The sequence below is a fragment of the Dasypus novemcinctus genome, chromosome 13 (genome assembly GCF_030445035.2).
Source record: "Dasypus novemcinctus isolate mDasNov1 chromosome 13, mDasNov1.1.hap2, whole genome shotgun sequence".
NCBI classification, from domain to species: domain Eukaryota; kingdom Metazoa; phylum Chordata; class Mammalia; order Cingulata; family Dasypodidae; genus Dasypus; species Dasypus novemcinctus.
In genome coordinates this window covers 65,465,864-65,953,450 of record NC_080685.1, presented here as the reverse complement: position 1 = coordinate 65,953,450, position 487,587 = coordinate 65,465,864, and the positions used below count along the sequence as shown (strand labels likewise).

Sequence of the window (487,587 nt, the reverse complement as noted above, 5' to 3'; positions counted from 1 at the left end):
ACACTTCAGAATTCTCAGGCCTCTGGGCCTGTGACTACAAAGGGGGCTCCAGGGATCTACTAACCCAGGAAAGGGGGGAGAGAGGGAAACAGGCTAAGGCTGACTCAGCTTTTCACTGATAAATTTGGTTGGCTGTGCCCCAGGAGCCCTTCCAGGCCGGGTGGGGCTGGGCCATTGTTTGTCTTGGAGCCAGCAAGGGGCTAAGGATACACAACCCTCCCAAACTCCTCCTCTACTAACAGGACTGACTGTTGAGGACTCAGAGGGGAGTGGAAATACTTCCTATCAGGGAAAAGGAAGGGGGCTGCAGAGAAGACTGGAGAAGTGTCTCAGAGAAAGTTTGAATTACAAGGCTCATACCCTCCAGACAGGAATCTCTATCACTTTGATCTGGTCTGTATTGCAACAAATCCACACCTACCAGGCACTGAACTGAGAGCTGCCAAAGAGCACCATCTCCTGGCAGACCAAGGAAGTGCATGCAAGAAAAGTAAAATGAGTAAGGCTTTTTCCGGCCTCTATAGTCTCCCTCCCCAAGGACCTAGGAAGTGAATTACTGGGTCCACTGCCCAGTTCTGAGCAACCAGCAGAACAATCCTAACAATCTAGGTCAAGACAAGAATCAATGAGCAGTGGTAAGTCACACTCCTGACACAGAATCCCTAAAAAAAGAGAAACTGAGCATCTGAATAAACTACATCCTAATCAGATGCCTAGATACCAGAAAAAAATTACAAACTATATTTAGAAAATAGAAGACATGCCCAAGAAAAGGAATATATCAAAGCCCCAAAATAGATGCAGAATTTGAGAAAACAAATTACCGAAATGCACACAAATTTCCAAAATCAAATCAATAAGTTGAAAGACAATATGGTCAAAGAGATAAATCACATCAAGAAGACATTGAGCCAGAACAAGAAGAATTTGAAATCCTGAAAAGTAACAGAGTTCATGGGAATAAAAGACACAATTGGTGAGATCAAAAACACATTTGAGGCATACAACAGCAGACTTAAAATGAGAGAATAATTGATACTGAAGACAAAACAGCTAAAATTGAAGTTACAAAAGAACAGAGAGAGAAAAGAATGGAAAAAAGAAGGGGCTCAGAGTTGAATGACAACACAAAAGGCAACAAAATACGTGTCATGGGAGTTCCAAAAGGAGAAGAGAAGGGAAAAGCGGTAGGAAGAGTATTTAAGGAAATCATAGCTGAAAATTTCCCAACTCTCATGAAGGAAATGAACTTACATGTCCAAGAAGCACACCATACCCCAATCAGAAAAAATCAATCTAAACAGACCTACTCCAAGACACATACTACTCAGAATGTCAAATGTCAAAGAGAAAATTGTCAAAGAAGCAAACCATTACGTAGAAGGGACTTGCAGGAGGACTTAGCACAGATACCTCTTCAGAAACCATGAAGATGAGAAGACAGTGGTATGATAGGATACTGAAAGAGAAAAACTGGTAGCCAAGAATTCTTTATCCAGCAAAACTGTCCTTCAAATATGAAGAGTATAAAATATTAACAAACAAAAACTAATAGAGTTTGCAAAAAAGATTCTACCTTTGCAGGAAATATTAAAGGAAGCCTTGGAACCTGAAATTAAAACAAAGGAGAGACAGGTTTGGAGAGAAGTATGGAAGAAAGAACAGCAAAAAGGATAATCAAGAGAGTAAAAAGACAAAAATGATAGGACATATGAAAACCAAAGAGTAAAATTGGAAGAAGTAAATAATGCATTTACAGTAATACCATTGAATGCCCAGCTGCTGGTTTCAACTCATAGTTCTGTCCTCATGATTCCCCTCCTTTGTCCCTTTCTCCTTTGGGTGGTGTCCAGCCTTTGCCTGGTATCTTAAACCCTAGATCTTTTTCCAGGCTGTTTCACCCTATCCACTATCTATTTTTCTGGAGAAGAGTCACGTATCTTTCTAATCCGCCATCTTCCCAGAAGTTTCTAATAATGATTGAAGTGATAAATGCATATGTGATTATGCCAAATACCACTGATTGTAGAGCTTAGACTGTATGTTTTAATAATATGTATCAGTAAATTGACATTTAAAAAACATGGAAATGCCAACATGTTTACAATTCTTACTAGAATAACCATTTCTTTCACTACAGATTATCTTTTGTCCCTATTTTTATCTTAGTGCCAGTTTTACATGATATTAGTATAGCCACTCGGCTTTTTTAGGGACTGTTAGAATGGTTTATCATTTTCTATCCTCCTGCCTTCAAAGTATTTGTATATTTGAACCTAAAGTGTGTCTCCTGGGAGAGAGTATAGTTGGATCATGTTTTTCATTACATTTTGCCAATCTTTGGTAAGTGTTCCATTTACATTTAATAAGATTTACATTTGACAGTTTGTTTTCTCTGCTTTTTGTCTTTTTTGTTCCTTTATTGTGCTATTACTGCTTTGTGTTAAGTATTTTATTATATACCACTATAATTCCCTTGTCTTGGGGGGGGGAGCTATTTTCTTAATGGTTGCACTAAGGATTACAATTTCTTAAGACAATTTAGTGTCAACTAGTCCTAACTTAATTTCAATAGTATACAAAACCTTTGTTGCAATATAGTTCCATTTCTTCCCTGATCCTTTGGTGACTGCCATACAAATTACATCTCCATATATAAGCCACTCAACAGTTCTCTTCTTCAGATTTTGCTGAAGTTCCTGGGTGGGTGGATTGTTTTTCATCAAATTTGTTTTCAGCCACTATTTCTTCCAATAGTCTGCCTTCTCCCCTTTCCTTCTGGGACTCCCATTATGCATGTTGGTATGCTTAATGTTGTCCCATAGGTTTTCAAAGCTTATTTTCTTCATTAGAAAAATTAGAGCTCCTCTAATGAATTTTTTTCATGTTATTTCTTCAACTCAAGAATTTCTATTTTGTTAAAATATAAATATCTCTTTATAATCTCTATTTGGCATGACATTGTTCTCATACTTCTTTAGACATGGTTTTAGTTCTTTGAATATTTTTGTAATACTAAAAAAGTCTTTGTAGGTAGTGTAAGTCTCATACCTTGGCTTCTCAGGAAGTTTCTAATAGCTGTTTTGTTTTTCTGGTGCCTGGGCCTTATTTTCTTTTTCTTTGCATGTCTCATAAATTTTTGTTGACATTTAAAATACCAGCAACTCTGATATAGAATTCCTCTCCCCAGTTTGCTGTGTTTACTGTTTGTTTAGACTTTGCTGTACTGATTCTGTAAAGTCTGTTTTAGTTTCCTTAGCTGCTTAAGCAAATACCATGCAATGCGTCAGTTTGAACAATGGGAATTCATTAGCTCACAGTTTTAAGGCAGGGAAAAAATCCAAATCAAGGCGTCATGAAGGTGATATTACTTCCTGAAGACTGGCGATCTAGAACTGGCTGCCCTCAATCCTTAGCTATGTATGTGGTGGTCTCTGTTCTCTCCCATGTTCTATTAAATTCCAGCTTCTTGCTTCCTGTGGCTTTCTGTCTGAATTTCATTCTACTTATAAGGGACTCCAGCAATAGGATTAAGACCTATCCTGATTGAGGTGGGCTACACCTTAACTGACTGAAGTAACTTCATGAAAAGCTCCTAACTAGGATGGGTTCACACCCACAGGAATGGATTAAGTTTAAGAAAATGTTTTTCTGGGGCCTCATACAACTCCAAACCATCACAGCCTGTATTCTTTGTTGTATGTGGCCACTAAAGTTAAAGTCTCTTCTTGGTTAGCTTAGTGGTCAGCCAATGATTTGACAGTAATTTCTTTAAACCTTCAACCAATGTTTCCCAGCTTTGCAAAAGGGCTCTGTGGACTACTTTGGGATACAACGTGAAGAATCCAGCAGGTAGTTTACATCTCTTTTGCCTTCCCTTCATGCTTGCATAGAGCCTCAAGGTCTGCCAGAGAGAGGTGAGATTGGGCATTTTTTTTGGCTTTTCATAGGCATGCATACAGCCTTGCACGTGCCTGTGGCCTTATAGTTTCCCAGGAATACCTCAGAATTTTTCAAAGCCTCTAGGGATACTTTATTCCCCAGTTCTTCCTTTTAAGTTTATGGGAAGTCTCATTTTAGCCCTAATTGGTATCGCTGCCTCAGGCAACTCTGTTAAACAATTACCCAGTTACTTTTAATACACACCATGGAAATGGAGCTGATCTCACAGAACTGAGTCAGATCAAATAAAGGGAAGCCCTGGGAATGGAGCTTTTCAATGAGGTGCCAGATCAAAGAAAAATTATTCTGTGTTGGAGCTTTCTGGGGCGCTTCAAACCCATCCTGTACCTTATGGTACCTTTTAGGTTTTTCACAACCACCATAGTGGCAGGGCTGTTCCTTTTCAAGGCTAGCCTGGAGCTAGAGGAAGGGGAATGGGCATAGGACATGTTAAATGTTGAAAAACTTACTGTTTTTAAAATCTTTATTCAATTGTTGGACGCCTTTAATTTCTCGAGTTCTAAGAAACATAGATTTTGACCATTTTTGCCAGCACTTTTCATTGCTTTTGTGGCAGACATTACCCTTCCTGAAGTATTCACAAGGAAGTTGTTTTTATATTACAATTGCACACAAATTAATATTCTCCTATAAGATTAGCAGGCAAAAGGCATACATATAGAGGAATATTTCTAAACAGAAATACAATGAGAATTTAGAGAAAGATGACCTTTTTCATCTGGTGTATCAGTCATTTCATATTTATTTGTTCAAGTCAGAATCCCAAACCTCAATTTCCTGAAACGTACGGGAAACTACTACCACCTTCCTCGTAGGGTTGAGGAAAGAATTAAAAAGAATATATCCAAAGATCTTGCTATCACCAATATTCATCACATGTGATGAAGCTTTTGTTCCAAGGTTGACATGGTGGTTACATAAGTTACTTAAGTGGTAATACTTTATGAACAGTAAAAATTTTGTGTAATATAGATGAACAGTATTCCCCCACACCCAAACAAATACAAAACACACGCAGACAATACACTCAATGCTCTTATCAAATACCTATAATTATATTTTGCAAAGGATTACATATCCAATGAATTCACTAATGATGCAGAGTTTACATCCTCCCATACTGACAGATAAACACACATACATTTCTCTAAGCACAAAGCTTATAGTCACAAATAACTTTTTGCTTAAAGACAAAATTTCAATTAATGATCACAATGGAAAATTAATTATTTAATGCAACCACTAATCTAATGTTGCCAATAAAATCTAAGCGGTTATATCACAAAACCAGGGTTATATTCAGTGGACATGCATTAATAATCTATACAACTTAAACCTTATAACAAAAAAGGAGCTGAATACAAAATTTCTCATAATTTTTGGTGGTTTTCAAATACCATGACACAGATTACCAAAAGAACTGTAAAAACAGATTTTACATATTTTCACTAAAATGGTAAAAAACTGAATAAGCCTTTGAAATTTTCATACTGGGCTGAAGATTTAAAACATCAAGCTGGCCCCTATCTGTCAATATTGACAGATAAATATTTACAATACCAAGATAGGCTTTAATTATAATGATAATGGAGGAGTAGGTCCTCCTATCAAAAACCCTTTGGGAGTTAATTTTCAATGCAAACATGTCTTTGTAAATACTGTGGTAATATAAACTTGGAAACACCTAGAATTAGGACATGGATGAAAAATAACACACAAGTCAATCTGACCTGTCAGCATAAAGCCCTCTGGCTCCCAAACACTCAAAACTGTTCCCCTCTCCATATAAAACTAAATTAAGAAGACTTTAATGACTTTACCCTACTACTTGGCATTCTTCTACAGCTTATCTTTTACTACATATCAGGCAGGGGTCAAGCTCTTTTAACTTCTTTCTCTAGGCTATAATTAGCAGAGCACCAAAATATATAAACTGAACCCAAAATGCTGAGCACACTTTTCAAACAGAAGCAAACTTTTTTTCTATTGTTATTTCTATGTGCCATGTTATTCTTAAAATTTATATGGCTACCAATAAGAAAAGAACAGGGAAGCTGTGAACACATCTTGTACTTTTCATCAAGGCTAAAGTGCAAATCTCTGTATCTCTGGTATTTTAAGAGGCAAAAACATCAAACGTACATAATTAAGGAATAGAGGTAACAGTAGAACTAACACAAAAAAGACCTCTTTAAATACACACTTGAAGACTACATAAAACCAATTTAATTTTCCTTCCTTCAGCGAAATCTATAAATGAATATTTGGATGCTCTCCCCCAGGACCAGAAATTCCAAAATTATTACAAGAAAAAATGGAAAAAAATAACATTGCATGACAATGGACATAAGTTCATTAAGAACCTCTCTGTAAAATGAGATATTATGGAAGAAAATACCATGAAATTAATAATCCTATGAGAATTGTTTTTAAGCACAGTAAATTTGAGCCTTGGTCGTTATGAAGATACTATAGTTTATATAGAAAACTATAAATATACAAGACTCTGGAGGAAAAAAAGTCACAATACATATTATTACATTCTGTAGGCTTGAAAAACTTTGAGGGCAGAGGGAGAAGGATGGCCAAAACTGAATTTTCACTTAAGAATAAAGAACTATGAAAAATTCCTGGGTCAAAGAAAGTTCTAAATAGAACCACACTCTGAAAACACACAACTTAAGAGTTTTTTAAAGGAAAGAAAAAGTACTGAATAATTGCAGTCCCTTCAAAAAGGAAATATTAAATTAAGAGGAAAATATTCTGATAGTGTAAACGAGTCTGGCTCAGAAAGAAAACTGAACATATCCAAAATTCTGTCCATAAAAGTAATGACAGTACATCTTTAATAGTAAAGAAATAAGCTATAAAAAAGTTCTCAGAATTTTTTTTAGGCAAAGCTTATTTGTGCTCCTTTGTGGGTGCGTAATAAAGTTCCATGGGTTTGTTCACTTTCCAGTATTTCTCACTGACCAATTCCAAAGAAAAAGAGCCATTTAATACCTAAAACAAAAAAAGAAAGAATTATGAAAACTGCACGAAGCACAACAGTGAGATGGAAACAAACATAAAAGTATGCAGAATCATTTTTTAAAAAACCACAAAACTCCCTGTCACTCACACTATATAAAAAGAACAAACAGTATCAAAGTTAAAGACCTTGTTACAACTTCTCTCTCTCTCTCTCTCTCTCTCTGTTCTACATGGTCTTGTTAGGTCCCACTACCACTTGCCTCTATTTGCCAGTCTCAGGTGGTCATTGTGCTCCCAGTTTCAAAACTCTCTTATTTTAAATACTCACAGTGAACTGGCCATTGGCTGTTGCTATGTAAATAGTGTACTGCTTCTCACTGGCTGTATCGAGGTTCATCTGGTTTGATTCTCCTTTGCTCCGAAGTTCTTCTAAGGCTAACCTCACAGCCAAATATTTGGATAAGTGATCAACCGTGGCGTTGCCTGAAGTCTTTATGTATCTAAAAAAACAAGTCATTAAAAAATATAATTTCTAGACTTAATGCTAAAAATATATTTAAATTATGAAACTAATGTATTTGCAAAAGGTAAATTTAAATGGTCTTTCTTCTTTCTCTATCTAGAAGGGTCATTTCTCTCAGATGTGCAACTCTGGATAGGAAGCACATGATGGGGAAAAAACCACCTAGGCAGCCAGAATATCCAAATGAACCATAGCAATCAAAGGCATGACGAATATTGCCTTACTTTAAAATGGTCTTTTAAGTCCAAATTAAGCATTTTGAATTCAGGTAATGTGAAACTAACCCACACGCTTACCTTGTCTGTGCACTGTCATCTTTTTCCATAAGTGTAGGATGAGGCCTGAATACTAATTCAATTTCACTAGCACCATCCATTACTGGATCAATTGACACCGTTGCATTGTTATTATCAAGCTCAAGCCCAGAATCATCAGATGTTTTGGTCCGTTTATTACTAGGTCCTGCTTCCTGATTGCTGTGTGTGGATGCATTACTACAGTGAGAACTGTCACCATTATCTTCTGCTCCACTACCATTTTCAATCTGTTGTTTCTTGCCTCGCTGTAGTCTAGTTAAGAAAAAGAGTTGCATAAAATTTACATTTGAATTTGCTTCAGGCTGGATAAAGGCATTGTTTCCCATGTGGGAAAAGTCTAGAAAACTTCACACTCACACCTACAAAAGAAGTGAATGATTTAAACCAATGCTTACAGTGACTTAATAATTTTCTTTATTGACCAAAAGAAAGCATACAGGATTTGGCGTATGCTTATTTTTGAGAATTTTTTTTGTGAAGAGATTAGCAAGTCAAAAGAAAGGCAGGATTCCAATGTGAAAAATTTTAAAGTTCTAAGGAGAAAAAGTCATGCCTCTTTAATTGAAATTCTTAAGAAAATAATATTTAAGGGGAATAGTAAGCACTCTCTCCCCAAAGTATGATAATGCAATGCAAAGTGATTCTGAGGAAAACAAGATAGTACCAAAATAACCAGCATGGATACAGCATCAGTCTCTAATAAACTCAGATTCAACAACTAATTATTGAGTAAGACATTTTATATACATAATCTCATTTTCTCATCAAAATACTACAGTGCACTTAATAATCATTTGATAGTTGAGAAAACCAAAGAAACTGAGGTTCATATAGAAAGTGCCAATGTCAGGATGTGACACAAGGCCACATTCTTTCCACCACATTTCCTGTCTCTCTACCTGTATAAACAAGAAAAACCTAAGGGCATATGATGAAAATAATGGCATGCATCTCTAAGAATGGTATCAGAATTGTACACTTGCCAGAACAAGGAAAATGTTGAGGAAAGATGCTCAGAACTCTTTTATGTTTTTGTAAAAAAAATAAAACCTTGCTTATGCAATCTATGAATCATAAAATTAAGATAAAAAATAAACAACATAAAATTAGTATGTTAAAAGACAAAACTATGATTCAAAAAAGTAACAGTGAAACAGGTGTATTCAGTGATTGAACACCTGCTTCATATGTACAAGGTCCTGGGTTCAATACCCTGGTACCTCCTCCAAAAAAAAAAAAAGTAAAAGACAAAATAATGGAAGAAAAAATAAACTCAACAGTGAATGTATGAAGACTCTACTTACATGTTTCCCAAAATTCAAAACTAAAGCAAAAGACACTGTTTTAGTTGACCATAAATTAAAGTGAGCCAACAGGGTTACTGAGACAATTTATTTCTATTTATCACACACTTGTTTCCAGAAGAGATTTGATGTGACAGAGCTGTATTAATGCAATTTCAGGCAGATATGTTCAGATAAAGGAGATTTAAGGGCCTATTATCAGGGGAGAGAAGGTTGTGAGCTGATGCCTAATAGGTGAAATATATGATAAAGTGGAGGAGACTTGAATCTCTGGACTGGCCATGTGCCAGCTGGGTCCTGAGTCTCAGCATAATTTCAACTCCTACTCTCCGGTTTGCTGGACTTAACCCAGGTCAGCTAACAGGGAGGTGAAGATGGTCAATCACCACAACAGGGAACTGAGAGTGTCTACAACTCCAAGCAGGAGAATCACATCCATCAACCATGTGGGATCTAAGCCCCTTCTCGATATAGAGGTGGAGTGTACATCACTATCTCAGGGACACAGGATGGAGGAATAAAATATGGATTAGAGTGGATTTACCAGTATTCTACTATAGAACTATTGTGACTAGTAATGCAAGAAACTGTAGCACTGATGTGGAGAAAGTGGCCAAGGTCGTTGCTGAGGGCAGGGAAAGGGAAGAAGAGATGTGATGTGGGGGCTTTTTCAGGACTTGGAGTTATCCTAAATGATACTGCAGGAACACATGCTGGACATTATATATGCTGCCATAACCCACTGAATGTACTGGGGGAGAGTGTAAACTACAATGTGAACTATAATCCATGCAGTGCAGCAGTGCTCCAAGATGTTTTCACCAAACACAATGGATGTGCCACAATGATGGAGGAGGTTGTTGATATAGGAGGAGTGGGGGCGTGGAATGTGGTGTATGTGGGAACCTCTTATATTTTTTAACATAACATTTTTGTGACCTATGTATCTTTTAAAAAATACAATAAAAATAAAAAATTTTAAAAAAAGAGCCTATTATCATATCTATAATACTACATTCTGTTATTGGGGTTGCATTTCAAAAGTGACACCAGGGGAGCGGATGCGGCTCAAGTTGTCAAGCACCTGCTTCCCACATAGGATGTCCTGGGTTTGGTCCCTAGTACCTCTTAAAAGCACAACAAACAAACAACAAGCAAAACAAATGAAAAATCCAAGTCAGGGGAGCCAATGTGGCTCAGTGGTTGAGCACCAGCTTCCCACATACAAGGTCCCAGGGATGGGACTTTAAAAAAAAAAAAAAAAAGTGACACCAATGTTGTCATATGAGATACAGATGAGAGAATATTATATGAGAAACAATTTAAAAATTAGGAATGTGAATATCTAACATTTGGAAGAGCACATAAGAACATAAATCTATATAAAGTTATTTGGAAAACTAACAGAAGCAGATGTATTTCAACAGATGACAGACCAATACTGGTGCACATGAGAGTGAGTTTCATTCAATACAAAGCAAAGGAATCTTGAGGGGAAAAATATTCATGCTTTTAATAACATTTATGTAGCAGCTACTTTAAGTGACACACAGTTTTAAGTACTGGAGTTACAAGAGTCAATGAAACTGACAGGTCTACTGTCTTAGAGCTTATATTCTAGAGCATAAACAACTCACTAATTTTGTATGATTCATCTATCTTTAAAAAATTTAAAATTAAAAAAAGATAATAATAATTAAAACAAGAACAACAATAATACATTAATGTCAGAGAATGTGTTGTGGAGAAAAACAAAACCAGAGGGGAAGGAAGAACGGAGTTCTAAAGAAAGTGAGGGAGTGAGCCATGTGGATTATCTGAAAGAAGAGAGTTCGTAGAAGAGAGGACAGCTGATACTCAGCTAAGGTGAAAACCACTAGATTGGGATGGATTTTACTGACAGCTCTTACATAGACAAATCTCTCAAAGGAGAGGAAGCCAGAGAGGACAGGGGTGAGAAACATGCCCCAATTACTTAGGGTCTAAAAAGCCATCATTAAGGTCTTTTGGCTTTTAACCTAAATGTAAATAAAAGCTATCAGAAGGTTCTGAGCAAAGAAGAGACATGATCTAAGAGAATTACTGTGGCTGCTGTGCTGAGAATAGTCTATGTGGAAAAGACTAGTAGGAAGATATTTTAATATTTAAAGTTAAAGAAAATGGTGGCTTAGACCAGATGGTAGGAGCTACATTTGTCGGAAGTGATAAGAATCTGGATATACTAAATGGAAAGAGCTAAAAATATTTATTTAATCACAGACTGAATTGCAGGTGCAGGATGAGAGAAAAAGTGAGACATTAAGGATGATTCCAAAGATTCTGGCTTGAGCAAGTGGAATGATGGCGTTGCCATCAACTGAAATGAGGAAAAATGAAGAAAAGCAGGGGCTAAGAATCAAAAGATGAGTAGAGGACATATTAAATTTAAGATGCCTGTGAGAGTTTGAAATTATTTTATGAATCCCCAAAAGAGAAAGCTTAGGTTTTGGGCTGGTCCACTCTTGTGTGTGTGAGCACCGTTTTCAATGTCAGTGAAGCATGACTCAGGTTGAGTCTGTGCCCTCTTGCTGTTTCAATAAAAAATGGAGACACACCAGAAAAGAGAGCTCTTCCATTTTTGATCCTGCCATGTGACAGAATGGAGAGGCTCAACTAGCTGAGGCCTGGAGGAGAGATGAGCCATTTGCCTGATAGGCCAGAGCTGAACTTGGGAAGAAAGCAGAACAGCAGAGTCTGAGAGACGAGTCCCAGTAAAAGAAAAGGCTTATGCTCGCTGCTCTCAGCTGAGCTCTGGGAAACAGTACAGTCCAGAGGGGAAGGCAGACACCAGGCAGAGATAGCCCACCATCTTGCTTCAAAAACGTGGCCGATGACTTGGGTAAGAAAGTACTTGATGGTGCCTTGAGTTGGACTTTTCATAGCCTTGGAACTGTAAGCTTTTACCCCCAAATAAATACCCTTTATAAGAGCCAACACATTTCTGGTACTTTGCATCGACAACCCTTTGGCAAACAAAAACAATGCCTGTTATATATCCAAAAGGAGATGAGCCTGGAGTTCAAGGGAGAAGTCCAGGTTAAATACATAAAAATGGGAGTCATAGGCATATAAATGATAATTAAAGCCATGAAACTGGATAGATTACCTGGATAGAGAATTTTTATAAAAAAGTGGTAGACAGATCCCAAGGGGCACTCCACCTTTACAGAGTTAGGGGAACTGAATTAAAACCTATAAAGAGACTAAAAAGGAACAGCTAGAAGAATATGGTCTACAGAAAGGCAGATGAAGAAAACCTTTCAAGGAAGAAGACATAATTTCACATCAAATGGAGCCAATGGCTGAGAATTAGCCATTAGACTTCACAATGTGGGGCCACTAATAACTTCAATAAAGGCATCTGGTAGGCTGGTGATGATGAAACCCTGAGTGGAACACGTTCAAAAAAGAGAAAAAAGGTACAAGCATAGAGAGATCCCCATGTGACAGGAGGCAAAGATGCAAGCTAAGGTACCCCAAGAATTCCAGAAACCTAGCAACAGAATGCTTCAGAGAGAAGCACAGCCTTGAAAATTTCTTGACTCTGGACTTCTGGCCTCAAAAAACAGTTCCCATATAGCAAATAACCTTCTATTTAGTTCTCATGTTGCTTTAGGCTTTTCTTATCTGTGATGGTTTCCCAGGCTTTGTTTTGATGTGGAGAAAGGCTTACCAACTATTTTTGTAGAATATCCCATAACTGAGATTTGTCTGATGTTCTCATAATTAGACTGGGGCTATGGTTGTTCAGGAGGAAGACCAACACAGGCCCTGTTTGCCCCAATCAAGATGGCAGAGTGAGACTATTCAGGGGTCCACCACCCACAGAAACTTTAATAAACAACCAGCAACTTCCAAAATGGACTATTCCAAATAGGCCCACTCTGTGCTATGTTATAACCAAACTATTAAGTGCCAAAGAGAAATTCTGAAAACCACAAGAGAAGGAACATGTCATGTACAAGAGAGCCTCAATAGCTAGAAGTGCTGCTTTCTCATCAGAAACAATGGAAGTTGCAAGGAGGTAGTGGAATGGCATATTCAAAGTGCTTAAAGCAAAAGACTGTCAACCAAGAATTCCATAACCAGCAAAACTGTCTTTCAGAAATGAAGAAGAGGTGAAGACATTCCCCGATAAAGAAAAATTGAGGGAGTCCATCACCACTAAACTGGTTCTACACAAGATGCTAAAGAGAGTTCTGCACATTGAAAGGTAAGCTTAAGAGACAAAAGATGGAAGCTGCGAGAAGAAATTAAAAAAATCTCTAGTGAGGGTAAAGACAAAGATAAATATAAATGCCAGAACTATTGTATTTTTTGGTTTGTAACACCACTTTTTCCTTCCTACAGGCTCTGAAAGGCAAATGCATGTAATCTAATGAAAAATCAGTAGTTCTGGACTCATAATGTTTATACACATAATTTGTAAAAAGAACTACCTGGGGGGTGAAGGGGTACAGAAACATAGTCTTGTGTATACTATTGAAGTCAAGTTGGTATCAAAGCAATTGAGATTGTTATAGATATATGATGTTAAATTTAAGACCCATGGAATTATAAAGAAAATATCAGAAAATATGTGAGCTCACAGAGGCTGAAATTAGAATACAGGTTGCCAGGGGTAGAGCCTGGGGAATGGGAGAGTTAATATATAATGGGGATAGTGTTTCTGTTGGGGAGATGGGAAAGTTCTGGTAACAGACAGTGGTGAAGATATCAAAACAGTGAATGTGATTAAACTCACTGAATGGGATGCTTGAGAGTGACTAAAATGGAAAAGCTTGTGTTGTCTTAATATGTATGCAGTCACACAGTTAATAAAAGAGAAAAGAAAGCACAACTAAAGAGAAAATAACTTTTAGATACAATACATGACCTTGGATGGGATTTAACAAGGGAGGAGATTGGTACATATGAAAAAAACTGGAATATAGATTATAAGCTATCATTGTTAAATTTCTTGAACTTAACTGCAATTAAGGTGGTCACATAAGTGAATAACCTTATTCTTAGGTAATGTACATGGCAGTAATTATTATTCAAGGAGCATGATGTATACTACTATACTCAAGTGTTCAGAAAACAAATTTAGGGAAGAGGACTCGGCCCAATGGATAGGGCGTCCACCTACCATATGGGAGGTCTGCAGTTCAAACCCTGGGCCTCCTTGACCTGTGTGGAGCTGGCCCATGCGCAGTGCTGATGCACGCAAGGAATGCCCTGCCACACAGGGGTGTCCCCCGCGTAGGGGAGCCCCACACGCAAGGAGTGCACCCCGTAAGGAGAGCCACCCAGCGAGAAAGAATGTACAGCCTGCCCAAGAATGGCGCCACACACACAGAGAGCTGACACAACAAGATGGTGCAACAGAAAAAAAACACAGATTCTGGGTGCCGCTGATAAGGATAGAAGTGGTCACAGAAGAACACACAGTGAATGGACACAGAAAGCAGAAAACTGGTGGGGGGGGGAAGGGGAGAGAAATAAATAAATCTTTTTAAAAAAGAAAGAAAGAAAATGAATTTAGACAGCAAGAGTGAGAGAGAAAATGAGAGGGAAATGGCAAATGTGGCAGAATGTTAACAATGGTGGATATAGGTACTGCAGGTGGAGGGTTAGGGGTATGCTGGAAGTTTTCTATATGGAGTTTGCATTATTTTTGTAAAAGAATGGAAGAGAAGAATTGGAGATAATGAGCACATATAATGAGCCCTTTTAAAGAGTTTTGCTAATAAAGGGGAGAAGAGAAAAAAGAATGGTTAAATGGAAGGAGAAGTGGGGTAAAGCTCGGGTTTTAAAAGATTCTACTATTTTAAATGGAATGCCCTATTATGCCTAGAGGTATCTATTGTATCTTCATCAAAAGGGAACCATGTAGAAACGTTACTGCATTTTGCCTTTTTCAAACTGGAGACTGTTAAATAAATTCAGTATTTAAGTATTCAGAAAACCAGCCAGCCTCTCTAGCTCTCTTTCCCATATACCTGTTCATGGCTTGTATCTTCAGTCCTTCCTCAATGCTGTGACTGAGAGCTTGCTGATTATTGTGCTTGTTGATCCTGGCTAATACTCTCTCTTGATGAGCTTCATATTCATCACGACTTGGATAAATTTTGCTGATGAGTGCATCGAAGTTTGGGTCTGGCCTTAGTGATCTTTTGGAAACTAGCTTTTTCCGACAGGTAGGACATTCTTTGTTGCTAAAAAAAAAGAAAGGGAAAGAAAATGTAAACCATGATTATATCTTTGGGCTAAAGACAAAAATGTCCAGCTTCTCAATAGTTATCATCTTTACTCTAATACCTTTATTAAGTCACAGTAATCTGACCAGTGGTTAAACAGATTTTAGAAGCCACAGACAGGCTACACAAGTACATAATCATTTCAGAAATAAAAACACACCCTTTTCTAATTTAAATTTCCCCTTTCTGATAGGTTATTTTCAGTTAAGGTGTGGCCCAACTAAATAAAGGTGGGTCTTAATCTGTATTATTGGTGGTCTTATATAAAGAGAAGAAACTGGAAGCCAGAAGCTAGAGGAAGTTGCAAGGGAAGAAGCTGTGTCAGTAGAAGCTGCACGTTAGTGGAAACTGGAAAAGGAGACAAAAGAAGAGGACATTACCACGTGAAAAGAGGCAGATGTAAGCCAATGAACCCCAAGGATTGCCAGCAGCCAGTACTAGAACACTACAGACTCTGGGAGAAAGCAAGTCTTGTGGTATCTTGATTTTGAACTTAGTCTTCTACCCTCAAAAATGTAAGCCAATAAATTCCCATTTAAGTCAAACTATAGTGAGGTATTTGTCATAGTGGCCTAGAAACTAACTTACTATCTATTACTATATATTAATTTATGTTATAAATGGTTTTCTTGAAAGAGTACATTCATAGGGACATTATTTTATATACTTAAGAATATTTCCTCAACAGATACTCATCCTATTAATCTTCTAAAATTGTATAAACACAACTATTGAAAACAGAGATTCTTCAGTGATTAAAACATTAAACTTTACAAATTTTCCAGTTCTCAACTGAGTACTTAATAAAGAATCTATCAATTCCCACGAAGCACTTTCCTGATATTACCTTATTTTATATATATATATATATATATATATATATATTTTTTTTTAGAGAATTGTGAGCTTACAAAATAATCATGCATAAGGTACAGAATTTCTATAACTCATTTGAACATACCCACTTCTGAGGGCTGTGATAATGCAGTCTGCACAAAAGCGATGTAAACACTCCTTTGTGGTCATGGTGTTCTTCAACATATCCAAACAGATTGGACACATTAATTCACTGTGTAGACTTCGAGGTGAAACCACAATTTCCAGGCCATCTGTTATTGCCTCCTATAATAGAGTCACTTTAAAATTAAATGCTACGTTTTTTTTTTTATTATGGACAAGTTCAAACATACAAAAGTACTGAAAATGGTAAAAATGAAGTTCCATGTACCCAGAGCCCAGCTACCACCACTATCAACATACAGCCCCATAGCCACTGGGTTATATAAATGCTATTATTTTAGCTCTAAAGATACCACATTAATGCATTTAAAAGATAACTAATGGGGAGCATATGTGGCTCAAGCAGTAGAGCACTTGCTTCCTACGTGGGAAGTCCTGGGTTCAGTTCCGAGTGCTTCCTAAAAACAAAACAAAACAAGCAAGCAAACATATGAAAAAAAAAACTCAGGGGAGCCAATGTCACTCAATGGCTGAGCACTAGCTTTCCACATATGAGGTCCTGAGTTCAAGCTCTAGCCCTCATACCTCAAAAAAACAATAAACAAAAAACTAACGGATAATTGGCTTGGTATTTTATTTTTAAAAAAGTATTGAGGGAAGTGGACGTGCCTCAAATGATAGAGCATCCATCTACCAGATGGAGGGTCCAGGGTTCAATCCCCAGGGACTACCCATGTGGTGAGCTGGCCCACGCGCAGTGCTGCTGAGCATCAAGTAGTGCCGTGCCACACAGGGGAGCCCCCACATAGGGGTGCCCTACACGCAAGGAGTGCACCCTGCAAGGAGAGCCGCCCCACATGAAAAAAGCACAGCCTACCCAGGAGTGGCCCTGCATACAAGGAGAGTTGACGCAGCAAGATGACACAATAAAAAAAGAAAGAGACGCAGTTTCCTGGAGCAGTCTGATAATGCAAGTGGACACAGAAGAACACACAGCAAATGGACACAGAGAGCAGACAGTGGGGGAGAACGGGAGAGAAATAAATGATATCTTTAAATAAATAAACAAACAAGCATTGAATTTGGTATCAGATACCTCAGCCTCTGATTCTTGCCATAAGAACTAGATATGTGGCTCTAAATAATTATTTAACATTGTTTTCTTACTTGCAAAATGAGGTAGTTAGAGTTAAATGAATCCTAAGAACCTTCCTTCTTCAAAAATTATACCATCTTGATTATAAATTATATATTCCATGTTATTTAGCAAAAGATTTTGAAATTCCAAAACAAGTATTCTCTAATTTATAAACAGTTTAACAGAATTTAATTTTAAAATAACTTTTTGAACCTTAAAAATGTCTTGGTCCACCTGATCCATTTTATATGAAGTGGTCAGATTCTCAGGCTAACCCACAGGCTGATTTAAATCATAATATATCTGAAGTATAACATGTATTAGTATTATCAGTGCCATGTCTAGAAATGTTTCTGTGGAGAATGTATTTGGAATTCCAATGTAGAATTTCAGGGTATATCTCCCCTACTGCAGAGGGGGTGACTCCTATTTTCTTTAATACCACCATTACCATCCTACCCACAAACTGGCATCGAGAACAAATATTACCTAGCTCTAAAGCCACCAATACTCCTATGGACTGAGGAAAAAGTTTCAATAGGATAGATACTGTAAAGGAAGACAGTGGTAGGAAGAAGGGGCTTCTGATATGCTACTGATACTTCCTATTTCCACTGGATTTCCATCATATTTGTGTTTACTCTATAGAGTCAAAGATTGATAATCCCATGAGGAAAGACATAAAAACAATAGGTATTGTCCATAAAGGACTAAAGTAAAATATATTTACCTTTACTATAACTATTATGTTTCAACCTCTCTGTATAGAAAGCACTATTTGTATTTTATTTTACTTAATATACAAACTTTTGAATTACAAATTATAATCTCCATTTTATCCAAGAGGAAATTTATGACTCAAAGTATGACAAAGACCCAGCTTTGTAATCAAGTCTGTCCTCCTCTGTTAGAACTTGCCTAGCAAAATCCCAACCATGGAAATACTCAATTGTCAATGCTCTCCATGCCTGTACTTATTATGCCAGTGTGTGGCACTGTGGGGGAACAGAGAGAAAAAATATCACATAACCAGATTAGTATCATTAAAAATTTCATCAGCCTCTAAAGGGTGTAAAGCAACTGGCCTTTCTAACAAACTCACTTTTTCTCTCATTTCCTCGTACCTTGATTTCTAAAGGACATCCCTTTTTTGTTAGGAAAAAAAAGTTATTTTGAAACAATTTCAAACTTACAGGGTAGTTACAAAAATAATACAAAACCCATAAAGAGAACTCCAATATACCACCCCTGCATCCAGACCCACCAACTTTCAACATTTTGCTACATTTGCTGTAATTAGTAGTCTATCCATTAAAAAAAAGGAAGGACCTCCTCCTTTTGATTCTTCTGTTTGTGCTCAGACATTATTAATCTCTCTCCCTCTACGAAATCAGCCTAGTAGATAAATTCTCAACAGCGTTGTTCCTTTATGAAATAAATCTTAGAGCTACATGGCAGTGTCAGAGGAACAGGGTGGTGTGGGTCTATCTTGACTTTGGACCCAAACAAAATTTAAAATTTCTCTTGATTCCACATTTCTCTCAAGTTTTCACTCCACTTCTCTGCTCCCCTGCATAGGTAAGCTTCTCTGAAGAATTATCTGTATACCTTTTTTCCCCCTTTCTCCCCCTTATTAAACCCATATATACGCACAATCATCATAATGCTTGGTTCATAGCAATGAGCCAATGATGAAAATACTTTGATACCTTTCAACCTACTTCAATTCATTCCACTAAATTTGCTCTTGTCAAGGGCAACAAGTATACATTGTCAGATCAAATGTACACTTTTCTAATCTTCATCTTATTCAACCTCTCAGCAGAGTTGAATACATTTGTCAACATCTTCTTTAAAACACTTTCTCTTAGATTCCATTTTACCTCCCAATATCCATTTTCCCTTCTTTCTCTCTGGATGCTCCTGTGCTGGCTAAACGTCTATGATCTAAAGTGTTAAATGTGAAGCCCCTCTGGATGAAGTTCTTGGCCCTTTAACTCATCTCTCTCTAGGCGATTTTATCCATTTCCATTGTTTAAAATGTGCTCACCGCCTCTAAAATTTATTTTATACATAGTCCAGGCCACTAGTTAGCCCCTCAAACTTAAAATGAGCTCAGTTTTAAACATATTTGTTTCCTTCAAAACTACTCTTCCCTTAGTCTTTCTTCTCTATTTTCCTGTCAAAATCATCTTCCCTAGTATCCCTGTTATTATTTTTCTCTTTATATAACTTCTCATATGTAATTCTGTCAATATTACTTCATATCTATAAACTCCATGGGCTGGTGCTAACATCTGTTTTATTTACCACTGTTCACCTAGTGCCTGGCATATAACCTGGTATAGAGTATACATTGCATCAACGAATGAAATGAAGATATTCACCCTAGATATGGATATGTTAGAGTCAGGCAAACATACCAAAGTCAGAAATGTTTGCATATGAATTCATTACTTCTGTTCTCTTCTATTTCAAGTTTTCATTTTCTAAAATTAAATACCAGTTTACATGTCTCAAATTCCCCCTAAGTTATCTTAGTCTACGTTACCTGAGGTGTGCGCTGTAATTCATATAAACTGAGCTCCCATGTTTTGCTTAATGGTTGAGTGCCATTTGTCTGTACAGTCTGAGACATTGCTAGGAATAAAAAGGAGATAAAAACAATTTTAGTATTTGAAAGGACAATAAATCTCAAAACTCTTTTTAGGTATTGCAATTCTAAAAATAAAAATAGAAATTATATACTGGTTTCTCAAAAAGAATAAAGAAAGGCTCAAGAGTCTTTCCATTTACAAATATGAGCTCCTTGAGAGCAAGAGAATCACTCATTTTATTTCAAAAGCTGGTACAAAGCAAATGCTTAATATTACTGAAAGTGCTTAATTATTAACGACTATACAGAAGATTGTCAACACAAAATGATACGGGTTTTTCTGAAGAATTTAGAACTAACTCTCACGCTCTTCAGCAACACGGCCATCTAGTCCAACATTGCCCCAAATACAAAATTTACTTTACTACAGTACTTTAAACCACTGGCCATTCTGCCTCCACTTTCATATCTCCACATATGAAAAATTCCCTACCTAATGAGTAAGTTTTAGACTCAGAAATGTCTTCTTAATGCTTCGTAAGGAACTGCAACCTATTGATCACACAGTTGCCCTCTGGAGGGGAACTGATAACGTCTAATAATTTTTCTACAGGACAGACTAAAATATGTGGAGACATTTATCACATCCCACCTGATTTTTCTATCCTTAAGGCTAAATATCCTAGCTCCTTCTGCTGTTTACCATTTGAAATTATTTCAAGGTCTCTTCACCACTCTGATCCCTTCTTATCACTGAATCCCAATTCACAAGTGTGCCAGCATCAGTCTGACCAGCAAGAAAGCAGTATAGGGCTTATTAGTTTTCTTGCTCTAGACATCGTATTTTCAGTCTAACATGGCATTAGTTTTTTTTTTTTTTAAAGTTCAAAGATATTGCAAACTGTTTTACAACCAATTAAAACCCCTAAGTTGTATTCACCATTTCTTCTGTTAGGTCTCAACATTCTAGCCTTGAGTGATTTCTTTTTTCATTCCTGAATTCAGATTTTTATTTCCATTAAAATTCATTTTGCTAATCATTAATTTGGTCATCTGTTACATCATCCTATTAAAATGTTAAAAATCCTGATTCTGCCAACTATCATCTTCAAGATTGGCCAAGGAAAAAAATAATCCCTTTTTCCTTCTAAAAACCATATTCTTAATTTCTCAATTAACAAAAAGGTAGTCTTTTTTAAAGTCTTTTTATTTTTAAACGGGCCATAAAAACTCTTTAAGTAAATACATTAGTCTAGCAATATTCAGATAGGAGTGCAGATTTTTAAAGTATATCAGTATAAGAAAAACAGGAACACTTTTCCCTAGTTTTCATTTACTAAACTCAAAGTTGGTCACCAGGAGACAATGAAAAATTCAAAACAAGAAAGCAATATAACTGCTTGCATGTATCTGCAAGGGATGGAAAATTTAATGACTACGTTGATTTAACTTACTTAAACCTAATGCTTCAATAACAGAAAGCATGACCTTTCTTAAAGAAAAGTATATGGGAAGCAGATGTGGCTCAAGCGACTGGGCTTCTGCCTACCACACGGGAGGTCCCAGGTTTAGTTCCCTGTGCCTCATGGAGAAGGTGAGCTGGCATGGCGAGCTGATGCAACAAGATGATGCAACAAAGTGACACAAAGAGGAAAGACAATGAGAGACACAGAAAACCAGGGAGGTGAGTTGGTTCAAGCGATTGAGAACACACAGCGAATGGACACAGAGAACAGACAGCAACCTCAAACACTGGGGTGGGGTAGGGAGTATAAATAAACATTTAAAAAAAGTTAGGACACTTAGGAATAATTTTGCGACAAAATAATCCCTAATTTATCATTTTCAGTATATTCAAAGAAATCACTGCATCAGTTAAGATTGTGAATGGACTCTCGGAGCTAAAGATTTTAAAATACCTTACATGACTGTTTTACAACATGCTGCTGTTTCCATTCTAAAACGATTACATTAGCAATGATTCAATAAATAATAAAATAGCCAAGAAACTGGTTCCCATGCACTCTCTCTAAAATAATTCATAATTTCATGTAAATCATAAAAGGATGTCACATTAAAAAATATTTTCTTTCATAACACAAGGTTTTTAATTGTAAATATATGTGCCATAAAGGCTTACCTTTGTTAAAGTAGATTTTTCAATGTTCTACAGAATCAAATTTTCAAAAAAGATTTAATAATGAAGTTATTTATTAAAAACATCTGAATGATGTGTAAAAAAAAGAGTGCATACCATATGATCTATCAGTGTATAATCAATGGCTTTGGTATAATAACAATATTGTGCATTCAGCACCACAAAAAGTTTTACAACAATTTCATTACTCCAAAAAGAAAAACTCCACATCCCTTAGCATTCCTTAGTATGTGAATAAATCTCAATAAAACTGCTAAATAAATAAATAAATAATCGTTCAAGAATAGCCAGAAATAGCACCTATGCATAGCAGGGAAAACAGAGAGATAGAGAGGTGAAGAATTCTGTTTGTCTGGTTTTTAAAATTATTATTGAAATAATGAAAATGCTCTAATAATGACTGAAATGATGAATGCACAACTGTAATTTTACCAAATACCACTGACTGTACATTTTGAATGAAATGTATGCTGCATTAATATGTATCAATAAAACTGATTTGTTAAAAAGTGCAAAAAAATTATTTTTCACAATGAGTCTTCTGGTAGGCACACTGTCACTAAGAAAATACCCCTAAAATACTACTTTCATACAGTTAACCTTTTTGTTAGAAACTTTCAGCTCCTCAAAGGTACCTTTAGAAAAATATTACTAATTATCTCAGGACCTTTGAGAGTTGATCCCCATCCTCTTTTCCTACACACTTTCTTGTACTCATCTCTTAAAGCATCCAGAATTATTTTCACTTTTCTCAAGTATGCCATAAAGTGTCATAAATCCACATCATGCAACTGAATTGGACTTCCTACCCAATCTCCTTACTCCCACACATGAATTCTACAAAAACTGTTTCAAGATTCTTCACCTAAGAATCCCTTTCCCACTCTAAGAAAGGTTAGCAGCTCCATTCTTAGTGTTTCTACATCTTACACTCATCTCTACCACAGGACTTCCTTTCATTGAAAACATGATTTCTTTTCTTATCTGTGGCCCACTCCCACCAGGTTATGTACATGAAACTGTGAGCACAACCATAGCACCCAGCACAATATTTGTCATACAAGCCTACATTCAATAACTACTTAGAGAATATCCTCTGTAGACTCTGTTTAAACCTCACCATTTACACACAGCCCTCCCCTAACATTTTAACTTTAATGTATCTTTTCTTCCTTGAAGTTCCTATACTAATATAATAATTTGGCAATTAAAATTAACATTTCTCGGGAAGCAGATCTGGCCCAACAGATAGGGTGTCCGCCTATCACATGGGAAGTCCGCGGTTCAAACCCAGGGCCTCCTGACCCGTGTGATGAGCTGGCCCACGCGCAGTGCTGATGCACATAAGGAGTGTCGTGCCACTCAGGAGTGTCCCACACGTAGGGGAGTCCCACATGCAAGGAGTGTGCCCCATAAGGAGGGCCACCCCGCGCGAAAAATGTGCAGCCTGCCCAGGAATGGTGCCGCACACATGGAGAGCTGACGCAACAAAACGAGACAGATTCCGGGTGTCGCTGACAAGGATACAAACGGACACGGAAGAATACACAGCGAATGGACACAGAGAGCAGACAACGGGTGGGGGGAGGGGCAATGGGGAAGGGGAGTGAAATAAATAAGAAATAAATCTTAAAAAAAAATTTAACATTTCTTGTATTTAAATCAGGTATTACTACCATGTCATATCTTCTATGACTTTATTATCATAGGATTCCTGTTTAAATTTTGGGTAAATTTCAGTTTTCCACATAGATGACTCTCATCTCTAATATCCTAGACCTCAAACACTCAATCCATGTGATTACATACCTCAGACTCTAGATGGCTATGTAGGTTTCAGTCTGTTGTGGATCCTGGAAAATTATGTTCTTAAATTGAATCTAGTTAACTTGACTAGACTGACTAGATCAGATAAGGGCCATTTGGTTAGACTGCTCCAGTAAGGCACAGTCCTGTGTATTAATCCTCTTACTAAAGTCTTTTATAAACAGAAGGATAAAAAGCCAGAGACTCAGGAAAAAAGCTACAGTAACAGAGAGAAGCCACCAGAAGTTGAAATCAATGAACTTGGGAGAGAGAAAAGCCACAGACACAGCAGCCCAAAGAAGAACTAGCAACGAGCCCCAGTGGAGAGGGCAGAGAGAGCTGATGCCAGTATTCCAATACTGCTTTAATGCCCTGCTACGTGTCTGATCACCCATAGCTGAGCACAGGGAGAAAGTGAGTCTGGAGAGAAGGCAGAGACAGGCAGAGCAGCCACTGTGCCTTGAAACATGGCAGGAGTCCAGGATTGCCAGGAGTCAACCTTTGAGGAAAGAGCTTTGCCTGATGCCTTGATTTGAATGTTTTCCCCAGCCTTGGAACCCTAAGCTTTTAACCTAATAAATCCCCATTATAAAAAGCCAACCCATTTCAGGTATATTGCTCCCAAAAGCTTTTAATAAACTAAAACAATGGGTACTATTACCATACTGCATTCATAATCTTAATATCAAACATCCCACTTTCTCTTATTTTTTCCATTAATCCTACTTTTCACTGTCTTTCATCCCTCTCACATTCTCCTTCCTACTGTATTCCACAGTGGATCATCATATATCTTCAACTCTCTTGCTATCTCTCCTTTTGTTGCACTTGGCTGTCAAAATCCCCACCCTGGATAATTCCAAGTTTGTTTCCCTCCAGTTAAAAGCAGCCAAAGAAAAATCTATCATACTGACTAGTCTCACTCTAAAGTCATACTTAATAACTTCAAGTGAGTTCTTTATGATGCCCCACAATCCTACCACATATAATTCCCTAGTCAATCCACTCTTTAACTCTTCTACACCTTATTTATTTTAGACCTTCTCCTCAAACATCCAATGCTACCTGCATCACACTCTCTCAGTTGATGTCCTTCCTTTCTATTTCACTTGAAAAACAGAAGCAGAGTCATCTGACTCTCTCCTACCACCGTATCTACAAACTTCCCTGAATTTAAACTTCAATAATTCCAGCTCCCCTTCTGGTATAAAATGAACTGAACAATATAAAGCCAACTTCTCTGCTTGTCTTTGAGTAGAGGGTGTAATCTAGTATATACATGTGGAACATAGTCTTAGACATAAGCTCCAAGATGGGAAACCAACATATTTGTACTTTGAGAAGAATGATTTATCTTAAAAACTACTTCTCTGACTCCATGTCATTCTCCTACTAATGCCCTATTTCTCTGATCCATTTACAGATATACCTCAAAAGAGTAGTCTCTGTTTAGTTTTTCCTTCCTCTTTTCCCTTTTTCTCTTGAACCTACTATTAAGTAGTTTTTTAATTCCATTGCTCCACATGTTAAGGTCACCAATACCCCCATATTGTCAGAGACTAGTCTTTGATGTGCCAGTAACTAATTGTGGACTTTGGTATAAGAAAGAAAAGTCATGTATCACTCTAGGAAAGCAAGGAGCCTTTAGAGAACTACAGTTATTTGAAGCTGTATGTACCTCAGAAAAACATGTTCTTAAATTTAATCCATTTCTGTGGGTGTGAACCCACTGTAAGGAGGACCTTTTCATGAGGTTACTTCAGTTAGGCTATAGTTCAGCCCAATTGGGGTGGGTCTTACTCCTATTACTGGAGTCCTTTATAAGTGGAATGAAATTCAAACAGAGAGAAAGCCACAGAAGTATCCAGAAGGTAAAATCAACAGAAGCCAGAAGAGAAGGAAGAGACCAGAAGATGCTGCCATGTGCCCTGGTATCTGACAAGCAAAGAACCAACTATTGCCAGCAGCCAGCCCCAGAACACTAGTCTTCTGAGAGAAAGCATTGCCTTGACACTCTGGATTTTCTTTTAGCCTCAAAACTATAAGCTAATAAATTTCCACTTATTAGCCATTTTATGGTATTTGCTTGAGCAGCCTAGGAAACTAAGACAAGAACTCAGAAGGAAAGGTGTAGAAGAGAATTGGAGTTGCTGCACATACCGAACGCCACTTACTTATATACCACTGAGGTACAGTAGAAGGGTTCAGTAAATAGTGAAAAAGAAAAAACCCACTATTGCTTGCAGACACAATCAGCATATTCCTAGTGTGAATATGGCATGAAAGATAATAAAGGGCACGATCTACTTGCAGCCAGGAAGCTGAATTTCCCACTTTTGGCAGAACAGATAGACATTTTAATTTTTAATTTTATTTTTAAAGAAGTTTTAGATGGCATAAATGTTACATAAAAAATAATAGGGGATTCCCATATGTCCCACCCCTCCCACATTTTCCCATATTAACATCTTTCATTAGTGTATTTGTTACAACTGATGAACACATATTGAAGCATTGCTACTTTTAAGAACCCACCCAATCAACAATTAGTCCTTTCATAAGTCAAAACACAAATTCATTTAATCTAAACTCTACCCCTCCCTAAAATTTTACATAACTTTGTCTCTTCCTCTAGTGAGAAGCTGCATTTCCACATGAAGTTTCTTCCCTGCCCATGCAAGATTTGAAATAAATAAATTCAAACTTTTCAGATTTTTGTTTACAATTTTGAGGTCATCATTCAAGTTTACCTTGAGGGTTCTCACCCATTTTGCTTATCAGAACTGATGGAATCCAAACAAGCTCTCAGCCCTTTGCAGGAAAATATAAATGAACAAACTTGACTCAAACAGAGAAGGAAACCCAAGTAGACATAACTGCTGCAGCAAAGGAAAACGTAAAGAGATATCTACATTCCACATCTACCCATATTTAAAAAGTAGCTGGTGCTGAAAACTTTACCATGAAGTTGTATCTGACAATTCCTTTATAATCTAAACTGTCCCACAGCATATGACAATATTTAAAGTTTCCCAACTTATTCTATGAGGCTACTCAAACCAGACAAAGCAGCACAGGTAAAGAATACTAGATACAGTATTTCGTAAACTTGCATAACATGAGCCCCCTTAAAGGAAAACAAACTCATGTACCACACCCCTCATAGTGCTAAATTTACATTACTTACATATGTATAAACATAGAACTACATATAGACTCATTATACTGTTTTTATACAATTATAATATCCAGATGAATTTACAATTACATACCAAAACTATAAAACAAATCCTAAATAAAAAACATCAATTTGACAGAAGATGTGCTGAATAAAATCACAAATGCTGTTTACAGAAGATGAATATAATAACTTAATTTCACCTGCGGACCTAATTCCTTGGATTCTGAGCATGATATACGATTATCTAGAAATACTGTTATTTTCCCCCTTAACAGTGAAACTCATTTTTATCACCAATGCATTATTTTGACAGGTCAATTTATTAGTGTACTCTAAAATAAAATACTAAAAATTATTTTTAAACTTTATAATAAAAGATTCATTATTTATGCAATTATATTAGTGAACTGTTTGCAAGATGATGTATAAAAATGTCTCATCATCTTTTCCTACTGCACAGGATTTTTGACTGTGCAGCTCTATGTTACCTAGAGCTGTTCACACAATTATAACACTTTTATTTATATCTCATTTGGCCTTCACCTGGAACCCAAGATTATAATAAAAAGTGTAAAAACATCCTAAATCAAAAGGCAGAAGTCATAAGGTGATCATGTAGTGGATTCAGAATATACTCAACACTTTTATTTACAATAAATTTTTAAAATAAATTCAAGATTTTGTACAGAGCTTTCAGACCCTAAAGAAACTGGTGGCTTAGAGCTAGGTATTTCAGAAAAACATATTCTTAAACTTAATCCATATCTGTGGGTATGACCCCTTTATAAACAGAACCTTTAGATGAGGTTACTTTATCAGGATAGGCTTGAATCTGGAATACTGGAGTCCTTTATAAACAGAGGAAAAGAGAGAAGCTGAAAGTCAACAGAGGAAGGAAGAGAGAAAGGAGAAACCAGGAGAGGCCGCCAGGTGCATTGCAGAATGTGACAGAAAAGCTCACTGGCAGCCAGTCTCAGAAAACTAGTCTTCTTTCTAGTCAGAAAGCACTGCCTTGATAACGTCTTGATTTGGACTTCTCCTAGCCTCAAAACTGTGAGCCAATAAAGTTCCATCATTTAAGCCAACCCTTTGCATGGTGTTTGCTTGAGAAGCCAAGAAACTAAAACAAATACAGTTAGATCCCCAGAATCCATGAATTTCCATTTGAAAAACACTTCTGCAGATCAATCTTTTATTTGAATGAAAAGAAGTTTAAAATAACATATTAGCAGTTCAATTCCAGCACTACATTAAAAAATATGCTACGGCATCTTCAGCACCACCTGAAGCAAAGACCTGCCTCCTCCCTCAGACTGACTTTTCTTGCAGCTCACCAGTCCAGTAGCTGATCCCACTGGGTCCAAGCTGTCCGGAAACAGAGTTAAGCAGACAGCATACCACCCTGTTTTGGTTCTGTGCTTCTGCTGAGGGAGAATAGGGGCTTCCTCTGTCCTCCTGCAGATTGGGCAGAAGATGCCCCTGATTGGACTGGGCACCTGGAACAGTGAGCCTGGCCAGGTAAAAGCAGCTGTTAAGTATGTTAAGTATGCCCTCCAAGAGTATCACTCCATCCCATACCCTTCAGAACATCCAGATATTTGATTTCACCTTCACCCCAGATGAGTTAAAGTGCCTATGTTTCCTGAACAAAAATTGGCAATACACTCTGTCCATGATTATGGTGAATGGGGAAGCAGGTCTCCAAAAATGTGGGCACCCTCTGTACTCCTTTAAATGACCCATACTGAGGATGCATCTTCCTGGTATCCCTTCCAGCTCTCAGGCCACAAAAATCCTACCAGAAAGAAGAGTTAATAAAAGCCATTGGGAGATTTAAAAAAAAAAGAAAAAGCTATAATTTAGTAGAGTTTATTCAAGGAATGCAAGGATAACTCAAGGTTGGGAACTGAATCATGTTCCTCATAAAAGACATGTTCAAGTCCTAATCCCCAGTCCTATGGACGTGAATCCGTTTGTAAAAAGGACCTCTGAAGATGCTATTATTAATAAAGGTGCGGCCAAACCGAATGAGTGTGGCCTATTTCAATATGGCTGAAGTCCTTATAAGCAAAGGATACTGGGTATGAGAAGCTAGAAATCAAGAGAAATCATAGGAGCAGACACAAGGAAAGAGAGGGAGTGAGAGTGAGAGAGTGCACACGCAGACAATTGCCATGTGATGGACAACTGTCAGAACACTACAGACTCTAGGAAAAAACAAGCCCTGCCAACACCCTGATGCTGGAATTCCAGCCTCCAAAACAAGAGAATAAATTCCAGTTGTTTATGCCAATTGGTGTGCAATTATTTGTCATGGCCGCCCAGGCAAACTAAGAAACTTAACACTAGGAAATCTATTAATGTAATTTATTTCTTTCACTATTATCCCTATTAAAAAAACAGCATTTGATTAAATCCAACAACTATTCCCATTTATAAATAGATGGAAAAAGCTTTAACTTGATAACATCTACCAGAAATCCCAAACATTTAATTAATGTTAAAGCCTTTCAAGCATTCGCATTTTAAAAAGTCAGGAACAAAACAAAACTGACCTATCCCATGTTACAAGAATTCCTAACTAATGCCAGGAAAAAAAAAGGGAGAAGCAAAAGATAAACATGGGAAAAGGAAGTGACAAAAGCATCATTAGTGTAGATAATATGACTGCTACCTAGAAAATCAAACAGAATCAAATGAAAAAACTATTAACATTAAAGAGCAGTGATGTGGTAGCTTGAAAAGGAAAAACATGCCAAAAGGTATAACTTTCCTATAATGGGAATAACCATTTAGAAAGGTATTTCTAAAAAGATTCTATTTACAATAGCAAAAAAAAATTATGAAATCCTTAGGAATAAACTTCACAAGTTAAAACTCTATAAGTTGGGAAGAGGATGTGATTCAAGCAGTTGGGTTTACCTACCAAATGGGAAGCCCTGGATTGCTCCTGGTCCCTCCTAAAGAAGACAAGCAAGACAGGGAGCTGACGCAACAGGCTGGCTCAGTGAGCTAACATAACAAGATGATGCAATGAGAGAAACAACAAGCAGGGAGCAGAGGTGGCTCAAACGATTGGGCACCTCCCTCCCACAAGGGAGATCCCGGGTTTGGTTCCTAGTGCCTCCTAAAAAGAAGACAAGGGGACAGAGAGTGCAAACAAGGGGAGTTGTGTAAATAAATAAAATAAATCTTAAAAAACAAAACAAAACTGAAGGACATTAAAAAAGACCTTAATTGGATAAATGAAGAAAACTTAGAAACCCAATGCAATCCCAATCAAAATACCAACAGAGAAACGGACTGATTCTACAGTTTACCTGCAAGATACACAAGAATGCCTAGGATATTTCTGAAAATGAAGATTGAGAGGCTTATCAAGTATTAAACTTAATAAGGGAAGAAAGGATCAAGATGGTGGCATGAGATGATTCAATGCTCTGTTTCCCAAAGGAAGTTTCAGATAACTAGCAAAAACTGAAAGAAACATCTTTCTCAAAGTTCCAGAAAACAGTTGAAAGGACTGCAGTAACACAACTATCAAGAAAAAAAGACCTCTAAAAGCAGTAGGCTCTCCTGGCATCCTAAATAGCCTTTTCTCCATTCCTCGCTCTAGATGTGGAGCAGGCCAGAACTCCCAGTGATGACTACTGGTCAGGGTTCTGGAAGGAGCAGAGTAATCCCTGTGCACATATGGGAACTTGAATGTCTAGCCCAATCTATCTGGCTGTGGCCTGAGGGAACCTGCCCTGCAGTATAGAAGGCAGTTCAGAGTTCTACAGAACCCTATGAGAGAGCAATCAAGCTACCTGGGGAAAGGTTGCTGAAGTTGGACAGTGCTCTGAGGAACTGTTTCCTAAGAAAGAGAGGACAGCTGTAACAATGTTAAGTGGGGCAAATGTTAGGGACACAGGGAAAGACAGGAGACAAGATGCATGCACAGAAAGGATCAGGGAGGCCCCTGCACTTTGGCCTAGAGCTGTTCTTTAAACTCATTGTATGGATAAGCCTTGAAGGAGAACAATCTGCTGGAAAAAGTGTTTTCCTTTTTTTGTAGTTATAGTGTCTAGCAATCAATGAAAACTGTCTCAACACTATCTTAATACAAACTTAAGAACAGCACCTACAGAGCCTAAATTATACCAATAACAAATTAAAATATCAAAATGTCCAGATTTCCACCAAAGGCTACAAAATATACAAAGAAACAGGAAGAGATGGTCCATGTAAAAGATGTGGTTGAAGCATTCAATACTGTAAATGAGAAGGACCAGGTTTGGCACATATCAAAGACTTTTTTAAAAATGGTCCTAAATATGCTCAAAGAGCTAAAGGAAAATGTAGACAAAGAACTAAAGGAAATCAGGAAAACAACGGATGGAATACAAAGGGAATGTAACTGTAGAGGTAGAAATTATGTAAAAGAACAAAACTGAGTTGAAGACCAAAGTAACAGAAATTAAAAATCCCCTGGAGGGGTTCAAGAGCAAATTGGAGCTGGCAGAAGACTTAAAAGAACCAGAAGAGACAACTGCAATCATTCAGTCTGCAAAGCAGAAGAATGAAGAAAAAGTGAACAGAACCTGAAAAACCTGTGAGACATCATCAAGCACACCAATATATATTTATGGGAACGGATGTGGATGGAGCAGTTGAGTGCCTACCTCCCAGATGGGAGGTCCTGGGTTCGGTTCCCAGTATCTCTAAAGAAAAAAACAATGAGTAGACAACAAGCAAAAACAATGAGCACAAACAACAAGCAAACATACCAGGGAGCCATGGGAGTGGGGGGGTGGGAAATATATGCATTTTGGGATTCCAGAAGAAGAAGAGAAAACAGGGCAGAAAGAATAGTCAAAGAAATTACAGGGAAGCGGACTTGGCCCAATGTACAGGGCATCCACCTACCACATGGGAGGTCCGCGGTTCAAACCCCAGGCCTCCTTGACCCGTGTGGAGCTGGCCCATGAGCAGTGCTAATGCACACAAGGAGTGTCATGCCATGCAGGGGTGTCCCCTGCATAAGGAAGCCCAACGTGCAAGGAGTGTGCCCTGTAAGGAGAGCCACCCAGTGCAAAAGAAAGTGCAGCCTGCCTAAGAATGGCACTGCTCACACGGAGAGCTGACACAGCAAGATTATGCAACAAAAAGAAACACAGATTCTGGGTGCCGCTGATAAGGATAGAAGCGGTCACAGAAGAACACACAACGAATGGACACAGAGAGCAGACAACTGGTGGGGGGGAGGAAGGAGAGAGAAATAAAATGAATGATAAATAATAATAATAAAAGAAATTATGGCTGTAAACGTCCCAAGTTTAAAAAAGATGTGATTATACACATCCAAGAAACTCAACGAACTCCAAAGTGGATTAATCCAAATGGACCCATGCTGTGCCAATCAAGCTTTCAAGTGGTAAAGATAACAATTCTGAAAATCACAGGAGAAGCAATGTGTCACATAAGTATAAATGTATGTACAGCAAAGGAAGCACAGAGACACTGAAAGGTGAAGAATTTTGTGGTTTTTTAAAAATTATTTTTAATATTGAAATAGTGAAAATGCTCTAATAATAGTTGAAGTCATGAATGCACAACTATGCGACCAAACCGAACACCACTGATTGTACAACAGATGATAGAAGCTGCATGAAAAAATAAAGATTTCCAGTGAGGGTAAGGAGATGGGTAATCATAAATAACAGCATTATTGTATTTTTGGTTTGTAACTCCACTTTTTTACTTCCTACCAGACCTAACAGGCAAATGCATTAAAAAAATGATAAATCAGAAACTTATGACTCATATGGACGTAATTTGTGACAAGGACTACCTAAAGGTGGGAGGACAGAGGGGTATAGGAACACAGTTTGTGTATACTACTGGAGTTAAGTGCATATCAAAGCCAATGAAACTGTTATAGGTTTATGGTGTTAAATTTAAGCAAAGAAAATCTCCAAAAATGTGCAAACTCTTGGAAACAGAAAAGAAGACAGGTTGCCAAGGGCGGCAGGCAGAAGAATTAGGAGTTGATGCATAATGCATATAGGGTTTTTGTTAGGGAAGATGGTAAAGGGTTAAGGAAGGTGATGAGGGTACCACAATATTGTGAATATGATTAATGGAATACCATTAATACCACTCAATGATATGCCTGAAATAGACAATTTTATATAGTATATGTATGTTCCCATAATTTAAAAGAAAAGGAACTACTAAAGAGATAAAGAGACAATGATAATTAAATGCACTACATGATCATGGATGGGTCCTGACAGGGGAGGAAAAAAGGATCAAAGGGACATTACTGGGACATAAAAAGTTGGAATATGGAGTGTAAATTTTATATCAATGTTAAATTTCTTGAATTTGATAACCGCCCTTAACGTGGTTATATAAGTGAATATCCTTGCTCTTAAGAAATATACATAGTAGTATTAACTGTTCAATGAGCAAGATGCATACATCCTACACTCAAGTGTTCAGAAAATGGATTGAAAAATATATAAATTGATAGATCAACTGACAGGACAAATAAATCAAATGGTTATTAGGTAGGGAGTGGATATGGTTTAAAGCAGTAGAGCGCCTGCTTCCCACATGGGAGGTTCTGGGGTTTGGTTCCTGATCCTCCTTAAAAAAAAAAAAAAAAACAAAACCAACAACAAATGACAAGCAAAGAAATAAAAAAAAAACAACTCAGGGGAGACAATGTGGCTCAGCGATTGAGCGCCAGCTTCCTACATATGAAGCCCTGGGTTCAATGCCCAGCCCTGGTACCTCAAAAAAAAAAATCTTATTAGGTGGATATGGATATCTGGGGTAGGAACTGAGGGTGTTAGGGGTATGTTGTTCTCTATATGAGGTTTGTGTTGTTCTTTTAACTGTCCAGTAAATTTGAAAATATTTCAAAATAAAAAGTAAAAAAAGGCACGTGAATTTATGAAAACTGTTAGGGTTTTTTAAAGCAGAGGGAGAACAAAACTTAAGAATCTGAAAATAAATTTGATGTACCAAACAAATGAGTAAAAATAAATTCCAGAATCCAGAAAAGTGGAGGTGGGTGGGTAGATATTCTTAAGACTATTTTGGGATTAGGAAGGTAATATAAGCAAGATGCAATTCCCAGAAGACTTTTAATAAAGGTTCATAATAAGCAACAGCTGTTTCTGCCATCTTGCAACATGCTGGCAAACAGGACTGCTAAAACAGCAAACATGCCTGGAAGGCTCTGGTCCAGCGCCATTTTTGCTGGTGATAAGTGAGGTCTTGGAACCAGAGGGAGGGAGCACTCAGCTCTTCTTAAAATTGAAGGTGTTTATACTTGAGATGAAATTGAAATCTATTTGGGCAAGAGAGGTGCTTACGTGTACAACGCAAAAAAAAAAAAAAAACACAACACAATGACTCCTAGTGGCAAGAATGAAAAATAAAATTGTGGATTAAAAAAAGATACACAATAGACAAGGAGAAAATATTTACAACATATTTAATTTATAGAGGCTGGTATCCATCATATATACCAAGTCCTCCCAAACTAACTTCAAAAATAACTCAATTATAGGCAGAAATGAGGAATGGCTAATTAATAAAGTGGCCAATAAAAATTAATTTGAGCTTCACTTCATAAATAATCATGAAATTGAAAATCAAAACAATGCTAGGTATGTTCTACATGTAAATTTATATTATCAAAAATTAAAATGACTGATAATATCTAGTGTTAAGAAAGAATGTACAGAAATAGAAATTCTCAAATCATTCCAAGTATAAATTTACATAGTTTCGGGGGTGGCACAATATGGCAGTTAAAGTTCAACGATTTAGTTTAGGAACATACTCATGGAATGGATGAATCCAGCAACTATAGAAATCTCTATGAAGATGGCATTCCCCATCTTTAAATTTACTATCTTTGATGAACATACAATTAAAAATTTACTGCTTGATGTCATTATCTATGTTCTTTGGAAGTATAATAGACATATCAGAACTTTAGTACATTATGCCATTTACATACACATACTTTAAAACTCTAAAATAATGTTTACTTATTCTTTTTTTAAAAATCAGTAAAACGAATTGTTGTGAATCAAAAGACAGTATTCAGCGAACAAAAATACAACAAAAGACCAAACTGACTCTCTCTACCAGAAAAAAATGCCAAGTCTATGCTAAAATAACCCTTACTCTGCTATACTGGCTGAATTTTTACCTCTCAGAGCAGTGCATATATCAAAAATTTTAATGCACTTTTCCCTCTGGACTTAAGTTTTGATGTGATAATGACTCTCTTAGGAATCTACCTAACAAGAATTCTTGTACAGGTATTTATAAATATATGTAAAGGGTGGCCATCGCAGCATTGGTTGTTAAGAGCAAAAAATCATAAAAATCTACTTATACCCACCCACAGGAAATAGCTATTTAGGATATATCCATATACAGAATACTATATAGTTACATGTATGTGAAACGGAACCTAACATATGAACACAACATAAAGTGTTTTTTTTTTTTAAATAGCAAGTTGTAGAGCAAAATGCATAGTACAATCCTATTTAAGAAATTAAAAACAAATCCAAACACCTAAATGGTAAGTGCTGGTGATTTTCAGTTCTGTTCACCATGTTTCAGCCATACTTGCCATCTTTCTCTTTACCTTGCCAAGCCCATTCTCACGTTAAAATTTTCATTTTAACTACCTTGTCCCTGGAACAGAATGCTCTCTTCTGCCCAGATTTTCCCTTGGCTGGCTCCTTCTTTTGAGTAAGGCCTCAGTTTAAAAGTCACCTTTTCAGAAAAGGTTTCCTTTCAAATGAAATTCTAACTTTGCCATTCTTTCTCTCATGTCCTTCCATTTTTTTTTTTTACCAAAGCACTTGTATAGTCCCTGAGATCTCTGAAAGCAGGGCAGTTGCCGATTTCATTCACAATATTTTCAGTATTTAACATTGTGCCTGCTATATAGTAATTTATAAACATTTACTGAAGAACTCAACAATGGTGATAACTAAATGCAAAGAGGAGCTCAAATCAGGCAACCTTAACATTTCACATTTTCAAAAGTCACTTCATAAGGGTAAGAGAAAAGAAGACTTAATAGTTGGTCTGTTTTCTATGTGTGGAGAAAATACTGTATTTATGTTTCTGCACAGTTAGAGCTTTCTGAACAAAGCCCTGAAGCTTAAAAGATAATTGAATAGAAAAAGATTTACCTTTCCGGAGATATATGTTTACATTTTCAGAGGATGACTCCCCAGACTCTGAGAACATTTCAGAGGTTGTAATCTCTAAGACTTGTCTTACCCCACTCCTTGTGCACCCCCCAAGAGTTATTTACACCCCAAATACTAAGAACATAGGATCTCTCCTCCCAAGGAGAATTTGTTTATATTAGGGAGCTGAGTACTGGTTTCTCTTCCACTCAGGACAGGAGGTGGAAATCCTGCATATAAACTCCCAGAGTCACATTTTCAGAGTTCTTCGCCTACCAAACAGACCCTGATATATGTAGGATGACATCAGTTCTCATCACTTTGCCTGGGGAGAGGAAATGGGTATAAGGGAACCAGTGCAATAATTGCCATGAGTCATAATCTCTCTGCCCCAGAGACTTGTATCTACTTTTAGTATAATATAAATAAGCATAGGTTTTAAATATTTAGCACTCTAGCATATAGAATTTGGTTCCCATTACTTACCCTTATTCAGGCTTTCAGAATAATAATACATGTTTGTAAATGAATATAATTTTTTCAGAACAAAGTCCCCAATTTGAAACTAAAATTTTCATTCTTGGGGAGTGGATGTGGTTCAGTGGTTGAGCGCCTACTTCCCACATATGAGGTCCCGAGGTCCCAGTATCAATCCCTGGCTCTGGCACCTTAAAATTTTTTTCAAAAATTTCACTGTAAGTTTTTCCATTAAAGACATTATACTTAAGTGCCTAAAATACTGGAAAATCTGTACTTATATACTAGTTTCACTACATTGTGAGTTAGTCTTTTGAAGACTGGCCTAGGAACCTAACCACTAATTATAACATTGTTTCTACAAATATATTCATTTAATAGTACCTAGCAAGCAAAGTAATACAGACGCTTTCCATGTCTGCCACAAATTCCTCAATAGTAAGAGCACAGAACTTTGTATTTTAGGGATATCCTTATGTATGATACAGCAAATTAGTCAGGTAGGAAGCATGGTAAATGATTTTTGAAAACTTGGGTTTATATTCTAGCCCTGGTACTTACTGTCTGTAGATACAGAGGCAAATTTCTCAACCTCTCAAAGGCTTTCTTCTTTAATCTGCAGAGTGATAAGATTTTTCAGGGTCATTGGCAAAGCTGAATGAGATGTTCATATAAAGTATCTGGTACATTCTCAAAGTGATAGCCATAAAACTGAGAGAATATCATCCCATTCATTTATTTCAATAAATAAGCATTCTTATTTCTCAGTCCCTAATATGTAAAAGACTAGGAAAAAATGACTTAGCCACCATCTAACTTATTAAGAATTATACATTAACACATTCATTCATCTACCTTTCAAAGGAATAAATAAGTTATTTCAGAGAAGAAAATACTGGACTTAAAAGGATGTTAACTTATGTGCCTGAAATGATAGAAGTCAATGGATAGGTTAATCCAAGACTACTTATTTAAGGCTTATTCTCCAACAAAAACTGCCAGAAAGGACCAATTTCTTTGACAGTTGTCTACTGTTAGAAGTCTGTATGCTGCTGAATACCAAGTGTGGTTCCAGAACTGTAAAGCAAAAAGAGAACATGGATAGACTTAACTGGTTAAAATTCCAGGAAAAAAACTTGTGAATTCTTTGTAAAAGGGGCACTAGATGACATAAGGGAAGGCCATCTTGAAGCACAGCATTTCAGAATATTCAGAAACATTCAAGTGAATGTTTCTTGGATCACTCACCCTCCCCAACAAAATTTTGGAGATGATTCTTTGATGGTAAACGGATACGGGCTAAAGTGTAGAGAATTTTATGGGCTATATCCTTTGATCGGACTCTCAAAAAAAGTTTCAAGTCAGACCCTGTCACATGCTGCGTCATAGTGAACTCAGAACTTGACTCTTGAGCTACAGCTTCAAGTGAAGATTTTCTATAATATGGGTGAAAGAGGAATTCATATTAAATAGCAGATCTGTAGGCAAGAGAAACGAAATTGTAAAATTGTAAATTGTAAAATTATAAAATTCTAGGAATCTGAACTGTATTCTTACTATAGTGTAGCTATATGAAAGCAGCTGCAAGGGAACCGTCAGAGTGAACAAAACTTCTCAAAAAAAAAAAAGTTTAAATGTAAACTTACTTTGTGCTTCAGAGTTCTGTGCCTAAATATATTTACCAGCTGCTTTAATCATAAATATTGTCTCATCTATTCAGCACATCTAAAATAAAACCAAAGTCTTATGAATAAGCAATTTATACCCCCAAAAGGAGAAATAATTTAAGTAAATGGGGTTATTTAGAAGTGACCATTTTACACTATTAAAAATGCTTGCAGTATTAGTTTCCTGTGGCTGCTGTAACCAAGTACCATAAATTTGGTGCCTTAAAACGAGAAATTTATTCTCCCATTTCTGCAGGCCAGAAATTTGAACTCTCTATCACTGGGCTGAAATCAAGACAGTGCTATACTGCCTCCAGAGCCTCTAGAGAATCTGATCCTTTCCTCTTTCAGCTTTGGATGCCTGCATTCCCTGCCTTGGGGCTACATCATTCTAATCTCTGCCCCTGGGATCACAATGTCACCTCCTCTTCTGTCTGTAATTTTCTTGCTTCTAACACGGGCATTTGTGATGGCATTAAGGCCTATTTTGACAATCCAGGACAACCTCCTCAAGGCAAAATGCTTAACTTAATCACATTTGTAAAGACACCCTTTCCAACAAAGCAATATTTACAATTCCAGGGATTAGGACATAGATATCTTTTGGGGGTCATTTTTCAGCCTATCACACTTGCCAAACATCAGGGTAACTGTTAACATAACAAATATACATAACCAACTCCCCCTGCCTCCATTTAAGTCTTTATATTATAAAGTATATATCAGAAAATGCAATCACTTTTAAATTACTTCGATTATCCCATTTTTCTTCATTTGATTAAGTTTTACTTCCCTAATCACTATGCATTAAAAGGCAACTAAGAAGCTTTTTTGGGGAGGAAAGGGGGAATGGATAAAGAATTTATCTTTTTCTTGCATAACCATGGTTATTGGTCCCTCTGAACAGAGTGAAGTAAATAAGTCACATTTAATGAACTCTCCCAATATTTAGTATTTTTCCTTTCCTCACCCATTATATTTCACAACTTATGAATAAGCAAACAATTTATTCCTTAATTAAAGTGTTGCTTGCATATAGGACACAGGTGTTAAATTTTAGAAATTTACTCAAGACTACGCAAAGGAGGGAACAATAATAAATTCTGAGTAAGCAATCCAACTGCCATCATAGCATTGCCTGCAGTATCACCTCATAAAAACCACTTTCAGCAATTTAATCTAAAACCACAGCTGTAAGACAGACATTAATAATTTAAGTAAGCTTCTAAAGGCACAATGAAAATATTTTATTGAAAAAAGTTGTCAATGTACTAAAATCTGAAAAATTCATCTAAATTACTTTGAAACCAAAATGCTTCTTTATTTAAAAAGATACAATCAATTCCTAATTAGAGTATATCTTTTCCACATTGCAGAATATAGAGTGATGTGGGCTATGGGTGGGAGACTCTTTGTCTCTTTGAAGATAACCTAAGCCTAAGCCGTCTGTCCTGACTTGTGGGTGTGGGACGGTAAGAGGCTGCAGTCCTGCCCTTGGTGACCATGGCAACGACTCCAGTCCGGAGAAACAGTTAAGCAATGCAAACTCTATAAACTTTAAATATTCAAGGAAAATGCAAACCAAATGTGCTAAAAGCTTATCTAGAATGTATGAAGTCCATGCTAAAGGCTTACCTAGGATGTGGAAGATATATGCTAATTCAAACCTATAGAGCACTGAAACAAAGAATGATTTAGCCCTTATCCTGTATAAAAGGAACTTGAAAATCTTGTTCAGGGCTCGGGTTTGCAACAGAAAGCTCCTGAGTCCGGTCGGCAGTCAATAAACCATTTTTCCTTCTCAGAATCATTCCTGAGTCCTGGCCTTTCTATATGCAAATAACTGAACCTCTCTCAAATTCTACAACAAGAGCAGGAACAGTTCAAAGGTGATTTGGAAAATTTCCACTATCCAGCCTTAAGTTTTTGAGTGCTGGTAACAAGTTAATGCTTTTAAGTCTCAATATAATTGGGTTATCGTTACAGGAAAATAAATATTTTTAAGATTGTTTCCAAAGCTTCACTTATAATGCAGATCTAAATAATTTAATGTGATCTGTGCGCACCTACCATACATCTCCCATCACCTATCACTATTGTATCTCCCCCAAAAGTACCACCTTCCACCCACCCCCACTCATACTTTTTTAATGGCCCAATTCAGTCTTTCCCCAGTAAAGGCTGGAAGGAGGGAAGCATCTACCAAAAGGCCTATACTGGTTATTCTATCACCACCAGTCTTGTTTTCTTTCTATCCCTTTGTCCATCTACAGTAAAAGCTAACAGTGATGAAAAACAGTTGAGTTCAAAAGTTTAGGAAACATTTATTAAGGTCCATGTGTTAGAAAATGAGACCCTCCAAGAGTTTATTGGCTAGTGTAGCAGACAGGCCCTGAACATGTTCTCAATACAATTTGGAAAATACTACAAGAGCACAAAGTAGTAGTTAAATGGAAGCTCACAAATCAGAAAAGGTTTCTTAGAGAAAAGGGGCTTTAGTTAAGTGGAAGTTAACCTAGAAAGGAAAAAAACAAAAGCAGTTTAGAAGGACTTACAAAGTAAGTTTGGGAAACCCCAAGTAGTTCACTATTAAATGAGTGAAAGGAGCTAGGAAGTAGTAGCACATGGCTCAATTAAGGCTTGTGAATTAAGCTGTGGGCAAAAAATTAGTGAGGGCCTAAATACGCCATGCAGAGATGGTAGGAAAGGTTCACAGTGGAATGACAAGGTCATATTTGCATTTTAGAAAAACCGATCAACTCTGGCAACAGTATGGAAACTGAATTTGAGAGAGACAACTATACCACTTTAAGAGCTTGCGCAATAACCCAAACAAGAGATGAAAAATGCCTAAACTAGGGCTGTTAATAAAGATGAACTAGAAAGAGCAGACCTGAGAAATACTTAGGCTGTAAAATACAAAGGATGTAGGAAATGAGAAACAGAAGAATAAAAGCATATCTCCCAAGTTTGAGGTTGTGCTCATGATGATGCTAAAAAATGAGACAGTAAATAGAAAATGGTGCATGTCTCCTAGGAAAGGTTAAGAAGCTGAATTCAGGTTTGAACTTTAAGGACCTGGATAAACATGCCTGAAGCATGAAAGATTCTAGTGAGAAATTTCAGTTTATAGTAGTTAAGACCATAAAAGAATTTGTAGTATGAGAAGAAAAAGTGAGGAAAGGATCAAAAGAAATGCTGGGCCCATTAACTATATATACAGGTTCAGGATAAATATTATTCAAAATGATCCCACCATGTACCATTATGAATTATGAGCATCTGGGTCAAAAACAAGTCATCAGTAATACTACTGGGCAAGAAGAAACCTACTGAGCTTCAACCCTGCTATATAAAAACACTCTTCCAAGACATTCCAAAAATCAAAGTATAAAATCTTGTCAGAGTTGGAATTAAGTTTCTATTTCATAGGATTTTGTGAAGAATATATGATAGCTATTATTGTTTTCATAATAAAAATGAGACACACTACCCTATCTTATGCGACCTACATTCCTAACAATAAAATAGAAACTACAGATTGCTCCTTAGGTTAACAAAGATTAATCATAACCTACTACATAAAAGCTAATTTACTTTGGGCTACAATATGGTGTCAATTTAACTAAAATATTCCATTTGTAAAAAAAAAAAAAAATATTCCATTTGTAAATGGAATTAATAAATTAAGTATGCAATTGTGACAGGCTGAATAATGGGTCCCCAAAGGTATGGACATTCTAATCCTCAGAACGTGTTAATATGTTATCTTACTTTTGACAACAGACACTTAAATTAAGGATCTTAAAATGGGGAGATTATCCTGAATTATCTGGGAGGGGGCGATGTAATCAAAAGGGTCAGTATAGGAGTAAGAAAAGGACATGTGATGGAAGAAGCAGGGAATCAAAGAGAAAGATATAAAGATGCTACACTATGGGTTTAAAGATGAAGAGAGGTCACCGGCAAAGAATTGCCAATAGCCTCTAGAAACGAGAAAAGTCAAGGAAATTGATTCTCTCCAGAGCCTCCAGAAGGAATACAGGCTTGCTAGAACCTTGATTTTAATTCCACAAAACCCATTTCAAACTTCTGACTTCCAGAAGTGTAAGATTTTAAAAATTGGTTTGTTTTCAGCCACTAATATATAGCAATCTATTACAGCAGCAATAGGGAACTAATAGACCAAGTGAACACAAATGTCAAGAGAAAGTCTACAGGGAAGTGGAAGAAAATAAAATATGAACTTTGGGTGACTTGTCCAGTGGAGTCTTACTTCTCTCCTGCCAAAAGAAAATTAAATGCACCTACAGGAACAACACTCTTCCTCTAGAGAACTAACTCTCGAATTTGGCTGCATAAGGCAATCACCTGGAAAGCTTTTAAACAATCCTGATATCAGGTCCCATTTCAGACCAACTGAATCAACATCTCCATTGGTAGACCCCCAGTATGGTATGAAAGCCAGGTAGATGGTTTTAATGTGCAGCCAGGATTAAGACCACTGCCCAAGCTAAAGACTAACATTTTAATAACCTAAGGAAATTCCTGGCATTTCTACAGGTACTAGAAGTCCCTGAACTTTCCCCCCTGTGCAGATGTGGCTAACCATTCATACTGACTTTAACTATGGCAATAAAAAGTTATCCTACATAAACGGTTTCCCAGGGCAGAGTGACGTCAGCAAAATGGTGGAGCAAAATGGTGGAGTAGGCAGCTCCAACTCCACAGAAATAGAAAAAAAAAAAAAGTAGAAACTATATCTGAACCAACTTTGCCATAACTCTGAAAAACAAGTCAAAGGTTTACAGCAACCATACAAACACTGAATCAAGAAAAAGGCCAAAGAACTGAAAGCAGGGACTCAGACAGATATTTGAACACCAATGTTCATAGAAGCATTATTTGCAACTGCCAAAAGTGGAAGCAATCCAAATACTCACCAGCAGGTGAATGGATACACAAAATGTAGTATAGACACACATGAGAATATTCAGCCTTTAAAAAGGAATGAGGTGTTGAGACATGTTCCAAAACCAATTAACCCTGAAGATGTCACATTTGAGTGAAATAAGCCAGACCCAAAGGGACAGGTATTGTATAAATCGACTTCTATGAAATATCTAGAATAGGCAAACACACAAGAGAAATAAAGTAGAGAACTGGGTAACAGGAATAGGGGGATGGGGAGAGGGAAATGAGGACAATACATATTGGCCACAGTTTCTGTTTAGGGTGATGGGAAAGTTCTGGTAATGGATGTGGTAAGGTTAGCACAGCATTGTCAATGTGACTGATTTCAATGAATTACCATTAAGAGTTGGTGAGGTGGGAGAAATAAAGTTGTTTATGTTTCTGCATTTTAAAAACAGAGAGAGAATTAAAGAGACCATGACAATCAGAGCAATATATAATAATCCTGGACTGGATCTAATAACAGAAAAGTCCCAAAACAATGGTACTGGGATTGGGGGAGGGGGGCGGGTATAGACTGTCAGTTTTATATCAATGTTAAAGTTCCTGACCTTGTTTAACTATAGCCATGGTGGTTACACTGTTCTTAGGAAATGTACAAGGAAGTACCGTGTGTTCAAGGAGTACGATGTACAGAATCTATTCTTTTTTTTTTAAGATTTATTTCTCTCCCCTTCCCCCGTCCCAGTTGTCTGTTCTCTGTGTCTATTTGCTGCATCTTCTTCTTTGTTCACTGCTGTTGTTGTCAGCGGCATGGGAATCTGTTTCTTTCTGTTGCGTCATCTTGTTGGGTCAGCTCTCTGTGTTTGCGGCGCCACTCCTGGGCAGGCTGCACTTTCTTTCCCGCTGGGTGGCTCTCCTTGCGGGGCGCACTCCTTGCGCATGGGGCTCCCCTACGCGGGGGATATCCCTGCGTGGCAGGGCACTCCTTGTATGCATCAGCACTGCGCGTGGGCCAGCTGCACATGGGTCAAGGAGGCCCCTGGGTTTGAACCACAGACCTCCCATGTGGTAGACAGATGCCCTCACCACTGGGCCAAGTCTGCCTCCCAGAACCTACTCTCAATGTTCAGAAAACAGACAAATAGGTAGATGGACTGACAGAATAATCACCAAATGTTTTGGTAAAATGTAAAAACTGGTGGATCTGGGTATAGGAAAGGGTATGTTGGAGTTCTGTGTATGGGTTTTGTACTATTTTTCCAACAGCCCAGTAAGTTTGATATTATTTCAAAATAAAAAGTTCAAGGGGGAAAAAAGAGTAAAATAACCAGAATAAATGTAACTAAGGAGGTACAAGACTCTCCCACACTGGAAAACACAAAATGTTGCCAAAAGAAATTAAAGGAACCTAAATAAATGGAACAAACATCCCATATTCAAGGACTAGAAGGCTTAAGATCACAATGCTATCCAAAGCAATACACGGATTTAATGCAATCCCTATCAAAATCCCAACAGCATTTTTTTTTTTAGAAATGGAAAAAATGATCTTCAAATTCAGATGGAATGGCAAGGGGCCCCAAAGAGCCAAAAACATGATGAAAAAGAACAAAGTTGGAGGACTCACACTCCCCAATTTCAAATTTTACTACCAACTACAGTCATTAGAAGTGTGGTGCTGGCATTAGGATAGACATAAAGACCAATGGAAAAAACTGAGAGCCTAGAAATAAACTTCACTCTATGTTCAACTGATTTTCAACACGGCTGAGTAAGACCATTCAAAGGGGAAACAACTGAATTAATATTGCTGGGATATTGAAATAATGAAAATGAACAACTATGTGATTATACCAAACATTGTTGATTGTACACTTTGGTTGATTTGTATGCTTTATTAGTATGTATCAGTAATATTGATTTGTTTAAAAAATATATTGCTGGAAACACTGGACATCTATAGGCAAAAGAATGAAATTGGTCCCTTTCCTACACAAAAATTAATTCAAACTGGATCAAATTTAAGAGCTAAACCTTAAAACTCTTAGAAGAAAACAAGGGAAAATATCCAGGACCTGGATTTGGCAACAGTTTTATAACTATGATACCAAAAGCTCAGGCAACAAAAGAAAAGATAAATTGGACTTCATCAAAATTAGATACTTTTGCACATCAAAGGGCACTCAATGTTTGCTTCCACTAGGTGGAGACAGATTCGATGACAGGAAATTTGATAACTAAAATAGGAGTAGCCACTAATTTTCTACAAATAATACTCCAAAGAGAAATAAAGGTTGCTTCTAAATTATTGAGTGAACTAGGGATAACCACTTTAGCTTAGAATCCAGTTTCCTCATTTGCAAATTGAAGAGTTCATATTAAGTAGCCTCAAGATCCCTCTACCTCAATATTCTTTGGATCAAATAACTCAAAAATTTTGTGGATCAAAACTTACTTAAATGTCCTGCATAATCCAGTGCCTAAAGACAGTCCCATTCACTTGAGCTAAGAAAGCATTCTACATTTAGCAGCTTCCATCAACGTGAATATTTCGACCACAACAATATGTTTCCTCCAATCCTTCATATTTAAAGCAGATCAGAAAGTAGCATAATATATATCAAAGTTCATATCTAGCTTCCCAAGTCATAGTCAGGGTTTTCTGCATACTTTTTTTTTTTTTTTGTCTTAAAGAGAATCGCTGATCCATACTTTTCCACATCCATCCAGCTTGTTTTAATATACATATATATATTTTTTTTTAAAGATTTTTTTTTTTAAATTTATTTAATTCCCCTCCCCTCCCCTGGTTGTCTGTTTTTTTCTGTGTCTTTTTGCTGCGTCTTGTTTCTTTGTCCGCTTCTGTTGTCGTCAGCGGCACGGGAAGTGTGGGCGGCGCCATTCCTCGGCAGGCTGCTCCCTCCTTCGCGCTGGGCGGCTCTCCTTATGGGGCGCACTCCTTGCGCGTGGGGCTCCCCTACGCGGGGGACACCCATGTGGCAGGGCACTCCTTGTGCTCATCAGCACTGCGTATGGGCCAGCTCCACATGGGTCAAGGAGGCCCGGGGCTTGAACCGTGGACCTCCCATGTGGTAGACGGATGCCCTAACCACTGGGCCAAAGTCCATTTCCCAATATACATATATTTTTAACCATCAGCTAGCTAAAGATTCTCCTCTGAATTGGTATCCTTGGTGCTAGAGGCTATATATCAAGGGTTTTAAATTTTACTTTTTGTTCTTTTGTGTTTTGATTTGTTTTTTGCCCATTTTGATCAAAACCTTCAATTTTTGTTGATTTACTGAATTCTTAATTGTCTCTCCCCCTGACAAGACATTCCTTACACTGATATTTTATGTACTGGTTCTGCCAGCCTACATTTTTTTAACTTTTCTAGGAATGGGTGAACCTCTTTGATTTTTAAGTGATTTCCATTCTGCAGCTTCAGCCAATTATGTGAATCAAGTGTCCTACTGCCAAACTAATGATCGACTGCAGCTCTCAGTCCTGGACACGCACCAAAACTTACCCCAGAGGGAAGCGGACTTGGCCCAGTGGTTAGGGCGTCCGTCTACCACAAGGGAGGTCCGCGGTTCAAACCCCGGGCCTCCTTGACCCGTGTGGAGCTGGCCCATGTGCAGTGCTGATGTGCGCAAGGAGTGCCGTGCCACGCAGGGGTGTCCCCCGCGTAGGGGAGCCCCACGCGCAAGGAGTGCGCCCGTAAGGAGAGCCGCCCAGCGCGAAAGAAAGTGCAGCCTGCCCAGGAATGGCACCGCCCACACTTCCCGTGCCGCTGACGACAAGAGAAGCGGACAAAGAAACAAGACGCAGCAAATAGACACAGAGAAAAGACAACCCCCCGGGGAGGGGGGGAATTAAATAAATAAATCTTTAAAAAAAAAAAAAAAAAAAAAAAACTTACCCCAGAAATTCATCACATTCCTACAGAGAAACAACTTTTAATTCTTCTGGTGCCCTAAGACCAAGAGGAACAAATAACAATGATAATTTCCTAGGCAGAGCATAAAAATTATGAGTCCCTAAAAAGAGCAAGGGAGGCTACCAACTTCATCCACACCTACCTATATCATAGGAGGGGCTCACTGATGTAATAGCAGTAACTGTGGGCTATAAACTATTGCTCTACAATATTACCACACATGCTGACCCCCAATTAATATCTGCAGATTTAATGGCACAGACAGACCAATATTTATCTTTGGGAGGGGAGTATGAAACACAATTACGGCATAAAGCAAAGCTTAAATATCTACATAAGCTCATAATTGGTGACAAAGCTAACAAAACAAGTTAAACTTTTAGTCCAAGGCCCCAAATAACAGAAGTCAAGAACTTCTGAAAAGTTGGTATAACCAAAGTTATTACCCTTTGCAGGGAAGAGAAATGCCCATCAAGCAGCATTCCTGTGAGTAGCAGAAAGGCTTATGAACACCCATGAGCTCTACCAAGTAACAATGTAGGCAATCACAGTAATAGCAACTTCCCTGAAAATATGCCAACAGGTTCTGCATATCTGGGGATGTTATAAACTGTTGAAAAAGTAAATCTGTGGTGAGACAGGAACACATAAAAGCAAAGAAAAGATTAAAGGTAATAGGGTGAAAAACAGAAGGCTGATGCCTATATACTCTAGTAATAACAACCAGAATATCCTGTTAGAAATGAACGAGGCAATTCATTTCTAAATATACAAAAACATTCATACCTTTTTAGACCCAGTAATTCCAGATCTAGGAAATAATGCTATTAATAACAACAGCTACTATGGGCACTGTTTACCACTTTATACAAATCTGGTTAAATCCTAACAACAACAAAGGAACGAAGAATGCGTATTTTCTTTTGCAGAAAAAAACTATGGGGGAATAACAGCAGTCACAAACTGGGAATCAGGAGACCTCAATTCTCATTCTGGGTTCCTTAAAACAACTCCAAAAAGGTAAAATTGATTTAATCTCTTATTTTTTGGTCTTCTTGGTCTCCCTGATTTTGGATCTCCAATAAAAAAAAATAATGGCAGAAGTAGCTCCATGTTCAAAGACTAGAAGAAAGCAAGGTACTTGGAAAAGGGAACATGAAAAAGAAACCAGAAACTTTAAAGATGGGAAAAGCCTTACATTCTGATAAATCTAAAGATTAGCATAACTTTTATATTGACAAAAGCATCAAAACTATGGCACAACTCAGATAAACTAGAAATCAACATGACTCTGTGGGAAGCAGCTGTGGCTCCAGCAATTGAGCTCCCATTTACCATATGGAGGACTGGGACCTCCTGGTAAAAAAAGAAAAAAAAGAAAAAAGGCATCATCCCAGACCTGCATGGAGAGGCAATGAGACAACCAAATAGGAGGAAAAAAAGCAAAACAAAACATGGTTTTAAGCAAGTCAATATATTATAGATCTAAACCTCTTTAAAAATCTAGTGGGGAAGGGATATAGCTCAGTGGCTGAGTACCTGCTTCCCATGTACGAGGTTCTGGGTTCACTATCCAGCACCTTCTTTAAAAAAAAACAAACAAACAATTGCTCTGGAAATAATACAGAGAGTCCCAAAAATGAAAAAAATATATGCCAATTAGGGCAAAGCTACATACTAGCAATTAGACTTTCATAATCTTAATGTGACTTCTTCAAATAATCAATGTTAAAAAGACTAAACCATAAAATGAGTGGTACAATTATGATGAAGAAAAAAACTTCAATGGCTAAAGTGTAGTAAATCCCATTCCCTCCTGAGAAAGACTTGATTACATATTACTGAACAATAAAAGGAAGGGAAAAGTAATTCAATACACCAGGTAATATTTCAGACACTTTTTACAGTTTTCCCACTTGCTTTACTTTTTAACAAAATCCTCTAAGTCCATAGTTCTTAACTTTTCTGACATTGGTCCCCCCCTTGAGAATCTGATAAAAGCAAGGAAATCTCACCTCAAGGGGCAAATAAAAAACGCAAAAGCACACGTACACAAATTTCCAAATATTCATGGACCCTTAAAGATTCCTAGACTCCAGGAAGGTCAAGAACTCTTGTTCCACACTGTTTACCTAAAAGAGGATTTCCAAGTTTAAAGGAGAAACAGAGGTTATCATCTCTAATTCCTTCTTAGTTTTCTTCCATTGTACAGCACAAGAAGCTACTGCCATCAAAGATAATTACAGATTCATTCCTGGAAAGGTACGTACATCAAAACAACAGGTCATGCTAGTTAGGCACTTTTCAGTGCCCACTGCCACAATGTTATTGTTATACCTACCTACAATCAACATAACTACAGAGCTAAAAAAGAATTGCAGGATCAACCACTTCCAAGGAAATGGTTAACTACACTATGGCACACCTACCTACCTGAAATATTATGCAATCATTAAAAATGTTACCAAACTACTTATGACACGGGAAATGTTTATATCAAGGATTAAAAATAAAAACACAAATTTGGGTCTACATATAAAATACAATTTTAAACAAAACAAAATTTAAAATTTCCAAAAGGAAATACATCAAAGTTAAGGAGCAAGTTAAACTTGAGCTTTGAAAGTATGGACAATTTTTTCTTTCTACTTCTTTTAATTTTCCAAAAGTAAAAAATTAGACAAGTTTTAACAAAAACAAATAACTCAAAATTATAATAATATTAATAATTGTTTCCTGTTCTTAGCACTTAAACTACTTCTGAAAATACTAAGTGACATATTAACTTGGGGATTAAAACTAAAAGCAAAAAAAAAAAACACAAAACTAAAAGTAATCCATTTTAAAAATGAACAACAGCTTATTTACTCTGTAGACTTTTCTCCTTGTCACACCACACTCTTAATTCTTCTAAACCAATTATTATAACAAATTACCCACAAAACTTTAGAGTAAATTGACATTCATAACCCTGTTATTTATGTTATATCTAATTGTAATTTAGGTTTTATTTAGCTTTTCAAAAGAGATGACTTATGGAAAAATATTCAAGGAGACTGTATCAGTTACCAATGACCCAAGCTGGTAAAAGAGGCTTATATTTTAATACAATCACAATACTCAACTACTTAAATATGAGAGGTTTTATCAACATGTAATTCTGTTACTTTACAGTCACATGAGGAAAGATTCCTAGTAGGCAGTACCTTACTACAAAGAAGCATCTTTCCATTAATTCAATGAGACCTGTTTTCTTCACAAACATGTTAATTAAAACTTCTAAGATCAAAAACATTTTAAAACTAAAGAACAGATATAATCTCCAATCTTGCTAAGTGTATTTTTAAAAGAAGTTTCTGTAACTCATACTATAAAACAATTGTGATACATATAAAACAAAACCACAATAGGTAATACTAGTAAAAATATCATACCATCTGTTTCCCCTACTCCTTCAGTCCTTTGACATCTGAGCAATTTGGAAAGTGGTTATGTTCCTACATGTATAAGCAAAGTTTGGGGCACTGTCTCATGATATAAACAAGAAATAACCCTGATGAGATGAGGCATGTCAACCTTAAGAGGCAATTCATCTAAGTGGGGAAAGGTGATGATGCTACACTATAAAATAGACTTGGGAAAAGGAGGGTTGTTGGATATTCCACAACTCTTCCCACACTACCTTTCTGCCCGAACAACTTTCTTTTAAATATAGAAACTCAAAAACTTCAGAGGAGATACAAAACTACCCCCAGAATCCATGTCATGGATCAATCTCTCCTTTTCTTCACATGTCCCTCTCCCCTTATACTTACTTACAACATGCTTTGCTGTTTGCAAAAGCATTTCATTTACATTACTTCTTCTACTCTTACAAATAACTTGTAAGATCAGCTAGAGAAATATTTTCACTTAAGAAAAAAAAAAAAAGACAGAAAGGCCAAGAACCTTGCCAGTAGTGAAACAAAATCTAGAAGTGAAGTCTCCTGCCTTAAATTCTGAAGTTCCTTCTACTACATACAATACTACCTCTTCTGTAATACAGTAAAGCCTTCTATAAAACATCTGGCTGGATTCCAAGATAACCGTCCCAGAATGAATTAAGACTCTACAGAGCAAATAGTGTAAATAGTGAGGGTTTAATGCAATTACTGACAAGGAGGTATACTTTTTTTTTTTTTAAAGATTTCTTTTTTTTGTCTTTATTCATTTTTAAAATATTACATTAAAAAAAATGAGGTCCCCATATACCACCGCACCCCTCTCACCCCACTACTCCCTCCATAGCAACATTCTCCTCCATCATCATGAGACATTCATTGCATTTGTCCTTTTTTTTTTAAAAAAAGAGAAGAATCAGCTGGTTTTAAATTAAATCAACGTGGTCTGTGTATGGCATATATCACACTCTTCTGCAAAGAAGTCAAATTGAATTTTGGAAGATTTGCACATTTCACAATAGCTAACGAGGTGGTGGTAATCAATATAGAGAGGAGGATAAAAGGAGAAAAGAATGGACAGTTAAAAAGAACAATTTTTAAGAAATTTTGAGTCGTCATTTTTAGGGAATAAAATAAGGGACTCCTATCTTTTCTTTCCCCCAGAAACAGCTGTGAGATTTTAGAACATTAAGTTATAAAGTAATAAAATAGGTAGGAGAGGATTTTATTTAGCTATCAAAAGGAATACCCACCAGAACTAAATATCATTCATACCTTAGATTTAAACATAATTTTCAATTTCAAAACACTGAAATCATGCACTGATTTTTAAATTTTAAAAATAACAGCATATTACTAAAATGCTGAATGCAAAACTATAGCAAATTTCTTTACACACCTCCAAGAAACCTGACATTTGGGTCCTGGAACACAGCAGATTAAAGTGCCAGTCCCATTTTAGATTGACTCATATGTTGTACCGTTTAAACTGTATGAATTCCCTTTCAATCTGCACATCTGTAAAGTCAAATAACACTTTATTCAAACTATATGCTAACGACCTTGGAAAAAGGAAATAATGTCTGCAAAGGTAAAGATTAATAATCCCCATTATTCACAGCAAAGAAATAGTTCTTGAATATCTTCTATATGTACATTACAAGCTAGGCTAAAAGAGAAAGTAAAAAGCTATGCTCTTTACAATCTAATTGAATAAAGCAGAGAAATGCTTAACAAACAATTTAGTACCTTGTGATTAAGTGTCTTAGGCAGTGAAAAAACAGAGAAGTCTAAGAGAAATACCTTTCACAAGAGTTGGACTGAACACAGGAGTCAGAGGGGATGAAGATGGATTTAATCAGGATACAAGGTGAAGAGAGTGAAGTTTAGTTTAACCAGGCAGAGAGGAGGTAAGTTGGCTGTTCCGTCCTTTAGGTTCCAAGAGCATATCACTCATCTGTTATTGCACTTAGCGTACTGTACTGTAGCTTATTTGTCACCTTCACTCAGAATGTCGATTCCTTTAGGGCAGAGACATTATTCAATTAATTTTTTAGCACCCAGTACCTAGCATAAGATCTGGTACACAGAATAGAGTCAACAAATACCTTTTCAACAGGCAAAGTAAGGATGGGTTTCCATATTTAAATTATTATATTTAACCAGTTCTATTTATGCAGGTCATTTACTTATTGTCTCCCAACTCCAAAACCATCATTCTAGACTGTGCTCCGAGGAGCTGGGGCTAAGACTCAGGCAATTTTCTTCCATAAAATTCTCCATTTTACTCTCTCACCTACTGTAATTAACCTCAAATGTGGATTCCACAAGAGTAAGTGAGGGAAATGAGTAACTCAAATCCTTAGAAAAAGTGAGGGGCCAATATTTGCTGTACCATCTCTGGAAAATGGAGCGTTCTTTAATTACCCACTACATGTCTAAAAGGTGAATTGCAAGTGCACAATCAAGATTTTTAAAGTTACCTGTTGACTGAGACAAGTAGAAATTTCAGAGGGAAGAAAGGAATAGCCAGGGGTCATATTGCCACCAACTAAATTCTTTATAAATCAAAGATCGAATACTCATTTTAAGTACCAAAATTTAACAACAATCTAAAATACTGGAATATTCAAAAACTGAACCCTAGTATAAGTGACAAATGTGTGTCCTACCAAATGCACTAAATATTCCAACTGATCATCTTGGAACTACCAAAAGTAGAATATGTATTATAACTGTCATTAATGGCTTCTCCACCAGCAGGCTCCTGGTTAAGTTTTGTCAATGAGAATAGTAAAAGGAGATCAGGAAGAAGGGTGAGTGGACTTTCTTCTAATTCCTGTCAACACACCCTCAGCAGCTGGCCCTCTCCCTCTAGCAGCAATTGGTTCCAACCTCTAGTTTCTTTTGGTACTGCCAGAACCAGCCATACCACATGCTCTCAGATGTCCTAGCAGCTCTGAAAAGTGCTAAGCTTGAAGCTCCAAGCCCCAGGTATATGGGGCCTCTACTCTGAATTTTGGTGACGGCAATATTCTTTTTGCTCTCACACAAGTATAACCAACTCCCTATATCAAATCAGCTCTGGTGAAATTCCTAACGAAGTTTCTTTTTTCCTGACTCAATGGACACTGTGTTAATAAACACAGTGATTCTAACTGTTCTTTCTCTATCTTACTGCTTCACTGAAGGCAAGACAAAGTTTGGAGTTATTCCTATAAATAGTCTATTTTAAAGGATAGCTTAAAACCCTTTAAACGTGCTTCTGTTAAGTTACAACTTAAAATCATTTAACTTTTGTGGGTTAAACCATCCAGCTTTGGGGAAAAAAAGAGAAAATGAGAAATAAATTTAAATAGAACAGGATATACCAAGTAAATATCCTCAATTCCTTTTACTACAGCCTTAAAACTGAGATGGCAGAGTTGATCTGCTGTTCTCCAGCGGTCTCATTTCCCACATGCCTCTCATACAAGCATTACAGCATGCTGAATGTGATTCTTATATTTAAAGACACCTTTTTTTTGCTATTGTTCAACATGGCCCCTAAATGCAAGCCAACGACTTTTAGTGTTCAACAAAACAAACGGCAATCTGTTCCAACACTAAAGCTGAGCTCAATTTATTGGTATGTTTTTCTCCATTTCTAAGGAATTTTCAAGTATCCTATCCTCTCTATAAAATAAAGCTTCACTTTATAGCACAGAAACAAAAAGAACCCCCCCCCTCCTTTTGCAGGAGAGCCCATAAGAAACACATCTGTTGAAAACAAATAACCCAAAGTGCTTAGATGTTCACTTAGATCCCCTCACTAAATAATTTAATCTGAGGTTAATTTCAAAATAACTTTTCATTATTGTACTTAATGTCTAACAAAGTGGTTTTGTTTTGTTTGTTTTAACTGTGATAAAATGGCTAATCCATTCCTGGAATGAAATGGAAGACAACAAATTCATGCAGTAGGAATCTTTCTCAGAATTTTTAGTAATTGGATATAGCAGCAAGAGATATCACTGGTTCCAACTGTACTAATCCACTTCAAATGCCTAACACCGATAAGCCAAAAGAGAATTAAAGAGTTTTATACCTGAAAGTCCATGGCCAGTTCTACTGGAGCTCCTCCTTACAGCATAAAAGCACAGGAGAGTGGACCACCTAAGACCAGTGTCTACACAAGTGCCAAGCATCACATTATCACAGTCAGTACACCTACATATCATCACCCAGACTGTACTCCTCACAACAAGAGACCCAGAGGCACCAGAAGACACAGTAAAAACATTAGATAAAAGAGGAAGAAGGCTTTGGGGAGGAATAGGTAGGATATCTGGATCTTTAGGGAATGGACTAAATGTTACCATACCTTTGTATCTCAAGCTAAATTGGGACCCACCCAGTTAAATGCAAGTAAACACTCAATTTTACCATGATACCTAAGATTTCAGGAAAAATAATAATAAAAGGACAGGAAATTAAATAACTTATGTCTGATGACAATGTCTGCTATCCACAGTATGTATAATAAACACTAATTAAAAATCAATTGTAGTCCATCAAAAGATGAATGGATAAACAAAATGTGGTATATACAAACAACAGCACTCAATGGAATATTATTTGGTCAGAAAAAGGAATGAAATTCTAATACAAGCTACATCGTGGATGAACCCTGAAGACATCATGTTGAGCATAAAATATGCCAGACACAAAAGAACAAATATTGTATCACTTCACTGATATGAATTAGAATACGCAAATTACAGTCAAAAACTAGAAAACGGGTTTTACCAAGGGCCCGGTTGGGCAGGGAGTTAATACTTAATTGGTAGGAGTTTCGGTTTGGGGTGATGGATAAGTCTGGTAATGGATGGCGGTAAAGGTGGCACGAATGGTGACAGTAAGTAAACCACTGAATTGTATATTTTACAATGGATAAAAGGATAAAATAGGAAATTTTAGACTATATATGTCACCAGAATAATAATCAAAACACACTGAATTGTACACCACAAAGAGTGGATCCTAATGTAAAACTAAAGACCATAATTAATAATGTAATAATTATAATAATGTTTCACCAATTACAACAAAGGTACAACACTAATGCAAAATGTTAATAACAGAGAAACCATGTGTATGTGGGGGGGGTATATGGGAACTCTATTTTCTGCATGAAAATAATTTCATGAAATCAGAGTGGGAAAGCAATATTTTAAAACTAATAGTTCATGTTTTAATAAAAATAAGATATTTTAAAAATCAATTGTATATATGTAGGTGTGCACTGTTTGTAATCTCATCAGTATTTTTTCCTTTTTTAAAAAGGGCAACCTAGGATGCATTGTTTGGTTTCCATAATTTAATGAGTCATCACAAAATTATAAGATGCTTTAAAGTCATACTAGAAACGCTGCCACAATTTTAATAAATGTTAACTCACTTCTTTTGCTGGAAAGAATTATGCTTCTTTGTTAATGTATAGAAATGAAACTGTCACTGAAACATCTGGCAATATATTATTTGTTAAACACAAATCTCCTTACTCCTAAAGCTGCATAATACAAACACAAATCATTAAGGAGACAGACCTGACTCCACACACTAAAGGTCAGCAATGGACAAATGAAATTCCGAAGATGTTTGCTGACCTGGCCTATATTTCCATAGGCACAAAGACAGGAGCTAGCTTTCTAAGTGCTCCGAACAGGCAGAGAAAAACTCAAATTCCCAGTATTCTGAGCATCTACCTTGTCTACAATATTCTATTAGTGATCCTAATCTAGGATTTTTCTCTATGTAGCACACTTACGAGAACTATCAGCTATTTTTCAAATATTCAAACGGACTAGTCTGACTCGGGCAATTTCCTTCCATAAATTCTCCATTTCACTCTCACACCTACTGTAATTAACCTCAAACGTGGATCCCACAAGAGTAAGTGAGGAAATGAGTAACTCAAATCCTTAGAAAAAGTGAGGGACCAATATTTGCTGTACTATCTCTGGAAAATGGAGCGTTCTTTACCCACTACACATCTAAAAGGTGAGTTGCAAGTGCACAATCATGATTTTTAAAGTTACCTGTTGATTGAGACAAGTAGAAATTTCAGAGGGAAGAAAGGAATAGCCAAGTCATACTGCCCCCAACTAAATTCTTTATAAATTAAAAGATCAAATATTCATTTTAAGAAGCAAAATTTAACAGCAATCTTAAATATTGGAATATTCAACAGCTATTACCCTAATGTAAAGTGACGAAAGTAAACTGCCTATCAAATGCACTAAAATTTCCCGCTGATCATCTTGGAACTACCAAGAGTAGATTATGTAATGCAAATCGTTCATACATTAATTTTAAACATAATTCTCGGTTTTAAAACACTGAAACCATGCATCAATTTTTCACATTTAAAAAACAACAGCATATTACTAAAATACTAAATGCAAAACCACAACAAATTCTTTACACACCACAAAGGAACCTGGCATTTTCCAACGATTTTACAATGTAAAGAAAAGTACTCATGCCCTAAAACTTCTGACGGCCATACACTGGGTACTCAAAGAGACTCAAGGACATGAGCCTATAATTGGTCTAAATGGGCAAATAATCGAAATGAACCTCAAAGTTCCACAAATTTTAACAGTAGCATCTTTGGGAGCAAGAAGGTATCTTCTGAAAGAGGAAAAAGATCTTGACAACCAGGATGAAAGGTCCCCGGCGACACCGGGTACCGTTAAGACTTCAGCGCAAACGACTGGGTTCAAAACACGAGACTTCCACCAGAAACAAACCACCCCCTCCACCCCGATTCCTCCGGGGGATCCTGCAACCTGAGAAAGCAGCAACAGATACTCGGGAGCTGGCAGGCAATACTCCAAGAATGTTTCAACCAGGAGGGGTCTCCCCGCAGCCTACAAGGAACCCCGACGCCGAGTAGCGAACCTCGAACTCGTTCCCCACTGGGGAAGGTGCTACGTCCCCGCCAGCGAGGGCGAAGCCAGGGAAACAAGCCCGTATTCCACGCCGTTCGCCTCGCGAGCCGGGCGCAGAGGCGTGGGGGCCGCACCGCAGCCCCCGCCTCCGCGCTTAGGAGCGGGCAGCGAGCAGCGAGCAGCGAGCCGCCAAGGAAAGGCTCCTTGCGCTTCGCCGACTGGCTCTTCCGCAAGTCGGGCTCAGGTGCCCCCTACCCCAGCCCCGGAAGACCCTCGAACAAGAAACAGAACAATGAGAATCCGCCTCCCCCGCCCCCAGAGCGGCCGGGGGCGGCGACGCCATCTCCCCTCACACCCCCGCGGACACACACACCTCCCGCCGCAAGGCCGGCCGCAGACCAGCCGAGCAGACGCGTGTCCCCGCCCGCCGCTCCGGTGCCCTTCGCTTTTCTACGGGTCCCACTCACCGGCTCCTGCCCCAGTCCCGAGCTCTGCTGGCCGCGGCCGGAGCGAGACTCGGTACAAGCCGCCGCGGCCGCCGGCGCCGCCGCACAATATGGCGAGCCTCGGCTTCCGCAATGGAGCTCGGGAAATACAACAGGGGCCGCTCAATATTCATGAGAGACCGAAGGGAAGCCGGCGCGGCCAGCGCTGCGAGGAAGGCGGGAAGGAGCTGGCGAGGGGCGGAGGCGCGGGACGGGACGTGCACTGCGCGGGGAGGCCCTTGGCGCGAGGGGAGGGGGCGTCGCCGCCTGCTGGCCTGGGGAGCCCGAGCCAAGCCAAGCCCCGCCCCGGGCCGCCAGCCCCGCCCCCCGCGCCCGCCGTTGGGCGGACGCGGCCCCCGGGCAACGCCCGTAGCTCGACGGCGCCACTAGGTTCTCGCCATTCTCATGCCTTGAGCGGTGTCTACCCGTGCCTCGGTCCACCCACTACGCCTCCCTGGCTGCCAGATCGGGTTTGGGGTCAGGATTCTGCTCTCCTGTGCCTTCCTCCTTCTACACCAATCCCACCCTGTAGAAATCCTAATTTCTTAAACCTCAAGAACTTCACCTGAACTTCGGCACTTGCGACACCTATTCAGCAGACACACTTTCCATGCTTGCAGAGTGCACCTGCAAGATCTAATTATTCCAGGGGAAATGACTTTCCATCTAGAAGCATGTTGTTGGACGTTTTGTAAGTCTTCTGATGGTTCTCATGAGTTCTTACTATTTACATTGTTGCTGTTTTATTCCCATCTCCTTGACCCCTCCCAGTATTATCTTCCGAACTTGTAGATATCAGTGATAATAGTGATAAATAGATTACATAAAGCTCAACCAGATGTTCTACAAGCATTTATTCGGTGCTTAATGTATATAAGTTAAGTATGATCTAAAGAAGTAAAAAAAAAAGAAGCGAGAAACCCTGACCTTAAGATACACTACTGTTGGTGAGATGTCATGTTCTCTTCAAAAAGAGCCAGTATTAGCAAAGGGTAAATGTGAAAGCACTTATGGCGTAGAGGGATGGACACTGCACTAGAATTCCCGCAACCTAAAGTTTTTAATCTCCACTGTGACTTAGTAAATTACATAACCCCTGTCTTCATTTTCAAAATGAGCGAATTGTGCTAAATGAGTCTTAAGTCCTTTCCTACTTCTAGGCTCTAAAAATATGATATAAATTTGCATAGGATTTGGGGAGCTGAGAGAATCAGTTCAAGCTGGTGTGTTCAGGAAAGATTTCTTGGGCAACGAGGGTTCAAGTTGGACTTTGATGGATAGTTTTGGGAAAATGGAAAGAAAAAGGACAGGCGTTAAAATATTAAAGGCAACACATTATGTATACTACCTAACAGTCCATCAACATAAACAAGAACAAAGCATTATTCTTTTTCAGTGATTTGAAAACTTTCACCTATCTATAGCCATAAATAAGAAAGACAATTCTCTGACTTTACAAATTCTTCAAGGTTAACTCCCAATGTGAAAAAACAAATCAAAACAATCCTGAATGCTTCTGCTTCTCCCTTCTCCTAAGTGTGCATTCCAGAGACAGTGCAGTTGCAGAAGCTTCTCCCTTCTGCTTTCATGAATGCATGTGTATTTCAATCAAAGACAGGATGTTCCTAATTTAGAATCTTTTTGCTCTAGTTAAAATGCTTGTGAAAATCATGTGTGATTAGATTAAGCAAATCAATTGATGTTGAAAAAGTTATCATTTGTAGAAGGCATAGGAACATTGTGGATCAGAGTTAAATACAGTGTTTTTAAAAAGGTTCACAGGAGAATTAGCAGAAAAGTGGAAAATTTATGGGATATCTGGATTAAATGTGATTAAAAAGCTAGACCTCAGGTTAACATCCTTAATATGAAAGACATTACTGACAAATTAATGGAACTCATTTTATCTATTTTATCTCTTACTCAAAACCTTAGCACTGAGCTTAGTATGGGCCTTCCCTGATTGCATTAATCAGGAAAGGTGACATTTTGGTGTAATAACAGCCATCTCCAAAGTTTCCATGCCTTAATGTAAACATTTATTACTCACTCACGCTTCATGTGGATCGGTCTCACTCTGTTCCAGTCATTTCCAAGCACCAGATTGACAGAAGCTCTACTGTCCTGTAGATGTATCACCTGGAACATAGCAACTCAATTTCTGTGGCAGGGGCAGAAAGGAACTGAGGAATCTCCATAAACTTTTCACAGCCTTGGGTCAGAAGAGGAAACAAAGCACAGTTCACATTTCCTTGGTAGAAACTAGCTACATACCTCTGCCCATCTGCAAAGAGACTGAGTTGTTCAGGAGGAGAACTGGGGATATTGATGAACTATACTAATGCTAGACACCCTAACCCTTCCAGTCAGCTCTTAGGGGCTATGAAAAAAACCCAAGAAGTTTTATTCCTTAAAACTGGCTCTTGAGAGAGATTTCAAGAAAGTTATGCTTTCAAACATAGATTCTGAGGATGTGAAGAACTAGGAACACTCATTCATGCTGGTGGGAATGTAAAATGATACAGCCACTGTGGAAGACAGTTTGGCAGTTCCTCAGACAGTTAAGTATAGAATTACCATATGACCTAGTAATCCCACTTCTAGGTATATATCCAAAAGAATTGAAAGCAGGGACTCAAACATATTTGCACAAAACAATGTTCATAGCAGCATTATTCACAACTGCCAAAAGATGGAAGCAACCCAAGTATCCATCAACCAATTAATGGATAAATAAAACATGGTATATATCTACAACGATTATTCAGTTGTAAAAAGGAATGAAGTTCTGATATGTGTGACATGGATGAACCTTGGAGACATCATGTTGAGTGAAATAAGCCAGACACAAAAGAACAAATATTGTGTGATCTCACTGAACTGAAATAATTATAATAAACAAACTCATAGAGTTAGAATTTAGAATATAGGTTACCAGAGCTGGGGTAGGGTTCAGAATGAGGAATTACTGCTTAAATTATACAGAGCTTCTATTTGGGTTGGTGGTAAAGTTTTGGTAATGGATGGTGGTGATAGCGTAACATTGCAAATGTAATTAACAGCATTGAATTATATATATAAACATGATTAAAAGGGGAAATTTAGGTTGTATATATGTTAATTGAATAAAATTTTAATAAAGATAGAATTATATATTTACATAATCAAAAGCTTTTCACTTTAATCACTGAACAAAAAAATGACAAAGATAAAAGTGGCAAGGAATCCAAAAAACAAACCAAATAACAAAACCTCCCTATACTTGTTAAGAGTTGACTCTTATATAAATAGAGTGGACTTTTCTTTCTTCCTTTTGTTTTAGTTGTATATTAAATCAATGTCAGGTCTGTAGTCAGTGTACCAAGAGTAATTTAACAAGTCTAGGCTACATTCCTTTTGCTAATCTTTTGACCTGACTTAAGGGCTATCATCCTGAAAAAAACATTTTCTATTAATGTATCTACTAATCTACTAATTTCCTGCATGTTAAATGTACTAATTAGGGATGATAATCATATTTTAAGTAGGAGAACATTAAATAAACACTACGTAACACAGATATTATATTATAAGTAGATATCTATAGTTAAGCCTCTAGATAAAATAATACTTTTTCCTCAAGACTTCAGAAGCAGCACCATGTTAATCCCATGGTGAACTGGGTAGGCATGTCTAAGTGATCACAAAATAACCTCTGTTGTGGCTTTCACCTTTAATAATGCTACAAAATTAGAGAAATTAGTTCAGCTTCAGTTAGCTTTTATTGAGCATCTACAGTGTGCCAGACACTTTGCTAAGTGCTTACAATAAATATATTAATATGAAAAGGATGAAAGTTCCTTGACAGCAGAAATTTTGTTCACAAGCATATCCCTAGAGCCTAGCACAATGTTTGGCACACAGTAGATAATAAATATCATCTTTGATTCCTACTGTGTATATAAAATAGTTTAGCACATATGAGCTTGGTTTTTCTCACTTTTATCATCTAAAAGCAGATTATTCTATCAAGATTGCATTTAGTTTTTCCAGAGGCTTTCTCTATCTGAGCAATGTACCTTAAATGGAAATTCACAGCTGCTTATTCTATATCCACCACATGAATTTCTTTTCAGTGAAGCTCCATTCATCTAATTGTTACCTGATCATTTGAGATGAAAATTGCAGGCCACCAATAACCTGTTAATAATATGCTATCTATGTAGCCCCGTTTACAGAAAACTTTTATATCCATTATTTAATTGAATCCTCAGAACAATCCTCTACAGTATTACTCCTACATTACAGATAAGAAAACTGTGACTTCAGTGTTTAAAAAACTTCCCAATATCAAACTATTAAGTGTCAAGCTGAGGATCAAATCTAAGTCATTTGATCACAAGTCCAGAACACTTTCCATTATGCCATACCTGCCTTCCCTCACCATGCTGCTTATACAACTTCAGTATTTTCTTTTTTTAGTGGGTAAGTAATATATGAGACAAATCTCTCCAGAGCTTGCATCTCAACATGATTATTTATTCCAGTCCTCAGTGTGGATTTTCCAGAAGGTTGAGATGATGCTAAACGTAATATTCTATGAACCTGATCCACTGATAGAAAACCAGCAGGCTTTGTTTCTGTTATCTTGGGAACTTTCTTTAAGAGAACAAAACAAATGTAAAAGTAAAAGTAGACTAGAAGACTGGAATAGTGTATATATATCACTGCCAAAATATATCCTCTACCAAAATCTTTGTCATCTTTTAGATATGTTTTCTTTCAAAGAAAAGAGTCAAATTAAGTAGAGACATTGCAGTAAAGCTAAAGAGACCCATAATTCAAGGTGGCCTGAGGAAGCAAGCAACTCAAGATTTATGACCTCTACAGCTGAAAAAATATAGCTCTAGCCACAAGCTTTAGTGATGTTTTATTGGTTTTTAAGCATAGTGCATTTTCGTTTGTGATGCTTCCCTTGGTGTTTTAGTTCATTTTTTCTTTTATATTCCCAAGAAAACCCAAATAATTGGTGCAACTCTTATCCACTAACTATTCAACTTAAAGGAGTGAAACAAAAATGGGCTAGTTAGAAAGACTTTGCAGGGAGAATTAAGCAATATTGCTATTTCCCTCCCATGGAGACTTGAAATGGTTTTTTATATGTCCCAGATGTGGCTACATTCTGCCTAACATCTGTTGGTGCATTTTATTAAAAATAATGAACTAGTATGTGTTTAAAAATTCAACAGAATGAAAAAAATTTTTCACTCTAATGCAGCACTGAAAGTTGTTTCTTTGTAGTTTATAACGGAGTACAGAAACAGGAGATATTATTGTCATGTCCACCTTCAAATACAAAATTATATGATTTAATAATTACAGGCTTTTAGCAATGTAATATGAAGAAAGTTGATTCTATTCAAACAAACCTTGCAGGGTTTTTTTCCTTTTAAAATGTTTACGGCAAGAGATGAGATTTGTATCTTGGCATGGAATCTAGGAACATCCAGATTCATCCTGGAAACTAATAAGTAATAGACAATTCGAACCAAAAACTCAAAACTAAAATATAAATTCCTCTGTTAAAAAAAAAAAAAAAGCTGGATGATCCCAATGGGAAAGAACAGATGAAGAGTGCAAAATATTTAAATCAAATTAAGGTTTGCTCCAACACTTTTGTGGACACTTTAATTTTTCTCATTTAAAAGAAGATGGTGCTAGAACGGTTTTCTGTGGGGTGAAAGGATAGAAGGTGTATTAGTCAGGGTTCTCTAGGGAAACAGAACCAACAAGAGATATCTCTCAATAGTATGTGATTTTCTAAGAGTCTCTTACACAGCCGTAGAGAGGCACAAGTCCAGGTTCCACAAGCAGGCTGCAACCAGGGGATGCAATGAAAGTCCAAAAGAAGGTTCTTGACAAGTTCTGGAAGATGTTGGCTGTCCAAAGATGAGCTGGGAAATTCTCTCCCAATGCTGGAATCACTTCCCCTTTTAAGGCATTCAACTGATTGGGTTAAGCGGTACTCTTGCTGATGGCAATCTCCTTGATTGATGTAATTATAATCAGCTGTCTATGATTTACCACTGCAGTAAAGTCAACAGTGACTAATGTCCATAAATGCCCTTGTACTACAGTTAGCCCAGTGCTTGCCTGACCAAGCAACTGGGCACAATTACCTGGCCAAGTTGACACAATAGTCTAACCATCAACAGCATCTCTTAACTCACACAGTTCTTAGAAATATTTTCCATAAAGAATTAAAAAGAACTTCCAAATCACACCCATATAAGAAAATTTCATTATTTTAGACTATCACAAAGTAGTATCCATGGCCTGAGTCATTAGCATGTTACACTCCACAAAAGCAAACCATTTAAGTACACATTTAATAGTATACTACAGTAGGCTATCATTGAGGTGAATTTGAAAAACCATTCAGGTCAACCTAAAATACTAAGATTTTTTCTGTTACATCTAGGAGGAGATATTTTCTAAGGATTTCCAGTTTGTCAAAAAGTTTTATCATTTTTAAAAAATAAACACATTTCATAGATAGTGCCAATAGGATCAGAATTGACTATAATTCCTTTAGAATTATGAAAAACTGCCACATAGAAGTAAGGGTGAATAAAGAATGGAGGCAAGTGAACCTTCTTGTGTAGTTCCTCTTAGGGACTCACGGTGGCCTAATGCAACTTGTAGTGTTCCCCTTGGCACTCACAATTCCTCTGTCTGATCTTTGTCCTTGGTTCTAGAACAATATCAATATTCATAGTCCATAGATTTCCAATTCCCTGACTTCTTAGCCTACACATGTCCTCAGCTGCCAGTCTTCTCTTAGACTTCACCAGCTTTAAGAACATGATCTTCTGGGCTCTACCCAGCTTTAAACTGTCACAATGTGCAAAGAAATATGTACGTGGATATTAATTTTTCATTGCCTGTAATTGTAAGAATTCTGAAAATAACCCAAGTATTATGTCAAATAAATTTTGGTATATCCATCACTATTAAAAAGAATGAGATATAGCTACAAATGTTGACATGGAAAGAGAACAAAGACATACTATTAAATAAAAAATTTAAAAAAAAGTTTCCCAGCAATATGTATGGTATGATCTCATTTTTATATATTTTTTTATAACCAAAAAATCCAAAAGACTATACCAAACTATTAAGAGGGATTATATTTGAGGAGAGAAGGACTTTCAAGAACTTTCACTTTCTAAATTACTTATTAATTAAAGTATTGTTTGAATGTTTTCCAATGTAATAAAATATTGTTTTATCATAAAAGCAATAAAGATAAAATTTCATAAAAAAGTAAACTTACCCAATAAAAGTAAATGAAGAATTTAGCACATATCTACCTATTGTTAACTGAAGGGTTGAGATAGAGAAAACTGCGTTCTAGATCAGACATCATCAGTCAAAACAAATAGAAAAAACAGAACCTGGCAGTTCTTTAGTTTGTTTCTAGAGACCTAGTTGTGTAACGGTATTGGAGATTAGAGATTCAAATGGCTTTTTGCTAGCCCTAAATCTCCATTCCCCTAAAACATTCCTAACTCCACTTAGTAAGAATTTAGGCTAAACAGGTACCCTCAAATAGCAGCCCTTTAAAAGAGTGCACCGTTCTAAGATATATATAATTATTTTGGGACCTATTCTCACTCTTCAACTTATATCCCACTTACTTTAGGGGAAATATCAGGTGTTGTGTGCAAATTTGACTCCTTAGCACTCCTTCAAGGAATTCCTACTGTTTGAGCACATGATTGCTGGAAGAAACTACATTTGTAGGTTGAAAATCAAATTTTTGAATTCTTCATTTTATACTCCTCTATTCCAAGAATTTTTATTTCTCAGACACATGAGATCACCATATGGTATAAAGCTCAGGAAATATATTAGGCTCAATTCAGAAGACTGGATTTCCCTCTAAAACTGGCTCAAAAGGCCTCTGCAGTTGAAGTAGAATGGGGGTGAAGGACAGATTGTTTGTCCATGTTGGTCAAATGCCCAGAACTGAAGCAAAAATACAATATACAGGTGAGGAGGAAGTCCAGGAAAGCAAGGCTGAGTTCAAGTTTAAGGGGGTGCAAGAGACCCATTTGAAAGCTAAATCAAGGAATTTGAAGTCAAGAATAGCTCTCTCTCCTTCCCCTGTATAGATAGAGTGGATGACAAGTGAGGCTGGAAATGAGGGCAGGGTACAGAATGGCTGATGTGAGTTGAGTCTGGCAAAGGAACACTCCTGACCTAGAAGGTAGGTCCTAGGGATATGGTGGGCCAAATCCAAAGACACATACAAAATAGAGAATTACTGGAGTAAAGGTTATGAGAAGCAGACAGTCAGTTAGGAAAACTGGAGATGTGGACCCAAATAGGTAACCAAAATGAGAAAAAGTCCCTGAGAAAGATATGAGGAATCAGACAGGAGTAAGATGAAAAGATCTAAAAATTGTTAGAGCTGGACATAAAATGAATGGCTTTTTCTTGGTTCTCCTAACTTCTCTAACCTTCTGTCTCCAGCTCAGTTTCTCCTGAACTGCCCCATGATTTAGTCTTAGGGTTTTTATTCTGTTAATCTATGTCCTCTCCCTGAGTGATCCTATTCAGTCACATGGCTCTAAGTACCACTCATATGTTGACATCTCCCATTTTTCCTGTTGCTCGTTTGGAGCTCTCCTCTGAACTTCAAACTTGTGTCCAATCGCTTATGCAGCCCCTCCACTTGGATGTTTAATGGACACCTCAAATGTAAAATGCCTCCACAGAACAACATATGATTATTAACTTTTGTTTTGTTTTGTTTTATTGTTTTAAGTAGATAAAGGAGTAAAGACTTTATTAAGAAACAAGAAAAGAGATAAATATATAACCCAAGGCATGGATTTTAGGCATACCACAGAATGAGTTGCACACATGAGGCCCCAGTTAGGCCTTTAAAGCCTTTCCTTCTTCCCTTTCCTAATTTTGGGGAGGGACCCAGCTGTTTGCTGTTCTGATTGACTGCCCCACCTGTTAACTCTCAGGAGGCCAATAGTGAATCCTTTTGTTTGGAGGTATCTGGGGCTTCCCCTTGACCCCAGAAAGAGTTCCAAATGGAACCTTGTGGCCAGGGTTTCAGCAGGGTCTTTTTGGTTTTCTTAGTTGCAGGGGGTTTCTGGGCAGGGTCTCATGGCCATGTCCTCTGCCGGGTCTGCCCAGTCTCCCCTCTTTTCTCTATACTAACCTGTCTCAACTACCCCCTTAGAGAGTTTATATCCTTATTCTTAAAGGGTTGCTGAAGGGTAATGGTCATTCTTCTGTAGCTGCTTCCTGCTGGTTAGAGGGAGTAGGCCCTTCCTTAAGGAGTGTAAAACCCTCTGGCTATTCTATTGAGGTTGAAGGAAGACAGGTCTGGCACTGTGGTTGGAACTGGATGAAATCCCTGCATGACTAATAGCTTATCCTGGAAGGTGTTAATTTTTGAAGAAATAAACTTAGTTAGAATTTAAGATATATGGTCCTACTAAATCGATAAAGAAGATGGTGGTAAACACACCCCAAAAGGGGGACAACCATGACATACTGGACCATGGGAGTGAGAAAGACCAGGTGGTGCCTTAAGAGGCTGCGTCCTCCCAAAGTTGATGGGAAACTGCATTCTCCCTTGAGTTTTTTTATGCTGTTGGTTAACTCTAGGGAGAGTTTGTGGTAGATTTCCTGGGTTTACATAAACTGCCAACCCCAGCTGCCATGGCAGTGATGATGCCTAGGACATCTTGGAGAGGTATGAGAAGAGGCACTGTTCTAGATATAAACTCACAAAGACAATATAGGCAGCAATAAAACAAGAATATGGCAAGCAAAATAAAGATAGTACTTAAGAAAGTCATTCTTTTATCTTATAGGCATGACTGTCCTTTTATTTGTAGCTGTAATATCTATGTTGCTTTACCAGACCAAGGGGAGTTAAATTATTCTTTACAATTACTTAAAATGATATCAATAACTTAAATATAAAGTTAGTGTTTTGAGTGTATTTGCATACATGTTCATGTATATATTATTCACTTAACAAACATTTATCAAGAATCTATAACTAACCAAACTCAACAAATCAAAGTGATATAGGATATAGGCCCTGGCCCCAAAGAACTCAGCATCTAGTAGCAGAAAGAGACCCATACCAAATATGATGGAAGCAATAATATTAAAGGTAGTAAAAATAACTTCCCTTCAGGCCCATTATTAATTGCACACTATGGATAGTATCTCTCATAGTACTCCAGTCATGGCAATATTAGCTTCAATATTGCAAATTAGAAGAGTTGTTGGTAAATTCACAACTATGATAGTAACCAACAACCTCACAAACTTCATATGTGTCAGGTACTGTGCCATGTATCTTATATAAGCATTATCTCATTTAATCTTCACACCAACTCTATAAGGAAGTTACCATCTGTTTCAGTTTGCTAAAAGCTGCCAAGGCAATATGCCAGAAATGGGTTAGCTTTCACAATGGGGATTTATTAACTTATAAGCTTACAGTTACAAAGCTGAAAAAAATGTCCAGATGAAGGTATCAGGTAAAGCTCTCTCCCTGAAGACATGGCTGCTGGCAATCCTGGACTCCTGTCACATGGCAGGACACAATGATGGCATCTGCTGTCTCTCCTTTCTCCTCTGGGTCCCCTTGCTTTCAGCTTCTGGCTTCCTCCAGCTTCTCTCTTCTCCTATGGCTTTCTCTCTCCCAGGTTCTGTTGATTTCAAGCTTCTGGCTTCTGGGGCTTCCTCTCTCAGCTTCTGGGAGTTTTTCTCTGTCTTTGCAGTCTTTTCTCTTCATGTGTCTTTCCATATTCATGCCATTTATAAAGGACTCCTGTAAGAGGATTAAGACCCACCCTGGGTCATGCCTTACTGAAATAATCTAATCAAAGACTTTAAACTGAAGTAATTTAATCAAAAGTCCCACCTACAACAGGCTCACATGATAGGAATGGATTAGGTCTGAGAATATGATCTTTTCTGGGGTACAAACAGTCTCAAATTACCACACCATCAATTGGCCATTTTATGTATAAGGAAATGGAGCTTTAGAGCATTTTTCATTTGCCTAAATCACCTCAGGTAACAAGGAAGACAAATCCATATCTTTAATCACTATATTATACTCCCTTATAATTTGTGAGCCTGCCTCCACTAATAAAATAGGGCTTGAGATTTTTTTATATTTGTGACAAAAGAAAGGAATAAATTTCTGAATAAGTCAAACAGTGAATATATTCATTGTATCTTAGTAATAGTTCCCAGTTACTGAACACAGTGTTTTAGATAAATAGGGCTATAGCATAAGAAGCCCAGTTCTGTGGAATAGTGGGCTCAATTTTCCAAAGCTCACAGGGACTCAGCAGCAAGGATTGGTTCTTTCAAATTCTCTGCTGATTCCCTTTGGAGATAAGCCATAGTTCTAAAGTACATTCAGTGTTTGAGGCCTTCTCTTGTTACTGTAACATAGATAAGCTACCCTGGAAAAATCATCAAACTTGCAGAGACTAACAGAATGGAAACAAAAGCCTATAGGAATACTGTCTTCCAAATTTATTATCTGTTATGCATTGATTTATATATGGAGGGAACTTAAACCAGCTGTATGCTTAATGGAAAAGGACATCTCATGGAAGACAGGGGAGAGAAATGTGAATCCAACTTGAAAGGAGAGAAGCAGGACATGTAAATGGTTCAAAAATTTCTTTTTATGCTAGTTGTACACTAGAGTAAAAATTTTCCAACCATCTTTTCAAATGAACTAGGATTCTATTTCTTAATCTGGAAGTTGTAACTTTGGCTTTTGAAATAGTTATTTTCATTTTTAGAAAGAGCCAATATTTTCTGAGCAATTTAAACTTAATCTAAAGCAATATAGTCTTAGAAAGTACAGTTCTGATACGTAAATATTAACATTTACACATCTGCATATGCTTCATTCTCATCCGGAATTAGACATTATATATTTTTTTAAGATTTATTTTTTATTTTTTTATTTCTCTCCCCTTCCCTCCCCCCAGTTGTCTGCTCTCTGTGTCCATTTGCTGTGTGTTCTTCTGCGTCCACTTGTATTCTTGTCAGAGGCACCTGGAATCTGTGTCTTTTTTGTTGTGTAATCTTGCTGCATCAGCTCTCTGTGGGGGGGGGGGCACTCCTGGGCAGGCTGCAGTTTTTTTGCACTGGGCGGCTCTCCTTACGGGGCACATTCCTTGCGCATGGGGCTCCCCTATGCAGGGGACACCCCCGCGTGGCACGGCACTCCTTGTGCACATCAGCACTATGTGTGGGCCAGCTCCACACCGGTCAAGGAGGCCCTAGGTTTGAACCGTGGACCTCCCATGTGGTAGGCGGATGCCCTACCCATTGAGCCAAGTCCGCTTCCTTTTTAGACTTTTCTCAAGCATGTATTGAACATCACTGTATTCTGAACACTGTTCTAGGACTCAGGGGTGGAGGAATGAAAAACACCTGCAAATGATATGTCACCCTTAACCAGCTTAGAGTAAGAATATGGTCACATTTCTTTCTTACAGAGGTAAAACTTACATGCAGTGAAATTCACAGATACTAAATGTTTTAAGAAATGTATATACCCATGTAACCAACATCCCAATCAAGATACAGAGCATTTTCATCACCCCCAGAAAGATCCTTCATTCCTTCGTTTAGTCAGTCTCACCCTCTCACAGGAAATTTTTTTCTGATTTCTATCACATTGGATTAGTTTTGTCTGTGCTTGTATGTCACATGTGGGAAAATAATTACCTGTTCCTTATTGTAAATGTTACACCTGTTCTATTGTAGATGTTGCAGTTGTTTTCTATTATTGTAGATGATGTTGCAGTTCTGATAGCAAACAGCTGCTCGGGAGTTTCCAATAAATATGAGGTGGAAACTAGGGTCGAGGCTCTCAATTCCAGAAACTGTGAGTCCCCTGGTCCCATCTTTATCTCCTCTCTTGTGTCTTTCTCTCTGTCCTTTATTTTGTAAAGTTCCGTGTTGCCTTCCCTTCGAGGTAACCTATCGCTGAGCTGATCTCAGCAGTCACATAAACGGAATTATGCAATACATTTTCTTTTGTGTCTGGTTCTTTCACTCAGTTTGTTTTAGAGATTCATCAGTCTTGTTGCATTCTTTCCTTTTTCTCCTGAGTAATTTTCCATTGTATGACAATACCACATTTTAAAAAATTGGTAATCCTATTGATATTTTAGTTTGATTCCAGTTTTTGTCTATTAAGAACAAAGTTGCTATAAATATTCTTGGTCCAGTCTTTTTGAGAACATCTATTTTCATTCTGTTGGGTAAATACTTAAGACTGGAATTACTGGGTTATTAAATGGATGTATAACTTTATAGGAAGCTCCCAGTTTTGTTTTTTTACAGCGTTTGTCTCATCTTATACTCCCACCAGCAGTGTATGAGGGTTCCACCTTTACCACACCCTTGGTAACATCTGATGTTATCAGTCTTTTTAGTTTTAGTCATATTTGTGGGTGGAAAGCGGAATTTCATCACGATTTTAATTAGCATTTCCTTCATGACTTATTGACTTATTGGCCATTTGTATGCATTCTTCTATGAAATGTCTGAGTTTTTTGCCTGTTTTTTAATTGGGTTGTTCATCTTTTTATTTTTGTTTGTAGGAGAACTTTGTATATCCCAATAGAAATTTCTTTATCAGATACATGTAATAAGCATATTTTATCTCAATTTATGGGCTTGCATTTTATCTTAATTATGTCTCTTGGTGACCAGAATTTTTTGATGAAGTCCAATTTTTAAATTTTTTTCATGATTCCTTCCATGTCCTACCTCAAGGACTTAAAGATATCCTCCTGTATTTTCTTCTGGAATCTTTGTACTTTTGGCTTTTATATTTAGATAAATGATCATGGTTAAACTAATGTTTGTTTATGGTGTGAAGCAGGGGTTGAGGTTTATTTATTTTCCAGACATTTTTCCAGATTTTACAATACCATTTGTTTAAAAGACTTCCTTTTCCCCATGGAACTGACTTGGTGCCTTTGTAAAAATTAATTGACTGTGTATAAATGGATCTACTTTTGTACTCCCTATTCTGCTCCACTGATCAGTCCTTATGTCTCATTTCATTTTAATAACTAAACCAATTATTTTTACTTCAGTTTCATCTTTCTACTGACTGCCCTTTAGAGTTTACCCCACTTCCATTAATATTTATTGGACCTTACTTATTCACAGCGTCACTCCTGCTTTTATGAACTTTTTCAGAAAGCAGCAGAAAATGTAATCAATCTGCCACCTGGCCTCTTTTGTTGTCCTGCACACGATGTGTTGTTGTTGACCACAGTCAGTCTTATACCATCTGAAGTCATCATGTCCACTGCTGGAATGACCAAGACCCCTTCCATTGCTGGTATATATATCAAAAGAGAGTTTAATAACTTTGAGGCTTGGATACATACATTTTTATCCTGGAAGACTTTTAAGATTCTGTGTTGGAACACCTTTTACCTCCTCCACAGAATATAAAACAAGCATCCTCATCCCCCACCCCCCAAGTGTCAATATACTGGGAGTAATGAACTGGTGGCTATAGGCCAAATCTGACCTCAGACTGTGCTTGGTTTATCTGCCAGTGATTTCTGGAGTTGAGCCAATATTTTCAAATGGAGAGATTTTAGTTAAAAATACAGATTTCCAGTTTCTCTGAAAAATCATAAGATGCCATGCTGCATTACCACTGTTAGTTGGAGCTGAGTTGGGTTTACTCCCTTTAACTCTTATGTACAGCCACATTCACTTATGTCGAGCTTTCTTCACTTACTTGCCTGGTTCCTGAAGGTATCTGAGTTTATGCATACTGTGTCAAACCCAAGAATAACTGCTGATTCCTTGTTATCTACCTACATAAGCAAAAGGAGTAGGTCACACGATTATTCTCTGAACAAAGCTCAGCACCATTTTTTATATCCATCACTTGCAATAGAAGTAGCTGACAACTTTTAAAATGTCCATTTTTCTAACCAATAAAACCTTTAGAGTTTTATCTTACTGGAATTCCTGCTTCATTTATCCATCAACAAATACTTTTTAGTGCCTATTTTATGCCAGGCACTTTATCTCTGGTTTATCTAAACCAGAGCACAAAGTAAATCAAAGTCCCTGCCCTCATGGCACTTACAATGGGGAAAACAGACAATAAATAATTATTATAATAAATATGTTAATCATATATTATATTGCAAAGTATGGCAAATTATACAGTAAGTGGTCACTAAATGATACATATGCTTTCCTACATTTCCCAGCATAATGAACTGAACCCTGGGATACTCCAACTTTAGAAGGTTGGGGAGATAAAGAAACAGCAAGGGGATCTGAGAAGGAGCAGCTGGTAAAGTAAGAAAAACTGGGGAGTGTTGTGTCCTGGAAGCTAAGTGGAAGAAGAGTGTCAGGAATTAAGAGTGATCAACACTGTCAAATGTCACTGACAGGGCAAGTCGTTGAGAATGGAACCATGAGACTGAGTCATGTGGAGGTCATTAGTAAAAGCAGTTTGGGGCATCGGTTGGAGCAAAAGCTTGATTGGAGTGGGTGTAAGAGATAATGGAGGAAAGAATAGCTGTGCTGCAAAGGGAAGCAGGTAAATTCTTTCAGGGCACAGGATGTGGGATGGAAAGAAAATTATTTTTGTTTTGTTGTTAGTGGTGTTTTTTAGGATCGGAAAACTACAAGCAAATTTGTATACTATTGGAAACAAATCAGCAGAGACTGAAAACCTGAAAATGTTGGGAGTGGGTTATAAGGGATGGGCCTAGTGTCCAAATGGAAAGAGCAGTGTTAGAAGGGGCCCTGAGCAATTCCTCTACAGGAAGGGGAAGGCAGAGCATATAGGGTAAGAGTACAGATGCCTGGAGGTGAAAGAGGGAGGCAGTGTGTGTGTACGTCAGTGCATTTCTCATTTTTATAATTTGACACTAAGATACTAAAATCTTAATGGGGCATCTTGGGGAACCATGTCTCTAAGAAACTAAAGCGTTCTGTATAGGATGTTACAGGCAGAGCTGCATTTCTCCAAACTATGTCTCCTTTGGTTCTTGAGTAATAATGGATTCAGACTGGATCTATCTGCAAACTACTGCTTGTTTTTGTGGAGATGTGTATATTCTTGTCCTAGCAGATAGATCAAGAAGGAGATTCTGAAAACAATAGGCATGCTATGTAGGCCTCACCCTGGGAGAAGACCTATGAAGAAGGAGGACAAGTCTATCACACCTGTCATATAATACATAATTCATGTATTTATTATAATTATTTTCTACCTTTTCCATTAAAAGTGCCACAAAGGCAGGCACTTTTGTCTGTTTTGTGCTCTGATGTATGTCAAGTGCCTAGGAAAAGTGTCTGGCGCATAGTAGGTGCTAAACAAATATTTGTTGAATGAATAAATATAGCAGGGAACCCAGAGAGGTGAAACTCTAAAGTTTTTATTGATAAGAAAAATGGACATGGCAAAGTTCAACTTGTACTGTGCTGCTGATGTCCTGCACACAGCATAATTTAATTCTGAATATCTAGTCTTTTAATCTATTGATGATGGACCATTATGTCATATAAAGATAGGGTGTGATTGTCCCTAAAGGGAGTGAACATTCTCATTGTCAATCATTCCCAGAAAGAGAAAGAATCTAGGGTAAGAAGTGATGACCAGTGTGATGATTAGAATAATGTGTCAAGTCGACCAGTAATTGTGCCCAGTTGTTTGATCAAGCAAGCACTGGGCTAATTGTAATACAAGGACATTTATGAACTTAGTCATCAATGAGTATACTGCATAGATAGCTGATTACTTCTATCATCAACCAGGCAGATTGCCATCAGCAATGAGTTGAATGGTGATCAATCAATCAGTTGAATGCCTTAAAAGAAGAAGTGATTTCATCATTCAGAGAGAATTTCCCAGCTCATCTTTGGACAGCCAACCTCTCCCAGGAACTCATAAAGGACCTTTATTGGACTTTCATTGGAGCCCCTGGTTTGCAACCTGCCTGTGGAATCTGGACTTGCACATCCACATGGTCACATTCGACAATTTTATAAAATCTCATACAGTTTACAGATATTTCCTGTTGGTTTGCTTTCCCTAGAGAACTAGGAAAGTTAGCTTGATAGAGGGGTGATTCTTTCCTCTTTCTAGACCTCACTCTGAAAGGATGAGCTATTTCCAGGCACTCAGATAGTAAGAATCAGGGCTGCTTTATGATTTTTGTAGGCCCTAGGCACTTTTGCTGTCAGGGGCCCCTCCTCCATTAAAAAAAAAAAAAAAAAAAAGAAAAAATTAACAGCAAAATATAATCTAAGCTGGAGTAATTATTATATTTTTATTATAATTATATGCATTTTTCTTCCATTTAAATCAGGTTAAATTAAAACATTTTCATAGGCACTGAGCCTATGTGCCTCATGGAAAGTTGTCCCTGACAGAGATAAATCTGGCTTCTGCACACGTAATCATGCCAGAAACCAGGCACAGAGGCCTAGGAGAGGGTTTCGAGGAGCCTGCGCTGAGCTTGAAGTGCTCAAGAGCAGCAAAAAATTAGTAGCCTGTCATAGGTTACTCTCAGTGGTGTATTTCCATGATATCATCCTGAACCTTCAGTAAAATCTAAAATATTATGACCTTGACTTATTGCCCTGTGGGGAATTAAGGAAAATATATTCATCAGAGAGGGTTCTCAGCTATAAGCAACAGAAAGACTTTGGCTGAGTGGCAAAGGAGTTTTATTAAAGGGTCTATAGTAGCTCATAGAATGGTTGAGATGGCTTGAGAATTAGGCTGAAATCTAAGTTTTTAGGAACAATGCCCAAAACCATGTCCCATGTGCCGGTCGAATGGGGACACTGCTGAATCTCCAAGCACTAGAAGTTATGGTTTGCCCATCACATTTCTGTGCTAGGGATACTGCTGTGATGTAACTACTAACACTATCAATACCAGTGTATTAACTGTACCGAGAATTCAACCCTGCAACCGCTACTACTAGTGCAGAGAGAGAGATTGAGAAAATGTTTCATTAAGAGTTATATAAATGGGAAGCAGACTTGACCCAGTGGTTAGGGCATCCATCTACCACATGGGAGGTCCGCGGTTCCAACGCCGGGCCTCCGTGACCTGTGTGGAGCTGGCCCATGCGCAGTGCTAATGCACGCAAGGAGTGCTGTGCCACACAGGGGTGCCCCCCACGTAGGGGAGCCCCACGTGCAAGGAGTGTGCACCGTAAGGAGAGCCGCCCAGTGTGAAAGAAAGTGCAGCCTGCCCAGGAACAGCGCTGCACACACGGAGAGCTGACACAACAAGATGACGCAACAAAAAGAGACACAGATTCCCGTACTGCTGACAACAACAGAAGCGGACAAAGAACACACAGCAAATGGACATAGAGAACAGACAACTGGGGCGGGGGGGAAGGGGAGAGAGAGAAATAAAAATAAATCTTAAAAAAAAAAAGAGTTATATAAAGGGAAGCGGATGTGGCTCAGGCAACTGGGCTCCCACCTAATACATGGGAGGTCGCTGGTTTTGATCCCGGTGCCTCCTAAAGAAGACAGTGATCTGACCTGACCGGCAGGCATTGCAAGCTGATATAACAAGCTGATGCAACAACAGACACAGGGAGGAAAATCATAATGAGAAACACAACAAAGCAGGGAACGAAGGTGGCTCAAGTGATTAAACACCTCCCTCCCACATCAGAGGTCTCGGGTTCAGTTCCCAGTGCCTCCTAAAGAAACAAGAAAGATGAACAGACACAGCAAGTGAAAAACAACAAGGGAGTAGGAATAAAGAAATAAAAAAGTATATATATAAAAACATTTTGCCATGTGTATGACCAACCAATAGTCTAAAAAGCAGAAAGACAGGAGAATAAGGAACTCTCAATTTTTCAAGAATTTTTCAAGAAAGCAAAAACAATACCAAATAATGACTGTCTTCCAGGGCTTACAGTTTTCTGATAGAGATAAATATATGCACAGCTACTATTATAGTAAAGCTTTTCTTCTATATAAGTAAAATGTTGTGGAAGCCTGAAAGGAAGAGATCATTTCAAACAGGGCATTTGAGCTGTAGATCTTGAAGGATAAGCAGAATTTTTATAAGAGGAGAATAGAGCATTCCAGAATACAGAGAACCAAATGGGCAAATGAACAGAAGTAAACCGTATGACACATTCGGAGAACTATAAGTGGTCTGCTATGGTTGGCAAAGAGGCTGGAGGAGATATGAGGCTAAAGAAGTTTATCACAATTATATTGCATAAGCCTTATTTAAATAAGAGGCCAAGAGTTCAAACTTTCTCTAGAAAGCCCATTGGAGGTTTTTGAAGAAAGGAAATACTATGGTACTTAGCATCATAGCTGTGCTGGACTTGGATTAATTATCTCGGTTTAGAGGAAAACTAAATGGCACTGAATAAGAGATACAGGCTGGGCTTTGGACTAACTTCAAGGTTCTTTCTGACCACAGGATTTGACACCTGGTGTAGGAAAGACCATAATTGGCAAAGAGATCAGCAAATTTTGGCCAAAATACTTTGGAAATAAGACAATAAGAACCTGGACCTACGTGATGGTATAGGGAGTGGAAAGGAATACATGCATTTGAAAGGCATTAGGGAAGAAGATCTGAGTTGCTGTCAAACTGAATAGAGAGGTGAGGGAGAGAAATGAGTCAAAGAAACCTCTAAGGTTTTTGAGAATACCAAAACCCCCACTCTCGATAGCTAAGGCCTCCCTGATGTTAGTGGATCAGCTTGGATGTTTCTAATAGGAAAAGCTCCTGAGCTTTATTAAAATAGCTTTTTAACTTAGTGGAAAAAGCTTTAACCTAGCAGAAAGCTCCTCCCTCCCCAACAGATGGAGTTACAGAGCTTTAATTTGGTCTGGGACAACTGTTTCATAGCAACTAAACTTAGCAGGAAACATATCAGCAACAAATCAGAAATGCAATTACTAAGCCCTAGTGTTTTGGAGTTTCTTCTGAAATTTCTATTCTAGATATGTTAATTTTGTTCCATCATTTCTATTGATTTTCTCGCCTCTTATATCCTATTACTTTCTTTTTATGAGATATCTACTTTACAAGTCTTGGTCCACAGAGTTTGCTAGTACCAATAAAGGAAGCTCCAAGTGGTGCAGGTTTGTGAAAACGATGAAGAATTTTATTTTAATTAAGTTTGAATTAAAGGTCAGAAATCTAACTGCAAAATGTCCAACAGTAGAGAGAAAACAGATACCTGAGCTCAGCAATGAACTTGGAAATAGAGATACAGATTGGAAAGTCAAGGTTATAAGCTGATAGTTGAAGTAGCTGGAGATCCCAATGGAGATAGGATGTAAAGACACTAGGGAAACGGACTTGGCTCAGTGGTTAGGGCGTCTGTCTACCACATGGGAGGTCTGCGGTTCAAACCCCAGGCCTCCTTAACCCGTGTGAAGCTGGCCCATGCACAGCGCTGATGCGCGCAAGGACTGCCCCCCCACGCAGGGGTGTCCCCGCGTAGGGGAGCCCCACGTGCAAGGAGTGCGCCCCGTAAGGAAAGCCGCCCAGCACGAAAGAAAGCGCGGCCTGCCCAGGCATGGCGCCGCCCACACTTCCCCTGCCGCTGACAGTAACAGAACCGGACAAAGAAACAAGACGCAGCAAATAGACACAGAGAACAGACAAATAAATAAATCTTTAAAAATAAATAAATAAAGACAACTAGAAGGCTGAGCTTTGAACCTTAGGGAATGTTCACCTTTATGCAGTGCAGGTAAGAGTTAGCTAAAGGATCAGAGAATAAAAGAGGCAGTGAAGATGGGTGAGAGAAAATACAGGAGACCTAAGCCTCATGAAAGCAAGGGGGATAGTTTCAAAAAAGGAAAGGACAGTCCACATTAGTTAAAGTCATCTAATTTCAAAGGGTTTGTCAATAAAAAAGCAATAAAAGAGAGGCCAAAAGAAAGACAAGAGTCCATCCAGGCAGGAAGGAGACTCTTATCAAATCACAATAGACAATTAAGATTGTAAAATAGGTTACCTATTTTAAAAAATGAGTATGAGGGCAGTTGATATATTGGGTGGCAAAAAAATGGGTATGCCACAGCAGGCGATTACTATAAGAAGGGACTCAGGAAGTGGCCTCAGATTTAGAATGTCTGAAGGCCCCAATGGATGGCCCTCTTACAGCCCTGGGTTTTAAGCTTAGTAAGATGGAAAATCTGCTGTCCTTAGTTGGATTGGCGACTCTGTAACCCTAGAAATGGATGGAAGATAATATAGCTCAAATTTATAGAATTCCTGTTTTTGTTTTAGTTTAGGGATATGTTTTGTAATTATTGTGATAATCCGTGTGTGTGTGTGTGTGTTGGTTATCTGTTTTGATAGATTGTGCTTTTTGGATTTGAAAGTTCATTCTGTCAGATATTTGAAGTGTTTGAATGAAATATGTTAACTTTGAAAACAGTTTAAAATGTTTTAGGGAAATGTAATCTTTGAAAATTTATAAGTTAACTGAATATTAACCTAAGAACAAGTAAAAGTGATCTTTTACATTAAAAAATAACTAGATAACTAAAAAGAATAAGTTGAACTTAAAAGTGAGGTTTTGCCATAACCCACTGAATGGACTGGGAGAGAGCGTCAACTACAACATAAACTATACTTCATGCTGTGTAGTAATGCTTCAAAATGTACTCATCAAATGCAATGAGTGTACCACACTAAAAAAAGTTGTCAACGTGGGATGAGTGGGAGATGTGGGGAGTGGAGTATATGGGAACCTCTTATATCTTTTAATGTAACATTTGTGTGATCTATGTATCTTTAAAAAAAGACAATAAAAAATGAAAAACAAAATAAAAGTGAGGTTTTGAAATTTACAACTTTAACAAATTGAATACTCATTTTAATCCAAGTAATCATAGGCAGATATTCCTTTTCAAACTCAAGTCTTCCTGGATAGTAATAACTGTCACCTGACAGAGCTGTGAGTGGGTTAAAGATGAAGACTTTTTAACAGAGTAACTGCTGACCTTCAAGAATAAGTTTAAGTTGTTTCAAGGAGGTAGAAGGCAGAAATCAGAGGCTAAGGAGAATATGTATGGTGAGGAAGCAGGAGGAATTTGATTAACTTTTTAAAAATTTTTGGTCAATGAAAAAAAATTTTTTTTAATTTCCAGAAGATGAGGAACAATTAGTTTTAGAGAGAAGGGGCACTTGTTTGTCTAAAATGCACAGGGAAGGAGGAAAATGTGAAGATGTTTTGGAGGTGGAATGAGAGAAAGACCAAAGAGATCATTTATTAATACTGATAAGTTTGATCTCTATAGATAAGGAAGTTGAAGGTTATATCATCTTTGGATAATGAGGACTCACTAGAATGTCTCTGCATGACCTAATCCCTCTGACCTGCATGCTTTCCTCTCAGTCATTACATGACTCACCCATCATCTTCAAGTCACCTTCTCAGTGAGGCTAACCCTTGCACTATATCTAAAATCTTAACTTGCACCCTCTCAACCAGCCCTGCCAGTTTTAAATTCTTCTTCCTTTTTCCCCAAAGCACTTACCACCTTCAAATATAATTTACTTATAATATTCGTTTTCTTTTATTTGTTGTCCTGCAGTAGAATAAAAGACCAGAAGGGCAGGATTTTTGTTTTTTTTAATTCACTTAGAGCAATGCCTGGTGCTCAATATTTTCTGAATGTTAAAAAGCAAAGCTAATGTTGAATAGGGGGCAAGAAAAGTGGAGAAGCAGTTTTAGTAAGAGGCATAGTTTAGACCATGATTCAAACCATACAGCTGTACAGGTTGTTAAAATACTGATAACCTTCTATATCTGTTGGTAAGGAGCTGCAGCCCAGGAAACCTCAGAACCCTTTGCCAACAATTAAAGGGTAAATGCAGGTGCAACTGGATGCCTCTCTCGGACCCTGCTCCAGTGCTACATCAGCTCAAGGCTGGTACCTCTACTGCACTAACTGTCAAAATTATTGACTACTCTCCTCAATCTTGAGAGTGCTAAGGAATCAGTAAGACAAGACCAAAAGGATTCCTGAGCAGCAGGACAGGCCCTGTTCAGGTGAAAAGTGATTTTATAGAAAGCAGTCTCAGGAAGCAGACTTGGCCCCGTGGTTAGGGCATCCGTCTACCACATGGGAGGTCCGCAGTTCAAACCCCGGTCCTCTTTCACCCGTGTGGAGCTGGTCCATGAGCAGTGCTGATACATGCAAGGAGTGCCCTGCCATGCAGGGGTGTCCCCCGCGTAGGGGAGCCCCACGTGCAATGAGTGCACCCCATAAGGAGAGCCACCCAGCGCGAAAGAAAGTACAGCCTGCCTAAGAATGGTGCCACCCACATGGAGAGCTGACACAACAAGATGACACAATAAAAAGAAATAGAGCTTCACTGCTGACAACAACAGAAATGGACAAAGAAGCAGCAGCAGCAAATAGACACAGAGAACAGACAACTGGGGCAGGGGGAAGGGGAGAGAAATAAACAAACAAACAAATAAATAAATCTTTGAAAAAAAGAAAGCAATCTCAGCAAAGTTCTATGACTTCCTACAGCAACAATCATCAGTCTGGAGCCAGCACACAGACTGTGACAAGACAGATGATCCAGGCTGAGCTTCTGCAGGCAGGAGAGTAAGCAACCTAGTAATTTTAGATGATAGGTGGGTGTTCCTCGGGAGGCTGATAGCAGAGTCCAGGCTAAGGGTTAAATGTCATTAGGGGACTCATGGGTTAGACGATTGGGGAGGGCTTCAGTAATGAGAGAATCCAGAGTGGTGTCACCTGACTGCCCAACTCATTTGAGCTTTGGGGCTAAAAGGGCAGAGAGAGCATCCATTTTGATTATGTTGTCCTGTGGTAATAAGGTCTGAGGACTCTGGCATTTCAATATTGTATTGAGACCTCTTTACTATGGGTTCTCTTGGATATTATAAGAAATTCCATAGTCACAAAAGACATGGTAACTTCTTATCATCTAGTGAGGAGATAAGATTGCTATCCATCGAACAATTCATGTCACTTGGAAGACTGTAATAGATTGTAAATATGATGTGATTTTCAATTCCATGAAACCAATGCAAAAGCAGTGGAGAGTAGGCAGCAGTTGGAAATCTGCCACTGTTCTCATGCACTCCATCAGCAGTGTGAACTATATCTTAGGCTTCCACAGAGAATTCCGTGTGCCAGTGCAAGTGCTCTTTGTGTGATTGTATTGTAAAGTGTTCAAATCCATATAAGTTTTAATGCATCTTGCCATTTCTGTAATTAGTCAACTCGTACAAGCTCCTGACCACACCACTCCCATTCCAAGCTTCCTCTTTGGAAGTAGTAGCTTTGGTGTAATATTATCCTTGGTCAAGTGACAATTCTATACCTCTCTTTTCATTTAAAGGAAAGTTTTTCACTTTAGAGAGAGGTTTTGGTTTGTTTGTTTGAATGTTATAACCTGCTTGTAAAGCACATATCCTGCTTTGATTTCTGCTCTAAACCATGCATGATTTTAATTTAACTAGTGCCTGCTTTTCAGTCTAGACACATGTGTATCTTGCAATAGCAGGTGATATCATCTCTACATAAGAATATGCTCTTATGAAAGCTATTTGGGGTGAAAAACACCCTGTTTTTATGTGAAACTATGTAGTGATAACTCTGGTTATATTTGGGGGGAGGTGTAGCGGAGGAGGGAATGATATATTTCTTCCTTAGCTAATTATAATTAGAGATATTTGTATGAAAATAGAATCTCTGTTGCTTAAGTGTTGCTCAGCTCCTGCTGATCAGTTCTCACTCACAGCCATCGTCCTTTGTAATATAATAGTTAGTTGCTGTGGAGATGATTATTCTGTCATGGAAAGAAGAGACTTATGAATTTAAATGAAGAATGAGCAGCAGGAGCAAAAGAACTATGCCAAAAGCCAGCCATTTCAACCAACTTAATTTTCTATTGCCTTTTTAATATGTGTTATATCAAAGTTGGATGCATCAGCTTAAATAATACTTTCTGGTTTAGTGATTAATGACCAAGGAAAATTTAAAAGAAAGGGCAAGATATAATGCTGATGTCCTATACAGAGGCAGGAATGGTTTAAAGTCAAGGAAAATTCAGTTATTATAAACATACTATTGAGCCATACCACCATGGTTTGCAGGGGTTCTTAAAAGGGTCCACCCCAAGAGGTCCATGGAAAGATTTCAGGGGGTCCATGGGCTTGAATTGAAAAAATCAACTCATCTTTATTTTCTCTAACTGAAATCTAGCATCTCTTTCACTTATAAAGGTATGCAATTAATAAATTACAGTAGTAATCATTTCACCTGATTGGCAACAGGGTCAGTGGAACAAAAAAGGTTAAGGAACCCTGATTTAGAGAAACAATTAAGCTGTCTGGAAAGTTCTATTGCAGCATAACTATTGATGAGTTTTTGAGGTAGTTTAGGTAACAACCAACAAATAGCAGAATGTTGAGACAGAAAGAGAATGAGCTTAGAGTCAAACAGAGCTGCTTTGAATCCCTGATTTGCCACTTACAAGTCACTGATCTTAAGTGGGCCACTTGATGCCTTTAAATTTTGGTTTCATCAACAGTAAAAGTTGGATATATTTGTAGATAAAATTGGTTTGGACTGATATGGCCATATAGTTCTTTGGAGCTGATGTCTGTTATGCTTGGTTATTGCATCATTCTGATAGGTCAGTGCCCATGCTAGTTATTAAATATTCTAATGACATCTGTGTTAGTCAGGACAGAACAGGCTTTGTTGCAGTAACAAATTCTGAAATCTCAGTGGCTCAAGGCAATGATATTATATCTCTTGCTCTCACAGATACAGTGTGTGCCTAGCAACTCTATCCTTATAGCTAATGGCCCCCAGCCCAAGATCACTACAGCAAGAGAAGAGAGAAATTGAGGAGGCACACTGGCTTTTAACTTCCTTGACCCAAGACAGATACTATTTCTCCTCATGGTCCCTTGATCAGAACTAGTCACATTGTCCAAACCTATCTATAAGGGAGGCTGGGAAATGTAGTGACTGTATTGGAGTCATCGGTGAACATCATTGTTGACCACCAACTATCTCTGCCACATTAGCCCTTTTTTTAACCTTTTTATTTTGAAATAATTTCATGACAGTTGCAAAAATAATACAAACCCTATAGAGAGAAGTCCAAAATATCAGTACTCCCTACAAATACAGATCTACCAATTTTAACACTTTGACAAGTTTGCCCTATCATTCTCTATCTCTGTGTGTCTCTCTCATTCACCAACTTATCTATCATTTATCTATCTACCCATCTATCAATCTAACTATATATCTCTTCTGAACATTTGAGAGCAGGTTGCACATATTCAATTCATAATACTTTCATGTACATTTCCTACAAGCAAGGATATTCACTAATATAAACTCCTTAAGTGAAGTTATCAAGTTCAAGAAATTTAACATTGATATAAAACTTACAGTCTATATTCCATTTTTTCTTATGTCTCAATAATGTCACACTTCTGAGTCACACTTAGTATCATGTGTTGCATTTAATTGTCATTATTACTTAGTTTTTGTCTCTTGTTTTTTAGATTGTAGAAATATAAATACAATATAAATCTTCCCATCTCAAAACCTCCCAAGGATACCATTCAGTGAGATTAACAACATTCACAATGTTATAGTACCCTCACCAACATCCATAAGTAGAAATCCTGCAATCATTTTACATTAACTCCCCATTGTTCTTGCTCCCCCATCCCTGGTAACTTACGCTCTACTTTCTGTTTCTATGCATTGACGTACTCAATATTTTCTTTATAGTTACCAATGGGTCTAAAATTTTATATCCTGGATCTATAATAATCTTGTTTCCTTTGATGCCAGTTTGATAAACTAGGTTCCTTTACCCCTCTATCACTCCACCTTTATGTAGTTTTTGTCACAAACTACATATTTTATACAGTATGACTCCAAAACATAGATTTATCACTATACTTTATTCATTTGCCTTTTCTATACTGTAGGAAGTAAAAAGTGAAGTTACAAATAAAATATACTATAGTACAGGTATTTATATTTACCCATGTTGTTATCTTCACTGGAGGGGATCTTTATTTCTTCATTTGGCTTCAGTCAGTTGCCCTTTTTTTTCCACCTGTAGAACACCCTTTACCATTTCTTGTAAGGCTTATCTAGTGATGATAAAGTCTCTCAGCTTTTGTTTATCTGTGTATGTCCTAGTATCTCCCTCATTTTTATAGACAATTTGTCACATAAAGAATTCATGGTTGGCAATTTTCTGCTTTCAGCCTTTTAATATGTCTTCCCATTGCCCTCTGCCTTCATGGTTTCTGATGAGAAATCAACATAATCTATTGAAGCTCTCTTACATCTCTTACACATGACATGCTATGTACCTCTCATGGCTTTTGGAATTCTCTCTTTATCTTTGGTGCTTGACAGTTTGATTATAAAGTGCTGTGGTGTGCACCTATTTGAGTTCATCCAGTTTGGTGTTTGTTGAGTGTCTCAGATATGTTGATTCATGTCTTTTGTTAAATTTGGGAAAATTTCAGCCATTGTTTCTTTGAATATTCTCTCTTTCTTCTCCTTCTGGGACTCCCACAATGGGTATATTGGTACGTTTGATAGTGCCCCACAGGTTCCTTAGGGTCTGTTCACTTTTCTTCATTCTTTCTTCTTTCTGCTCCTCAGACTGGATGATTTCAATTAGCTTATCTTTCAGTACTAACCTGCTGTTGAACCCCTCCCTAAAGGGAATTTTAAATATCTGTTATCGTAGTCTTAGAACTGTTTTGTTTCATTTCATTATTTCCACCTATCTATTGATATCCTCTTTGTGTCATTTATTGTTTTCCTGATCTCTTTAGTTCTTTTTCTGTGCTTCCCTTTAATTCTTTGAACATTTTTAGGACCACTTTTTAAAAGTCTTTGGTATATCCCAGGTCTAGTCCTCCTTATTGATGGTTTCTAATGCTTTAAATTTCTCCTTTACTGGGCTATTGTCTCCTGTTTCATTATATGTTTTGTAATCTTTTGTCGAAACCTGATCATTTTGATATTTTAATGCACTGGAATTTAGACTCTGAGGCTTGTTTCCAAGTAGTGTTATTAATACACAAGAGCTTTTCTTGAATGTCAGGAGCTAAAAAAAAAAAAAAAAAAAAAAGGGAAAAAGAAAATACCTTTTTCAGTCCTTGCAGATTGACCAGTGTAAGTGTTCTCCTTCAGAACTTATCCATACAATGAGTTTAGATAATAGCTCCAGCTCAAAGTGTAGGGGCCTCTCTGGGCCTTTCTGCACATGGGTCTTGTCTTAGGCATGCATGTTTGGCCTAGGAATTCCATTGTTCAGACTGATACAAATGTTCCCTCTTCCCTAGGAAACAGTGTCCTGGCAGTCCTGGGCACTGCATGCTCTATAGTCAGCAATCCCTTGGCCCATGCATCTTGACTGTTTTGCCAGTGTTCTGTAGGAGAGCTCTGCAAGCCTCCTTCTACATGCAGAACAAGTCCTGGAACAGAGAGTCCCTCAGGCCATCACCAGATACATCCAGCCAGGTAAAAAAGTCCCCAGGGTATACCTGAGGGGTTACTCTGCTTGTTCTGCAACTGGGACCAGGGAACTGCACTGGCAGTAGGGCCAAATCCATGCCAAGCTGGTGAGGAGATGTGGGAAGGGCCAGTGAGGGTACCAGGAGATTCTACTGCTTTTAAATGACCCTTTTCTTGATTGGGTGCTTGCCCTGTTATAGCAATCCTCTAATTGTTTTCTGGAGCTTTGGGAAAGCTGTTTCCGACAGTTCTTGCTGGTTCAATGTTTCTGTATGGGAAAGAGTCCTGAAACTTCTTACTTCGACCTCTTGATCAGGGTGGTTGATTAACTTCCATCCCTTGTTCTTATGAGGGTTTGATGAGATGATGTGTATAAAGAATTTACTATGTTGCCTGATGAACCAAGACAGACCACACCTTGTTCATCATAGAAGGATGTCTTAGATTCAGCAGCTTCAGCAGTCCATGTGAGTGAGGAATCAGCCAGGTCACAGATTCACTGCTTTTCAAATACCTTAGGATAGGCTGGAAGGTGGTAGCTTGGGGAAGGAAGGTGAGAAGTCAGGATGCAAGAGTCTGCCTGGGGAAGCGGATGTGGCTCAAGTGACAGAGCTTCTTCCTACCATATGGAGGACCCAGGTTCAATCCCTGGGGCCTTCTGGTAAAAAAGAAAAAGAGAAAGCATGCCTGAATGGCAAGCCAGTGCCCATGTGGCGAGCTGAGTGCCCACATGGTGAGCCAAGTGCCTGCATGGTGAGCCGAGTGCCTGTGTGGTGGGCCAGTGCCCACACAAGTGAGTCACACTCAGCAAGATGATGATGTAATAAAAAAAAAGAGAGAGGAAGGGGAGAGCCAAGGTGAAGCACAGCAGAAACTAGGAACTGAGGTGGTGTAGGTGATAGGGAACTTTTCTCTACATCAGAGGTCCCCAGGATTGAATCCCGGTGAATCCTAGAGTAGAAAAAATGAGAAGACAAAAAGAAATATATACAGAATATCACACATTGAATGGACACAGACAGGAAAAACAGTAGGGTGGGTGGAGGGGGAGGGGAAAAAAAGAGTCTGCCTGATTACCATAAAGGAATTTCTCACTGTGTTATAGCTAACAAACTACTCAATTTGCTCCTTATTGCATCTTTGGGACTGCATTAATAACAATTTTCTGAGTTCATGCTTTATGACTATGGGTGCTATTGGCATTGTTACAAAAATTCTCATAAGGAATTTATAAGCAAATTGTGAAGATGAGGTCACAGTCAATAAACAAGCCAATAATTAAATGGCAAAATGTATAAAAAATGACAGACAAAAAATATGGCAGCATACAATAAAGTGTTGATTTTGAGGTAAAAATGACAAAAAGAAGAATGAAAGAAGAGAATGCTTATTAGAAAAGTTGGTAGAAGTCAGGCAGCATTAATTTTCCATGGACAGTTAAAGACTATTATAGTTTAGGTTCTAGTATCAAAGCTAAGAAGTGTAGAGGATTTCAGATTGCATTTAATAATGGTATTAGTATTGGAGGCTGTAGAAATTTCAGTTCAGTTTCTCTGGACAGGGTTGACACCAGGAGTAGGCTGGATGGTGTGGGAATGGAATGCAGATAAATTATATCCTGGGGCTTCCCAGGAACGTCTAAAGAAGAGTGGGGAGGAAGAACTGAGTTCTTGCAGTTATCCAGTGAGAAGATAGTGAGAAAAAAAGTTGGGCATTAATATATTCATACAAATATGTTTTAGGAATACTTGAATTCTATCTACCATCAAAATTATTATCTGTATATTATTTAAAACAGTATTGTAAGCATTTTACCATGTTCTAAAATAATATGTAAATTATAATTTGCAATAGCCAGAAAATAATATTTCTTAAGTGTTACAAAACATGTCAAGTTTTTAGAAATATTCATTCTTTCCTTTTATTTTAAAATTATTTATATGAAATAGGCACTATTATTATTGGGATTTTACAGAAGAAAAATATGAGGCTAGGAAATGTTAAAGTTCAACAGCAAGTATTTGATTGAGTCAGGATGAAATACGAGTTTGTCTGATGCGAAGGTCTATGCTCCTAATTAGTACACTATCCTGCCTTTCTGGTTATATGCCATCATATTGACATATCACCAATTAACAAACTAATCCCCTATTCTTGAATATTTGTCACCTTGAAATTTTTTACTGTCAGTTATATATAGGTGTAGCAGTTTGATACAGTTATGAATTCCAAAAAAAAAATATTGGATTATGTTTGTAAACTGGTCTGTACCTGGTTATGATTAAATTATGATTAGGGCTTTGATTGGGTCGTGTCAGTAGGGCATTCGGTCCCTGCACCTTGGTGGGTGGGGACTCACAGATACAAGACATGGCAAAGGACAGAGTTGGAGTTTTTTTCTGTTGGAATTTTGAGCTGGAGCCCAGGAATTGAACACACAGGAGATGAACACAGGAATAGAGATGGCTCCTTATACATGGCAGAAGCCCCAGGAAGAGAGACAGAGCTGTTTGCCTGATCGTCTACAGCTGACCTTGTGGAGTGACCACAGCAGCTAAGCCTGGAGAGAAATGCAGCACCGGGAAGAGAGGAACCCAAGAAGCCTGAACTCTTGGCAGATGGTGGCAGTCATCAAGTGGCAATAGACTTGGGTGAGGAAAGTAACTTATGCTCTATGGTCTGGTAACTGTAAGCTTCTACCCCAAATAAATACCCTTTATAAAAGCCAACAGATTTCTGGCATTTTGCATCAGTACCCCTCTGGCTGATTAATACAACTGGTAACTATCGTTGCACATAAATCTTTGTGTACATCTTAGACAAGAATCTCTTTAAAAATGAGTATTTCTGTAGGATATTACATTGGAAATACTGGTCATCAAAGGATTTAAACACTTAAAAATATTTTAAAACCTTATCAAATTTCCAATTTAACAGTTACATTAATTTATACTTTCATTAACAGAGCATAAAAAAGGTGACCGCTTCCCTTAACTTCCCCACACTGAGTACTTTAACTTTAAAAACTGTTGCCAATCTAAGGGCAAAACCCAAGAAGCTTAGAGTCCACAATTGGCAAGATTTGTTGTATTCTAGAAGCCCTTTGTGCTCTTCATTTGGCGTTAGTCTTTAATACATTACAAATGTCATATTAATTAATGATAATTAATTTGCATTCTCAATGTTCACCCCCTCCTGAGCCACAAATGTGAATTTATCTTTAAAAAATTCACATTACTAGGTCTTTTATAAGCATGGTAAGAAGGAATTTTATATTGATATGTGAATAGATAAATATGAAGATTTATACGAAATGTATTTAATTTCACAGTGCTTAGTGAAAAATTGTTACTCTGTCCTTCAGGAGACTCTAAATCAAATCTTTAATTCTTCTATAAAGGAGAGGGGGAAAAGTCACTACCTTCTAACTTCTTTGTAGACATGAAATCACCAGGTATTCTTCTATTTGTGGCCCTTGGGTATGTACTCATGTGTGTAAAGGCAGAAGCAGGAGATGGGAATGTTATTGTATAGTACTAATAAGATTTAGGAAAATGAAGGAGGAATGAAAAGTGAAATAAACATGGTTTAATTAGGCAAGAGAGAATAGTTGGTATGGAAAAATAGTGGGATCTTTACAGGTGATAGGAGTGATAGTTGTGTTTATAAACCAACTGCAAAAACAAATATTATTATTGAAAGGCAAATTTTATATAAGCCAAGAACACATAGAGTTTGAGTATGTGTAATAATAGTTAAAAAATCAATTTTTAAAATATTTTGCATGCTACTTTATGTTTGGGGTGGAATAAAAACAGGCCAGGATTCAGGAAATAATGTCTAGAAAGTATGTATTGTTCACCAATTAAAATATAAATAAGATAGTATTTGAAAGCTAATTTAAGTGTTTTCTTGGCAGTATTAAAATTACTTAAAACTAGGGCATTATTTAAGGAATGCTATGCACTTCTTCAGCTGATTAAACCACACTATCAAAAGGAAGCTGCCTTAATTCCTAAATTCAGATATAAATACCTGGAGTACAAATGTGTATATTAAAATGAAAAGCAGTAGTGTATGGTAAAATCTCATAGTGTTAAAAGTATAGGCTTTTGAGTCAGAAAAATACTGAGTTTGTATCTAGTTCTGCCTTGTCCTGGGTAGGGGAGGAGAGAGGGAGAAGGGCAGTTGCTTAACTTCTTTGAACCTGCCTTCTAAACTACAAAATAAGGACGCTAATACTTACCTTGCAGCCAGGTTATAAGACTTACATGAGAATATGTATCTGAAATGACTAGATATAATAGATGGCTAATAAGTGTTACCTGTTTCATTGTTCAGCATATGCTTGGTATATATACTAATGACCCAGAACAGTAATGATCTAGCTACATGGACCTCCTTGTAATTTGACCTTATAGTAATTTCATTTGCTTAGTTATACTTCACACCTAATTGTACTGAAGGTACACAATCTGTACTGAAGTAAACAATCTATAGTTTGTTATTTTTAACAACAATCCAAGCCAGACTCCAGAGAATGACAAAAGGTCCAAGGTCACTAGAATGAAAAAAAACTTGGAGAAATTTGAGAAAATGCATTGTTTCAAAGCTGACTCGAAAAAGAATTAGATGTATGCTGGGAATGGTGTGCTTTGAGTAGACATGATTTAGAGCTTAAGTCTTAATCAACTTCACTAATTAATAGGCTATTAATCTGTTAAATAGCTAAGTGATTTTTATTTTTTATGTATTTTATGCATCAAAAATAAATACCAGCAATAAAATGAAAAAAAAAATTAAAAAATAGCTATTTGAATATTTTCGATGTGTGACATAATATACTTTTAAAATGTCACTAGTAAGTGTACTATATTAGTTAAATGTTTCCTATCTTCGCCTCTTTGATAAGGCAGAGAATATTTACTTGCATATTGGAATCCATCGATATTATAATGATCTTTTATAAGCAGGGTAATAAGGAATTTTATAGTGATATGTGAATAGATATGAAGATTTATATGAAACATAGCTGAAAAAAATTATCTTAAGAAGTGGCACCAGAATTTATCTCAGGGAGGAAATTGTCTTATTTTAGTTCAGATAAAGTGCTTGTGGTGGAAAGTGAGACTGTCAGCAGTTTGCAGTAGAAAACAAAAGTGGTAGCATATTGCTCAGCATGAGAAACGAAAATTGAAGAATACAGAGAAGCTAGGAAAGGAGATGGAGAGGAAGGCGAGTGGATGTTTGAACAAAATAGCAGAGAGCTAAAGGAGTCTTTTTAAAGCATTTCTGATATTCTATTTGAAGTGGTTTACTTTTCTATGATTTAAACTCAGACCGTCTCCCAGAACTTTCAGTAAAATTGGCAGTTCTCACTAATTACTTGTGCAAACTTATTTTATTTTTAATGTGTATGGGAATTAGGGAAAAACACTCAAGTTTCCCAACACAATCTACATGATATAGAACCAGGTTATGGGACAAAGTGGACATCCAGTACCTGAATTAATTCAGTGGAAGAAAAAATTCAGTGCCGATGATCATGCAGGGGTAATCCCCCTGAAATGTTCAGGTATCTTGGGGAGGATATTGGACACTGCGTAAGTGCAGTGGATATCTGAGCTGGTCTAATCTGTATTTCAGTGGACAGGATGAGCCCAGCTGACGTCTCTTATACATATAAAGCAGAATTCCTGGTTTTGATTAAACTCCATAGGTAATACAATTCAGCATATTTAGGAGTTATTAGGAGGAGAAATAGTCCTCTTAAATTAGCATGTTTATGTTATAAAATCTCGGGTAATATTTTAGGGATGTACATTTCATCTAGAATTTCCAATTTTGGGCACAAAGTTCCTAATACCATATTATAAATTTTTTATTACTCAAAAACTAACTAGTGGCCAGTGTTGCTCAAAATTAGTATTTCCATTAAAATTATTTTCTACATGAATTTAACCATATGATGCTATTTAAATGGGGGAAAAAAACCAGAAACAATGGGCAAATTCACCAATGATGCTCTTTAATTTCTTCTGCTTTGAGGCTGTAAATGTAGGAAGGTATTAGCTCTGAAGCCTGGGTCAGTGAATTTATATTGCTCTTATATTATCCTGAACATGGATTAGGTTGGTTTACATCAGACCAAGGGAAACTTCCAAATCATCCATTGTCTTGCCCAGGCAGAAGCTTAGCATTTGCACGTGTGTGCGCTTGTGTGTACTCTCACCCTCCCCCCCCCCCCTTTACTAAAATCAATAAGCCGGTCCCTGACAACCTGCTATCATTAGGGAGGATGGGGAAATAAAGATTTGAAGCAGGAATTTTAGGAAATAAGGTAAAAATGAAGGAAATTTCTGCATGAGATCTAAATTGTTCTAATAGTTTGTAGAGATGAATATACCATTTTTTTTAAGGGGGAACTTTATCTATTTGACAAAACACTTAAAAAAAATCCTTGATCGAGATTTAATTCACATAGCACAAAATTCACCCATGTATTTATCTTTTTTTTAGGAGGCATGGAAGATTGAACCCAGGTCCTCATACATGCAAAGCAGGTGTTCAGCCACTGAGCTACACCTACTCCCTGAAATTTACCCACTTAAAGTGTACATTCAATGGTTTTTAGTAAATTCAGAGAATTGTACAATCATCAGCACAATCTAAGGTTAGGCCATTTTTATCATCACCCTCCCAGCCCCCCAAAAAAGCCTTGTTCCCATTAGCAGTCTTTCCCCATATTTATACCCCCACCTCAGCACTAGGCAACGAGGGATCTACTTTCTCGCTCTATAGATTTGCCTATTCTAGACTTTTCATATAAATGGAATCATAGTATATGTGGTCTTTCATGACTGGCTTCTTTCACTTAGCATAATATTTTAATGGTTCATCCATGTTTAGCAAGTATCAATACTTCATCCCTTTTTTTATTGATGAATAATATTCCATTGCATAGACAGACCTACTTTTTAAAATCCATTTATGAGCTTACGGACATTTGTTTTTTTTCACTTTCTATTACTGAATAATGCTGGCATGAACATTCATGTACAAGTTTTTGTGTACACTTTTTTTTTTAACACACGTTTTCATTTCTTTTAATACTTATGAATGAATTGCTGGGCCATATGGTAACTTTATACTTAACATTTTGAGGAACTGTCAAACTATTTTCTAAAGTGACTGCACCAGAAAGCACTGCTCCCCAGCAGTTAATGAAGGTTCTAATTTCTCCACATCCTTGCTAACATTTGTTTTTGTCCTTTGGATTTACAACCATTCAAGTGGACAAGAGGTGGTATCTCATTGTGGTTTTGACATTCATTTCCATAATGACTAATGCTGTTGGGTGTCTTTTAATATGCTTATTGGTCATTTGCATATCTTCTTTGGAGAAATGTTTGTTCAAGTCCTTATTAATTTTTAAATATTGGTAGCATCTGTTGCATCTGTTGGTCCTCTTTTTTCATTCTTGATATTGATTATTTGTTCTTTCTTTTCTTAATTCATATTACCAAAGATCTATTAATTTTATTAATCTTTTCTTGGAAACATTATCTGATTTGGTTGATACTCTCTATTATATGTTTGTTTTCTAGTTCACTATCTTGTCACTATTATTTTCTTCCTTCTCCTTTGGCTTTATTTTGCTGTAATTTTTCCATCTTCTTGAGAAGTCTGCTTAGCTCATAAATTTTCAACATTTTTTCAAAGTTATGCATTCAAACCTCTAAGTTTTCTTTTGTATACTCACTTGGCAGCATCCTGTAAATTTTGACTCACGGTTTTTTTTAATCTGCCCCCCCTTGTGGCTTTTTGCTTGCTGTCTGCTCTCTGTGTCCATTCGCTGTGCATTCTTCTGTGGGTCTGTATTTATTTTTATTTATTTATCCCCTCCTTGCGGCTTGCTTGTTGTTTTTGATCTCTGTGACCATTTGTTGTGTGCTCTTCTGTGTTTTGACTTGTCTCCCTTTTTGTTGCATCACCTTGCTGAGTCAGCTCTGGGTGGCGCTTGTGGGCCGGTAGCTCTCTGCGGTGGGCGGGTGAGCCTGCCTTCACAAGGAGGCCCCAGAATGCAAACCCAGGGCCTCCCATATGGTCTATAGATGCCCAACTGATTGAGCCACTTCCCAACTCATGGTATTTTAAAACTTCTATAATGATTTCTTCTTTGATCCATGGGTTATCCACAAATATGTTTCTTACTTTCTAATTATCTATTAAATTATTGATTTCTAGTACAATCACATGACTTCACAACTTTGAAATTTGTTGTGATTGCTTTACATACCAATATTTGCTTAATTTTTGTAACTGTTCCTTGTATGCTTATAAATAATGTGTAGTTTATAACATATAGTTGGGTGCAGCATTCTCTATATCTCTATTAGATCAAGTTTATGCTATTTGGATCTTCTACACTCTTCTATATTTTCTTTGGTTTCTTTATTCAGCAAAATTAATAAATTTATAGGCCCAAGATTAGTTAGTACATGTATTACGCCATAATGCAATATTTGAAATAGAGGTTGTATAATGAGAAGCTTAACTTCTCAATCAATAATTTTATCATTTGTAAGAATTAAAAGTACTTACAATAATTTAATTTTCTGGTCAAAAGTTACACCGATAATTTTAAAGCTTTGGAGACAAAAATATCAGCAGAGGGAATAATATTAACAATTAAGAATAAAAGTCAGGTGCCCCAAATATCTGCCACAAATGTTTGGGGAACTTGGGCCTGGTTCCTTTTCTTCCAATTACTTCTCTCTCTTGGATTTACCCTTGTTGTCTCTTCTTTCTCAGGGCTTCCAAATGAAGCTGCCCTGCCCATACAAGCAAAGCTTGCATTAATCAAATCTAGCCTCCAACCTGAGCTTTTGAGTATTTCATTCATTCTATCTGGATGTGCCTCCTTTTTTGGTCTGGTTTGAGCCTGCCTCTCAGCTCCTTGGTTCTTCCTTGTTTGATTCCCGGTTTTTTATGTGTTTCTCTAGCTCATGCTCTTTATTCCCTTTCAAGTAACTGTAAGTAGAGGGAACACTGTAGCCCACCCCTGGGCTTACAGAGCTGGTCAGCCAGACCTGCTTCCCACCTGGCCTTTCCATCAAGAGAGGGGAATATTGCGTTGGGTTCATCCATCAGTCTGGATGCAGACTGGCTAACAGATCATAACTAACAGATCTGTTAGTTATGGCTAACAGATCATAACTTTTGCACTCAGCTTTCAGTTCTGGCCTCCTAGTTAACTTGTTCCCCTCCTTCTGTTAAAAAAACTGCACCTGTAAGAAAACAAAAGCTCACCTATAGTGGAGGAGAAAAAATTTTTAATGCAAGAATGGGTGCATGACCTAGATAAAATGGCCATTGCACCAAACAACAGGAAACAATGATATTTATAACCTAAACCTAACACGCAGGTCCCTCCCATTTCCCATTGATTGGGTACCTCAGGGGTTAAGCCTATCCGGGATGTCTAAGTTCCCCAGTTCTGCTTTCAGTCACCCCAGGGGATCCTTACACTCCAGCGTGCTGGGCAGGCTTGGTGCTGCTTTCATTCCTGGGCACACTTTTCAAATTTGGCACTGTTTTCACTATTGGGCCACCCCCACTTATCACCATTGGCTCTTCTCGCTTTGACCCCGTCCCCAGCACTCACCATTGGCCCCCCTCGTTTTGGTGCCACTTTTCAAATTCCTGGTGCACCAAAGCTGCTAGGGCCCCTTTCCCTCCCTCCTGGAAAGGCAGAGCCAACTCTGGCTTCCCCTTCATGAAAATTAAACTTAACCCTTTCCTGCACTTCCTCCCTCTGGCAAGCTTGTTTGTGGGCCTTAATAACAGACCTAGTACATGCACAGTTGCCATTCTCCCTGGTTCCTGATTATTCAAAGGCACATAATATTTCTTTCACATTTGCAGTTTCCTGCAGGCCTACTCCCTGTTTGCTTGCCTCTTAAAATACTAGGGTGAAGCAGACTTTGTTTCTTGGTTCTCTCCTTTTATTGTCCTCCCCTTTCCATCTGGAGTATCCTCCAGTTCACTGACGATGGCTTAGGCTAGGGTTTTGGCTTAAACCCTCTCCTGAACTATAGACCATGTTATGAAGTGACCATTTGAAATCTACACCTGCAAAGCCTCACCACATACCTTACAGCAAAGCCGCACTACTGGCCTAGCCCTAAAATTGTCTCTCTGCCTTTGGAAATCTCTTCTTTCTGTCTTAAATATTTTAGAGTATCTTTCCTTGCCTTTGTTCTTTCTTCTCTTTACTCTCGAATTCTTTGCCTCCTCGACTTTGAGACCCTGAAAGAAGTTCATTTTATTATGACACTCAACACATTACAATTCATTGTAATAGCTTGATTACTAGTCTGTCTACCCTACTAGACTGTAATCTCTGGGCCAGAGGCTGTATCCAGCTTCTAGCACAGTGCCTGGTCCTTTGTAGGTGCTTCTTAATAAGCTAAAATATCTACCTATATAAACTTTCAAAATGCTAGAGGTGTTTTCAACACTTGAGGTTCATGTAGTTTCAGAAAAGTCAAGTCATTTTATTTTTTACTCTCTCTTTGCTTTTAGATATTGCTAAACGGGTGTCATTTAACCATCCAGAACAATGTTGCAACTGCACTTCCCTCCAACTTCTTGTGGTGGCCTGAGATGCCTTTTTATAGTTCTAATTTCATATTTTAGTGGTGTTAAATTTACTGGGCACATCTGAAGATGGATGTTTCAATATGGTCTGGATACAAGTTTAGGTCTGGGGGAAAAAATCCTAGGGGTCCTTGAAATTAGTGCTTCAGGATGTTTAATATTGCAGCACCTTCTCATGACTTCAATGCTTTATGAAAGCTCTAATCACACGTTTTTAAATTAAAATGATCCACAATTAATTATAATTCTTAAATTATTGGATATCTCTGTACTATAATTAGAGAGTGTAGAATTCCAAAGCAGATTTGGAATTTACATTTCTGAAAAAATGCTACAACCAGCAGGAGAGAGAGACACAGACACCTACCTTGCTTCAATCTTAATACCAGATTTTAAGAAATCTTCTGCAAATAGCATAACTACCCTAGTGGATATATCTATTTGTATAAGATGATAAAAGCAATAGCATTCTTTACATTGTGTTTAACATTCCCCTCAAAAGAACTAGAAGGTAAATCAAAGGCAAGTCAACAAGGTAAATCCTAAGGGAATGCTTGACTATTCTGTTGCAAGTACCTTCTGAGCAATGATGGGAGGGCTATAATAAATGTTCATTTTAAAAAGAAATCATCTATACATCTCGAAGTATTGCTGTTATTTTTACCTTATCCAGCAATTTGGCTTCCAAGTTAGAACTTGCTTGAGGAAGATAGTTTTCCAAACCAGATAAGGAGATGATCACTGAGTTTTTCTCTGAGTTTTTCATGAACTGCAGCATATTATTCTTTTTCTTTGGATTATCCAAGACTGCAGAAACAGAATGAGAATTACCTTCCCTCTTTGCTCTCATACATGCATTGATTCATTCAACAGTCCTTGAATGTCTTCACACTCCAGGTATTGTGGCTGGTACTGGGATATGACACTGATCACTCACTATTATCCTTGTTCTGAAGGGACTTTCAGCAGATAATGTAACAGCACTGCACACACATAAAACCAGGTAGAACAGAAAGAGGTAGGTTTGAGGTTCTACTAATAGTTTGCTAACTAGTTATGGAAAGGATAATGTTTTTGTAAGCAAGCATCCAGTAAATAATATACTTATGCTTTAGAAAAATGAAACATATTAAAATGAGAAGTTAGAATAATAAATGATGAAAAATGATGACAAAATATCTGTAAGTTTTGACTATTATTGTTGTGACTGGTATATATATGTATATATTCCATTTGTTATTATAGATGGCCCAATTTAGATGCCTTCAGTATCAGGTAGAATAACCAAATTAAAATTTAGAAGAGAAGATTGGCTTCAAAATTACTTTTTTTTCCGCCAATTTGATAACCATACCAAATTAGGAATGGTTATAGCTCATCTTGAATGTGAGCTTATTCTGCATTGAGCACTGTGAAATGCAGTAGAAGCATACTGCCCTTCGCTTTTAAAAATGACTTTATCATACCCACCTTGGAAAATGAGAAAACTAGGGGCAGAATAGTTTGCTGGTCAGAGCAGAGTGTGAACCCAGGCAGCCTAAATCCACTGCTTTCCCTAACCACCATTCTATAGGAAAATTAAACACACACACACACACAATAACAACTGCCCTGAAATGCTGAGATGCCACTATATAAATGCAATTCAGATTTCACTTCCTTATTTAAAAAATAAGCAATACGCTTACAGGGTTCAAAATTTAAAAGGTATACAGGGGATACAGTAAAAAAGCTCCTTGGGGAGTAGCGTAGCTCAGTGGTTGAGTGTCTGCTTCTCACGTACGAGGCCCTGGTTCAATCCCTGGTACCTCAAAAGAAAAGGAAAAAAAAAGCTTCAGCTCTCTTCCACCAACTACCTATTTTCTTTCCCTCAGGCAACTAAAAAATCTTCATGCATATGTTCTTTTCCCCTCTTTTTACACAAATGGTAAGATACTATGTGATCTTATGTTTTTCCCCTTATAAATGTATCCTAGGGATCTTTATACATTTTCCATAAAATACTTGACTTGTATTTTTATGGATGTCCCAGGGTTTAGTAATCTGTCCTCTATTATTGGACATTTAAGTTTTTGCAATCACTTGTTTTCATAAAAATAATTGTGTATTTGTGAAACTGTGAGTACAGAGTCTCTATTTACCTTTTATAGTGTTTTTAAATTTATTTTTGTATAATGTATTTATTTACATTCAAATCCATTATGTATAAAAGAGCATATTGTAAAAGGTCTTTTCCCCTCTCCTGTTTCCCAGCTTCCTACCTATCTTAATATTTTCTTGAATATTCCTCCAGAGGTATTTTATGAAATTTATGTATTTTATACAATCAAGTAAGTACAAATGGTAGCATACTATATACACTGCATTTGGCTTTTTTAAGACAACACTAAACTGTAGAGATATTTCCGTATCAGTACTTAAAGAACATTTTCATTCTTTCTTTTTACAGCCCCATTGTGTTCTATTTTATGATTGCACCACAATTTTTTTAACCAGTCCCTTGATGGACCTTTACCTAATCTTCACATTTTTTGCTTTTACAAACAACATTGCAAATAACCTGTGCAAATACCATTTCACAAGTGTACAAATAATTCTACAGGATAAATTCTTAAGGTAGAATTGCTGCCTCAGACATTTATAATTTTAATTTCGATGGATATTGCCAAATTGCCCATTCTTGAGGTTGTACTAATTTACACTCCTGCCAGGAGTGTATAAGAGGGACTGTTTTCCCACACCTTCCACAATAGAAGATGTAATCCAAGAAACAGTATCTCAGTGTAGTTTTAAAAAAAGTTTTATTTATTTATTTATTTCCCCCACTTTGCTGTTTGTTCTCTCTGTGTGTTCTCAGTGTCTGATCATGTTTTTTTTAAAAAAGATATTGGAACCAAACCTGGGACCTCCCATGTGGTTGGGAGGCGTCCAATCGCTTGAGCCACATCCTCTCCCTGCTTGTTTTATCTCTTGTTGTGTCTTCTTGTGGTGTCTCCTCATTGCGTTAGCTTGCTGTGCCAGCTTGCTGTCTTTCTTGTCTTCTTTAGGATGCACCAGGACCCAAACCCAAAACCTCCCATGTGGGAAGGAGGTGTCAACTGCTTGAGTCACATCTGCTCCCCTCTCAGTGTAGCTTTAATGTAAAGTTCTCTTTTTATGAGTTGAACATCTTTTCATATTTTAAAGAGCCATTTATTTTTTTCTTTTTCTGTGAGCACCCTTTAATATCATGACATTTTCTATTTGGTGGTTGTGTTTTTTAAAAGACTCAAAGGAACTCTTTATATGCTAGAGAAATTAGCCGCCTTCATTTCTGACTCAAATTGTAATTTTTTTCCAACTTTTCATTTGACTTTTCACTTTATTTGTAATGTTTTTAATGAAGAACTTTAAATATATATATATATATATATATATATATATATATATATATATATATATTTCAATTGTCTCTTTTATAGTCTCTACATTTTGAGTCCATATTGGAAAAGATTGTTCCAACCTGTGGTCATAGAAGAACTCATTAATAGATTTGCCTAGGATACTTTTATTATATTTTGATCTATCAGGAATTTATTTCTGTGTAAGGTTTGATGTATGGATCCAACTTTATTTTTCTCCAGATGACTACCAATTATCCCAATAAAATACTATGTCTGTTAGAATGCTTTCAGCTATAAATGACAATAATCCACAAAAAATGGCTTAAACCAGGGGTTCTTAACCTTTTTTCTTCCAACGACCCCTTTGCCAGTCAGATGAAAACCACAGACCCCTTACTAAGTCCACACTTTACTGTGTATTATTTCACAAATACATCACACCTGTACCAACACATCCCCAGAAGAATAATGTTTTTTTTAATTTCAATTCAAGCTCAGGGACCCCTGGTTAAGAAGCCCTGGCTTAAACATTTAGTACATTTATTAATTCACATAACAAAAAGTATGAAAGTAGGACCATTCTAGGGTTGGTTAATTAGTTCACTGGTTCAATAATGACTTCAAAGACCCGGGTTTTTGCCACTTTCTCAGTGTGGTGACTTCATTCCTTTGAGTAAGTAAAAACTGAAGGCTGTGTCTCTTTTACATCAGCAATTGTACTCAAAACAAGTTTAGTACACCTCCCCACCACCATGTCCCCCAGCGTGGGACATAACTCCTGGGGATGAGCCTCCCAGGCACCAAGGGATTATTACCAAGTGCTAGCTAGCAATGCATTTGGAAAATGACCTTGGCCAAAAGGGGAAAATATTAAATACAAATGAGTTTTTATGGCTAAAAGATTTCCAAGTGAGTCAGGAGGTCATTCCAGAGATTACGCTTATGCATGTCTCAGGAGGATCTCATTGACTGCCATGGTAAACAGTGCCTCAAGCAAGGGTGCTCCTGAGGACTCTAGAGACATCTAGACACCATAGACAGGGCAGACAACCCCTGGGATTCAGCACCCCATCAGTGGGCCTTACTTTGGAGTATATGATAACCTATCCCCCCAGTGTATCAGAGTTAGACTCATTTATAATTTTCCTACATGTGGTTTGTATGCCCCTTTTATTTGAACCTATAATTAGCACTATATCTGTTAAATATGCACCCCAGAGACTTAAATCTTCTGGCTGTTCATATGCCAGTTGAGCCTTGATTTTCAGCAGAGTTGCAGCCAACATCTACTTTCTAGTTCATCAGACTTGCCCAGGACAACAACAAAAGGATGATGATGGACAACGCCCACCCTAAAAACAGAGTATCTACAACTGCAAGCAAGACAGTTCCATCCATCTCCCCCATGGTATCTAATCCCCCTCTCAATTAGAAGCAGAGTGGACATCATTATTCCAAAATTTTCAAGATTGAGGAATGAACAAACATAAAGGGGGAATGCAACTACAGACTAAAGTCGACTTATTACTATTCTAGTAATGGAAGCACTAGTAACATTGATATAAAGGCAGTGGTCACCACAGGTTCTGAGAGGAGGAAGAGAGAATAGGTGTAACATGGGGCATTTGAGAGACATTGGTATTGTTCTGTATGACATTGCAATGGCAGATAGAGGCCATTGTACATTTTGTCTAAACCTGTAAAACCCAACTACTGCTCACCTTCTCCACTGGTACATCCTATTCCCAGTGATTTCCATGCTGCCTGGGTTACGAGGACAGCTTTCCAACCACTCTCAAAGGCTCCATTAGTGCCCTACCACCCTCCATTCTCCACACAGCAGCCTGAGTAGTTCTTACAAAATGAAAAACAGATTACATCACTTCTCTCTTCAAAACCTTTTTAATGGTATCTCAGCATACTCCATAATAAAACCCAACTTCTTTCCCTATACACAGTGCTCTACATGGTGTTGCGTCTGCCCTCTTAACCTCATCTCTGTCCATTTTCTCCCCTACTCATTCCAGTTAAAGCACTAAGGCCATTTTCCTTTCCATCAAACACTTGCACTTGGAATGCTCTTCATCCATTCCTTTGCATAGCTGTCCCCTTACCTCCTGGACCACAGGAGAGTCCTGTGCTAAGTCATCTAGTTAAATCAGTTGTGTCTCTCCATCCTCCATCAATCTCCATACAATATTCTATATTAGTATTTACATTGCACAATTTATCAGGACTTGAAAGAATCTTACTTAGTTATTTTTATCATCTCTCCCAGTGAAATATAAGCTCCTTGAAGACAGGGGTGTTGTCTATCTTATGCCCTGCTATATCCCCATTATTTGAAACAGGGCTAGGCATTTACTGAGTAGTGGATGCTTGGGAAAAAAACAGTCACTTTACCTCTTTCAGTCTCATTTCCTTCAATATTAAGGAAGCTTTAAAAAATGAAGTATGAAATACCTCTGGCTTAGAAAAGTCCACACTGACTATGTTTTATAGTTTATAACAATTAGAGTAAAAAGCTTGTTGCACCAATGATTTGTATCAATTTGTAGAACTTTCATTCATTCATCCAACCAACCTTTATTGAGTACTGAGCATAAGCCAGACACTGTCCTGGGCTCACCAAGATCATAGCGCATCAGCCACAGGAAAAACCAGATGCCCAGAAAGTTGATGCTGTTCTTGTTCTCCAGCTGGTTTTCTACTCACTATATGTTTTAATGGTAGCTTTTTCAATATTGCTTAGTTTATCTACACTGTGAATTAAAGCTATTAGAGCTCTCACAGTAGTTAATCTCCAAGAATTCTAGAATTCAGTGATATAATTTATATGGCTATAACTTTAATAGCACCATGTTAAACAGCCATTAAGTCTGCAGACTTTCTGCCAATCTGATTTAGTTCTGATCTAAACTCTGCCATGCCTCCTAATTAAATTATGGCATGACTCAAAGTACAATTCTGGATTTTATGAATTTAATTTTTTAATGGATAAAATGGGAGTAAGATAGGACTATATTGATATATATTCAGGTCATGATATGTGCAGAAGGACTGTTAATTCTCTTGCCAACTTTTGAGCCAGCTGCGCTTAAATCTGAATTGGAATTAGTGTATCTGTATTGCCAATATTAATCAAATGTCTAGAATGAAAATAAATCACTTTCAAAACTGACTGTAGAGAATGAAAAATGACTAAGGAAAGAAAAGTCAATTGTTATATATTTTGGTTACTGCCATTTGTTGGAATATGTTGCAAATCATTCATAGAAAGTGATGTCTACTTATATTTGTAGACATTGAAATAATCAATTATATGAAGGAATATTGTGTAGCTATATAATGTTTTTTTAAAAAACATTTATTTATTTATTTCTTCTCACCCCTGCCCTTCCCCACCATTGTTTTGCACTCCCTGTCTGCTTTCTATGTGCTCTTCTGTGTCTGCTTGTCTTCTCTTTAGGTAGCACTGGGAACAGATCCTGAGACCTTCTGGAATGGGAGAGAGGTGCACAATCTCTTGTACCACCTTAGCTCCCTGGTCTGCTGTGTCCTATTGTCTCTCCTCTGTGTCTCTTTAGTTGCATTATCCTGCTGTGCCAACTTTCCACGCGGGCCAGCAGTCCTGCATGGGTCAGCACTCTGCTTGGGCCACCTTGCCACATGGGCCAGCTTGCCCTCACCAGGAGGCCCTGGGAATCAAACCCTGGACCTTCTATGTGGTAAATGGGAGCCCAATCACTTGAGTCACATTCGTTTCCCTATATAATGCTTTAATTTCACCTATTAGCACTATATTTAAATCCTTATTTGGTCAAAATGCTTTTGGTTGGGACGGATGACAGAAATCCAACTCAAACTAGTTTAATAAAAAGAAATGAGAAGACTTATTATTTCCTGTAATTGGGCAAGCCGGGATTCAACTAATGAGATCTCACCAGAGAAGTCTTTCCTTTCTTTTTTGTGGTCAAGATGTCCATTAGCAACTCAGGATTCAGGCCCTACCAGTTTACCAACCTCAAGGGAAGGAAACAGTCTTCCAGTAGCTACAATAGCAAAATCCTGGGACAGATTCTAATTAGCCCCTTTTGGAAATAGACCAACATAATGTGTTTTGAAGGACCCATGCTCCTAGATTACTCTTTCCTCCTCCTTCTCCTTCAAAAGTGTTATTCTGCAGTGAGCTCATCTTAGTTGAGTTTAGGAGGAATAAAATCTGATTAAATAGATTCACCTTCAAGTATTTGGTATGATATCCTTATCATTTGTAACCTAAATGAAGTAATAATGGGTACAGTGTCAAAATAAGGAGAAGAATTTAAGGCAGTGTGTGCACATGATAGTTTTAATCAAGTACAATAAAGTGCACCAATGAAGAAGAGGGTATATTCTTTCACACATCAGGGATACAAATCTGAACATCTCTGCCACACCTTGCCACACCATTTGTGGGTGCAGGAGAGAGAGGGGATTGTGGGAGTCATCTGTCCTTGGTGCAGAAATTGAGAATTGAAAGCAATAATAAAACTAAAAGTCATCTTGTATTTTATTGCACCATGTACCAGCAATTCTAAACAATGCCAGCAATATAACCATCCTGCCCACCTGGGTTGACCAGTTCCACAGCTCCCACATCCCCTTGGGATGCCACTGCTAATACTTCTTCCTACCTCTCCTTTCAAGTCCACTAGAAGAATAGAAATCAGAGCTCTGCCATATTACTTTTGCACAACTATTGACTCTTGACTGGAAGAATTAATGTGTTGGAGAATTGTACTACCAAGAGAAGAGTGAACTGTGACTCTAAGAGAAAACAATCAACATAATTTATAACTAATGTCCAGATCTGTGTTACAGGCAGTAAGGATAAGCTTCCATTATAAAATAGTAGAATTAGCCCCAAAATAAATTCAACAGGAAAAGTTCTGACCCAGAAGAGCAATCTATTTGTAAGTTGAACCTTGAATATTAGTATTTCTGCGATATAGCTGAATAACACCAAATGCCATGCAAGTAATCTGGTTGCAGGCATAGGATTCCCATTTGGACTAGAGGCAGTACTGTTACTACCCTCAGGGCCATGGAGCCCGGGGCCTGCATGGAGTATCGTTGGTGGTCCAGCAGGTGGCACTCCTCCCTTTGTGCACTAGTACTAAGCTCTTACCTTGCCCAGCACAAAGTAGTTTAGAGCCCTACCTTCAGCAGAATCCCCAGAATCTGTTTACCTATGGCAATAATTCATCTACAGCTTTTACTATTTTGCTCTGGTCGTCATTAGATTTGAAGATTGGTACCTACGCCTATAAAGTTCCCTTTGGTTCTAGAGTCTGTCCTCCTTAGTTCTAAGCCTTTATTGGTTTCGACTTGGTGTCTAAGGTCTTATGCAATGCTGGAGGTCTTTATAAAATTATGATGATTAATATTTGAAAAGCAAGTTGAGAATCTCAAAAGCACTATTTCTCAATATGTTTAAAAATTCTGTGTCTTTTTCTGATAAAAATTCCACATCCCTTGGAGCTTCTATAAGTTCTCAAGAATCACAGATAAGCAGAAGTTGGATTCTATTTCTGCATATTCCCTCTAGAGAACACTAAGCATTTTAGCTTTCTACAGTTTGTATAATGAAAACAGCTGTTATTTTTTGGTTTTCAAATATACAATTAAAATACTATAGATACAATTAAAATATAATAGATACAGCTTTTCCTTTTAAATTCAGTACTTGTATCCTGCTTTCTCAAGAGTCTGATAAACTGGTCACATACACACAAAAAAGTACTAAAATAAGCATATGAATAAAATAGAACTAACACTGATGTAACAGTTAACAAAGGACCTTTTGTCATTTATTACCTCTTATTAGTTTTATTTAGAGAATGCTAAATTTGTGCTAGGCATATGTGTGTGTGTGTGTGTTGGGTGCATTACTTTCATGATATTTAATTCTCACAACAATCCATTTTGAAAATAAGGAATAGTCAGCTTAGAAATTTTATTTTCCAAGATTATGAGGTAAGTCAGTATCAGAATGATAGGAGCCTTGTCTTTTCTAATCTAAAGGTTGCATCCCTAGAAAATGAAGTGTGTATTAAATTATTGCAGATCTTATGAGGCAACTAGTTAGTAGAGGAATTTCATTTTTAAAAAGGTCCATGAAATGATTTTCAATAGTTATTCAATTTCATATAAATACCTTATGTGTAATAACCTATAAGGGATACTATTGATTAAGGTTAGGCATTCTTTAGGAATCATATAAAGAGAAGAGGGAGTAGGGAGCATTAAGAAAAGATGGGAGGGTTCCAGAAACAAATTTAAGTCTGTGGTCAGTCTAATATTCTAAGCGGAAAATTCAATATGGAGCACAGGAGCCATGTTCCAATAAGAAAAATGTGTTAAATTTGCAATGTGTGTTATAATAAAAAGGTTAATATGTACAAAGTTCTTCTGAGGCAATACAAATAAGAAATCAACAGAAAAATGGAAAAGGAAAAGGGTAAGAACAGGCAGTCACAAGGAAGGAACAGGTATGACCAGAAGCCTGTGGACAAAATACATAATCTTACTTGTTAAGAATTTCAAAATGAAGCAATAGAATGTGACACCTATTTTAACTCTCAAATTGACAAATATTAAAAGGGGTAATAATAATAATAAAAGCTATGAAAATTTTCAGTGTGTTTGAGATGCAGGAAAACAGGCATGCAAACACAGCTGGTAAGTGGGTGAATTAGGTGGTATTTTTACAATGAAATATCACTGATCTAAGATCTAGATATTTGGAATATCAAATGAAAAATTACAACATGGATTACAGAATATACATAGCATGATCTCATTTTTATAATAAGTAATTAAAATAAATTTATCTGTAATTCTAAATTATAATTTACATATATTTAGAATTATATATAAATTGATAGGAATTTACATCAAACTGGTAGTATGATCATCTATAGATTGATTTTGGAATTTGGGTGACTTTTTTGCCCCCTTTATTTTTGTTTATCTACAGTTTTAAATTTTTCTTTGATAAAACCTGGATTACTTATATAATTAAACAAAAGCACGATTTAAGATAAAGAAGCAGTAATGTTAAGAGCATGAACTCTGGAGTCAGACAAACCCAGGTCACAAGTGACCTTAGAGGGAAACGGACTTGGCCCAGTGGTTAGGGCATCGGTCTACCACATGGGAGGTCCGCGGTTCAAACCCCGGGCCTCCTTGACCCCTGTGGAACTGGCCCATGCCCAGTGCTGATGTGCGCAAGGAGTGCCACCCCACGCAGGAGTGCCGCCCCACGCAGGAGTGCCGCCCCACGCAGGAGTGCCGCCCCACACAGGGGTGTCCCCCGCGTAGGGGAGCCCCACGCGCAAGGGGTGCACCTGTAAGGAGAGCTGCCCAGCACGAAAGAAAGTACAGCCTGCCCAGGATTGGCACCGCCCACACTTCCCGCGCCACTGACGACAACAGAAGCGGACAAAGAAACAAGACGCAGCAAATAGACACAGAGAACAGACAACCGGGGGAGGGGGGGAATTAAATAAATAAATAAATCTTTTAAAAAAAAAACAAAAAACAAATGACCTTAGATAAATTGGTCTCCTCATCTGTAAAACGATGATAACAACAGAGATTACCTCAATGGTTTTTTGTGAAGATTAAATTAGATAACTGATAAAATGTACCATGTATACTTATCAGTCAATGGAATCATTAGAGTTCCTTCTCCTATATTACAGGGCAGAACAAGGCACTTTTGAGAAGTTCAAAGAAATATGAAACTGTCCTGCTCTGCAGGCACTTAAATGGCCAAGTAGACAGGTGTCACTAACTCAGATGAGAACATGTTAAACAAGGGTTCACAGTTCTATGGCATGCAAAGGAATCTCAAAACACACACACATTTTGAAGGTATTAAATCTCTATTAAACTCATTTGTGCCTTTAAAAAGTAACCTAAATGGATGAATATTATGGTATGTAAATCATATCTCAATAAAGATGTTAAAAAGGTAATCCTTTTAATATGTGATATGAAATAAGGTATATCAATACAAAGTACACTGATACAGTACTGAAAATTAACATTGCATGGGAAAATTTCTAAACTAGATTTGAATCATATGACATTGAATTTGGTTCATAAAGTTACTGAATTGCTTGGGGACTCATATTTAGTATGTGATTAATAAAATGATGCCCACATAGGATTTGCAAATATTAAATACTATGACTAAAATAATGAATTTCTTAATTTTCCCTGTAAACCACCACTCAAAAAAGGGTTTCATATGTTTGGGGAAAAAATGCAGTGGCATTTCTTTCTTAATGTAAACATCAAGGATTTTCAAGGTTTGATTAAAATTTCACCTTCTCTGGAAAATTGCTTCCTGAACCATTCTTGCCCTTTCTGATAATAACAATCCTAGCGTCCATTTACTGAATATTTACTATGCTCCCTGGAATGTGCTAAGTGCTTCCCAGATCTGATCACATCTACTTTTCACAACAGACAATGAGGTAAGTTGAATTGCCTCCATTTAACAGAGGGGGAAAGAGAGACCTGCAAGTTGAGCAACTTGAGCAGATCACATAGGTATTAAGTTATCAGGTTAGGATTCAAAACTGGAACTGGTGGGCTACAAAGCCTATTTATACCACACCATACAAATCTGTCTATTGTGAATGTTAGTTACAAGGAGCAAAGAATGACAAATCAGAATAATCAGCCTTTTCTCAGAGTGTTCCCAAACAAGAGGTGACAAGCTAAAACTATACTTCTGGCAAGAAATCAGAATTCGTTTTCTTCAATAACAATAACAACATTCTAAGGCACAAGTATATCAATTTATATAATGAAAGAGATTACTGCTCCAAGAAGATACACTTCACTCTAAGAGATGATCAGAATACTGAGAAAAGAGTTGAGCATTGATGAATTCAAACTGTTTAGTTATCTGAAAATGCCCTTTATTTACTCACTAAGTTCGGAGTTTTCACTGAGTTCAGATTCTTCTATTTTATATTTCATTCATTTATTTATGCAACAATGATCTACTGAGCATCTACTATGTGCCTGATACTCTTAGGGACTTGGGATATAACAGAGATCTAAATAGACAAAAATCCTTGCCCTTACGGAAACAATAAAAAACCATAAAAAGAGGAAACAAATGCTTTTTAAAAACCACCAAGAGAAAAAGAAAATCCTGCCATTATGGAACTTACATATCAGTGGAAGGAGGCAGACAAATAAATATATGCCAAATGATGACAATAAAAATATGAAGGGTCAAGAGAAGTGAGAGTAGGGCTGGTGATCAGGGCAAGCCTCTCTCAGGGGCCAGCATTTAGCAGAGACTTGAATGAAGTGAGAGACTTAAGAGATTAAGTCATGTGAGCATCTGAGGGAAGAGCATACCAGGCCTCGGACAAAGGCCACTAGGATGGAAGGCACTAGCTTGGTTAGTCTTAGGAAGAGAGAAAAGGCCAGTATGGCTAGAACAGAGAAAGCAAGGGGGAGAGAGATGACAGCTGAGGGTGGAGAGAAAGTGGGTCTGGTAGGTCATGATAAACACTTTAGATTTTTCTCCCAAGGAGGGAGACCAGTTAGGAGGCTAGTAACATGATCAAGGTGAGAAACTTTGGGGTGATGACAGTGGAGGGGACAAGAAATGGTTGAATATTTGACATATTTTGGAAGTAGCATTGACAGGATTTCCTGATGGATTGTAATGTAGGGTGTGAGGTTTGACAAATATCTGTGTTCAAGGGCTAGCGAATCACTTTTGGGAGAAAGGGTTTCAACGTCCTTCTCAAGCCTGGTTCTCATGTGTACAGACCATTTGACCTTGTGGTTAAATCAACAGAAGTCACTAAAAAACTGGTTACTAAGAATAGGATGAAATCCTATTGCTTAAGCCAGGTCTTATTTGGGAGACGCTGCCAAGCTAAATAGTGGTTGTGGGAAAAGAGCAAACGTCCTTTTTGTCTGCAGTTGGTTAGGGAGAGAAATGAACCGAAAGGTGCAAGGAGAGCCTTTGATCAAGGACTTAGATATTTCAGAGCTGGGGTCATACTGTAGGATCCACACCCTAGTTTCTCCCCTTCAAATCGATTTCTCTCTCTTTTTTCCTTCGTTCCTCTCCCCCCGCCCCCGCCCCTGCCCACTTTGGCCCATCTTCTCAGCTGCAGTAAAGTGCAGTTTACCGTTGGTTCTCAAACTTTCAGCGAGCATCAAAATTACCTGGAGAGCTCGCGAAAGGTCAGACTGCTATGTCCCACTCCCAGTTTCTGATTGGGGGTGGAGGTAGGGACGCCGAGATTTTGCATTTCTTAAAAGTTCGCAGGTGATGCTGGCCTGGGGACTGCACTTCTGAACTGGTACTTCCAAACCTGCAGGGGAGGGCGTGTAAAGCAACTGCGTCTTGTATTCGCTGGACCTCGTAGGATGTGGGTGGGGAGATCCCCAGCTCAGAGGTTTATAATCATCCGGGAAAGGGCCCATTTCCCCCAAGGTGTTTCTCGGCTGCCCTAAACGGGTGAAAATAAACTAAACTCGGCGAAGAGAAGGAGGGGAAACTCCTTCCAGTCTAGACAGCCCCTTGGAACTCACCGGGGAAGCGAGGGCGGGCAGATAGCCTCCGGGCCAGCCCACAGAACCTCAGACGCCGCGGACCTGGAGGAGGCGCCCGAGAAGGCGGCGTCTCTCCGAGGAAGTTTGCGCCTCAATTGCTGAGTCCAGTTCCCCGACGCAGCAAGCTCCCGGAGCGAGCAGCGAGCGGCGGAGAGGAGCAGTCAGTCCCGCCCGGGGCACGGCCGGGCAGCCGCCGCGCTCAGCACCCGCCGGCACCCGCGCCATGGGCGGCTCGGTCTCCAGCCAGCTGGACGAGGGCAAGTGCGCCTACATCCGAGGTACGCCCGCGGGGGACCCTGGAAGACCGCCCGAGCCCTGGGGCCAGGCTGCCCGCCCCCGCCGGGTCTCGCCCAGGGGGAGCCCGCGAGCGGCGCGCACTTGCGCTCGATGCCCCTCTCTCCACCTGCTCCTCGCTGGGGGTTTGAGGTGCGCGCCCACGGCGGTGCAGCGCGCCCGCGCCCACTGGCTTGGGTGGGGGCCTGCGCTGCGGCCCGGGGCCAGCCGCCCAGGATGGTTTGGGAGGCGCCGCAGCATGGTTGGGAGAGGCAGGTGCAGGATCCGGAGTGGGGGGGCGACATGCTCTCTTGTGCTTCACCCGCCTCATTGTCTGTCCTGCCACCACCCAGAAACACCTCGGCTCTGGTACCCGGACCCTGGACTTGGTTCAGATCTAGGCTAAACTTGCTGCAAAGAGAAGGTCGGGAATATCCCTCACTTCTAGAGATTTCCCAGGGGATTCCCAACCTAAAAAGCAGAATTTCCCTTCTTGTAATGGTGCCCTGGTTTTGTGAAAGGTGGCGTGGGCCACAGCTTTACTTGAACTTCATAATATCACTTGTGGGATGATTTCGTCAGAGGCAGAAAGGACAATGTCATTATGTTCCCAGATTGTACAGGTCCCCTTCCCTCCCCAGAGAGGGGGAGAAGCAAAAGAGGAACACTGTCATATTTTGTAACAGTTGCTAAAGTTATCGATGGGGAGAAACTTATTTTGGGAGATCTTCGTTGATATAGCAACCCAGTGAAGAGCGTCAGGCAAAAGAAAACAAACAAAAACCCAAACTGAACTGAAACTACAGGAAATCATGACTCTATCTCCTGGGTGTATTTGGCCCTCCCTCTCTTTCTTCCACCCCCCCCCCCCCCACACACACACAACTTACCCACATCCACTACTAACCTCCCACTGAGGAGGTTATCTCCAGGAAGCCAAATTTTAAATAACCAGACTGTCTTGATGTTAATGTTGTTTTGGAAGGGAGGTTATCTTGTGGATTTATTGTTTTTATGACATCAGAGACACCTTACAAGGCGTCAAACTCTTAAGTTTTACTCTAATTTCTTAATGAAATGACTAAATTCTTGTTGATTCCTCTTTTTGGCCCTTGAGCCTATCCTTCATAGAAGACTTAAGCTGATAAGAGAAAAGCATTCCTTTGGTGTCCTTATTCCATGTTTGTTTCAGTCACCACAACATTTAAAACCATTTACAAAAGATACCAACATTTAAAAGGATTTTAAATCAGGGCATTTAAAGAGCCATAGAATTGATTTTCCAGATTCTTTCCCTGGTGCTTTTGCAAGTAGATCATCAACAACTCCTACTGTTAGGGGATAAAATTCAGTCAAGTATGTTCTTTGCTCTTGTTTATTAAAGAGGGGGGAAGATGACTGAATGTTTTATATTGGAAAAGAGCTAAAATAAGCCAGCCTTAGTCTTAAAACTTTGGCCATATGTTTGTTTTCACCAGCATCTTTGGGACCAAAAGCAGAACATAGCAAAAAGGGTCTTGAATTTAGCTGGTAGCAAAATTATATTTATGGCATTTATTTTATTGTTCCACTGGAAGCTTAGAAATACCTAAGGTTGAAGCTTTGCCACCTACCCTTATCACTGGAAGTCCAGAAATTTGAGGGATTAACTTGCTTGAAGAAGACGTCAGGGTTATGACAGCTGCTGCTGGGGATGCAAGCTGTGTACTCATAGGATGAAATATACCGCCTTCAGGACTCTGAAACTAAGTGATGACATGTTGTGATAGTCGGTGGACATGAAGGACTTAAAACGATGGCGTTTTGAATATATAAAACTGTAATTGTGTGAGTCGATATATCCCTTAGTCTTGTTCAATTCTGTCTCCTCATTCTGCATTTTTGAGAGGACTGTTTCAGCACAAGTGTGGTGGGGGAGGAAAGAGAAGAGTTAAAATCAGAGAAAATGAGACATTGTCTCATGTGAGAATAATAAGTCTTGCCAAAGGAGCATTGGAAAAATGCACCATGATTTGAATTGTTAGTGCATGAGTAAATGAAGGTCACGGGCTCTTCTTACCCTGATGGTTTTGAAGCCCCAATCCCTGCATAAAACTGTAATCCAGTCTTTATTACTTTGTCCATTCTTTAACCCTTAAATATTCCTAAATTTGATTTCATTGTAAGCAGAACAATTGGAAGTACGACAGAAAGTTAAAATTCAATTTTATGACCTATTTCTCATGAAGTAGCTACGACTGAAATAGTACAGATTTGAAATCTCCTGTAACTGAGAAATTTCTTTCTTTCTAGCTTGATAAACTTTGTCAATATATGGAAAATAGCTATTCAATATATTTGGAGGGTGTTTTGTTAACTTTATTTTCTATGTGCTATAAGTAGTTGTACTTTTCGTGTGTTAATGAATGACTTTGAATCAAAGTTTACTTTTAGACACAGCATTTAACAGCTGCCATTTGTTTTGTGTGATTCAAAACTTTGTGTTAATGGTAATCTGCGTCACATGAATGTTTTGAAAATAACGTTATTTCTTTGGATTTAGCAAATCACTAGGTAAAGAATTCTTATGGAGTTATTTCATTTCTAAAGATGTTAGCTTTGAAAATTAGGTTTGTTTCTAGAGGTCTTTCAGTAATTTCTTATGATAAGATGTTACAATTAATAAATAATCCTGATACCAACTTGTAATCACATAGGCAATGTCATCTGTTAGCCTTCAGGGATGCTTTTAGATTGGCCTATAAGGGTCTTGCTTTAATAAGGAAGGACGCTCCTATAAACCAGGTATCGGTTGTCAATTTAAAATGCTTTTCTCTTTTTATGCAGGACTTGTTTTTCTTTTTATGTATTTGGTATCCCTGAAATTGAACTAGTTTCAAAATCACAATGTCTTTTCCTCTTTAAGTAATAATTTTATTTCCTTTTAAAAAATGACTACTGAGTTCTTAATGAATAGAAAAGAAATAAACTAGAATACTCTCTCATATAGGAAGTCCTGTGAAGGGTCAGAAAAGTACTGGAAAATCAGTGCTGAAGCTGAGAACCGTGGAATACCCATATCCTGGGTGGGGGAAGATGGGCACTCATCTATGCCAAAACACTGCCAGGCCTGGTAGCAGCAAATAGCATTTAGGAAACTATGGTCTTCAAGATTTACTTTGCATAGTGAAAAATATAAAGGACCCAGGGGCTTCCTCTGAAAGGCTGATAGGTCATTGGATGCTTATAAAGTAAGAAATGAGTTCCAGCTTTAAAACAACTTGCAGGGAAGTGGATGTGGTTCAACTGATAGAGCATCTGCCTACCATATAGGAAGTCCAGTTTCAAACCTAGGGCCTCCTTGCCCATGTGGTGAGCTGGCCCACGTGCAGTGCTGCCACGCACAAGGAGTACCGTGCCACACAGGGGTGTCCCCCACATAGGGGAACCCCACGTGCAAGGAGTGCATGCTGCAAGGAGTGCCGCCCCACGCAAAAAAAACCCCAGCGTGCCCAGGAGTGGTGCCGCACACACAGAGAGCTGATGCAGCAACAAAAAGAGACACAGATTCCCGGTGCTGCCGAGAATGCAAGTGGACACAGAAGAATGCACAGCAAATGGACACAAGAGAGCAGACAATTGGGGGGAGGGAGGGGAGAGAAATTTTAAAAATAAAAATAAATAAATAAACAACTTGTATTTCTCTCAGGGGAGTTTTCTAATATTCATACCAGCGGGGTTAACTTAGGTGGCTATCTATGAAATTTCTGCCAGTGACAGTGCCTAGAGTGAAGTCCCCATAAGCAAGGCAAATGGAGGACAGGGAGAGCTGTGCCTTGTAGTAAATTCAATCTAGAGGTGGTGTACTAGTCCACACAGGTGCTTATTCTTCAGCTATAATTTGTCGGTGAAAGACGGGCATAAGAACTGGTCTGATTTATCTGGACAATGATGACGGTATAAACTTAGAGTCCAATTTATCTGGCTGATAATGGCAGTATGCTGTGATGGAAAAGTTAGGATATGGAGTATGGCAGTCACTGTTGGATGCGAACCTTTTCCCTGTTCTTTCATAGCAGAACCCTGGTTTTATCCAGGTATTGGACCTCCTCCAGGTAGCCCTAGATTTCTTTTACGGCCCTTGGGGAGGTGGGTACTGGTTGGTTCATGCCTATCAGGGTGGAACTTTCTCATTGCTGATGATTGTATTAGGCATGGAACTATGATTCAATCTGGCCAATAAAACTTGTGGATAAGTTTTCTGGCTTTTAGGAGGGCTTTCCTCCTTTTTAAAAAGGAGATAAAAGGAAGAGATGCCCCCCATCTTCTTCTTTTGGACTTTGTTGCATCTGGATGTGAATTCTGGAAATGCTATTTTTATCTTGATGAGCAGGATATGAGCTAGTCTAAAGGCAAGGCCAACACTGGGAGGACTGCAAAATGGAGGCAGTCTTAGAGAATAGATATTGGAATCCTGACAGATCTTGCTAATTGTCTGCCCGCCTTTCACGAATACTTATTGTTATGTGAGATACACAGGTCCCTTTGAGTTGGAGTGGAAGAGGTTGCTAGTTGTCTCCTAATATCCTTCTCCAGTGTTTTCTTTTACAATAGGACCCCAGATTTTATCTGGTCACGTAAACTTCCAGAATAAAGACATTTCCCAGGCTCCTTCTTGACTAGGTAGGACCATGTAACTGAGTTCTGGCTGATAAGGAAAGCAAAAGTTTGTATGATACTTACAGAACTTTAAGGGGAAAGAGTGTACCCTTGTTTGTTCTATCCTCTCTACTATGGACTGGAATGTGAACGTGGCTGGGGCAGCCATTTCAGACCATGAGGTGACCTTGAGGAGTTCATGTAGGGCATCCTAACTGAACAAAAGAAACCTAGGCTCCTGTGGACTGCATCAACCCTAGACTGCTTCCATCTGGACCTTCGTAAGAGAGAAATAAACTTCTCTCTTACTTAAGCCAGCACTATTTATGATATTACTGTTATGCACAGACAAGCCTTATCCTAACATAACGCAACTGTCTTCCATTACATGCAGCCGAAAACACCCTAACCAGTATACTAAGTGCACTTAGTATATTGGGTCTGCTTTGAGAAAAATTAATTCAAAGAAAGTAAGTTGTGTATAAAGATTATATCACGAATGTTTGTCTTGTTTCCTAATTTGTAGAAATAAATGGACTCTCCTAGGGAGTGAGAAACTGCAGGTTTCCAGGTGGGAGTAGCAGGAGTAGGGAAAAGATGAGGAGGCAGGTCTAGTATAAATAACACACAAATGTATATTGATCATGTTATATTTTCACTTGTTTTTTTAAAAGATTTATTTTATTTAGTTCTCTCCCCTCCCTCCGCTGTCTGCTCTCTGTGTCCATTCGCTGTGTGTTCTTCTGTATTCACTTGCATACTTGTCATGCGGCACTGGGAAACTGTGTTGCTTTTTGTTGTTGTTGCATCAGCTCTCCATGTGTGTGGGCTGTGCTTTTCGCGTGGGGTGGCTCTCCTTGTGGGGCACACTCCTTGCACATGGGATACCCCTACATGGGCACGTGGGTCACCCCTGCATGGCAGGGTACTCCTTGTGCCCGCGGGCCAGCTCACTACATGGGTCAGGAGGCCCTGGGTATTGAACCCTGGACCCTCCGTATGATAGGCGGACACTCTATCATTTGAGCCATGACTGCTTCCATATTTTCATTTTAAAAGTGCCTTTAACTGTGCCAAAGTCTCGATGGAACTAGTGTAACATTTGATCTAGCTAAACTACTACAGATTGGGAATTTCTAGTGTCAATAATTATTTTCTACCAACTTCAGTCTTTGTGCACAGAGACCAAGATTGTGGATAAGGAGCTCATTTAGAAGCCCCAAATCTAATTTTTCAAAGTCATAAAGGATATTGTGATTGAGAGTTTCTTTGATTCAATCAAAAGGAATCATTTTGATTCAATCAAAATGAGCAGAAGAAAAACTGACTGTGGGTCCTAATTCAAACCTCAGTGAGCCTCGTAGAGTCAGACACTGTGTCAAGAACTGTTCTTGATGAAATACTTTATTTTCTATGGATATTGCTATAAGAGGCTCACATCAGCAACGGTGCTTTAGTAATAGTAAGTCCTAATGTGACAGCAGTGATTTTTTTTTCATTATTTTATTTTATATTCATGACGGACTCCTGAATTAATTGTATTTTTATTCTACTCTTACACTTGGGAATGTCTGAACTGGGTTCACAGGTAAAAAGTGCAACTGCAGGAGCCCAAGTTGTAGCAATAGTTTCTAATTTCATTAAAATAAATGCACTGTGAAACTTTTAAAAAATGCAGTGTGAATTATGGCAGTGAATTTTAATCTCCTACTTAAAATTTTATAATTGTTTTGTCAGTAAATGAAGGAAAATCACTCTACGAAACAAGGACATACAACAATTTGCATTGTGAAATGGATAATAAAGTCAGAGGTATGGAAAAAGAATAATGGAAAGGAAGACAAAAGAATAAAAGAGCACAATACATTTGTTACATTTTGTTTAGAGCACATTAGTAATATTTAGGGCATGAGATTTAAAATTCTAGTAGTTATAAACTAAAAAAACACATAACCAAACAAAATACCAAATGCAATACAGATTTCCCTCTTGAAACTGTAAAATCCATTTTCAAAAGAGACTAGCAAGTTGCTGCCAATAAGAAAATGCAAGTCAGCCTTTAAAAGTGCTTTTTTTTTTTTTGTAGTGCATGTATTTTTCTTACTAGAAGAGAGAATAAATAACACTTTAGAGCTATGAAGGCAATTAATAATATTTTGCAAATTGCAAGGTCTAGGATGCAAAGAAATTTATATTTTTATGCTTGGTGTTTGAATCGAGTCTATAATGGATTAAAATGAATTAATAGGTTTTTCTTCCCTTTTGGGAGTCCTGAAGTGATTAAATAGAAAGTCCTTAGACTGAAGGAGTTTTGGAAGAAGAGCAGATGGTCTCTATGCCAAACCATGCACATATTTTTTCTTTTAAAATATTTTCATTTAAAATTAAAATATAGGTTCAGAAAACCACACAAAGCAAATGTGTAACTAAGTGAATCATTATAAAGCAAATATCCTTGCAGCTATCACCCAAGTCAAGCAGCAGAACTTCACTAACCACCCTAGAAGACTCCATATGCCACATCCCCATCCTAGGCCCCTTTGTCTCTCCGAAAATAACCACAATTATCAATTGCTTCCACACAAAGTACCTCCACAGATAGCGGCTCTTAAAATAACAACTGTTTGTGCACATTTCTGCTATCTAGACTGGGTTCAGTTAGAGTCTTCTACTGCTTTCTTTACTGGTGGCAGTTCCTGTGGCTGCATTCAGCTAGTGGGTGGACTGGTAGTTTGATTCAGTGGGTGGCAGGACTCAGGGTTTCCCTCTGCCCATGTGTCCTCTCTACGTGGTCTTTGCAATAAAGTAGCTGGATTCTTAAATGGTGGGCCAGGCTTGTAAGAGTGTAAAAGTAGGAGCTGCCAGGGCTTCTTATGGCTTAGCTTCAGAATTGGCACAGCATTCTTTCAGTCTTATTCTTTTGCTTAAAGCAAGTTACAGGACCAGCCCAGACTCAAGGGAAAGGGACTACACAAAGGGGTGAATACCCCAAAGTGAGGTTCATTGGGGCCACTACTGTAACAAACTGCCATAATCACTTCCTTGTATTTCCTATTATAGTGTCACCCAAGTGTGCATTTTAAAACACTAGAATTTAGTCTTGCCATGAAAAAATATCTAAAATCTTTTAATATACAAGTTTCCCCTACATCTCATTCCTTTCCTTATAATTATCTCCTTCAACGATCTGGACTGTTTGACGTGCAGAGTTTCCCACAGTTTAGATTTTATTAAGGTAGCATGTTTCTCCTGTATTTCCTTCAGGAGATAATAAGGCTTGATCAGACACAGGAACAGTCCTTTTGGCAAGACTGTAAGTGGTCACATATTCTTCCTTTTGAGATTCAAAATATCTGGTCGGGGAAGCGGACTTGGTCCAATGGATAGGGCGTCCGTCTACCACATGGGAGGTCCGCGGTTCAAACTCCGGGCCTCCTTGACCCGTGTGGAGCTGGCCCATGCGTAGTGCTGATGCGCACAAGGAGTGCCGTGCCACGCGAAGTGTGCCCTGTAAGGGGAGCTGCCCAGTGCAAAAGAAAGTGCTGTCTGCCCAGGAATGGTGCTGCACACACAGAGTTGACTCAGCAAGATGATGCAACAAAAAAAGAAACACAGGTTCCTGTGCTGCTGATGACAGCAGAAGCGGACAAAAAGAAGAACATGCAGCAAATGGACACAGAGAACAGACAACTGGGGTGGGGGGAGGGGGAAGGGGAGAGAAATAAATAAAAATAAATCTTAAAAAAAATACATGATTTATTTCTAAAAAAAAAATCTGGTTGTCCCTCTTTTTTGTGATGTTAGTTAGCAGCTATTGATGATTATTGTCTAGACCCCCTATTTTCACAGGGAATTTCAAAATGGTGGTATTCTAATTCTGACTTTTTTTTTCATTTATTAATTGGAATAATTTTATAGAGTGTTAATTTCCTTTACCTATTATTTGGTTACCCAGTGTTATAGTGTATGTGAGATAGACAGCAATAAAAGCTTGATTCTTTCCCTTTATTTAACTGTTCTTGGGATAATTTATTGATTTCCTGTCATTCTCTGAAGATGATGAACTAACTTTAAAAAATGCCATCGTAAACCTGGTCATAGTTGATGGGTTTCAAGCCATTGTAATTCTTAACCTTACTGAAGCTCAAATTTCCCATTTTTGTCCAGCGGCAGTCTCTTCAGGTTGGCTGCTGGGTTCTTTTGTTTGTTTGTTTTAGGAGGTACCTGGGATTGAACCCAAGACCTCATCATACCCAGGAAGCAGGTACTCAACCACTGAGCTACATCTGCTCCTTGCTGCTGAGTCCTTTTAATACAACCCTAGCAGTTTTGATAGTTTCCTTGACTATCTGGTATGTCAAGATGTTCTAGGCACATTTATTCTTTTCTTGCCCCATACTTGGGATCAACCTTTTCTCTAAGAAGCTCTGGTTTCTTTTAGTGGTAAATGGTATTTCAAATCACGTTTTGGACCTAGGTATGCTCATTACTACTGCTATGTTGGCCATTGCCTGGGTCTTTTCAGGGGTCAGAACTATGAAAAAATATGTTTATTTTCTTTATTATTTTTGTATATCCTTTCTCTACGCTGAGAACTTTGGTTTTCAGTGACACAAGGGATAATAGAAACTACTATAATAGAAACTCAAACTGTTGATCTCCTTTATCACACCTAAAGCATACAATAATCTAAGAATAACAATAGTAACACTAACATCACCAATTTTTTTTTTTTTAAAGATTTATTTATTTATTTAATTTCCCCCCCTCCCCCAGTTGTCTGTTCTTGGTGTCTATTTGCTGCGTCTTGTTTCTTTGTCCGTTTCTTTGTCCGTTTCTTTGTCCGCTTCTGTTGTCGTCAGCGGCACAGGAAGTGTGGGCGGCGCCATTCCTGGGCAGGCCGCTCTTTCTTTTCACGCTGGGCGGCTCTCCTCACGGGCGCACTCCTTGCGCGTGGGGCTCCCTCACGCGGGGGACACCCCTGCGTGGCACGGCACTCCTTGCGCGCATCAGCGCTGTGCATGGCCAGCTCCACACGGGTCAAGAAGGCCCGGGCTTTGAACCGCGGACCTCCCATATGGTAGACGGACGCCCTAACCACTGGGCCAAAGTCCGTTTCCCAACATCACCAATTTTGACATTTAAAAAGTTAAAATATTTTTGCATTTGTGATTCCAATTTTCCCCTATTTTATTTTATGATTGTACTATGTTAGAACATGTAACCATTGTTTTCTTTGCTCTTCCTCTTTTCTCATTCACTCTTAGTTCTACAATAAGATTTATTTGATGTACCACTCCTTATGTTGCTGTCTTTAGTTGTCTGAAGGTCATTATCTAGTAGTTTTCCCAAGAAGAAATCATAGAAACATAACAAAGAAGTGTGAAGATAGTACTAAATTAATGACTCAGTGATATCACTAAAAGCCAGCTTCTCTCTATCTTTCTACTCTGTGTGGGCTAGTTCTCCTTATGATTGAAACATGGCTGGAGCAGCAAAAAATTCCACATTTCTATGCAGCAAAAAATTCCACATTTCTATGCACAGCCTAGAGGCTGACAGGAGGATCATATGTTATTTGAGACTCAAAAGAGCAAAGAATTCTTTCACAGGAGAGTACCAGCAGACTCTGCTTTATATCCCAGTGATCAGAATTGTGCCCCATGTTCCTTCCTAAGCCATTACTGGAGAGGACATGGAATGATCACAATTTGGTTAGACGAGTCAAGATTCACCTTTGGTCTGGGGCTAAGGCCAGCCTTCAGCTGTAGGGAGGATCATGTATACCTGAGCAAAACCAGATTGCAGAGAAGGGAAGTCCCAGGAAAAGTGTTATGCAGGACTTGAGAGTAACCAGGTCAGATTGGAGCAAGAAAACCTAGGGCTAAGAGGGGGAAGACTCCAGGGTAAAAATAGATTTTATAGATTACTTGGTGTGTTTGAGCAATTGAAAAAGTGGTTGATGAGTGTTTGAAAGAGCTGTTGGATTATTTTTCAAAACAGTTCATCAGAAGTACAAAGAAAGCAAAGCAAAGCAATGACAAAACAATACAAATCAATTTTATCTATGGGGAAAAGAAAATTATATGAGATAGGAGCTGCATTTATACTAGTTTACCTGTTTTGTCAGTGAATCATAGACAAAGTGAACCATGCTTATTGATTTAATGAAAAATTGTGAAATAACTATTAATATATTGAGGATGGAGGGAAAGGAATAGAGTGGGAGTTACAAGAGTGCTGAATCCTCATTCACCAAAATAGGAAGTCAATATGTCATGTCTAAATTTGATAAATCATAAGAGTGGAATGATCTTATTTAGAAACAGGGAGGTAAATACCAGAAAAACAGCTAAAACTGTTGAAAGTATTTGCCTCAAGAAGTTATGATAGGGGAGGGCAGGGCAGGGCAGGAGACTCTCATTTTTTGTGATAGACCTTTTAGCACTGTTTGATTATTTAGTTCTGTGTCTGTATTACTATAATAAAAATGAAAGTTGATTTTAATAAAAAGGGTAAAGTGAAAACTGGTTGTATAGGCAGGTCTTTTGAGAAGTTTGCCTGTGATTGAGGCACAGAGAGATTGGGCAGTAGCCGTGGTGCTCATTTAAAGAAAATAGAGAATGCTGATTGTAATCAGCAAAATTGGACAAAATATATGAACAGCAATTTTCAGAAAGGGCAAAGCTGAAAATACAGAGGAGAGGTGATGGTGTTAGACGTTGAGAAAGCAAGAGATATAGCATCTAGAGCACTGTGGAGGGACTGGCCCTGAGAAGGACACTTCCTGTGTGGTAAAGGGAAGAAAATGCATGAAGATGCAGATAAGTATGTAGATTTGGTGGTTAGAAAATAAGAGAGTTCCTGTCTGAAGACTTCCATTTTTAAAATCAAATATCAGGCATGATTATCAGCTGAAAGAGTATGTGAGGGTAGGACAAACAGGCTGTGAGTTTGAGATGGAGAAGGGGTGAAATCATTGTGTTGGAGCATGTAAGCAAGCCAGAGGGCCATATCCTTGCTAGCTAGTTTGTCAAACCATTTAATGGTTGGTAATCATGAATTTGTACTCTTCCGTGTGTGTGTGTGTGTGTGTGTGTGTGTGTGTGTGTGTGTGATTTTTCCAGCTTCAGCTATCTGTGTAAGTGAAGCTGAACTGGAATTTTGACAGGTAGTGCAATGGAAGAATGGGAACTTAGCATATATTTTTTGAATGAGTGTGAAAAGAGAAAGGGAATTTAGATTGTTCTTAATGTGAATGAGTGAGGGACTGTCCTGCCAATATGTTCCTCTCAGTTGTGAAATCTGATCCTCCTTCTGCTAAGAGCCATCCACCTGTGGTTTTAGGGTATGATCGAGGACATCATTCCTGAGGTTTGAGGTGCTAGTTAATGTAATCCAAGTTTATATCCCTTTGAGAAACAGCCATACAAGATTGATAGATGAAGACAAAACTACTAGCTCTGCTGCCAATGTCCTGGATTAGTCAGGTTCTTGGAGAATCGTTGTTGCCCAATAGATTCCCTAGACCTTGGGATGATCCACTTGAGGGAGACTCTGGTGTATCTCCTTAAAGATACAGATGATAACTGAGGCGCTGTGGGAATTATGACTAAGGTTTCTGAGTCTAGGTTGTGTGCTGAATCTTAACCACAAGTGGAGCTGGCCTTCCATCAAATTAGAGGATCTCCTCTCTTCTCTGTGTCTTAGAGTGGAGGTGAATGTGTAAGGCCTAACCATTAGTAGGTGTTAAAACTTTTGTTTTTCTTATCAATTGGCTAAGAAAGGAAAATGGCCATAATTGATTGGATTGTGGGCCAGCCTTGCACAGATTCTCTCTTGCCTTTCATCTAACTAGGAAGATGGAGAAAGATGCTCCTCTAATGCCCATTACTTGCCAAACTTTAGATTAGAGGTTTAAGTGTATTAACTCATATACTTGCGTCTACCTTATCCTCATTTTACAGATGGGAATATGGAGTTCCAGGTTAAATAACTATGCAAGGCCACATAACTATTAAGTGACAGAGCTAAGATGCGAAGTCAAATCTGCCTGACTTCAAAGCTTGAGCTCTTAGGGATACACCAAACTGACAGTGGAGGCAAATTAGGCTGGGGTGGTCCTGGAGAATAACAGATATTCCTTTCTTGTTTTGGGACTAAGAAGAGTAGGTTTGATAGATGGTAGTAGGTCACCCTAGAATACTGATCAACACTATTAGGATTGGTTTCTGGCACTGAATTGAGGGTATAGAACATTCCAGACTCCGTGTATGTGTGAATGTGTGTGTTTAGTGATAAGCTAGCAGGGATGCTGGAGAAGTTTGACCTGTATAGCTATACAGCTAGGTCTAAGCCTTCTTCTGACACTTTCTCATACACCTACCCCCCCCCAAAAAAAAAAGAAAAAAAGAAAGTCATTTCAGTAGAGGAGTAAAATATCTAACAATCTGTACAGCAGATTCAGCTCACTTTCAAAGGGCATCCTGCTCAGGAGGAAAGCCAGGATGTGGTATTAAAGATGCAGAGAGGCGATGGCTGGAGTTTCAGATGTATATCTGAGATCATTTCAGAAATTCCAAGTATAAAAGGAAAATATGGAGAGGGACTAGCCTTTGGCAAAAGGTGATCTGGAAGGAACAAAGCAGGTAACAGGACTTGGACGGTTTACTGGGGTACAGAAATGTGTAACACTGGCCACTGATCGGGTAGGTATAGGTGAATGAAGAAACCTTCAATATGCTGAATACCAGGGAAGAAAGAGGGGTAGGCAACCAGCTCAGCTATCTCATAGGAATCTTGAGGAACTATGTAAAATTGCTACTTTGAGAATCTTAAACTTCAGGAGATGTCTCCTGCCACCCATAGAGAACTGAGTGCTATGGGAGTTGTTCTTCCACAAAAACAATTAGAAAATTGGACAACATATATGAAACAGCTGCTTTCAGACATTGGAAAACAAGCAGCACAGGCCCCTGAGAGAAGGAAATCTTAGAAGGTGTGCCCTAAATTGCTCCATCTGATTAATTGAAGGTGGTTTCTAAGCCACGGCTAAGGGAATCAGAGCCCAAACAAAGCTCAGCTGACTCACTGATTAGATGAGAAAAAGATGAGAGTTTGGGGGAGGGGTAAGGTAGCTTGTAGGTCAGAATACTAGAGAAGAGGGAAGTGGGGGAGGGGGAGGGGGAGGGGGAGGGAGAGAGAGAAAGAGAATGTGAACGCTGGAAGCATTATTCTCCTTGAATCTTTATCTGTATATTGATCTGCACATTGTGGGGGTTAAACTCCCTGAGACTGGGAAAGAACCAGCAGAAGCATTAGGCTAAACAAATTCTGGAGCTCACACACAGCTGGGAATAGTTCATATTCCCAGCATCCAAAGTAGAGAGACCTTGTAATACACAGGACATTGTGTAGATCTTCTTTAGTATTGAACAGAAATTAATCCTAGACTAAAGACGGCTCTGGACCCGCTCTAATAAAAAATTTAAAAGCAAGCTTCAAAAGAATTAAACTGATCCCAAGTAACTTAATTGCATTCCTGAACAAAGCCCAACATTCTTTATAAGAATGCAATGAAATATACACTCAACAATGTAAAATTCACAATGCCCAGCATCCAATAAAAATTTACCAGGCAAATGAAGAAGCAGGAAAATATAATCCATAATTAGAAGGAAAAAAGAGAGATCAACCATTAGAAATAGACTCAGGAATCAAGAGATAATGAAAGTAGCAAATAAGGATGTGAAAACAGTATTATAAACATGTGCCATATGCTAAAGGGGAAGAAAACATGAACACAATGAGAAGAGAAATGGGAGAATTCTGATGTGTCATCTTTAGGAAAGAGCAATGTGACTACTGTGTTTTCGAAGCTATTGGAACATCTGTCAGGGGAGAATGTAGCTATGTTGACCTGCTCCTAGCACTTTCAATAGATCTGTAAGAGATGCAGAGCAGCCTGCCGAGGATTGTATGTGCACATGGAGCAGCTGAGATGGGACTGGTCTGGGGCCAGGTAAATGAGCAGCGTCAATTCAGAAGTGAAGGGAAATTGGGAATGCTCTTACAAAGAAGGCATTATTAGTATTGGCCATGTGCCATTCATTACCTTTGGGGCTCACACAGTGCAAGTAGCAATTCCCATGATTAGTTCAAAAGAGTTCAGAGTTTTTCCAAATTGGGATTGAATGTGTTTGTTTAAAAAATTATTTCCTATGTAAGTCATGCTGAATGAGTGAGAGAGACATGCTTGAATAATTGCCTAAACAAAATAGATACAGGTTTAGAGTTAGACTGGAGAGAAATTTTATTAACAAAATGGCAAATGCGTAGTATCTGGAGTATAAATATTTAAAATGGTTTGCTTGGATAGAAGGATTAAATTGAAATGTGCAGTTTATACTTAAAGTAAATAAGAATTTTTGGGCATCACTAAGACCTGTGCATATCAACTGAGATGTCAGTTTTTAACTGAAAATTATAACTCCTGGTCTGAGGAATGATAATAACAATAGTAAAAAGCTAAAATTTATTGAGTGCCTACTATTGCCAGCCAAGTCAATGTCTCAGAAGAAAGATAAGAGGATATCAAATGTTTTTCCACAATATTCAAGTTTTGTCTACATAGCTTTTTTTTTTTTTTTTTTTTTTTAATGGAAAGCCATATCAACCTGATAGGTTTTGAGCAGGGACTGGAGAAAGGTATTCTAGCCATTTTAAAAATGAACTAAACCAGTAATTTATTTCTTGGTATCTTAATTTTAAACTATTTGGCTATTTTTTGAATTGGATATTTTCAGTGTGTGAGAAGTAGGTTCTATAATCTTAAACTTAATATAGAAATTAAAATCCATCTAAATGTTAACCAAAACTATGTGCGATTTACAAATAGGGGGAAGCAGGCATATTATAATAGGTCACTTTAAATGAACTTTAAATAAAATGGTACCTTTAGGCAACTTCTTCATTATAAAAGAAGGTATTTCTATTTGGGAAATAAGGCATACAAAGCTAATGAATGTGGCTTTCAAATTTGAAAAATAGGTATGATAATCTGAGTGCCTGCTGATTCTGAAGCTGGATTCTCTGTAGATTTTGCATCTGTCAATTGTGCCTGCCTTCAGTTTCTCATATGGAAAATGGGATAGCAGCCATGTCTAATGAGATAAAAGGAGGTTAGAAATAAGGGTATTATAATTCTCAGCCCAATCCTACTATTATGCTAATCAGTTCGTTTTTACTATCAGTAACTGCACCAGGCCTTCCCAGAGTAAATAATTGGCTTTTACACAATCCTGAATAATACCTATCTCACACATTTGTTCTGTAGACTAATTAGTGTTTTATAGTGTTTAAACACAATGCCTCTACAGAAGCAATGGCTTTGTAATGTGTCGGGACACTCTAGAATTGTAATTAGTAATTAGTACTAATTAGATTCTTTTCAACAGCTTGTTGAATTTACAAATTACTGCATCTAAGGTATTTTGCTTTATTTATTCATTACGAAAGAATCAGACATAATTGTTTAAATAGGAGCCCTTTAACAACTATTCTCAAAATTTGACACAAACTCCTACCCTCAAACCAGGGAAAGTTAATAACAAGACACTTTTCTAGGAACTGTTATGGGGGTAGAACATTCCTAGGGATGTGCCAGTAGCCACGTCACACTGACTGGCTCTCTTCCCGAGAGTTCAGTGACATTGCCGTGGTAGCTTGAGTCAGCCATGGTGGGAATCTTTTTTCAAAATTTTTATTGGAGACTTGGTTTACCAGCACACACTGCCAGCGTCCTTCTCTTCAACGCATGGACTCTGGCTAGATGGTAACCAATTGGCAGTAGTCTGAAGCCTGGTTTCAGTTGCTTATTGGTCAGAATGGGCTAACGGCTGAAAGAGACATCTCCCCCCCCACCCCATTTCGATGGCTTGATATAATAGCAATTGTTATTTCACTCATTACACAATCCAGTGTTACGTGGTCATTCAGGGACCCAGGCTCTTTTCATCTGGTACAGGGCTTCTTATCTTTTTTATTGTGCCCTGGGCCCTTTGGCAGTCTGAAGATGGATGGAACCTTCTTAGAATAACATTTTTAAATGAAAGGAAAAAATATATGCAGGATTACAAATGAGACCAATTTTATTGACAGTTATCAAAATATTCTAAAAATCTGTGATACATGTGATTCTTTACTAAGGCAGGAAGTGACAAAAGCTAATGGTGGGTCTAATAGCTACTGGTATTTGGAAGAAGTGCCAGTTTAAGATACTGCAACAACTGAAATGTAATATAAAAACACCTGGGTCTCTATTAATGGCAAAGTCACAAGTACTGCTAAATTCTGCTGTGGTTTGTTGCTTACATTTGTAGTGAACGGAAATGCTGCATTTGAATTGGAGGTTAATAAAAATAAAGATGTAACTTTCCTTCTGTCACTTTGTACCCACTGAATACTACCCACAGATCCCATGGGGCTCTGTAGACCCCAGATTAAGAACCCCTGATCTACTGATTCCATCATCCGTAGGGCCACGAAGTCCTTAAGATACCCTGCGTATGTGTGCGGGTAAGGGAAGAGCGAGTGGAATATTATGTGGGAGGGTTTTACGGGCCAGGCCTGGAGGGGACATGCCTCATTTCTGTCCAGCATTCCAGTTTCCAGAGGATGCAGCCTCCTCTATATCGTACCAGTTAGCTTTTCCCATCAAAAGCCCTGTCTTTTTCTTTGTTGATCACCTCTTCCCCTCCATCCCCCTTAACATACTGAACCTAACATTTTAATGAATAGCTTTTCTATTTTAAGTGGATTCTCATTTTCAAGGTAGGCTACATGTTTACTTTATCTTCGGGGAAGCAAACGTCAAACCTTTAACTGCACTATTCCATTTGGTAGCTATTTGGCACAAGTGACTTTTGAGCACTTGTAATAGGACTAGTCAGAATTAAGGTATGATGTATCTTATAATATACACAGCATATTTTGAAGACTTAGTATGAAGAAAAGAATGTAAAAATCTCTAATAGTGATCACATATTGTAGTGATTCCATTTTGGTTTTATTGGGTTAAATAAAAATATATTAAAGTTAATTTAATCTGTTTAAAATATTTTAATGTGGCTCCTAGGAAATTTAAAATTACGTTTGAAGCTCACACATATGGCCACATGGTATTTCTTTTGGACTGCTGCTCTAGAATAAAGAGTCATAGAACATTAGAGCTGTAAGGAACTTTAGGGATAAGCAGCTAGTCATACCCCTCTATGGTAATGAGAAGTTGAACGAGCTGCCCCTGTCCCCAGTACTAATAATGGCAGGTACAGGACTGGAACTCAGGTCTTATACTTCTAATACAGAGCTGTTTTCATAGTCCCCGGTATCTCAACCAAACCAAACCAAACCAAACCACCCCAGGTTTTAATTTTCCAGTCCAAAACAATATATAATTCAAGATTATTCATGAGCACTCTGAAAATGACAATTCTTTTTTTTTAACTTTTTATTTTGAAATGTTTTCAAACATCCAGAAGTTACAGAAATAATAATAAGATAAAATAAACCCCATATAGAGAACACCAAAATAATCCTATTCCCCCAGATACCCAGATCAACCACTTTCAACATTTTGCCACATTTGCTGTATCACTCTATCTGTCCCTTAGTTTATCAGTCCATCTCTGTCTATCCATTTACCTAACTGTCTATCAATCCTTTTTCTGAACACTTGAGTGTAGGTTGTATACATCTGGTTCCTTGAAGACAATACTGCCAGGTACATTTCCTAAGACCAAGGATATTCGTTTATGTATCCACCTTAAGTGCAGTTATCAAGTTCAAGAAATTTAACATTGTTATAAAGTTTACAGTCTATGTACCATTTTTTCATATGTCCATATAATGTCTTTTTTTTTTTTTCCTTTGAGGTACCAGGGCTAGGGATGTGGGAAGCTGGCATACCACATCAGCTCCCCTGAGTTATTTATTTATTTTTTAAAGATTTATTATTTATTTATTTATTCCCCCCCCCCCATTGTCTCCTCTCTGTGTCCACTTGCTGCTGTGTGTTCTTCTGTGTCTGCTTGTATTCTTATCAGCGGCACCTGGAATCTGTAACTCTCTTTGTTGCGTCATCTGCTGTGTCAGCTCTGTGTGTGCCACTCCTGGGCAGGCTGTGCTTTTTTCACGCTGGGCGGCTCTCCTTGAGGGGTGCACTCCTTGCACATATCAGCACTGTGCGTGGGCCAGCTCACCACATGGGTCAGGCAGATGCTCTATCAGTTGAGCCAAATCTGCTTTCCTCCCCTGAGTTATTAATAGTTTTTTATTTGTTTGTTTGTAGTTTTTCTTTTTTTAGGAGGCATCAGAAACCGAACCTGGGACCTCCCGTGTGGGAAGCAGGTGCTCAACTGCTTGAGCCACATCCGCTCCCAATAATGTCCTTTTGAGCCTCCTCTCCTCCCTTGTTAGATCCTGTCTAGGGCATGTACTGCCTTTAACTGTCAATTCTTTTTAAAATTTGATGAATTATTCAACTCTATATTTAAAATTGAAGTAAAACTTCCCTTTGCTACTTAAGAATTGCAGGCACAGGCAGACAGACTGACTGGTACTTGACTCTCTCAAGATACCAGATAAAAGAGACCTTAATGCACTTCTCCTTTGTTTGAACTTGGAGAGTCTGCATCCAGAGCCTTTGTTGCATTTCCCTTTGTTGAATGTTTTTGCTCATAAAGAAATCTTAAACTATTTTATCACTTCTGGATTTTGTCTTAAATGGATGGCAACATGTGGAATTCCAGTACTTAATGGGACCACCTCTATTGTCCAGCCAAGAGATGGCTGAGTTGATTGCAATAAAAAGAAATAAGTGATGGACCTCATTTTCTTTTCTCTCATTTTCTGTTCTTGGCTCCCACTCTAGACTCTATAGCCATATCATGAAGGATGTCTGGAATCTTTACTGACTTTTTGTTCTAGAATATTCCTTCCCATGGGTTTTTCCCCTCCAACTTACTTTCCTCCTATAATGCATCAACTCCCATAGTTATATGCTATCATATTTGAGCCATTGTTTATTTAAATAATATTTAAGATAAGGGATTAGATAAAAAGACCCTTATCTTAAATGGTATATTGCCAATACATCATTTTTTTCCTTCTTAGAGATTTTAAATAATGTAAGTGCTTCTCATCTCAATAATTTGCTGTTGAAATTAAAATAGCATAATTACAATTCTCAGTACTCTTTGGAAAGGATTATATGTCATGTAAACTCTGGGATTGCCCCCTTTCCTGAACTTAGATTCCTCTGCATTTTTAAAAAATGTTTTTTATTTATTTTTAAAATATTCATAGATCACATTCTCTGCATTTTTAATGGTCTCTAGAATCTAAGTTCTGAGCGGAGCCAGAAGGAATGCCTTCTGACCCATGAAAACTGTAGTGACCCACCTACTTATATGTTTCAAATTTTGACATTTCTCTCTTCTTTTCACAATTGCTAACTTGGCACTTTCCTGAGAAACTCTCGAGGCATGCCATAACCAGGCATCTCCTCGACATCCGGTCATTACAGATGTTGATGTCAATGGAAGCACCAAACCTTAGTGTCTCTTTATGATGTTTGGGAAAATATATGATGCCTTGTGATGGATTGATACAAATTCAGCATTTCTCCATGAATATTTTTAAAATTTTGAATTGTTTATTAAAAGGGAAAATATATACCTTTGACCTGTTTTGCAAGTGAGTGTAAGACTGAGAATGAGATTTTGTAATAAAACTACAGTGATATTATATGTCTCTTATTCAGAAATGTGGACAAAATAAAATGAACTTGCAGAGCAGATAAATATTAACTGTGCAGCTTTCTTGATATAGGGCATTGTGTTGAACTTTAAACAGTGGCTCTGGAGGCAGCCTACCCATGTTCAAGTACTGGCCTCATCACTTGCTAACTGTGACCTTCAGTGAGTTTTGTAACCTCCCCTGGCCTTGGTTTCTTCCACTATAAAACGGGGATAGTAGTACTACCTCAAAAGGGTCTTGTGAGTATTCCATGCACTAATCCTTGTAAATTTCTTAGCACTGTGATGGTGGCATGGGCTCTCAATAGCTGTTTGCTGTTTTATCATTTATATTAGTATACCTTTTGCATTCTGAAACCAAAGTAAAATATTTTTAAAAACCGTTCATGAAGTAAAATCTTTTCCCTCACAATCCTTAGGCAACAAGTTGGAACCAGCATTTTCCATAATTTATGGAATTGGGATTACAGCATGCTCCAAACTCAACAGAAAACTTGGACTTCAAGGGCAAGTTCATGAAACTTGGTGCCAGAAGAACTTGTCTGAATTCTGACTCTATCTCCTTCCATGAGACTTTGATCTTTAGGTCTCATGTTTCTCACCAGGGTAGCAGGTGGTTTAATTGATTGATAAATTACCTCCAAAGGGACTTAGTATGAACTTTTAAACTTTAACCCCAGACTATACTGACACATTCATTGCATGTCTGATATTCTAGTCATCAATTAGAACGTGTCCTACTCTGAATTGGGGTAAACAAAACAGTTTAAATTGCTGCACTAGTGGGAGTTACATCATTGAGGTGGTGTTGGAAAGAAATAATAATTTTTAAAAAGATGTCATGTGGTGATGAGTATTATGAAGAGTGGAGTATTTTAAGAGCAGAGAAGGGGAAAGAGAGGGACAAAGGCTACTATTTCATACCTGGGATCAGGGAAGCCCTCTGATATTTGAATGAAGTGCTTGAGTAAAATACAGGAATATCTGTGAGGGGTGGGTTCATTCCAGGCAGAGGGAATAGGAAGGTCCAAGGCTTTGAATTTGGAAAAGAACTTGTCTTATTGTAGGAATAGTAAGAGGGTGAGTTGGTTAGAGTGGAATGAGCAGTGGGTACTGAGGGAGGCGGGCAGGCAGAGACAGGCAGGGTCACATTATCATGTGAAGACATTGGCTTTTGCTCTGAGTGAGACAGGAAACCATGGAGAGTTTTGAGAAGAGAAGTGACATAGTCTGATTTCTCTGACTGTTGGGTAGAGATTAGACTGTTGGAGGGTCACGGAAGGAAGCAGGAGGTCATTTAGGAAGCTAGAGCTAGAGGTCAGAAATTATAGTGCCTTCGACCACGGGTAGCTATGGAGATAGAAGTCCTTGGGTTATAAATACATTTTTTTTTAAAGATTTATTTATTTCTCTCCCCTTCCCCACCCCCCCACCCCCCCACCCCCCGCCCCAGGTTCTCTGTTCTCTGTGACCATTTGCTGCGTGTTCTTGTCTGCTTCTGTTGTTGTGAGCAGCATGGGAATCTGTACTTCTCTTTGTTGCATCATCTTGTTGTGTCAGCTCTGTGTGTGCAGTGCCATTCCTGGGCAGGCTACACTTTCTTTCGCGCTGGGTGGCTCTCCTTATGGGGCACACTCCTTGCACATGGGGCTCCCCTACATGGGGGATACCCCTGCGTGGCACGGCACTCCTTGCGTGCATCAGCACTGCACATGGGCCAGCTCCACACGGGTCAAGGAGGCCCGGGGTTTGAACCGCGGACCTCCCATGTGGTAGGTGGATGCCCTAACCACTGAGCTAAGTTCGCTTCCCTATAAAAACATTTTGAAGGTAGAGTGACAGGACTTGCTGATGGGGTGCATGGGATATGAGAAAAAGGGATGACTAAGGTTTCTGACCTGAGCAATAGAAAGAATAGAATTGCCACTTAACGAAACAGGGGAGATTGGTGTAACAAGCTTGAGGGCAAAAATGAAGTTTGTTTTGGACAGGCTAAAATTGAAATCTAAGCAGAGGTGTCAGGTAGGCAGATGGATGTCTTGTTTAATAATAACTGTCATTTGTTAAGTTATCTGCCAGACATTATGTTAAGGACTTTATACATTCTACCTCCTTTTGATTCTCACAATAACACTCTGAGATAGGCACTTTTATCATCCTAATTTTACAGATGGTGAGACTGAGGCCAAGGGAGATTAAGTCTGTGGTAAAGGCCACATGTCTAATATTTAATCGGTGGCGTTCTCCCTGACTGCAAAGCCCTGCTCTTACATCGCTGTGTCACACTCTGTAGCCACAAGAGGAAGAAGCTGGGCTTTAGAACAACTGAGCTGAGTTCCTGTCCCCATAAGGAGTTTGCTGTACGGTTTTATAGCACTGCCTCAACTTCTTTTTTGCCTTAATTTTCATAGACACCTTGAAGGTTGTTGGATTCAGGTCAGAAAGATTGTTGACTCACTAAGAGTAGAAAGATACTGATGACCTATATTAAAAATACCTTTTACTTCTGATGATTAGGAATAATTTTCAGTGCCAAATGCTATGATTCAGGAGAGCAGTAAGAGCTGTCATGTGAGGAAATTATTGTTTTCAAAGGAAATAAGCTTGGATACTCATCCATGTCCATTACTGTCTTCTTTTATAGCTGAATTAGGCATTTGGCTGTGAATTTTCATTTCTAGCATATCCTAATATGAAACCAACTTTTCACCTGTGATGCTACTGAGCAAATGGAGCTTTTCCATCTATATTTCATGATAGCCTTTAGATGAAAGAGCAGAGGTATAACCAGGATGTACTCATTTGCATAAGCATCTCCCTGACAGGTCATCAGATATCTTTATTGTTCTTGGGTACATTTCATGCGCTGCTGAAGGCGAGCATAATCATCTCTAGGAATTCATCTTCTTACCTAGCTTAATGGCTCCTGCTACATATCAGGAGAATGATGGAGTAAAAAGCAATGTGTCCAGGGCCTGCCTGCCTAAGAATGTACAGTAAATGACAGAGGGAAATAAATTACATGAACTCTTTCTCATCATTCAGTTATCTTTTATAAACTTCATCTCACTAGGCTGAACAATCCTGAATGACCTGGGGAAAAAAAATCCTGCACTTTCTCCCCAATAGGCTCAGATTCTTGTTTAGCTTCAAGCTGACACATGGTTGTTCATGAGACCATCTCCTTCTGAATTAATGAAGGCTCTCTGCAATAGTGAACGGGGCTAATGTGTTCACTTGTGTTGGGGGCAGGTAGGTTTCTTACTTTTATCACCCTTGTTAAAACACACACCCCTATTTTGGAGCTATAGCAAATAATAATCATTACCTTAACGGGGTTGTTTTAAAGAGACACTTGATTGAATTAGCTCTTTATTTATTGCTGCTTTCTTGGCCTCCATTCAGTAATGAAAATGGCAATCATGAGGGTCAATACTGTCTGCCTGGGGGTATCAGAGCGGTACCTGTGCCTGGTCTGTGGCAGTGCAGGGACCCAAATCCATTTCTACCTAATTTTATAAAGATATTGTCATTCGTGTTTTCCAGATTAAGAACTGAGACTTAAATTCTAGCCTGTGATTGTACGCTTGACTATGTGTAATTCATGTTTCTTTGCATTGTCGTAATTCAGTTTTGATAGTTACTCTAAAGGAAAACATTATCACAATAACTCCTTTGTTTTGAGAGGAGAGGTGCTCTCATCTTTATTTAAACTCATAGTTGGTCTTACGAGCAGAAGAGGGACTGGGGTAGCTGTGTAATACACTGTGATGGGGAGGCAGGCCCATGTTTGGGGTCTGTTTGGGTGATCTTGCCCAAGTTACAATAACTTATCTGAGCCTCATTTCCTTCATATGTAAAATGGGATAATAATGACTAATTTTCATTTTGTTGTGAAGATTAGATCATGAATATACTATGTTTGATTAATAATAAGGGTTCAGTAAGTGGTCATCATTCTTGTTTTTATTGTAGGTCAATTTCTTTGAACAATGATCCAATTTCAAAGGAAAGAATTAAGGCAAATCTCTCACCAAATGTAGATCCAGAAGATTTTAGAGCCCCAATTAGGCAAAAGTATTGAAAGCCATTAGTTTTATTTGAATATTTTGGTGACAATTTATTCTACTGTACTATTCTCTTGGTAGACATTTAAGACATTTTCAGATTTTCATTATTACAAATAAAATTTTAGTGTGCATCCTGATGTGTAAGTATTTATGTGCATCTCTGATTATTTTCTTAGAATTACTACTAGGTGTCAAAAAGTGTCAACATTTTTTTAAATTATAGTTTTAAAAGGAAAGGCATAATAAATGCATAATATATCACTCCAGCTGAATTTTTCAACCTTTCAGAACACAGTAACTAATCTGAGCTCTTGATTACAGAAATTTTATCTTAGTTATTTTCCTACCCTTTTGGCAGTCCATAGTATCTGTCCCCCATACTTGTTTGTTGAGTGAATAAACAGATGAATAAATATTTGCTTTGAAGTGGATTTAATAGACTCTATACCACTTTCTGACACAAACATACCTGAATTAGTTCTTATTAAGTACCTTATATACCTAAGGATCTCTTTAAAAAAATCTATAAGCTTATTTAACAATGATTATTGTATTTGGCAATTCTTATTTTTAGGGATTCTTTTCTCATTATTACATAATTTTGGATATCCTTATTGAGCTTATCCAGGATAGCTTGATTAAGTAAATAATCTGAGTTCTTTTTTCATCTCCATTATTTTTCCACTTCATCATCACTATTTGAGGGCATTACTGTATGTCTCAAAGTTTAAGGAGATGATGGTACAGGAATAAACATCACCTGCTTGCCCCTTTGGAAGGGAATTTAAAGGTCATTAAAGGTCATTTTGTGCTTGAATGTCCTCACTAACAAGACGGGCAGATTTCAACACCTCCAGTAACAGGAAACTCACTATCTTCTAAAGCTGCCCAATCCATATTTGGACAGTTATTTCTGTTAGTGAGTTGTGCCAGGGCTGACTTCTTTCTAGTTTCCACCCTTGCCTCTTGGCCACGCTTAGCTCCTGTGCCAGTCCTCTGCCACCCACTCTTGCCCAGACCCAGCCAAGTTTTCTTGGTTCCTCAGCCCCGATCCTCACCCAAGTGTCTGTCTATAGGAAGGGAGCGTGACCTGTAAGCCTCTGGGATTCAAATCCAGGTCTGTCGGATGAAAGCCAGACTTCATATTACAACAGTACCTTACCTTCATCGCTAATGCATTTTGTCTATTTAGGCTTCCTAAACTCATTGCATTTCAAGAGCTGCCACGCCGTTAGGAAGATCTTAAATGCTTTGAGTACTTGTCATCTGATTCAACAGAAAGCAAGGCAAGAGAAACAATGCATTTTTTGGTTTTGAGCTTTAAACTCCCCTTTAGGCAGTTTCTCCTTCCAGTTGCATCACCGTTCCTGTGTGTGAAAGCATGAAGAGTGGGAATAAGTGGCTCCCTGCCCCTAGTAGCAGTCATTCTGGTTTCGATCCTGCTTTTTAAAAGAAATATCTCTATTATTTCTCAACTTAGTTTGATATTGGCTTTTGGAATCAAACAGATACCATTTATGATGCATTTCTCCTTTTATTATGAATGTTCAAATCTTCCCATTAATATTGGTTATATAATCTTGCTTGGTATTAAAATCCAACTCAAAAGTCTATAGGTTGCAAAATCTATGTAGTTTTCCTCTACTTTTTTTCGAGAATCAGATCTACATTTGTCCATTCAACTCTTGCAGACCTCTACTGGTCTGCATCAGTTTAGCAATATTATATGTGAATTTTCTTAGTACACTGGATTATAGTTATTTTATAGCATCCCGTTGCTCACTTTAAAATCTCTTTACCAGTCTTGAGTTTTCTTTTTCTCTTATCATATTTTTAGTTTACTTTTTAAAAGTCCAAAATCATTATTCTCGAAAGAGTGGAGCAAATTTTCTCTGTTTGCTATTCCTGCAACATTATATCACTGGCCCCAACATCTGACTTATCTCTTCCTGGTATTCCTTTTGTTCCAAACATAACTAAAAGAACACGTTTTGTTGTTCTTATAAATTATAGATCTCAACCTATTTGTATTTGTATTTGGAGGGCCCTAATGGTCTCTTACTTTTGCTCTTGGGGTGGGGTGGGGGCGGGTGCTTTTATTTTTTTAAATTCCAGCCCTTATGAAATCAGATGTCATGATATATCTATTTAGGAACCTCCATCATTTCTCTCTTGAGAATCATCTGTGATTGTGTAGACAAATTGCAGACTCTGTGGACAGAATGGATGCTACTCCTCTTTTAGGCCTCTTGCAGCAGAGTCATGGCTCTCTTTTTGCTGAGCCTTTTGAAGTTCACCTGCCTGAAGTCCAGGCATTGCCATCATTTTTTCAACCACCCTCTACCTGGCTATCAAAGTTTTCAGGAGGGCAGACTTATATCTGTTGTTTTTGGGATGGAGTTTGGCAATTAATTACAAGACAGTTAAATTATACATGTACCTTGAATATTTTAACTGAAAATATGTTAATGAAACAAATATATTCATTCACCAATCTTTTGGCATAGGGCTAAGGTCTTGTCTTTGAGTTGATTAGAGTTCCACATTGTCATTTTTGCCTCATCTATAATTTTCAGTTTTTATTTCTGTTAAGTTTGGTAAGATCTTGTAAATAAATCTGATCATAGAATCCATGCATATTTTTATTTTTTTCATTTTTTAAAGTTTTTAAACAATGTTTAGAGTTGTCTTGCCTGCACCTAATTTAACAGAAATTCTTTTAAACCACACTTTATGAAACCTTTCTAAAATATTCGATTTAGTTTTTAAATATTTATTCTTATAGGTATATGTATACATACACATATATAACTTAGTTTTCATAGAACAACTTTCTTTTTTTTGCACTGTCCGGTCAGTTTATATCATATTTCATTTCAATTACTTAACCACAATATCCAATACAACCAGCATGGATCCATTTGGAAGGAAGCACGACAGAATTTTGATAAGCTTATACCTTGACTGCTGAAACACAAACGGTAGATAGTAACCTACTGGCCTTGAGCCCTGGATCCCTTGGGCATCAGCAAGTATGTTTTACAAAAAGTGAAAAGCTTTGGGTGAGTGGAGGATGGTTAAGAGGGCTTCTGTCATATGCTAGAGTGACATCATTGTCCTCATCCAGGATCCATTATTTCACTCCACCAGCTGATATCTCTTTGTTGTTCAGAATAAGATTTAAATAGCAATTCCCCTAGTAACTTCCTTTCTCTACAGAGAAAATTGTGATCTAGTCTAGGCAGTGACTTGTCAGATATTCTGCTGTTAGTTTAGAGTCTCCAATCAAATGTTTGGGAAGTTGAAGTTTACCATCACAACTTCTTCGAGTCTCTCTGCCAGCATTGCGAACTAAACTAGGAGCACATTATCCATTTCTTCCATTTGTCCAGATAGTTCATCAACAATATGATTTATCTTACTTTCATTTAATCCTCATTCAAATGCCTCTCCATCATCCTTACAATGTAGGTTCATGAATTTTCACATAGGTTGTCAGCAAAATATTTTATTGCATCTCTTTCTTTAGAATGCTACCAAATCCCAGTTAATTACTATGAGATTGTATTTGCCATCCTCCTTCTCCAGTTCCCATGCTCTGTACTGGTCTCATACAACTTTGAGACCCTCTAGAGTATTATTTTGGGAACTTTTCCCAATTGTTTTCTTTCTTTTTAAAAAGTTTTATTCTAGTAATTTATATACAACCTCAACTTTCCCCCTTTGTCTGAATTCAAATATATAATTCAGTACTGTTTAAGTTGTTGTGCTACCATCACCACCGTCTGTTACCAAAACTTTGCCATCAACCCAAATAGAAACTCTGTACAACTCAAGCATTAACTCTGCACTGCCCACCCCCAACCCAGTCCCTGGTAACCTATACTCCAAATTCTCACTCTGAGTTTGTTTATTCTAGTTATTTCATGTCATTGAGATCATACAGTATTTGTCCTTTTGTGTCTGGCTTATTTCAGTCAATATGGATCACTTCATCCATGTTGCATATATCAAACTTCATTCCTTTTTATGGCTAAATAATATTTCATTGTAAGTATTTACCACATTTTATTTATCCATTTAGCAGTTGATAGAAACATGGGTTGCTTCTACCTTTTGGCAATTGTGATTACTGCTGCTATGAATATTGGTGTGCAAATATCTGTTCCTGCTTTCAGTTCTTTTGGTTATATACATGAAAGTGGGATTCCCAGATCATAAGGTAATTCTATACTTAACTTTCTGAGGAACTATCAAAGTGTCTTCCAGAGCAGCTGTACTATTCTACATTTCTACCAGCAATGGATGAGTGTTCTTATTTCTCCACATTCTCTCCAGCACGAGTAATTTTGTTTTTTAAAATTTATTTATTTATTTTTTACTAGTAGACATTCTAGTGGGTGTGAAATGGTATCACATTGTGGTTTTGATTTGCATATCACTGATGACTAATAATGTTGAGCATCTTTTCTTGTGCTTTTTAACCATTTTTTTATCCTCTTTGGAAAGATGTTGATTCAAGAATTTTGCCCCCTTTTTGATTGGGTTGTTTGACTTTTTATTGTGGAGTTGTAGGATTTCTTTAAATATTTTGCATATTAAATCCTTACTGAATATGTGGTTTCCAATATTTTCTCCCATTGAATGGATTATCTTTTTGCTTTCATGGTAAAGTCCTTTGAGGCACAAAAGTTTTTAATTTTGATGAGGTCCCATTTATCTATTTTTCCTTTTATTGCTTTTGTGTTGAATGCTTTGGGTTAGAAACCACTGCCTAGCACGAGATCCTGACGATATTTCCCCCTGTTTTCTTCTAGGCATTTTATAGTCTTGGCTCTTATATTTAGGTCTTCGATCCATTTTGAGTTAATTTTTATATATTTTTATGTGTTTTGTTATCTCCTTATATGAGATAGGGCTGTCCCTTCGTTCTTTTGCATATGCATACCCAGTTCTCCTAGTACCATTTACTGAAGGGACTCAATTTTTTTCTTATGAGAATCTCATGGCTCCTCCTTCACTATTCCTCTTTTTCCCATTACGTGCCCGCATACCTTTATGGTAACTGGTTTTGTGGTTTTATCTGGGCATTGCTTTCTGTCCTCTTCCATATTCAACTTAAAGCCTACCTAACAGTCTTCAGGATTTTCTTCCCTGTCTTTGTGAGATGCACTTGAACACTGCCTACGAAGTCCATCATCACAGTACCTAAAGGCTTCAAACAGAAATTGACATCCTATTTTCTGGTCACCTCTTTTTAGTTAGCTTTTCACTTCCCCCATTCATTCTCTCTTTTGCAAAGTCCTTTTCCACAGGAAGAGAGCACAGAAACCCACCTGTGCTCCTGGGTCTTCAAATGCCCAGTACATGACTTTTTAGGTGCTGATGGTGCTCCTTGTGTCTTCTATCAGTGTTCATTCTCATGCAGATCTGAGGACTGAATCATGGGCTGGTGGACTTAGTATGTTTCAGTAGGCTGTTATATTCTAGAACTAACCTCCATAAATATGGACCACAAGTTTGACCATATCTTGTCTGCACAGAGCCTTTCAGTACCTCCAAGACCATCTCTTTTTCCCAGAGCAGTAGCCAGTTTTCTTATTCTAGTTGTGCTTGAGTATCTTCTGGATGTGGCTCCTTTTAGCTCCATATGCACAAAGGCAGTAATCAGCAATGCCCATCCACAGATATAACTCTGTGTTTGTTGATGTGCAATGTGTTAGGGACAAATGTAGTATATGATTTTCCATGTTTATTTTTGTAAATTCATCCCATCCTCTCCATCCCCGTTTTTATGATAAGCCTCAAATCCTGTGGTTTGTTTTTCCCCTTTGAGTTGCAGTCTTCATAATAAGCTGTATTCTCTTGTATCACCCACAGTGTCTAGAAGAGTATGCTAGATAATTTAGCACTTAATAAAGATTTCTAGGTTAATTAATTCATACAGGATCCCACTAACTATATGAGCAAAGATTTTTGGAGTCTTTTTTTTTTTTAAGATTTATTTATTTATTTATCTCCCCTCCTCTCTCCCCCCCCAGTTGTCTGTTCTCTGTGTCCATTCGCTGTGTGTTCTTCTGTGACCGCTTCTATCCTTATAAGCGGCACCCAGAATCTGTGTTTCTTTTTGTTGCATCATCTTCTTGTGTCAACTCTCCGTGTGCGCGGCACCATTCCTGGGCAGGCTGCACTTTCTTTCGCGCTGGGTGGCTCTCCTTACGGGGCGCACTCCTTGCGCGTGGGGCTCCCCTACTCGGGGGACACCCCTGTGCAGCACGGCACTCCTTGCACGCATCAGCGCTGTGCATGGGCCAGCTCCACATGGGTCAAAGAGACCCGGAGTTTGAACTGCGGACCTCCCATGTGGTAGGCGGATGCTCTATCCATTGGGCCAAGTCCACTTTCCTTGGAGTCATTTTTGAACAAAAATTTGTTGTTGCTGAGTTATTGGTCTTGACTTGCTACGATATATTTCCTTAGCAAGTTGCAGTGTTCAAGTAGCAGGGTATGTGGTCAACTACTAAACAGTATCGTTAGTTTTTCCTGTGTCCTTCAGCATCAATACATGTTAGCTTTATTAACTTGAACCCCAGATGATAACCTCTCTGCTTCTATTAGGAAAATGCTCCTCTAAGAAATGGCATTGATATATTGGTACATTGAAGTTGCAATGATCCAGGTGCCTACACCGATCCCAAAGAATCACCATTTAAAAAGTTGAATTAAGTCTGAACTAAAACATTCATAAAATTTAGATGTAATGTCTTCTTTCCCTTTACTCTTTCAGGATAAACACATTGGATTTCCATTTGTTGGCCAAGGCAGCCTTCCTGTGGAACTCATTCTGGTCTAATTTTGTGGTTGATAATACTAGGCTTGCTAGCATCAGAAGGATTCTTCACATGTATCTAAGTCACAGTGTTTGACTTAGGGTCAGTGGGTATGGAGTTACAGAATTTTGTGTCTATGTTTCTGTTATCCAGAGCTTTTAGCAGATGACTAAAGGGACCCATGACCCAAAAAGTGTCATCATTTTTTAGTTGTTTTAGATTATAAGGTAAAGTATCACTTTCTCTCCAAAATAACCAAACTACTAAGCTCATAATTTCATTGCTATTCTAATAGCAGTGCTCTAATCTTAGCTTGTTTGTTTTTTTCTGCTGTGGGCTGAAGATTTTTCTGAAACATCAGTGATTTTTCAGATTGCATGGAGATGCCTTTCTCATACTCACTGTGTCAAATAACAGAGGCTGGCTATATTGTTAGTGCAGAGTGTTATGATATTGGAATGTGAAACATTGCTCCCTCCAGTCACTACTTTAGCATTAAGTGTGGGCAATTAGTTAGGCATGTCAGTAGACAACATGCAGGAGAATTGTGATTCTCTTAAAAATGGCAGTGCTCAGTATATTTCTGCTGCACATATGTCTAAAATTAAAGTTTACTTATTAAATATATTTGTAAAGATTTCTTCAGACAAGGGTATAACCCAAGTCTTCTGTAGTTTTCATTTATGCTATTCCTACTGTTCTAGAGATTTACTCCAAAGCTAGGTATTTTGTATTTTAGAACCTGCAAAATGCATCTTCTTTTTAAAAATAAAAACAGCTAAATGTTCTTTCAAAAAAGCATAATTTTCATGCACATATGAGGTAGAAAAAGATTACTGCTCTCTGATAGTTAATTATTATATTTTTTGGACTACATGCTTTCATTATGGATGCTATAAGCTCCCTGAGAAATTATTCTCCAGGTAAATAATTTTGAATATTTGTGTAAATGATAACTCTTGGACCTCAGGAAACTTTAAATTGTACCTCTTTTTTTTTTTAAGCTGGAAAATCCATTATGTTGCTAAGCATTTTCTCACTATAGTTTCTGTCATTGGGCTGGAGCTATGGGAAATTGAGTCAATCTCACTTCTGTCTTTTAGCATCACTTTTCTTTGAACTGACTCTATATCCTTCCTTATGGTAAAAAGCTTCTCTCTTCTCCTGAGAACTGTGAACCTCCATCTTGTGGGAAACTCCGCTTCATTCTGCACTTCCCTTTTAGAGCAAATGACCTCCATCAACCCAGTCGTATCCTCAGAAACTTCAAGTACAGACTTGCCCCTTATTCCTGAGATTGTTGTGAGTCTCTTTCCAGGCCCTAGAGACACAATTCATGGTGAGACTACTACTTTCACTAATATAATACCACCTTAAAACACATTGGGGGGACCGCACCTGAGTAGGGTGTAAGAATGTCAAAGAGATGAAGAATGAATGGTTGAATATTTGCTACAAATTAGGGAAAACATGGTTTCTTCTATCTCCTAGCAGATGACATGTTACTTAACCCTGATCTCGGGGAACACTGCAAGAACATGACCACAGATACCAATCTGTGATATCATTCAGCAAGGGACATAGGGAAGCCATTCTGTTTTTTGTTTTTTGTTTTTTTGTAACCTGAGCAAAGTAACTGTTGTTGTAAGATATATGAGCTATGTTACCCCCACCTTTGAATCTGAATTAAGGAAATCCACGGTATCTCTCCTAGTTTCTTTAAATAAAAGTGTTTCCTAATTTAGAATAAGACTTGTTGGAGAGAAAAGAATGCCAGATAGATTACATTGACTTTAGTCTACTTGTCTGAATTTCTTCTCTTCTTCAATTCTTGCCCACCCTTCCCTTTTTCTTCTGTTTTGTTTTTTTTTCTGAATTCTTAAGTGGTGTCTGTATTGTTGTAAGTGCTGTACAGAGGCAATAAAGTATATATCATGTTTGCCTATGATGTGAACTAGAAAATGACTGGGACCCAAGAAAGGGCAGGCTGTAGTGGGTCCAGATGCTTTTTTTCTTGTTTCTGTGTTTGCAGTATGCTGCCCCCTTAGCTTCCAGGAGATGTAGAAAGTCAACCCACCCACACCATCCCAAGCAGAATGAGTGACCAGATATTTATGGCATCACCAGACCTTTCCCATACAGAAGTTACTTGGCCTATTGGATCAGAGGATATAAAAAGGGCCTTCTCACATTTTTACAAAGGTCATCAATTTCATCTATTCCCAGAACATGGTTTGTTTTGATTTTTATAATTCTCATACAAGTGGTTTCTTTAACTTTCTTGGCAAATGCCTGCTTTAATAGTAGGTTAATAAGAATCTATTATTTTTGGAAGGTTTTACAACAAAAATAGTCCTCCCTCCACCCCCTACCAAAATAAACTGGGGTGTACGTATAGAGGTACTGTTTATCACTGTAATTTGTCAGGAAACTATTTACAAGCAATAAACCATAAGTCATTTTCTTTCCTACATTTTTTCAGCCATTCACTGTTGAATTGTATGTAGGGAATCTGTGATATTGTACTATTTGAGGAATTGAGCATGTTCTGGTAACTTCCATGTCTGTTAAAGTAATTTGGGACTTTTACTCACTATAATATAGCTTCCATGGTATCCTTCCCAAAATGTGGATTTCTTCAAAATAAGGTGTCTTGCAGTGTATGTGTGGAATCTTTTTTTTTTTTAAAGATTCATTTTTTAAATTTTTTCCTCCTCCCATCCCTCCCAGTTGTCTGCTCTCTGTGTCCATTTGCTGTGTGTTCTTCTGTGACCACTTCTATCCTTATCAGCAGTACTGGGAATCTGTGCTTCTTTTTGTTGCGTCATCTTGTGTCAGCTCTCTGTGTGCGCGGCGCCGTTCCTGGGCAGGCTGCACTTTCTTTTGTGCTGGGTGGCTCTCTTTACGGGCGCACTCTTGCGCGTGGGGCTCCCGGTGTGGAATCTTTTTTAACCTCCAAGGTCCAGCTCGGCACCGCTGCTAGTGGCACTGCATGTAGCATGAGGAGCTGCTCCAGCAACCCAGGAACTCTGACTGCTGGGGTCTCGTAACATCAGGGTCTCTGGCCACTCACCTACACTGTCCTTTTTCCGGGGAAGCAGTGTTGCCCCATGTTCCATGGTAGCCCAGGGCCTAGCCTCTTCATCTACTCCCCTTACTCTGTATGTGGAGTCTTTACCTCATCACTGGTTTCTTTACTTCAGCTTGGAAACGGGCTGAAATTTTTCCTATCACTTCTACCCCCACTACCAAGAAACCCTTTCCTTGGACCTTTTGAGTTGTTCATTGAGCTGCCTTCCTCTCCTTTCTTTCACCACCAAGCTTCTTCCAATGGCAGGTTTATTTACTCATTCTTCCTCCCATTCTCTACTCCTTTACCCCCTTATATTCCTGTCTCCATTTTCACCTGTCCACCAAAACAGCTGCTTTCATATATCAGTGAACCTCTATTCATGAAATTCATGTTTCTGATTTTCTTCAATATTTGCTGCTAATGAGACAACCACTCTCATTTGAGTTTTCTTTTCTTCTCGTGGCTTACATGAGCAAGTCTGTCTATGTTTTTCCTTTTTCCCTAGCTAATACCCTCTCCTATGAATGTGATGGCTTAAAACAATAGAATTTATCCTCTTCTCCAGTTTGGGAAATGTGAGATTACTCTAGACTCTCTTTTCTTCTGTCTACATATTCTGCCTGTCAGCAATAATCTTCTGATATCAATGTTGTGTACATAACTCCCAACTCTACAAATCAAGGTAGATAATTTTCTTCAGAACTCAAATTCTGAATTACCATGTGCTTATTGTATGATTTCACCTGAAGGTCTTCTCAAAGACACTCTGGAACCAGATATTTGTTACTGAGAAATTTAATTTATTCAGCGTTTTCTAAGTGCTAGGTTAGACTCTGGAGCTACAAAGATGAATAGATTTTATCCCTACTCACTGGAGGTTTACAATCTAATGTGGAAGACAGATGTATGTATGCATATATTAATAATTCTTCTAAGTATATAACAATAGTATGGCTAGTATTGATTGAGCACTGACCTGCTAAGGTATGGTGCTAAAGTATTTGATATAACTTATGTAATATAACCTGTTCAATATCATTGTCCCAATTTCATTAAAGAGGCTATCAAAGCACAGAAAGTTTACAGTAGGTTTTCCAAAGTCCTATTGATGACAAGTGGGCAAAGCAGGGACTTGAAACCAGGCTGTCATTGTTAAATAGTATGTGATAACTGTATTTACATTTTGTGCTTAGGGACTTTATGAGTTTCAAAAAGGAGGGTCGAGGAGGCTTCCTAGAGGAAGTAGCATTTGAATTGAGGCCAGCAGGAGAAAGGAAGGAAGGCAGGGCTTTAGGCAAAGGAAACTTCTGGGGAGAAAGAGCTGCTCTGTTGAAGAAATTATAAGAAAAAAGGAAGAAGCCTTAGGCTTGTCACTTTTGTGCTTTTTTGTTCATGTAGTTCTTTACCCAAGATGTTTCCTACGTTCATCTCTGCTTCCAAATTACTCCTGCTGAAAGTGTAACTCTCCCCCAAACTCTGTTATCACATTATGTGGCACCCAGCTCTCCCTCCTTTGTAATCTATGGCTTTTAGTATAGTTGAATGAATAATGTTTAGTATAGTTGGTAGTATAGTTGCATTCAATATATATTCATTGAATGTTGAATGAATGTTAATTAGGCCAAAACAAATAAAATTATTGGAAAAGTAAGTCAGAAGAATCTATCTCTCCCTGATAAAATAGTAATCAATCAGTTTAATTTGGTGCTAAATAAGCCAAAGGGTATTTAATAATATAACCTACTCAAAGTAACTTGATTCAGCTGCTGTTGCTAGCAGTTTAGAAATGCAGTTTATCCACTGCTCCTAGGATGGATATGGGTTAAAATTACTGGAGTGAAGCTTAAAATTCTACCTTTACATTTTTTTTTTAAGATTTTTTTTTTTTTTATTTCTCTCCCCTTCCCCACCCGCCCCCCCCCAGTTGTCTGCTCTCTGTGCCCATTCACTGTGTTTTCTTCTGTGACTGCTTCTATCCTTACCAGCGGCATCGGGAATCTGTGTTTCTTTCTGTTGCGTCATCTTGCTGTGTTAGTTCGCTGGTTGTGTGGTGCCATTCCTGGGCAGGCTGCACTTTCTTTCATGCTGGGCGGCTTTCCTTATGGGACGCACTGCTTGCGCGTGGGGCTCCATTTGGTATCTAGGACCGCTCAGCACTCTAATTTCTTATTAGTGAGAAGCGTGCTTTAACTTGAGAACTCCATCAGAATCAATAAACTTTTGAAAACTTAGCAGGATTTAAAAATACATTTTTTAGGGCTTCATGATATCAAAACTACCACTTGGAAGCTGAAAAATTTATTCAAGATATTTTTGTATCTATGTCCCAGTTTGAATTTCTTTTTGATTCAAAAAGAAAGATTTGAGAGAAATAAACAAAGAAATAAGAAAGAAAGAAACTGATTGTATTAGTCAGCCAAAAGGTGTGTTGATGCCAAGTATCAGAAATCGGTTGGCCTTTATAAAGTGTATTTATTTGGGGTAAAAGCTTACACTTACAAAACCCTAAAGAGTAAAACTCAAGGTACTTTCTTACCAAAGTCTGTTACCATGTTTTGAAGCAAGATGGTTGCCAATCTCTGCCAGGGTTCTGTTCTGCCTTCCTCTTCCTCTTCCTCTTAAGGCTCCTGGGCCCAAATTCTTCTGATCTCAGCATGGGCTGGAGGGCTTGTTTCTTTCTGGGCCTTCTCGGCTGCTTAGGGTTCTGGTCTCTTCAGCTGCAAACTATCAGGTGAATGGCTCAGCTCTCCCAGGGCTTTAGCTGTTTGAGCCTTCTCCTTTCTGTCACATGACAGGACCGAAATGACCAAGTTCTTTCTTCCATGTCTTCTTCTGTGTGTCTTCCTGAGTGAGTGTTTGTTTCTATCAACCTACCAAGGGGGTGGGGACTCAACCCTGAGTCACGCCTTACTGATGTGGTAGAATCAAAGCCCTAATCTTGATTTAATCATGTAAACTTAAAACCTTTGAATTTAAATCAGTCAATGGCATCATACCCAGAGAAACAGAACAGTTTGCAAACATAATCTCTTTTTAGAATTCATAAACAATATCAAACTGCTACACTGATTGTCTTGTTTTGATACGCAGATATAAGTTGAAAATATTGTAGCCATTCTGTTCTCCTCCCTCCATTACCTGCCATAGTCAGTCTGTTGGAAACTGAGGCACAGTGGTCTCACAAGGAGAGATGTGCTGTTTCCATGGCTATGCGTGCACCCTAAGGAATGCAGTAATTAAGAGTTCCCAGCAAACAGGATGAAGCTGTTAAAGGCTGAAAGAATAGATGAGCACATACCTTTTGTTGCGGCGACTTGCTCGGTCGGTGGCGGTGGGGTCTGGCTGCGGACGAGGGGTCGGTCCAGCTTTGGACGAGGGGTCGGTCCGGCTTGGGATGAGGGGTCGGTCCGGCTTGGGACGAGGGGTCGGTCCGGCAGCAGACGAGGGGTCGGTCTCACAGGGGTTGCGCGGTTCGGCTGACGGGGTCGCCCTGCAAAGCCGGCGACGAAGGGGTCGCCCGGAGAAGCAGGCGACGAACTGGGGACAAGGGAGGCCAGGCCCTTGTCGGGGGCTCTCAGGACTGGAGGGCGCACAGCAGAAGAACTACCGCGGAGACGAGGTAAACACGCAGGTCCAACTTTATTGAGGAAGTGGCTACAGTTTTATAGGGGCTGGGGAAGGCTGATTGGTCGAAGTTATGCCGTGTTCTGATTGGCTGCTGCAAGCAGTTACTGGGGAGAAAGGTCGGTGGGAGGTACTGGAAGGGGGAGGGGTGGTTAGGGATTGGCTGTTGCTGTTGCTGGGGGAAATGGCAGGGATTGGTGGAGGGAGAAAGAAGAAGAAGGGTGTTGCCTCATAAGGCATCGTGTGGCGCTATCCGGGAGGAGGGGCGGCCGCGGAAGCATGGCTGCCGAGAAGGGGAGACCCGAGGGCACTCTGAGCCCATGCCGAGGGCACTCTGCACCCATGCGGAGCTCCCTTCAGGGGTGGCGGTGAGTCCGACCAGCCACCCTATTATGGGGGAATTAGGCCTACCGCGGCTGCTCCCCTGCCAGGCCAGCAAACCACACTTCAGCCCAAGGGGTGACCGCATTTTGTAGTAAATAGAACAGTTAGACTTTGTGCCTTGAGATAAGACTTTTTGAGTTCCTTAGAGTTCCTTAGTAGTGCTAATAGTTAACTGCATGTTGCTGCTTGTTGTCACGTAGACTGGGGTATATAGAGAGCCCCTTGTAAACAATAAAGTTGTCTGGTGAGTCTCTACTGGCAGACCCCCTGATCCCAGCTCTCTTGTTCTGTCTTTCTTTCTTTCTCTTTCTTTCACTCTCCTTTTTCTCTTTCTTTCATTCCCGATACCCTTCGGGTCCAAATCTCCAACATCAATCCACTATTAAAATGTAGATACTAATTCCAAAATGTCTCTAAGATCCATACTCTTTTATCCATTTCCATGTCATGGCCTGACTTCAAGCCTTTATGAACTTTGCCAGTGTTATTATGACACCAAGTTTTAGCTGATCTCTCTAACTCTCATTTTGTTTGTGTGTTCCCCAAACCATCCTTGACATGTCTCTTTAATCTGGGCATGTCACGTCCCCATTTATAGAAGGTCTCCGATGGATCCCTGTTAACCTCCATGACTGACTTCTGCCCACCTCTCCACCCTTATCATGAGATGTTCTTTCCAATCACCTTGTGTTTTAGTCTTCGTCTGGACTGGCCTGGTCTGACAGAGCTATGTGCCTGTCAAGTTTCAGTTCAAGCCTAACCTGTCTCTCAAGCTTCTCTGACTCTCTTGGGCAGCCTTAGATGCTCCTTGCAAATGCAATGTGCCAGGTGCTTTGCATATATTATACTATTTAACTTTCTTAATAACTGCTTAAAGTGGGTAGTGTTTGCCTCAATTTTACACATAAGAAAACTGAGGCTCAAAGAGCTTAAGTAATTTGCCTAAGGCCACACAGTAAAAAAGTAAGTGACAAGCTGGGATTTGAAGCAGTTCTTTCTGTTTCAAGAACCTGAGCTCCATACAGGGCAACACTTATTGCAGTGATGGAAGACAAAACATCAAAAACAAAGCCGTTGCATCTTTTAATTTTTGATACCCCAATTTATTTTTACCTTAATTTTTCTAAATTAGTATGTATTCTATATCTAACCTTTAAACTCATCACTGTATTTCATTTTACTATTAATGGAACCTGGCAATATATTGGGCTTCATTTTTTAATAAGAAGTTTTGGATCACAGAGAGGTTCAACAATGGCAGGGGAGGAATACTGGTGTGGGATGTTATTGACAGGGGACACATGGTTGGCAGGGAGTTCTCCAAGGCATATATCCAGGTACATAAAAATGTTTGCATATTTTCATAGTGGTTACAATTAAAAACAACGACTGAGGGAATGCTGAGTTCCTAGCCAGGGGAGCTCTTTCACATTCCCTAAAGGAACAGCAACAGTCCCCCAAGTGCAGTAGCAAAGACCAAAAAAGAAGGAAGGTCCTTGATACTAATGACTATGCTTTTGAGCCTGTGCACCTGAAATAAGAACAAGGCCTAGAGCTGCAGAGTGCCTAAGAGTTACCTCCTGAGAGCCTCCGTGTTGCTCAAATGTGGCCAGTCTCAAAACCAAACTCAGCATGTAAATGTGTTGCCTTCTCCCCAGCATGGGACATGACTCCCAGGGATGAGCCTCCCTGGTGCCGAGGGATTACTACTAAGTACCAGCTGATGATGTAACTAGAAAATGACCTTGAATAAAAGGGTCAACTCAGACCAGCAGAATATCTCAGTCTACATATAATACCAAGAGTTAAAAATGCTTTTTGACCTGAATCAAAGGGGGAAATGGAAAGGACAAATGAGTTTATATGGCTATGAGTCTCCAAAAAGAGCCAGGAGGTTATCAGAGGGATTGCCCTTATGCACACCTGAGCAGAGTCCCAGAGACAGATAAAGTAGATGCAACCCCAGGTATTGGTTCTTCTGAGGGCTACAGAGACCCACAGGTTCTATGGTCATGGCAGATGGAGTTCAGTGCCATGTCAGTTGGCCCTACTTTGGAGTTTGTGTTTCTGTGTGATGGAGCTGGACTCAGATGTGATCTTTGTCCACAAGCCTCTCCTGTTACTTTTACCAGAACTGTAGTTGGTGCTGGGGTTTAATGTATACCTAGGGGACCTGAATCTCTGGACTGACCATGTGATAGCCAGGCCCTGAGCCTTAACAGACTTCAGCTACTACACTCTGGTTTATTGGACTTACCCCACTCAGCTAACATGGAGGTGAAGAAGGTCAACCACCACACCAGGGAGCCAAGAGTGCCTACAACCGAAAGCAGGAGAATTGCATCCAGCATCCATGTGGAATCTAAACCACCTCTTGATATAGATGTGGAGTGGACACAACCATTCCAAGGTCCACAGGATGGAGGAATAGAGTATGGATTAGAGTGGACTTACTGATATTCTATTCATGAACTATTGTGAATAGTAATCGAAGAAAATGTGGCATTGGTGTGGAGAAAGTGTCCATGGTGGCTGCTGGGGGTAGGGAGTGGGAGGAAGAGATGTGATGTGGGGGCATTTTTGGGACTTGGAGTTGTCCTGAGTGGTGCTGCAGGGACAGTTACTGGACATTGTATGTCCTCCCATGGCCCACTGGGTGGACTGTGGGAGAGTGTGGGCTATGGTGTAGGCCATTGACCATGAGGTACAGCAGTGCTCAGAGGTGTATTCACCAAGTGCAATGAATGTCTCATGATGATGGTGGAGGAGGTTGTTATGGGGGGAGGAGTAGGGTGAGGGGGGTAGGGGGTTTATGGGGACCTCATATTTTTTTAATGTAACATTAAAAAAATAAATAAAGACAAAACAACAACAACAACAACCAAAAAAAAAACCCTGAGTTCTTTCTACAGCATGCTGCTCCATTTCTTTAGCTTCCCATAGCATCTTTATTTACTTTTCTTATGCCATTCATCAGATTTTCTGTGTTTGCCGTTTTACATTTCTGCCACCCTCACCATCATCCCCATCTTTCATCTTCATTATCACCAAGGACTAGCACAGTGTCTGGCTTATTATGAGAGGTGGTTAAGAAATATTTAGTAAGGTGTTGAATGAACCAAACAATGCACAAACTCCACTGTCAGTGAGGGAGTAATATAAATTGGCCTTTTCTGGGTGGTGATGGTGGGCGAGGCAGAACAAGTGGAGAACTAATGAGTGCCACTTCCAGGAATAGAAGGCCTATAGTGGGTCAATAAAAGGGTTGTGTGGATTCCAGAGCCATCTTGTGAAGGCTTTTAGCACAGGCTATTAAGAGAAGTCAGGAATGAATTCTTTTTTTTTTCATTTAAAGATTTATTTATTTTATTTATTTCTCTCACGGGGTGCACTCCTTGCACGTGGGGCTCCCCTACGTGGGGGACACCCCTGCATGGCAGGGCACTCCTTGCGTGCATCTGCACTGCACGTGGGCCAGCTCCACACGGGTCAAGGAGGCCCAGGATTTGAACCGTGGACCTCCCGTGTGGTAGATGGACGCCCTAACCCCTGGGCCAAGTCTGCTTCCCAGGAATGAATTCTTAGATGCTTCTATTGGATTTTTTGTATATTTGTGCTGTCTCAGATTTTATTGCTTCCTTAGAAGAAGTAATAACGAATTTCTTATCAAGAAAAATGCCTTTGCAAGTAGGAAAGGGAACATAGGGCTAAGATAACAGGGATAAGATGAAGAAGAACCTTGCAATGTGGCTTCATACAAGACCTTTGCTTTCTTAATTGACAATATTTTTATATGATCAGTGGGGATGGATATTGTTAACAAGGTGTAGTAGGTCCTGAGGAAGACCCTAATCCCTGGGACTGTAAATGTTACCATATTTTGAAAAAGTATCTTTGCAGCTGTGATTAAATGAAGGTGTTCGAGATGAGGTTACCCCGAAATATGTAAGTGGCCTGAAATGCAATCACAAGTCTTTGTAAGAGGGAGGAAAAGGGAGATTTGACACAGAAAGATCAAGAGAAAGCAGTGTGACCCCAGGTGCAGAAATGGGAGTGATGTGGCCACAAGCCAAGAAGTGCTGGCAGCCACCAGAAGCTGGAAGAGGCAAGGAAAGGATTCTTACCTAGAGTCTCTAAAGGAAAGCGGCTCTGCCCATGAACCTGATTTTGTACTGTTGGTCTCCAAGACTGTGAGAGGACACATTTCTGTTGTTTTAAGCCATCAAGTTTATGGTAAGCTGTTACAGCAGCCCAGGAAACCAACATGCATGGGGAGGTAGCAGTGTGGAAGCAGTGTGGGAACCTGGTAAATATGAGGCCAACAAACATGGCTGTACATCCCCAGTTCTCCTGGAAGTTTCCTTCTTTACTCTCCAGGGAATCAAAAACAGAGAAAGTGTCCGCCTCTAGGACTATACTCCTGGAATTTGTGAGCTCTCCTATAGTTCTTTTCTCTCAGGATCCTCTGACTACAGTATCCATCATATGTATTCCTTTCAAGTGAGTGTGGTTTTTACTGCCTGGTGATGGAAGCTGGGAACACAAGCTGTATTTGGATGAGGTCATTTATAACTGGGCAAGCTCATGTTACTTAATTAGTTTAGCATAAGTGTAAATCTTTAAATAGGCTTTTAGCTTTTCACTCTTTCTGCATCTATGACAAGAGTAGGCCGTATTAGATAACAGCCCTGTTTCCTTCCAACTCTAAAATTCTGTGACTCTGACTAGTCTGCATTTGCTTTCAATCAGCTGCTGCTTCTACCACTAGATCCAAGTTGAGTTCTCTCTTAGTTATATAGGTTCCTGGAGAAGAAGTCTCATTTTCCTATCTGAATCTTAGGTCCTAGCCAAGCTTTAAAAAATAAATCTCAACTTTTGACTCAGTGTCCCTGAATTCAAACCTTGGATTTTACCCAACTATGCTTTTTTTTTGGTTCCAGGTCTTACATTATCAGGCAGCATTTGTGAACAGAGCTTGATCAAGCCATTCTGAATTATTGCAGACTTTTACCCTCTTTTTCACAGTTTTTTTTCCCTTTCAATACATTTCTAGTAGGTTGCTTACTTTAGACATTCCAGTTTACATAGATCATTTCCCATTCTTGAACCTATGACTTCCCCATATACATTCTGAGATCCTTCACAGCTGTCATCTTCTGTCTCATCCCAACTTCTGATAAAGGTTCTGTATTTCCCCACTTCTCACAATAGCAGAAATTGCAGTTGGTTTTCAGACCTCTTCATCATTATGAACCAGCCCTGGCATTCAACAGAATACTTGGAACACGACCTTGTTTAGTAAACATGTTTCAAGTCCTACTATAAACCAGATATTTTGTAAAGTTAGTGTTCAAACTATGTATTAGAATGAGTAAGGTTCAATTCCTTTTCTAAATTTTTTTTGTAGTAGAGAAGGTAAGATAGCCATACCAACAACAATACAAGATTGAGTGCTGCTGAATTAATGATAGGAATTGTCCCAGACAAGTCAATAGATTGGGTTCTATTCCTTTCTGGATACTGACCATTGACTATGGATTTATGAGCCTGTTTTCTCATGTGTGAGTGGATCTATAGAAACCCTATTATGTGAAGGTGCTGTGTAGATTAAATGATATAAATATATGTGAAAGTGCCCAGCATCATATGAACCTGGTATGTGGCAGGAAATCAGTAAAAGATTCTTAAATTGAAATAACACAAGAAAATGGGATTTGAAGGAAAGAGAGATCACATGTGGATCTGAAAGAGCTTTCTGGAAAAAGTAGCATTTAAGATAGGGTACACTGGAGGCTCCTTAAGGCAGGGAGCTTCCAATGACTTTTTTTTTTCCCTTAGCACTCTACACATAGTCTGTGCTTAATATATGTTGAATGATTGGACTTGGAAGGATGGATAGGATTCTGACAGGCTGAACTGGACTTGGAGAAAGAGCATTCCAGGCAGAAGGCACAGCATGGACATGGGAAGGCATGGATCTTGCTGCCACAACAGTGGGGTCTAGTTTGACCAGAGTGTAGGGAAGTAGTAGAAATAATGGTAAACTATAAGCTGAGACTATTATGAGGTACTGAAATGGCTTTTGATATTAGACTGGTGAGTATACTTCATTCAGTCCAGTTATTCTTTAATTCCTGTCTCCAGCCAAATTTGTGGAGAGGGGTTTTTACGGTCATGCTTTCTGGGATATTGAGAGTTTACCATTGTAATTGCCATCTGTTGTGTTTCTCTTTTTTGTAAAAGGGTTGAAGGCATCCCTCATGGAAATAAAGGGATAATTTTTCTATATGCTAGAGAAAACAGATATAAAGAGACTGATGCTAAGGAAGAATAGAGAGGCAGATAAGTTTTTCTTTGATTATGTCCAAACTTTGTCTTTCTTAAATATTATATTAAACATAATTAATAGCTTTCAAACTTGAAGAAAAAAAGCTCATAGAATTCAACTCAAAGAAGCCAAATATATGAAAGGGAAGAATTCAAGAGTTTTGGATGAATTTGCACTCTATTCGTGGCCACTGATGAAGGAGTTAAATACATTTGAATCTATGATTTTCTATGTATAATAGATTGCAGTAAGGAATAATACAAAAACATTTATACAGTTTATACCAGCCTTAGTCATAACTCATTGCATAATGAGATATGATGTTTCTAATATCAGGGTCTCTGAGAGAGATAATGCTGATGTGCTGAAACAGCTGAGTGTACTGAGGTATCTTAAAGAGGAAAGAACCATGGAAAGGGTGGTGAAGATAAACTTGAGTACATATTTTCATTGACTCTAATATGACCTCAGTTATAAGTGCACTACTATTTTATATATCGTTAAGAGAAAAAATGCTGCAAATTAAATAATGTTTCATGATAGTCCTGTACTACATCTGAATTGGCCACCTTGGCTTCTCCTTACTTTGATGTTTCTTACATCTTTTCTGAGATATTTGTCACCGTTGCCTGCCTTCAGTTGTATTGGTTGGCATGATATAGGCAATCCTGTTGCATATCTCCCTGCTGTGAAATTGAACTCAAATCTCTCTACCTCTTGATTATGTCCCATAAAACCATTGATTCTTGCTTTGTAACAAAACAAGCTTTGCAGTCATTTTTCCAAAGACAAATATTTATTCCATGAATATCAAATTTGCCCTACAACTCTGTTTCCATGCCTTTCTGCTCATACGATAATTTTTGTTTCAATGTCAAATCAGTACAGTCTTTTTAAGATATAAAATGACAAATTTAATGCTAACTATAAAGAAAACTCAGTGAAAGTGACAATGTGAACAACTATGACCAAGTTTGTGCACATGCAACCAGTCACAAGAACATGATAACAACTTGACTGAAGCTAACTACAAAACCCCATTCATTATAAGATACACTCCCAATCTGGAGATGTTAAAATGCATAGAAAACACGTTTTAGGGTTAATGAAGTATACTCACTTTAAAAATGTGTCCAATGCACAGCCTACCTCTTACTAAGTGTTGCCTCTGTCACGAAAGACTAAATTGGTTGAGCCACAACTCTCTGTGGCTTTGGTTTCTTGATGTGCACTAAACATGTACCCTAGAACTATAATGTATGTGTGGAGACTACACTCATCCTACCTAAGGACTCATCCTCAAGGGAGGCCAGTGCCCTGAGCATCCACACCCTTAGCTCTATTTTCCAACTTGGTGATTGTCTTTTTGTGAGTAGAGGCGCCAGAGGCACATTTGCCCTTGCTGCCTTCCATCCATAACATGTACCAGTTAGGAATTTATTTAGTACGTGATTTTGTCTTCTTTTTGCCCAAATTACTTCCTGATGGTTCTCATTTCATCAGTCTTATTTTTTCAGAGTAGCACAGAGAAGTGTACATTGAAATCACATAATTTACCTTCCTTGACTCAGTTTCTTTCTTATCACTCTGAGCATGCTCATTTCATGCACTCTGTACTACAGAGGATGCCCCACAAATAGAAACATGGGAAACCTGCCTAAGGAAATCAAGCTGTCAGTCTCTTTATCTTCCAGGATGAAGATTGATAGATATATCTTTGTTTTGGCAGCCTTCACTCTGAATAGAGTAGATTTCAAACTTTCCTTTCAGTAGTGCATTTAGAGTTTAATCTCTGAAGACTTTTTTTTTTTTTTTTTTTTTTTTTGCTTATCATTTGAAAGATGGATAGATTTGAGTTTTGCCTATGCATTTTTCTCCATTCATTCACTGGTAAAAGAAACTTAGGAGGAAAATGAGAGAGGATAAAGATAAAACCCCAGCAAATTTGAATCTGTGAGAGATGATGGGGAAGGTAAACACACAGGTTGCTTTTATATTCAGTAGTCAAGGTGATTGGAGTCTGAATTAGGACATCTTCAGCTTGGAGCCAGATATACTAGGTCTTTTGGACATTTTCTCAGGGTGGAAGGTTTTTTGTTTTTTTGTTTTTTAAAGAGGTCTTGGACTCCTGTTTTTGTCATTCTCTTTCATAGGTTGCTTCTACTCTAACCTGTTGGGTGCAGTTTTACAGCTGGTTAGATGATGAAATGTGACAGGCATCTAGTACAAAGTTCAATAAACGTTAGACAAAAACTTCCTGTTCTCATTCCATCAGGTTCACGCTTAAGCTTTTTTTTTTTTTTTTTTGAGTACGGGTAAGGGGGATTGAACCTAAGACCTGGTATGTAGATAGCCAGCACTCAGCCACTGAGCCATATTGGCTCCCTTGAATTGTTTTTTTTTTGTTTGTTGCTTGTATTTTTGTTTTTGGAGGCACTGGGAATCAAACCTGGAACCTCCCATGTGGGAAGCAGGCACTCAATTGCTTTGAGCCACATCTGCTCCCCAGTATTTTTGACTCAAAAATTAGTAAAGCTAAAAAAAATTAGCCAAAACTTGTTTTATTGTTATATTAAGGGAAAAAACCCACAAAATTTAAACTTAATTATATAATGAAAAATCAATCCATTTGGGGGAGAAAAAACAGAGGCAAATTCTTATATTAATGAGTTTTATTTATTAAAATTAAATTTTTAATAAAATTATGTTTTTCTTTTTCTGAAGTGAAAAAAAATTCCCAGGGAGTTACTACTTATAAAAATAAGTGGTAGATCTTTTAATCTTTTAGAAAACCTGACCACTAACTCTCACTTAGTAAATCAAAGGGCAACATTGTTCAGAAGCATTTGAAATATTTTATTTTTTAGGGTTCTTAAACATTTAAATGGAATGACAGTAATTATTTATTAGATAGCTGGTTTTTTAAAAACTGGGTATAGCAGTTTGATATGGTTATGAATTCCAAAAATAGATATCAGATTATGTTTGTAATCTGGTCTGTACCTGGGCGTGATTAAGTTATGATTAGGGCTTTGATTGGGCCATGTCATTAGGGCTTATTGAGTCCCCACCCCTTGGTGGGTAGGGACTCACAGGTAAAAGATATGGAAAAGGACAGAGTTTGAGGGTTTTTGATGTTAGAGTTTTGATGTTGGAATTTGATGATGAAGCGTTAACCTGGAGCCCCGGGAAATAAGCTCACAGAGGAAAGAGAAGCAAACCTCAGGAAGAGAGGAACCCTGAGCCCAGGAAGAAGCAAGCCTTGGGAAGAGAGGAACCCTGAACCCAGACAGAAGCAAGACCCTGGATGGGAGGAACCCAGGAAGCCTGAACCCTTGCAGACGTTGGCAGCCATTTTGCTCCAACGCATGAAAATAGACTTTGGTGAGGGAAATAACTTATGCTTTATGGTCTGGTATCTGTAATCTCCTACACCAAATAAATACCCTTTATAAAAACCAACCAATTTCTGGTATTTTGCATCAGCACCCCTCTGGCTGACTAATATACTGAGTTTTTGGGGTGATGGAATGTTTTATATTATGCTTGTGTGGTAGGTTTGTAATTATAAACATTTGTCAAAACTCACTGAATTGTACTCTTAAAATGGGTGAATTTCATTGTATGTAAATTATGCTTCAATAACCCTTCAATAATAATGTAGATTATACTTCAAAAAGTATAGTATTTGGGAATTCAGAAAAGCACTGGTTGGAATTCCAAGGAAGGGCGTTTCTATGGACACACTTTGATACCAAGGTCATAGGTGGGATCAGAAATTATTTTATACAGAAGTCAAATGTACTGAAACTATTAAGAAAAATGGCTTAGTATCTAATAGAATTTTACCTGCTTATTATACTTTTCAGTTCTTATTTTTGGATTGTTTCCCCAGTTATATTAAATCATTTGTATGTGTGAAGGTGGAGTGGGATGGGGTGAGCAGTACAAAATGAACGAAGGGAACAAAGAAGGTTATCCGTGAACGTGGAATAGTAGGGAGAATGGTTCTTTTTATTTCTACTCCTATCTTAGTATAATTATATGCATGTAATAAACATTTAATGAATTTTTTAGAAGGCATTGAAAAGCTTTATATTAAAATTGTAATATCAAAGCAAAATGAGAGAAAAAGATGAACCAAAATTGGTATTTTTATATAATTACTTGTTCTTTAAAATTGGGACTACAGGCTTAATATAACCAGAACACAGAATCATAGTTTAAGCTAATCAATTGCTTATTTCAACTGTCTGAATGTTATTGAAAATTATGACAAAATTGATGCTGTTTTGGAGATTACTATTGATTAATACTACCCTTGAAATGTTTGGATCGATGAGGCCATACTTTGGCAGTTAATAGACCACCCACTTGCCTTGGTTTTTAAATACTAATGTAGTGGTATGAAATGGTTTTATTTGTACAAATATTGTGTACACTCCAAGCAGGCTTCTATTACTTTGTCTATACTGTTTCCCTGGAGACAGTTTTTCTTTTAAACTATTTCAAAATAAAATATGCTACAAAGAGTAGCACTTAATAAAAACAGAAGGAAAAAAAAATTCCCCATGGGGACCCAATGATATTATTTTAGTATAATTCCTTCCAGTCTTTTTTGTCTGCTCACCTGATTTTTTTCTTTTACCTATTTGTGATCTCTCTGTATAACAGTCTATGTTCACTTTTTTTGACTTACTTCAATAACAAAAATCTTTTTCATGTTAGATACTTTTCACAAACACATTTTTAACGGTTGCATTCAGTTTGAACTATATCATACTTTACCTTGTCTTTCTCTGACCTTATCACTTTCTTGTACTTTATTATCCCATAATTAGATCAGGAAATACATTTCTTTTTGATGGGACAAAAGTTTTTCTTTGCGTCAACTTTTATAACTTTAAAACATTACTGAACAACCCAATTTTATAGCAATTAAAATTTCTAGTGTTAAGCTATTGAATTTTAAACAGTCCCAGACAATTCTCATTTTAAAAAAATCTTTAAAATGTTTCCCTCAATTACTTAATGAGTACATACATTTTAATGTAAATTTACAAAAGTTTACATACAATAAACCTGCTATCATCTTGGGTTCTTTTGATTATCTTTTTTATAGTCTCTTTAAATAGCCACAAGAGACTAATTGGATGTTTTAGAAGTCATGGGCTCTGAATTTCTTTTTTAAAATGCAGCCCCTGACTTTTGATTTATTTTAGACTTCTTGTGGGTTTACTCCTCATCAATGCCCTCGTGTTGCTAGCTCAAAACCACTTCCTCTTTAATGTTTGCCTCATTTCCTGTCCATTCATTTCCCTGGCTTTTGTTGGCAGGTCTTTTATATATTCAAACCATAACAGCCAAGATATATATATATACATATATATATATATATATATATATATACATATATATATATATATATATATTTTTTTTTTTTTTTCTTTCTACCCCAAGGTAAGTAAATGAAACAACACTTTTTATTCAGTTGCTTCCTAAGGGAAGCTGCTTCAACCAGGAGATTATTTTTGCATTTGTGTGGTTTAAAATTTTTTTGTCTGTTCATTTATTTATTAAAGAGCCTGTGACTCAGAAACTATTGTGAATTCAAATATATTTTATACACATTACATAGGATGTTTACAGGATTTCCCCCCTGGGGAGTTAATATGCAGCTGTTTTAAATCCTCACCTGTTGTGTTATCCAAATATAGACAAGTCAAATGTACCACAGAAACTCTTTATGGAAAATGGAAAAACAGATGACAAAATAGCTCACTTCTTTTCTTAAGACTCTCTCTTTTAAAGCTATTAAGAGTAAATTTGTCTGCTTTGTTTTTCCAATAAGTAGTGAATGTCTGATATTCAGACTGTTTAAACTTGATTTTTTCTCCTTCGCGTACTCTTTTTTTTATTTTTTATTTATTTTTATTTTTATTTTTTTCGCATACTCTTAATTGAAGTTTTCACTTCACAAATTTCCTCGTAAATGTGTAGTTTTGATACTTTGCTCTCAAGGCAACAGTAAGCTTCAGACCAGATTTGGAAAAAAGATAATGAAATCCTCCGCCCTGTAAGCTCCTCTTCCAGTATCTCAGGTGGTTTTAAGTTGGGGACTTTGGTTCACCAATAGAAATGAACAGTCTTGGAATGGGATTTTGTAAAGAATTTTGGAGGTACTTACAAGTTTAAATTTTTGTGTAAATGTACCATTTGTGTGGCAAATTCATTTTCTGTTTGCTTTCCCTTTAGTCCTGTAATGGATGGGATTGGGAAAAGAGGCAGGATAGATGCACTAGATATAGAGCTAATACTTACAACATCAGTTCAATAAATATTTAAGGTATGCTATGTGCTAAGAAAGCTGGGGAATCAAAGATGAGTAATGCACTTTCAATGGGCTGCTGTACTGGAGAGAGAGGGCGTGTAAGCAAATCACTACACTACAGTGTAGCAATGGGCAAACTGGAGGTTCCAGTAAAAGGCTGCAGAAATATAGAAGAGGAAGCAGTTAATTCTGCCTGAGGGGGTGGGTGAAGGGAAGTCAGCAAAAGTTTCAGAGATAGACTTTGAATTTGACTTTGAAGATGAATAGGAGTTTGTCTAGGTCTGTAGTTTCCAGGAAGAGTGAACAGTAGAGGCAAATATTCAGAGCTGTGCTGTGCTGAGCAATGGTGGGAAACAGGGAGTAACCAGTGGACACCAGAGGGGACCTGGGGCCAACTTGAGAAGGCCTCTGAAGAGTCCTCAGTGGTTTTTAATCAGAGAAGGGACCTGATAAGGTATGCATTTCACAGTGTTACCTTTGATGGTGATATGAAGAGCAGATTTAAAATGGGAAAGGTCCAGGACAGGAGACAAATTAGATGCTCATTGCAGTAATGGTTCCGGCAAGAGATAAGGTCTTGACCAATCATTGGTAGCATGGCTGCATTTGAGAGAGATTTTCAAGGTCAAGTGGGTAGGATTTGGTGACTGTGGCACCAAAAGGAGGAGGGGGAGAGTAAAGGATGACTCAGGGTCTCTCTTGTGGGTATCCAGGTTCACATGTTAACTGAGATGGTGGAGCAAGTTTGAAGTGCCTGAAATGATGTGCATATGAAATTGTTTAACAGATGATAGTTGAAAATGTATGATGGGGGGTCCAGGAGACATTGGGGCAGCAGACAAACACGTGGAGTCTTTAGGGTATATAGCCTGTGCAGTGGGGTTGTGTTTCCAAGGGGGAGAGTGGCTGATTAAGAAGCAGTTAAGAGTGGAACATTGGATGGTGAAGGGCGCATAAGAGTGTAGTTACTTAAGAGATAGATGAGTATTTTTTTTGGGGGGGGGACTTAAATACATTTGTGAGTATGGAGTGTAAAAGCCGATGAAGAGGAAGATGATGGCAATCTGGAAAAAAAAAGAGAGATAAAAAAGAGAGATAATTAATGGAGTAAGAGTTTAGAGAAAGAAGATCTGGATATATTCCTTTTGAGATAGGCAGGTAGGAGGAAAGTATGGTTAATTTATGATGAAGTAAACTCAAAGGTACATAGGAGAGAATTGTCACTGTTACCTCTGTTTTCTTGAAAGAGGAAGTCTTCTGAGAGTAAAGTGGGTGGGGTAGAAAGGGAGTTTGAGGATACTGATGAAGACGAAATAGCTGCTTTGAAAAGTGGAAGAAGAGCAGTCATTGGGGATGACAAAAAGCTGATCAGTGATGAGCCCAGGCCAGGCCGGGGCTCACTTGTTTGTAGAGGAGCCCAACAGCAGACTTTGCGATGTCATTCTGCCCTGCTGGGGAGCCTGCAAGAAGAAGCCAGGCAGTTTGGTAGATGGGTTGATCCAGGGCTAGAAAGTCCTTAGGCAGACTTTGAAGATAGTTAAGGGTAAGACAATCCATACTCTTGACTGTGGTATTGAAGGATAAACCATGGGATCCAGGAGATCCGGGATAGGTAGTGAAGGAAGTTAACCCTGAAATGTTCTGAGGGGCTGCGGAAAGATGTCATGGGCAAGGAGTCGTGTTTTCACATGTGTACAGTTCATTCATTCAATAAAAATGTATATATTTGTTGTTATTATAAATATAAAATATTTATATCTTCTTATATTAAATTTAATATGCATCCTTCAGTCTTGTTCTGGAAATTGAATATTTTTAAAAAACCTTTATTTTAAAGCTTTGGCCAAGTTATGTGTAATTTATGAGGTTTTCTTAATATAGGTTAATTGTACAGTCGGGATATAAGTAAGTTAATGAATTATTTTTTTTGAAAAAACTCTTACTGGAAAAAAGTTAAAAATTCTTTAGAAAAATATGTATAATAGAAATCAAATATATTTGCTTTAAGTTGTTCATAAAGTGTCTGTATTAGTCAGCCAAAGGGGTGCTGATGCAAAGTACCAGAAAACTGTTGGCTTTTATAAATGGTATTTATTTGGAATAAAAACTTAGTTACAAGGCCCTAAAGAGTCCATCTCAAAGTACCATAAGAGGTACTTTGTGTTGCTATGTGTTGCTATGTGTTGAAGCAAGATGGTGGGCAATCTCTTTGAGGGCAGCCTTTCTCTCTCTTAGCTACATGCTGGCATAGGGCTCATTTCTTTCCAGGCTCAGTGGCGAACTATCAAGTGAATGGCTCCTTTCTCTTCCTGGGGCTGCAGGATGAAAGTTCTGTCCTCTGCCATGTCTATGGAGATTTTTCTCTCTTCTGGTGTATCTTCTTCTGTGTCTTCCTCAGTGAGTGCCTGTTTATATCAGCCCACTAAGGATGCAGGGACTTACCATGAGCTCCACCCCACTGCCCACTGACATGGTCTAATCAAAGCCCTAATCTTAACATGTTTTAATCAAAGACATCTCAGCTGTGTCTAATACAATTAAAGGGTATCACATCCAGAGGAACAGACCTAATCCTTTTTTGGAATTCATAAATAATGTCAAACTGCTATACTCTACCTTCTGAATTCCAAAAAGATATTACAATACTCAAAAAAACCTTAATCCTTTCGGTTAGCAATACTAAGTGCAAAATCACATCACAATCAATTTATAGATGTACAGTTTATTTTGGGACAAAGTCCTCCTGGGCTGTAAAACTATGAAACTTACAAAACAAATTATCTGCTTCCCATATACAAAGGGACAGACATAGGGTTAACATTTGCATTGTCATAAGGAGAATTTGGGAGGGAAATATAAGTCACTGGTCCCCCAAATTTCTGAAAACCTGCAGGGATGGTCCATTAGATTTCAAAGTCTAGGAGTCATTAAGATGATGATCCTCAGGGCTTCATGGGGGCCCACCCTTTCCACAGGCTAGCCCAATGATTGTTTTCTTGGTTCCACCTTCATCAAGCATCTGGGTGGTGACTGAGCTCCAAACCTCACCCTCCAAGAATGTCACACTTTACCCAATCTTTAAAGTAGAGTCCCAACCCTCTTAGTAGTGTGAGGTGGCAGCAACATTCTCCCTAATCTCTGTACACATGGGTGGGGTTCCTCTCTGGGCCCAAGGAGATGTCCTAATTCCAGATCTCAGCTTCCATGGTTTTCCTCTTAAAGCTGTTTTCCCTTTCATCTCTCCTCCATATCCCTTTCAATCCAGGCTGACAGTGGCTTTGTTCATACAGATCTTGCAAAAAACTTGTTGGTTTAGCATAAAGGAATCAGGTGTCTAAGTCATCAGACAGTGACACTTTCCACAAGTCTTTCCTGTATAATTTCATTTTCAATCCTGGCTTACAAGTTCCAAGTTCAGTTAATGCCTTTTTCTCAAGTGGGGCATTATCATCTGGGGACTTGATTTCCATAGGTTTGGAATTCCAGAATCAGTTTCTGGTTTCTTTGTGCCCAACAATTCAGTTCTTAGCATATCTCTTTCATCTAGCATTTTGGTATAAGCTGCAAGGAGAAGCCAAGCTACATTCTCTGCATTTACTTTGGGGAGCTCTTCAGCTGTATGTCCAGATTCACCATTTTCAAACTCTGCCTTCCACATAACATCAAGAGTCAATCTTGCTAAATTCTCTGCAACTTTAAAACATGGATCACCTTTCCTCCAGTTTCCAATATTAGTTTCATCATTTACTTCTAAGGCCTCATCAAAAGTCATTTTAACATTCATATTCCTATCAATAGTCTCTTCAAAGCAATCTAGGCCTTTTCTATTAAGGAGCTCACAATTCCTCAAAAAAAAAAAAAAAATACCCCTTACCCATTTATAAAACCATTTCAGCATTTATGGTGATTGTATCAGACTGTACCCCACTCTCCTGGTACCAAATTCTGTATTAGCCAAAGGGATGCTGATGCAAAGTACCAGAATCTTCTTCGGTATGAATTATTTTATATTTTTCCTCATAGATGGATTCTCTACCATTTACTGTAGTAGTAAAAAAAAGTCAAATGTTATCTTATAATACTGCAATTAAATAAAGCAAACATTTAAAAATGTAAATCAGGTGAAGTTCCTAACTCAAACTTCTTTTAGATTTGCACATTAAGTAATTATTTACCTTGTTGCAATTTTCTTCTTTTTCTTGCTATTTTTTATTTTCTTGTTTAACCATCTCTGTTACAAAGCAGATTCAGTTGTATCTATTTATACTATTCAGATGGTTTCCTGGTTTAGAAGAGCCCACAGAAACCATAATATACACATTTATTAGCATTTGGATGTCTCTGCTTATTTAAGTATTAACCTTCGTTGTAATGTTTTGTATCTTTTATTTGTAGACCTTCAAATATTCTGAAGGAATCTCATTATATTCCCTTAAGGAAAGTAGAAGAATAGATGGATTCTACAACTGCAAAATGGGAATGTTCATGGAATTTTGAAACCATACTGAAATTTCAGAATTCTCTGTGGTGGCTATATAAAATGCTCTTTGAAACAGCAGTAAATTCTAGAATAGACTAGCGTGTAGACCACTTCCCCCTCAAAACATCATTTGATCCTATTGAGATAATGTTCTTTCTGTTTCATAAAGTTAACAGCCTTGATATTAAGGAAGCCTTTTCTATACAGTCTTTTTCTCTCTCTGTCTCCCTCTGTTCTTTCTTTCTTTTACATGTGTTTTTCAAATTACCTTGATGGTATACTTACATGTTAGTAGTTTTCTCTTATCTCCCATTCCAAGTTCCTTCACCAGATATCCAAATAATTTGCCCCATCAATTAGAGTCAAGATCATCCGTGCCTGAAACTACCCTTCATCAGATTTACACCTTAGTATTGTTCTATTCCTCCTCATCACAACAAAACAAAGGAAAACTGATAAAGTGCCCTCAGCTCTATTAGCTTAGGCAGTGGGTCGTTTGTGATACTAGTGAGCACATATGTTAGCACAAGTAACAAGCCCTCTAGAACATGTGTCTTCTTCCCCTGGGAGGTGACAGTACCAGCCATTCATTGACCATTTCCTGTCTGCCAGGCGAGTGAATGCCTACAAATTCAGTATCTGCTCTTCATTGCTATGCTATGAAGAGTACATCACTATTCCCCAAACTAGCCTGATCATAAGAATGGAGGAATGCATTGAAAACATAGATTCTCTGGCCTATATTCTGTAAATTCTGATTCATTAGGTCTTTTTTTTTTTTTCAGAGAGCCCAGGAGAATCTTATAACCAGTAAGACCAGGGAAACACTGAGACAAACATTTTTATCTCCATTTTATGATAAAGAAATAGAGACTCTCTAGAGCTTTGCTGCTCAATCCATTAGCCACTAGTGACATTTGGCTGTTTATTAAAATTAAAATTAACTAAAATAATCATCCAGTTTCCCAGGGGTACCTTTTCCTTGTTTGCACATAAGTGCTGTAGGAGGTAGTAGCAGACTTGGATGGGATGATAAAGATATCAGTTAGCTTCAGGATAATTTATAAATTCACTGATGTTCCAGTAAAAACCCCAACATTGTTTATTCATGGGACTTGACATAACTCACCTTCAATTCATGTGGGAGAGAATTGGGTGAAGATGACAATTTTGAAGATGGACCAAGTAGGAAGATTTTACCCTCCAGATATCAGAAATTATTACAACATTATAATAGTAAAATATGTAATTAGTATGGACTAATTGTACAGAGACAGATGAATAGAACAATAAACAGCATAGAGAGCTCCCAAACAACCCATTCAAATGTGGAAACTTGATATGTCAGAGGTGGCTATAGAGATCAGGGAAAAAGTACTAGAACCATTGGTTACCTGTATGGGAAATTACAATCCTTAGCTTGTACTACACAAAAATTAAATTGTAGGTTGAAAACTTTAGTGCAAAAAAGCACTTTAGAAGAAAATACAAGAGAACATGTTTAGGAACAAAGAGTAAGTAAAAATTTCCTGGTAAAATCTAAAAGCACAAATCAGAGAGAAAAGGATTGCTGAAGTTGACTCCACTGAATTTTTAAAAAATTTCCCCTCCCCCCTTGTGGCTTGCTTGCTGTCTGCTCTCTGTGTCCAGTCCCTGCAGGCTCTTCTGTGTTCTCGCTTGTATCCCTTCTCTTTTTTGTTGCGTCACTTGCTGAGTCAGCTCTCCACAGCGTCTGTGGGCTGGACAGTGCTCTGTAGCGTGCAGGCGAGCCTGCCTTCACAAGGAGGCCCTGGGACGTGAACCCAGGGCCTCCCATATGGTAGACGGGAGCTCATCTGATTGAGCCACAGCTGCTTATCTGACTCCACTAAATTTTAAAGCTTTTGTTCAACAAAATGCTTTAATCAAAGTGAAAAGACAAGCCACAGATTGGGAAAAGTTATCTGCAGTGCTCATATCTGCACAGGATTCATATCTAAAATTTATAAGATATGGGGTAAGGATATGAATTCACAGAAAAAGAAACCCGAATGGCCAATAAATTTAGGAAACAATTTTCAACTTCTCTATCCTAAAAACTGCAAATTAAGGCACCCCCTTTTCACCCATTGAAATAGACAAAAGTGTGTAAATGGGACAATCCCAAGAGTTGCCAAGGATGGCGGAAGAGGGAACTCTGTACTCTGCTCCTGGGGCTGAGTAGCCCAGTCACTTTGGAGAGCAATTTAGCAATATCTAGCCCAAGTGAAGATGTTCACATTGTGCCCCAGTGTTCTAGATATATACACTAAAGAAACTCTTGCATATATGCACCAGCAGACACATGGATAAATGTTCACATCAGCATTGATTATAAGAGCAAAAAGAGGAAACAAACGAAAGATCCATCAGTGGGAAATAAATTGTGGTATACTTTAGAATTATAGATAGCAAAGAAAATGAATAAACTAGAACTGAAAATACCACATAGATATACCTAAAAATATATAACATGGCTGAAAAAAGCAGGCTGCAGAATGACAGGTCGAGTCAATTTTGAAAACATGCATAACAATGCTATTCATTATGTTTGGATACATATGTATGTTGAAAGAGTCTAAAATGATTTACTGGAAGAAACACTACTTTCAGTTTAGTGGTACCTTGCTACTTATGGTGGGGGTGACTGGGCAATGTGGTGGAATGGGATAGAGGGGGCTTTATTTTTAAAAGTTTTGAGGCAAGTATGGCATGATGTTAAAGATTTTGTTTAGATGGGTGGAAGGTACATATATATTTGTTTTACTTTTTTCTATGTTTGAAATATTTCCTAATTAAAGAAGATTCACACAAAACCCTTGTTATTAGTGGTCTAGAAATCAACATATCCCCTTTCTAGGCTCATATAAAGTAGAATACAGAAAAGAGACCAGAGAAACTTTCTTAAAGAAATCTCAAATATCATGCAGATGATGGGGCTAGGCCTTTGTGGTGCCTTTTAAACTTGATTTTATGCAAAACAGATGCTCAATCAATAGAATAGAAAATCTACTTAATCCATTTCTCAGGGAGCTTTATGGTACTAACCAGCAAAGACTGATGCTTTAATTGAGATGGTGATGCCACTTAATGGGAACACCTGAATGGTTGGATGAAGGGGCACTCAGGTAAGGTCAGCTGGTTTCCCTGGTGCCCAGAGCTTTTCTGAGTCTCTGAGTTCTTGGTGGCAACCTCTGCCAAATGGGATGAAGCTGTGCCAAGTACTTTTACTGACATTCATAGATCACTTAATGGGCTGTTAAATACAGATTCCTTACATTGCAAAAAGATTTCTGAAACACTTTGGCATACAGATTCTACAGACTATTGATACAATTTTAGAACAAATTTTATGAAGCACTAGACATTTGCCTCACTTTTAAATGGTTATTGATCAAACAGTTTAACTACACTGAATGAAATCAATTGATAATTGTCCTGGGATTCAATAATGTTTCAATTGATTACATCGTTTTATCCAAATTTAAGATCGTTTCACAAGGTTTCTTGACAATGTGGGTTTTTTAATTTTTTAATTTTAATTTTTTATTTCTCTCCCTTTCTCCGCCCTCCATCCCCCCCACCCCCCCCCCAGTTGTCTGCTCTCTGTGTCCATTTGCTGTGTGTTCTGTGTCTGCTTATATTCTTGTCAGCGGCACCAGGAATCTGTGTCTCTTTTTGTTGCATCATCTTGCTGCATCAGCTCTCCATTCATGCAGTGCAGCTCCTGGGCAGCTCTCCTTATGGGGTGCACTCCTTGCACGTGGGACACCCCTGCATGGCACGGCACTCCTTGAGCGCATGAGCACTGTTCGTGGGCCAGCTCATCACATGGGTCAGGAGGCCCTGGTTTGAATCTTGGACCTCTCATGTGGTAGGCAGACACTCTATTCATTGAGCCAAATCCTCTTCCCGACAATGTGGGTTTTATTACCAAAGAATACTTACTTATATTCTGCCATTTAAAAAAGCATACTTGAAATCCTCCATAAAAATCAATATATATGGGCAGAGAGGATCATTCTGTTAAAATTTGGCACTGATTTTTTTCATAAATAAAATATTAACCAAATTTGGTCTCTATACTATCTTTAAAAAAGCCTTACTCTTATTCTACAGTATTAAAAAAAACACAATCTCCTTCTTGGATTCTGTGTGAAGTTCTATTACAAACTAGGTTTGTGAAACTTGGGCCAATTAATTCCTTATATGAAAAGAAAAGAGGAGTGGAGATGACCATTATGATCTCATCCAGACCTATAGAGGTCTCTAGCCTTTGCTCTTCAAATTACTGTATGGGATTTGGCATGTGATTGGCAAGTCTGTGCTATGATCTGCATGCATTTAAGTTGCTTTCTTATGTGTATTGTGGAAGGTGGTCTCAGTTCCTTATGGCTCTACTTTATTGTTGATCCTCTTGGTGCATAATGACTGGTTAGTTAGCAGTAAGTGTGATTCACCCATGATACTTGGACTGCAACAGAGCTAATGTTATGAGAGTCCAGCATGTTTATTAAGTGCCATGTGTACTCACTTTATAGAAGAACAATGTCTATCGTGAAAAGAGGTGACTTTAAAGAACCGGGTGCTATCTAAATCTTTGGGTTTTTTTACTCTCTATTTTCTGAGCATCGCATACAAATAGGTCTGGGTCATCCTTCACTAATGTATGCTTTTCAGGAGACTTGATTTACTAAATGATTCAGTGGCTGACAATCATTAGATTGCTGAAAAAGTAAAATTTGGCTATGTGATGAGCTAACTTGTATGTTCAGTAGTGCTAGGTTGGATTTTATTACTGGGAATGTTTGGGTTGTTTTGAAAACTGTTCTGAAACACAGCACTTGACCATCAAGTGGGCAATTGGTCAGAACCATTTAGCAGGTCTTAAATTCTTCTGAGGCTATATCAGAACATGCCAAAATAATTTTCACTAATGAGTTCTGTGTCAGCCTTGTAAAAAGTCAGCTGGGCTACAGAATTGAGTAGTTTACAAAGTTTTTTCTGGTCCCTCCCAACATGAGCAATGCTACCTTTCAATATCTAGCCGAGTCAACTCCGTATCATTACTCATCTCTCCAGACTAATAAAACACAAGCATATCTGGACCCAAAACCCAGTTCCCTAGAAAAGTTTTACATAAAAAAATTAACTTATGGCATAATTACTTGAGAGAGAAGAAACAGAAAATAGCAAAGAAAGCTTCTAAAATAAGAGTATATCTGTGTGTGGAGAAAAAAATGGAATGAAATAAGAAAAAGAAAAAGATATAGGAAAATAAAAGAGAAACATGGAGGAGACATAATTGGAGTGACATAATTAAAATTCCTAGGCTTGTTGCCTGGTTTATTTTAAGTCTGGCCTAATTTGTGCCTGGTTTGTTCATTTGCATGGTTGCAGCCAGTAAGAAGATAATATTTGCAGTATTTCAGAATAATCTGTGGGCCTCTGATATAGTATGTGCAGGAAAAATTTAATGACCCCCACATTTAGACCCAAAATAGCAAAGGGAGAATCTCATTAGTTCTGTGTCTGAATTTTTTCTCCTGAAGAAATAGGTATGTGTATATTTTCATCAAAACCAAAAAAGATTGTCTTATGGGCAAAAAAGTTAGTATTCCTCTCAAATTCATAGTTCTCATGATGTTTTCTGAAAAAGCAACTGTGTCAGATTGTCTTGTTTTGTTTTACTCGCATTCTTCCCTCTCATTTTAGTAAAGGAAAGACAACCAATCTGAGGCTTCCGTGGGAGACAGTAGACAGCTTAGACAAGTGGCAAAATAAAGACGATTTAGTCCTGTCAGATGTGTCATGAGAAAATTAGAAGCATGCTGTAAGTTAATGGTGAAATAATCTTGACAGTTTCCAAGCACTTTTTCCAAACTGAAATGGAAGAAAATCTAAAGTTAGCGCCCATCTAATTATAGCTGACGAAAGATGTGTGCATAAATGTAAGGCATATATATTTTTTCTAACAATACTATTTATTTCTTCCCCTAAAAATAGAGGAGACCAGACTTTTTAAGACCTTGCAGTTCTAGAAAGCTGTTCTCTGGAGTAGCTGAGCACAGTGGGGTTTTTATTTTTTTTTATAAAATAAAGTAGTGGGAGTTGTAATTTGTACAAATGGTAGTTTCTTTCCCACTGTTCTCTCTTAATGTTTCCTCCCACTTCTCGATATTAACCAGTCAAGGTATTGTTCTAGTAAAGAACTCAGCAAAGATGAGAATCTTAACTTATTTCAGTGCCTGTGGTGTTTGTAGGAAACATTTTTGTTTCTGCTCACCTCATAAGTGTGCCAGCTCCCTCACATAGAACTTGTAAATCCTTGTGACTGCCTTTTAATGCCCTTGATGGGCTAAGCTTTCTGACCATTTTAAAGACACTGGGCCTTTTAGAAGGAGCTGGGAAAACCTTAGTGTACAATGGTAAGTACACTGCAAGCTCCACTTACAGAGTTTTGGATCTCTGTGAGTGTGAGTTTTGGAAACCAGGAAGTTGTGTTCCATTTGTTTGTTCCTCAGCACGCCTGCTTTATCCAGATGCTTTTTCAGTCCTGGGAGGGATCTGGCATGATTTTGATGTATTTAATATAAGCTCTTGGGAGCTTAAGTGTTTGTATATTTCTCTTCCATGGATTTATATTTGATGTAAATCATGGAGAACTTAAATTGGTTTATACGCCTCTTAATTTTGACTTAAGGTGGAGTTTTCAGCAGGGTAGGATGCAGGAATCTGCAGGAATCTGCTGGCATGAAGGCTGGCTGTGAAGAATTTTTGGCTTCTCCTGGAAAAGTCTGTTTAAAAACACCAATAATGCATGTGCTTTAAACAACAACAACAACAAAAAACACAACCATATACACACCCTTGGTGCAATTGTGGAGAATCCAATTTATTCCCATTCTCTAAGGCATTTGCTAGAAGGAAAAGAGAGTCCCTGGGTATCATTTTGTGTAGTTACATTTTTGCCCCTTTGTATTGTGAATTGGAGTTTCCTATTTCTCCACCCTAAGTGTAAAATGCTTAGCAACTTGAAACTATAGCTGATGTTATAATTCATCAAGACTCTTAATCTTTTATATTTGAGAAACTCTGAGGAAAAATAAGCAATAGTGGATATTTTATTTTATAAGTATTGAAAACATTTTATTCTTTTAGAGCCACTTTTCTTACCCCCCCCAGATTAATCTTCACCTGAAATCTCAGTAGTTCTTTACTTCTACCAAAGACCTGGTTAATACTCTTGTATACAGGTTTGTTGCATTTCCTAGGAAATAGCCACCTTGTTTTAAAATAAACGTATTTTTAAAAATTTCACATTTATCTTTCATAGTAATAAAAACGTGACATCTGAAAGTTATGATTTTTATGTAATGGCATAGGAAAGACCAAAATTGAAATATTACATAAATAAAACTAGGTAAAAAATAAAATAATCTCAATTACTTAAGCTAGTAACTGAAAAAAGACTAGAAGGAAATATAGCAAAAATAATGTTAGGCTTTTTATATCTTTCTGTACTTATGAACTAGTTTTTTAAAGGTAATTGAGATAAAAAGGAATATACATATTTCAGAGATGATTTTCGGATATACCATAGTTCTGTTGATAACTGGGAATGATGGGGGAACGAGGAATAATTCTATAAACAGTATCATTAAAGAAAGAAAATGTTGGTAAATAGTAGATTTGATTTGAACTGTTGTAGGACTGAGGAGTTAACAAAGAACATTCTGGAATGAGAAAATATGCGAATTGATAGGGTTCTTCAGACTTCATATAAATTTTACCTAGTTTCTTATATACCCATCTTATATACCCATATTTCCAGAGTGGTCCGGGGAAACAAATCAACCTACCAAGACAGATTTTTTTTTTTTAAAGATTTATTTATTTCTCTCCCTTTCCTTCCCAACCCCCCTCCCCAAACCCCCACCCCTACCCCCGTTGTCTGCTCACTGTGTCCATTCGTTGTGTGTTCTTCTGTGACTGCTTCTGTCCTTATCAGCGGCACTGGGAATCTGTGTTTCTTTTTTGTTGTGCCATCTTGTGTCAGCTCTCCGTGTGTGTGGCGCCACTCCTGGGCAGGCTGCACATTTTTTCGTGCTGGACGGCTCTCCCCACAGGGCACAGTCCTTGCACGTGGGGCTCCCCCACGCGGGGGACACCCCTGCGTGGCAGGGCACTCCTTGTGCACATCAGCACTGCGCATGGGCCAGCTCCACATGGGTTAAGGAGGCCTGGGGTTTGAACTGTGGATCTCCCATGTGGTAGATGGATGCCCTATGCATTGGGCCAAGTCCGCTTCCCAACTGATTTTTAAAAAAAGAAATCATTTCATACAAATAATTTCATGGACAAAATTCTTCTAAAAATGATTAAAACCTAAAAGGAATTAACCTGTAAGCATCTGATTTTTTTTTTCAAAGAGAGTACATTTATAATAATAATTATTCATCCAAGAACCATCCCTTTGCGTTTTCCTGGAACCCTCATATGGGTTTTATTATTATAATGCAACATAATTTGCTTTACTCTAAATATTTATGCAGCCATTCTTTCATTTATTCAACAAATATTTGCAGAGTATATAAATACACTCTTGGAGGGGAGATAAGATGTATTTAAACAGCTGTAGCAAAAGTGGTGCATGGTTTGGGGCAAACACAAAAAAGGGTGAGTTTTTTTTATAACCTAGAAGATCTGAAAAGGCTTACTGGGTTGAGATTGCCACCTGGGCTTGAAGGGGTTGGGATGTGGGCAAGCAGAGCATATTAGGGGATAAAAGGAGGAGTAAGGGCATAGGACTGTTCAGGGGACAAGTCAGTTTAGTTTGGGTGGAAGAGGTAGGAAATAATAAGCACAGCTGAGGCCAGATCACAGGGCCATTGGTGCTAGGTAGGCTAAGGGGTTATAGTCTCGGCAATAGGAACCACTGAAGGTTTTTACAAAGGTAGCGACATGTATGGGGCCACAAAGTGTTAAATGCAGTTTGTTGGGCCTGGACCCAGAGGACTGTGCCCTGTGACTAATGAGATGTGCCTCTATGGTCCTCAGAAGAGTTCCCTGCTAGCATTAACACCTAGACTTAGTCCTGAAGGAGGTTTCCCACTCTATCATCTGAGCCTTGGTAACCTGTGCCAGCTTTATTCTGAGTGGGACTCTGTGGCCAGTTTGGATTTGGCCTCTCCTGTTCTGTTCCATTATCCCTGAAATCTGGCCACTTCCCAGAATCCTCCTCTGCCACATAAACCATTATTTGCCATAATCCTACAGTTCTGGCACTCCCAGCTCCCATCCTTATTTTGACTTTTTTGTTTCTGATTTAGACCTGAGAGTCAGTTAAGTTAACCAACTTAACCTTTTTTTTTCTCACTGCTGTGGGACTGAGGTAAGGTAGATTAAGAGAGTTAATAAAGACTTGATTCAAGTGCAATGGTTAGGATGTAGAAAAGGGAATGGGTTCAAGAAATACTGTGGGGAGATGTGACATGAGTGATTGAGTGCCTGCCTCCCACATGGGAGGTCTGGGTTTGGTTCCTGGTGCCTCCTGAAAAAAAAAAGCAAACAACAAGCAAAACAAGCAAAAAAAAAAAGAAAAAAACCCAACTCAGGGAAGCCAGTGCCACATTGGCTTCCCACATAGGAGATCTAGCCCCCAGTACCTCAAAAAACAAAACAAAACCAAAAAAAAACTGTGGAAAGAGAATTGACAAGATCTAGTGATTGGGGTAGGAGTGGGATGGAAAAGAAAGAGGCTAAAAATAGTACTGAATTTTTTGAGTCCATATGGATTTAAGTGGTTTTCAAATGGGTAATAGATATAGATATATATATATATATATATTTTAAATTTACATATAATTCTTTCCTTTGTATCCTAGCAACAGGGATAGAAACAAGTTACTTTCAGGTAGTTGGTCATCAACATCCATCACCTGAGTCTAAGATGATTTTCTTGTAGACAACTTATAGAAAGGATGTATTTTCTTATCCATTCTGCCAATCTGTGCCTTTTGACTGGAAAGCTTAATCCATTATCATTCAATGTTATTACTCTCAAGGCAGTACTTTCATTAGATTTTTTTTGTTTTTAGTAGATATTTTTTCTAACCTTTGTAAAGTTGAACTCAAGTTGTTCTGTCCATGGAATTGTTTAAAAGGCTTCTTTTAAACACACTGGAGAGTGTTATGGAAATCCCAGTCAAGTGAATTGCACCAACACAATGCCTAGCACAGGCTGCAATACTTGAGTAACATTAGAAGAAAAATGCCTGCGCCAAAAATGTGGAAGAACCCTTTCTAGTAGTGCTACTCTTTCTACTATTGAGTAACCTCCCTTTAGTGGAAGACTTGGCATTGTGCATTACAAACAATTTAGGAAAGGGAATGTAATACTAAATTTGGGGAGGAATGAAGGAAATTCAGTACTCAAGAATCTTGAAAACCGAGTAGAAAACCAACTCAGCTGGTTTCTGCTGAGGTTATTTGATGTGGTGCCTGTGGGTTGACTCACTTATTTGAATGTTTTAATGGTGGAATATTAAATAGTAATAACAATATGAAATTTATTGAGCAACTAATACATGTCAGGCACTGCTTTGGGCTCTTGTACTTACAGAATGTCGTTTAATCATCACAACAACCCTGTCATATGGGCATGTTGTTATTCCCAATTTACAAGTTAGAAAATTGAGGTTCAGAGAAGGATTAGGTATCTCGCTCAATATTACACAGCTAGTATCTTAGTTTCCTGGAGCTGCCATAGCAAAGTACCACCCATGTACCTAGAAACAACAGAAATTTATTGTCTCATAGTTCTTGAGGCTGGAAGCCCCAAATCAAGGTGTTGACAGGGCCACACTCCCTCTGGAACCTGTAGGGGATAATCCTTCCTCTCCTCTTCAGGTGTGACAGCAATCTGAAATTCTTTGCCTTGTGGCTATAGCACAAATTTCTTTTTTTTTTTTTTAAAGATTTATTTTTTATTAATTTCTCTCCCCTTCCCCTGCCCCCAGTTGTCTGCTCTCTGTGTCCATTCGCTGTGTGTTCCTGTGTGACCACTTCCATCCTTATCAGTGGCACCAGGAATCTGTGTTTCTTTCTTTTTTTTTTTTAAGATTTATTTTTTTATTTATATATTCCCCGCCCCGGTTGTCTGTTCTCTGTGTCTATTTGCTGCATCTTCTTTGTCCGCTTCTGTTGTCAGCGTCACGGGAATCTGTGTTTCTTTTTGTTGCATCATCTTGTTGTGTATGCTCTCCGTGTGGGTGGTGCCATTCCTGGGCAGGCTGCACTTTCTTTCGCACTGGGCGGCTCTCCTTACAAGGCGCACTCCTTGCCACCTGGGGCTCCCCTACACGGGGGCACCCCTGCATGGCAGGGCACTCCTTGCACGCATCAGCACTGCACATGCGCCAGCTCCACACCGGTCAAGGAGGCCCAGGGTATAAACTGCGGACCTCCCATGTGGTAGGCGGACGCCCTATCCACTGGGCCAAGTCCGCTTCCCAGGGATCTCTATTCTTGTTACCTTCATTTTACAAGTGAGCAGAAAGGTGAAGTAACTCACATAAGGTCCTAAAACTGGTAAATAGCAGAGACGGGACTTGAACTCATGTCTGTTTGATTCCACCGTCCCTATTCCTAATCAAAATACCACAGTTGGTATTTTGCTCCAACACTAGACTTTGCTCTTAATTCTCATGGTCATGATTTGGGGCACCCCTCTTTTTGGTTTAAACTGGCTTAATTTAAAAGCCAGATAGCTTTGTGGGATAGTTTTGGGTTCTTTCCCCAAAGAGCTTTGATGTTATTAGCTGTTTTATTCAAGTTTTTAACCTTCATCATTTTAACTACCTAAGGCAGCTGTGATCCTTTCATTGCAAATATGCTTGATGGATGATGCAGTGATTGTACTCTATGCAGATACTCACATCACAGAAGCATTTTTCTCTTACTCTGGGAGGGTGTGGTGGCATTATAATGACTCAGGAGAAGCAAGGCATTTCTGGGGACTGCTTGGTGATGTGGCAGGAAATCAGGTTTTGGAGGCTTGTAGAGCTAATAAATGACATCTACCTCCTTTCATTTCAATCCAAGTGCTTGCAAGAGTGCAAAAATTAGCTTCAGAAATTAACATGCTGCTCTTTTTATAGACCAAACAAAACCTAAAGGGCAAGCATTGTTAATTCTTTATGTATTTCACTGAAGAGATATCCCACTCTTATATAGGAAAATTATAGATGAGGATATAGAATTTTACTACTTATGCACTATAGAAAAACTAATAAAATAATAACCAATTATGTGATTGTAAAGCCTGAGTATATTAATATTATGCACATGCTGATTAATAGTAATACCATAAATTATAGAAGCTTTTATTTGCATTTCCAAAGAACCTATTATTAGTGAGTCTCAAAGCAACTTATAAGCAATAATTATTAAAGCCCATAAATATGAACAGTAAATGGCATTTTATTAAGAAAATAAGTGTAATTCCCCCTTTATCTCATGCATTTTATTAGACTTAAATGCCTGAGCAAAAGTAGAATTTTCCAACATACAGCATTTATACACTACAAGGATTTTGAGCTTTAATTCCAAAGACCTAGAAGCTGGCAGCAGAGGATTCAAGATACATGTATTGAGTATTTCAATCCATATGGGGAGAACTCAGGTTATTTTTGGAATTCTACATACATAATAGCTCTGAACAAATCTTGCCAGTATGCTATATTTTAATATGTCTTTCTTGACTGTAATACCAAATTTTGAAATACAAAAGTTATGCCAAGCCCACATAAAAGTATTTAAAAATATTTTGGAATAATATAACAGATTTATTTTTCCTCAAGCTAATATCGTACTCTGAGAACTAACAGCTTGTATGTACAGTCAGTGGGTCCTTTATTTCTGTGCTCTGTAGCAAGTACTTAAAATGTTGTGGGTATTTCAAAACCACTTCAAAATACTCCTTTCCCCTTTCCCCCTATTTCTCCTTCTCCTTTCCACCTTTGCAACTTCCCTATACTCTAAAGCTGAGTACAGATAGAGAAGTGCAAAAGCATTTCTGGTGCCTGACTCTCCCTCTTCTTCCATCTCAAATCTGTAAGCTTCCCCTACTTGGTTAATAGCTTTCTTTTCTTCTGGTGCTGAGAAACTATACTGCACTTGGTAGTCAAACACAAGGCAGCTACAGTTCCGTGATTATAATTCAGTGTCATGAAGGTTCACAGAAGAATGTGGACTAGTGATTGTGAGCACCTTCCTTTATATTTAAGGACACTGGAGTTTGGAGAGAGTGACTTGACTGAAGGCACACAGCTGGTTTCTCTGTTACAACTGGTATTGGAACCAAAACTCCAGTTTCTTAAGCCAAAGCTCTTCCCTCTACCTCATGGCAGTTGTGTAATAGCTTGAATCATACACAAAAAGTTAAAACCAGAAACACAAGAACAAAATTAGAAGAAACAGCTTGGTGATTTTATCCAGGGCCGTGGGTTGGCAAAACAAGAGGCAGAGCCTTGGGGATCTGAAGGAGTATGGCAAAATGAGGATATGGGGTTGAAATGGCAGACCCTGGGATTCAAGTTGAGTAGGAGGAGTTGAATGATTGGAGGCAGAGAGGAATGAAGAGCAAAGAAGAACATCTTACGAGGTGGAGAAGAGGGTGAAGGAGAATGGTAGCCTTAGAAAGATTAGAAGGTTGGTTGAGTGTGTGCTTAGGGCAAGGGGTCATTGATTTAGAATAAGAAAGACTGTTGTTATTGGAAGGTCCTTAGGGACCCTGCAGTCTCTCAGGATGTTGCCAGAAGGGGAAGGAGAAAGAAAGGCATTTGTAGCTTGTGTCAAAGTTCCCAAAGAACGTGAACTAATAACAAATTCCTGGGAATCGGTGGTAATAGGAAGACTTCAGGGTGATGCTTAGAGAATTATGTAGAGATGTATCTGTTTTGTGAGAGATGTTACATTTCAAAATTCTAATTTTCTTATTTCTTCCAGGGAAAACTGAGGCTGCTATCAATAACTTCAGTCCCTACTACAGTCGCCAGTACTCTGTGGCTTTCTGCAATCACGTTCGCAGTGAAGTAGAACAGCAAAGAGATTTAAGATCACAATTTTTGAAAACGAAGGTCAGCCAAGGATATTTGGTCGACATAGTTCTCCCATTGAGGAAAGCTTTCTTGCTCATACTATTCCTGAAAGAAGCAGTCATTTGAATGGCATTTTTAAAAAATCTGCTCTGAAATAATTTCATGCTAAAAAAACTCTATTTGCCTAGATTTTAGGATGTATGATTTCTTCTTGATGGTATAATCCATATAAAAAGAAAACTGGCATGCTTACAATTTTATTATGTGTTTTTCCACATTGATGCTTTGATGTTGGGAAATTTTCTTTGCTGTAGTGAAGTTCAGTAAAAAAACATTGTACTATGGACATTTTCATTTTAGTTATTGATCAAATATGATTTTCAATCTAATTCCCTAAATTTATTCTTTCTCCTTTGCTTCATTATAATTCATTATTCACAATTTCAACAAATATTTATTGAGCACCTGGTCTGTGCTAGGCTCCCTTCCAAGTTCTGGGGGAAGAAGACAATTTTCTCTGCCTTCCTGGAGTTTAAATTCAAGTGTGGGAGATAGAAAATAAGCAAATGAATATATACTAATAAATAATAAATGCTACAAAGGAAAGTAAAGTCAGAGTCTTATTGTTTTACATAAGCTGGCCAGGGAAGTCCTTTCTGTAGAGATGATATATGAACAGAAACTGGAGTGAAATAAGGGAGCAGGCTGTCTGAGTACCTGTGTCAAGAGTATTCCAGGCAGATGGAACAGCAAATGCAAGGCCTCTGTGGCAGTAATAAGCACAGCTGGAAGCTAGTGTGCCCAGAGAAGGTGAGCAAGGGAGGAAGGCTGAGAAATGACTGCCGGAGACAGGTAGGCCTGATCACGTACGACCTGTAGGCTACCTTAAGGACTTAGATTTTGTGTTAAGTATGATGAGAAGTCATGGGAGCGTATTGAATACAGAGTGAAATATAATTTCAGGTGAGCTCTCTGGCTGTGGAGAATAGATTGTGGGGTAAGAGAGGAAACGGGAGCCTGGTAAGGAGGATGCTGTAGCTCTCTGGGCTAGCAGTGATTGTGCCTTCGTCAGGGTGGTGGTGGCAGGGGCTGCGGGAGCTGAATAGAACCTAGCACAGACAAGGGGGCTCAATAAACATTTGTTGAAGTTGTGAAAAATGATTATTTGAAATGGAGATGACAGAACTTGCCAATCGATTGGACATGAGCTACTGGAAGAAGAGAGAAACAACTGTGGCTTCTGGGAAAGTTGAATGGCTGGAGTTACCTATTACTCAGAAGATGGGGGTGGATGAGAATCATGCTCCACTTTGGGTTATAAGTTTGAGATGCTTGTTTGACATAATCCTGGGGAAATATTGAAAAGATAGATGTATATGCAGTCTGGATCTCAATGGAAAGGTTGAGATTAGAGGTATAAATTTGGGAGTTGTCAACTTATAACTGATTTTCAAGCCATAAGATACAACCGAGGGAGACACTATAGAAAGAGCAAGTAAGAGGTTCCACTCCCAAGCCCTGTCCCCTCCAACATTTAGAGGTCAGAAAGAAGACAAGGATCAGCAAGATGGTGAAGTAGGAGAAAAACCAGGAAAGTATAGTGTACCAGAAGGAAAACAAAGAAGGTGTTTCAGGGATGGCGTGATCAATGGGTCAAATATTTCTGAGAAGTTAATAGATTTAACAATACTGGTATGCATGGATACCTTATCCCTATAAAACAGTGTTTTTCAAACTTTGGGGAACTTATTAAAATGCAAGTTCTAAGCCACCCCCCTAATAATTCTGATATAAAAAATCTTTAACAAGTGTATTTGTTGCTTTACATTACCCAAGTTTAAGAAACACATAAAAACTATAAAGTTCAGTTTATACCATAATTTCATCTTCATTTAAAGAAAACAGTGAGATCCTCTCTTGCCCTCCCCCCACCGCCCCCGTTACCTTTTAACAAGGCAAGAAAGGAAACTGCTTCATTTTTCTTCAGGACAGAATATTAATCCCTGGAATTTGGAAGGGAAGGAATTTCATCCCTTAGGTGATGCTTAAACCAGAATGGCATATCTGTCTTCTCTGTATAGTTCACATAAATTTTTGTTTGAAAGCAGAGAGATAACTTTCTAAAAGCAGTATGATTTTGTCATAATGGGAAAAAATTGAGTAACAGTAGCATGTAAAAGACAAGAGGCCCATTTCCTATATTTTAAAATAATACAATAAGAATTATCCCTTACACAGTGAACCCAGTGGAAGCTCTAACTAGGAATCTACACTGAATCTCCTACAGCACATATGTCACCAGGGTTAATGAGAAATCCTTAGTCTCAGAAGCTTTTAAATAGAAGAGGTAATTTGCTAGCTTGGTACCAGCAGGCTCTTTAACCAAATAGCACATACAGTGTCCTTGAGGAGCGCAGTGATGGATGAAGTGTTTATAGCCTGTCTCCCCATGGCTCCTGGGTCTTGGAAAACCGTTGAGCACTGACTCTGGAGGCTGTGCCTGATGAACATGGGAAGCACCTGTTAATTCTCCTGTTTTTTTCAGAAATCAGCACTGAGGCAGGAAACTACCCTGTGGTTTTATATCCACAAGGTAGATAGATGTCCACAACTTAAGCTTTCTTGTCTCCTCTCTCTCCCACAGAGTTTATTAAGCATCTATTAAGTGCCAAGTGTATGCAAAGCATAATCCTATTCCTACCATCCCTTCTACCATATGCTTCTGTTCCTGTAGTATAATGGAGGGAAATGAAAATTACAAAAAAATTAGTAAGACAATAATTTGCATTTGTTCAAGAGGGTTAGGAAAAGGAAATTGTGGAGGAAGTGGAGGGAAGCAACAATTTTCCCAGGATCTCAATGCAAGATAGTCCGTAAAATACCTTGCGTAGACTTAGTGGTAACTGTATGGTATCTTCCATTGTGATAGTTAACTATATTCTTCTTTAAGCCACCATTGGAGCCTGGAACTATTTTGTATGAAGCAGAGGTATCACAGTTTGCTGACGATATAAAGAAATGGAAGGACAGATACATTGTGGTTAAAAATGATTTTGCTGTGGAGAGCTATGAGAACAAAGAGGTAAGACATTTCCTTCTAACCATTGGTTCTTGGAATAGTCTTAAGCATTGGCAGTATTGATTGGCATGCTCTTGCCTTTGAGATTGATTCATTCAGTAAGCATCCAATCATGTAGGTACTACTCATTTCAGCTAACAAATGCTTATGAATCCCTCCTACATGCCTGGTGTTATGCTAGGCTCTGCGTACTGTAGATAGCTGTTGATCAAACAGATACTTACAGTCTCGTAGGTAACAAGTAACTGCAAGTGAGGGTGAAAATGGAAGATTGTACTGAATGATCAGTGTTTAGGGCAGGAGTCTTTCCAATAGTCATTCAGTCTTTACTGATTGGTTTTTGTCTCTAAAATGCAGAGAAAATGAGATAATGCACATAAAGTGCCTAGAACCTGGGAGGACTTCAGTTTTTATTAGTTCCTATTTCTGTCTTCATATGGGGAAATAGGGGTGTAGGGGAAAGAATATGGATAGTGAATTATAAACACTGAAGTTTATTTAGGTCAAGTTTTGCCCCTCATTGGACATGAACATGGTCAAGTCGTTTAATGTCTCTGGATTTTAATTAAACCAGGGAGTTAGGGTGAATGATCCCAGTGATTCCTTCCCTATTTCCTCTTGTGCACATTGTTAATCTATATAGATTCTCCAGCTCCCATTGAAATAATTGTTACTATATATTAGTTAAAGACAGTAACAGATTTAAAACTCCTCTCTCTTGACTCTAAGTTGAGGAGCAGTCAGGACAACCTCCACTTGGTACTCTGAACAATACCGCTGAGGCTTCAGGTTGTCGGCCCAGTGTGTTTCCTTCCCAGCTCTGATGAAAAATAGGAATAAATACAGTACAAACTTTTTTCACAAAGTACTGGGCACTGCTTCAGTGCTTTACTGGGTAGTCTTCTTTTTAGCAGTCATTAAACTAATATTTTCTCTGCCTATCAATATTGGGGTTTTGCCCAACACTTCATTTGCACTCAGAAGCTAATTATAAATGCACTAGAAATAATAACAAATCACCTTTGCATGGCACCTTACAATAATGCCCCTACAGAGTAGCTCAAGGAGAGAGAATGTAATATAATGTCTAATATGAGCTTTGAATCACTCCTATACCAGGTACCAGATATATGTCCTTGAATAAGCTATGAATCTCCTTTAGCCTCAGTTTACTCATCTATAAAATGGTGACCATTATCTCTTCATCACAGTGTATTTGTGAGGATTAAATAAACAAATGTATTGAAGCTCCTAGCATGTGACTGGCTCCTGGTTAATACCCAAGATAGAGTCTGATTACTAATAGTAATAAGGAGGAAACATTCATGGAGGTTGCTCTTCGATTTCTTAAGGTTTTCACTGCATTTGGCACTAAAGGAGTTCATTTTGAATTAAGTTGTAGTGTTATTTTCTTTGCATTTTTTTTTAAGATTTATTTTTTGTTTATTCCCCCCCCTCCACCCCCCGTTTTCTTCCCTCTGTGTCCATTCGCTGTGTGTTCTTTTGTGACTGCTTTTATCCTAATCAGCAGCACTGGGAATCTGTTTCTTTTTGTTACGTCATCTTGTTGTGTCAGCTCTCCGTGTGTGTGGCACCATTCCTGGGCAGGCTGCACTTTCTTTCACGCTGGGCGGCTCTCCTTACGGGGTGCACTCCTTGCGCGTGGGGCTCCCCTACATGGGGGACACCCCTGCGTGACACAGCACTCCTTGCGCGCATCAGCACTGCACACGGACCACCTTCACACGGTCAAGGAGACCTGGGGTTTGAATCACGGACCTCCCATGTGGTATGTGGACGCCCTATCCATTGACCCAAGTCCGCTTCCCTCTTTGCCTTTTTTCAGCTTGCTCCCTCAACTTGAAATCTATTTCTTTGTTCATCATTTTCAACTGAATCTCTTCACATTATTAATCTATAGTGAATGAATTTGGCAATAACAAAATATTAAAGATAAAAAAGAAACAGCCTTAGAAATTAAAGAAAAAAAGAAGCCTATGCAGTTTGCCATATTTTCTCAAGGTTTGTGTTTTTTTTAGCATCTTTTTTTAAAATCAGTTTTATTGGTACATATTAATAGAGCATAATCCATTCAAAGTGTACAATCGATGGTATTCAATGTAGTCACATATTTACTAATCACTACTTCCGTCATTCTTAGAGCACTTTCCTTATTCCAATAATAATAATAAACAAAAACAAACAAAACTCATCACCTCTAAATCTCTCAGCGCTTTCCCTGCCATACATAGCTGCTATTTTTTTTCTTTCTCTCTAGTATATTTTTATTTATAGGCAGTATCACCCATATTTGTGTTTTACATCAGGTTTTACTGTAACATACAGTACCATGTTACAGTTTTTAGCTTTCCTTCTATAATATACATGACCTTAGACTTTCCCTTTCAACCACTGTCATACACTTACAATAGCATTGCTAGTTACAAATACCTTAATATGGTTTCACCATTTCTATTCCTTTCCAAAGGCTTACGAACAACATTTTTACCAATTCTGTACAGTTTAAACTTCAGCCGTTCATTCCCTAGCCTCATTCTATTTTCTGGTGACCTTTATTCTAATGATTAACTCCATGAGGTTACACAATATAGTTAGTTCATAATAGCACAATCATACAGTATTTATCCTTTTGTATCTGGCTTGCTTCACTTAACATAATGTCCTCCAGGTTCATATGCTTCATGTACCTCACAACTTCATTTTTCTTACCACAGCATAATATTCCATCTTGTGTATATACCACAATTTGTTTATCCATTCATCAGCTGATGGACGTCTGGATTGTTTCCAACTTTTGGCAATCATGAATAACACTGCTATGAACATCAGTGTGCAGATGTCTGTTCATGTCACTGCTCTCAGTTCTTCTAGATATGTACCTAGTAATGCTATTGCCGGGTCATGTGGCATGTCTATATTCAAACTTCCTTAGGAACTGCCAAACAGTCCTTCACAGTGGCTGTACCATTCGGCATTCCCACCAACAGTGATTAAGTATTCCCATCTTCCCACATGCTGTCCAACATTTACAGTTTTCCGACTTTTTAATAGAATCCAGTCTAATAGGTGTGAAATGATATTGCATTGTAGTTTTGATTTACATTTCCCTAATTGCTAGTGATTTTGAACATTTTTTCACGTGTTTCTCTGCCATTTGTATTTCTTCTTTGGAAAATTGTCTTTTCAAGGTTTTTACCCATGTTTTTAATCGACTTGCTTGCCTTTCCATTGTTGAGTTGTATGATGTCTTTGTTTATCATGGATATTAAACCCTTACTGGATATGTGATTGCCAAATATTTTCTCCCATTGAATGGCTGCCTTTTCACACTTTTGACAAAGTCCTTTGGAGTGCAAAAGTGTTGAATTTTGAGGAGGTCCCATTTATCTGTTTTTTTTCTTTGTTGCTCATGATTTGAGTGTAAGGTCCAAGAAACCACTACCTACCACAAGGTCTTTAAGATGTTTCCCTACATTTTCTTCTATGAGTTTTATGGTTGTCACTTTCATATTTAGGTTCTTGATCCATTTTGAGTTAATTCAAGGTTTTAATACTAACCTTTTAAAAAATTTAGAGAGGAGTGTTTTTATTTTAGTTTCACCTAGGAGTTATGTATTGCTACCTATAAATTGACTATTATTTTATTGAGAGTCCAATTTTTGCTGTTAATTAGGCAGGGGAAGTGCAGCCTTCTAATTTGATAATTACTTCCTCCTTCCTGCACACTAGCACTGGGTCTGGATAGAACCAGGTATGAATTCTGGATCTGTCACCCACTCACCACTTGGCCACTAGCAAGTTATTGAACTTATTTGTGCTTCATTTATCTCATTGATAAAGTGGAGATAACATCTACATCACAGTTCTCTTTTTAGGATTAACTGCAATGAAATTTATAAAACCCAGATTGGGGCCTGTGGTAACTAATAACACAATTCAGATTGGAGGCCAGTCTGAACCAAACTGTTACTAAACTTTCTTGAAATCATACAGCTTTAGGTCCTTCTCTGTATGATCTGGTGCCTACTGTGCTTATGCAGTTGATAGTGGTTCTTAAAATTGTTATGAAAATAAGCTTCTTTGCTCTATGAGAGTTCATTTGTGTGTGTGTGTTTGGTTAACAGTGTCAATCTGTTTGGGTTTCCATCATACTGATGCAGAATGTATGTCGTTATTCTGATTTTGTTGCCCTGATGAACATCATTTTATTATTTCCAAGAGTATGCTCTAGATCTCATGTTCAATTGTTTCTTGGTTTCACTTGTCAATTGTTGCCTTTAGGTTACTATCCTCAAAATTTTTCCTTGACTTAAGCCCTCCTGTCAGATACACATATTTAAATTTTATCTTTTCTGCGTCTGTGTCTCTGCTTCAAAAGCTGCTTTAGCAGTGCTCTGCACCTGTCTCAAACAACAGAGCTCCTTGTCGGCTGGCCAGTGTTTGTTCTGCTGTCTTGTTATTGCACTTCCATCCCCAGTAATTTTACTGCAAAACAGTCTTGCAGCTGAGAGAAAAGTGGTGGCATATTTTATCATGGCAACATATTTATGTTTTTGATGAAAATCCATGGCAACTGTAATTGCAGTTACATGTTACACAATTAGTCACCATTCATGGCCCACATCAGTCACCAAGCATTTTGAGCAGTAAGTGCTGGTGGGCATCGTCACCCTTGTGGTTATTATCAGAATGATTCAGGCATTAGAGTCTGAAATGCTAAGTGGGATACAGAATATCTAGATGTTACTGGAATTATAGTTTCCCCATTTCAGAAAATTACCTACAATAAACCTCCCTGAGATTGGCAGCTATGATTTACCATGTTGTGACCTTCATACAAAAGTACTAAAGTACTACCTTGCAAGTAGAAGGTATGCAAAACATGTTTTTAAAATAAGTGGTCCTAACTCAGTGACACAATGTGGGAAATTGCTATCTTTGGGTGGATGTGTTTGGGTTTGTCTATTTTTTAATATTCTTGATATTTTCCAAAAGCCAAATGGGGAAAAAAATCATTCCTTTACGACTTTTATTCCCAGGCCTATCAGAGAGGAGCTTCTGCTAAAAGCCGAATTCTTCCAGCTGGTGGCAAGGTGTTGACCTCAGAAGACAAATACAATTTATTATCTGATCGGCATTTCCTGGACCCTATTGGTGAGTGCTGGGCATTTTTCTTCCAAGTCAAAATTCTTCAACTTGCTTTGTTTGTCTAGACCAATGGTTCTCAACAGGGGTTGAGGGTAGGTTTTGGCCCCCAGGGACATTTGGCAAGCTCTGGATGCATTTTTGGTTGTCGCAGCTTGGTGGGGCAGTGGGTGATACTAATTGACATCCAGTGGGTAGAGGGGTGCTGCGAAACATCCCACAATGCACAGGACAGCTGCTGACAATGAAGAATTATCTGACACAAACTGTCATTAGTGCTGACGTTGAGCAATCTTGGCCTAGACACGTATGGTGCTCCATAGACAAATGGAAGATGTTGTTTCTCTAATTTAGGTCAACATTGTACCACTTTCACTATTTTAAATTACATTTGGTTATTTTACAAGTCAGTTGCTATGTTTCTAGTACATTGAAAATGTACTATTGGTCAGGGATTTTAAAACCTTTGGAAAATATTGCAACGTTTGATACTACTACACAGAACAGCAGAATGAACTGGTAGGGCTGAGTACATGAAATTTCAATCCCTCTTTTCAGTAAGCAAGACTGGACCTGTCAGGAAATAACATTTTTCTGATTTTAGAGTGATATGCAATAAAATATCCTAAATTGATAAATACTTTCAACAAGTGTTACCATAACTCAATAAAAAAAATTGCATTAATTAGCATATCTATAAATAATAGTAGAATGTTGTCATGAAAAGAACATTGAACTGAGAGACTGAATTTTTCCTAGTTCTAACTGTGCTACTTAACCAACCAGATTGCCTTAGCAGGCTGCTGAACCTCTCTAAATTTCTGTTTCTCCTCATCTAAAGCAGAGTCTCAAAAATTTGAAAATTTAGGAGGAACTTTCCAGCTCTAATATTCGTTGATTCTCATTCTCATTCATTTCACTTTTTCCATGTAGTGAAATTGATGGAGTATGTATAGACCAAATAGGGCATTTCATAGAGATTTATGAACTGCAGATAATGTAATAACTCCATCTGGCTTTGTATAAATCACACTACACAGTAATTACTTGGTTTCTTGAAGAGAGCTCTGATTCTTATTAATGGGTATGATCATTTCATTAGAATTTATGGAGGAAATAATCATTTTATCAATTGTTATTTCAGTGCAGAAATGCTTGACATAGTGTTTTTAATGACACAGTTAAAGGATTAGTACATGGATCATAAACCTAGATTAACAAATTATTACTAAGTAATTCAGGCTAACAGAACTCTTTATGAATATTATTCATATTATTACATTTTCTTTCTAATTTGAAGTCTACTTATATATTATTTTATCTATGGTGCTGCAGCTAAAAATGGGAATACCAACATGTTGACTCTTCAGAATCTCTCCAAAAGGACTTTCCAGTGAAATCAGTTGGAACAGACAATATAGTATTGATTTATTGATGAAATCATGTCAGAAGGAATGAAAAGGAATAAAAAGCAGAAGCCTGTGTGACTAATACCACTTGACCCAGGGCTTCCGATTGGGACATTTCAATAACTTTTTTGTTGCATCGTGTGGTCTTCTGAGTTTTAAAAATAGAATATTCTACAGTAGATCATTTGTGATATCCTTGTAACTCAACTTGGAAAAAATGCAGATGGAAACCTCTGGAAAATAGTTGTAAAAAGTTAAGTGTGAGATAACTTGAGGCTAATAGGAGTGAGTTTTTTGGGGATTGCTGCAATTTTTAAATGCAAAGGGTCAATGTGGCTTTCAGCTGTTTGTACAAAATCATGATGTCTTGCAAAGGGCAGGGGGAATTGTTTCCCAAAACCATGTTAATCAGAGTCACCATGTGATACTATTTTTCTTGGAAAGGTACAAGTAAGATGGGAGGAATTAACTTGAGAAAAAGCACTAGAGGTTTATTAATAAATGTCTTCTTTATAGAAAGTTTTGCTAAAATAATGTATCAAAAATTCCTTCAAGTTTCGCTAAAGTGATTGACATGTGGCATTTTGTTGGTTAGAATCTAGTTTGATGCATGCAACAGAAACCTCAAATTAAAGGCAAAGAGTTTTATTATCTCACAAGAAATATTTGGATATTAGCAGTCCAGGGAAAGTAGCTTTTGAAGTGATTTTTAAGATAAAATTTTATTGAAATGTATCATTCATACACGAACATACATAAACAATAAGTGTATAATAAAATTTGTGAATTTCCTAAACAAATATTGTGTATCATCATACAGGGCTCCTATACATCACCCCTCCACCAACACCTTGCTGAATTGATTTTTGAAGGTTGATGAAAATGTGAGAGAAGGGAAAGGTAATGTGAACTGCAGGAACAATATACAAAGTCACCTAATAGATGAGCACAGCCAGGGAGAGGACACAGACTGAGAGCAGAGCAGAAACCAGCGTGGAACAGAGCCACGACCAACACTTAAGGGAAGGATGGCTAGAGGGGACAGAGGAACCAATGAAGGGGACAAAGCAGAAAGGATTTTCTAAAATGCATGAAGGAATCCAGGAGATAGAAGTGCTCCTAGCTATCAAGGGGAGAGAAGGTTTTCTTTTCTTTTCTTTTCTTTTTTGAAAGTTTGTAATTCTGTTATTTTTAAAAAATTTTTTTTTGAAGATAAATAGATCACAAAAAATATTATATTAAAAAAAATAAGAGGTCCCCATATACTCCCCAACTCCCCCCCTTACCCCACTCCTCCCACTTCAACAACCTCCCTCATCATTGTGGCACATTCACTGCATTTGGTGAATACATTTTAGAGCACTGCTGCACCACATGGACAATAGTTTACATTGTAGTTTACACTCTCCTCGAGTACATTCAGCAGGTTATGGCTCTTTTTTTTGAGGTACTAGGACTGGGGATTGAACCGGAACCTCCTGTACGGGAGGTTAGCGCTCAACCACTGAACCACATTGGCTCCCCTGAGTTGCCTCCCTTGTCTGTTCGCTCATTGTTTGCTTATTTTTCGCTTGTTGTTTGTGTGTTTTTCTTTAGGAGGCACCAGGAATTGAACCCAGGACCTCCTACGTGGGAGGCAGGTGTTCAATTTCTTGAGCCACATCCGCTCCCTCTTTTTTTTTTTTTAATTCAAACTTTATTTCAAATTCAAAAAATAAAATAACAGACAAAAGACAGCTCAACAAATTATGGAAGTATTACTCCTAAAAAGTTCTGTCCAGGTACTTTTATCTCATCTAATTCCAACAGCAACCTCAGTTGTTCCTCCACTGTTCAGAAAGACACGCAGATGAGCACAGATTAAATGACAGAGTCAAGGTCTCCTTATTAATTAAAAAATGAAAAGAGAAACAAATGCTTAATCATACTCACATCTCACAATGTTTTCAAAACAGGGTTTCGTTAGCAACACATGTTTCACTTCAGATGAAAAGGACAGGTAAGGAAGCGACAGCCAGGGTCTCTCGTCAGCCTGACAGTAGTGAGGTCAGCAGGAGGGTTTCAGGAGCTGGTGAGACCAGGCCGGTGAGAGCAGGGTTGATGGTGTGAAGATAGCAGGTGACATTCTGTCAAGAAGTCTGGCCATGACAGGGAGGTGGGGGAGAGTGCGGGGCAGAGCGCGGAGCTGATGGAACAGAAGCCTGCTGCCAGCGAGCGGGTTGCGGCTGCCAGGCAGACAGGTTACCCACAGAGGGTGGCACGGAAGAATGAGCTCTGTTGGTGGGCTCGTTCCCTGTGAGGAAGCTGAGGGGTTTTCTGGTGGCCTCTGTTGTCCCTGTGGAGTGGAGGCGAGGTCATCTGCGGGGGCGAGGCAGGCGAAGTTGGCGGAGGGACGCCCAGAGGAGCGTGGACTCTCAATTCCCCCCACTCTGCAAAAACGTCTCCGACCACCTTTCCACCCCGTGGCCTGCCCCAGAAAGTTACCTTCACAGCCTGAGACAAGTGTTCTAAGTAGAAGACACACGTTTTAATGCATAGTTATATTTTCAATAATCTTTAGCATCCAGTGAGAAGGAGAACGCTCAGCCCTTTGTGGTCCTGCCGAAGGAATTCCCGGTGTACCTGTGGCAGCCGTTCCTCAGACACGGCTACTTCTGCTTCCAGGAGGCCTCTGGCCAGAAGAAGTTCAGTGCCCTCCTCAGTGACTGCATCAGGCACCTGAACCACGGTAGGCACGGCTTCCCTCTCGTCCCCTGCTGGCCTGCATTTTCTGAGGTGTCCTGGTCGTATTAGGAACTGGTTGTGTTGATTCCCTGGAAAGAGCCACAGATGGCACTGTCCTAGGGACATTAGAGGTGGGAAGCGGGGGGGGAAACAGGTGAAGCAGGAGCGCAGTGCTCGAGGGGGGTCTGCCCGCTGGTCCTTCAGTCAGGGCAGGGATGTCTTGGTGGAACCGAATGTGGAGCAGTTATGTAATGGCAGGGACGGGTTTGCTTTCTGAGCGATGAATTCATGCATTTAATCTCTCTTCCTTGTTCTTAGCTGTTTGTTTGTTTTTTTAATACATAAATGTCAGCAAGAATATGTCCGTTGAGTCTGGCAAAATCCTAATCTTTGTGACGTTTCTTGTTTATTCCCACCTTCATTCTGAATAATAGTTACTTGCTTAAAATCAGTGGGACCATTAATTCTTTAAAGCAGTTTTAATGAGATATATTCACAAACTGTACAATCCTTCCAAAGTGTACAATCATTGCTTTTTAGTATGACCACAGTGTTGTACATTCATCACCATAAAAAATTTTAGAACAATTTCATTACTCGAAAAAGAAAAACTGCTAAAGGGTGTGGAGTTTTTCTTTTTGAAACCATGAGTTTTAACCCATTATTTTTTCCCCCAATCAGTGTTCTGTAGCTGTAGGGTTAATACCCTGATTAGCAAAACACAGATTCTTAGCTTCATGCCCAGATATTCTGATTCACTGGGTCCGAGGTGGAACCCTGGAATTTTCCTTACTAACAAGCTACCCTGGGTATCTGCTCCATGGACAACACTTGGAGTGACATTAATATTATATCTATTTTATTTTTAAAAAAAGAGACTTTTCAATCAAATATGCCGTGTTTTTGGTGAATTAATGTAACTGGACTCCACAAAGGCTTTGGGTGTAGATGACAACCCTTTGTTCTTTGGTAGTGGGAAAAGTAACCAGTCAGCCGTCAGATAGCACCAAGGCCTATTCTACATCTGCCTCTGTCTCGGTGCTAGGATCAGAGTGAGGGATAAGTGCAGTTTCTCTCTCAAGGAGTCTAAATTTAGGTAGAGAGGAGGGACAGATGTGCACAAATTCATGAGATAATTTGATAGTTGTCAAAGTTGCTGTGTTAAGGAATAGCTAGAGGTCACTGCCTGGGGAAGAAGGGAGTGCAGCTCTTCAGGCTTGTCAGGGAGGCCTCTGAGGAGGGGACATTTGAGATGAGTCAAGCCATCCATTTGTGCCTTTATTTCCTAATATGACTAATCTGACTTTACTTTAAAGTTCTGAGGTTTCCCTGAGAGTGTCACTAGTGATGAATCTCAACCTGTTCTTGGTTTTACTTGTGCGTTGTTGGGAAGTTAATGGAAAAACCTAATGTCACACTGTTTTGCTCTAGTAACTCTGAGTACCATGGGTCATACTCTTGGCTCATAACTAATTAGGGGCTTTATGAAAATGGTGACCTCATTAATATCTTGCCTTGTGGTTTTGATGCTTTAGAGATAAAGAAGGCCCACATTGCTTTTGCCATCTAGCTCATTTTCCCATATGCTTACGCCTTTGTGCTCAGGGCCTTGGTCTAGTATGAACATGCAGTTGGCACTAACCACGAGAACCACAGAGTTTCACTAAGCAGAGAATGTTCTCTGCACAGCCAGATGGAACTTGTGGCATTCCCCCTTCTATGTACATAATAGGAATTTCTCTGAGGAGTTTTTGTATGATATGTAGCCTGCTTTAGACTCCTTTTATGGAAGACTTCAGCCAACTCAAAACTCTCTCCGCTCTCCAGTATGTTATCAAAGGCACTAAGAAAATAGGGTCCAACCAAGTTGCCCTGGTTCTGTGTAACATTCCTCTGTCCACAAACATTTTCCTCTCACCAAGGCTTTTTGCTGACTTAATGTGATTTGGCAAAACTCCCAGTAGCTCCGGTCAGAACCAGAGACTATCATAACATCGTTAGGAATCGTCCGTGACTGTCTCGTGCCAGGGGTCTTTCCCTTCTCACCTCGGTTTCTGTGTTTTTGACGGCACAGTATATCATTCATCTTTAGTTGAGCTATGCATCTTTTACTGGTAACCTTGTGGCAATCTCTATCTGTTATTCATTGTATGATCTTGGATAAACCACCAAAACATTTTCACAAGCTGTGAGTTAACTACGTTTTCCAAACTTATAGAGTAATTTAGAAATAAATGTAACATTTGGCATGTGATGTGGGCCAGAAACCCTGAAGGGGATGAGGAGAGGCTGCTGACTCCCATGTCCTGGCAAAGAGAGTAAAGCCTCGCCTGCTGTTACCATTATGAAGTAACATCGCTGCTGCTGCTTTTTTTTTTTTAAGTACTGGGGCCAGGATTGAACCTGGGACCTTATACGTAGGAAGCAGGCACTCAACCACTGAGCCACATCTGCTCCCCTTAGTTAGTTTTTTCATTTGTTTGCTTGTTTGTCTTTTTGTTTTGTTTTGTGTTTAGGAGGCACCGGGAACCAAATCCGGGGCCTCCCATGTGGGAAGCAGGTGCTCAATCGCTTGAGGCACATCCACTCCCAATATTGCTTCTTAGTCAATCGTGTGTTTTTGTTGAGAACTGGTCCTAGGCCTTCCAGAGAGGATAATTTTATTCCTTTATGGTAAGTTCCATCAAGAATATCTGTCACATGGGTTTCCTGGAATACATCCCATGGTGCTCAAATCCTGCTGTGACCCAGCCCACTTGCCCCAGGAGTGCTGGGTTAGAATTGGTCCAGGTATCCTCCTCTCTTCCTTTTGAATCTGGATCCACATCTCCTGTTCCTCTATTGGGGTGGGTGTATTTCCTATTTCACCCTGAAAAGGGCCTGATTACCCCTGTTCTTGGACAATAAGGCCATTTCCTAAGGTAGTTAAGGGAAAGTAAGGGACTCTGTGCCCCTCCCTTCTTCAGGGGAGGGAACTGCCTCTAAGTGCCTCAAGGATTTTTTTACACTCTGAATGAGCGTAAAGGTGGATCTTGGGAGCACCACTTCCCTGAGCAGGCTTAAGAAAACCCCACAAGATTAGTCTTCAGCAGAGCATCCCACTCATCCCACTCAAACTCACCGGACTAAGTATCAAGCCCAGAACTTCTGCTCTGCCCCTCCTAGAAGCACACTGCAGTCATGACCAGGGAAGGCCACCGTCCTGAACATCCGCTGTCATGAAATAGGACTCGTAGAGAGCCAAGATGTTCCAAGACAACCTTGTTCAAAATTCAGCCCTATTCTTCAGAATTTTGTACTTAAAACTCACCAAATAATAGAGGGTTGTACACATGCAATGTGGACTAATGATCATTCTCAATACTAGTCTGTTCTTTCAGCTAAGGATAATCATTCCTTGGCGTGTGAACTTTGCAGAGAGGGGAAGAAGTCTTCCTGGCAGGAAGGATAGGATATGTAAGGGCCAGAATAGAGCTTGGATCGTTAGAGGAACTGAAAGAATTTTGTAAGGTTGGAGAGTTGCCAAGGAGGATGGAGAGATGGGCAGGGGCAAGGGTAAGGGTGTAAAGGACTTTGTGATACAGACTTTTTGGACTTTATTCTAAAAGCATTAGGAAACCATTAAAGGGTTTTAAGCATATACGTTATCCAGATATACATTTTAGAAGTCATACTGACAGCAGTATGCAGAGTAGAGGGGAGGGTAGCATGCTGGGGTGCCAGGAAGCCACTTGGGAAGATTTTGGCAGGTTACAGATGATGGTAGCCAACATCAGAATGGTGACACTGGGGGTGGTGAGAAGCAGCTGGATAAGAGAGTTATCCGGAAGTAGAATCAATAGAATTTGGGACAGATACATAGTGGGGAGTGAGACAGTGGGAGAACCCAAGGAAGATTCCTAGGTTTCTATCACTCTCTGAAATGGGAACCTGTATGAGGAGGACCAGGCCCAGTACAGGAGATAATGTTTTCCATTTAGCAGATACTTAGTTGGAGGAGACTGGGGACTCCCCTGTGAAGAAGGCTGTAGACAGATTCATGTTACAGGAATATGCTCTGAAATGGAGGCACAGGTGGGGTGTCAGCAGCCTGTGTGTGGTCACTGAAGCAGTGGATGACTTTGTGGAAGGATGTAGATTGTGAGTCCCTCAGAGGCAGAGACTGTCCTTTATTTTTATACTCCCGGTGGTTGGCCAAGGGCCTGACACCTGGTACAGCCTCTGTAAAGGTGGAACCAATGAATGAAAGATATGTCCATTGTCCAACCTTAAGTATAATAGCAAATATGCCCGTGTGTGAAAAAGCATGGGGGTTCATGTGGTGTGCAGTTTAAAGCTGTTGTACTCAAAATCTCTGAACATTAGGGTAAAATAGACTGGTGCTTTTATGATATCTAAATCCATATTAGGTATTACCTCATATAAAATTCATTCAGTACATGGATCTAGGATTTTATTGTTGTTCCTTTAAGCAACAGATTCGTCAGGAGTACAAGGCCCTTGTGAAATTGGGTAACTCATACAGGTATCCACTCAATTATCTTTTCATTTCAAGTTCACTGCTTTGGGACGCAAATAAAAACTATTCCCACTGGCTTTTAGTTGATCTAACTTTTTCTGGTTGTTGCCACTTCCTTTTGTATTTAACAGTCAGATAAATTAACTTAAAACTTTTTTCTTTAAGATTTATTTTTATTTCTAACCCCCTCCACCCTTGGCCCCCCGTTGTCTGCTCTCTGTGTCCATTCACTGTGTATTCCTCTGTGCTGCTTGTGTTCTCATTAGGCAGCTCTGGGAACTGATCCTGGGACCTTCCCGAGCGAGAAAGAGGCAATTACTCTCTTGTGCCACCTCAACTCCCTGCTCTGCTATGTCTTCTTGTTTTCTCTCCTCTTTGTCTCTTGTTGTGTCATCTTACCGTGTCGGCCGGCACTCCTGCATGGGGGGGCTTTCCTGTGCTGGGCAGCATTCCAACGCAGGGCATCACTCCTGTGCGGGGGGGACGTTTCTGTGTGGGCCGGCACTCCACGTGGGCCAGCTCGCCTCTGGGCCAGCTTGTCCTCACCAGGAGGCCCTGAGCTGCAAATTAAAACATTATTTTTGTCATGGCTTTTTAGATTAAAATCCTTCACTGGCACTGCCATGTCGAAAGTGTGAAGCATTCTGAATAGATTGGCTTTTTTTCTACCCTCTTAGCACCAGCTGCCTTGCCTCCCAGCCTTGTTGCTCTACTCCTTCTGCCTTCTTTGAATGGGACTTTTACTTGAACATCATTGGCCTCTGCTTACCCCTGGAACACTCCTCCTCCTTTCTACCTATTCAGATTCTCTCTTGCTTCTTCAAGAACATGCTCCATGCTGACCCCTGCTTTAACGCAGTCCCTAGCCCCTGCTATCTGTCCCGCTGACTGGATACACACCACATTCTGCCTTGTGTTATTCATTTTCATATCTATTTGTCCTATTTCTCTGATCTATTGCAAGTTCCTCAAGGAAAATCATGTGTTATACTTCCTGTGAATCCCCCTATGGTGCTTGGACAAGTACTTGTATTTCATTAAATGGTTTAAAGTTACTATTGAATTTAAGTGTGATTTATATAAGATGATTATAAATGTGGTCTGGCTTAATTCATACTTGCACTGGCATGAGTGAATGAAGGAACTGATCACCATAAAGCTACTGTATCTAGTCTAAAGGATTTGGGAACGAGGCCATCGGATGTTAGAAGGCTGCCATGACTGGATAAACAGTGATTTGGGGAAGGCGGTGCAATGCTGGGGAGATTTTGTTCAACAGAACTCTGCTAGATTGAAAGATAGCAAGACTGGACTAAACAGATGCCAGTGTCCACACCATCATGGACACTAAGGAAGAGGGGAGTATAGAACATCTGGGGAACATGAAGGGCACACAGGCCAAAAAAGGATAATATAATAGGATACACTTGAGAATTCCAATGAAAAGGACCACAATGATGGAAAGACATTCTGCAAAACTCTCCTTCAAGTTAGACTAAGACCACCCTAGTTCAAGCATCAAAACAATTATAAAATTCAAGGGCGCTTGTGATGGGGTGAGTCAGGCTGAATGTGGAGCTATAGCAGTGATTAAATTTAGGAATTGGTTCCTCTGTAGGTGTTGTATGCCTTAAGCCCCTGTCCTAGAAATCCCATGTCAAATCAAATGCCTTTATTAGATTTGAGTTTGACCCTTGCCCATTTTAGGTGTTCAGTAAATGTTGCTGAATTGAATTGTGTTTTAGAACAGAAATGGACTTTATAATTCAAGTCAGGTAGACCAAATCCTTTTTTATGTATTTATTTGAGTATGATGTTTTATGCTCTTCAGCACTCAACAGCAGGTCTCAGATCTGTTTTCACCAACTTTATTTCTGCTTGGAGCATTCTCTCCTAAGCCCATTATCACCTGTAAAGCAAGTTCATTACTTGAGGGACAAAGTGTCTGGGGAGGGCACCAATCAATTTTAACCAAAAAAGGAGGAGATTTTTTTCTGTAATATATGAAGATATCATATTTGTGAGTTTTCTGAAGCCCAGAAAGAACAAACCATATGCCAGCCTGTAGGTGGCCCATGGACCCTTAAGAGGAAGAAGGAAGGAGAGACCAGGCCCGCCATCTTACTTCAACATGTCACAACTGACTTGGGTGAGAACGTATCACTTATGGTACCTTGAGTTGGACTCTTCTTGGCCTGGTAACTGTAAGCTTCTACCCCAAAAAATAGCCTTTATAAAAGTCAACAGATTTCTGGTGCTTTGCAACAGCACCCCTCTGGCTAATACAACACCTAATCTAACCCCTCAGAATTTATGTATGATGAGGCTCAAATAGTGAATATGTGCCCAAGGTTATAGCTGGTTAGTGACAGAGATCCAGTTGTCCTAACACTTAGTCCTTGACATCTGTTTCAGTTATACTTACCATGTTCTCTTCTCAGCATTACTTTTTAAAAGACTCTGTTCCTTTGGCCATATTAAACACATTGCTATTAAACTACTTTTGTAAGCAAGGGTGAAGCGGGGAGCAGTTGTAGCTCGGTGGTTGAGTGCCTGCTTCCCAGGTGTGAGGTCTGGGGTTCAACCCCTGGGACTTTCTTAAAAAAGAGCAGAAAAGAGTGAAGCAAATGCAGAGCTAGTTACGGGAGGTCATTTGAAACCTGGGATATGTTTGGTTTCTTAATAAGCACTATCTGAGTTTAACTCAGTGTTTTGCCCACCAGTTAAACATGACCATATCTTTTAGTTTAGATGTACTCTGAAAATAAAATATTTAATATAGCTTGTGTACTGATCAAGTTTTATGCAGTCTAAAAGGCAAACCATGTATGATATTATACAATTTAAATAAAAATTCTAATTTGTAAAGGAAGATTATACTGCTTATGAAGACATGGGTTGGAATACTTTAAAAATAATAGATTTAAAATATGCTTTCATATTATTTATAATTATGGGTTTATCAAAATAACCTGAACCTTTCAAGCAATCTAAATGTTGGAATTGAAAGAACAGGTCTCCATCAGAGACTAGAATAAATGGAACATTTTCTTTTAGCCAGTACATGTATAATCTTAGGTTCATTTGTTGCATAAAGCTACATTGCCAGAAAACTACATTTGAATACTTCTTTTGACCTGTCAAATATGTTATTTTCAGTGAAACCACTGGTTTTACTGATTTCCACCCTTCTTGCTTACATTGACCTAAGTAGTTACTTGATCTAATTGTATGAATATTTTGGTATGAAGGCCTAAAAGTTGTGTGATTATGGTGGTTAAGGGTGACAAATTAGAACAACAACAAAAAAAAAGATTAAAAAAGCAGAGAGTTGAAGTTAAACCAAGCAAAACTTTTTTTTTTTTGCTTGTGTTAGTTGGATTGGCTAGATTCCAAAATCATTGGATAGTTTTTTATTTTCTAATAGCTTACATTGGCAAAGCTTAGGCAGCTTTAAAGTTTTTTTTTTTTACTTGTTGATAGAATGTGGTAAGGTTGAAACACACTTGCTAAAATGACAGAACAAATGCTATAGTTGTTTTAATATGTTACTAAATAATAAACATTATGAAAGAACTTTATTTGATATATATCTCTGGATATCTCTGGATTTCTTTAAAAATCAACATTCAGGACGCTGTGGAAAAAACTGTAATCTGGTATGGACTGGTGAACCACATTCTTCCTTTTCATACCACGTACTTCTAACATGTGATACGGAAGAGAACCATGTCAGGAGCTGCTTGTTCTTCGCCACATTAGTAGTTTTGGTTTTTTAAAATAAATATTGAGGTGACATAAAGGAATGTTTATAAAATATGTAGAAGATATAAATAAAATTACTGTTACTTCTGAAATTTCTTATTGGCCCCTCTAAAATTCTATCTTCTTTCCCCTTTGAGAGGACACCTGGATTTTGTATGTGTGGTGTTTTTTCAAAAGTATTATTACATATATTTAATCATTTTTCATGTCTTAAAAATTGATCCATATGGAATTTTATTAGATGTTTTCTTCCATAACTTCCTTTTTCAAAATTATATTCCAGTGATTCACCTATGTTATTGCTTGTAGCTGTAATTGACTAATTTTCAATGATGAATATATTTTATTATATTAATATACTGTGATTTTTAATTCTACCTCTCACCTTACACAACTCAAAATGAATCCAAGAGCTAAATAAGAGCCAGAATTATCAATCTCCTAGAAGGAAACAAAGGGAAGTATCTTCAGGACCTTGTTTTAGGCATTGGTTCCTTAGACTTTACATCAAAAGCACAGGCAACAAAGGAAAAAAATAGGTAAATGGGACCTTTGTGTGCAGCCTACACAAAGGGGGAAAATTTTGGAAACCACATAGCTGATAAAGGTTTAATATCCATAATATATAAAGAAACCCTTCAAATTAACAAAAAACAACTTAATTAAACATGGCAAAAAACATGAATAGACATCTCTCCAAAGAAGATATACAAATGGCCAGAAAGCACATGAACATCATTGGTCATCAGGAAAATGTAAATCAAAACCACAATGAGATACCATTTCATACCCATTTGAATGGCTGCCAATTTAAAAAAACAACACCAAGTGTTAGAGAGGATGAGGAGAAATAGGAATACTCATCCATTGCTGGTGGCAAAGTAAAGTGGTGCAGCCGCTGTGGGAGACAGTATGGTAGTTCCTCTGAAAGTTAAGTGTAGAATTACCATATGGCCCAGTAATCCCATTACTAGGTTTATACCCAAAAGATTTGAAAGCAGGGACTCAAACAAATATTTGCATTCCAATGTCCATAGCACCATTATTTACAATTGCCAAAAGATGGAAGCAACCCAAATGTCCTTCAATCAATGAATGGATAAATAAAACGTGGTATATACATACAATAGAATATTATCCAGCCGTAAAAAGGAATGACATACTGATACATACAACAACATGGGTGAACCTCGAAGATATCATGTGGAGTAAAAATCCAGACACAAAAGGACGAATACTGTATGATCTCACTGATTTGAAATAATTAGAATAAGCAAACTTATAGAGTCAGAATCTAGAAAATAGGTTGCCAGGGGATGTATTGAGAATGGGAAGTTCAGGCTTAAAATGTACAGGGTTCCTATTTGGAATGATGGATATAGTTTGGTAATGGATGGTGGTGGGGATAGCACAACATTGTGAACAATACAGCACTGAACTATATATATCCGAGTGATTAAAAGCAGAAATCTTAGATTGTATATTTGTATTCTGGTAACACAATAAGAATTAAAGAAAAGAATCCATATAACTATACCATACAAACAGTTAACCTTAAGTTAAACCATGGACTGTAGTTACTAGAACAGTTATAAAAATATGCTTTCATAAATTGTAACAAACATTCCACACCAACGCAAGGCATTAATAATAGGATGGTTTATGGGAATTTTAAGCATGGTTCTGTAAATCCACAGTTTCTCTAATAAAGAAATATAGACACATAAAGTAAAGGAAACCAGGAAAACAATAGATGAACACAAAGAGAATAACGATAGGGAGATGGACATTATGAAAAGGAACCAAACAGAGCTGAAGACTGACGGTAACAGAAATTAAAAATTGTCAGAAGGGGTTCAGCAGCAGATTGGAGTTGGCAGAAGAAAGAATCAGTGAACTTGAAGGTAAGACCATTGAAATCATCCAGTCTGGGGACAGAAAGAAGAAAGAATGAAGAAAAGTGAACAGAGCCTGAGGGCACCATCAAGCATACCAATATATGCATTGTGGGAGTCCCAGAAAGGTGAAAGAGAAGAGGGGGCAGAGAGAATATTCAAAGAAATAATGACTGCAAACTTTACAAATTTAGCAAAAGACATGACTATGTACATCCAAGGTGCTCAGGGAACTCCAAACAGGATAAACTTAAATAGACTCACACTGTCTCATTTTATGATCAAACTAATGAATGCCAAAGATAAAGAGAAAAATCTGAAAGCTTCAAGAGGGAAGCAACATATCACATGCAAGGGAGCTTCAATAATATAAAGTGCCGATTTCTCATCATAAACCATGGAGACAAGAAGGCAGTGGGATGGTATATTTAAAGTGCTGACAGTAAAAATTTGCTAACCAAGAATTCTATATTTGGCAAAATTGTCTTCCAAAAATAAGAATAAGATTAAGATATTTCCAGGTAAACAAAAGCTGGTGAGAGGGTTGGTTAAGGTATAGAGCCTATCCTATTGCTGGATACCCATAGATAAAATCTGAATGGTGTTTACAAGTCAACAGTCACTGAGAGCAGTTTTATAATTGGCTGCTTCTGTCTTTGAAGCACCCATTCATTTTTTTAAAAAAGATTTATTTTATTTTATTTTTTATTTATTCCTCCCCCTTCCCCAGATTGTTCTCTCATCTGTCTGCTCATTGTTTGCTCACCTCCAGGAGACACTGGGAACTGAACCCAAGACCTCCCACAGGGGAGGCGAGTATCCAACAGCCTGAGTCACATTTGCTCCCCACAGGCTGTGGCATCTGCTGGCTTGTGGCATCTGCTTGTTTAGGTGTCTAGCTTATCGCTCATTTTCTTTAGGAGGTATCATGACCCGAACCCAGGACCTCCCATGTGGTAGGCAGGCACCCATCTGGTTGAGCCACATCCGTTTCTTGTACTTGTTAATTTTGCAGCCAGGTTACATTGCTCTGGAGGTTCTGCAGCTGCACATTTGCCACCCTACCCTTTCTGGGAAAAAGACTCAAAAGCTAAAGCTGACATTCAGAACATTTTCAAGTTCTAAAGCCACTATAGAAGTCAGTGTTCCAGGTAACTTTTATTTACTGAATGAACTCTATGTTGGCTGAATGCTCTCTGCAACCATAGCACACATCAGCTTATGACAATAATAATAGATGAACCTCAGTGATCAAGGTAAGTTTAAATTATATCCCAAATGCTATATGTAAGATGAGAGAGAAATGTGAAATACATTTCAGGAAGCTTTCTATTAAAAATAGTTCAAACTTTTCATCATATGAAGGGTTAACAGCTCTCTGCAAATGTTGCTTAATCAGAAGATCTTATACATTTAGGCTTATCCAAAAGACAAGCATTTTTAGCATTGTTTTTCAAAAGGTGGTCTATAACCAGGTATGGGATCAAGGTGGAGGAGGGGAGCCTGTTAAAACTTCAGGCCCACTGACTTTACTCCAGACCTACTGAATTAAAACCTCCAGGGAAAGGAACAATTAAAAATTGAGAGAATCATTGTTGCCTAGAGTTTTCCTCTCTTGGTAGTTTGCTTTAAGCACATTAGCTTTTATTTTGCTTCATTATATTATTGATAGAGAGTTATTACTTTTATCATATGAAGTCAGTGTTTGAGGTGATAGTCAATATATAAGTCAATTAAAAATTCGTGAATGACCATGTGCCTAGCAATCATAAGATAATATTGAATCATAATATTTTAGTTAGAGTGCAATAACTTTTAACTCTTCATAGAACTTCCTTTTTGAAAATAATATTAAATCTAATAGGAAGTACAACTGGGATATTTTATTTATTGGGTTGTACATTTCCAGGGTGATCCTTTTTCTTTTATGCTGTACTATCTATTTCTACTTTTGTATAAAAGCTCACTCCAGCAAGTGGTACCTTGTATGTGTGTGGACAATCCCCTCTAGTAAGATAAAATAGCTCTCTTCTCTCTTTCTTTCTGTTTTTATCCTCTTCTTCAGATTGACAGTCTATCTATAACCTTTAATTTAGACATGGCCATAAAATCTTGGAGGTAAGGTATACCTCCAAAAATTATTTATTCTATTCCCCTTGCCTGGTCAGTTGTCTTGGAAGCTGTAAATAACAAGGGCAGGAGACTTGTGTTTCAAAAAAATCAGGTTAACCTAGCTGCTACCTTTAAATGTTATATACAACAGTAGTAATATTTAACAGTCATTGAGCACTTCCATGAGCACTAGAACAAAAGGAGCTGTGCTAGGTGCTGTACATTCATTAACTAAATGATTCTCAAACTTGAATGTGCATTAGACACATGGGAAGGCCTATTAAACCACACATTTGGGCCCCATCCCCAGAATTTCTGAATCAGCAGGTCTGGGATGGGTCCAAGAATTTGCATTTCTAACAGGTTCTCAAGTGATCCTGATGCACTGGTCTGGGGACCACATTTGGAGAACCACTGTATTAAGTCATTTAATCCTCACAGCAATCCTAAGGGATAGGGGCTGTTATCTTCATCACCCCTATTCTACAAATGAAGATTCTAAGGCAGTCTGATGCCAATGCTGCTGGATTGGCAGGTACTTATTAATCATCTGTGTGTGCCCATTATTTGACTAGTTGCTGTTTTAAGAAATCTAATCCAATTCCTAATTCAGACCCAGATGATGTGACGTTAGTTACTCTTATTAATCTTGACATCAATGTAGATAGTTTGTTAATGTCTATCTGAGAAGGAGGTGTGCTGCTGTACATCTGTTGAAATTTTCTAGGCTTGTGTACATATATGGCTTAGAATAATTTTGCAGGGTACATTGCAAACATGGGGTTGAAAATTCGTGGTATTCATGTGTCACCATCTCCTCATTTATTTTTTCCTTTCAGCATTTTCATATGCTGCCTGGATTCCTGTATTCAGTGTTGCTCTGGGGAGTCCTAATTTGATCTGCATTTTAGTGTTTTCGTGCAGATACCACAAATCATGCTTTAAGGGAGCAACATCTTGCTGTTAGTGAGACATTCCTGTTTTAAGGGGGTTAGAAAGAGAGGCAAAAGGGAAGGAAGTTGGGGAGGAGCAATGACATCATAACACTCACTTTCACATTTTACCAAGCTAAGCCTCTCCCTACAAAGTTCCCTTCCTGTGGGAAATCAGGGCACGGTCTATATAAGTATCAGCTAAAGAAAGGAACTGAGACTTCTCTTCATTTGTACTTCCCTTTTCCTTATGAGACTTTCCATAGAAAGTTGAGGGCTGCTCAGATTCTAGGTAAGTTTCATTTCCTTGCCAATATTCTTCTAGCTTTGTGCATCTATGTCAGGGAGAAGTGACACTTCAAGTGACAAGTTGGAACAAAAAAACCTTTATTCAGTTTCTGCCATGTCTAGAACATTGCCACAGAGACTGGATGAGAACAAAAAGTATGGCCACTGCTTATAAACAAGACTCAGCTGTAAGTCTAGCCCATTCAATTGATTGTGGAGAACCTTTGGAATTATGTTCTACTGACTCTCAAGGAGGGTGGAATAAAAGAACTGAAAAGTAGACCAAGAACATCATTTCACCTCAACACATCTCACTTCAAATCAAATCTTGCCCAACCCTAAATGAATCAGGCCAGATGTGCTTTCCTTCTTAAATCTCTCATGAAAAGGACAATAGTTGAAGGTCCTCCCTCTTTTTATCTTCTCCATTCCTTATGATATCAGTCTTAGATAGTTTCATGCTTTGAGCCTCAGAAAACTTTCCACAAAATAATAGTCTCCTTTTGGCAATAGTGATGAGTCATTCTTGCTGAAAACATGGTGGTTGCATCTGTCTGTCACTTCTTGTCAGAAGAAGCTTAACATAGTGTGAATTGTACTTCCTGGCACTATGTATCCTAGTGACAAGCATGAAATTTTGAAACAAGATCATTCATTAAGGGCTTTCAATATTACAGCAGCTGGATCACTCTGAATAGGTGTATTATGTGTGTGTGCGCATATGCTGCATTTGATAGGGACTACACTTCATCTTCCTGGTTGGCCTTGCTGATTTCACTCCATTAGTACAGGTATTGTACTTCATATCTTTTGTGCAGATGCAGGTCATTATACTTAATGTTTGAGTTTTAAAAATCAGCCAATGTACCCACGTGTGTGTGGATGAATGAACAGCAATGGATGGGAAAAGAAGTGTTGAATTATGATTGGCTGAAAGATGTGTGAAACTTCCAATATTTTGTCTATAGATAGCTCGCAAGCCAAAAGCTTCCTAACATTTCCAGGTGAAGTGCTAAATATTAATTCTGAAATGGGTTGATTGAAATTTATGGTTGGGTTTGGTCATGATATAGTATAAGGAAATTCCCAGTATAGATGAATGAGTTGCCACTGGACTAAGGTGATTTAAAATTTTTCCATCTCTGGTTCCCCTTCTGATTTCTAATTTCATGTTTGGTGGTTTTAAATGAACACAGTCCTGCTCTGTTAATTATCTAAGTGGCTTATGGTTTAAGTAAGATATTGCTGGAAATGTGAAATTTACAACTGAAGAGAAGGGAGTAGATTAGAAATTGAACTATAATAGGGAGCTAAAAGTTGGGTAAAATGGACTGTTACACATTATAATCTTAAAATTATATTTCTTTTCTTCTTAATTTTCCTCCAAAGAATATAACCTAGTATTATAAAACTATTTTCATTGCCCTTTGCTTCTTTCTGCCCTTAGAAATAAATCCTGGGCCAATAGCTTGGTGTGGTGTTCCTGAAATAACTTCCTTAGCTTGATTTTCTGAAGGCCTCCTTTTATGTGTCATTTCCTCTAGAAAGCCTTCCTTAAACTGTCACGCTGGGTGAAAGCCCTCTAAGTTCCCTTCTTCCTTTCTATTTGTCCTTCCTTCTTTCTGCCCTTTTCTTACTTCCATCACATTGTCGGCACTGCCTGTTTACTTGTCTGCCTCCTGAAACTAGTAGCTCCTAGAGGATAGGCCTATGCCCATCTACCATAGTATCCAACCCTTAGTACCAGGCCTGGGTACAGTAACTGTGATGCTTTTTGAGAAATGAATGAATGAACATAGGGAGAAGGTCATCAATTGAAGAATTACTATACCTGGAAATGATAAGAAGATACATTTTACATGTTTTAATAGCAGCATCTTGGAAGATTCACCTTTCTTCCTTGACTGTCCATGCAGTGGTTTTCTTATTTTCCATTTCTCCAAAGGGGCATCAACTTTGCCACTTTTTTCTCATGCTCCTTATCATTTCCTGTCATTTCTTTGTAGTGATCCACTATTTTATAAAATAGTGTTTTGAACTTATTATTTGGGTAATTTGTGAAAATCAGTTTCAGTAGTTAAGATTTCTGACTACTAATACTGGCCAGGCTAGGTGAAATTTGTGGCATTATGCCATTTAAAAAAATTGTTCTGCTGGCTGTGCCCCATTAAACATCCTTTCATTGTATTTTTTAAAAATATGATTTTTTATACATCTGTTTTCATTTTATGCATAATTCTTTCCAGTCACATTAGTGACTGTAACTTTATAGTCACTTATGAATAAATGACTTAACAAAAGAAGAACTCCAAATGTATTTCTTGACCTTTGTCGACTTTTCTTCTCACAGTGAAATGGCTACCTTCAGTGAAGCTTTCTTGGAAACCCTATTCAAATATGCAGTTCACACTTGTTCCCTGACTAAAATAATGCATGTACAAAATGTTCATTTGTTATTATATAGTTCTTAGAGGAATAAAATAGAAGTGAAGGGGTTGTATATTATCACTTTTCAGATATAATTATAATGATGAAATATTAGCTAATATCACTATTTATTGAGCATTTGCTATGTGTCAAGTACTGCTAAGGCTGACAGCAACACTGTGGATTAGACAGTATTATTATCCTGAGGAAACTGAGGCTTAGAGAGGTAAAGGAACTCGCCCAGATGTAAACAGTGATCAGTTGGTGAAATCAGAATCACAAACGTGGATGTTTTCTTCTGCAGCCCAGGCCCCTAACTAACAACTGTGTGTTCAAGACCCCAAGACCTGAAAGATTGTATTCACTTCTCCCGCCACATTTCAAGGGATTTTAGAAAGTAATAATACTAGCAAACAATTAGGAATGTCTGCTATGCCGGGTAGTGTACTGGGTCCTTGTTATACGCTCTTTCAATCTCCATGATGACACTAGGATGAATAATTTTTATTCCCATTTACAGATGAGGAAACTGAGGCTGAGGGAACTTGAGAAATGTGTTTAAGGTCACAAGGCTATTAGGTAGCTAAGCTAGATTCATATCCAGATCTGTGCTCTTACTGCTGCAATATACTAGGGTGTTAAGAGAAGTGTTGAGCACTGTGAAGTTTGGAAATCAGATTGGATGACTGAGAAAACTAGGCTTGTTTGGACAGGGAATGATTGAAGGAAGGAAAAATCTTCAAGTATCTTCTCATATATATTAATAGAAGAATCAGACATATTTTGTTTCCCCCCAAAAGGTAAAAATGTCTTGTAAGTGTAGAGAATCCAAAAGGCAAGCATGTCTTGTAAATGTAGGGAATCCAGACTTTGTAATGGCAAGCAAGTTTCTTGCTTCTTGGAATTTTATTTCACTAAAAGTTGAATCTCTAATTCAAAATTAGTAAAAATTAAAAATTGAACTCAAATTCTATGCATTTTCTAAATATGTCAAAGTATTTTTGTTGTATTAGGAGGAACAGCATTTGTAGAATGATGGCAGTGAATCCAGTTTCTGTTCCAGATCTGCCAGCATGAAAACAAAAATAATTTTATCCTTCTTCTTGCCATCTTTCTAACAATGTGGTATCAGTTGTTCCCAAAGAAGATAAAGTCAACTGCTGGGGCAAGAGAGAATTGGCTTAGATTTCAAAGCCTTCTTCAAAAGTCAATAAGTACTTCAATATGTCAAGATGAGATGGGAGAGAGTGAACTGTTAAATAGGAAGTACTTGGAACTCCTTAGATGAAGCATGTAACATTAAATTAAGGAAACCTGGTAAGAGATCGAGCATGACAAGGAAGGTGAGGCGAGGAGGTTGGTGAGGCAGCCCGATGTCAGCAGTTGCTTCTGATCTTGATGTAGCCGCCAGTGTTAACCAGGCAAGGGGAGGATTCAAGGGTAAACAGCCAGCGTCCAGGGAAGGCTACAGGCCATTTTCCCAATATGTATTTTGGCATGCTCAAATGTTGACTTTTTGCAAAGAAAAGGCCAGCTGAGTCTTATCATTCTTTCCTTTCTTTGAATGAAAGATTAATTGTGGGTGCCCTTGCACCTGTGGAGAAAAGGACAGAAAAATTGTTTATCATGCACTTAAAAGGATTTGGGGACACTTTGGTTTCTAATGGAACCATGAGATTACAGATGTAGCCACGGAGGGGCTGGGGAAGGTAGATATCTGGAGCTCACTAATTCTACTCCAGACACAGAGCCACGTTAATGATGAGGAATTGATGTCTCTTTTCCTTCTTTCCTCCCTACTTCCCTTCCTTCTATACTCCCTCCCTCCCTTTCTTCCTTTCCTTCAACCTTTAACCTATAAATATGAGCCCCTTTTTATGCCAAGCACTTGCTAGGTGATGGAAATCCAGTGGTATACAAAAGAGATATGATCCCTGCTTTCATAGAGCTTATTACAAACTAGCAATAATAAAGGAAGAAATATTTAATTACAAACTGAAATGTGTGTGTAAAGGCTGTATCAAGAAACTATAACAGAAGGACTTGATTTAGATTGACCCTCGGAAGAATTCTGTGAAGGAATAAATTTGCCCTGAAGAATGTATCATCTAGAACAGGGTTTGGCAAAGTATGGCCTATAGGCCAAATCCAGCTGCAGCCTATTTTTGTAAATAAAGTTTTATTGGAATACAGCCACAATCTTTTGTTTAGGTATTGTCTAAGGCTGCCTTTATGGTGCTCAGTCTGGCCCCTGCATTTTCAGGCAGAATGGGCCATAGGCTTTGCATAATTGAAACATTTTTGGCACAAATTACATGGACCTCATAGTGACTGTTTCTCCATGAAGTAGACATTATCTAAGCAGGCAAGAAACTTGAGATTGCATATTTTGAATGAATTTTTTATTCATGGCATTGTGGCCATAAGCTTTGCACTTGGAATCAAACTATTTAGGCTCAAATCCTGGCTGTACTACCTCTGAGCTGCGTTATTCTCATTATTCTTCCGTTTCCTCATCAGTAAAACAGAGGTACTAATAGTGCCTTCCCCATGTAGGTCTTCTGAAAATTAAATGAGATAATGCAAGGAAAGCATCTAGTACAATGACTGACAAACAGTAAGTACTGAATACATGTTACACATTATTATTAAGATACAATATTTCATAAAATACGTCAGTTTTCATAATATCATCCCAGAAACAGTGTTCATAGTTAGTTGTTGTTTTTGGGGATGGTGGTGGTGGTTATTTTCTATCCTAATAAAACAATTTATTTCACAATGCCCGATAAATAAAACTGAGTCACAATTTTATAATTTTTGAAGCTGATTTTATAATGCCTTGACATTTTTACAATAAAAAAATGTTTACAATTTTTAAAAAAAGCTCCATGAATGCTATATTGGGGTGTGCACTTTTTGCCGAAATCCCTCCCAACCCTTTTGGGTCTGTAAAGCCTTCAGTGTCCACGTATGCATATTCTCTTCTTCATTGATCCATCAGTCCATGACCCTGGCCTATATTTACCTCATAGTTTTCATTCCAACCCCACCAAACACCACAGTTCTTGTTCAGCTAGGTCAGACAGAGTCTATTCTTCCAATCTTCTCTTATCTTCTCTTTGTTGTCTCCAGTCCTTTCCCCATCACCTCCGCCCAGCCCACTCTGCCTAAGTTTTGGCCTTAAATCTTAGCTCTAATTTCCTAGGGCTCTGACTTGCCAGAGCGTGCTGACTGCTGGACATCTCCAAGCTATGCGGCAATGGGGTGGCACACACCCTCAGCTGTCCACTTTCCTGTTCCAGGCCTCAGTTCCCAGCTGAGCAATGGAGTTCTTACCCTGATGTCCATGAAACAGGCACCCCACCCTTCTCTTAAAAGTCTCCTTGGAGGCCAGCAGTCATTCCATAGGAACTGAGTGAGCATTACAGAGCCCACGGGTAATGCACAGCATCTGATCTGGGGCACCATCGGGATGGCTTCACAACTCCATGAAGATAAGCATTGGCCTGATCGCCTAGTCAAAGGGAAAAAAATCAGAATGGGTAAAACAGTAATCAGGTAGTGGGATGTACTCTACTTCTGCTTTCTGATTCTTTTTGGCCTGTTTCCATATGTATGTGGTTATTGAGAAAATACAAGTGGTAACTTGCATTCTCTGAACCCAGGGATCTGGAAAACAGAGGTGTGAAATGATGATGCTAGAGCTGGGAAGTACCTAAGTGATAATGTGGTCCACTGCCATCATTTGGTAGATGAGGACACAGGTCCAAGGAGGTTCAGCAATTTACTTGGGATTACATGGAGCAAAAATGGCATTGATACTTGTGGGCAGGCTTGGACAAATTTGCAGTCAGGAGAGAATTTTAATGAGCTAAATGATTTTTTGTAATAAATGCTGCTTTGTCTTTTAAAATTTATTTTGAAGTTCTTTGTCTCATACCTACATACACAGATATTTATTTGCATATATGTGTTATACACATAATTTTATATAAATGTTTTAATTGGATCATATCATAAATGCTAGGCATTTTTTTTTAACTTGCATGCTCTCTCCTCTCATTCTCTTTACTCCCCAAACTATATTAAAAATACTCTATTATCTTTCCATATTTTCCCCAAATACACATATAACGTACAAGGATTTTGTTGGTCATTATTTTTATAACAACCATATGATACTTATTTTTCTACATTTTGTTTTTCTCACTTAACAAAGTCCATGGATATATCTTCACATTAGCTGACATAGTTCTGATTCATTTACTAATAGCTGTATCGTGTGTCCTATGGTCTGTACCATACATGATTTGACCATTCTCTACTGGTGGTCTTCACTTTGGCCCAGGTTTGCCACTATAAACAATGATGAAATAAATGTCCTTGTACATATATCTTCATGTTCTTATTTCCATGAGCCAGTGTCCAGGAAGTGGGGTTGTAGGGTTTAAAGATAAATGCATTTTTAATTTTAATAGATGTTGACAGATTAATTTTTCAGGTGGAAGTAAAATCTCACCTTTCAATAGTGTATGAGAGTACTCTTTTCCCTGCCCCACTGCTTGCAATAGGACTTTTTGCTCTTTCTGTTTTGACAAGCTGATAGAGGAGAAGCTAATCTCCTTGTTACTTTGAGTGGCCTTATGCAGACTGCCAGTGAGTCCGAGCATTTTATCATGTGTTTGTTGATCATTTGGATTTATTTTTATGTGAATTTTCGAACAATATTCTTCGCCCACTTTGTCATTCATTCATTCTTTTTATTATTTTCATGTAAGAGATCTGTAAAAATTTAGATAATAACCTTTTCTTTATCTCCATTGAAAATGTTTTTCTCAAATTCATCATTTATCTATCATTAATTAGTGATGTTATCACTAATCTTTGATTATATATTTTGCCATGTGAAAGTATCTCATTTTTCAAAATAGGTAGCATTCTGGTGCTGGCTGCCAGCAGTCCGCAGGGCTCCTTGGCTTGTACTTCTGCCTCCCGCCACCTGGGTTCTCTCTATCAGACCTCCAGTAGTCTGGATTAAGGCCCACCCTCGTTCATTTTGTCCCACCTTACCTGAAAATGACATCTTCAAAAGGCCTTATTTACAATGGGTTCACTCCCATAGGGACACATATTAAGGCTAAGAACATGTGTTTGTCGGGGCACATAATTCAACCTATCACACAGCCTTTGTTAGGAAAATCTCCTCCCTGCCCTCCCTAGACTATATTATTTCTCTGATTTTTCCTCAAGTTTTATATTGTTTTATTTTTAACACTTAAGTCTCTAATCTGTCTGGATATCACATTTATATATACGTCAGTGATATCACATTTTCTCTTCTAAGTGGATGACCAGTTATACCAGCACCATTTTTTAAAATAATCAACTTCCCTACTGAAGATGGTATATAAAGTCATATATATTTTTTCCATTGATCTATTTGTTTATTCTTATGTTAATGAAATTTTGATTAGATTACGGTAGATTTGTATTGTATGTTCTTATATCTAGTGATGTTTCCTCTTATAATACATTTTGCATATTTCTTGTCTATTTTTAGGTATTTATTCTTATTGGTGAACTTACAGTAATTGTAGCTAATTATCCTGTACTGCCTCCTGGGATTCTAGTTGCAATTACATTAACTTACATACTATTTTAGTAAACATTATTACATGTCATACTCAATTAGGGATTTTAAAAATTCACTTAAATTCCAGACACTTACAGGGATAGACTTGATTTTGTAATATGTGCTTTCTCCATTAGTGCTAAGTTCAAGGTTGCAGACAGTAGGACACTAAGTGAAGGAGTGGAAGGAAGGTCGCTGGTAGACGTGGAGAACCCACTGAGTATCCAGCTCTGTCCTCGGCCCTTTGCTCTTGGCATCTCACATAACACAGCAGCATCTTGATCACAGTTAGGAAGCTTCTAGGCCTGCTGACTGTGGAGCCTAGTGTCTTACATTCTGCCACCAGAGGGTAATACATTGTATTTCTATATGTATCTAATACAAATTAAGAACTCTTTCTGCAGATTGTTGGTTTTTTTTTTAAGATTTATGTTTTTAAAATTTATTTCTTTTCCCTTCCCCCCACCCTGCCAGTTGTCTGCTCTCTCTGTTCATTCGCTGTGTGTTCTTATTTGTCCGCTTCCATTATTGTCAGCAGCACTGGGAAACTGTGTCTCTTTTTTGTTGCATCATCTCGCTGCATCAGCTCTGTGTGTGTGCGGTGCCACTCCTGGGCAGGCTGCGCTTTTTTTCACGTGGGGCGCACTCCTTGTGCGAGGGACACCCCTGCGTGGCATGGCACTCCTTGTGTGCATCAGCACTGCACGTAGGCCAGGTCATCACACAGGTCAGGAGGCCCTGGATTTGAACCCTGGACCTCCCATGTGGTCAGTGGATGCGTTATGAGTTGAGCCAAATCCCCTTCCCTCTACAGATTGTTTTGAAGATTTCAGAGCTCAGGTATTTGAAGACAAGAAATGCTGTTTTATGAGGACAGGTCACACATGCTTTGTCTGGTTTGCCTCTGTGCTTTGTTTTGTGCTAGTCCCATTGCCCAGAACACCTGCCACCTGCCACTTGCCACGGTTCAACTGACCCTTGTCTACTGAGCTCCCTGTTCTATGAAGACATCCCTTCCCAACCCAGAAAGACCCTTCCCTCTTCTCAACTCCCATTTCTCTTTGTTTTTTCTAAGAGCATTTATTGCTCTTTATTGTTTTATAGATACCACTTTTTAAATCACTTATTGAGCACCTTATTATGCTTTTTTTTAAAAACCAAACACTTATTGCCTATGGTTGAACGAGATGCTAGGGATACAATGGTGAACAGATGGTGGATTTATCATTATTTCCCACATTAAACTCTGTGCCCGTGAACCAAACTGTGTTCCCTTGAATTCAGAGAATCCCTCATGGTGACATGTGCATGAAGTATGTTCAACAATGTTTGGTGAGTGAGTGAATGTATTATGGTGATTAGGCCATGGAGAAATAATTCTGGTTGAAATAGTGATTTTTTTCAGGTCTTCATCAATCGGAATTATCATTTTCCACCTAGTGTTCAAAAATATTTTCCCTGATTTTTAATATACTTTGTTGCTTTTTCTTAAATGTTCATGGTCAGATTTTTAAAAGCATGACAGAGCTAAATTTCAATAAATAAATATTTATAGAGCTAGTTCTATATGTCAGAACTATAATAAACATTGGGGAGGAAATGGGGATAAAAAATGACCCATATCAATAGGATTAATGTTTTAAAAAATGAAAGTTGAGCTATTTTTTTCCAGATAGCATGTGGGCACACTATTTTTCAATCTGAAAATCATTAGCTCTAACTTATAAAAACAGGTTAAAGTATTAGTCAGGAGCCTAAAATAGATTTAATATTTGATACTTATATTTAAACTGAGGAGTGAGAATAACTCTTTAACATTCTAGACTTGTGAACACAGCATATAAAATTAGAAAACTATGGAGATAAATCGAAATAGTGCCTCCAACTTTGATATTGAAGAGTAACAAAGTGAATATTACTAGTATAAACCAGTTGCTTCTCTATTGTAGTCAAATAAATGTTTTTTTCCAACATTTCATTTTAGCTGTTTTTCTTTTCCTTTTTTTTTTTTGGTGGAGATTAAGAGGTGGATGAACAATTTGTTGCTGTAAATATAGCAGATTGTTGTAAGGCTTTATCCTGTTTTGAAATGATTTCATCAAACAGTCCGTTGGTGGTTAGCAGTTTTCTACCACACAGAGCACAGGAGCATTATGATAGGACATTGTTGTTAGGGAGCCCTCATAAGTTAAAGCAGCAAGGATTCCTCCCTACCCATAAGGTAGGGTTCATGAGAAAGGCATAGTTGTCATGGGTTTTAAAACTAACCAACCTCAATCCACATAGGAACTTATTACGAGTCATCTTATTTCTTATTTTCATGCATTGTTCCAATCTTGAGATGAACTATGCTGTGTGTGTAATGACGAATTAGAGATTGTCAGATTTCTTCCTCTTTTCTTTTTTAAAGATTTATTTATTTATTTCTCTCCTCTCCCCTCTCCCCCCGCCTAATCCCGGTTGTCTGTTCTCTGTGTCTATTTGCTGCATCTTCTTTGTCCGCTTCTGTTGTCAGCGGCATGGGAATCTGTGTTTCTTTTTGTTGCATCACCTTGTTGTGTCAGCTTTCCGTGTGTGCGGCACCATTCCTGGGCAGGCTGCACTTTCTTTTGCGCTGGGTGGCTCTCCTTACGGGGCGCACTCCTTGCACGTGGGGCTCCCCTACGCAGGGTCACCCCTGCGTGGCATGGCACTCCTTGTGCGCATCAGCACTGCGCATGGGCCAGCTCCACACGGGCCAAGGAGGCCCGGGGTTTGAGCCACAGACCTCCCATGTGGTAGATGGATGCCCTAACCACTGGGCCAAGTCTGCCACCCTCTTCCTCTTTTATTAATTTAGAGCAGGAACACATCTGAAGAGATACCGTTTGCAGTGATACTGGGCTCGAGCTCTCCCTTCCTGAGCCAGAGGAGCTGGTCTTTGGGTTGTGAAATTCCACTCACTTTGTTTCATCTAATTTATGAAGACCTAGATATGGATTCTGATGGTCAGGACCATGGAGCTTACTGCCGGTGCTCACAGGAGATCTCTCGGGTCTAAGAGGTAAACTGCCACGGGACATTTGGACTCCGGAGAGGGACATGAGAGCATTAGTAGAAGAAAAGTCATTAGATCAGCACCTTTCTTCCTAAGGATATTCAATAACAACAGTTCATAAAGTTCATGATCCTCAAATATAAAACCTCCCATAACTTACTTCCCATTTCTAATGCAATCGCTTTCAGTCTTTGTTCAGATGGGTGCATTTTTTTATATTGCTTTATCAGGATGTGTATGTAAGTTTGTAATCTTTTTTTTTCCACTAAAATTATCACAAAGCTACTTTTCTATGATGCTTCTAAATCATTATAATTGATAGTGACTACATAATATTCCATTCGGTGGTCATATCGTGTTTTGCATAAATTGTTGTGAGCCAAGTTTTTAAACAAGATGTTCTTTGGACTTTACTAGCAATAATTGCAAATGTTTGGCGTTTTCATAACCCAGTCGCATCTCTATCCTAAGTGTTAAGCCATATGGAATGGATCCTTTAGTGAGACAACATATGCTGATTCTCAGAGAGCCCATGAGTCACAGGCCTTCAACCACCCTAACGGCCAAATGCTGTCCCAGTGTCTTTTGGCTTAAAGCAATTATGCACAATTGGTATACTCGGTGGGTTCAGCTAACCCCAAAATTAAGAAGAACTCTCTTGGCAGCACTGCCCCTTCTTGCAATAGGTCAGGAATGTAGTCACTGTTTTCACTGCTACTTTGCTGCTGAAGTTCCCATTTTTGAAAAAATGATCTTGTCCCTAAGAACCCGAGCACTAAATTGCATACTGCCTCTCCAACCTAAAGAGACTTTCTTAGTTTTCTAGTTCTGCCATAACAGATTACCACAAACTGGGTGGCTTAAATGACAAAGTTCTGGAAGCTAGAAGTCCAAAATCAAGGTCTTAGCAGGGACATGCTCTCCGTGAAACCTGTAGGGGAGTATCCATCCTTGCCTCTGAGACTTCTGGTACTTGCCAGCAACCCTCGGCTTTCCTCGGCTTGCAGCTCTAGTACTTTAATCTCTGTCATAACATGGTATTTCCCCCCTCATGTCTGCCTGTCTCTGTGTCCAAATGTCGTCTTCTTTTTTTTTTTAAGATTTATTTATTTATTTTCACTCCCCTTTCCCCCACACCCCGGCTATCTGTTCTCTGTGTCCATTCGCTGCGTCCTCTTTGTCCGCTTCCGTTGCTGTGAGCGGCACAGGAATCCGTGCTTCCTTCTGCCGCGCCATCTTGTTGTGTCAGCTCTCCATGTGTGGGCAGCACCATTCCTGGGCAGACTGCACTTTCTTTCTCGCTGGGTGGCTCTTCTTATGGGGCGCACTCCTTGCGTGTGGGGCTCCCCTACGTGAGGGACACCCCTGCGTGGCAGGGCACTCCTTGCTCGCATCAGCACTGCGCATGGGCAAGCCCCACATGGGTCAAGGAGGCTCGGGGTTTGAATCTTGGACCTCCCTTGTGGTAGACGGATGCCCTAACCACTGGGCCAAGTTCACCGCCCAAATGTTATCTTCTTATGTGAACAACAGTCATATTGGACAGGCCCACCCTAATCCAGTTTGGCCTCATCTTAACTAATCACGTCTCCAGAGTAAGGTCACATTCATGGGCAAGGCGTTAGGGCTTGAACCTATCTTTTTGTGGGACACAGTTGAATCCATGACAGAGGCCATGCAATTAGCAGGTGTTCTTATCTTCCTAACAGGGCAGGGGGAAGGCTTTCCAGGGGTCTGTGGCCCTTACTCTTACTTCTCACAAAAGGAATGGAGCATGAATCAGTTTAACTTTTCAAGTCTTTGGGGAAAAGTTACAAAGAAAGAAACAGATATTTTCCTAGAGAATGACCGTTGTAGTTGGAATTTTCAGGAAAGTCTGTACAAGACCAGAAATTTGCTCTCATTTGATGACCTAATAAAATGAGTAATTTATTCATGTGACCTTGAGCAATGACTCAGACTTCTTTGAGTTTCTCTTTTTTCCATTTTCTATCAGGAATTAATTACAACTGGCTTATCTGTCTCCTGAGATTGCTGTGAGAATCAAATGGGATGTTGTATATTCTAAGCCTCTTACAAGTGCAAGGTGGATGCTGATATTAATCATTAGTAATGATGATAAATGGAAAATCCCAGAAGGCATCATCAGACAATGCTACATTGTGTGGGGGTGTCAGGCTAGGGCATGATGAAGTGACGCCAGTTATTGCCAGAAATTTGTTCTCTAATGTAAACCTGGCCAAGTCATTTTATTATCTGCCTTTACTTGTAGAAAGCATGCTCTCATGGACTTGTAGAAGATTAAGATAAGTTGTATGAATTCACAAGATAAAATATATATGTAGAATCAGTCAGGAAAAATTTCCTTAATAATTTTGTCCATTATAATGACAACTTATACCAAGATACATTTGTAAACAGTCATTTTCATGGTTAAGAGAAAGTGTCATAAGACATGAAGGATATTTCTGCGGTTAGAGGAGCTTCTTCACTATTTCTTTGAAACTCTAGCTTGCTTTAACTTACATCCAGGCCATGTGATGAATTTGGAAGAAGCACATGACCCAGTTTCCATGGCCTGAGCTGAAAGATTACCCTAGTGTGTGTGTTGCCACAAGTGCCTGTAAAACATAACAAGGTGAACACATTTTAAAGTACACATTTTAAAGAGGAAATTAGATTGTTTTTATTTGTTTTGATTAGATTTGGGGGTGTAATTAATTTTTTTCTGAGGTTTTTTCATCAGCATCTCCTTAAAATAGTTATAAGGAGGTTGGGAGATAGTTCTTAATCACTGTCTTAGAATATAAATCTCACCCATATGCAATGATATGTATTTATCTTGGGCAAAGGAGAAATAATTGACTCTGTCAATGCTCTCTTGACCTGGCTTCCCCCAGGTCTCTAAGGCAGTAGGGTGATAGGTTAACTCTTTTAAGCCCATGGAAGGCTTATCTGATGAACTATAAATTAGGGCACGGAGCATTTCATGGTATACTGAAAGAAGCAAATATTCTCTTCTCCCTTATCAGGAGACTGATGCCACCATTCTGGAAGAGACTGTTAATGTAAAGGAAACTGATATTTATGCTAGAGAAAAGAAGGGTGTCACACAGAAGATATGGTCCACTTATCCACTGAGTACCAAAAAAGAGAAAATGAGATTCAACCAGGGTGACAGTTGAGGATTTATGTCCAGATAACGATGATTGCTTCTGAAGGGGAGTGGGGAGTTCCGCTCACACGGACAGCGTTCTGGTTGTTCGGGATGGTTTCCTTGTAAACGTGCATGAAGCATGACTTCCTGGACCTGGTATGGTCTCCTTATCTACATACCGTTTGTTAAAGCTTTACCATAAAACTATTTTATTAAATTAAGGAATTTGTTGGTTTACAGAAAAATCATATAGAAAATCGAGTTCCCATATACCTCCTCATAGTTTTCCTTATTATTAACACTTTGCATTAGTGCAATGCCTTTGTTAAAATTGAAGAAACTGTCATTATAATTATACTATTAACTATAGTCCAGATATTTACATTAGGGTTCACTCCACTGTACAATTCTATGATTTAAAAATTTTTATTCTAGTGATATATATATATATATAACCTAAAATGTCCCCCTTTTAACCACATTCAGATAAATATTTCAGTGGTGTTAATTATATTCACAGTATTGTGTTACCATCAACCCCATATATTACCAAAACTTTTCCATCACCCCAAACTGAAACTCTTACCAATTAAGCATTACCTTCCCATTCTCTACACGTACCCCAGCCCCTGGTAACCTGGTCTTGAGTTTTCTTATCTTTATCTGACTCATAGACTGAATTAGGGAGTGTTCCCTCCTCCAATTTTTTTGGAATATTTTGAGCAGGATTGTGTTAATTCTTTGAACGTGTGGTAAAATTCACCAGCAAAGTCATCTGCTCCTGGGCTTTTCTTTGATGGGAGGTTTTTGTTTATCAATCTCTTAACTTGTTATCAGTCTGTTGAGATCTTTTATTTCTTCTTGAGTCAACATAGGTAGTTGGTGTATTTCAAGAAATATGTCCATTTCCATCTAGGTTAAGTACTTTGTTGGCACACAGTTGTTCATTATATCGTCTTATAATCTTTTTAATTTTTATGGGGTCAATAGTATGTCTTCCCTTTCATTTCTGATTTAAGTGCTTTGTATTGTCTCTCTTTTTTCTTTGTCATTGTCAGTCTAGCTAAAGCTTTGTCAATTTTATTGATCTTTTAAAAGAACCAACTCTTGGTTTCATTGTATCTCTCTTTTTTTTCTTCTGTATTTCATTCATCTCCCTCTAATCTTTGTTATTTCCTTCCTCCTGCTCACTTTGCATTTAGTTTGCTCTTCTTTTTCTAGATCTTCCAGTTATGACCTTAGGTCTCTGGCTTGAGATTTTTCTTCTTTTTTAATGTAAGTATTTCAAGCCATAAATTTCCCTCTCAACACTGTCTGTGCTACATCCCATAAGTTTTTGTATGTTGTGTTTTCATTTGCATTTGCCTAAAGATGTTTCCTAATGTCCCTTGTGACTTCTTCTTTGACCCATTGGTGGTTTAAATTGTGTTGTGTAATTTTCACATATTTATGAATTTTCCTGTTCTCCCTCTGTTACTTATTCCTAGTTTCACTCCATTGTGGTCAGAGATGAGACATTGGATGATTTCAACATTTTTACATTTGTTGAGACCTGTTTTGTGACCTATCATGTCCTCTGTCCTGGAGAATGACCCATGTGCACTAGAGAAGAATGTTGCCCTGCTGCTTCTGCTGTGTTCTGCTGCTCTTGAGTGGACAGCAGTATCACACAACTGACTTGCTCTGAATTCACAGTTAAATGAAACCCGGTTTTGTTTGTTCTTATTCTTCTTCATATACCACCTCTATTCATTCAATTTATTCACCAAACATTTGTCAAACTCCTACTTTGTGTCAGGCACATATATACTTCTGTTTTTGTTTTGGACTTAAGTGCTAGATTGGTTTGTCCTTACTGTCCTTCATTTTGGACTCTTATTCCATCATTTCTAACCCGGGAAGAACTTGAATTTACCAGTCTAGTATGTTGAACTAAAAGAAATGAGGCTAGTCTGTCTTCACTTGTACTAGTAATCATCACTGCCTCTTCTGTGCTGACAGTCTTTTAATAATTACTGATAAATTGAGAATTCATGAGATGAACTTTTTTTTTAAGATTTATTTATTTATTTCCCCTCCCCACCTCCCCCATCCCAGTTGTCTGTTCTCTGTATCTATTTACTGCGTGTTCTTCTTTGTCTGCTTCTGTTGTCAGTGGCACGGGAATCTGTGTTTCTTTTTGTTGCGTCATCTTGTTTTGTCAGCTCTCTGTGTGTGTGGTGCCATTCCTGGGCAGGCTGAACAGCTGGGCGGCTCTCTTTATGGGGCCCACCCCTTGAGTGTGGGGCTCCTCTATGTGGGGACACCCCTGCGTGGCACGGCACTCCTTGCGTGCATCAGCACTGCGCGTGGGCCAGCTCCACACAGGTCAAGGAGGCCCGGGGTTTGAACCGCGGACCTCCCATGTGGTAGACAGACATCCTAACCACTGAGCCAAGTCCGCTTCCCTTTAGATGAACTTTTAAAAGCTGGATGAGGTATGCAGCATTTTTTGTGTATGGCAGAAAATTTCCATCAAAATAACATCTTCAGTAGAAACACCTTGCTTCCATTTGTTTAAGTCTTTCAACACTTCTAAGTGAGTTTTTAAATCTTTACTTTTTCAACCACAGCATCACCATTATAACTCACTCTCTGGTTCAGTGATCTCAATGGAGGTGTACATTTTTCTTTTTATTCTTCTTCCCTTCTTGGTTGGTCTGTGTCTCCTAGCCAAGATATGATTTGGTCAGTGGGTAATATTTTAATCTAGTAGTGTACAAAATACAGCTCAGGGACCTCTGGTAATTTACCAGTTTCTTCTAAGTAGTCCTGGGGCTAGTTGTCCATAAGCGTTGTCACTTATAGTAATAAGTATTTGTTTAGTTTGGTTGTGAATAAATAAGCTATTTAATAAAAAGAAAAACATTTGTTACCATTTCATTAGTATGGACACCATTCATTGTCAACTCCATGAGGGAGTTTTGTTTTGTTTTGCTTTGTTTTTAATAATGTCATATTGAATTCTGTCTGGTCCTCATTCCCCCATTGGTATAAATGAGTGGTTTGGACTAGATGATCTAGAAGGTATATTCAAACTCTAGAATTATATGACTCTAATCTTTAGAAAAAAGGAAAGGAAATTTCTTTTAAAAATAATTTAAAAATTAAACTATAATACACACACACAGGAGTACATATGAAACTGGTGAATCTAAATAAGGAGTTTGGACTGCATCATTGTCAGTATCCTGTTAGGATATGGCACTATAGTTTTGTAGGATCTTACCACTGGGGGAAACTGAGTGATGGGTATACAGAATTCTCTATATTATTTCTTGCAACTACATGTAAATGTACAATTATCTCAAAATTAAAAGTTAGGGAAAATTAAACCACAAAGTGTTATAACAGGACTTTGAAAGTAAGTGGCCCTTGCTTTAACCACATACTAGCTTGGACAAGTTATTTAAATTCCCTGAGTCCCAGTGTCCTCATCTCTAAAGTGGGGATATGAATTCCTACCTAATTGGATAATTGGAAGGATTATGTGAGAGTGTGTGTGTAGACATCTTATGTGGCTCATACTACATGGTGGGTTCACAATAAGTAGTGGTTACCCTTCCCTTCCTTTGATCTACAGAAGAAAGTAGGGTAGGCAGCTCACTGCAGTTCTGCTAGAAAAGACCACATATGTCCTGAAAGCTGAAGACAGTCTATAAATGTATGTTTATGAGATAAAGTCCATAGCAGTAGAGTGAGTAATGCTGTTACATAACGTCCACAAATCACCAGGCAGATCAGCTAACATGGTTTGGCGCAGTTACTGATAAAATAAAATAACAAGACAGCTTCCAAACCCAGCCCGAGTCAGGGAGTCCCAGTGCAACAGCCAAAATCAAAATCTAGAATGACTACATAGGCCTTGGAGCTTTGGTGTTTCAAGTGACTCAGACATACTATAAATCTGTATAAATGGAAAACAAAAGTTATTTCTCTCTGGCTGGTCTCCTGAATGACTGTCCTCAAGGGACCTAGGGAAGCTTTCCTTCCCTTGCAAGATCCTTAATCATGTCTCCCAAATAGGCATTTCCCATGCAGCTGCACTGATGAGGAAATGGGGAGAGACTAAGGAGAGGAGTGCATTCCTAAGTATTTCTTGGTCCTGGGGATGTGATTGTTGAATGAATGGCCAAGGTGTGCCTCTCACTCTCCCAAAATTAGAGTTTCCCAAGATCTGCCCTCACCTTGAAACTGGTAAATGTTTTTATCAGTGAGTTAGATGGAAATATTGAAGGCAAGATCACCAAATTTTCAGATGATACAAAGATGAACAGGAGTTAAGAGACGAAATTATAATTTGAAATGATTTGGCAGGCTCTGGAGCACTGGGCTGATCACAATAAGTTGTAATTTTTAAATTTATTTTTTATATCTATGTTATGTGTTAATTAACACAAGACAACAACTACAATAACAATAAATCTGCTTAATCAGCAGTTATACTCCCCCCTTATTTTTTTCATTTCTTAATCTTGTAGGATTTGGGACAATATCCACTCTGAGTAAGTTGTGATTTAATAGGGATAATAGTAAAACCTGCATTTCAAAATCAAAAGCAGAAGTACAGGTTAAGAGAGGCTTAGATTGACAAGAATTTTTGAAAAAAGGCATAGGGATTTTACTTGACTACAAAAAAGATATGAGCCAACAATATGATGTGATTGTAGTAAAAATTGTTTAGGAACCGGAAAAAAGAAAGTATCTACTTTATATAATTTATCCTAGTCAGAGAATACCTGGTGTATTGTGTTCAGTTCTAGGGGTCAAGAAAGGTATTAATAGACTGAAGGAGGAAGGAAGGAAAAGGTAGGACCAAATTAAGAAGATACAAAAGATATATTGTTTGAAGAATGGTTGAAGGAAATAAGCGTACTCAGCTTAAAGAAGAGAAAATCCCGGGGATTCATGCTTGCCGTATTTTAGAGTTACCATACAGAAGAGAGGTACACTTGCCTATTTTGCTCTGAAAGGTAGAAATGGTATTAATGAGAGAGAAGAGGTAGAGATAGTGAGAGCTAGAGAGAGAGAGAAAGAGAGAGAGAACAGGGAAATAGAACAGATTTTGGGATTTTGACTCACTAGAAGGAAATTTTTACAAATAATTAGAGCAGTTCAGTGATGGAAAGGGCTATTTTATTAAATTGTGAGCTCCCTGTCACTGGAAATATTTAAGTTGAGGCTGGACATGTGTCTGTCTGGGATTCTGGAGGATCCCAGCTTTGGTCGAGAACTTGGGGTAGGTGAACTTTAAGATCTCTCCCAACTCTCATAGTCTGTGATTTAAGTAAGCATGTGTGCCAAGGCCGCTTATGAGATGCCAGAGCCATTTTTTCTACTCTTGGCTCTGATACTGACCAGCTGTGTGACCTTCAGTTAAGAAATTAACTGTTTCTTGCTCCAGTTTCCTCATCCATAAAACGAGGGAGCTGGGCTTAATGATGACTACATTGCTTCCCATAATATCTGTCTCCTTGAGCATCCTCATCATAGTAGTATGTTGGCAAAGGAGAGTTTGTGCTGATATCTGACATTTTTCTAAGTCTGCTTACAGGGAGAAAACTTGAAAACCAAAAGCCATTGTTGATACTAGAGGCCATTGAACTAAACTCTCAATTTGCTTGTTGGCAGGAGAAAGGGTGATTGTGTACCTGGAATGTGTTTCTCATGAGATCTGTGGCAGGAAGTTGATCAAATAACTAATCATCTGGTTTCTCTCAAACACCTGTACATTCTGAGTTCAGCAGTGCCTTTGCAAACAACTTAGAATAAATGAAGATCATATTACCATTGCAGTATAGTTTTATAGTTTACAAAGCAAACCTTTGTTCCTTATTTCCTTAATGATCTAGCAATTGCTGTTGAGTTTTGCTTATAATCATAAGAACAAGTATAAGTATTCATAAAGCAATTTACCATATGGCAGATACAATTCTAAAAGTTTAATATAAATTAAATTATTTAATTAGTTTATAAGCTAAAAAGCTAATAATGAATCAGGAGATGATTTCTTCTGGGGAAAGAGAATAGTTAAAATCCAGTTTACATCTGTCTTAATGGTAAAATTCCAGAATTCGACCCCAGTTCTCATTCTATTCGATTTCACTGCTGATATTCTATTATTATAATTTCCTTCGTGATAATATTTGATTACTAATACTTCTCTGCCCATATTAAGGCACCTCATGCCCACTACTATTACTTTCCAGCTCTTATTCCTTCTTTTACTTCTTTCTGACTCCTTCATTGTTGTCTTCAAATTTCATTTCTTCAGTTATTTTTTCTAAGATGTTTTAAAATGTGAGTATCAGTGAGAGTGTTATTGTTTGCTGTGTAGAGAGATATAGAGGACAGGATTCCAAATACTTCCTCCAGCTACTGAGGACAGCAGGGAAGAAATAAGTATATTTATGCTTCTTGTAAGGACATGAAGAATTTAAAACTTCATCTCTGGGATTGTGGGTCCGGCCATACTCAGGCCATCCAAGTACAGTACCACATTTTCTTCCATCTAGTTGTTTCCTTAGGATGGAAATGAGAACAGCTGTTAAAAATAAGAGCACATGAGTCAATCTTGAATCCCAATGTAGTAATTACAATTTCCATCTCAGTTGGCAAGGGCCTTCCCAGTGTACTAAACGCCATATCACAGCCCATTTGTGGGGAAAAAAAACCCTACTGATGGTGTTGTCAATTTTATACCAAGACTTAAATTTTGTTTTCCAAACCTCTAAGATTAAACACTAAATAAGTTGCCAAACCAAGAAAAATAACAAGGAATAAAATACTGCAATTTAAAAACTTGATTCTTGAGACATGCCCTTTTACTGGCTTAAATTTTGCCTTTGACCAGATCTCTAGGTCCATATTAGAAATGTCAGTTACCACTGTTGCACATTTTTAAAGGTATTTCTTCTGGGCTTCATGGAATCCTCAGGAAGAGTTTTGCTTGAACTGTTGTAGGGGCTATGTCTTGAATTGCATTGTTTCTTTTCCAAATTACTACAGCTTACAACCCAGTAAACCGATCTTAAAAGAGTCATGCATGTCCTATTAACTAATTATCACCCTTAATGGCAGATTGATCCTTTTTTAGTTCTGCTCAGTCCTTGATCGAGCTTTCCCGTTGTCTGTGGCCCTGCTGGTTTATGAATGAGCTGTTCTCAAATGACCAATCTGATATTGCCCTATAAATGCTGATCAGTGCAATTGGCAAGAGAACTTTGTGTCCTTTAAGGAAGTGGAGAGCACAGGAGACTTGGCTCTTACTCTCATTTTCCCCACATTATTCACCTTCCTGGGAGTCAATTTCTTTATTGTTAGAAAAGATTATTTCTAAAGTTCCTTTCCCACTAAGATTTCTACACTACTGTTATCCCTGGGCCTCTAGGCCCTACTTTCATGTGTTGAAAATAGACATTTGTATGCATGGTGGAATTCTGGGAAGGCACTCACCCCAGCTCCCCTGACCACACCTAAGATCACACCATTAGAACGTCATTCCTTCATGATAGGATATTACCTCTTCAGTATAGCACCTTTTAAGACCCAGTATAGTTGGAAGGGTAAGCCCATAAAACTGATAGTGAGGCAGTACAGTGTATAGTGTAGTGGTTAAAAGCGCAGGCTGTGGAGTCAGACTGCCTGAGTTCACCCTCTAGGTCTGCCACTTATTAGCTGTAGGGCTTTAATTCATCTTTCTTTGTCTCAGTGTTCTCCTCTGTAAAATGGGGATGATAATATTCACTTCAGAAGTTTTTGTGAGGTTTCAATGAGATAGGTAAAGTACTTAGAACAGTATCTTACTGTAGTAGTGTTGGCTATTATTGTCAGCCATCTGCACATTAGGAAAAATTAATATACTGATATCATTTTGACAGAAACATGAGATCAGGTCGCAGAGAAATTAGAGCGTTGTTCAGGAAAGAGGGAGGAGGTGATTTTGGCACACAAGGCACCGGGAAGTGAGGACCTGCCTGAGTGAGGTCTTGTGACTGATAGCGTAAGGCCCCTGGGTGCCTGAGATAAAGAGAGAAGCATTTATAAGCCAAAGAAAGTGGGACGGGGCTGCTTCCAGTTCTAGCTACAATGTCTAGTCACTAATAAAGTAAATTAGCTAGTGTGATGAGCAAGTAATGTAACGTACACCTACATATGAACGTTGAATTTAATGCTTGCTTAACTTTTTCTGTGTATCATAATTCTATTCCTTGTAATATTATGGTAATTCTAGGGCTCTGAACTATAACACTTGAAGAACCATGGGAAAATGTAAAATAACATACTTTTCTTTGCTAAATGCCCTTACGTCTTTCCTTTAGATTACATGAAGCAGATGACGTTTGAAGCCCAAGCCTTTTTGGAAGCTGTGCAATTCTTCCGACAGGAGAAGGGTCATTATGGCTCGTGGGAAATGATCGCGGGGAATGAAATCCAGGTAACAACACGGCTCAGAAATTCAGATGCTCTCTGTGTCTGGGTGGTAGGAGGTGAGAGTCATTTTAGCAAGCAAGCAAACAAAAAAGAAGTTGCAAGAATGGAAGATGTGGTTTCACAGGCCATTTTTCTCAATTTTCACAATCATTTGGTCAGTGAGATAGAGGGCACCCATTCCAAACACAAACTTAAGGTGGCAGCCAGAGATACTGCAATGGAGAGAGCTATTTATGTTGTTGGGTTTTTTTTTTTCAATTAAAAAAAAAGGATTATGCTTTCAAATGACGTCACACTTCCAGAGGAGAAATAAATGTGAGCAGCATGGTATAGTGGAAAGAGTATATTGGGGCTTTAGAGTCAGGAGACTTGGATTTGAGTCATGGAAAGTTATTTAACTTTTCTTAGTCTCAGTTTACTCCTCCAAAAAAAAAAAAAAAAAGAAAAGAAAACAATAATGTTCACCTTACAGGGTCGTGAGGATTCAGTGAGATCATGTCAGGAAAGTACTTGGCACATGATGATTTGCACTCATTATTTACTGAGTGTTATATCAATGATATAATTCATGAAAGCGAGTTTAAAAAGCATTAAGCTGTTTTCTATACATTCAGCTGCCTTTTCTCATTTTCTTTCCTCCATGGGCCATCATTGTTTCCCTCAATCCTGATTAAATGCTAGTCATATGTCTCAGCACCTCTGCGGGTGTGGTCCCAGAGGCAGAGTTACAAGTCTCCAAAGGAAACTGTGTTTCATGATGTGATCCCAACCTCCCGATGACACCAATCACAGGGCTGATTCAGTCAAGAAGAGGGGCCTGGGCAGGGGTGTTATTTAATTATAAACACACAGTATCCAAGAATGCCCTTCTTTTTTTTTCCTTTAACATCCCCTAGAGTACCCCTTTTGGGGTCTGTGAACTGTTATTAGGAAATAACATTTGGAAGATGCCAGATGGTACTGTGCCTCTCTATGGACATTAAACATCTAAGCCAAAAACATTTTCTCATGATGATGTGTCTGTTCTGTATTGTTTTACTATATGACTCATAATCTTTTTTGGGGGGGTTGAGTCTAACCTCATTTATTTCCCAACCTGAGACTTATTCCAGAATATTCACCAATTCTTGGTTTCTGATATTTATGGAAACATCCATTTTTAATAGTACTTATGCCAAAAAGGAAAATGAAAATATAGAAGAGGCTGAAACATACGACACTGATTGGCCTATAAGCAAACTTATTTGATAGAAAAACCAGTATTAAAATTCCTTTGTGCAATAGTTTAAATATTCAAATCCTAATTCTCTTTGTTTTATCAATGTTATGAAGTGGGCAGGGCAGTTATTATTTCCATTTGGTAAACAAGAAAACTGAGAGAGACACATAGAATTTAAGCAACTTGCCCAGTTTTATTAATGCAGCAACTATTTACTGAGCACCTACTATAGCCAGTACTGTGCCAGATGCTAGTGATACAGAGATGGACAAGACAGAATGACCCTGCTCTGTGGAGTTCATAGCTCACATGCTAAGTAGACAAATGGCAAAGGAAATGATGGCTTCTGACTCCTGGGCTGATGAAAGATGAGCACCACTCTTGGAATATACTAAACTACACATTTTTTTAGCTCTTTGAGTTCAGTCATGCCACTTGCTTTATTTTTTTTCACCTGAAATCTCATGTCAGCACCCCTTCCTTCACAATGCCATGAGAGCAGGTCCTTGATAAATCTTTTAGGAGGGTTAGGTGTTGGGATTGTTGTGTTTGTGTGTTTTTTTTTTAAAGATTTATTTCTGTCCCCTTCCCCCCCCCCCACCGCCCCAGTTGTCTGCTCTCTGTGTCCATTTGCTGTGTGTTCTTCTGTGACCACTTCTGTCCTTATCAGCAACACTGGGAATCTGTGTTTCTTTTTGTTGCATCATCTTGTTGTGTCAGCTCTCCACATGTGCAGCACCATTCCTGGGCAGGCTGCGCTTTCTTTCACGCTGGGTGGCTCTCCTTACAGGGTGCACTCCTTGCACGTGGGGCTTCCCTACATGGGGGACACCCCTGCATGGCAGGGCACCCCTTGCGTGCATCAGCGCTGCGCATGGGGCAGCTCCACACCAGTCACGGAGGCCCAGGGTCTGAACTGCGGACTTGCCATGTAGTAGGCGGATGCCCTATCCATTAGGCCAAGTCCACTTCCCAAGATTGTTGTGGTTTCTTTTGTTTGCTTTCTACTTTTTGCTTTCAGCTACAGTGTACCAAGTGCTAAAAGTGCAAGAGAACAAAATGACACATTCCTTGCCATCATGATGAGGCAAGGCATACATATAAAGCATCCCAAGAACACGACAGCATTGTATATGTGTGTGTGTAGATAGATGGGTCTGTACATACATGGATATCATAAAGGATTAGCATGGAGCAGTCATAGTAAGGTGTTCATTTTGCAGTATAAAAATATACCATAAGCAGAAAAACAAAACAAAACAAAAACAGAAACAAGATCAGTAAAAGCTGGAGTTATCAAGGTGTCCAGTAAGAAGTTTTATTCTCCTAGAAATTTGAGTATCTTTGGTGAAATAAAAAACTCATGAAATTTGAATGCTAGAAGGACATTTCAGGATTTTTCATACAGCACTCTCTAGATGAGAAGAAGAATGCTCAGCGAGGTTAAAAGACTTGGCTGAAGTTGCAAGGCCAGTCTGTGACAGAAATGCACCTTCAATCATACCAGCTATCTGTAGAGAAGCGGATAAAAAGGAAATGGCTTCCAAAAATTTCCTGCGTGGTGCCTGGTAAGAACTCAGTTTCTCTATAGCCTCTTATATGTGGAGCTCAACATTAAAGCAAGGTTTATCCTAAAGTTCACAGAAAAAAGTGATTAGGGATCTAAAGAAGCTACCAAGTAGTTAAAGTGGCATAGCATAATTGAGTTTGAGAATAGAACATCTTTAAAGCTCTGTGTTTATTTGCAGTTTTCTTCATGTTTGCTAAGAACTTAATCATAAAACTGTCCTAACTGCCTATATCCTATTCAGAAGATTTTTAGTCTTAATTTCTTCATAATAATGACTCACACAGCAAGTATGGTACACCTTCATGGCAATGGTTATTTTAGGCAATTGCCCAGGCAAAGCAAATATCTTAGAATAATTTGCCTGAAGGACTGTTAAGGTAAAAATATTTGCATACCAGTAAAAATACCAATAAATTTTCTACTCATCAATATAAATGTGTCAAATGAGATTATGAAGTAAAGCACTTTGCAAAATGCAAAGGACTCTACAGTTACTTGAGATATTTATTTTTGCCTTTATATTGACCAGATTGGCCAAGAGAGCCACTCTAATTCTCACAGAACAGGCCGGGTTCAAGATAAGAAACCTATCTCCGTTTTTGTTGTTTTTCTTTTTTTGGTCTTATCCGTACCTTCAGACTTGTCTTTTGTCTAATAACATTGAAGGTAGCCCCTGTAAATGGTTTCTTTCACCCATGAGTCCTGAGCAACACAATGGGCACAGGTCCAACAGCCTGGACAGATGGTGGGACCCGCCTCAGGAAGGAGGGCAGTCTCTGACCTCAAACCTTCCTCACAACTTCAGTGTCCGAGGGTAATGGTGTGGCAAGGCCTTCAGGAACTGAGCCTGGGTTTCTTAGTTTGGGTATGGTGGAATTCAAAAAAGAAAGCTCTCTATATCCCAGCATGTTAAATTGACATGTCCCCTCCCCAGTCTGGTGATTTTTTGTTGTTGTTTAGCAAAGTGATATTTTCAAATCCTTTATCATAAAATTCAGTAGATCTTGTTCTGAGAGGAGGCTGGGGAACCCTTAATAATTATCATTTATTTATCAGATTTGCTACTTTCCCTAGAATAGCCCATGGGCTTAGGACCCTGCTCTGGAGACCCGACCAAGATAGGGGGACCCAGAGTGAACCCTGGGCAGATAAGGGGAGGTATTAGGATCAGGATGAGGGACTGGAGGTTGGAGGAAGAAGGTGATGATGTTGGTATGAGACACACTGGGGCATCAGCACCCAGAGGCTCTGCCTGTCCCAAGCCCCACTTCCTGCAATCCACAGCTACTCTTCTTCTTTCAAGACATATTTCCTTTTCAAAATTCTCCAAGTTGTAAAATAGAACCAAATTTCTTGGAACATTTTATGAGAAAGACTGAAAGAAAACTATAAGCCCACCCAAATAGAACTACATTGTTTTTCTTTGGCCTTTATATAGCATTTTCATTTTTCAAACCCCTTTCATACTTAAACTCAAATTCAAACCAAACTCTGCAAAGGGATGACTTAAGACAGTAAGATTTTTAAATTTAACGCTTTTTAGACACATTGATTTTAAGTTCTGGCGTCAGTCTTCGTTACCCTCTTAGCTCACTCTTCCCATGCCACACTTCCTCATTCTTGGGCATGTGTGTCCCAAACAAGAACTTATTTTATAGAGCAGGACGAGAGTCCATGGATTAGTAATTACCTACTTGAATCTAATTGTCAGACCTGTTGATTTCCATGGATCTTGTACACATCAAGGTCCTCTTAAACTCATCAGAAGATGGTGGCCCAACTCTGGACTGCCCCAGAGAATGGCTAAGAAAGTTAAAAACCTCTCCACCAATGAATTACCAGTACTAGTATCTACCCTATCTCCACTGTAATCTGTCACACCAGCAGTTCCTTGCCATGGATGGCAGAGCTACTGGCTACACAGCCCTGAGCCAGGATCCTCCAGGAAGACTTGACTGGATGCCTGCCCACCGTCCACCCTGGGATGGTTCTTGTTTAGTTCAGCTCTGGCCTTACATCCTGCTCTAACAGAGCTCTGGTGAAAGACAAAATCTAGTGAGCTCATGAGTATTTCTGTGAACATGAGGCTGACTCATGACCTCAGAGAAAATCCTTCTTAATTCCCAAGGCTTAATTTGAAGTTTTATAAGAACGGAGAAGGGTCAACTATTTTAGACAAATATTATTTTGAATTCAATGAACAGATGTCTCAAGTGATTCTCCAATTTTCCTGTCTCCATTCCCAAAACTACTCTTGTCCTTTTATAAATCTTACCCTGCATCCTGACATTGGAAGCTGAGATGTGAGCCCCATAAGGCTCATGGTAAAAGTGACTGAACAGCAAGGCGGTTTTCATTCAGGTTGGGGGCAGTAAAGAAGGTGGGGCAGTATGGAAACTGTAATGAATGGCCATGTAAGATGTTGCTCAGATTCACAGGAAATATTTTTGTGAAACAAGCCAAAATTTAGGACACCTTTGGGAACAATTCTTTAAAAACTTGAAATTTTAGACTTTCTGTGTTCAGTTCAGCCCAGAAATGTTCAATTTTTCCAAAGTATTTGTTACTTCCTTTTTTAAGAGGATGGAGGTAGTGTTCAGAGGACAATTTGGACAAAGGGCATGAAGATGCTTGGATCTTGGGGAAGCTCAAGGAAGGATGGTAGTGCCAGGTTAGGATTCAAGTCACCAAAACTAAGCCTGACACACTTTACCATTTTGCTAAGGATGCCTTTATCCATAACTGAAATTTCCTCACTTACCCAAAATGCGCTAGGTTCTTCTAGTTTGAATTTGAAGAATTTGTTCTTTCCAAATGGGCAAACATATGTAATCTAGACATTGTTTTTCCATGTGGATGTTTAAGGATGTTTATCCTCTAAGATGATCTAAATTGAGGTTTCTGTGGTCTCAGAACCACGTTTAAATATAAGATTAATCTAACAGATTTTAGGGAGCCTGGATAATGTTACATAGCACAAAATGGGGACAGCTAGTCCTGGCATCTTTCTTGTCCTGATACTCAGATTTAGCACCGACTGATGGACTCTGGGGCTTTCTTTCGCCCTGCAGATCCTGAGTAACCTGGTGATGGAGGAGCTCCTGCCAACCCTCCAGACGGACCTTCTGCCTAAAATGAAGGGGAAAAAGAACGACAGAAAGAGGGCCTGGTTCAGTGTAAGCAATGATTTTGCCCTGCAACTGTGCTACTCAAAATGCAATTTCCCCTTCCCTTTATAGGACAGCTTTTCTTTTTAAATAATTCCTTCCCTGGGTGGAGAACTGCCTACTGTGAACCTGCTCAATCTCACTTACATGAGAACTAATCCAAACAGACTCGAATTTTGAAAGAAAAATTGTTAGAATGTGGTGGTGTGGTTTTGTTTATGTTCGGATGGTCTGATAAACTCTCATCCCTCACCTTGAGTCTGTCAGATGCTCACATATGGCAGGGCCCTGATTTATGTGTTATTTCCCTTCGTAGCTCCTCGAGGAGGCCTACAACCTGGTTCAGCATCAAGTTTCAGAAGGATTAAGCGCCTTGAAGGAGGAATGCAGGGCTCTGACAAAGGGCCTGGAAGGAACAATTCGTTCAGACATGGATCAGATCGTGAACTCAAAGAACTTTTTAATTGGAAAGATCAAAGGTCAGTGAAGATAATCTATGTTCTATGAATTAAATAAACTGTACATTTGGGGGATCTACTGCATAGTTAAATATATGTGCTTTCAGAGGATAATTAAACTGGGAAATTGGGAAAGGGTGATAGCAGTGCAGTAAGGAGCATGCCAGAGGAGCTGGTAAGGGGCCTGGACCTTCCCAGGGAAGCTTCTGGAACATAAGGCAGAGGCAAATTTGCTCTGCCTGTGGTGGTGCTTGTGCAGTACCTCTTAAATGGGATTATAATGGTCTTTGCCTCCGTGCCCTCTCTGCTGGAAGCTCTCCAAGAATAGAGCCATATTTTCATAGTTCACTCTGGTATACCCAGTGCCTGCACCAGGCCAGGCATGTACAGGCTCTCAGTGAATATTTGAACCAGTGCATAACTGGATACTTCTCTACTAGGAAAGTCCACGTTTTTGTCTTGGAGTCGGTAAATCTAGATTCTCACCCCAATTCCACTATTAGCCTTATATGGTCTTAGGCAGATGCTTGGACAAAGGACTTTTTTGTGCCTTACTGTCCCCATCTGAAAACAGGAGGATCCATAAAAGTAGCAAACTATAGCCTACAGGCCAAATTTGGCCTGTCACCTGTTTTGTTTTGTTTTTTTATAATCAATTTTATTGAAATGTATTCATAAACCTTACAGTTGATCTAAAGTGTGCAATCATTGGCATTTAGTATAACCATAGAGTTTTGCATTCATCACTTCAATCAGTATTAGAACAGTTTCATTAGTCCATAAAAACAAAAAAACAAAAACCCTATCCCTTAATAGTCACCTCTTTTTCTATCTTTCCCCTTCCATATGCAACCTTTTTTCATAAATAAAGTTTTATTAGAACACAGCCATATCCATTCATTTGTATATTGTCTGGGGTACTTTCATGTAGAGTTGAGTAGTTGAAACAGAAGCCTTATGGACAGTAAAGCATCAAATATTTTCTATCTGTCCCTTGATAGAAAAAGTTTGCCTATCCCCTCACAAGAGGCCTTGGATGGCCTGCAAGGAATTCTACAGAGCAAAAATTCTCTGCTTCTCCACTCTTTCTGGGTCCCCCAAAATCCCAACATACACACCAACATCGAATGTCACTTCAGAGGAAACCAAGCTGGCTCGTCTGTGATTATTTATCAGCAATGTGCTTATGTAGTCACTGCTCGGATTATTCACTCACCCCCTCTTTCATTTAATCAAAACTATTACTGTATGCTTATTTAGCAAGGTGATAGAGCTTTAGCAGTGAACAGGGAGGACCCTGTTCCCATCCTCATGAGGATTATAGTCTAACAGTGTGCTTGAGAGGTAATTCTTTGCCAGTCAGAACCTTTGCCTGTGACCCAGCTTGCTTCAGAGCTCCGTAGAGGTGCTAGTGGAGGAGGCATAACTTCAGCAAGGGTGTTCATGCCAGTACATCTGTTTGTGATTTTACTCACATTATGTCCATTTCACAGATGAGAACACCGAGGCAGAAATTAAGTAAGAGAGATTAAGTAACTTGCCCAAGCTTCCAAAGGTAGTGTGTACCAGAGTCAGGCTCCAAGCCCAGCTGGGCTAGCTCCAGTGCTTTCTCTTAATCACTGTGCTCCACTGCTTCTCAACAACCACCTTAAGTTGAAATAATGCTTATGAATTTATGGGCCACAATACAATATTCGTCACCACAGCATCTCTATATGCTTGAAAAAATAGCACAGTATGCCTGTGCGGGACATGAGACTTATTCAGCTCCCAAGGAAGTGTCCATCGACCACAGTCCGGGAAGCACTGGTAATTCCAGGACATGAGTTGCTCCCAAGTGGGGAAATTTGAACCAGGCTTTGAAAAGAGGAGTACCATCTTTATAAGAAGAGGAGGACAAAGCAAGGCAAAAGTGAAAGGAGCGCTGAGAACAGAGGTGCAGCTCGGTGGCCAGGCACACTGTGGAGATGAGGCAGAGTGGAGCAGCCACAGCAGGTACTTTCCCTCCCACCCCAGCTCCCGGTGCCAGGTTCCAGCCACACCCTGCAGGTCAAAGCAGCAAGCAGCCGCTAAACCTTCCTTTATGTTAGCAGCATGCTTGATTATTCTGAAATTTCAGTATGTGCTTTTCAAATAGTTCTTCTCTCAGAATTAATTAATTTCAGGGGTTTGTTTATCTGCCTGGGACAGGCAGCCAAAATTTTGCATTTTGGTAGCAAGAAAGTCAATTTTAGAAGATCCATACATTGTTCATACTTGAATCAAACAATTGAAAGGCATTTTTCCCTATTTAATGCTTTTTAAAATTGTTTTTAATAAAGTAGGTGTAGGTTTACAGAAAATTGATGGAGAAAATACAGAGTTCCAAATTAGCTCCCCCCATTATGAACACCTTGTATTACTGTGGTAACTTTGTTATAATTGATAAAATAATATTGTTACAATTATACTATTAAGCCAATCTTTATTGTTAGTGTTGCACAATCCTATGGCTTTTTAAAAAAAATTATTCTTGTAGTATATATATAAACTAAAATTTCCCCCTTTTAACCAAATTCAATAAGTAATTCAGTGGTGTTCATTGCATTGTTGTGCTGCCTTCACCATCATCCATTACTGAAGTCTTTCATCACATCAAACAGAAACTCTGTACGAATTGAGCATTACTTCCCATTTTCTACCTCCATGCCTGCCCCCGGTAACCTGTATTGTTTATCTTTTTGCTGTTGAGTTGTAGTGTTTCTTCATGTAGTCTGGTTATTAAGCCCAAATGAAAAATGGGCAAATGTCTGGAGCATTTCTTCAAAGATATACAAATGGCCAATAGGCACATGAAAAGATGTTCAACATCATTAGCTGTTAATGAAATGCAAATCAAAGCTACAGCAAGATACCATTTCATACCCCCTAGAATGGTACTGTTTAAAAATTGGAGTATCACAGGTGTTGGAGCAAATATGGGGGACACTCATTCATTGTTGGTGAGAATGTGAAATAGTACAGCTGCTGTGGAAATCAATTTGGCAGTTCCTCAGAAAGTTAGCTATAGAATTACCATATGCCCCAGCAGTCCCACTGCTAGACATATACCCAAAAGTACTGAAAGTAGGAACTCAAACATATATTTGCATGGTGATGTTCATAACAGCATTATTCACAATTTCTAAAAATGGAAACAACCCAATTGTCAATCAACTCATGAATGGATAAACAAAATATGATATATATAGATATGGTATTTATTATTGTTTTGATTTGCATTTGCTTATTGGCTAATGATATTGAACATCTTTTCTTGTGCTTATTGGTCTTTGTATATCTTTGAAGAAATGTCTGCTCAAGATGTTTGCCCATTTTTTGATTTGGGTTGTTTGTCTTTTTGCTGTTGAGTTGTAGGTTTTCTTTATGTAAGTCTGGATATTAAACTCTTTCCAAGTATGTGGTTTCCAAATATTTTCTCCCATTTGGTTGGTTGTCTCTTTACATTCATGGTAAAGACTTTTGATGCACAGAAGGTTTTAATTTTGATGAAGTCCCATTTATATATTTTTTCTTTTGTTACTTGTGCTTTTATAGTAAAGCCTAAGAAACCGTTGCCTAACATACAGTCCTGAAGATGCTTCCCTTTATTTTCTTCTAGGAGTTTTATTGTTTGGGTTCTTATATATAGGTCTTTGATCTGTTTTGAGTTGTTTTTTTTGTATATGGAGTAAGAAAGGGGTTCACCTTCATTCTTTTGCATATGGATATCCAGTCTTCTCAGCACCATTTGTTGAAGAGACTGCACTTTCCTTGTTGAGTGGCCTTTGCAGCCTTGTCAACACTCGATTGGCCATAGATGTGAGGGTCTGTTTCTGAATTCTCAATTCTATGCCATTGGTCAGTCCTTGTGCCAGTACCATGCTGTTTTGATTACTGTAACTTTGTAATACACTTTAAAATTGGGAAACGTGAGTCTTCCAACTTGGTTCTTCTTTTTCATGATAGTTTGGCTATTCAGGACACCTGAGCCTTCCATATAAATTTTTTTTTTTTTTTTAAAGATTTATTTATTTATTTTTCCCCCCTCCCCTGGTTGTCTGTTCTTGGTGTCTATTTGCTGCGTCTTGTTTCTTTGTCCGCTTCTGTTGTCGTCAGCGGCACGGGAAGTGTGGGCGGCGCCATTCTGGGCAGGCTGCTCTTTCTTTTCACGCTGGGTGGCTTTCCTCACGGGCGCACTCCTTGCGAGTGGGGCTCCCCCACGCGGGGACACCCTTGCGTGGCACGGCACTCCTTGCGCGCATCAGCGCTGCGCATGGCCAGCTCCACACGGGTCAAGGAGGCCCGGGGTTTGAACCACGGACCTCCCATATGGTAGACGGACGCCCTAACCACTGGGCCAAAGTCCGTTTCCCTCCATATAAATTTGATGACAGGCTTTTCCATTTCTGCAAAGAAGGTTGTTGAAATCTTGATTGGGATTGTGTTGAATGTCTAAATTGCTTCCAGTAAGACTGACATCTTAACAATATTTAGTCTTTCAATCCATGAACATAGAGTATCCTTACATTTATTTAGGCCTTCTTTGATTTCTTTTAGCAATGTTTTGTGGTTTCCTGTATAAATTCTTTTATATCTTTGGTTAGATTTATTCCTAGATATTTGATTCTTTTACTTACTACTGTAAATTGAAAGTTTTTCTTGATTTTTTCCTTCTTATTGTTCATTGCTTGTGTACAGAAACTACTGATTTTGGTGTTGATCTTGTACCCTGCCATTTTGCTGAATTTGTTCATTAGTTTATGTGTGGACTTTTCAGTATTTTCTGTATATAGGATCATGTCATCTACAAATAGGAAAATTTTACTCCTTCCTTTCCAATTTTGATGATGTTTATTTCTTTTTCTTGCCTAGTTGCTCTAGCAAGAGCTACCAGTACAATGTTGAATAACAGTGGTAAGAGTGGGCATCTCTGTCTGTTCCAAATCTTACAGGGAAAGCGTTTAGTCTTTCACTATCAAGTAGGATGTTAGCTGTGGATTTTTCTTAAATGCCCTTTTATCATGTGAGAAGTTTCCCTCTATTTCTACTATTCTAAGTGTTTTTTTCAAGAAGTGGTGCTGGGGGAAGTGGCTGTGGCTTAATTAATTGGGCTCCCATCTACCATATGGGAGGCCCAGGGTTCATGTCCCAGGGCTGCCTTGTGAAGGCAAGCTGTTCTGTGCTCATGGAGAGTTGACAACAGTCCATGCCCATGGAGAGCTGACGGCCCGTGCCTGTGGAGAGCTGGTGTAGCAAGATGATGCAACAGAGGAAGACAAGCAGACAAGCAGAAGAACACGCAGCAAATGGACAGAGAGAGCAGACAGCAAGCAAGCTGCAAGGGGGAGATGGGATAAATAAAAGTAAAAATAAATCTTTAAAAAAAAAGAAGTGGTGCTGGATTTCATCAAATGATTTCTCCACATCAATTAAGATGATCATGTGCTTTTTTCTCTTATTCTGTTAATGTAGTTTATTATGTTAAATGATTTTCTTATATTTAACCACACTTGCATACCAGGGATAAATCCTACTTAAATCATGGAGTATAATGCTTTTAATATGCTGCCAGATTAGGTATGCTAGTATTTTATTGAGAATTTTTGCTTCTATAGTCATAAGAGATAATGATTTATAATTTTATTTTTTTGTATTATCATCTGGATTTGGCTTGAGGATTGATATTGGCCTTACAGAATGAATTAGGGAGTGTTCCCTTCTTTCAGTTATATGAAAGAGTGTGTGGAATTGGAGTTAAGTCTTCTTGGAATGTTTGGTAAAATTCCCCTGTGAAGCCACCTCATCCTGGGATTTTCTTTGTTGGGAGTTTTTTGATTGCTGATTCAATTTCTACCAGTAATTTGTTTGCTGAGATCTTGTATCTCTTCTTAGTCACTGTATATAGTTTTTTGTTTGTTTTTTTTTATTTAATTCCCCTCCCCTCCCCCGGTTGTCTGTTTTCTGTGTCTTTTTGCTGCGTCTTGTTTCTTTGTCCGCTTCTGTTGTCATCAGCGGCACAGGAAGTGTGGGCGGCGCCATTCCTCGGCAGGCTGCTCCCTCCTTCGCGCTGGGCGGCTCTCCTTATGGGTGCACTCCTTGCGCGTGGGGCTCCCCTACGCGGGGGACACCCCTGCGTGGCACGGCACTCCTTGCGCGCATCAGCACTGCGCATGGGCCAGCTCCACACGGGTCAAGGAGGCCCGGGGCTTGAACCACGGACCTCCCATGTGGTAGACGGATGCCCTAACCACTGGGCCAAAGTCTGTTTCCCTGTATATAGTTTTTAGGTTTCTAAAACTTTGTTCATTTCATTTAGATTATCTAATTTATTGGCATACATTTGTTCATAGGATCCATCATGATTCTTTTTGCTTCAGCAAGGTCAGTAGTAATGTCCCCCTTTTTATTTCTGTGATTATTATTTGTATCCTCTCTCTTTTTCTTTTCTATCTGGATATATTTTTCATCCATTTTTCTTGTTGTTACCAGAGGGTAAAAATTTAGCATCCTAAATATGTAACAATTATATTTTGTTTAGTACCAACTTAACTTCAATGGCATACACATATACTTTTCCTATACCCCTCTGTCCTTTCACCATTTTTTATACTTCTTGCCACTTATATCTCTATACATTATATGTCCAAAACCATAGATTTATCATACTTTATATGCATTTTGCATTTTAACATCTGTAAGAAGTTACATACAGAACAATACACTACAGTGATACTGGCTTTTATAATTACCCAATGGTTACCTTTACTGGAGGTGTTTATTTCTTTATTCTGCTTTTAACCACTGCCTATATTCTCTTCTTTCTGTCTCAAGAACTCTTTTAAGCATTGCTTGTAGGGCAGGTATATTTGTATTGAATTCCCTCAGCTTTTATTTATCCAGGAATGTCATAATCTCATCCTCAATTTTTTAAGAAAATCTTGCTAGATATAAAATTCTTAGTTGGCAATAGTTTTCTTTCAGCACTTTTAAGTATTTCATCCCACTGCCTTCTTGCCTCCATGGTTTCTGATGAGAAATCATCACTCAATCTAATTGGGACTTCCTTGTCTACAACACATTGCTTTTCTTGCAGCTTTCGCAGCTCTCTCCTTGTTCTTTGCATTTGATAGTGTGGTTAATATATATGACAGGGTGTGTTTTTCCTCATGTTTATCCTGTTTGTTGTTCTTGGATGTACATATGCATGTCTTTTGTTAAGTTTGGGAAATTATCTGTCATTATTATATATATATATGTATATATATATATTTTTTCTTCTTCCCCTTCTTCTCCTTCTGGGACCCCCATAGTGCATATATTAGTATACTTGATGGGTTCCCAGAGGTATTTCAGTCTATTTTCACTTTTTATAATCCTTTTTTCTTCTTATTCCTCAGCCTGGCTCATTTCATTTGTCTTATCTTTGAGTTTGCTTATTCTTTCTTCTGCCAGCTCTAGTCGGCTCTTAATACCCTCCAGGAAATTTTTCATTTAAATTCTTATGGCTTTCAACTCCGGTAGTTTTATTTGGTTCCTTTTTAAAATTCCTATTACATTACTAAGATTTTTGTATTGCTCATTTATTGTTTCCTGATACCTGTTACTTCTTTCTCTGTATTTTCCTTTATTCCCTTGAGCATTTTTAACATCTTTTTTAAAAAGTCTTTGTTTGGTATGTCCACAGTCTGGTCTAATTCATTGATGTTTTCTGGATTTTTATCCCCTTCCTTTGGATAGGCCATCATTTCCTATTTCTTTGTCTTGTATTTTTTGTTGCACACTGGACATTTTAATATTTTAAAGTGTTAACTCTGGGATTTATTCCCTGAGCTGTCTGTTTCTTGATTTTGTAACCAGCTTTTCTGGAGCTTCAGCCCTCCTATTGGGAAGGTCTGCCCAAAATGAATGCAGTGTGCGAGGTCTTCCCTGTCTTGTCTTGGTCTCTATCTTGTCTTGGGTTTGTGCATATTAGTTGTTTTAAGAGTTTCTTGTTTACAGGGGTTTGAGTGTCCTCTCCATTTTCTAGGAGACAGACATCCCTCTCCCTTTTGTTAAAAACTGGCAAGCTTTGCCCCAGCCAATCTGCTTTTATAGTTTCTTTCACTCCTTTCATTGTCTCAAGCTGCTTTTGCCTGGAGGGCAAATTCTGGGAGGGGGCACAGCAGAAGGGAGTTTCCCAAGCCAGTCTTTCCCAAACAAAACAGGTGCCAGGGACCCACAAAACGGGTGCAGACCAGCTCCAATACGCCCTAGGGAGGACATCGGGAAGGGTGCCAAGAGCCCTTCCCACAGTTCTCCAGAGCTAAGCTTTCTTGACCTGCCCAGCAAATGCAGCTCTTCCACTTAAGTCTCCTCCACTTCCAGCTATATCCCAGATGGCTGGGAACAATGACTACCCTCAGAGCCAGGCCCCCAGAGATCCAGTCACTAATCATAAACTGTGAGCAGTGATCAGCCATTCCCTCCCTTGGTCTTGGGGAAGAGCATTTTTATGTCCCTTTCTGTCACCAGCAAACTGGCAAGGTCTGGACCTCTCAGTGGCCTGCCACGAGAGTGGCAGATGGATGACAATAACTTCTGTACCCATAGAGCACTTTAATGGGCTTTACTGTAATTTACCAGCTTCTTTCTCCCACTCCTTCCTGGGTGCTATACAGTATTCTGCTAGCCTCCAGAGTTTCAAAATAGTTGTTTCAGACAGTTCCTACCTGTTTAGTAGCTGTTCTGGTAGAAGGACTGAATCCTGGAGAACCTTACTCCACCATCTCCCCACAATCCTCTCTCTTGTAATCTTTCATTCCACACTATATATTTTAATATTTTATTGTGTTAACTCTGGGATTTCCTGAGTTTCCTTAAGTTTGTATCCAGCTAGTGATGTGACATATTTCCTTGAGTGCCAGGAGGTAACAAAATAAGCAAATCAATGCACAAAACACCTTTTAATTTTCCTTGCAAATTGGCTGTGCTTTACATGATATTCTTCAAAGTTTGGCCCTCCTATCAAGATCAGGACAAGGCAAAAGTGAAGTTCTTTTGTGAACTTGTGTCTTGCCCTGGGCTTATGCTTGCTGGAGGTCTTAGTAATTCCCCCGTTTACAAAAATCCAAATGTCTTCTCTAATCCCTATGAAATTGACTCCCCCCTCCTTTTACAGTATTCTGTTGGATGTGCTAAAGCCAGTAATTCTTTATCCTAGGCAGCTTTGACTTAATTGTTTCTTATACTGCTTTAGCTGTCTGCAAGCTGCTTTTGCCTTCAGGGTATGTTCTAGTACATCAAATCTGAGAGGAGTTTCCTGTTTCAGTCTTTTAGGCTGCCACCCCAGAGACTGGCACCAACATGCGGCAACCCAGTATGTGCATAAGGGTTACTGTGCTCCTTCCAGAAGAACCAGGGACCCACAATGGAAGCTCAGGCTGGCTCTACACTACACTGGGGGGGGGGGGGCAGCTGGGATGCCATGAACATCCCCTACCCTTTTAAAAGCTGCATTTTCTTCATTTGTACTTGTCTAGTTACAGCACAGTAACCCTTTAACTGTTTTCTGGAATTCTGAGAATGTTCCGCCAGTTTTTACTAGTTTCTCAAAGATTCAGTGGGGATACAGTACCCCAGAGGATCAAAGGTCCTCATCTTGATTGACTAGAAGTCCATTTAATGTTTTTACATCCCAAATATTTATGAAAATATTCATAATAATAACAGTTTTTGTTTGATCTTCCATAACTGTGAAATACCTTTGCAAACTGAAATAGGAATGTGGCCAATATCTCACTCTAAACCAGATATTTGCCAATAATAAAATTAAGAAACACACTTGAATTTTATCCTGGTTCTGCTTATTAGGGTGTGTTGGTCAAGTCATCTAACATTTCCCAGCCTCCTTTTCCTCCATCTGCAAAATGGAAGGACTGACACCAGATGAATTTGTATTTGCCTTCAGTTCTGTTTTACTACACCAAGGTTATATCACTTGCCTAGACAGACTCACAAGGCTGGCCTTCTACTCCACAGAGAAAGCTCTGGCATCTTCCTGAATAAGCTTCAGGCTTCCTTCACTAGAGTGCTGCTTCCAAACCTGGTTGATCATGGAAATTACCTCAGTACCTGAAAAAAAAGATGATCTCCATGTCCTACCTCTGACTTCCTGAATCAAAATCTTCACTGTGTTCTTTTTTTCTAAATCTAAGGGCACAATATCCCCCTGGAGAATGGAATTATGGTTAGAATTTTTTCATCCTGTCAGTTTTCTGTACTCTGTACATTCACCTAATCAGAAAAAATAGTTTTTAATGGGGAATGGAATATGACACAGGTGGGGGACAAACTGAACGGAATTTGGTTCAATTTGCTTAAGAAAACACTGTACTTGATTTTTAAACAAGTGAATGGAATAATATCAGCTGATTAATTCTTAGAGAAATGAACTAAAACTTAATAAAATGGCTTTTTAGAAGACAAGGTATATGTATGCATTGATGGTGATTGATAAATGGGTGCATCACAGCATTTTCCCTACAAGCATGCAGTAGGGACTCTAGAGAAAAATGTGTTTTCATCCCAAGGCAGAGGAAAACTTGGATAAGGGAGAGATTCTTTTTGTCCCAATTCCCAAAACATGATAGTTTTCAATTCTGCTGAATGTTGGCACAGGACTCAATGGGCTAGTCTGTGTCTCCCACGTGAGCTTCCTTTGCTGCTAAATATCTTACTGGGGCACCATCTAGGCCTAATCTGTCTTTAGTGCTTCGGAATCAAACTTTGTTCTAAATCACAGTTTTCTGCCTCTTTCCTACCTCAGCAATGGTAGACCAGCCAGCCGAGAGAAGCTGTGCAGAGAGTGTGCAGCCATTCTTGGCATCCATTCTGGAGGAGATCATGGGACCAGTGAGTTCAGGATTCAGTGAAGTTCGTGCACTCTTTGAAAAAGAAGTGGATGAACTCAACCAGAGCTTTCAGACTACAAGAGACAGTGCCCAGCTAAAGGAGGTAAGATAAAGAGCCAGGGATCCAGGGAGCCAAGTATGAATGTTCTGTCCATGTCTGCCTTCTCCTTGAGGCTTTATCTATGCTCACCTCTTCTTTTTTCTTACCTTCTTTTCTTCTTCCTTCCTTCCATACAACCACATATCCATCCATCCATCTATCCTTCTATCCATCCAGCTATCACATCCACGCATCCATTCACTCACCTCGTTCATCCTTCTTTTCTTGCACCCACCCGTCCACCTACCAGATTTTCATTATGGGTGATTTTCAATTTACAAAAATAATAACATGCTTGTAACAATTGAAACAACATACTCAAATTTATATATATACACACATATATATAAAGATAAAACTAATCATCATTAATCATGCCTACCTGCTCAAACTCTTCTAAAAAATTGAAGAGAAAGTGTGGCAGTGACCATTCCTGTGGGTGTAAACCCCTTGCAATTGGATGTTTTGATGAGGTTACTTCAGTTAAGCTTTGTCCCATCACAGTCATAATAGGTATTAATCCTAGTACTGGAGGGAATGAACTCAGACATAAGAGAGACAAAGCCAGAGAAGGAGTAGCTAGAAGGTGGACATCAGTGGAATCCAGAAAGAAGGGAGAGACCAGGAGACACTGCCATGTGTCTTGCCATGTGGAGCCAAAAATCACCAGCAGTCAGCCTCAGAATGCTGCTCTTCGGGAAGAAAGTATCACCTTGATGATGCCTTGATTTGGCATCATAACCATAAACAAATAAATTCCTATTGTTTAACCCAACACATTTCATGGTATTTGCTTAAGCAGAGGGAATACTCCCTAACTCATTCTACAAGGTGAACATCACCCTTATACCAAAGCCAGATGAAGATACCACAAGAAAATGAATTACAGGCTAATATCTCATGAATATAGATGCAAACTGAACCCAACAGCACTTTAAAAGAATTATGATTAAGAGGGATTTATCCCAGGTATGCAAGTATGGTTCAACATAAGAAAATCAATTAATATAATACATCCCATTAACAGAATGAAGGGAAAAAAACCCTACATGATCATCTCAATTGACAAAGGAAAGGCATATGACAAATTCCAGCACCCCTAATTGATAAAACAGCAACAACAACAACAAAAAGCACTTAGAAAACTAGGAATAGAAGGAAACTTCCTCAAAATTATAAAGGGAATATATGGAAAAAAACACAGCTAACATCCTATTTAATGGTGAAAGACTGAAAGCTTTTTCTCTAAGATCAGGAACTAGACAAGGATGCCCAATGTCACCACTGTTATTTAACATTGTACTGAGACTTCTTTTCAGAGCAATTATGGAAAAAAAAAAAACCTAACATCCAAATTGGAAAGGAAGAAGTAAAACTCCCTTTTTGTAGATGACATGATCCTATAGAAGAAAATCCTGAAAAATCCACAATAAAACTCTGAGAGCTAATATATGAATTCAGCAAGGTGGAGGGATACCAGTGCAACATGCAAAAATCAGTAGTGTTTCTATATATTAGTAATGAGCAATGGGAAAAAGAAATCAAGACAAAAATTTCACTTACAATAGCAACTAAATGAATCAAATATCTAGGAATAAATTTCACCAAGGATATAAAAGACTTGAGTGCAGAAAACTACAAAATATTCCTGAACAAAACTGAAGAAACACTAAATAAATGGAAGGACATTCCATGTTCATGGACTGGAAGACTAAATATCATTAAGACATCAAATGTACACCTAGTGATTTAGAGATTCAATGCTATCCCAATCAAAATTCCAACAACCTTCTTTGCAAAAATGGAAAAGCCAATCATCACATTTATATGGAAGGGTAAGGGGCCCCGAATAACCAAAGTCATCTTGACAAAGAACAAAGTTGGAGTACTCATAGTTCCCTATCTTAAAATTTATTGCATTACAATAACCAGATCAGCATAGGGCAGCAAGTGTAGCTAGTTGGTTGTGTACCTGCTTCCCAAGTACAAGGACCTGGGTTCAATCCCTGATGCCTCCTAAACAAACAAACAAACCAAAACAACATGTTACTGGCATAAGACCAGATGTAGAGACCAATGAAATAGAATTGAGAGTTCAGATATCAACCCTTACATTTAAGGCCAACTGATATTTGACAAGGGGCAAAGATCACTCAATTGGAAATAAATAGTCTCTTCAATAAATGTTTCTTATAAAACTGGATGTCTAAATGCAAAAGAATAAAGGTAACCTCTACCTCACACCATATATATTAATAAAAATCAACTCAAAATAGATCAAAGACGTAGCTGTAAAACCCAGAATGATAAAAATCTTAGGAGAAAACAGGACCTTGTGTTGGGCAATGATTTTCTTAGACTTTACACCCAGAGCACAAGCATGCAACAAAAGAAAAAAAAAATAGATAAATGGTACTTCATGAAAATTTAAAACTTTTGTGCATCAAAGGACTTTATCATGAAGTGAAACGACCACCTATACAATGGGTTGTATATTTAGAATATATAAAGAAAAGGGTTTAATATCCAGAATATATAAACAAATCATTCAGCTCAAGGGGGAAAAAAACAAAAAAAAAGACAATTTTTGTCCAGTAAAATAAATAAATGGGCAAAAGACTGGAATAGACATCTCTCCAAAGAAGATATCCTAATGGCCAATAAGCACATAAAAAGATGCTCAACATCATTAGCTATTAGGGGAATGCAAATCAAAACCACAAGAAGATACCATTTCACACCCACTAGAATGGCTACTATTTTTAAAAGCGGTAGATTGCAAGTGCTAGAGAGGATGTAGGGAAATAGGAACACTCATTCATTGCTGATGGGAATGTTTTAAAATGATGCAGCTATTGTGGTAGACAGTTTAGCAGGTCCTCAGAAAGTTCAGTATAGAATTACCATATGACCTGTAATCCCATTTCTAGGTATATACCCAAAAGAATTGGAAGCAGGGACTTGAACTGATATTTGCATACTCGTGTTCATTGCAGCATTATTCACATTTGCAAAAAGATAGAAGCAACCCAAGTGTCCATCAACTAATGAATGGATAAATTAAACATGGTATATATAGACAATATAATATTACTCAGTCACAGAAAAAAGAAGGAAATTCTGATACATGCAACAACATGGATGGAATCTTGAAGACACCATGTTGAGTGAAATAATCCTATCACAAAAGGTCATATTGTATGATCTCACTGATATGAAATAATTATAATAAGCAAACTCTTAGAGTAAGAATCTAGAAATATAGGGAACCAGGGGATAGAGTGGGGGTAGGAAATAGTTAAGATTTTAAATGTACAGAGTTTCTATTTGGGATGATGGAGAAGTTTTGGTAATGGATGATGGTGATGATAGCTCAGCATTGTGAATGTAATTAACAGCACTGAATTATACATGTAAATGTGGTTACAGAGGAAATTTTAGGTTTTGTATATGTTCCTAAAATAATTTTTTAAAAAATCCATGTAACTATACAACACAGTAAACCCTAAATTAAATCAATATATAGAGTTAAATAATAGAATTATTAAATGAGTTTTCATTAATTGTAGCAAATGTACCACATCATTGCAAGGTCTTAATAATAGGGTGACATATGGGAACCCTGTATTTTATGCCTGATATTCTGTAAATGTGTAACTTCTCTAAATAAATAAATAACCTGTACATATAGTCTTATACACTGATGATTTTCTTCCCATGGATTAAATTCCTAGAACAGGAATAGGAGGTTGAAAAGTAGGTATATTTCTAATGTTAACAGAAGTTACCATTTGCATTCCAAAAAAGAATTCGAATCTTACATTTCCACCAGTTGTATATAGTAGAGAGGACTCTCTCCCTCATGTTCCCATCAGCAATATATGTTATCACTTATTTAAACTTTTGCCAATCTGATGGAAGCAAAGCAATATCCTATTTTTCCTCCCCATCTATTTAATTGATATTTTTTAAAAATAGGCACATTGCAAGTTTGACGCAATGCTTTTGATCATTAATTCCATTTCATTGGAATTCTCTGTAACTCACTTAAAGGGAATACTACTTTCCCTTTACAAGCACAATGAGAATGGGCCCTTTAAAAACTCCTGTATATGTTTAGAGAGAGCTAGATTTATGCCTTTCCTGGGATTTGAAGATCAGATAGTGCTTTCTACGTTGTTGGCGCTCTTGCTCTCTGGTTTTCCCTAGAGCCTCTATTTTCAGCACCTTTCTTTCTGACTCCTTCTCCATCCAAACTACTGTTTATTTTACATCTTAATATTCAATTAAAATACTTTAATAAGCTAGGAAAATATATTTTGTTTGTAACAATATTCCGTGTGTGATTATAGTGATAACACTTGGGGACTTTAGTGGACAAGCTCTGATGCTGTCTGCTCACTGGAAGCGCCATGGTCTCATCTATTTAGTCATCACTTGTGCAAACTAGAGTAGGAGAAGCCCCAGTTTTTAAACCTGGATACCTTTCCCAGGTCAGGCTTTCCCCAGTTCCCCATCCACTAACACACTGGAGCAAGCTACAACAGAGGAAGCCCTGTGGGCATTGACAGAGCCCCATAGAATTGTGGGAACTCTGGCTTCACTCCCTAAGTAACTTAGTCCATCCTCCCTGGGGAATTTTGACAGGGATGTCACTCATTAAAGAAGGCTTTAGAAGCTCCTGGGCCCAGCAGCACTTCCATGTGTCATAGAATCTGCCTACCTGGTTCTTGAGCTGTAGAAATGGGGGCTTCGAACCCATGAAGAGCCTAAGTAGACTGTAGCTCTCCTGAGGGCACCTCTGGGTCTTTTCATCACCCAGTTGGCTTCTTCTACAAATTAGTCTCTGTCCAGGCAATAGAGGTACCCCAGGAACCTCCCAGAGGAGAGAAACATGACAACTGAAGATGTCAGCAATGTGGCAATTTGGTTAGGGATTCACTCTAATAATGTATGTCTGATTGTTTAAAATTTAGTTTATACAATATTGTTCCTAAGTCTAAAGGTGTTCATTTTTCCTTTCACCAAAATGCAGCATCTGGACCAGCTTATGAATCTTCCACTGGATTCTGTGAAGATGGAAACTTGTTATATTAAAGTCAACCCGCTTCAAGAACGACTGCAGGATCTCAAGAACCGCTTCAGATTCCCTCATGTCGAGCTGGTGGTTCAGAGGACGCAGAACTACATGCAAGAGGTGGGAGCACCAGGGGCATGCTTGGTGGATGAGGACGGAGAAAGGGCAGAGAAATGGCTGGCAAAGGAGACCGATGTGCCCTTGTAGCTCAGGGAAGTGAGGCACATTGCTCTAGTCATCATGTCAGCTGAGGATGTGTTTTGTCCTTCCAGCTGGCTTTCTTTCTTCCATGTTGACTGATGAACATCATAGAGAAGAAATATCTCAGGGAAGTAGACTAGCATGAATTGATAATTAATTACTTGATTTGTCAAATCTGTGCTTTGAACCCTGGCTGCACATTAGAATCATCTGGGGAGCTTTGAAGAAATGCTGACACCTAGGCTTCAGCCCCAGAGATTCTGATTCTATGTTTTTATACATTTTCTAAGCCTTCCCCCACTCCAGTTCCCCTTCCCATGGCTTCTGATAGGTAACCAAGGTTGAGAACCATTTGCTTAAGTTAATTTCCCAGCCTAGTTAAGAGCAACAATATAATAATAATAGTAAATAGCTTCATAATGATATTTGAATTTCTTGCGTCTTCTTTGCGGGTTCCCTGTTTTCCCCTCAAGGAACTTTTCCCCCAGGAACAAGAATGAATCGCATAAACTCTTTTATATATTATGGTGCTTTCCAAATAAAGAAAGGGTGTGATTCTTGAAACTTATGAGATATAATTGTATTTAATAGATGATCTCAGGGAACTTATTGTGGGCCAGACGCAGTGCTGGATCCCGTTTCAGAGAGTTCATAGTGAGACAAATCTTACTAGATAAATCCACTGTAGTGCTTAAAAGTTGTTTGGGATCATAGGCTTGGTGAAGTAAAGAGTGTTTTTTTTTCCTTTAGGAGTTATAGGCAGCTATAAGAGATACTACTTTTGCCTAATGTCTGAGTTGGGAGGATTCAGATGGAGAAGGAATGAAATTGGGTAACAGTTTCACAGAAGTCCCTTTGATAATACTGGACCCTGGTGAAACAGTTATGAGCACAAATGCAGGGAATTAGGAATTTAAAATGCTCACTTTCCCTAACCCAAGAGCATGTCAGCCTCGTCTCCACAAAGACCTGACCTTGCTTTTCTTCCCAGACTTGCAGAGAAAGGAAGACCCCTGAGGCTATAGGAGGCTAAGTGGAGACAGGTGTGCTGCAGAGTGGTTTGCTTCCACCTAGAAGCACAGGTGGAGAATGAAAGCAAGCAAAAAAATGAGAGAAGGCTCTTACCTCATCTCTTTAAGCCCTCACTGCAGGTACCAGAGAATGGTGGAAGGGAAATGAGATTCTCAGTTCCATGATCTTGGGTTCTCCAGTTCAGGGCTGAGGAGAGGAGAGGAGATAAAAAGATGCATGCATATCTTTTGAGCGTGAGTGTGTGTACGTGCATGTATGTTTCCTAGTCTCTTACAGGTCCCAGTGTGGCCATATGGCTCTAATGTGTCCCAAGTCTAAGGAGTGGGATGAGGGCCTGCTACCTGAGGGGATTCATCTCGGTGGTTCACCCCTCATTTCTCCCTCCAAGCCTGAATGAATGGGGCCTGATGAACCCCGCCTCTGACGGCGATGTGTTTCTGTGTTCGTTTTGGTTTCCAGCTCATGGAAAACGCAGTGTTCACTTTTGAGCAGTTGCTTTCTCCTCATCTCCAAGCAGAAGCCTCTAAAACGACAGTGGCTATGGAGAAGGTTAAGTTCCGGGTCTTAAAGGTAAAATTTTTCTTTCATTCGTGGAAAGAAAAAAACAGAAATGTGGCCCCTCTTTCTTTTGTTAAGTGGAAAATATGATGTTCTCTTTTTCATTACCCTCCTTTTCTCTCCAACCTTTCCCCCTTCTCCGAAGTACCAGTGACTGTAATCAAGCAGCAGATCCCCAGCATGACTCGTGACTGTTCTGCCATCTAGTGGCTATGTTAAGGCCTTAGCATCGTCGCCAATCAGCTGGAAGTGATGCGTCCCAGCTTATTTTCATAACAATTAGACTCGACAAACATTTATTGACTGTCCACTATAAGCAAAGCATTGCGATAGGTATTGCATGCAGTATAAAAATAGGCAAGTGTTTACAGTATCATAAAATCAACTTAAATTGCCCAGTGTTTTTTAGAAAAATCAAAAGCTCATGGCAGCCATATGAAATTGTTTTAAATGTGCTTAATGCATAAGTATATAAAAATGGCTGTAATAATAGCAGATTGCATATATATGACATATTTTAAAGTTTTTAAAAATCTGCCTCAGTTCATGGGCTCCTCACAAGAATTTATGAAACAATTACAATGTTCCTTCATTCTACAAATCAGTAAACTAAGAGATAAAGTGACTTCCTTAAACGCCACAGGCTAAGTAAGCAACGGTGCAGTGCGCATAGAGTTAAACTACCTTTACCCTAGTGTACTAATATTCACTACCTCCTGCTTTCTCTAAACAGTGCTTTGGAGCAGAAGATCAAAGTCCATAGAGCCTAGGGGTGGTCCCTGAATTGTAGACTTGCCTATGTCTCATAGGCAGGCAGAAATTCTAGCAACAAAATCATTGAGATTAAAGGCAATATTTATCATGGTAAAACAAATAAAATTGTAGTTGAGTTGAAAGAAAGTGTCCAAGTCAAGTGCTTCAGCACAGAAGAAGAAAGCAGTTGAAATCCATTCAGATATTGCACCTCAGTTTTGAAAGGGATTTAGAAAACCTTGAGCCCAACTTTTTATCCAGTATTAAGCAGCCTGCATGGTCAAGCCTGTACTGCAGGGGTGGTCAAATTTGTACTGGGTCACCCCCTGTGTCAGGATGCTTCCTCCCTTCTAAGGACAGCCCTTCTCTGGACACTTCTGACTGAAAGGACATGCTTCCACGTGTTACTCTAAAGTTCTTACCACTGGTAATCTCATCTTACCATTTTTGTTCATCTCCTTCCACATGTAGCCTTTGGTTGTTTTAGTTTCCTTGGATGCTTAAAAATACCATCAAATGGATTGGTTCAAACAATGGAAATATATTTGCTTAAAATTTTGTGGTTGGTAAAGTGTCCAAATCAAGGTATCATCAAGGCAATGCTTTTTCCCAAAGACTGTGGCATTCTGGGCTGGCTGCTGGTGACCCTTGGTCCTTAGCGTGTCACATGGCAAGGCACATGGTGGCATCTCCTGGTCTCTGACTTCTCTTCTGGATTTCACTGATTTCAACTACTTACTTCCTGTAGCTTTCTCTCTCTCTGTCTGAATTTCATTCTCTTATGAAGGAATCCAGTAATAGGATTTAGACCCATCCTGATTGGTGGGCCACACCTTAACTGAAATAGCCTCATCACAAAGGTCTACTTACACTGGGTTCATACCCACAGGAATGGATTAAATTTAAGAACATGTTTTCCTGAGATATAAACAGCTTCAAAACACCACAAAAGCTATAATGGTGTCCAAGTTATCAGTCCTTTCATCTCTTTAACCATCTCTTGCTTGGCCTGGCCATTCTGCTCTGGTCTCTAGTTTTAGATATTCAGCCCAGAACAGAGCAATTCACCATTTTTCTTGTTATACTAAACTTCTTTCATTAACATGTCACATTCAAAATGTAGCTATCAGTCAGATCCTCTCTGCCCTTGAGGAAATGAATACAGTCCACTGACCCTGCTTTCAGGATGTGGAGTGAAAGATATAGATGATCTTGTCTCCCATAGACATCTCCAGGACAGGGATTGAAGAAATACAAATTCATCCCCCAGGTCTATCTCCAACTTTCTTTTTTTTTAATACATTTTTTTTTAAGATTTATTTTTCTCCCCATCCTCCCCCCCCCCCAGTTGTCTGCTCTCTGTGTCCATTTGCTGTGTGTTCTTCTGTGACCACTTCTATCCTTATCAGCAGCACTGAGAATCTGTGTGTCTTTTTCTTGTGTCATCTTGCTCTGTCAGCTCTCTGTGTGTGCGGCACCATTCCTGGGCAGGCTGCACTTTCTTTCGCGCTGGGCGGCTCTCCTTACAGGGCGCACTCCTTGCGCATGGGGCTCCCCTACGTGGGGGGCATCCCTGCCTGGCAGGGCACTCCTTGCACGCATCATCACTGTGCATGGGCCACTCCACACGGGTCAAGGAGGCCCGGGGTTTGAACTGTGGACCTCCCATGTGGTAGGCGGACACCCTATCCATTGGGCCAAATCTGCTTCCCCCAACTTTCTTTACAACACGGAAACCACTCTGCTTTGTTCTTGCCTGAGCTTCCACATCTGTAGGAGGAGAGGGTAAGATTGGTCATTATTAGTCGTAACCTCCACCTGGAAGGTGAGAGAATTATGTAAAAAGATCTCTGAGACCTTGGAAACAAACACCACAAAAGTCATCAAACGCTGGGGGTGGGGGTGGGGGAGGAAGCCGAGTTTTTTGTTTAAGCAAAAGTTAACAGATTGCAGTGTTGCTCTTTAGCATATGTTTCTATCTCTGTATTGACAGCAATATGATTATGACAGCAGCACCATCCGGAAGAGGATATTTCAAGAGGCATTGGTTCAAATCACACTTCCCACTGTGCAGAAGGCATTGGCGTCCACATGCAAACCAGTAAGGGGATGGGTTTCTCAAAAGGGCCTGCTCTTCCAGCCCTATTCAAGCAAGTTCTTTTGCTATTATGTGCTTGCAAACAGTTGACTAGTCCATGGAGAAGTCAGCAAACTTTTTCTATAAAGGATCAGATAGTAAATATTTTAGGCTTTGCTGGGTATACTGTCCCTGTCACAAATAATGCTGTGGCTGTAGTGTGAAAGCAGCCACAGACAATATGTAACAATGTAAACAAATGTGTATGGCTGTATTTCAAAAAAAAGTTTATTTACAGAAATAAGTGACTGTCTGGATATGCCCACTATTGTACTAGACATAATCTCAAATTATTTTGAGTTTGAGTCAAGCTTGGCGTTGATACCAGGTATTCTCATCGTAGTCTGACTCATAGGTCCAAAATGTCCTTTGGAACTTGACCTCTACATCCAATAAAACACCTTAAGTAACATGGTTACAGAAGGATACTACTAGGATATTTGTCTCATTAAAGCTAGTAATAAATCCGGTGTTTGTTTAGTGAAATCAACAAAACCATTTAAAGCTGCTAAAAAATAGGACATCCACTGATGTCCATGAATGATGATTAGGATTATGAAGGTGTAACTTAGTTTGCAGAGCAGAGTAATGGGCAGGCAAACTCTGGATTCAAGTCCTGGCCTCACCACCTATTGACTTTGAGGCCTTGGGCAAGTTACTCATTCTCTCTTGGCCTGAATTTCATCTTTTATAAAGTGGAGATAATAATACTTTGCAGTATACCTTTCTTAAGATTAAGGTAGATGACTAGAATGATACAATTAACTTTTCATGAGTGCTTACCTTGTGCCAGGCACTGTGTTGAACACTTAGTGTAGGTTATCTCAATAAATTCTCAAAACAATCCTGTAAGGAGGTACTATTAATATTCCCTTTGTACAAATGAGGAAACTGAGAAGTTCAGAAATGGGCCTAAAATGGTAGAACTAGTAATGATCAACACTGGAACCCAGCATACACTCACCTATCACATGGAAGGTCACACAGTATCTTCTACTGCTGCACCACCACCACCACTACCACCATCACCACCACCACCACTACCACCACCATCACCACCATCGTCACCACCACCACCACCACCGCCACCACTATTACCACTACCACCACTACTACTACCACCAACAACAACATCACCAATACCATCACCACTACCACCACCACTGCCATCACCGCCGCCACCACTACCACCACCGTCACCACCACTACCACCACCGCCACCACTACCACCACCACCGCCACTACTACCACCGCCACCACTACCACCACCATCACCACCGTCACCACCACTACAACCACCACCACCACCACTACCACCACCACCACCGCCACCACTATTACCACTACCACCACTACTACTACTACCAACAACAACACCAATACCATCACCACTACCACCATCACCGCCACCACCACTGCCACCACTACCGCCACCGCCACCACTACCACCACCATCACCACCATCATCACCACCACTACAACAACCACCACCACCACCACCACTGCCACCACTCTTACCACTACCACCACTACTACCACCACCATCACCACCACCACCACCGCCACCACTACCACCACCGTCACCACCACTACTGATACCAACACCACTACTACGCTATTATTACTGCTATTGCTACTACTACTTCAACATTTCAGAAATGATCTGAGACTGACCATTTGCACGGCCTCCTCCCTCTTGGAGCAAATAATAAAGAGCTTTTTAGAATCTGAAAAAAGCTTTTTGGCAGATTGGAGACTCTCTATACATCAGAATGAAAACCTTTGCGTGAATTATTTTACTATGGAAGGTTTTTTGGCCATTTTTATATCCTGGAAATGCTATCTGTTTTAAGATCATCATCAGCATATTTAGTACCTGGCATTTATTTCTGAGGTTATATTTCTGTAATAGAAGGGAATTTGATCAAGAGAGGCAAGCAGGGAATCAGTCTACATGGCCTTATGTGAACAGCAGAAGTTCAGCAGCCCAAACGATGCCTCAGTCCACGTCTGGATGTGTCTAGCATGAAGAGCTTCTGCTGAGGACTTTTTTGTATTTCAGGCCCAAAGGCAGTTTGGGGACCACCAAGTCACTCCTTCTAGATAGAAGGGTGAGGAAGGTACCCCTCCCATTCTTTTCCCATCTTTCAAAACATCAGCAGGTAGAGGGGTGCCCCATCTGTGAGAAGCTTTTGTGACTTTTAATCAACAGAGATTTGTTTCAAAAGAGCGTGTGACCTAGATCTTTCAGTAAGGAAGGATATTGTATCAGTGTGAAGAGATGTTTAAAATTCTGAATTTATACAACAGATAAAATAGGGGATCATCAGCTCATAGAATGGTTATTTTACTAAATTATTTTTCCTTGGCTTCTTGAAATAGCAACTTCCTAGGTTTGTGGTACTCAGCCCTGTCTGCATATTAGAATTTCCAGGGGGAGCTTTTTTTAAAAAAACAAAAACAAAAATCTCTGATTCCCTGAGATCCACTCCCAAGAGACTCTTGATTTAGTAGGCCCAGGGCATTAAAAATATAATACAATTCAATCAATTCAATAAAGAGTTGTTTTGTAAAGTTGGACACATTACAACAGTACGACTATCCCTAGAATTTATTCTTTTCCACTGATTTTTTTCCCACAGTTTGAAAGGTCCATTGTTTGTTTACTCAGCTAACATATGTTGAATATGTATCACCTGTGATGCAGACATGGTACCGGGAAAACGTCCCTTCTCTCCAGACTAGATCAGGAGACAGGCCAACCTTCTGCTGGGTGGTGAGCATCACAGTCACCATTGGAGAACAGTGGTGGCCAGTGGTCCCAGGGTGCTCAGCTCTGCCGCAGGGCCAGGGAGGACTTCCCAGAGGCATGCTTTGACCCAGTCCTGAGGGATGACTAGCAGTTGATGAGGGGGTGAGAGAGAGGGAGAATACATTGGGAAGATGAAATGGCATTCCAGGCACGAGCCTGAGCATCTGGTTTTGCAGAGGAGATGAGACACAGAACACTGAAGCAGCTATCCCAGGGCCACAAGCTAGGCTAAGGCAGTGTCCAGCCTCCTGTACAGTGGAAGCTCTTTCCATACAGTTCTTATCTGTATGTCAGTCCTGTCTCACGACACTCTAGGGGTCTCTGAAGGTCATGTCAATGCTAGTCTTCTTCATCTTTTTTGAGCATGCGTATAAAAGGACCCCATTACTGTTGTCTGTAATGTGGGTCTAGGCTATGACTCCCCCCAGTCCTAGCACAGAAGATTGTCTTGCTGTAAATCCTGTCCCTCCAGGCCAAAGGCAGCAAATCCCACTGCTGATACGCCCTGGCTCTCTAAGAGCCACTTGTGGGGAGCGTCCCCCAGCACCACCAGGTGCAAGGATTACTGAATTAATCACTGGGATATGCTTTGGTACATTTTGATCCCTCCTGCCCTCATGCCGATAACAGGCAAGCCATTTGGAAACCCTTAGAAAGCAGGGAAGGCTGAGGATTTTGCCCCATGCCTAGGCTGTCTCAGCTGGACAGTGTGAAGGCCATTTAGAGGGAAAGGGGAGAATGTTTCTGAAGAGTCCTTGACTCGCCCAACCTGATTCTACCAACCTGGAAAGTACACCATTCTAGTAAAGTCAAACACACATCTACCCTGTGATCCAGCAATCACACTCCTAGATACATAGTCACAATAAATAAGTCCTCAAATCTAGGAAAAAGCATGTACAAGAATGTGCAAGGCAGTTACATTCTTAACAGCCAAAAAGTGGGAAAATCTCAGTGAAGAATAGAGAAACAATTTTGTTTTTTCCATATAATAAATGCTGTTTATCAGTTAAAAGGAACAAGCCATCAATACATGTATGAATCTCAAAATCAGACACAAAAGAATACATGATTCCGCTTATATAAAATTCAAGAGAAAGCAAGAGGCAAGTAGATGTAGCTCAGTGGTTAAGTGCCTGACTCCCACATATGAGGTACTTTTTTTTAACCTCCTTTAAAAAAAAAAAAAGCAAGCAAGAACTAATCTATTGTGATAGAAATCGGGACAGTGCCTGTTTCTTGGGGTGGTGTGAACTGGGAAAGGATATGGGAGACCTTGCAGGGGTGATGGAAATGTTTTCTCTCTTGAGCTGGGCAATGGTGACATAAAGTCATTGATCTGTTCTTTTAAAATGTGTGTATCTTACTGTCTGTAACTTATACCCAAATAAAGTACTGTTGGAATTTTTGAAAAGGACGAAGGGAACATTTTAGTTATGATGAAAAAGAGAAGGGAAGAGGAGACTGTTTCCCTGGCACACTTAGAGGTGATCAAATTCTCCAGCATCTTACTCTGTGAAGATGCAGAGAACATGTGCCAGGTGCAAGGAATTGTGCCTGGGGAGTGGGAAGGGCTATAATGCCTGAGGTTTGTGGACAGAGTATAGGGGATGCAGCAAGGCCACACTTGGTATTTAGCACCCCGAGTTGGAGCGAAGGGAACACAATAAAATATTGTTGAATTGAGATGCTGTTTAAACATCTTTTGCCTGTGTTCCAGCATTGCCCTCCTCCCAGGAGGAGATCGTGAGTGGGAGTTGTTCTTTCCAAATCTCTTCTAAGAACAGCCATTACATGGCTTTTTCTCTTTATCTCATCTCGTGCCCCAGGAACTTCAGAAATATGAGCAGTTCATCTTTGCAGATCATACCAAAATGATCCAGGTTGAAAATGTTTATGAGGAGATTTTACATCAGATCCTCCTCGATGAAACTCTGAAGGGTAAGGAAGGTTTGCCTGGTGCTGGAGAGCACTCTCTACAGAGGGGAGGGCCCCCAAAATGAGGCTTAGGCCAATGTGGTTTTATCAACAGGTGTGGAAGGGGAAGAGGCGATTGATACTGCTGTGCTGGGGAGACAGCGAGGAGAAGAAAAGAAAAAGAGAAGGATGCTAGCATTGATTGAGCAGACACTATGCTGGCCCTTTACATGTTATTTTCCCTTTTAATACAAACAAGAAATCTGTGAGAGGAGAATTTTGAACTTCATCTTACAAATGAGAAAACTGAGAGAAAACAGGCCTAGTGTTAATCAGCAGGTAAATAGGAGACCTGGCATTTGGATGAAGAGCTCTCACCTCCTCCTCTTCCAGACAGAACCAGGGCCAAACAGCTCTTATTCAGAACAGGCCCACAACGCCTCCCGGAGCTGGGAGGAGTGAGTCCAGCAGCAGGGCTTATCAGCTCCTTGCTGAACACAGTCCTCACCTCCACCCAGCTGGACAGAAAAAGGCACAGGGCCATGACGACACAGCCCCCTGCGAGCCTCGTTAGGACTCGTGCCATGCATGGGATAGGTGTGTGGCTAGGAAAACGTGGATGGAAATATGCTGAGAGGGCCTCCCATCAAGCTGTGGGCCCTCAAACACATCCAGCCCCAGAGGGAACGTCTCCAGGATCACAAAAACCCCTCCAACAAAGAAAACTGGCCAAGCACAACCCGCAGGTCACAGTAGCTAATCTCAGGGCATCCAACGAGATAAGGCCTATAAAGGTGCCAGCACAGCGTCTGCACAGAGGAAGGCCTCACTCAGGGCTACCGCCCACCTGCACGATCCGTGAGGAGAGTTAGAAAAAGGTTCCCTTCCTCCAGACCCTTACTGCCCTCTTTAGGAAATTGTCATACTCTAGTGATTTTATTAGAACAGGACTTTCTATTGCTAGCTGTCTGAAAATCATTATCCTGAATACACAGATCTAGGCTGTCTGTGGTATGAATGCACCTCCCTGGATGTGGTATCTGGAGGCACTGTATAACCTGCAAAGATATAAGCAGAGGCCAGTGGGCAAATATCAGCTGCTGTTGTCACATCATTGTTCCTCTGTGGCCTGTGGGACTGAGCCAGATGTACACGGATCTTCATTATGAATGCCATGGATTGACCAGGCTCTTATCTGCCCTTTAGATAGTTGCTAATAATAATATCTATTATTCTTACATTAATAATTATAATTATCTTATGTTACATATATTTTATAATATATAAAATATAATAATTGTAATTTTATTATTAGTTTAATAGAGTTCATTATAATTAATAATTCCTGCCTGCTCAGTACTGAGTACCTATCACACATTCAGGACTCTACTAGACCCTGCGAGAAGAAGAGAAGTATAAGGCCCTCCCCGGCTCTGGAAGAGTTTCACTCTAGGAGGACAAACTGGAGCCACACACATGAAGAGCTAATAAAATGTCATGGGGCCTCCATGAGTTATACAATTGATACTGTTCATGAGCTTCTTGAAAGCAAAGGCCATATTATATTTTATTCATCTTTGGCTTCCCAGTGCCTGGCCCGTAGCAGATGCCCAGCATATGTTTGCTAGCTGAATAAAAATGAATGCTACAGAGGTTCAAAGTATGAAAAGAATTTGCAGGTTTCAGTGGTGAGGGAAGGTTACATGACAGTGGGTGGATGTTAGCTGGAACTTGAAATTGAGAGATTTGGATAGCTAGAGAGGCTGGGGGTGGAGTTTGGTTTTAGGATAAAATCCAAATATCCAAGCTGGTCACAGCTTAGTGTTAATGTCATGTTTTGTTTTCTGCTATCTCTCAGTGATAAAGGAAGCTGCTATCCTCAAGAAACACAACTTATTTGAAGACAACATAGCCTTGCCCAGTGAAAGCGTGTCCAGCTTAACTGATCTAAAAACCCCTGCAGGGTCAAACCAGGCCAGCCCTGCCAGGAGAGTCTCTGCCCTTCTGCCAGGAGTTCCGGATGGTGAGACTCCGAGTAACGAAGTATTCCAGGAACCAGAGGAAAAGCAGCAGCCTGGGGTTGCTACTCCACTGGAGGAGGAAGAAAGCACTTCCCTCTCTGTGCCCAGCCCTCCCCCCGGTGGCGACGGGCAGCTGATTATTTCAAGCATCCATGACCCAGTGAATCTTGTGACTGCAGAGGACAAGGCAGGAGCCCTGGGCACAAAGAAGTCCGAGCTGGAGGTGGGAGGGATTCCCAAGGAAGAGGACCCCAGCGGCCAAGAGCCGGAACCCATCTCTGCCGCAGGCTCCTTGAAAGAGCTCAGAAAATTGCTGACGGTGGCTGTTGAAGTACCAGTGGAGTCTGCTCTCGAGATCCAAACAGATAAAAGCGAGGAGACCCTTTTGTCCCAAGAAAATGAAAACGAAGAGGAAGAAGCCCAGACCTGCACAGAGGCCTCCCATCAGAGTCAATGTGGAGAAAGCCACGTCTGCGAGAGCGAGGCGCCCCCTGCCTCCCGGGAGGCGGGTGGGAGGGAGCCGGAGGGCCTTCCAGGGGCCGGCAGCCCTGCTTCGCAGCCCACCTGCGCGGGGCAGTCCGGGGGCGCCGAGGGCCCAGGCCCCGCGGATGGGCAGGGTGAGCTAGTGGAGGCCGGGGAGTCCCCCAAGCCAGAGCTCGCGGGCGGGGCTTCCAAGCTGCACGACCAGGAGCCCGGAGCCGCGGGCGCGGTGGAGGGCGGCGAGGCCCCCCGGGAAGATTGCCTTTTCAGTTCTGACCAAGGCCGCCCCAGTGAGAGCCAGGTTTCTGTGGAACAAGAAGTGGCGGAAGGGGAAGGCAGCTCGGCCCAGGCTCCTGCCAGCAAGGCTGCCGGCGTTCCCGAGTGCCAGCGGGAGGTTGACAGTGCTCCAAGCAGCGACGTGCCAGACTCGCGCAAAGATGATGCGAAGGAGATGGAAGATTGTCAGGAGAGCTCGTCGGGGCAGCCCTCAGAGGAGTGAAAGGGCTATTTGGCGCAAGTCTTTCTTTGAACGAGGTCCTTCAAAGGATTATAGGGCGTGCACTTAGGGAGGGCAGGAAAGTTGTTCCCCTAAAAAACTTAAGTATATCCTTAATTTGTATAACGAAACCAAAGGAAAAGCACGCAGGGTTTGAGCACTAAGCCAAACCTTTGTGTCACTGAACCGTCCTACCATGAATTATTGCTTTAGTGCTTTAATAGGAATTACAAAGACAACGGAGTGTTAGAGGGAAGCTGAGGGTGTTAGAGGGAAGGAGAGGTATGACAATTAAGACAGAAACAGTAGGAACACGTTTTTCAATACACTGCACCCTTCAGTGTGCAATCTTCTAATGCACTTTACGGCTTTTCAGTTTTTTGTAGTATACTGTAAATCCAGTTTCACTCTCTGCTATGCCAACTTCCCTGTCTCTTAAGGACTTGGCATTTGTTCATAGGCTACAGGAAAGGGTAGATTGCTACCACCGTCACCCTACTATGTGCAGCTCCCTGGAACCAGTCAAGCCTGCCTGAGGTCAGGGGAAGCAAAACTGGAGAAAGGCCATGGTCTCTGGAACTGTCTGGGCCTATTAATAATTCTGCTGTCAATTTCTTGTTAATTAATCTTGTTGATTCTTATTAATTAGTCAGCTTTTGGAGAAGTTCAGATGAGGCAAGAAAATTTCACGGGCATGTTTAAGCCTGAAAGCATACCAAATTAGCCTTAGATGGTGCAAAGAAAAAACAGCTAAATTATCGAGCTTAAAGCCTGCCAATTAAACAAACATTATTTGAAGAGCAGTATGCCATGTATTACATTAGGCATAGCAATAAAAAAAAAATAAGGCACTTTGTCTAGTATAAATTAAAAGGCCCAAGTGAGTTCATTTGAGAAGAAAAAATGGCAATTTTCAATTCACAACTTTGTTTTTACACTGATGCAATCTTGGTTCATTCCCAGAAGATAATGTGAATCAAGACAAAAGCCAAAGTATATGCCATCAAGTCACAAACATGTTACCCAAAGTGAAAATCATTGGTTCAATTGTTCAGCAAGGTAACTGAACCCCTGTTGTCTGCCAGGTGCTGGGGATACTGCAGTGAAAAAGATTCCAGCCCTTTCTTCTGGAGCTAAGGTGTTAGTGAAAATAGAGACAAATATATTTGTACATGGATCATGACCAATAACCATTAATGTTAAATGTCATATGGTCATGCCAAAGCTTAAAAAGACTTGTTCTATTGTCCTCCAGAAAACAAAACAAAACACAGATAATTTCCTGAGAGCGTCAATCTCAAGCACTACATTTTGAAGTTTCCTTCCACAAATTTTAATATTAGCTCCCAACATCATGTCCTAAGAACTTATTTTGATCAGCAGCAGCAATTGAGTTTGTATCACTTCTTTAGAGAATTTGCCCCACAGTTTATGTAACAAGAAAGTAAAATATCTCCTTCTCTACCTTTGTCATGTTTTTTTGGATTTCTGGGTCATAAATGATGAAAAATAATCAGTATCATTATACTCTCATATTGAATTCTTTTAACTGTTATAAAGTGTTTAAATCTTCAGGTCTGTGAAGGATCTCTTCATAGGTAAAGAAGGTAGAGGACACTTTTCCCCTCCATGCCTGTAGTACCAGGAACTGGCTCCTAACATTGCACTTAGCAAGGAGTACTGAAATTATGTTTACTTCCTGTCTCTCCCAGGGGCTCCTCTCTTCAAGGACAGGAGCTAGATTTTAGTCATCGTATGTGCTTCTTGCTAGAAATACACCACCTTGAAGAATGGTCTCCTGCCTCCTCAAGTCACCTTAATACCTGATTGCCTAGCAGGAACTGGTGAGAGTCAGGCTGCTCAGGAAGTGTGGGAGCTGAACACCCGTCACACTGATGTGCTGGGCTATTTGGGGCTTGCTGGCAGGCAGGAAAATGTTTTTTGTTGGGCTCTCGGCCCTCGGTGGGTCAGCCCTTAAATAAAGTCCAAAGTCCCATGACAGATGGCCAGATGCCTTGCCCAGTACAAGGAAGGAGCCAAAGGAAAAACGCCAGCCCTACCAAGGCCTGCCCTCTTCTCCAGGAGAGTCTTGGCCAATGAGGAGTCCCAGCCCAGGCTGCCCTCCCCCATCGCGTGGCTTCCCTGCTTCCTCCCTTGGCTCACCTCAGGGCTTCTTACACCCTTGGAAAGCTGAGATTCTTCCAACCCTAAAAGAGAGCATATGTCACTGCATCGGAGGGATGAACATCAGTGCCCTTCCTTTATTTGTCCTACAGGCCAGACGGGACTGGGCTCTAAGTGTGAGGAAGGACTTGACAGAACACAGCTGAAGAATTTTTCTGTATATATTTCACAAAAGACAAGCTCACTAAAATAAAAAATAATTGTTCCATTTCAAGTCGGAATAGGAAGCTAAAGTGCATTTCAAATATTCTTTGATTCATTTTAACATGTCAAATGGAAAATTTTCATTTACAATGAGGTTGTCTTGCTTTTAGTATAGAGCCGTGTGTGTGGTTTCAGTGGTTTCTAGGATGGAGAAAGGTTAGTGTGGGTTTGGAAAGATTCTGCAGACTGCCCTGGGGCTCTCTCCTATGGGCAAATCCTTTAGAAATGCATAAAGCCTTAAGACATGGTTTTAGGCAAAAACTCCATGACTTTAAACTAGTTGTGTTGCAATTGTTCTTTCAAAGAGAAAGGGTATTTTCCTTGAAAAAACATCAGTTTGTTGTTTTCTCCTTTGTGTCCTGGAACAGAGATAGGAGTGTGCTCATTACTTAGAGTAGACTTTCTTTTCAAAGGAAGTATTCTGGAACCCACAAGGAAATGATTCCAGTTCGGCCAAATGGTTTATAAAGAGGCTGAGTGTGAAAAACTGTAGGTCTTTAGAACTGACCTCCTGCATTATATTACAAATATCCTCAACTCTGGTTTTGTAAAATCCTGCAGATTGAAGCCAGCGATTTCGAAGGGTTTCACAATTATCCCAGACAAAAGTGATTTTAATTCATTTTTAAAATTCATTTTTAATTCGTTTAAATTTTAAAATTCATTCTTTAAAAAAGTGCTATGTAGCAGCTTTAATGCGGGCAAGGGAAGGATACCACTGAAATAAACAATGATAGTTTCACTAGGTAAAAACTTGGCAACATGTGCCTTCTAACTTCATTGCAAATAAAAGGGTTGAGGACTTGCCTTCTGAAGTCTGCAACTCAAGAAAAAAATATACACTCTCTATAAATTGTTTTTTTTCTGGTCATTATATAAAGCAAATAAAACCACTTTGTAACCACGTATTTACTTAATCAAGTGCCTATATTCCAATAAAATGTTCACCCTTAAAGAGCTGTCCAGATGTCATATTTATTTGGAAGGGGGCTAGTTTCATCTTTTAAACAAATGTCATGCTTAAGCTGGGAGGAACACCATCAGAGCTGAAAAAGTGAGCCAGTGTTACCATATTATGGAACTTTTACTTTTCTGTTGACAGGAGGGACTTCTCAGGGAAGGATTTAATGTCAGGTGTAGTTATGCTTTGATAATACATACGCTGTTTCTCTAGGAATCAGATCAAGTCCATAACACAGCACGTGGCAATTACTCTTGACATACTTGAACTGTTGCTCAAGCTTAAAATTTATTTTCAGGTGGTAACATTGAGTAAAACATTCTTTCTGTAATTATAAATAGAACAGTATGCATATGCCAGAATCCTCATTCATTCATCTATAGATTCATGCATTCACGAAGCAGTGACTGTGTATCTCTTATATGCAGGCAACCCAGTGGGTGCTGGAGAAGCAGAGGTGAACATGGAGGATATAATCCCTGACATGAGCAAACCGACATGTTCAGGATGGGCACAGCCAAGGAAAGCCTAGGGAGAGTATTTGCTTTCTTGCCTGGCATAAACCTTGTCTATAATCTCAGCTCTGACTCTCTAGACCAACAGCTTCAGGCAGGAGAGAAAGAAACACTGGAGAAATCAAGCCCAGCGGTGATGGGGACACTCGATGTGGCATGAACTTCATCACTCCTTCTCCTTCCATAACAAACTTCCAGGAATCAAGAATCATTCCCCGAGTGGCCCCTCCAGAACTTCCGTTAGGGCTAATACTCAGATTGGGACTGGGTATAGGAGATTGACTTAAAACTTCATTTGCATAGTTTATTTCTTAGATTATATGCTGACTTGATATGACTTGAACAGGGCTGATGGAGGTTTTGGAAGGGGGTAGCTCAAGCTATTTTTTTTTTTTTTAAGATTTATTTTTATTTATTTCTCTCCCCTTCCCTGCCCCCACCCCAGTTGTCCGTTCTCTGTGTCCATTTGCTGTGTGTTCTTCTGTGTCTGCTTCTATTTTTGTCAGCGGCACTGGGAATCTGTGTCTCTTTTTGTTGTGTCATCTTGCTGCATCAGCTCTCTGTGTGTGCGGTGCCACTCTTGGCCAGGTTGCACTTTCTTTCGTGCTGGGTGGCTCTCCTTATGGGGCACACTTCTTGTGCGCGGGGCTCCCCTACATGGGGGACACCCCTGCGTGGCACGGCACTCCTTATGCACATCAGCACTGCCCGTGGGCCAGCTCCACACGGGTCAAGGAGGCCCAGGGTTTGAACCATGACCTCCCATGCAGTAGGCAGACGCTCTATCCGTTGAGCCAAGTCCACTTCCCTCAAGCTATTCTTAAGTCAGCCACACTTGAAGCCACCCCAGCCTGAACACATCTGAATCTTTGCTTTGAACACATCTGACCTTCCTTTTGCCAACTGGCCAATGCCCACTTTTCCTGTAAGGGTCAGGACAAGTCAGGAGAAGCGCTCCTCTCAACCCACAGCCCAATAACCCTTTGCTGAACTCTCGCTGTACTTTCTCTCCTGGTCTCCCTCTCTCACTTTCATCTACCTTCCTGTGACTTTGGGGACAGGGACCTTGTGTTCAGTCTTTGAATCCCTAGCAGAACAGAAGACCTTGTATAAAGCAAATATGCTCAATATCTAAATATAAATATTGAATAAATACCGGTGAACTGCGGTGCAGGAGAAATGGAAATAAAGCTGGCGATCCCCTAGCACACCATAAGGGTATGTGAATCTGATAACTCTGACTTACCCTCAGCCCACTGAGATGGAGACCTGCAGAATAGTTCTATTAGAGTGATAGAATTTGGCCATGTGTTGGTGCACACCCAATCCTCTGGGAAGGAACTTCAAAAACACATTGCCAAGAAAGCAAGCTAGCTGTATGAAACATCTGGTATTCAGAGCAGTAGCTGCCACTGGATTATGCTGAGGGCACTGCAAAAATGTTAAGACTGCCCTTGAATTACATCCAAGCCTGGAGACATGCAAATGCCCAGGAGTATGTTGACAGTGTCTGCCTTATGGCAAGCCCTCCTCCTGTGTCAGTGCAGTGAGCAGGAAAGAAGCATTGGTCCCTGCTTTTAGGGAGCTCAGTCTGAGAAGATGACGACTGAGAAGAAAACGGCTTGTGTAGGAAGAGGAGAAAAGGCTCTGGCAGCATCAATGAATGGCAATTTTGTGCTCTTCTGCTCTGGAAATTTGATTGTTGAACCTCTTAAGCCTGCCATTTTATTTACTTTTTTAAAAATTTCTTATCTTCTTTTAGTTCCATCCTATCATGAACTAAAATTCCAAATCCAACTGCCAGCAGTTACCATACAGAGAAATTTTTACCAAGATCCCTTTATGCCAGCCCCTACACGCCCCAGGAGTCCTCCGTCCTCCATGGATGCCCTTCCAGACCCTCTGCAGACCCAGCTATGCTTTTACTCTTTGGTCTCTACACAAAGCAGTATGCATATGCATATGGGGAAGTGTGGCTTTCTTCGTATTAGCAATAACAAGTACAGGCGAGGTTGGGATAGCAAATTGGGTGCTTATTGTGTTGGGGTATTCCTACTAGGCACTAAGGTGATTTGGGAGCTAAGGGATGGGCTCTCCCAATACAGGATTCAGGCTTCAATTCCCCATTCCCATCATAGTGTTCTGTGCTACTGCCTGATCCAGGTGGGAAGCTTTTCTGCACATTGGTTTAAGAGAGATGGTGGGAAGGAAAGTGATTTTCATTTGTGTCTGTTGGAGGCCTCAAGTTTTGAACCATTTAGTTTTTGATTCAGACCTTTTTCATGTGCCAGTATCTACACAATTCTTTTTTTTTTTTTTTTTTAATATTTTTTGATATCTATTCTGTCTTGGGGATTCAGATAGGCCCTGGGAATAGAGTGGTGGACCAAACTATCAGGCCTGCCCTCACTACATTCAGACTTGTGAGTTATTTTATCTATGTTGAGTATTTCAATTATTCACCTTAAGGGGAGCACTTTTATTTTTAATGAGCCTCTCCACCTTTCAAATCCATTTTGGAATTGTCCACTGTTATAAACTTTGTTTAATTTCTTTGAGGTCCTCAATGAGAAAGTTGTATGGCTGTCAACTCAGTGTGTGACCTTGGGCTAATCACTTCACCTTATGAGAATCTGTTTATAAAGTGAGAATAATAACATCACAAAGTTATTAAATGAGATAATAGGCATTTTTAAAACAGTTTTTCATTGTGCCTTTATTCACCTTAGTTTATTAAAAACATCCTTGTTTTAAAGATCCTATAGACAACCCACTAACATGGGATAGAAGTCAGCATAAACTTGTTTTTTGGTTTCTTGTTTATTTGCTTGTTTGTTTTTAAAGGAGTGTTTCTTATAAGAATCTTATTAATCAAACAGTACTTTACAAGTGTCAAATATAATGACATACACAGTCTACAGGACAGGCCGATTGAGAATTTACATAATGTGGTAAAAATATGCATGTTCAAAGTCAGCAACGTGGACAGAGGCATGCACTGGGAGGAGGCACTAAGGCTGCGGGTCCCTTCCCGCTTGGCACGAGTGCCCACCGAGCAAGACTGCTTCCCCCACAATGGCAAACCACTCCCACTGAGAGGTACAGACATTCCACACACACCTAAATACACAGAAGAAACGGTGACCTGCTACAGAGACAGTCCAAACTTACGTAACTGTAATCGTTCTATGATACTCCCACAGAAGTAGTAAATAGTAAGCTCCATGCAAGTGGCAAGAGGCTTCCAGTCAGTTGTTCTATGTGGAATTTGGAAGAAGTTTAATTCTTGGCATTAATATTTGTAATGAACTATGTCTCTTTTTCTACATTTTCTTCACAACTGACACACAATTAAGAGTGGGGGAATTTTGATAATTGTTTTCCGTAACAGTGATAAGTACTCCCAAAAATGTGAGAAATAAACAGTGTGGTGTGTTGGTGAAGGGTTGCTGTATGGGAATTCTACACATGTGCATGATGGTTTTGTAAGTTCACAACTTTGGTAATAAAAATATGCTTTTTAAAATTGTGAGAAATGTTTAACATTTTAGCTGCACATTTAACAGGGAACATGAATCATTTATAGCTTTAAGCCAGAAGGTAGAAGGGAATATATCTGAATTTTAATGCTAGAGTTTTAGTTTCTACCACTGTCCTGACGAAAGTAATGCAACTGCTTGTTTATTTACCAAAGCAGGTACTAGTTTAAGTTCTCAGAGAAAATCCAAATTAAGAAATGTCACTCCTTTTTTCTCTCAGGCGTTTTTAGAAGATAGACCAAAATTCTAAGTTGCTCAAGATTCCTAAAGGGCAGGGAAACGAACTTGGCCCAGTGGTTAGGGCGTCCGTCTACCACATGGGAGGTCCACGGTTCAAACCCCGGGCCTCCTTGCTCCGTGTGGAGCTGGCCCATGTGCAGTGCTGATGCACGCAAGGAGTGCCCTGCCACGCAGGGGTGTCCCCCGCATAGGGGAGCCCCACACGCAAGGAGTGCCCCAGTGAGGAGAGCCGCCAGCACGAAAGAAAGTGCAGCCTGCCCAGGAATGGCGCCACCCACACTTCCTGTGCCGCTGACAACAGAAGCAGACAAAGAAACAAGACGCAGCAAATAGACACAGAGAACAGACAATGGGAGGGGGGGGGGATTAAATAAAATAAATAAATCTTTTTCCTAAAGGGAAGCAGACTTGGCTCAATGGATAGAGCGTCTGCCTACCACATGGGAGGTCCACAGTTCAAACCCCGGGCCTCCTTTACCCGTGTGGAGCTGGCCCATGCTCAGTGCTGATGCACACAAGTGGTGTCCCCCATGTACGGGAGCCCCATGCTCAAGGAGTGCACCCCGTAAGGAGAGATGCCCAGCACAAAAGAAAGTCCAGCCTGCCCAGGAGTGGTGCTGCACACATGGAGAAGCTGATGCAGCAAGATGATGCAACAAAAAGAGACACATTCCCATGCTGCTGACAAGAATAGAAGCAGACACAGAAGAACACACAGCAAATGGACACAGAGAGCAGACAACTTGGGGGGGGGCGGCGGGGAAGGGGAGAGAAATAAATAAAATAAGTCTTTAAATAAAAAAAAAAATGATTCCTACAGAGCTCTGTTGTTTTTCTGTATGTAACTGTCCAGAGAACAAACCAAAGCAGCAGCGTGGTGTTTCATCAAACTTCCTAATTCTGCAGAAACCCTGACTTGGTATTCATCCTTCTAGGAATTGAGACCATTGAAGAGCAGCTCAGAGTCAGAGTTGTTTTTACACACCCCCACATATTGTGCTCTTTGCCAACTATTATGGCAAATGATTTTCTGGAGAGTTAAATTTGACCACATAAGCTTAAAGATCCTCCTATGAAGATTTCTCTAGCTAAATGGAAACCCTTCTTTAAAAAATTGGCAGTTTTCATGAACCTTAAGAGAAGAGGTGTCTCTCTGAATGCCATTAAGTTACTGCCCAATTGGAAAGAAGGTGCATTAAAATATCTCGAAGTTCTGTTTTATTGGCAACTTAAAATGCAAAGTATTTTATTTTAAAACTTCTAAAATTTGAAGACAAGATGCTCTAAGTTAACGAGTATAGTTTCTCAAGGCTGCTTATTGGATCTCAGTTTTTTTGCTTGAAATGCATAAACAACTTCCTAAAATTCCTAAGTTAGAACACAAGTCTTTGATGACCTGTGATTAGATGACTGATCAACCTCAGTTGGTAATACCCCACCCCCGCCTTTTTTTTTTTTTTTGCCTCTGTATAAGGGCTTTAAAAATTCTAGAGTAGATGCATCTGCCAGCCTTACACCAGAACTTCATTCCAAATGTCTTCTGAGAGGCATGCACCATGTACAGGAATCCATCTTCATCCTTTTCGCTTTTTTACATTTTAGAAATGGGTGTGGAAACGTTCACCAGGCTGTGTCCATTCACCAGCAGGAAGAAGGCTTGATTAACCCTCTAACTATTTTGATTAGTTCACTTATGCTGACATATCTGGTACAAGGAACTTGGTTTTATCCAGTACAGGAAGCTGCTTCTCACCCTTGTATCTTTCTTTTACCACCAGGATTTGGGTAGGCTGCTGTTCTCAGGTAAGTAGGACATCTACTCTTTGCTAAAAGGTGTGGGGCTGCTTGAAGTTCTCTGACCACAGTGGCGACGCTGAGGGGCCTGGCTCTGGAGGAGGTAGCAGCGAAAGATCTGTGTAATAGGCATTTAAGCACAGATGACTAAAAAGAGGCTCAGAGAAGTTGATGGATTTAGGGTGACTGGATATCTGAACGTAACTTATTTGTTCCTTGTTGCTAAGATACAAAGGAAATAATTATATGTAAATTAGAAGGTAATGAAGACGCAACCCTCCTTTGGTGCTAGATTCCTTTTCCTGTGGTCAAGAATATACTATTGAAGCAATGAAGCATGAAAACCAGCTTCAACCAGTTGGCCAGACCTGCACAGAAGAAGCCCCTGGCTTCTCATTTCAACTTGCCTAATTAACAGTAAAATTCCCACGCTGGGGTGGAATTATCCGCCCCTTTTTTAATCATCATTGTATGTGCAAGCATGATTTCCTGAACATACTAATCATACAATTATATAACCAGCTATGTGTGTTCATCCCTATGCATAAAAGCTAATGCATAACAAAGCAAATGCTAAGTAGGTATTTAAGCAAGTGTGAAACCATGGCCCAGGGAGTCACATCTGAGTTGCTTTAGACTGTCCTTGGCTCCTTGGCTCTGTTGTAATAAATGTAAGTTCTGCCTAACTCTCCTGTTAAAAGTTTGGTTTTTTTTCTACATCTCTGATTATCCCCAAAAGCCCAGCTTTGGGGCCTAACAAAGTTAAGCAACTTCCTAAAGTTTACACTAATAATTAAAAGCTAGTAACGACTATTTACAGCTCATAACTAGTTGAACTAGGTGTATTGTTTAGCAAGCACTGTGAAGTAAAACCACTCCAAAAATCAGCAGCTTGAAATAGTAAGCAGTTATTATTGCTCATAAGATTACAGGTCACCCATCAGGTAGGCAGTTCTGCTGATCTTGGCTGACTTTCAACATGTTTGGGAGTTTGCTGGCTGTATGTTGGTCTAGAATAGGCACAGCTGGGAGAACAGAACTCACTCCATATGGTCTATTATCCTTCAGCAGACTAGCCTAGACTTAGTCTTGTGGCGGAAGAAGGGTTGAAAGAGAGAGAGAGAGAGAGGAGGAGAGAAGCACAGGCTCTGAATTGGCACACTGTCGCTTCTGCCACATACTATTGACCAAAGCAAGTCATGAGACTGGCAAAGATTCAAGGGATAGAAGAAGCTGCAAAGCCACATTGCATTGGGCATGAGTCCAAGGAAGCTATTAATTGGGGTCATCAATGTGATCAGTCTACCTCACCAGCATTAAAATGTACCTCCTATTTGACTTTAAAACCCGTATTCTTGCTTCTGTCCTGTGCTGACTCTAAATGCTCACACCATTGACTTTGGTCCCCTTCACACACTTCCCTGACGTTTATTTGCTGCTCTAGCCAGACTCACAATTAGGGGAACAGGACAAATCCAAGTCTTCGGGCTATTTATGAATCTTGATTTTTCCATTGGTTTTGAAATTGAATATTAGACCAAAAAAATTTTAAAAACTTATAGCCTTGAAAGAAGAAAGGTCTAAAAGATGTTTTTTGTAACTTAGTAACAGAATTCATATTGTTCATATACTGGGTTTAGGTTGATTTTAACAAGGTAAGCGGTCATGGGCAACATGTTAATTATCTCAAGGTGGGACCATTTAACCGTGACTAACACAATTTATAACTTCACAGTTCTCCACAGCAAACATGCTAATAACAGATACAGTTTTCTATGGAAAACAATCATAGTATTCAGATAAGTTCGCAGTCCTTTGGAAATAACTATGAACACTCACTTTTGAAGAAAAGTTCTTTTCCCTTCTCAAAGGTAAATTAAAACAAAAAATTAGTAAGGAACTCAATTTTATGCCACTAAATATTAAATATGTCTAAAGGTTACTTAAAACTTTTATCCTGCCTAGTTAATATTCATTATTCTCCCAACTCTTACCTAACTGATTTGTAAATATTCTTCACCCCTCTACTTTACCTGTTAAATAATGACTCCCAGGATTTAACATTTTTATCAGCACTTACAACAACATATTTTGCCTTTCCAGTCTTCCCAATAAAATATTGTTGTACCTAGTCACCTATGGTTTTCTTTCAAAATATTAAAGAAAGCTGGATCAAAGATTTTAAGGCTTATAAAATTTTATTCTACCTTTTGTGCTATACCATTTCACCAATAATATTCTTTCTCCACATCTGTCCCATACATAGGACCACATTAGGATCCATGTTCTGCTTGTAGCCTCATCTTGAGCCGTCTCTTTTCACTGAATTCCTTTGAATACTATTGCTGACAACATTGCTTTTGCATTTTATCATTTTATTATGTTCTATCAAGAAATTTTTTATGGCTTCCCTTGTATTTTCCCTTGTGGTCTTACTCATAACCAGCTTTGGAGGATGGGGATTTCCCCCTGCCTGTCTAGATGCTCAATATATTCTTAGACTCATAGACTCAGGGTAGAAAGACAACCTAAAGTTCATCCAGGGCAAATGCTTCCATAGTGCTTGCATCCCTCCTTTTAAAACCTTCCTGCTAGGGTTTTTAATGTTGGAGTTTGATGCTGAAGCTGGAGCCCCAGGGACAGAAACAGAGCTGTTCACCTGATAGTCTATAGCTGACCTTGTGGAGAAAACAGGAGCTGAGACCAGAGGAACCCAGGAAGCCTGAACCCTCGCAGATGTTGGCAGCCATCTTTCTCCAATGCATGAAAATAGACTTTGGTGAGGGAAGTAGCTTATGCTTTATGGCCTGGTATCTGTGAGCTCCTACCCCAAATAAGTACCCTTTATAAAACCAAAAAAAAAACAACAAGCTTTCCTGCTAACTAGTCACCAGCTGGATGGGGAACTCACTAACTCCCAAAGCAGCTCATTCCATTTTCAGACTGATTTAATGGTGAGAGATAAAAAAAAATAATAATAATAATACTCTCCCATACTCCTGACTTCCTCCACCATCATTTCCTACTGTAATTTCCAAGCCATGGGTCCAATTCTGTCCTTTAGGACTGTACACAACATTCTAATGAGGAGGGCTTCTCCATACTGCTGAAGAGCAGCCCATCCCTGATCTGTCTTAAAGTCCCAGGCCAGTTGGGCTTCTGGGTCCACCTCTCAGGCCCATTTCTCTCACTCCAAGACACCTGCGGCGGCCTGTTCTCACAACCACTTTCTGGCCTCCATGAGGATCCAGCGTCTCTCTTCTGTATTGAACAGGATCAGGAGGAGTTGGTGGCAATCATCCCAAGTGGGGCGGTGGATTTGGAAAATGGACTCCATGAGGATGATTAAAGCCTGAGGCTTTTCTGAATATGACGGGGTGTGGTGCTTCCAGTTTAAGAGATCTACAATTGTGAAGGGCTGATAACAGGATTGGTCTCCCAGGTTAGACCATCCCATCTGCACCGATCTGGGCTGGCCTCTGTGTTTCACAGAGGGGCATCTAGAGCACAGGCTGTGCTGACCGAAGTCTTCTCATCAAAGGGGTCTCAGGATCCCCCTAAGTGGGGACTGACAGGCCCAGGAAGACTGAAGGTGGAGGAGTCTCTGGGAGATTGGCTTGTGGAGGCTCCAGGACAGGGAGATGTTCTGGAACAGCTGGCTTATATGGTGGGGGTAATGTGTCTTCCTCCAGAAGTCCTTGTAGAATAATAGGTTTTTGAGGTCCGGCCATTTGAGCTAGTAGGACCCTACTCTGACACTTCCTTCCGACACAGAATCAAACCCAAGGAGGCAGGGTTTGGGTGATTTCTAACCAGGAGTTAATGTAGGGAAACTGATTAGGGTGATCGGGGGTCGCAGTGACTGCCTGCCAAACTGCATGAACCTTGGTTCATGAAGTAACCCACGACTTTCTGTATCTACCTGAATGCCCAGTTCCTCTTCAGGGCAGGGACCTTTTAACTAAACTGGGAGCCCAGATCACCTTTAGACCTGAAGGGTCAACAAGTTTAAACCTCAGGACCAGCCTCACCCTCCTTGTCACCATTTCCCGGAGTGAGGAATGGTGACTGCACAAAGAGGAAACTTCAAGTCAAGATCCAGTGAGACTATTAGAACTGTACCCTGAGGTCTGGGATGAAAGAAATTCACTGGGAATGGCCTGGAACCATGCCCCTCTCATCATAGACCTAAAACCTGGGGCCACCCCATTCCGACAAAGGCAATACCCAATCCTCCATGAAGCTCAGTTGGGCATGGTCAAACACATAAACCGTCGAAGAGAAGAAGGGTTCTTAATTGAATGCCATTTGCCCTGGGACACTCTGCTGCTGCCAGTGAAGAAACCTGACAGGAGGGAATATTGACCTGTCCAAGACTTGTAGGCCATCAACACCACCACCATCACCCTGCACCCGGTCATTCCTAACCCATACACCTTAATGGGGCAATTAGCGCCTGGGGCCACCTGGTTTACTTGTCTGGATTTAAAGGAAGACTTTTTCTGCCTGTGGGTGACTCCCCAGAGCCAGTCTCTATTTGTTTTCGAATGGGAGAATCCCAGGACTCAACAAAAGACTCAATTAACTTGGACTTGGCTCCCACAAGGCTTCAAAAACTCCCTTCACCCTTTTGGGAGAGGCCCTGGCAGCAGACCTGGCCTCCAATCCACAGGAAAACTTAAAATGTACTCTCCTCCAGTATGCAGATGACCTCCTGCTGGCTAGTGACACAAGAAAATTGCTCAGAGGGAACTTGGACCCTTCTACCACTTCTAACACAAACTGGCTATAAAGTGTCCTGGAAAAAGGCTCAGATTTGCCAGCAACAAGTTAGGTATCTAGGGTTCATCATCTTAAAAGGGCACTGAATACTTGGACCAGAACGAAATAAGGTAATTTGCACTATCTCAACACCTACCATTAAAAGTAAGCTCCATGAATTTCTGCAGGTGGCAGGATTCTGTCACATCTGGATCCCCAGTTTTGTGGCTATGATTAAACCCCTTTATGAAGTCCTCTCAGGCCCTGAAAAAGAACCCCTTGTCTGGAGTATAATCCAACAGGAAGCCTTCAAAGAAATTAAAAAACAGCTCAGCCGGGCCTCTGCCCTGGGACTTCTGGATATATCTTGGGACTTTAGCCTGTTTGTGTGTGAGAAAAACAAGGTGGCCCTAGGAGTCCTCACTCAAACAGTCAGCCCCTGGCAGAGACCTATTGCCTATCTATCAAAACAGTTAGTTCCTGTAGCCGCCAGGTCGCTTCCCTGCCTGAGGACTTTGGCAGCAACAGTAGCCCTGTCTCAGTATGCCATTGCATTACACCACCCAGTACACCCACATTTACCCAGAGACCTAGTTTGGGTAAAAGACTGGAAAAAGGAGCCCCTCCAGCCCACCTAGATGGGCCCACATACTGTTATCCTTGTAACCCCCACTGCTCTCAAAGTTTCAGGTATTGCCCCTTGGATTCATCATACTAGAGCTAAAAGGACACACTCCAACAAAAAACAAGACAACTAGATAACTCACCCTGAACCTGACTATCCCTTGAAAATCCGAATTGCCCAGAGCCACGGAGAGTCACCATCACCTGACTGGATGGACTCTGTTCCCTGTGGTTCCTGTTCCTCTTTGAACTGCTCAGCTTACTGTTTGGAACTGGACTAGTAGCTACAGCTCCCAGAGACTGGACTGTAGTTGAAAGGATACTAATCTTAATGTAATTATGTCTTGTAGGATGATTTGCTACCTTAAGATGTTTTTCTTCACTTGGCTTGGGGCCACCACCAATCCCTACTCCTGCTGTACTGGGTACTACAAGGCCATCACATCCACTGCTATACAGAGGCTAAAGCAGCTCCAGGGACAATGGTCTCCTGTCTCCACCTTTAACTATTACACCTATGTGCCAGAAAAATGTTACAATATCTGAACTGTTTCCCTATGTTCAGAAGATGGGCAAAAGTTCTGGATGAGCACAATAAAACACTGGGACAACTGTAAAACCTGGGGTAACCCAAGGGAGGCTATATGCTGGACCTATCTCCCATGAGTAGGCATATCCTATGGGGGAGAGGTGCAGGACCAAGCCAGTAGAAATCTTAGAACAGGTCTGCACCAAACTCATCTAACTAGCCAAAGGCCCCAAATGTCAGTGGGTAAACCTCACAGGACTCCACCAACTTACTCAGCACATAGCCCCTATTTGGCAGGTGGAGTGGCTAGTCAACACCATTTATATCCTCCTCCTTAACGCTTGCCCAGATGCCAACATCTGTTGGTTGTTCTGACCCTCTCAAGGAAAACCTTTATAGGCATCTCATCTCTTCCGGGGTGGACCCCCAACCAAACCTTAGCTAAAATTAAAAATGAAATTGCTCCTATTGGCTCCATGGTCCTCAACATCTGGCTAGTTCTTTCAGAAGGCAATAAAACCAATATAACCTGCTATCCAGGTAAAAACTCTGATCTAACATTGGAATTGTTTGGGACCATCCCTGCAAACCTATGTACTGCCAGTCAAACCCTAGCAAACAACCTGACCCAGTGTAACCTCCCAGGATTGTTCTTCCTATGTGGAAGCACTGTGTATAGATGCTTAGAAGCCAATTGGACAGGGTGTTGCATTATGGTCTTCTTAACACCAGAAGTATTGATATACGCTGAAAATGAGCTAGAGCAAGTCATAAACCTGCACTAAGAGCAGGTCAGATGAGCTCTGCCCACCACTGCCCTTATAGGAGCAGGTATAGTCGTGGGAGTAGGAGCTGGACTGGGAGGATTGCTTTTTTCCTTTGACTTTTATTATGAACTCTCTCAAGAACTAAACAAGGACACAGAATGAGTTATTGACTCCCTAGTCTCCCTCCAGAGCCAAGTCAACTCACTAGCTGCAGTAGCCTGTGAAATAGGAGAGCCCTAGAACTATTGACTCAGAAAAAGGAGGAACATTCATCTTCCTCAGGAAAGAATGCTGTTATGTTACTATGTCAACCAGTCAGGAATAGTTTACAAAGTAAAAGAGCTGAGAGACTGGATCTAGAAAAGAAAAAGGGAACTAAAGGAGTCATGGAGCTGGAATCTGGGACAATGGTCCTCTTGGCTCCTGCCTCTAGCAGGTCCTCTGATCACTTTACTCATGTTAGTCACATTTGGCTCCTGCATAGTCAATGCCCTTATCAGGTTCATTGAAACAAAAGTAACCCAGAGAGCAACTGCAAGAGTTCTGGCCCTAAGAGAACATAAGCCACTTAGCATGAGTGACACCCTATAAAAATTATAAGGGCATCAAAGGGGGAATGCTGAGAAATAAGAAAGTGTACAGTATAATCTTGCAGGAGACTAACAACCACTCCTGCCCCCCCCACACACACACTTTTGTAAATCAGCCTGCAAGAGCATGACCTTGCAGGAGACTAACGACCACTCCTGGCCCCCCCCCCCCACTTTTGTAAATCAGCCTGCAAGAGCATGACCTTGCAGGAAACTATCTAATAAGCCACTCCTGCCCTGCTTCTGTAAATCCACCCGTGAGAACATGTCCTTGCAAAAGACTATCTAACTAACCCCTCCTGCCTTCTGCTTCTGTAACCCCACTTGCATATTACAGTAGAAAATTTGCCCACCGGCCCAGGAATGCATTAGCCAATAAGTGAGAGCCATGCTAATTCTACATAAGACCTTATTTAAACCTGTAAAACTGTAAGGTGGGACTCCAAATTTGGAGATTAAGTGTTCTCTGGCCCTGTGCATAATAAATTTGTTTCTGTGTCTCTCTGAGTGCCATTTGGGTTTTTCTACTGCTCAGAACTCCTGGATTTGCTGCAACATCCTGACACAATCTGCTTAAAACTCCTTTCCTCTCCCTCAATAGTCTCTTTCTAACAATCTAGCACTCTTTCCCTTGAGGAGCTTCTCTTCCCAGAGTAGGCATCTTCTTGTTGTCTTCAAAGGAAAGCAAAGAACAGTTCTTTTTTGTGCTAAGGCTTTTGCTTCCAAGCACTCTGGGAAGATGAGATAAAAATAATAAAACTATCAAAAAAATGTAAAGCTCATTCCTCCTGAGGCAGTAAAAGGAAAATGCTATTTATTGGTCTGATATTCTTATTTCTGAAGGTGGGTCTCACTCAACTTCTTTCTCTCCTTCTGATCCCAACTTGGAGGCCTATGAACTCATTCCTTCAAGAAACTGCCTCTTTCCAGAATACAATTCAGACATAATAACAAGTGCATTGATGATTACATTTTTTCTAGAGGGGCTTCCAGATTGTGAGAAATCTCCACTGGGCCTTTTCCTTACCTAGTAATGATCACCCTTTGGAATTTTATCATTCCCCTTTGAGACCTTGTTGTTTTCTGGGCACTTATTGAACAGATATTTTCAACAATAAGGTCAAGGCTAGACGTTAAGATTTAGTACTCAATGACATATTTGGTAGTTGAAGCCATGAGAGTGGATAGGCTATCCCTTGGAGAATCTGTGGTACAAAAGTGGACAGCAAAACCTAGGGAACAGCCTTATTTGTGGAGCAGAAAGAGAAAAAGTCAAAGTCAGAAAAGTAGTAGAGAAAGTAAAGGAGGAGCCAACAGAGAAGCTCCCTTAAAGAAGTAAGTGAATGAGAAAGCATGTTTGGGGCAGCGCGGCTGCTTGTGGTGTGATGCCATAACACTCAGGATGAGCCAAACTGGGCTGTGCAGCTGGACAGGCTCAAACTTGAGCTTATTTTCAGGGCTGCTGCTGCCGGAGGTAACCAAAGCCTCGTAATTTCAATAGCCAAATGGATCATGGGGAAGGTGATTGGGACAGCAATACCCAGAACTGCTAAAGTGAGATTGACCAAGCTTGTTCTGGATCCCTATTTATTAAAGTATTTCAATAAGTGAAAAACCTACTTTGCTCATGATACCGTTGAGTGGTGCTGCACAGTTGGGGATATTGTGCTTCTCAAAGCATTTCCTGTTCCAAGAAGAAAGCATGTGAAACATTAGCTAGCTGAGATAGTTTTCAAAGTTAGAAGACTCATAGATCCAGTGACAGGAAAACCCTGTGCAGGAACCAGATACCTGGAAAGTCCAGCCAATTTGGAAAGCATCCACCTAAGCAAAAATCTGAAAGAACTCTTCAACACAGTAAAGGAGGATTGAAAAAAAAAGGTGTCAAAGAGAAAAATTTACAAGTTTGCTTCAGGGAAAAAGAAACACTGAGTTTCATCATAAACTGTGTTCTACTGATCTTTTAGTTTTTATGAAGTAACTAAAGTCAGCTAGGTAAAGGCCTTTCTATAACTTTTCATAAAGATTTATGGTCATGTTTCAAATTTCCTTATTCAGTGACCATTGAGTTCTATTATACTAAGTGCACCTAGCAGTCTACTCTATCATTTTGCAAGCTCATTGCTTTAGAAGATGTAGCTGTTTTTCCATTCTAAGAAATCTTGAATTTATCTCAGTACCTTTATTCTGGGAGAAGAATAGCTTTTGATATCATAAACAGATAAGACCACATTAAGTGAATATTTATTTTTGCTGGTATACAGTCAAAATTAATTTTCTTTTCTAATTTCACCAATTCCAAAGGGAAATAACATGCTTGTGGTCGGACTTTGTCAGATTAAGTTTTATTAACAAAGATATCAGCATGTAGAAAATAAAGAAGAATGAAGTGATCAATGTGTCAGGTATAATAAGGAATGAAATGGGTTAATTGGCTTACAAAGACATTACCAGCCACCCTGCATGAAAAAAATGTAGCCCACTCAGGAGTGGTGCCGCCCACATGGAGAGCTGATGCAGCAAGATGATGCAACAAAAAAGAGAGTAGTTTCCAGTGCCAATGGATAATCAAGTGGATGTAGAAGAACACACAATGAATGGACACAGAGAGCAGACATTGGGGGAAGGGGAAATAAATAAATAAAAAATAAATCTTAAAAATAAAAGACATAACAGGCTCAATGGTGACATGTATATAATGCTACTAATTTTTGGACTTCAGGTAGCTTTTATTTCCTCCCCTTCATGTATAAGGGTATTTGTCCTGAGGACTACTCTCAAAATGCCAAGGACTTCTGATAAATAAAAATGTGACCCAAGCAGGTATTCTAGCAATTGATTAAGGACCTTCCCTTATATGGGGTGAGTTTTTGATTGGCCAGGTGACCAATACTAATTCACCTAACTTTATTATTATCTATCATACCCAAGGAGAAGAGGTTTTATAAGGAGAGGAAGGGGATGGGAGGAGAGGAGCAAAAGAGAGGAGAAGAAAAGGAAAGAAGATTTATTTTAGCATGATTTTTCACTGGAGAATGTATATTGTATTTCGCAGTTTGATTTTATGTCCTGAAATTTCATTCAAGATTAGCATCAATATTGTTTCTTAACACCTATTACTATAGTTAAAATGAAAACAAAACTGACAATACCAAATGCTAATGAGTATGTGGAGCAACTGGAACTCTCACACATTGCTTGTACAAAATGAAATGGCCACTTTGGAAAACAATTGGTGATTTCTTGTAAAGTTAAATGTGTCCTTACCATATGGCTCAGTTATACCTTGCCTAGGTATTTACTAAAGGGAAGAGAAAGTGAAAATGAAAGAGAAATGAAAATGACATTTTGTTCACAGAAAAACCTGTAATATTAATACATTTAATATATTTATTCCACCAGTTGCTTTATTAATAATCATCAAAAACAACCCAAAACTCTTTGTGGCAGTTTGAAGATTTTGTGGACCCCAGAAATTCATGTCCTTAGGGCTAATCCTTTCCTGTGTCTATAAACATATTGTAGGTGGGATCTTTTGATTAAATTACTTCAGTTAAGGGCCTTTGATTAGATTGTGTAACCCAGGGTAGCTCTTAATCTTCTTACTGGAGCTCTTTATAAATGAAGTAATAAAAAGCTACAGATACAGAAAAAAGCTGAAGAGGCAGAGAAGACTCCAGAAGCTGAGAAAGAAGGCCCTGGAGCCAGAAGCTGAAATGGATAGAATGTAGAAGCTGGAAGGAAGCCATTTTAGCCAGAATCTCAAACCTTGAGGCCCCAAGGAGGAAGAGATGAATAGACACTGCTATGTGCCTGATCGCCCATAACTGCTGTTCAGGGAGAAAGGATCTCCTGATGATGTCTTGATTTGGACACTTTCATACCCTCAGAACTGTAAGTTTTTAACCTAATAAATCTCCACTGTAAAAACCAACCCACTTCTGCTATATTGCTCCCAGCAGCTTTTAGCAAACCAAAACATCCTTCAACAAGTATATAGATAAAAAACTTCGGCACATTTATATGATGGAATACTATTCAAAAATAAAAAGGAATGCAGTATTACACAATCACATGGCCTAATCTCAAAATAATTAGGTATGGGGAAGCAAGTGTAGCTCAGTGTTTGAGTGCCTGCTTCACATGTACAAGGTCCTGGGTTCTATCCCCAGTACTTTCTTAAAATAAATAAATAAATAAAATAATTAGGTGTGGTGAAGAAAGCCAGGCAAATAAGGCTATTATTTGATTTCATTTAAATGGCGTTGTGAAGAGGTAAAATTATAAGTACAAAAATAAATCATTGATTGCCAGGTATTGGGGATGCAGGGAGGGATATATTAGATAGGGATATGAGTGAATTTTGGGAGTGATGGAATTGTTCTATACCGTGACTGTGGTGATGGCTCCATGACTGCATGCATTTGCCAAAACTCATAATACCATATACTAAGAGGGGTGAACTTTATTTATGTCAACTTTATCTCAATAAACCTGACTAAAAAGATATATATATATAGATAGATATATGATTTTATTATATATTCATTTATCTCCCACCCCGCCCCCCCTTTGCGGCTTGCTTGCTGTCTACTCTTTGTGTCCATTCACCGCACATTCTTCTGTGTCTGCTTGTATCCACAATCGATTGAGCCACAGCTGTTCCTATATATATATATTTTTAAATATTTATTTATTTCTTTCTCTCCCCTCCCACCCCCCCGCAGTTGTCTGTTCTCTATGTCTATTTGCTGTGTGTTCTTCTTTGTCCACTTCTGTTGTTGTCAGCAGCACGGGAATCTGTGTTTCTTTTTGTTGTGTCATCTTGTTGTGTCAGCTCTCTGTGTGTGCGGTGCCATTCCTGGGCAGGTTGAACTTTCTTTGGTGCTGGGTGGCTCTCCTTACAGGGTGCACTCCTTGCGCGTGGGGCTCCCCTACGGGGGACACCCCTGAGAGGGAGGGTACTCCTTGCATGCATCAGGACTGCATGTGGGCCAGCTCCACACGGGTCAAGGAGGCCCAGGGTTTGAACCTTGGACCTCCCATGTAGTAGACAGATGCCCTATCCACTGGGCCAAGTCTGCATGTTCCTATATTTTTTAATGGCCTAAATTTTTAAAACTTATTTTGAAATACTTTCAAACTTACAACAGTTTAAAATTATACAAACCTCATACAGAGAACTCCAACATATCCCTATCCCCCATCCAGATACCCAGATCCACCAGTTTTAACATTTTGCTACATTTGCCATATCATTCTCTCCAACCCCCCCTCCACCCTCTTTCTCCATCCATTTTCTGAACACCTTAGTGTGGGTTAGGCACATCACACTCCTTGAACTCTTAACACTGCCATATACATTTCCTAAGAACAAGTATATATTACTTAGAAAGCTTAGGTGTAGTTACCAGGTTCAAGAAATTTAATGTTGATATAAAGCTTACAGCATTCCAACTTTTTCACGTGTCTCAATAATGTTCCTTTGAGGCTTTCTCCTCCTTTGAAATCCCATCGAGGATCCTGTATTGTATTTAATTGTCATTGTACCTTAACTTGTTCTTTTTTTTTTTTTTAATTGTGGGAACATATATGAAACACAAAATTTCCCATCTCAACCATTCCCAAACATACCATTTGATGGGATTAACCATATTCACAATATCAAAGTAACCTCACCATCTTCCATCACTAAATTTTATCATCTCACCACACTGAAACCCATTATGCCTTAACTACCCATACCCCATTCCCCTTGACCCTACCCCTGGCAACCTGAAATCTACTTTCTGTTTCTAAGAGCTTACATATTCTCCAGTGTTTTCCTTGCAGTTACAATGTGGCTTAAATTTCACATACTAAATCTGTAGCAATCTTGTTTGCTTTGATACCAACTTAAATAATACATACAAACTATATTCTAATAGCCCTCTGTCCCCTGACTTTATGAAGTTCTTGTTATAAATTACATGGTTATACATTATGAGTCCAAAAGCACTGATATATCATTGCATTTTATGCATTTGCCTTTTAGATCATATAGGAAATAAAAAGTAAAGTTAGAAACCAAAAACACAATAGTACTGGCATTTATATTTATCAATATCATTACCCTCACTGGAGATTTTATTTCTTCATGAGGCTTTGATCTATTTTCTATTGTCCTTTCTTTTCAACCTGAAGAAGACTCTTTAGCATTGTTTGTAGGGCTTTTGTTTATCTGGAAATAACTTAATCGCTCCTTCATTTTTGAAAGATAGTTTTGCGAGATAAGGAATTCTTGTTGACAATTTTTTTGCTTTAAGCACTTTAAATATGTCATCCCACTGCTTTCCTGCCTCCACAGTTTCCAAGGAGAAATCAGCACTTAATCTTATTGATGAGGCTCCTTTGTATGTGACAAATTGCTTCTCTTTTGCAGCTTTCAGAATTCTCTAACTTTGGCATTCAACCATTGCATTATAATATGCTACAGCATGGGTCTATTTGGGTTTATAGTCTTTGGAGTTCATTGAGCATCTTGGATGTATATATTCATGTCTTTTGTTAAGTTTGGGAAATTTTAGCCATTATTTCTTTGAATATTCGCTCTGCCTTTGTCTCTTTTTTCTTCCTTCCAGGGTTCTCACAATGCATATATTGTTATGCTTGAGGTGTCTCACAGGTTTCTCAGGCTCAGTTCACTTTTCTCCATTCTTTCTTCTTTCTGCTCCTCAGATGGAGTGATTTTGATTGTCTTATCTTCAAGTTCTCGGATTCTTCTGCCAGCTCCAATCTGCTGCTGAACCCCATTCTATTCCATGGACTTCAGCTCTCTTTGGTTTCTTTTCATAAATTTTCATCTCTCTATTGATATTCTCTTTGTGTTTATCTAAGTTTTCCTTATTTTCTTTAGTTTTTTGTCCATGTTTTTCTTTAGCTCTTTGAGCACATTTAGGACCATTTTAAAAGAGTCTTTGTCTGATATATCCCAGGTATGGTCCTATTCATTGTTAGTTTCTAATACTCTAATTTTCTCCTTTGCATAGGCCATTACTTCCTGTTTCCTTGTATGTTTTATGACCTTTTGTTGAAACCTGGACATTGTGATATTTTAATGTATTATCATTGGAATTTAGACTCTGTCCCTTAAGCTTGTTTCCAGCTATTGTTACGACAGAGCTCTCCTTAATAGCCAGGACAGAAAACACACACACGAGAAAACACCTTTCCAAGCCCTTGCAAATTCACCTGTGCAAGTGTTCTCCTTTAGGGCTTATCCATACAATGAGTTTAGAGACTAGCTCTAGTCCAAAGCATAGGGGCCTCCCTGACCCTTTCTGAGCATGCATTTTGTCTTGGGCATGCACATATGGTCCTAGGAATTCCCATTTTTATTCAGGTTCTGAATGTCCCCTCTTCCCTAGGAAACAGTTTCCTCACAATCCTGGGGAAAACACTGTATAACCTAAAATGAGCCACACAACTTGACTGCCTTTCCATAGTGTTCTGTAGGAGACTTCCATGCAAAACTGCCTCTACATGGAAAGCAAGTTCAAGGATGGTGACTTCTTCAGGGTCCCACCAGAGAGATCAGGCCAGACATACGTGCATGAGGGTTACTCTGCTCATTCTGGAACAGGATTAGGAAGCTGCATGGGGAGCATGGATCAGCTCCCCACCGAGTGATTGAGGGGTTGGAAAGGAGCCAGCCAGGGCTGAAGGAGAGCCTATCACTTTCACATAGGCTATTTCTTGATTTGGCACTTGCCCTATAACTGCAGATCTTTATTTTCTGGTGCTTTGAGAAAGCTGTTTCTGCCAGTTGTTGCTAGTTTTTCAAAGATCCTGTGCAGGTAAAGGCCCTGAAGCATGCCACTCTGCCATCCTGAACAGGGTGGGGGCTAAATGGCCTAAATTTTTTAACAAGAAATATATTATTAAAAATATTATGAAACATTTATACAATGAAACAATATGTAGTTGCATTGGAACTTGTATGTTTTTTCTGCTGAGCAACTATCAATAGCCTTAATAAATTTGGGAAATTACTCACCATATAAGTCTGCTTGTTTCCAAATTAGAATTTTCCAGTTTGTTTCTCCACCCTCCTTTGCGTTAGGACACGGATTTGTATGCTCCATCAGTCAGACTCACTTTAAAAAATATACATATTTATTTATTTTTAAAAGATACTCAGGTTACATAAAATGGAAGTCCCATATGCCCAACTGCCCACACCTCCCACCCTTCCCCACATTAACAACTTCTTTCATTAGTGTAGTATGTTCATTGCAATTGATGAACATATTTTGGAACATTCCCACTAATCATGGATTATGGTTTACATTGTAGTTTACACTGTCTCCCACTCAATTCTGTAGGCTATGGCTGTATATATAATGACTCATATCTGTCATTGCAATGTCACTCAGGACAATTCCAAGTCCTGAAATTGTCCCTATATTACAACTCTTTGTCCCTCTCCCTGAATTCAGCACGTCCAGTGGCCACTGTCTCCACATCAATGATATAATTTCTTCTCTTGTTAGAATCACAATAAGTCTATAGTAGAATACCAGTAAGTCCGCTGTAGTCCATATTTTATTCCCCAATCCTGAGGATTCTGGGATGGTGATGCCTACCCCACATCTAATTGAGAGGGGAATTCAGTCCCATATGGCTGATGGATGGGACTTTCTTGCTTGCAGCTGTAGACTCTCTCAGTTTCTTGGTGTAGTGGTTGTCCATCTTCACCTCATTGTTATTTGTCCTGGGTGAGTCCAATGAACTGGAGAGTAGGAGTTGCAACTCTGCTGAGGCTCAGGGCCCAGGTGGCATATGGACAGCCCAGAGATTCAAGTCTCTTTGAGGAATACCTACCAAATCCAGCACCAACTATACATTCAAATAAAGGGGATGGAATAGGCATGTATAGAGAAGTCATATCTGAGTCCAACTCTGTCACAGTAGGGAGCACAAACTCCAAAGTAGGGCACACTGGTGAGGCACCAACCACAGGAGCTATCTGCCATGACTGTAGGACCTCGCTGTCTCCAGAGCCCTCAAGAGCCCCACTATTTGGGGCAGTATCTACTTTGACAGTCTATGAGATCCTGCTGAGACATGCTTAAGCGTGACCTCCCAACTCATTTTGAAGTCTCTTAGAGACTCACTTTTATAAAATTTCAGTTCAGAAAAGCGATAAGAAGGTGTCTATGAAAAGTCTGGTTTTTAGGTCTTCCAAGAGATTACTAAATTTAATTAATTTAAAAAGCATTTGAGTTAATTTAATTAATTTTAGTTAATTAATTTTATTAACCAGAGTGGGTTTGTTGTTTGCAACCCACATAGAACAGACATTAAAAATTATGTTTAGGGAAGCGTACTTGGCCCAGTCGTTAGGGCATCCGTCTACCACATGGGAGGTCCGCGGTTCAAACCCCTGGCCTCCTTGACCCGTGTGGAGCTGGCCCACGCTCAGTGCTGATGCACGTAAAGAGTGCCGTGCCACGCAGGGTTGTCCCCACATAGGGGAGCCCCACGTGCAAGGACTGTGCCCCGTAAGGAGAGCCGGCCAGAACGAAAGAAAGTGCAGCCAGCCCAAGAATGGCGCTGTACACATGGAGAGCTGACACAGTAAGATGACACAACAAGAAGAAACACAGATTCCCGTGCCACTGACAACAACAGAAGCGGTCAAAGAAGAACATACAGCAAATAGACACAGAGAACAGACAACTAGGATTGGGGTGGGGGAAATTAAAAAAAAAATTATCTTTACAACCAGATCTCCACCAACTGGGTTACAGCTACACCATGAGTAACTGCCTCCTGTCCTCCATGTTCAACAGTGAAGATGCATTACTGTCAACATCAGAAAAATACGGTTATTTAAAACTATTTTTAATTTGAATTTAAATTCTGGCAAAAGTGTCCTCTCTTTTCCTAGAAGCCCGTAAGTTAAGGGATTCTTTGGGTGCATTTATTCCAATCTTTAGGTCCTTTATCAATAGTTAATAACTGGGAAGGTGTTTTGTTTGTATTACCTTGTGTAAGGTAGGATAAGGCTAAACACAGATCAAAAGAGAGACCAGAAGAGTTTGAGAGACTTATACCCACAGTTCCTGAGGAGAGGGCAGCACACCATTCATGGCCACACTGGAAAGACACCAGGGTCATTCACAAGGCAAAGAAAGCAACTGAGACTCAGAAAGTGTCTTATTGTGGTTTCTGTGGGCAGCATGCAAGGGTGGGCAGGGGCATGGCATTGGCTGGCTATATTTGAAAGTGTGCAGCAACTAGGGTCAGAATTAACTAGGAGTAACAGATGTTTGGTGGAGGGCTTGGCCACCTGGGAATGCCTATAGAAGTCAAAGCATCAATTTACCGAAGCCAGAAAGTGTGGTTAATATAGACTAATGTGTAAGTGAAGGGGAAGAAGCCACCAGAAATCTTTGCCAAGTTAAAATTGGCTCCATTAAATAACCATTTGACGATTATAATTTGAAAGGGCTCTGCTGCTCTTTGTAGGTTTGATCTTTTCCTCCAGAATTCCTAGGACAATGCCTTGGCCCTTGCCAGCTTCCGCGTCCACACTCTCTTCCCACCGTGGGAAGTCAGGCACCTGGGCCTGGCAAGATCTGACACACTGCCTGGTGGGGAGGTAGGGACTCCTGGGTTATATTTTCAGTTGTATATTGCTGAGGAATTCTCCAAGAGCTCTGCTATGAAAGACAACTTACTTTATTTAAGCCCAATACCAGTTGCTTAATATGATGTTTTAAAAAGCTACAAATACTACGAGATCACACATCATTAAAGCACAGCATGACATGCTGTGAAAAACACAGCATATGGTTATTTGAAGACTGAAAGCCCACTGAGTTTTAAGTCTTTCATTTGAATATCCTTTGATGTATAAACATGTCCTTTTTGATTCTTCAAAAAAAATAGTGGTTAACAGATCAAAAGCACAGGTGGAAACCTTCTCTCAGCAGGGAAAAATTACCTTAAGATAAAGTTGTTAGACTCTATTAAGGGGATGACACTAAACATACAAGGCATTTTAAATACATCTCAATGAACAAAACAATCCTGCAATTACTCTTAGTGAAAATTAGTAAACCCCAAAAATGTTTGGGAGATGCTTTTTAAATGAAATATATTTTCTTCCTAGTTATAAAATAGTTATCGTGGAATCAGTGACTTTGTTCTACTTCGTTAAAACTGGTGACCTTTTATATTGTATATCAGCTGTCAGCAAGAATCTATCCTGAAAAATATTCACTCAGAATTAGGAATGTTGTAGTATAGTACTTGGGAACAGGGACTGTGAATGAAATTTTATGTTTGTCTCCTGGTATTTTTACTTATGCTAAGATGTAAATGAAGAGTGTAGAGTGTGTTTTCATCTTCTCTCTTATCTTCGAGGATCTTTGGCTCCCCACGCCTAACCCTTTAGCTGTTATCTGGTTCCCAGTCCTTTTCTCTGTGTGGTGATCTAGATGTACCAAAAAGATGCTAGCCACCAAGCACTAATCTTCCTGTTTCAGTCAATGCTATTTTGGATACAAGCTGCAAACTGCTACTCAAACTAATTTATTCAAAAAGAAGAGAGTTTATTTTATGGCTATAGAAGCATATTATGGAAACTAAAGAACCTAGAAAAGACCAGGAGTAGTTCTCCATCTTTCTCTATGTTTGAGGCAGCTTTATCTCCTATTTCTGTTTAACTCTGCACATCTGCTTCATTCTCGTCGCTCTATAGTGTAACTTTCTCTACTTTTCTGTCCTTAGGAAGGACTGTGTCTACTCCATAGTCCTCTGAGTTTATTCATCCTCATTTTAAGGCAGAGACTATAATTCTGAATTTTATTTTATTTTACTTTTTTAAAAAGATTTATTTATTAATTTCTCACCTTTCCCCACCCCCACTGCGGTTGTCTGTTCTCTTTGTCTATTTACTGCATCTTCTTTGTCCACTTCTGTTGTTGTCAGCGGCTCAAGAATCTGTGTTTCTTTTTGTTGCATCATCTTGTTGCGTCAGCTCTCCGTGTGGGCGGCACCATTCCTGGGCAGGCTGCACTTTCTTTCGCGCTGGGCGGCTCTCCTTACCGGGCGCACTCCTTGCGTTTGGGGCTCCCCTAAGTGGGGACACCCCTGCGTGGCACGGCACTCCATGTGCGCATCAGCACTGTGCACGGGCCAGCTCTACATGGGTCAAGGAGGCACGGGGTTTGAACCACGGACCACCCATGTGGTAAATGGATGCCCTAACCACTGGGCCAAGTCCGGTGCCCTAATTCTGAATTTTAATTCCAAATTCCTAGGAAAGAGAATCTGTGAGGCTCAATTTGGATCTACCCCTGGTCCAATCAACATCAGGACCAGGGTTTTTCAAACTTATTTGAACACAGAAGGGAAGTGTGGGGCACACCTATTTATATATTTCAAAAGATATTTTCTATGGATTGTGGGAAAGTGGCAGAGTATGAAGCTCCATGAATCAGTCCCTTCACCAAAATAACTATTGAACTGGCAGGAACTGTCTGAATCCAGAGTCTAGTGGAACACTGTGCAACCTCCAGGGAGGAATGGAAGGGAGAGTCTGGTAAATTGTGATGAGCACTGGTGAGTTTCATCCTTCATACAGTGGCTTCCACCAGCTTTGTGGAAGACAGCAGTGAGGACTGGTGCTTGGGCACCTGAAGGAGCTTACTGGTGCCAGGATCCATCATAAAGACCTGGTCCTTCAAATTCCAAGGGTGTGTGGCCTGATCACAGAACTTTTCCTTTGATTAGCTACTTCAGATCACTGGAGGCCAAAACTGAGGGTGACCATTATCCCAATCAGTCTTGGGCAAAGGCAGCAGAGGAATGTTAAAGATAATAACCTTTCTCAAAAGGACAGAAAACAATTAAAGGGTTACATACACTCATCAAGTGCTGAATCAAGAAATCCTGGCTTCAGAAGCTGTAAAGAAACTTCTGGGACCCTTGCTGGCCTCTCCTCTACCCCTCCACAATGTAGGGTAGAGTCAGCTTGGGCTACCACTGTGTGTCCCTGTCTCACAGGGAGCAAAGTGGCCTCTGTGTGCAAACCGGAGTGCATATATGTCAGTGCCTATCTATTGGGTGGAAATCTGAGACCTGAGCCGGGGAACTTGTATTAGACTTGCCCTCTCAGATCTTGTCCTGAGGGCAGAAAAGTGGTTTTCAGACCACTGAGACACTATGAGAAACAATTAAGTTTAAGAAGCCTAAGGCAAAGGACTACCTGCATTAAGTTACCCAGGAGAGGGCAGAGGTCTAATTCAAATGAAGTAGAAGCAGCATTCACTCAAACACCTGTAAACTGTAAACAGGGAATTTCTAAGCCCCCTACCAAGCACAAGAACCTGAAAATTAGCAGGCAGCATGGCTCCAGCTCAAGACAGGCTCAGATAAGTCAGAGAGGAGCCTGTCTTTTCTATTTGCAAGATTGATATTGATAGGATAGCTAAGCTCCTGAGGAGACCACCAGCAAAAGCAGAACCAATTGCAAAGACTGTGAAAGGTGTTTTTCAATTTGGTTTTTGGTTTTGTTTATTTCCTGGCATTTAAGAAAATCTCTGTCATATCACCAGCTAGATATAAACTTAAGAAACAGACAACTCAGGGACTAAATCTGAGTTAACCCTTTAAAATAGTTAAGTATACAATGTGCAATACAACAAAAGATTAAAAGACAAAGAAACAAGAAATGATGATCCCTCCAAAGGAACAATATAAAAATCCAGAAACCATCAAGGAAGAAGAGCAGACTCTCGACATTTCAGAAGAAGATGTTAAAAAAAGTGATTCTCAATAAGCTTAAAGAGATAATGGAAAACACAGAGAAAGAACTAAAGGACATGAGGAAATAATGAGTGGGAATATGTCCAAAAGAATTACTGGAGTTGAAGACACAGTGACTGAAATTAAAAATTCCTTAGACAGTTTTTTTTTTTAAATTTTTTTTATTTTTTATTGACTTTGTAATAATATTACATTAAAAATATATATGTGAGGTCCCATTCAACCCCATCCCCCCACCCCCCCCTCTCCCCCCCCAACAACACTCGTTCCCATCATCATGACACATCCATTGGATTTTGTAAGTACATCTTTGGGCACCTCTGCACCTCATATACATTGGTTCACATCATAGCCCATACTCTCCTCCATTCCATCCAGTGGGCCCTGTGAGGATTTACAATGTCCGGTGATTGCCTCTGAAGTACCATCCAGGGCAGCTCCATGTCCCAAAGACGCCTCCACCTCTCATCTCTTCCTGCCTTTCCCCATACCCTTCGTCCACTATGTCCACTTTTCCCATTCCAATGCCACCTCTTCTATGTGGACATTGGATTGGTTGTGTCCATTGCACCTCTATGTCAAGAGGAGGGTCAGATTCCACCTGGATGCTGGATGCAATCCTCCCATTTTCAGTTGTAATCACTCTAGGCTCCATGGTGTGGTGGTTGTCCTTCTTCAACTCCATCTTAGCTGAGTGTGGTAAGTCCAATAAATCAGATTGTAGGTGCTGGAGTCTGTTGAGGCTCAGGACCTGGCTATCACATTGTCAGTCCAGAGATTCAAATCCCCTAAATATATCTTAAACCCCAACATTAACTGCACCTCCAGCACATTGGCATGAAAGTCTTATGAAGGGAGATCCCATCTGAGTCCAGATTCATCACACATAAACACCATTTCCAAAGAGGGGCCATCTGCCCTGGTAGTTAACCCCATCGGCCATGACCATAACTCCCATGGGTCTCTTTAGCCCTCAAAGGAACCAATATCTGGGGGTTGTATCTGCTTTATCTGTCTCTCTGACTCTGCTCAGTTGTGCATGAGGGCAAACCTTCTGCCAGCCTCCAGACTCTTTTTTAGAAACTCGTAGCCATATAAACTCATTCCTCCTTTCCATTTCCCCCTTACTTTAGGTCAAACAGCATTTTAAAGTCATGGTATTTTATGTAGACATGGATATTCTGCTGATCCGCATTGAACCTTCTGTATAAGGTCATTTTCCAGTTGCATCATCAGTTGGTAGTTGATAGTGGTCCCTCGTTGCCAGGGAGGCTCATCCCCGGGTGTCATGTCCCACGCTGGGGGGAAGGCATTGCATTTACATGCTGAGTTTGGCTTCGAGACTGGCCACATTTGAGTAACATGAAGGCTGACAGGAGGAAATTCCCAGGCACAAAGTTGTTCTAGGCCTTGTTCTTATTTTGGGTTTATCAGCTCACAAGCATAGTCATTAGCATCAGGGGCTCACTGTTGAACCCTCACTCCCTCCCGGTCCCCGCCACTGTACCTGGGAGACTGTCGCTGCTCCCCTAGGGACCACGACAGAGCACCACTGGCCAGGAACCCAGTACCCCCCCTACTGTGGTTTTTAATTGTTGCCACTATGAGTATATCCAAACATTACCATGCACCCTGGACATATGTTCTGTACAGCTCCCTGTCAGCCATATATCACCTGTCATTGGTACCCCATACCAGTATCCCTCCATTGCCATTGTTGAAACACTCTGTGATCCAGAACTCCCCGAAATTTGAAGCCCAGTATAATTTCATGGTCCCTTACTAGGGAATGGCATATAGCGATGAGCTTAAAGGATAGATAAAGAACTTGGATAAAGTTAGATAAAGAACTTAGATAAAGAATGTTGACTTGAAAAAATTCCACATCCTATCTTTTTCCTTTCCCCCCCCCCCCCCTAATTATTCAGCTTTTCTTCACAGGAGTCCTAGACCACAGCAATGTATATATATAATATACAGCACTCCCACACATCCACCAGAAAACCTTTTCCCTTCCACAGTGATACTCTTACGCCCTATTCATATCATATTTACTTAAAGTGATGTACAGAGTCTGAGACATTAGCTTTCTAACAAGGTGACATCTGTGCTTACATTGTGGTGCATACTTTAGGATACACAGTTCTTTACATTTTTAGTTATCCTATGTTTTACATTATGGTTTACATTACCAGTCTGTCATCTCCTATATGTTATAGTGTAATATTACATGTTTTATATCCATCCTTGTGTACTCTCAAGAAACTCCTCTCTTACCCCCCATTTACTTTGGTTCCACACATTTAACGTCCATTTTCCCTTCCACCTTGGTGTCCTCAGTGATAGCCAACCTCCGTTTCCTGAGGAGCCACTTCCAGAGATAGATGGAATAGTGTTCAGGTCCTAACTTACTCAACTGCCCCAATGCCCTGGGAGCCACCCTTTCTCTCGAGGGATACAGTTCCCTCTATTTGATGGCATTAGTCCTCCCCAGGATGTGGGTCCACCCCCACTCTCACTACTTGGGTTTCTACCCCATGGTGTCACCCACTCTGGCAGAATGAGCATTTAGACATTCCCCAGGAGTCCGTCCTGCATCAGACCCTCCCCTCCGAGCATTCTAAACAGGTAACCCTCTTTATTATATTTTGATATGATTTTCTCGGCATTTTACTCTCCACCAACACCTGACCCTCTCCTGGTTCGTATGCTACCCCTCCCTCCCCCCACTTTTGGGCAACGTTACCCATCCGTCCCTCCCCAGCCACCCTCAAACCCGCAAAGCCCCAAGCAAAGGCAACCCCTTGCCCCCCTTTTATCTCTTCTTTGTGTTCATACTTACCACCATCTCGTCTTAAATTCGACCCCTGCAGACATCGGCTCATATCCTTCCTCCACCCTCCGATTTCCTGTAAGCCTATCGTTCAGTCTCTTGCTATCTAGGGCAGCTTGTTTATTTCATATCATTGAGGTCATGTAGTATTTGTCCTTCAATGTCTGGGTTGCTTCACTCAACATAAGGTTCTCAAGATTCATCCATGTTATCACATGTGTTTGTAGTGTGTTTGTTCTTACAGCCGAGTAGTATTCCATTGTGTGTATATACCACATTTTATTGATCCACTCATCTGTTGATGGGCATTTGGGTTGATTCCAACTTTTGGCAATAGTGAACAATGCTGCTATGAACATTGGTGTACATATATCGGTTTGTGTTCTTGTTTTCAGTTCTGCTGGGTATATACCCAGCAGTGGTATTGCTGGGTCATATGGCAAATCTATGGCTAGTTTTTTGAGAAACCGCCATACTGTCCTCCAGAATGGTTGGATCCTTCTGCATTCCCACCAGCAGTGGATGAGTGTTCCCCTTCCTTCACATCCTCTCCAGCACTTGTATTCTTCTGTTTTTTTCATAGCTGCCAATCTTATGGGTGTAAGATGGTATCTCATTGTAGTTTTGATTTGCATTTCCCTGATAGCTAGAGATTTGGAACATTTTTTCATGTGCTTTCTTGCCATTTGTATTTCTTCTTCGGAGAAGTGTCTGTTTAAGTCTTTTTCCCATTTTTTAAATGGGTTGTTTATCTTTTTATTTTCAAGATATAGGAGTTCTTTATATATGCAAGTTATAAGTTTCTTATCAGATATATGGTTGCCAAATATTTTCTCCCACTGTGTGGGCTCCCTTTTTACTTTCTTGACAAACTCCTTTGAGGTGCAGAAGGCTTTAATTTTGAGGAAGTCCCATTTATCTATTAGTTCTTTTGCTGCTCGTGCTTTTGGTGAGATATTCATAAATCCATTTCCTATTACAAGGTCCTGTAGATGTTTCCCTACACTGCTTTCTAAGGTTTTTATGGTCTTGGCTCTTATATTTAGGTCTTTGATCCATCTTGAGTTGATCTTTGTATAAGGTGTGAGATGGTAATCCTCTTTCATTCTTCTACATATGGCTATCCAGTTCTCCAGACACCATTTGTTGAATAGGCCACTCTCTCCCAGTTGAGAGGGTTTGGTGGCTTTATCGAATATTATGTGGTTGTATATGTGAGGTTCTATATCAGAGCTTTCAATTCGATTCCATTGGTCTATGTGTCTCTCCTTATGCCAATACCATGCTGTTTTCACCACCGTGGCTTTATAGTATGTTTTGAAGTCAGGTAGTGTGATTCCTCCAATTTCGTTTTTCTTTTTCAGTATGTCTTTGGCTATTCGGGGTCTCTTTCCTTTCCAAATAAATTTCATAGTTAGTTTTTCTAGTTCCTTAAAGAAGGCTGCATTGATTTTTATTGGGATTGCATTGAATGTGTAGATCAGTTTTGGTAGGATAGACATCTTAATAATGTTCAGTCTTCCTATCCATGAACAAGGAATAGTCTTCCATTTATTTAGGTCTTCTTTGATTTCCTTGAACAATCTTGTATAGTTCTCGGTGTATAAGTTCTTTACCTCTTTAGTTAAATTTATTCCTAAGTATTTGATTTTTTTATTTACTATTGTGAATGGTATTTGTTTCTTGATTTCCTCCTGATCTTGCTCATTATTGGTGTACAGAAATGCTACTGATTTTTGCACATTGATCTTATAACCTGCGACTTTACTAAACTCATTTATGAGTTCTAGAATCTTCGTTGTAGATCTCTCAGTGTTTTCTATGTATAGGATCATGTCATCTGCAAATAATGAAATTTTGACTTCTTCCTTTCCAATTTGAATGCCTTTTATTTCTGGTTCTTGCCTCAGTGCTCGAGCAAGTACTTCTAAGACAATGTTAAATAGGAGCGGAGATAGTGGGCATCCTTGTCTTGTTCCTGAGTTTAGAGGGAAGGAGTCTAGGATTTCTCCATTGTAAACAATATTGGCTTTAGGTTTTTCATATATACTCTTTATCATGTTCAAAAAATTCCCTTGTATTCCAACCTTTTGGAGTGTTTTTATCAAGAAAGGGTGCTGTATTTTGTCAAATGCTTTTTCTGCATCAATAGATATAATCATGTGATTTTTTTCCTTCAATCTGTTTATATGGTGTATTACGTTGATTGATTTTCTTATGTTGAACCATCCTTGCATACCTGGGATGAATCCCACTTGGTTGTGGTGTATAATACGTTTAATGTGTTGTTGAATATGATTAGCAAGTATTTTGTTAAGTATTTTTGCGTCTAGGTTCATTAGAGAAATTGGTCTGTAATTTTCCTTTCTTGTGATGTCTTTGTTTGGCTTTGGTACTAGGGTAATGTTGGCATCATAGAAGGAGTTGGGTAACGTTCTTTCTGTTTCGATGTTTTGGAATAGTTTCAGCAGGATTGGTGTCAGTTCTTTCCGGAATGTTTTGTAGAATTCACCTGTGAAGCCATCTGGCCCTGGGCTCTTCTTAGTTGGGAGATTTTTAATAACTGATTCTATCTCTCTGGTTGTGATTGGTTTGTTAAGATCATCAATTTCTTCTTTTGTCAATATGGGCTGTTTATGTGTTTCTAGGAATTTGTCCATTTCCTCTAGATTGTCATTTTTGTTGGAATATAGTTTTTCAAAATATCCTCTTATGATAGTCTTTATTTCTGTGGGGTCAGTGGTGATATCGCCTTTCTCATTTCTTATTTTGTGTATTTGCATCTTCTCTCTTTTTTTCTTTGTTAGTGTTGCTAAAGGTTTGTCAATTTTGTTAATCTTCTCAAAAAACCAGCTCTTGGTCTTGTTTATCTGTTCAAGTGCTTTCTTATTTTCTATTTCATTTAGTTCTGCTCTTATCTTTGTTATTTCCTTCCTTCTTCTTCCTGTTGGGTTGCTTTGTTGTTGTTTTTCTAATTCCTTCAAATGTGCAGTTAGTTCTTCAATTTTTGCTCTTTCTTCTTTTTTGATATATGAATTTATGGCTATAAACTTCCCTCTCAGTACTGCTTTTGCTGCATCCCATAAATTTTGGTATGTTGTGTTATCATTATCATTTGTTTCAAGGTAGTCATTGATTTCTTTTGAGATTTCCTCTTTGACCCACTGTTTTTCTAAGAGTGTGCTGTTTAATTTCCAAATCGTGGTGTGAAATCTGGGCTTCTGTCCCTTGCAAATCTCCAGCTTGACTCCACTGTGGTCAGAGATAATGTTTTGTATGATTTCAATCTTTCTGAATTCGTTCAGCCTTTCTTTGTGGCCTAGCATATGATCTATCTTGGAGAATGATCCATGTGCGCTTGAGAAAAATGTATATCCTGCTGTGTTTGGGTGTAGCGATCTATATATGTCTATTAGATCGAGCTCCTCTAATATACTATTCAGATGTTTTGTTTCTTTGGTGATTCTCTTTTGAGATGTTCTGTCCAGAGTTGATAGTGGTGTATTAAAATCCCCCACTATAATTGTAGATGTATCTATTCTTTCACTTAGTTTTTCCAGTGTTTGCCTGACGTATTTAGAGGCACCCTTGTTAGGGGCATAGATATTTATGATTGTTCGATCTTCTTGACAGATTTTCCCTTGGACTAAAATGTAGTATCCTTCTTTGTCTCTCACAATTGTTTCACATTTAAAGTCTATTTTGTCTGATATTAATATAGCTACTCCTGCCTTTTTTTGGTTATTGTTAGCTTGTATGATTGTTTTCCAGCCTTTCACTTTCAATCTCCATGCGTCTCTGGGTCTAAGATGTGTCTCTTGTAGACAGCATATGGATGGGTCATATTTCCTTATCCAATGTCCCAGTCTGAATCTTTTGATAGGTGAGTTTAATCCATTGACATTCAGTGTTATTACTATCAAGGAATTATTTGTGTTAGCCATACTTTGATTGGATTTGTGTTTGTCATATTTTGTTTGTATATTTTTTTTTGTCTTTTTTGTTGTTGTTGTTGGTCTTATACTCTCCTCCAACTTTGCCTTTCCTGTTTTTTCCTTTCTTCCTGCAGCACTCCCTTTAGAATTTCTTGAAGGGGAGGTTTCTTGTTGGTATACTCTTTCAGTTTCTGTTTGTCTGCGAATATTTTGAACTCTCCATCATATTTGAATGCTAGTTTAGCTGGATAAAGTATTCTTGGTTGGAAATTTCTTTCCTTTAGTACCTTGACTATATCATACCACTGTCTTCTTGCCTCCATGGTTTCAGAAGAGAAATCAGCACTTAATCTAATTGAGCTTCCCTTGTATGTGATGGTTTTCTTTTCTCTTGCTGCTTTTAGGATTTTCTCTTTGTCTTGAGCATTGGATAATTTGACAAGTATATGTCTTGGGGTGGGCCTGTTGGGGTTTATGACTTGTGGAGTGCGCTGTGCTTCTTGGATATGTACATCTGTCTCTTTCAGTATATTTGGGAAGTTTTCAGCCATTATTTCCTGCAACACTCTTTCTGACCCCTTTCCCTTCTCTTCACCTTCTGGAATGCCTATAATACGTATGTTTGAGCGTTTTGCATTGTCATTCAGGTCCCTAAATCCTAATTGGATTTTTTCTATCTTCTTATTGACCCCTTCTACTATCTGTTTGATTTCTGATGTACTGTCTTCCACATCACTAATTCTCTGCTCTGTCTCTTCTAGTCTGCTGATATTTGCTGCAAGTGTATTTTTGATTTCTTGAACTGTGGTGTTCATTCCCATCATATCTGTTATGTTTTTGCGTATGTCTGCAATTTCCCCTCCAAGTGATATCTTCATGTTGTTAACCTCTTTCATTACTGCATCAAATTTGTCGGTGATAAATGTTCTAAGATCTTTCATTGCTTGTGCCAAGTTTTGCTCCCCTTCGTGATTATTGGTTTGTTGATTGGATTCAGCCATGTTTTCCTGATTATTGGTTTGGTTTGTAGATTTTTGTTGCTTTCTGGTCATCTCTTTATTTTGACGAATTTAATCAGTTCCTTAGCTTCTTTGTCTGCTCTTGGAGGTTAATTAGTTGCTATTTTTGCATAGGTGTTATATCTTCTCTTTGTCAGATTTTTCTTCTTATTCTAGTTACTTGTTGTTGGTTAAGTTCACTTTAGAGGAAAGTATTAGTGTTGGGGAAAGGCAATTGTGTAAGCAAGGGAAAAGTGTAAAGTTGTATTGGTGATGTATGTTAACAAAGCAAGAATATGAGATCTGGAAGGATGGAGGTTAGATTCATGTAGATTGTATAGAGTTATAGCTGTAGGTAGAGTACCTTTTATGAAGTAGATGACTGAATTTGGGAGGAATATGGTATGAACTACAAAGCTATTGTTTTCATGAGAGAGGGAGAAAGAAAGGAGAGGTAATAGTTTCAAGAGTGGATAATAGACAGAAAACAGAACAAAGGTATTAGAAATTAAGAGTTAGACACTTTGTGGATCAAAGAACAGGAGGTTGGGATGGAATATAGGAGAGACAGTAGATGATAGTGGATATCAAGATGCAGGGGAAGGGGGATAGTGTAGGTAGCCTAAATCAGTTCACACAGAAATGAGGCAGTGGAGGATCGGAAAACCCAGCAAATGTGAGGTGTTCCCTGTAGCACCTAGTGTATACTTGAATTAAAATAAAAATAAGTGGAAGATGAGGGACAAGAGGGAAAGAGAAAACCAAAAAAAAAAAAAAACTAATTATAATAAAGAAAAAAGAAAGACAAGAAGAAAGGAAGAAAGAAAAAGAGGATGGGCAAACGGTGGGGAACGGATAGGGAGAAGAGAGATACAGGTATACACGTGTCACAATTGCAACACTATCTAAAACAACAACTTCCCCCCGCTTTGCCCTAAAACCCCCCGTCTGTCTGCCCAAATGGGTCTGCAAGCACCTCCCTTCCCACAAACCCCCAATAGGCCGCCCAGGGCCCACGAACTCCCCAGTACTGCAGATGCTCCAAAAAAAAAAAAAATAAAATAAAATAAAGTAAAATAAATTAAAAAAAAAAAAAAAAAAAAAAGAACAGAAACCCCTCTGCAGGCCCGGCTCCGCCCGCCGCGGAGGCTTGGACCGGCTCTGCCGGGCTCCTTACGCCGCCTCGGCCTGGCCTGGCTCCGCCCGGCTCCGCTCGCTACAGCGGCCCAGCCGGCTCCCGCGTCCACGTCCCACCACCGCGGCCTGGACCGGCCCCGCCCGGCTCCGTACCCGCCGCGGCCTGACCCGGCTCCGCCTGGCTCCGCTCGCTACAGCGGCCCAGCCGGCTCCGGCGTCCACCTCCCGCCACCGCGGCCTGGACCGGCCCCGCCCGGCTCCGTACCCGCCGCGGCCTGACCCGGCTCCGCCTGGCTCCGCTCGCTACAGCGGCCCGGCCCAGCTCCGGCGTCCGCCTCTCGCCACCTCGGCCTGCACCCGCCCCGCCCGGCTCCGTATGCCGCTGCGGCCCGGCCCGCACACCACCGCGGCCCTGCTCGGCCCTGCTCGGCCCTGCTCGGCCCCGCCCGGCCCCGCCCGGCCCCGCTCGCCGCCGGCGCAGCCCGGCCCGGCTCCGGCGTCTGCCGCTGCGGCCCGACCTGGCTCAGCCCCACCGAGCGGGGCTAGATGCCTCGTTTCCGCCTACCCAAGGAGGGAATCCTCTACAGGTAGCTGGGATCTCCGTGTATCTTTCACAGACAAATCCTCTCTGTTACCTTCCCTCCAAATTGATGTCCAGACACCTCCGGACCAGCAAAAATCCCGAAACAATCCGGTCCCAAAGAGTCTCCAACGCCGCCCAGCCGATTCCCTGCAGAAGACCCTAACAGGGATGTTCACTCAGCTGCCATCTTGCCCCTCTCTCTCCTTAGACAGTTTTAACACCAGATTGGAACTGGCAAAGGAGTCAAAGATTCAGAAGACAATACAATTGAAATTATTCAGTCCAAGCAGTAGAAAGAAAAAAAGAAAGAGACCTTTGGGACACCATCACATGTACCAACACATATATTATGGAGTCCCAGAAGGAGAAGAAAGAAAGAAAGGGACAGAGGAATATTCAAAGAAATAATGGCAGAGAACTGTTCAAGTTTAACGAGAGGCATAAATATGCATGTTCAAGAAGCCCAATGAAACACAAACATCTCGAGGATAAACTCGAAGAGAACCAGGTCAGACACATAGTAATCACGTTGCCCAATGCCAAGGGCAAGGAAAGAGTTCTGAAAGCTTCAAGAGAAGAAGCTATAAATTATGTACAGGGGAAGCCCAATAAGATTAAGTGCTTATTTCTCATCAGAAACCACAGAGGCAGGAATGCAGTAGTGCAAAATACTTAAAGTACTGAAAGAAAACAAGTGCAGACCAGGAATATTATATGTGGCATGACTTTTTTTTCAAAAATGAGGGAAAGATTAAGACATTCCCAGATAAACAAAACTGCAGAGATTGTTACCATTGCCCTACAAGCAATGCTAATAGAATTCTTCAGACGGGAAGGAAAGAACACAAGACAATGGATCGAAGCAGCATAAAGAAATAAAGACCTCTGTTAAAGTTAGCCATTGGGATAATTACAAATGCCAGTACTATTGTTTTGTATTTTTTGTTGAGTAACTCCACTTCTTACAGGTGCTAAAATGCAAATTCATAAAAAATAATGATAAATTGATGATTTTGGACATACAATCAAGTAAAAAAAAGGAAGAGGAACAGAGGAGTATAGAAACAGTGTATGTGTATTCTATTTAAGAAAGTTGGTATGAAATCATATATGATTGTTATATATTTAGGATGTTTAATCTTAACCCATGGTAACCACAAAGAAAATACATGAAAAATTATTCAGAAAGAAATGAGAAGGGATTCAAAACTAGATGTATTTTGCAAAAGACTCACTTTAAATTTAAAGACATAAGTAGGTTGAAAATGAAAGAATGGAAAAAATACACCATGCAAGTAGTAACCAAAAGAGAGCTGAGATAGCTGTACTGTAGTAGCAGAGAGAAGTCAGGTGTATGTGGTATCGAAGGCCAGGATGCGAGAATTCTGAGAAGCAAGAGGATTTATTTTGACCGGCCAGACTCGGCAGACTCTTGTCCGGATAAAAACCGAGCCCCAAATAGAATTTTGGGTCCCTTTTAGACAGAGGATATAAGAGTGCAGAGTCAAACGGTGCCTGTATGCAAAAGTACTTTTTGTTAGTTTCTTCAAGTGTTTTATACGAGCATTAGATAGCTTATTTCCTCCAGGTAAGCTTGAGTTAACACATATCGCCCTCATTCCAGGTAAGCTTTTAGCACGCACCCCCCACATTCCAGGTAAGCTTGACACGTTTGGCTTGCATCCTCCCTGAATATCCAAAGCCTGTAGAGTTTATGCTTCTCAATTGGCTTTCTAGGCATATTTGGATATAAAATAAGTTTGAATTTATGCACAGGCTATGTCAATACTAGTGTCAGATAAAATAGACTTTAAGTCAAGAACTGTTACAAGGGACAAAGAAGGTCATTATATATTGCTAAATAGGTCAATTAAACAAGAAGACATTACAATTATAAATATGTATGTCTTTAATAGGAGAGCCTAAAATATATGAAGCAAATATTGACAAATTTGAAGGAAGAAATATATGGTTCTACATTAATAGTAGAGATTTCAATACACCACTTTAAATAATGGAAAGAACATCTAGACAAAAGATCAATAAAGAAATGGAAGACTTGAACACTATTCTAAACCAGCTAGACCTAACAGACATATACAGAACATCACCCAACAGCAGCAGAATACACATTCTTCAGAGCATGTGTATTGTTCTTCAGGATAGACTATGTCAGGTCACAAAACAAGTCTCAATAAATTAGAAAATAATGAAATCATACAATGTATCTTTTCTGACAATAATGGGATGAAGCTAGAACTCAATAATACAGGGAGAAATGGAAAATTCACAAATATTAGGAAATAAGTAATGTACTTTTAAACTCAAAATGGGTCAATGAAGAAATCACAAAGGAATTAGGAAATATCTTGAGGTGAACAAAAATGAAACACAACATACCAAACTTTATGAGATGCAACAAAGGCACTGTTGAGAGGGAAATTTATAGCTCTAAATTCTTACATTGAAAAGAAGAAAAATCTCAAGTCTGAGACTTAACCCAACACTGGAGGATCTAGAAGAAGGAAAAAAACCCAAACAAACCAAAAGTGAGCAGAAAAGGAAATAGCAAAGATTAGAGGTACATGAAGTAGAGAATAAAAAAAAAATTGAGAGAATTAACAAAAGCAAAAGTTGATACTTTAAAAAGATCAATAAAATGAAGAAACCTTTAGCTAGACCGAAAAAGAAACAAAGACAGAGGATGCAAATACTAAAATCATTAATTAAAAGGGGGGCTTTACCTCTGAACTCACAGAAATAAAAAGGACTATAAGAGGATATAAGAACAACTGTATGCCAACAAATTAGATAACCCAGATGAAATGGACATATTCCTGGAAACACACGAACTATATACACTGACTAAGAAAGAAATACATCTCAAAAACCAATTACTAGTAAAGAGACTGAATCAGTAATCCAAAACCTCCCAACGAATAGTCCAGGACCACATGGTTTCACAGGTGAATTTTACGAAAGACTCCAAGAAAATTTAACACCAGTACTGCTCAACCCTTTCAAAAAAATGAAGAGGAGGGAGTTCCCTATCTTATTTTATAAGGTCAACATCACCCTAATACCCAAGCCAGATAAGGATGCCACAAGAAAAGAAAACTACAGTCCAATATCCCTTATTAGTCTAGATCCAAATATCATCAACAAAATACTAGCAAACAGAATCCAACAGCACCTTAAAAGAATTATACACCATGAACAAGTGAGATTTATCCCCGGTATGCAAGAGGGGTTCAACATTTTAAAAATCTATTAATGTTATATATAGAACATTAATATAATGAAGGAAAAAAACACATTATCATCTCAATTGATGCAGAAAAAGCATTTCACCAAATCCAGTCCCCATTCTTGATAAAAACACTAAGAACACTAGGAATAGAAGGATATTTCCTCAGCATGATAAAGGACATATATTAAAAGCCCACAGTTAACATCCTACTTAATGGTGAAAGACTGAAAGCTTTTCCTGTAAAATCAGGAAGGATGCTCAGTGTCACCACTGTTATTCAATATATACTGGAAGTTTTTGCTAGAGTAATTAGGCAAGAGAAAGAAATAAAAGGGAAGCAAATTGGAAATGAAGAAGTAAACCTTTTCTGTTTGCAGGTGACTTATTGCTATATACATAAAATTCTGAAAAATCGACAGTATAGCTACTGGAACTAATACATGAATTCAGCAAAGTGGTGGAATACAAAATCAACACCCCAAAATCAGTTGTGTTTACACTAGTACTGAACAATCTGAAGAAGGAAATCAAGAAAAAAATTCTATTTATAATAGCAACAGAATCAAATATGCAGGAATGAATCTAACGAAGGATATAAAGGACTTGTACATAGAAAACTACAAAACATTGGTAAAAGAAATCAAAGAAGATCTAAATAAATGGAAGAATATTCTGTGTTTATAGACTGAAAGGCTAAATATTGCAAAGCAATTTACAGAGTCAATGCAATCCCAATAAAAATTCTAATAGCCTTCTTTGAAGAAATGGAAAAGCCAGCATGGTGGTTTGGAGTTGTATGTACCTCAGAAAAATGTTTTAAACTTAGCCTATCACTCTGGGTGTGAACCCATTATAAATAGGACTTTCTTTTTTTTTTTTTTTTTTTTTTGACTTCTCTTTTTTTTTTTTTATTGACTTTGTAATAATATTACATCAAAAATATATATGTGAGGTCCCATTCAACCCCGCTCCCCCACCCCCCCTCTCCCCCCCAACAACACTCGTTCCCATCATCATGACACATCCATTGGATTTGGTAAGTACATCTTTGGGCACCTCTGCACCTCATAGTCAATGGTCCACATCATGGCCCATACTCTCCTCCATTCCATCCAGTGGGCCCTGTGAGGATTTACAATGTCCGGTGATTGCCTCTGAAGCACCATCCAGGGCAGCTCCATGTCCCAAAGACACCTCCACCTCTCATCTCTTCCTGCCTTTCCCCATACCCATCGTCCACCATGTCCACTTTTCTCAATCCAATACCACCTCTTCTATGTGGACATTGGATTGGTTGTAGGACTTTCTTTTTTTAACCTCATCCCCCTGGATGTCTCCCTCATCTTCTGCTCATTGTCTGCTCATCTTCTTTAGGAGACACCAGGAGCCAAACCATGTGGGAGGTGGGTGCCCAACTACTTCAGCCACATCCACTCCCTGCTTGTTGTGTCTGCTCATTGTGCCTGCTCATCCATCAGCTCATTTATCTGCTCATTTTCTTTAGGAGGCATCAGGAACCAAACCTGGGACTTCCCATGTGGGAGGCAGGTGCCCACCTGCTTGAGCCACATCTGCTCCCTCAATAGGACCTTTGGATGAGGCTACTTCAGTTATTTTGTATAAGAGTCTTAATTCTACTATGGAGTCCTTTATAAGTGGAATGAAACTCAGAGAGAAAGAGTCAGTCATGGGAAGCAAAAAGCTGAAATTCATTAGATCATTGAAGAGAACTGAGAGGTCAGGAAAGGCTGCCATGTGTCTCACCATGGGACAGAGGATCCAAGGATCAAGGACCAAGGATCATCAGCAGCCAGCCCAAAAAGGCCAGTCTACAGGAAGAAAGTATCACCCTAGTGACCCCTTGATTTGGACTTTCTCTTAGCCTCAAAAACATGAGTCAATAAATTCCCATTGTTTAAGCCAATCCATTGCATGGTATTTGCTTGAGCAGTCAAGGAAACTAAAACAGCCAGTCATCAAGTTTATATGGAAGGATAAGAGATCCCAAATAGCCAGAGCCATCTTGAAAATATAGAATAAAGTTGGAGGACTCACACTTCCTGATCTTAAAACTTATTACAAAGCCACAGTAATCAAAACAACATCATACAAGAACAAGGTCAGACATACGGACCAAAGGGATTGAAATGAGAGTTCAAAAATCAACCCTTATATTTAGGGTCAACAGCTTTTTGACAAAAGTACCAAGTTCACTCAATTGTGAAAGAACAGTCTCTTAAAAAAGAAATGGTCTGGGAAAACTGGATGTCCATATGCAAAAGAATGAAAGTGGGGGAGTGAGTGTAGTTCAGTAGTTGAGTGCCTGCTTCATATGAGGTCCTGGGTTCAATCCCCAGTACCTCCTAAAAAAAGGAATGAATGTGGACCCCTACCTTTCACCAAAATCAACTCAAAATGGATCAAATATAAGAAACAGAATTGTAGAACTCCTGGAAGAAACCATAGGGAAGCATCCTCAGGACCTTGTGTTAGGCAGTGGTTTCTTAGACTTTACACCTGAAGCACAAGCATGCAGCAAAAGACAAAAATAAATGGGTCTTTATCAAAAATTTTTTTAAATTTTGCATCAAAGGACTTATCATGAAAGTAAAAAGACCTATACAATAAGAGGAAATATTTGGAAACCTTATACCAGGTAAGGGTTTAATCCAGAATATATAAAGAAATTCTACAATTCAATAACAAAAAGACAAACAACCCAATTTAAAAATAAACAAAAGACTTGAATAGACTTCTCCAAAGAAGATATCCAAATGGCCAAAAAGCATAAGCTTCATTAGCTCTTAGGGAAATGCAAATCAATACCACAATGAGATAACTTTTCACACCCATTAGAATGGCTGCTATTTAAAACAACAACAGAAAATTATACATGTTGGAGAGAATATGGAGAAATAGGATAACTTATTTATTGTTGGTGGTGATGTAAAATGGTGCAACCATTGCAGAAGACAGTTTAGCAGTTCCTCAGAAACTTAAGTATAGAATTACCATATGACCTGGCAATTCCACTTCTAGGTACATACCCAAAACAACTGAAAGCAAGGAATTGCATACCAATGTTCATAGTGGCATTACTCACAATTGCCAAAAGATGGAAGCAACTCAAATGTTCATCAACTAATAACTGGATAAATAAAATGTGGTATATACACACAATGGAATATTGTTTAGCCATAAAAAGGAATGAAGTCCTATAATCATGATACATGTGACAGCATGGATGACCTTGAAGACATCTTGTTGAATGAAATAAACAAGACAGAAAAGTATAGATATTGTATTACCTCACTGTTATGAAATAATTAGAATAAGCAAATTTATAGAGTTAGAAAATAGAATATATATAACCAAGGGCCAGCATGAGGGTAGGGATTGGAGAATTAATGCCTAAATTGCACAGTGTTTCCATTTGAGTTGATGGAAAAGTTTTGGTAATGGATGGGGGTGATGGTAGCACAACACAGTGAATGAAATTAACTGCACTGAATTATATATTTGGATGTGGTTAAAATGGGAAATTTTAGGTTGTATATATTTACTAAGGAAAAAAAAACTACAAGGCTGTACAATACAGTGAACTCTAATGTAGCAATCATCCATCTCTAATAGTACCATTATAAAAATGTTATTTCATGAATTGTAACAAATTTACCATACTGACGTAAGGTGTTAATAGGGTGGTATATGGGAATTCTGTATTTTATGAATGATACTTGTGGAAAGTTACAACTTCTCTAAGAAAAAAAATTCCGGATATGTTTGGCATATTCAATTTCACTTTCGTTGGCGTTTTCAGCTTGCAGCCTGTCCTACAGAACTGGGACTGCCAATCTCCATGGTCTTGTGAGTCAATTCCTATAATGACTCTTCTATTATCTATAAAAAAATATATATTTTATTACTTACTCTCTATATAAAATCTCCTGTCAGTTCTGTATCTCGGGAGAATCCTAATACAAACTGTATGCTTTATGTCAATGCTAAATTTCTTGAACTTGATAATTGTACTTACTGTGGTTATATAAGTAGATATTTCTTAGGAAATACACAGGAAAGTACTAAATGGTAAAGGAGCATGGTATGTGCAACCTATTCTCAAAGGTTCAGTGAAGAGATAGATGATAGGTACGTAGGTAGATAGGTAGATAGAATGATAGAATGAATGTTGCAAATTGTTACATGTTGGTAAATCTGGATATCCATGTAGGGGACATATTGGAGTTTTCTGAATTACTTTTTTATTATGTTTGCAGCTTTTCTGTATGTAAACTTGAAATTATTTCAAAATAAAAAGTTAAGAAAATAGCCTACATTGACTACTGGAGTTAGTGATTTGACAAACACACTAAGGAGTTTTCAGCTAAGAGTTAAACATGTAATAGTTTTCAAGCAAAGAGAATTGCCTAGAAATATAATTTAACCAGGAACTTACTGGAAACAGGAACATGGATAACCTTAGGATAATGTAAGCAAAAAATATTGCCTGGTAAATGGCAACAATCAGTATTCTTACGTTCCCCTTTAAAATGTGGCATCCATGATAGAACCCAAGACTTTTGGAGTATTAGCAAATGTGGGTAAGAAATTATTGATGGCTGTATTAGTCAGCCAAGAGGAGCGCTGATGCAAAGTACCAGAAATCTGTTGACTTTTATAAAGGGTATTTATTTGGGGTACAAGCTTACAGTCATAACGCCTAAAGAGTACAACTCAAGGTTACTTCCTTACTAAACTCTGTTGTCATGTGTTGACGCAAGATAGTGGGAGAGGGTTCAGCCTTCCTCTTTCCTCTTAAGGTTCAGTGGTCCCAGCTTCTTCCTATCTCAGCTGTAGGCTGGCATAGGGTTCATCTCACTTCCCAGGGCTCATTTCTTTCTGGACTCAGCAGCTCTGATCCCTTCACAAAAACAGCTGTAAACTATCAGGAAAATGGCTTATCGGTCTTCCCGGGGCCTCTGTCATGTCTATGGAGCTGTCTCTCTTCCTCTGTGTATCTTCTCTGTGCATCTACTACTGTCTTCTTGACTGAGTTTCCATTTATATAGCCCATAAAGTGGGCAGGGACTCAAATTGAGTTACACTCTACTGACTTGGTCAAATCAAAGCCCTCTTCTTAACATTACTTAATCAAAGACATCTCAGCTGAATCTAATACAATCAAAGGGTCTCACACCCAGAGGAATAGACCAGTTTACAAACATAACCTCTCTTTTTTGGAATTCAAATAATCTCAAACTCCCACAATGGCCAAGATAACTGAGTAGATATTAGTAGTGTACAAAAAATTCCTAAACCCAACTTGGAACAGAATCTTTTCAGTGATATAATTAACAACTTCCTTCTAGAAAGGAATTAGCATGCCAGATAGACTGCTTAGGCAGTTTTCTAATAAATTTTAATGGTTAATCTTCTCACCCATCCACCCAGCTCTGTGTTAGTCAAGAATCTAATGACCTATAAGCATTTGTATCTGTTCTAAAATGATCATTCGTATTTTCTTGTAAACAGTGAATGTTTGGGGATTGGATATAGCCCAAGTGGTTGAACACCTACTTCCCATGTACGAGGTCCTGGGTTAGATCCCCTGTACCTCCTAAAAACAAAACAAACAAAGGAAAAAACCAACTCTCATTGAGGAGTGGGTGTAGCTCAGTGGATGAGTACCTGCTTCCCATGAACGAGGTCCTGGGTTCAATTCCTGGTATCTCCTAAAAAATAAAAAAAGTGAATCTTTTAATTAGCATACTAGCAGTCATTTCCTTTGCAGCAACATTGTAATAAAACCTTGACACAGAACTAAATTATCTAAAACATTAAAGCAAAACTATAGTCACTTCAATTGAGCTCAAGTCTCAAAACTCATGAATAAGATCCTCTAGTGTTGAAAGAATATGTAAATGTGACCAAGGACAAAGAGAGTTTCAAATATACATGGATGACCTGTCTCACACAGAGTGTGCACCCACTATTAAAAATGCACAGTTATGGAGGACAGCAAAAGCATGGGATCACTGGAGAGGGACCATGGCCTAATCTTCAAAAGGGGAGCAAAGGTGAATATCAGAAGCAATGGAGATACAAGCATAACATTTGCATCCTCCTTCCAGAATTATAGCAGGTTTTTTTTTAAGCAAATCAGTTTTATTGATGCATATTAATAAAGCATACAATTTATCCAAAGTGTACAGTCAACAGTATTTAGTATAATCACATGGCTGTGCACTCATCACTTCAATCATTATTAAAGCATTTTCATTATTTCAATAATAATAATAAAACAACAGACAAACAAACAAGAAAATGCCTCATCTCTCCATCTCTGTTTCCCCTGCTGTACATAGCATCTATTTCTGGTATAGCAGGTTTTTAAAGCTGTTTTTTTCCCCTAGCTTTCCTCCAATTAACATTAACCTCCCTAGGCTACCTGTTTCAACCATCACATCCATAAATCAACAGTTTGTTATACTCATCATAATGTGCTACCATCAATTCCACTCATTACCACATATTCAATATTTACAATTGACCTTATTAAATTCTACACATATTCAGCATCAGCTCCCCCTTTTTGAAAAGATGCTATGATTACCTAAGTGTTACATAAGAAATACAGGGGATTCCCATATGCCTTACTCTCAACCCCTCCCACATTTTCCCACACTAACAACATCCTTCATTAGTGTGGTACTAATTGCTAAAATTCATGAACATATTTTGGGGCATTGCCAATAAGTGTGGATTATAGTTTACATTGTAGTTTACACTCTCTCCTGCACAATTTTGTAAGTTCTAACTAAATAGATACTGCCTTGTATCTGTCATTGCAATATCATTCAGGACAACCCCAAGTCCCAAAAATGTCCCCATATTACAACTGTTTTTCCCTCTCCTTCCCCTCAGAACCTCTGGTGGCCTCTGCTTCCACAGAAATGATAAAAGTTCTTCCATTGCTAGAATCAAAATAAGTCTATAGTAGAATAACAGTAAGTCTACTCTTTTCTATAGTTCATTTCCCAATCATGAGGATTCTGGGATGGTGATGCCCACTCCACCTCTAACTGAGAAGGGTCTTAGATCCCATGGGGCAGATGGATAGGATTCTCTTGCTTGTAGTTAAAGACTCTCTATTCCTTGGGATGGTTGTTGTCAGTCAACATCTCCTTGTTAGTTGTCCTGGATGAGTCTAATGAACTGGAGAGTAGGTGTTGTAACTCTGTTGAGATTCAGGGGCCAACTGGCACATGAGCAGCCCAAAGATTTAAGTCTCTTAGACATGCACTTATCAATTCTAATACTAACTTAAAGTTCAAATAGAAGGGGCAGAAGAATCAGGTGTAGGGAAACCATAACAGAGTCTAACTCTGTCACACTGGGGCACATAAATTCCAAAGTAGGGCCCACTGGTAGGATGCCAAATTCCTGAGCTCTCTGCCCTACCTATAGTGTCTGGATGTCTTCAGAGCCCTCAGGAGCCCCATTATTTGAGGCAATATTTACTTTGGCAGTCAATGAGATACTGCTGAGATGTGCATAAGCATAACCTCTGGAATGACCTCCCAACTCACTTTGAAGTCTCTTAGCCATATAAACTCATTTGACTTTACCCTTCCCTCCTTTTGGTCAGGGTATTTTTCTAGTTGCATTGCTACTTGGCACTTGGTAGTAATCCATCAGTGCCAGGGAGGCTCATCCCTGGGAGTCATGTCCCATGTTTGGGGGAAGGTAATGCATTTATATGCTGAGTTTGGCTTAGAGAAAGGCCACGTTTGAGCAACAAGAAGGCTCTTAGGGGTAACTTTTAGGCACCCTACAATACTAGGCTAAGTTTCAATTTCAAAAGTAAACATTCATAACTACAGTCATCAGTATCAAGGGCCTGTAAATGGTCCATCCCCCTTCACTAGTCACTGCCCCTGTACTCAGGGGATTCATGCTGTCCCATTAGAGAATGTGGCAGAACTCTCCAGGATGGGAATAGGATATTGTTTCAGTTATTGTATGAATCTCTTCCCACCATGACAATGCCCTGTGAGCACTTGAACACATTTATAGGTATGCCCCAGGTGAACCTCTTCCCATGCATCCCCCTTCACTGACACCCTGAATGAATGATCCTTCACTTCCACAGTTGTAACCCTTCTGCAATCCAAAACTTTTTCAAAAATAACCAAATACAATTAATAAAAAAATAATAATGATAGTTTTAAAAATTACAAATAAAATATAAAAATTAAAAAACTTTTTTGAAATAAAAAATCATTTAAAAATATAAAATTAAAAATTTTTTGACATCGTGTCTTTCATCACTTAGGATCTGTTGTCTTGTACATACAGTGAAATTTTCTTCCCTTTATTCCCCCAGTGTCTTTTTTTTTTTCATTTTGTCTTCAAAGAAGCTTTAGGTTACAGAAAAGTCATGTAGAGAATATAGCGGATCCCCATATACCCAACATATTTCCCCTTTCCCCTTTTCCCTATTAATAACATTTTACATGTGGATGGTACATTTGTTATAACTGATGTACAAATAAGGAAACATTTGCTACTGTGGTCAATGATTTATAATACAGTTTGAATTTTGAACCATAAGCGTTCATAAATTTTGATGAAATGTAACATGGCCTGTATTCATTGTTGCAAGATCATGTAGAACAATTCCACCACCCCCAAAATGCCCTATGCTTTATTCTATTCCTCCCTTCCCCTCCCCTCAGGACCCATGGGAACAACCAAGCTTCACTCCCTGAAGAACAAGTTTCATAGTTACTTGCAACAACATTGAAGGCTTGACATACTGGTCTGTCCTCCCCTCTTAGGCACTGCCAGTGCTTTTGAGAGACTCCTGCTCCTCTATTTGAAACATAACAGGACTCCCCACGATGGGAGTCCAAAACATACCTGCTCATTATGTGGGTCTGCACACTGATACATCACACTGTGACAAGATGCACACTCACACACTACCTGGAAGTCTACCCCAGGTGTGCCCTGTTTTGCATGCCCCCCCACATCCAACACCTAAAACCAGTAACCCTTCCCTGCCATATTTGCCAAAACAACATTCCCAATGTTGTAGTTTCAACCGCATACCTGCAAATCACCAGAGTTCACCTGCCCCCTCCCCCAACTCTCCACCCAGTTCCATGGACAGTACAACCCATCCTCCCCACCTTACCCCCCTCACAGACCAGCATTGCCCAATCCAATAACATCACTGCACCACTATCATGCCCATCCACTGCACAACTATACCCTTCCACCTTAACATAGATTCTGCCCATATTAGCATTGGCTCACAGCCCTCTGCTTCCTATCTGTCTCTTGTAAAACTATCTTCCAGACTCTATTTCTGTGAGTCTGCTCAATTTGCTTAATTCATATCAGTGAGGTCATGTAATATTTGTCCTTCAGTGTCTGGCTTGCTTCACCCTACATAAGGTCTTCAAGATTCAGCCATGTTATCTCATGTATTAATACTGCATTCCTTCTTACAGCTAATATTTCATTATATGTATATGCCAGAGTTTGCTTATCCATTCATCTGTTAATGGCCATTTGGGTTGTTTCCAACTTTTGGCAATAGTGAATAATGTTGCTATGAACATTGGTGTGCATATATTTGTTCGTGTCCCTGCTTTCAATTCTTCTGGGTTTATACCTAGTAGTGGGATTGCTGGATCATATGGCAGTTCTATAGTTAGCTTCCTGAGGAACTGGAAAACTGCCCTCCACAATGGCTGCTCTGTTCTACATTCCCACAAGCAGTGGATAAGTGTTCCCATTCCTCAACCTCCTCTCCAACACTTAAAGCCTCTGTTTTTTTTAATGCCTGCCAGTCTAATGGGTGTTAAGATGATATTTCATTGTAGTTTTGATTTGCATTTCCCTAATAGTTAGTAATGTTGAACATCTTTTCATGTGCTTTTTAGCTATTTATATTTCTTCTTTGGAGAAGTGTCTATTCAAATCACTTGCCATTTTCTAAACAGGTTGTTTGTCTTTTTATTTTTGAGGTATAAGATTTCTTTATATATGCTGGATATTAGGTCCCTATCAAATATATGGTTACCCAATATTTTCTCCCATTGAGTAGTGTAGCAGTTTGATATGGTTATGAATTCCAAAAATAGATATTAGATTATGTTTGTAATCTGGTCTGTACCTGGGCATGATTAAGTTATGATTAGGGCTTTAACTGGGCCATGTCATTAGGGCAAGAGGTGGGGACTCAAAGATAACAGGCATTCAAAGGACAGAGTTGAGGGTTTTTGATGTTGGAGTTTTGATATTGGAGTTTGATGCTAAAGCCTTAAGCTGGAGTCCCAGGATGTAAGCAGAGGATAAAGAAGCAAGCCCCAGGAAGAAATGAACACTGAACCCAGAGAAGAGCCAGAACCCTCGCAGACTTTGCAAAGCGAAAATAGACTTTGGTGAGGGAAGTAACTTATGCTTTATGACCTGGTATCTGTAAGCTCCTATACCAAATAAATACCCTTTACAAAAACCAACCAATTTCTGGTATTTTGCATCAGAAACCCTTTGGCTGACTAATACAAGTAGGCTGCTTTTTTACTTTCTTGACAAACTCCTTTAAGGTACAAAAGTTTTTAATTTTGAGGAGGTCCCATTTATCTATTTTTTCTTTCGTTGCTTGTGCTTTGGGTGTGAAGTTCATGAAGCCATTTCCTATTACAAGATCTCATAGATGCTTCCCTACGTTATCTTCTAGGAGCTTTATCGTCTTGACTCTTACATTTAGATCTTTGGTCCATCTTGAGTTAATTTTTGTGTAAGGTGTGAGATGGTGTTCTTTTCTCTTTCTTTTGGAAAAGGATCCAGTTTTCCAAGGATCATTTGTTGAAGAGGCCATTCTCTCCCAGTTGAATGGGCTGGGTGACCTTGTTGGATATCAGTTGACTGTATATGTGAGGATCTATATCAGAACATTTCAATTTGGTTCTGTTGGTATGTCTGTCCTTGGGCCAATACCATGCAGTTTTGACCACTGTAGCTTGTACTATGTTTTAAAGTCAAGTAGTGTGATTCTGCCAATTTCCTTTTCTTTTTTATTATGTCTTTGGCTATTCAGGGCCCTTTGCCCTTCCAAATAAATTTCATAGTTAGCTTTTCCAATTCAGTAAAAAATGCAGTGGTAATTTTTGTTGTGATTGCACTAAATCTATAAATCAATTTGGGTAGGATAAATGTCTTAATGATGTTTTGTCTTCCTATCCATGAACAGGGAATATTCTCCCACTTATGTAGGTCTTCTTTGATTTTTTTTTAAACAGAATTGTGAGGTTTTCTGCATACAAGTTGTTTACATCATTAGTTAAATTTATTCCTAGGTATTTGATTCTTTTAGTTGCTATTGTAAATGGAATTTTTTCCTTGATTTCTTCTTCAGATTGCTCATTATTGGAGTACAGAAATGCTACTGATTTTTGCACATTGATCTTATATGAACTGACACTTTACTGAACTCATTTATAAGCTCTAAAAGCTTTTTTTGTAGATTTCTCAGGGCTTTCTATGTATAGAATCATGTCATCTGCAAATAGTGAAATTTTGAGTTCTTCCTTTCCAATTTGGATGCCTTTTATATCTTTTTCTTGCCTAAGTGCTCAAGCAAATACTTCTAATACAATGTTAAATAAGTGTGGTGACTGTGGGCATCTTTGACTTATTCAAGATCTTAGAGGGAAAGCTTTTAGGATTTCACCATTGAATATTATTTTAACTGTGGGTTTTTCATATATACTCTTTATTATGTTGGGGAAGTTTCCCTCTATTCCTATCTTTTGAAATGTTTTTATTAGGAAATTATGCTGTATTTTGTGAAATGCTTTTTCTGTGCCTATGGAGATGATCATGTGATTTTTTTCCTTTTGATCTGTTTATGTGGTTCATTACATTGATTGATTTTCTTATGATGACCCATCTGCATAGCAGGGATGAAAACCCAGTTGGTTATGGTGTATAATTCATTTGATTTGTTGTTCAATATGATTAGCAAGTATTTTGTTGAGGATTTTAGCAACTAGGCTCATTGAAGAGATTGTTCTATAGTTTTCCTTTCTTGTGGTGTCTTTGCTTGGCTTTGGTATTAGGGTGATGTTGGCATCATAGAATGAGTTAGGCAATGTTCTCTCAAATTTTTATTTTTGGAAGAGTTTAAGCAGGATTGGTGTTAGTTCTTTCTGGAATGTTTGGTAGAATTCACCTGTGGAGCCATCTGTTACTGGGCTCTTCTTAGTTGGGAGGTTTTTGATGACTAATTCAATCTTGTTACTTGTGATTGGTCTGTTGAGTTCATCAATTTCTTCTTTTGTCAGTGTAGGCTGCTTGTGTGTTTCTAGGAATTTGTCCATTTCCTCTAAATTTTCCATCTTGTTGGCATACAATTTTTCAAAGTATCCTCTTATGATACTCTTTACTTCTGTGGGGTCGTGATGATATTCCCCTCCTTGTTTCTTATTTTATGTATCTGTATCTTCTCTTTTATTCTTTGTTAGTCTAGCTAAGGGTTTGTCAATTTTATTAATTTTCTCAAAGAACCAGGTTTTGGTTTTGTTTATTTTTTCTAGCCTTTTTTATTTTTAATTTCATTTAGTGCTGCTCTAATCTTTGTTATTTCCTTCTTTCTACATGTTTTGGAGTTAGTTTGTTGTTCTTTTTCTAATTCCTCCAGGTATGCAGTTAGGTCTTTGATTTTAGCTCTTATTATTTTTTAATGTAGGCATTTATGGCAATGAATTTTCCTCTCAGTGCTGCTTTTGCTGTATCTCATAGGTTTTGGTACATTGTGTTATCATTTTCATTCATTTCAAAGTAGTTACTGATTTCTTTAGCAATTTCTTCCTTGTCCCACTGTCTCAGAGTGCATAGTTTAACTTCCATATCTTTATGCCTAATCTGCTTCTTTGGCCCTTACTGATTTCCAGTTTCATTCCATTGTGGTCAGAGAAATTACTTTGAGTACTATCAATCCTCCTGAATTCATTGAGAGTTGTTCTGTGGCCTATTATGTGATCTATCCTGGATAATGATCCATGTGTGCTTGAGAAGAATCTATATCCCACTGTATTTGGATACAATGTTCTGTATATTCTATTAGGTCCAGATCTTCTAATGTATTATTCAAAGTCTCTGTTTCTTTATTGATTCTCTGTCAAAATGTTCTGTGCAATGGTGATAATGGTGCATTAAGGTACCCCATTATAATTGTAGAGACATCTATTTCTCTACTTAATTTTTCCAATGTTTGCCTCAGGTATTTTGAGGTGCCCTGGTTAGGTCTGTAAATGTTTATGATTATTCTTTCTTCTGTTAGATTACTCCTTTCATTAATACATAGTGTCCTCCTTTGTCTCTTACATCAGTTTTGCATTAAAAGTGTATTTTGTCCATTATTAGTATATCTACTCCTGCTCTTTTCTGATTATTGTTTGCATGTAAAATTGTTTTCCGACCACTCACTTTCAGCCTCTTTGTGCCCCTGGATCTAAGGTGAATTTCTTGTCTACAGAATATAGATGGTTCATATTTCCTTATCCATTCTACCATTATGTATCTCTTGATTGGAGAACTTAATCCATTAATGTTCAATGTTATTACTGTCAAGCTATTAGTACATTAGCCATATTTTCTTTAGGTTTATGTCACCATATGTTGTTTCTAATTCTCTTTTTTATCTTTTTAGTTACTCTTACCAATAATTTTCTTTCCTACACTCTCCTCCAACCCTCTACTCCTGACTTTTCCTTTCAACCTGCAAAACTCCCTTTAATACTTATTGAAGGGCAGGTTTCTTATTGACAAATACTCTTTTTTTTTTTTTTTTAATTTTTTTATTTTTTATTGAATTTGTAATAATATTACATTAAAAATATATATGTGAGGTCCCATTCAACCCCACCCCCCCACCCCCCCCTCTCCCCCCCCCCCCCCAACAACACTCGTTCCCATCATCATGACACATCCATTGGATTTGGTAAGTACATCTTTGGGCACCTCTGCACCTCATATACATTGGTTCACATCATGGCCCATACTCTCCTCTATTCCATCAAGTAGGCCCTGTGAGGATTTACAATGTCCGGTGATTACCTCTGAAGCACCATCCAGGGCAGCTCCATGTCCCGAAGACGCCTCCACCTCTCATCTCTTCCTGCCTTTCCCCATACCCTTTGTCCATTATGTCCACTTTTCCCAATCCAATGCCACCTCTTCTATGTGGACACTGGATTGGTTGTGTCCATTGCACCTTTATGTCAAGAGGAGGCTCAGATTCCACCTGGATGCTGGATGCAATCCTCCCATTTTCAGTTGTAATCACTCTAGGCTCCATGGTGTGGTGGTTGTCCTTCTTCACCTCCATCTTAGCTGAGTGTGGTAAGTCCAATAAATCAGATTGTAGGTGCTGGAGTCTGTTGAGGCTCAGGATCTGGCTATCACATTGTCAGTCCAGAGATTCAAATCCCCTAAATATATCTTAAACCCCAACATTAACTGCACCTCCAGCACATTAGCATGAAAGTCTTATGAAGGGAGATCCCATCTGAGTCCAGATTCATCACACATAAACACCATTTCCAAAGAGGGGCCATCTGCCCTGGTAGTTAACCCCATCGGCCATGACAATAACTCCCATGGGTCTCTTTAGCCCTCAAAGGAACCAATATCTGGGGGTTGTATCTGCTTTATCTGTCTCTCTGACTCTGCTCAGTTGTGCATGAGGGCAAACCTTCTGCCAGCCTCCAGACTCTTTTTTAGAAACTCGTAGCCATATAAACTCATTTCTCCTTTCCATTTCCCCCTTACTTTAGGTCAAACAGCATTTTAAAGTCATGGTATTTTATGTAGACATGGATATTCTGCTGATCCGCATTGAACCTTCCGTATAAGGTCATTTTCCAGTTGCATCATCAGTTGGTAGTTGATAGTGGTCCCTCGTTGCCAGGGAGGCTCATCCCCGGGTTTGACAAATACTCTTAATTTTTGTTTATCTTGAATATTTTGAACTCTCCCTCATTTTAAAATGCCAGCTTTGCTGGATACAGAATTCTTGGCTGACAGTTTTTCTTTTAGCACCTTAAATATGTCTTACCACTGCCTTTTTGCCTCCATGATTTCAGACGAGAGGTCAGCACTTAATCTTATTGGACTTCCCTTGTATGTAATGGATCTTTTTCCTCTTGCTGCTTTCAGAATTCTCTCTTTGTCTTGAGCATTAGACAATTTGAGAAGTATATGCCTTGTGGTAGGCCTGTTAGGATTTATAATGTTGGGGTGTGCTGTACTTCCTGGATATGGACGTCCATGTCCTTCAAAAGTGTAGGAAAATTTTCAGCCATTATTTCTTCTAATACTCCTTCTGCCCCATTTACCTTCCCTTTCCCCTCTGGGATGCTTATAATGTGTATATTTGTGTATTTCATTTTGTCATTCAAATCCCCAAATCCCTGCCAAATTTTCTCTATCTTTTCATCTATCTCTTCTACTATCAGTCTTATTTCAGATGCACTGTCTTCAACATCACTGATTCTTTCCTCTGTTCAAATCTGCTGTTATGTGCTTCCAGTGTATTTTTGATTCTTGAATAATTGTGCCATTCATCACCATCAGGTTCATTATCTTTTTATGTATGTTTACAATTTCTTCAGTATTTTTCCCAAGTGTTTTCCTAATATCATTTATCTCTCCCTTCACTTCATTAAGTTGATTCATGATATTTGTTTGGTCATCATTGATTAGTTGTTCCACATTCTGCTTGTCCTCCTGTTTTTTAGTTTGTTCTTTAGACTGGGCCATGTCTTCCTGTTTCTTAGTATGGTTTATAATTTTTTGTTGGTGTCTAGGCATCTGTTTATTTTGATGGACTTATTTCATTGGTTACTCTGTTCTCTACCATTTTATTTTGTTGTTTCTTTGCATGTGGTAAGGTTACTTTTTGACAGTTGGTTCCTCTTATTCTATGTCCTTGCTGTTGTCTGTGTTTTCTTGGTGAAAAAATAGGACCAGTGAAAAGGAACGATATAAGAAGACAAAAATGATAATATCAACAATAATATAAAAAAAGGGTAGAAGAGGAACCATACAAGAGCCAAGAAACTAAGTAATACAAGTAAAAAATAATAAAAAACACAAAGGAATAGAATAAAAAGAGGTGGAATAGAAAAAAATAAAACAAGAAATAAATAGAGAAAAAATAGAATAAATTAAAATCACAGATAGATGAGAATAGAATAGTAGGGGGGAGGGGGGAGAGAGAGAGAGAGAGAGAGAGAGAGAGAGAGAGAGAGAGAGAAAGCAACAGAAATCCGAAGATAGAAAAATGAAGGAAAGAGGAGAAATAAAGTCGGTTGAAAAAATAAGTAAAAGAAAAAAAAGGAACAAAGGAAGGGAAAAGAGCAAACAAGAATCAAAACAGCAACAAACAATCCAGGAAAAACAGCCTTCCCTCTTAGGCCCCTAGGGACCTTCTCAGGCTGCAGGTGCTCATCAATTAATCACCCTGCAGTCTGTCCTCCACAGGTGATGTATTCAGTTTTACTGAATAAAATAAAGGAAGGGGGGGAAAAGATACCAAACAACAGAAACTCAGTCTATAAGTTTCCTATCATAAGGTACTAGCCTTATCTCTCCCTGGATCCCTTCTTTTAGGAGCTACCGAGTCTCAACCCAAGGACCTTTTACATGCAAGGCAGGAATTCCCCCACTGCACTACAGCAGCTCTCTAGACTAAATAGCCTTTGGAAAGCTTATCTGGCTCTTCCTGCCCCTGTTTCCTTTAGGTTAGTTGGACTTCTATCAGTTTTCAGAGGTATGGCTAGTTAGGTGCCTGTTCCCACCCCCTCCCTGACAATTCCCTCTCTCCTAGGGTGGTTGGGTGTGACAGCCAGCCTGAGTAGGTCCCCCTTCCCCTCTCCTTGGGGCTACCTCATTTCTGGCTGGTATCCTCTCCAAGATTAAAAGGGAGTTCAGGTGCCAAATCCACTGAAAGGATACCACTCTCTACCCTTCTCCAGGACCCTCTTCCTCCCAGGAAATGCTCCCTCCCACTCAGCTGACTGGTGAAGAGCCAGGGGTTCCTAGGAAGCTATTTGCCTTGAGGATGGGGATTACCCACCTGCCATTTCCAGCCACAGGGTTGAGCAACTCATGGTTTTCCCTTGGGCTCTTTGTCTGTTTGTCCCACTCCCTCCTGGACAATGCCCTGCAGCCTCCTGCTCTGTGGACTCCCAAAACAGCTCACTTGTAGGTTTTCACCCTGTTTCTGCAGTTTCTTGTGAAAGCTGAGCAGTGGCTACTTACATTCGTTCCATTTTTCTTTGTCAGTGGTTCTTAAATTGTGGTCCCTGGACCAGCAACATCAACAAGCATCACCTGGGCACTTTTTAGAAATGCAAATTCCAAGGCCCTATCCCAGATCTATTGAATCCAAAACTCTGGTGGTGGGGCCCAACAATATGTGTTTTAATAAGACCTTGCCATTTATTGTTCATTCTCAAATTTAAGAACCACTGTTTTAGGTCATTAGTCCTCAAACTTAGCTGCATATTAGAATAACCTGTGTAATTTTCCCATGGTAATTCTGATTTCATTGATGTGACAAGTGACTTGGACATTGAGAATTTTTAAAAGTACCACTATTCTAGGTCACAATGCTAAAGTTATGCTAATCATATTAAACACATGTTTGTAACAATTTAAAAGATGGTGGTTGCAAGAAGATGGCATAAATTATCCTGATATAACCTCACTTCCTTTTTGATGTTTACCTAGGAGCACATTATGGATATGAAGTCTCTTTTTTTCAGCATGCTATTTGCCAGAGATTCTCTAGAATTTCTCATGAGCAGATGGAGAAATGTGGATTGGAAAATGATATCTATCTATCTGTCTATCTTTCTATCACCTACCATCTATTGAAGATAGTGCATTAAAAATTTCTGTAAACTTTTTATTTGCAAGTAGTTACAGATTTTCAGAAAAGTTGCATGAACAGTACAAAGAATTCCTGCATCCCATTTATCCAGATTCTCCAATTGAATTAACCACATTTGCTCCATCACCTCTAAATTCCCCCTAGAACAATGCTCTCTTCCATTACCACCATTCATGAGTCTATCTTCATGGGCATGTAAATTGTACAGTCACACAAGATTTGACTTATTTAATTGAATCAGAAGGACCTCACACTTAGTCTAATGCTCTGCTGTCATCATCTTGAAATTCTTAATAGTTTTTGAACAAGGGCCTTGCACTTGCATTTTGCACTGTGCCCCTAAAATTGTATAGCCAGTCCTGACCATATAACCCTCCCAACAAGGGATTCAACATTGATGCAACATTATCATCGAATTCCGAGGACCTCATTCAAATTTCACCAACTGTCTCAGCAATGTCTATTTTCTCCTAATGGTCCAGGATTACATCTAGGAATGGGTGCTTCCTTATGTCTCATCAATCTCATTTAATCTGAAACATTTTCTCTGTTTCTCATGCCCTTTACAGGCTTGAAGAGTCAAGGCCTTTCATTCTGCAGGAATGTGCTCAACCTGTATCTGTCCAATGTTTCCTCACGACCAGACCCAAGTTATGCTTTCTTGGCAGAAATCACAGAAATGATGCAATTGTGCACATCAGGAGATGTCTAATGTTCCACCTCTGATAATATTAACCTTGTTCAAGGGAGTTTCTGCCTTTTATGTGATTTTGAAGTCATTTCATATTTTATGGAGAGTTATTCTGATATTATGCCAATATCCTGTTCCTCAGTAAACCTCCCCCCACAAATTTTGACATCCATTGATGATTCCTGTCTTTATCAATTACTACTGCAAAGGTGGCTAAATGGTGATTGTCTATTTCCATCATTTCTTCTACATTTATTACTTGACTATTTACTATAGGGTTTTCTTTTCTCTCCCAGTTATTTGTCTGTTCATTTATTTATATTAGTTTCAGCTCATCAATTCCTATTTTATTCAATAGGTTATAGACTAGATTTACCCAGTGGGAGTCTTTTTAGGTTGGTTCCGATGTTCTTCTGACATGTTCCCGTCATTTTTTGAGCATGTCCTTATTTTCTAGAACAAAGCATTCCAGACTCATTTTGTATTTTACCTGTCCTAGTCTTAAAATCAGTTATTTCTTGGGGTGGGGGTGGGAGGAGAGTGCTGTTTCCTTTCAATGGAAGATAATACTTAGAAACTAATATCTGAGATATCATTGCTTCTAGGCCCTTTAAACAAACAGAGCTAGGACATATCTGGATGTATGTATGTGTATGTGTACTTACATATACACACTTATACATATACCTGTAACTATTTCTATATTTATGTGTGTATGTATACTTGAAAACCCAGAAGTTAATACTGATTCTTCCAAACCCAGCCTAACATCTTGGGATCTTTTCTAGCCTTCATGCTTTTCTTGTTTATGAATCTCTTCTCAGACAGTGATTTACCTGGCTTTACTACCTTCAAAATATTTACTTATTTGGCAAATCAACTAATTAATTGGTTTAGTGTAACCAGCTTCCCAAACATTCCAGCTGTCTTCTTGTCCCACCACCTTTGCACAAATTCCTTCCCACATTTTTATCAACATCTTTTCCATCTCACTGGACTCTGATGAACTCTTGATGTGCAGGAATTAATATTGCCTCATCCTTTTATTTCCTGAGTCAAGTTCAAGGCTTGCCACATAGCAGACACTCAAAATATGAGTTTTCAGATTATTTATTTGGCAAAAATTTACTGAGTGTCTACTTTGTGCCAGGCACTAACCTGGGTATATATCAATGAAAACGCCATCAAAATCCCTGCCTTTATGGAGCTTACATTCTAGTGGTGAAGACAGGCAATAAACAATAAATATAATGATAATATTTATTATTTTATATCAGTATATAATATATTGAGATCCAATAAGTGCAATGGAAATAAAGAAAGGTAGAGCAACTAAGTGGGATTTGAGCAAAAATCCCTCAGTAGAACAACTAAGGGGTGGGGTGGAAGTTTAAACTCAAAAAGGGTGAAACCTCATTTAGAAGGGTAAGAGTGAAGTTGAGACTTAAAGTATGGTACCTGCAAAGCAGAAGGAACAGCTAGAACAAAGGCCCCAAGGCAGAATTGAGCCTGGTGTGTTCAAGGAACAGCAAGAGGCCATGTGGCTGGAATAGAGTGTGTGAGGAGGGAGCTGTAGGACAAGAGAGGTTGGAGAGAGAGACCAGAGTAGTGGGAGGTTTATCATGAAAAAATGCAAGTTATCATTTCACTCATTCTAATCTTATAATGAACAAATAATTGAATCAAGTTAACTAAGTTATCTATTTCTGTGTAATAAGCCACTCCAATACTTAGTGGCTTAAAATAACAACTCTTTCATTTCTCATGATCGTGGGATTGGCTGCCTCAGCTGCAATGTGAGAGCAGTCAGCTGACGACTTGACGGGCTGGAGGGTCTAAGGTGGCCTCACTCACACACATGGGTCTTTGGGTTGGTTGTTGGTTGGACCACTGTCTCCACATAGTCTCCCCCAACCCAGGAGACTAGCTTAGGCTTCCTTAGGTTGTGTCAGGAGCTTTCCAAGAGGCTGAAAATTAAAACTGCAAGGGCTCTTGAGGCCAAAGGTCTGGAACTTTCACAAAGTCATTTCCACCACTTTCTTTAGGTCAAAGCAAGTCACCAAACTAGGCCAGATTCAAAGAGTGGGAATGAGACTCCATTTTTTGCTGGGAGGTGCTGAAAAATACTGGGGCCATGTTTTTCAGTGTATCACACTAATGTGGTATTTTGCTTTTTTTCTTTTCTCACCTTTTCTGCCAAAATTTTTTGATAGTTTGATAAGAAACAATTCATATCATATGAATTTTTCTACACTATCATAAAAATCATCCTTTGAAAGACTTCGTCAATTTTCCAATGTTGTTTCTCATCCTTTGGTATTTAAATAAATCTGTTTGCATCCCAGGGATACCAGTGCTAAACTAAAGGTTATGTCTGAGTGTAGACTAACTGTTTAGAAGTTGGTTCATCAGTGAATATTTTCACCTTTTAATGACCCTTGCTTTCCTCCACAAACTTGTATTAGCAGAGTTTTGGTGAATGAATATTCTGATAAAAGGAGAATGTATCACACAAGAAAGAGCAGGGATTGTTCTCTGTTTGCTCTGGAGAAGAGTAGATTTGAGCTGGGGAAGAAGGAGGAGGCATAATAACTATTTAGAGTTCCCAACACAGTACATTGCACTTTTTAAATTGAACTAAATGGAAAGACTTTCATATGGAAAAAATGATTAGATTTATATTCATTATGCTAGAAAGAAAAGTCTTACAAGAAGTTGAAAGTACAAGAGCAAATTCGTTCCCAATGTAAGAAAGGACTTTCTGACAGAATTGTCCATAAATAGATACAGAGTAGTAAAACATTCACTGTTAGAAATTGCTCAACCCAGTGTCAGATGACTTGAGGAGATGCTATCAGTATTCCTGCACTGATATGAGGTGTGAGGGATGCAGGGTGGGTAGGCTGTTAGTTTAAAATTTATGACCTATGAATTAAGATAATGTGCCATAGAATGGGGCAATTCAAACCCCATTGGTTTAAAACTCTATGACCTATGGATTAAGATAATGTGGTTTAAAATTCTATCACCTATGGATTAAGATAATATGCCATAGAATGGGGCAATTAAAAAAAATATATATATATATCTTTCTCTTTCTTTCTCTTCTATAGCTTCTAGACAGGCATCATCCAATAGAAATACTATATGAGCCACAATGTAATTTTAAATTTTTAAGTAACCACATTAATAAAAGTGAAAAGAAAGAGGTGGGATTAGTACTAATAATATATTTAATTTAAACCAATACATCCAGAATATTAACATTTAGACATGTAATAAATATTAAAATTATTAGTGAGATATTTTACATTATTTTTCTATACTAAGTCTTTGAAATCCAGTGTACATTTACATTTGCAAACTAACCACATTTCAAGTATTCATGTGGTTAGAAGCAACCATATTAGGTTAGACAGTATAGTTCTAGAACACGCCATTAATGAAATTACTGATTACAGTTTTGGGAGTAAAAAAATCTTCATAAACCTACAAAAATTGTTTTTAAAATCAAGGTTCCCTGCTGTCTTCGAGGAATGGAAGTAATGGTGAAACACTTCACATTAACTGGTGTACATTCACACTTCCTTAGGTGATCCTTTCAAAATTTCCCAACTTTCTCACCAAAACTTAATATTAAATAACTTTGCAAACTTCTACATTATTCTTATCAACTTCTGATAGGTTCCTTTTCTCCAAAACTAGAACAGTAAATATAATAACGACCCTCTAGTCCTTGTATGTTAACCCTATCACATGTAAGTTTTTATTTTCTTCTTTTATTCTAGGGAGCTACTTCAATTACTATTACAGCTTTTTTTGTTTACTAGCTGTGCCTCCCATCTCCATGGGACTTAAACATTCTCAAGGGAAGCTGCCTTGCAGCATTTCCAGTAACATATTATCTCTCTGTATCATATGCAGAGGAGAAAGGATAAGGAAATTCATAAAAATGAGTTGAGTTACCTTTGTAATTGTAAAATTATACCCCTCCAAGAAGATAACATTATTAATTTACATTATTTAGGGATTTGATAGACAAATTATATATGCTATGCAAAATTAAAAGTAAATGGGACTGATTTCCCATAATTAACCCCTTTGAGAAATCCATGGGCATATAAAAAACTCATATTTGCATCTTCACTATAAGCATGATACTGACTATAAGACAGCAAAGCAAGGGTTTGGCACAAACTGCCAAGTGTCTCTCAAAACTTGAACTCCTCTTCTTCCTAGTTTTAGAATCCTTGATTTAATCTGGGCACATGGCTGTTCAGTTAAAGGCTAAAAACCTCAGCCTTCCTTGCAGCTAGGTGTGATCAATTGATTAAATCCTTTCCAATAAGCATAAGCGATATGTGCAAATTCCGGGCAAATCCTTTTTTTTTTTTTTTTAAAGTGCTTGCCTTCCCATCTCTCTTTCCACTTGAGGCATGCTGGAAAGTTTATGTGCTGTTGGTAAACCAGTTTCTATCATAGCTCAGAATAGCAACCTGAGTCCCTGGATGACTTTGTGGAGTTGGGCTATCCCTGGATCATCCACCTGCTTCTGAATACTATCTGGGAAAGAAATAACCTCCTATCTTGTACAAACCATTGCATTTGGGATCTTTTTCTTTTAGCATCTTGACTTGTACTATATAAAAGGGCTTAGGATCATCCTCACTATCATTTGTACTATGCTAAATATTTTTCTATTATTTTAAACCATCTTTACATATCAGAAACTATCTCCTTAAAGACTTAAGGATTTGTTTTCTTGAACTTATAAGGAAAGCTTTTATGACTACTTGCTTTAGGGTGATTGTTAGTATTAAATGACTTGATACAGTATTTATGAAATCTTCTTTGTACTCTTTAAAAGTATTACAAAGTAAAAATATGTTATATTATTCTCTAAAAATCTATGACAGTAGTGGTTAATGGTATTTCTACAAACATAATCACCAAGTAATGACTAACATAATGCACCTGACATGCACCTGATTCCAGAATTAACAGTTTTTCAGGCACTGTAGTATAATAATGGGAGGGATACTGAAGTATAAGGAGATGTATATGTATGTTGAATCACTCCATGAAAGTGGTTGCTTACTTTACCTGTGTATCAAGCTTCCTCTAGTTATTTGGGAAAATGATTCAGTTCACCACTTAGAGAGGCTTATTAAATCAACCTAATGAAGTGCTACTAGCTAGTTTTATTTGTGTTTCATTTGTTACTGTAAAGGCAAATCTAATTGAAACCTGTCTTTGGCATATCATTTTATTAATTTCCCTTTAAAATTTCACTCCTCTCAAATTACATAAGGGATATACTCTGTTAACATTTAGTGAGTATCTACTGCATACAGGAATTTTTAAGTAAGATAAGGACCTTTCTGTCTTTACCTCATTTGACCTTTCTCCTTTCTCCTTTCATTTTTGACCACTCCTTCCTTGAAACTTGCTCATTCTTTGACTTCTGTGACTCTTTTCCTGGGTTTTCTTCAAACTTTTCAGCCTTCTCTTCTTTCACTTCTTAAATATTGGAGACCTTCAATGTTCCTTCCTGAACCTTCTCTTTTTATTTTTCATTCTTAATCTTTTTTGAAGTCATGGATCTCTTTGACAATATGATAAAAATCCAGGAATTTTCTCAGAGGAGGGCATGTTGCATATAATTTTGTGACTACATGAGCATCTTGAAGCCAACTGCTAGATCCCCTAAGGGTCCTTACTCATCAGGTTCAGAATCACATGGCTTTAACTGTCACATGTGCTTAAGCACAAAGGCCCCAGAGACTAGGCTCACAGAACTGCTCAAGAGGAGACCAGCCCTGCTATGTGCCTGATAGCTTACAGCTGAACTTGGGAAGAAAGTGGAACAACCAAGACTGATATAGGAAGTCCAGAAAGAGACAAGCCCTATGCCAGCTTGCTGCTGAAACCAGGAAGAAAACTGAGCAGCTGAGCCTGAGAGAGGCAGCCTGGGTGGGGAGGCAGAGACCAGGCGGAGATCGCCTGCCATCTTGCTTCAACATGTGGCAGCTGACTTTAGTGAGAAAGCACCTTTTTATGGTGCCTTGAATTGGACTTTTCACTTTCTTGGAACTGTGAGTTTTTACCCCAAATAAATCCCCTTTATAAAAGCCAACACATTTCTGGTACTTTGCATTGGCAGCCCTTTGACAAACTACAACAATTGTCAATAGAAACCTCAAACTTATCATGTATTAATTGAACTAGTCATTTATTCCCCCTCTTCCAATTACCCCTCATCTTGTGGTTTCTATTTTGGTGAGTCAGCACCACCATCCAATCAATTGCCCAAGTTATAAAGAAATAAAAGCATTAACGCAGACTAACTTCTGAACAAATGACTAAATGAATGAATGGAAAGACAAATCAAATATGATGAAGGCAATAACAAGTAGCTATTGAGAATGATGTAAGGAAGCACATTTTCAAATGTGTACACAGGTGCTGAAGGCTGATTAAGCAAAGTCTTCAAATTAATAAATATTTTTTAAGTGTATTAGCACAAAGCATTGTACTAACCACTGATTTTTTTTTTAAGGATTAAAGTTGAGGGATGTGGTATGTCATTAAAGACTAGTCAGAGTATTTCAAGTGAGATAAATGTTATTTACTTCAGTTCAATTACTCTTACCGCATGACTAAGATATGCTAAATTATTAAGTCTCTCTAGGGTCTTGCTCCTTGTTATGATACCTTCAAAGATTTCATCATAGTTTATACATAGCAGCTATTGCAATGGATACTCAAGAACATGGGATACTCTTTGGAGTGTTAAGTCATTAAATTTGGCAGCTTCACCATCCTGAACTCCCTTAGCATTTTATTTGCATTTCTTGGTGGCACTTACCAAATGAAGCAGAAAGCTTATTTTATGATGATTTGTGTATATATCCTATGTCTCCTATCAGAGATTTTTCCCTATAGACTGTGTGCATCCTTAATTTTATGCCTGTGTCTGGGAGAAGAACAGTAAATACTGAATAAAAGAATGTTTTTAGTAGGAAAAAAACTCATTTATAGGCAATGTCAAATGTCTGAAAGTCAAGTAAATATTGTCACAAGTGGCGTTATAAAACATGAAATGTTTTCCAATATGATAGCAGCACACTGAACATTTAAGTCAGGAGTTCTTAACAAGGGGTCTGTGAGCTTGAATCAAAACTCTAAAATCATTATTGCAGGGATGTGTTCATGTGGGTGTGATATATTTATTAATAATATACAGTGTAGTGTGGACTTAGTAAGGGGTCTGTGGTTTTCACCTGACTGCCATAGGGGTCCTTGGAACAAAAAAGGTTAAGAACCCCTGACTTATGTAATTACAGGTTTTGTTTCAATACGGCACAGGAAATGTGCTAACTTTAGAGTATTTTTTGTGAGGCCAGGTTTTGACTGGTCAAATGTTGCTGCTTGGGCCAGACTGTGTGGGTTTGAAACCTGGTTCTGCCACTCAATGCCTGGGAGGCAGAGGAGGCAGTTCCTCACTTTTCTCATCTGGAAAATGACAATAGTAATAGTACTTACCTCATAAAATTGTTGCGAGGATGCAAATAAATTATACAGAAAAAGCACCCAGAATGTTGTTAGTACTCCTTAAAACTAGCAAATGTTTTCCTACAATTCTAACAAGAAGTGTTAGGGAGTGAATCATGCCTCCCACAAAAGACATATCAAGTTTTAACCCAAGTCTTGTGGGCGTGAACCCGTATGTGAGCAGGATCTTTGAAAATCCTGTTTTGATGACACCAAACTGAATCTGGGGGGTCCTTAATCCCATGACTGAGGTCCTTAGAAGCAGAGGAAATTTAGGCACAGTATATTAGTCAAAGCCAGAAGACAATAGAAACCAGAGGAGCAGACTCAAGGAGAGATTGCTGTGTGGAGAATTGCCAGAATGCTACAGACTGAGGGAGAAAGCAAGCTCTGCCAATACTTCCATTTTGGACTTCTAGCCTTCAGAACTGTGAGAAAATAAATTGCTGTTGCTCAAGCCAACCCACTGTGTGGTATTTGTCATAGCAATCCTGGCAACCTGAGACAAGATGAAAAGAGGTGGTGGTCATTTATTACATTAGAAAAGAAAGGATGTGTCTTCTTTGGAATATGTGATAAAGACATCTCTCCTGTCCCGTCAGCTCAGAGCACGCCCATGACCCCCATTCTGCTCATAACACATGCTAATGACAACTGGGTATTTTCAAGATGCAGGTAAGAGTTGAGACACACTTTATTATTTATTATGGGAGAGTTGCCATACCCTACTAATCTACAGTGCTGATGCTTTTAAAGATGACATCACTAATAAATTACCCATATCTCTGTGTTTCAGGAATCTTATTCCTTTTATCAATAAATATTTATTAAGTGCTTGCTATATATTGAGTATTGATTTGGCAAATGACAACAAAAAGTTGTATTTTCACAACTATTTACAAAGAAGAGTCTGCCCTAAAATATCTCCTTGCATAATTATTGGTACTTTTCTAAAGGAATTGTGGTGAGTTTTGATCCCTTGAGGAGAATAATAAACCAGTAAGAAACAATTTTACTAGAAATTTTTTTATGCTTCTCAGTCCTTAGAAAGGATGTTTCTTATGGAGTTGTGTGATACATAACCAAATAGGTGTAAATTCCACATGAAAAGTGTTCTATCCATTTTTAGTGTTCCCTACTCAAAAGATGTATTTCCTTTCCCCTCCCAGACCATGATACCTGATAACCAGTTCTACATTGTAGCTGTCCTCCCTACCCACTCCCACCCCCACAGCACATACGCAAAAAAAAAAGCAAACCAAAAAACCCCACAAAAACCCTTCTAGAACTTAAAGAGATTGGATCTAACCAAATGTAAGGCAAATGCAAAGGATTAACTTAAATTTTTTTTTAATTTTTAAAAGATATTTAGATTACATGAATTTACATAAAAAACATAGGGGATTCCCATATGCCCTGCGCCCCATACAGCCCACATTTACCCCCATTAACAACATTCTTCATTAGTGTGGTACATTCATAGCAATTGATGAACACATTTTGGAGCGTTCCCACTAAGCATGGATTAAAGTTTACATGTTTTACCCTCTCTCCCACACAATTCTGTAGTTATGGCAAGATACATAATGTCCTGTATCTGTCATTGCAACATTATTCAGGACAATTCCCAGGTCCCAAAAATGCCCCTGTATTACACCTGTTTTCCCTCTCCCTGACCTTAGAACCTTCAATGGTCACTGCCACCACTTCAACGATATAATTTCTTCCATTGCTAGAATTACAGTAAGTCTATAGTAGAATATCAGTAAGTCCACTCTAGTCCATAGTTCATTCCCCAATCCTGAGGATTCTGGGATGGTGATGCCCACCTCTAATTGAGAGGGGGCTTCAGTCCCATACAGCTGATGGTTGGGACTCTCTTGCTTGCAGTTGTAGACTGTCTTGTTCCTTGGTATGGTGGTTGTCCCTCCTCACCTCCTTGCTAGTTGTCCTGGATGAGTCCAATGAACTGGAAAGTTGGTGTTGGAACTCCGTTGAGGTTCAGTGCCCAGCTGGCACATGGACAGCCCAAAGATTCAAGTCTCTTGGATGAATACCTACCAATATAGCACCAACTCTAGGTTCAAATAGAAGGGGTAGAAGAGTCATGTGTGGGGAAACCACAACTAAGTCCAATTCTGTCACACTGGGGTGCACAAACCCTAAAGTAGGGCCCACTGACAAGGCATGAAATTCATGAGCTACCTGTCCTAACCATAGTGCCTGGGTGTCTCCAGAGCCCTCAGGAGTCCCACTATTTGGGGTAGTGTCCAATTTGGCAGTAAATGAGATCTTGCTGAGATGTGCATAAGCATAATCTCTGGAATGACTTCCTGACTCACTTTGAAGCCTCTTAGTCATATAAACTCATTTGTCTTTACATTCCTCCCCTTTTGATCAAGGCCTTTTTAAAACTGCATTGCTAATTGGTGCTTGGTAATAATCCCTTGGTGCCAGGGAGGGTCACAAGGATTAACTTTAATCAGAAAATTCCAGGATGTCTTGCTGGCCTTGCTCAAATGTTCTTTTTTTGTCATTGCTGCCAGTTGAGAGTCCACTGTTGGCAAGAGCTCAGGCAATATCAGAGGTGGGAAGAGAATGTGAATGGTTATGGCTTATCTATGGTGCGGAAACACCAAAGAACAGAAAACGCCAGAGAGGGGGCCATAAAAAACAATGAAAGAATGGCCACTGATTGGCTGAAGTACAGCCAAGGCAGTCATGAGACCATGGATGACAGAGGCTGCTTTTACCTAACACAATAGCACTGTAGTACTGGCACACAGCAGTGTGTCTGCCTTGGTACACTCTCCGATGAAAAAGGGCCAGTGCTTTTCAACCCATACACACCCACATACACATGCCATTATCGTTTCAGGAAAAGGTCAAGGCAGTGATAAAGGACTGCAGTTTTACCTGGAAACAGAATACTCCCTAAGTAAATTTTCACTGTATCCTAGAGGAGTGCTTTACAATTAAGCTATATATGTGGGATGAGGTATACGGGAACTCTCCGTATTTTCTGCATAATTTTTCTGTAAACCTAAAATGGCTCTAAAAAAATAAACAAAAAGGGGGTGGGAGGCAAAACTTCCAGGGTAAGTTTCCAGGGTAAACATAAATGGAGATTAATCAGAAATTCAGCCAGTACGAATATTCTTGGGCAAACTTGATTGAAAACATAATTTACTGTCAATATTGGTCATGTTCTTCTTCCTTTATTTCCCCTGCATTTTATAATTGATTAATCTGTCCAATTCCTTGGCAGCTAACTCTTACATCTTTCTTAGCAAAGGAGAAGATTTTATTTTCTGTTAGCAGAAATTTTTTCCCCTGAATCTGTGCCATATGATTATACTGTTTTGTGTTTCTTTTCCTCCCTTTTATTCAAAATAGTGTGGTGGGGCAAGAAGTCAAACTAGGAGCATTTGCTGTGATGGGGTCATTCATCTGATAGAGTCTGACATAGTCAGGGCATGAGATCCTTGGACTCTGGAGACAATGTAGAATAGATTGTGTTGTAGTTTTAGATGATTTATGAATTCCCAAAAAAGAGGTTATGTTTGTAAACTGGTCTATTCCTCTGGGTGTGATAATCTTTGATTGTATTAAATTCAAAGGTTTTAAGTTTACTTGATAAAAGTCATATTAGGGTTTTGATTCGACCATGTGAGTAGGGCATGACTCAGAGTTAAGTCCCCCCGTCCTTGGTGGGCTATTATAAATGGACACTCACTCAAGAAAACACACAGAGAAGAAGATACTAGAATAGAGAGATTGCCTAGTTGCAAAGGAGAGAACTTTGATCCTGTGGCCCCAGGAAGAGAGATGAGCCATTTGCCTGATAGTCTGCAGTGCTGAGAAAGCCCAGAAAGAAAAGAGCCCTATGACAGACTGATATAGGAAGCCATGAGAGACAAGCCCTATGCCAGCCTACAGCTGAGATCAGAAGAAACTGGGCCCACAGAGACTTAAGAGGAAGAGGGGAGGAAAGGCCAGGCAGAAACGCCTGCCATCTTACTTCAATACGTGTTCATATAATTCATTATTCAAATTGGGACCTTTTTGAGAACTGAATGGGACACAAATTAGATACTATACAAGGCCGATGTAAATAAAGACTGAGGAAAATTAAAATTTATAGTCATACTAGTATGGCAGAAATGGTCTGGACTTATATCCAGATCTTGACAGTACCTTTCCTAGCTTTTTGACCTCTCTGAGCTTCATTTTCTAGATCTCTTAAATAAGGATAATAATTCTCACATTTTGGGGGAGGGAAAAAGTACCTGACATACTGCATATCCTCTGTAAATATTATCTTGATGATGTCTGCATTTACTTAAAAATTCTTCAACAGTGACAGAATGATATTATGTATGAATTAGGTTGTTACACTCAAGGTGCAGTCAGTTACCCTAATCAGAAATTCATACTCCAGGATGGCCACAATCAGTTTAAATAGGGAGATTTCCTATGGAGGTTAGCTATTGCAAATACATCTGTCAATTATTTGATTTATACCAAAGATTCAGTTTTATGAATGTAAAAAATGAATTTCATTGTTGAAATTAGTGACTTGTTAATCATAATGGATGTTGGAAATAGGCTCTTATTGATGGATTGAGTGGTTTTTAAGATAGGTGCACTGGTTAAAATATTTTAGAGGCAACCCCACCCTGTATAAACAACTTATAAGAAGCTAGTGAGAACTCTGATCTGGAGCATTGGGGATGGTGTTTGGGTTGGAGAACTTCTACTATACCTACTATACCTGATACCTACTATAAGGATGATGAAATCCTGGCTCTGGAATATTGTTCATCTGCCTCCAGTGAAGATTTCATGTAAATTTCATGATTGCTCACCTAAAAGAACAGAGACCCAGGACTTCATTAAACTCACAGAATAGGTATGCAGAATAAATTTTTGTTCTGTAAATATCTGTATATGTGGCAGAAATTGGTCTGAGACTTGGTTTAATTATAAACTAGTTATGAGGTTGTTTAGGAATAGTTAATTTTTACCCCATTTCCTATGATTTGGCTGCTACCAATATCTACCAAAAATAGGCCAGTATTTTTGTGTGATTAAACTGGCAGAAACAGAGCTTGAATTAATGGTCTTTATTTTTTTTAAAGATTTATTTTTTATTTATTTCTCTCCCCTCTCCCTTCCCCTCCCCCTAGTTGTCTGCTCTCTGTGTCCATTTGCTGCATGTTCTTCTGTGACTGCTTCTATCCTTAGCAGCAGCATCGGGAATCTGTGTTTCTTTTTGTTATATCATCTTGTGTCAACTCCCCGTGTGTGCCGCGCCATCCTTGGGCAGGCTGCACTTTCTTTTGCACTGGGAGGCTCTCCTTATGGGGCGCAGTCCTTGTGCATGGGGATCCCCTACATGGGGGACACCCTTGCGTGGCACAGCACTCCTTGCACGCATCAGCCCGGTGCATGGGCCAGCTCCACATGGGTCAAGGAGGCCTGGGGTTTGAACCGCAGACCTCCCAACACGTTTTGAAGGAAAGCTTGCAGTGGCAGGGCACTGTGATTGTAACCCCTGACAACAGTGTTTATACTTATTGTTGTAATGGTTATTTTAGCTTAGCTCCACTGTTAATATTTTGTAAATTGTAGTTGTTTATACTTGTTATTTTAATAATAACAACTCCATCTCCCCTTGTTTGAATTCATAAAAACCCTAAACTCCTTAGACTCTGGAAGACAGATTTTAGGCCCTTAAGTTATCTGATCTCCTTGCAATAAACTCTTTCTCCCTTTGAAACCCTAGGGTCTCAGGAGTTGGTCATTTGAAAGCATTAAGCAGAGAACCCCTGCTTTGATTCACAACAAGAGGAAGCCAAGGAAGTGGACAAGATTCCAGACTAGGAACAGGAATAGAATCAGGGCCCTGGGGTCTGTGGAACAGCTGCACCTATCCTTGAATACTATGTTCAACAGTGGTAATTTTTCCTTTCTTTTCTGTAACAATGATAATATAACTACCATTTCTTCAGCCCTTTTAGACTGTGTGCTGAATATTTTGCACACACCCTCTTATCTTCACAACATCATAGAAGACAGGTGTTATTTTTTTGGTGTCCCTCTTGCTAAAACAAATACCATAAAATGGGTTGACCTAAAGAATGGGAATTTATTTGTTCACAGTTTTGAGGCTAGGAGAAATACAAAATTGAAATGTCAACCAAGTGATGCTTTCTTCCCGAAAACTGTGGCATTCTGGGGCTGGTTGTCAGTGATCCTTGGTCCTGTCTTTCACTCTGCCTATAAAGGACTCCAGTAATCCAGATTAAAGCCCAATTTATTTCAGTGGAGCCACACCGTAACTGAAGTAACATCTTGAAGAGATCTTCTTTATAATGGGTAAAGATTAATATCCCCCAGAATGCAGACCAATAACAAAAATATGTCCAATCTGGGGTACACAATTCAATCTACCAAAATTATCTCCATTTTAAAGCAGAGGAAACTGAAACATAGGTAAAGTATTTTTTTTACCTCTTTTTTTGGTCTTTATTTATTTTTTAATGTTAAATTAAAAAAATATGAGGCCCCATATAGTCCCCACCCCTCTCACCCCACTCCTCCCACATCAACATCCTCTTTCATCATCATGGCACATTCATTGCCTTAGGTGAATACATTCTGGAGCACTGCTGCACCACATGGATAGTGTTTACATTGTAGTTTATACTCTCCCCCAGTCCACCCAGTGGGCCATGGCAGGACATACAATGTCCAGCAACTGTCCCTGCAGTACCACCAGGACAACTCCAAGTCCTGAAAATGCCCCCACATCATATCTCTTCTTCCATCTCCCTACCCTCAGCAGCTATCATGGCCACTTTCTCCACATTGATGCTACATTTTCTTCCATTTCTAATCACAATAGTTCCAGAATAGACTATCAGTAAGTCCACTCTAATCCATACTCTATTCCTCCATTCTGTGGACCCTGGTATGGTTATATCCACTACACTTCTATATCAAGAGGGGACTTAGATTCCACATGGATGATGGATGCAATTCTCCTGCTTTCAGTTGTAGGCACTGGTGTGGTGGTTGACCTTCTTCACCTCCCTATTAGCTTGCTAGGGTAAGTCGAATAAACCAGAGGGTAGGAGTTGCAGGTCTGTTGAGGCTCAGGGTCTGGCTATCACATGGACAGTCCAGAGATTCAGGTCCCCTGAACATATACCAAACCTCAGTAAAAGTAACAGGAGAGATTTGTGAACAAAGCTCATATCTGAGCTCAACTCTATCACACTCAGGAACACAAACTCCAAAGTAGGGCCAACTGACATGGCACTGAACTCCATCTGCCATGACCATAGAACCTATGGGTCTTGTAGCCCTCAGAAGAACCAATACCTGGACTTGTATCTACTTTGGCTGTCTCTGGAACCCTGCTGAGGCATGCATATGAATGACCCCTCTGATGACCCCCTGACTCTTTTCTGGAGACTCATAGCCATATAAACGCATTTGTCCTTTCCATTTCCCCCTTCTATCGAAGGTCAAAAAGCATTTTTGACACCTGATATTACATGTAGGTGGACATAAGTCAAGTATTTTGCACAAAGCTAATAAGTGACAGATCTGGCTTTTGAACTCATATTTTTCTACTCCAAAGGCTATGCTTTTAAGCACTTGACAACACTATGCTATCTCCACACCAAAACTAGTCCTATTGTATAGCCAAGATTGCCAAGCCTAGGTTAGCCAATGAGAGCAACATGCATTACTATATATAGAAGCCCTTAAAATAGTGACTGGCACAGGGTAAATGCTCTATAACTACTAACATTTACTAAGCACACCTTACAACTATTAAATAATTTAATCTTCCTAAAAATTCTGTGAGGTAGGTATTAGTAGAATGCTCTGGATTCTGGGCTTCTAGGTTCTTGGCTATGTCACATAAAAGAATTTAAGGCCATGCCATAGGGTAGGCAAGGGAGTAAAGAGTTGATTAAGAAACAAGAAAAGAAATGAATACACAACCTGTGGACATGCTACAGGATGAGTTGTGCATGTGGGGACCCAGGTTATACCTTTTTAAAGCCTTTCCTCTTTCTCTTTCCTAATGTTGGGGAGGGTCCCTGTTGGAGATTTGAACCTGATTATTTAACTGTTCATCAATGTGCTTTTGGCTATGCCACAAATCACTAGCATTTTTATGCCAATCATGCATGTATTGTTGAGTCTGAACAGTCTCATGCAAAGCGACAGCAGCTGTGATGATTCCAATTAGTCTCATTATACTAATTATTAGGAGTCCAACAAATCTCTTTGTCTGTTTCAGGATTTCTTGCGCCTTGTGAAGCAATAGCTGACTTTCCGGTGATGACTGCCATATTCAGTTCATTTGGATGGGAATCCATATACCTTGTCGTCTTCTGGCTATTGTGACAGTGTCTCCGTCCTGCAACACACTTTCTGACAGACATGTATACAAGGCATCATTACTTTTCATGATAACCACAGTCCAATTTTTTTGTTTGCATGCAAGGGGGACTTTTTCCAAACATAACAGTCTATGATGAAAAGGAAGGGTAAGATTATATATTTCCTTCCCTTCTTCATCAGGTTTTAAGGGTATTCTGTCATCTATAGGCCCAGGAAACACATGTGTCATTCAAAAATACAGGAAATGATGGGTCTCTCCATGTTAGAGCACATACTAGAGGTGGGTTAGGAATATATGCCCAATAAGTATGATTTTCACCTGCATGACCCAGAGTTACCATTAATATGATCAGGAGAGGAGAAATCATTTAATCCATCAAGCTGGCAGCCACATTTGTTCCCCGTCTTCTGTAATGACAAGAGCAAATCCTTGCCCCCATACTTTAAACTTTCCTTTTTGCCAAGTGTTAGTTAGTACATCTTTCCAATATATTGGTTGATGTTCAGCTGAGCCACACAAAACCTTTTCTTTATTCTTATTCAATGTATATCTGTAAATAAGTTTAAAGTCTGTAGAATCATTTAATAATGATCTTAAGTAATCCAAAGTATTTCTTAGTTTTTCTGTTGTATCACATTGTAGAGAAGTCATTCCTTTTAACCATTCCTGTAGAGTAAAATAACCCATGTTCTGTGCATCTAATTTCCAGGCCAGGACAAGCATAACTACATTTTCTGGTTCAACACCAATGTCTTCATAAAATTTCTCCATGCCTTCAGGACCTACAACATCTGTACCTGCATATTCATAGAATCACTCTAAGCACGGCTTACTTGAAAAGGTTTCTTCTCAGTCTTTACTCTAGTTGAATCATATTTTCTATACATACTATCATGTCTACTTTTCTTGGCAGATAAATCATCTCCAGAGGCAGGTCTTCTCTTTTTTCTTGGCGGCATCACTTTACTAAAGCAGTTCAAAGAACTGCAAGACCGAAGACTTCCTGTTTGGTGATTGTCTTGGCCTACATCTTCTGTTAGATTTACCTTATTAAGGGCATGGTAGATCTTATGAATATTTGCCAGTGTTGAGAGATGAGATTTCAGCTGAAAATTGACAGCAGCGGCATCCGAGTGCATTTTCGGACAGCTCACACCCTTGCTGGCCGCCCAGGCTCCTGCGCTCGCCTCATGGTACCTCCGCTGGCTCTCAGCAGTCCCCAGCTGATTATTGTTCTGATTGGTTGCCCACCTGTTAATCTCAGGGGTCCAATGAGGGACCTTTTATTTGGAGGTATTGGGGCTTCCCGTTGAACATGGAAAGAGTTCCAAATGGGACCTCTTGGCTGGGACCTAGATGGGGTCTTTCTGGCTTTCTTAGTAGCAGGGAGTTTCTGGGTGGGGTCTAATGGCCATATTCTCTGCTGGGTCTGTTGGATCTCCCCTCTTTTCCCTATACTAATCTTCCTCAACTCCCCCCTCAGAGAGTTTGCACCCTTATTCTAAAGGGGGAGCTGAAGGGTGATGGTCATTCTTCTGTAGCTGCTTCCTACTGCTAAAGGGGAGTAGGCCTTGCCTGACAGAATATAAAACCCTCTGGCTATTTGCTATTGAGGTTGAGGGAAGATGAGTCCAGCACCACAGATGAAGCTGGATGAAATCCCTGCATGACTAATATCTTTTTCTGCAAGGTATTGATTCTGGAAGAAATAAACTTAGTTAGAATTTAAGTTACATGGTCCTACTAAAAGGATAAAGAAGATGGTGGCAAGCAGGCCCAAAAAGGGGGTCAGCCATGACACTAGACCATGAAAGTGAGAAAAGTCAGGTGACTTCAGAGGCTGCATCCTCCCAACATTGATGGGAAACAGCAGTCTTCCTTGAGTTCTTTTATGTTGTTGGTTAACTCTAGGGAGAGATTGTGGTAGACCTGCTGGATTTGGTAAAAATTGCCAATCCCAGTACCCATGGCAGTGGTTATGCCTAGGAAAGCTAGGAGATGTATGAAGAGATTCGCTGTCCTAGGCATAAACTCACAAAGACAGTATAGGCAACAAGACAAGCATATAGCAAGCAAAATAAGGACAGTACTTTAAGAGAGCCATTCTTTTATCTCATAGACTCATTCATTAACTACTGAGAAAATGTATTAAGTTTACCATGACTTTTTTTTTTCATTAGTGAGGTACATTTATTGCAATTGATGATCATATTTTGCAGCATTGACACTAAACATGGATTGAAGTTTACATTGTAGTTCACACTCTCTCCCACCCAATTCTGTAGGTTTTGGTACGATTTATAATGGCCTGTATCTATCCCTACCATGACTTTTTAACATGTTCAATATCCTTCTGCATATGATCTAGAATAGAAGATATTATATTCATCAGGTAGATAGGTATAACACTTAATACTTGTCAATGTACAGGTTCCTTTTTGAGCTGCAGTTAATAGATCTAAGCTCCAGGTCTGCAATGCCTTACATGTTGTCTCTCCAGAGGAGCAGGCCATATTGCCAATTGTGTTTAAGTTCTACTCACATCACTCTGGTAATTACTGCTCTACTTGGTATGTCCTTCACCCAGCTGGCATACTGTATCACTACTGGCCCTCAGAGGGAAGCTCCAGTGTTTCACCAGCCTGGTGCATAGCACTCTTCGACACTATGAAACAGAGTCAATGAAGGCAATGTCCGTTTTAAGTCTGGCTGTATCAAGCCATCGCTAGCTGTTGCAGGACTCCAAAACTGCAATGTACTCTCCATCCACTTTAGGAGCATGTCCAGATGTGGTAGATATTTTTATTGTTTTAGGGTCCAGAGTGACCAACCTAGCCAATAACTCAAATGGAAAGGCATGATGCAGGATGCTGAAGGCCTGGTTTGAATGCACAATGGAGTTTGACAATACTGAAGTCTCTTTTAATTTTTATATACTTTCTAAACACTTCCAATGCAACGTATAACACATCAAATGAACTTAACTATTTTTATTACTTTAATTTTCACTTTTATACCTTTACCATGGTTACATTAATTAACAGGTATTTTACTTTAGCAGCAGAGGGAAAACTACTTTCTCCATTATTTTATGAAAACCAAAGATTTCCAATGGAATCAAGATTATCTTTCCTTACCATCACTTTAATATGCAGATTGAGGTGATCTCTGACTGGTTTCTCTGTTATAAACTACTTTTTATCATCAATCAGTTTAGGTTTCTAATTCCTGAATTAGCCATTCAAGTACTTGATTCTTAGCTCTCTGGCCTAGAAGGTAGAGTTGTGACATATCCCACCTAAACCTTCCCTCATAGCTCTTGCAAAGAAGAAGCCTTGAGGGCTGGGTAGGTCAAATAACTTGGAAAAAACATTTTTCCTCTCCCAGTAGTTTCTATATTTATATTTCTATATGACCTTTCCATCCTACTTAGCCTAAGTTGGGCTTCAGTAATATTCATTCACATGTATGCTTATTTAATTTTTAATAATTTGAATAGAGCCCTTAAGAATTTTCATTGTTAATTAGATATTACCATCCCAAACTATGAAAATATACATTGAACAAATAGACACAAATAGAGAGTTAGACACAAACACATAACTCACTAATGTTACTTATAATTTTCATTCTTTTACAAAATAAGCTTAATTGTAAAATAACATTATATCCAAATAATCTCTTTGAAGGCTATTTCTAATTAATCTGCACTGTGGCCATGCAGTTTTGCATAAGAATTTCCTTCTTTTTAGTCATTGGCTTATAACCAAATTTTTCCCAATGCTTTAAAATGCAGTCTACATTTTCCTTTACTTCAGAGCCTTGCTTATTTCCCATTTCAATTTTGACAGATGTTGGTTGAGAAATACAAATTCCAGTATATACTCACTGAGGTCATTGAATTCTTAAGGAACACTTTTTTTTTCTCATGACCTATTGCTTCGAAAATTCTTGGTGTTTAAGGTGGAATATACCTACTCTCCAGTCCTTGGAGATAACAGGACTCTGGCAGCTGCTGGACTGGAAGACTAGGTGCCTAACACTGAGGGCTGAAGTTTCCATGAGGCAGCAAGTCCCTTAAAGTTTGTGGGGTCCCTCTGCACTCTTGTTCAGAGCAGGAAAATTGGAATCCACACCTGAATAATCAAGAGAGAAAGCAGGGCTTCTAACACCAGTGGAAAGACAGGAGACAGGGGTGTCTCAAATTTGCCTTTCTCTAAGCCATGGGGAGCAGAAGTTTCCATGGATTCAAATAGGGGAGAATAGAGTGGCTACCATTACAAAGGTTAGCAAGTGCACCCAAGGGTAAGGCCAGTCCTAAAATAACCATAAGCAAAGGCAAACTCAGTTTAGAATGATCACAATAGGAGGTCTAGGGGAGAAGCTAGTCTTAAAATAACCACAATCAATGTATAATTACCATTACTACAGGAAGCATATGCAAGGGTGAGTTTTGACCTGAAGTAACCATAAATAAAGGTAAATTAGTCTAAGATTACTATCACAACAGTAGGTCTAGGCTAAATCTACCCAGTTATAGCAATTTCAGGTATCATACTTTTGCTGTTTTATAATAAAGCCATCAATATAATGATCTTAACTCTTAGTTACAATTCCTAGTTTCTACTTCAAAATGAATTGAGCACTGTAGCAGTTTGATAAGGTTATAAATTCCAAAAATAGATATTGGATTATGTTTGTGATCTGGTCTGTACCTGGGCATGATTAAGTTATGATTAGGGCTTTGATTGGGCCACGTCATTAGAGTGTTGAGGTCCCACATTTTGGTGGGTGGGGACTCACAGATAAAAGACATAACAAAGGACAGAGTTGAGGGTTTTTGATGCTGGAGTTTTGATGTTGGAGTTTGATGCTGATGCCTTAAGCTAGAGCCCAGGAAATAAGCACACAGAGGAAAGAGAAGCAAGCCCCAGGAAAAAAGGAACCCTGAGGTCAGGAAGAAGCAAGCCCTGGGAAGAGAGGAACCCTGAACCCAGAGAGAAGCAAGACCCTGGAATAGAGGAACCCAGGAAGCCTGAACCCTCGCAGATGTCAGCAGCCATCTAGCTCCAACACATGAAAACAGACTTTGGTGAGGGAAGTAACCTATGCTTTATGGCCTGGTCTCTGTAAGCTCCTACCCCAAATAAATACCCTTTATAAAAACCAACCAATTTCTGGTATTTTGCATCAGCTCCCCTTTGGCTGACTAATACAGGCACTTTCATTTATTAACTAAGCAACTAAAACAATTTTATCAGTAACATTGATGTTGCTAAGTTTCCCACTTTTCTGGCAATTGAACTAATTCCACTTATGATTTCTTTTTTAATTTTTTAAAATTTATCTTTTTAAAAAAAGATATATAGATCACACAAAATGTTACACTAAAAAATATAAGAGGTTCTCATATATCCCATTCCCCACACCCCTACTCCTCTCATATCAACAACTTCTTTCTTTAGCATGGTACATTCATTGCATTTGATGAATACATTTTGGTTATAGTTTATGTTGTAGTTTACACTCTCTCCCAGTCCATTCATAATCCCAGTGGGTTATGGCAGGATATATAATGTCCTGCATCTGTCCCTACAATATCATTCAGGACAATTCCAAGTCCCAAAAATGCCCCCATATCACACCTCTTTTTCCCTCTCCCTGCCCTCAGCAACTCCCATGGCCACTGTCTCCACATCAATGATACATTTTTTTCCATTGCTAGAGTCACAATAATTCTATAGTAGAATACCAATGTATTTTATTCCTCCATCCTGGGGATCCTCGGATGGTGATGCCCATTCCACCTCTCAATTGAGAGGGGGCTTAGATCCTACATGGCTAATGGAGGGGATTCTCCTGCTTGCAGTTGTAGACTCAGTCCCTTGGTGTGGTGGTTAACCACCCTCACCTCCTTATTAGTGGACCTGGGTAATTCCAACAAACTGGAGAGTAGGTATTGCAACTCTGCTGAGGCTCAGGACCCAGCTTGCACATGGACAGTACAGAGATTCAAGTCTCCTGAGCATACAACCACAGGTTTAGTAAAAGTGACAGAAGAGGCATGAGTAGGGAAGTCACACCTGAGTCCAACTCCTTCACCTCAGAAGCACAAATTCCAAAGTAGAGCCCACTGGCAAGGCACTGAACTGCAGAGCTATCTTCCATGATGTAGGACCTGGGTGTCTCTGTAGCCCTCAGGAGAACCACTACCTGGGGTTGTATCTACTTTGGCTGTCTTTGAGTTCCTGCTGAGATATGCATAAGCATGACTCCTCTGATGATCTCCCAATTCATTTTGAAGTCTCTTAGACATATAAACTCATTTGTCTTTACCATTTCCCCCTTTTATTCAAGATCTTTTTCTAGTTGCATCACCAGCCGGTGCTTGGTTGTAATCCCTCGGCGCCAGGGAGACTCATCTCCGGGAGTCATGTCCCATGCTGGGGGGAAAGTAATGCGTTTATACGCTGAGTTTGGCTTAGAGAGTGACCACATTTGAGCAACATGGAGGCTCTCAGGAGGTAACTCTTAAGCATTGTGCAGCTCTAGGCCAAGTTGAAATTTTAAGCACACAGGCTCATAAGCAAAGTCATCAGTATCAAGGGCCCATCATTGGACCATCCTTCTTCAGTGGTCTTTGCCCTTGCGCTTGGGGGTTTGTTGCTGTTCCATTGGGGAATGCAACAGAGCTCCTCAGGATGGGAACTAGGCACTCCTTCAGTTGTTGTGTGAAACTCTGTCCACTATGTCAGTACCCAACGAACACCCAAACAAATCTATATACCCTATATGCATGCCCTGGAAATCTCCCTCCTACCCATGCATCCCCCATCAATGACATCCCACATCAATGCTCCTCCTGTGTCATAGTGAAACCTCTTTGTGATCCAACACTTCTTCAAAAATGAAGCCAAATACATTACCAAATTAAATTAATAGGAAAATGAAATAGTAATGATAGGTTTAAATATTCAAAATAAAATACATAATAATTTAGAAAAACTAAAATAAGGTAAAAAATAAATTGGGGCTTTAAAAAATGAAAAATATAAAAAATTTTTTTTGATGTTTTGCCTTCCATCACTATAACAGGTGTTTCTGTATATGTACAATGGCAAGGCAATCTTCCATTTCCTCCTCAGTGTCTTACATCTTTTTTTTTTATGACTTCAAAAAAGTTTTAGGTCACAGTAAAGTCATATATAGAATACAGAGGGCTCCCAAATACCCAACATCCTCCCCCCCGCCCCCCTCCCCAGCAATGATCTTTTTCCATGTGGATGTTACATTTGTTGCAACTAATGTACAAATATTTAAACAGAACTACCAACCATGGTTACATTATGGTTTACATTATGGCTTACATTTTAGACTGTACACTTTTATAAATTTTTGGTTACATTATGGTTTACATTTTACACTATTCAACATGGCCTGTATCCATCAATGCCCAATCATGCAGAACACCTCCATTGCCCACCAGTTACCCACTTTTCCATCTACTTTATTCCTTCTCCCCTGCCCCCAGGGCCCACAGTGACAACCAAGCTCTATTGCCTGAAGGGCAAGATCCATAGATACCTGCAACAATGCTGAGGGCCTGACACACTAGTCTGTCCTCCCCCACTGGGAGCCACCCATGCTCTTGAGAGACACCCTACCCTCTGTTTGAGAAAATGAGACCTCCACAGATGGGGGTACAACACCTTCCTGCTCATTGCATGGGTCTCCACCCACTGATAGAGCACACTATGAGAAGATGAGCACTCACACACTCCCTAGAAGCCTGCTCAGGTGCACCCTGTGTCAGATGCCCTCCATCAAACACCTTAAACACATAACCCTTCCTTATTGTATTTTCTAAAGAGTTTTCTCAACATTATAGTTTCAACCACATACCTGACAATCTCCTGTGTTCACCTGCTCCCCCCCCAGCCCTTCCCCCAATTCCATGGACCATCTGACCCATCCTACCAAACCTAGCCACCCTCAAGCCTGCAAAGCCCAACCCAATAGTATCCCGATACCCCTGTCTTATCTCTTCACTGCACAACTACTTACCTCCACTTTATCATAGATTTCACCCATGTGGGCATTGGCTCATAAACTTCCTCTCCCCCCACCCCCCCGCCATTTCCTGTAATCCTATCTTCTACTCTCCTGCTGTCTGAGACAGATTTGCCTAATTCATATCACAGAGGTCATGTATTATTTGTCCTTCAATGCCTGACTTGCTTCACTCACCATAAGGTCTGATGCTCGCAAGGAGTGCCATGCCACACAGGGGTGTGCCCCACGTAGGGGAGCCCCATGCACAAGGAGTGCACCCCTGCAAGGAGAGCCTGCCCAGGAGTGGAACCGCACACACGGAGAGCTGACACAGCAAGATGATGCAACAAAACGAGACACTGATTCCCAGTGCCACTGACAAGAATGCAAAGTGGACACAGAAGATCACATAGTGAATGGACAGAGAGAGCAGACAACGGGGTGGGGGGCGGGTGGGAAGGGGGGGAGAAGGTGAGAGAAAGAAAAAAAAAGATTCATCCATGTTATCCCGTGAGTTAGTACTATATTCCTTCTTACAGCTGAGTAGTATTCCATTGTATGTATATACCCATTTTGTTTATCCATTCATCTGTTGATGGGCATTTGGGTTGCTTCCAACTTTTGGCATTAGTGAAAAATGCCGCTATGAACATTGGTGTGCAAATACCAGTTTGTGTCCTTGTTTTCAGTTCTTCTGGATATATACTCAGCAGTGGAATTGCTGGGTCAAATGGCAAATCTATAGTTAGGTTTTTGAGGAACTTACAAACTGTCCTCTACAATGAGTGGATACTTCTACATTCCCACCAGCAGTGTATGAGTGTTCCCATTCCTCCACATCCTTTCCAACACATGTAGTTCTCTGATTTTTTAACAGCCACCAGTCTAATGGGTGTAAGATGGTATCTCATTGTAGTTTTGATTTGCATTTCCCTAATAGCTAGTGATGTTGAGCATTTTTTCATGTGCTTTTGAACCATTTGTATTTCTTCTTTGGAGAAGCATTTGTTCAAATCTCTTGCCCATTTTTAAAATGGGTTGTTTGTCTTTTTATTTTTGAGATATAGAATTTCTTTATATATGCTGATATTAGGTTCCTATCAGATATATGGTTATCAAATATTTTCTCCCATTGGGTAGGCTGTCTTTTCACTTTCTTGATAAACTCCTTCGAGGTGCAAAAGATTTTAATTTTGAGAAAATCCCATTTATCTATTTTTTCTTTTGCTGCTCATGCTTTGGGTGTGAAGTTCATGAAGCCATTTCCCATTACAAGATTCTGTAGATGCTTCCCTACATTTTCTTCTGAGGTCTTTATAGTCTTGGCTCTTACATTAGGTCTTTGATCCATTTTGAGTTGATTTTTGTATAAGGCATGAGATAGTATTCCTCTCTCATTCTTTTGCATAAGGATATCCAGTTGTGTGAAAAAGGCCATTCTCTCCCAGTTGAGTGGCTTGGTGGCCTCATTGAATATCAGATGACTATATATGCAAGGATCTATATCAGAACTCTCAATTTGGTTCCATTGGTCAGTTTGTCTCTCCTTGTGCCAATTATCATGCCATTTTGACCATTAAAGCTTTGTAGTGTATTTTTTAAAGTCAGGTAGTGTGATTCCTCTGATTTCATTTTTCTTTTTCAATATGTCTTTGGCTATTTGGGGCCCCTTTTCCCTCCAAATAAATTCATAGTTAGTTTTTCCAGTTCATTAGAAAAATGCTGGGTTGATTTTTATTGGGATTGTGTTAAATCTGTAGATCATTTTGGGTAGGATAGACATCCTAATGATATTTAGTTTTTCCTATCCATGAATAGGGAGTATTGTTCCATTTATTTGAGTTTTCTTTGATTTCCTTTAACAGTGTTGTGTAGTTTTCTGTGTTTGAGTCTTTTACATCTTTAGTTAGATTTATTCCTAGGTTTTTAATTTTTTAATGTACTATTATAAATGGTATTTTTTCTTGATTTCCTCCTCAGATTGCTCATTATTGGTGTACAGAAATGCTACTGATTTTTGTGCAGTGATCTTATAACCTGTGACTTTACTAAACTTTATAAGTTCTAGAAGCTTTGTTGTAGATTTCTCAGGGCTCTCTATGTATAAGATCATGTCATCTGCAAATAGTGAAATTTTGACTTCTTCCTTTCCAATTTGGATCCCTTTTATATCTGTTTCTTGCCTCAGTGCTTGAGCAAGTACTTCTAACACAATGTTAAATAGAAGGGGTGCTAGTGGGCATCCTTGTCTTGTTCCTGATCCTAGAGGGAAAGATTTTAGGACTTCATGATTGTATCTGATGTTATCTGTGGGTTTTTCGTATATACCCTTTATCATGCCTAGAAAGTTTCCTTCTATTCCTATCTTTTGCGGTGCTTTTATCAAGAAAAGGTGCTGGATTTTGTTGAATGCTTTTTCCATGTCTATAGATATGATCGTGTGATCTTTTTCTTTCAATCTCTTTATGTGGTGTATTACATTGATTGATTTTCTTATGTTGAACCATCCTTGCTTACCAGGGATGAAACCCACTTGGCCCTGGTGTATAATTCATTTGATGTGTTGTCAAATATGATTAGCAAGTATTTTGTTGAGGGTTTTAGAATCTAGGTTCATTAGAGAGATTAGTCTGTAATTTTCCTTTCTTGTGATGTCTTTGTTTGGGCTTTTGTATTAGGGTAATGTTGCCATCATAGAATGAGTTAGGCAATGTTCCTTCTATTTCAGTTTTTTGTAGGAGTTTAAGCAAGATTGGTGTTAATTCTTTCTGGAATGTTTGGCAGAATTCGCCTGTGAAACCATCTGGCCTTGGGTTCTTCTTAGTTGGGAGGTTTTTAATGGCGGATTCTATCTCTTTACTTGTGATTGGCTTGTTGAGATTACCAATTTCTTCATTCATCAATGTAGGCTACTTATGTGTTTCTAGGAATTTGTCCATTTCCTCTAAATTGTCCTTCTTGTTGGCATACAGTTTTTCAAAGTATCTTCTTATGATATTCTTTATTTCTGTGAGGTTGGTGGTGATATACCCTTTCTCATTTCTTATTTTGTGTATTTGGGTCTTCTCTCTCTTTTTTGTTGTTAGTCTAGCTAAGGGTTTGTTGATTTTATTGATCATCTCAAAAAAATAGCCCTTTATTTTGTTTATTTTTTCTAGTGCTTTCTTATTTTCTATTTCATTTAGTTCTGCTCTAATTTTTGTTCTTTCTTTCTTTCTTCTTCTTTTGGGGTTAGTTAGTTTGTTTGTTTGTTTTACAAATTCCCCCAAATGTGCAGTTAGGTCTTTGATTTTAGCTCTTTCTTCTTTTCTAATATATGAATTTATGGCTATGATTTTCCCTCTCAGTACAGCTTTTGCTGCATCCTATAAGCTTTGATATGTTGTGTTGTCATTTTTATTAGTTTCAAGGTAGTTACTGATTTCTTTTGAGATTTTCTCCTTGAGTCACTATTTGTCTAAGAATGTATTGCTTAACTTCCACATCTTTGCACCTAATCTGGTTCTCTGGCCCTTACAGATTTATTGCTTCATTCTGTTGTGGTCTGAGAAATTATTTTTTATGATTTCAATTTTTCTGAATTCATTGAGATTTTCTCAGTGGCCTAGAATGTGGTCTATCTTGAAGAATGATCCATGTGTGCTTGAGAAGAATGTATATCCTGCTGTATTTGGGTGTAGTGTTCTGTATATATCTGTTAGGTTTAGATCCTCTAACCTTTGCTTCTTTATTGATTCTGTTGAGATGTTCTCTCTAATTTTGATAGTTGTGTATTAAAGTCCCCCACTATAAATTTTGATGCATCTATTCCCCCCACTTAGTTTTTCCAGTGTTTGCCTCATATATTTTGAGGTGCACTGGTTAAGTGCATAAATGTTTATGATTGGTCTTTCTTCTTGAAAGATTACCCCTTTTACTAATATATAGTGCCCATCTTTGTCTCTCACAATAGTTTTGCATTTAAGGTCTATTTTGTCCAATATTTGTATAGTTACTCCTGTCCTTTTTTGGTTATTGTTTGCTTGTAAGATTGTTTTCCAGCAATTCACTTTCAACCTCCTTGAATCCCTGGGTCTAAGGTGGGTTTCTTGTAGACAGCATACAGATGGGTCATATTTCCTTATCCATTCTCCTAATCTGTGTCTCTTGACTGTTGAGCTTAATCCATTATCATTCAGTGTTATTACTCTCAAGGAATTACTTACATCAGTCATATTTTCTTTGGGTTTGTGTATTTCATATGCTATTTATAATTTCTCTTTTTGTCTTTTTAGTTGTTCTTACACTCTCCTCCAACTCTGCCTCTCCTGTTTTTTTCTTTCAACCTGCAGAACTATCTTAACTATTTCTTGAAGGGCAGGTTTCTTATTGGTATACTCTCTTAGTTACTGTTTATCCATGAATATTTTGAACTCTCCGTCATTTTTGAATGCCAGCTTTGCTGGATAGAGTATTCTTGGCTGGAAATTTTTTTCTTTCAGTACCTTGACTATGTCATACCACTGTCTTCTTGTCTCAGTGGTTTCAGGTGAGAAATCAGCACTTAATCTTATTGAGCTTCCCTTGTATGTGATGGTTCTCTTTTCTCTTGCTGCCTTAAGTATTTTCTGTTTGTCTTGAGCATTGGATAATTGGACAAGTATATGCCTTGGAGTAGATCTTTTTGGATTTATACCATTTGGGGGTGCGCTGTGCCTCCTGGACATGTACATCCATCTCCCTCAATAGGTTTGGAAAGCTTTCAGACATTATTTCCTCCAACACCCCTTCTGTCTCCTTTCCCTCCTCTTCTCCTTCTGGGATGTCTATAAGGCTTAGGTTTGTGTGTTTTGTGTTGTCATTCAAATACCTAAGTCCCTTTGGATTTTTCCATTTTTTTATGTATCAATTCTACTATCTGTTTGATTTCAGATGTACTGTCTTCCACATCACTAATTCTTTCCTCGGCCTGTTCAAATGTTCTGTTGTTTGCTGAGAGTATCTTTATGATATCTTGGACTGTGCCATTCATCACCATCGTATCCATTATCTTTTGGTGTATATTTATAATTTCTTCAGTATGCTCTCCAAGTGTTTTCTTAATATCCTTAATCTCTTCCTTCTCTTCATTAAGTTGGTCCATGATGTTTATTTGCACAGCTTTGATTAGTTGCTCAATATTTTGCACCTCTTCCTGGTTTTTAGTTTGTTCATTGGACTGGGCCATGTCTTCCTTATTATTGGTATGGTTTGTAATTTTTTGTTGATGTCTGGTCATCGTTTTATCTTGATGGGTTTTTTCAGTTGATTAGCCTCTCCCTCTAGTCTTGAGTTTTATTTAGTTGCTGGGGTTTTTTGTGTGTGTTAAGTTTTCTTCTTGACATTTTGTTCTTATTCTCTTTTCTTGTTGACATCTAAGTTCCCTTGAAGGAAAAAGATTAGGGCCAGGGAAAACAAAAGAGGTAAGAAAAGAAAAAGTATAATAGTAATGTTGATAGTAAAAAGTAGTAGAAAACCGTATAAGACCTAGGAGAATGAATATTAAACTCATGTAAGCAGTGTCAAGTTATAGGAATAAAAAAGTGGAGTACCTACAAGGATGGGAAACTGTATATGGAGAAGAATATCGTATGAATTAAAAGGCCAGTGTGATAAGGAGAGAGGGAAAGAGAAAAGAAAGGCCAAAAACAGAAAGAGTTAATAAAAGGTAGAAAATAGAAGTGTTACAAATAAAAAGCCAGAAAACTTTGGGACTAATCAAAGAGAGGTGAAATGTAAGAGCAACAATAGAAGGTGGAAGATAGAAAGATGTAGGAGGGAAAAGAGACAGCATTGGTAGCTAAAATCAGTACACATGGAATAGAGGAAATCAAGGAAGAGGAAACACAGCAAACAAGAAACACCTGATTAGGCAGCACCTAATCAGAATAAGAAAAGAAAAGGGGGTGGGATAAAGAAGGACAAAGACTAGAAAACAAACAAACAAACAAAATCAGACAAACTCATAAGCAAGGAGTCAACCAAATACTAAGAATAAACAGACTTCCCTCATAAGCCCTGTGCAGCTTGTTATGCTGCCAGTGTTTATCAATCAATTACCCTGCAGTTTTCTCACTACAGATTTTGAAGTGGGTTTTAGTTAGTATACTAAGTTAAATTATATAAAAAAAAGTAATCTTTTTTTTTAGGAAAAATAAGAGACCCAAGGGAAGTTAAAACAAAGATAATGTCTATATTTTCACTGTCCTAAAATATCAGCTAGATATTTAATATCCCAGTGTATCACTACTCTATGAGGAGCTGGGAATTGAATTAGAGACCTTGTATATTCAATGTGAAATTCCTCCTCTGAGCCAAACCTTTCTGCTGGGTTGATTAGCTTTTCAATCCTGGGGTGGGATTAACTCTTTGCAATTGGATAAACTGCTAATTAGGAATCTGTCTCCCTTTCTCCTTTTTTTCTAACTGCTTTCTCTCCCAGGGCAGCAGGAAGCAATAACCTATGTGAGAGTTCCCTTTTGAAATTCAAATGGGAGCCTGGTGACTTAATTTACCACAGAAAAAAATGGCTCTCAGTCTCTTTGAGAGAGAGCACCCACACCTTGTTGGGAACCCTAAATATGCTCTTGGAAGCTTACTAAGCACTTCTTACTGTCCGCCTCCCTTAGCTGAGTTGCACAGAACTAGTTAATTGCCTGACTCCACCTTCTCCCAGACCAATTTTCCCTATCCAGGGAAGTTAGGTAAATCAGGCTGCTTCAGCAGATTTGCTTCTCCTCTTTTCCTGGTTTCTCTTCAAGCCAGCTGTTATGCTCCTCAAAGCTCAAAAAAAGGGGGTCCAGACAAAAGAATGCATACTCAGGGGATCCCTCTCCACCTTTCACCAGAACCCTCTCACTCTTGGAGTTTGTCTCTTCCAGCTGACTGGCAAGAGTTAGGGAACATGGCAGTTTCCTGCCCTGAGGGAGAAGCTTAGCTGTCCCACAGCTCCAGCCTCAAGTGCCAGAAACCTATGGTTTTACCTTGAGCAATCACTCTTTTTGTTGCACTCTTTCCAGATCGATGCCCTGAAGCCTCCTGCTTTGTGGGTTCCCAAAACAACTCAGTCAGGCAGGATTTTGCCCTTACTCAGTCTTTTTTTTTTGTAGGAGAGATGATGTGGGTGCACTTACTCCAATGCCATCTTGCCCCTCCTGTGATTTCTTTTATACATCAAATTCAATTGCAGGATAGTATTGAAATTTAAAGACTCATTTTCAGGTTACCTTTCATCTTTATCCATTTTGTAACTGGTGATCCCAAATCTGATTTACAAGTTCTCAGGCATGAACAGACTGAAAGTTAAGGGAAACAAACCTTAGAACAGAAGAGAGAATTTTACACACTTAGTATAAGGAAAGAACTGATGGAAGCCATTCTCCAGGAAATTTTTTATCTTAACTTACGGCATATGAAAGGTTCCTTATTCTATAGGAGAGAGGCTTAGTAAATGGCTTAGATCCTGATTTCCAATTTACTCCCATTATTAGGCACAAGTGAGGTTAGAAAGGTCCACAGTAGCAGGTTAGGTCCAATTAAGTGGCTCCCATGTTAAGAAATTAAAGATTTTACCTGCCACATCAAGGGTCACCAGAGTCTTCTCCTGGTTGATGGCTCACGTGTGATTTCAGGCCTCTTCTGTCCTCCCTGGAGCAAGGCCCCAGTGGTCCAGTTGCTTAGGAAGCTTGGGGCCAGGTTTCTGCTGATGTATAGCCTGGATTCAGATGGCCCTGAGGTGACAGTGCCTTTAATGGTGGCAGTTAAAAGGTAAGCCTGTCCCAGCCTTGCACCTGCTGTTCCTTACCTTCTCCATCTTGGTGGTATGGTGTCGATTGCTGAAAAGTGAGAAGGCTGTTTCTAAAAGGGAGTTAATGGAAGTCTGGGGACCCAGGGAAAGTTTGAGTTTGTTTTTGTTGTTTTTTTTTTTTGCAGATATCCAAGTCAAACAAGCTAATAAAGTGAATTCCTAGGAGGATCTGTCCTTCTTGAGTCAGTATCCAGCAGAGAGTATTTTTATTGCCTCAACTAGCTTTCCTTGAACTAAAGCTGGGTTTCTAGATTCAGCCTCTGAGTAATTTCCCTGAGTTTATTAAAATTAACCAGTGTGATAATGCATTTCCTCATCCCTTTAAGGAGACATGTGACCACATGGTCTCTGTCCCTCATATCTGCCTGTCCCCTCCTTTTTTCTTACACAGGTTAAACTGGATTCAGAGTCCCATGCAAAGCCTACTCTTGGCTGTACCGCAGCCATGTGGTGTGACAGGAAAAGATTAGCCTCTTCTGTTTAGACCATCAGTAGTCAGGTTGTCCCAGTTCCTGAGAGGACACTCCAATGTGGAATCTGCTGGAATGCTAGAGAAGCTGCCCAGTGTTCTAGGGAGAAATGGAAAAATATCTGCCAGCTGCTCTGGCATCCCAGATCACAGCCTGACTGAACTTTTAGCCTCCAAACCAAAGCACCCAAGCCACTTAAGTCTTAGGGGACATTTTGAGTTGCTTCTCTGGTTCCCAGTGTCCTGGAAATCACAGAGACCATGTGCCTGGGCATCCCTGGGGTGAACTAGGGCTTGGGAGATGTCTGGACCTAGGTTCCGGACCAAAGCTGCCAAGCTGAAATGTTTTCCCTAGAAGAGGGCTGGCTTGAAACCTTTATTTCGGCCTATTCTTGCAGAGGTCTTAGAAAGTGGCCATGGCAAAGGCCACTGCCAGGAACCGAGTTTGAGGTTAAATCAGACATTAAGAAGCACGTTAAGAAGCAGAGACTGAGCTGTGGCTTATAGGCAAACAGCCTTGGGGGACCCAGAGGAAATGGATTAAGAGCAGGTATTCTTAACCTTTTTTGTTCCATAGACCCCTTTGCCAGGCAGGTGAAAACCACAGACCCCTTACTAAGTCCACACTATACTACATATTATTTAATAAGTAATCATATTAACATCCCCACAAGAATGATTTTTTAAATTTCTATTCAAGCTCACAGACCCCTTGTTAAGAACCCATTAGGGAACTTCAGGGCTTCCTAGGGGCTGAGTAAAGAACAAACTTCCAGGCATGGCCCAGGGTGCGTGTCTTGGGGACTTCGCTAATAAAACAAAAGAGGGCACAGACAGAATTTAATTAAAAAGCCTAGATTCGGGAAGTGGACTTGGCCCAGTGGATAGGGCATCCGTCTACCACATGGGAGATCCGTGGTTCAAACCCCGGGCCTCCTTGACCCGTGTGGAGCTGGCCCATGCGCAGTGCCGATGCGCGCAAGGAGTGCCCTGCCACGCAGGGGTGTCCCCGTGTAGGGGAGCCCCACGCGCAAGGAGTGTGCCCTGTAAGGAGAGCCGCCCAGTGCGAAAGAAAATGCAGCCTGCCCAGGAATGGTGCCGCACACACGGAAAGCTGACACAAAATGACACAACAAAAAGAAACACAGATTCCTGTGCCGCTGACAACAACAGAAGCAGACAAAGAAGACCACGCAGCGAATAGACACAGAGAACAGACAACTGGGGTGGGGTGGGGGGAAGAGAAATAAATAAATAAATCTTTTTAAAAAAAAGCCTAGATTCACCAGTCTTCAGTTGGGACCCGGGAATGTCTCCTGCCATGGCTCACCAAATATGTCAGTGAATGGCTCTGGGTTGTGGGCTTCTCGGTTCTTGGCTTATAGAGCACAGAAAAAAATTCAAGTACATTCCAGAAGGTAGGCAAGGGAGTAAAGAGTTTATTAAGAAAGAAGAAAAGAAAAAAGAGCACATTGTGGGTGTGCTGAAGGATGAGTCATGCACGTGGGGCCCCAGGTCAGGCCTTGTTAAAGCTTTTCCTGCTCCCCTTTCCTAATGTCGGGGAGGGGGCCCAGCTGCTTACTGTTCTGATTGATTGCCCCACCTGTCAGCTCTCAGGGGCCCAATGAAGAGGCCCTTTGTTTTGAGATATCTGGGGCTTCCCCTTGATCCCAGAAAGAGTTCCAAATGGGACGTTATGGCCAGGATCTAGATGGGGTCTTTCTGGCTTTCTTAGTAGCAGGGGGTTTCCAGATGGAGTCTCATGACCATGTTCTCTGCTGGGTCTGCCAGGTCTTTCCTCTTTTCCCTATACCAACCTGCCTCAGTAGGTACTATTCTTACCCCCATTTTGCAAAGAGGAATTAAAGCACAAAGAAGTACAGTTATCTGCTTAAAGTCACTTGACCGGTGAGTGGTAGAACTGGCTCAGAGGCAGAGTTCTTTGCCACAGTGCTACAATTGTGAAATGCTGAATGACAACCTTGTTGCCAGACCAAAATGCTAAGCAGCAATTAACCTGCTGGTCCAAAATGGAGGTTTAGGAAAGGGACCAGAGGCAAGACCCACTTGCTTGTGAAGATCCATATGATATATGAACTAAATGTTTACTAAATGAGACAAACCCAGTCACAGAATGACCTAAGAGCAAAATCTCTTGCTTGGGAGAGCTGATGACACTGTGAGAAGTAAGATAATACTCTGATAGTGATTTTGAAATCCCAAATCATAATTAAGTGGAAAAGCCCTAAAGTCATCTTTGTGGGATAATGAATCATCTGAATTCTCCTATTTTCCTTCTTAGAAATTGGATAAGTCAGTGAGATAGCCAGACAGGGAGCCAGTCCACAACATTCACTGAGTCCCTTCTTGATGAAGTATTCTTTCTAGGGCCTTAACGTCCATAGTTGCAAAGATAGAAGCACTGTTTCTATTTAATGTTTACTAGACTGGGTTCTTAGGAAAAGCATTCTGTAAATTCCACACACTATCAAATAATAGGAAAAGTGATTTGAAGAATGACAAAACCACCACTCCCAAATTCTACACTACAATTTCAAGAGTAATTAAATCTGACTTACTGAAGTAGTCACGTCATTTAGGAGTAACTGCTGTTCTGTGACCATCTCACACAGCTGGCCCCAGCCTCCTGGGACTTTTTCTGAGCTATAATATTAAAGTGGAGCCTCTCTCTCTCATGTTTGTGAATTCATCTTGTTACACTCAGGCCTCCTACCCCTCCCTAACTCCTGACCTATCTTGACAGGAAAGGAAAGAGGACTATAGGTGATCATACATGTTTATATAAGCCACAAGGCTGCACAAACAAATTCTGAACTGGGTTAAAGGGCATTTTATAAATGGCTCTTATTTCTTTGCTTTTTAAATGGATTTTACAGGCCTAAAATCTGTTCCATATTCTTTTAAAAAAAAGTCCTTATTCATATTCTCAAGTGCTTTCTACCAGTGTTCCCCCTTATGTAATGCCACATCTCTGTTGATTAACTTGTATATCTTTTTTTATATTTTTATCACAAAGTGTATAGGTTTTAAAATAATGTGTTGACTTAAAAATAATGGATGTAAATTTTCCCTAGTGTCCCTCAACTTCCAATTAGCTAATAAGACTTTCTATTATTTCCATTGATAGGTTAAAATGCATTCCCTTTTAAAATACAATTTATTCTTTCACTTTGATGGGTTCTACTTTACACATGATAAGAAACAGTATTTTTTAGGCTACAAATACTTTTCTTCTTATGGTTTTGTGGAGATCAGAGAAAAATGGATTCGACCATTGGCTAGAAATGGAATTTCAGTAAGGGAGAAAAAGATGCTCATTACTTAGCAAGTCAAAAGAGAACCTTCTCTGGACCTCCTTATACCCTTTCAAAATGCAGTGTTGGAGTGGATGTAGTTGAGGTGGTTGAGCACTTGCTTCCCAAATGAGAGGTCCTGGGTTTGGTTCCAGTGCCTCCTAAAAACAAAAACAAACAACAAGCAAACAAAAGAAAAAACAAACTCAGAGGAGCTGGTATGGCTCAGTGGTTGAGCGCTGGCTTCCTACTTACGAGGTCCTGGGTTCAATCTCTGGCCCTGGTACCGCAAAAAAAAAAAAGAAAAAAAAAAGAAAAAGAAAAAGCAGTGTTAGCTTAAAAACAAATAGACCAAGGAAAAAAACCTCAGAAAGTGCTAAACGTTAAAAGCCGGTAATTCTTCTTGAGTACAATGTTTCTTAATGATAGTTAGTTGCCAGTTTTGACTTACAGATTTGGAACATCAGGAAGTTAAAGAAAACAGAGGTATTACCAATAATCCACTACAAACAATTGACTTGAATATATTTCAGAGTAACTGAAGTCATTATTTCTCTATTTTCCTTATTTGTAGTTCTCAAATATTGACTGAGTGGTGTTGACTTTTAGTTTGTCATGTTCTGTTCCCAGAGCCAAGACCAACTCACAGGTATTTATTTATTTGGCTACTTTCATCGTTAAGGCTGCCAAAAAGGATCCAGGATGGAACCAATGTAGGGTTGCAGATCCTTAAAATGGATAAAATTAAACACTGTACAAGAAATCATCTCATGTGTTTTCACAGCATTCATGTAAATAAAGGGACTATATTATTCCCACTTAATAGATAAGGACACTGAAGCACAAATGAGTATATTCAATATGTATTGAGCATCTATAACAGGAAAACACTTTCGTTGGAGTTTTGGAATATACATGGATAAATAAGCTATAGTTAATACCCTCTAAGTGATCACAATCCATTGGACGTGCTAGACTTTGAAAAATGCAATAATAGAGACACAGAATACAATAGAAGAACAGGGGAGAGGGTGACTTCTGACTGGAAGTTTTAGAAGGGTTTGTGGAGAGAGAATCTGAGCCAAGCCTGAATGAGTAGTAGGTGTTCCACAGAAAGGGACGGTGGAGTAGCAAGATAGTGAGCAAAGGCATGGAAAGGATTTAGGATGAGAATTTATGTTAATGATCTCATTAGGATTAAATACTTCAGAGGGTTTAGGTCTTTTTTAATTTATTTATCCCCCTCCCCTCATTGTTTGCAGTTGCTGTCTGTTCTCTGCGTCTGTTTGCTGTGTGTTCTGGGTGTCTGCTTGTCTTCTTTTTAGGAGGCACTGGAAACTGAACCTGGGACCTCCCACATGGTACTGAGATGCTCAATCACCTGAGCTACCTCAGCTCCCTAATTTGTTGTGTCTCTCATTGTCTTTCCTCTGTGTCTCTTTTTCTGCATCATCTTATTACGTCAGCTCGCGGGGCCAGCTTGCCTTCTCCAGGAGGCTCCAGAACCGAACCTGGGACCTCTCATGTGGTAAGTGGAAGCACAATCACTTGAGCCACATCCCCTTCCTTGTGTATGTCCTTGAATGTGAACTCTGATAGCAATGTAGAGGAAAGTAGGAGGGCAGAAAAATCATTTAGAAGGTCACTGCAATGGTTCAGGAATGAGGCAATGAAGTCCTGAAATGGAACAAAAGTGGGAACAGAAAGTTAGTGATTTGGAAGATAGCCGAGGTAGACACTATATAATATGGCAATTGATTGGGCATAGGCCATGCAAGAGGAGGATGCGTTGGTGATGATTCTGACTGATAATTTGAAACAGAGATCATATTATGTTTGAGCAACCCACAGGCCAGACATGGAAATTTCTATTAGGGAGGCAAAAATGTGGATCTAGAGATAAAGACGGATATTGATCTAGAAATCAACCATAAAAAGATAATAACTGAATCCATATTAGTAGAAGAAATCACAAGGGAGAATAGAGTACAAAGAGAAAAAAGGACAAAAAGAAAACCTTAAGAGGGTACCTGCATTTTAAGAAGTAGAGAAGGGTGGTGAAGGAAGAAGAGTTATTGATGTTGCCTGAATGGCTGCTCAGAAAGGTAAGAGAAGAATGCAAGGTGACAGAGGCCAATGAAGAAAAGTTTCCAGAAAAAGCTGAAAGATGCTAAGGGGAGGAATAAGAGACTTGCTGTGGTTATAAAGGCCACACCCAAGCTCCTAAACTGTGCACCGATTTACTGAATTATCACACAACAAAAATAATTTGTGTTTTCAAGAGGAACCTACTTGCCATTTTACCAGTGCTTAACCTGGGTCTCTATCATCAAAACTAATTGCAAGGTCTGGTCTCCGCCATAAAACTTTTTCTAACCACTGTAGCCCGCACCGCTCTCTCCCTACACTGAGCTCTTTAGACAGTAACTAAAAATGTTTTGAGCCTCAACGTCTTCCTTCATGCTGTACTGCGCAGGGGTTAGTTCTGGTTGGAATCTAATCCAGCAGTGTGATGAGTGCTTCTTCACCAATTTCTCTGCCCCTCGGTTTCCTCATTTGCAAAATGAGGATAATAGTATTTACCTATTAGAATTAAGAGTAAACGAGATAAAGCAAGTAAAGCCCTCACCACAATACCGTCAGAGGCCCAATTAATTTTGCTGTTATTGTTTTATAAACTTTCTGAGGGCAGGGGACTCCTTCAACAGGACTCCCTATGATATCAATAGGAACCTGAGGACCTGTGAGCCCTACCCCGCCAGTCCTGTGGGAAACGTCATTCGCAGGAAGAGGCATACATAGCTGACGGGTTCCCCCGGACTAGGCAACCTACGGAAGCAGGACCGGCCGCACGGCGTCGGGGCAGGAGGGATCCCTGGGACCGCCCGTGACACTCGGAGGGACCACACGTCCCAGAATGCAGCGCGCCCACCCGGGGTTGGAAATTTAGGGAGCAGGTTCCTGAATCGGACTGAGGAAGAGCCGAGGAGGAAGCAGTGCACACTGGGACTGGTAGTCCTCAGGTCGCAAGTTCGCTGGTTGGGGGAGGGTCAAAGCGAGAGGCCCCTCCTCAGTCCCGCCTTTTGTCCACGTCTCACTTCTCCTGGCCAATGCACTCTCCTGTCGCTGAAGGCAGCCCGGCTCCGATCCGGTCCCCTTTGGTCCTGAGGCTCAACAAGTTCAGCCCTACCCGGAAGTACCGTTGGGGAGGCGGTTTCCTAGACTACGACACCGGAAAGCTGGGGGAGGTGCTCCCGGGCTATTGAGGGCGGAGGGCGGTGGCAGCGCCAGCTCTGGGGACCGGCTCGGTGGCTTCGGAAAATAGCTCGGTGCCCGCGGCCGTGCGCGTTACTCCGCATACCGCCCTTTGCACGGCTCGCAGCCCCCTAGCCACCAGCGTCCGGCGATGTGTCCCACCCGCCGGGCGTAGCAGCTGCGCGTGCGCGGAACCGCGGGGCCATGAGCGAAGCCGGCGGCTGCTGGGGCTGTGGGTCTCCGGTTCCCCAGCGAGCGCCATGGAGCCTAGTGGCGGCGGCGACCGCACTCTGCCTGGTTTCGGCCACGTCGGTGTGGACGGCGGGGGCTGCACCCATGAGTAGGGAGGAGAAACAGAAGCTTGGGTAAGGGACCTTGGCTGCCTAGGGTGGGTTTCCCCTTGAAGCTGACCACAGGCGCGGTGCCTGTCATTGCGACTCGGGCGCGCAGTGGTCACTACTGTCGCGGCTGGGACGGCCGTCGCCGCGCGAGGACCCGGGTGGGCAGGGTCGGGGAGGTGGGGCCGCCGCCCGCGATGTGACCTCGGGGGACTGTCTGGGTTATATGTAGCTCGAACCGTCGGTGACAGGTGCCGGCTCCTTGACGCCAGCCTCTGGGTCTCAAGGCGGCTGCCAAGTCTTTGGCCATGCACGGGGCTACCTGTGATTGTCTTTGGTCGGAGGCATGTTTAGATTTCTGGCTAAGTGAGCTCCCATGTAGGAAAATGTTGCTGAGTTCACGGAAGTTAAGGAAATAGTGTTTACACCTGTTATGGAAAAGGGACGTTTATGGGAGCTTGAACTTTACACGTTTTGCTAACTTTCAGTGCTTTCTTATCCTGCATTTTCGTAGTAGGACAGAATATTTGATGGTATTATTTTTAAAAACCCGATTAAGTATGACTATTTATGCCCCTCAAATTAATTTTACCAGTCCTAAAGTTCATAAAAATTGTCAGTTTTATTGACAATATTTAATTAGAGTCAATAGTCTTAACATACAGAGAGGTACCACATATAAGTAAGGAAAAAGCCAAGAACCCAGTAGAAAGTGGGTAAAGGACAGAACAGTTAATTCACAGAAGAGGAATTGCAGATGGCCAGTAAACATGAAAAGTTACTCAACCTCACAAATATGAGATGCAGATTAAAACAATGAGATAGCTGAATTTTTCCCCATCAGATTAGTAAAAGTGAAACACGTGGATCCAGAATTGGCTTATTAAGGTGTGAGAGAACACTTGGTAGAAGTGTAAATTGCTGTAACTGGCAGTATCTGCTAAAATTTAAATTGTATATGCTCTGATTCATATTTCTACCCTAAAGAAATAAAAAAGCACTTCTAATATAATACAGAGATAAGGGTACAAGGATATGTATTTTGAAAGATCGAAACTATTCTTGGGAAGGAAATGTTACATTCTTGTTGTGGAACAATATTCATAGAATAAGGTTGAAGGTTAGAAGGCTATCCAGGATATATTCCCAAAACCAACAAGAACAAAAAAGCAAGCTGTAGAATAATATGTATGGTATTGTCCCATGTTTCAACTTCTTCCCTCCCATCCTTCCTTCCAGTAGAAAGATGGGGTTAGGATAGAGAGGAAAGGGAACTTCAGGTTTTATTTTATTTAAATAAATTATTTAAATTGTTATAGGAATGAGTATTGTGTTCGTTTTAAAATAAAACAAAATTCTTCTGATAGAAAATAAAGTATCAGCTATCAAACCCAAATGACCAGTAAACCCTAAAGAATTTTTTTAAAAAGATTTATCCCCTGCCCTCCCTCCCATTGTTTTCGTGCTTGCTGTCTGCTTTCTGTGTCCACTCCCTGTGTCTTCGTCTTGTCTGCTTGTCTTTTCTTTAGGCAGCACTGGGAACTGATCCTGGGACCTTCTGGAGTGGGAGAGGCTCAATCTCTTGCACTGCCTCAGCTCCCTGGTCTGCTGTGTCTCTTACTGTCTTTCCTCTGTGTCTCTTTTTCTTGCATCATCTTGCTGTACCAGCTCTCAGCACAGACCAGCTTTCCCCTCCTGGGCCAGCTTGCTGTGTTGGGCCAGCTTGCCTTCACCAGGAGGCCTTGGGAATTGAACCCTGGGCCTCCTATATGGTAGATGGGAGCCCAGTTGCTTAAGTTACATCCACTTTCCCCTAATAATTAAATATCTTAAATTCTCTCTTTACTAATTAAATATATCATTGGTAACTTTTTTTTTTTTAACTGAATACCCTGCTCTGTGCCAAGCACTTTGCATATGTTATCTCTGTAATCCTCACTATTTCTTAATGAGGTAGGTGTGATCCCTGTTTTGCAGATGAGGAAACAGACTCAAGGTTGACTTGTTCAAAGTCAGGATCTACTGAGTGGTGGAGCTTATAATCAAAACCTGATCTGACTCTAGAGCCCACTTTCTCTTTACCGTGTTGCCCTTCTATAAGACTTGGAAAGAAAATAATTAAGGATAGCAAGTATCTTATTTGACTACCACTTCCCTTTATTTCCTTTATTAAAAATCAGTGGATTGCCATGTTTAAAAACATTTTATTTTGAAATAAGGATAACGTGTTTTTGACCAAAATTAATTTTTAACTGGAAAAGTAAAACCAGATTGACTTGAAATGCCTCAACCCTTTCTCCATTCTCCAAACCAAACAGATAATAAAGACTGGAATTGTCACAAATAGTAAGCAATTGCTCAATTGTTTGCAATTTATAGTTTGTGAAATTATCTACCTGGATATATGTGGTTTCCCTACCTGTAATTCATTGTTTTTTGTGTGTGTTTTTTTTTAATGTTACAGCAGTAGGTTTTGTTACCTTTTCACTTAAAAATAAAAAAGGAAGTATAAAATGTTTGATTTCTATAGTATGTTGGCAGGTAATGAAACTTTAGAAAACGGTGACTTAAAAAATGATTTTAAAGCAAAGGACAGACACATAATCTTTGAATTGTGACTCTGATTCCCAATATATTTTTATCCAGTTGTTGAATAGATATTAAGCTTTATGGAAATACTTTTTTCCCTATATAATATAGTAATTATGCTACCATTCTGCACTTATTTTTTTAATGTTTTTTAATTTTTGAAATTGTTGTTAAAAGATACTTTGATTACATTAAATGATTGACAAAAATGTAGGGGATTCCCCTATGCCCCACTCGCTACCCCTCCCATACTTCCTCACATTAACAACATCCTTCATTAGTGTGATATACTTCTTACAACTGATGAATACATATTTGAGCCCTGCCACTAAGTGTGGATTATAGTTTACATTATAGTTTAAACTCTCTCCCACACGATTTAGTAAATTATGACAAGATATATAATGACTGGTATCTGTCATTGCAGTGTCAGTCAGGGCAGTTTTAGTGTCCCAAAAATGCCCCCATATTACACCTATTTTTCCCCTCTCTCTTCCTTCAGAACTGCCAGTGGCCACTGCTTCCACATCAATGATAAAAGTTCGTCCATTGCTAGAATAACAAGTCTATAGTAGAATAACAGTAAGTCTACTCTGGTTCATTCCCCAATCCTGAGGATTCTGGAATGGTAATGCTCACTCTGCCTCTAATTGAGAGGGGGCTTAGATCCCATGAGGCAGATGGATGGGCCTTTCTTGCTTGCACTTGTAGGCGCTCTCTCTTCATTGGGATGGTCGTTGTCCGTCATCATTTCCTTGTTAGTTGTCCTGAGTGAGTCCAGTGAACTGGAGAGTAGGTGTTGCAACTCTGTTGAGGTTTAGGGCCTGGCTGGCACATGGAAAGCCCAAAGATTTAAGTCTCTTGGACATAAACCTATCAACTCTAGTACTAACTATAGGTTCAGCTATAAGGGGCAGAATAGCCATGTGTAGGGAAACCACAACTGAGTCCATCTCTGTCACATTGGGGAGCATAAATTCCAAAGTAAGGTCTACTGACAGGGGACCAAACTCCTGAGCTGTCAGCCCTGCTAAAGTGTCTGGATGTCTCCAGAGCCCTCAGGAGGCCTTGCTATTTGAGGTAGTGTCTAATTTGGCAGTCAATGAGATCCTGCTGAGATGTGCATAAATGTAACCTCTGGAATGAACTCCCAACTCATTTTGAAGTCTCTTATCCATATAAACTCACTTGTTGTTACCCTTTCCTCCTTTTGGTCAAGTCTTTTCCCAGGTGCATTGCTAGTTGGTGCTTGATAGTAATCCCTTGGTGCCTGGGAGGCTCATCCCTAGGAGGCATGCCCCATGCTGGGGGGAAGATAATATATTTGTATATTCTTGTATGCAGTTAGAGGCCACATTTGAGCTACAAGGAGGCTCTCAGGAGGTAACTCTTAGGCAATCTAGAATACCAGGCTAAGTTTCAATTTCCAAAGAAAAGGTTCATAAGTATAGTCATCAATATCAAGGGCCTGTAAATCCCCCTGTACTCGGGGGATTCTTGCTGTTCCATTAGAGAATGTTGCAGAACTCCCAGGATGGGAATTGGATATTCTTTCTGTATTGTGTGGACCTCCCCCATCGTGACAATGCCCCATGAACCCATGAACTTTTTCATATGTCTTATAGGTATGCCCCAGGTTCACCATGCATCCCCCATCACTGACACCCCACACCAGTGATCCTTCCCTGCCACAGTTGTAACTGTTCTGTGATCCCAAACTTATTAAAAAATGAAGCCAACAAAATAATAAAATTAATAAGAAAATGAAATAATAGCTTTTAAAATGAAAAAATTTACAAAATTAGAATTTGAAATAGTAAAAAAATAAAAAATAAATTTTGGCATTATGTGTTTCATCACTGTAAGAGCTCTCATCTTGTGTGTACAGTGACATTTTCTTCCTTTTTTTTTTTTTTCATTTTATCTTCAAAGAAGCTTTAGGTTACAGAAGAATCACATGCAGAATATAGGGGATTCCCATATACCTAACATTCTCCCCCTTTTCCACTTTTCCCTATTAACATTTTACATGTGGGTGGTACATTTGTTACAATTGAGGTACAAATATCGGAACATTGCTACGAACCATGGTCAATGTTTTACATTATGGTTTACATTTTGGACCATGCACTTTTATAATTTTGACAAAATTTAACATGGCCTGTATCCATCACTGCAAGATCATGTAGAAAAATTCCAGTGCCCCCCAAATGCCCCATGTTCCGTCTATTCCATTCCTTCCTTCCCTTTCCCTCAGGACCCACAGCAACCACCAAGCTTCATTACTTTAAGAACAAGATTCATAGTTACTTGGGACAACATTGAGGGCTTGACATATTGGCCTGTCCTCCCCTATTAGGCACTGCCTATGGTCTTGAGAGACTCCTGCCCTTCTCTGAGAACATAGGAAGACTCCCCAGAAGGGGAGCCCAACCATTCTGCATTTAGATTTGTCTTCGCAAGGACTTACATCTAAGTCTGAATGAGAGCAACTGGATATTAAATACTTCCATTTTGATGTATGTGTTGGGAAATGTGCTGATTGTATACTCAATGAATATAAGGATTGGAGAATTGTGTGTTTTTGTATGTACTCATCTTGAAAATTGAATACAAAGTTTGGTTAGCAAGTTAAAGCTTATGTCATTTGTAATATACATGTCTAGGCACTACCCTTACCAATTACAGGAATTTATACTAGTTGGCTGTAATCTTGTATTCGTTTCATTAGAGAAGGAAAAAGAAGAGTTTTCATATTTCTTTTGATATCAGTACTTGAAAGGGACATTTAAACCTTTGTTTGGCTTATGCAGCTAATTTGAGAGATTTTTAAATCATCTGCAGTAAAATAAATTTAGAGATTCCCTAGCATACTTCTATAGTATTCTGAGGTAACTTGATCCATAGTTTATACTACATATAAACACATGAAAATTAATGTTTTTGCAAATTGATGGTAAGATATTGTTTTTAGTGATTAGGTGTTTTTAAATGATTAATATTCATGAAAAGTCAGGATTTAATTTATTCAGTTCACATTTTGTGTTTGGCTTGATATCTGTACAGCAGTGATCTGAAAATTAGGTGTTTTCTGTCTGCTAGTTTTATTATCATCAGTATTTAGTCATCCACAATTACAGTTTAAAAAAATGATTGTAATATGCCATGAGGCAAAATAAAAAATGTTTTCTTGAACACCGTAGCAGTTTTATGTAGTTATGAATTCCAAAAATAGGTATTGGATTATGTTTGTAATCTGGTCTGTACCTGGGTGTGATTAAGTTACGATTAGGGGTTTGATTGGGTCACATCATTAGGGTCACCCACGGTGGGTGGGGACTCACTGATAAAAGGCACAGCAAAAGACAGCGTTTGGAGGCTTTTAATTTTGGAGTTTTGATGTTGGAGTTTAATGCTGAAGCTGTAGCCCCAGAGAGAGAGACAGAGCAGTTCGCCTGATAGTCTATAGCTGACCTTGTAGAGAGAGGCAAAGCCTAGAGAGCCTCATAGTCTAAAGCTGACCTTGTGGAGAAAACAGAGGAGCTGAGAGCCCAGAGGAACCCAGGAAGCCTGAACCCTCACAGATGTCAGCAGCCACCTCGCTCCAACATGTGAAAATAGACTTTGGTGAAGGAAGTAACTTATGCTTTATGGCCTGGTATCTTTAAGCTCCTACCCCAAATAAATACCCTTTATAAAAACCAATCAGTTTCTGGTATTTTGCATTAGTACCCCTTTGGCTTACTAATACAGGCACTTTCATTTATTTTTGTCATTAGTTATTGGAAATTTGGAAATAGTAAGATTTAATGCAAGATTATTAAGCTACTTTTCCTTTGCTAATTATTGAGAGATTTGTCCTTGTCTGGCCATAACATTAACTTTTGTAGCTTTTTCTATACCACTCAAGCCCCCAAACTTGAAAATACATAATCGAAAGGTTAATTCCTTGGTCTCAGCCTTAGAGATTCTTACTTAGTGAATCTGGTTTGGGGATCAGAAATCTCTAGTTTAGACAGGAGTGTTGGGGATTTTGAGAAACAGAGGTGGCCAAAACATACTAATTTGTTTTTGTGCATTCTTTTTTCTTCTCCCATTTTAGTGACGAATACTTTTTATTTGATTTTTGCACATTTTTTTAGAGGAGCTATGAGGTCATAATAAAATATGTCATATTTAAACAAATGTGTACTTTACTAGGGAATAGTGATTTTATTAAATTTGAAGGGGGAAAGGCAGATGCTTGATAAAGTGTTGTTATTTCATAACGAAGTATGCACATGCATATTTTCTCTTTTGGTGGAACATATAGTATAAGCTGTGCATGGCATGCATCACTGATGAATTTTCTATTAAAAAAACTATAAGGTAAATTTACATAAATTACTAGGAATAGTACAATACAAGTTTGGCCTAATTCTGGTGAATTCATGAAAGCTTGTCTACTAGCACTGATGTACCTCCTGATTCTGTTCCCTTCTAACTAAATTTTTCTTTTATTTTTTGTTGGTGTATTTTTATGAGGAAACATTACTTTTCAAAAGAAAATAAAGAGAATGTACTTAACTTTTTCCTGTTTCTGCTCTTTTAAAATTAGGAATCAAGTACTGGAAATGTTTGATCATGCTTATGGTAACTATATGGTAAGTAGAAAGCTTATCTTTACGTATCATTTATATGGGCTGCCCTGTAACACAGTCAGTTTGGAATTTTGAAACCTGAATAGCATTTTTTAAAAAGGAAGTCTTAACTCCAGGAACCACAGGATGAACATAGGCTAACAGTATTCTTGATAAAGGTTCTTAGGGAACCAGTTTAATGAATAGGTAAGAATAAATTGAAATTAGATTATGAAACTTGATATTTAAAATTTCCTTTGAAGCTATAAACAGTTTTTATTGAATGCTTTATAGAGCCAGATATTGTGGATGTAAAAATCAACAAGGTGCTTTCTCTGGCCTTAAGAGAAATTATTCTCTTAATTTAAAATTCAACTGCTTAAAATATTACTTTATACATTCTGTGAAGAAAACTGTTTCTTAGAAAAGATAAGCTCACCCAGCTCCTGTCCAAATTATGTCCTTGTAATGAATTCTGAATTGAATATATTTTGCATTTTAGAAATGCTGATCCATATGATTCTAAAATGTTTTGTGCTCACTTAATATAACAAGCAAATTAGAGTTCAAAAGAAAGTTTTACATGAAAATTTATGTAAAGTTGAAAAGAGTTTAATCAACTTATCTTGAGAATTACTTTTTATAACCTTATTTTTGCATTTTAAAACATGTCAACAGATTTTCTTTTATGATCACAACCCGTAAAGTATGGTTGGGAAAAGTCTTGCAGAAAACTAATTTATTCTGCTTTAAGTATTTTCCATCTGATTCTGTGAATACGTTTTTCATTATATGTAAACCAACATCTTCATATGTCATTATTACCTTTAAGAACATTTAAGTAAGTACACTTTATGCAATTTTGTATTTTTAAACATGCTTTATATTTGATAGTCCTTGTTCCATTTATATTGTACAGTTAAGAGCACATATATTGTACAGTTAAGAGCACATATTAAAGTTTTTTTTGGTAATAATTCGAGGTTTTAATAAATGTTTTTAGAGCTTGGTGGCAAAGTTTTGGGTATTTTTAGCTGAATTTTTAATTGAGTTTTACATGATTTCTTGAAATCTCAGCCATTCCCTTAATATTTCTTTCAAAATTGTTTATCCTTGGTTAATTAGTTGTGGGTAATTTAGCAAACCTAAGCTAATGGTTTTGAGATGGCCAAGTCCCCATGACACCCTCAAACCTTTGTTATAAATGCATACTTTTGGTCCCAAAGTTGAATAAAATTGTACCTAGCTGGATCAGTTCAATACATCTTTCTGTGAGTAGTATCCTTTCATTATAAAGTGCAGTATCTTTATCATCTTTATGATCTTATCCCTTATAAAGTAAACAGAAGAAAGTTACGGAAATATATTTTTTCCTTCTACAGAATACATTTAATGTTTTGTAGGGTGGTACTGAGGACTTCAGAAGACTTCTTGGTTCAGTACCGATTGCAATCTAACTGGATAACTTTGTGCTACAGCTGTCTAGGAGATGTGAAGGAGAGAGATTTCAACTCCAAAGAACCTCTGGAATTAACATCCCCTTCCATTTTTTCCAGTCTGGCAATATCCATCTGGAGTCCACTGTAACAAATATTTTAAAATGTCCAGCTATTTTACAACCTGAATAACTCTTGCAGTGCACTTGTACTTGTGTTTTGCTTAAACTATTAATATGTGAGGTTTGTAACCCAAGATTTAGTCTAGAATTCACACTTCCTCTTTTCAAGTTCTGAACAAACACATCGCAGTTCTAAAATATTAAAGAGTGTTCAAGTACATTGTATTTGTTATTTAAAGTCACTAGAAAAAAAATTTCTAGTTTCTATACTCAGAAACACTATTATCTTGCTGTAGAATAAAAGTGTATAGGTTAGAGTTTGACGAATTTGAGTTCAAATCTTTTCTCTACTATATTTACTAGCTTACACTCTAAACAGATCATTAAATTCCCATGAACTGTGCCTTCCTCTGTAAAATAGGGATAATTACAAGAGGTTATTGTAGACTTTAAGATTTTTGAGGGCAGAGAACATTTCTTTTTTTAAAAATTCATCTTTATATGTCCTGTACCCTCATGTCAGGTACATAAATGCCTATTACATAATTTTTGAAAAAGAAACCAATTGAATTTTCGGGTGGTTAAATAAAATGGTTTATATTTTATTTTTTGCTTTTGATTATTATGACATAGCTTTGTATTTTAAATTCGAAGAAATCATGTAATAAAATTCTTTAAAAATTCAGGTTTTATGGTGTCTCTGGGCTCTATAAATCTGTTTACTTTGTTGTAGTCAGCTGCCTGCTGTGCTAAAATATAAAATACCTGGCACGGCACCAAGTAGACTTTTAATAAATTTAAAAGGTTTTTCCTTATTTCTCACTAGTTGTTTGTAATACTACTTTCCAGTCTAGTTAAAATTAGAACAGTCCCTTTTAACCTTCTTGGTTCCCACCAAAGGTATTTCCAAAGATAAGTAATAGAATATGATTAAGAACAAAACCTCTGGAAATGGAGCAGAGCAGCCTGAATATGATTCTCTTGGCTTGCCATCTACAACTGGGTTACAGTGGGAAGTTACCCAGTCTTCTGGAGCCTGTCTCCTCCTCTGTAAAATGGAAATAATGGTTTGTTGTAAGGATTATACAGGTTATTATAATTAAAGTTCTTACACCGGGTGTTTGGCAAATAGTATACGCTCTATGTTTATCTCTGTTTCTCTATCTCTCTCTCTTTCACCCATCTATGAGTTTACTACTACTTCTTTTCTCACTACTATTGTTACTTTGGATTCTTTGCCTGAGATTGAAATTGCCCTCCTCAGAACTTCTTTCCCAGATTGTACCTAGGAGTTCTTTAAAGCAGATGCTTTTTTTTTTCCCCCTGTTCTGGGCATGTACCCTTTTATTTTATTTTATTTTTTTTGACCCTCCAGAACTGTAAATGCTATTTCTTCATAATACTGCCCTGCTAGTTTTAGGTAGATTACTACATCTCTGCCCTCTGGAGTTACATTCAGGAATTTTCTGGTTTTATCAATTGTTGGCATAACTATTAACATTTTAACAACGCTGTTTGATAAATCTCTAGCCCCAGAGTGCACAGTTCATCCACAGATGGCTTTCTCTTTTCCCAAGTAGTATGAAATTTGATGTTTATTTTGGTAATTCCTGTGACCTTGTTTAACATCATACCACAACCACTTTAGAGTAATTATTTGTGTGTTTTGATTGTTTGTACTGAGTTAGGTTTGCTGATTAATTTAGATGACAAAATGACATGCATTTGGGCCGCTTTTAATTCAGGACTTTCTTTGTATCTGAGCTCTATGATCTGATCTTTGTCTCCCTTTTTCCCCCTGTGTATTATATACAGCTCAATTAAATTGTTATACTAGTAAGCAAAAATTACTTTCATAGAACCCAGTACATTACAAATCAACTAGAAAGGAGTTGGTAAGCACAATTTTCTTTAGTAGAAATGACCACTTTTAAGCTGGATTTTGTGACAGCACAGTTCAGAGAAACAGTAGATGGGTCTCCATCATTCAAAGTAAAGGAACTGTTTTAAAATATAATTCCCTTGTGGATTTCTAGAGTTCTGTAAGTTTTCCTAGTAATGTTCTTTTCTTTCCTTAATGTTTCTTTTTAGTAGTTTGCTCATTAAAAAGAATAATCCTAAATAAAGTAGTTTAGAAGTGATAATGGTGACTGGTGAGAGGAAAGATAAAAATTTGTATTTGACTTTTTGCATAGACCATTGTGGGACTACTTTGTGTTAACCTCTTCTTCCTTGGCCTCTTCTAAGAATATTCTAAAACCCTACCAAAATTACATAAGAAATTTTTTATTACCCTTTTTTCATGTTCTTCTAATCAGATCCTGATATTCTAAACAAGATTTTAACTCAGTAGGACCATATCTTTTTGTTTAATCAGCTTTAATGAAGTATAATTTATAGACAATAATATTCCAATTCTAAGTGTGATTCTGAATTTTGACAAATGTATACAGTTTTTTAACCATCACCATAGTCATGATATAAGACCGTTTCCATTACCCCTCAAAGTTTCCTCATATCACTTTGTAGTCAATCCCTTCTACCCACCTGCAAGCCCTAGCAAACATTTATCTGCTTTCTGTCACTAAGAATTTTCCCTTTTCTGAGATTTCATATAAATACCATCATACATTATATAGTCCTTTGGTTTAGTTTTTGTTTTCATTCAGCATAATGCTTTAGAGATTTATCCATATTGTTTGAAGGATCTGTAGTTTGCTTCTATTTGTTGCTTAGTATTATTCAATTGAATCGATAGAACACAATTTTTTTTATCCATTCAATAGTTGATGAACATTTGGCTTGTTTCTGGATTTTGGCTATTAATGAATAAAGCTGCTATGACCATGTGAGTAGAAACTTTTGTATGGACATATGTTTTTATATATTTCCCATCTAGGAATGGCATAGCTGAGCCATATGGTAAGTATAAGTTTTACTTTATAAGAAACTGCCAAAGTTTTCTGAGGTGGCTTGTAACATTTTATACTCTCCACCAGCAATGCATACAAGTTGTAATTACTCTTACGTTCTCTTGAACACTTGGTATTTTCAGTCTTTTTAATTTTAGCCATTCTAGTTGGTATGAAGTGGTGTTAAATTGTGATACTAGTTTCATTTTCCTGATGACTAATGGTGTTGGAAACCTCCATGTGCTATTTTTTGCTATTTGTCTTTTTCTGTGACGTGTCTGTTCAGTTATTTTGCCTATTTTAAAATCAGGTCATTTGTCTTGTTATACTTGAGTATAGTGTCTTAGTTTACTATATAGCTATGACAAGTGCCACACGGTTAGTTATAAACAATAAGCATTTATTGGCTTATAGTATTAGAGGCTGGAAGCTCAAATCAAAGTGTTGGCATGACTATGCATTCCCCTGGTGTTGTTAGCATTCCATTGCTGACTGACAATTCTTGGGGTTCTTGGTGATGTCCTTTCTTTTCTCTCCTGGTTTCCCACAGACTTCCACCTTCTATCTGTGGCTTTCTCTTTATAAAGCTTCCAGGAATTTGGATTAAGATCTGTAGTCATTCAGTTGGGTCACACCTTAACTAAAATAAAGGCTTTGAGAGATCTTACAATGTGTTCACACCCACAGGAATGCAGATTAAAATTAAACATGTTTGTTGAGGTACCTGATTCAACCTACTATATGTGGAAAGAATTTAAATGTTCTGAGTATCAGTTCTTTACCACATATATGTTTTGCATTTATTTTTCCCCAGTCAATGGATGGCCTTTTAATTTTCTTGAGTGTCTTTGCGAAGCATAAAGATTTTTATACTTTGTGCTTTTAATATTCTACTTAAAGTATATTTGCTTTTCCCAAGGTCACAGAGACTTAAAATATTGTTTTCTTCTAGTTGTTTTTATAGCTTTGGCTTGTTCATCTAAATCAATGATCAATTTTGAGTTAATTTTTATATATTGTATTAGGGTTCTCTAGGGAAACAGAACTGACAAGAAATATCTGTAAATAGCATGCGATTTTATAAAACTCAAGCGACCTTGGGGATGTACAAGTCCAAATTATGCAAGGCAGGCTGCAAACCAGGGGCTCTGATGCAGGTCCTTAATGAGTTCCCAAGAGATGCTGTCTGTTGAAGTAGAGATGGGAATTCTCTCTGCTGAAATTACTTCCCCTTTTAAGGCCTTCAACTGATTGGGTAAGATGTCACTCATTGCTGATGGCAGTCTCCTTAATTGATTGTAGATGTAATCAGCCATTTATGCAGTCAATTCACTGGTGATTAAAGTCCATAAAATGCCCTTGTATTACAGTTAACCCAGTGCTTGCTTGACCAGACAAATGGCTATCATTAATTGGCTGAGTTGATACATTAGCCTAACCATCACATATATCATTTGAAGTGTTTATCTTTTTTTCCTTCTGTGAGGCTAACCAATTATTCTAGCACCATATGTTGAAAATAATATTCTTTCTCCTTTGAATTATTAATACTTTGAGACTTGTGTGAAAAAATGAGTTAACCATCTACGTATGGGTCTGTTTCTAGATTCTTTATTCTGATCCATTAATCTAAATATCAGTTTTTACACTAATATCACACTGTTTTGATTTCTGTAGCTTTATAATAAGTCTTGAGATCAGGCAGTGTAAGTCTTTCAACTTTGTTTTTCTTTTTGCATTTCGGTGTAAAGTTTAGAATCACATTCTTAGGTTTTACAAAAAGCCCACTGAGCTTTTGATTGGCGTGGTGGGGAATCTATAGATCAATTTGAAATTTGACTTAACAATATTGAGTCTTCCAATCCATGAACATTATATGTCAGTCATTTTATTAAGGCCTTATTTAATGTCTCTCAAAAATGTGTTGTAGTTTTCAGTGTATGGGTCTTGCACATTTTTTGTTAAATTTATCTTTAAATATTTCACATTTGATACTATTGTAAATCAAGGTTTCTCAAATTTTAATTTCTAATTCACTGTTGCTGTTATATAGAAATATAATAGATATAATATTGCCTTTACATCCTGTAAACTTGCTAAACCCAGCTATTATTTCTTGTAGCTTTTATTTTCTAGATTCCTTAGAATTTTCCACAGGGACCATCATGTCATCTATAGAGTTTTATTTGTTCTTTTCCAGTCTACATTCTTTTATTTCTTTCTTGCCTTATTTCAATGGCTAGAACTTCCCATATTATGTTGAATAGTGAGATTCTTGCCCTTTTCCTAATCTTGGGGAGAAAGCAATTTGTCTTTTACTGTGAAGTATGATTTTAACTGTTTTTTCATAGGTGCTATTTATCAGATTAAGTTCCCTTCTCTTCCAAGATTACTGAGAATTTTCATCATGGAAGGGTATGATTTTTGTTGAACTTTTTCTGCATCTTTTGAGATTAACTTTCTCTGTTAACATAAGAGGATATATTTCATCATAACTGTTATTTAATATAACATTATTTCACAAGTTCAGTTTTTTTTCACTTACCAAAAGCAAATTGATTAAGATATACTGAAGAATTTAGAAACTTTGTTGTCATCTAACTTTTAGTACAAATTTAAAGTATGCTAACACTCTACTTTGTGGTGATTAATTTAAAATCTGTGAGACAGTTGCAGTTTCGTTACTTTACTCCTCAGTGCTGAAAAATATTCCATAAAATATGCCACCTAAAAGAACAATAAAAATTCAGTGTAGAAAGTGAATACAACAGTTTAATAATTTAGATGAATGGGATCTTAAATCTGAAATTGACTTGCTGAGTTATTATGAATGGTCAACAAAAGGGAATAGGAAAGTTAGACTTGAGGGAATAAATTGCTCAGTTTCAATCAGTAATTAGCATATGCTGTTAGTATATGATAGATGATTTATTAAGTATCACATAAAGAAATTCTTTTAAGTTTTATTTTAGGAAGAAATATCTGCTTCAAGGAGGGAAGTATTTAACAATAAGGATCTGGAATAAAACATTTTAAAATGAATATAACTTTATTGGAAATTAAGTAGATTTGTATTTTCAATAACTCACTTTTTCTAATTAATGCTTTTGCTTTAGCATTGTTTTTAGTTGAATAAAGATCTTCCACTTGCCTAGTTCTGTAAGTGGTTTTACTAAAAAGTCAATTTTTAATGCTGCTTTGACTTTATTAGTTAGAGTGGGGTTATAGCATCTCAAATCCTCAGTATATTTAGAGTCTGATGTGGAGAGTCTACTATTTTTGTTTTCTTTTGGTTTTGTTCTTTTGCTTTTAGATAGGCATATGTTCTTCTATCACTGGAGTTTCGTTTCTGAGTGATAATTTGTTAAATGTTTTAGTGGCTCTGAATCTCATCAATTGGAATCCCTTCTTCCTAGTTGTAGTAGTTGATGAAGAGGAAGTATTACTGAAAGCCAAAACCTTGAGGCCTAATAAGACTGTTTGCCACGTATGCATTGCTCTGGATTTATGCAAAAGGACTGTGGTTTGCTTTGTGGTTAACCTGAAGAATAAGCTACGGTTTTTTGTTTTTTCTTTTTAATCTTTAGTCTTGAAACAAGGAGACAAAAATTATTTTTATACCTGGTTCAAAACTTCCTTATTTGGTTATTCTGGTTTGCAATTGCTATTAATATTTTTTCTAATCTGGAAAAGGTCAGGGTTTGAATTTCATATTTAATTTGAGACAGAAGTGTTTGTATTTTCAAACTTTAATAGTAGTATGAAGCTTTCAAAGTAGTGGTTTAAATAGTAAGGAAGTTTTTACAACCAAATTAACATTTGAATGATCCCTTATTCTTTAAGAACATATGAGCAACTTTAAAAAATATTGCTTTTCTTGAGTTACTTCTAAATATTGCTAAATGTGTTAGATATTAAACTAAAGGAATAACATGAGTATTCTGGGACATCAGTTTTTTTGAAATCAACACTTGAAAAAGTAATTATGAATTTATGCTGACAAATTATATGTAATGTTAAAATGACTAAGTATTGAATACAGAATTCAGCAGTTGTATGTGGATTCTCATTACATCACAACATTTATTGCTTGGGATATTGTCCTCAGGAAATGGGTCATTATAGAGCACTGAACTTTTCTAAATACCTGAAGGGTTGTAATTTTCAGTGCATTTTTTATTGTTTAGCCTGCTTTTTAACTGATTATTTTTTGTCTTTTCTTTTGGTATAAATGACTGCAGTAACTACAAACACTTCCAACAGCAACTCTGTTCAATTCAGTTCTTACTCCAAAGGTTAAGGGAGATCTACAAGATTGCCTGCCCTTCAGGCATTAGTTCCAATTTCAGGGGCCTAGGCCCATCAAACACTTCTGACCGACTGGCTACAAGTTTGGGATTTCCTACCATCCCCTTGGGTTTGATAATCTGCTAGAATTCACAGAACTTGCTAAAAGCCCCTTTTTAGGATTATAGTTTTATTATAGTAAAAGGAAGAAGAAAGAAGGCAGAAGAAGAAAGCCACAGGGCCAGATCTGGGAGGGTCTCAAAAGCAAGCTTGTGTGTGTCCTCGCTACAGGGTGTCAGGACATATCATGGTTTAACAATCATGGAAGCTCACAGGAGTTTTGAATGTTCAGAGTTTTTATATAGGGTTTCATTATGTAAGCATGATTGGTGTAATCAATGCCCATGTTGTTGAACTCAATCCTAGCCCTCTCTCTTCCCCTGAAGACTGAGGTTGAGCTGATAAAAAGTGGCGACAAAGACACTTATATCATGGGAAATTCCAAAGACCAGCCAAATTCTTTATTATAATATAGTTGGCCAAGGCTTTAGCATTCCTGGTCTCTATTCTGTTTTTCTGCTACTAATGTTGCTATGAGTTTGGGATCCAGATAATTGAGTTTAGTGAGAAGCAGTAGAATAGAGTAGAATAAGTAATCAGGATTATTTTTGCTCCATTTCAAGAATTAAGCAAGACTCAGATGGGCTAACAAGTAGTAAAATCAAGTTATATGCAAGGCACAAAATATCAGCTTAGTTTTAGAAACTGCCCATACAATATCCAGTAGATAAAAGAAGGGTGTAGACGATTATCCTCAATTGTCTGAGGGGAAGAAAGTTTGTCTCAAGTACTTCTTAAACTAGTCAGGTTGTTCCTCTCAGTATGAGGCAAGAGAAAAGAAATACAATAGCCCTGACCCCTCCTGTAAAACAAACAAAAACTAGCTGAGGACAAAGTCTAGGCAACCAAAGGTGAATAAAATTATAAACTCAGGAGTGAAAAAATCATAGAAAAGTTGTGCACATTGACTCTGTTTAAGAAGAGTACTAATGACAGCAACTGGGAATTAGTTTACAGACGAATGTAAGTTAAAAATGTTGATAATAGAAAACTATAGGCCGCGCAGGCTTTGCATGGTAGAGTAGGACTGTGAAAATGATCTTGCAAGCTAAAACAGTGCAAAGTGATCTTAATTAATGGGAGAAATTGGGATTGTTCTGTGACTTCAAAAATCTGTGTCAAAACATTGAAACCCTCTTGCTATTGGTTATATTAATAAATGTATGGGGAAATGAAAAAATAGTAAAACTAGTATACTGTAATTCAACATATTAGAAACATTGAGAATTAAAGTACTTTATTTCTTTGTAAAAAAATTTATGACACATTTAAACAATGCCTTCCTTATTGTATGAGTTAAGATGGAGTGAGCATCTTTTCTATGCTTTGGTGAATTGTAATCCTTACTAAATTTGGATCAGCTTTCAATGTTCTGTTCTTTGTACTTTCAATGTCTTGAAATATCTCTGAGAATTCCTTCAGTGGGAAAGTTTTCACATGCTTCATTTCTTCTGGGACATCTTTATCCTTTACATCACTTCTACTTTTACCATTTATGTTGATAATTTCACCTCCATTAAGTTTCTTGCTGCATATCTGGAGTCTCTTGGATGGTGGTAGTGTCAGTATACCCATTATCTATTTCTTCTATAACACCATTTACATTAAAAAAAATTTTATTGAAGTATATCATTCATACAAGAACATACATAAGCAATAAGTATATAGTAAAAGTTGTGAACCTATGAAACAAACATGCATATCATCATACAGGGCACTCATGCATCACTCACCACCAATGCCTTACATTGTTGTGAAACATTTGTTACAAACTATGAAGGAGCATTGTCAAAATGTTACTACTGACTATAGCCCATATCTTACATTTTTTGTATTTTACCTCCAACCCACCCAATTGTTAATACACTGTTTTGGTGTTATATATTTATTATAGTTCATGAGAGAACGTTCTCATATTAGTTCTGTTAACCACAGTCCGTCTTCCACCATAGGATTCACTGTGTTATACAGTCCCATTCTTTGTAGAATCCATTCAAAGTGTACGCTCAGTGGCTCTCATTGTCATCACAGAGTTGTGCTGTAATCACCTCAATTTTAGAGCATTTTAATTACCCCAGAAGGAAAAATCCCATACCCCCTTTATACCCCCCTAATGCTGTCCCTCCCTTAGAATTGATGTATTATCTTCTTTGCCACTGCTGCAAAAATATTACACTATTACTGTTAACTATCATCCATAAGTTACATTATTTGTAATATTCCTGTTATCACCATATTCTTAACACTTTATAAAAGAATAACATTCTCATAGTTATATACTATTAACCACAACCTTCATCTACCATGGAAACCCTTTACATTTCATTCAAATTTCACTTCCAGTGTTACTGCTTTTTGTTTCTTTGTTGGACTTTCATTTTTTTTGGCTAGTTCCTTCTTTCAGTTATTCACTAATGTGAATTGCCATGTAGGTATATCACTGGGAGACAAGAAGGCAACGCTATTACAGTCTTTGCTGTCTGTGTGTGAACTGAATAACAGATGCACAGGGATTAATCACTGATCACCGGGAAGCAGATGTGGCTCAACTGATAGAATGTCCATCTACCTTATGGAAGGTCCAGGGTTTGATTGCCAGGGCCTCCTGACCCGTGTGATAAGCTGGCCCATGTGCAGTACTGCCATGTGCAAGGAGTGCCGTGCCACGCAGAGGTGCTCTTGCGTAAGGGTGCCCCATGCGCAAGGAGCGTGCCCTGCAAGGAGAGCCACTCCATGTGAAAAAAAAGTGCAGCCCACTCAGGTGTGGCTCCACACACATGGAGAGCTGACATAGCAAGATGATGCAACAACAAAAAAGAGACGCAGTTTCCCAGTGCTGCCGGATAATGCACGCAGACACAGAAGAATACACAGTGAATGGACACAGAGAGCAGACAAGGGGGGGGGGGGTGGAAAGGGGAGAGAAATAAATAAAATCTTTAAAAAAAAAAAGTCACCAATCATCATGAACATCTGTTATTTATGCATCGATTTGTGGATTGAAGAGGTAGCACCAAAGTTTGTACTTTCCGCAATTATTCACAGTTACTATATCTTGGTGTCCTAGTTTGCCAAGGCTGCTATGACAAACACCACACACTGGGTTGGCTTAAACAACACGCATTTACTGACTCACAGTTTTGAAGCCTAGAAGTTCAAAATCAAGATGTCAGCAAGGCCATGCTTTGTCGTGGAGTTGGTAGCGTTCTTGTGATGTCAGGATTCAGGATTTCACATGGTGGTCTCTCTGAAGTCTGCTCTTTTGGTTTCCTTGACTTCCAACTCCTCCTGGCTTCTGCTTTCTGCTTTCTACTGACTCACTGTATCCAAATTTCCTCTCTTTATAAGGCTTCCAGTAATATGTATTAAGAACCCACCCTCATTCCACTTGGTGTGACCAATTAATAGCATCTCAAAAAGGTCCTATTTACAAGGATTCACTCCCAGAGGAATGCAGATTGTGTTTAAGAACATGTCTTTTGGGGGTGTATGATTCAGTCCCAACACATGGTAACTGAAATTTGAACTGTGTTATTGGAGGACTGGTGTTGCTTAATTAAATTATGGCTGTTGAAACTCGTGCATAGCAAAATCATGCAAAGGGAGACTGCCTGTAATAACTTAACTTGCAAAGATCCTAAATGGTATGAGAAAAAGTATGAGTGTGTTAATCCTATTATTATTCATGGTAGGGAATCAGTAAATGTTGTTTAAAGTTGAAACTTAATTGGCACAATGATTTTAATCTCTAAATGTCTCTCATAATCATAATTTGTTAATTTTAGAGGAATCTGTTAGGGACTCTCTCCTGGTGAAGAAAATACAAAGTTCGACAGGTTTTTCTGTCTGTCTTCTGTTATTTTCCTTTTCTGTTAAGATCAGGGACCAGTTGGTAGAATGGTGAAACAAGATCCTCTCCTAAAGAGCCTAGTTCTGCATCAACACCCATAGACTTTGACTTTAAGGTAACATCTGCTGAAGCTTGTCTTTATTCCTAGTACCCATGTTGTCTCACTGCAGCTTCTTTTCCTATAATCCACTACTTTCCTTTAGTACTTGAAAAATTCTTTTCTTGCTCTCTCAAGCTCAGCTATGTATTAAAAATAACTTAAATATATTCAGCCTTTCACTGTGTTTGTAAGAAAGGTGGTGATTCATCACCATCTAGACTGGAAATGCTGTCACGATCATTCTTTAAAAAAAAATCCTATTCATAAAAGTAACATAGACTCTAAAGTATCTAGTAGTATGGTAATAAATATTAAAAATGTGAGACTTACAGGAAGAAAACTGTGAAACTTAAACGAATGCATGAAAGAAGAGCCAAGTTAATATAGTGATATGCTATATTCCTAGGTAGGAAAACTCAATTGGTAAAGATGTCGATTCTCCCTAAAGTAGGCTTTTCCAATTCCAATTTCAATGGAATTTTAAGGAAACTTTTAGGTTACCCAGAAGAATAAATTTGGGAAAGTAGTTAAGAAAATGTTTAAGAAAAACAACTGGGGAGGATAGCATTGCCCTACCAAGTAGCAAAATATGTTGTAAAGATGAAATAATTAAGATAATGTGGTATTGGAGCAGGAATAGGCCAGTAGGTCTGGAGAACAGAATGAAGACTACAGAAATGTGTGTATGCAGATAGTTTTCAAATGTTAAAGCTGGTATTTCAAACAATTGGAGAAAGTATGTAGTATTCAAAGTGGTATTTAGAGAATTGGCTCAAATTTTGGGGAAACAAACACCACTAAATCGCTATTTCACATCATCATAATCGATTCCAAATGGAGTAAATATTTAAACATAAATAAAATCATAGGACTGCCATATCAGAGGTTCAGCATGGCTTTTCTTAAGCAATCCTGAAATCCATTATCCACTGATAGATTTTAACTGCATATCTAAAACCTAAGGTGAAAAGCCAAACAAAAGACAGGAGAAAAATATTTATAATATATATGTATAAATATAACAAAAGTAATCTATAAGGAGACCCTTTTGGCCAATAAGGCAACTAATAGAAAAATGGACAAAAGGTATAAACATTTCACAAAGGAAACATCAATGGCTAATACAAAAAGATGTTTATCCTCTTTAATAATATAATTTGAGATCCTTCCTCCCTCCCCTTTTTTTTTAAATTCAGGAGATTGGTAAAATTTAAACCACTGATTATCTCCTCTGTTAGTGAAAGTAGAGTGTAAATTGGTGTGCTCAGTCTGGTAGCATCTTTCAAAAACTAAGCATAATATCTTTGACCCAGAGGGTCTATTCCTAGGGATCTAGTCCACAAAAATACTAGTATATGTGCAAAAGATATGTGCGCATGGACGTTTGTAGCATTTGTATATATAGTGAAAAATTGAAATCAACCCACATGGTCATCAATAGAGGAATAAATAAATTTTAGGATGTTTATGATATGGAAAACCATGAGGAACAGGTACTGTTAGTGGTGTGAGCTCTGGAGTCAAGTTGCCTGGATTTGAATTCAGGATCCATCATTTACTAGCTGTATGACCTAGGCTATTCACCTGACTTCTCTGGGCTTCAGTTTTTCTCAACTGTAAAATGGAGATAATTGAACTTACCTAGAATGTTGTTTTGTGAATTAAATGAACTGAAGTACATAGGACAGTGCTTAGAGCGTAAGTGCTTAGTAAATACTAGTTAATACTAAGTTGTTGCTTTACAGCTATAAGGAGTAAAGAACATCTGTGATATCCTATGGGGGGAAAACCCTGTGATTTGTTAAGTAAACAAATTTTAGAACAATATGGATGGCATAAGCATTTCTAGAAATAAAATTTTAAATTTATGTATGTACATGTATTTGTATGACTTGTATTGAAGCGGGGCCGGGGGGCTCTTTGGCTGGGTTTAGCTTGGTGCGGCAGAAAAGACCAAAATAGGCTAGGAAGGAAAGAGACTTTTTATTGGCCATCGAGAGACCAGGGATGTACAATCTCAAAATGAACCTCTTCCTTAAGGGAATTCTTGTAGCTTTTATACTTCTTGAAACAAATTTAATTACCAGCTTGACATTCCAAAGGAAGATCCAGAAAAAATAGTTTTTACTTTTTTTCAGTTATTAGTAAAATACACATGGTAGCTGGGGTCAGGCAATTTTGAGGTGATAAGGATGGAGGGGAGTGGTACGGATGTGAAGGTGCAGATAAACGGATAAAGATACAGATAAGGGACAAAGGGATGCAAGTATAGATAACAAGTGAGGAAGTACATAGTTATATTTTTGGTGTAGCTAAATTTGGTTAATGTTAAATCTGTAACTATGCGCTTGTGAGCAAGAGTCACTTTGAAATTTTTTTAACATTGTAAGGTGCAGTACAATACCTTAATATTTAAGTTATACTGGGTTTCTCTAATGCAGTATATGGAAAAATCTGGAAGGATAAATCTAATTTTAATAGTAGTTATCTCTGTTAAGTGAGTTGCAGGAGAGGGGAAGCAGATTATCAGCTTTAAAAATTATTTTCTTGTATTTACTTTTTATCAAGCATGTATTATACTTGTAATTAAAGGGAAAAAAAGATCCCACAGACTAAGGATAATGCAAATCTTAATTAGTTTCCCTTTTGTTTTTTGACTGTGAAAAGGTTGTAATCTCTAAATGCTGTGTGCTTGGTCTTATTTTTCTTAGAGACTCATTAAGGTTTTCCTTGCAGGAACATGCTTACCCAGCAGATGAACTCATGCCCCTAACCTGTCGAGGTCGTGTTCGAGGCCAGGAGCCAAGTCGGGGTGATGTCGATGATGCCTTGGGAAAGTGAGTATTTATACAAGGACTCGCATGGCATCTAAAAGTGCCCAAGTCTTAGACTCTTTGGAGGCAGTTTATAATCTCAGGATTATAGTTTCTGAGGATTGGCTAAATTTTAAAGATTTTTAAAGTATTACATTAAGCTCCTTTGTTCCCTTCTGTCATCTTTTTTAAAAAGTTTACCTCCATGAAAAGTTGAGCTAGTTGTTAAACCGGATATTAACACATTACAAGGTGTTGATGCTTTAAAATTTTCATTTGCTTTAAAAAGAAAGCTAATGACTATATTTGTTCATTTGGAAAGATAATGTAGATATGCTGAACATAAATGTAATGTTAAGGCTTTTCAGATTGGTGCTTTTTCAGTGTATTGTACTGCTTAATAGTATCGGTCAGGAAGATATAGATAAGTCTGCTAATACTTTCATGGGTAAAATGCTTAGAACTCTAATGTTTCTCATTGTATTTCCAAATACTTGTTTCTTAGATTTTCCCTGACACTGATTGATTCTTTGGACACTCTTGTGGTAGGTTTGATTCTTCTTATATTTATTTTATAAATTTCACAATATGCATAATAATATATTAAGACACCTTTAGAATTTAAGATGTCATGGTCTTTGCGTCTGAATAAATCTTTCATATCCTCAAGAGTTGATACTGTCAATTGGAGTATCTAGAATAATGGAGATAATCAAATAATTGATAGGAAAGTCAGTTTATGTGCTGGCAACTTAATCAGGAATTAGTAAGTTAGGCTTTTCCCTTTGGACAAGATGTTGAGCCTATTGGAAGAAAGTAATTTTAAAAATTGTCATTGATATTCCAAAATGACATGCCACTATGATACTGAAATTGTTAAATTAGAATCTTTGTTATGCCATAAATAAAAATTTACTTTTCCCAGCAGTGATTTTTGGCACCAAGTGATCACTTCTGTTGGTCTTGTTCAACCTCATAATAAAAAATAATTTTAATTCTGGTTAGGAATGGTTTGTGTTGGTAGAGAAGAAAGATTGAGTTCCAAAGGTCATGATTTCTAAATATCTTTCTAACTTTTACTTGTAGGTCATTTATGGTATAAAAAGTAAACTTGTCTCAAAATTTTCTTTATGTCATAATTTTCAAGCAAGTAATGATTAATATTAAAAATGGAAACCAAGGTATCATAAATTTTTTAATTTTTAGATTTTTCATCTATTTTACATATTTTGGCTATTTCAAAATTGTTTCTACATTATTTTTCAGTGGGACTTTTTTTTTTTAGATCAGAGATTCTCAACTCTACCAGCACCTGGGAAGTTTTAAAAAAATTATCCCTTTCCCTCCAAGATATTCTGATTTAATTGTTTTGGAGTGGGGCTGGACATTATTTGTTATTCTGAAACTTCTCTTTTGGTTCTAAAATGCAGACATGGTTAAGAAACTATTGTTTTAGACCTTTCATTTTCCAGATATTATTGGAATGTGCAAACTGTGTTCTAGTGAGTATGGGAATGAGAGAGATTGTAGTGTTATCCTATTTTTAGTTTAGTGGACCTGGGTGTTCAATTCATAATAGGCAAAGAGAAAAAAGATATACAAAATATCCTGGGAAGCACAAATTGCCATCTTGGGAGAAACGAACTAGTTTGATTATTTGTACCTATAACCGGGTTATACATGTCAGGTATACTTTGATATAGGGGAGCAGGTGAAGAGCAATAGCTGAGTGTTAGAAAGGACCAAATGTGGCCTTAAGTATGTTTCTTATTCTGCACCGGGTTTCATTTGTCCACTAGTAGGTTCCCCATCATCTCTCTCTAAGCTCTTTGTTGATTTTCATGAAGTTGGAACTCTGATATCTTAGGTTTTTTAAAAAAGTTATCAGAAATGAAAGAGAAAAGGAAGTTTCAAGCTGCATAACTTGAGAAATCTGCCACTCATCATTATGAAGTGTATGTCTTTCAGGTTATACCAATTACTCATTTTGGCAGTGGTTATCAAAATATAGTTCATGGACCAGCAGTCAGCATCACATTGGTACTTATTAGAAATGCAGATTCTAGGGCCTCACCCTGCGCATACTGAATCAGAAACTCCGGGAACAAAGCCACGCAGTCTGTTTTAATAAGCCCTTTGATGGTGCTGATGCATGCTAAAGTTTGAGAACTACTCCACAATGTTGTGGTGCTTTTAAAACTTAAATATACTATAAATCACCTAGGGATCTTATTAAAAATGCAGATTCTCACTCAGTGGATTCAAGTTGGAGCCCATGATTCTGGCTTTCTAATAAGCTGGTGCTGCTGCTTCTGCTGCTGAATAGATCATACCTTGAATAAAGAGGTTTTGGCTCCTTGTGGCAGCGCCTAACAATAAGTGATCACATTGTTTTGATATGTGTGACTTTGCCCAAATTTATTGAACTTTTCTGGGCCCCTGTTTTCACCTCTAAAGGGCCTACACTAACTGTCTAAGGTCCCTGTTAACCTTAAGATATTAAATCTCACTGGTCTTTGGTTCAGATTCACATACATAACCCCTATTATTGAAGCTGTCCTCCAGAAGTCGAGAAGAAAGATTTATAAAATCCTCAAACATTAAAAAAAAAAAATGGTGCTTTATAAATCCTTTAAATTTCAAGTGTTTCAAGTGGGAATAACTCAAGTAGTTTATTATATATTATCATGGCTTTGAAGTATACAAATTCATTTTGAAATTTTATCATTATCTTAAACATTTTCTTTTTAATATAAATAGAATTATAGGAAATTAAAGTACTTTGAAAGTTTTCCTTAGAGAATTTACTGAAGGGCGTTATACAGTTATATTGTATTGACAGTATATTTTTCAGCAAATGAGGGTACATTTAGAAGGAAAGTTATATATTTTGTTTGAATGCAAGTAAGTATTAGTATCTCTAATTTAGTTTGCCTTTATGTTTGTAATCATCTTTTCATTTATTGATTTAGTTATTTGAAAATACTAATAGGATATATCACTTGTGATTATACACACAACCCTACCATTTTTATTTTGGTCATATCATAGTATATTAAATAATATTTGTATTGTCATAGTTTGATCTTAAACTGGTCATAGTTCCACCATCTAGTTTCTATTCTTTTTATGAAATTAAGCACTAAAACCTTAAGCTTACCTCTAAATTTGACATTACCATGCAATCTGTAGAAAGAAATGTATTGAAACAAATTTAAGATAATGGACAAAAGGATGAGGTCTGAATTCATCCTTTGTTATCAGCTAGGAATCATTAGAATGAATTTTCTCACTAATTATGGACAAAGAGAGCTCTCTTCCCACTTTAATTCTTCCTTGAAACCAATGGCATTGGTACTATTCTTGATTATTTTGATTTTGGAAAGAATGATTTAAAAAGCCATTTTCTGTTAGAAAAGCAGTTCAGACCTTAAAGGAAACACATGAGAGGAAGTCTTGACTAGAAATTAGAAGAATTCAAAAGGAACAAATTCTCAGGAGATAGGCCTTGGGAGAAATATATCTGCATGTATGTGGGGATGGGGAGAATAGAACAGTTGGGGCCCATTGTAGAAGTGGTAAGAAGGGCTGTATGCACCTATGTGTGTTTCTGAGATACTTAAAATGGGCATTGAGGTTGAGGAGGGAAAGCAGTCCATTAAAAATATTGTCTTGAAACTTATCCTAAATTTTACTGAGATTTTACTCAAAAATACTCTTATGGAATGTTTTATATGTAAGTAGAATTTTTAGTGAAAATTGAGTAAAAAATTACTACAAAATCTTATCAAACAAAAAGATTAGAAGTCAGGTAAAGGAAAACTGCTTTTAATATTTCTCAAATGTAAATAACATCTAATTTATTAGTTGTGTGACATTAATTAAGACTGAAAAATTAAAGCAATTTATATAATTGTGGAGTTTATCATAAGAATCTATAAAGTTCTTAGCTTAATTAGGGTTCTAGACCCACATGATAATAATAATAGTATTGACATTAAGTGCTTATTAAGTCAGGGATTGTACTATAAGCACTTTTCATTCATTGTCTCATGTAAGAAAACAGCCCTATAATAATAGCAGGTATTTCCTCTTCTTGTAGGTGAAGAAATAGGCTCAGAGATTCTTGGCTGGGTTTACACAGGAAGTGAATGAAAGGACCAGCATCAGATCAGACCTTGCTCTTAAACACAGTATTGTACTGTCTTCTTAGTTAAGGGTGGGGCATCCAAAGGCAGGTGGTATATGGTTTAAGATCAGTTGATCATCCCCTGAAGAATGTGTGTTTTTATGAGTAAGTGTTTACCCAGTAGTGTTTTCCTCATGTAGGTCTAGGTCATGGGTTATAAAGAAACCAGTAACTATGCTGCTGCTGATTGTTTTTGAAGACTTATTGATATTTCATTTTATCTAAAATGATGCAAATAAAGATTCCTTATAATTTAATTGGACATTTTTCAGCTTTAGAGATCACATATTTATAAAATACTTTTAGAAAGTATTAATTGTTTTGTATGTCTCACCTTTTGGAGTCTTAAAGTATGTCAGCTTACTTTCAGTAGCTCGTTCTGAGGATATTTCTCCTTGACTTGTAGAAAAGAATTTTATTTTAATAATTTTCTTCTCCTAGGTATTAAATAAAACTAAAGAATTTGAAGATGCGGTGAGAAAAGTTTTAAGAGATGTTAATTTAGATAATGATGTAGTTGTATCAGTCTTTGAAACAAACATCAGAGTTCTTGGGTAAGTGTGTAAGATACTACTGTAATTTAATAACAGATAAGTTTAGGATATGCTATTTATTGAGCAAGACATTTCTTAGGTATAAAAGATTATAAAACAGATAGGCTGTGGGATGGCCTTATCAGTCACAGGGTTTGGAAATACTTGTAGACCCAAATCAAAAGTAATCCTTATATGTTGGTAGGAAAAGGAGTGTAGGTTAAAAATTTGTCAAGTTTTTTTGTTTTTGTTTTTTACAAGTTTATATAGTTTGCTAACCTGAGCCAGTGTCTCTTCAGAGAAGCTGAATGAAACTGAGCTTATAGGATTACCTTTTTCTTTCCACTAAACAGTTTGAAATGTTCTTTGGATGTTAAAAAATATGAAATTACAGGATTGAAGCTTCAATATTATTAAATTTTTATATTCAGTGATTAGTTTTATAGTTTTTCACAAAAATTGTCTTACATTTAATTCAAGGTAGTTTTTTTTTTTTGTTATACCAAAAGATGCATGGTGATATGATTGTTTGATAAATTTGTCAAATTTGATTTCTAGGATGTTCTTTATATTATGAAAATTTAAGGTATTTAAGAAACCAAACACTTAAAAATAGGTTGACAGTTTCATTAAATATATGCATATATTATGTTTATTAAAAATATAAATTTGTATTTTCATATAAATAGAAATATTTTATTAAAAATATATATGTATGTGTATTTTATATATATATATAGTCTCTGCAGCTATAATAGTTTGCCATAAAATAAGTAGCCAGGGTTAGGTAAAGACGTAAGTAATTTTGTAGTCTTATGTATACTAAATTGTTGATGAGAAACTGCTGTCACCTTTTTAGGTGCTGACTTTTAAGTGTCTAAGATATGAATGATGTTTTACTCTATAATTGCAGGGGTCTTTTGGGTGGACACTCATTGGCAATCATGCTGAAAGAAAAAGGCGAGTACATGCAGTGGTACAATGATGAACTTCTCCAAATGGCAAAGCAATTGGGTTACAAACTTTTACCAGCTTTCAATACTACCAGTGGTCTTCCTTATCCAAGAGTAAGTAAATGCTGAAAAATATGGCAGTCTTTATATACTTCCTTAGTGGTTTTAAAAAGTGACTATTTATGGGCAGAGTCAGTTTTCTTCATGTGATTGATGCTGGGCAAAATGCTTCAAAGCTACATGGCAAAATTATATTGACATTTTGATTCATTTGTATTTAAGTGATATGAGAATTTAGATTAGTGCAAACTTTTTGTGTGTCTCTGTGTAAGATACTAAGTTATGATACAGAAGGAATAAACATATGCCAGACTAGAACTTGGTCACAGAAGATATATTTGATAAAGTAAGAGTAGATATTAACTCTCCCAGTGAGAGGGTATATATAGAAAAACACAGGACGAGGAGGAAGCAGAGCTAGTGAAAAGGAGAGGGGTCAGAGACTTAGGAGAACCATAATGTAGTGTATAGTATTATAAAATCCAAAAAATCCAAAGGGAAGATCTCTATATAGAAAGCTTGAGAATTGGGTGAAAACAGAGTGTTAAGTGAGGGAAAGAAGTTTTCAAAGGAGGTGAAAAGTAACTAGGTATGGACCACTCATTTTGAGATTTCTTCTATTGTGTTAGTTAATGGAGAGTTGGCAGCAAGTCAGTTGTAAGGATTTTTAATTTTCTTGCCCTGAAGAAATGGGAGTCTGTGTATTTAAAGCAGAGGGAAAGAAGCTGTTGAAGATTGAACGAGCTCTTTCCTGATTTATTTCATTCTTTATTAACATTTTTACTCTTCCCTCTTCTCCAAGTCAGACACCTCAGCTATTAACCAATTCTTATCAAAATTTTTCTTTCTATTCTTATTGCTGTATAATAATTGATGTCCATATAATTTTATGCCTGAACTACTGTCAATTTCTACCTTATGCTTATCTCTCTGGACTCTGAGTCAGAGTACTCAAAAAATTAATTTTACTAAAGCATTATTTTTTATCTAAGTAGTCTACCCACAAGTGTTTCGTTGACAGCTCCCTATTGCATTGAGTGTCCTGCTTTCACAGTTCTTGATGTTTTGGCAATAGACTATTTTTCTGACATTCTGTCATGCTCTTTACATGAATGCTCAGTTCAGCTCATACAGTCTATTAGCTGTCCCCCAAAACTCCTAGGGTTTTTTAATTTCCTTGCCTTTAGGCCTGTCATCTCTTTTACCTGGAATAACTTCTCTGACTCGAGATATAGCATGATACAGGGATATAGCTTTTCGAACTAGAGGTCATGACCAGTTGACGTACTCATCAATTTAGTGGGTCATGGCCAACCCTTTTTAGATTTAGAATTAAATCTCTTATTATTTAAATCTCTAGTTTTTGATATTTTAAATAGCTTTTCTGTGAACATTTTTTATAAACATCTTTTTATACATTTCTTATTTCTTCCTTAGGATAAATTATTAGGAGAAGAAATTATGTTACAGAATAGAAAATACTTTTTTCTTTGTAATCCATTAAAAAAATTATACCATTCATACATGAACATACATAAACAATAAGTATACAGTAAAACTTGTGAACTTACAAACCAAACTTACATAACATCATACAGGACTCCCATAAATCACTCCACCACCAATACCTTGCATTGTTCTGAAACATTTGTAACAAATCATGAAAGAGCATCATCAAAGTATTACTACTAAGTATAGTTTGTATCCTGCATTTGCTGTATTTCCCCCCCAACCCATCCTATAATTTTTTTTCGTTCATAAGCCATACAGTTTATCTAAAGTGTACAATAAGTGACATTTGGTATAATTACAGAGTTGTGCATTAATTACTTCAGTCAATATTAGAGCAGTTTCATTATTCCAAAAAAAAAAAAAAAAATCAGTATCATACCCATATGTTAGTGCTACTAGTTATAAATCCTATGATGTGCTTTCCCCATTTCTGTTCATTTCCAAACATTTCCAAACAATTCTTTACCAATTCTGCACATATTAAAACTCAGCCTTCCATTTTCTAACCACATTCTATTCTCTGCTGACTTAAATTATAGCTATTAATTCCATGAGTTTGTTCATTATATTTAGTTCGTAATAGTACAATCATATAATATTTGTCCTTTTGTGTCTGGCTTGCTTCAATCAACAGGATATCCTCCAGGCTCATCCATGTTGTCATAGGCTTCATGACTTTATTTCTTCTTACAGCTGAATAATATTCCATTGTGTGATTAGACCACAGGTTATTTATCCATTTGTCAGTTGATGGACAATGGGCTGTTCGCATCTTTTGGCAATTCTGAATAATGTTGCAGATGTCTGTTTGTGTCACTGCTCTCAGTTTTTCTGGGTTTATACCTAGTAGTGGTATTGCTGGTTCACCTGGCACATCGATGTCAACTTCCTTAGAAATTGCCAAACAATTCCACAGTGGCTGTACCATTCTACATTCCTACCAACAGTGAAAAAAGAGAGTTCCTGTTTCTCCACATCCTCTCCAACACTTGTAGTTTCCTGTTTTTTAAATAGTGGCCATTCTAATAGGTGTGAAATGATAATGCATTGTAGCTTTGATGTACATTTCTGTAATAGCCAGTGATGTTGAAAATTTTTCATGTGTTTTTTTTGCCATTTGTATTTCTTTATAAAAATGTCTTTTGCCCGTTTTTTAAAATCAGGTCATTTGTCTTTTTGTTGTTGAGTTGTAGCATCTCTTTATATATCATGGATATTAAATCATTGTCAGATGTGTGATTTCCAAATATTTTCTCCAATTGAGTAGGCTGCCTTTTTACCCTCTTGACAAAGTCCTTTGTGTTGCAGAAGTGTTTAATTTTGAGGAGGTCTCATTTATCTGTTTTCTTCTTTTATGGTCTTTTATGTTTCCCTATATTATCATCTAGGAGTTTCATGGTCCTGGTTTTTATGTTTAGGTCCCTGATCCATTTTGAGTTGATTCTCACATAGGGAGTGTGTTAGTTGTCCCCCCTTCGTCTTTTGGTTATGGATATCCAGTTCTCCCAGCATCATTTGCTGAGAGACTGCTCTGTCCCATAAAAATGGACTTGGGTAGGCTTATGAAAAATCAGTTGACCATAGAGGTACAGATCTATTTCTGAACTCTCAGTTTGATTCCATTGATCAATGTACCTATCTTTATGCCAGTACCATGCTGTATTGACCAGTATAGCTTTATAATACACTTTAAGGTCAGGAATTGAGTTCTCCAACTTGCTCTTCATTTTTAGGATGCTTTTGGCTTTTTGGGTGTACTTTCCCTTCACAAAAAAATTGGTGATTGACTTTTCTGTTTCTGTAAAGTAGACTGCTAGAATTTTGGTTGGTCTTTAAATCAGTTTAGGTAGAATTGACGTTGTCACAATGTTTAGTCTTCCAATCTGTGAACATGGAATGTCTTTCCATTTGTTTAGATCTTCTTTGATTTCTTTTAGCATTTTTTTTTTTTTTTTGTAGTTTTCTGAGTATAGAACCTTTACATTTATTTCTGGTTAAATTAATTCCTGGATATTTGAGTATTTCTTTTTTCCAAAAAAGTGAAATTTAAAAAAATTTCATCTTCAGCTTGCACATTACTATTGTATAGAAACACTGCTGATTTTTGCATGTTGACTTTGTGTCCTGCCACTTTGCTGAACTCATTTATTAGCTCAAGTAGCTTGTCATAGACATTTTGGAATTTTAAAAATATAGGATCATGTCATCTGCAAATAGTAAGAGTTTTACTTCCTCTTTTCCAATTTGGATGCCTTTTATTCTTTTCTTGCATAACTGCTCTTGGTAGAATTTGTTGAATAACAGTGGTCTTGTTCCATATCTTAAAGGGAAAGCTTTCAACTTCTCCCCATTGAGTATGATGGTGACTTGGGTTTCTCATAAATGGCCCTTTTCATGTTGAGGAATGTATCATATTTGACTTTATGTACTTATTGCCTAGTTGCCCTCCAGAAAATTTTACTTTTATACTTTGCAGTATTGTATGAGCACACATTTGTCATTATACTTTTGCCAACACTGTATATTATCGTATTTTTCCAATTTATTGAGGAAATAAAATGAAACCATGGTTTAATTAAAATTTCTTTGATTATTAGTGTTGTTAAATTTGTTTGTATAATTTATTTTTTTCTTAGTGTTAAAAGCAAAGTTATTTAAAACAGTATATACAGATTTATTTATTGAAATTAAAAAATAATTTTAGTTTTCATTATAAGTGCAGGTGCTGCATTTTGATGAACCTAGCTTTTCTTAACTTTTGTCAAGCATGAGAAACAGGCAGAGAATTGAAATTAGAGATACCACGAGCATTACAATAAAATACTTTATTTTCTTAGTATTCTCTGAAGTGCCAAAAAGATTTTTTTAAACTTTATTTTATACATTTAATAATTGAAAATATAAGCAATTAAAAACTAAAAAGAAAACACAGTTGAATACAAACATACATTTCTTAATAAAATGTACTGGATTCCTATAAGCCGAAAAGATTTAAAAAATTCATTTTTATAAAAGTCCTATAGGAAAAAAATAACTGCCTTCCTATCCTTTCTTATATATACTTAGTAAATACTTTTGCCCATATTACTTTGTGGTAATCAGTCTCTCTAAGTTATGATTAATAGTATTTGCAGTATGGGTTTTAACTCAGAAGAATTTGTAGATGGGACTGCTGTAGTAATAATTAATGAACATCTTTTAAACTCACATATAACCTTTAACTTAGAGCCAGTCCACAATCTCTATTACCATTCCCTCAAAGTTAATTCAAAGCCGCTTGCCAGCTTTTCAGATAAGACTTAATGGGTAAGGTTGAGTAGCTGATTATATCCATAAAATATAGGGCTAATAGGAACTCAGTTATGATGTATATGCATGGTAAATATCTGCCAGAGTAGCAAATGCATATTTTAGGTAAATTTAAGGTTTTACTATTGAATAAAAAAGGGCACTTTTCAAAAATAACTCCTTTCTGGCTCTCTAGAACATAGGGCCAGGAGGAATTGGTTCCAAATTCCTTCTAAGCGTAAAACCTTTATTTTACTTTCATCCCTTTCTCTCTTAGGCCTTTTTGTTTTTTTAACAAATCAGTTTTTTTATACATACTAATAAAGCATAAATCCATCCAAAGTGTACAATCAGTGGTATTTGGTGTAATCACATATTTGTGCATTCATCATTTCAATCATTCTTACTCTCATTGTTCCAATAATAATAAAAAACAATAACACAGCACCTTTCAATCTCTCTATGCTTCCCCTGCTGTACATAGCTGCTATTCTTTTTCCTTCTCTCTACTATATTTGTATTTATGTTTTGTAAAAAGTTTTATATGTGCAATATCACTCATATTAGTGTTTGACATGAGGTTTTACTATTATATGCAATCCCATGTTACAGTTTTTAGCTTTCGTTCTAGAAATACACATGGCCTTAGACTTTCCCTTTCAACCACTGTCATCACAGTTTTTAATTTCTAGCAAGAGCAGTTAAGCAAGAAAAACTTTGAGTAAGCAGGGCAATAAGCTCCTTCATTTGATTTGTACAGGAATAAATGGATATTACTACTGTTGCCCTTTCTACCCCTAGTCACTTGAGGCCTGTTCAGGAGTACTGAAATCTTATCTATCAACCTCTAAATCAACAAGAGAATGCCCATAAGCAAAAGAGGCACTGAGCCCTCCTTCCTTGCCTTGTGGAAATGGGAGTGCCGCCCGCAGGCAGAAATGCATCTTGGTTTTTAGTTTGAAAGTTGTTTAATGCCACTTATTCAACGTAGGGGATTGAAAGGAGATTGAAGTGACCTAATAACTATAGATAAATAGTCCTTTTAAATAATTTTAGAATAGCAAAGGCTGTAATTCAGTGTACAAATATCTTAAATATTTTTAATGCACTAAAATTTGATAATTAAAAATATTTCCTTTTTTTAGGGAAAAAATATTAAAAAATGGAATGAAATTTCTTTTCTGTTTTGCTTTCCCATAACTACCTCCTTCCATTCTTAGCTCTCAACTACCCCAATCTAATGATATTTACTCTTCTGAATTTTAAAATATGAGCAGTTATTCTCTTCCATTATTTTTCATTTATTTGTGGCTTTCCATTATTAGTTATCTTTATATGTCTTATTTGTTCTGGATTTTAAACTCCTTGAGGGCAAGGATATCCTCTATTTCTTTGTGTCTTATCATAACTCCCACCATATGGTAGATACTTAGTAAATATTGATCAGTTGAATGTAATTATTAACAGAACTATCTGAAACATATTTTTCACTCTTGACTCTCGTTGCAAATATTTTTAAAATTATTATACTTTACATTGCTGTAATAATATAATCTTTATTTCATTATTGAGAATTGATTCATTTTAACTTTTTTTTTATGGCGTTACCAGGGATTGAACCTTGGGCCTTGTACATGCAAAGCAAGCACTTAACCACTGGGCCCACACCTATTCCCTTAGGTTCATTATTCTATTTTTTTTTTAAAAAAGATTTATTATTTTATTTATTTCTCTCCCCTTCCCCCCGTTGTCTCTTCTCCGTGTCCATTTGCTGCTTCTGTGTCTGCTTATATTATTAGGCGGCACTGGGATATTGCGTCTCTTTTTTGTTGCATCATCTTGCTGTGTCAGCTCTCCGTGTGTGTGGTGCCACTCCTGGGGGGCTGCCCTTTTTTTTTTTTCCACGTGGGGCAGCTCTCCTTGTGGGGTGCACCCCTTGTGCGTAGGGCTCCCCTACACAGGAGCCCCCCTGTGTGGCATGGCACTCCTTGCGCGCGGCAGCACTGTGCGTGGGCCGGCTCACCACACAGATCAGAAGGCCCTGGGTATTGAGCCCTGGACCCTCCATATGGTAGGCAGATGCTTTATCAGTTGAGCCACGTCTGCTTCCCTGGTTCATTATTCTTAACATCAAATTTGATTTTAATTCTGTAGACAGGATAATGGGATATTTTCAATCCTGTTCATTGTACAAAACTAAACTAAAATTAGTTATTCTTCCAGAAGTGTGAACAGTTGAGGTGATTATGAATTTGTGTGTGAGTGGAGAGGTGTTGCCAGGATAATAGCACATAGAACTTGGTATTAATACCTCAAGTGACATTCCAAGAAGATGCCCTATGTGTCTCATCTATATTTTCCTTGTTTGTTGTGGTAGAGTGGGTATTTTTCCTTCCTCCTTATTTAGAAATGCCCAACGTATGTTGATTGGACATTGTAATAGGCATATCTAACAATTGCATTCTACAAGTCAGTTGAAATAGACATCTGTTTTTTTCTTTCCAAGAGTTTGAATAATAACTGATGGAGAACAATACCCATGATGGTTTGTATTCGATATTTGTTTGTTTGTTGTTATACTAAGTACTTGGCATATATTTGCTTTTTTGTTGTTTATTTGAACTAGTTTTAATTAGATTCTGGTCAGTTTTGTTCTAGTTAATCCAAGTTTTTACTGTAGTATATTTACGTGTCTTTATAATGTATTAGTAATATGGTCAATTAAGGGAATCCTGTATTTTATGCATGATTATTCTGTAAACCCAGCTTCTCTAATCAAGAAAAAAAAATGTTTACAAAAATAATGCTCCATTGAAAAAACTTTCCTTGTGTTGTTAGCCTGCCAACAAGGCAATATAACTCTTTATTTCAAAACTTTTTAAAACCTGTAAATGAAATTTTAATTTCCATTTAAATATATAATATAACTTAGTAAGATTTTCTCCATGATGAACTATTTAATATAGTACTGGTTTTTCACAAATCTCATTTAAACCTAGTTTCTTTTAGATTGCTCTAGTGCTCTACTCTTCTAACTAGTTCAAAATATCCAAAGACCAAAAATGTTATAGAAGGTGTTTTCTCCATGTAATTGTTAAAATAATAGGAATTTTGATATCATTAAGGAACTAAATAAATTTATTTACCCCATGAATATTGAGGTGCTTAGAATATATTTCCCTAAATGTTAATTGGAAAGTCACAATGATCATCAGATTAAATTTTAGTGTTTGGTTATTTTATGAATTATTTTCATGGTTTGAAAAAAAGTTTTGATTGAAATATAGCTTCTTATCAAGACGTCATTATCTTTTAATAATTGCAAACAGTAATCTACTTTTGTTTAGATTAATTTAAAGTTTGGCATCAGAAAACCGGAAGCTCGAACAGGAACTGAGACAGATACCTGTACAGCTTGTGCAGGTACCTTGATCCTTGAGTTTGCTGCTTTAAGTCGATTCACAGGAGCAACAATATTTGAGGTTTGCTTTTCATGGTCTTTGATCTCCTGGGTGTTGGGTATAGCAAATTTTATATCCTTTGTTCATTCGTCAAGTATTAGGATTATCACTTGGATGATTACTTTATTTATACTGTATTTCTGTATTTTATTTGCTAGACCTATTACATTTCTGAAACTTCCCCAATCTTTTAAAACATAGTAAAAGTTTTGTGCATAAGTCTTGATTGAAAATCTAAATCTGTTAGCTTGCATACACCAAGGGAAATGCTATTCATTATCCAAAAGACTTAATATCGCCGAAACAGGTGGTTATGAAATAGCCGTGTGTCTCACATTTTAAAATTCTGTGGAATTGCTTAAGCATGTTGTTAGAGTGCAGTAGTAACACATGGCACCCTCTTTTTCAAACATGACTTAGGAGAATTTTTAAAAATTTAACATGACACACAGGGACAAGCAGAAATAGGCAAAATATACCAGCATTACAAATATTGGGTTTGAGTGTAAAGAAACCAAGTCAAATGGTCTTTATGTGTATTTGTGCATCTGAATAAATGTCTGATGTTCAAAGTGTCTTGAGGACAGATTTATCATGTTTGGTTAATTTTTTAAACTTAAATAAATTTTTTCTTTATACCTTCTTGACTAATATTTTTCCTTTATTGAAAAATGTAGATATTTTTACACACTTTCTAATTTAATATTTACTGCATCTTTTGTGAGATATTGATGCATTTACAGGTGAGGAAAGTAAAGCTCAAAATGGTTAATAGATATGCATAGCTAATGAGTAGAATTGGAATCCATGCCTTTCTGAATTAAAAGCTTATACTCTTTCTACTGGGCTATGTTGAAATTTGAGTAAATCTATTGAAAATCACAATTTTTATTAGTTGAATGTATCATGATTTATTGTCAGAGAAACGACCTTATGCAATTAAAAGAGCACCAATCTAAAACAGGGTTGGCAAACTACAGTCTTACAGGCCAAATCTGGCTACTACTTGTTTTTGTAAATAAGGTTTTACTGGAATGCAGTCATGTTCATTGTCTTTCTTTTGTCTCCGGCTGCTTTGTGCTATAATGGTAGAGTGAGTTATTGTGACAGACTGGCCCTTTTTCGAAAAAGTTTACCTATCCTTGGTTTAATAGAGATCTGAATTTTTGTATTAGTTGTCTTATAATTCACTTTTTTTGGTTTATGTAATTCACTTTTAAACTTCAGTTAAAACTTTATTTCACTGAGCCTCTTTCCTCATCTGTAAAATAAGAATTGGGAAATACTGTCTGTGATACTTTTCAGCTCCGAAATTCCACCATTTAATTAACATTGTAATCTTTGTTTTTTAAAAAATGAGCATAGATGGGTTGAGTCAAGAATTAAAACTATTTTATATTCTACTTTTAAAACTACAAAGTGACAAATTGGTTCAGTGATTTTTTTCCCTTTTATAGAAGTACTTCTGCAAAGCTAAAATAATTTCATGCTCTGAAATTAATTTTAATTTAGAAAATCACCAGCACATGCCCTTTGCTTTTGCATTTTGTAACATCTCTTCATCCATAGTCAAGAATTTATCAGAAATAATTTTCATTTAGTGTCCAATGGATAAAAATAAATAAAAATAGGAAAAAAAAGAAAAATTTTATCATAAAGTTGTAAGTTTAGTGTTATGAAGTACTTTTTTTTTTTTTGAGTGCAACAAATTTTTTTTTTTTTCACGTGGGTAATAGTTTATTCTGTAGTTCACACTCTGCCTTGGTACATTTGCTGGGTTATGGCAGGATATGTGATGTCCAGCATCTGACCTTGCAATATCATTTAGGACAACTCCAAAATGCCCCCTCATCACATCTCTTCTTCCCACTCCCTGCCCTCAACAACTACTGTGGCCACTTTCTCCCTGTCAATTATACAATTTCTTCTATTAGTAGTCACAAAACTTTTATAGTAGAATATCAGTAAGTCCACTCTAATCCATATTTTACTCCTCCATTCTATGGATCCTGGGATGATGATGTCCACTCCACCTCTCTGTCGAGAGGGTGCTTAGATTCCACATGGATGGTGGATGCAATTCTCCTGCTTGGAGTTGTGGGCACTCTCAGTTCCCTGGTGTGATGACTCACCATCTTCACCTCCCTGTTAGCTGACCTGCGTAAGTCCAACGAACCACAGAGTAGGAGTTGCAACTCTGCTGAAGCTCAGGACCCAGCTGGCACATGGACAGTCCAGAGATTCAAGTCTCCTGAGTATACACTAATGCTGGCACCAACCACAGGTTCAGTAAAAGTGACAGAAAAGGCATGTGTAGAAAGGTCACATTTGAGTCCAACTCCATCACACTCAGGCGACACAGATTCCAAAGTAGGGCCAACTGACATGGTACTGAGTACTTATTAGCCTCGATTTACCAACCCTTAACCAACTAATTTGCGTGCCATTTACAAAATAGGATCTGAAGTGCCTGTTTCTATTTCAAAGATAGCATACCAACTTTGAGATACTTGGCTGATTTTCTAAATTAGAGTATCTAAGGGGATTTTCATTTTGCATTTAAATGATAGAAATTATTTTAAGAAGCATATTTTATTATATCTGCAGTTAATAAAATTTAATAATACATGGTGTATAAATGTGAACCTATATGAGAGTAAATGAGCATGGGTAGTCTCAGAGTGAGATCACAGCTACTAAATAGCATTTCCAGTCATTTTTTAACTTGATTTGCTGAAAAAGAATTGACTTGTAAGGAAAATTTGATGTATATTATAATTGGTTATCTTATGAATTTTACTGAATCTTTAACATCCTGTAGAGCTTTTGACTTTTGTTTTTTTGTTTCCTATTTGCCAATGACATGCAATTCCTCAAGTATGCTTTTTTTTTTTTAATTATAGGAATATGCAAGGAAAGCTCTTGATTTTCTCTGGGAAAAAAGGCAGCGAAGTAGTAATTTAGTGGGTGTAACTATTAATATTCATACTGGAGATTGGGTGCGCAAAGGTATGTAAGTTGGATTTTTAAAATCAAGCCTTCACATCCGTAGTGGTTGGGAAATACTGGATTTTCGTTTGTTAAAATAATCTTTGGGACAAAATACAGCATAGTTTCTCTCAAGATTCCTTGAATTCTAATTAATTTAGCCAGATTTTCTTCTTTGGTGCCAAATAGCACACATAATCTAGTCGATTAATATTCTATTCCATATCTTAATTGGCATATCATTATTGATGAAATGTAAGATATAGATAATACTAGGACTAATTTCCTCTGAGGATCATAGTGCCTCAGACATCTAACATCAAGTGGGAATCTGTATTTAATAATGTTTTCTCTAATTATGTTTTATCCTACCTTTAGGGATAAAGTATAGCATAGAAGCTAAGAGCATAGACTGTGGAGCCATGTTGTTGAAGTTCAATTCTCAACTCTGCAGCCTATTGGCTATATGATATTGGGCAAATTATTTAACCTCTACATGCCTTTCTGTACTTACTTGTAAAATGGAGATAACAATTGGACCTATTTAGTAGTGTTCCTAAGAGGATTAAATGAGTTAACCAATGTAAAGTGCTTAGATCAGTGCTTGGCATGTGCTATCTTTACTGTGAAACAAGTGCTCACTTACTATTTCATCATTCTCTTGCCTGCCTTTTAATAAACTTTTATTGTACTATATATATATTCCTAAAAAGTGTATTTGTTTTAATTGCTTTAAATTTTATATAGGAGAATGTCATGTTATATCTAACTTTTTGAGACTTTTGCCATTTAATATTATATTGCCCACATTCATGCATATTGAGTGAAAAAGTAGTTATTTCTTTTAGGACTGCTGTATAGCGTCCTATTGGATGAATAAATTATGTTTTTTGGGCATTTGAGTTGTTTTCAGGATTTTACAGTCATGAGCAGTAAAGCTGTGAATGTTCTTGTATTTTTCTCCTGTTGTACATATGTGGGAGTTTCTCTTGGGATTCTTAGGAGTGAAATTTTTAAATCATACATTTAACTAATTAATGTTCAGGTTCAGGAGATAATACCAGATTGTTTTCTAAAGTTGTTACACCACTTTATACTTTCACCAGCAACATATAAGAGATCCTGTGGATCTACATCTTTTCTAATGCTTCAAATTGTCAGTTTTTAAACGTTTTTGCCTGTCAAATGGGTGTACAAATAATATCCCATGTGGTTTGATGGTAGTTCCTTGATCACTAATGATGTTGAACACTATTATTTATTGGCCATTATGTTTCCTTTATCTATCTATCTATCTATCTATCTACCTACCTACCTACCTACCTACCTATCTACCTATCTTCTTCCCTCCCTCCCTTCTTCCCTCCTTCCCTCTCTGTCTACCTATCTGTCTTTTATTTTTCTTTTAGGAGGTTCAGGGGAATGAACCCAGGACCCTCTACATGGGAAGCAGGCACTCAACCACCTGAACTACATCTGCTTTCCTATATATTCTTGAAAATAATTCTTTGGCAATTGTGTATTGTAAATTTCTTCTGGTTTAAATCTTGTTTTTTTTTTTTTTCACTTTCTTTAAGTTCTTTTTAGCTTTTAATATAGTTAGATTTATCAGTCTTTTATTTTATGATCAGTGCCTCTTTCTAACTTTAAGAATCTTCTCTTAATCATAGGTCTAAAATGCCTTCACTTTTATATTATACTGATAGTTTTAAGATTTGTTTTTGATAGTGATGTCCTTAACCTATCTGGAATTGAGTTTTGTTTATATTGTGAGGTAAAAATATATATATATATGGATATTTTAAAAACATTTCATATTCTAACAATGGTTTATATAATATTTATAGTCTTTGTGGTACCTAGTCTTTGAAATTTAATGGGACTTTCTTTTTGGCCTAGAACATGATCCATTTTTGTAAATTTCCCATGTGTGTTTAAAAAAAGTATTTTCTAATTGTTGGATGCAGAATTCTATGTATGTCTGTTAGTTTAGTTTTAGTAATAGTGTGCAGATTCTTATTTGCTTGACCCATCAATAACAAGAAAGATAGATGACATCTCTGACAATGATAGTGGACTTCTTATTCTCCCTGTAGTTCTATTTTTTGGAGCTATTTTGTTGGGTGAATTCATTTAAAATTGTTGTCTCTTCATGGTTAGTTGAAACTTTTTCCATTGTGTAGTGACACTTTTCATCTCCGTACTCTTTGTCTTAAAGACCATTTTATCTAATAGTAATGTAGCTACATCAGCTTTCTTTTGCTTATTATTGCCTCAATCTTTTTCTCTCCATTTGCTTTCAATCTTTGTATGAGCTCATATTGTAAGTGCATCTTGTAAAATAGATTTTAAAAATCCAATTTGTCAGTCATTGTCTTTTAATTGGTGAGTTTAGTCAGTTTACATTTATTGCCACTTTTAATAAATTTGGACTTATCTGTGTTAATTATTATTTCTCTTTTCCACTTTTTCTGTTTCTTTTTAATCCTTCTGTCTTTAATTGGTAACCATATTTAGCTCCTGATAAGACAGGAACTTTCACATGCTCTTCTATCCCTTTGTTTCCTTCTCACCCCAATCCTCATCCCCTGTTATGTATGTTGGTAGTGTATAGGTACTTACTTTTGATTTATAATAAATATGGGTTTTCTTTTTTCTTTTGGCCTTAGAACTCTCTCTCTATAAAGATAAACTTTATCAAGGTTTTTGAACATTTGTAGTTTGTCTCTTGCAATACCTCCTAGGTATGTTTCTCTTCTTAATTATTTCATCCTAGGCTTTTTTTCCCCTAAAGATTTATTTATTTGTTTCTGTCCCCCCTCCCCCTTTCCCCCCCCCCCCCCCATTGTTTGCTCTCTCTGTCCATTTGCTGTGTGTTCTGTGTCTGCTTGGATTCACATTAGGTAGCTCCAGGAATTGATCCTGGGACCTTCCAGAGTGGGAGAGAGGTGATCATTCTCTTGTACCACTTCAGTTCCCTGATCTGCTGCATCTCTTATCTCTCATTCATGTTTCTTTTTGTTGCATCATCTTGCCGTGCCATCTCTCCATGTGGGCCAGCACTCCTGCACAGGGCAGCACTCTTCGCAGGCCAAGCACTCCATGCAGCCCAGCTCTTCGCATGGGCCAGCTTGCCTTCACCAGGAGGCCCTGGGCATTGAACCCTGGACCTCTTATATGGTAGATGGGAACCCAATTGCTTGAGTCAAATCTTCTTCCCTGTTTTTAGTAGCTTTTAATCGCTTTTGGGACCTTATACGCCTAACAACATTTTTATCATGCTTTCATATTTGAGTGACAGTTTGGATGGTATAATTTTAGGTTTTAGTTATTTTCCTTGAAGTGTTTGAAAATATAATTCTGTTGTGTTGTCTTATTAAAAATCTGATATCAGTCTGATTCTTATGCCTTTATATGTGATCTACTCTTTCTCTCTAGACATCTAGAATATCAAAAAACAAAGACAAATTTCTAAAAATGTCACTATAATTTTAGGTGTTGGGTTTTTTTTTTCTCTCTCCTTTTTTTATTCTGTCTGTCGGCCCTTTCAGTCTAAGATTTTCACATTTTTAATTTGCTGGTAATTTATCTTATTTATTTAGTTGTGTACTTATATGTATGTATGTACCGCGGCCCAGGATTGAACCTGGGACCTTGTAAGTGGGAACCCTGGACCCAACCACTGAGCCACAAAGGCTCCCTTGAGTTGTTTTTTTCCCTTTGTTTCCTTATTGTTTGTTCTTGTTTTAAGGAGATACCAGGAACTGAACCCCCGACCTCCCATGTGGGAAGCAGGTGCTCAACTGCTTGAGCCACATCTGCTCCCAGAAATTTATCTCCTTAATTTTAAAGATATTTTTTCCTTTTTAGTTTTATTCATCTCTTTCTGAAATTCCTACTACCTAAATTACTTCTATTTCTTTTCTCCATAAATTTTAGCTTTTCTTTTGTACTTTTTATTTCTTTGCCTTTTTTCCTTCTAAGAAATTACTGCTTTTGGTGCTTCAGTTTGTGAAATTGTTACTGAGCTGCATCCTTTCTGCCCCATCTATTATGTTCTTTTTTTCAACTTACATTTTTTTACACCATATATTTCTGCTTCATTAAATTCTTCTTCTTCTTTGTTTTGTATTACTAATGTGTTACCTTATCTCTTGAATAAGCTTTTTAGGCTAATTTTAAATTCTTAGTTTGCCTGTTCTAATATTTCTTCTTCTGATAGAATCACAGGTAATATTTTATTTTATTTATTTATTTAAGGATTTATTTCTCTCCCCTTCCCCCTGTCATCTGCTGTCTGTGTCCATTCACTGTGTATTCTTCTGGATCTGCTTGTATTCTTGTCAGCAGCACCGAGAATCTGTGTCTCTTTTTCTTGTGTCACCTTGTTGCGTCAGTTCTCTGTTTGTGCGGCCCCACTCCTGGGCAGGCTGCACTTTTTTCGTGCTGGGCGGCTTTCCTTACGGAGCACACTCCTTGCGTGTGGGACTCCCCTACGCAGGGGACACCCCTGTATGACACGGCACTACTTGCGCACATCAGCACTGCGTGTGGGCCAGCTTCACCACATAGGTCAGGAGGCCCTGGTTTGAACCTTGGACCTCCCATGTGGTAGGTGGATGCTCTATCCATTGAGCTGCATCTGCTTCCCTATTTTATTTTTAAAAGTCATGCTTCTTAAATGTCCTGTTTTGGGCCTGTGTGTTCATATTCCTTTATCTCCTACTTTGTGTCAGGACCAGATCCCAACTGCTGTTATCCCCAGTCATCTCAGGGATAAATTCTAAGAAACATTAATAGAAAATACTGATACCTGGAATCCCAGAGCTTCTATGTTAATTGGCATGGGGTATGCACTGGATGTAGGTATTTCCAAGATGGTGTAATCATAATGTAGATTGTAATCCACCTGGCCTAGGAGTTTGGATGGCAAAAGATGAAGAAGCAACTGCCTAAAGTTAGTTAGTCCCCATGTCTTTCTTTCAGTTCCTCTACCCAGAGCTTCTGTGCTGCCCTGATTTTACTCTTGAGGACACTTGGAGCAGAGGTTTGAAGCATGGCAGGTGTTGGTGAAGACATTGTGTCCCAAAGCAATGGCAGGGGGTGCCAGTACTTTCCCTTCTATTTTATCCTTCCATAGCCATACCCAGCTCATTATCCCAGAGACTGCTTGCTGTTTTTGCTCTTGTTTTCTTGCTTTTGTCCTCTATGATATGGGGTAAAGAAGCCAACAGTTGTGCTGATCTCAGTAATTAGAAATGGAACATCCAAACAACAGCAGTCCTGTTTTCATATTTTCATATTTATATTGATATTTTCCTGGTTAATGGTCTAATCAAGAAAAGACATACTGGCACCCTCTTTGTGTTTGTTCTTTGAAGTTCATCACTGAGAGAATGCACTTTTTAAAAATTCTTAAAAATCTTTCCTGCTTTTAAATAATACCTGTCTAATTTTTCAAAGTAAGGCTTGTTTTAACACAAAAATGTTTTTAAAACACATTTAACAGCAAAGATACTATTATTCGTATAATAGGATGTGTAGTTCTATAATTGTAATTTTTATTTTAAACAGTTTCACATTTAGACTTTTTCATTCTTAGTGTACTTGTAAACTTGTACTCTATAAAATTTTTAAAAGACTTGTTTAATAATCACCTTTATATGTACTTCCTCAGATAGTGGAGTTGGAGCAGGGATTGATTCATATTATGAATATCTATTGAAAGCCTATGTCTTGCTTGGAGATGACAGTTTCCTGGAAAGGTTTAATACAGTAAGTTGATCCAATTTTGTATTATTTTAGTGCCAATTTAATTTGAGTGCCAGATGAAGTTCATTTATCTGAGTACATTCTGAAAAATGATTTGTTTTTAAATGTGTGGTAGTTTTATGTCAGTATTCCAGGGTATACTGACAGGGACAGGGTAAAAGTTAAATACTTCACAAAAATTAGTTTACAGTTAGTTTACAAAGTAGTTTCATTTTCATCTCTTATCAAAACTTTTCCATATCTGCCAATAGATGTTAAAATATGTAGATTTGAGTTTACCTAACTTTTTGTACTAAATAGGGAACTTATTGGAATAGGTTGCTAGTTAACTTTTGAATTACTCTTTTTTAAATCTTGGAAGTTTGATCTAGTCCTTGATCACAGCAAGTGTTCATTTCAAAAGCAGACCTGTGAAGTCTTTAGGTCTAGAACAGAACCAAAGGCATATTTCTTGGGAGGAGAAAGGATTATTGAACTTGATTAGATAGTTCTTCTCTGTAATTGAAGCAAGTTGTGATTAATATAACAAATTATCAGCAGTATTATACATTCTTTACCATTAAGTTTACCATTTTCTTGCCTTTCCATCAATTTGATCTGTTACATCTGTGAGACATCTGTTATAGTGATTAAAAGTATGGGAGTTGTCTTGCTTGAGTTTAAATCCAGGTTATCCAACTTACTAGTTGCATGCCTTTGGGCAAGTACCTTACACTGTTTTCTTCAGTTCCTCATTTGTGAAATGAGAATACTAGTGCTATTTATAGGGTTATTGGTAAGATTTTTTTTTTTAAGATTTATTTATTTCTCTCCCCTTCCCCCTCGCCCCGGTTGTCTGTTCTCTGTGTCTATTTGCTGTGTCTTTCTTCTTTGTCCGCTTCTGTTGTTGTCAGTGGCACAGGAATCTGTGTTTCTTTGTGTTGCGTTATTTTGTCATGTCAACTCCCTGTGTGGACGGTGCCATTCCTAGGCAGGCTGCACTTTCTTTCGCGCTGGGCGGCTGTCCTTATGGGAGCACTCCTTGTGCGTGGGGCTCCCCTATGCAGGGGACACCCCTGCGTGGCAGGGCACTCCTTGCACGCATCAGCACTGCGCATGGGCCAGCTCCATACAGGTCAAGGAGACCCAGGGTTTGAACTGCGGACCTCCCATGTGATAGACAGATGCCCTAACCACTGGGCCAAGTCTGCTTCCCCTATTGGGAAGATTAAATGAGCTCATGCACATGTAGTGAGTAGAACAGGACATAACATATAGCAAGTACTCAGTAATAGCTATTAAGTAACACGAGTTGGTTAAAAAAAATTAGTCAAAAGTCTTAAAAGCCGTCAATTGAATACCTTAAGAAACAGTATCACATAAATTGTTTATTAGATTCTAACAAGATTTTCTTGAGGTGAAAAGGGACAGGTATTTTTGGTAGCTCATTACTATTCACTACTATAACCTCTTATTATCAAAGTTGAGAAATAAATAGGAAAAAAAGATGAAAGAAGAGGGAAAAAAAGTTTCTGTGAGCATAAAAGGCAGAGATAGTGTACCTTAAAAGTGGCAACAGTGATTAGTTGCCTTAATCTAGATGGCAGTGAACACCAGACTATTACTTTAGCCAAGAAGGAAAACACATTGACTAAATATGGGAGAAAACAAGAATAATTCTGGAAATAGACACCTATTTATTATATCCTGAGAGGACCTAAGACCATCATTGGGTCACAAAGGTATACTGACCTTTGCCTAATCCCACTGGATAGGAATGTTCAAAACTATTCTCTTCCGAAAGGCCCATATTAAATACAGTGATTACTATTCTGCATCTGAGTTAAAGAATACATGGGAGCATATATATTTTACGAAGATTTCCATCTAAAGAAAGTATTTAAATAGTTAATTGGTAATTCCTTAGTAAATTTATTTAAATGTAAAGAAATTCAGATTTATTTAATAAAATATGTTTAGTACATCTTTTTTTATGAACACTTATTGTGATCTTTTAGCACTACGATGCCATAATGAGGTACATTAGCCAGCCACCTCTTTTACTTGATGTGCATATCCACAAACCAATGCTGAATGCTCGGACATGGATGGATGCTTTGCTTGCTTTTTTCCCAGGTTTACAGGTAAAAAGAACTGTTCTTTTCTTTTCTTTTTTTAAATTAATTTATTTTGTTCTTTTCTTAATGTTAAAGTAAAATGACTATTGTTAATTACATTTGTAATCTCTAAAATTTATTTACTTAACAGTAACATTTTGGAACTACTTGTATTTTTCTGTTCATATAATGCTTATAGATAAAATCAACTCGTATTTATTAGGTAATTTTGTTGATGTTTATTTCTAGGTTTTAAAGGGGGATATTAGACCTGCTATTGAAACTCATGAAATGCTATATCAGGTGATAAAAAAACACAATTTTCTACCAGAGGTAAGCAAACAATTGTTAGAATTCTAAATTCTAAAATTATTATATAAATTGCTAATTTAGAGGTAGAAAATATCTTTAAAACTTCTTTTAAATTTATTTTTTTCTTAGTTATAATTAATTTTTGGTTTATACAGTATTGTATAGCTTTTTCCTTTCCTTCCTGTATTAAGAGAAGTCTAGTTTAGGGTAGTGCTGACATTTCATTAATTTTATGTAAAACAAAACAAAGCAAAAACACCAAATCTTTTCTAATCTGTGCCATTGCAATATTGTCTCATTCTACCTTCTACATATACCTGCCAGCTAGGGAGGCATGTTACTTTTTATTTTCTAAAGTTTGTTTTATAAAAACTATGTACATTAAATATAGCATTACTAATTACACATGCTCCCTGGAAATTTGGAGAAGGCCACCTTTTCCTCATGCTGACTGAGTATTGCTCTTCCTTGTTTTTATATACAATATTAGTTATAAGTACTCTTGCTTGTTTGACACAGCAAGATTTATACCATGTAAGATGTAACATGTTCCAGAAATGTACCATTAAAATTTTCCAAAATTTGTTTATGGCTTTTTTCTATCACTGCCTTTTGACTGCTGTCTGAAATGGCATTCCATCAACTAAAGAATGTTTCCTAAAATGTTCATTTTGGAAAATAAAGTTTTATTAACCTTGTGGGGAGTAGGAGTTTGAGTTGTAGGAAGCTTCACATCCATATAGAATAAACAGAAGTTTCAACTAAATACATCTTACCACAACTGAAGTTTTTATTTGGTTCCCATGAAGGGTTTTGTGTGCTTGCTTGATTCTACCTTTTTTTAAAAAAAAAACAAACAAACAAACCAGAAAGCTCTGTAGTTAAATAAAGTTCAAATAAGACTAATTTTATTTATTTTTAAAATTATGCCCTGTGTCATTCTACAAAGGAATTGAGATTGCTGTAAAGAAAACATATGCTAAAATAGAAACATGAGAACTAGGGAAATAATATTAAGAGGAAAAAGTGAAGATAAGGACAAGAAGAAAACACAATTAAATAGACCTTCAGGGCCCATGTAGTCACCTTACTGAGCTTCTGAATAGCTAAAATCATCATTTTTAAAAGTAATTTAATTTAATTGGTAAAAATAGCTCCCTTTGCTAAAATGAATTGTTATTTTAAGCAGTGAGACTTGATGTTTTTCAGATGAAAATTATGCCACAATTGATATTTTAATTACCTGTTTATGATCTAATTTATACACTACTATATATTCTAGAGCTACTTAATTTTTTAAACCATATTTTTAATGTTTAATTTGTGTCTTGTTTAGGCATTTACAACAGATTTCAGGGTACACTGGGCTCAACATCCTTTAAGGCCAGAATTTGCAGAAAGTACTTACTTCTTATATAAAGTAAGATAATTTACTTGTTTTTACTTGTAAGCCCTGTTTTCTTTTGGACACCTAACTAATTTGTAATAGTAACTGGGTTTTCAAAGTCCTCATTTAATTCACAATGGTTATATCAATATCACATTTCTTATTATCTGGTCAAAGTTATTGAGTACTGCAAGAATTGGCATCTAAGTTTTTTGCTTTTTTTATCTGAACACTTAAAGAGAAATTTTATACTGTATTGCTGCTTTCTAAAACATGTCTCTTGCCTTCCTTCCATCAAGCAACCTTTCTGGGCATTATAAAACTTAATCTAAAAGCTAAGGTATACTGATGGACAGTTTTCCATTGTATGGTAAAGAAGTGCTCTAAAGCAGATCCGTGGCTTATTTTCAGATTTAGGTTCTATGTACCATGAGATCCAGTGCCTGATATAGTGCCTGACACCTAGTAGGTACTCAATAAATATTTGGTAAATGAATGAGTATATGGTAATATATAAGCTATATATATGTATATATATATTCTCCTTTTTAATAGGCTACAGGAGATCCTTACTACCTTGAAGTAGGGAAAACACTTATTGAAAATTTAAATAAATATGCTAGAGTGCCTTGCGGATTTGCTGCCATGAAGGATGTTCGTACTGGAAGTCATGAGGACAGGTAAAACAATTCCTAACACCCCTTTCCTCAGGGTACCTATTAACACAAAATAGGAGAACTAGTTACCATTAACATAAGCTTAATGTTTTTACAAAGAGTATTGAGGAAGCAAACCTTCGTTCATTATGTTTTTTTTTTTCCTGACTCTTTTGAATAGACTACTTTTAAATTGTTTTAAAAATTAGGTTTTTTTTTTTATCATAGTGCCTGGCATATAGTAGGTGCTCAAATGATTTTTAAATAGATGAATTAAATGATTGTTAAATATCAGAACCTCGGTGTTAGGAATGTGTTTTTTCCCCTTTGTTAATAGTTTTTTATACTATATAAGATGTTAGAAATAATCCAGATGATGATCAATGATCTGGATTATGATTCATGTTCAGGCAGAAATTCCTCAAAAAAGCAATATTGTGGTTTCTGTGGTACTCTTTTCTGTTGCAAATTTGGATGAGTGGAGAAGACCAGTGGCAATTTCTGTTTTATTGGATACTGGATACTGTTTTATTGGATACTGGATAGATGTGTATGACATTCAGTACTAAACTATAATACAGAAATTGAGCTTTGGTTAGTAAGATATTCAGTAATGTTCCAGTTATTCAGAGACCATAAATCTGTAATTTTTTATATTGGTTATGTGTGGGGGCTGTGTGTTTCTTCGTAAATAACCTGGGCTGTGTGTGTAAGCTTGCTAAACTTAAGATTCCAGCATAAGCCATGTGTGCATGCAGACAATAAAAACTGCAGCCCCGCCTCTCGTAACCATGTCAACTGCTCCAGTCTGCCTAGTTCCCGAATAGCCAATTAAGTGATGCAGGCTCTATCGGCTTTGGATATTCAGGGAGGATGCAGACTAAATGTGTTAATTCAAGCTTACCTGGAATGTGGGGGATATGTGTTAATTCAAGACCTAAATGATACTCAAACACCTAAAACTCTAAGCAACTAACAAAGAAAGTCCTTTTGCATAAAAGCACCATTTAACTCCCCACTCCAACATCCTCTGTGTAAAAGGAAACCAGAGATACTATTCGGGACTCGGCCTTTGTGGAAAGAGTTCCCTGTGCCTGCTGGTCGTAATAAATTTTTCCTTCTCAAAATATTCCTGAGTACTGGCCTTTAATACACAATCATTGAATCTCTCTGCTTCCACAGTGTTTTAACTGTCTAGAACATGGGAATACATCAGAGAATCCAGAAATTGAGGGGTAGGGGGTGAGGGATGGGGGATTGCTTTAGAATGGTTAGAATTGCATAACAAATCTCTAAATGAGATTTATTGAGGTTCCTTATGTTCCAGGAGCTATAGTACTTTTTCAGAATTAAAGATGGGAAGACGTGTGCTTTCCCTTGTTGAATCACTGGGGGTAGGCTCAGAAACAGACCCTTAAAACCTTGCATAAGTGCTCTGAATTGTATTAACAGGGCAGAAAATACAAGTTGGCACCTGGTAGTCACTGAAAGGTTCCCAGAGAAGGAGATCCTGAGTCTTGAAGGATGAGCAAGAATGAGAAAGAAGAAGAAAAATGTCAAAAGAGTTTCAGATAGAGGGACCAGAGGCATGAGAAACATAGCACTCATCATTTACTCATGGGGTTGTCCCTAGTCCCTCAGGCAGAGAGAGAGTTTAGGTAACAGTCAGTTAACCCTAAGGACACTTAATGAGAAATGGGTAGACAGTAACAGCAAGAATGAAAGCAGATAACTTATTTATTTGTAACATTTATTGGCTGCTTCCTATATTCCAGGCATTTTCTAGGCAACTTTATAAGTTTAACTCATTTGATCTCTGAGGTAGAAGTTCCTTTTTTATCCTCACTTTATACATGAAGAAACCAAGGCATGTAGGAGGTTAGGTCACTTGCCCAAGGCCACACAATTAGTAAGGTAAAATCAAAATTCTAAGCAAGGCTCCTTAACAAAATATTCCCTAATAGAATCCAACAACATATTAAAAGAATTATTCATTATGATCAAGTGGGCTTTATACCAGGCATGCAAAGGTGATTCAATGCAAGAAAATCATTCGGCAGAATACACATTAATAAATCAAAAAAGAAAAATCACATAATCTAAAATAACATAGAGAAGGTATTTGACAAAATACAGCATCCTTTCTTGATAATAATACTCCAAAAGATAGAAATTGAAGGAAACTTTCCTGTGACAGTTTGAGATTATTTATGAATCCCAGAAAGATTATGTTTATAAACTAATCTGTTCTTCTCGATATGATACCCTTTGATTATATTGGATTCAATTGAGGGGCCCTTGATTAAATTTTCTGTTACAATTATGGCTTTGATTAGACCACATCAGTAAGGTGTGACTCAGGTTGAGTCCCCGCCTCTTTGGTGGGCCGATATAAAGGGACAATCAAGAAGACAAGCCAGAAGAGAGAGTGCTGTCATTTTTGATCCTGGGGCCCCAGAGAGAGATGAGCCATTTACCTGATGATTTGCAGCTGACCTTGGGAAGAGAACAGAACAGCTGAGCCTGATATAGAAAGCCTGGAAAGAAATGAGCCCTATGCCAGGAGAGAGAGAATGATCTGAGCGACAAGGCTTATGCCATCCTGCAGCTGAGAGAGAAAGCCCGGAAGGGAAAGCTGAACCTTCACAGAGATCAACAGACATCTTGCTTTAACCTGTGGCAACTGACTGTTGTGAGAAAGCAACCTTGAATTGGACTCCTCAGGGCCTTGTAAAATCTAGAATATAGGTATCAGGAGAAAGGATGAGGGCTGAGAAGGAGTACTGATGCATAATGTATATAGAGTTTTTAATTAGATTGACAGTAAATGTGTGGAAGTGGATAGATTGATGGTAAAACATTATAGTGAGAATAATTAACACAGCTGGTTTATAATTGGAATTGTGGCTGAACAGGGTGGCCTAGGAATGTAAATGTCGACTGAAAGCATAATCTCGGGACTGAATAACAGTGAACCCAGAGTTGGATGAGGGTTGCAGTTAATAGTACAATTACAGGAATGTTCTTCTATGAACTAGAACAAATGTACCTCACTATTACAAGGTGGTAAGAATATAGAGATACATTGGAAAAATACAATTAATATAATTTATGGACTATAGTTAACAGCAATATTGTAATATTCTTGCATCAATGTCAAAGAAGGTACTGTATTACTAATAGGGGGATATGGAAAAAATATACCAAATGTATGCTGTAGACTATAGTTAGTGGTAGTAGTTTGATGATATTTCTCTTATAATCTGTGAGAAATGTCCTATAACAATGTAATGTATTGGTGGAGGGGTATTATATGGAAATTGTGCACATTGTGGATGATTGTTTTGTAAGTTCACAACTCTATATATATATGTAAATTCTAAGTCAGGTTGGCTCTTGACTACTATGTTATATAGGCAGTTTGAATTCAAGGAATGATAATTAAGCACCTACTACTACTGGAAGAATTGTTACTATTCCTTGCTGTTCTTTGACTTGTAGTTAGTGAAGAAGGTAGATATTGTCTGGCCATGAACCAGCAAAATAAGTTCCACCGAAGTTCGATGGGTACTAAAAACTGAAAAATGAAGCAGACCACTCCACGTAGCAATATAGTTACAGTTTATTAGGGAACTTACAAACCAGGAAGCAGGTCTGGGGCAGCTGTAGGACGTTCAGAGTTGTGCTCTGTGCCTCCCAGGAGCTGTAGGGGATTATATGGGGTAAGAACAAGGAAGGCACAGAGCCACGCTGGGATTTGCAAGATCATAAAGGTGTTTCTTTGAAGTCACCAATAAGTAGCTGGAGTAGTTGAGTACAGATAGCTATCCTGCTTAAGAATTTAAGATGCACTTTCAGGAAAAGTTTTTGTTAGTTTGTTTCTCCTTATCTCAGAATTTATAACTTCTCTGGTTTATGACACCACTGACCTGAAGAGAAATAATCACAGCCATGTGATCAGTCCTATAAGAAAAAGGAGTAACAGTTTGAGGAACTACAGAGAAAGACTTTATTTATTTTGTTTAGGGAGTTCCATTTTTCTAAATTTAACCTTTTTTATTTTCTCCACCAAATATTCCTTATATGACATTGTATCTGAACCTCTAACCACTGCCTTTGCTCCATGCTGATTGTATTACATTATAAAAGATGTCTTTTGAATACCATGTCCAGAGTTAACCTTACTGAAGATATGCCCAAACATAACAGTATTGTTACTATCTGGATTTAGGCTAGAGATTGCCAATTTTCTGAAGAACTCATGAACTTCTTATACCTTCTATCCAACTGAGAATCACTGCTTCATCAATTTACTGTTCCTCTTGGGAACATTGTATGTCTCGGATGCATTTGGCCCAACAGAATATTGAGAAGTATTGATTTCTATCATATTATGTTATGAGATGTACTTTGGATTTCTCAGCAGCATTATGCTCAGCTCACAGTTAAGCTTGTGATCAGCTGAGTTCAGATACTTAACTATGGCTTGTTGACAAATGGGTATTCTCCATCCTGCTCTTGAGCTGCTGGGGTATTTTTTGTTTTTGTTTTTTTAATGTAAATTTAGAGTTTCATATTTATTAGTTAAATTACACCTTATTGATTCTTTTTCTGTTTCTAAATGAAAAAAGAGAACTTGAATCTCATCTCTGTCATCTAATGTATTAGCTAAATTACCAGTTTTGACTACTCTGTAGTTTGGATAAACTGACCTTGTAAATTTTTCATCTGAATCGTTGGGAAGAATTTTGGATAGGCCCATGACCAGTGTTTCATGGCATGGCACTCAAGAGCTTTCAGCCACAAACTCTTAGCAGATCTGCTAGCACTGTCCTCTGGCTCACCACATGCAAACACATACAATTTTCAAAATGGAAATATCTATATATTCCTAATAATCACTGAAAAGAATTCAAACAGCACAAAAATATGAAAATCTTTCCTGGGACCCTCACCCCTACCTGCCCTCCCTAAGATAACACTGTTAGCAATTTGATAAGCAGGCTTTCAGATGTTTTTAAGGCCATTGTGTGTGCATTTGTGTATATGGTATTGGTTTTAAAATACAAATTAGATCCTATGCTACCCAATTGCTAGCGTTACCCAACTCATACTGAGTGATCTTACCATATCTCTATTCATTTCTAAGTGTTTGCAAATCATCTGTTTCATAATCACTTCCAGAATTTGCCAAAAACCAACATCCTGCTCATCAGACTGCAATTCTCAAGATAACAATTGCTCATAATAACTGTCAGTCTTCCAGAAAAGGTTAAAGTATGATAAGTGCATTGCACTGTTGGCAGGGAACTATTTTGTCCATTCTAAAAAGATTAACATCCAAAATAGCCAAAAAAGTTTTGAAACATTAACAGGTGAGTTTTGTTCCAAAAATAAAACACTACAGGTGAGTTTTTGTACCAAAAATAAAGACATTTATGTAATGGAATAATACTGATAGCTGATATTTTTTGGGCTCCTATTATGTGCCAGGTGCTAAACTAAACAGTTGATATATGGTATCTCATTTAGTCTTTATAACCAATTTTATGAGTGTAATTATTATTATATCCCTTTTACAGAAGATTAAACTGAAACTCATAGTCCTCATATAATATCCCCACATTCACACAGCTAGTTAGTGGAAGATTTTCCTGTTTCCAAAGCCTATATTCTTTACCACTGTGTTCCATGGCCTCTTCAGCTCATTCTTTAGTAATGCTGTTTAACTTTGCATTCAATTTAATAAACATTTATTGAGTGCCTACTGTGTGCCAGGAATTGTGCTTGGCCAGAGGTATGAAACCATGCAACCTATCCAGTAAATCACAAGTTATTTATTACTGGCTAAACCTAGCATGCCCTGGGAGGTAGTAAATTAAATTTGGTGTTACTATAACTCAAATTAGATGCAACACAAGTTAGATGTAGTGGCTATGCTCTTTTCCTGCAATTTTTAATTTTATTAAAACTTTTCTTTAACATATTAAACATTATAACATTAAATTGTTTTGTAAAGTCATATATATATTTATCCCTTTATTTCTCCCTATTTTCCTGACAGGTATGTAACTATTTTCTAAGTTAAAATCATGGTGCATGTGTGACTTTATGTAGTACTTTTTTCACATAATATTTTAAAAATAAAGGAAATCACTTGTGTATCAGTTAAAATGGTTGCATAATAAGCTCCATTAAAATTGTATGACTTTATCATGTTTGTTTCACATTAATTGAAGATTCCTAAGAGTTCTCAGTAATAAAATTCATCAGTGTTACCTTCCTTCTGTTGATTTTCTATAGAAAAATATGGCTTTCAGATAGTTGGCATTTGGCTGCTTTTGTTCTTAGATTTATTTCTGACCTTATATTTTAGAATGGATTCTTTCTTCTTGGCTGAAATGTTTAAATATCTTTACCTGTTATTTGCGGATAAAGAAGACATTATTTTTGACATAGAAGATTACATCTTTACAACAGAAGCTCATCTGTTACCTCTTTGGCTCTCAACTACAAATCAAAGTATCTCTAAGAAGAACACAGTGCGTTATGTTTTTGAATTAAGTGTCTTACTGTCTTTTTTTTTTAACATCTATGTGTTTTTTGTTTTGGTTTGTTTTTTTTTGCTTTTTCTTCTTTTTTTAAAATTAAACTTAATAGATCACAAGGAATGTTACATTAAAAAGGCAAAAAAAAAAAACATTAGAGATTCCCATATAACCCACTCCCCATACCCCACCACATCGTTTTTGTAAATTGTAATTTTTTGAAGATAGATACATCACACAAAAAATGTTACATTAAAAAATATAAGAGGTTCCCGTATCCTCCCCACCCCCCACCCCTCTCCTCCCACACCAACAACCTCCCTTATCATTGTGGCACACTCATCACACTTGGTGAACACATTTTGGAGCACTGCTGCACTATACAGATAATAGTTTACCCTGTGGTTTGCACTCTCCCCCAGTACATTCAGTAGGTTATGGCAGGATATATAAAGTCCAGCATCTGACCCTACAGTATCATTAAGGACAACTCAAAATCCCAAAAATGCCCCCACATCACATCTCTTCTACCCTCTCCCTGCCCTCAGCAACTACTGTGGCCACTTTCTCCACCTCGATGCTAAAATTTCTTCTATTACTGGTCACAGTAGTTTCATAGTAGAATATCGTAAGTCCACTCTAGTCCATATATTATTCCTCCATTCTGTGGACCCTGGGATGGTGAGGTCCTCTCCACCTCTAGCTCAAGAAGGGGCTTAGATTCCACATGGATGATGGATGCAATTCCTCTGCTTACAGTTGTAGGCATTCTTGATTCCCTGGGGTGGTGGTTGACCATCTTCACCACCCTGTTAGCTGACCTGGGGAAGACCAAGAAACCAGAGAGTAGGAGTTGCCACTCTGCTGAGGCTCAGGGCCCAGCTGGCACATGGGCAGTCCAGAGATTCAGGTCTCCTGAGTGTGGACCATCCCTAGCACCAATCACAGGTTCAGGAAAAGTGACAGAAGAGGCAACATCTATGTGTTTGATAGCTTTTTTTTAAAAGTGAAAATACTTCATAACTAGAACTCAATAAATATAAATATGGTAAGAAGAAAAGTACATTTGATATTTTCTTATTTAGCTTTTTAAATATATTTGCATTCTTTTAAATGCTTCCTTTTAACAAACCATAATGTTAAGTAAAATAATTTATTTGCATGAATTTCTTTTATATTACAGACTTCAGATTATACAGAATTAGATGACAGTAATTTTGATTGGACTTGTCCGAATACTCAGATTCTTTTCCCTAATGACCCCTTGTATGCTCAGAGCATTCGTGAACCCTTGAAAAATGTGGTGGATAAAAGCTGTCCTAGAGGCATCATCAGAGTGTAAGCTATATTATTTTATATTTGTTAAAATCAAAGTTAATTCTTGTAAATGACAGAGAACTCAAGGAACATAAAACAATGGCCAGGGAGACATTCACTTAGACCAAAAATACTGAGGTCCATGGTTCTCACTGATTAAAATAAAAATTATTAAAGTTAGGTGTACAGCTTATTCTGCAGTAATGTCCTTTTTATTATTATGAACATTTTCAATGTATCTTTTGTTTTAAAGAACTAAGTAATAATGGTCAATGGGTAGCATATAACAGGTTTTAAATTCCATAGCTCATTTTTACGTAAAATAGTTTTCATCAAATATTTCCATGTCTTGTTTGTGTAGAAAATACTTTTCCCTATGTCTGTAGTTTATTGATCGTGGAAATACAGTTTTTTGTTTGGTTTGATTTTGTGTTTTGAGGGAGTACTTACTCCTGGTGGTTAAATAAAATTTTGGGACTTAATAAGTTCATTTTAATTTCATTTCCAAATAGTTAATATTAGAAAGGCCATTGCAGCAAAATTTAAAAAAATATATTTTAAGTGAACATTATCATTCACTGATATATTGTTTTGCTCTTCAAATATTGAGAGAAAAATCTATTTTTAGAGAAAAAGTCAGTAGTAACAAACCCCCAAACCAACCTGTTCTGTACCTTCATATAGTTATAATGTGGACTAATACTGCCGTATAGGCACTATAATACTTTTGTAACTGTGTAGAATACTGAGTTCGAAAGCTGTACCACTTAATAACCTAAATTATATGTAGGAAATAGTTATTTCCAGTTATTCCAGTTTCACTAGTTTGAAAACTAGCAATTTTGCAAATATTTAACATTTTTAATTTGGCTTATGTTTTTCACCATTCCTAATATTACTTTTAGCAGAGAGGAGAGTTTCAGGAGTGGCGCTAAACCACCTCTGAGAGCCAGAGATTTTATGGCCACTAACCCTGAGCATTTAGAAATCCTGAAGAAGATGGGTGTGAGTTTGATTCACCTCAAAGATGGGAGAGTCCAACTGGTCCAACATGCAATCCAAGTAAGACATTGCTATACTAATTAGATACCATCTCTTCTCTACCCTTTTTAGTTTCCTTAGTTTTAATTAAATAATGGCATTTGACTTTCTAAAAACTTTTAATGTGTTAGAGTTTGAGAATCAGAATTTTAGGACTGAAAATATCTTGGAAAGCCATGTAATTCAACCCCTTCATAAGTATAAATCAGTTTAACTAAATCATGGATAAGTTGGGAAATTTGCTTAAGCTAATATCATAGAAATACAGAAATCAAATCTGTTTTCTGTTTCTCAATCATCTTTCTACTATTACTTTAATTAGAACATGATTTTGAAAACTAATCATCAGCTTTAATATTTTTATCTCTGTATTTTACATTATTGTAGTTTTCAAAGAGCTACTGAATCTAAGTATTTTATTCATCATAGAAATCAAAATTTGAATTTATTTGTCTATGCCTAGAAAAGATAACATAACTTTTGGGGAAAATCTTTATTGATTTTTACGTAAAAAGTTTTCCTAATATAATACCTTTAAATTATTTACCTTATCAGCACAATGAGTCTCAGAAAATGACATAGTTTGCTAAATATTCCTTCAGCCTGGGACCATATTCAGGTATCCCTTAATTTCATATTCAGCCTTCCCACAACAGTATCTCCTCAGATTTCTATCTCCTGTTTATTCTTGCCATATCTTTCATTAAAGAGTATTCTGCTTGCTTCTATATGTTTGACTCATCCTCAGTCCCCCGTAGTGGGAGTGGCATCTCTAATGGAATTGCTTTCATTTAGGCCATCAGTGACATAATTACCATCCAGAGACCTCTTAATCTTTATATGATTTAACTTTTCTGAAACTGTTGAATGTCTTCTTCTTAAAACATGGCCCTTTCTTGGTTTACAGGGCATTCCACCAATTCCAGGGCATCCTAGTGATTATCTTTTCTACTTCATTGCTTTGTAGTTTTCTTTGTAGCTCTCCTTCCTTGGCACAACTACTAAGTATAGGTGGGCCTTACCAAAGAATCTGGATCATACCCTTTCCTCTCTACTCTTGTTTGACAGCGTAATCTACTTCTGCAAGCACAAGCTCAGCTATCCTGTTTGTACACATATTTTATTATATATGTAGCCCTGAATCCTACATGCAACTTTAATTTCTCTGTTCAATTAAACAGATTGCTGCATCTCAATCTTAAATATGTCCAAACCTGAATTATCTCTTCCTTCCATACTTCTTCTGCTTCAGCCTCTCTCTCCTTCTTGTGCTCTCCATCTCAGTAAACAATATCATTATTCTCTGTCATTAAAGCTAGCCATCTCAGGATAGTCTTTAACTCCTCCCTGTCTTCTAATACCTGTCCTGTTGATTTTTCTATAAAGTGTTAGGAATCCATCCTCTTTTTCTATTTTAATTAGGCACTCTTCAGCTTTCCTCCTTTAAGATCTAGTTCAAATATCATTCTCAGTCTTTCCCATATCCACACAGGCAGAATCAGTCAATGGAAAATGCTCCTATTCCATTTTCCCTCTTGAGGAATTTTATCATAGCTAATTTTACATGTCTGTCTTCTCTAGATACAGACTTCTTAAAGTAAAGGACTGTCTCCCTAGTGCCTGGACAAGTGTGAGGATATAATAGATGCCTGATAACTATTTTTTTTAGTTGAATTTAATCTGGTTGTTAGTTTGTAATTTCAAGGGGAGAAAGTATGGGTAAGTTATGAGACTTGTTTCTTAAAAGGGAAAGCCAGTAGACAAAACAAACTGAGCATTTGAGTGTTTGGTAGAAGTCCATTGGTCAATTCCTATCAAAGGTGGTTTACAGAAACAAAGATGATGAAAGTCACAGTTGTTTTCAGAAAGTATAATTTCTGAATGTTATGTTTTTGAGGATAAATAATATTGTAAATATTTGGTAGAGACCTAAACCAAAAGGAGAAATTTTAGAGTAGAAGGCTATATAGATACAATAATATTCAGAAAATAAAAAATTGTTGAAAATTCCTAGAAAGGAAGGATAAATTAATCTTTTTTTTTTTGTAGGCTGCAAGTTCAATTGATGCTGAAGATGGGTTGAGGTTCATGCAGGAGATGATTGAATTATCAAGTCAGCAACAAAAAGAACAGCAGCTACCTCCACGAGCTGTTCAAATTGTTTCCCACCCATTTTTTGGCAGGGTAGTATTGACTGCTGGGCCAGCTCAGTTTGGGCTGGATCTGTCTAAACATAAAGAGGTGGGTTCACCTATTCATGTTGAAATTGAATTTGAAATATTGTTAAATATTACATGTTTTTTTGGTCTCTTCTCTAATAGTTTTACATTATTTAAGAAACCTGAAAATTGATTTAGGTAGATTAAAGTAAATTTATGTAAAATTTGCTTATAGAATTTTATTTAGAATATCTTTCAGATACTATCCAGTTTCTTGGTGTCTTCTCTAATTTAGTACCTTTAATTGACTTTAAAATGGTTTTCAGACTTTCTGACAACTACTAGAACCTTTCTTCAAACAGAAATCTAACTCAGAAACTTAATATAGGAAACACCTAAACACAAAAGTACTCTGGCTCAAGTGGCTGTGGAGAGCATGGGACCTGAGTAAATTATGAATAACATTAAGCTAACAACCCATTCTTTTGGTTACAACATAGGAGACAAAGACCTACAAGCTGAACAATTCACAATTAATCCTTCTAATTAATTGTAGAGCTGGGACCAGAATCCAAATATCCACATAATCTAAAGCCGATATGCTTTCTACTCTATTACCCCTAATTGTACTTATTTTTTTAGCCTGTATTTTGAAGATCCATGCCTGCATGGAGTTTACATTCTGGGAGAGAGAGAAATATTTAACATGTTTACACTAACTTCTTTAAAAAACAATTCTCTGGTGGATTTAATTTTTCTAAGAAGAAGAACTGCTTGCAGTTTTTATGTATGCTAAATCCATTTTTTTCCCTCTTTCAAAAATTTTCTAGTCACAGATGATGGTTTAAAAATGGTTCCTAGGGAAGCGGACTTGGCCCAGTGGTTAGGGCGTCCGTCTACCACATGGGAGGTCTGCGGTTCAAACCCCGGGCCTCCTTGACCCGTGTGCAGCTGGCCCATGAGCAGTGCTGATGGCGTGCAAGGAGTTCCCTGCCGTGCAGGGGTGTCGCCCGCGTAGGGGAGCCCCACGCGCAAGGAGTGCGCCCCATAAGGAGAGCCGCCCAGCGCGAAAGAAAGTGCAGCCTGCTTAAGAATGGCGCCGCCCACACGGAGAGCAGAGCTGACACAACAAAAGAGACACAGATTCCTGTGCTGCTGACAACAACAGAAGCGGACAAAGAAAAAAACACAGCAAATAGACACAGAGAACAGACAACCGGGGCAGGCAGGCGGGGTTGAGGTGGGGAGGAGGGAAGGGGAGAGAAATAAATAAAGAAATCTTAAAAAAAAAAGAAAGGTTCCTAGGGTTAGCATTTGGAAACTCTGTACTTTCTGCATGATTTTTCTATAAACCTACAATTGCTCTAAAAAATAAATGGGAAAACTGCAATTGTGGTTAACAGCAATACTATAATATTCTTGCATCAATGCCAAAGATGTACTGTGTTGATAATGGGGGATGTGGAAAAAGTGTGCCAAATGTATGCTATGGACTGTACTTGTGGTAATAGTCTGATATTGTCTCATAATCTGTAACAAATGTTCCATCATGGTATGTGTTGGTTAAGGGGTATTGTATGGGAATTCAACACATGTGCATGATTGTTATTTAAGTTCACAACTTCTATAAGAAAAATATATTTTATAAAATAGGGTGGGTTGGGGGAAAAATACAAATGTAAGATAGGGACTATAGTTAGTAGAAATATTTTGAGGATACTCTTGCATAGTTTGCAACAAATATTTCACAATAATGCAGTGTTGGTGGAGGGATGATACATGAGACCCTTGTATGATGTTATGCATATTTATTTTGTAAGTTCACAATCTTTACACTTACTATTTATGCATGTTCATGTATGAATGGTATACTTAAATAAATAAAAATTTATGCTACATATAAGATGCATTATCATTAGAAAAGAAATGAGTTCTAGTTCCCTAAAGCTCTGGATATTGAGGTTTTAATATAACTAGATAGCGATTTGAGAAATTAAAATAATATTTAAGTTAGTTTTCTTTTTGACAGACAAGAGGATTTGTTGCAAGCAGTAAACCATACAATGGTTGTTCAGAGCTTACTAACCCTGAGGCAGTGATGGGGAAAATTGCTTTGATACAAAGAGGACAGTGCATGTTTGCAGAAAAGGCACGCAACATCCAGAATGCTGGAGCCATTGGAGGCATTGTTATTGGTAAGATATGCTCCATGTCATTGTGTTAACTAGACAGATATAATTTTTTTTTTGGATCTTTCCTTTTCTAAAGTTTTATCAAAGGATTTATCATACTATTTTTACTTTACCTAGACAGTATCAAGGATAGGTAATTCAATGATTCTCTATTAATTTCTATGTATCTGATATCTTTTTTGAAAGACTAGATTAAGGTTCTGTATGTTAATGCCAGTAAAATATTTGAAACTAGGTGAGAGAGTGGGGTGGTAGGGTCTGGGGGTGGGGGGTAGAGAAGTAAAAACACCCAATACCATGCATCAGAAAATGTGCCCATGAGATCCAAAAGCCCCTGAGGGCAGGAATTACACTCTCCCTCCTCCAGTGGGGAGCCATGGAAAGTATCCATTCCCCCACAAGCTGTAGGCTTTGGAGTCAGATGTATCAGTGTGCAGCTCATGCCTCTGCTATAGAATTGCTCTGTGACCTTGGGCAAACTTCAGTTTCTTTAGCCGATTATTCAGTAGAATATTTTTTAAATCTCTTTTGAAAATGGTAATATCTTTTACATGGTTGTAGGGTTTAAAAATAATATATGTAAAATTTCTTAGCATGGTAGCTGACATATTGGTATAAACACTAGTTGATAGCAGACTTTTATTCCCTTGGGGCCTTTAGTGCTAAAACTGCAAATTACCTTCAAATCATTTTACCATATTTCAACCAATGGGCTTTTCTTTTAAAAATATTTTTACTGTGGGATCATCTATACTATATAATTCCCATTTAATAACCACTTCCAAGTATGCAATTAGGTGTTAAATTACATTAATTGTATTACCATTACCACCATCTAATACCAGCATTTTTGCAATACCCCAGACAGAAGCTTTGTACCTTTTAGCATTAACTCCTCATCTCCAACCCCCTGTATTCTGTCCCTATGAGACTGCATGTTCTAGTTATTTTATTTTATTTTTTAGAAGACTTATTTATTTATTTCTCTCCCCTTCCCTCCCCCCTGGTTATCTGTTCTCTGTGTCTATTTGCTGCATCTTCTTTTTTTTTTTTCATTTAAATTTATTATTATTTTTTATTGACTTTGTAATAATATTACATTAAAATATATATATATATATATATATATGAGGTCCCATTCAACCCCACCACCCCCACCCCACCTCTCCCCCCACCCAGCAACACTCATTCCCATCATCATGACATATCCATTGCATTTGGTAAGTACATCTTTGGGCACCTCTGCACCTCATGGTCAATGGTCCACATCATGGCCCATACTCTCCCCCATTCCATCCAGTGGGCCCTGTGAGGATTTACAGTGTCCGGTGATTGCCCCTGAAGCACCATCCAGGGCAGCTCCATGTCCCAAAGACGCCTCCACCTCTCATCTCTTCCTGCCTTTCCCCATACCCATCAGCCACCATGTCCACTTTTCCCAATCCATTGCCACCTTTTCTATGTGGACATTGGATTGGTTGTGTCCATTGCACCTCTATGTCAAGAGGAGGCTCAGATTCCACCTGGATGCTGGATGCAATCCTCCCACTTTCAGTTGTAATCACTCTAGGCTCCATGGTGTGGTGGTGGTTGTCCTTCTTCAACTCCATCTTAGCTGAGTGTGGTGAGTCCAATAAATCAGATTGTAGGTGCTGGAGTCTGTTGAGGCTCAGGACCTGGCTATCACATTGTCAGTCCAGAGATTCAAATCCCCTAAATATATCTTAAACCCCAACACTAACTGCACCTCCAGCACATTAGCATGAAAGTCTTATGAAGAGAGATCCCATCTGAGTCCAGATTCATCACACATAAACACCATTTCCAAAGAGGGTCCATCTGACCTGGTAGTTAACCCCATCGGCCATGACCATAACTCCCATGGGTCTCTTTAGCCCTCAAAGGAACCAATACCTGGGGGTTGTATCTGCTTTATCTGTCTCTCAGACTCTGCTCAGTTGTGCATAAGGGCAATCCTTCTGACAGCCTCCAGACTCTTTTTTTAGAGACTCGTAGCCGTATAAACTCATTTCTCCTTTCCATTTCCCCCTTACATTAGGTCAAACAGCATTTTAAAGTCATGTTATTTTATGTAGACAGGGATATTCTGCTGATCCGCATTGAACCTTCCGTATAAGGTCATTTTCCAGTTGCATCATCAGTTGGTGGTTGATAGTGGTCCCTCGGTGCCAGGGAGGCTCATCCCTGGGTGTCATGTCCCACGCTGGGGGGAAGGCATTGCATTTACATGCTGAGTTTGGCTTCGAGACTGGCCACATTTGAGTAACATGAAGGCTGACAGGAGGAAATTCCCAGGCACAATGCTGCTCTAGGCCTTGTTCTTATTTTAGGCTTATCAGCTCACAAGCATAGTCATTAGTGTCAGGGGCTCACTGTTGAACCCTCACTTCCTCCCGGTCCCCGCCGCTGCACCTGGGAGACTGTTGCTGCTCCCCTAGGGACCATGACATAGCACCTCTGGCCAGGAACCCAGTACCCCCCCTGCTGTGGTTTTTAATTTTTGCCACTATGAGTATATCCAAACATTACCATGCTGCATCTTCTTTATCCGCTTCTGTTGTCAGCAGCACCGGAATCTGTGTTTCTTTTTGTTGTGTCATCTTGTTGTGTCAGCTTTCCGTGTGTGCGGCACCATTCCTGGGCAGGCTGCACTTTCTTTCGCGCTGGACAGCTCTCATTACGGGGCGCACTCCTTGCGCGTGGGGCTCCCCTACACAGGGGACACCCCTGCGTGGCATGGCACTCCTTGCACGCATCAGCACTGCGCATGGGCTGGCTCCACACGGGTTAGTTATTTTATATAATGGAGCTCATACCATACTTATTTCATTCAACATGATGTCTACTAGGATGAACTTTCTTTTTCATATTTCTTAGAGAAAAAAAGAAATTCACCAAATCATGATAAACAGGTCATGATTATCAGGAAATATAAATTTTCTCTGCTTTAAATAATAGGCATTTACATTCAATAAGAACTGGAAGACCTGAAGACATAGGGAAAATCCATTTTGATTTAAAAAAATTTATGGTGAATTTCCTTTGTGAGTTTAGGATAAATATAAATTAAGGCATGTAAAGTGAAATATTAGAACTTATTCCAATGAAAGATTATTTACTATTCCTTTTACTTATCCCATATGGGCACTCCAGTGTTGATTGAAAGAGTACGTAAGTTTCATTAGTTAAGTATTATGAGAAATTCTGTTTAATAACTTCAATCAGCGGATGGCAGATTACAGCTTGTGGGTCAAATCCAGCTCACTGTCTGTTTTTGTAATAAGAGTTTTATTGGAATGCAGCCATACTGCATTGTTTACTTGTTGTCTGTGACTGCTTTTGAGCTATACTGGTGAGGCTGAGTCATTGCCACAGTGAACGAGTGAACGTTTGGCCCCCAAAACCCAAGTTTTTTATTTTCAGGCCAATTAAAGAAAAAGTTTGCTGACCTCCTAACTTAAATCATCCTCTTTATCCTTGGTTATTTTCCACACTGAGATTATGTTTTATTCAAGAATTTAAGATCGTGCCATCAGTATCATTTTGAACATCTCTTACTTACTGAGACTTTAAAATATAAGCATAAAAATATAAAAAAAAATAAAACCTGGACTATAGGCATCAACATTTTTTCTTAGATCCTTCTTAGTGGAATATTTTAGATTTTCCCTTTCACTGAAGTCTAATCCTCATGTTATCCACCAGTATACAAGATTTGTCAAGTCAAATGTTTTCTTTAGGAGCTGAGTAAGTGCAGAGTCCTATACTGGATTCTATGGCTAAGAGGCAATGATCCTTATTCTCAAAAATTTAATTTCGAAGGAAAACTTTCTAATATTGTGACTTTTCTCCTAGGTTTTTTTTGTTTCGGATAAAGTGTTCTGTTTTCTTTTTTAGTGGTTTTAATTGTATATAAATGAGAAAATTTGGACTTGGTTGTTTTTTATTCTAAGTACTAGAAGGAAAATTAACTTAGAGGTCATTTGGCTATAAGAGCCAGTAATTTACTTAAGCTGATTTAAGAAGGGAGATAATGCAATTAGGTCTTTCCTGGAAGTAGAAGTAGGAACTAAAATTCATCAAGAACCATGATAGCTAACAGTGTTCACCTCTCTCTCTCCCTGTCCCCCTCTCTCCCCCCCTGCCCCCCACCCTTGTGTACTCTGTTCTCTGCTTCTCTTTGCAATTCTGCTTCATTCTCCAGCTGCGCAACAGCCTGCTCCTCCTTTGCTCATTGCTTCCAAAACAGCCATTCCAAAATTGCGGACTCAGCCCTGAGTCTGTCACTTAACTGGTCCAGTATCCATACTTAACTGAAACAGTCTTTCTGTGTGCCAGTTCCAGGTTCCCCAGAGAGACTGGTTTCTCATTTTGGTTCAGGTGGCCGTCCTTTGTCTAAACAATGTTGCTAAGAGGTGGGTCATTCTCCATTTAGCATGGCCTATGAGAGCAAGTGCTCTGAGATGGGTCAGACAGATTCTTCAAGGAGCCTAGCTTATGAAATTGGGGGTGGCCATGATTGGCATTTCCAGTAAAAGAATTTATCAGTCCTAATACTGTTATTTAGCCAGTGTAAAATAGCAATACTGTTTAATTCAGCTTTTAGAGGAAAAACCACTATAGTTATAATTATTCTTTGCGAACATTATATAAAAAAAAAAACATCAGTTTGTAGTTTTGTAAAATAATATAATGCCATTAGAGGAAATCATAAACAATAAAAAAATTTCAGTTATATCACTGTAATCCAAGTCTTTGAGTTTTTCCATTTGACTTTTTAATATGAAATTTTTAGTCATAATCATGAAATTTGTGTTCTACTAATTTTCACTTAATATTATATTCATCATGTTTTTGTATGTGTGCCATCAGTTTGTTATCATTTACTTCTATAATGGGTTATAGTTGTTCACACTTATAAATAGCACTCTAGTAAACTTTAGGCAAAGAATTTTTTGCTACTTTTTGTTTGTTTTTCAGGGGACAGATACATTTTTAATATAGAGTTCAGAAAGAAACCACAAAGAATAAGGCCACTGAAGAAGCAGCCCATTCTTTTAGATTGGCTGAGAAATCTGGGAAATGTCTTCAGTCAAGGAAACGGCGTGGTGTGCTGACAGAACACACACTGCAGCATAACCTGCATAGATCAGATTTGTCTTAAAGAACACACTCCTTCAAAGTTTTTAGTGGCTTGTTTGGGGAGTAATAATGGAGAAGGGAATGGAGACAGCCAAGGGAGAAAGAAGAAAAGTTGTTAAATAATCACATATGCCTGATACTGGTGCCTTTTTACTGCTTTTGAATTATTTCCTTAGGATAAATTTCTAGGAGTATAATTAGTGGATCTAAAAAGTATGTTTGTTTTTATGGTTCTCAGTGCATAAAATTAGAATTATATTTTGTGATGTAACAGTTCAGGTTACTGTGCCATCAATAGGTAAAAACAATAAATATTGGTAGATAGATCTTTTTAATGGAGGAATGTTTTTATGTTTCCTATATTCATTTTCTGGCTAGATGACAATGAGGGGAGCAGCAGTGATACTGCCCCTCTGTTCCAGATGGCAGGTGATGGAAAGGACACAGATGACATCAAGATCCCCATGCTATTCTTATTTAGCAAAGAAGGAAGTATCATACTGGATGCTGTCCGAGAATATGAAGAGGTAGAAGTGCTCCTTTCTGATAAAGCAAAAGATAGAGGTAAGGATAGAAAAGGTAGTATTTATTTTACTTTGTTTGCTGAAGTAGGGTTTTTAGAATTATATTTTTATATGAAATTTACCATTTTTGCTGTGATTTTGCCCAGTGATGAAAATACAAGACATGCTTGCCATTCAGTTTCAATCTTCTAAGGAATAAGAAGAGATTGTATAGAATTGTTATATTCAATGTTGTAGTAGTTGGGTCTCACCAGGCTGTCATCAAATAACCACTGTTTTGGTTAAGGCAGTAGAAATCTAATATCTTCTCCCTACTGAGATCTAAGTTTATCACACAGATATTTGTAAGAGTTATCAATGAGTGATGTCTGAAAAAGAAAACATCCTGCCTTAATTCATGGGTATGTGTAGCCCTTTGTAGGCCAAAAAGTTTGTTAGTAATTTGAAAGCTCTCTGAAGTCCAAATTACTACATAAGTGTAAGGTCTTAGCACCCAAGGGATAGGGGAGAAATGTGAGAAAGTAAACCATCAGACATAGGCTGTGATCCTGCTTATCATAGCAGCCTATCTTGTCCATGGAGACACCTATAGAGAGTGTTGCTCTCCTCCATATGCTTAAATGGATACAATTGTATAATTTGTGCAGGGTTGTTTCCCCTGGGGTGTTTGATAGATATGTAGGAAACTGATTCAGTTCAGTATAACTTCCAGATGGGACATCTTTTAAAAAATCTAAATGTTTAGTGATCATCTGGTGCTATCCTAAGAGGTGTTTTATCTCATCATCTTGTATTGCTTTTACTCTTCTTTGAGATTCTTTCACATGCCAACTATTTAAGAGCAGTGGAGTGAGTGAATAGCATGTATGTATGTAAGAATGTATAGATGAAAATGGAAAATAATATAAAGGTTTTCTTATCTTCTTAAATCCCTCTATGTACCTGATATTTTTTCTGTACGCTTTTCTAAATTTTTATTTTCTTTCCTACATATATCATTTAGACACATCAAAAACTTAGGCAAATTATTTTTCCATCTAACTCTTTAATGCCTTTCCTTTTCCCCCCTACTTTGTGCTACCACTGGAATTTCAGCAGCAATATTAAAAGGTAAAATGATTCCAAACTACATTATTAATAGTAGTAAGTATCTTGCATTAATAAGTCTTAAACTATATATATTTATATATATGTGTATATATATATATATATATACACACACATATATTCATAGTGTTCTTTCAGTGGATATTATAATGTCTGGTTTAACATAATTAGATTATTTTCATGTCTAGTCAGCTGTCCCATAATAAGTCTTTATTGAGCCTTTCGTTACAAATTCTATTAATTATACATCCCATATAATGTGATAATTCACTAGTCCAGGTCCATGCAAGAGTCACTCTAGCAAAGCCATTGTTGTTTTGGCATTTATTACTTTTGATTACATCTTTATTTGAGCACAGTGTAAGATATTTAAAATAATGGACTTATTTTAAAAACTCGTGTGTGTGTGGGCAGGACAGATGGGGTTAGGACTAAGAAGTTACGGTTCTTCCCATACCAGAGAAAGGGCTTGAGAAATGGGAAGCTCTAGTAGGAAAAAAAAAAGTTCTTTGAACAGTATTCCCTTAAGGACATTGTAGTGAAAGGATTTTTGTCTAAATGATGTATTTTTTAAAAAGTTTTATAATCTATAAATCTACTGAAATGTGATTGTTATAGAATGGTCTTTTAATATTAAGTCTTCAAAAATCCCCCTTTTTTTAATGTGTTCTTTTGAGAACTGTACAGCTATATTACTAAATCAGTAACAAGTTAGAGTATAACTTAATATTTATCAATGTAGCAAAAATAAATAATAGTTTTATGAAATCAACTACTTTATATACTTAGGAAACTTACAAAGAATTTCTCTAGTGGTTATCATTAATTTGCCCTATACCATTACTGCTTGCATTGGTTTTTCTCACCTGCATCAGAATCAGTTGGAGTACTTAATTAAAAGTATAGATTCCTGAGTCCTACTCCAGAATATTGAATCAGAATCTCTGAAGGTGGCAGAGGAATCTGAAATTTTAAACAAGCCTCCCAGGTGATTGTGATGTAACCGGCTCTTCAGCTACTCTTTAAGAAACTCTGAACAAGACCAAGAAAGCATCCCTTTTCTTCTCCCAGCCATGTATCAGGCTGTCTTTTAACATCAGGGTGCTAGGTAGAATTATTTACGTATACCAAATAATAACATCCTTAAAATCTGAACAATAAAATGTCCTCTAGATTGCCCTCTCTAAAATTCTTATTCCAGAAATACGTATAGTTCTTATAAAGTCACACAGTACTGACTGACCAATCCTTCTTCCCATACATGAGTAGAGAAAAATAGAAGTTCCAGAATAGGCTCCCACCCTACCCCCATCTTCTTAAGCTGATAATAAGTCTCAGCCATTAGTGTAGAAATATCTTAAATAGTCCTATTAGCTAGCAAAACTTTTCAGGGATCTTTTTTTTACATTCTTTGGATGTCAAAGCCCTAGAAATTTATGAAGTAGAGATGTTACTTCCTAGGGTCAAATCAGTCATAATTCTAAAAGTCAAGTTAGCTATAGTCTATTGTTGAACAGAATTTCTAATAGCTTGCCTCTCATATCTTTCCAAAATTTTAGGAGTTTATAAAGGTATTTACTCGAAATTCCAACCCTGTGCCCACAATAAAAGACAGTGTGCCTTTACCTTTAGATCTGAATTGAAGCAGCTTACAGTTGAGAATTAAATATCTGTTTCCTTATCTCAATAGCATTTCTCAGGGAAGAAAAATGAGCATTTTTAAGTTCCAAAACATTATCATGCTGGTGACTTACGGTGTAGGCCTACAGTGCTTTTATGGTCTATAGGCTAATATTTTTAGAACTACTGCCTTATCTGTGTCTGTCTGGTATAGAAGCAGACAGAGAAAATGGAGGAGAGAAAGGTCTCATGGTGAACTCAGGCAGTGTCAGTTTTCATAGATTATCTCCTATTGAATTTGGTCAGGATGAATCTGTCCTTGAGTTGAACTGTGGCATCAAGGTTGCTGTTGAAAAGAATTCAGTTCTGAGGAGAAAAATCTAGTACATATGCAGATAGCCTCTTTGGTGAGTAGCATGATAGACATTCTTGTTAATCAGCAAAATTAATACTTTCTCTCCCTTCTCCAACCATGCCAGGTTTTCTCACCCATTTTTGCATTTACACATCTCTCCCCTCATTCTGGAAATGCCTTATCAGTCCTTATTTCCCACCCCTCAGCCCTTTTCCTCTTTGAGGATGTTTAGGCTTCCTAAATATCCAGCTTAAATGCCACTTTCTTTATGAAATGTTCTTATTCACCCAAGTAAAATTAAGGGAGTTTTAAAAATAAAGTTCTATGTATATAAATAATGCACTTTATATTACTTTGTATCTCTTTACCTGCTTCTCTTCTCTGTATTCCTTGCTTTCAGTAAATGCTGTTTGAACGAATGAATGAATGAATGATTGTAAAATATCCAACCTCTAAGTCTTTACCGAGCTTCCCTTTCCCTTTTAGTAGCTATCCTAAATAGTAGAACTTAATGAGTTTGTGTATCTTGAGATTTTTTCTATTCTTTCGTTGGTTCCGAGTTTCTCATCTACCATTCCTGAATTTAATATTGTCGTCATTATTCTCTTGGGACTGATACATGCTGGTAACAGATAACTCCAAAGAAAGGTTTGTAGCAGTGCGGCAGCCCCTAATTCCTCTTTTCCTTTTTATACTTGTTTAACTGCCATTTTTACTTTCCTAATTGCTGCCTCTTTTTCTGTAGTTCCTGAAGCTTGTGAAAACGAGAATATTTTCTTCTGTGGTATCTTCTTCCAAATCCTACCTCATTCCTGCCTACCTTTTTTTTTTTGGCATTTGAATTCAGTTACTCCTTGATGACTCTCCTTTGTATAGGACCTCAGATAGTGATCATTGTTGTCTTTGGATTGCATTAGTTTGTATAATTTCAAAAAATTTTTTTTAAATTTGTAGCAAGTTATACAACTGAGAGGTGTTTTAAGAAAAAATTAATCTCTCTTATCTTCCTGAGATAACCAACCAATGTTAACAGTTTGATATGGAAGATTTCATACTTTTCTCTGTGCTTTATGCATTTCCAAAGTACAGATATATATATTAAATTTTAATTTTCACAATATGAGATCATAATATATACATCATTCAGTAACTTGCCTTTTATAGTTAAATCTATATTAAGGACATTCTTCCAAGCTAGTAAGATAGTGTAACTTATTCTTTTTAAAAACGATATTATATTTTATAGTATGGTTATACAATAATTTATTTAGCCATCCCACTATTAGACGTCCAAATTATTTCTAGGTTTTTGTTTTTGTTTTGCCTAGTACAAAGAATGATACAGGAAAATCTTTGAACATATCTTCTTACGAATTGATACTTCTCTAGACTTTTAAGATTCCCTGTTATGGAATGCTGGGGAAAGGATGTGGATTATTATTTTCTTTTTTCTTTTTTTTCTCCCTCCCCTCCCCTCTGCTGTTTTTGTGTGTGTGTTGTTTTTTTTTTTTTACTGTGTTTCCATTTGCTATATGATCTTCTGTATCTATTTCTCTTTTTGTCTTCTCGTTTTTCTCCTCTAGGATTCACTGAGATTCGATCCTGGGGAACTCTGATGTGGAGAGAGGTTCCTTGTCATTTGCACCACCTCAGTTCCTGGTTTCTGTTGCGCCTCACCTTGACTCTCCCCTTCGTCTCTCTTTTGTTGCATCATCATCTTAATGTGTGACTCACTTGCGCGGGCACTGGCTCTCTGCGGTGGCCCTGGCTTTTTTTTACAAGGAGGCCCTGGGGATCAAATGTGGGTCCTCCCATACGGTAGAGAGAAGCCTCAACACTTGAGGCACCTCTGCTTTCCCCACAGGAACTTTAAAGTAATTGTGTATGGTTGCCAGAAGAAAAGAAGAAAGAAATGGTATTCATTTTGGAATTGCATAATTGCATATTTTATATATAAATTAGGAATTGAAAAATTTAGATTTTTCTATCTAGGGACATACACTTAACCTATAAGTTTAATCAGATCTTATTTTATAATCGTCAGTAAGATTTTATAGTGTTAAGCAACATGAATCTTGTACCTTTCATAAGAAATTTAGTTCTGTATTTAGTTCTGTGCTTTATGGCTTTTTTAGATGAAAAAGATATTTATTTGATTTCATTTCTAACCAGTTATTACTATTATAGAAGAATTCTTGGTTCAGTCCATCCTCATTACTCATGGATTTTGTATTTGCAAATTTGGCTACTTGCTAAAATTTATTTGTAACCTCAGAATAAATACTTGGGGTGCTTTTGTGGACATGACAGAGTGGCAGAATATTTGAGTCATCCAACTTTTATGTTTCCAGCTGAGGTTGAACAATACAATACTCTGCTGTCTTATTTTAGCTCTCCTTCGGTAAGCAAGTGTCCTTGCAGTATATTTAGTGCTATGTTTTTCCTATTTTTGTCCTTTTTATTGGTGACTTTGCTGTTTAAATTGACCCTCAAACATAGTGCTGAAGTGTTATCTAGCGTTCCTAAGCTCAAGGCATCTGTGTTGTGCCTTACAGAGAAAATATGTGTTCGATAAACAGTCAGGCATCAGCTATAATGCTGTTGGCTGTGAGTTCACGACATGAATTAAAAATATATTTTAAATAAGGTGTCTTTAAACAGAGATTCACATAAAAGGTTATGTATTGATAAGTTGATGAAAATGTTGTGACCAGAGGCTTGTAGAAACCTAATGCTGTTACCCCTAAGAGCAGTGATTCAGTATTCACTAATTCAGTGTTCATGGAATTGACTTTTTGCGTATTTATCTTATTTGTACCCTCCTTAGCAAATTCTTTTTTTAATTTGAAAAGTTTTTTTTTAAATTAGAGTTGCTTTGATTTTAAGTATACAATCACAAATAAGTTGAACTTTCATTTTCCTGTATTTACACTGATTAAATCTCATCCTATTGTGGTAGCTACATTTCCAAAATAACATTGTGTAGTATGCAGCCCTAGGAGACTTTTTAGCCAAAAGCACAATCTTTATTACTAGACAAAACAACCCTTCACCCTTTCCTATCCTTGTGGACGATTAATATAATCTATAAAGAAACTTGTAGATTTTTCTTTTGGTTCTCCCTTCAATTTAGGGTAACCTAGCATAAATAAACTCCAAGCAGATAATTCCTTGCTTTCTCTTTTTGGCCTCCCGTAGTTTCCTTAACTGTCCAAATAAAATGCACCTCTTCCACAGCTCAGAAGAGAGAGAGAATGTGTGGGACTCCCTACTTACCCCACCCCCCCAAAACAAAACAAAACAAAGCAAACGAAAAACCTACGAACCTAAACTCTCCTAGTCAGGCAAGACCTTCTACCTCACCTGGGTTTCTACATATGCACCCACTTGCATGCCACATTCCCTTCAATTTTTCTGGTTTTCAATGGGTCTATCATCCCTCTTATGACCTCATCTCCAGGATGGAGTATTTCCCCCCTTTCTTTAAGTCTTTTCCTAGCCATTACTGATAGACAGGGAATATACTAGTTTGGTTAATATATTAGACCAGCCCTTTTTACCATTGTTTAGCCCTTTTTGCACTTCTCTGCCAACTCACTGTCTCACACACTTCTTCAATTGTGTGCTCTTGCTGTTAACTAGAACCTTTTTAGGGGGACTTTGGAATGACTGGAGTGAGATAGGAGTTCAGCAGTTTCTGCTGTGGTAATTCAAATTGGAGTTACCAGTCAGTTTTGTGGTGTTTTCAATTTCTTCTGAAAACCATAAGGAAACAGAGCTGTAATATTTGCTACCTTCCGTCTTTAGCCAAATATCTTAACCCTTAGCTTAATTAGAGGAGATTTTTTTTGCCTACTGTTTGCCAGGCAACATTCCAAGTTCTGTTATACAAAGACACAAAACAGACAAAGGCCTTTTTAGGGTATAATATTGGTTGGCAGGGGGTAGAGTGGAAAGGTAGGTTGTGCAAGCAAATATATAGCATGTTAGATGGTGTTAAGTAAAATGTATAGCATATTAAATGGAGAAAAATAAAGTTTGTTCTTTTTTGTTTATGTTAGTCCTAATTATGATACACCTATAGCTTTCTGTTTTTAAAGTTAAATGCTGAGGAGAACTCGTTTCAAGTTCCGTAATTTGTCTGCATTAATATTCTTCTCCGTTTATGTAAAATGATGTAATTTGTGTTTTCTGCTCATCTCTCATTCTTGAATCTGAATTTTAATCATTCCCAATCTAGTTTCCTCTTAGCTCCACGGAAATGCTCTCACTAAGGTCACAATGCTTTCCATGGCGCTAATGCAAGGGTATGTTCTGGATCTCATGTGACCTGACTTCTTTGGCCCACTCCCTCCTTTTTGAAACACACTTTACTTTTAGCTCCCATAGCACAGTGTTCTCGGGACATATGCCTGTTATTTCTGACTTCTTTTGTTCTTCTACTTTCTTATTAATGGTCAAACTTCCTCAAGTGAGACCCTCTCTTCACTTCACTCTGGCTGTGCAATCCTTGCCTGTGGCTTTGGTTACTGCCTTTACAGAGTTGATTCTTAAATTTTTGTCAACAATGCAAACCTCTCTCTTCTGAGCAACAGACTTATAGGTTCAACTACCTACTTGATATCTCCTCTTGAATATATCAAAGGCATCTCAGTCTCAGTCAGCCCAAGCTGTACATAAAGCCTCCCCCTTCTCTTTCTTATGTTCCTCAGAATACCAATAGCCACAACAAAAATAAACAAACAAAACACTACCCCCATTCACTTCCACAAACCAGAAACTTGAGAGTCATCCTTTATACCTCCTTCCTCTCTGTCTCATCAACTCCCCTGCCTCCATATATGTAACACATCACTAATTTTGTTTACCTATAAAAATCAAATCCACCCACTTCTGCTTTCCCCCTCTGAATTATCTTTATTTCTGGATTTCCGACTTCTCTTTTTTTAAAATTTTTTCCCAGCCCTGTTCCCCCTGTTGTCTGCTCTCTGTCCATTTGCTGTGTGTTCTGTGTCTGCTTGTATTCTCATTAGGCAGCTCTGGGTACAGACCCTAGGACCTTCTGGAGTGGAAGAGAGGTGATTACTCTCTTGTGCCACCTCATCTCCCTGTTCTGCTATTTCTTCTTATTTTCTCTTCTCTATGTCTCTTGTTATGTCATCCTGCTGTACCAGCTCTCTGCGTTGGCTGGCGCTCCTACTCAGGGTGGCTTTCCACACTGGGCAGCATTCCCCCGTGGGTCCACATTCCCCTGTGGGCCAGCACTCCACATGGGCCAGCTTGCCCCTACCAGGAGGCCCTGGGCATCGGACCCTGGACCTCCTAATGGTAGGTGGGAACCCAGTTGGTTGAGCCACATCCATTTCCTTCTGACTTCTCCTTTTTCTTCACCCTTCAGCCAGAGATATGTTCTGAAATTGTAAATTGGATCATGTCATGCCTTTGTTTAAAACTCCTTAGTGACTCCTGTTTCTCTTAGAAAAAATGGAAAACAGCCTCAGTGTCTGGCTTCTAGCTATTTCTCTTCTACTCTTTTTCTTTGTTCCAACATCTCTCACTTTCTTTTATTTTTTTATTTTTTTAAAAAGATTTATTTATTTATTTTTTTAATTTAATTCCCCTCCCCTCCCCCGGTTGTCTGTTTTCTGTGTCTTTTTGCTGCGTCTTGTTTCTTTGTCCGCTTCTGTTGTTGTCAGCGGCACCATTCCTCGGCAGGCTGCTCCCTCCTTCGAGCTGGGCGGCTCTCCTTATGGGTGCACTCCTTGCGCGTGGGGCTCCCCTATGCGGGGGACACCCCTACGCGGGGGACACCCCTGTGTAGCAGGGCACTCCTTGCGCCCATCAGCACTGCGCGTGGGCCAGCTCCACACGGATCAAGGAGGCCCGGGGGACTTGAACCGCGGACCTCCCATGTGGTAGACGGTCGCCCTAACCACTGGGCCAAAGTCCGTTTCCCTCTCACTTTCTTTTAATTCTCACCAACTTTCTTCCTGCATTGCACCTTCATCCATTCTGTTCCCACTGTCTAGAGTACTCTTCCTTCTCTTCTTTGACGAATTAACTCTACTTATCCTTTAAATCTCAACTCAAATGTTACTACCTGAAGGAAACCCTCAAGTCTCCTTATTATAAGCTTTCATAACACCATATGCCTCTCTTTCACAACACATTGCAGTTGGAGTTTTCCATTTATTTTGTGTTTAGTTGTAAATATTTTTCTTCCCAACTAGATCATAAGCTCCATAAGAGTTTGTTTTTGCTTCTCATTTTATCCTTAGCACCCTTGAACAGTGCCTGCCACACAGTGCTTACTGTAGATATAGATGCTAAGTTATAGAGGCAGAGATTAAGCAGGATGTAGTACATGGTCATCAGTATCATGTACTGATGGAAGCCTAAATAAAATGCTTTGTTGTATATTAATTTCAAGAGGTTTAACCTATTGGCTTATTAAAAGATATATATATATATAACTACTCTATGTTATAATTCATAAACCTACAATAATGAAATAGAATTTTTTTAAAAACCTCAGTTCTTTCTTTGTGAAGGTATTTTATTTGGTCTGTTACCCTTAATTTATCCAAAAACCTTGTATTACCTACATCTTTATATCTTATTGAGTGGCAATTTCACTTTTCAAAAGATTATTATCTTAAAATGTAGCAATAATATATACTTTTTAAAGTTTATTCTATTTAGTATGTTCTCATGTACAAGCTTTCCTGAATTTAGACACTTAATACATTTTAGATGTATATTGAAATATTATATGTACTTTACTATTATTTATTGTATTTCTTGGAATTTATTAATAGCCATGGCAGGCAGTCTTGTCAGTTATAGAGTCCTTCCTTTCAGTTTGGAAGATCTAGTTTGAACATTTATATTCTATTTCTGAACAGTTTACTTAAAAAATGTATAGAAAAATGTGGCTGTGTTACCTTTAAGACAGTTTTACTCTTCACTATTAATGTTCACTGTTGTGCATTAACATGATGCTCTTTGAATTTTCATTTCTTCATTTATTGCAAAAACCAGCATGCTTTTGAAAGTGTAACAGTAACTTTTTTGAGGGAGAAAGCATAACGTTTTTCTTTTTTATACAGATTCTGAAATGGAAAATGAAGAACAACCATCCTCTGAAAATGATTCTCAGAATCAGAGTGCTGAAGAGATTACATCAAGTTCCCAGGATGTTGATTTGGTTGATCAGGAATCTCCTGAGGAAAGTTCTCTGAACTCTCACCCAGAATCGTTATCTCCAACAGATATGGACAATGCTGCAAGCATTGACCCTTCTGAACAGAATTCTGATCCCACAGAAAACCATGAGACTACAAGTCTTGATGGTGAATGTACAGATTTGGATAACCAACTTCAAGAACAATCAGAAACTGAGGAAGATTCAAATCCCAATGTGAGCTGGGGTAAAAAGGTCCAGCCTATAGACTCCATATTAGCAGACTGGAATGAAGATATAGAAGCATTTGAAATGATGGAGAAAGATGAACTATGAGTTGCTAAAGAATCTGGTGGTAGGTATTCAAAAACAAAAGGTAAACTGTGGTTAATGTATACCCTAGTACTCAGCAGGCTCTCTAATGGGAGTATGGTGGTGAGCAACCTCGTTCTGACTGAGATAGTCATCATAGAAATCCAGAGCCGTGTTAGAATTGACCTTGTTTAAAACTGTCCCATCAAAAATGGAAACTCACAATTCCCCCCTCAATTGGCAGCCTTGTACCACCTTGCAATACCTCACACTAGGGAAGATTATTGGGCATTCCTGAGAGTTATATTGATTTAGTCTCTGGATAGAAGAGAAACAAATGCAGTAAATACTGGCGTGGGAAATAAGAATTTATATAGCTTTCTAATGAAAAAAAGTTAGGCTTTCTTGGTTTTGGGGTTAGAGGCTATTTTGGGAAGATACATACAAGTATTGTGGGCATGCTGGTTATGCTGCCTTCACAAAAACACTCTTAAGTGCCCTAAATGGTTATGAAGCAAATGCATTCATGGTGAAAACAGTCTTTACTTATCACTTTCATTTACTTCATTCAGTGACAAATGATCAAGGTGAATTGATTCCCCCCCCACACAGTGTACTTTCCATTTAAACCAAAGGTGAAGCCAATGTACTTTGTCAGCCAGCTCCTCTGCCTGAAGTCTCATCAGTGGGACCAGGTGAAAAGGTCATGTAATATGTTGTGGAATTTGGTACTAAATGCTTTTGAAAAAAGAAGCAAGGGAGAACTTAAAATGTTGTACTATGAACTTCTCACTGGGCCTTCCATAAGGAAAGCTATGACTACTCTGAAATGGACCTTAGTGTTATATCCTTGTTGGATATTTTATAAAGCATTTCCGATTTATTTCTCTTAGGGGGTTACCTCTAGCCATCAGCCTTACTCCATCCCATGTTTAGTATGCAGTTTAGCCACAAGGCCCATATTGCCAACAGCTGAATATATTTTGTTCCATTTTTCTATCTTTTGGAGCCATGATAATGTGATAGTGATCTAAAAATCCTGGGGGTGACTACTATTTTTCTCCTTTGAAACTTGGTTTCTAAAGTTGTACCTAAGGAGTCCATCACATTTTCTGTTGAATCATGGATTTCAGGTGTACATTTTTTTAAAAACAAATATTCCCTGTGATATGAATCTGAAAAGGAGTCTATAGAGACCTGTGTAAAAAATTTACACTGTAGCAACTAACATATAGCTTAATGAAAAGTTTATTCTTTGTCTTTCTCTCTTTTTTTTATTGGTGGCAGTCTGGTATGAGCCACATTTAAGTTTCAAAAACTGTTGATATCTGTAAACAGCCCTGTAGCTGAAATCATGGCTTTACTCATTTTATTTATTTATTTTTTAAAAACTTATCCAAACCAGTTCTAAAGGAATAGTTGAAAGACTTAATTTCCTTTCTCTTTACCATTACATTACATAATATAACCTTTTCCTGAAATACAGTTTTGAGGTACTGATGAACTTAAGTTGTATATGGAGCTGTCAAAAGAACAGCAGTGCTGTATTGTAGTTATGTATATTCATGTACAGTATGTCTTAGATCCCAGGTAAACATATGCTTTTATAAAGGGGGTAAATAGCTACTTTAAAAAATTCCAGCTAAAATAATTGGGTCAATGAATAATAAAATCGAATAGAGAATTCACTTGGGGAGGGGGGGAGGGTAATAATACACAAGATCTTTAATTGGCCCTTAATTAAACCTATTGCCAAAATGAATATTTTTAGTCTCTCTGCATGTGAAATTTTGGTGTAAGAAGATAGAACTATAATACATACAGTATAAGAAAGGATAGGCATAGAGCTTTGTTCATCTTAGGTACAAAGCTGCCAAAATAGCTGAAGCTTAAATTACTTGACTTACCTTGATTTATAGGACTGGGGCTTGAGAAAAGGAGCAGATGTTCCTCTAAGACTTTGATTACAGAACCTTATATACATTGATTTGATTTTGTATTTGTAGCTCAGAACCATTGTTCTTTAAATTAAACTTTTCTAAGTTATCAAAATAACGTAACTTTTCCTAACAAGGACTTAAATGTCATGAAGCCAGCTCACTGCTGCTCTCCCTTCCTTTGGCCATTAGGGGGAGATGTTGCCTTTCATTAAAGTCTAGAAGGAAATTGTTCATTTGTTTAGAAAAAGTGAATCCTAAAAAAAAAAAAGGAAAATGCAAAAAAAAATGAACAACGTATACTTAATACCCAGAAGGACTTATACTCGATTTCCCCCCCTAGTTGAGAGAGTGTGATGTTCAGCTTCAGAACCCCCCAACATTGTAATTGACTGTACCTTCATTTACTTATTTGACATACTGCCACAGAATAGTTCATTGTAAAACTCCAACAGCATTATTTCATTTTATTTTTCATTTTTAAAATACCTTTTATAAACATTTTATTTGCTTCCTAAGGATTCAGGGGATTATTCAAGACTCTGAAAATAGAAACATCTGGTCTACCTCAGTTAACTGTTGACTGCTTAGAGATTGAGCTGAAGTGATCGCCATAGCCATAAAATGGTTTGACTAGGAAGGATTTATACAATGTTTACAAATCTGAATCAAGTAAGGATTTTATCTGAAAGTTAGAATTTAGATATTAGAGCAAGTATTTAATTCAGGTATTTTGAAGTTTTAAAGCTTGTTTACCTACTAAAAATAATAAAATAGCTATAATTTTTTTCTGCTTATAAACTTCATTGAAGTGATAGACTCTAATTTGCAATACTTTTCCATAATGTTTTAAGTGTGAAAGAATTATAATTTACCAGAATATGTTTGGGGTGGGATATTTTGTTGGGTAGGGTTTTTTCCCCCTTTTTAACCAACTTTAAATAGGGTTCCAACAAGAGTACAATTGTTATTTCAGAAAAAATTATTTTTTGGCATTATACTTTTCCCTTTTTCTTTACAGTATTAGAGAGTAAAATGAAAAATTGTTCACTCTCTGATTTTCTGATTTTAGCTTCCCTAACAATTATTCTATTGAGAATTTTTAAAATTTAAATTACCTTCACACAATCCTTTTTACAGTAAAACCTGCATTTGTTCTCTCACCAAACCCCATGCCAAATTCATCATAAAGAAAGCTCAGCATAAATTATTCAAATCGTGCTCATAATTTTAGAGGGTGGGGTGGGGAAGAAATTAGTAAATATTCCAACCGGTCGTTTTATGCACAAGGCTTCAGTCGGGACATAGAAAAAAAACATTCTGTGAATGAAATATTGTATGTTCAGATTTTATAAAAGACATTTATAAAAGCCCAATTTACAGCCGTATATTTTCTTATGATGTAATTTATGAAAAAGATGTCTGTACTAACAGGTGCTGTAACACTACTGTTGTTGGATTTTATTGTTTGGTGATAAATGTATACAATATTTCTAAGGGAAACTATATACTGTGATGTAAAAGTCTGGGCAAAATGTATATAATCCTTGTATATAATTGTGTATTTGATTATAATTACTGATTGTAAAGATTTAATAAAACATGTAAATATTCTGATCTAGTTTTAATTTGAATTTTTATCATCAGTGTTCATACCTTATATCTTGATATCTCCTAAAAGGTTTTCACCACTTTGTCTTTAAAAAATTTACATTTTATCCCAGGGTGGTAAATTTTGAGGACATCGTAAGATGTAGAAACTCAGGCATACAGTGAACAGTTCCACAGCTCAGCTAGTGCCAAGTGTCTTCATAGTGGGGTTGGGGAAATACTAATAATTCACAGTGTCAACATTGGTAACAAGTTTATGATTTGGATTTCCTTATATTTAATAAAATCAGCTGTCTTTTCAATATTGTCATGAAAAGTAAAACCAGCCCTTCCTGTCAATTCCAGTGAAGACATTTTCGTCCCCTTTCAGATACTGCGGTACTGTGCTTTTCATCATACTGTTTCAGGGTTTTTGAGCGCAGATACTTAGGACTAATAATCACGATCATTGATAATTGCTGTCTTTACAGATGAGCAAACTAAGACTTGAACAGTTATAAGCATCTTTACGGTCTCACATTTAGTGGCTGAGCAATGGATGTGCATCCTGGTCTAAATTCAGAGCCCAGCTCTTTCTAGTGTGCCACACACTCTTCCTTTCTCAACCCTCTCACCTGTCTTCCTACCCCCTTTCAGTTTATGCTCGCCTTTGGCCCAGTCACTACCTTCCTACCTGACCACTTTCTCCCGTTTAGGATTGAGGTTTAGAGATAGTAGCATTCATTCTTAGGCTCTCTGGGCACTAATCCTAATTGCATCTCCATTCCTCCAGGATGATACACCACTGTTTCAGGAAGAGTTAATGGATTAAATTGTGTCTCAAATTATTTCAGAGGCAAGGTTGTTTTTCTCTGGGTGAAGCAAACTTCAGGCGTATCTCCTAAGAGGGAGCTAAGTAAGGATTAATTGAGAATACTGTCATATCTGCCTGCTTGCAAGGCTTCTCTAACCTGAAGAGGTGGCCTTGCTCTTGGTATATCCGTATAGCCTGGAACTATGGAATGCGATGGTGTGTGATAGAGCACATTCCTCCCTTCAGTTCACCTCCATGGTACTGTCCTTGAAACTGTCCTTAAGATAACTGCAGCAAGTAAGGCAGATAAAATGTCCTCCCTGGGTGTAGTAGTAGGATGTGATTTCTTCACAAAGGAAACCAAATTAAAAAATTACTTTTTCCTCTGATGGTTGAGGAGAGAATCAAAGTCATTAAATATTACAATAGCCAGAGATGTAGATATTTAACACCAAAGTAATGACCCCCCCACCCCAGTAGTGGAGGTTTGCAGCAATACGGGGCACGTTTCACATAAACTGCCCCCACCTTTTCCTTTTTTTCCTTTTTTTAAAATGAAGTCGTGGGTTTATAGATCATTCATAAAACAAAGGATTCCCATACACTATCCCACCAACAATGCCTTGCCTTGGTTTGGAACATATTTTACAACTGATGATGGCAAATTTTATAGTTGTATTATTAAAGCCCGTGGTTTAACTTTAGGATTCCCTGTTTGTGCAGTGTAGTTCCAAGGACTTTTTAAATTTTTATTCTGTTATATATACAATCTAACATTTCCCCTTTTAATCATATTCCGATAGTGCTGTTACTTGTGTTCACAAGGTTGTGCTACCATTACCACCATCCATTACCAAAACATTGCTTCATTCCAAATAGGAACCCTATACATTTGAAGCCTTAATTTTCCATTCCCTATTCCCATTCCCTCATAATCTATATTCTAGATTATGAATCTGAGTTTGCTTATTGTAATTGTCCCAAATCAGTGAGAACATATATTTGCCCTTTTGTGTCTGGCTTATTTCTTTCAATGTGATGTCTTCGAGGTTCATCTATGTCTTATGTATCAGGTCTTCATCCCTTTTTACGGCTGAGTAATATTCCATTGCATGTATATACCACATTTTATCCATTCATGGGTTGATGGGCTGATTTTGTCTTTTGGTAATTGTGAATAATGAGGCTATGAACATCGATGTATAAATCTCTGTTCGAGTCCCTGCTTTCAATTCTTCCGGGTATATACCTAATAGCGAGATTGCTGGGTCATATACTAATTCTTAACATAGCTCTCTGATGAACTGCCAAAATGTCTACCATAATGGCTGTACCATTTTTCATTGCCACCAGCAATGAGTGGGTGTCCTATTTCTCTACATCCTCCCCAACATTTAATTTCCTTTTTTTTTTTTTAATAGCCATTCTAATGGGTATGAAATGGTATCTCATTGTGGTTTTGATTTGCATTCCCATGATGGCTAATAATGTTAAGCACCTGTTGATGTGCTTTTTGGCCATTTGTATATCTTCTTTGGAGAGATTTCTATTCAGGTATTTTACCCATTTTTAAAATTGGATTGTTTGCCTTTTTATTAAGTTGAAAGATCTCTTTATATATTCTGGATATTAAACCCTTATCAGATATGTAATTTCCAAATATTTCCTCCCATTGTGTAGGTTGTCATTTTACATTCATGATAAAGTCCTTTGAGGTGCAAAAGTTTTCAGTTTTGATGAAGTGCCATTTATCTATTTCTTTTTTTCTTTTGTAGCTATGCTTTGGATGGAAAGTCTAAAAACCATTGCCTGACCCAAAGTCCTGAAGAAGATTCCCTATGTTTTCTTCTAGGAGTTTAATAGTTCTAGCTCTTATGTTTAGGTCTTTGTTCCATTTTAAGTTGATTTTTGTACGTGGTTTGAGGTAGGGGTCCTCCTTTCTCACCCCCCCCCAAATAAAGACCCAGTTTTCCCAGCACCATTTGTTGAAGAGACCCCAATGGAGTTGTCTTTGCCCCCTTGTCAAAAATCAGTTGACTATAAATGTAAAGGTTGATTTGTGAGCTCTCAATTCTATTCATTCATTCATTCATTTATTTATTTCTCCCCCCTTCTTCCGCCCGCCCCAGTTGTCTGTTCTCTGTGTCTATTTTGTCTGTTTTGCTGAATGTTCTTTGTCCGCTTCTGTTGTTGTCAGCGGCACGGGAATCTGTGTTTCTTTTTGTTGCATCATCTTGTTGTGTCAGCTCTTCGTGTGTGCGGCGCCATTCCTGGGCAGGCTGCACTTTCCTTCGCGGTGGGTGGCTTTCCTTACGGGGTGCACTCCTTGCGCATGGGGCTCCCCTATGTGGGGGACAACCCCTGTGTGTCATGGCACTCCTTGCACACGTCAGCACTGCACGTGGGCCAGCTCCACACGGGTCAAGGAGGCCCAGGGTTTGAGCCGCGGACCTCCCATGTGGTAGATGGAGGCCCTAACCACTGGGCCAAGTCCGCTTCCCTCAATTTCTGTTCTGTTGGTTCAAATGTCTGTTCTTGTGCCAATACCATGCTCTTTTGATTACTGTGGCTTTGTAAAAGTTTAAAGATTGGGAAATGTGAGTCTGCCACCTTCATTATTCTTTTTCAAGATGGCTTTACCTATTTGGGACCCCTTACCCTTCCATACAGATTTTATGATTGGCTTCTCCATTTTTGCAAAGATGGTTGTTGGAATTTTGATTGGGATTATGATCTATAAATTGCTTTGGATAGTATTGACATCTTAATGATATTTAGTCTTCCAATCCAGGAACGTGGGATATCCTTCCATTTATTTAGGTCTTCTTTGGTTTTCTTTTACCAGTGTTTTACAGTTTTCTGTGTATAAGTCCTTTCCATTCTTGATTAGATTTATTCCTTGATATGTTTCTTTTAGTGGCTATGAATGGAATTCTATTTCTTGATTTCTTCTTCTGGTTGGTCAAGGTTTTTAGGTGTTGACCTCGTACTCCACCATTTTCTGAAATCATTTATTAGTTCTAGGAGGTTTGTTGTGGATTTTTCAGGATTTTCTGATATAGGATCATATCATCTGCAAATAGGGAAAGTTTTACTTCCTTTCCAACTTGGATGACTTTTAATTCTTTTACTTGCTTAATTAATCTGGCAAGAAGTTCCAGTAGAATGTTGAGTAACAGTGGTGACAGTGAACATGCTTGTCTTAATCCTGATCTTAGAGGGAAATCTTTCAGTCTTTCACCATCAAGTATGATGTTAGCTGTAGGCTTTTCATATATGTCCTTTATCATGTTGAGGAAGTTTCCTTCTTTTCCTAGTGTTCTAAGTGTTTTTATCAAGAAGTGGTGCTAGATATTTTCAAATGCCTTTTCTACATCAATTTAGATGATCTTCTCTTTTTTCCCCTTCTTTCTGTTAATATGGTATACTACATTAATTGATTTTCTTAAGTTGAACCAACCCTGCATACCAAGGATAAATCTCACGTGACCATGGTGTATAATTCTTTTAATAAGTCTTGGATTTGGTTTGCTAGTATTTTGTTGAGGATTTTTGCTTTTATATTCATAAGAGATATTGCTCTGTAGTTTTCTTTTCTTGTGGTATCTTTATTTGCTTTTGGTATGAGGGTGATGTTGGCCTCATAGAATGAATTAAGGAGTGTTCCCTCCTGTTCAATTTTTTGGAAGAGTTTTAGCATAATTGGAATTAAGTCTTCCTGGAATATTCGATACGATTCCCCTGTGAAGACATCTGGTGCTTGGCTTTTGTTTACTAGTAAGTGCTTTGCTGAGATCTTCTAATTCTTCTTGAGTCAATGCAGGGAGTAGGTATGTATATTCATCATGGTTTTTTAGGGAAACAGAACTGACAGGAGCTATCTGTAAATAGTGTGAGATTTTATAAAATTCTCTCATGCAACTGTGGGGATACAGAAGTCCAAATTCTGCAAGACTGGATGCAAACCAGGAGCTACGATGAAGGTGCTTGATGAGTTTCCAGGAGATGCTGGCTATCTATTGTAGAGATGGGAATTCTCTCTCTGAATGCTGAAATCACTTCCCCATTTTAAGGCCTTCAACTGATTGGATGAGACATCACTCCTGCTGATGGCAATCTCCTTGCTTGATTGTAGATGTAATCAGCCATCTATGCAATCAATTCACTGATGATTAAAGTCTATGAAATGCTTTTGTATTACAATTAGCCCAGTGTTTTCTTGACCAGACAACTGGACACCATTACTTGGCCGAATTGACACATTATCCTAACAATCAAAGTCTACCCTTTGTCAACTTGACAGCCATACATATCACCTTAAACCATAGATAATCTCTACATAAAAACAGGATATATATAAATATATATATATTTCTGCCTTACAATATTCAACTGCCCTGTGAACAACCATGAACTCATTAATTCCCTCCAGAATAGGGTGCAAGTCCTTGAGTAATAGTCACTCTTAAACTTGACATCCATAAATACTACAACATGAAACTGATACAACTTATGTCATATGATAAGGGAAAAGGTTAGGGAAGAAAATATATTCTTTTTATGTACAAACACAGACATACTCATAACAAAAAAATGAAGAAATAAATATTAATGACCATTACAGTCCTTGTTTATGTAACTGGTCACATGGTGGAAGTTCATATTTATTACTACCTTCTTCCACTACCCATTCCATGCTCCCAATACATTCAGCTGGCTGTGGTTCTTTCCCTGATGGGGGACCCAAAGTTTCATTCCTGAAGACTCTGGACCATTGTTAGTTTTGCTTGGATTGGATTGCTGCAGTTTCCATTGACTGTAATCACTGGGCATGGTAGTCCTAAGGTGCCTTAGGGGATCTTCTGTACTCTATTCCAGACAAACTCTTCTTTACCTCCATTGTGTATGTGCAGTCCTATTTCCTCTTGATGTCAGGATCAATCACCCCAGCCAGTAGAGTAATTTGCTTTTTTTTGCCTATTGATTCAGAGGCATGAGGAACCCAAAGTGGCCAGGTGGCAGTCTTAACTTTCAGTTCAATGGAATCATTGTTGTGTTCCCTGGTGGAAGCACCCCTCCTTTTGGAACTAAGACCTGTAGACCAGCAGAGCTTAATGTTGCAGGGACAGGAAGCAAAAATTTCCCTAGTGGATCACTAGGGGTAATAGTGAGTGGTGCCACTCACATTTCCTCCATTGATTTATGGACCCTTGAATCCTGGCTATGAGAGAAACAGAACAGAGTTAACACTGATTTAGAGTATACACAGCCTCCTGGAGAACATTTCCCCAGTCCTGCAAGGTATTGCCACCTAGTTGGCATTGTAATTGAGTCTTCAAAAGGCCATTCCACTGTTCTCTATCCAGTTGCTTCAGGATGGTGGGGAACATGGTAAGACCAGTGAATTCCATAACATGTGCCCATTCCTGTGCACGATTTGCTGTGAAGTGGGTTCCTTGATCAGATGCAATGCTGTGTGGAATGCCATGGCAGTGGATAAGACATTCGATAAGTCTACATATGGTAGTTTTGGAAGAAGCATTGTGGGCACAGAAGGCAAGCCAATATCCAGAGTATGTGTCTATTTCAGTTAGAAGAAATTGCTGACCCTTCCATGAATGGAGCAATCTCCTTAGTTGTACCTAGTTGTTTCCACTTTCCATTTTGTATTTTGTTTGCATCTTCTAACTTTTTTCTTGATAGTTTTGATAAAGGTCTGTCTAACTTATTAATTTTGTTAAAGAATCAGCTTGGGACTTTTACTCTTATTGTCAGAGGTCCCCAAGACCACCCTCAGGTTCAATGATTTGCTAAAGGGACTCACAGAATTCAGAAGAGCTATAATAGTTAGAATTTATTACAGTGAAAGGATACAGATTAAAATCGGCAAAGGTAAAAGGCACATAGGACAGGGTTCAGGAAAATCTAGGTGTAAGTTTCCAGTTGTCCTCTCAGACTGGAGTCTTACAGACAGTGCTTAAATCTCCCCACCAATGATGTGTGTGACAACACATATAGTGTATTGCCAACTAGGGAAGCTTCTCTGATCCAAGGTTTTCTTTGGGGTCAGTCAGGACTTCTTCTGAAGTCCTAAATTACTTGGTCTCTAGCCTCTCCAGAGGTCAAACAGATACCAGGTGATCCAAGGCCCCCATCATGAATCACATTGTTAGCATAAACTATCTGTCATGGACTGAGATCGTCTCTCTCTGGCAGGTCAAGGACCAGACCTTTCTTTGGAATGTGCAGGTTTTGAACCTACCAGACCTGCTGAGTCAATACTGTACTGCACAATTCCTCTCTCTATTAGTTATCTAGAGGTACATAATAAATTATCTCCAAAACACTAGCCTTTATTATTTCACACAATTTCTGAGAATCAGGAATCTGGGAGCAGCTTAGTTGGGTGGTTCTAGTTCAAGGCCTCTCTGAGGTTGTAGACAAGGTTTTGTCCAGGGCTGGAGACATCAGGTTGGCTGCCAGAAGGAGGCTTCAGTGCCTTGATACTTGGGCCTTTTCATAAGGCTCCTCAAAAGGAGCAGCTTGCCAAGAGAGAGAAACAGAGAGAGAATGAGACTGGTATAGTTTGCCGAATGGCAAACTGATGCTGATGCAACATACCATAATGTGTTGGCTTTTATAAAGGGTATTTATTTAGGGTAAAAGCTTACAGTTCCAAGGCTGTGAAAAGTCCAACTTTAGACACTATAAGACGTGCTTTCTCACCCAAGTCAGTTGCCACACCTTGAAGCAAGATGGCAGGTGATCTCTGCTTGGTTTCTGCCTTCAACTCTGGGCTGTACCATCTCCTGAAGCTCAGCTGTGGGCAACCAGGCATAGGGCTTGTCTCTTACTGTGCCTCCTCCCTCAAGTTTGGGTGCTCTGCTTTCTTCCTGATTTCAGCTGCAAGCTATCAGGCTTATTTCTCCCTTTGGCCTCAGCTCTTTGAGTGTCTCCTTTATGTTAAAAGGCAGGATCAAAAATGGCAGAGCTCTCTCTTCCTGTGTGTATCCATTTTTAATCAGACCCAGCAAGAGGGCGGGGACGCAACCTGAGACACACCTCACTGAGGCAGTTCAATTGAAAAGGTCTCATAACCACAAGAGTGAACCAGTTCACAAATACAAACTTGCTCTTTTTGGGACTCATGAAATAATTTCAAACTGCCAGAGAGTGAGTGAACAAGAGAGAGAGAGCTCCAGAGTGACAAAGACAGAAGCTGCAGTATCTTTTATAACCTAATCACTGAAATAATAAACAATCACTTCTGCCATATTTTCTTGGTCACACAGACCAATTCTTGTACAAAGTGGGAGAGGGCAACACAAAAGTATGACGATCAAGAGGTGGGGATAATAATATTTATTTATTCCTATTGATTTTTTATACGTATCGGTATCAATTTCTTCCCTTTTTAGTCTCTTTTATGTCCCTTTGGTCTGCTCCCCCTACCCCAGTCAGATCAAACTGATATTGTTTAGATATTTAGTTTTATGTTACTATAATTATATTTTCTATTCTTTTTTACTTTGGACCTAGCCTTTATTTTTAAAAACAATAATAGTATTTACCAAGATATTTGATTGATCTTAATTTCCCAATCTCTTTTAGCATCTCCTGGATTTGTCTCACCAAGTAATTCAGGACTTCTTCAAAAAGTGTTTTTATTTGAGTTTTGTGGTTAACATTTATGAGGTCTTATATGACTGAGAATACTTTTATTATGCCTTCACACTTAAAGAACAATTTAGTTTGATATTTGTGGCCATTTGAAATTATTTATGAATCCCAAAAAGAGAAAGATTATCTTTGTAAACTGGCCTGTTTCTCTGGGGGTGATACCTTTTGATTGTATTATAAATTCACTTGATAAAATCAATTTAGGGCTTCTGATTGGGTTATGTCAGTAAGGTGTGACTCAGATTGAGTTCCCGCCCCCCCTTTGTGGGCCTACATAAACAGACACTCAGGAAAATGCACAGAAGAAGATACAGGAAGAAAGAGAGCTCTCATGTTTAATCCTGGGGCCCTGGGAAGAGATGAGCCATTTGCTTGATAGTTTTCAGCTGAAGAGAACAGAGATGTTCAGCAGCTGAGAAGGCCTGGAAAAAAATAAACCATATGCCAGCCTGTGGCTGAGAGAGGAAGGCTGAACGCTCACAGAGATTGGCAATCATCTTTGGTGAGAAAGCAACCTTGAGTTGGACTCTTTAGGGCCTTATAACTATAAGCTTTTACCCCAAATAAATACCCTTTATAAAAGCCAATAGATTTCTGGTACTTTGCATCAGCACCCCTTTGGCAGACTAAAACAATATTTAACCAAATTTCTTTTCCCTCAATATTTTAAGCAGGGAGTCAACAAACTTTTTCTGTAAAGGGCCAAATAGTAAATATTTTAGATTTTGCCATCAATATGGTCTTATTACAAGTGCTCACCTTTATTGTGAAGTACAAAAGCAGCCATAGACAATAAGTAAACAAATGACTGGAAGTGTTTCAGTAAAACTTTATTTATGGACACTGAAATTGGAATTTCATATAATTTTTACATATCACAATCTGATTCTTGATTCTTTGTAGGTGATCTGCTTTTTCTCTCTTGAAAGTTTTAGAATTTTCTCTTTGACTTTGAAGTTCTTAGATAGCAGTATAAAAATTTAAATGGTAGTTTCTGGGAAGATGGAGGATTAGAGATACACAGGACTCACTTCTCTCCCAGAAAAATAGCTAGAGGACAGGCAGAAGCAGCTTGGAAAAAATATTTTAGGGTTTACAGCACCAGGTGAAGGTTGGACAACACCCAGAAGAGAGAGGGGCATAGGAAAATCCTGAGGGCAAAACTCTGTAAGTAAAAGCTACAGCTGCAGGTGCTGGTGCCCATTTCCCTGTCCTTGGAACAGACAGCTTCGAATTCTCTGGCCTCTGGCAGGAAGCTGTGGACAGAGCTGTCTGCATAGGTCTACCACCCCAGAAAAGGTGAGAGAGAGGGACAGCAACGAAAGCTAATTCACTTTATTATTATTATTACTATTATTTATTATTATTACTATTTATATTATTTATTATTATTACTATTATTTTATTATTACTAAGAAATTTGGTCTGATTTGTACCATGAGCCCTTTAGGCTGGGTGGGGTCTTACCATTGTTTGCCCTGGGAGCTGACAGGGGATAAAAGAGATCTAAGTCTCACATATACCCTCCCTACTGACTGGGACTGGTTGTTGAGGATGTGGAGGGGACTGGAATTATTTCCTACCTGGGAAAAAGAAGGAGGCAAAGGTTAGAAAACTGTCAGTGAGAAATTTTGATTTGCCAGGCTCTGAATAGCCCTGAGGCAAGACCCTTTGTTACACCGTTGCTGTCAGTCAATCAAACATTTTCCACCTTGGATTTCAACTGAGAAGACTGCCAAAGAGCACCCATCTTATGGTTGACAAATGAAGTGCATGCAAGGAAATTAAAAGGAAATAAATAAGTTTTTTTCTGGCCTTTACAGCCTCCCTCCTCATGGCCCTTGAAAGCAAAAAAATTTATAAAAGTCCCAGATAAGACACAGGATTTGAGACAACTGATCAACAAGATTCATACAAATCTCTTAAGTCAAATCAACAAGTTAAAAGACAATATAACTAAAGAGATAAAGGACATCAAAAGGATACTGGGCAAGCACAAAGGAAAATTTGAAAACCTGAATAGAAAATAACAGAGCTTATGGGAATGAAAGACTCAATTAGTAAGATCAAAAACACATTGGAAGGGAGTCAATGTGTCTCAATGGTTGAGCACTGGCTTCCCACATATGAGGTACCAGTTTCAATCCCTAGCCCTGGTACCTAAAAAACAAACAAACAATGACAGCAAAAATACATTGGAGGCATACAACAGCAGACTCAAAATTATAGAGGAAAAATTAAGTGACACCAAAGACAGAACAGCTGAAATTGAAGAGAGAGAAAAACAGAGAGAGAAAAGAATGGAAAAAATTGAGCAGGGCCTCAGGGAGTTAAATGATAACCCAAAGCACAACAATGTACATGTCATGGGAATTCCAGAAGGAGAAGAGAATGGAAAAGGGGCAGAAAGAGTACTTGAGGAAATAAAGGCTGAAAATTTCCCAACTCTCATGAAAGAAATGAATTTACATGTCCAAGAAGTATAGCATATCCCAATTAGAATAAACCTTAATAGGTCTACTCCAATACACATACTACTCAGAATGTCAAATGCCAAGAATAAAGAGAAAATTCTGAGAGCAGCAAGGGAGAAGCAAGCCATCACAAGCGCGTAGATTTGGTACAGATTTTTCATCAGAAACCATGGAGGTTTTTGTGATCTATTTATCTTAAAAAAAAAAAAAGTAAAAAAACAAACAAAAAAAAGAAACCATGGAGGTAAGAAGACAGTCATATGATATAATTAGGATACTGAATGAGAAAAATTGCCAGCCAAGAATTCTTTATGCAGCAAACTGTCCTTCAAAAATGATGGTGAGTTTAAAATATTCACAAATAAACAGAGACTAAGAGTTTGTGGGAAAAATCCACTGTTGCAGGAAGCATAAAGGGAGCTCTGGAAAGCAGGTGTGGCTCAATTGATAGAGCTTCCACCTACCATATGGGAGTACCCAGGTTTGATCCCTGGGGCCTCCTGGTGAAAAAGAAGAAAAAGAATGCCTGCCTGCATGGCAATCAGTGCCCGCATGGCGAGCTGAGTGCTGGCATGGTGAGCCGAGTGCCCATGCAGTGAGTTGAGTGCTTGCATGGCAAGCCAAGTGCTTGCATGAGTGCCCACATGGTGAGCCAAATGCCCATGAGGCGACGTGGTAAGCCAGTGCCCATGCAAGTGAGTCACGCAGCAAGATGATGATGCAACAAAAGAGAGATGAAAGGGAGAGTCAAGGAGAAGTGCATCAGAGATCAGAAACTGAGGTGACACAATTGACAGGGAAATTCTTTCCACATCAGAGGTCCCCAGGATTGAATCCCAGTGAATCCTAGAGGAGAGAGATGAGAAGACAAGGCAAAAAGAAAAATAGATACAGAAGATCACACAGCGAATGGACACAGACAGCAAAAACAGCAGGGCAGGAAGGGGGGCGGGGGAGAAAAAAAAGAAACATTAAAAAACAAAATAAAAAATAAAGGAAGCCTTATAGCTCAAAAGAAAAAGACAGGAGAGAGAGGCTTGGAGGAGAGTGTAGAAGGCAAGAATAGCAGAGAGGATAACTAAAAGAATATAAAAGCAGACAAAAATAAGATACGACCTATGAAGACCAAATAATAAAATTGCGGAAGTAAATAACGCATTTATAGTAATATCATTGAATGTGAATCAATTAAACACTCCAATAAAAAAACATGAGCCATCCACATGCTGTCTACAAGAGCATATATTAGATCCAGTGGATACAAACTGGCTGAAAATGAAAGGTTGGAAAAAGATGTTCCATGCAAACGTAACCAAAAAAGAGCAGAGGTAGCTATGCTAACATTGGTAAAACAGACTTTAAATGCAAAAAAGTTTTAAGAGATGTGGAAGGCCATTATATATTAATAAAAGTGACAATCTGCCATAAGAAATAACAGTCATAAACATCTATGCACCTAACCAGGGTGCCTCAAAATACATGAGGCAAACTCTGGCAAAACTGAAGGGAGAAATAGGAATCTCTACCACATACCACTCACACCATTAGATAGAACAGCTAGACAGAAGATCAAAAAGGAAACAGATCTTGAAAAAAATGATAAATGTACTAGACCTATCAGATATGTATTGAATGTTGCATTCCAAATCAGTGGGTTATACACATTCTTAAGTGCTCATGGATCTTTTTATTTTTTTTTTTAAGATTTATTTATTTATTTCTCCCCTTCCCCTCCTCCTGCCCTGCTGTTTTTGCTGCCTGTATTGTCTTCTCGTCTCATTTTCTCTCCTCTAGGATTCACTGGGGTTCCATCTTGGAGACCTCTGATGGGAAAAGAGGTTTCCTGTCAATTGTGCCACTTCAGTTCCTGGTTTCTGCTGTGCTTCACCTTGACTCTCCCCTTGTCTTTTGACTCTCCCCTTGTCTCTCCCTCTTTTTCCTCTCTCTCTTTATTTTTTTTTTAAAGTTACATTAAAAAAAATAAGAGGTTCCCATATACCCTCCACCCCCCTCACCCCATTCCTTTCACATCAACAATCTCTTTTATCATCATGGGACATTCATTACATTTGGTGAATACATTTTGGAGCACTGCTGCACCACATGGATAATGGCTTACATTGTAGTTTACACTCTCCCCCAGTCCACCTAGTGGGCCATGGCAGGACATACAATGTCCAGCATCTGTCCCTGCAGTACCACCCAGGAAAACTCCAAGTCCTGAAAATGCCCGCACATCATATTTCTTTTCCCTCTCCCTACCCTCAGCAGCTACTGTGGCCACTTTCTCCACACCAATGCTACAATTTCTTCCATAGTAGAATATCACTAAATTCATTCTAATCCACACTTTATTCCTCCATCCTGTGGACCTTGGGAAGTTTATGTCCACTCCACCTCTATATCGAGAAGGGGCTTAGATTCCACATGGATGATAGAAGCAATTCTCCTGCTTGCAGTTGTAGGCTTGTCTCTCTTTTGATACGTCATCATCTTGCGTGACTCACTTGCGCAGCGCACTGGCTTACCACACAGGCACTCATGCGTGCACTCGTGTGGGCACTGGCTTACCACGGGGCGTGCTTTTTCACCAGGAGGCCCCAGGGATTGAACCCAGTTCCTCCCATATGGTAGGTGGAAGCTCTATCACTTGAGCCACATCTGCTTCCTGCTCATAGATCTTTTCCAGGGTAGAACACGTGTTGAGTCACAAAGCAGGTCTCAATAAATATAAAAAGATTGAAAGTATACAAAACACCTTCTCAGATCATAATGGAATGAAGCTAGAAATCAATAACAGGAAAGCAGAAATTTGTAAATGTGTGAAGGCTAAACATCACACTCCTAAATAATCAGTGGGTCAAAGAATGAATTGTAAGAGAAATTAGTAAATATCTCTAGAAAATGAAAACGAGAACACAATGTATCAAAACTTATGGAATAAAGCAAAGGCAGGTCTGAAAGGGAAATTTATAGTCCTAAGTGTCTATATTTTAAAAAAGAAAAAGCCAAAATCAAAGACCCAATGGAACACCTGGAGAAACTAGAAAAAGAACAGCAAGCCAATCCCAAAACAAGGAGAAGGAAAGAAATAATAAAAATTAGAGCATAAATAAATGAAATTGAGAGAGAGAGAGAGAGAAAATTTAAAAAAACAAAATCTATTTCTTTGAAAAAATCAATAAAATTGACAACCCCCTAGCTAGATCAATAAAGGAAAAAAGAGGGAAGATGCAAACAAATAATATCACAAATGAAAGGGGGATGTTATGAGTGACCCCACAGAAAGCAAAAGAAGGATATTATGAGAAATCATAAGAGGAAAGAAATCATAAGAGGATATTATGAGAAACTATATGCTAACAAATTTAACAACCTAGATGAAAAACAGACAAACTCCTAGAAATGTACTAGCAACCTACATTGACTCTACAAGAATACAAGAACTCTATATATAATCACATTTAAAGAAATTGAATCAATCATCAAGAATTTCCCAACAAAGAAAAGTCCAGGAACAGATGGCTCTACAGGTGAATTCTACCAAACATTTTGAGAAGAATTAACACCAATACTGTTTAAACTCTTCCAAAAAATTGAAGAGGAGGGACAATTACCCAACACATTTTATGAAGCCAACTTCATCCTAATACCAAAGCCAGATAAAGATACTATAAGAAAAGAAAATTATAGACTAATCTTTCTAATGAACATAGAAGCAAATATTCTCAACAAAATACTTGTAAATAGAATCCAGCAGCATATTAAATGAATTACACACTATGACTAAGTGGGATTTATTTCTGGTATGTAATGGTGGTTCAACACAAGAAAATCAATTAACATACCGCATTAACAAATTGAAGGAAAAAACTACATGATCACCTTGATCAATACAGACAAGGTATTTGGCAAAATCCAGCATATTTTCTTAATAAAAACTCTTCAAAAGATAGGAGCAGAAGGGAAAGTCCTCAATATGATAAAGGGCATATATGAAAAATTCATAGTCAACATCATACTCAATGAGTAAAGGTTGAAATTTTTCCCTCTAAGACAGGGAATAAGATAAGGATGTCCCCTCTCACCACTGTTATTCAATATTGTACTAGAAGTTCCAGATAGAGCAATTAGACAAGGAAAAAAAAAAAGGAATTCAAATAGGAAAGGAGGAAATAAAAGTCTCACTATTTTCAGATGACATGATTCTATATTTGGAAAGTTCCAAAATGTCTACAATGCTACTTGAGTAATAAACACATTTAGCAAGGTGGCAGGATATAATCAGTAATGTTTATGTATACTAGTATTGAAAAATCTGAGGAGGAAATCAGGAAAAAATTTCCATTTACAATAGCAACAAAAAGACTCAAACACCTGGAATCAATTTATCCAAAGATATACAGGATCTAATATTCAGAAAACTACAAAACAATGCTAAAAGAAATGAAAGATGACATAAACAAATGGAAAGACATTCCTTGTTCATGGATTGGAAGACTAAACATCATGAAGATCTCACTCCTACCCAAACTGATCTATAGTTCAATGCAATACAAATAAAAATTCCAACTGTCTACTTTACAGAAACATAAAAGGCAATAACTAAATTTATTTGGAGGGAAAGTCACTGGAATAGCCAAAAACATCCTTGCCTCATCCAAAACAAGACTGAAGTGTGAGGACTCTCACTGCCGGAACTCGAAACATATTACAAATCTACAGTGGTCAAAATGGCATGGTATTGGCATATAGATAAACACAGTGATTCATGGAATAGAACTGATAGTCCAGAAATAGACCCTCGCCTCTACAGCCAACTGGTTTTTTACAAACTTTCCAAGAGCACATTACTGGGACAAAACAGTGTCTTCAACATATGGTGCTGGGAGAACTAGATATCCATAACCAAAAGACTGAAAGAGGACCTCTATCTCACTCCCTATACAAGAATCAACTCAAAATGGTTCAAAGACCTAAATATAAAAGTGACAATCATAAAGTCCTAGAAGAAAACATAGGGAAACATCTCCAGATCTTTTGCTGGTGATTGTTTCTTGGACCTTACACCCAAAGCACAAATATCAAAAGAAAAAATAGATAAATGGGACCTCCTTATAAATAAACACTTGCACCTCAAAGGAATCTGCTGACTCCATGGGAGAAAATATTTGGAAATCACATATCCAATAAGGGTTTAATATCCATGATATATAAAGAGATGCTACAACTCTACAGTAAAAAGACAAACTACCTGATTCAAAAATGCTCCAAAGACTTGAATAAACATTTGTCCAAAGAAACACAAGTGACAAAAAAAAAAAAAATGCCTGAAAAAAAATGTTCATCACTAGCCATTAGGGAATTGCAAATCAAAGCTACAATGAAATATCATTTCACACTACTTGAATGGCCACTATTAAAAATATAGAAAACTACAAGTGTTGGAGAGGATATGGAGAGATAGGAATGCTTATTCATTGTTGGTGGGAATGTAAATGGTACAGCCACTGTGTGGGACTGTTTGGCAGTTCCTAAGGAAGTTAAATATAGATTTGCCATGTAACCCAGCAATACCACTACTAGGTATATACCCAAAAGAACTGGGAGCAATGACACAAACAAACACCCGCACACCAATAACAGCATTATTCACAATTGCCAAAAGATGGAAACAATCCAGGTGCCCATCAACTGATGAATGGATAAACAAATTGTGGTTTTATACACACGATGGACTATTATGTAGCTGTAAGAAGAAATGAAGTCATGAAGCATATGACAACATGGATGAACCTGGAGGACCTTATGTTGAGTGAAGGAAGCCAGACACAAAAGGACAAATACTGTATAATTGTGCTATTATGAACTGTATATATATATTGTGTAAGCTAATGGGAACTTATATATACATGGACCTGTATATACATGGGACTGTGTAGCATAGAGAAACATCATATGAAATATGAGTATGGTAATATTGCATATATAAGCCTGTTTTTCTTTGAAACTGAACAAATGTACATAATGTTACAAAATGTTAATATCAGGCAAAAATATAACCAAAGCAAAATATGGACACTAGTATATAGTAATATATTAATAAACTTTCATTAAGAGTAAAAAAAAAAAAGGAAATATACTAAATGAAAGAAACCAGACAAAAGGTATTACATGTTGTCTGACTCCATCTAAACAAAATATAAATACAAATGAATTAGAAAGATGGATACAGAATAGCAGCTATGTGTGGCAGGGGAAGCATAAAGAGATTGAAAGGTGATTATTAAGGGATAGAACATTTTTTGGTTTTTGTTTATTATTATTATTACTGGAATAATGAAAATCCTCTAATAATGATTGAAGTGATGAATGTATAACTATGTCATTATACCAAATACCATTAATTGTACACTTGGATGGATTATATGCTTCATTAATACATATCAATAAAATTGATTTTTTTAAAAATTTAAATTGGAGTTAAATATTTCTCTTTCCAAAAATTCTCAGACCAGGATGACTCCATGAGTGAGTTCTGCCAAGTGTTCAAAGCACAATAAATTCTTATACAAGTCACTTAAAAATATGGAGAAAGAGTGAACACTACTCAGCTCATTTTATGAGGCTAGTATAATCTTAATTACAAAACCAGATTAGGGCAATATGAGAAAAGAAAATTATAGGCCCACTATACTTAAGAACCTTTATAAAAATTTCTAGATATAATAACAAATAATCTATCAATTATAAAAACCAAAAGAAAAGAGTGTTCTAAAGAAGGAGTGGAGAATATCTGGAAACCCCAAGCAATGATCTAGTTTTAGCAGTTATTTGTGAAGAGCTCCCTGTCCCCTCCCCACCATCCCCTCCTCCCAAATCAAAAGGAGTTGCAAAGGAAAAGGCCTAGAGCAGCCAGGCAGATAAAGTAAGGTAAGAAGTGGAATGGGCATAATCGATAGGGTATGAATGGGGCTATGGCAAATTAGAGAGCTTGCCCATCTACAAGAGCCAGCTGGTACTCGAAGCCAGTGGACTGTTACAGTGCAAAAATGTAGGTTCAGTGTGACTCCGACATCTAATTTTAGAGAGAAGCCAGAAATCCAGGTGAAATCTCCTTTAAAACACTGTTAAAGTCAAACAAAATATGTCTGACTGCAAGAATTGACCCAAAGGCCGACAGTTTGCAAACCCTTACCTCAACACATCTATGTGGACAGAAGACCCATTTCCTTTTCAGGGGACTAGTCACTAGTCTCCAGTTTCAAATTCATTACATGCACCAAAGTCCTCCTCTAACTGTTAAGATTTTCTGATGGCTTAACACCCCAGCTGGTGATTTTGTGGCTTTCCAAATATAGATGATTAGTTTAATCAAGTAGGTCAATGGAAAAACCTCCCTCATACACTTACTCTCCTTCCTGCAATTTTAAATCATCAACTGCTGGGACCCTCTCTGTCCTGAGGTAATAAGAGTTCCTCTTCTGAATCTAATTCAGACTTTCTCCATCATCTGGTCTGGCCAGGTTGCCTGTGGGTTCCTTGTTTTTAGGAGCCCAATCAGAGCTACACAGTCACCTAGGTACATTTATAAGCCTCTGCTCAGCTCAACAATGGTTCCTTCAAGTTTCAGCAACACCTTTAATAGGCGACGCAATGACTAATACCTTCCTTACAGGCCTGATAATAAAAAGAACCACCACTTTTTGAACCCTCGCTAGGTATTAAACATATACTGGGAACTCTGTACAGAGGATTCTTTATCCCTAAGACAACCTTAGAGATGCCTGTAATTTCATTTTGCAGATGAGGAAAAATAAGTTTCAGCAAAGGTAAATAGTTTAACCAAACCCATAAAGCCATTTAGATGAAACTGGGATTTAGCCAAGATTAATATGATTTCTACTATACAGGCTGTTTCTCCTAACCATGTCCAATAAGTAGTTTGAACCAAGTAGAGTCTGGCTGCCAAGGAAAGCTAATTCAGAGACCCTTAAAACATTATCTTGCTGCCAACCAGCTTGTCACAAAGTAGATCCAGGAATTTAAAGTACCTAGCACTTATCAAAGAGGTGGGAACGGGATAAAACAGACTGTGACATCATCCAGATTTGGTCTTATGGTCTCTGAGCCAAATGGTATTTTTCAGCAACCCCTTAAAATGGTGGGTAGGAGGGATTGGTCTCCCTGTTTCCAAGGCAACTATGAGCTTCTCTCATCTTTGGCTCAGATATTTCATCACCTACAGTCAGAATGGCCAGACCTAGAAGGCATCTACAAACCATACAAGAAATCCACTCACAATATGTGTTATCAAAAAAAAAAGTCCCAACTTATCACTGGTTTGAGAAAAGGAGATTGACCTGTTCATCTTTGTCCAGTCTACACCAAGCTCTTGAAAGGCACTCATGAAACACCTTGTGGGTTGAAGTGAATGAAATTCCTGGTTCTGAATGTCCCCCCCAAAAAAACACATTTATCCTAACAGGGTTAGGATTCAAAATCATGGAGAAATTTCAGTGAAATGATGTAGCAGTTTTAAAGACAGTTGCATGAAGGTAATCCTAAAAATATATATTTTTGGAAGTAGACATTGAAGAGAACACAAATCATGTGTCTCAGAATCTTAGGTCCAAAAGAGTTTTCTGATCCTCACATTACCAATTCTCCTCCTTTGACAAAGAAGAGAAGTCAGAAGCAGGTAGTTACTTGACCAAGGTGATACGTATCCGTTATACCTTTAGGAAACAGAGGCTTTGGTTCAAAATCCTTGCCAATGCTTTATAGCCTTAGTTCATCCATTCTTTTGTGAGTTTAATTAACATTCAGCCAGTGAGGTAAGTACTAACTTCAGAGCTGCCCCCAAGGTGCCTCTGAAACTCCAGGACTCCACAGAACACAGTTTAAAAACTACTGACTTAGATAATTTATTGCTTGTTATTTAAACTTTTAGCACATTCATGCAAGAATTTCTCTTAATTCCCAGAAAACTGGCTATTCTCATTGGCAACATGTATTCTTCCTTTCTTTCTTGAAGAATAAACCCTAATAATGAAAGAATACACTATGTACTTTCTTTTGTGCTGTTGTTCTGAATTAACCTGTGTGTGGGCAAGCTCAAAACAGCGGCTAAGACACAGATTTTTCGCTGAGTGGGCCCACCTATGGGCTGAAAACCCAAGTGTTTCCAAGCTTTGCAATGATAGCAGAAATGGTTCACTTTAGACCCAACTCACTGAATTACACAACATTTCTAAAGATAGAGAGCTTTAACATTTCTAAGATAGAAGTTCAGGAATGAATGATAAGCAATCTGGTACCATCATTATTCCCTTTTAACAACGAGGAAGGTAAGGCTTAGCAGTTGGGATTTTAAACACCAACCAAAGAAAAACACTCCTATTGAATTAAGCAGGAAAAAAGAAAAGGGATCTGAAGAGAGAGAGAAGCTTCTTGGAGTGTACTAGTGGTGGCATGAGAATAGCTGAGGGAGGGCAGTTGATATTTTCTCAATATTTATTATGCATGATGTAGAATTAAGCTATACACTCTGATCAGAATCTTGGCTCACCTTTTGCTTCTTATGTGACCTTGGACATGGGCCTCAGTTTCCTCGTCTGTAAAATGGAGGCAATAATAATGGAATCTATCTCAAAGGATTACTGTATTCAAAAGTTACCTCAGTGCCTCACTCCTTGTAAGAACTTCACACAATAGCTACATAAACTTTTACATAAATGCTGTATCAACATGCTTCCAAATTCCTCTTACCTCCCCACTCCCCACTTTCACACAGATTGCTGTCCTGAAGCTTCATCTATAAATGCTAACCGTATGAATGGGTTTTGTGTCATCATGAGGGGTAGCTTTGGCGGATGATACAGTGGATATAGGTGGAGTAGCCCGTGAGTAGCCCACGAGAGAAACAGACCTAATTGTCCCAATCTCTCCGAAGACAGCAGGAAAAGACCTGGAAACAATTATGACCTTTCAGGAACCAGGTGTTCAGGGGCGACACGAGAAAGGAATGACCTCGGTTGTTTGTATAGATCTTGTGTGACTGGAGACTGGAGTATTAAATTGAATCTCGGAGTGAAATAGAGGACTCACAAGAGAGAGGGCATGTTCTCAGAACATCTGCCTTTGTTCCCCAATCAGGTACTAGCCTAAGAATCCCCAGGAGTAGAGCTGCCGAGGGGGAGTGCTAGTTCTCCAGCACCACCTAAAGCTGCCTCTGCGAATGCCGGCAGAGATGAACGAGGCCACAGTGCAGGCGGCCATCCAGAGGAGAATCTACCCCTGTGGTAAACACGTGCTGTCACAAGTGTGGTGCACCCAGTGCCTGAGGGACAGGCTGCAAAGTGCCAGTCTCCAAAACCAGAGGAGTTCAAAATTTGCCCAAGAACCTCTGGGGACAGCAGTGGAAAGGGCTCTAAATACAAAGCCATTATTCTGGTAAAGCACTGGCTTCACAAGAAAAGCGAAGCTGCTCTCCTGGGAAGTCTAGCCTCCCAGTCACACAAGGATATTGCATAACACCAGTCCCAGGAAAAAAGTAGGGGAAAGGGGCTGTGAGTAACAGAGAGCCTGTGGATTCACATCATTTTTCCTGGTCTTTCAGGGCTGCCTCTTTTGTTGTTGTTTTAGTTTCTTTTTTGTATTTTCACAAAATTTTCTCTCTCAGATATAAGAACCAAACTTCCTTCCAGAAGCTTCTAGTTCCTAGAACTTGTGTAGGAAGTATTTCATCTTTTTTAAAAAAATTATTATTTTTTCTTCTTTAAGATACATAGATCACAAAATGCTACATTAAAAAATATAAGAGGTTCCTATATACACCCCTCCCCACACAACCCCACTCCTCCCACATCAACAACTTCTTTCATTAGTGTGGTACATTCATTGTATTTGATGCGTACATTTTGGAACACTGCTCCACAGCATGGATTATAGTTTACGTTGTAGTTTACACTCTCTCCCAGTCCATTCAGTAGTTTATGGCAGGATATATAATGTCTTGCATCTGTCCCTGCAGTATCATTCAAGACTGCTTGATCTCGTAGACGCAGAGCCACTTAGTTGCTCTGTGAACTTGGCAAGTTGTATAACATCTCTGAAACTCAGTTCTCTCCCTTATAGAGTACAGGCTTGGTCTGACCAACATGCTTTCTTCCATTTCCTCTTTAGCGGCCTGCGCCACTGACCAGGGGAAGGACACTACAGAAATAAAAGCTATCAGGCACAGTTTTGCACGGCAGCCTCCTTTGCGGCTGTGGGGCAAGCTCATAGCTTAAATTCCGCCGGTCAGGTGCACAGGCCCTGGGCTTTGAGTGAGGAGCTTTGAATGAGAGGCAGCCCCGTGCGGAATCCTTTTGGGTGAGAGTGCAGGCTGCAGCAGCCACCACCTATAGTCTCCAGGGATACAGTGACAGCACCTGAGCCTAGGGGTGTGGGGGCAGCGCCGATGCTGTAAGTCCATACCCAGTGCGTGTGTGGAGGGAACACTTGTTTCCCACTCCTCCTGTTTCCATGGGGAGGGCTTTCCCTGGCTTGCGGCTCCACCCATCTCTCAGTTACCTGATTGGTGGGTTGTGAGCCAATCTGATTTCAGAGACTAGCCGCCCCCTCCCCCCCCCCCATCTGATCTACTTTCCACTGTATCTTAAAGGAGTCCCACCCTGTGACCAGGAGGTGTGGCGGGGGATGCCCAGGTTTTCTGCCTCTGCCAGTGATTGGATGTCTGCCTAAATTTGTAATGTAGTGTTAGCAAATCCACTTGGCCAGAACTCTAAGGCAGATTCCCCAAAGAGCTTCCTTGCACATAGAAGTGATATTTTTGTCTCCATCTGTTTCACTTCTGTGCCTTGTTTTCTCAATTGGTTCTGATTTGGAAGTGGTGGAAGGAGGGGCGCCTTTTATTGTACTCTTAAAACCTCAGTCCCCAGTAATGGGGTAAGTGTATCTTCAACACGAGCAGTTCCACAGCACCATTTTGGGCTCTCTTCCTGGACTGGTAAGGCCGGTTCTCTAAGCCTCCTGACAGTGAGTGAGCTGCCCAAACCTTTTAATAACCCCTTTTCTGTTTAAAATAGCCAGAGTTCCGTGTGGAATCTAAGCCCCCTTTTGATCTAGAGGTGGAGAGGACATCACCATCCCAGGGTCCACAGAATGGAGGAATAAAATGCGGGCTAGAGTGGACTTACTGATATTCTACTATAAAACTATTGTGACCAGTAATAGAAGAAATTTTAGCATCAAGGTGGAGAAAAGTGGCCACAGTATTTGCTGAGGGCAGGGAGAGGGAAGTGGAGGTGTGATGTGGGGGCATTTTGGGGACATTGAGTTGTTCTAAATGATATTGCAAGGTCAGATGCTGGATGTTATATGTCCTGCCATAACCCACTGAATGTACTGGGGGAAAGTGTGAACTACAGGGTAAACTATTATCTGTGTAGTGCAGCAGTGCCCCCAAAATGTGTTCACCAAGTGCAGTGAGTGTGCCACAATGACGGGGGAAGTTGTTGGTGTGGGAGGAGAGGGGTGGGGGGGTAGGGGGGATAAGGGAACCTCTTATATTTTTTAATGTAACATTTTTTTCATGTATATATCTTCAAAAAAAAACAATTTACAAAAATGCTGAGGTGGGGGGTGGGGAGTGGGTTATATGGGAACCTCTTATGTTTTTTGTTTTTTTAAAATGTTTTTTAATGTAATGTTCCTTGTGATCTATTAACTTTAATAAAAATAAATAAATAAATAAAATAGTCAGAGTTGGCTCTTGTAGGTTATTGCCAAGAGCTCTGATTCATTTGAGCACTTTTTCCATAGGATTTTGTGTGGATTAAATGAAGGGGTGTATTTAAAGTGTGCAGCAATAAAGCTCTGGCACATGGTGAACACTCAGTAAATGTTCACTAAAGTGAATTTTCTCTGATCATTTCCAACCAGGCAATAATAATAGCAGATAATTGTTTTATTGAGAAGAAGAGAGAGTACAATCCCAGCCACTCAGATTCCGGGGTGTGCATTCTTAACTGCTATGCAAACATTACCTAAATTCCAGTGATTTGTGTACCACTGGCATGATTTTTGCTATATGAATTCATTCTCATGTTAGTCCATAAATCTGTGTTTTTAAAACTTAAATTCAATTCAGAAGGAAATTTTATATGGTCGTCTTTAATGGAAGGGGGCCTTAGTAACTTTAAGCAGGGGATAATCTTTAAATAAACACATGATTATTAGAAAATAAACATACTTATCTATGTACTACTTAATATCATCCTTAGATCAGTGGTATAAGAATTTTACTTCTTTTACTTTGGGAAGTATTGTACTATGTTATACTTCTTCAGCTTTATATATATATATATATGGAGATAAAAAGAATGTACATTTTTTTTTCTCCCCCCTTCCCCCCACCCCACCCCAGTTCTCTGTTCTTTTGTGTCCATTTTGCTGCGTGTTCTCTTTTTTTTTTTTGTCTGCTTCATTGTCAGCAGCACGGGAATCTGTGTCTCTTTTGGTTGTGTCATCTTGCTGTGTCAACTCTGTGTGTGCAGTGCCATTCTTGGGCATGCTGCACTTCTTTTGCGCTGGGTGGCTCTCCTTACGGGGCGCACTCCTTGCACGGGGGGCTCCCTTATGCGGGCGACACCCCTGCGTGGCAGGGCACTCCTTGCGCGCATCAGCACTGCACATAGGCCAGCTCCACACGGGTCAAGGAGGCCCGGGGTTTGCCTCCCATGTGGTAGACGGACACCCTAACCACTGGGCCAAGTCCACTTCCCGAGAATGTACATTCTTGACCAGAGGTAAGAAATGATCAACTGCACCAAAATGAGACTTAAACAGTATTCACACAACAGCATCAGATTAGTGGGTTCTCATGGCAATTATGCAAATTTTACTCTCTTTATTACTATAGGTTCTAGTAAGTTTGAAATCAATTAGGCAGTGCTAGTCTTCCAAATTTGTTATTTTCAAGATTGCTTTGGCTATTTCAGGTCCTTTATATTTCCATATAAATTTTAAAATCAACTTGTCAATTACTTTAAAAAAGCATGGGCATATAGAATTATTGTTACTCTAGCAATGGAAGAAATTATATCATTGATATGGAGACAGTGGCCATGGGAGTTGCTGAAGGCAGGGAGAGGGAAAAAGAGGTGTGATATGGGAGCATTTTCAGGACTTGTAGTTGTCCTGAATGATACTGCAGGGACAGATGCAGGACATTATATATCCTGCCATAACCCCCTGAATGGACTGGAGGAGAGTGTAAACTACAATGTAAAGTATAATCCATGCCATGTAGCAGTGCTCCAAAGTGTATTCATCAAATGCAGTGAATGTTCCACACTAATGAAAGAAGTTGTTGATGTGGGAGGAGTGGAGGTGTGGGGAGTGTGGTACATGGGAAACTTATATTTTTTAATGTAACATTGTGTGTGATCTATGTATCTTTTTTAAAAAGATAATAAAAAATGTTATTTAAAAAAGGATGGGCATTTTATTTTTACTTATTTAGTTTTTAAAGGTTTATTTTTTATTTATTTCTCCCCGCTCCCCTGTTGTCTACTCTCTGTGTCCATTCACTGTGTGTTCTTTGTCCGCTTGCATTCTTGTCAATGGCACCGGGATTCTGTGTCTCTTTTTTGTTGCATCATCTTGCAGCATCAGCTCTCCTTGTGTGTGGCGCCACTCCTGGGCAGGCTGCACTTTTTCCACCTGGGGTGGCTCTCCTTGAGGGGCACATTCCTTGCACATGGGGTTCCCCTACACGCGGACACCCCTGCATGGCACGGCACTCCTTGCATGCATCAGCACTGCACATGGGCCAGCTCACCACACAAGTCAGGAGGTCCTTGGTTTGAACCCAGGGCCTCCTATGTGGTAGGCAGACACTCTATCAGTTGAGCCAAATCTACTTCCCAAGCATGGGCATCTTAACAATATTGATTTATTCATTCTATACACATGTTATTTCTCTGCATTTAATTAGATCTTCTCTAATTTCTCTCAAAAATATTTTGTAGTTTTTTAAGTGTACAGAACTTGCCTGTATTTTGTTAAATTTATTCCTATTATGTGATATAGGGAATTTTAAAAAATTCTATTTTCAATAGTTTTTACTAATACATACAAATTAATTTTTTTATCGACCTTGTGTTTTGTAAAGTTGTTAAATTCACTTATTTTAGAAACTTTTTTGTAGTTTTCTTTAAGTTTTCTAGTAAATAATCATGTTGTCTAAAAGAAGAGAGACAATTTTGCTTCTTCCAATCTCGATGCCTTTAATTTCATATTTTGGCCTTATTAAATAGGCTAAAACTTCCAGTACAATGTTGATTAGAAGAGGTGAGAGGAGCATTCTTGCCTTGCTTCTGATCTTGGGGAGAAGTGTTTAATATTTTATCATTACGTGTCATGTTAGCTGTAGGTTCATTAGAGATGTCCTTTTTTGAGTTGAGAAAGTTTCTTTCTGTTCCTAATTTTATCACGAAGGGGTATTGAATCTTGTCAAATACCTTTTATATATTTGTTGAAATGCACACATGATTTTCTCCTCTATATTATTAATTTGGGGAATTAAATCAATTGATTTCCAGATATTAAAACAACTTTGTATTCCTGGGATAAATTCCGCTTGGTAATGATGTATTATTCCTTTGATATATTTCTGGATTTGACTTACTAATATTTTGGTAAGGATTTTTGTGTCAGTATTCATGAAGTATATATCTGATTTTCATTTCTTATGCTACCTTTGTCAGACTTTGGTATTAGGGTTATGGTGGCCTCAAAACAAGTTGGAAAATGTCCCCGACTCTCTTTTCTGAGAGTTTATTTAAGATTGGGTATTATTTTTTCCTTAAATGTTTGATAGAATTTATTAGTGAAATCGTTTGGGCCTGGAGTTCTCTTTGTGGAGAGGCTTTGATAAATTCAATTTTAAAAAGAGGTATATGGGTATTGAGATTTTCCATTCCTTCTTTTTTTTATTTTTTTATTTTTTTAAAGATTTATTTATTTATTTATTTCCCTCCCCTCCCCGCCCCCCCACCCCAGTTGTCTTGTCCTCTGTGTCTATTTGCTGCGTCTTCTTTGTCCGCTTCTGTTGTTGTCAGCGGCATGGGAATCTGTGTTTCTTTTTGTTGTGTCATCTTGCTGTGTCAATTCTCCGTGTGTGTGGCACCATTCCTGGACAGGCTGCACTTTCTTTCCGACTGGGTGGCTCTCATTAGGGGGCGCACTCCTTGCGCGTGGGGCTCCCGCACTCAGGGGACACCCCTGCGTGGCAGGGCACTCCTTGTGCACATCAGCACTGCGCATGGACCAGCTCCACAAGGGTCAAGGAGGCCCGGGGTTTGAACCGCGGACCTCCCATGTGGTAGACGGACGCCCTAACCACTGGGCCAAGTCCGCCACCTTCCATTCTTTCTTGTGTCAATTTTGATAAGTTATGTTTTCCAAGGAATTTATTCATTTCATTTAAGTTGTCAAATTTATTGGCATAGATTGTTAATATTTTTGTATGGTTCATTTTCTATTCATTGGTTTCTCTTCTTATTTGTAAGATATCTTCCTTTCTACATCTTTTGAGTTAAATTTCCATATATATATTTTAAGGTTGAAACTGGGGATTATTCATTTTTAAACTTTTCTTTCCAGTTTCTGTCTGCTTTTGGTTGTTCTCTGGTGCTTTCCAAATAGTTACATAAAATATTTTGTTCATAGTTTATAAATGTTGCCTGCAGGATATTTAACCTGGTATAAATCATTCCACCATTACTGGAACTGGAATTACGAAGATATGCCTTTAATCTAAGTTCTAAACTTTATAATCTTGAATAATTACTATATCCCAAGTGTCAATTTTTGGGAAGTGGGGAAAATATAACATATACCTTATAAGATCACTTGCCATGGAGAGTAAATGAGCTAATGCAGGGAGAAATACTTTGAAAGAATAACATGATATATAAATCATATTTATTATCATTAGTGGAACAGAGAATTACTCTAATGGCACACTTGTATTTCCATGAAAAGTAAGAAGTCAATACTGAGGCATTAATTTGTGTACCCTGACATATGGGGAAGATAGTCCTTGATCCTCTTCCAATATGTTCTAAGTAACTTTCTAATTGTAAGCAGATTGATTTTCAACTGATACTGATCAAATACCTATCATGTGGTAGGCACTTTTATGTGCACTATCTCATTCGATTTGTTTCTCCCATAAAAATACTGCCCTTTAGCTTATCAATATTATAACAATAACTTTAAGATTTTCTACACCTTGATTCTACTCCTAGATATTTATCCCAAGATGGCATACAGATTTATGTGCAAAATGTTTACTGAAGCCTTATGCAAAATAACAAAAGATTTGGAACAACCTAAATAAGTGTATAAAAAGGATTAGTTAAATAAATTATGATGCATTCATGTAATACAATCCTATTCAGCTATTAAATCTCATATTTTCAGAGACCATTTTATCACATGGGAAAATTCATAAAATTTAAGTGTAAAGAATATTATTACTGATTAAACCCCATGATTATAATTTTATTTAGAAATATGAAATAGATACTTTCCTGAGATTTCTAAATTGTTCAAAATAAATGTATAATTTTGCTTTTTGTTTCCCTTAAGTTGTGGGAAAGATTTGGGGCATGGTAAGTGATGAATAAAATTATGCTCCACTGACAAGATTTTGAAAACTTCCACTTCTAGAAAGCTGCTAGAAATGAAATGGAAACAGTGCGAAGGTGTGAGAAGGTAGTGAAACTAGAGTTTTGTGTCATGGGGACTCTTTCCAGCAGATGGTGAAATTATGCTTCAGGTCTGAATTAGAAATATTCTTTCTCTATCTCTCTCCCATTCTGTCCCTTCCTCTCCCTACTCTACCCACGCTGTCCTTCCCAACTATAAAACACAAAATACTAACCTGACACATTTTAATTTTTTGCAACATGTGCCAAAGATACCTTCTTTGCAATCTTCTATGCAAGCCTCAGAGAACTGATCTGCTTAGCTAGTGTGTTTTCTTTTTTCATGATTATGGTGTAAGGACCTACCACGTACACTAAATGGAGTGAGGGTTTCCCTCCACACACAATGTAGAGAAAAAGGAATTCAGTACTGAAAGAACTGGGAAACCTGCTTCTTCAATGGTGACATCCTCCTTGCTGCTCCTTCAAAATTGATCCCTAGCTTCTATCGCTTTGCAGTAGCCTGGGATGTAATGTAGAACACCAGATGGACCTGAGGATGTGTATTTTGCCCACCTAATCTGAGAAAGGTAGGTAACCATTTAAAATATGAAGAAAAATAAGGAACAGAGTTGAAATATTTGAGGGCCAGTTTGATCTCAGCAAGGATTATCATTTAGCCTAAAGGGTGGGCCACCAGAGGCCAAACAATTTTCTAAGGTAAATCAACCAGTTCTGCTTACAAGAGGCCCATTGATTACCCATATGAGGGGTGTACTTACTTGCTGGCATTTTCCCAGTTGAAGCTCTTTGGCCAGCATCATGACATGGGACACTGGTTTTCAGACTAGGTTTAGCAGAGTTCTCTCAGGCTTCTGGTGGGAGAGTCAGATGGGGAGGCAGCTAGCATCCCACTCTATTTTAGATAGAAACAGAGTAGCTTTGAAATACTCTATTTTACTTATTTGGTTTCCAAATCAACTTTCCTTTGAATAAAAAGCCCTCTGCTCTAAAGAAAGATTGGAAATCACAAACAGTGCTTTTGGACTTTGATGGCAGAAAGGGTAACAGAAATGTAGATTCTAAATATCTTTTGTGATAGCAGAGTTGATTGGAATGAGATTAGATGTGGATTCTCTGTTGCTGAGATTAGATCCAGGTGATTTCAAACAAACCAAGTGAGGAGTAAATTTGCATCCTTTGATTAAAAAAATGATTCAGACCCAAGTTTCTTGCCCAATAAGATGTAAGATTAATGAGAGCAAAGTCAGTACCTATTTTGTTCACCATTGTATTCTTGTGCGTAGCACAGTGCCTGGTACATAATGGGTGTTAGAAAGGGTTTTCCAAAGGGTTTTGGAAGCTAATCCACTTCCAGTCAACCAACATGGCAGTATAAGATGCCCCAGGATTCTATTCCCCCACAGAAGCTTTGAACAACTAGCAAAGAACTGACAGAGCCATCATCCTCAAAACTCCAGAAAACAGTTAAAGAGTTGCAATAATTGGGTGAGGGCAGAATCAAGAAACAGCTTTAAAAATAGAAGAAGCTTGTAGCACCCCTCCCATTTTCTCCAGTGCAGTGTAGAGTGGCCTAGCTCCCGTGGTGAGTCCTCGCCCTGTTCTGGAGGGAGCAGAATAACCCCTATGCTCAACTGGAGTGCCTATATGTTGCTAATGTATTGGGTAACAGTCTGAAAGACTGAGCCAAGACCTTTGTCTCCAGCTTGCTTTCCCAGAACTTGACCTGCAGACAGAAACAGTTTCAAACAGCTAAGGCAGAATAAGAAACAATTAATTCAATGTGGTCTGGAGCAAAGGATTTACCAACTTTAAGACTTATAATAGAGTGCCCTGGTGGGTGGGGTGTGGGGAGTCAATTTCATAGGAAATAGAGGAAGTAAATAGGAGGATTGCTAAGGCCACTAGTGAGCATAAACTCAGGACAAGACACAGGTTCAGAAAAGACAGCAAAAACCCTATATCTATGCCTTGGGTTGATCTTCTTCATAGGCAGAATAAATTCTGAAGGAGAGCACCATCCAAGGCACAGCCAATTTGTGAAGTCTGTGAAAGGTGTTTTTCACATTGGTTGGTTGGTTTTTGTTAGCTCCTGGCACTCAAGGAAATCTCTGTCACATCACTAGCTGGATACAAACTTAAGGAACAGACATCTCAGAACTAAATACTGGAGTTAATTTTTTGTTGTTGTTGTTTTTTGGTGTGTTGCTTCACTGCATGGGGGCCTGTGCCTGTCTCCATGTCATGTGGGGGCCTGTGCCTCACCACGCAGGTCTGAAATGCCTTTTTTTCTTCTTTTTAACAGGAGGGCTCAGGGACAGATCTCAGGTCCTCCATAGGGTAAACAGGAGCTCAATTGCTTGAGCCACAGCCACTTCCCCAGAATTAATTTTAAAATACTAAAATGTATAGTGTGTAACAGAAGATTACAAGACAAGCAAAAAAGCAGGAAATGATGGTCCATCTAAAGGAAGAAGATAAAAATCCAGAACTTATCAATGAAGAAGTCTATACTTTGGGCATACCAACAAAGACTTAAACAAAAATGATCTTCAATATGCTTAAAGAGATAAAGGAAAACACAGAGAAATAAGGAACAAGATGACTGAACAATAGGAGAATCTCAGTAAAGAGATAGGCATTTTTAAATGGAACCAAAAGAAAATAATGGAGTTGAAGAACACAATAACTGAAATAAAAAAATTCCCTATAGGGAGGAGATCCAGGATGGTAGAGTAGAGAATGGCAGGCTGCACTCCTCCTCCAGAAACAGCAGGAAGGGTTCTTTTGCACCTTTTATGTAAACGTATAATTAGTACTATACCTGTTAAATATATGTTCCAGAGACTTAAATCTTTGGTCTGTTCATATGCTGGTATAGCCCTGAATCTCAGCAGAGTTGCAGCCAATACTACTTATCCAGTTCATTGGACTTGCCCAGGACAACTAACAAAATGATGATGATAGACAATGCCTATCCCAAAAAACTGTGTATCTACAACTGGAAGCAAGACAGTCCCATCCATCTCCCCTATGGGATCTAAGCCCCCTGTCAAATGGAAGCAAACTGGGCAACACCATTTCCAAATCCTCAAGATTGAGGAATGATCATACATAAGGGGGGAATACAACTATGGACCAAAGTAGACTTATTATTATTCAAGTAATGGAAGAACTTGTAACACTGATATAAAGATAGTCATCACCAGAGATTCTGAAGGGAGAGAGGAGGGAGAATAAGTGTAACAGGGGGCATTTTTGGGATGTGGGACTTGTTCTGCATGACAGTGCAATGGCAGGTACAGGACATTATACATTTTGTCAAAATCTATAAATTGTATAGTGCAAAGTGTAAATCATAATGTAAACTATAGACTGTGGTTAGTAGCAATGCTTCATTATTTATTCATCATTTGCAACAAACATGCCATGTTAATTAAAGATGTTATTAATAGGGGAAAATTTGAGAGGAGGAGGGGGTGAGGTATATGGGAATTGTCTATATTTTCAATGTAACTTTTCTGTAATCTAAAACTTCTTTAGAAATAAAGTTAAAAAAATTCCTTAGAGGATAGAACAGCAGATTGGAGTTGGCAGAAGAATCAGTGAACTTGAAAACAGGACAATGGAAATGATTCAGACTGTGGAACAGAAAGAAAAAAAGAATGAAAAAAAGTAAAGAGAGCTGAGAGACCTCTGTGATAGCATCGAGAACACCAATATAAGCATTATAGGAGTCTGAAAAGAAGAAAGAGAGAAAGAGGCAGAAGGAATATTCAAGGAAATAATGGAAGAAAATTTCCTAAATGTGATGAAAAACATGAATATACACAGTCAAGAAACTTAATGTACCCTTAACAGGATAAACTCAAAGAGAACGATACCCAGACACATGGTAGTTAAACTGTCAAATGCCAAGGATAAGGAGAGAATTCCAAAAGCTGCAAGAAAAAAGCAATGTGTCATGTACAAGGGAGTTCCAATAAGATTAATTGCCAAGTTTCATTAGAAACCATGGAGGCAAGAAGGCAGTGAGATGAAATTTTAAAGTGCTAAAAGAAAATAATTCCATCCAAGAATTTTATATCTCATGAGAAGTCTTTCAAAAGTGAAGGAGAGATTAAGCCATTCCCAGATGAACGAAAGCTGAGGGAGTTTGTCACCACTAGACCTACCCTACAGGCAATGCTAAAGGGGGTTCTTAATACTGAAAAGCAAGGACACTAGACATTGTATCAAAACAGCTTAAATAAATAAAGATCTCCAGGGAATGTGACCATTATAAATGTCAGTAATATTATATTGTATTTTTCCTATGTTTTTAGTTTCCTAGGCTGTTTAAAGCCATACCATGAAATCAGTTGAATTAAACAATGGCAATTTATTTGCTTGCAGTTGAGGCCAAGAAAATATCCAAATTAAGGCATCATCAAGGTGTTCTTTCTTCCCAAAGACCCATTGCTCCTCTGCCACATGGCTAGGTACATGGTGACATCTGGTCTCTCCTTTCTCTTCTGCATTTCATTGCTTTCAACTTCTTGCTTCTGTATTCATTCCATTTATAAAGGACTCCAGCAATAGAATTAAGACTGATCCTAGATCTGGATGAGGTGGGTCACACCTTAACTGAAGTAGCCTCATCAAAAGGTTCTAGTTACAATGGGTTCACCCCCATAGGAGGAGATTAAATTTCAGAACATGTTTTTCTGGGGTACATACAGTTCCAAGCCATCACAATGTATAACTCCATTCTAAGTGCAAATACCTAAAAAGTAATGTTAAATATATGGTGTTGAACTTACTATCTATCTATCTATCTATCTATATGAGATTATTTTAAAAAGCAGAGTATATGGTATTTTCACATGTGCCAAAGGTGTCCATGACCGGATCAAGTGTGCTTTCCTGATTGAGGAGCAGAAAATCATTGTGAAATTGTTGAAGGCACAAGCAGAGTCAGAAAGCTAAATGTAAAAAAAAAAAAAAAAAGAAGATTTAAAAAAATAATAATTAAAATAAAATAAATGATAATTTCAATTGATGCAGAAAATACAGTTGATAAAATCCAGCACTGCTTCTTAACAAAAACACTTAGAAAACTAGGAATAGAAGGAAACTTTCTCAATGTGGTAAAAGGTACATATGAAAACCCATTGTTAACATCATACTCACTGGTGAAAGACCAAATGAAAGCTTCCCATAAGATCAGGAACAAGACAAGGATGCCCACTGGTGCCACTGTTATTCAACTTTACACTGGAAGTTCTTGCCAGAGCAATTAGACAAGGAAAAGAAATGAAAGTCATCCAAATTGGACAGGAAGAACTAAGAAGCAAAATTTTCCCTATTCGTAGATGACTTAATTCTGTATATAGAAAATCCTGAAAAACCCACAACAAAACTACCAGAGCTAATATATAAATTCAGCAAAGTGGTAGGTTACAAGATCAACTCACAGATCTGTTGTGTTGCTTTACACTAGTAATGAACAATTTGAATAGGAAATCAAGGAAAAAGTCCCATTTATAATAGCAAACCAAGGATGTAAAGGACTTGCATATGGAAAACTATAAAACATTGTTAAAGAAATCAAATAAGACCTAAATATATGGAAAGACAGTCTACCTTCATGAATTGGAAGAGTAAATATTGTTAAGATGTTGATGCTACCTAAATCAATTTACAGATCCAATGCAAGCACAATAAAAATTCCAACAGCCTTCTTTGTAGAAAATGAACAGCCAATTATCAAATTTATATGGAAGGTAAGGGATACAAAATATCGAAGGGACACAGACTTGGCCAAATGGATAGGGCATCCGCCTACCACATGGGAGATCTGCAGTTCAAATCCCAGGCCTCCTTGACCGGTGTGGAGCTGGCCCATGCGCAGTGCTGATGTGTGCAAGGAGTGCCCTGCCACTCAGGGGTGTCCCCCGTGTAGGGGAGCCCCATACGCAAGGAGTGTGCCCCATAAGGAGAGCTGCCCAGTGCGAAAGAAAGTGCAGCCTGCCCAAGAATGATGCCGCACACATAGAGAGCTGACACAAGATGATGCAACAAAAAGAAACACAGATTTCCAGTGCCGCTGACAAGGATAGAAGCAGTCACAGAAGAACACACAGCAAATGGACACAGAGAGCAGACAACGGGGGGGGGGGGGGTGTTGGGGAGAAGGGGAGAGAAATAAAAAATAAAATAAAATAAAATAAAGAAATAAATAAATCCAAAATATTTAAAAGCATTTTGAAAGAAGAACAACAAAGTTGGAGGACTCGCACTTTTCTTCTTACAAAATTACAGTAATCAAAGCAGCATTGTACTGGCACAAGGACAGAGATATAGACCAATGGAATCAAACTGAGAGTTCAGAAATAAACCCTCACTCCTACAGCCAACTGACAAAGCTGCTATATCCACTCAATGGGGAAAGAATAGTCTCTTCAGCAAATAGTACTGGGAAAACTGGATATCTGTATGCAAAAAAAATAAGGTGAATCTCTTCCTCATGCCATATACAGAAACTAACTCTAAATGTATCAATGACCTAAATATAATAATCAGAATTATAAAACTCCTAAAAGAGAACATAGGGAAGCATCTTCAGGTCCTTGCATTAGGCCATGGTTTCTTAGACTTTACACTAAAAGCATGAACAAGAAAAGAAAAAAATAGTAGATGGAACATCATTGTCATTAAAAACTTCTGTGCATGAAAGGATTTCATCATGAAAGTAAAAAGATAACCTACAGAGTGGAAGAAAATATTTGGAAACTACATATCCAAACAAAGGATTTATTATCCAGAATATATAAAGAAGCCCTACAACTCAACAACAAAAGACAAACAACTCAATTTTTAAAATGGGTAAAAGACTTGAATAGACATTTCTCTAAAGAAGATATACAAGTGGCTGAAAAGCACATGAAAAATGCTTAATATCATTAGACATTAGGAAAATGCAAATAAAAACCACAATGAGATTGTTTTACGCCAACTAGAATAACTACTATACTACTTCAAAAAACAATATAACAAGCGTTGGGGAGAGTGTGGAGAAATAGGAATGCTCGTTCATTTTTGGTGGGAATTTAAAAGGATGCAGCCACTGTGGAAGATGGTTTAGTGATTTCTCAGAGATTTAAGCATAGAATTATCATATGACCTAGCAACCCCATTGCTAAGTATGTGTCCAAAAGAATTGAAAGCAGGTATTTGAAAAGATATTTGCACACTGATATTCACAGAGGCATTATTCAAAATTGCCAAAAGGTAGAAGCAACTTAAATGTCTGTTAACTGATGAATAGATTAACAAAAATGCGGTATATACATGCAATGGGATATGTTTTACTATAAAAAGGACTGAAATTCTGATACATGCAACAACATAGATCAAGCTTGAAGCCATCACGTTGCATGAAATAAGCCAGACACTGGAGGACAAATATTGTATGACTTCACTAATAAGAAATAGTAGAATAACTAAATTCACAGAGTAAAAAACTAGAATGCAGGTTACCAGGGGGTAATACTAGGGAATTGGGAATTGTTGCTTAATTGGCACAGAGTTTCTGTTTGGGTTGATGGAAAAGTTTGGTATGGATGGTGGCTATGGTAGTACAACAGTGTGAATGTAATTAACACCACTGAATTTTATATTAGAATATGGCTAAAAAGGAAAATTTTAGGTTATATATATGCTGCTAGAACAAAAATTAAGGAAAAAAAACCCATAGAACTATACAACACAAACAGTGAACTCCATTGTAAATTAGGGACCGTAGGTAATTGTATAATTATAATACTGTTTCATTAATTGTAACAAAGTTACAATACAAACAGAACTTGTTAATTATAGGAAAAATCATATAAGAGAGGTATCTAGGAATTCTGCAATTTCTATAGGATTTTTCTGTAAATATACACCTTCTTTAATAAATAAATGAAAAAAGATTTGATAAAGGAAGAAGGGAAAAGATGGAGGGAGAGATGAATATCTTGTTGATAGGACCAAGAATCTTTACAAAATAGTCCTGAGATTTTTCCCAAGAAATAAAAACACATGCAATAGATCCTCAAATTTTAGGCCAGAGAGTACAATGAAGAATAATTCAGAGTAACAATTACTGTGATGGTTCATTTCATGTGCTAACTTGGCTAGGTAATGTTGTCCAGTTTTTGGTCAAACAAACATTGGCCTGCTCCTTAGTGAGGGCATTTCATAGATGGATTTGTACCATTTAGTCGATTTAATCTACAACTGATTATATCTACAATCAGCAAGGGAGATTGCTCTCGGCAATGATGGGAGTCTCCTTGTCCAATCAGTTGGAGGTTTTAAAGTGAGAACTGAGGATTTTGGAAGTCAGAAAGAAGAATTTCTGTCTCTTCTTCAGTAGCTATCTTCTTCGAGGGAATACAGCTTTATCTTTATCAGAGTTTCCAGCTCACAACCTGCCCTGCAAAGTTTGGAAATGCCAATCCCCACAGTCACCTGAGCCAATTCCTATAATAAATCCTGTAGAATTTGTGTGTGTGTGTGTGTGTGTGTGTGTATGTATGTATCTCCTGTTGGTTCTGTTCTCTGGAGAACCCTGGCTAATATAGTTACCATTCCCCTCATCTACAGAAAGATTCTAACGATGTATTCGTAATACATCTTGTTTTAATCAACATAGATTCATTTGAACTCTTCAGTGAAACGAATCTGTAAGATACGGAAAGCACACCCCTGCTGTCTAGAGTTGTAGATAAGCAGTTTACAATTTTAAGAACATATGCTAAACATTATTTTAGTTTAGCTGTAATTGATCCTAAGTTATCCTATCTGAAGTTACAGAGATTAAAAAACTCCACTTTTGGTCCCCAACATCTGAAGTCACCAGTGCATAGGAGAGTACTCCTTTCTGCTTGTGGTGGTTCGAACCATTGTATGTACACCAGAAAAACACTTCCTTAAACCGAATCCATTCCTGTAGGTGTAAACAGAACATGGTAGGTAGGAACTTTTGATGAGTTGCTTCAGTTAAGGCGTGACCCACCTCATTCAGGATGGTCTTAATCCTATTACTGGAGTCCTTTATAAGAGAATGAAAGGCAGACAGAAAGCAAGCCACTAAAATCAGTGGAACCCAGGAAAGAAAGAAGAGACCAGAAGACATTGCCATGTGTCCTGCCATGTGAAAGAGGAGCCCAGGATCACTGGCAGCCAGTCTTTGGGAAGAAAGCATAACATTAATGATGCCTTGATCTGGACATTTTTGTGGCCTGAAAACCATAAACTAATAAATTCTTGTTGTTTAAGCCAACCCATTTCGTGGTATTTGTTGGAGCAGTCTCAGAAATGAAAACACTCTTCTTAACAGCAGATAGGTAGGAATGCAGGCATTCTTTGCAATGATCCAAAAAGGGGCTGTAAATTATTAACACCAATTAAAACAAAAAGCATAAAGCATTGCTCCATTTGGCATCAACATACTCACTGGCCCCAAATCTGAAGGTGGTGTAAAGTGCC

General features: G+C 38.4%; 3 protein-coding genes, 1 long non-coding RNA gene and 1 pseudogene across 10 annotated transcripts; 2 read left to right on the top strand and 3 right to left on the bottom strand.

The window, feature by feature from the left end:
- Positions 1-4,682: 4,682 nt before the first annotated feature.
- RNF2 (ring finger protein 2) lies at positions 4,683-111,999 on the bottom strand. Of its 6 annotated transcripts, none has more exons than XM_004468429.5 (8): positions 58,262-58,607; positions 52,663-52,880; positions 20,011-20,099; positions 16,323-16,483; positions 15,104-15,319; positions 7,756-8,028; positions 7,265-7,436; positions 4,683-6,966 (listed from the first exon to the last, which is right to left on the bottom strand). In XM_004468429.5, the coding sequence occupies exons 3-8, from the start codon at positions 20,095-20,097 to the stop codon at positions 6,865-6,867; spliced, it is 1,011 nt and encodes a 336-aa protein (XP_004468486.1). In that variant the 5' UTR covers positions 20,098-20,099; positions 52,663-52,880; positions 58,262-58,607; the 3' UTR covers positions 4,683-6,864. The 6 variants fall into 6 exon arrangements, with proteins under 6 accessions (XP_004468486.1, XP_058130840.1, XP_058130847.1 ...); XM_058274857.1 differs by having other exon boundaries at positions 58,168-58,570; XM_058274864.1 differs by lacking the exons at positions 52,663-52,880; positions 58,262-58,607 and adding an exon at positions 111,583-111,999.
- NIBAN1 (niban apoptosis regulator 1) lies at positions 111,782-268,437 on the top strand. Its single transcript, XM_004468428.5, has 14 exons — positions 111,782-111,881; positions 181,478-181,608; positions 184,520-184,651; positions 189,709-189,823; positions 193,784-193,951; positions 230,075-230,190; positions 236,047-236,151; positions 236,459-236,621; positions 247,426-247,613; positions 252,646-252,807; positions 254,380-254,490; positions 257,225-257,332; positions 262,010-262,121; positions 263,956-268,437. Exons 1-14 carry the CDS (start codon positions 111,827-111,829, stop codon positions 265,095-265,097), a joined length of 2,808 nt encoding a protein of 935 aa, XP_004468485.2. The 5' UTR covers positions 111,782-111,826; the 3' UTR covers positions 265,098-268,437.
- Positions 268,438-314,071: 45,634 nt separating this feature from the next.
- Positions 314,072-365,544, bottom strand: LOC131273061 (uncharacterized). The gene is made up of 6 exons (XR_009180178.2): positions 365,418-365,544; positions 362,919-362,943; positions 361,929-362,824; positions 358,646-358,803; positions 358,300-358,368; positions 314,072-314,088 (listed from the first exon to the last, which is right to left on the bottom strand). It is a non-coding gene; the product is annotated as an uncharacterized lncRNA (long non-coding RNA).
- LOC131280810 (DCN1-like protein 4 pseudogene) lies at positions 343,379-344,142 on the bottom strand (annotated as a pseudogene).
- A 279-nt stretch (positions 365,545-365,823) lies between the features above and the next one.
- On the top strand, positions 365,824-449,386 carry EDEM3 (ER degradation enhancing alpha-mannosidase like protein 3). Of its 2 annotated transcripts, none has more exons than XM_058274855.2 (20): positions 365,824-366,283; positions 373,443-373,488; positions 389,028-389,128; positions 389,610-389,649; positions 393,735-393,847; positions 394,740-394,893; positions 402,987-403,121; positions 406,004-406,109; positions 411,766-411,863; positions 413,858-413,983; positions 414,206-414,289; positions 415,605-415,688; positions 416,211-416,335; positions 422,688-422,853; positions 424,043-424,197; positions 425,085-425,238; positions 427,267-427,458; positions 429,406-429,571; positions 435,110-435,295; positions 445,447-449,386. In XM_058274855.2, exons 1-20 carry the CDS (start codon positions 366,123-366,125, stop codon positions 445,854-445,856), a joined length of 2,802 nt encoding a protein of 933 aa, XP_058130838.1. In that variant the 5' UTR covers positions 365,824-366,122; the 3' UTR covers positions 445,857-449,386. The 2 variants fall into 2 exon arrangements, with proteins under 2 accessions (XP_058130838.1, XP_058130837.1); XM_058274854.2 differs by having other exon boundaries at positions 365,868-366,283; positions 425,082-425,238.
- The last annotated feature ends 38,201 nt before the right edge of the window (positions 449,387-487,587 follow it).

Bases quoted from the DNA above. Each gene is read 5' to 3' on its own strand.
- RNF2 (XM_058274864.1), bottom strand. From the start codon at position 20,097: ATGTCTCAGACTGTACAGACAAATGGCACTCAACCATTAAGCAAAACA. The intron at 16,484-20,010 runs GTAACGTAGACT...ACTCTATTATAG, and splicing joins AATTACAGCGCACACCTCAG to GAGGCAATAACAGATGGCCT. The intron at 15,320-16,322 runs GTATGTTCAAAT...CTTTTTTTTTAG, and splicing joins ATCACAGCCCTCAGAAGTGG to CAACAAAGAATGTCCTACCT.
- NIBAN1 (XM_004468428.5), top strand. From the start codon at position 111,827: ATGGGCGGCTCGGTCTCCAGCCAGCTGGACGAGGGCAAGTGCGCCTAC. The intron at 181,609-184,519 runs GTCAGCCAAGGA...TTCTTCTTTAAG, and splicing joins CACAATTTTTGAAAACGAAG to CCACCATTGGAGCCTGGAAC. The intron at 257,333-262,009 runs GTAAGGGGATGG...CTCGTGCCCCAG, and splicing joins TGGCGTCCACATGCAAACCA to GAACTTCAGAAATATGAGCA.
- EDEM3 (XM_058274854.2), top strand. From the start codon at position 366,123: ATGAGCGAAGCCGGCGGCTGCTGGGGCTGTGGGTCTCCGGTTCCCCAG. The intron at 373,489-389,027 runs GTAAGTAGAAAG...TTTTCCTTGCAG, and splicing joins ATGCTTATGGTAACTATATG to GAACATGCTTACCCAGCAGA. The intron at 394,894-402,986 runs GTAAGTAAATGC...ACTTTTGTTTAG, and splicing joins GTGGTCTTCCTTATCCAAGA to ATTAATTTAAAGTTTGGCAT.